Here is a 576,716-nt window from a genome sequence, read left to right as displayed (position 1 = left end):
GCAAACACTCACACCCCTTAGTCAAGGATTATCTGACTGGGGGTGGGCACTGAGAGAGGAAAGAACAGAATGGACTGTGCTAAAAGAGAGGAGGAATGTATCTTTCACCAAGTTCTACACCTGGAGAATGCCAGGGTATAAAATACCCCAGAGCTGAACATCCTGACAGTCTCTCTTTTGACTGCTAGTCATCTCCTTCATTCATGTAGGGCTGTCTCCAGACTTTCCCCTTGAGGTGACATGGTTATCACACGCAAAAGGAAACAGGCATAAAAAGCATCCTTTCAAACCAAAAAAACGGAGGAAAATGTGCTTCTCTTTTTTTCAGAGATCTAACAGGGTACTTGTTTAGAGCTGGAGAAACTCTGTCCAGGTCCCTCCTCAACTTGACAGGTTTTACCCCAAATCTGCCTGCAAAGCATCCTCTTACACTGGTGTGTTCAGAAAAGCTGTGGTTTCTTCCCCTCACAGACATTCTTCTTTGGGTCAACATGTGTTTGCCAGATTAGAGGGAGAGAGACCATCACTGCTGTCTCAAAAGACCATCAAAAGCAAAAATGAGGCAGACCAAGACAAATACCTACACACACCTGCCAACACCACATCTGATGCCTTGTGAGAAAGGCCTCTGTCCTTCCAGGCTCTTCCCCCCAGGACTGGCCCAAGCCCTCCCTTGTTTGGGTGTGACAGGGGTGAACATTTGTCCACCGATGCTTGATAGAGGGAAGCATGCCATGGGTGTTTGTTACACCGAGCCCTGTGGAATGCATAGGGTGAAACGGGTGCCATGCTGACTGGGCTGGGGCAGAGCCTCCATGCACATGGACAACCCAGTGCCAAGAAGTGAGAAGTGCTAGAAACCCTTGGGCTCCAGGCAATCCCTCAGCTCAGAGGAGGATTTGAACATTGAAATGTTAGACCTATGTCAAGACCTATGTCTTTTTTCAGATTAGGTGAACATTCACTGCAGACTTGTTGGAGATGGGATGTTTTTTGAAGATGTTTCATGGGCACCAGCTGGATTGAGTATCACAGCTGCCAGCCTGAGGTCTGAGAACAGGGTTGCAGGTAACAAATAGCCAAAGACTAATATAATAAGGAACATTTCTACCCTTCGGAGACAATTATTGTAACAGTCCACTTAACCCTACTTATCTTTAGCTTTTAATTATTCTATACCCAAGATGTTACTAAAACAGCCACAACTATATTCTGCAGATCTAGAGTGATTTCTTCATTACATTAAGAGCCACAGAAGCCCTCAGGGACCATTCTTGTCCTCGGTGTTGAACAATTTCAATCCCTCCTCTCCACCTATCCAAGGAGTTTAAGTCCTGAGACATTTAAAGCCTAGTCCAGTAAACTACTTTGCCACTAACTACACAAATGTTCTTCTGCAACCAGTAATAAGAGAAGTGACTTTGAGTTTTATTTCATTTAGGAGATAATTAGTTGATATAGCAATGAAAAACATTAACTAAAATTACACTCTACATATCTAGATTATGTTACAACAATATTTGTGTCTATGTAGTTCAACTACACCTTGTATTTTGCAGCACATGCCTGCAGTTCAGAGGTCAGTTACATCCAGGATGCTTTGGAGGTGCAGGGGGCAGTTCTTTAAATATGCTGGAATTAATTTCATTAGCATCACATAATCTATTCCACTACATGATACGAACTGTTGCTATTGTACAGTGAAGCAGCTCAAGAGCATGTGCTTTTCATTGACAGGTGAATTGTTTCCCTCAAATTGTGGAGAAATGATGGATACTATAGATTGTATTTTTGAAGAGCAGAAACACAACACATTTTGTGATAACTACTAACCTCCAACCATCTCTATTTCTTTGAAATCTTTAAATGATTGTTTGTTTCCAAAGTGAGGTTTGATAAATAGTGTTCCAGCTCTGAGCACAATTCTGAAGCTAAGCTTGAACTTCCTGCAAATGAAAATTCATTGTGAAACACAAACAAGTCCCTAACTACGACATGAAGAATACGATCAAGAGATGAAATCATTCTGCTGTGATAAGAGCAATTTTTCTATGCAGGTGAATCATTGTTCTAGACTGAGCATGTGAAAAGAATTAGGTTAGCCTCACCTTCTCTGTCTTCAATTTAAGTAATTAAAAGTTAACAGAAGGTAGACTAAAATTAGCTCAAAATACCACAGCCATATAATAACCCAGAAATCAAGCCACAGGCCTGTCCATTGTGACTTAAATCTAAACCAGAATGGGACTAGTCCCAAAATGGTTCCCACTGCTCTGTGGTTCAGTCTGCTCCTCTTGTTTGCCTGCTGATTTCTGCTCCATCCTCTGCAGGAAGCCCTACCCTGAGCTCACCTCCTTCAGGATCACAGTCCCTAGATTTTACACCCAGATTTTCACAGTCCTGGAAAGATGCAGGCCTCTGCCTGGCAGAGGCACTGACCCAGCACCTGCCATGCAGGGGCAAGGACAGCCACAGTCCCCTTCCCAGCACCTCTGACCGGTGCTGCAGCTCCTAATTCAGCATCATCCTGCTACGTCCTGCCTTTGCCCCAGTGACACACCCACACTCTCTTTGGTGTCAAGAGAGTGAGTTGCCTTGCTAGGGTGTGCAAAAATGCTGGTTGCAGGAGGCTTTCTTTCTCCACCAGGCACAGCAAGATGTTAGGCAGGTGCCACCAGCACCTTCCCACGGCTGGGTCAGCTATCTGCCTAGATATCTTCAGAGAAAGCTGTCTCCAACAGCTTCAAATGCAGGGCCAAGACAACTGTCCCATCCTTGGCATAAGCAGGGGTCCTCCATGTATTCTGAATTTCAGCTTTGCAGTGCTGTCCAGGTGAAAATAGCCGTCCAGAAGACAGGAAGACTGAAAATGACCCTACTGGCATGAGGGAGTAAGACCCTCTTTGGTGCATGTGTGCCCATGGATGCTAATTGTAGCATCAAGCTGGGAGAGGACACAAGCACAGGGTGGCCTGGAGAGGACTGCAAACAGGAATGGTTACTGCCCTGTGATAGAGTGTCCCAGGCTAGTGCAGCCCTTGCCAGCAGAATCCCTGCACTTCCAGGCTCCATCACAGCCAAGGGCTGCCCATCACTTGATCCAGTGGCACCAGGTTATGAGCAAAGATCAAGCATCAGGAATGCCTAAAGCCTGCTTTCAGCCGCCTATTTTGTATACTGGTCACTGGACCAGCAGCTTCCTGTCCACTTACCTGGGCATTTCTTGGTGGCAAAATCCAAGTTCTAACACAGCTTTTGTTTCTAGTGGGGAAGTGAGCAGTAATCAGGCAGGAAAGTGCATGTGCAGAGCAGACCAGAGTGTGCCAGCTGCCTATGCGTGCTCATACCCACTCAGACTCCCACAGATGAGCAAGAATAGTACCTGATCACATTGCACATGTGGCTTGCTTTCCCCTGATAAAAATGCTGGATCTTTAAGCAGAAACAATGCTTCAAAAACACTCTTTTGGTGCTACAAGTGGCAGGTTCCTGCATCCCCACATTTGTACATGGCCAGATCATTCCTCAGTATTGACCAACAGGACCAGTGTGTGCCTAGGAGGTTTCATCCTCAGGGCTGTGTACACATAGCTCACCTGCCTCTTTGTTAGGTTCCCTAGAGTTAGAGGTGTGGGATATCAGAGCAGCAGACAATGGAATACTCCCAATTCTGTGTCTCCCTTCTCCCCTCAGTGCATGCTGCCTTTCCCTGTGGGATCCTTTTCTTTCAGAGTCATGACAACACTTTGAAGGAGACAGTTCTGGGTATCTGTTTCATGCAGCTCTGCTCATGCCAGTTCAGAAACACCTGTGGCTCTAACTCTTAAGCTACAAAAAGAAATCCCACATTAATCTCATGCTAAATTTGTTATGTGCAAGACACAGTATGGTTAACTTCTCAGAAGCTGCAGTTCAGCTGTGTGACTAAGGCATTGCTTCAAGCACTGGACATAAAAAAAAAAGACAGTGTCAAGTGGAAGGTGTGTAAAGTTTCTGGGAGACTTTACAGGACTCCTGGCAGGTAAGAAGAAAGGATGTCCAGACATGCCCCCGGACCAGGAAGAGTAATGAACACTGGTGCAGGATGTGAAGAACCCAGCATAGTGCTCCTGATCCTGATTTTGCAAAAATAGCTGGTCTTCCCTAATAGTCTCCAGTCTGTGTCACATTATTCACCTTCCATCTCTTCCCTCATGTGTGCATGTCCTTAAAAGCTAACACAATCAGTGCACTGCAGAGCTGAAATCCCAAATATGCCCAGCCCAGTGAGAAGGGTTCTTCTCAGGCATGGCAGGCAGTGCTTTTGGCAGGCCACTGCAGCTGCACGAAGTTTGTGTGCACTTCTGTCTTGCTCTTCAACTCACCCTTCTGGCAGCCAAACAATTTCACCCTCTCACAGGCACTTGAGGCAAGAAGACAGGATGATCCAGACCCAGAGCTTGTGCTTGTCTCAGAGCAATCCAGAGTGCTGGCACCTCTGCAAAGCTCTGGCTGGTGAGGATTTCAAATGCCATTACTGTAGAGGGGTTTGACTTTCCTTCTGTTCTATTTTACTTCATTTACTTGCTCCTCTAACCAACAGTAAAATATTTTCCTTTGATTACTTACTACACACTTTTAGTTCAAAACCTGAGAAATAATATGTGTTCCCACTGAGCAGGAGCATGAAGCACTGGGATAATCTTGCCACTTAATGCCCCAATATATCCGTGGGAGGGTCAGTTACTTAAGCACATCTGCAGCTTGCTGATTTTCTGAAAACCATGCAGATTAGACAAAAAAATGCAGTTCACAGCTGTGGATGCTTCCTGGGCAACAGACTCTGCTGTTGATTTGCTGACTCTGAGCTGGCTGGTGGGAAAGAATAGGCACTATGAGGAGCTGCATGCTCTAGTCCATGCCTTCTTTTCATTGAGTGTAGAATGAGGTTAGATCAGCACATTCGTCCAGGGATTTTATCATCCTCCTTTGCTGCAAAATTACCATGTCTGTCTTTCTCACAGACCCAGAACGATGCTGGGAGTGCAGAGGAACCAGCTTGCCAAGCATGGCATCTCCTTGCTCTGTGACAGAGTTGGGTCCTGTTCTGTCTGGCTTCTGCATGGGCTGGGCAAGCTAAGCTGACTGGTGCCATCATTGCACTTAAATGTACCATGCAAGTCTCACAGCAAAAGGCACATTCACACACAGGTGCAACCTCTGGTTGCCTCATGTAGTATTGGTGTTTGCATGCTGGTAAACATCCATGTCACAGGGCTGATTACTTAGTCAATTTTTTGGAAATCGCTTGTGGAATACCATTGGAAAGAAGTGCAGGTTTCCAGTTCAGCTTTAGTCTCACACCATCATGGTGTCCTACAACACCCTGATGGAGGCCTGACATGGGTTTGGAGTTCACAGACCACATGACTGTCTGTTGTGAGTATGCCAGAAGAAGACAATGCTACCAATTTCAGTGTTGCCACTGCATTCGTATAAAACTTACAAGATAACTTTGGGGAGGATGCTGACCATCTGTTTCATACCTGTGGGGATTTGGGGCTCTGTTTTTATTCGCACAAAAGCAGCTTGTGACAAACAAGGAAATGCCTGTATTATCACGTCAAAGATGGAACATGTTGAAGCATGTCTGATTCTGATGGGTAAATGTTGTATGGAACAAAAAGCCCTGCAAGCAGAATCAACCAACCCAGTACACCAGTCTGGGTGAGGAGCATCGTTAGTAGACATCTAGAAGCAGGATTATAGCTTTAAAGAAGAAACTCCTCCACCTCAATATCCACTCCCATGACATGTCTGATTCACCACAGAGAGGAGAGAGGGATCAAGGAATAGCAGTGGACCAACTCACGCATGTGGAAAGGGAGGAGGACTAATCACAGCAGGGGCAGTACCCAGAGGCTGCTGGTCGAAACAGGCAGTTGGTGAAGGAGGGCACAACTGGCAGGAGCATATGCTGTAGGCTGCCCAGGCTGGTCCTCATGGCAGGTGTTGGGGCCAGCCAGGAGCAGAGTCTTTGTTCTGACCACCAGTTGATGTGTCAGGGACAATATTGTAGGCAGCAATTTCCCGCTTGGCAAGTGCCAGGAAATAGAAAAATGATGGTTCATGTATTCCTCTGTCAGGTCCTCTGCATTGGGGTGTTGTAAAGGGAGCTTGGACTATTAGAGGGGGTGTTTGGATACCTCTGCTCTGATAGATCCTGAGATACAAGGTAAATTAGGCAAATTCCCCACCAAACTACCAGAGCCTGGTCTGCCCGGGAGATGCTCAGCAAATTTGCAGTTCCCAGTAGTGCCTTATGGCCCAAAGCCAGAGCTCAGTCAGTGCATTCACCTGGTGCCAGCACAGCAGGGACACTTGGTTGTTTGAAAGAGTTTGAGGAACAGGCTTTGTTTGCAAGTGGCCCCTTCACTTTGGCTAGATGTATGGAGGGCAACACTGAGCAGCAGCATGGCTGTTCGTGTAGGAAATACAGCTCATGGCACATTCTTGTTGGTGGGCTTTGGCGCAGGGCAGAGGGAGAACCGTAAATGTCACTTCCACCAACCACAGCCGGAGAGAGACCAGCCTGTCTGGATGCGGTTAAAAGGAAGGGAGGCCTGTCGATGTGGCTAAATGGCTTCCACCTCTCACCTCACTCCTCATTGGTTAGATATTCACCCTCAGTAGGAGCTAAGACCAAGGTCACCCTATGCTGCCCCAGTGCTGTGGTTCTCGAATATGTATATAGATGCCCATTTCTGAAATGCAAATCTCATGGCTCTTAGAGCAAGTTATTTGATTTTCTTAAGCATGTTTAGTGCATGACTCTTATGCAGTAGACTTCTGCACTTGCAAATAACTTTTAACACCATTACTGGGTGCAAATGAGGACATAGTCTGCAAATTATGAATTACTTGATTGCAGTAAATCACACTGGTAGATGCCTGTGTAGTCTCACTTGAATCCACAAGGAGTTGCAGGTCCAATCATTAGACAGATTAAAATTATAAAATGCAAAACAGGGAGAAAAGTAAAGGTTGTTTAAAAAATTGGAGAATGAATTTGGGTGACAGCAAACTAAGTGTACTGTGCTCTTCAGCCCTACATGTAGAAGCTATTACTAGAAGTTATTACTAGCTATCACTAGGTCATTTAGTTTCTGGTTATTATCAAGATTTTTGCCGTCGCAAAATTTTTTGTAATGTGCAAATTATTGTATTTTATATAACAATTGCCTTGTTACATAAAATACCCTGTCATTTTTTTTTTCTGCTTTAACTGCAACAGTGGTTGTCTCTAAAGAGAGAGATATTTATTACAGTATGACTACCTTGCAACTAAAGCTCTCGCTTGCCCATGCTCCTTCACCATGTCGTATCCTCAAGTACTCACACACAGTTAAGGATGAAACACTATATGTTTCAGAATTTCAACTCTGAATGTACATAAACTAACACTGAACCAAAAAGCCCAGAAAATTTTTCTCAAGAAATGTTAGTTTTTCTTCATGGTTAGAGCCACAATGTCGCAAGTGCAATTATTCTTCTCAAAATAAAAAAGAGGGTTTCTATAAAAGATACCTTTTTCTCAGTAGATTACTCTAATAGTGGATGTGTGACATAGAAACCACCATTTTCCCTGCTTGAGATGAAGTTATGGGTGAGACTTTACAGTTAAGCCTTACAGAATGATCTATTTTGGAAGATCGGTTGCCTTGGTGCTGTGCCTCCTCAATTGTTTGTGCTGGAGCGTCTTGGCTGTATGAAGAGTTTACTGTTTCTTTTAAAAGCCACAGTAGCACACAGGAGAATCAAGTCATCCAAGCAAGGAATGGCTTAGGAAAGGACAGCAATTACTTCTTTTCAAAACATTTTCTGGGCAAAAAGAGCCACAAGGTCAGAAGTTTACCTCTGAGTGCAGTTTTCTGGCAAAAGACAGCACAGATTTGACCCACAGGGATTATCACATTATGCAGCATGTCAGTGCCAAGCCCAGGAACAATGCCACGCCAGTCTGACTTCTGCCCACAGTGCTGCAGGCAGAGCTGAGCCCTTTGTGTGGAGGCAGAAATCAGCAAGCGCAGGGACCCTGCTATTCAGCATCACCCCCACAGCAGCGGTTTACAGAGGCTTCAGAGGACGTTAGACATAACTATTAGGAGGTATTTAGAGAAATGAAATGTAAGCAGGTCACTGAGACTCCTGCTCAGGAAGCAGATCTCAGAAAAGACAGCTGCCTAGAAAAGACTTGGTCATTCTGCAGACATAATAACTAGCACACAGAAAGCCCCGAATCCAGACATGGTAATCTTTGTTTACTGGTTGAAAAGAACAGGAGGAACATGTAGTCATTCTGATTATCCCCCTCCCCTCTGAACACCATGCTGAGTATTGTGAAGGACAGACATGAGCAAAAGATTTAATTTCTTTTCTATCAATTAAATTAACCAAGGACCCTGAGTAGTGTTGCAGAACGTGCTGCTTCAATTCCAGTGAGCAAGCAAGCAGCTTCCCTGATTGCTTACCAGTCTAGCTTCCCCAACAGCACCATCTCAAGTGCTTTTCTGCAAGGAATTCTTCCCCAGAAAACTTATCATTAAAAAAGAAGAGAGCATGTGGGTGTAACTGATCATTTGGAAGATATTTATAACTCCCTTGCTAGAGGCTTGTGGGTTGGACTCAAGAAATTAAGCAATTCTAACTCCAGAGATTGAATAGAAAAGATGTCAGTAACACTTCTCTGACAATGTTTAACGCTTCTGTGACTGGGGGAAGATGGGTTTGTTTTACACTTTCCTTGGACTTCCATAAGTGTCTAAGAATTTTCTTTGCTGTGGGTAATGCAGTCATGCCCAAATGATCAGAGCTTCTCTCCTACACACAGGTGTTTGCTTCCTCCATTCCTCTTGCTCCAAATAAATGTATTTGTTAAACAGACAGTCACATTGTCATATCAACCTTTTCTGGACCCCTGCTGTGATACTCTGATTTGACTTTTTCTCATCTGCTCTGAGCACATCCTTCATCCCACACTTTTGCACTTCATCTAAATGGGGAAATGATCCACAACTCGGCAGGTCAGTGTTTTGACAAAATTATATTCAACCCTCTGAATTCCAGTGCTTAACAACCATTCTTTGGCAACTCCTATCCTCAGTGCAAAACAGACTGCATTTTTATATAAGGATATCTACTTCATAATAAAACATGATCCATTAGCCTGTTTCCTATAATAGCTGGTCTGACAAAAATGAAGATCATTCATGAATTTACCACAAACTTTCACAGTAATAACATAGTACATGTTGGAAATGATTGCCCAGAGACATTCTTGAATGTCTATCCATGTAAGTTTTCAAGACTCAGGTAGACAAAGCCATGACTGACCTGGCCTAATTAAACAATACACTCCATTTTTAGCAAAAGTTTTAACTGGGTGATTTCCAGAGATCCCGTCCAAGCAGTAATTCTTAATTCCTATGAATTTATGTGTGTAAAAAAGTAGAAACTACATATAAATTGTCTCCAGACTTCTCTGTGAGTTATCTTGATGTAAGAAAACCCACATTTATTTTCAGTGGAGATGAACTTGGACAGGAATGCTCAGCCATGTTAAAGAAGGGGTGGCAGCAGCTGTTTTCTTAACACAGAAAGAAAGCAAATGAATAATTGCACCATCTTTGTAATCCTGTTCTATCCATGGAGATATTTGATTGTTTTCTGATTACTTTTAAATCAGATTACATGAAATAAATAACAATCAGGAAACCTCAATAGAAACCTCAACAATAAAAGAAGGAAGAAATGCATGCCTGCATGTCGGTTTTGCAAAGGAATTTAGCTTTATTTATTTGATGTGATTTCCACTACGTCTTTTCAAGGTACTACCTTGTAACATTGCACAAACAAGTACAAAACAGGGTCAAAGAAAGGGGATGTCCCTTCCCATTGGGAACCAAGCAGGACTGCCCAGAGCATCCATCCACATTGGTCATGGGAAGGCACTGTCTTAACCCACAGCACCACGCCTTCCCCTGCCCACCCTGTGCCAGGCTGATGTGCAGGGCTGCTCTGTCTGCAAGGATGAGCTGGCATACAAAGTCAGGAGCCAAAGACATCTCTCTTTTCTGATCTCTCTCAAAAAAACATAGACAAATCATACCAGACTGCTCTCTTATGAACTTCCCCTTGTTTGCATTTGAAACTATTATTGGTGACTAGATGCTGAGAAAAAAAAAAAAAATGCACTGATGAAGGGAGTTTGAAAAGGGTAGTTATTTGGAAAATAATTTGAAAAAGAAGCCCTCAAACCAAAACAGTTCCAGGTAGATTTTATAAGCCCTAGAACAATAAAAATACTTCTTACTGCTCCAATTCCACATAACTTTAAGGGTTCATCTTACTTCCTGCCTCCCTGAAGAATGCAGTGTAACTGCACTCAAGTTTTCTTGACACTCAAGAAAAGTGAAAAATCTGTGTTGAATAGCTGGTTTTCCTAACTCCATGTCTAAGAATAACATTTACAGTAAGGCACATACAAAGAATCTCACTATAAATATAACCGTAAAGACAATATTTAGTCAGTCATTGAGAAATGAACCTAGAATTTTCCACTTATGTTATTGTAGCTGGTAAAGGTTTACATTCTGATTCTCATAAAAGGATTTATAGAGTGCTGTAAATTTCCAGAGAAGTTTCCAAACATAGATAAGATATACTCCCTGACCAAAATGTTATGGAAGACAAATGTAAGAGGAGAAGCAGGAGGAATCCTGAGGAAGAATTAGGGACTACAGAGTTGTGAAAGCAAGTGTTGAGAGGATAGAAATGCTCTGGAAAACACCCAGTCTAATTCTTGAGCTTCTTGCCTCAGCTCATACATGTACTTGAGATGTTCTCATTCAAGGTTTCTTGAGGGACCTGATTTCTGCTCCACACCCATAAAAGCAGAAAGATCCTACTTCTTTCATTCTGGCAACAAAAATTCATTTAGAAATTAGCAGCAGATAGCAACTTGACTCCTAGATTAGAACCAAGGATTCAAAACAGAATATGTTCAAAAGCAAACCAAAATCTAAAATATCCTGAACTGAAAAGGAAACAGATCCTGGGACAAACGCCATTTCTAAAATGGGTTATTTCAGAATTAAAAGTCAAAGCAACATGAAGAGATTCAGTCTCTAGTCCAGTCTGGGATCCTAATTTGTGAGGTAAACCAACTACACTGGAGACTGAAGCATGCTGTTCCAAGCTTGACAAGACTTGGGAGCTCAGGGCTACTCAAATACATTTAAATAGCACTAAAGAGTTGCAGCATTCTGCAGAATTAACACTAGAAATATTTATCAGAACTCTTCTGTTCTAGCTGCATTTTTTCTCTCTTCCAATTGGATTTTGCTGCTGTAGCAGCTCTTCTTTGAAATGTTCCATTTAATTTTAGATGAGCCAATGAAGAAGTAAAATTCCATTCCATGGAAGCTTTTTTAAAACTCACATCCTTATTAGTTCTAAAATACTGCAGTTAAGCTCTACAAGTATTTCTCAGGGCCTGGACATGAGCCTTCCACTGGGAAACTTCTGTCTAACTGTTACTTTAAATACGAAATTACGTTTGGGCAATCACAGTATTTTCCAACAACATGGAAAGAATTAAAGAGCTTCAAACAAAGAAGCAAATGAACAAAAGCAGAAAAAGAGATTAAGAAGGAAGGAGTACCCTAAATGTGCCCTTTCTCTACACAAATAATAATTCGAAAATCACGCATCTTTCTAAAGTCTCCTTTACACAACTCTCACCCATTTCCAAACTGACATCAGCAACTTACTGTTGTAAGTGATGTGAGTTTCACATCCATCACATCCATGGTACATCAATATATCCTGAAACCCCAAAGGTTAAAATACAAATCTGTGTTGTTGATAAAAAAACCCATAATAAACATTGTCATAGAACTTTGTATAGCTTATTTCCTTTATGAACCTTTCTGTCAGCAGGAGCCCTACACAGATTTCAGGAAAGAAAATTATTCAGAATTTCCCATCAGGAAAACGTTGGCTTTTCTGACAATATTAAGAAAGAATATTAAGGTAATAAAAATTCAAATCTGCACATTGGGGTGGCTATGCTCTTTTAAAGCTCTGCAATGGTCTCTGAGCTCCTCAGACCTCACATTTTCAGTTCCAAAAAGAACAAAACTATGGGGTGTTTACTGAATTGTGGAAAGTTGAAAGATTTCCAGGACATAAAGTCACTGTCTCATCCTTTCCTTGTCATATGCACCCTTTACACACAATTATTCTCTAGTTCTCCAGATGTAATTGGTACTTCCTTGTTCATGTTTGAGTCTCTCAGCCAAGGAAGGAGACAGTGGCACCACTTGCCACACCACCCACTAAGTCTCCTAGTGACCCCATGTTACACCTCAGCTGAAGACTCACAACCTCAGTGGAGCCCAGAAGTGGGTTCAGCATTCATGGCTGGCTTTTAGGGAATTAACTAGCATAGGCAGTCCAGGACAGATAAGGGCATGGTTTGTTTCAGCCCAGTAAGGGAGAACTTATCCCGCGCCTTTCTTCTGAGTCTCTTCAGAAAAATGAAATGAAAATGTCAGGAAGACAAGACAGGCAGTGCATGCAGAGGATGTCTACCTAGTGCTGAAATTTGACCATTCAGAGATGGAGAGGCTTGAAGAGCAAGGCAAGAAACATGCTATGGTGGGTATCAGGCTGGGAAATTGAAGTATCTGGTGCAACTAACAGGTGTATTTGTCGTAAATAACTTTGTCAGCTAGTCAGTTATGTTCCGGAATCCTTCTGTAGTGCAGTGATTTAGCTATTATTACATAACAGTAGTGTTAAACAACAGGTAAAATTATTATACATCCCTTAGAGTCACAGAAGAGTTTGTGTTAGGAAGGACTTCTAAAGGTAATTTAGTTGAATACCCCCTGCAGTGTGCAGAGGTATCTTCAAGTAGGCCAGGTTGATTTGAGCCCCTCCCAGCCTGGCCTTGAAAGTTGCCAGGATGGGGACCTCCACCACCTCTCCAGGCAAACCTGTCCCAGTATTTCATCATCTCCACAAAAATGTTTCTTTCTTATATCGAGTCTGAGTTTACCCTCCTTTAGTTTGAAACCATCACCCCTTTTCCTATCACAACAGACCCTGCTAAATGTTCTCCATCTTTCTAATAAGCTGCCTGTTAAGTACTGAAAGGCTGTAATAAGGCCTCCCCATAGCCAGGCTGAACAAAGTTATTCCCTCAGTCTTTTCATAAAGAAGAGAGGTTCCATCCCTCTGATTATTTCTCTGGCCCTCCTCTGGACTCACCCCATCAGGTCCATGTCCTTCCTGTGCTGGGACCCCAGAGCTGATGCAGCACTGCAGGTGGGGTCAGAGCAGAGCAGAGCAGAGTAGAGTAGAGGGGCAGAATCACTTCTCTTGACCTGTCAGCCACAAATCAGCATCAATGTATTTGTAATTGCTAATTTTAAAGGTAAGGCTGGAGGAGAATTCAAAGAACAAGTTCAGGTTGCAGGGTTCATTCAAAGTCTAGATGAGTGATGTAAGTAATTAGCCAAAGTTTAGCACCTGTTATTCAAACATTGAGAGCTGAAACTGACAATTTTCTATAGAAAAACATGAACAAGAAAAATAGTCTTAAGAATTAGACTCAACGTTTATATTTTTAATAAAACTCACCCAACACTCAAAATGCCTGCAGCATTCTCAGCAATCTGTCAGCCTCCACAATTGGGAGCTGCTGTGCAGAATCTAAGGCAAGTTTACAAAGGCATTTACAAAGACATTTTGGTGTCTGAAGGTGCAGGGACTATCTAGCAGGGCTTAGAAGTGTGGCACTCCCTTATTTAGTCTGCAGTTTAGGATTAATGGAAATCATCTGCAAGAGTGCTTTTAAAATTCTGTGAAGATATTTTCAGTATTTTAAGGCAAACAAGTAAATTTGAAGACATGGACTTTTTAACTATTCGGTGAGATTTTCAGTTTAGCAGAGCCTGCGGCCAGCGTCCATACATCCCTGGGTATCTGAGTTTGCAGACACAAGCTGAGGCTGAACAAAATGCTCAGGGAACCTCCAAGGTCTTAAAATTATATTTGGCAATGGCCTCCAGCAAATGTTCATTTCCACTTGCCAATGAGTCTTGTAAGTAAGTCCTGACTGGGCATATAAGACAAAGGTACATCCTATTTTTTCTGATGTTCCTACAGTCAGGTCTTGATTTCATATTTAGATGTTTATCGCATTAAAAAGAAAAGAAAGAAATTGATTTTTCTGTAAAACCAGTAGTATAAACAGGTCTAACCCAGTAATTTCAGAAATACTGAGAACAAAAAAGCATGTATGGAAAAATCTTGGGAAGTGGACTAGCCTGTGTTTTTTAACATGAACTATGTCTTTCACTGGATTTTCCCAACAGCTATGTAAAGGAACCAAGTGTCATTTGACCAAAAGCTTTGGTATCCCTGGAAAGGCAGTTCTATTTGGGTTTAGCTGATAAGACCACTGGAGATTGTTTAATAGTCATCAGGGAGGTCATCAGAGAGATTCAGGTGCTGATGAAGTGTGTGTCTTCAGTCGGTTTCATTTATTTTCTTGGCAGGGGGCAAGGTTTGTCTCTGGGCAAATTTTGAGAATGCTTCAAAATTGAGGAAAAGACACTTGTGTGTCTCTTAGAAAGCTCTAAAAAGCATCCCGAGGGCTGTTAGTTACTATTATTTATCCAGATCATTGTATGCACCCACACTTTCTACGCATCCCTTTAGCCACAAAGCCATAATTTTTACATGGTGCTAGCAGGGAGAAATGTTTCTTACCAATTTCCTACAGCTTAGCTTGCCAAAACACCATGGAGAAGTGCCTTTACATATTTCTTGCTTTTGACAACTGGCCAGGAGTGATCAGAATTCAAACATCAACATCATTGTACTAAGAAATAAAACAAACAAAAACCAACAAAAAAATACACCAATAAAAAAACCCCAAAACTCCCACACTATCACTGAAAAGAGAAACCTGGAAGCCCTCCACATTATCTTTTGCCAAGTGTGTACTAGAGCAACCATTCCAATTCATACTGAGTTATCTTTAAAAAGTATCTTTGCCTGATTAGTAGTAGAAGAGATACTATATCAACAAAAGGCATAAATCTGCAGTCATCCTCATTGAAAATTTGGGTATCTCCAGTAACTACGCTCAGCAGCGTTTCCTGCTTGTGAAATGTGATTTCCTTTTATGACAAGATAGACGACCTTGCCGATTAGGGGAAGCCAGTTGCTGTGATCTTTTTGGATTCCAGTAAAACTTCTGATACCATTTCTCACTGCACCATTCAGCCCAAAGCTGGGTAAGGACATCATGTGATGGGAGAACAGCTGACTCACAGGTCAGGCACAAAGGGTTACATTGAATGGGGTGACATCAGAATGGGGACCTGTCACTAGGGGGGTTCTTCAGGGCTCCACCTTAGGCTCTGTGCTCTTCAACATCTTCATAAATTACTTCAACACAGGATTTGAAGGGATACTAAGCAAATTTGTCAATGATACTAGATGAGGAGGAGCTGTTGACTTCCTCAAAAGCAGAGAGGCCTTTGACAAATTAGAGAACTGAACCACGCAAATGAAATTCTAGAGGGGAAAGAGCCAGATTCTGCACATGGGAGGGGGAAACCCTGGATGTACAGACAGACTGGGGAATGGGAGGCTGGAGAGCAGTGCCAAGGAAACAGAGCTGGATATCCCAGTCACCAGAAAGTTGAACAGGAGTCAGCAGTGCCCTGGCAGCCAGAAGCGCCAAGTGTGTCCTGGGGGGATCAGGGACAGCATCTCCAGCCTGGCAAGGGAGGGGGTTGTCCTGCTCTGCTCTGCCCTGGGGCAGTCTCACCTCCAGTGCTGGGGGCAGCTCTGGGTGCCACAGTGTAAGAAGGACAGAACTACAGAGTGTCCAGGGGAGGGCATGGAGATGGTGAAGGGTCTTGAGGGGAACCCGTGTGAGGGGAGGCCGAGGTTACTCGGTCTGTTCACCCTGGAGGAGACTGAGGGGAGACCCCATTGCACTTACAGCTTCCTCACATGGGGTAGCAAAGGTGCAGACACTGAAGTCTTCTCTGTGGTGACCAGTGACAGGATCCAAGGGACTGGCCTGAAGTTCCATCAGGGGAGACTGGTGCTGCGTATTAGAAAAACATCCAGAACGTTGTTGGGCACTGGAGCAGGTTTCCCAGAGAAATGTCACAACACCAGCCCCATTAGAGTTTAAGAGGTGTTTGGACAATGATCTCAGGCACATGGTGTGACCCTTGGGGTGTCCTGTGCAGGACCAGAAGTCAGATTTTGATGATTGTTGTGGGTTGCTTCCAATTCAGAGTATCCTGTTATTCTGTGATTAAAGAATGCAGCCAGTCACATATCCTCCTGCCTTTGCCCACCTCCCTCTATCACTTGCCTGGTTTTCCCTTGAGTAAGTAGTTCTGTAAGTCTTTTTCATGAACATTATAATCCTTTTGATGTGTGCCCTGGCATCACCTTCCAGACTGAGCTCTCCTCTTTGCAAAGGTACCTGTTTCTTTGTTAAAGTAGACTTGGATATCAGCTCAGATTTAAATTTCTTTGCTTTGCCAAATGTGGGGTACATGAGAGTCAAAGACAGCAAAACATAAGGCATATAGAAAAGCTTCCACTGAAAAGTGAGGTGCCAGTGGAGTTTAGGAAAGCAGAGTATTCCAAAATGTTTTGGGATTCTATATATCTAAATTAAGACTGAGATGAAATTCATGAGCTTACGCCTGGATGTAGCTGTTAGGACAGTGGGAAAATTTATGGCTATCAGCCTTGATGCCTATGGATACTGGGCACCTCAGGATTAGACAGTAACCTGATGAGCTTAGAGAGAAATTTCAGAAGAACTTTCAGTGTCCAAGGAGATAGTTAGATAAAATCTGACAAATGCGGCTTTTTGTAGATCTAAACATCTCCCTGTCTGCAGTTCAAACCCCAAATGGCTCATCTATTACACACTTCACATTAAAAACATTCTGCAGCTCTGTTTTTCAAGACAGTGATACCACAGTTTTACTGTGGTCGATTGCTTTGTAATAGTAGTAGTGTGCATTTATACACATGTATGGAGACGTAAACACCTGCACATACATGCACACAGGGAGAGACATGAGCACTTTCAGAGTAGAAGAATTAAAAATATTACTGCTCCATATTTTCCAGCCTACATCTCACCAACAACTAGAAAAAACAAGTTCTAGAATGAGGAAATAGTCATGTTATATTAACAAGTCCAATTCTCAAGTAATGTAAGATGAGAAAGCTACTAGATGGAGGTGGGGTCAATATATTTAAAATGAGGGATAATTTCAGGGAAAATTTTGAGTATCATTTATTCTTTCTAGTTCATTACAGTTTTCCAATGTGCAATGTCAAACATATTCCTCACCATGGGTAATTAACAGACTAGAAGCAGCATCTCATTTACTTTCTTTTATTTTTCTGCTCTTCACTCAACTTGCATTATCTTTGCATCCCCACCACTCTGCCTGACAGTTTTGGTCTTCCAATAATTCCTACTCTGGCTATCTGAATTTACAATTGGATACCATTTAAAATCTCAAAGGTAGAATCATACCTGTTTCAATATACTCATCTGCATATTAATATTCTGAAAATGGCTAAGTCTACAACATCAACACAACCTGCCCTCTGATTCCCGATGGCATTTTAAATTGCCCCATGTTCTTACACAAAATTTGCCTGAAAATTTGAGAAAGATTTGTCATGCTGTCTGGGATATGTGGTCAAGGCGTCTGTCCTATTACTGCTAGATTTCTGTCTTTTTTTTCCTTGCTTTACAGAGAAAAGCATAAAGTTGTTTTTCTGCCCTACTCCATTGACACTGTAGATACGGCTGCCTGGTTTTGGCCATCTAAAATACTTTGTTGCAAGCCCTGCTGGTTTTGCCTTGATTAAAGAGAAGCTGTGGAAAAACCGATCAGTGATTAGCTTCAAATATACTCAACTTCTGGAAACAATTAAAGAGCTAGATACGCCTCTGTGGCCACATAGGTTAAAATCACAGGAATCCCAGGAAAAGTTCTCTTTTCTTCCAGACTGGGAAGATATAATTGGGTGCCAACGGGGTTGGCCCTGCTCTGCCGCATGAAGGGGAGTGGGCCCAGCCATGCAGAGTGGCCATGGAGCAGCCAAAACCCCGAGATCCTGGCCTAGGAACCCCGAGATCCTGGCCTCAGTGTGGCCTAAATTTATCACCTTCAGCCACTGCCCAGGAAAGACCATCATGACCCACTGCAGACTGGTGAGAATTTTAGCTCTTTTCTTGCACAGATGAAACTCGCAAAACAGTAATCCTCCCTCTGAGTGAGAGAAAGGGACAGAGTGGAGACAGGTAGAGAGACAATATGATGACATCAAAGTCAGTGAAGGAAGAGTTGGATCTTAGATGGAAGGAGAATGGGAAGATGCCTAGTCTTAGGCTGAAATTCTTTTGTAAAACCATGATAAATTATATGATGATAAATAATGATAAAACTATGATATACTAGAATATCCCTTTAAATCGTGGAAAATATGCACTGGGGAGGTAAGAGTGTTCAGACTGCAGATATAAGCAAGGGCATTTGTGGTGGACTAAGTAAATATTGAAGTAGCTGTGATTTTATGAGAAGTTTGAACAGAGAGAGAGATAAGATCTTCATCTGCTCCCAGGAAAAGAAGAGGAAGATATCTGTTTCTAAAGATGAGGATGATTTTTAAAACAGATGAAGACAACCTTTGCTTTTGAACCACTCATCCTTAAAATGGTACCCCATGAGTTTGCATTGCCCATAACACAGCTGTGGGGAGGCCACATGATATGGGAGGGACTTCACAAATGCAGATTTGAGGGCAACTGCTTTTGTGAGAATTAAAAACCTCAAGAGGACTGTTTGTCTTGTGGGGAGGTTTCCATGGCAGGCCAAAAAAGACTTCTCTCTTTAAAAGACCTGATGAAAGACTATTTCATAGGTGGTAAACTGACCTAGAGTTCCAAGTTTTGTCTCTATATGTTGTCCGCAAGAAGGTAAAGTTGTGGGGGAAGGGAAGTATCTTAAAAGTTTTATTCTGATTCCTTTCAATTCTTTCTCTCTTGTAATTTTGTTATTAAACCTTTTAAGTTTGACCCTGCTTTGCTCTTCTCTTAATCCTATCTCACAGCAGAAAAGGAGTAAATAATTCTAGTGGGCACTTGAACAATCATACAAGCCTAAAGGAGTGTAAAAAGCACCTGCATCCACTTTACTACTACTTATCAAATTGCATAGCTGTACTGTTGAAACATTTGAGTTGTTGTGGACCTCCTTCTTATACAGGATACACTGGAAATAGCAGAGAAAAAGCCATGTGCTTTGGGCTGCCAATAAACCCACTTGGGTGAGCAACTCAGCATCTCCAACACCTTCCCATGTTGCAGTCCCCAGGCCCTCTTGTGCCCCCTTTTCTGCACACTCACTGCTTTTCTCTAGTTCATAATGTTGTCCACTTTGTTGATCATCCTCCTTTTCCTCTCTGCTCATTCCAAAATACTATCTCACTCCTCTGTCTCCTCTTCCTTATGAAATTGCCCAGTGTTAGGGACATAGGAAGTGCTTATGAGTATAATGAGCAGTGATTGCTGATCTAGCTGGACTTCCTCTGTAGCTGCAGTTTATTATGAACATATAAAGAGATTTCCAGCTGCTCTCCCCAGGCAAGAAATAGAAGGCATGGAAAGAAAGGAGTCACAGGCATATTCTGCCAATTCTTTGCAAATCGCAAGTAAACATTTTTTGAACCGAAGTGGAACCAGGAGCCACAGCCTGAACCTTAGCAGGACCCCATTACCTCTAAATACATACTGGGTTTGCAACACAGATATTTCCCTTTCTTTCTGAGGGTACAGCATGACTAGAAGACAATCCTGATCACACCTCCTCTTAATTGATACCTAATCAAATGCATTTTGTTCCTGGAAAATTTATCCATAAGCTTGCTGCTCTGGAGTTTTAAATACTTCTGTGGATTTTTTAATGGTATAACAGGAAATATAACTAAAGGAGACAAAATAAAGTTGAGTTGAGTTCAGAAAGTCCAGATGTTTGGAAGGAAGGTATAAAAGTGTCAAGATCAAGATCATTTTCTGGTCTAGAAGTCAACCTGGAATAGCATGCCAAGAACATTAACAAAGTTAATTTTGGTAGTTTTTCTGATTTTATCTGTCATGAAAATGCTTTGGCAAAAAACCATTCTTTGACAACTCTGTTTGGAGTCTCAAAAAAACCACAAGGAAGTGGAAAGCTATTGAAAACCACAAAATTCATTTATTTGAGGCTTGGGAATAGTCTTATGGCAGCTTATATCTCTGTCCTTTTGCTCAAACCTGGTTTAGGGGCTCTGCCAAGATTAAGCCCCTTATAACACAACTCTTAGCCACCCTCTCTGTGATACCTGCTGTGATAAACAATAGTTTTCTAAAGCTTAATCAGGGCATTTGAGCACTTATTCATCCTCTCAAGTCCTCTCTCTCCCAGACGTGTCTAGAGTCACCATGCAGAGCAGCTCCACTACTGTTTGATGTCTCATGTAACTGAGAGCACCTTCAGCCTGAAGACACTTCTCAGCCCATGTGTACAGAGCATTTCAACATCCTACGGGCTGGTGGCTGTCTAGGAAACTACCCATGCCACCCGGGCACCCACAGCATGACTGAACTACATCATTTGCCTGTCCACACTTAGGGAACAGCAACACCTTTTTCTCCAGCACTGCCAAACAAAGACTTGTCCCACTTTCAGCACTCATGACAGTGAGGTAAAGATCCTGGGAAGCTGCTTATTTTTGTAAAGCCATGAGCTAGTCTTTACCTGTCAAATCCAGGGTAAGTGTCTCATCTCAGCTTTAAAGCCCCTTGTGTCCTGCTCCGTGTGTCACTCACCTCTCAATCTACCGCCAGGAGGCCATTTTTGAACCAAAATTTTTCTCTTTCATCTATATTTTCCTTTCTGCCCAACAACATCCTTAAGTAAATACTCATGGCACAATCTTCTCATATTTGAATCCTGCCTAAAAGCCGGACTGTACTCTGAAACTCTGCAAAATTCTTGGCACTGACCAGCATACATTTTTGCAGATACTAGAGCAACTTCTGCTGCCCAAAGTACAAAAGAGGGGACATGAGATAAACCCTCCTTTGGTCAGAAGCAGGGCTGGTAGATGGGATTCCAGTACAGGCAAAAAAAAAAGCTGCTGTTCCTTTCCCCTTTCTCTCTTTGCCTAGCCAGGCACCCTGGCAGCAGCATCTTTTCACAGGGCTTGTAAGGCACAGAGATGGTAAGACACAGCATCAGGACAGCCTGCAAAGCCTGGATACAGAGCCATGACTCAGAACTCACCCCATGCTGTGGTCAAAGCTCAGCAGGCATCCCAATCCCTTGGATGAGGGCATCACATTTTCCGCAAGATCCCTGTTCTTTCTGCTTACCTGATTTTCATACCCAGCCCTTTCTTAAGAACAGAGAAAGTCAGAAACACAGTTCAGAGATGTCTCTAATTTAATTTCTTTTCTGCTGGAACTTTTCTACTTATGTCTGGGTACTAAATATACTACCACTTCAGATCCTAAAAGGAGTTTTACCCAGAGCATGAACATACATATCCATGAAGATAGTTTCCACTGGGCTAGCTCAATCATCCATTGCCCGTGAATGATGCCTGTATCAAATGTCCACGTAAAAAAGTCTGACTTTTTTGGTGCAAGGCAGTCACATTTAGTTCAAACATAGAGCATAGTTCTTAAAAAATATAGATATAAATTTATATGTAGATATAACTGAAAAAAATAATCATTTAGAAATTTTTCTGGGTTTAAAATATACATGCAAGGAGAAGTTTGTAGGCTTATCTTCAGGCAACTTAGGCCACAGGATTCCAAACCACACACATATAACCTTTCTCTTGTATGAAATCTCATACATGTTTAAAAGCTATATGTTGTCTTTCAAGATTTTATTCAAAGACACGGTCCAAATCAAGCAGGAGTTTTAGGCAGGAGTTTTCTGGGGTACTTATTGAGCTAGTGTTGACTGGACAGTGTTGTGGCACTTTATGATGCTGTTTGCAACCCCTAGAATCACGTTTATGGTACCACATTCATAACTGCACATTGGGAGTAAGAGACATCTAATTCATCACGATCTGTGCTTACTGACACCTGCATTTCACCCTCAACTTCTCTCCTGAATTGTAACCTGGAATTTACATCCTTTAGTGTGAAGGCAGAAGGTTGCTCTTAGCCACCTGAAGCCCTTATGTGAACATTCCAGAGGTTTTCATAGGGGATCTCACTGCAGCAAGGGCACAGGCTTTGATCCACTGTGAGCAACAGGAAAGGGCAGAATCAACAACAAATTGTTCCCTTGTACTTTACTAACCTTTAAATTTTGGGGCTGGAGGTGAGGGGACCCAGAGCCATCTCCATCAGTTATTGTCTCCCCTGTGAAACAAGGCAGAAATGCAGGGTGATCTTGCAACTCAGGATTTTCTGTCCATGCAGAGCATATCATCCATACTAACTGCGTACCCAAAGGTTTCATGGATATTGGAACAAACTGGTGAAGAGCCAAACATCTTCAGTGGCTTATACAGTCAAAGGTTTAGCAAGAAGATTGTTTTGGCTTCTGCCATCTCCCTGGGATTTGGGACTTCTTCTCCACCCTCTCTCTGTACTACTTTTTCAAATGTAAAATGAATTCTCGTTTTCTTTCCATTAAACAGAAGGAGAGGAGGAGGGATTTTGGTAGAAGGGTAAAAATACATAATCATACACTCAGGAAACTATAGATAGGATTAATTGTTTTGGCTCAGAAAACTCTGTCTTAAGCAGTATATGTTTAATTTCAATATCCTGTAACTGAATTCCTTTGACTTCATAGAAATGCTTTGTTTAGGTGTTTATCTAAAGTTTACATTTTTAAGTGGTTTTCTGTGCATTGCTCTTTCCACTTGCAATTTAAATAGTTAATAAGCTTTCCTTAAAAGTGGGAAAATTATATTTTATATCTGCTTATGTAGAAACTACAAATATTGTCAAAAACATTTTCATGCAAAATTTGTTAGAAAACTGCATCTGTGAAAGATGTTTTCAATCATGAACTCTATGTTTGAAAGAGAAGGGGAGATAGGAAAAATAATAACTCCTGATAATCAAGTTATACAGGTTTTACACTCCTTGGATTTTTCCTTTTTGTTTTTCTTTTCATGCAGGGTTATGATTGTTTCAAAACCTCCAAGGCCTTTTCTATCTGTCTTTAAGCACAGCAGATATGTATGCATGTCAGCTCATTTTGGCCTATGTCTACTCAGAAAGGAAATTAAAAGTTTCATTGAAAAATTTCTTTTGTAATGATGTTATTTTGGGGGATTTTCTTCTCCTTTAAGAGGACAATCCAATCTATTTGGTGGTGAAGACTCTCTGCTGAAAATGCTTGTAAAGATGTACAGGAGTTGTCCTGTCTGAAGTTCTCTGTCTGAATTGATCAGTGAAAGGTAATGAAAAATACTTCTATGGCATTTCTTCTGTGAGGAAAGCTGAAAGAGTTGGGGTTGTTAAGCCTGGAGAAGAGAAGGCTCCAGGGAGACCTTATATAGGCTTTTCAGTACTTTACAGGAACTTGTAAGAAAGAGGGGGACAAACATTTTACTGGGGATTGTAGTAATAGGAAAAGGTTTAATGGTTTTAAACTAATGGAAGACTGGTTAAGACTAGATATAAGGAAGAAGGTCTTACAGTGACAGTGGTAAAACACTGGAGCAGGTTGCCCAGAGAGGTAGTAGATGCCCCATCTCTGGAAACATTCGAGGTCAGGTTGGAGAGGGCACTGGACGGCACGATCTAATTGAAGAGGTCCCTGCCCATTGCAGGTGGATCAGACTGGTCCTTTTCAACCCAAACTCTTTGTAACTCTGTGATTCTGTGACTGCATGGTAAGGATTGATGGATTCAGTTTTAGAGTGGGCAATTACTGCAGACATGCATATATAGTGCTCTGGACAAATTTTGGAGTTTATACATTTAATCCAAGGCTGGCAACATGTGTTCTTTTCAGTTCAGTACCAGCTGTCCTGCAGGAAGGCAACTGGGCCTGCAAAATCTGATAAACTTGATTTTCCAGTCAGCTAGGATTTGTGTTAGCTGGTTAGTCTGGGAGACCTGAAGCTCTCTCTTCCTGCTTCTCAGCCATATCCCCATACCAGAAGCCAGGTCTTAGCTTGAGCAGATGGCACATTCATCAGCTTGGACCTTTCCCTGCAAAAAATCCCTGCCGTGGTCTGGCCATTGGCATGGACATGAAGCAGAAAGCACCTGCCTTTTCCACACGAAACCTTTGCTGAAGAGCAGCTGTTAGCACATACCAGTGGCCCTCCATACCATGGAGAGACACCTCTTCACCCAGAAAGGAAAGCCACAGGGGTTGCCTTCATTTTTACAAGAAGATTCATTTAGGGCCTGTTTTAGCTGGAATCCCAAGCTGCTGGGTTTGTCATGTCTCTGATGTAAGGACAAGTCAAAAAAGTGCTTTGAAAATGCAGGAGGGGGATCTGAGAACTAAAAAAACCTCAGTAAATACTGAGGTCTGCAGCCTTGTTTCCAACCAGGCACTCAGTTGGTAGATTTTCACCCAAACACTGGTGGTGCTAAGGGAAAGGGGTAGCAGAAGGATTTCATTATCCAAACAAACAGGATGATCCAGATTCTCCAGCCTTGTTGAAACTGGTGGGTAATGTTCAAATAATTAAAAGGCTGTTATGCACTGGCCATCATTATCTGTGAGTCATGCTTTTCAAAGTTCAGTCAAATTGCTTTTAAATCAGTCAACTGACTTTTCACTGATTGCTGGAGCATCCCAAGGCTCACTATCCATTTCAAGACAACATTTTACAGGCATGCCTTGCTCTTGTTCTCAAGATCTCTGAATGCAGCTGTCTCTGCAGACCTAGCCCTACTGCACTGAGTTTGTAGGTCTACAGAAAGGAAAACGACATTTATGATAGCAATGAAGTATAAAAACAAGAATTAAACCCAAGAAAGCCACTGCCCCTCCTTATAGCTCTTCTGTCTTCAGCATGTGTGGGGGGAAGCTTTCTGAGAGGTCCGTTTCAAACTCAAAACCAGCTCTCCTGAGGAGGCTGAACACAGTAACCTAAAGTAAAACAGTTTTACTTTTTCCAACAAAGGAGAGATTTCGTAATTGTTGCTTCTGCAAGTAACAGCCCTCTGACCTTCAAAAAGGCATGCCTAAAATCATCAGAGATCCATTTCTGTGGTACAGCTAAGTGGGCAGATTTTCCAAGCAGGGACTGTTTTTGTGAACTCTAATGTAATGGAGAGGACTGCTGAAAATTGTGACCCAACATGCATTTAGCACCATACATACACAATTGGATTCTGAGAAAAATGTTTGCTATTAAATGTAACTAGTATCTACCTAATCATTTCCCAGCATTAATCAGCCTACAGAAAGCATGAGCAGAATATATCACTGATGTCAATGATGTAATATGATTCAAATACGCATGAATAAGGAGAATGTTCACAACAATATTGTGCAATAAACTCTTTCATATGAATCAAAGGGAAAAAAGGAAAAAAAAGACTTTATTGTAGCATCCTCCATGCATTTTGTAACAGAGGTTAATCAGAAATTTGCCAGATGGCTGGCTGTTTTCTGACCATCCATTAGCAATTTATTTCTCCCTCTTCCTTCCAAGGGTGAGGTACTGGCCTCCAATTCCAGACTGCTGTGCCAGACAGACCAGTTAAGAGACTTGGCAATTTCCAAGTGACTATTAAATTACCCATGCATATTTTTGACCTACTTGTAACATATAGTCTCTGGGAAATATCCAAAAGAACACAGAAGACTGATAATAAATTGGAGATCCTGTGTAACTAGTTCAAAAATCCAATCCTGGCAGGAAGCTAGGCTAATTTTCTGATAGTTGTTTCCACAGCCTTTTTAACCCAAAGGAGCAGGGAGCTGCAAACCACACATCCCTGCACTGGAGCTGGGTTACCAGGCTGCCCTGTCAGTCCTGGGACTGCCTGCTTCACAGCACTATCAAAATAAATGGAAAATTATTCTTCTTCTTCTTAAAAAAAAAAAAAAAAAAATCTACTAGGAATGGGGATGGAGTTCAGAAAGAAAAGGACTCATTTTATGTTATTGCTACTTTTGCAAATTTTGTTTGGCATTGTCCAACTACTGCCAGTTTTCCACCAACTTTGGAGGCTTTTTCTAAATTCTTTATCTTTCCACAACAAAACAGAGAGAAATGAGCAGTTAAGAAGTGAATGCCAACTTTTTTTTTCTTTTTTTTTTTTCCCCAAAGAAAAACCCAGAATTCTCAGCAATTTTTTTTTTTCCCTCAAAAAAAAAATGTTGAGTGAACTTTGTGGGCAGCTCTTCTTACCAGTATTGGATTTCCCACAAGGAGGAAAAGAAGAACTTAGTGCTGTACCTAAAGCAGTAGGGTACCAAAGGGTCTCCCATCCAGCAAATTCACTGCACAGGTACCAGGGCCTTCTGATGTCTCCATCACTAAAGCCTAATTTTCTTATGGGCAAGGTGATGCTGAGACTCATGTTGTACCTTATTGCTATGAAATTTAACTCCTGCAAGTGAAGCCTCTGACAGCAAACAGTGGTGCAGGCTCCAATCCAAATGCTCCTATTACTTCTGCCAAGTGAGAACATGAAAATCTTCTTTGAACCATCCCCTCTCTGCCCCATTTTTGCTTTTTCACTGTTTATGAAATTCAGACATCAGTTTCTGTGTGATGGATACTACATCTCATATTTCTGTTTACAGATAGGATGACCCAGTATCGAGCAGCAGCCCCCTTCAGCAAACAGCAGATGACACATCACACTTCCTTCCCAGTGGGAAGGGCCTCTCTCCCACCAGGGAAATGGACTGCCTGAAGTGGGTAAAGATAGGGGAGCAGCCTATCTTTATATGCTCTGGGCTCACTGCATTGCCACTGTACCACAGTGTAGAAAACACCACTGAGGTGTGAGAGGAGTGAGTGCCAATGCAGCTGGAAGCCCCATCTCAGCAGGACTTTGTCCTCTGATCAGTGCTGGATGAGTCCCAACACCCAAGCCCCCACGGCCACTTCAGCTGATGCTGAGGGATAAAGATGCCATCCTGCATACCCTTGACTTGGAGGAGAACTCTCCTCTGACAAGTTTCATCGCCATTAAAAGACCTAAAATTTTTACTATGTTGTAGCTTCCTCTGAAATTTGAGGACCTAGTCACATTAATTCCACCACAGAACTGGGTGGAATTATGGGACACCTGACATAAAGCAAACATGGCAGTAGGAAGAAAGGCTAAGTAAAAGTGAAGGACACGTCAAAGATGAACACTGAACAAAGAAGACTTCTGCACGCACACTGTGCATCCACTCTGGCTTGCTAATGTGATACTTTGCAATGCTCTTGCTTAAGAGTGCCTTTGTCCACTTAACTTAAACCTGTTCCAAATCAGCTAAAGCAAAGCTGAGGTAAACCTGGATTAAATCAAGACTGGAATGTACAGAGAAGGACTACTTGGAAACTGTGTCCCAAAGCACATGCTTATTTCAGCTGGATGAAGCACTGATTTATATGATGGTTTTTCAGGATGGAAAGTACATATTAATAGAAAAGACATAAAAAGCCATTTAATTGAATGTACAGGATATTTTGGATGACCTTTTTTCAGTTGTTTTTTTAGAAAGCATTTCACAAGGCTGCAATTTCTGAAAAATAATAGTACCAAGAAAAATACTAAAATGATGGCAATAACTAATTTATCTAGATGAGAATAAAAAGCTGCATGCAATATGAATAGCAGGGGATCAAAAAAAGGACCTGATTTTTTATAATTTTTATGTTTTAAAAAGCCCCAGCTGTTTTTAGCCTTAATAACCAACATTTCCAACATAATAGAACATGCCAGAAAAGTAATATATCCTGGAGTGCTATGTGTGGCTTTACAAGACTGAAAGGATCAGGTAAATAACTCATCTCCCAACAGCTGGTGAAACAGGACAGACTTTCAGGAGCCCCCAGTCCAGAGCCATGATCACTCACACAGATACTCAAAAAGACCAGATTGCTGAGGGCCCCAGATGTGGGGTGCTCATCTGCCTGATCTGAGATAGGCAGCTTTCAGTCAGCTCCAATTTGCAACAATCATGACCTATGTGTGGTAAAATTTAACAGCCTGATTTCATTTGCAAATATAGTTGTGCTGTCTGGATCTAAAAACATACTTCTGTTTATATACGAGGATAGAGTAGAGGGACTAATTGAATAGTCAAAATAGTCATCTTTTCACAGAGTGTACCCTTCCCTGCTGGGATCACAGTGACAAGTGAAGCAGAATTTTGGACTTTTTAAATCTAATATTGTAAAATAAAAATCACCTTGAGGAAGGACAGAAGCAAATAAACCTCCTTGATTTCCTTCACATGACAGGACAGAAAGGTCAATTGATATTATACTGAGCCTCATTTCAGGGCTGCAGAATATGCTGTTCATATCATTAATCCTGCATAGCTATTCCTATGTCCCAGACCTGCTTGGTATTCATTCCACTTGCAAATAATAATGGTAATATTAGGTATCTTCAGTTCAAAACACGCGAATCTCAACCATTAGTAATTTAATTTTAAATTAACATTGTCCCAGGGTTACTACCAAATCTAACTTTTTATACAGATATTCATAAAATGGCCTGTGACACACCAACAGTAGCTTTCAGCATTTTAATTTTCCATTCTCATGGTACCACTAAAAGGCAGTCATGCAAAAAAATAAATCATAATTAGGTTGGCCAGACAAAAATGTGGAGACACCTGTAAAAGCTCGATTGACTTTCTGTCTCGGTCCTTGTGCCACTGCGATAGGGCAGTGGTGAGAAGATTGGAAGAATGTAGGTTTTTCTTGTCTTGAGCACTCCCTGTTCCATTGATACTACAAACTTCCATCCAGAGTCCACTTGGACAATTTTGAAATTAACAAATATACATGACAATAGAATCTATCTGATTAAGTGTTCATGGAAAGGAATTACAAGGGATTTGTTGGCAACTTCAGTCTTAGTTCCCTTCCAAATCCATATGCGTACTTCTAGGAGAGGGTATGTAGTTATTCTATTTCCAGCTCCTGAAGCTATGCCACAGTTCGTGCTTTGCAAAATTAGAAACTAATGAAGTAGGCTGGCATTAGGAGGAGTCCTCGGGAGAAAAAAAAAAAGTAATAAAAGATTGGTAATTGCTGAACAAGGGATGGATGGATAGCACATCATGCTGGTGCAGGTAGGTAGGCAAAGTGACTCATGAAGTAGGCTATATAAAGGGATGAGTAATCAGTAGAAACAGAGTGAAAGAACAAACTGTCTCATATGAGAAAAGCAGCTGTTGACAGAGATCAGCCACTAGGACATGGAAGCAGTAACAAAAAAATTGTTGGAGTAGAATAAAGAAGGGTAACGGAAGAAAGTAATAGAGTAGCAGGTCCTGGTCCCAATTTGCTCAAGAACCAGAATCACTCCCAGCAGCTGCAGCATTTCCTGACCATGAGGAGAGGAGTTAGAGAGTTCTTTAAGTAATGTACTCTGACACATCTTGCATATCCACAGAAGCATGTGGAGGGAATAGAGGCTGAGAGCTGTCTGGAGATGGTACCAAGAGGGTCATCTTTTCTGCCACTGAGACAGTGCAGATTTGAAAGTGAAGTAGAATATGTGGTATTTTAAGGCAAATACATTGTCATTGCATTTGGATGTTAAAACATAAACATCTGTGTGGTCAACAGTCACTACAGAGTACAGCAGAGCTCATTCTTACTGAAGGGACTTCTTCTCAGACCCTAATAAAGCAGACATGTGCTTTAGAGCTGTTTCCCCTAGCACTACTCCAAGGACCATCACAGCTGTGTATTCCCACAGCTGCACGGTCAGCAGCAGGGGAAAGATGAAACTGGTCTCTCCAGTAAAGGGATCCCACACAGAGCTGGGACAGCCAGCAGAGGCTCACTGATCAAGGAGGGCCACAGCAGTTGTACCTCTCCCTGAGATACAGTGTACTGTGATTTTTCCCTTATTTGGATAGTTATAGTCCATTTACACACTAAATGAAGCCAGACCATCTCTCCTCTGTCTGTGATTACTGAGTGGCAGTCAGTTCTAGAGACAGGGCATACTCTCACACTTCAGCTCTTTCATATGTTTCACCCAATTATTTCAGGTTCTGCTAGATACTGAAATATTGCCCTGGTAATTTTGTATAATTTGGCTGTATATCCAAACAATGCTTTTGAGCTAATCACAATGCTAGTCATTGCGACTGAAGAGGAATGGGATAGATGTGCCTTTGTTCTCAGAGGGGATAAGCCCACCCATCAGGAGAAAGTTTCCTGGTTTATGCTCTTGGCAAAAATGAAACTCCCTATCTGCACTCTCCTTGCTTATACCCTGAACCCATAAACACTTTCACTAAATATTTGCAAAGAAGAGAAAACACAGCCAAATTCTACTAAGTTATAATGAACAGCAATCATATTGCAGAACATTTATCTTTTCTGCATATTCCGCTGGGGAGAGGTTGCTTTAAAACTTTCAATATGATTTAAGCACAAATGCTTTTTATTTGGGTCAGAAAGGTAATTTCCCTTAGTTTTGTTTGATCGAAGTTCTCCATTCTAGCACTTAATTAATGACTCTGGTGAAATGCTTTGAAAACAGTAACATTTCTAACCCCAAATGTGTTGCCAAAATGAGTACTTCCTGGTCATTGTCTATTTTGGAGAGGATGCTGAACACACATGCATGTGCTGTTAATAAACTCAAGGAAACTATTTTTATGGGTGTGGAAAAAAAGGAAAAAAGGTTATTTCTTCTTCAGTACTTGTCTCTGTCAGTTACAGCTGTGGGAAATAAAAAAATGAAATAAGAAATATGGAAAGCAAGGGAGAGGAGGGAAGGAAAGCTGCAAAGGGCTGTGCAACATTCCCCCACCTGGAACAGTCAGCTTCCCCATTTGGCTTTAACACTTAATTTCTTTTCTGACATATCCATCCTTGAAGCCCAAGCACTCCAAAGAGAGCCCACATAAGGACATAAGCACCCAGAATAAAAATGAGGCAGAACTGGTCCAAAATACAATCCTCAAATGTTTAACTAATCCAATGACTGCTTGGGTTTTGCCAGTAATTTTTCCCGTTTTTAAACTTTGATGTGTCCTACAGCCCAGCCTCTGCCTCAAGTCACTGCAGACCAGAGGCTATGCACAGATGCACAGAGTTCCCCTTAGGTTTGTTTCAAGTTGCTACTACAATCTGACAACATTGCCATCAAATACCTCCCTAGACAAGGGGTGACACCCTTCCAGTTGTGCCACAGCCTGCTGTCCCCTTCCCCAGTAAACACTAAAAGCACTGATCCTTCAGACACTGCTGTTAGAAACACTTTCAGTTGTCAGAGCCCCTAATTGCCATAGTTCCAAGTCTTCGTGCTCTTAGTCTGCCCTGTCCCCCAAGAAAATCAGACTTCACATGCTTGCTCTTCAGCTCTTTTGCTACCAGACCTACAACTCACCAGTGGAGAGAAGTTCACTGATAAGATCCCTACATTGTCTGGAAGACAATGTCACATGAGGGCTTTCTCGTGGAAGCCCTTGTCACACCATGGTATCACTCAAGCACACACACATAGCTGGAGAGGCTCCAGTAGGAAATACTGCATGTGTCTCACGAGGTCAGAGGAACTTAGAAATACACCAAAGGTGTTAAAAAATCTTAAGCATTACTGGCACATCTTTATTCAAAAAAGAAACGGTAAAAGCTTGTCAAGGGTGTGACAATGGAAGATTGGATCTGCATGGCACACAAAGCATAAAATAGCATCAGGCATGAATTTCTTCTGGGTGACTGGACTAAGTCTTCATCCTGATGCTTATCTTGAAAGTGGGGTGTGCTGATGGGAGTAACGGCTGGGATAAGGTGAAGACACCACAAACAGAGATGAGAACGTTTCATTCTAAGTGATGATGGCAATGATTTTGGTTCTGACACACAAAAAAGTCATCCCTGAAATAACAGTTGGTGAAAGAGCTGATCTGTGCTAGGAGATATCTAAGAGAAAAGAGATGTGGTTATTGAGATCGCAGGTAAGGGTAATAATAGGAACATAAGCTAACAAGTAAACCATAAATCTCCTATCTGAAATATTTAATGGGTGCATCACCTATCTTTAAACATCACAAACACTGCTCACTTAACATTGTTCCACAGACCCACAGCATCTGACAAAATAAACAGCTGCCCAGGACTTCTCATTCTGCATTTCTTCTTTCTGCTGGAAAACAATGATACAGGCTAAACATGTGTCCTGTAAACATTTGCCTGTGGGGATCTGCTTTGTATATTTACACAGCCCTGTAAATTTACTGTTTTACTTTTGACAGAGAAAACCTGCAGTGATTTTTTGTTTGATGCATTCATTCTGAAGTTGTTGCTTCACCTACTGCCAATATGCTTTTATTTGTTTGTTTAAGAACATTAAAACACATAAAGAAAACATATTTGCATCATGTAACCTTCACAGAGTTGTTACATGTTTCATGGCCAAGAAAGTGATCTATTCCAAGGTTTTTGATCAATGAAGTTACTCTGCATCATTACAGTGACTTGGCAAGGCCAAAAACACAGAATTCAGAAGGCATGGGGATCCCATGTGAAAGTTTGCCAGCCTGGGAAGAAAGAACCCAGGGCAATGCAAAGTCACAAATGCTGAATTTGCTGAAAAGCTGGATCATGTTAGCAGGAGATGCAACACCTGGGTGAGGAGAACAACACAGAGGCTGTTAAGAGCAACATGTGAAGCTTTAGACAACCAGTCATCAAGTTGGTTATCTTTATTTTTTATCTGGATGCAAACTTTAGAGGGACTCTTGGTATTGGAGAAAAAAAAGCAAGTCACAGAATATAATAAAGAAATGAAATAGAGGACTTACTTTGGTTCCTTGCTCCTTGCTAAAGGAATGTAAGACCTAAAGTTACTACAAATATTTACAGAAATGAGCAGCCAAGGATTGTAGAAGAGGTATTAAAATTCTCACTGTTTCAAAAATAGATCCCATATGGATCTCATCAAGCTGACACCCCTAGGAAGAACAGGTAACCCATGCAGTTAGGGAAGAGTTTGAGGGCACTGGGAAGGCAAGAACCTGATAATAAACACAGGCTAGGGTTAAGAGAACCCAACCATCCTACTCGTCATGACTGAAAAAATTATTTCTCTGTCTTAAAAGCTGAAAATTAAGAAGCTTCTTTCTCAGGAAATTGTTGCAAGTAGAATACCCTACAAGGATGATTAAAAGAGACAAAAAAGCTTTAGTATGAAATCAGTTTAGCTTTTTTAAGGAAAGCCATTATTAACTGCAATTGACCTTAAAGCAAGGGTTACATTTTCCAAAAGGGACCTCACAAACATTTTCCTGGCCTACAAAATGCACAGATGCTATCTCCAATTTCAAGCATCCAATCTGCCAGGCATATACAATTAAGGGTGGTGGTACTACTTTTCTGAACAGAACAGTCAGAAGAGCAATGTCCAGAAATACAGTTTCATTCTGATTTAGAAAAGAATCCTGCCTAACCCCAGGAAGACTTAGACTATGTTTGCCAGGGCTTGTGAAGGCCTCCTGCAGAAAGGGAGTCCAAACAAACAGCAATTCTTTCAGCTTCTATTGGGAGATATACAGATTGGTAGGACTCTCAGTATTAGCTAATAAGACTTTTTTTTTTTATTACAGATACTTACAGGATTTATGGAATTTGTACCCCTCCACTGCTCTACTTTGCCTGTGCTTAACTTCCTAAGTGTAAAGCAGAAGTACATTTCAGGAAGAAGTGTTTCTTCCTGAAACGTTTAGAAAAGGGAATGAGGTCTTTTAAGGATAAGCAAAGCTAAAAACAACAACTAAAAAAAAATAAATAAAAATGAAAAAAAGAAAGCTAGAGGTTCCTTATGCTGTCTCCAGAGGAAAAGGAAACTCAAAAATTGCTGTGTGTGTGCCAAAAGTGCAGGTTAAGTCAGGCAAAACGTTCCAGCAGTAGTATAGACAGAGGTATAACTTGTAGTGGAACAGACATGTAAATTCATGCCCCAGACCAGAATTTTCTTCTCCTTTAGCAAACAGGAATAGATGGGCATTGAAAAGCTTATGTTGTGCCCATTTGCATGAGGCATGAGGCAAAAACCAGAGGAACGAGGCCTGAACAAGATCCCTAGCTAGCAGGCAGGAACTGGAACTGTTAGATGCAGTATTTAAATATAGATACCTTACTATCAGCCTTAATCCTTAGTCTAGGCTAACAGTGGTAACTATGATAACATGGTCAAACAGCAAAGCCTGGATGTAGAGCTCCGGCTCAAGCTTGTCTGCTGATTATTGCCTTTGCTAAAACAAAACTTCATGAAAGCAAAGCAAGCATGTGAAACGGAAGTACACAAAACATGTTCAGAGGGAACAACTAGTTCCAACTATTTCCCTCTGCTTGAAGTGTCATCTGGGTCTCACAGAAAAATAACCAGCCAGTCAGAGCAGAAGTTAATGGCTCCTTAAATCCCTGCCGTGAGACTAGGCATCTAGTCATTTTCATACTTCTCCTTTCTGGTGGCTGAAGGAAAACCACATCTTTCCAAGATACCAAACCTTGCACATCTCCTAAATAAACATGAAGCTCACACAGGCTCTCAGAGGCTGAGATGATTGGATGAGAACACAAGCCCTGCAGCCCCATGAGACACCCTTCTCCTCCTGACTCCCTCCATTACCCTGTGCTCTTCATCAACAGAACCCTATAACCATGTTGTTGTTCTGACTCCTCCAGTATCTCTCTCTTGGTGTAGTGAGGGTGAGATGTTCAGTTGCTTTTTTTTTTCCTTTTTAAAACTCAGGTCCCTGATCTACCACACTTCCCAAATTTCATGCAAATAACTTACTCTCACATCACAGCAAGAGAGTGTTGTTGCTCACTATCACGTTCAGGTCCTGGGAGAATGTAAAGAATAAGGGCAGCAAGCTAATCCATGGGGGGGGGAAAAAAGGCCCATAGACAGATGCTTTGTAAATGTAACAGACTCCTGTTTGCTACTTTTGTTTCCTAAGATAATTATTTCCAAGCATTTCTATCTGCCTTAAAACACCACATAGAATTATAATATGCTCACCAGGAAGACCAACTAAACTTTCACCAAAATAATAGCACTGCCATAAAATACAGATTTTGAGGTAACCCTTTGACCTTGGAAGAAGAATTTGAACTACTGTCTTCAAAGGTCAGAAAAGCATTCACTAGTCTTTTGTTAGCAGCTGAACTGGAAAAGATAAACCTGAGCTTTTATTGTAATGTACTTGGTCTCTTGAATCCATGCTGATATGGTCTCTACAGAAATACAAATCAGTGTAGGTTGGTCTTGCTGTCAGAAAGCAGTATTTCTAAATCAAAGTGTGAAGTAGGCAACCCATTGGGGTCAGGAGAGAGGAAAGCAGTGGAATAAGTTACTGAAAATAATAAATGAGAAATGAGAAAAATATTACAAGCCTCATAGTTAGACTTCCAGAACACCAACTGGGGAAGGAAAAATGGCAAAAGAACAAAATTGTTGCATATTTGACCAGGGATAGAAAAAAATCACAGTAAATAATCACTGTACTTTTATATATATTATGCTGATCCCTTGCAGATAACTTGCAAAATTAAGGCCTGAGTTTGATGCAAAAAATTCCATAGTCGTTTTGACACAGAAGCTAGAAGGAACAGCATCTGGCCCATGGATAATATAAGAAAAACAGAACCAAGCTAAAGATTCTTTTTTCTTTACTGGCAGATATTTTAAGGGGGAACTAGAGATTAACTGTGTTCACCACTACAGAAAACATTTACTTTCAGAAGGCAATTGTCCAGTACTCTGTTAAAAATTAGTATTTCTTTAAAAATATCTCAAGTTACCACCGAAGAACATTTGAAACTGAAAATCACCAGTCTTTTCTGAAGATTTAATTGAAAAGACAAATATATGAAATTAAAACTAGTTGTTTCTCTTTACATGGTGGTGAGTTTTGATTAAATTTTTTATTTCTTATGTGTTCGGTGTCTGGCCTAAAATGTAATTGTATGAAGATTTGATACTTTGAGCCTACAAATATGAAAAGAAAGATTTAAACTTCATGGCTTTCACTGCATTTCTTTAAAGTCCAAAACCAAAAGCACACATCTGACAACCTCAGACTGTGGCAAAGTTCAGTCCTTACATCTATCCAAACCGCAGAATCCTTGGCTCTTTCTAATCTTTAGATCTATTTGGCTGTCATTTCTTTATGGAGACAAAAAAGAAAAACCAACCACAACAACAACAAAAAAGGGAAAACAACACCACCAACAACAAAATCAGCCCAGATTATTTTATAACAAAATCACTGCTGTCAAAGCCTGAATAAATACATGAAGAGAACACCTGAAGGAAATAGCTGTCATTTAATGGAAAGATATATGAAAGTATGTAACTCTTATTAACCAGAACATATACTTGGAAAGCTGCTAAGTTTGTGAGGGTGTTTCAGTATTACAACAGTAAAACTCTCCTTGTATATGTTTTAATTAGTATTCTGCTACCTATAAAACATAATGTTCTGTCTACATCTATCTATTTTACTAGGCTGTGTATGGGTTCTGACCTGGTATTCCCAGAACCTCCATCACTTCTGATGCATTCTCTTACTTAACTGTGTTTATCACTATAAAATAAACCTGAAGTTAACATGAAACATAGCAATACAACTCCACTGCCAATTCAGCCAGATGTAATTTTCAAGGGGAAAATATCCCAGGACTTTATTTTAAACCACTTGGTTGGCTTTGTTTCGAGGCTCACCCACTGTAGCTAGGATGGAGGAGGGTAATGGTGTGATCCCACTGTGAGTGAGTCCCTTGGGAGCCCCTACTTCCAATTATCCCTAGCAGCCACTGCATTGCACTGGCAGTGCTGCTGAATTACAGCCTTGGACAGGAGGCAGCCTGGGGCTGCAGAGCCTTTTAATCCCATTGCAGTGCCATGCTGTGCCAGAGTGTTCTGGGCAACAGTGAGGTGGTGCCACCCTACAGAGGCTTTCACACAGTAGTGGGTAAACCTTTAACTTTTGAAAGGTTCTGTGTTGATTTGAGGTTATAACTTAGCCTTTACAAAGGAAACCTGCCAGAGTGCTGCTGCTGAGGTACCTGTTGCTTTTGAGACGCCGCAGGAGAGCTGCACCTGCTGCCCCTCCCGTGTGATCTGTGCTATCCAAAGGAAATTCTCCTGGGGCTCCATATACAGGCACTTGTGCAAACAGACTGGTTCCTGCAACCTATGATCAAATAGCACAGCTGAAAACCTGGCTAGGGTCAGAGACGTAAAAAACAATGCCAAATTACAGCCTGAAGGTCATAAAACTGAGACACCAAGGAACAATCCTGGGCTGTTCCAGGCCCAACTGCAGCAAGCCCAACTGGGGCTCTGCAGGAGGAAGGAGGAGGGGCTGGCAGGTATGGGGCCATGTTTCCCCAGTCTGGTGGAGCAGTGGCCATGGAGCAGCCTCACACCACGGAAAATTTCACAGCCCTGGCAATGGCAGCCTGGGACTGAAGAGCACAGCAGGGCATGCAAGCCCAGGACACACATGGAAGTGTGAGGGTCCTTTCTTTTTTCCTCTCTTTTTAAACCAAACAGCTTTACTTTTCTTGCAAACGTTACCATGTATCAACTCTGAGATTTCATAACAAATAGAATCAAGCACCTAAATCATCCTGCTAACAGAGTTTAGCCCCAAAGACCTTCTTGACCACTAAGCACTCCTTACCATCTCCTGGAAATAGCCTTTGACTGACATGCAAAATAAGCATGGCAAACCACCACAACAGATCCACTCTGAAATGACAGTTTTTGCTCACACAGACAAGCTAACAGAAATCAAGAACCTAAAACAGACTGCAAATATTCATTTCTTTACAGCAGTGAGAAAAGATGCTTCAGGGGAGAGGAGACAGGGAGATCCAGGTTGTAAGAGATGATAAAAAAAACTGAACAAAGTGTCTAGTAGCCTTGTAATCTGTTCATTGGGAGAACTCTTTTCGTACTCTGCAAGAATGATATGCAGCTATTAAGAGACTACATTCCCCTCTTCCTCAAACTGCTGTCCCCAGGGGACTGTTACTGGACAAAGGAGCAGATCAAAGCTACTCCAGCTCTTTAGAGAACCAGAGTATTTTACTCAATGCTCTGAGGTTTAGCAACATGGAGAGTCAGCTCTGGGAGCTGCTTTTGTTTCTGAGGCATTCCGTTTTCTCCCTTAAAATTTAATCAGAAATAACTGGCCCTTCTGAACAGCAGGAAACTTTGCTGCTACCAAAGCCATGCTACACTGCTAAGTTTCTGCAGATGTTGCAGGCTTGCTGCATGGAGGAAGCTCCCAGTCCTCCAATACAGCCTCTTCTAGGGAGAATGCAGAACAGCATTCCAACAGCCTCCTTGAGATAAGAAGGAAGAGCAGTGCACACTCTCACTGAATTTAATTGAAAAATAAAGGTGACATAACAACAGAGATTATGGGAATATTAAATTGGGAGTATCATTTTGCATCAGCTCAGTAAGGGAGATCTCTCATTACTGAGTGCTGGGGATCAAAGCTTGTCCCAGGCAGACCTTCAGGCTTTGAGAGCTTGGCACCCTGACCCTAGTAACTGTTTTAATGTGATGAACCCTGCACTGAACAGTGTAAAAGGAGTATGCTCCTTGAAATGTTTCATCTGTGTTATTAAGTTTGCTAGCACAGAGCAGGTGTGTGTGTGCATGTGCAAACAGTCACTGACAAAGCACCATGGACTTTGATATCATACTGATGCCAGGGATGGACCCATTCTGTGGGAGGATATGGGCTTCCAGGAACAAAAATTTTCAAAGTATTAATATGAAATTATGAGATGACAGGTAATGTCTTCCAAATGATACATAGTGCCTTTTTACCAGAGATGATTTTGTGCAAGATATCTCAGTGTTGCAGAAACCACAGATAATGGGAAAGAAGATGAAAGGGAACCTACAAAAATGTTTGTAGCACAAGAATGACAAATGTCCTGGGAAGAGATCCTTTAATCACTCCAGCAAACTCTATTATAATCAAGGTGTAGGCAAATAAAAGGCCATTGTACTCAATAGTCAATCAAAACAACTTTTCAAATGCTAAGAGGATTTGACAGGTAAACATTGGCAAATACAAACTTTTAAGGGGTGGTGGGACTCTCATCACATATGGCTGACAACTGGCTTTTGCACCGGGAACAAGGACATAAACTAATACTTTTCTTAATCTGTCACTCCAATTAAATATCATTACCAAAGTCAGCATGACTTGTGAATTATATGGTGTGATGTCCTACCATTAATGGGAAGGAAGCACTCAAGATTTGTAAACGTTTCTGCTGAAAGAAATTAGAGAAGTCAGAGGATGCACAAAAAATTATATTAGTGAAATACACACTCAGCATGAGAATTTGTACATTAGTCCCTGACCTACTATGAGAGAAAGAATGAAAGAGAGAGAGAGAGAGAGGAAAGAGTGGAAGGAAGGAGAGGAAGGAGAGGAAGGAGAGGAAGGAGAGGAAGGAGAGGAAGGAGAGGAAGGAAGGAGAGGAAGGAGAGGAAGGAGAGGAAGGAAGGAGAGGAAGGAAGGAGAGGAAGGAGAGGAAGGAGAGGAAGGAGAGGAAGGAGAGGAAGGAGAGGAAGGAAGGAGAGGAAGGAGAGGAAGGAGAGGAAGGAAGGAAGGAAGGAAGGAAGGAAGGAAGGAAGGAAGGAAGGAAGGAAGGAAGGAAGGAAGGAAGGAAGGAAGGAAGGAAGGAAGGAAGGAAGGAAGGAAGGAAGGAAGGAAGGAAGGAAGGAAGGAAGGAAGGAAGGAAGGAAGGAAGGAAGGAAGGAAGGAAAGAAGGAAGGAAAGAAGGAAGGAAAGAAGGAAGGAAAGAAGGAAGGAAAGAAGGAAAGAAGGAAAGAAAGAAAATCCTGTACTTGTCCTGTACTGTTTTGTGCTTAACTGCAGGGACCAGAACAAAGACGTTTGCCCCAAGAAAGTGCTGCCCTATATCTCTATATCTGCATGGCCCTTTCTACTGTCACATCTTGCTCCTTCTCACGGCATGTAAGTGCCAACAATCCTTGTTTGGTTCCATGGCTATCCAGAAATTGGTGTTTCAGACATACCCATTAGCCCCTCATCTCCATGGCTTCTACTTATGGTACTAACATACTAACTGTCTTGTCCCAAACTGCCCTTATAGGAGATTCAGACATATTTCCTGGTATCAGGGGAACATAAAATACGTATCTATAAGATACAAAGGAAGGTCTTCAAGCAGCCTGGGGAAAAAATGTCTCAGAGAAAGATGTGAGACTCAGATTTCTCTTTTGTTTACCCAAGACTTGGTTAGGATATGTCAGTCTTGTTTATGGTTGAATTAGTTTGGCTGGAAAAAACTGATCAAAAATAAAATATACCAGTGCAGTCAAGAAATAAAGGTGAATTATTTTTCATACCAAATTCTGACCTTACGAGGCAACCGAAGCCGTATAAAATTAGGTGGATGTGGGATGGAAGTATCTTACAACTTGTAGCAAAGTAGCCATAAAGGAATGATAGCTCAAAGATTAAAGTTACATTAAAAAGTGCTTTTGCTTCACATGTCAGGGTGTGCTTCATTCAACTGGCCTTGTCAATTCCATTTCCATTTCTTGGGTAATACAACAAACCATATAAACTGACAAAATCCTTATGACTAATGCAAAAGTCACAATGGTTAGCTGCATAATTTTATCCTTGTCCTCTGTGTCCTCATTGTGTTGTACATTATCTGATATACACTGTGATTGCCTCCGGGCAGGGGCAATAATAAATTATATACACATTCCACAAATACAAAGTACTTTAAAGGAACTAGTCAAGTTAGCAGTAAAGAAACAACAAGCACAGTAGCCATTAATTAAAAATGCTAGCTGTTATTCTTACAAAAAACCCTCAAATTGCCACCAAACATTTTCAAAATATTCCATTCTCAGGTTGCTTTGGCAATTGCATTGGAAAATCTCCAGAGTCAGAGTCTCTGCTAAAGTGGGCAGAGCAGCTGAGCCAAAGCAACAACACACTTGAGGCAGGGATACCATCTTTGGACAACTGTCTCTTTTTGAAGAAGGGAACCTCCTGCAGTAGGATTTTACAGCAACCAATTTTCTTTATAGATGAATATCAGAAGGGGAGTCCAAGCATATGCTGGACTGACACTGTGACTGCTGCCAGAGACTCAGCAATGGGTAATGTTTCTCAACTGGACATACTAATCCTCCTTACAAAAGCCAGACAAGTATGCTGAGCATTCATAGATTTAGCCCAGGGCTTTGCTTCAGCAACCTTCTTATGGCATAACTGAGAGAACCCAGCTGTGTCCTGGCCTGGAGGGAGCCTCACTGATAAATTAGAAATCAACATTTAAATTCATACAGTGAGATTATAGGTATGCAACTTTTGTTTCCACTGGACATGAGGCAGCTTTGGTAAGTGTGTAAGATGAGAAAAACAAAGGTATTTAGCTTACAGGTAAGCAAGCCTGCCCTTAGGCAGGAAGTAATCAATTCACTGGCTTTTTAAAGATGGTTCCCCATTCTTTTTTCTCCCATACTATATTGCTTATTTGAATTTAATAAGCCCAGGGCCAATTTTTAAATGTTATGCTATGAAACACAGTAAATATTGTGGGTCGGGACAGATTGTGGAACGGAGCCAAGACAGTGGAGCACTGGAAACAGAGGACAGTGAGAGCTAAACCCAGCCTGGATTTGGTCATTTTGGTAAACAGAGAAATGAGGGAACCCAGTGCCCTATTCCTTCACAGCTCTCAATGGCTCCCATAGCTGCACCCCTCTTCACTAAATCCTGCCAGCAGGCTCCAGCTACCACACCAAACAAATTTGTTATGACGTCCTGGTTCAATCAGACTTGCTGTGCTATTTTCAGAGAACCTAGAAAGACAATCTATAGTCTCTATTCAGCCTAATTGCACCACTTTGCAATCACTGTCATTTAAGGCTTTTTAGCCAATAGGTCATCAAAATAAAATTATTCCAATAACTCGTTCTTTTACCTGCCTGAGATTCACAGAAATACTAATCAACATATAAAAATGGTTTCTCTCTCAAAATGAAATTGCAGGAAAGGATTTGAATTAAGGGGTACATTTGAAAAAACATAGAAGCTGTTCACTGAACAATGTTAAAAACAGGAGGGCTTTAAACTCTATTGAAAAATAATTAAATACATGTTCACCTCAAAAACATTTCAAAGAATCAAGCTTTCCAAAAGCCATTCCATAAAGCCCCTTGGAACACATTATGAATCCTTTCAATAACATTTACAACTATCCAGTTATGGGGTTTTGGTTTTTTTCTTGGCTTGGTATCTTTCATGAGAGCAGAACTGCCTAGTGCCATTGTGTTAGCTCTTGGGGAATATACAGTGCTATAAGCAAATGCAAATGCTCTTTTGTTTTCCCCTCATTACCCAACAGAATAAGAATAGGGGTGTAATTGAACAAGTGACCTCACATTTGGACACACATAGGAAAGAATGAAATGTATGTTATTGTAAGTTCTCTAGAGTTCCCATAAGCAAACCTCTCCAAATATTTCCCTAAATGTCAGATTCTGCTTCAAATGAAGTCAGTGGGAGGTTTGCCATTGTCTTCCATGTCAGCAGGACGGAGCCTCTGGTGCTTGTGCTCAGATGTGGTGACATACCCATGCCCAATAATGTCACTAGAGCTCTGCCTGCTTAGGTTAGCTGGAGATCTGCCAAGACTTATTTATACTCTATCACTATTGAAATCACAGCATTCAGGAATTTAAAAAACAAAACACAGAAAGGGCCAACAAACAAACCAAACTTCTTTATTCAAGGAGGTCCTGGGGGACAGCCCTGTGCCTTTGGGAAAGGACTGCACATGAACAGAGCTAAAGAACATGGAAAACATTTAGGTATGGTGCAGCTAGAGCACTGCACAGAGAATGAGCTTGCCTTGCTTGCTCCGGGGAGTGCATGAGCTGTCACTCTCCACAGATGGATGTGTGAGAGCTGTAAGGGAGAATTAAATGATGTCTCCTCCATCTCATGGGGCCCTGCAGAGCAGAGATGAGAGAAGAAATATGTGAGTGCAAGGGATGAGGAATACCAGCCGGACCCCAGGTGATGGAGGGAGAGACCCAAATTCCTACCAGCAACACGGCTGAACCCATGGTAGCAGAGATGTCTGGCAGAGCCAGCATGGGCCCAGAACAGAACTGCATACAAACCTTTTCATCTTGACTTTTTTTCCCTCTCCTGTTCTTTATGACCCAATCTCTTTGAGTTTTCTCTACATAAAAGACAAATTTTTCTCAAATTAAATTTTCAGTTTAAAAGTCTAGCCATTTTTCTGCAGAAACTCATTGTAGGGGAAAGGCTTGGCAAATTTGCCCCAAACCTCTGGTCACTTGCAGTCCTGTCAGAAGTACCAAGAGACATAATCTGCAATGACTCATGAAATTTAAGAGGTTTCAGGGTTTTTTTGTTTGGTTTTTTGTTGGCGGTGGTGGTTTTGGGGGTTTTATGGGTGGTTTTTTTGGTTTGTTTTTTTTTTTGAGGTTGTGTGGTTCAAACAAAGCCATTCCCCTTGCTATCACCTAAGCTGGAATATAAACATGCTCTTCTTAAAATTACAGTACATCTTTGTTTTGTTTGAATATAACTTTTTAGAAAACAAATCCTGCTGAGGTTTACATCTTGCTCAGCCTTTTAATTCAGTGCCAGAAAAAAAGCAGACAGGGTGAACTGCTTAAAAAGGACAACAAGTACACTTTATTTTGGAGTCAGCCCACCACAGAGACAAAGGAAAAACAGCTGTGATGAGATTCATATTCATAAGGATTCTCCAGCAATGTTTGCATTGCCGTAATGCCATCTGCTTAATGAATATACCCAGCAACCCAGTGAGGTAAAATAAAAGTAATACTCTCAGCTGGAAAATGGAAACAGAAGTGTTAAGTGGTTCTCCTGAGGCCACTGGACTTATATGTGGTGGAGACGCCAACCCACCCACCAACGCCCTGGCCTTCCAGTCCAGTGTTTAACCAGAAGACCATAACTTAGCCATTAACTTGTTAATCAATGTATGCACAATTACAGAACCTGTAACAGGGAAGTCAGGATTTACATCACAAGATATGAAGTTGAGCACAATTACAGGTGTTTCGGCTGACCCCTGAAATGAGAAAGAGCTTCTGGCAAGCAGTGGTGCTGGATCCTGGAGCTGCTTTCACCTGTGTGATAACATAACCTGTGTGAAAGCATTTATTGACAGCAGTAGAGCCACTCCCTCAGAAATGGCAATACTTTAGATTTAACTGTAATACATCTCATTCCATGTAAAAACCAGAAGTGGCCCACTGAGAGCTGAAACAACTAACGCACTGAACACCATTTGTGACTTTGCTAAGCTGCCACTGAAGCAAGGAGGAGGGATACATGATGTCCAAGAGCTTCTGGCCAACCACAGGGGCAGAAGGACCACTCTCTCCACACCAGCCACAGCAGAGGACGCCGCGTGTGTGTACAGCCGGGATGCTCCCTGGTCATCAGCCAGGTAATTCACACACCTCTGCCTGGGGAGGACCATCTGTATTCTCTGGAGGTCTGAAGGAATAGAAGAAATTTTCCTTACTCTCGGGCTGCCCAAGCTCCTCTAAATCATGGCACTCAGGGGAAGTCCATAACAGCTGGAAAAAGGGAATTGTAACGTGTGTTTTTAAAAAGGGGAAAGTGGAAGACCAAGGGAACTGCAGAGACAGGTCAGTCTCATCAATGTGCCAAGCAAGATCCTGGAGCAGATTTTCTTGGCAATTCTGCTCAGGCACATGGAAACAAAGGGGTGATTGGTAACAGCCAACATTGCTTTCCTAACAGCAAATAGTGCCAGACAAATCTGGTGACCTTCTGGTGACCTTCCATCAGGGGTGACATGAGTGACATCGGTGGACAGGCCATAACTACTGACATCCCCTACTGGATTTATGCAAAATGTTTGACACAGGTCCCAAATGACATCCTTGTTTCTGAATTGTAGAGGCATGGATGTGGGGGGATGGACCACTGGGTAGACAAAGAACTCGCTGGATGGCTAGCCACAGAGTGTTGTAGTCTAGGGCTGATGGTCCATATGGAGACCAGTGACGAGTGGTGTCCCTCAGGGGTCAGTGCTGGGGCTGATACTGCTCAACATCTTTGTCAGGGACATGGGCAGTGGCATCAAGGGCACCCTCAGCAAGTTCACTGCCAGCACCAGGCTGGGTGGGGCAGTTGACTCGCTGGAGGGAAGGAATTGCATCCAGAGGAACCTGGACAGGATGGAGTGCTGGGCCAGTACAAACCTCATGGGGTCAATAAAGCCAAGTGCAAAGTCCTACAGCTGGGTCATGGCAATCCCAGACACACCAACAGCTTGGGCAGAGAAGTGATTGAGAGCAGCCCTGCGGTGAAAAATTTGGGGTGAACGCTCATGGAAGACTGAACATTAGCCAGCAGTGTGTGCTCACAGCCCAGAAAGCCAGTTGTGACCTGGGCTGCACCCAAAGTAATGCGGCCAGCAGGGTGAAGAAGGGGATCCCATCCCTCTACACTGCTCTGACGAGACCCCAGCTGGAATGGTGCACCCAGGCCTGGAGTTCTCAACAAAGAAAGGACAAGGAACTGTCAGAGTGAGCCCAGAGATGACCATGAAATTGATAAGAGGAATGAATGTCCTCCCCTATGAAGACAGACTGAGAAAATTTTGGCTGTTCAGCCTGGAGAACAGAAGGTTCCATGGAGACCTCATAACAACCATCCAGTATCTGAAAGTGGGCTACAGGGAAGCCAGAGATGGACTGTTCATCAGGAACTGCAATGGTAGGACAAGGAGTAATGGGTAGAAATTGAAATTTACTGTGAGTGTGGTGACATGCTGGAAAAATTTTCCCAGGGAGGTGGTGGGTACCCCAACCCTGGCAGTGTCAAGCACCAGGCTGCACAATGTCTCAAGCAGCCTGGTCTAGTGGGAGGTGCTCCTGCTCATAGCAGGGGGATTTGGGACTAGATGATCTCAAGGTCCATTCCTATCCCTTAACATCCTACAAGTCCATGATTCTATAGTTGTGACCCACTTCCAGGAATACATCTTACCTCTGGCATTGCAGGCAGCAGCCTTCTCTCAGGCTTCTGTCCCACCTGCCATAGTTGTACTCTTTCTTGTGCAGTCTGGGAACAAATTTTAAAGCAGAGCCAGCTCACCAACTAAATTCACCCAACAGGGTTCTGTTTCCTGACAGAAAAAGGGGAGTTGGTAGACACAGAAGTGGAAATGTTTTCCTCTTCTGCTGAAGGGATTCAAAACAACGACAAAAGTGATCCAGACTAACACCAAGGAAAGCTGATGGAGATGTGTGAAGCCCTTCACTGCACCAGGAGGTACTCAGTACTATTGATCACAAGGTCAACACGTTAGCCTAGCATTTCTAGCTTTGGGGTAAAGGATAGAAAGGCATAGGAAGAGAATATTAAGGGAAGGATATTGATGTGACAGAGCTGAAAGCAGGAAGAGAGACAAAATCATACATCAGCTTTTCTCAGAGGAACCTCAATGACTTGGCTATGCCTGTGTCATTTTTCCATTATATATCTTTTTCTCATTCAGTTGAAGAACCTGCATTAATTGTTAAATGGGTTATTGTTAACAACATGAGGATTTTTCCTGCTCAGTCAGTAACTCCGTGCCAGGCTAATAAATCTTTGGCTTTTGGCCTCACAGTATTGATTTTCAGTATATTTTACCCTTGGGTTAACTCAGTTTTGGGCACCAGGCAGCTGAGATGGCTTTTTATAAGCAAGACATGCTATGTCTGCCCACCCAAAGCACAAAGCACACAGACCACAAAGGGTAAAAGAGGTAAAGAGGTCAGCCTCAGGTAAAGAGGTCAGTCACAGCCATCCATGCTCAGATGACAGACCCTGCCTGGGAGGAAAGAGGACTCCTCATTTCCTGAGGTCTCACTGACATTTCTTCCACCTGAGGTAGGAAGGAGAGGAAAACAAGAGTGTATTCATTAAAGCTCAAGTTATTTTAAAAGAAACACCTGCTAGGCACTTCAATAAAACTCACAGATCTTCCTGGGAGTGCTTTAAAATCTGATGTATGAAGGATTAATTTAAAATTATATCATATACTGACATCATGGAGATAATTCATAAATAACTGACTTCAGCTTTGCAGGACAAAATGGTGGCAGTATTATGAAACCTGTACAGAAACTGACTGTAACCAAATTGACATGAATGGTTTATTGGAGGTGGGCTGTTGCCTTCATTGGTGCAGTTAAATTCTTCCTCTGTTGTTAGCCCTAATTTGAAGGGTTTTCTTAAATCATCTGAATAAAAGCAGTGTTTTCCATCTGTTTCCAGTAGCCAATAGCACCTAAACACTATTTGGATCTACAGCTGAACAACTTGCATTTGAATACCTCTAACAACTAATTAATTCAGGACAAGCTTTGGTTGGCCTAACGTCACATCCATTGAATGAAGTTTCCCAGTAAAAAAATTGGTTTGATAATTTCATGCTTACACCATTAAATACACGGTTTCCTAAGTTGCCAATCTTACTCATAGTCTTTGAGGTGAATTATACTTTAGTAACCATGCTAGTAGGACATGTTCTTCCTATCAAATATGTGCCTTTCAAAATCATAGGCTCCTCCACTGCTGGATGAGTTGGTGTTTAAAAATACCCTTGTGCCATTTTGCTGTACTTTGAAGAAGTTACTCCTTCAAAGCAAAGGCACTCAGTTGCGTCAGAAACATAAACATCTGCCAAAAATATGTTTGTAATCAGCATTCAGAGTCAGGAAAGCATCCCTATGCAGAAAGGTTAGTTCAGCATGTGTTTAAATTTAAGCACATATTTAAGACACATGAAAGGAAGTTGTGCTTCAGCATTTCTCCTTGCATTGGCTGTTGCACCTACTCTCTGCTGGAGAAATCAGTGGTTCATCCAATGAACTAAATGCAGTGCCTATATTTCCTAAGAAAAGTTGACATACACATTGAAATATTTTCCTAGGCAAGTGTGGGATTTCAGTATATGCACAAGTAAATTTCTAGATGAAGGTCTAAAATCAGAAAAGATGTATGAAGAAACAAGAATTAATTACCTGTCATTCCCAAATAAAAGATCTTTCTTTCAAATACAGCCTACATTTTTCAGGGAATCACTGTTCTCTGTAGATCTTGAACAGCTGGGCTTCAGCTGGCAAGGTTTAGTTAAGAGTGAATGGCTGCCACCTGGTAAAATATTGTCATTCCCCAGTATGAAGAAGAAATGGCCTGCAGAACATTGAGTTAATGTAAATAAAAGATCATGCAATTTCAAAGACACCTACTAATCTCTTTTAATCCTTTAGTATATTAGTAATTATGACAATTAAATAGCTCCTGGGTTTTGATAAATACTAACTTGTCTTTTTTAAAAAAAATGCAGACTCTTTTTCTACCAGTATTGTATTTTTATTTTCAGATAAGCATATCTCAACTTAATCAGGGGTAGCAATTGTTCTGCTTTGTAAAAATGTCATATGGTCCAATTTTTATGGATTAGAATCATACAGCTCATGCTGTTTTATGAAGGACTTTCAGTAATTTCATTTTAGGTTCTGCTTTATAGTGTTGTTTGCTTAGCTCATAATATTCCCACAAAATTTTTCTGCCCAAACCATTTATTTCTTTATTTGGTTTGTATTTAATTGCCATAAATCAGTGAAGTGTAAGAACTCTGTATACAGAGGGATTGATCCACTCCTTCACATACTGTATGTACCTCTGACTTAAATAAATTTAGCAGTATTGCTCAGTTCCTCACCATATATGGACATACTTCTCTATCAAACTTTAAAAATGTTTGCAAATTCTTTTTTCCAACATATTCACCAAAAAGTGAGTAAATTTAAGAACAAAGTGAAATTCGTCTTGTGCTTTTAAAAACTAGAAGGGAGAAAAGACCTTTCTTACGCAAATATGACCCCTAAGTATGACAACCAGCCAATAACATAGTGGATCATTTCATAGCTTTGATGTTTGGAGAATGAGCATGAGTTATTTCGGTATTCAGATTAATACCATATTTTCACTTTATTCATCCCAAGACTCAGAAAGTGAAACAGAAAACATGCACATGCTCAGCACTATATAGTATCAACATCTTGTCTGAAAACCCCGCACTCATATGATTTATACATATAGCTGGAAGAGTCTAAATCTCCTCAACACTTGCCAAAAATATCAAGACTAAAAGGACACAGTCACAGATACACCAGTGCAGAAATAGTCCTGTATCAGCAGCCTCTTCTACAGCACAGCTTGCACACCTCATCACATGGTGCAAGCACAGATTTAGACATTGTCCCTCACAGGACTGCATTTGTGCCTATTGCCTGTCAGGTCTTCTGTGCACAGCACACAACCAATTAGAAGTTCTAGCAATTTCTTGCAGTACCATCTTCAGCCCATCAGCATCCCAAAGGCGGTTTGACCCCAGAGGGATAAAAGCAAGGAGGACATGTACAGTGTGAGGAGAGATGGAAGCAAAGTCCCAGAAAGAGGCAGCTGACTTTTCTCACCAAATACCAAAACCAGACAGAAAGGCAAAAAGCTGATAGGTCAAATTATTACAAATGGAAGATTTGACCTCTTGTCAAATATGCTGGTGATAAATACAGCCTAGCAATTGCCATCAAGGGTCAAAACTCTCTGCAGGAATCTCTCTGAGACATCTGTGTCTGACTATTCCGCTCTGACTTACAACCAAGGTGTTGACAGTTTCTTCTGGAAGAAAAACAATTTCTTTGCTCCTTGGAGTTTTGGTCTATATTAAGATAAAAACTCAGCCCATCCTTCTCTCCTTCAAAGCTGATCAGAATAATACTTAATAAGGAAATAATAAAGCAGAAATCTGACTGAAACCTATTTCCAAAGATCACTTTAATTTCATCTGCTGTGACTGATAGTCAGGTCAGCACTGCTCAGAGTACACACAAGTCTTGTGAATGAGTGTCAAGGAATTTTGCCTGACCCAGCGCTTCCCAGATGCAGCATCTGGTCTTCAGCTTGCCAGCAAACTTACAGTTTGTTTTATTAGAGCACAAGGGAGGTCAAGTGACCCGCCAGAGGTCTTCAACGAGTGGAGCATAGCAGTGGGTTTGAACTCAGGTTCCACCTGGTTTACAAACTTCTTCTGTCTTGTTTGGATGCTTCCCATCTATCAGTCCTGCTCCCCCATGGCAGGATGCTTCCCATCTATCAATCCTGCTCCCCCATGCCAACTCCCCAGCCAACAAACCCACCAAGTCTTCTCCCCAGCAGGTTTTTTCACCATTCATCCAGCACACACTGAATTTGTGGGTTCAGTAGAACTTCAGTCTGTACTGAAACTGCATTTTGAGTGCACAAGAGTGGGGGAACAGTAGCCCCACAAAGGCCCTTTTTGTGACCCAGTCTCCACACCCAGCATTCTTACAGAGACATACTAATGGATAGGAAAGCTTCTGTAGAGCCTAAACCAGGGCTATCCCAAGCTGGTCACAGGAAGAAGAGCCACTGCTCCCCAAACATGCAGAGTCAGTCAAAGCCCCAGAAAATGTTGGAGAAATACATATTTTCCTTCCTCTTGGCAGGCTTGGCATTAGTGAAATGCCTGCTTCTTGGAACTGGCACATCTCTAAGCTTCTCATCACTGCTCAGCTCTGACATGTATCTGACTGTTTTCTTGCTCCTCAGAGCCATGACTGAGCCCATCAGAGGCCTGGCTGAATTGCTTTTGCAATCAAAAAGAATTTATAAATCAGTAAATTCAAGGCTAGTTAAATAAGTTTTTAAGTTGTTTTTCTTGTTGTTATTATTAGTAAAAATAATAAATCTAACAGTAAATTACTCAGCCCAAAGAAATGCATTTTTGTCTTAAAATGTACAAATCTTTTGTTGTCTTTGCAGTGAACATGAAATCAGACTGAGAATCAAAAAAGTCAAAACAAAATCCAAGGCTTCCCATTAAACAACTTCACAATCTTGTATAATTCATAACATTTCTTTGTGCTTCAGTTCCCTCTTCTATAAAGCAGAGCAATTGAAAAATGTCTGCCTATGCCAAAAAGTGGGTTTTTCAGGAAATGAAGATGCTATTAGGTGTAATCCTGAAAGTTTACAGGCTTTGAAGCATGTCCTCAAAATTGAAACTGTACTCTATGTGGTTTGGGGTTTTTTGACTCTCTAATTAATTACCTCATTGTTTAGGGCCCAGCAAGAAAAGCAAATGTTAAGGAAATGTGACTATCCACAGACAAGAAAGAGTTACTGTGCTTCACACATAGCAGCAGAACATGAGGCTCGGGCAGTCCTTCCTGCCCTCCACCTCTGACATCTCAACTGTGTATAGGGCTGGGCTCCAATGCCATCTGGGGAGCTAAGCCAGCTTAGAAACCAAACCTACAGATCCAGTTTTGCTAAAGAGTTTATTTGAAACAGGAAACTCAAGATAGGACTTTACCACAAAACGAAAGGACTGACATTTGCTAAATAACAGCGCTGTGCATCGTATGACTTCCTACACACTCTGGCTCTCAGGACAAAAGCTGTCCACAGCTTCTCTCCTGGGTGGACAGGTACATACACAGTGGAAATATCAGTGTTGGCTAAGCTGCAAAATGCTGCCTGGGACCACCTTTGTGATCACTAGTTGCTTTGGAGTTTATCGAGGACAGACATGTGGCTTTGGAGATTCCTCCTGAAAAGCCACCACAGCTGTTAGTGATGATGCCCTTGTGTTATTCACAGCTGAGTTCACATTTTTGTCTAAAGCATGTTCTACTAGATGCTGTTTTAAAAACACCGCACTGCAAAAGCAGAAAAGATCTACTGTCATTTCCACATTGCGGTATTACACTAGATTAAGCCTCCAGCAGACTCAGATGGAGTCCTTTCCTGCTTCAACTGCCAAACTATTTACACCATCCAAACCTGGTTTTGGACAAGGTATAATGGACAGCATCAGAGTGCTCTTTCTTTGTCAATTCAGACTCAAAAATTATTCCCAAGTAACAAATTATTAAGGCATAAAAAGCCTTAGTTCACTCTGTACCTATTAAGCACAATTATTCTTTAGAGTAAAAAAAAAAAAAAACAAAAAAAAAAAAAAGACACCAAAAACCACAACCCTGACAACAACAAAAATTTAAAAACCTTTTAAAATTGTCTGAATAGCTGAGATTTCTTTTGTGGGTTACATCCAAACATCTTGCTCTATTTTGTTACAGTCCTGAAATGTCACTAAGCATTTACTATTTTTCTTAATCCCACCCCACAACATGTGCTTTAGCTCTCAGGTTGATCCTTCTCATGACCACCCTCTTCTCAGTCGTTGTAATTCAGAAGCCAGCAACAGACATCCCTCTCTGTATTGCAACATGCTCCCATCAGGTTATTCAGAACAAAACGATTCCTAATCTGGACTACATAGCAGGGGAAAAAAAATGGGAAATTTCATGGCAGCTTTTAAACTGCCACATGTCATAACCCTGCACAGAGCAGCAGAGCCACTTTGTTGACCCAAGTTAGGAAGGTATCTGGCTGTGGCAGATGGGTCTTGTTAGCAGCGATGCACAGCTTAAAAAAGGTTTGTGTCCTCCCTTTGAAACAAGCAAGTTTGAAGTGTAAGACATCTTGTAAAGCAGAGCCTTAGAAGCAGAAAATGCGTAAAAAGGCTGTGTTTGACACTGCTTAGTTTTAGATTACAAATAAAATAGTCCCTGTCTCTCTTCAAAACAGAAAGCAGAAACTTTGCACATGCTTTGTCCTGTATCTCCATGTGAGCCACATCATGAGAGTTACAAGAAAGAATAGGTACATTTTTTCTCTGAGTTCAGCTCTGGAGTTTGAAATACAGATTTTGAGATGAGAAAGTAAGGTTTCTTTTCCTATCTACAGCATATTTTTCTCTGTGGAGGAAGTGAACGCTAGCCAAAAAGCAAAAATATAATCCATGAGTTCCTGTATTTTAACTGTCTCTCATCTTGAAGCAATAAACAAAGGTTAATCAAATACTTACTAGCTGAGTAAATATTTTTGCTCAAATGTATAAACCAACCTAGGTCAGATTCTTGTGTTTTGGCTCAGCATTAGTATGTCTTTTCTAGGTTGGTAGATTCAAAATCATTTTTTTCCATCTTAACTCCATATGCCAAAATTGAGAAACTATGCATATATACATACATAAGTTTATACACACAGTCTATACACATTGTTCTTTACAGACCCTCCAAGAACTGTTTCTTTTTCCTCTAAACAAAGCCCAGAAGCATATTCATGGAAGTGTCTCTACAGAATTCTGCCATGACCATTTAACAGAGGTCAGCATGCTCCAGCAAGGTAACACACTCCAGTTGCCTACAAACTAGGTGGAAGGATCTTCCCAGCCCACCTTGCAGAGGCTGGTGGTGTGTCAAAGGCTCCATTTAGGCAACATGCTCCCACCCAGACCTGCTTACCTTGCATGTTCACTTCTATCTGGCTTTCAGCAAGCCCAGGTCCTGTATCACTCTTATGATGTGCCAGCATAAGAGAGTCCTGTGCTGTGGATGCTGCTTTAACTACCCATTTGTTCCAGATCTGAGAAGGCTGTGGTTTAAGCCCTCAACTCCATTTCAATCCTTATGTCAAATTTCTCCATTGCCTGAAAGCTCGGCTGAAGTCCCCAAAGAGCACGGCCTCACTTTTCCCCAAAAGCTCTGAAGACAGGAATGGTGAAGGAACTGTTCTCTGAGGACCTCCCAAAGAAGACCTGACCTGCCAGACAGCAGACATCCGGCCACTGCCCTCCCTGGAGAAATAACCTAGCAATAATAATGTCAAGTAACATCTGTCAGCACAATTATCCATGCCTTCCAAACCAGTACTGTTCAATTCTACAAAACTTGTGCCTATGTGTCACGTTCCAGTGTGGGGAACTGCGAGGAGTTCTTTTAAGAATAGATGGTCTGGAACGAAATCAAGCCGAACAAGGCAAACATTGTATCTGACAACCGCTTATTGGTAACGAAAAGACAAATCAGAAAAGGACTTACCCCACTAAAAAGGGTTAGAAAAGACAGAGCAAGGGGAAGACAAATGGAGGAGAGAGAGAGGAGACAAAGGAAAAAGAGGGCGTCACCATCGGAGCTCGGGCAGTGCTGTTGACGTCCATGCGGAGGGGCCTGTGCCCACTGCCGGCCTGTGCGCAGCTCCTGCGGCGATGGGGGACCGGACACGGGGTGAGGGAAATCGGGCAGGAGCACCAGGAGCCTGGACAGGATCGCGGTGAGGATCACAGCAGTGGCTGGCTCGGATCACAGACGGCTCAGGCAGGGACGCAGGGACGAAGCCGGCAGGGCTCTGGGCAGGGGCACAGGGAGAAGGATGGACGTGAGGGCGAGCAAGACCCAGCAAGGGCAGGAGAGCAAAAAGGCTCCAAAAGCAAGTTCGAAAAGCCGCAAAAGAGTCAAAAGGTGAGAGACAGACCAGCCCCCAAGGCTTGTGAGGCAGTTACTTTGTATGTCCCCGGCTCCTCCCCAAGGCCGCTGCTGACAGGACACCGCCGGCCCAGTCCAGTGTTCCCAGTGCCGTCCTTTGCTGGAGAGCTTTGGCCGTCTGACTGCGGAGTGTCTGTGGGGTACAGGGTGTGTGGGGTACAGGGTGTGTGGGGTACAGTGTCTGTGGGGTACAGGGTGTGTGGGGTACAGTGTCTGTGGGGTACAGTGTCTGTGGGGTACAGGGTGTGTGGGGTACAGGGTGTGTGGGGTACAGGGTGTGTGGGGTACAGTGTCTGTGGGGTACAGTGTCTGTGGGGTACAGAGTCTCTGGGGTACAGTGTCTGTGGGGTGCAGTGTCCGTGGAGTACAATGTGTCTGGGTTACAGTGTCTCTGGGCTACAGTGTCCCCAGTGTTCCCCTGCTGCCTGCCCATCCCATGTGACACATGGAATGGGATGGTGACCAGGCGAGGTCTCCCCAGGGACAAGGCTTCCCTCCATCTTCTCCCGGCTGCCTCCTGGAAGTGGCACATGTGTAACCCCTCCCCACAGGCCTCTGACAGCCCTTGTTGAGGCACAACAAAACTAAGGTGGCTTCTCACAGCATGCTTTGAAAGCTTTTCAAACAGGCTAGCTTTGTTCCAAGCTCTTTCTGTATTTCACAAGATCGCATATATTGAGGTTGAGCTGAACTGTTTTAAGTTCTGAAAAACTGTCCTGAAAAACATATATCAGACCACACATTACTTTTAGGAACTATATCTGTCTCCTGATCCTCTAAGACTCAATTAACTCAAGCTTTTTAGAGATCACAGCCTTGCAAACCAGCTCCATCACTCCAACTGTAAGATGATTAACCTGGACTGTACCTGAGCCAGTGAGTTTGGACCCAGAAAGCAAAAATGCAGAGTGGGTGTTACCAGGCCACCCATCCAGTCCTGGTCTGTTGACCAAACCTCTCACTAAGCCAAATCAAATACAGGTCCTTCTCCTCATCTCTCTCTGCAGGTACTGGGACTTACCCATGGATGCCAGATGGATCTGACACGCTGGCATCTAGATCTGACACACTGGTATTTTGGACGTGACTCCACAAGCCAAGGCTCCCCAAGGGATAGAAGGAATATTTTCCTTACAAGACCTAGCTTTTCTTGTTTATTCTCAGTAAGAAGAACACATGTTTTGTCTGATAGAAAAATCGTCAAAACATTTTAAAACAGAAACTAGACCCTAGATAGTAGTCCAGTGCTTATAAAATATAAGAGAGATCAGACGAAGCAGATTTATGAAATCTAATTTTTTCCCAATATTCACGAATCACGTGGGACTGGGGTGAATAGCTTGCACAGTTACCCCATTCCTTCCTCATCCATTAGAATTTGCACCTCCTCCGTGTGGCTCAGTGAAAGCATTTGCCCCAAGGCACCCAAAGGCCAGCTTTCCCTGCAGATGTTTATGTGAGACTAACCTTGCATGGATCCAGGCCAGACCACAAGGGAGCAAGCCACAGCCCTCTGCCCATTTTTTGCCTTCTCCTGGAAAGATAGAACATTGCGTGCCTTTGTCAGCAGTGATCTAGCTTGGCTCTATCTCCAGCCTGGGATATAATCCTGAGAAACACTCAAATGACTTCTCCTTATAGAATCTCCATTTGAGCCAGATTTCCCTGAAATTTTCCTGCTCTATTTATCCAACTATTGGCTTTGTTGTTTTGGAGTTATTTTTAGCCTTTCAATTTCATGCTTTGGGGCCCTAATGTCAGAGGACATGACTGCACCTTCTCAGTTATGAGAACCAACTTCTGACTGCTGCTTTCTCAGAGGGGCATTTCCACCACTGGGAATGAATATTTTCCCTCCTGTTGTTCTTTCACAAGTTTCCAATTTATTTCAATCTTTAAACAGAAGCCTGTTTTAAAAATCCACATGTATATTAATGATGTTTTAGATATTTCTTTGGGAGCCACTAAGTCAATCAGCATCAGAATTTTCACGTAAAGTAGTCTGATATGACCTTGCTGATAAACAGGTCTAGAATGAAGAACAGCTGACAAAGGGAGGGAACAATGGGACAAAAATTGTCGGTATCATTTTCTCATCCTGTCCCAACTTTGCCTGAAACCTCGTGGTCGGCTACAATTTCTGCAATTGCAATTCTCAGGCAGAGAAGCATTGTTACGATGGTATCAGCTCTGCTCACCATGGGTGATAAGGGTGAAGAAGACCTTTCCCTAGTTGCTGTCAGGGTTAGGTTTCAGATTTTTGCCCACTGCAGGGAAGTGTTTCTGCCAGAGGCAACCCACAACCTCTATTCACATAACACTGCTACCCACCACTTAGGAAGACAATCAACACTGGCATTTTTCCATGTTTATTATCCTCCTTGAAATTTCCAAGTAAAATATGTAGGTTTACGTCTTACTTAACCCTTTGACTAATCTTGTTCTTTTTTTGGGCTGTGATCACTTTATGGGAATGAGGGCGGTTGCAGAGGGAACCAGTTACTAACTCAGCTGCCACAGTTCAGAGGGAGAACTTGTTCCTGACCTTTAAATAATCCCTCTGCAAGAACAACTCCTCAGCTAAGATCATTGGCCTCTACTTTGTCAATGAGATCAAGCTGCGTTTTCTCCAGTGGTTCCTCCAGCGCTTTCTAAGGAAGCTGAGCTGCTATTTGAAGCGTAGTCTTTCAGGGAAACAGGCAGCAACAAGATGTTTGCAGTGGGATAGTACAACATTTTCAAAACAAACAAGCATCTATTAGCCCATGTTAATAGTACATTCCTAGCAAGACTGTACCAGTCATGTTATTTCGCTCTCCTTAGCAATGGCAAAAATAATTTAATTCTATCAATTTAATAAGCACACAATTGCCATTCCCCAGTCATAACAATTACTGTATGATTCCAGGCTCCAGTTATAGTTTTTTACCTGTTTCTGCGTCTCTTGGCCAGTAAACGTGATGTGTGGTCATAGGTTTTCCACTGTAGATGGGTCAAACAACAATGGGTCTGATCTTTAAAAACTTGACTTAGGCATGGAATTTCCAATTGCCCTGCAATCTGGTGAATTTCATACAAGCCTGTATGGTGGAGCCTGCAGTATCCGGTGCAGGGGTGAAGTGTAGATGTGTGCAGGGGAAGTGCCCATCTTGACATTGGTGCACCCAGGCCACATCTCCCAGGCTTCCAGCAGCTCCTCAGGGAAAGTTACTGGTTCAGAGAGAACTCTCCCATCCACTGCTGTCATTTCTAACAAGACCTGAACAACAAGATGAGGGACATGTTTTTACACCAGCCTAGGCAGGCAAAAAAAGTACATTCAATGCAGGAATGGCAGGTGTTGGCAGGGGCTGGTTGTCCTGCCCAGTGGGCAGGGGACTTCCAGCTTTACAGCTGTTTTCAACATTTGTAGAAGTTTGGAGACCCAGGTTTTGGAGAAAACACTAAAACAACTTGTACTCTGTCCTTCCTCGCTTCACTGCCCTCTCTATATCCATGAGAAGCCATGATCATAACTCTTGGAATCAGGAACCAATGTGACCAGATCATGGGATTCAGGAGCTTCTGGCTGGTTACTGGAAGGACATAGTTCTGTCTGTGTTCAGTGGAACACCTGAGTGCATCTGCCTTACTAAAGCACAGCACTGCAGGCTCAACTCATGCACAGTCAGCCATTCAGAAAACAGATCCACTTCAAGCAGAGAGTCAGGGACACCTGGGAACTATGGTTTGGAAGCCCTATTTCCCTAAGTATCAGGAGAGTTTCCATGCATTCCCAGCTTGCTTTGATTGGTATTTGCGTGACAGTAACAACCACATGCTCTGGATCACAGACCGTTGTGTATATATCACCAAGTGGTCCTGTAAAGATGTGTGTTCATTATGGCTCTAAAGCCATTCTCCACCTGCAGCCTCTCTCTGGTCACAGATGTCTGTCCTTCTCCTTTCCTAGCTTGGAAGAGAGAAACCCTCCTCTGAGGTTTGTCAGGCAGTATAAGCAGTCAGAGGAGCAATTAGTAATCAAATTTAGATGTGCAAGAAAAGGATTGGGTGCAAGGCACTGACAGTAGCTAATTTCAAAATGCTTTCAGTTATGTGTTCCAAGTTATTTCTACAGAATCTCCTCTGAGTTTTACTATATGACTGAGAAGATTTTCTTCTGTTGCTGCTAATTAAAATAATAATTAACAGACACTTGTGAACAGTCCTGCCATTACACAGTTTATGCTTCTCTCTACTAGATATTTCCTGGGCATGCTTTAGTTTAAATATCTCTCTGGTAGTGAGGTGACTATTCTTCCCACAAAATCCCCTCACATATATCTCCTTTCATAAACATTTCAGATACCCTTTGCCCTTCAGTTTCTTGCCTTCACCCCTTAAAATTACCTCTATATGTCCACTCTAAGAGGGTATGTTTTCTGAAGCCAGTAGAAGCATTTTCTTTCCAGATACCAGCTCAGAAAGGAGCAGTGTTCTTCACTTCAACAAGGTCCTGCATAGTCCTTCTTGCATTTCAGCTCCCACTGTGGAGAGTGCTGAAGCCCCAGTTTCTGGAGGTTCTAAGCAGGGCATGTGATGTGCTCAGTAATGAAATACTTATTTCCTCATTTTTTTCTCTTGCTTCCTCTTCCTGTCCCCCACCCTCAAACAGCACAGCTTTGAGTTGTGCCTGCAAGGGTTTGCTTTAGACCTGAACCCAGAGAGAGAGCTTCCAGAGAGCAACGCTGGTGATACTAGCCTGTGCTCAGAACTAATGCATGCACATCTGCTCTACCAAGGTGGCTCAGCACCACCATCTTTCACTTAGGTCAAAAGAAAAACATATAATATGAGAATTGTTGTAATTTAATATGAAGCGGTTAGCAGCCTTTAGAGGAATAATCAAACTCAAAGCAGAGTTGGAGGTGAAGAGAAATAAGAGATCCAAGTTGTATCAAGCAGACACACACAGTGGAATTCAACTTTGCTCTGCCTGATGCTCAAGATGCCTTTGTCTGGCAATTTAGCTTGTAAACTAACCACTGTCATTTGGCACATTCACAGATGTTTTAGGCACAGAAAAGAGGACAGCAAGTACCGCTGTGATATTAAGGGATACAAACATAGAAAGCAGTGAAAATGTTACTATATCCTCTTTGGCCTGCTGTATTTCTGAGTCCTTATTTGATGGAGAAACGATATGTCATTTAGCCTCTGCACACATATGAATTATAAAGTTTTACAAGTAGCAAGCGTGCAATTACAGAAGGATTTTGCATGCAAAGAGCAAAGGAAAGTGATGTGGCTTCCTACAGCTTCTCTTGTGCATTTCTCCTGGAATCAAGCCCTTCCAATGAGGAGACTATTGAGTAAACCAAGAAGAGAGAATCTATTTTTGCCAAGTAGGGGGTTCTGGCACCACTTTTAAGAAAGGGGCAGGGGACTTCAGCTGAGCTGTACAGCTAGCAGCTATGGCTCACACAGAAGGCAAAACCCTACACAGTCTGCCAAAACAGCCAGCTCCCAAGGGAGTTTCACTCCCAAGGTAGGAGGCAGCCCCATTGACTTCTTTGAGGGCTGGCATGTGTCACTTCTAATGCACATATCAAAAACTCTTCATCCTGACCCCAAAACACACCTAGTCTTTTAAGACAGAGGAAAGAAGTAAGTAATGGCATTGTTATAAAAACAACAAAGGTGGTCTTTTTCAGAGACAGCTGTATGTTGTGCTGATCTGAATGCAGCCACAGTTCACATCTGTCAGACTTAATCCATGCAAAATCTGTGCGTCTTGACTGAGTCTCAAGAGATCATGTTTCAGCCCTGCAAAACCTATGGATCATGAGTGAATCTCAAATGACTGTGTTCTGCAATTGTGTACACAAACCCACTGGAAAAGGGGTGAGTGCAACAAAGACAATTGTTATGAGACAGGAAAGGTCTCCTACAGAAATTAGGTCTAGAACAGAAACGTCTTAAGAGTTGACTAGCAGCAATGGTACACAGAATGAATGTAAAATAATTAGTAAGGAGATTAAAAACATATTTAGGTAAGAAACAGGGAGAACTCAGAAAGCACTTGGCATTGAAGCAAACTTCCTTTTTAAGAGCTGTTGTAGAAAAAAATCCACAGTACAGTTATATTTAGAAACTACAGTGAAACGCGAGAGTCGTCTGCAAAACTGTAATAATAAAACCCCAAGTCTTTGAATTCATTGGTTTGATTCTCAAAAATGTGTTTCATTGAAAGTATGAAGAAAGAAGAGCTATTAAAATAAGCTTGGGGGGGGGTCTTGTTCTTACTAATAAATATGATGAGCAAGAGACTATCACACTTTTGCAATTTGATCATGATGCTCCAGGCATACAGTGAATATAAAGAAAATGCATGTTAGATTATGCCCAAAGGATTACTCCTTCTAATGATAGCTGTAAACAGTGTGTTTATTTGAAACCCTGAATAAGAGAGGGCAAAGTGCTCTGTGTAACTCACACACTGCTTGCTACAAAAAATCATCCACACTATTATATCTAAATCAAGCCCAGGCACTTGTGTAAAACACAACAGAACTTGCCCACTATCTTTAAAGTTGGGGTGCCCTGTCCCAAGACACCTGAGAAAATCTCACTGAGATGCAAACCGATCAGATGGCTCCCACATCTATGTGTCTTAGGCAGAACTCATGGCTCTGAATTGGGCTTTGAGAGAGAGGGTATTTCACAGTTTGGTTTCAGGGTTTAGCTGCCGGGGCTTCCCACTTCTGCTGGGAAGCTCAGATCAAATCCATATCTCAAATCTGCTGTGAGAACCTGAGGGGAGCAGACCTGGGAGCAGCTCAGAGTATCCCAAATAATAGCAGTAAAACAGCTGTGGCAGTCTGGCCTTGTGCACAGGAGTGTGACACCAATGGTTCTGTGCGACATGGGACCCTGGGGGTGCCTAGTGCTGCACCACAGCACCAGCTGCCATTGCTACCACCAGCACCCACTCTGAAGTCACATCAATGCAGAAAGCACTGCCAGTGCCACAGCCAAACCCTGCACTGTCCCTACTAAGAAGAATTAAAATAAGCTGGGGCTGAACTGGCTGCACCGACACAGAAGTATGATCTGACTGAGCCTATTCAAACCTATTATTGCCAAGGCCTGCTGTACTATTTTAACAGAGCATAGCTGGTTGTTTCTTCCCTGTTCTTTTTCCCCCCTTCTGGTCAGCTGCCAGCAGCCGGACCAAGCTTGCTGGACTCAAGGCTGCTCTTCTGGCCAGCCTGCTCCAGAGCTTTTCCACAGGCTGCTGTGAGGTCATTGTCTCTGCTGATGTGTGTACCCAGTGTGTCAACACTGTGGGAGAAACAGGCCATCCTAAAAATTTTTACGCCCCAGCTTGCAGGTTTTTTATAACAGGTTTAAAACATTCAACTCTTTTACCACCAAGATTTTCTGGCTAGTCAGTTTTTTAGCAAACAGTACTGCCCTCTTTTAATGTGCATTTTTCAGCTAAACCATTACCTTTTGTTGTTGTCCTTGCATACTCTATTGTTACCTAGTCATTTCTGATCCTGACTACTCATCTACAATTTCATAGCTCTGTGTTGTCAGGTCTGTCCTGTGTTATGTTGGTGAAATCTCATTGCCAACTATGTCGTAACCCAGCACACTCCACATTTACAGGGCGAATGACTAAAGAATTCTTTCATTTTTTTCGGACTTTCTGGTTCACTTCTGGAAATCTAGGAAAAAAAAAAAAAAGAAAAAAAAAAGAAAATAAGCAAAAGTTGCAAGGAGGAGGAAGGAAGACAAGGGGCTCATAACAGAGAGGGCAGGGCTGTAATGCTGAGTACAGTTATAACATCTTGTAACTGCCTTAATGAGGAGTCAGTTTATTTTCACAAAAAAAAAAAGGAATTAAATCTGAATGTCATAATCAAACATGCTGCAACTGATACATCCCTTGCACACCTTTAGAAAGATCTACCTGTCTATTTTGGTAATGGAGAGCAGCAAAGCAGGTCTCCAACCAAGTCGGTCTCATGCCTGGTGGAGCAACATGACAACTCTTGCAGGGCTCTGTGCCAGCTGGCAGGGCTTCAATCAAATAATCCCATACAGCACTTTCCTACAGTGCACTGCAGGGTGTTGTAAGGCTTCATTAGCTAAGTCTTGTAAAGGATTGTGACTGCTTAAATAAAAGGGACTAGTTTAATGTTTAAATATTAGGAGGACGTTTTTCACCAGGCAGAACTTTCAGTTTGAGCTCAGAGAAGTCAGCTTTCATCCTGCCCTCAGCTCTGCTAAGGAGAGGCATCTGCCCGCCCAGAGCAATAGTATCAACAGGATTGCCTGGAGTGGCCTGAAAGCAACAGTGATACACAGGTTTCTTTCACATTCAAAGAACATTTCACGGATTTGTTGAAAGAAAGGTTAATTTTCTTCCTTGGCAACACTATAGCAGCTAAAACTATATGCAGACCAGTCTTGGTTTTTGCCAGAACATTTCATTCAGTTACATATAAAATCTTTATAAACAGTCATTTAAATTAGTAACAAAAATGGGGTAAGAAGGCTCTATTTTAGCCTAGAAAACTATTTCCATTGCAGTTAGCAGGACAATTCACACTCAAGAGCAGTAAGCTTTTACTGCTATATCACATAAATAAATGGCAGTTTAAAACAGTTAATCAACTGCTAGCCATGCAAACCTTCCTGAACTACATCATGAAGACAAGATATCCTTAGACAACAAGGACCTTTCTGTCAAGAAAATCAGTTCTGAAAAGGAGAGGAAACCTCCCACTGACTGTGACCCTAGCAAATGATTCTGCATCATACCCTCAAAAAACACAAAAACAAAAATTAAAAGGAAACTAAACCAGATTATTTATAGGAGGTAGATCTGACGAATTCAGAGAATCATTCTGGTACCAAAGAAGAACCCTTCACTTTACTTCATAATTTTAATGTTTTAGAAATTACTGCAATAAATCACAAGGGTCACCTTTCTCCTTGATGTTGTCAGCTCATGTCCATCCATTTCCCAACAATCATCAAAGCATGCTATCTTTTGCATTCTGTAATAGAATGACCTGAAAGTTTAGAAAGCAGACTTGCTGACCATTGAAAACAAGACCTTTCTCAGGAAGGAGAGTCTTAAGGGAGCTAGCAGACAAATTTGCTAATCCACTGTCCACAATTTAAAAAAAAAAAAAAAAGGCAAGTGAATTTCCAGATGACTGGAAAAAGGGAAATAAAACCCCATTTTTAAAGAGGGGAATTAACTGTGTTACATCTCATTCCATGTAAAAACCAGAAGTGGCCCACTGAGAGCTGAAACAACTAACGCACTGAACACCATTTGTGACTTTGCTAAGCTGCCACTGAAGCAAGGAGGAGGGATACATGATGTCCAAGAGCTTCTGGCCAACCACAGGGGCAGAAGGACCACTCTCTCCACACCAGCCACAGCAGAGGACACCGCGTGTGTGTACAGCCGGGATGCTCCCTGGTCATCAGCCAGGTAATTCACACACCTCTGCCTGGGGAGGACCATCCGTATTCTCTGGAGGTCTGAAGGAATAGAAGAAATTTTCCTTACTCTCGGGCTGCCCAAGCTCCTCTAAATCATGGCACTCAGGGGAAGTCCATAACAGCTGGAAAAAGGGAATTGTAACGTGTGTTTTTAAAAAGGGGAAAGTGGAAGACCAAGGGAACTGCAGAGACAGGTCAGTCTCATCAATGTGCCAAGCAAGATCCTGGAGCAGATTTTCTTGGAAACTCTGCTCAGGGGTCAGTGTTATACTGCTCAACGTCTTTGTCAGGGACATGGACAGTGGCATCAACGGCACCCTCAGTAAGTTCACTGCCAGCACCAGGCTGGGTGAGGCAGTTGACTCGCTGGAGGGAAGGGATGGCATCCAGAGGGACATGGACAGGATGGAGAGCTGGGCCAGTGCAAACCTCATGGGGTCAATAAAGCCATGTGCAAAGTTCTGCAGCTGGGTCATGGCAATCCCAGACACACCAACAGCTTGGGCAGAGAAGTGATTGAGAGCAGTGAAAGCTTTGGAGTGATGTTAGATAAAAAACTCAGGATTAATCAGTTCAGAAAGCCAAGGAAGTCCTGGGCTGCATGAATAAGGAGCATGGCCAGCAGGCTAGGGAGATGATTCTGCCCCTCTGCTCTGATGAAACCCCAGCTGGAGTGCTGCATCCAGCTCTGGTGTCCCCAACCAAGAAAGGACAAGGAACTGTCAGAGTAAGTCCAGAGAAAGATACAAGGTTAATAAGGGCACTGGAGCATCCCCTACAAAGTCAGACTGAGAAAGTTGTGGTTGTTGAGCTTAGAGACGAGAATCTTAATAAGGACACCTGGTAGCAACCTTCCAGTATCTGAAAGTGGCCTATAGGAAAGCCAGAAAGGGACTGTTCATCAGGAACTGCAGTGCTGGAAGAGTAATGGGTACAAACAGCAAGAGTTCACTTTAAGCATTAGAAGTAATTCTGTCTTATGAGGGTGGTGAGACACTTGAGCAGGTTGCCCAGGGAAATTGTAGATGACCCACGCCTGTAATTGTTCAAGGCCAGGTTGGACAAAACCTTGAGTGTCTGTTCTACTGGGAGATAGGATTGGATGATATTTGAGATGCATTCCAGCCCTTAACATTTTATGACTTTTGTCTATATGGGTGGTTGGACAACCATGTTGGGCCTGCAGGAAGCTGCAGAAGCATAGAAGCATAGAATCATGAAAGTCGGAACAGACCTCAAAGATAATAAATTCCAACTGTTCACCTAGAACCACTCTGCTGACCACTCAACCATGTCCCCAAGTACCACATTAACACATCTTAACATGGTGACTCCACCACTTCCCTGAACAGGCTGTTACAATATCTAAACACCCTTTCAGTGAAGAAATTTTTGCTAATATCCACTTTAAACCTCTCTTTGCACACCTCAATTGCATGGAGCAAGTAGGACTGCCCAGTGCTGAGAGGGACATGCAAGGCACAGCAAAGCACTATTTTGGCGGTTAAAGGAGTGGCCATGTTTCTTTTCCCATAATCCTCTCACCTATTCTGCCATTCATCCCTCTTCCCAAGTATATTGGCTTAATGACTTCTGCCATTAACTGCAGGGGTTCTCCTCCTTTCAAGGCCCAGCAACCACTAAAGAGAGCCAAATATTCTGACTCCCCAAAGAAGTTTACAGTAGCTTGCATTTGTTCTGCTTCTGATGTTCTTAATGACTTGTTGGTCAAAGAGTGAAGAAACACGGGTTTGTTAATATTTCTGACCCCCACAGACACCCACAGCATTTTTCCTTCAGTAGCCAGGATGTCTCCTCCAAGGCATGGGCTGGGATGGGTTAAGTCCAGACAAACTCTAAGGTCAGCTAAGTAATCCAGGTTTGGGGAACATTCACTCTGCAGCTGAAAGCTCTGCCCACATTGTGTCTGTCTGTCAGGGTGTCTCATTTTTCCTTACTGACACTCAGACTTTTAATTTCACCCCAATGCTTTTATAATAGTTTTATGCAGCACAAGCATGCCAAACAAAGTAGTCATTACTTAATTACTTCATATCTAAATTGGAGAGTTTAGTCAAACATCTCAAGTTTTCATAATTATAGCCAACTTTATATAAACATCTGCTGGGAAACACCAGGCTTGCATGCTTAAAGGAGGTACACCACAAATGACAGGAGAATAACCTGGTGTAACAAAACAAGCACTGTTTCTCATCTCAGCTTGCTAATCTTCTGAATATTTTTATTCTCAAGTAATTTTGACAAGCATTTTTTAAATTCAAACAGAAATCTGTGTATCATTGGAGTTGTTTACATTGTTACTCTGTTGCTACTACAGACCAAAGACTGAGACAATCAATATTTTTTCCTACCTCTGGTTTGTCAAGGAATTCTGTCATCAGCCTTATACCATTACCTTTTTGCACAAAGCGTAGCTAGCAAGACCTTAGCCTGAAATAAAAATGTATTCAGGTAATTTTGTACCTTTAAATGTATACAGGTACCTTGGTACCTTAGTTCACCTAAGTTTTCACTCCCAGAACTCTCTCTTAGGAACAGAAAATGCTAATTTTATGGCTGGCTGATAGGACTTTTCTCTATTATGAAATACCCCATAGAATGTGACTCCAGGCACTTCCTTCAGAAAAAAAATCAGGCTTTTTTAATTGGCAGAGGAACCTTGTTCTTTTATCTTCTCTCAGTTAGATGCTGAAGATCTGTACCAAGTCTTACCCAGATCTCCTAGCTGACTCTTCTTTCCAAGAGGAGATCTTAGCATGAGTAGGCATAGATGACAAAACTATTCCTGACATCTCCAGGCTCTGGAAAAGCCGTAAATCAAATGGGAATGAACCAAATCTTGGTCTCTTTTATGTGCTTCGGTTATCACAGGACATCTACAAGGTCAGTGACCTGCATGGCCCAGGATGCTGGAGAAACTGGGTGCCAATGCAGCATTGGGTGACTGTGAATGGCTCTCACATTATTCCTTCAGTAGAGAGGCCATCTCTTTTCTCTCACAATCATCCTCAGTGGCAGCTGTGTCAGTCTGAAAAGCCAGGACACAAGGCATTATGCGAAGTTAATATTTACAATACTTTTTGCTTTCTAGAAGCATTGGTAACAAAATCAGTCCGCTTCATTAGCCTTAAAGTCTTACTCAGCATATCCTTATGCCCTTTTATTGTTTGTATTTATGCTTGGTTTTTTGGCTGTGCTTTTTGTTTGTTCTTTGTTTTGGTTTGGGTTTGGGTTTTTATTTTCAGTAGTAGGGATGTTGTCCAGTCTTAATCTATGTTTTTGTTTTGATTCTGAAGGTTAGTGTAATCTCAGCTCCTTGTATGTGATCCTCCTGCAGTCATCTGTTCTTCTCAATGCATGTGCTGATATTTTTGTCTTGTAGCACCTACATCCTATGGAAACTCCTTGTTACTTCTTTATGGCTCAACCCTGCCTCTCCTCAGGTGAATCTTTTCCTGTCTTTCCAGTGGGAATAGGAGACAAATATTGCCATACTTGCCAAATTTGGCATCAATTGGACCTCTTATTTTTAGGGGAGACAGCCATGGACACTGAGTCCAAGCTTCTCCCTGGTGGAGGTGCCCAGGTTCCTGGAAAGGTGATTTTTGCCCAGACCACTGTGGCTATGGTATATTTACAAGAGTGTTTCTGTGCCTAAGCAGGGGCACAAGGAGACAGGAGGTCCCTCATTGCTCAATGTCCTGATTTATTCCTATCCCATTTTATAACCCTAAATGAAATTAACTGACTTTCTGCAACCTACACGATTGCTTACACTTGATAAAATCTGTTAGTGTTACAGGAAAACATAAATGATCATTCTTACTTAGCACATGAATGGCAATACACAGCAATAAATAGTATTTAATTACAATATTTCCAAGTGTTTCTAACAGTACATGTTGTCCCAAGGAAGAGGTACAACTACACATGCAATTCTCATTCTGTTGTAATTTATCTCTGGTCACCATGGCAGGTAGCATCTCTTACTGTTTTGTCAGGTGGAGTTCATAGAATCATTGAATTACAGAATGATTTGGGTTGGAAGGGACCATGAAGATCATCTAGCTCCAACCTCCTGCTCTGGGCAAGGATGTCTTTCTCTAGATCAGGTTATTCAGAGCCCTATCCAGCCTGGCCTTGAGCACTTCCAAGGATGAGGAGTCTACAGCCTCTCTGGGCGATCAGTTACAGTGCCTCACCACCTTATTTCCTTATAATTTCTTTCTCATATCTAATCTAAACCTGCCCTTCTTCACCTTAAGGCCAGTAACTACATGGCCTTGTGAAAAGTCCATGTCCAGGTTTCTTTCTTTACCAGGCTCCCTTTGGCTACTGAAAGGCTAACAAGTTACAGTATTAACAGTCTAGAAAATTATAAAAAGCAGAAATAACAGGAAATCAATCCAGGCAGAGTACAATCTATGCCATTTCCCAGTGATTACAAAGTCTTTTCAATAAGCTACAAATGAGGAAATTTTCTTGTTTGGCATGGCTTAATGGTAGCCCCCAGAAAGGACTAATTTCACTAATGCCTGGAAACCTAGTGTGTAATGTTGAGCATGACATTATTAGCTGTGTAAGTGCAAAGAAATGTTTTGCGTTGTTTTTTTTTCAAATTATAAAGTGATTTTTATTACTGTAGATCCAATTATCCCAAAAGACATTTGACCTACCTGTATGATCTTACAAAATTTATATAGCTTCTTCTATGATTGGTGATTACCAAATTACCTGACAAAAAGTTCTTTACAGAAATGGAGAGACTTTTTTTTTATACTCATATGTAAGTCAATCAACCTGTGGAAACAGGTAAGTAAAAAATCAAGTAACATTTTAAGTTCACTAGGTTTGCTATCTCCATAGTGCCCCAAGGTGGAGCAGAAATCATTTCAGCCTCTTAAGCCCACTTGGACTCCATTTGCTGTTGTTGGAGAGAGAATTTTTTGTAAGAAAAATTAGTGAATATATCAGAAAAATAGTTGAGTATTTCCACTGAGACAGTTTTTCCCCTGCAGTTTCTTGTAATTGACTGAAGAAGCTTTGCCGTAGGGCTTCCTGCAATTACCTGCCAGTCAGCTTAAACTGCTTCTTAGACCATTGTCCTGAATAAATGAACCTCTCGATTAAATCACTGTGATGGACACATAAGCACATATTTATAAGAACAATTAGAAATACCCTCATAAACTTTATGTCTTCCCTTATGGGAATTCCTTAATGTTTCAGGGTTTCATTCCATCAGCACTTCATTAGAAATGTGAATCTATGTAGCTGTCCCTCCCGCACAGTAAAAAACCTGATGATTTCATATAAAATCCAGTAGCCAATTATTTCTTCTGTGAAGCTTTCAAAACATACTACCAATTTAAGTTACACTCATGTAGGTAATGGTGGCAATCTCCTTTAAAGCATTTCTCTCCTTATTGTAAATTAGGTAACCTCCACGTACAAGAAGTGCCAAATTCATATGCAGGAGCTGATATATGTGATACTTACAGGAATACCTAAGGCAGGTAAAAGCATGAGTACAGAATGTGGTCAAGGAACTAATGACTGCAAAGAACATAAAATCCTTAGAGAATTTTTCTGGCCTCCATACCATGAAAGACAGAAAGGTTAAATAGCCCCAAGCACTCTTTCTACCAAGAAGGAAGGAAGACCTTCTCAGCCTAGGAGGGTTTTTTTAATACTTTAGCATATTGCATGTCAAAGTAATAAACTCTCACCCGCTGGTCAATAATTTATTGCATTGGTTAATGCACCCAACTGTTAAACCAGCTGTGGCAAAATCCTTATCCTGAGTGTTAAATCTCTGAGATTAAAAGGAAGCAGGTCCACTGAATTCTGGTTTCATTAGAAGTCAAGATGACTCAAGTTCCTTCCTGATGAAAAGTGTATAAAAGTGTACAGACTATTCGAGTCTAATCGTATTAATTTATGTTTAATTAAAAATGTCTTAAAAGCAAAGTACTCGTCTATTGCAACATGTTGAGTCTCAGCCTACATGTTGGAAAAGGTTTTTTTGCAACAAAGCAGGGGGAAAAAAAAAAAGAAAAAAAAAAGGAATTCTCACTGCTCCCAAAACCCATCTTCAACCACAGACATGTTTACCTTTGCCCAGCCCAGCAGCAGACATAATCAGAGCTGCCACCAGAGCAAGTGCTTTTGCCAGAGTGAACTCCTACATGGTGTGGATGTCAAAGTATCAGCTGCCACTGAATGTATGTAACTTGTGCCTGTTAGAAGGCAAAGTGTTCTCTGTCACAGCCATATTACAGCTTGGTGTGGAAGGAAAATACTCTAAGTTTCATGTGACAGATTTCAGGAGATAAAAAAATGACACAGTTCTGAAAGGCAAAGCTTAACTGTCTGGACTTTTTCTTCCTTTCTAGTTTAGTCAGTGAATCCTCATGACACCCTTCCTCCCCCAAATGACTAATTTACACAAACTCAGTCTGCCCCAAGAATTAATTTGTGACAGTGAAAGGAGAGCAGATTGTTATGCCTTTGGATTAAGAACCTCCTAATATGTCAGGGACATTTAAGACAAGTTATCAGTGGTATTTTCAGACTTACATTTTATACTCCTCTTTCATTAGCTTATTTATGGTTTTGGAAATGCAGTTTCACAGCTCCACACTAAAACCTACAAATCCCAGCATTTCACGTTTCCAGTTGCTGTGGACCTGTGAAACTGCATTAAAACATGTCAGGAAAAGAAGTCTTGCATTTCAAAGACATGAACCTAAAGGTATATCAAGGTTTCTTCTTTAACTTGCTTAATTAATGCACCATTTACGGTGTTTCCAAAGCCTTGGATTACCCTCCATGTCACACTGATGAGGAATCTGAGCATGCACCATCCTCACATCCTGTGACATGTACTACGCACTACACCAGGTGATACTAGAGATTATGGCTATAACTCCTGAATCCTCAGGCTCACTGACATTTGAAATGCAAAGCGTGCTCCTTGCCTCTGCCCAGCCTCAATAAACCAAACCTCTGAGGATAAATGACTGCTGAGGCAGAGCAGAGACCCTTTTGAATGAGAGATACCCATCAAATTTAAAGAAGCACAAAAAACCCAAAAAACAGTGAGTTATGTGCCACTGAAGAGGAGGCAGAGAAACACAATAGATGAGCCCTGAATAAAAATGAAAACCTAATCACACTGCTGAGGCTGTGGATAGAACATTTCATCCCTTTTTTTGTATTCTGTTCAGTCAGGCAGGCATAAAAATGACCTTTCTTGTATTCATGTTTTCAGAAACCTTTTTCAAGCAGATGTTCATATTATCTGCCTGGATCTCATCTGGCCTTCAGCACAGATGATACCAAATGCATTTAAGGACTGCATTCTGAAAAGTTAAGCCTGGACAGTATGGCAGGTATCTGTCTGTGAGCAGTTCACCTTTTTCATCCCTGGGATCTTTCTGTGCTATGTGACCTCAGCAGAGGCTGCCAGTAAGCAGGAAAGCTGCCTGGTTCCTCTGCTACTGTGTGACAAATGTTGCCCAGAAGTTCTGGATATGGTTTGAAGGGTCCGGTTCTGCTCCCAGGACCCTGGCTCACAGCATCGAAAGTACTCCCTGACAGCTTTTTTGTGTGGACTTCCAGCCTTGGCACTACACAAGCCTCTGAGCCATCCCATGCTCTTACTAAAGCGAGGTTTTCTCAACAATGAACAGAAGTTAAAACTGAGACCATTTCCTTCCTTTCAGCCTCAGACTGTAGGCAGTTTTCCCACTCTGTTTTGTCCAGACCAAACCCAAAGAAAGCTGCGTGCTGAAAGCAAAAGGGTATTTAGCTATTTAGCTTACTCAGTACCATGTATGAGACCATCTGGAGTGGGCCATGCCAAAAGATCTCTGTGGCTCAAAATCTTCTCTTTGACAGTGGCCAAAAGCAGGTGCCCATAGAAGGTGGCAGGTAAGGATACACCTGTCGGATACTTGACCCAACTAATGTCACAACACCTGGTACCACAGGGTTGATAGCCACTGTGAGGTGAGGGTGATTCCTGTGTACTGGGTAACCCCAGGTGCATTTATCTGTCATTGACAGATTCAATCTTCTGAATAGCAGCTGTGCGATGCTGTGACACAGAGCTCATGGCTGAGCTCTACAGCACTTGAACAGATTAACAGAGAGCGGGTGAAATTTCACATGTTATCAAAGGTCTGTGTAAAAGGACGCTCTTGAAAAAGAGATTAATCAACACTGGAAGGTAAATGGCACTAAGGAAAAAAAGAAGGAAATTAAGTATTGCCAGTAATATAGTGTTAATCTCTCACTTGCCTTTGGTCCTAACTGAGGGGTACTGGAAATCTTGCAATGTTACATTTGCCTCTTGGATGATGATGGATGATGATGATGATGATGATGGTGATTATCATCATTATTATTACTACTACTACTATGACTACTACTACAACTCCTACTACAATTATCTGCTTGGATCAGACCAAAACCCAGGGAATAACCAAATTACACATCCCAGCCGCTAAAACTTATTTAGTCAGCTGGCATCTTGTACATTTTCTTGAAGAAAAGGCAGTTATTTTTTAAGAATGTTTAAGTTAAGGGTTGCAACATATGGGGGGAAAAAACCAGAAGACACTCAGAAGAAAAAAGTGAAAAATGAGAATGGGCTAACCAAAGAAGAGAATGCAAATTGCTAGAAGCATAAGGGTATTGATAAAACCTGAGAGTTGTCCCAGTGGAGCTCTTTGGATTTTTGTACGTAGAAAGAGTTTTACTATATCTTACTGTAACTAAGTGCCTGGAGACCTGTAGCAGCCCCAGCAACAAAATGCTAGCAAGTAGAAAGGTGGAATGAAAGAAGGGGTTTACTGACTTTTAATAAGCGAGTAGAAGAAGAGTGGTAGAGAGACATCTGCCACTCCTAATCCACTTACCAGCCAGGATTTTGGCTTTGAGGAGATTTCTTAGTCTGGACAGACAGAGGAAGGAAAGTGAAGAAGAATTAAAAGATGTCTGTTCATTCAATCACTTTGTTATGAATCTAAAGGATTTGACTGAAAGATCTCATCTGGTCCTAGATATTTCCAGTCTAAGTATCTTGATTTGTTTGTGGAAAACTATAGAGCGCAGTTCACAGAGCAGTCAAATTTTCGTCCACGTGTCATTTGATATTGTAAAATTGCTTTCAAAACATTTATATTCCTCTGGAGTTTTCCACCCCTGACCCACATCTTCATGTAATGTGTTATTATTGCTGCCATATCTGAGAGCCTGTGGGCAAAACCAAACTAATACATCCAGAGCCAGTTTGCCTGCTTAGAGAGAAAAGCATATATACAGACAGACGGATGCATAAACAAGGAGCAAAAATATCTCTGAAAACACATTGCTACTGTCCCTAAGAGGCACTTGGCTCTTCAACAAGATTTTTTCACTATATTCCAGCATTTAATTACATTACTATGGATGACAGGAAGTCATGCTCCTTCATCCGTGTGGGGATATAGAGATTACTGAAGGGTAGGCTAAAGGGCTGAGTGTATTATAGCATTAACATTGTTTTATGCCCCATTAATGAACCTTGTTTAAAGAGAATACAAAGAAACACCTTTGATTATAGATAGGAAAAAGATGTGTCAATATTGAAAGATATTCAGCACTAAGAGGAACTCACGCAACTTAGGGGGAGGAAAAACAAAGCAGGGAAACTATACCATGTAGTCTCAATAAATTCTGTTTAAAAACTACAAATGCTAATTTACATAATTTCTGTAAAACTTCTTTGGCTTGCAACCTGCCACTGAATTAACTAGTTCTAGAAAGAAACCGTATACATTCACATCAAATACTAGATGTCAAAATAATGGGGGCAGTTGCAAGACAGCTGCTGCAGCAAAGAGGGTTAAACCCCCTTTTTTGACACACAGGACAGAGCAGAAGGGTTATTTGTATTTAATTTCTATATGTTGTGAAAGGCTTAAAGAATATAATGTTTCTGAGTATTACTCGTAATTTATTAAGAATGTCATTCTACGTCCTGTGCTTTTCCCGGTGTTTTTGTGACGGCTTTTCCTTTATCCGATGGACCTTGATAGAGGACCAGGGGAAGATATCTTCTAATCAGCACTGAGTCACAAGCCAAATGCAATAAGCATTTGGTTAGGAGCTGTATTCCACATTCAGGAGGTCAGACTGGGAGCAGGAAGGTACCTTTTAGCCTGACCTGAAGGTTGTGACCAATGTAGCCCTCATGGCACACCTAGGCCAGGTTAGCCTCAGCTCAAAACACTTTTTACTCTTAGGTTTCACAGAGTACTTCCAACTCCCAAGATACATGGAAAACAAAGTTAATAACCCAGACTTGCTTCACAGAGGCCTATCACATGCTAGTAATTTTATCCACCAGCACCCTTATCCGTGATCAGCTGCTTATAACCCAGAGGTAAGAAGTAGCTTATTTCAGGCTCCTGGAGTAACACCCCATTCCCTAGAAATGTTTCCTGAGGTACAGATTATTTGCTGAATGAAACCACTGTGCTGACCAGGAGCACATACGTGACTATTCCCACTCACCCCTTTCTGCACAGCACAGGCAGCAAAAGCACAGAGTTCAAATTCTATTAAGAAGTTTACACCAGAAGTGTGATCATTTAATAGGATCATAAAATTGCGTAAAATACACAGTGAGATTTAGCATAAGAAAGCATGGATTTTTTTTTACAGACACACATTTTTACATGTTTCTTTATTTATCAGAAGTTTTAAAGGGGAATGATAGACCTATCTCTACACTATCTAATAAGCAATTATGTTCTTTTTTTAAAAAATCAGATTTGTCAAAGATGACAGTGCCTGCTGAAGGTATCAGAGCACACAATTACTTGCTTATCTAGCTGAAAGTCTTGAAAATTAAGTAATAACCTCTGGTAATTCCTAGCTATTTAGGATTACCATGGAATAGCACTGAAAGGAACTTGGCAAATGATTTAAGAATGCCTCAGAGTGCAATTATGTGCAGATAGAGGTCACTGGGTAAAGTATTCTTGCTGTAGTTTGGAGTTCATAAAACAGTGAGGGTCATATTCTAAGGTACTTTTAATTCCATTCTATATAATTGATGTGAGAAAAGGATGACAGTATCTGATTTAACTTCTAAGTCAGTGTAAAACCTCTGATAGGATTTTTCCTTTGGACAGCAGGACAGCCAGGAATCTTGTGAAGAAAAGATCAAGAAAAGAAAAAAGAAGATGTGAGTTTGAAGAACTCAGAAGAATCATATCTTGAACTATTTTCCTGTCTTCAAGAAAGGAAGAAGATAGAAACTTTTGTCAAACCATGAGGAAGCTGCTTTGTGCTCATCCAACAGGTTTTGCTCTCATATCTGGAGTGCTTCCCTCCTGAGGAAGCTCCCTCAGGACTCTCAGGGTGCTCCTCTTGGGATGCTCCCTCTAGAAAGCAGTTTTGCGAAACCAGTGCTTGGCTCATTGCTAAGACATTGACTGGGGACCCTGGGAGTTTCTTTGCTCACACAGTGCCCTCACTGCCCCCACCCCAGGACACCTCTTCTTACCATTTAGTCAAACACATATTGAGAAAAATATGCATTTTAAAAAAGCAAAAATCCCACATTGGCATGCAAAGACTCTCTCTTACACTAGAAAACCCCTTTGTTATTTGCTAGTGGCATGTCTCAGGGGCTTCAGCAGGGACCTGTTCAGGTCAGGAGCCCCTGACCATGCAAGCACCCTGCAAAGGCTGCAGAGGAAGGATGAGAAATGCACAGAGAGCTCAGACTGAAAGTCCCCTGGCAGCACCAGTCCCTTCCTCCCTCTCCCCTGATAACCACAGCTCAGGAACTGTGCTTGAAAACAATTATGAACCAAACTCAAGTGAAAATATCAATGAACATCGTGATCACAAATCATCTGAACAAGCTTTATTTGTTTGGAAAAAACTTACTTGTCACTGTGATCAAGGTTTGAAATGAAGCCACAATTATAGCATTAGTTTTCCTTCACAAAGACTAATGAACCAGGGACCTGACATTTAGGATTATATTTAATTTTATTAAGTATACAAAAACAATGAAATATGGAATTTGCCTTTTTCAAGTCACAGAAGTCTCAGTAACATTCAGCGTTCCTCTGGAAAAGGAAGAGGTCATTCTCAATTTATTATAAGGAAAAGAATTCATTAGAGTAAAAATAAATTTCTCTGATAAATTACATGTAAATTATATTTTGTCAGGAAACTAAAACTGACAATCAAATAAAAATACCCTGAATAGTCATTATGGTAGCACAGATGTTCTCCTGCCCACATTTCACTTTGACTTTTTTTTATTCAAGCAGCTCTAAAATAGATAATTGAATAAGAAGCTCTACCAGCAGACTACAGAACCTTTCTGTCCAACTCAGGCTCACGGATCTTTCTTTTCCATCCTTGTTCACAAACCTCTGTTGCTCCTGGGCCACATTTCCTGGATATTGAACATGGGGAATTCTATTTAAAAAGTAAAATGTTTTTCAGAAATATAAGCTCTGCAGCTGTTACGATGCCATTTTTTTAGCACTCTGCACTGCATACTATTAGCATTTCATGGAATTTGACTAAGGAGTTCAAAATGAGGGCAAATGTGAAGTTCTCAGAAGATCAACTAATTCAACAGCTTGGAGACAGTAAGTATTCCAATAAATCACATTAAAAACTGTTAAAAACTGTTGCTGAGTCAACAACAAGGTTTACATATAGAGTCTGCCAACTGGTTTCATGGAAAATTTATGCTTGTGCCTAGAAAACCTTGGGGTTTGCTCCTGACAGGTACTAAGGGATTTTGTTTTAAACAGGACTTTGCAGACCAGACCTCTGCAGCCCTTCTGAAAGTTCCCGAGAATAGGCTTACGAGTCATATGATTGATTGGTATTGTCAGTTTGCTATGTTAACTGGGAAAAAAAAAAAAAAAAAGCAAAACAAAAAACCTACCGAAACAAACAAAAAAAACTCAACAGCCCAGCCCCCCTCCCCCCCAACAAAACCCCACCAAAAAAACAAACAAGCAAAAAAAAGCAAAACCAACCAAACAAAAAAGAACCCTTTCAACATACAAGCAGACCCAAAGCACCAGATTTCTCATCAAAGCAAGAACTGGGAAAATATCACAGGGAATTGACAGAAATGTTTCCAGTGGTCCACTCTGTAAAATGCATTTTTTAAATTAAACACAGTCAAATATTACAGCCAAGGGTTACTTGTAGACCAATGCCATTATTATTTATCTCTTTTTTATGCAAACTCTTCCATTCAGAACTATGTACATGGAAAATTTCAACTGTCTTACCTGGGGCCCAGGCACAACATGGCTTTACCAATTTCTGCCTCTATGCACATAGGGCACTCCAATACTGCTGCAGGGGAAAGCATATCAATTTTACATGAACTCTCAAAAAATTCTGTGACTGAGAGGGCAGAACTTCACTCTACCACTCTAGCAGAGCTTTAAGCATCTAAACCTCTTTGAGATGTAAATACCTGTCTTAAAAGCAAACCATGACATGGTTTTCTACCTCACTCTATTGCACACTACTCAAAAAGAGTGTGCAACTCAACATGGGCAGTCAAGGGATAGTGAGGATGTCCACCCCGGAGCATAAACCACTCTCTTCTTTCTTACCACATCCCAATCAGGATTAAGCACGTCCAGTTTTACCACAGACAGAAAAACTGATGGCTGCACTCTCATTCACCTGAGAAAACACTGTTCCTTGACCCATGTTCTATCCAGACCAACACATGGAGAAAGCTGAATTTTGTACCTACTGAAGCCACACCATGTGAGCCAGACCCTCATCAGGACGTCAATGCATTCATGAGCCAGCCATCCTCAGCATTGAGTCACAGTCCACAGAAGTCACCTCTGAAGCCCCAGAAGCCCCATATGTGGTCCCAGAACCACGGGATGGGTCAGGCTGCAAGAGACCACAGTGGGTCATTTGGTTCCATCTCTCTTCTCAAGCAGGGTTAACCCAGAGTACATTGTACAGGATTGCATCCAGATGGGTCTTGAATATTTCTAATGATGTATTCACAGTCCTACAGGGAGCTTTGCACAGAAACTCATTTAGTGGCTGCAGGTTGGGACTATGTTTCTGAGAGCTATGTTCCATGTATCTGCAACGATTTTTCCATATCTGCCAGGCCTTGAAAAAAATCTCCTTTCCCTGCCTCAGCCATTAGTCATTTTGTGTTTAGATGTCCCTTACAAAAATGCTCTCAGATTCATTATTTCTGCTCTTTTTCCCTTTAATTGGAGGAGATTATTGTGGCTAAATGAAAGCATTTGAGGTCAGCTGACTAAATGGGGAAGCATTTTAGCTGTCAGCATTCCAATTTGGAAAAAAAAAAGAAAGCTACAGCAATAAAAGTTTGAAAGGCTAAAATGGACTGTTCCTAGGACAGAGATTCACTTTGAGCTGTTCCAGGTATTATATATTTCAAAATCTCACTCATAGCTATTTAATTAAATTGACTTTTTACTTTCTTTCGGAGATATCAAAGTCCCAACATCTGTCCTTGAGCAATAAGTCCTGAGATAGGTAGGTATCTTCACTGAGGAAAATTCAGGGTAAATTTTAAAAATCTATTTTGGACCCTGCTTTCCTGAAAAGCAGAGCAACGGAAGAGTCTTCCAGAAAATAAAGAATGAATCTGGTCCAGAAGACACAATTCTTTGGAATTATCTAAAAAATGGCTGAGCAACCTGTCACGTCAGAGCCTGATGATACAGGCCTAGCTTGCTTATCCTAAACATCAAATATATAATTTCCTCCAACTCTGTTATTTGTACCTTTGTGCGTTTAATAAAAAGATTCAAGAAGAGTTTTCAGAACTGGGAGGCTGCATTAGATTTCCAATCTAAAGGACTTCTAGGGCTAGTTGAAGAATATTTTCCTGCTATGTCTGAGAAACATGTGTGATGCAAACAGGTAATGTAAGGAAAGCAGGTTCTTACACTTCCTCCTGTGTCTCATGTCTTGAGACTTCCTATGCATGGCTGAGGGGCTCATTTCTAGCAGCTACTTTGAGTGCAGAGGGCTTTGCAACAGTGGTCCTTGCTGCTTCTTGTCTGTAAGCTGCTGTGCTTTTTTTTAGTAATTGACTAAATGAGCCTGATGTTAGGTGTTTTCCGCAGCAGCAAGGCTGTCACATGCTGGCCCAAAGGTCTCTGATAGCTGTGGCAGATAAGTGACCACTGTGCTGCTTTTCCTCTCATGTTTCATTACCAAACTACCTCCGGATACCACAGCTCTCTGAACATTTCCTGCCAGAAGTAACTGCAGCCCAGGCTTTCTAGAATACATAGGTGTGTGCTTTTCTACCACCCATTTCAGCCTGTTCATCATCCAGGAGAGCTACTGGGGAAGAACACGTGAGAGCTATCTCAGTCCCTCTTTCCTCCTTATTTTACAACCTGGCACTGATGTCATGAGATGCCATAAAAAGTGAAAAGAGCAAAGCAAAGTAGAAAGCACCATGTCTCCTCTGCACAACCTTGGCTGTCAGCACCCACTGTCTTAGACACTTCCTGAGCCAGAGCTCACACCCTAGCTCTCACATGAGCCTATTTGCCCTGGGCTTGACTAACCCTTTCTGTGACCCCATTCATACCTTTGGCCTCCCCAACATCCTGTGACAATGAGCTCCCCAATTTAAGCATGCATTGTACAGAGAAGGACTTCCTTCTCTTTGTTTCAAACCCACTGACTGGTATTTCCACTGAGTGTCTCAGACTCTGAGATCCCATTGAACAGTCATTCCCTGGTTATCCTCTCTGTACCATTCATAATTTTTTTAAAATAAACTTCCTCGGTCTTTCTCAACCCTCAAAGTTCCGTCCTATACTGAACACAACTTACCTGTACCACAGAAGAACACTCAAAACTAAACAAAAAACTAAACAAAAGATCTTACATTTATTTCTGCTTTGTTTATATAAATTTCCAAGTTATTCATTACCCTCAATGAAACCTAAAAATGCTGAAAAATACAAGGCCAGTAGTGCTTAAATCTTTAACTGAATTAGGATTTCCAGACCAAAAACTGATGAATCCCCATGCACACACACAAGAACCACACCAGCCTCCTTTGGGACAAAATATCTCAAGGGCTTGTTGTAGCTCAGATACCAGAAAGCAGCATTGGTGTTCCCTTGCTCCAAGAGAAAAATTCCAGTCTGGAAAACTGCTCATGCACTACTGCAACCAGAGATCTACACCCGAGAGCTTCTCTCTCTTGACCTTATTCTGGTACTTATCAACACTTCAGTGCCCTGAAATGCCTAGTCCCAGTGGAAAAAAAGGGTCCATGATGTTAAAAATATGTCTCAAAGTAATTTTCCATCAATGGTGAAATAGAATGGTATTACCATGGCGGTAAACAGTAACTGAACAATGGTACTCTAGAAGCATCTCACTGCAGCCACAAGGCAAAATAAAAGTGTGTTCCATCAAGCAGGAGGAACGTGGGAATTCACACTGTTGTAGCATTGAGAGGACAGATTCCTGTTTTTATGAGAACAATCATAGACTTTTTAATCCTTGACATGTATTTAAAACTGAGCTTTGTGCCTAGTTTCTTAGTTTCTCTTCCTCAGTTTGAAATTTGAAAAGTTTTGAATATTATGACATCAATCTCATCTTATAGGAATAAAGTTGTCAGAAACCAAGGACAGCTTTACCACTAGAGCAAAACCATGCATGTAGTGTGTGTTTGTGTGCATGTATTAAGGATGGGGAGAAAAATCTATTCTGAAAGAATTAAGATGCTTAAAAATATCAAATAGCAGGAAGAAAATACTGTGTTCACTGAACAGGAATTCAATTCTAAGCAAAAAGTAGCAGACTATTTTAAAACTGTAACTGTCTCATTTCGAACCAAATAAATCAAGGTGATTCCCAAAGTGCAGTTAATCTAGACTGACTCTTTAGACACAGATGAGTACTACATCTTGTGTTAATTGTTAAAGTGCAGCTCCATCAGGCACTGTAAGATTTCCAGCCAGGAATCCCCAGCTGGTTCATGTCCCATTTTGTATATTTGCCAGATCATTGCTCTACTCAGCACCGCACTTCCTCCTCTCAAGGGCAAGTCTTCCCTGAAAATAAGCAGCAGCAAGCCCCTGAACTCACAAGACTGACTGGTGGCACCGCCGTGGGGAGACGCATCTGGTTCTGCTCCACCTGGTGCTGGCAGTGACAGGGGGGTACTGCCAGAATCCAGGACTGGAGGTGGTCCGAGTACATGGCAGCACTGCTGGGAGCACCTCCAGCAAGTATTCCTCTTTCCATGTCCATCTCACCCGTTTTCAGAGCACCCCTTCCAACATCTCCTCGGAGTGAGCTGGCACACAGGGGAGGCAAGGACACTTGTGTTAAATCAGATTTCAGGACAAAGGAAGCCTCAGTTTCTGTATTCCAGCAGACTCTAGATTATACTAAAATGGTGTATTGGTATCAGGGCTGGCAGAAAGGGGGGCAGTGTTTGGAACAGCCCAGATACAGCCACACTGGGTTGACAGCTGGGTGGGATGCCCTTACTAATGTAAGGATGCCCTTACACTGTCTGAGTCTGGGTCTTGCTGTGGAGCCCTGACTGCCCCTCTGCTCAGCCAAACACAGTCCCCTGGGTAGGTCACAGCCAGGTAGCAAAGGCAGCTTCAAGTTCCAGTGTATCGATCTCTTCCCAACTACCTTGGAATCATATTTTGAAAGAGTTACAGGCATTTATTTTGCAAGAGATTCACTGTGTTTCACTTCTGCTACTTAATAATATTGCTGAGGCCATGATGAACATGGCAAAAGAGAGAAGATTGCTATGCAGATCAGATACCCATCATTAATCTAGAGAGTGATAATAAGTGAAGTTAATAGTGCTGCTGAGAGAGAGTTCAATGTGTTGAATGTAGATGAGATCTGCAGCCAAACTTCCTGCAGATTTCACAGGGGATAGGAACCTGCATCACAGTTTCAGGCTGGATCCAGCTGAGCACATCACTGGGACTAGTACACCTCCAGTTCCAACTCTGGGCCCCCTCTGCCCTGGAAACTCACACTGTGCACTGTCCTCTCCATGACAGCTCTACAGCACACGCATACACATGTAATGGAAGCTCTTTAAACATTCCCTGTTCCTTCCATGCACAGCAGAATAGATTAGTCCCACAGAGACAGTACTTGTGATGATCTAACACACCGAGGTAATGTAAATGCCAGAGCAATCAGGAGAAAGGGAAAGTGAATATCACCATCTGCTGATTTATGATTTCACTGGTTGATCTTTCTAAAATTTCCAGAAATATGTGTTATTTAGGCAAATAACCTGTCTTTAAATTGAAATATTCCTCATGTGACAGCAAGTTTAAGCAGGGATTATTTATCATTGTTTGGTTCCAAGTGAATCACTCAGTGTAATTTCCAAAAACTCACTAATATTGAATTGGACCAAAGTAATAGCTCCCTGTAAATACCAAGCAAATAAGGTGCCTTACAGTCCCTTAGTATCTCTCCTTCCACCCAGAGAGCACTCCACACTTTATGCACTCATGAATTTACCCTTGATGCCTGTGAGGCCAGGGGAGAAGAACAAGATTTGGAAAAATTCAGCTTTTACAGAGAACTGTAACTTACTTGTAAAAACATAATACAAACATATTTTAAAATTGTTTGCTTTTTCCACAGGGATTTTACATTACCATATTTCTCATCATTAATATTAGTTGCAAATTATACTCCAAGCTAATAAATTTTAGTAATTTTAATAAAGCTGATGCTAAGAGAATCTTGAGTCACCTTGCTCATTCTCCAAAGATAGAACATACTGTATCTAGAGTAATACTTCCACATTGTGTTTCTAGTTATTCACTGCAAAGCTATTAAAACAGTTGTATATGGCATAACACTTCATGAAACAATAAATCTCCAGCAGTTTAAGTAACAACTATTTCTGAGGAGAAACTATAGTTCTGCTTCCTTTGGGTCTGTGAATATCCCAAACATCTTAATATTCAAATGACAAGCACAAGGTTTCAACCAAAATAATTATCTCTGATGAAAACCTGTTTGCCTTCCAGTAGATGCTGGAGGGAGATTTAAATCATTCATATCAAAGTGATCAATATTCGGCATGGCACTTCACAAAGGAATTAAAGAAAATCAATTTCCTACAGACCTTCCTATTCTGGGCTTTTTTTATAAGTCAATGACAGCTGAAGTGTTTGCATCGTCAATGAGGTCTTTCAGCACATACCTCAAACACTGCACAAGACCTCTCTTGGGAGGCATAAAACAAACTCCCTTGTTCTGATGTGCAGACTTCAGAGCAACAACCAGAAAGCTTGGCTGCATTGCACCTCTCATGCTCCCATACACATATATTCTTTTTTAAACTAGCTTGTATTATGCAGAGTAATATATTTTCCTAGCACTCTGAGCTTAGCTGCATTCATGTGGAATACTGCAGACTCCATAGGAATCAAGCAAAGCAAAGGCACAACTACGTGCTAGACATTTTAAATTGTGGTGGCAGAGCCTGAAGGAACAAAGGAACACTGTATGAATTGCAAAGTAAAATATGGCTGTTCTGTTCCTCTGTCGTAGCTACATATACCCTAAAATCATATAGTTTAGCTTGTGAGGTCTCCAGACTAAAAAGTGCAATTTAACACAGTAAGTAGCAAATTTCACTAAAGAGATGTGCAGAAAAAAAAAAAAAATTAGGAGAGAGACCATTACTCATGTTCACTGTCTTTAGGAATAACTAACCAATACCCCTGCTGAGAGGTTTCCATTCCTGTGCTATCCCATCTCTCAGAAAACAATGCCTGATGGGACCATCGCCTGTGGGGCAGCCCTGACTGCTCAGCAGCATCTCCCACAGGCTGCAGGAATCTCCTACTGACAGACAGCACAGGAGTCACAGAGATCTTTAAATTCCCTATTTCATACTGAGAGGAAGCTACAGTTGTACTCACACCATGCTGCAGCTTCCAGCTCTCTGTGGGCTGGTGTCTGTGATCCTCCCCCTGCTGCTGGCATGCTGCACATATTCCTCTCCTGTGATCTGCTTTTTTCACCACAGTTTTCGAAGACAGCTTGCTGTGTCCTGGATTAGTTAGTCAATCAAAAGTTCACTATCACAATCTTAGAAAGTACACTTTTTCGGCTTTCCGTCTTATCAAACACATTAGCCCTAAGGAAGCCCTGTGCAAACTTGGATGTTTTGTGCAATACCCAGGAAATTTTTAAGATTTAAGCCTCAAGGTTCTGAAAAAAATTCTTCTAATGACTTCATCTGCAGCTAGGCTACTGCAATAGCTGCATGGTTTGCTTTGTTGGTAATTTTTTGTCCTACTTGCCAGGTGACTCCATGGGGCTGTGCCCCTACAGGGCTCTGTAGGAGTGGAGTGAACAGGGTAGGAAGCACTTGAAATAGTGGAAAAGTTCAAACAATATCCATGTCATGTATCCAAAATGTTGTCCAGCACAGGGAGCCACCCCAGTGAGTGCAGCCCTGCTGTGCCCCAAGGCAGCCTGGGTCAGGTACCCAGCAGGGGGAACAGCAGCAGCATTGCACCAGTAATCTCCTTTGCAGACACCAGACAGGTCCTGCCCTCACGTCGTTTGGTTCCCTTGAGTGAGGGTTTCGGTTGAATTTATCTTGTCACAGCTGAACCCTCCTTCTGTGTCTGATTTACCATATTCTTCTACCCAAAACTATGGCAGAAAAATGCAACATGGAGGTGAAAAATTGGTGAAAAGGTTCTTGAAACCCAACAGTAACCAAATCAGTATGTGTGGGTATCAGCTCTACCCCAATGTTTGGTGTTTACACTGCTGCTTATGCAAACTGCAGGGTTTAGGCATTCTTTTAAAGAAACATACAACAAAAAAAAATTTGCAAAAATATCATTTTACAGAAGAAAAGCACTCAACAATGACCACACCAACAACTCTACAGCTGCATCCATCCATTCAACAGGAGCTTTACAACCTAAGTATTTTTTAGGTAAAGACAAGTGTTTGGGGAAAAACCCTTGCTGATGCTACAGCACTTCACTGCAAGAGCCGGACCATCCCATTAACTGGCTAGGTGACCCAGTCATTTAAATAAATGAGCCACACTTTTGCAGGGCTAGGAATTCAGGAATCCATACTGCCCTATTATCTTACAGTGAATAAGAACCTGTAAATTTTGCATGTAACCATAAGCCAATCAAAAAGAAAAAAAAAAAAAAAGGAAAAAAAAAAGGATAAATTTTAAGAAGTATCTTGTTTTCTTTCATGGTTTTTTCTTTTTTTTTGTCAAACATCATCCATCAGAGATCCCACACATTCTTCAAGAAGCTCTCCAAAGTTACATGCATGAGACAAGCCCCACAAACATCCTAATCAGTCAGATCAAATGTTTAAATTTTTTTCTTCATGAAGCAAGTAAATTAAAGGCCCATCTATGGGAACACAGATATTCCTGCACAAGGATCTCCTACCATCCTTACAATTTGATAATCATTTGGTTGTTTTGAAAAGGAGGTGAGGTGAGGCAGGCTGGATGCTTGCAAGGCAACCAATCTAATTTAAGCCATCCCCAACGCTTGTAACACAGTGGCAAATGCAAACCTGGACAGAGCAGGTACTAAAAAACAAGCATAATTGCACTCAGGACAGGGAGCTTCTGCAGGCTGGCCCAGCTGCAGGCGCATGTCTTCCCCCCTCCTCTGCCCTGCAGAAAAGAATATCTGGGTCTTCCTCTGCATGTCCAATGTCATGACTGAGGTAGAGAAAAGACTGAGGGCAAGTAAAATCTCTGTTTTTCCACAGGATATATTTGTCTATCCATTACCTGCCTTCTGGCATCCCCTCAAAACAACTTTAGCCCTGAAGTTCCCATCACCCAACCAAGGGGCTAAAGTGATTATTGCTAGTTAGGACTGTCCACAATGTCCACCAAAGGGATATATTCTTGGACTAGAGCTGGTTTTGAAGCATTTTATTGCGGAAATTTCACCACGAGGGAAACTTGACTATAACCTACCACAAACAACTCATTTCAGGGAATATGACTCCACAGAGAACAGGATTATCATATACTCTGGTGAATGTAAGATCGTACAAAGTTTTTGCCTGTGAATTCAACGTATATTCCTGTTGCTTTTTCTTACTTGGATTTACTACTAGCATGTCAGGTTCTACCTTTCTTCTTTTGTTTTTATCAATCAGGCTCATTAGTTGAAATTCAAATTCATTCATGTGAATGAGAAGTCAGGGCCTCCTGTACAGAAGAGGATTTAGGAAATGCTCTTTTACTACCTCTTCAGAACTTGGCTCTGAATTCCTCGTCCTGAATGAGCTTTTTTTCCTTCTATTTAGCCAGACAAAGCACAGATCCAGGACATGTAGGCTATTTGGGTAGAGCTGAGATATGTGTGCTCTTTGGCTAATCAAAAATTCTTTGGGTGAAGTACTTGAGGCAACATGTGCATGACTAGGAAATGATAGGCAGGCATATAAATATGCATAAGTGTATATTCAGACTTAATTTCTCATATCCTGTGGCTGAGCATTACCAGCCATGGGGTGCGGGGGTGGGGAGGGGGAAGAGAGGGAATAAAAATAAAAAGAGCCATGGGTCTGTTTGCTGCCTGCTATTCAGTATCTCCTCTGCCCTAAAGGGGAGTCATTCAGTCTGCATTCTAGGAAATGCACGATCCAAAGTGAAGAACATTGTATATATTTGAGAACAACAACCCACACGGAAATGTTCTTGCATCTCTTAATAAATGTCAATTATTTGTACACTATCTTCCATAAATGAAAATAAGCTTTCATAATGAGGTATATAATATTGTCAAGGCTTGCTGAAAAGAAGTCTTCTGGGAAGTACCAGAAATCCACATCCTATCCCTGAATTCTGAGAAATCACTTAAGCCTGATCTAGCTGACATTTGTCTAACAGTGTATGGAGGAAAATACCTCATGGTTGAAAGCATATTGGAAAGACCATGGCAACTTGTTTGTTCCAGCAGCAATCAGAAACAAATTATATTCCAAAACACGTGTTCTTTACCTGCTTGTTTATGGCTAGCAGACATGCAGAGCTAAAACCCCTTGCTTCCAGTTAAAAGAAACTTCATTTATAGAGCAAAGCTCATTTCAAGGTCTTTATACACAAGCAAGATGAACAAGCACGTCTCTGTCAATTTACTCTCTGGCAGGGCAGTGATGTCCTGGAGGCTATACAAGATTTTGTGCAGCAATTGCTTATCAAGCCCTTAGATGCAGAGAGAATGCCATTTTGGTGGTGTTTGCTGAAAGATCCTAATGGCTGCCAGGAGGTGAATTTCAGAACCAAAGTCAATAACATTCCTCATTAAAATACTGGATTTGCCATGCTCATTTTAGATTCAGTTGAAGGAGCAATGAAATCACTTTCTATATAATAAAAAACATTCTTGAGCTGCCTTACAAGGCATTAAATTGCAAAAGAGGTCAAGGCTAAGCCATTCCACCTGAGAGTTTCCAGATATTACGAAAGAAGAGACTGGAATATTAGTTTTGCTGGAACTGGGCTTTGGAGACACAAAGTCAGGTGAAAGGGTTTGGAGAGGAAATTGGGGAGAGATGGGACTTTCTGAATGCCTAACTCCTTGGAACTGCAGTCTTCGGGTATACTAAGAGCTGTACCCAGTGTGTACTTTTTCTCATTTGATTTAAAAAAAAAAAAAAAAGTAGTTTTCATTAACTGAAAGGATAATACCAATAAGCCAAAGTCATAATCTCAGTCTGCATATAAATGATACATAACCCTGTAAATTATCTCCCTTACAGTTTACTCAGTGTTTCAAAAATTCCTGAAGAAGCTGAAGAAGTTTCCAACCCTGCACAAAACAAAAGCTCAGTGTGTTAAGGAATTTACAGAGTAGTGTGACAATTACACTACGAAAGACCAGCAATGAGCTCGCAGGACCCCAGAGATTGTTATTTCTGACTTTGTCCTGATTCTGAAAATGGGCAGTGGGCAGTGTAAAGACTGAAGAGAGAATGAAAAGAATTTACAAGAAACTGTTTGCTTAAAATTCCTTGAGGATGAGAAGGCAAGGTAATGGTTCAGTGAGATGGAGGAAATGTCTAATTACACATAAATACACATAAATAAATACATAACTGTTCTGGTAGGGCACGTACATAATACTAAGGAAATGTAAACCCTTCTTTCAAATTAGGTCTCCGCTTATGTGGCAAAATATCACACTTCTTTTGTGTGGCACTTGGTGTCTTGGTTTGGGAAGACGGGTATCTGCCAGGTAATAAAAAAAAACAACTGCAGTTTCCTTTGGAATGGAGAGTGTAAACCCCCCCCTCCCTCCGCCCCCTTTTTTTTTCTTTTTCAATTATAAATTACAATCAGAGGCTCTTAGGCAAAGATTTGGGAAATAGGAATAGCAGTTCTTTACTAGTAGGTATTACAAAGCAAACAAACACAAAAAAAAAAAAAAAAACCCCACCAAACAACTACAGCATTAATAACAAACGAAAACAGTACCAAGAACCTTGAGGGCTTTGTTTCACTAAACCCAGGGCAGTTTGGTTTCGGTGTCCCTGCAGGATCCTCAGAGCACCAAGCTGAAACAGTGGAAAAGTCCCGGGCTGGTAGCTGGGATGGCAGGGTGTCCCGGCAGGCAGGGGCGGGATGTCCCGGCAGCGCAGGGGGTGCAGGGTCACGCTGCAGCAAGAGGAGCAGCGCCGCAGAAGCCGAAGGTGAGGCAGGGGCTGGCCCAGCTCCCGCGGGTGGCAGAGAAAACTCGGGATTCAGGTCGAACCGATGATAGTAGATTTCCCAGGACTGGATCCCTTTGGCCACAGTGAAACTCTTCCAGCCAGCAACAGCCGTTCTCTCTCCCCCCAAAGAACGCCAAGAACGCCGGAAAAGGAAGAGCCCACAGCTGCCTCAAGCTCTGTCTTTTACCTGCATTATCTCCCCCTTCCGACTTTGTCTACCATTTTGTTTTGGTTAAGTGCTCTCAAGTATCCAACACTTGGTCTCCTTGGTAACTTATGGGGAAAAAATTCTTTAGAGAAAGAAAGAACAAACCTAACCCTCAACACCTGGGAACTGATAAAAGGGGTGGAACAGATAAATAAACCTCTTCTTTTCCTTGTCTGTCACTGGAGCAGACTGGACCATTGCTACAATACAGACTTCCTTATAAAATAATAGAAAAAATGAGGATTAGAAATATTTAAAGATGTTTATCCAAAGCAAGGTTTAAAAAATTTGATGCAAAGAAACTGCTCATCTTTGTTGTTTCTCTGTCCACCCTTCTCCGCAAGACCAGAAGACCCATTATGAGCCATCCATTCTCCTCTTTCTCTGAACTGTACATATTTTTTTAAAGGAATAATCCAGGAAATTTATGAAGCGCAGTCTCACTGTTTATTTTCATTTGTACTCTAAGCCTGTAATGTTCTTCTCTGAAATCTCTGGCAATTCATTTGCTGTCTGTTTTTCTATTTATAAATTACTATGTAATTATTAGATAAGTTCTAGAAATTTTATTTGCATTTTGCAATTCAGGGCTCTGATTGTGAAGTGGGATTATTTTGAAGTGCTTTTGTCTGCTTGTTTTCAAGACCACTTAACACCTTGAACCTGGAATATTTGTTGTTTTTCCAGTAAATCCTTCCATGCTTTTTAGCTGAGCATTATTTTACCTAACTGAGGGGTTGGACTGCTCTATTCTTGAACTGGAACATGCTATCATATTCCCCTTCAAGAGTTTCAATGAATATCTCGGGATTAAGTTTGAAGGTAGTTCAGGCAAGGGCACTGAGGGCACTGTTCATTTGCTGTGGCTACAGCTGGTAAGTAGCTACATAGGATTTTTTCTTTTTTCTGTATCAGGAAATAGGTATTTCTGATTTCAACGTCTCCTAATCATGTAAACTGCAATTTGAACAGATTTGCTTGGGGCATTTGCCCACTGTGCTTTTGAATACCACAAAACAGCAGACTTACTGTTGCACTTACTTCTAAAAACCTGGATTATGCATCCATTCCATATGCGTAACAACAACAACAACAACAACAATAATAATAATAGTAATAATAACAATCATAAAGTCAACACTAATTTATACCAGAGTAAGTACATTTTTGAAGCTACCTGGCAGAGGTCATCATATTAAATGGCAAGTGTTCCCCAAATAATAAAACAAATCAACAGTTAAAGGTGCAGATGTCCATAAGCCTCGGGAGCATTTGAGCTGACTGCTTCTTACATGCAGGAGTTTCCCTCCTCATGCATTTTAAATATGCTAGCTATTCAATAATCCAAAATTTTAAATGAGAACATCCATAAGCCCTGATATACAAATGCAGTAAAATTCAGACCTGTGTGGTGTCAGTAATCAGTCCGTCATAATTCCACCAGCTGTCCAAGAACATCATCTTCTCAAGAGCAATCATCCACCAGCTCAGGAAAAACTTAACACCAACTCTCCCCTTCCAGAAAAAAAAAAAAAAATTAAAATAATAATAATAATAATAATAAAATTTGTCAGCTCTTTGCTGTCTGCACTGGCTTTGGCCTGTTCTTGTTCTAAAACTCTCTCCTTGCCATGAAAGAACCAAGGAAAAACTAAAAGTCACCAAATGGTTATGACAGAGATTTGTGACCATTAATATTGGGTAATGTATTGAAGGGACTTGTGTTTCACTGAGAGTCAAATTGTGCTGCAGACATTCAGTCTGACTTGTATGGACTGAAGAAGTGATACCTTAGCCACCACAGCTGAACCACAAAAGCCTGCACTCATCATGGAAGTACCACGGATTTTAATGTAAATTATTATTCAAAAATAATAACATATGATAACAATATAATAATATAAATAACCCATATTCATTATCACAGGTTTAAAATCCGCTGACTTGCAATACTTGCTCCATTTTGAGTTGGACCTCAAGGCAACAGACATTACATCACAGACTGCAGCTGACCATGATGTCAATGACCAAGGTGAATGTCATGCAGACAGTCCACCCTCTGGAAAAGTAGTTAACCACTCTACTCACTGAGTCCTAGGAGGAAGTCTGGTAAGTCCCTCCATGAGACAGTCGCTGTCTGATAAAGGCAAAAAGCACAAAGAAGGTTAGAGCAGGATTTTCTTTCCACTAATGGTAATGTATTTTCACCTCCTGTCAGTCCAAGACCTCCTAGTAGATGACAGAGTGAAGGGTCCCAGACCAGTTGTGCTGCATCATTACCCTTACCAACTCCTGCAGCTCCCAGAACACCTGGGAAGTCAGTCCTGTGAGACTGGGAGCACCATGGAGTTTGCTGGTGGGTTTATTGAACATCATACACAACACATGAAAGCTTTTCATTTGCAAACAGTCACCACTTCAGATATTAATTAGCTGTAATCTCCCATTCTTACACTATCTTCTTGTACAGTCTTAGCACACACACAGAGCTGTGGGGTATGCAAATCTCCAGAGAAGTCAGCTGGCAGACTAACATAGAGATCAAATTTACACCTTAGAATGATTGAAGAGAGAGGATTGTTGTAGTTTCACTGGGAATATCAGGAAGGCCTGGAGCAGCTAAAAATGTGAGATCAGAGCCATCCGGGAGCAATAACATAAGCCTAAGAAACTGGAGAAGGAAGACAGAAGTGGCTTAGGGTGTACTCAAGGCAGCAGATCAAAGAGATGTGTGTGAAATAAGTCACATCCAAAATTAATTGAGTAAATGGAAGAGCAGACAGACACAAAGACTGAAGCAAGTCTGGCTTCCTTTACTATCTGCTGTACTATCTCTACTGTGCTTACAAAATTTACCTTGATTATCATGGAGATAATGCAAGCAGGGCACCAGCAGAGATGGTGATGTTGACATGCAGAATGATTGTATCAGAGGTACTGTTTATTAAATAAAGTTGTGTCCTCTGCAACTGACAAGGCACGTCTGTTACTTGCCTGCTCTCTTCCCATGTTCAAATAAATACTTAGGCAAGAGGAGCTCAGGAGCTTTGATGCTGAGATGCTTTGCTTCATCCTGTAGGCACAGAGTCAGAGGTCAGACACTGGGGGCAGTGGAATGAAGATGTTCCATGGGACAATGAGCTGGAAAGGGGCCAAGGAGACTTCCAGACGCTTCACAACATAAAATTGTCTCTAAGATTTAAAATGCTGAGGAGCAGATCTCTGTAAAAGCAAAGCTGTTTCATATAGATCTTTCCAGTTTTGACATACAGTTAGATAAATCATATCAAGAGATGAAACAGCAGCCAGTATAAGGGGCCCCTGTTTACTCTATCTGTAGCACTCGAGGAAGAAGGGGTGAACTGAGATCATTCTTTTAGTTCTTAAAACCTTCTTTCTTCAGCATACTGTTCATGCCTTTCCCTGATCATCTTTAACAGAAGTATAGAAACATCTCAATTTTCCAAAGCCAATTTAAGAAACACATCATTTAAAAAACATAGCACTAAAACAACTTTCAGAGAAACACAGAATCATTTAGGTTGGGAAAGACCTTTAAGGTCATCAAGTCAAACTGCTTTAGTCTAGATTAGAGATTTATAACCAGGTCTGGTCCACACATCTCCAGCAGCAAACAGCGAGGCTTTCACTGCAGAAAATGCTCTTAGAAAAGACCCCCACAGTCATCAAAAGCCTGAGAGAGAGAGAGAGAGAGAGAGACCACCCCTTCAGGTTTGCTGCCAGGCTAGAACAGATGGGATCTTGTAGATCCCTCCAGGCATGCTTGGTGCAAAGTATGTCAGTGAGACACCTGCCCAAAATCAGGAAGATGCTTGCACACCTGGCTAAACAGAGGCCTGGTAAGAACTGCGTCTCTCAGGGGTATTGTTCCAACAAAATTATGAGATATTTCAGGGCCAGGTGCCACCCAGGCAGATTAATTGCAAGCATTGTAGCAAAACGTGAACATTACAGCACTGACTTCTTGGAAATGAGGTTCACAAAAGAAGGCAGGCTGTAACATAGACAGACTAAATAGGAGACACGTTTTTCCATCTTGCCACATCTCCCTGTCTCCCTCCCCCAGCTCTGTGACATGCACAGTCCCACAGAGAGCCTTCATTTGACATCTTCATCCATAAAAGTCCAAAGAGTTGACTGGCAGGTTTCTCACACGCCAGTTTGCTGCAGCAAGAAGACAGAAATAGGTGTGTGAATATTGCTGCATTTCAGCCCCATCAGTCAAGTCAGAAGTGATGATAGGGCCAAATGAAGTCTTTCCACTCATTAGATTCCTGTGGTCTGCTGCGTGCCAGGAGCTTGACCACAACTCCCTCGTGTATGTAGATGGCTTCTGTGATTCCCAGGTGGTCTCCCATCAAAATATATCCCAGGCCTGGATCTGGTTAACTTTCAAGAACAAATGACACCAACATAGCCATGGGCTCCAAAGGTGATTATTTCTTCAAAAACACACAGTTTTTAGCAACAAAATCAGAAAATAACCATCACTTGTGGAGTCAGAAATAAGAAGTCAGGGCAAATCTACCTTGTTTTTTTTGAGAACAACGAAGAAGCAAGGCTGCTATTTTATTTTTTTCTTAACCAAAAGACTACTTTAAAAGTAAGACCTATAATTCTATAATTCAATTATTCAATTCAAGATTTTCCAGTCACCATAGTCATAGATTCACAGAGTGATTGTGAAAAAGTCAATTCAAGGAAGGGACCTTGAAAATCATCTAGTTTTTAGCCCCCTGCCATGGGCAAGAACTCCTTCCACTAGAACAGGGCCCAATCAATAATTCAAGAATTCAATAGTTCAATTCAATAATTTTCTTTATTTTCAAATAAGAAGTATTATCACTTCCACATTTAACCTAATCCTTAGGCCTCTCTGCTCTCTCCCTTCCCTCTTCTAGACAGTCTGCCCTGACACCCCTCAGGCCCAGGTGACTGCAGGACTAAGGAAGTAATTCTCACTATGAAAAAAAGATAAAACTCTGTTTTTAACAAAGCCTTTTTCAGTGGAATTTGATGCTATTATTTTTACTATTTATTATTTGATTCTGCAAGAAAACCACCTTGAATCAATACAGAAATAATTAAAGGACCTGGGCATGTATGTGATTTCCAGGCAGGAGAACAAGGTCTCTCTGTTTCCCTTCCTTTTTACTAAACTGCTGGTACAAAAACGTACAAGATGTGCAAAGAGGGTTCAAGAGGATTCAATAAATCAGTAGAAAGATTTGTAGGGTTTTTTTGTTGTTTTTTTTTTTTTTTAACTTGAAGGGTGAAATATAGGAAAAGGACTGCAAAAAAGCAGGGAGGGAGAACTAGGAAAAGGCAGCAGATGTTGTAAAATATCTACTTTCGTGTTCCCTGTGCACCACAAATATGCAAACGTATGTTGGCAGAGCTACAGTCAGAGTCCACAGCAAGGCTACATCTTACACATCTGGAAGGTATTTGTCAGGGTGTAGAGTTCAAATGTTTTCTGCTTCAGCTGATTTCAGACATACCTCTCAGTGACAGGCTGAGCTGGGGACAGCTCAGCCAACAGGCTCCTTGGAGGAGCCTTTCTCTGCAGTTCCAGCTCCGACTGCTGTCAGGAGCAGGCGTGGGGCTGGGCTCTGCTCTTCCCTTGGGCTAAGGGGTGCGAGTAGCTCTCAGCAATGAGAATGATAATAGAGGAACTGGGAGGAGAGCAGGCAGAAGAAAATGGCACCACAAGTCAGCAAAGCCTGGCCTCGTATCAAGAAACAGAATGTACTTGGATGAGATCCAGGGTGTGAGTTAACTGGAGTGCAGAGCAAGCCATTCAGGAAATAAGAAGGTCCTCACTGCACAGAAACACGGAAGGGTCACATTAGAGCCCATGTGCCTTTTTTTTTTTTTTTTTTTTTTTTCCCCCCCAGAAATCCTTCTGTTTTAAAAATAAATAAATACAGACAGAAAGGAAAAATCTGTTTCTCTGCCTGAAAAGAAAGGCCAGCTTAAGCCAGCAGGGAAGGTGAGGTATGTTGCTGTGTCTGGGCCTGACATTGCACTGGCCCAGTATGGGAGCTTACAGCAGTCACCAGAGGTTAACTTTGCTTCAGTAAGAAATGTTTCTCAGCAGGAATGCTCTTCTAGGACCTCTACATCCTCCAGCTGGCACAATCCAGTGCCTGTGAGCTACCTGCTGAGCCTAGTGAGGAGAGAGCATGTCCCAGGTGTGGTGCATTATTTACACCACCACGATGAGCCTTCCGGGTGCAGAACACCTTGCCTGCCTGACAGCTGGCTGTGACCAGCTTACCACCATGCCAACAAAACCCTGCTGACGCTGCAGATCTCACAGGTGTGGAGCAGTTCCTGCACAGGGAGGCTTTCTCCAACCCTCAGCACAGGGAGCCAAGACAGGGACTCCACTGATGAGGAAGGATAGCCGGTGTGACAAGGGGACAGGGGACAAGCTTTACCTCTGTGAGCTGCCCTTGGATCACCCAGACAATGTTGCCCTCATTTCCTCTGGAGTCCCAACCACGCACAGGAACTCAAGGCAATTCACTGATCCTTTCAGCGCTTGACACACTTAAGGCTCACAATGTATGCTACGCACCTCACTTCTGCCTTCACCTTCTCTGCCCAGAGCCATCCTGGAACTACACCAGGGAAAGAGAGGAGGAATAGGATGAACCAGTTTCTAAAACTAGTAAAACTAGTGTGCCAAGACATTATCACTGAATAACACTGTCAGTGGCAGGAACATTTTGCAGCACAGCACAGTTCTTGCAACACCTCCACCTCCACCTCTCCCCCACTCACCTCACTATTTTTATTTGCAGTATGTGCTCTCTGACGACACACATGCCCAGATGCAGGTGATGTCACACTTCTGCCTTCTTCATTCCCCTTTAAAACTTGAAAAGGCAGCACTCAAACTGTTTCTAAGATCACAGACACTAGTAGGCTTGATCCACACCTGCACTAGAGAGATGAGAGAACAGAAAGTCCCCATGCTGTAACACCTCTGCATGTCCACTGCAGTCTTCTCTACCACCAGGTGTCCAGACATGTAGCCCCACTTTGAAAATATCCAACAGCTGGGGCTTGCAGCTGGGCTTGTCCTCAGAGTGTTCTTCTCATCTACCTGTCAGGCCAGCCATCAAGCCTTGCACTGACATTTTCCCAGGGTCAGCATTTCCAAATATTTTTTTATCCCGACCCTACCACCTCTCTCCCTCAGGCTCCTCCTTCCCTGGCTCCCCTGTGCCATTCCACCACACACTCTGACAGCTTCTCCAGAACAGGTTTTCACTCCCTCCCTTTCCATCAGGTACCCGTGCCCCAGCCAAACTCACCCAACAGCCCTCCCATTCTGGTGCTGACATGGAGGACCCACAATGTTTCTTTAGCTGACATAATGAGAAGTTTGCTCAGTGATGAAAAAAGCCCAAGAGAAACACTGAGATGTTTTATAAAAACTCTTGAAATGACAGCAAGTCAGGGATTTTAAACTGCTGATTCCATACATCAAAAATACAGCCAAGGTGAAGGAAGAACCTGCAATCATGGCACAACTAAAATTGAAACGTGGAACAAAGTTAAAATTTATCTGATCATGGATGAAAGGCTGAGAGACCTGGGGCTGTTGAGCCTGGAGAAGACAAGGCTACAGAGAGACCTTATGCCACCTTGTAGTACCTGGGGGGAACCTACAAGAAAGATAGAGTGGGTCTTTTACAAGGGCATGCAGTGATAGGACAGGGGGTATGGCTTCAAACTGAAAGAGGGCAGGTTTAAGTTAGATATTTTGAAGAAATTCTTTAGTGTAAGAGTGGTGAGACCCTGGAAGAGGTTGCCCAAAGAAGCTGTGGGTATCCCATCCCAGGAAGTGCTCAAGATTAGGTGCAGTGGGGCCCTGTTCTAGCGGAAGGTGTTCCTGCCTGTGGCAGGGGGCTAAGAACTAGATGATTTTCAGGATCCCTTCCAACACAAACCATTCTGTGAATCTATGACTAGGGTGACTGGAAAACCTCTGCAGACTAAGACCCAGATAATCAGTCTTTTCCCTACAAATAGAAAATTTTTACTAGAAAATACATATGAACCATAAATATAAAATTCACTTACTTTTTCAACTTGCTGTACGTACCTTAGCAATACCAACATGATAGGGTGCTGTGTAGATGAACAGTCTGCAGAGGAGGAGTGGTTTAACCACAATGTCAAACTGCTCTGCCTCAGCACAGTAGCTCACCTCCCAGTCTCAGCCGAAAGGAATAGAGGAAAAATAGTCTTGAAATGGGAGAGCACCCACTGGAACACCTAAAACACCTGTGTTTGGTTTCTATGTAAAAAATCTGAATTCCAAAATGAACCACAGGTTGTCACATGATGATTTTTCATCTAAAAGGAGCAACAGCAGCAGCAAACCAGGGAACAAGCAGCAGTTTTCACACCGTGCAGGTGTAGAGAGACAGGTCAGGGTAAACAAACAAATATCTAAATCCAGTCGGTGGCAGGAGCCCTGGGGCAAGGATGCAGCACATGTGACTCAGAAATATGTGATCTTTCCCAAAGTCAGGAAAGGGGAGAGGTGTTTTGAGCACTAGATCAGCTGTTTCCCTCAAGGCTGCTTCAGAAAAACCATAATGCTGGCAGACTGATGTGCCTGAGCTCTCAGTGACAGCACAAACAGCAGAGTTATTCCATCTTGGCAAGGGTGGTGCTAGCAGACGTGGGGCATAATGATCTAAGAACATAAAGCAACAAGGTCTGTGGACAGAGGGGAATATATTTTATTAGACTCACTAACACAGTTACACAAATAAAACAGACCGGCTTTCATCATGCAAGCTTTTCCTCAGGTCTGAAATGGAAATGGCTCTCCCCAGGGGAGAGCCATGACCCGTGGCGACCACAAGGAATCTGAGGAAATAACGGGATGCTGAAATTCAGTGGATTATTCACACATATTTGAAATATTAAAAGGCAGGATGGGTGTTGACTAGCACAGGACTTGGCCAGGGGAAGAGGGCAGGCAGCTGCCTGCCAGAGGCTCTCCAAAAGCTGATGGGAATCAGCCACACTGTGATAAGCAGAGCAGACCCTCCTGCAGCTGACCAGGCTGGGACTGGGAACCCATGTGCCTAGGACACCATCAGCTGAGGACAAAGCACTGCCCAGGTTCCCAGGCTCCCAGGGATTTCCCAGCAGCTTGTCAAAGGCAGCACACAACTTTGCTCGCAGCCCTGATGGAAGTCCTGTTTATGAGCAAAGCTGCCTGGGTAGGTGAGGCTGCAGAAGCTTCACTTACGTTAAGCCTGAGCTGTCAGCAGTTACTGCTGCAAAGTGCACAGCTATGGGCCCCTTTGGGGGCTTTAGAATTCTGCAAAGAAGAGTTTGCAAGAGATAATGTTATTTTTTCCAGCTGTCCACAGGACTTGCCACATCTCTACAGAGCAACTTCTTTCAAAGAGTGTGAAAGCCCTTACAGTCAGCCCCAAGCACACAGAGGCAAGTGCTCTCTTCCTGCTGAGATAAAGGTTCAGTGGCACATGAGGAAAGGCCTGTGCTCCCTTAGAGAAATGACAAAACCTAGTGCATCAGTATTGTTCTGGCTGAGCAGAGGGCATTGCAGCTGCCCTGCTTCATTCTGTATTCCCTTTCTCAATATCTATACACAGGGAAAGATGATCAAAGTGTAGCCCAGACCTGCCCCCCCAGCCAGAAGTCAAACATGAGCATGGAAGAAGAGCTTGTGCCTGATTTTGAATGCCTGCTGAGAAAGAGATCTGCACATGAAAGTTGGAAAAGACTTGGTCTGGTAGAAATAAATCTAAGTAAGTATCTTTGGATGAGGGGATGATACTAATTAGAAAAGGGAGGGAGGAGACAGCAAGTGATAGGATTGAACACATGAAAAATGAAATTTTTGCTATTGACATTAAACAGCTTCAGACCTAGTACTGAATGGTGCTTTCTACCCTTCTCCTGTAGCAGGAAACATCTCAAAATTAGAAAATTATGATACAGTCAGAAGTAATATCTAAGTTTCAAGGAATTGCAGGAATACGGATATTATTTATGCATGAGGAGTCTTAGCAAAAGAAGGGGAAAAGCTATACTTGAGTGAAAGATGAACTGTGGAGTAGCATGGCATAATCTTTATCCATCATCTCTTCACAACAGGTTTCCTACTTTAATGAAATCCCAAGAGCTGATGAAAAAGGAAGGCAGGCTGCCAAAACGAGTAAGGCACTGTCATTGCAGAGTGGCCTGAGTTCCCAGTGCTCCAGCTCACTTGTAAAGCTCAATACCTCAGGTAGGAATTACAATTTATGGCTGGTTTTCTCTTAAATGTGAAGCTCAAAAATCATCTCTCTCCGGTCAGATAACAAGAAGCTAGTTTACTATATTTAAAAATGGTATGTGTTAACTAAATTGAAAATAGAACCAATTTCCTTTAAGTCACAAGTCCTTTGCGGGAAACCAAAAGACGTCAGACGATCTCACAGTCTATCTTTTATCCTTCACCTCTCCTAGGATGCTACCAGATGGTGCCATGTCCTCCTCCAGAGGCTAAGACTGCCTCAGACTCAGGAAGAAAAGCAAGTGTTTGAAATGCCACCACAGATGTTACCATCCTTCTGCTTCCTGAAAAACCATGGGGAGACTAGACCACAGGTTTCTCTGCAGCCTTGCCTTTGGCAGTCAGCACTCTGGCCAGCTAAGGCTCATCTTCAGGACTTTGCAGGCAATGAGTGCCCTTCTGATATGGACCATTGATGCTATGGCACTGGGATCTGGTACCTTGTTGTTTACCCCTTCTGAACTAAGTGATTGCCCCAGAGAAAGACTGAGAAATTGGATGTCTGGCCTTTGAGTGTTGCCAAAATGCAGCTTAAGAGAGAAAATGCATCTGTCACTCTGCAGATCACAAAGATGGAGATGAGAGACTTCTCCTGGAATGCCCAGGAAGTCATTTTTCCCAGTTTTCTCATCACAACATGACAGAGCTGAGAGGGGTACTGAGTGGGGGGAAGGGAAGCTGCACCAAACTTCAGTTTCCCTTCAGCTCTGGTTTTGACTCTTATCCATTCTCAGGCTCAATGAAATTCATGACAATTTCTTTGTGGACTCAACCTATGGTCACAATATGGTTGGAGTGGATTCCACAGAGAGATACCTTACATGTGACTGCTACTGTCATTGTTTGCTTCACTTCCAGTGAAGATTTGTGCCCCACAGATTTGCTCTCTTGCTTCAGAGGCACTCAACCCTGTCCATTCCTGTTTGGAAAGTAACAGGCTGAGCTTGGATAGGAAGAGGAAGCTTTGTCATAAATCAGGGTTTCCTTCACCTTTAGACGCAATACCTACACATGCATGAACATGAGAAAGATAATTAGAGAAAATGCAAGACTTCAAAAGCAAGTTTTTTATTACCCCCATACCACAGATATCTACCAGTTACCTACCTGCTGCTATAAACTAGCTGCAAAAGGGTTCATATAACCTTGGCAAAGTCTGCTCGGCCTTGCCCCACAAGGCCCTGGGTGCTTGGTGCCACCCTGCAGGGAGGGGCAGGATGCAATATCCAATCCATGGGGCAGCCCAATGTCCTGTGTGCTTTTCTAATTGATGCCAGATATTGGCTGGTGGTTTGAAGTTTATATGTACTACGTCTTCCAGATCATTTTCCTTCCAGTGTCGTGAGGGCTGTTTTCATTTAAAGCATGTCTTGCTTTGCTATTGTTTAACCCAGTCCTCTGTACTACTACATTTTTCCATGTTAAATCACTTAGGACCATTTTTACTGAAGCATAGAGGGAATCCAGCTTTTTTATCCAAATTGCTGGCCATCGTCTTACACACAGAGGACTTGCTTTGTAAAGGCAGCAGTAACAGACAGGAAGTTTGCTGTGGAAGTACCTGAGGTACCTTCAAGGAGCAGGGACCATAAATCCTCCTAGGGATGGTAAATCAGGACAACAGCAACACCAAGACCTCAGCTGGCTTAAAGGAAAATCTGTATCTTTTCCATCATTTCTGCAATGGACTTTCAAAATTATTGTAAATGATTGCAACCACTCTTGCCCCTTGGTTTTTTGTTTCTGCCTTTTTTTTATCAGAGTCCACAGAAACAGATTGATGGGTGTGGCAAGTGATTACAAACCAAGTGGCAACCAAAAAAATAGTTTCAGAGGCGACCAAAATTCATCTGTTCATAATTCAGGTCAAACAGCATTAGCCAAACAAAGGCGGGTGATAATTTTTTAAAAAACTGTGTAAGTACTTTTACGGTGAAAAAATAATATTTCATTTGAGATGAAAGTAATACATTTGGTATCTCCAAAGCAAAATTTTCCCTTTTATTACATTTCATTGGAAAGAAAAAATGTACCCAAACTTGGGTGGTTTGCTTTTTCCTTCCCTCCTTGGCAGTTGAAACACAGTTCAGTCCAAACTTTCATTACTCAGGACTTTCACATCCCTTTCCCACAATTCCTAGTGTGTGCTTAAGTACTTTCCTATGGATATAATTTCTAACCAAGACATAGGTTTGGCATTACATGAACCTCAAAAATATATAAGACAACAAGAAGGGGCCATATCAAATTTGTTTTACTTATGTGGTTTATCAAACTATGGAGAAAAGTGAAAAGAAATCAAAAAAAGGGAGCATTGACAAAGTTTAATTACATCTTTTCACTGGTAAATTATGACTTGATAACTTGATGTTTTCTATGTAAGGCAATATGAGGTGTAACCCCATTTCTCTTTATCATTATCTGATATTTGCAACCTCATTGACACCTCTGCAGAAGACAGTCCCCCAGAGGTACTGCAGACCACACGGGTCCCTTCCAAAAGGCCACTGACTGCTTTCATCTTCCCAAACAGGGGTTTGCCAAACAGAGGCTCAGGTCTTTAGGAGCTGCTGAGAAGGGAGAACATAAAACCAACGAGAAAGAAAGAGAGAGAAAATAAAAATGTTTTAGGAAGCAGAAGCTACAGAGAATTACCCTGCCTCATTAGCAATCAACACCTTTTTCTGACCACATCATCTCTACTTGAAAAAGAGAGACAACAGGACTGGAACAAGCACACAGGAGGCTATAATCTTTATCTGAACTATTATCTAATGGTATGGAGATCTCTGAGGGCCTGATAGCTCTCTCTCACCCTGCAGCTGACCTACAAACCCATGCCATGGACCACCTCTCCTAGGCAGCTAGAAAGAAATCCTATTCCCTTGTAACATCTCAAACATTTCATATCAGAACAAAAACTAGACCAACATTTTTGAGAGGAGAAGTCACAATATTGTAGTCTTTATTTAAAATAATTACCAGGGAAGCAATGGGCTGAGGTTTAAGTCTTGTTTCTGCCTCATTCAGAAAAGGATCTGTAAACCAGACCTCCAGCACCTCTCGGGAACCCAGTGAGACTCAGGCACACCAAGCTCCAGGCTTTGCAGGGAAACCCTGGCGTGCATACAAGAAACCCTGATGCAAGTGCTATTGTTGAGGGATCCAGCTTTCAGGATGCTTGGCCAAGGCCACATGGTATGGTACAGGAAAGGTGTAGACATTCTCCTGCTTAGCCCCTGTGAAGCTGAAGAGCTTCAAACTATTTCTATTTGTGTGAGCAAAATCAGATTTTGCACACCACTTCTTTTTTTCAAGAAAAATATTTCACTGAAATAACCTGTGTATGGGCTCTAGCTACCAGAGAGAGAAGCCCAGCCTCTTGCCAGTCAGTCAGAAGGGTTGTGGGCCTGAACTCCCACATTTGAACTCCTGGGATACCAGGGTGGAAGTGCTGCTGCAGAGGGAATGTACAGTCCAACCCACAGTCAGCCGCCTTTCTCTTGCATTCCTGTACATCGAGGCTTCAGTTTTCAGATCTGCTCCATGGTCTCTCCATTCTTTCCCATGAGGAATAACCGACCTTATGACCCTCTCTCCTGTCCAGAGAGCTGGGAAGCTACCCAGGAGATGTACTTTGATTTCCAAATCTGCCAGCCTCCCCTGAAGAAAGGTGCTGTGTTTAATCTTTGAGGCAGCAGGTAGATGAAGACTCTGGAAAATTCTGCTTTATCTGGAGAGGAATAAATTGGAAGACAGTATTAAACTTATTAACAGTGTTAAACTTAACAGTAACACAGATTTGGATAGCAGACAACACAAGCTTATGAAGAAATAATTGATAAGCCCACTTCAGTTGTTTGATTGACAGAACTTTAAGCTTAGTGGAATACAGTAGATGTAAAACAACAGTACAACCTAAATTTGACCTCACTGCTGGGAGGCAAACAGGGGACCTGTTTTGTCTCATTAAGTGTCTTCAGTGGTCATTTTTCAGCAAATGGAAGCTGCAATCCCCAAACAAGGAAAGTGGTGCAGGAGTATTGGGTAATTTTCATCTAGATTTTAGATGCACTAATTTCAAATGCATGATGTGATGAAACAGTAATTGCATCAACTCCACACAGTCCTTCTCTATGGGGTTCTGTGGGCTGGAGTTGACTCTGTGTAACCAATGAATCAACTAAGCAGCGCTTTCCTGTACCAGCTTTTCTGTAAATTCTCAGGGAGGAGCTTGGAGCTGCAAATAAACAGTTCACTTAGTACTGATGAAGAAGAGGTGGAAATGACATGCTACAGCTGTCAACTAATCCTGTTCTATTATGGGATTCTTTCTTTCAGGTTTGGCAGCCCACACTAATCCCATCACTCCTTTGGGGAAGTGCTCTTTGAGCAGAGCATGGCAACCTGCTGAGCAACATCCGTGGCAGAAACAGCTCACAGCTCCTCTGTGCTAAGCTCTGCACCCAGCAGAGAAAAGTCACACAGGCTCTGCCACTTCAGGAACAGGCATGGAAGAGCAGAGGTCCATCCTGTGTTGGATGAAATATTTCTGGGAGTTGTGTTGTAGTCCCCTGTTGGTCACATTCACTGAGCAATTGCAATGGGAATAAGCCAGAGCAGAGGAACAAAAGGGCAGCTGGGGGTGGAATCTCATTCTTTGGAAGAAGCTAGTTGGTGGAGGCCTGGGGAAGCTGAATACCATTTGGCTTAGTTTCCAAGTATCTGGTTAAAAATCTGGCTTGTTAGGGCGAATTTGGTTCTCCCCTTTGATCTTCTTGATGTGGAGAAACCACAAAGTGAAGGAGCTTTCAAACAAAGTTGTGTGAGACCTGTCTCTCTCCCATCAGGCTGCAGCACGCTGCTCAAGTTACCACTTCTTGAATAAGTGGTTCTGCAGCATCATCTGCTTTCCAGTCATCTGAACATTCTGGAATCAATAAAATCAAAACATCCTAATATTACGTATTTCACTGCAATATTCAGTGCTCAGCTGGAGGAAGGTTGAGGAGTTTGTTGAAATGTTTTAAAATAATTAAAGTGTCTTATCAGAAAAATGTTAAACCATTCTTCTGTTCCCCTTCTTTGTGAAATTCCAGGAAAATCAACCTGATTTCATTGAACTCTTCAATTTTAATGAAAATGCTTGAAATTTCTTTCTCCAGCTGGACGTTTCTGTGTCCTACAAAAAATGTCTGAAACTCTTTGTCATAAAACTCCAGAGTAATTGCACTAAGCTTGGAAGCTGGAAGCATCATATTTCAGATGCTTATTTACCACATTTGATACAGCTCTTGATAACTTACAATTTGATTATAGTACATTCATAAAAGAAGCAGCTCAAAATAATGTTATCTGAGATGATAATTCCTGCTGCAGCTAAAGTACGAAGTATTCTTTGAGGATTAAGAGTTAGCCAAACCAGTCTACCTTTCTATATGCCCAAACCACTTGATCTCACCTGGAATTTCCAATTTCTCCCATATACTCACTCAGACATCTTTTTTTCTTCCCCTTGTATAGGCTACATCATGCTCGTCTACCTCTTTACTAAGAAAAACCACCAAAGTCACATTCTCAGCAACACTATTCTTAGCTTTTTGTTCCCCCTGGAGGAATTGCACAGCTCGTGTTACCACGAAACTGACTCACAGAAGCTTATTTGCCAAATCTAGCTGCTTGAACCAAGTTCTGAACAAGTTGCATTCGATAGGTACCTTTGTTCAGACAAGCTACACACTACAAAGTTTAGTATTATATTCATCAACATACAGACAAAAAAATGAAAGTCAACACAAAGCAGTGACATTTAGAGCTCATGACAAAGCCACATTTGAAGTGGTGAGATTCCAAACATTCATCCCATGTCAGAGTGCAGCCACAATTAACTGCAGAAGAAACTCAAAATACCAGTTTCTTACATTTCTCTTTCATTCTGCACCACCATCCTTGAAAAGGAGCCAAGACTCCTATTGCTTTGGAGGGAAAAGCTGGACCACCTGACATACCAAGAAAAGTCTGGAGCCAGGTTGTCCTCTCTTACAGTTTCCCAGTGCAAAATGCTTTGAAGTATTTGTTTTATAGACTCATAGAAGGATACAGCTGAAAAGAGTTTGAAAAGCTATGAACTTCTTACCACTTCCATAAGGCAGAATCAGCTGCTCCAGTGTCACTTATGGGATATGTGTCTCCCTATGGTTCTTAAAAACTGGCATCCTATTCCTGCAGTTTGCCATCACTACCACCAGAAAAGTATTTCCTATTTTAAAACCAGAAACTTCTTCACTGCTATTTACAAAATTCCCACTCCACAGCAACTCTGCATCAGCAAAGCATTTCTTTCCTCCATCTTTATTCTCACATTCTTTCCACTGGAAAACCTTCAGTCTTTCACCATCAAACATATTTTGCTGCATCCCATACTGCTTCTTTATGGACTTTTTCCAGTTGCTGCCCAACTTCTCTGCTGTTGACACAGCTCCTGAGCTGCTTTGTCAGGGGCTCAGTGCATCCTCCTGGAGCTCCCACTGCTGTCCTTACTGGCACTTTTTCCACATCCCTCTGCAACTGGAGGACAATGTTGCCTCATGTTTGCTTTTGAAACTAACTACATGCCCCAGAATTACTTTCCTCCAAACTGCTGCCCATTTAGCATTGCCCTACCTGCGCCCATTGATCTAATAGCTTCTGAGAAGGCAGAACTTTGGACTGTTTTTATTTACACCACCCTTTATCAGCCCACATCTTTAATTCACCAACATCCTTTACAACTCAAAGCCCTTCCAAGATATGAACTCAGCACTCTAACCTTGGTGTTATCTGCAAATTTAATGAATTGTCTCTACTTCACTAAAATGTCGAGTAGTGATCGACAAAAACCAAACTCAGACAAAACTCTCATAAACATTTTCAGTTTTGATTTACCAGCACCTCAGCCTCCCTGCTGAGTAGGGATGGTTTTTTGATAATTAATTCACCTACATTTCCCCTCTGATTGTAAAAACACAGTCCAGTCTTTCATGGCTACCTGTGGTGGGGTAGAAATAAAGATGTCACTAACAAGGGATGAGATTTTCTCAAAAATAAGTCATCATGCCTAACACAAGATAACTGCAAAAATGTGCACCAAAGGAGCTATCAACCCAAATGAAGAAATCTCCCATTTAAATGAATCAGTAGCCACTGCTTCCTCTTCCCTTCTGGGTTTTAACACATTTAATCACTAATAATTCCATGGACAAGCACTAAGGTACTCACCAGTACTTCCTCACAGCAAGGGACAGAGCCAAAAACCAAGCAAGGGGAAAGTAAAATGTTAAGAAGAGTTAAGATATCCCCTAACCACTGTAACAAACTCTGGAGAATAGCCTTTGGGGAAAGAAAAACGGCTACAGTTGTTTTATATTTGCATTGTAAGTAGCATTTCTGGTTCAGTTTGAGCTTTTGCATTGTGCCAGGTGTTTAAGACCTGCATCTCTCACAACCATTTCTCCCCAATTTAACATTACAGCAACTTCTTCACTAAGCTATTCCCTGAAGCACTAAGCATAAATAAAAACATTAAGAAGATCAATGCACATTTCTAGGGTAATCTTGTGATATTGCTTCACCGGTTCTCTTAACTCTAGCTCTTCCTCATAATATTCTTTTTGTTTGTGCAAAATCTGGCAATAATTAATTTAATAATTTAATAATTATTTTTGAGATTGTCTTGAAGATCATTGTTCCTGCAATAGTAATTGAAATTCTTTATGAACATCCTCTTGGAGTGAAAACTATACAAAACCTAAGGCTACAAACATGTGATGCTTCTATGATACATTTATTCTTTATAATAGATATTTGATGTCCCTTGGCCAAAGCTTCTGGTCAGTGTCAGGTTACAGTGCCGGCCAGGCTGGTTCCTGAATCCTGCACAGGTGCCCCAAGCAAAAACTCCCCAGGCCACCAAGCAATCCAGATAAGGTGCTCAGGCAAACTTAGTCCCCCTGCATAGTGTTGCCAGAGGTAAATTTCAGTGCTCCTTTATCCATTCACAAGATTTACCTGTCCTGGCTGTCAGCACTGCAGTGTTCACCCATTTCCCACAGTTAAGACTGGGCGAGATGGGGAGTTTGTGCTTCCCATTTACTGACACACCACTGATCTTTGTCCCAAAGGCTTTACAGTCTTCTTTGAAGAAAAGCATGAAAGAGCATAAACAAAGAGGGGAAGGACAAATGGAGATCAAAGGCATCCAGGGTAATGAAGATAAGATCGAGTAATGATGCATATCTTGCTCAATTTAATGGTTTTAAATCATCTGAAAAATCAGCTGACCTTTGAACAGATTCACGCTGTGTGTGGTTTCATTTTCCTATATTTAATCAGATTTTTGTTTTTCCTCAGAGATGTCCCAGCAGAAGTAACTCTGACTGGAAACTACCTGGCCAAAGCTTTTGACCTAGTTCAGAAACATAAGTTGAAACAGCATAGGGAAATTCAAGGGAGGTGTGAAGAAATGAGCCATAAGGTGCCAGCCCAAGGAAAGAGGGAACAGTCACAGAGATCACATTAGGATCTGATGGTCTAAGATACTTTGAGATCTGGGGATACAAACTTAATCACATCTTGTTGAAAAAGCAGCTCTTGTGTCTGAGAGCTGCAGCACAGCAAAATTGTCTTTTTTCTACCAGGGATGTATACAGAAAAACCAGAGATATTAAAGAGAGAGATGTCTTTGAATATTGTGCCTGACAGCACAGTACAAGGGTAAGGAGCCTGGGGAAGAGGGCTAGCACCATGAATTTGCAAGCCCAGTGCTGCATGGAGCTTACAGAGCTGTGCAGAGCTCTAATAAATAACAAGCTAGAGACAAGGAAAGCTAGGAACTCAGAAAACCCATAAGGTGATCCTGTCTGCTGTGACCCACTATTACATAAGATCAAGATTTAACCTTTTCTGTAGTTTCATGTAGATAACTAACACCATCTAATATACATCCAGCTCAACAGAGCTCTACTATTCTGTCCTGCTGTGAAACCATATTATTCCAAATGCTTGACTTCATTACTATAGCAGACGGATCACCACTGCTACAGTACCTTTTTATGTATGATGCACAAACCATTGCTTCCCTGCTCCCTTTACTGTCCTTTTTCATTTTCTTCATCAGGCACAGAATAACAAGAAACCCTGCTGTGGTAATTTACTCTGCTCAGTATGCTATTTTGCTTAAATACTTTCCTTTCATATGGCATCCCAAAAAATACATAAATATGAGAATAATACTGTGGTTGAAAAATCAAGCTAGTTAGGTAATGTCAAATTGGCAGACAGTCAGCATTCTTCAATTACCCCCCTTGTACATATGCATTCTGGCATAGCCTTTAATTAACGTGATCTTACCATTTTTTTCTAGTGAAAACATGTCATTAAGTACCCAGGGTGAGTGAAGACCCAGTTCAGATCATTCTACCTTCTCCATAATGATTAACGGGCTTATTTTCTGTAATTCCCAAAACCCCGCTCTGAAGACAGACTAATTAATTTCTGCCTGTTTTCTCCTGTGCCACCACAACGTGTAAGTGCTTCAGAAACAACATGTGCATTTTCAAGGCAGCCTGGAGAGATGGGCAAGGGGTGAGGAGGTGTGGGAAGCAGTAATTTTCATTTTACAAGAAGCAAGCCAAAACTGTGGGGGCCATACACAAAGACAATCCCTCCTATCCCACCCCAGACTGGAAAAGCACAAACCACCCACTCCAAGCTGAAGCACAGCGCTGGGCTCCACGGGGACAGCACACACTTTGGCTGGTGGCAGAGACAAGGACAAGGACTGGTGCAAGCCCCAGGGGATGTGGCCCCACAGAGCCACTCCAAGGGATGAAACAGGTGTGGGTTGCTGCAGGAGAGGGTGTCCACCAGGATTTAGGCACACAGGATTTGTGCTCAAAAACTGCCAAGTGTTTTGGCTGAAGTTTTCCAGCAAAATCGGCTTGACTCAGAGATCTGGTGAGGAAGTGCTCAACTCAGGGTCTCACACTTTGTCAGAATTTGATAATCAGAAGCACCTGATAACCATAAGAATAAGCTCTAACCCTTATAATGAGAAAAAAAAATAGTAGTATGTCTGGCCAAATCAAAAATTGAGATTGATTTTGACACTCTGAAAACACAGTTTTAATTGCTGTTTATAGCACATCACTTTTGTGTACCCACATAATCCATTAGCAGAGCTGTCAGCAGCTAAAATACAGCTACATTTGCATACCAGCTCGAGGAGCTGGACTGGGTAGTCTTGCCTGCTCTGGGCTGCAGACGGGCTGGTGCTGCTCTGGCCATGGCCACCCCTACCCAGGGCCACCTCTGCTCTGACTAAATCAGCCACAGGGTCACTTTAACGTACAGAATCACAGAATGGATCAGGTGGGAAGGGATCACACCTTGTCCAGCCTCCCTGGCAGCTCCCTAATCTGAGAGCACACGGCACAGGATTGTGTCCAGGTAGTTCCTGAGGATCTCCAGTGAGCTCATGGACAGCTTGTTGTCCACCAGGACCCCCAGGTCCTTCTCCTCAGAGCTGCTCCCCAGCAGGTCAGCCCAAGGCTGTGCTGGTGCCTGGGGCTGTTCTTCCCCAGGAGCAGGACCCTGCATTTGCCTTTGCTGAATTTCAGATAGTTCTTTGTCCATCTCTCCAACCTGCTGAGGTCCTTCTGAAGGGCTGCACAACACCCAGGGGTATCAACCACTCCTCACAGCTCTGTGTCCTCTGAATTGGCTGAGCAGGCACCTGCCCCTTCATCCAAGTAATGGCTGAACAAGTTAAACAGTACAACACTGAACCTTGAGGGACACCACTAGGAACAGGCCCCCACTAGACCCTGTGCCACTGATTTTGACCCTCTGGAATCTGTTGTTCAGCCAGATCTTGATCCACCTCACCGTCCACTCATCCAGCCCACATCCCTGAGTTTGTCTATGAGGATGATGTGAGAGAAGCTGTCAAAAGCCTTGGCTGAAGTCAAAGTAAACAATATCCATCGCTCTCCCCTCATCACCAGGGAGTTGTTACATTGCAGGAGGCAATCAGGCTGGTCAAACATGACTCACCTTTAGTGAACCTGTGCATATGTATCTATGTGTACTGAAAAACCTTCTTGGAAGGATACATACAGTTCAGGGCCACATCAGCACCAGAGGCTTTTGATGAAGAAACCAGTTCAAAGGACTCCACTTTAATCATGACAGTTGAGTACAAAAGTGTATTCACTTGTCTAGTGGGGAAGTGCAGCTGTGAGGATAAAAGACCCTGGGAAGAATGCTCTTCCAGCCATCATGTGTTTAGGAGTCACAGCCTGTCACAATGAGACTCCTTTGGCACAGTATTATTACTAAAAAAGAGTAACAGTAAGAGACCCAACTGTTTGAGCCAGGGCACAGATTATTTTCTAAACCACTGACATTTTACTCAGCTACCATGAACAGAACAGACATAGCCAGACCTGAAACACGATGGCTAAAAAAAAGATTTTCAAAAAATACATACATGGAAAGCTGGCTGCTCAAGCACACAGACGAATGATCACTAGAGCTAGTTATACATGTCAGATCTGTGCTGTAGATGAAGTGCTGCAGGTGAAGCCTTCCCTGATGAATTTGAGGGGCCACACAGTGAACCACATGAAAAACCTGCACCAAATGACATTTTAATTCTCTGCTACAACATGCATGCCTTCAAGGGCATCACAGTGCTGCACCACCACTGCCACTTCTTGCTCTGATAGCCAAAGACTAGAAAGCCTCTGCAACAAAACCATGTCCATCTCTCAGAAACCCCCGATCACCTTCTTTATCTTAGTGGCAGTCACCCCTCTTTTGCAGCCGCTCACCAGGCAAAGAAGGTACCTTGAAGACATACTGTATTTACTCTTAGAGGGAACAGCACAGGCTTCAGACAGTGTTCCTCCTCTCCTCCGGAAGCATCACTGAAGCAGTGTTACATCCCTCTTAATGTCAGTACAAAATCAGACAACCCTCAAATTTAAAAACGTGCTTGTAGGGCTGAACTGAAAACCAAGACTAGATGATTTTCTAAGCCAAAGCCAGGAACAATTCCCCAAGTTTACCCCTTTGGCTTGACACTTATCACAGTGGCAGAAAGTTTTCATTGCATCCTTCGTATCAATGTGAAATTTAACACATCCTTAATACAGCATTCTGAGTGGCAACCCCACAATATTTAAAGAAGAATGTGAAATCCTAATCTCTGCAGGACTGTACTAGCTCGTGGCAAACAGCCCTGGGAATAGCACACAACACCCTGTGAGACACAGGTAAGACAAACTGTTCCACATTACAGCAAATACCAGCGTGTTTTAATCTTGCTCTAAAACCAGCCAAATGAGTGGCACTCATTTGGAGGAATTAATGTGAATATTTTCAAACACCAAGCCAAGCCATTTGCAAATCTTACCCCATTTTGCTAGCTAGCAGGTGACTGCTTTTGACTCTTAGCAACCATAGGCTCTTGCTGTGCAAAAAACAATGATTTTTCTGAATATTCTCATGATATGCAACCATTTAAGCCTAAAGATGAAGCAGAGGCTTTCTTTAGTAAGATCTTTCTGCCAAACTCTCTGAACACATGTGTCTTTAAAGCAGGCTTGGGCAAAAATATTTTTATACATGTGTGTGTATATATATATATGTATATATATATACATTTATATATATAAAATAACACCAAAAGGTTCAGTAAAACGTTCTAGCTCTGTTTTTATGAGCTGAGAATAAAGAAAGTTACATTTTGGAGGAGAGGAGAGTAGCAAACCATGGCTACCAATATTCAAATGACAAAAACGTCTGAGAGGATTCCAGATGTCAGCCATGTGTTATGGTTTAATAGTTCAGCTCTGAGTCACAAGCACAAAAACCTGTTATGAAACACATGCCTGCCTGCATGTGTGTGTGTGCACACAACAGTGTGGGCTAAAAAAGGAAAAGTCATAATTTGGAGGGCATTAATAGCACTAGAGAAAAGCAGTTAATCTAAGCTGAGGTGGGAGGAAATCAGCAGAGTTTGTCCTATGCCATGGACCAAGAGTGTGATGATTTATAGTTTCAACATTTACAAACTGAAGTTATAACTGAAGAGAGATTAAACACCCACTTGACAAGCATGTGTAATCCTTTCAAATCCTAAAATTCCAATCACACCTTGTGTCTTGAATAATCACTAACCTAAATCACCCACACTCCTGACATGTGAAACTCATGAAAGTTCAAGTAATTTCTAGCCCAGATCTTTCAAAGAGTAGCATTTATACTGTGATTTATTACATCCTTCTGGCTTTTTTTTTGCCCCCTCACATAAAAGCTACAAATATCTGTGGCACCAGTGCTTGCAAGAGATATCACAGGCCTCATCTTCTTTCTGGTGAAGAGACACAATAATTACTCTCTGTGAGCTGCTAGTGTCCCTGGGCAGGCACCCCTCACTGGCTGATTTCAGCTCCCCCTGACTACAGATGGTGGATCTGCAGGGAAGATGGCAAGCAACATATTCCCTCTCTGCTGTCCTCCATCTTGGCTACCTGGCCAAAGCAAGGACCTGCATGATAAAGAAATTATGCTGATTCTGTCTCTGTTTTGGTCTTGAAAAGTAAGAGACAGACACACTTGGTAAGTGCCTGTGTGCTAAGAGTGTACCAAAGGTTTTGGTCTGCCTCAAGGATGCCTCCAAAGAGGACAGTCCTCTGCTTGGGAGTACACAATAGCCTTTTATATTTCCCCCAGATCTCCCTCCACTGTGAAGCACAGGTTTGGAGGACAGGAAAGGATGGACGTTAAGCCATACTGAAAAAGAAAAAGCCCAACCGACAACTGTCATACACATCTATGCTCCAGTCTTTGACAATTCAGATTTCACACAGGAATTTGGACAGGTGCAGCGTCATCAGATCTGGCAATGGCAGCCCCCTGCCCGGATAGCTGACCCTTGTTTGTCCCGCAGTGGTTTCCCTTGGCAGGGACCTGCAGCAGGGAGGGTTTCAGACCCGTGGGGCTGACCAGCAACGGCGGGCTGGCGAGGGCAGCCGGTGACCCCCGGCACTGGGCACTGCTGGGGAAGGAAACCTCTGCTCAAGGCTCCCAGGGGGCCCTGGGCTCAGGGCAAGCACCTGCTGTCAGCAACACCTTATCACAGGGATGGCACTTATCTCCTGCGTGCCAGCAGGGAACACCAGCTTCTTACAGCCCTAAACCACTCGCAACACAGGCTGTGAGAAAGGGGTGCCCATGAGACCCTTCTTCCAGGCGTTACAAACACTGGATATAAACCTGGCACGAACTTTGGCAGCTCCTGTTGAGAATCCCCAGATAAAAGCCTCTCCCTGCGCTGCTGCTGTTTATAGGGGCTGCTCCAACAGCAAGGGCAGAAGGTGTTTGGCTCTGTGGGCACAGCGTGCCATCAGGTTTTCAAACATATCTCATAACGCAACAGCATTTACATGAATTTTTGTCTGCATTGGGACTCAGTGAAGAATGTGGCTGGTGGGGGTAAAGCAGGGAACAAGCAGATGCTGCAGTGGAAGAAGATGGCACATGGAAATAGACATAACAAGACTCTAAAACATTGATTGAAAAGGACAGAAATGCCACAGGAGAGGGTCACCATGATTCAGCAAAGGCTGTCTGCTTGCCCTGGAGGGCTCATGTTTGCAGGCTGGGGACACAGGCAAGGTCTGACGGGTGTCAAAGAGCCACCCCGCATGTGCTCGGGACGTGGGGCATTGGAACTTTCTTCAGCCATGGCAAAACAGGCCCTCCGGAAGGTGAGGCACACCCCAACAACTGCCCCAGTGTGGGGCAAAGCTGCACTCTCAGAGTATTTACCTCCATCCCCCGGGGCAATTTTTGCAAGAGGTCTTTTAAAGACACAGTCTATCCAAATTGCAATGAGCTCCAGCTGTTTCTTCTGGGATTTGCCTTTTTTTTAATGATGATTTTTCATAAAACTCTACCCACTTCATTGTCATGGAAGTTAAAAAATAAAATTAAAAATTAAAAATTAAAAATATAAAATATAAAATATAAAATATAGAATATAGAATATAAAATATAATAAAGTAGAAATAAAATAAAATAAAATAAAATAAAATAAAATAAAATAAAATAAAATAAAATAAAATAAAATAAAATAAAATAAAATAAAATAAAATAAAATAAAATAAAATAAAATAAATGATGGCGTAGCACATTTGTTCCCCACGGTCTTCTGTGAAATCCATGTTAGAATAGCTCCATCTCGTGGAAATCAGTAGCAGCAGTGGGAGCAAACCATGATCTGAAAGAAAACTGTAGGAATATATTGGCAACTTGCTCTTTGGCCTCATGGGCCAGCAATGGGTTTGGTTCCCATCCACAGGGGTTTTCCCAGCCCCATTTCTCCCAGAATTTCAGCCTGGGAAAAAAAAAGCAAAAAATATCTATTTGCAAATCCAGTATAACTGGCATATTTTATTGGATTTTTGACATGTAACTGTAATATTTACACAGTTACTGTATGACCATACTCAGAGCTCAGGGGCTGTGTGGTGGTTCCAGCCTCTGTCACTCAGAGTTCCTCTTCAGATGGTCTCCCAGAGGGAATCCCTCACCCCCATCCCTCCCTGCTTCCATTGATTAATTTTCAGCTGTATCTGCACCTCAGCACTTTTTTCTTCTCTCTGTCATGGAGTTTCCCTCTGTCTGCACCCCCGTGTGTGCACTTGTTAAATGGAGGGAACATCCACACTGCAGAGCTCAAACACATTTCTGTCTTTAAGGACCTTCCAGTTTGGATAAGAAATTCTTGAGGTTACATTTTAAAAGAATAATTATTCCCTCTTTCCTAATGTACTGTTGGATTTATTCTCTTGTTTTTCCAGACTATGAGCTTTACACTCAAATTAAAAAGTCACTTTAAACTTTCCTTTTAAAGTCAGTTTAATCTATATGCTGAAAGACAAGAATTGAATTTCATCTTGAAGTACATGTCCTTTTGGTTTTACACTCTTACCACCACTTAGATTCATCTAAGTGATGACAAAATCTTTCAGGCCTGAGAGGTCTAACAAACATCCCATAAAATACATCAACAAGTCAACAGCACAGATCACTGAACAAAGATGCAACAACCTCCTCAGGTGAAATTGCACCTACCTGCAAGGTGCACAAACACTTAAATAATGCTAAGTGGATGGACTACCCTGAAGAGAATCCTTCACTGTCTTCTCATGTTTAGGGTATCCCACAGTGCCTTAGCAAACAGTGCTGACAGGGCATGAAAAAAAAGGCCATGGAAAATGCTGTTAACTGAAAATCTAGACAAAGTCATGGTTGTGTCTCAAGTAACTAGCTAGGTTTTCCCCTGGCAGCAGGCAGCCAGCTAAATCTGTTACAAACTCCAGTTCCCCAAGGTCCTGCTCACTTCACAATGCTGGGTATGACTCCTGCAAGATTGGGTCCATAGCAATTGCTGCTTGGGCATCTGAAAGAGCGAAGAAAAAACAAGATAAAACTAAATAAAAGGATAATATGAAGGCAAATTTTGGAAATCTTGTCAGGATCATAGGACTTTTCTGCTATTGTTCAGCCCACTGTCCTCTTCTAGAATTATTTCCACTTGTGTGTAAAACAGTCCATTTGTACAGTCCTGTTGTCCACACCCAGCTTGTGCCATTTAAGCAAACCAGGCAAACCCTGCCCAGGGCAGGCCTACTACTCACAAACAGAAGCACACTGAAAGACACTGCTGTTTCTGTCACACCAACACAACATCTGAAACTTCCTCTCTGTTCATCAAAATGGAGTGCCAGTGCCCAACACAGGGTTTCTTTAAGACCCACTCTCCTGTGACCTGAGGAAAACATACATCCCACAGTGCAGTGCAGACCAGCAGAGACACGTATCTGCCCCAGGCAGTGCAGCTGGGATCAGCACAGCAGCGTGACAAACCACCAATCACACACCCTCTGAGAACATGTCTTCAAGCATGGTTTTGTCCCCACAAGATAAAGGTGACAGCTCCAACCAGGTGGAGAAGCAGGAGAGGGTATGGGGGCTGCAGTGCCAACAGCCCACAGGTGCTGCAGACAATGTTGGGTGGAGGAAAGGGTCATTTGCTCTCAGCTGTCGACAGGTTAAAGCAGAGCAAGGAAAATACAGCTATACCAAGAGGAAAAAAGCCTGTAGCTGACAGCAGGTGTAATAGCCAATAGCCCCCAGTGGCAGAGGAAGCACTGACTGTCGGCCAGCACCATCCCAGAGAGACTTTGCCATCACTGCCTGGGAGGATGGAGACCAGGCACTGCTCCCTTCCTTTAGGATAGGGAGATCAGTCATCCCAGGCCTTCCCTGCTATGGGATGACTGTTCAGGGGCACCAGCCACCCCAGAGAGCACAGAGAGCTGGGGTACAGCCTCTTGAGAATTTCACTCCTTTCTTTAAAGTTATTGCAGAAGACCAAGGGAAGGCTTTGGCTTGCTTCTGGTATTTCTTTGAAGGAAACTGGGATTTTGAAGGAGTGGCAATATGCAAAGAACTGACATCCAGACAAGCTCTGATGTGCTTCCTCTGATGGAAATAAAATCTTGCCAAAGACTGAGTTACCTTGTGAAACCCTTTCAAAAGACTAATGACCAACCTGCAGAATGTTACCTGTGACAACACTGTAGGACATCCATCCAGAGATTTTTCAGGGGGCTGAGGAGCAAACCAGGGTCTGAAAAACTCCACAAGTCTAAACATTTGGCAAATTCTGATCCTTGTACATAGTTTTGGAAACAGGGATCAGGTAATTGGTGTATATATATAAAAAGAAAACCACATGAAAGTTGACATTAAAGCAGGCAGGATTTCAGGAGCAAGTATCTGGTGGGAGAAATCACTTGTGGCCCCAGATCATTGGTGTTTGGTGGCCAGAGGGGTCATGGCCGACTAGCTCTGCACACATGGAACCACTCTTCCCATACCTCCACCTCTCCTCTGACTGAGTTATAACAATTTACTCTTTCAAAACCATCTAATAGAAACAGCTTATTAGCAGAACCCAACTGCAGCCTCAACACCCAGCAGCCGCATGAAGAACAAAATCCTGAATATTAGCAAAGAGGTTGGTTTGTTCTCCCATCAGCAAATCAGATCAGTCGAGGATTCCTACGTGGCAAGAAAGACAAGACCACCGTGAGTCCCATCTCTGAAGCATGGAGAGGACAAAGGAAGAAATGCTATGCTGTGGCAAAATGTATTTATTTTTACATATTCCCGAATGGAGAATGCATTTCACATCATTACATCATGTTACAACCAGTAGTCACCTGGTAGCTGGGTAGATGATCATCAGGCAAAGGTCATCATGAAAGATAAGAATTTATTAATATGAATGGGAGAGAAAGAGGAGGGAAACCTGAGAAATTTATTGAAGCAAAAAAAACACTGCTGTAACATCACTTCACTGTACCAAAACACCTGGCTAAGCATGACCTACGGGTTTTTTGTGCTACTGTAGCAGGTTCAGGTTTCTCCCATTATTCTCACCCACCCTGAGCAGAAGCTCAAGGCTCCTGCATTTCAGCAGGAGGAGGAGAGGTGGCTCCCACCAGCCCACACAGTCTCACCTGAAGGGCCACAGAAACCCTCTCACAGACAGGGTGTGCCTGGAACACTTCAAACACACCCTGGATGCAGCTGTGGCTCCTCACCAGCATTTATTCCTTGAAAGCTGCAGAGGTTTGCCTCTTATCTTCCCCGAGTTCTGTATAAAACAATTCATGTTGCTTAGCAACAGGGCTTCCTTTTAAGATGCTCTTTTGTCATTTCAAAGCCTCCATGCCTGCTCTTTAAATAGTCTGAACTCACACCAGCTTCCTCAGTTTGGCTCTTTTCCTTTATTTCTGCCTGATTTCCTTCCATTGCAAGATTAATATCTGTGTCCAGCCAAACCAAAAACAACAAAAATTCAACTTCCAGTGATCAGTCCAACCTCACTGGATAAGGGCTAATAACTTCCTTTTCCCCAAAGCCACACCAGGCAACACCCAATAGAGATCAGTAAGGAAAAGGGAAGCTTACAAGGGTTTTAATTCTGATTTTTTTCTCACTGCTCAACTCAGAACTGTTGCAATTACTAGATTTCTCTATTGCCTGTTTAAAATCTAGGATTTAGGACTTGTGCAGCCCAGTTTGTCAGATTCTGTACTGTTTGGAGAGAAGAATAATGGCTGGTTACTAATCATTGAAATCTGCTTTTTATCTCAGCTTTATAGTGCCTTTCCAGTATTATAAAGTACTCACTCCCATGGGGACCAAGAACAATGAGTATTTTGCTTGCTTAGCAGGGAACAGAGACTGAATTTTTGAGACAGAGAAAAGTCTTACAGCTGTTTCAAAGGGTAACAGGGAGCTCCAGCACTGAGATCCTCAAGACATCCTCTGATTTTTGAAAAATCACAAGCTACTCAAGCAAGATAACACAGCAGCACTGGCTACAGAGAAACAGTGTCTGCAGGGAGCATATAGGAGATAGAAGAAGCATGGATGAACACAACACCAGTAATTAATCTGTTGCTGATTAATCTTGTCAGCAATTTCCCTCCTACTTAGTGCCTTTGTCCTGGCCATTTTTAGTCTGCATCTGATAGGGCTTCACGCAGTTCCACACGCCCAAGCCATGGCAAATTCAGCTTTCTGGCCACCAGCAGGGCTCAGGAGGAAGGCACAGGGGCCAGGAGGCCCTGAGTCCCCTGGCCTCTAGGAAGCCGCAGTCATCAGCTGAAAGTTTCTTCATCCTGTCTGATATAAATATAGCACTGCTGCCTCCTCTGCAGCCAGGGGTCCCAGGGCTTGGAGCAGCAGGAGTACCCTGGCTAAGAGCCTGCACCATCAATCCTTTTGAAAGTTACCACAAATAAAATCTACTAGAGAAAAATCCAGCCGTGGAGAGGCAACCAGAGGAGTGCTCCCTTTATTTGTTTGGAGTATTTCTATACACAGTGCTCACATCATATCTCTGGTCACACTGTCCCTTTCTTCCAATGGGCATCCAGGTCACTATCTGTGCAACTGGTTTCCTTAATCATGGAAATTAGGGATTGAAACTGGGTTGTGTTTTCAGCACTAAACTCAGCCATCAGTTCCAGAGAAAGAAGCTGTTAGTTTGGTCACCTGCCAAGGAGTGGTGGCAGCCAGAGGAAGAGGAATCTCTGGGGCAGGGGCATGCTGCAGCTTGGTCTCTGGCTGCCCAAAACATCCCTTGGGCAAGCTGGGAGGGCACCACAGGTGCAGTCCTGCAGCTCTTGTCCCACCTGTGTCCCTACCACCCTCAAGGGCAGGCAAAGGGATATTGCTCACCTGCCCACAGTGTGGTACCATGCAGCCACAACAGGGGAAGAGTCATAGCCCAAATCCCACAGCAAATCCTGAGTTCCTAACATCCAGGATTCAAACATTTGGATTCCTATCTCATTTGTAATACCAAAGAAAACAACAAATGAGGAAAAACATACTTGAAGGAAATAGCTGAAAACTATTTTAATCCTTTGATCCTGCACAGGATTTACAGGTACTTTGGAGGCCTTGCTGCATTGGGTTACCAATCCCTTTCTCTTCAGAGCTGTGGAAGGCCCAGAGATTGACAAGATTTATCTTTTATAAAAGAGAGAATTAACATCTCATAGGGATTCTTAAGGTACTGAAGTATTTTTAATATATATACAGAACTCAATGCACTTTGTTTTTTCTTTTTAACATCTTAGATTGATTCTCACTTTTATTCCTACAGTCATTACACATCTTTTTTCAGGTTCATTCTACCTGCAGCATCCCTTGGTGCCTGGGTTTTTGGAGGTGTGGCACTCAGTGATCCGACTGGGACCCCTTCCTGACACAGGGCCAGGTCTGGCATAGGGTCAGCCAGGTGGATTTGACTTCACATAGGATTTCCCTTCAGCCCAGCCAGCCACCCTCCCACTCAGGTGGAGAGGCAGGATCCAGGATCCCACCAGGAACAGGATCACCCTTCTGTGTCGGGGGGGGGGGGGAATTGGCACACTGTGCCTTCCCAAGTGTGCCAACAGTGCCCCTGTCTGTGGGTCTGTGCCTCAGGCTGAGCTGGGGTATACACCAGCACTTCCCTGCCACAGCCCCTGCTAGGAATGACACTACCTCCCTGATGGTTTTTAGGTGAGGGGAGATCCATCACCCGTGGACAGACACGGTGAGTGACTCACTGCCTCCTGGTGACATTTGTAAGCTGTTCCTCCTGTCTAGTTCAGGGCACCAGGTTAGCAGAGGGTACCTGGGGATGTAGTGTCCTTTCTGGAGGACTCTGGCTGCAGAGCAGCCTGGCTGGGGTGCCACAGCTCTGGAGGGGCAGATGGAGGCAGCAGTGTGCTCAGCCCTCTGCAGCATGTCACAAGCACTCAGTGGCAAGTACTGAGGTCAATCATTACTGCTGGTGTTTGCATGCTCCTAAATTTTCTCCATCCTCAATTGTGGAAAGAGTTTCAACCAAGCACAGAGAAAATTTAATTAGGAGCAGAAAGTTATTCTTGAGGGGACTGTCCCAGCAACCCCTGTGGTCTGACAGCCACCCTGGATGCAGTGATGGAGAAAAACCTACCCAGCACTTGGGAGGAGCAAACACCAGCATGCAGAAGAGGAGCAGTACTGAGCATGGGAAGTGAATCAGCCTGCAACAGCCCTGGCTGTAGCTGTCACAGAGGGTCTGCAACCTGCCCAAGCCCATGGCAGCAAAGCCCACTGCCAACATCAAAACCAACTCCCACTAGCTACTGCCATAAATTGTTACCCCTCCCCATTATGCCTCAACAGCACAAAGATCTAAATTAATCTGATAGGCACACATAATGAATAATTCAAATATCCCTAACCATTAGTCAGTTTTGCTAAGCTCAACAGTTACTTAAGCACAATGGTCAAGAAGAGGAACTTCAGCCACTCAGTATGAATTTCTTAATGAATTCTTCATTACCCAAAGTGTGCTGTTTTGGGAGCCTCAATATAAGATGTAAAGCTACTAGAAAGTGTCCAAAGGAGGGTAACAAGGATGGTGAAGGGCCTTGAGGGGAAGCCTCATGAGGAGAGGCTGAGATCACTTGGTTTGTTCAGCCTGGAGGAGATTGAGGGAAGACCCCACTGCAGTCACAACTTCCTCATGAGGGGAAGAGGAGGGGCAGGCACTGGTCTCTTATCTCTGGTGAGCAGTGACAGGACACAAGGGAATGCCCTGAAGTTGTGTCAGGGGTTTAGTTTAGTTATTAGGAAAAGGTTTTTCACTCAGAGGGTGGCTGGGCACTGGAACAGTCTCCCCAGGGAAGTGGTCACAGCACCAAGTCTGCCAGGGTTCAAGAAGTGTTTGGAGAATGCTCTCAGGCACATGGTGTGATCTTTGGGATGGGCCAAGAGTTGGGCTTTAAGATCCTTGTGCATCACTTTTCATTCAGGTTATTCTCTGATTCTATGAAATTGAGTTAGACCTATAACTCATTATTTGAATAATAAATCTTCCCATTTTCTTAACAGTCCCAATCTCTCCCCCCACCCCACTTAAAACAACAACAACAACAACCAAAAAAAAAAAAAAAACCAAAAAAAAAAAAAACAACCCCAAAACAAAAAAAAAAAACAAAAAAAAAAAAAAAAAAACCCCAAAAAAACCCAAAAAACACTAAAACAAAAACACAAATGAAAAACTAAACCAAAACTTGCTAAAACAAAAAACATCTCTGGAGATATTCCTGCTTTCTTATATGACATATAAGTTCCATGATGCATAATAATAGGCTTCACTGCACTGCAGAGTGAAACATCATTAGCTTTAGCTGATGCCCTTCTTGATTCAGAGGACTTTTCTTATAAAATACCTCATTCATTTTAAATTGAGCATTTTGGGATGGATGGTCTGAGGAAGTACCTGTGCTGCCAGGGCTCACAGTCTGCAAAAAAATAGGTCATGAGGTGCAAGTGTGAGTCCAAACTGCCTCAACCCCGGAAAGCACAGCAGGGATCACAGGGCGTAGAGGTTTGACCCTGGCTGGATTACAGGCACCCATCACTGCCTCTATCACTCCGCTCCACAGCTGGACAGGGTAGAGAAAATACAACAAAGGTTCATAAGCTGACATAAGGACAAGAGAGATCACTCAACAAATACCATTACAGCCTAAACAGTGTGAACATGGGGATATTAAGTGAATTTATTACCAACTAAATCAGAGAAGGATAATGAGAAGTAAAATAAATCTAAAAAACAACTTGTCCCCACCACTCCCTCCTTCTCAGACTCTATTTCCTCCTGCAGAGTAGCACAGGGAGTGGGGGTTATGGTCAGTTCATCACAGATTGTTCTTGCAGCTGCTCAGGGAGGGGAGTCCTTCCCCTGCTCCAGCATGGGATTCCTTCCACAGGAGACAGTTCTTCATGAACTGCTGCAGTGTGGGTTACTCTTCCATGGAGTGCAGTGCTTCAAGGACAGCCGGCTCCAGCATGGGTTTCTTTCTGTGAGGTGCAATCCTTCAGGCACAGCCTGCTCCAGCATGGATCTCCCACAGGGTCACAAGTCCTACCAGGAAACCTACTCTAGTATGGGCTCCTCTCCATGTGTCTGGAGGTCCCTGCCAGGACCAGCACGAGCCTCCATCAAGGTCACAGCCTCCTGTCAGGCACCCATCTGCTCTGGCCTGGGTCTCCTCCAGGGGCTGCAGGGGGATCTCCGCATCCCCAGGGACCTCCATGGGCTGCAGGGGCACAGCTGCCTCACCATGGTCTGCACCACGGGCTGCAGGGGAACCTCAGCTCTGGTGCCTGGAGCATCTCCCGTTCCTCCTTCACCAACCTTGGTGTCTGCAGGGCTGTTCCTCTCACATATTGTTGCTCTGCTCTTCTCTGGCTACAATTACATTTGCACAGTAACTTTTTTTTTCTTCTCAAATCTCTTATTACAGAAGCATTACCACCATTTCTGATTGGCTCAGCCTTGGCCAGGGGCACATCCATCCTGGGGCCTCCTAGCACTGGATCTGCTGGGCAGAAAGGAAGCTTCCAGCAGCTTCTCACAGAAGCTGTGGCACCCCCCTACCAAAACCTGCCCGGGCAAGTCCAGTGCACAGGGACACACACCAAGCCTCAGCTTTTGAGTGTAAACATGGAAAATGGCAGATAAACAAGGAGCAAACATACCGATCAAATTCTTCTGGACTTTTTGTGACCAGCTGCAGGGCAAGCAGGATTTCCAGCAAACACAGAATTGGCTGGGAAAGAGGCAGAGCTGTTAGTGGAATGTGGAGTCAGCTTTTCAGCTTATCATTGAGATAAGGAATTTTCTTTTGTACACTGTAAATTAAAGACAAGGGAAAAAACCCCAGCCAATCAGGTCAGCACAGAAGCATCCTAGCAGCTAACAAATACAGCAGCAGGGCACTGATTCTGTGGCCTCTCAGTGCCTGCCAGCCCCAACAGGCTACCCAACAGGTTTAGGCAAGTAAGCAAAACAGAGTGAGCTGTGCAATTCTGGCAGCTTCCCTCCTGCCTTGGCGACTCCGCCCCTCTCCTCAGCTGCCCGCAGGAATGGGCACCGCATGGCTCAGGTGAACCCTGAAATCAGCTCCAGCTACCAGCACAGTTGTGGCCTTCATGCACTGTTTCAGAGCCAAAGCTGCTGGTTTCGTGGTTATCCTCAGCACCAGAGAAGTTCAGGTGTCCTCACATTCCTGGGTGCTGGCCTGGATGCACTCCAGATGGCATCCTGATTACTGGAAGCTTCCCCAGTTGAGTACAGGGTCTGGATCAGCTCTCTTGGGCTGAGACACATTTTCTGAGCACAGTGAGTTTTCCTCATGCGTTTTTCTCCTAGGTGGCGAGGAAAGAGTGCCACTTAAGGCAACAAAGTCGTCAAGCTAATTAATACACTCAGTCGTTCAATGAAGGGAAGAAAAAGACAGGTTGAGCTGTTAGGCTGAAGCTGGTGCTCAGCCCCAGCGCAGTCAGGACCTGACACCCCAGGGTGGCTGGTACAAGATCCCCTCTGCCTGCAGCTGCCCACACACACTCATCTTAGGGATGTTTAGAAATATTGCCCCTCTTCACAACAGTGATCATTCTCTGCAACCTAAATACAAGAGGAAGAGTGTTAATTTTCAGATTGAAGTATTGCCTTCTAGCTTTACTCTTTGTGCTGCAATAGTCGTGCATCAGCAACACAATCCTTTTTGCAAAAGCGTACGCAGAGATCCCAGAGTCACAGAATGGTTTAGGCTGGAAAGGATCTGCAAGACAATGGAGTCCCCTGTAAAACTAGTATCACCAAGTCCATCACCGCCACCAACCCCTAAAGAAGAACTCTGTCGTCTCATTTACAAGATTTTGTGCCTTTCTTAAGTGATGAATCAAATTTTGTTCAGCTCATATCTCCCATTACATTAAATTCCCCTTTGGTCGTGTGCTACAGTCTCATCTGCACTACCCTGCAGAGACATTCCAGTCCACATGAACCTGAGGACCAATTTTTCTCACTTTCCACTTTTTAAAATTCTGTTCTGCCTCAGAAAAGCATCATTGCACAGTAACCTGACTATATTTAAAGCAGGCAAGTTCCAGTTTCACTCTGAAGCTACTGTTTTGCTCACTCTCAGTTCAGTCTGCCTTCTCATTGCAACCTGCTTTCTGGCCAGCTCCCATGGTTTGTCTGACCTCTCTGCTCAGCCTCAATTCCACCCAGAGAAGACAGCACAAGATCATCCAGTGTGGTGGCTTTGGCTTCTTTTTCTGCCAAGGCTGGGACTAATATACAGGATTCACAGTTTGGTATTTGGACTTGGTGTTTATTATTTCCTCTCCATAGTACAGCCTCACGAGCTGTGAGCTCTGACTAGCAAGTTAGAGAAATGAGGTAAAATGGAGTGCTTCTCTTTCTCTGCAAGGCGTTTTCAAGGACAATCCATCCAATTATGAAATGCCACCTAAATTATTTTTACTTTAAACCCAACAACTAACCATTTGAAGTCCGCAATGTGGACTTCACCAACCAATCGCAAAAAACCACCCAAACCCATGAAGAAGAAGGAAGAAGAAGGTGAAGAAGAAGGACTTCGACAACACCCAAAATCCTCCATAATGCTTCACATAAATTACTATACATTAAAACACAAAATTCTCAGTTTCCAGAATTCCAACAATCCAGTGCAGCAACCTGCCTCTCCACAACTTCACAATGGCCTGTGATTTTTATCTTCTGATTTGCTCACCTGTGCCAGCTGCAGAGTACCCAGCCCTGCAGAGATGGTGTGTGTGGAGGGGAGGGACAGCCACCATCCCCCTCGGTGTGCAGGAGCTGCAGACATTGGGGTAAACACCTGCTGATGTCTGAATGTTTCCAATTCCCATGGGATTTATCTTAGGAGAAGCTGAAGGTCTTTATCAGAAGAATAAGACAGTTGCCTTGGTGTATGCTTAGGGACATCAGTCACTTTCCCTCCTCCTCACCCCTGTGCATCTGAGCACCCTCACACCCTCTCCCTCCACTGATGAGGACTTTGGGAGCCCAAAAACCCAGCACTGTACTTCATCCCACTGAGAGACTGAAGGATAGTAAAGTTTCCTAGGGGTGTTTACAGGTATGAGAGACAGAGAGGAGAGACATAAGGACTTTACCTCTTGTGCTGTGCTCTTCATACACGAATTTGTACACAGTGGAGGTATAACGATATCTCAATTTGCTGTTTGGTTGGTGTGCAATACCACATGAGAATAGTAAGAAAGTACCAGGGTTTTCCAGGAGCAGGAGAAAAGACTGACTCAATAATCTTTTCTTTTTCCTTAATACTTTCTTTTATCTTTGCTTTTCTTCTCTTTTTTTCTTTTATCTAATTTTTTCTATTCCAAGTGGGAGACAACAGAAAAAAAAACCCACAAGGTTTTTGATTCAGGGAAAAAGCAGAATGGAAAAGCAGCCATATGAAATGCACACCCGGGGCTAATAGCAAATTCCTCATTGAATTAAATCTACGAATCTCTGAGCACTCAGAGCTGCACAACAGGACCCCTCTTGGGATAGTTTCTCCTCAGTTCACTGCAAGAGCCACTCCACGCCCTGAAGCATATGGAGAGAGCTTGTTTACTCACTGTTTCATCTGAATAGCAAAACACAGGCACTCTTCTCATTTACTGTGACAGTTAAATTATTCTTACCTGTCTAAACTACACATGGCAGCAGTTAGCTGCAGTTAGGTTCTCCTTTGCTTACCGGTATTGAAGGCATTGAGTTTTCTAGGTCCACATGTTGCCATTTTTATAGATACTGATGCTGGATCAGGGTTTCTAGGCTGGGCCCAAGGCCCTGTGCTATCACAAGTGTTATCACAGCAGGTTCTGGGCTGGCTTTCTGCCCCCAGGCCATGCCAAGCCCCTCCATGTGGGGGGCTCAGCCATGGGGCAGCACTGGCTCATCCCTGCCTGCTGTGGCTGTCCCTGGGTGCTGTCCCTGGGTCTGCCTGGGACTAAACTCCAGCTGGGCCCAGCACACCAGAGGGAGCTGGGCAACCGAGGAGCTGCACTCCCCACCCAGGGAATGAGCATGGGGAATTTCGCAGTGACAGCCCCTCTCCACTTCCTCCCACTCCATCACACTGCTCCTGACATCTCTCTGCCCCTGCCTGCACTGTCTGCAGCAGTGGAGGCCCACCTTGCTTCCCTGGCACTCCCTGGCACCCTTCAGTCACAGGATTTGTGCTTAAAGGAAAGGAGGAAAGTGTTCACCAAACCCAGACTGTGGTTTGCAACAAACAGTACTGCTCTTGCCCTTCTCCTGAGGCTACTGAGTGCAGACACAGCCCACCTGCCTCCTCTAAGCCAGAGACAGGCAGAGATGTGGTTTAGCCTCAGACACTCACAGCTGTATCCACAGACAGACCCGAGCCCCCTGCGCTGCTCCCCAGGGCCCACACATGCACCTCGGCAAACCCCAAGGGACCCCAGGGCACACACCTGCACTGTGCCCCACACCTCACGGGCCCCAGGGCATCCTTCTCTGGACACACAGATGCTGCCCCGCTTTGTTCCACTTACACAAACGCACATAAAGTGCTCCTGTCGGCCAACTGTGCCATACACGTGTATACTTCCCCACAAGATCAACATCTGCCAGGTTACAGGGCAGGGAATCGCCACAGCTGCAGCTCCCATGCAGCCCTGGGTACCCCAACCCCTCCTAGGCTGGCCCTGGGACACCCAGGACTGGACATTCCCCTGTCCTTTGGGAGGGGAGGTGTGTGTGGAGGAGGCTGGTGCTGCACTGGTGCCTGTGCCCCCCAGCACAGCAGGCTGTTTCAGGGTGGCAGCAACCTGGGTCTGCTTGGCTTCCATGCAATCAGCAGGCAAAGGCAGGTCTAGCATGCGCAATGCATTTCCCTGGTAGCCAGAACTGATACTTCTCTATGTAATAGCTGGATTTATTTTCACTTAAAACTGAAAAGCCTTTGTAGACATCTGAAAGACTTAGCATATCAGGCATGATCTTTGTCTAGTCTGAGATAAACTTTCCTGCTGTCTCCTGACTGCAATGTGTAACTGAATTCATACCCAATAAATTTGGCACCATTCCTCCTAGAAACATTTTCCAGACCTGCTCTATTTTACTTTCTCTCTGTAAGGTTTACTTAAGACTTCTTTCAGTGTAAGTTCTGTTACAAGACTCATGACATTCACAATTTAAAACTACCTTGTGGAGATCCTTTTTTAAGAATTAATAATTCATCCAGAAAAGTAAGCAATCCTCATATGTGCTAACTTTGATAAGAAAGTACTGCAGATGAGACACTTCAAACTAATACAAGAGAGATTCAAGGCATTAGTTTTAAAAACACACTCCCCAAAGCCCCAGGGCTATGCACTGCAAGCCTCTGCTGAAGCTTCCTAGGGTTTTGGCTGCTGCATTTTAAATAATTCAAAATTCTCTTTGGGTTATTCTGTGGATAGTGTTAGTTTGGAAGGGGTGGATGGCTTCGAAGTGCCATGTTTTCCTATTTATATTCACAGTACATAATTCTTTCAGTTTCACTGTGTATTTTCCAGATTACAGAAAATAAAAGCTACAGCTGGGGAGGTTTAGGACTGAGAGAGGTTTCTGTGACTACTTGTCACAAGAAAAATCCTCAATTTCAGCTTCAATGTGCTCCCTTCCCTCCAGAATTCAACCTTCTCTGATCTGAATTCTCTTCTCTACTTGGACTTAACAAGGTATGGAAGGATTATCCTCACTTCTGCTCATCACAGTCATGAACCCCTATCCCTTTCAGAGACTTCTGAAGAACACCACAGCAGCATCTTCCTCCCTTCACAGGGAAACCACTACCAGCACCTTCAGAATGGTGAAATTTTTTGCTGAGCAGAGATTGATCCAGTTGGGCAATATCTCAGCTTCTCCTCTAAGGACAATCATTTACAGTTCAGTCAGTGAACTGTGCATGTTCCAGATATTACCACCTCTAAGACAGTAGTGACAGCAAAGTCAACTACAGCAGATTTTTATTAGTTTTGAATATTGTTCCCTAAAAACTAGAGAAAGACATGCTTGACCCTTGGAAGTGGGTGGCTTTTTTAACAGGAAAAGAGCTTTTCCTGTTAATTTAGACATTAAATACCTCATGTCTCCTGACTCCCACAAATGCCTCCTCACACCCATCATTTCAGGACAGGTTTTTCCTCTCAGCAGAACCCTGTAATTAAATGTGAACTTAAAAGTACCAGGCAAGCATCACTGAAAAAGACAGACACTTTTACCCTAGTGAAGGTAACAGGTCATGGGATTTTAGAGATATGAGGTGCAGTTTGCATAATCACATTACCAGGAGAGTTTGTGAGACAGGCCACTGATGCAGTTTCCCCTGCAGTTTCTCAAGGTGTCAGATCAGCTGGGTGCATGACAGTGCCTTTCATGGACAGGCAGCTGGAGACTGTCATGCTGACCAGAAACCAGCTCATGTTTCTGTCTGACACAGCATTTGCTGGCCCACGTTCCCTGGAGCATCTTAGCACAAACAGGAATAACACGTTCTTCATTCCAGTGACAAATCTGGACAGCTTAGGTGTCTCCATCTTGGGCAGCAACCACATCTCTCCACTGCAGCTTCCTCCCACTTTCCCACTGGAAACCTCAAATGCCTCGATTTTCCAATGAACAGATACAGGCAATCACAGCAGGAGATGTCCAAGCTCTGCAGAAGACCAGCACTGTAACTCTCATCCTTAAAGGCAATGACATTACATACACCGAACCTGGATCTTTTCAGTCCCATTTCTACAGTTTGGCCTTGCTGGGCTGTGTTGGCATCCCTGCAGTCCTGGTGGGGATACAGAACCCCACAGCCCAGGCCCTTTGGCTGAGAACATTTTACAGTGTGGAAAAGGAGCCCTGCATAAGCCCAGGTACTTCACAAGGCCTCTGCTGTATCTGTCAGGATCTCTATCTGCAGGTATGGCACTTCAGAAACCAAAATGCTGACACATTTCAGTGCTTAACCAGAAAGCTGAACCTAACCCAAACCCACATCCATGCACTGCCCCCTGGCATCAGCGTCAGGAGCTTGCTGGAGGAGATGGTTCTCAATGCAAACTGCTTTGAGCACCTCTGAAACACCAGCTCTGCTGCCTTCCCCTCCCTCACTGCCTCCACAGCAAGGGCAACTCAAAGGTGCTGCAGCCAGGCTTGGGCTCTTTGGAGAAACTGGCAAAGCTTCAACATCTGCATTTAAGTCAGTCACACTGAAAATTCTGACTTGCTGTAAGAAAGCTCTGAGGGCTTTGAGCAGACTTCATAACCTGAATCTGAGCCACAACACACACCTCCATCTCCAGGACATGCTTCTTTAGCACAGTGCTAGCTCAGAGCTGCTGGACTTACCCTTCACTCCTCTCCCTATCAACACTTCACAGAGCCCCTTCCAAAATTTGCATCTCTAGCAACTGCTGAATCTTTCCTTGTCCCACATTAACACTAGCATTCAGCATCTCTGTCAAGGCTTGAAAAATCTCATGTTCTTGGACCTTAGTCAAAATAACTTTGAGCTGGGGATCATGCCAAAGGACAAACTGTTCTAACAGCCATCCAATTTAGAGGTGCTAATATTATCATCCTGTGAGCTGACAGCAATAGGTAACCAAGTATTTCACAACCTCAGAAAGTTACAGCATGTTGATCTGAGTTAAAACAAATTTACTGCACTCAGCACAGATGCATTTCCAAATCTCAAGAGTATCTATCTCAGCTGTACCCATAACAGGATCCACGCTGTACCAGGTGACCAGCCAGTGCCCCTAGATGGCCACTGCATAATCAATTTAAGCTACAATCTTCTGGACTGCACCTACTCTTAAGATTCATTTAACCACCTGGTCCAGGATAAAATTGAAGACCGTGAAGGAACAAAAGGAACCCAAATTGCTGGCTGGGTTCAGCAGGCCACCATCTCACTCTCCTGTGGGAAGGACACATCAGGAATCATTGCAGTTGTCCTGGCTGTTTTATCCTGTAGTGCCACGTTCATTTGGGGTGCTCACTATTTCAATCAAAATCACCAGCAACCGTAAGTCTAGGACAGGGACACAGGAAATATCTACAGCAACTGTATTAAGCTGAAAGACATCTCACTGTTTTTGTGACATGTATTTTCTTAACTTTTGTAATACCCTCTCTGCCTGTATCTAAAACCCTTAGAAAAATAATGAAAAAAATTACAATTGAAAAAATAAATTATGACCTGAATCTTGAAAATGAGTAACTTATACAGAAATTCCAGTTCAACTCAATGGTAGCCCTATTGTACCAGTACTGTGGCTAACACACTTGGAAAATCCAACAGCCAAAATAAAAAAGTCCCTTCTCTTTAAAAAAAGAAAACTCAACCACCTCCACTCCCAAAAAACAAAACAAAACCAAACAAAAAAAACCCCCAACCAAAACCAAAACCAAACCAAACCCAAAACCAAACAAAAAAACCCCCCAAAAAACCAAAAAAACCCCAAAACAACCACCAACCCAAGCAAAACTCAACCAACCAAACAAAAAAGGACCCAACCAAAACCCCCAACCAAATTCCATCCTCTATCAAACACCCTTGAAAACCAATGTTTTATAAGAGCTGGCACTAGTGAACCCTACTCTGCTAAAACAAAATAAAACAACAAAAGAACTACCTGTGAAGAACAGACACATTTACAGTCACATAAGACATGCCTGCAGGACTAGCAGAAACAGCATGTATCACCTCTGATTTTTTAAAGTATTTCTTTAAAATACTTCTGATCCTTATAGAATTCCTGGACATTGAAATTCTGACTATCCATCTTTCAGCCTGGGGCAGGCCCTGCTCCTGTGCTCTTTTCTAACTCCACAGTAAGTAACGACAGAATGATCTTTAACTATAAAAATGTAGATCTGTGGGTCTAATCTGTAGGTCCAATACTTTGTTTGCTTGCACAGGGCAAAACCCCTCAACGCTGACAGATGGGAGCCATTCCTTTGCCAGCCTGGAGTGGACTGCTCCTTTCAGCCACAGCCCAGGTGAGAAAACCAGAGGCTGCAAAGGGGGCAGTGCACTGGACAACCTCATCCCACGCGTGCTCCTGGGGTCAGCAGCTACTTCACGCTGCTTCTGGTGTGCATCCCTGGAGTGAATTCAGGGACAGTGATCCCTGATTCCACTGGATGTGCAACAGCTAGGCAGGCATAAAGACTTATTTATATAAAACCAAATTGTTCTCTCTGCCATCACCTGGGAATAAACCCAGAGCAGGCCAGAGTATGTGCATTGGACCAAGGATGTAATGAGAGCTTGTCAGGCCTGCTCATCTGTCCTGTATCTCCATAAAGTCATTTGTCATTACTAACAGTATCCTGGTGGATAGACACAACCTTCCTGGTAGTATGACCTTCCTGTCTCCTGGAGCAGGCACCATGGGGAGGCTCACCCAGTACCACTCCCTGCTGTGTTAGGCTGGAGCTGCGGTTCCTCTCTGAGGTGTGGAAGGCCAACTCTAAACACTTCCCATGCAGGACTCCAAATCCGGGAAGGCATTTCCTCAGCATTTTCCTCTCTGACATGCTGACTAGCTAAAAATTCAAGGATTCCTGCTGGACTGGGAAGTTTTTACTCATTTCTGATGATATCACTGACAAGAAGCCCTGATTGACCTTCTCCAGTAGCAAACACCTCTCACTTGAAAAGCCCCTTTTGCCATCTACTAGCAGATCAGACTCATGCAATATGCATGTCTGCAGCTTCCGGATGCCTTTATATCACACATCCACTCAGCCTCTCCTCCTCCTGCCTCCACAGCCGTATGCTGCCCAAGGGCATGCAGGGAGAGGTGTTTGCTGTTCCTTCTCCAGTCGCACACAAACCCTCCTGCATTTGGAACACTAAAATGTTGCCTCCGTGTACTGCTGGTGCATGTTCTCTGTTGGTGTGGCTGCTGAAGGCTCCTCCTGATGCAGTGGGCAGGTGCTGAGCTCCAGCCAACACTGAAGCGGCCTGGGCTGCCTGCAAGGGCTGGGCTACAGGAGAGAGCTGTCCCTGAGCAATCCATGCTGCCCAAACTGAGCACACCCTGACTCGACCTTGGGAGCAAGGCAGGGACATTCCTGAACTCAGCCCAAGGTTCAAGGTGCATTTTCCTCTCACTCTGCAAGTCCAATCGGTTAAATGAGCAACCTCCAGTATCTTAAAAATCCAGCATGATTGGCAGAGAGTGTTCCACGCAAGAAAGACTTGCTTCTTCCACTGTTTCCCTCCTGAAATGGGGTTTTGAGGAAGGTGTTAGACAAATACTGACACCAAAAGGGAGCACAACACTCCAGGGGCACCAAAAAAACATTGCTGCAAGTATCAGGCAGTAATTGTGGGAGATCCACCTGCAGTAGTGACTGGAGGGAGAGAAAAGTGCATGTTGGACTGAAAGGTATTCTGAAATGCCCTTTTGTTTGGAGAGAACACCACAGGATTTAACCACCACCAGTTTCTGAAATGCTATTCTGTGTCATGGTGTAGACTCAGGTGCAGACTTCAATTAAAACTCAGATGTTTGAGAAGGCAAAATGTGTTTCCCGTGCCATATTTATTTCCACTCAGAGTATTAAGGTTTTCTTGCAATCTATCCCTTGCTCCCCACACAACTTGTTTTAGATGACCGTATCTTCAGGTGTTCTAATTTCACTCTTCTTTCAACTCTGCTCCATTTGCCTGCAAAAATGCCATTCATAAGACACTCTGTAAACAATGTTGAACAGCATACACTGTGTATTTCGGGATACACAAACACTAAATACAGGGACAGACTATTCTGAAGGAAAATTTATCTCTCGATATAATATACTAAAATGTTCAGACTATATATTAAGACTTTGTTAAATTCAAAGATTTAGTCTTCTGGGATTACTTAGTAAGGATATACATGGAAAGAGGCAATAAATTTTTTTCTTATAGAATTGTGTACCTAGTCAAGCTCTGATGTGATGCACTCTTTTGGCTTCCAGTCATGCCTTTTATCTATTTTTTCAAATATGGTTATGAAGCCAGAACACAGAGGGAACAAGAGAATTGTCTGAGGTGAATGGTGCCTAACATGATTTAGCTCACCAGCACCCTAGCTCCTGGACTACACATCCCCGAAAGTCACAGTACCATTCAACACCACAAAACAGAATTTATCAGTATTTACAAAGAGGAGGAACTTGAGCATTATCTTCATTATTTCACAGACTGATAAGCATTTAACTTTATTTCACCAGGACAACCCAAAACTCAGAGCCAAGTTCTGCTTTCCTTAACTGCTTAAGCAAGGTCTCTCAGGTGCAAATCTATTTTTGAAGGGGCATTTTACTGTGAACAAGACGGTTGAGTGGGCCAATTTCTATATATATTGACTTCAAAAAACACACTCTGATGTCAATAGAACATCTCTTAAACACTCTCTCTCCTTCACTGGTCTTGTCTGTACCTGGAAAAAGAACAGGTGAGGTCCCTTCCCAAACAAGCAATACTATACCTCTCCGATCAGACAAAAACAAGTACCAGAAGACATCTCTCCCTACCAAATCCCATGGACATCCTCTTCCCCTTAAGATCTGCATTTCTTAGGGCTTAATGTGTACTAGAACACAACTACACCGTTACCATCTTCTTACTCTGCAGTCTTTTCAGCTCCTCCTGATGCTCCCAAATTTTGTGATTCCTACATTCAGTTCATTCAAATGCAACCTTAGCAGGTACCTGGAAGATTGATCTGGTCAGTTCTAAACAACTACTATACTACAGACACAGTCAGTGGAAAGAAAACCTGTTGCTAACTCAAGGCATGCAGTGGGACGTGCATCCATACACCCTTCCAGTATCGTCCTGTCCTGTGATCTTTTCCTTCTGATCTGCCCTCTCAGTTTTGATCCAAATCAAGCTGGATGTCCCTGCAAAGTCTTGCAGGTTACCTAAGACTACAGTAAGGGGCCCAAGGGGGTTTAGCAAACTCAGAGTTCAGTGCTGAAGAAGGGAGCTCATGTTCCCTTCAGACCACAGAAGCATTCCCATCCCAGGTAAGGTAAAAAGTGAAGGTGACAGGCCATGCCAGATGTAACACTGGTAACTCATCTCTCTCACCCTCCCCCTCAACACAAACTCCATGCAACAAACACCACCCTTTCCTCTGGCCCACCACACTCTGGGCATGCAGGTTTCTCTGCCTCCCCTGGCAGAGACAGCAGTGCTGTGCACAGCCAGGGACAGCACAGCCAGCAGACATGAGACAGTCAACCCTCAGCTCTTGTAATTTCCTTCCCCTCAGCTGCCGGATCCTGCTCTTCTCTTCCTCAACCCACCACCACCCATCAGCACACTGGATTTCCTTGCTGGTCGGCCATAGCAAACTTGAAAAGTTGGGTGTGAACTGCAGCTTTCCCTCACCTGTTTCAAACAGAGAAAAGCAGCAAAAGTGATGCTGTAACACTGCTGCACTTAAGGAAAAACACAGAGAAAACAATGCAACAATAAAATGTGAACACAAATTCCCAGCTGCAGGGCAGCTCTGCAGAGCTGGGAGCAGCAGAAGAGCAAAGAGGTGTGTACTTTAATATATGCTGCTCGTGTAGTAATGAATGATGATACGTGTTTTGCAGAAAGAATTTAAATGTCACATTACAGGCTACCGCCCATAGAAGCCAGCAGTCAGGCTATGTCATCCACCACCACACCACACTTATCTACCCAAGAGCAGAGCAGAGCATCCAGACACAGCCTGAGATGAGATACTCAGCCATGCACATCTCCTCTGTCCCCAGACCAAACTGCATTTCCTCATGCAAAACCCTCCACCAGCAAGTGCCCTAAAAGATGCACTGAGCTGGCCCCAAAAAACACCAAAACTGCCAGCCTGTGAGTACAGCAGATATGTGCCTTACAATACAGCAGTGAAAGCAGTACAAGAAAAAATGCTAACACAACAGTTTCATGCTGAATTTTTATTTCAATGTTATGCAACTGCATAAGTATAAATAATTGTGTTCAATATATAACAATTATGACATCCATAAGGAGTTTCTCAGAGAAAATAAGACTGCAAACACTTTATTGCACAGACCCTAACAATTTTTTTTTAACTTTTTAAATTTCTTTTTGTAAGCTGAGAAATCTACTGCAGAAGTCTACAAAAGAACACATCAGATCTATAATCACACTAAGACTGACCAAGAAGAACACAGGCAGGAGGATCTCTAACAGCTCACTTATAAGGTAAACACCAACAAACAGTTACTACATAAACACAAGCTTATGCACTGTTACACTTTCAAAATGCAAAGAACTTATTTGTCAGAAGTGGTAATACAAAATATTCATAAAGGTATACTGTAAACAAAAGCTAGATGTCTTTTAAAAGAACCAATGGGAATAGTTGAAAAACTGAAGAGACTGTAAACTAGGAAATACCTCCCAGACAGAAATGTTATTTTGAAGTGCATTAGCATTCATTTGTACTAACTGCCAAAGCACAGGTGAACTGTAAATGTCGAGACCGTTTTATTTTTAAGACTTCCCAAAAATTATTATCCACTGCTTACTAGCTCCTTTCTGAATGCACCAAAGGCAGTATGAATGTTCTAGTGCCACATGAAAAACCAGGAGTTGTTTGTGGTATTGGATTTTCCTTAGAGGTTTGCTGTAATCCAACTCAACAAATCAGTAAAATAAAGTTTTCAGCAGAAGGAAATGAATTCTGCACACTGTCTGTTGTCACACAAGTCTCCAAGTCAAGATTTCACTGTGCTTTTACGCAAAATTTTCTAGCTTTTGAGACAGAAAGACAAACCATAAGCATTGGTGAAAAAGGTAGGGGCCTAGCTCTACTGTGGTTACAGAAAACAGAAATAAGCAAAACGACCATTCTATTGATCCCCAATTATTAAACCCATGCGCCTGCAAGGGTATTTCATAGTGCTTCTGTACATGTTTCAAATTTTACTTTTCATCCCTCAAAACAAGCGAAATACTCCACACAAAAATGATCAAAGTCTACATGTTCCACTGTATACAAAATTTAAATAAGGCTTAGCAAAAGTAAAAAGACAGTAACATTCTAGCACCAAATAGCTCCAACAAGTTCCTTTGTTAAAAAATGCTTCTTTTATAATTACAGTATTGAATTATTTTTGCATACAAAAAAAAGATTATGTTATGAAATGTATGGAGCTACTCAATGCATTTCAAAATGAATATGAAACTCAGGATTACTTGCTAAAAACAGCAAGTTAGGTCTACAACATAAGGCCCCAGCTATGTATTAAAATGCGTAAGATAGCCTAAACTTTTTTGAAGACATGATACCAAAGTGTATTTTTCCTTTTTACCTTACTTGTCATAAAGTAGAAAACAGCTACCAGCTGTATGACACTAATAAAACAGACCTATATGCCACAATATGTATTCTCTAGATGTATTAAGAACAGGGATGAACAGGGATGAACTACCAGTCATGTGCTTATACTTGTGCCTCACACTGTAAGGGCCTCAATTTAGAAAAGCTCAAGGAACTCGAGAGGATTGCAGCAAAAACTAAGCACACGGCATGTGCTTCAGAATTTCAGCCTTGCCTGAGGTGAAAGTCACACAATACACTCCCAAGAGACAAGACAAGAACCATCATTTCACCAGAGAACACGACTCTTGCTGGGATGCCCTGATAATTAAGTGGTCTTCCCACAGTTTTAAGGACATCTTCTCTAGTCAGACTTTGTGCAGCAGGGAGATGAAGTTATTTCTTGTGTTAGATCTGGTGAAGCAGTCAGCCAAGTACAGTACTATCAAAATCAGATTATTAAAAACACATGTAAAAACTCACAATAGGTAACCGTATTATTCTGTACTAGTATTTTTTTAGCCTCTATCTAGGATTTTTAGTAAGTAAAAATGTGGCCTGCTTTTTTTTCTTTTTTTTCCAAGTCAGACCAGTGCTTGTGCATGTCCATGCCAGGTCTGAATTTTAGTAATTTGGTTTCATATTCGAGTATGGCAAATACGTGGCAAAGCAACTATCTTAAAAAGGTAAAGAGTAAACAACGCAACCAGCAGCAAAGTATATATGCTACATTCAAACCCCAAACACATTGCTAACTATTTACAGAAGAAGTATTTTCAACAGCTCTAGGCTGTAAAGGTATTTTTGTACAAATACTATGTGGTAACAGTTTTACCGGTTACAATTGGAAAGGCATTTTGAAAAAAAGTCCTCTCTTTACATATCCCCTTGTATTGTTTCTTCAGTGACATGAAAGCTTTGCTGCACAAAGACACGACACAGTGCTGGTTTAAAGGCAGTACAACATATTGAAATTGTTTCAGCTAGTGCTGAACTCACACTTGCCAGGTCTGAGAGTTAACAGGTTTTCTTGTGAGCACTGCTCCGCGAAACTTCCTTTCCTCGACGCTGCCGAGCTGAGTCTTTGTCATCTGAAAGTGCGTTAGGGCGGTCGGGTGTGGCTGCTGACCTAGGTATATCCTTACCTACATTCTGTTTTCTTGAAGCAGACTGCTGAGTCAGAACAGCATCTTTTCCCTTTACATCCACAGTGTTAATGAAAAGAGGCTTTTCTTGATTTCCAGATTTCCCCCCAAGGTTTGAAGCAGGGTGGTGGGCTTCTGCTACAACAGCGGCACTGTGCAAGGCCATCAGTGAAACACTCTTAGGCATTTCTGTCTTACTGCTCCCTGTGGAAGAGGTGCTTTTCTTATTTAGTTCCTTGCAAGTTGCAGGAAGCTCTGATGAGCCTGGTTTAACCTTTGCTGAAGATGCATCACTTCTGGCTGAAGGCAAAACTGATGCTTCCTGTCTACATTCAGAGAAATTGGATGAACAAGTCAGCGGCTTTCCTGGTGTTGCAGCCACACGACAAGAACTTTGCCCACTGGCAGCTGGCAGATGTTTTACTGCAGTCTGCTTGTTTGCATCATCTGGCTGTTTCTGATTAACCTGCCCCTTCCCTTTTGCATCTTGAGAGATTTTGCTATTTGCAGTCGCTTTTTCTGCTCCTTTCCCTCTGACATCACAGGTTGTGAGACAAAGGGTAGGCTCCACTTTCCCACTGTCAAGCTGAACGTAAAGTGCGTCAGTGCATATTTTTCCTTCAGGTCTTTTGTCTGCAGTGATCATCTCATTACTAGGACTTCTGTCTGCCTCTTTGTTCACCGAGAGACAGTCTTTCACAGTGGAAAACTTCGGAGCAGTGGTTTGTTTTTCACTGAAACGAGGTTGCTTTTGATCAGCAGATTCCCCCAAGGCTGCTGCATCTTGCCTCTGCATTTGCCTAGAACTCTCTGGGCCTGCTGGTAGTGGGCTCACAACAGAGGATTTGGGTTTGGAGACAGGGGCTGTGCTGCTCATTTGAAGGGTGGTGACTGAGCCATGGTCCAAACCCACAGGCCTTTCAGCCAGCACATGTTCACTGTTTGTTCTTCTTGAAGACCCTGGAAGTGGAGAAAGGTGATCTAGGACATTTCTACTGGCATGTTTTCCATCCTTCCGGGAGCTGGCAGACAACTGAGTAACAATTTCTTTTTCTTTTATGGTTGGAGCACACGTTTTTTGTGACAATGTCTGTTTATCCAAGGACTTAGACTTAGAGGAACTTGTATCAGAGGCTGGCCTGGGCTTATTACTGCTGCTTTCCACAGAGGTGGCAGCAGGCTTCACATGTTCTTGAACCCCTCCATGAACCTCTACAGTGCTCTGTCTGCTTACTACCTCTTTCACAGCAGGGGAGCCTGCAGTGTTAAGCTGCTGGAGAGGAACTTGGCTGGACTCGTCTCTCTCACTAGTTTGAAGCCTTGTATCAGTCAGTGATTTCTGATCTTTCTTTCCCGTATCTTTAGCACTGTCCTTCTGCACAGAGGTAACAGGTGCAGACTTCTCAGTTTTATGATCACAATCTCTTGAGGGCTGCACAGGCCATTTGGATGGAAGAGCATCACTCTTTGCCTCTGTGATAACTTTCTTAGACTCAGCTTTCTGCTTGGTTATGTCTCTTTCCACGGAACTTTTAGAAACACCACTGTCATCTTTGCCTAGCTGTTTCAGTGATTCTCTGCCATCCTTAGGTTGTGCCTTGGGGCCAGATGACTGCATTTTTCCTTGCATCTCAGGTGGAATGGCAAAATCAGCACAATTTTTTTCATTGCTCTTGGTGCAGGTTGTTATCAGGACATCTGAGACAGAAATCTTCAGAGATGATTCCCTGATCACTTCCACCTTTGCAGGGATAGGCTCACAACCTCTCTGGGCTACTGGCTGTTTGACAGGCAACTCTTTCTGTATTTGTTTCTCTTTTCCTACAGGTTTTTCAGGAGTGCTTTGGCCAGCAGAAGGTTTGGAATATGTTTGAGTAGTTTTAATACCCTGACTTTGAGTAACACAAGACTTTACCTCCAGTGAATGCTCCTTTTGTTTTGAAGGGGAAGTATCTTTCTTCTGAACAGCTTCAACAACAGAAATACTGCCTTTAGTTGCTGGACTAGAAATTTTTTTCTCTGTCACTGCTTCTGTAGCCACAGGGATGAGTGATGGATTTGGAGAACTCTTGCCTACTTGTAGAATCTGAGGTTCTGCTACGTTGACTTTGCCACATTTTGGGTAGCTTAACAACTGCTCTTTCTGAGAGACCATTTCTGCCTTCCCACCACCCCCCTGTGGCACTGGGGGTTTAGGAGATCCCCCATCACTGATGGTGCTCTGTCCTTCTGGCAGCACACACACAGGCAGTTCAGTCTTCGAAGCCTGTGGCCCAGAAAGTAATGCAATGTCTAGAGTGCCTTCAATTGGCTTCAGACAGGAAACAGACCTCCCATCGAGTTTATATTCTGAAGGACTTTTCCTGACAGGAGCTTCAGTGGAAATAAGGGCTGATTTTTCCATGCTTATGTCGGCTCGGCCACTCAAGGTCTTGAGAGGAACAAAAGAAACTGAGTTAATCTGAGTTGCATGTGCACTGCCCATAAATGCTCTACCATCTGCAGCTGCAGTGGAGTCCTGCTGTATGTTTACGGGTCTGCTTGAACTGAGTTGAAGGCATTCATGAACATTAGATGTCATCTTAGGTTTTAGCACTGGACAGACACTGTCATCTTTTTCTTCAACAGACATTTTCTTTCTCAGATAATCAATATTTGCAAGTTTACCATCTAATCTTTCAAATTTGACGAATTCTTTTGTTGGTACAATTTTATCTGTGTTTTCTCCCTTTCCATTTAGCATCTTGTCAGAGGACTGAGGTAGCACATCTTGCAGGGTACATGAAGGGGAAATTCTTTTCAAGTCATAAGAAAGATGACTGAGTTCATTAGGGGGAGGCCCATGACAAGACATCTGTGCATCTAAAGCAACACCATCATTTGATCTCAAGTTTGCATTCTTTTGAAGAGTGTCTTTGAGTATGCCACCAGCTGACTGGGTCTCCACAGTAACAATTTTCGTTTCAAACTGGTTTGATCTTTCTAATACCTTCTGGAATGCTTTTTTGTCTCTTTCTTCCAGTCTTAAGGTATTGGGATTTTCTGGTTCACTGCTAGGTTCGTGTATAGCAGCATTTGCTTTTTCAGCAAAATCTTGCTTTTTCATGACTACTTTGACCTTCAGCTTCTCTCTGTCCAGCTCATCAATGGATTCTTGCCTACCCAATTTTCGGGAGATGGGTCGTTTCAAGCAGCCCTGCTCTGCAGGCCTGACTCGTGTGAGCGATGGCACGTCACATACATTCTCCTCCAGGCTCTGCAGAGTTACTTCTCTTTGAGACAAATCTCTGTTCACTTCTTCCTGGGTCACTTCCAGACTGTGTTTTCGTGAACATAAGTGTTTTTTATCACTGCCATAAGAGGGTGCAAGTTTCTCTTCAGACTGGACTCTCTTTAACAGTGGAGATCTTGGTGGCTCTGCGCTCTTTGGCCTGACAATATGCCTCACAATAGTCGGAGGCGAGTGCATTTTGCTAGGAAAAGACTGAGCAATTTTTGTATTTCCAATTGAATGTCCCAGCAATGGTGATGGAGACCGCTGAGGAGATGTTGGCTGTGGTGTGGGAGAAGGTGTCCTTGCAAGAGGAGAAAGGGGAATGCTGCCAGCTGATTTGCGCCTTCCTGATCTGTATCTCTGCCCACCAAGCTTTGGACCCAAGCCATGAAGAGTGCTGGGTCTTATGTGCCCTGAACCAGCTGGAGAATTGGGGGCACTTGAACTAGGGGAGCTACTCTGGGAAGAGTTAGTACCTGCAAAAAGAACAAAAAACCAAGCATACAAACATAAGATTAGCAAGCCTTTTTCTATCTTGTCTAAATGTTCAGTGACAGTAGAACAAAAGCCCTATGCTGTCTCCCACCACAGTGTTCCAAAATCTGCATGGTTTTAAGTGCAAAAGGTTTTAGGCTGCAAAATCTGCATCATTCCAATTACATTTGCTGTTTCTCCCTTCCTCCCTTTCTTCCAGCATCCCCTTTAAGTTATCTCTTTCTTCTACTTAAACAGAATAACTAATGCTTTCTGACACTTCAAAGCAATGATCAAGGCTTTCCAGATAATTTACCTTTGCCAAGGGATTGTACAATAGCAGTCAATTCTACTGCACACTACAATTGTGACAGAAGTAAAAGAGGGAAAAAAGGGCAGGCTTTTAGGAGTCAGAGAGATGCATATTTCAGCACTCAGGTAATCTTTTCAGCAATAAATCTGCATTCATGAGTGCCATTTTAGTTCCATTATGTAGCAAGCAACTTTTACCTCAGTTTCACTCTTTTATCGTGTAGCCTCCCTTAGGCAAAATTCTCTCTTTTGCTGCAAACTGGGACTGTTATTACTCAACTTTCAGCCACTGGACCGGGATTTAAACACTAGCACAAACTTAAGAGACAACTGCTTTTTAGGGTGCTTCTGTATCATAAAAACAGCTTTTGTTTTGCATCAGGAATCTGTTTCCTTTTTCCAGACAGAAAACAGTTGCTCTGTGATTACGCTTGTCAGAGCTGACTGCTCTTAAGAGTGTGTATCAGACCTGCGGGGGCTCACAAAATGTACAGTATCCTTCCAGTCCTTTTCCTCTGCTCTCCACTGCTTCACACTCACCTGATGGAAAATCAGGAGTGGAACGGTAGCTTGGGGTGGGAGATCTTGGAGATAAGCTGTGGGTTGGAGACCCAGGCAAGCTCTCCCCTGAAGACAGTGATCGGTTCAGGCAGGAAAAACTTCTGCTTGTATGAAGAAGAGGTGAGGGTTGCTTTGCCAGCTTTTTAAAGAGAGATCTTCTCCTTGTGTGAGAAAAACACAGCATTAATTGTAAGTTAAGGTGACAGAAGATACTATCACCACAGGCAAAACTCTTGCAAGCTAACACTATGAGAACAGTAAATCTATCTTTACATGGAAGCAAGCCACACTGCAGACTGTGAAGTCTAGAAAATATCCTGATCTGCTAACAGGTGGGATAGACACTGCAACAATTTTATTCACACTAAAATTTACTCACTATATTTCAGAAGAACAATTACTGCCATATGAGTTTAAATCTTTATTTTCTAAATTTAGCAACCTATCAAAACTGAAGAAATATCTAAAGAATACTATCAACATATTTATAAAATACACATGAATGTATGAAATTAAAAACACTCATAAGCACTAGCACTAGAAAGTTTAATTAAACAAGTGTAAAATGATATCGTTAAGACAAATTAAGATGCAACCTCAGTTATTCACTATTTTTAAAGGCTATTTTAGCAGATCCAGTTTAGGCAAAACAAGATTTGGAAGGCCACAGAATCTCAGAAAAGAAGGCAGAAATACAGAAGATGAGAAAAAACTGTATTAACTTCACATTTTAAATTTGTTTTTATGTACAGACACACACACACACACAAAGAAATGCCTTTACTCTGACAGCAAAGGATTACTCACCTCTCCAAACTCTCCTTCTTCTTGGTCTTCTTACTGCGCCTAACCATTCGGCTCCTATAGCTGTTCCTCCTGGCAGGCCCTGTCTTGATGGAAGTGTTTTCAAACGGAGTTGTCATCACTGAGACTTTGTTGCCACTCTGCCAAGATGAAGAAAGATGCTTTAAGTGTGAGTACTATGAGTAATATAAGACTATTTGGCCTTAAACTGAATCTACACCATACACGCAACTGCAATGAGAAGGAACTCCAGAATAAGAGGTGTTTCTGCAGGGAGCCCTAAGCAGACATTGCCAGGCATAGTTAGTAAATGAGGACTGGGAAGTTCTCAAAGTCTTCTGTATTTCCTAACTTCCTTCATCCAAGCTCCAAGACAAGGAGTAACTCCAGCAATTGCAGCTAGACAGGAGGACACAAAGGATTAACAAAGACTGCAAATTTCAAGTCAAAAGCTTCTACAGTAACACCTGATTTTCCAAAAAAGAATAGCTGTCACTGCACAGTGGTCCATTTACATCTCAGGACACCAGCTGTTACAAGGATGAATAAGAGGAGAAAAAAGGAAATCTTCGCTGTCAGTCCCAAAACACATTTTTATCTTGTTCAAAAGGGTTAACAAGTGTAATTAACCTAAGCTTTTTAGCAGTGATTGCACACAGACGACTCAAAAAATATAGGTATTTCCTGCTGATTTTATGTTTTAAACATCTGTACCTCCTGCTCAGCACTACATACTCCTACAGCGAACATCCTTTCAAAGAAATCACACTAGCCCAAATTAATTTATGATACAGCCCAACCAATTAAGTTACGGATATACAGTAATCTCTTGTTTGGAGTTTATTCTTATAAGTAGTGAGCAGGGTTGTTATGTTTCTTTTTCTGTATCTGACCCAGAAAATAAGTGCACAGCTGACTGCCTTAAGTCACAGATTTTTCTCTTACACATTTCTTGCAAAATTGGAAAACTTGGAAGTTCCTCCTGATTTCCGAGAAGTAAAATGAAGACTGAAGAGAAAGTGTATTTTGCATCTTACTTTAAGCTTTTTATATTTTCCCATCATCTTACTCCTTTCCAGTGCTTTTCTTTTGAGTTTTTTTACTACTGAGTACTCACTTTGACAAGCAGAGCTCTGCATGTAACACCATAAATTGTTAATAATATAGGAAGCAAATATACAGCTGTCTAAATTCTGACCTACATTAGTCTACAATGAAAAGATTAAATGAAAAATGAGATATGATGAGCTACAGAGAAAATAAAAGTTGATTTGTTTGCCTGTTTGATGGAAAAAGGATAGACTTCAGAAAACTCCAGAAGAGAAAAATGTGACAGATTATTTATGAAAGTCCAGCTCTAGGATGAGAATTTCATTAATCAATGAAGCCCTGTCAGACATGTCTGGCTATACATGAGACAAAAACCTTTTGGACCCTAATATGAAAGGCAACCTCTCCTGTACAGCAGGCAAAGAAATATTTCATATTCTTTGTTTCTACTTTTCCTCACTGATTTCACTTTTAAAGAAGAAAAATAAGAAATATCATCATTGTCAAAAGCCTGAATTATCTGATGAAGATGTAGGCATTAGAGAACATGCTTGAAAAGGTCAATTTTTTTGAGAGACAGAGACATCTCTTTGTGTCACTGCCTCAAATTTACTTCAGCTGTCTCTGCATCAGTGCCAGTCTATGGCAGAGAAACTAAAATCATAGCACAATATAAGGAAGTCATTGGCCCTTCTCCAGATCTGTGGCAATAGCAGCTCAGAGTTTGTACTTCTAAGAATAATAAAATCTAGTACCTAATCTCAAGAAAACAAACATAACCCCAGCATCGTTGGTGAAAACAGCAATCGCTTTAGCATCTCAGCTGTCCAACAGTTACCTTTAACAGCAATTCAATGACTTCTGTATGAACAAGACCATGCACTGGCTCTCCATTGATATGAGTAATCAGGTCTCCAGCTTTTAAACCTGCTTGGTAAGCTGCACCTCCTTCTTCCACATTCTGAAAAAGAGAGAGGAAGAGAATATACAGAAAATGAACTCCAAACCAGCTGGCAATGAAGAAACTTACAGAAACTAAGTTATATATATATATATATAAAGGAAGAAAAGAAGAAAAATACATTCAGCTCTTTTCACTATCCCCTACTTACTCAAACTTCATATTTAGGTGGGGCCTGGAATGGTTTCAAAGCTCACTGAAACATTGCTATGGGTATTAAGTGAGCTCTGCAAACAGGGAGTTTTCATGCATGGTAAGAAAGGGTGGCTCACTACCCACTGCAAAATTTCAGAACTGAGCGAAGATTTTTAGCATATGACAATGAGAAACACTAATGCAATTAAGGCAATGGTCACATGCAGTACTCTAATCACAATAAAAATTAACTCCCCTATATGGTTAATGATTGTTTCCATCTGGCTCAAATTTACCAGGCTTCCCATTAGAGGGGTTGGTGCAGCACAGAAGCAACAAGGGACCAAAACAAACTGAATTGAAAAATATTTTGAAGATGGTTTAAATAACTTATTGCGTTTTTAAATAAGTTTTTTTAAGTGATGCAGACACTACTGAAGACTACAGTGCTAACAGAACTAAACAACAAACTTACAATACTTTAAAAAACCCCCAAGGTTTAACTTGTACTGCAATGCACCATTTTCCCCCTTTCTTTCACTGACGAGATGTTACACTAGTAGCAAGAAATAATTTTTAAAAATTTATTCCATTATTCACCAAATGTACCCAGTTATCCAGATTCAATGTTCTTGATGGATTAACAGGTCTAAGGGGTAAATAATATGAATAAAAAGTTGGTAATTTTGATAAATTTGTAATAGTTTTTTTAGGGTAGTTGAAATAATTTATATACACATACTATTTATGTATGTGTAATTTATACAAGATATAAAATCATAATTTGTTACCAACATAAATTATAAAATAAATGCATCTATATGTACATAAATACATAATTATTTTACAGTTAAGGAGGCTGACAACCGAAGAATTGCTTTTGCCTCTCTCTCACTGTGTAGAGAGGATGAAAAATACATGATTTATTCAAGACAGTCAATCTTTTTCCTGTGCCACATAAATCTCAAAGGTATTCACAATTCCACACAATCTGCACATTTCTACTCAACAGAAAATCAGGGCTTGAGATCAGCTTACTTGTGTCTAGTAAAATACTGCTGACTTTCATGAATCATTTAACTTATGCAGTTTAACGAATTCCACCTATTTTTCAACTATTTCTCTTTACAACCTTCTACATTTGCAGATCCTAACCCAAAACAAAAATGGTCTGCAGCAAGCATTTGGTTTCCTACAATGGAGTACTCTGAACTCAAGACACTATTTTTCAAAACTGACAAACTTGCCAAAAGTTAAAGTTGCAGAAGCCCAACATCACATGTATATAATGCTTCTGCCAAAAATGGCTTGTTGTAATTTACATAGTAATTGTCAACAGAGATAACCACAGGCACAAAAAAGCAAATCCATGATTACAGTATTCTGTGGCCACGTATCGGCAAGAGAACACTGATTATCTTACCCAAACAATGTGGTGCACAGTGTAGATATCGCTGTCCCCCACGTAAACCCTGATTGCTCGGATGGTAAAGCCATACTTTTTTCCTGAACTGTGAATTACAATTGGCTGATGAGGACTTGCAGCAGCAATTGATGAGTCACGGCTGGGAGATGAATCTCGGGATGATGAAAGGTCAGATGATAGAGAATGAGGAGACATAGGACTTCCCAAAGGAGAAACACCAAACACATCTGGAAAAAAAAATCTGCATATTACCCTCAGAGCACATACAAAGTTTGTATTAAAATACATCATTGTTTTCGTCTAAACAACTTCTCCTCCTCCTCGCCTGGTGTGCATATTAGTGGACGAAAAGTTCAACAAGATATTAGAACTTAATTCTGTTCCCTGGAGTGTAAACTGTATTGTTAAATGCAAGGGTTAATTTGTTAGATGTGGACTGTTTTTACATTTTGCACAGGAAACACACTCATTGCTAACTCTGCAAGAACAATTCTCAGCCTCTTCCTAGCAACCAATAATGAAAAGAAAATCAGAGTAGGGTAACAAATGTTATTATGAGTAAACTCAAAATCATTTCCCAAGTAATCCAGAAATGCGTAACAAATTGCTAGCTGTTTTCTTGGTTTCAGTTATACATAAAAACAGATCAAGACTGCTGCAGTTAAATCACAATATTTAACTGGTACCGAGGGCAGTAACTCAATGTTTGTAACAAGGCTCCATTGCTACATTCCGCTACATCACCTAAAGACCACAAGGGTTTCTTGCCACAACACCAATTCCAACTTAGTTTTATTTTATGGTTTTGAATGCACTATGTGCTCATGCTTGTGCAAATGTAAATACAATTGCAGTGGTTTGGACTTTAGTTCTGAACAAGAAAGCAAAGTACCAATCCTTCCTGTGGAAACATTCTATATTACTGTGATATTAGCATTACTTATAGCATTATTTCTTGCTCCAAATTTTGAGCATTTGATCTAAGTCAGCATAGTACAAAGAGGAGGCTCCATGCTATTTTTGTGACACTGCTCTCCTGTTTATTAGCTTTTCTTAAGGGGGGGGAGAAAGAACTAGTCGTGCTGCTTTAACAAACATCCGATTTTGTGAGCTAGTTAAAATCTGATCTGCAACGCCACTGTCAGATGGACCAAGGACTGCAGTCACATCCTGCTGTGCATGCTCAACGTCAAACACGGTAGTCACCATTAAGCTGCAGTTTTGCCTGTCAGAGAAGGCCCCTCAGCTGTAGTGTGAGCACCGAAACTTGCTGACAAGGTTGCACTGACTAGTCATGCAAGCGAACAACAAGAGAAACAAAAGAGTGACACAGATCAATTCTGGACTATACAGAATCTTGCATTTGCATCATAAGCTTTCATAATCAATAACATTTCAACTGAAAGTATTTATGTCTACCTCCTGGGATCATGAGGGACAAAGCACTTGCAGAAAGGGACTTTGTGACTTTTCCAGAGATCTTCTTTTTCTCTGTGCTTTCCAATCGCTGTCGAGCCATGTGAGAGGCAACTTCACCAGCTGGCTTTGAGGAGTTATCCGTACTGTCCACACTCTCACTTCTTCCATTTACTTGATCTAAGTGTTCTGAGAAACTGCCAACTGTACAAAGAAGAAGGTATAAAGACATTGAGGGAAAAGTAAATATCCTTTTGCTAATGGACTACAGAAGAAAATAAATTACTCTCAAGTGTAACTGGTTAAGTACAAGAAGAGTATCACATGGCGTGAGTTATCACTAAAACTGCTGTGCTAATGCCAACACCGTTACATGTGACCTGGGGGATAGCAAGCGAGACTTGGGATACAGCACTATCAACATCAAGGTTTTAGACAAGGGAAGGACAAAGTGGACTACATGGGAAATCAAGGACTTGGGAACACAAGGGTGTATCTTGAAAAAACTCAGGTACAAAAGAGAAATAAGCTGAAGACTGGTAGATGTGTAGATAAGAAACTAATGCCCTAGAGACTACTGAAATGCAGGGAGACAATGTTCAAAATTAATTAAATAGAGAATGGTTTGCAACACCTCCTCCTAGATTTGTAATGACTGAAGTGACTTCCACAAGCCAAAGAAAATCTTCTCAATTCTGAAAGCTGTACATCATAGAGAAGTCTTAATTAAAAACACACAATGTGTAGCACAGAGTGCCAGATCTGATCTGATCCCAAACCAGATCTCTGTTGGGATAGCTGTTTTTAAAAGCAGTTCTGAAATGCATGGCTTCTGAATCTATGAATGCTACTGCCAAAAGAAGGTGGTCTGCAACTGTTTGTAGTATCATCAGCCAAGACACCCACTGCGAGCTACCTGATAGTGTGGAGCTGCTGATTGTACTTGCTGGAGTGGTTACTTCAGGTTCATCTTGCACGATTTCATCGTTCACAAATGCAGACTTCTCCTGCTCCTCCCGGGGTCCCCGTGAGCTGGTGGGCTCATCGTGCTCCCCTTCAGCTGACACAGACAATTTTGGAAGCAAACCAGAACTGCGTTGCTGCCGGCTACTGTCAGTCTCAGATGAGATGGATGTAGATACCTGCTGCCTGCATGAAAAATAAGCAAACTCTCATGCAGTTAATGAAATGAGGAGGCCTGCTATCTGGCAAGCAGGATGTAGATGACTTGCTGTACATCCTTCTACTTACATTTCAGAATATTCTGAACTCCAGCTTAAAGATTCCACAGAAGGCAATGCTACACTTTTTGTTTTGTCTCCTGCATCTTCCTTTTCTTCACCTTGAATATGAGTGACTCGATCTATACTACTAAAGACCTATTAAAGAAAAAAAAAAAAAAAAAACCCCATACAAAAATTTGAGTCATCACTGAGAGATTTAATATAATAGAAAAATATATCCAGGATTTACAGTTCTATTATTTTAAATGCTTATATAGTATTTCAGAGTGCAAACTTCAAAATCCTTGAAGCTTTTCAAATTTCCAATAGTTCATGTTCTTAAAATGCTTTCTTGGCTCCTCATGTATAGGAACACAAACAGAGCCTCCTCTCATTATGAATTCTCCTCATTTCAAAATGTGAACCAAGACAGTAAAGCAAAAATCCTGGGTGCTCTCTTCCATTATTTCCTGCCAATTCACCCTCCACTTTATTGCCTGAGTATGTCCACTCTGTTTCTACAGATCTCTGATCAGCAATAATTAGCTCTCATCTCAGCTACGAGAGTATACGAGAGTATACGACCTTTGGGGCAGCTTTACCTTCAATTCAGAGCATTCAGATCACTCCCTCCAATCTACATTTCTCCATGACTGGAACACATACTAACCATCACCTTGCTTCTTCCTTTGGTCAAATGTCATTAAATTTGTACTACTACTAGTAGTACTGGAATATTTGTAATGCTATCACCTACAAGATACCCAGGACACAATTGGAACAACATGAAAACTATGTATAAAGAAACTAATGCAAAGAACATGTATTAGCATGAAACAGAACGCTTCCTTGAAACTTTCTGTTGTGCTGTGTCTTCTGCAGAAAATACCATCATATTCATATAATTTTCCATTAGTATCTTAAAGATTCAAAAAGTAACTTTTCTACACAATCCTCCCCATATTTTGATTTAACGGTATTCATTGTATCCTTGCTCAATTTCAGTTAACTTCATAGTTTCTTGAGAAAACAAGGTCCTATAGATCTCTTCTATAGTTAACATTTCCAAAGTCTCCAAAAGTAGAACAATATATACTAAGATTACAGAAAATTTTACTTACTTTTGAAAATCTGTGTGAACATGAGGAAAACTGTCTTATCTCTAAATTAAAATCTTCATCATTGGTATCATCTTCTTCCTCAGTTTCCATATGGTGGTATTTCTCAGAACGAGCTACAAACAAGAGTAATAAAATATCTGAATTTATCAGGAATGGATGAATGGATACCAAGTTGTAATATTAAATAAAAATCTCATTTTATTCTTAAGATTATTTCTGCCGAAGTGTCAATTCAGCAGTGAAACTGCAAGCTGTCAGTGATTCTGAAAAAGGAGATTTTAAAAGCAGTAAACAAGAGCAAAAGACAGTGATTATTTAACCAAGGCATTCATCACTTTTTTTAATACAGTAAAACACTTACTGTCAAAATAACTTGTGTCATCTTCAGACTCCAACTGTGGAATAAATTCTGCTTTCTGCCTCAGCAGACTATTCCAGTCAAGGCTCCTGAAGAACTGATGCTGCTTTACTTCATATGCACCACCTGGAGGAGCCAGAGGAAAACACTGAGCAAACTGTACCAAATCCTCTGACACTAAATGAACTAAATCACCAGCCAACAATGCAAATAATCATGGAAAGCCATAATCGCTGCTTTACACATGAACATCTACTACCCATTCCCATTAAGACTATCCTAAACCTGACAGAAATACTCCCTGCCCCTGCTTTGTTGTGGCCATTTCTTTTAACACTTTATTGCTTTATCATCTCCCTCTTTGAAGATTTTTATTTTTCCAGATGTACAAATCTGTTAGCTACACATTAGTCAGAATCGTCATATGTAGTTCCACAAATATAAATATGTGCACTAGGTGAGTAAGTACAAGTCATAAAGTAATGTAGAATGATCCTTAATAGTTGCTCAATATAAATACTACTGCTGACTTAAGAGATCCTTTCAGTGTTTTATGACACTAATACACAATTTTACAGGAAATACCCTATCATTTCTCTTTTTTATTACTGCCTGCTCGTTTAACGTGCATTTAAATTATCACACTAGTTTAAAGCTAGAAAACAACTCTAAGAATACAATGAAATACTGGAAATTTTGTCCTGGGAAGGTGGAAGATGATGTCATTAATAATACATCTAATTCTAAAACCTGAACAAGTAACCTGCAGCAGCAAGACCTGCTGCCAGCTTGTTTTGGGTTTCTGTTGCATGGTCTCGGCAGTGGGGAGCCCACCGGGGTGGCTTCTGTGAGAAGCCACCTTCCTCTACATCCAACACAGCCACTGCAGCTGGCTCCAAGATGGACTCACCGTCAGCCCATGAGCATTATCCGGGATAATGTATTAAAGAAGGGGGAAGACTGCTGCACAACAGCAGCCAGAAGACAGGAGTGAGAACAGGTGAGAAGAACAATACTGCAGACACCAAAGTCAGTGCAGAAGGAACTCCAGGCACTGGAGCTGAGACTCCCCTGCAGCCCGTGGTGCAGACCATGGTGAGGCAGCTGCACGCGAGCCCATGGAGGACCACGGTGGAGCAGAGATCCACCTGCAGCCCATGGAGGACCATGGTGGAGCAGGGTGGATCCCTGAAATAGACTGTGATCCCATACAAAAGCCTGTGCTGGAGCAGTGCCCTGGCAGGACCTGTGGCAGAGAGGAGCCCAAGCTGGAGCACGGTTACTGGCAGAACTTGTGACCCTATGGGGGAGCCATGCTGGAGCACTCCGGTCCTGAAGACTGCACCCTGTGGGAAGGACCCACATCAGAAAAGTGTGGGGAGGAAGGAGAAGCAGGGGAACCATGTGATGCACTGACCACAACCCCCATTTCCCATCCTCCCACACTGCTTGGAGGGAGGAAGTAAAGCAGTAGTGTTAATTGGTGATAAATTAAATAAACTTCCCTGAGTTTTAGTATGCTTTGCCCATGATGGCAACTTCCTGTCCTTATCTCAGCCCAGGAGCCTTTGGCATATCTTCTCCTCCAGTCTAGCTGAGGAGGGAGAAGACAGGTGGGTACCCAGTGGCCAGCCGAGGTCAACTCAGCACATTGGTACACCATATATACTTCTCTATGTCAAGGCTACAGAGAGAAAAAATGAAATCTCCAGGATTGGTTTCTAAGTCAGTGTTAAGATTTCTAGGTTGGGTTCTTAGTTTTTCATACTGCACCAGGGAAAAATTCAAAGAAGTCAAATCTTCCCAAAGCAGACCAAAATCACATCTCATATATGTCACTAGCTAAGCAGTGAATATTTCTTTGAGCACAGTAATGGGATATTACAACAGAATTGTATTATTTTTGATTTGTATCAGACACTTCAAGCTCAAGGAAGTCTTTTTATTGCTATTCTCATTCTTCAAATAAGTATACTGTCCATCTCTCTTCTTTCAACTTGCCTTTGCCACTCAGGTCTCCTGAGCAAATAAACAATTTCGACCTTCATCAAGTGTTATGCAGCTTGCTAATAAACATTAAACAGACAGGACTGTAATTTGAAATGCACGGTGGAGCCTGGCATAAACCATGCCATTTTTCAGTGCCCGTTTGGGACCGGCCGCACTGCAGCCTCCATTTCTATGAGCTGATTCTAACACTTAGAGATCCTACAAGTTTGTTGTGGTTTCTGAATCCCCTGCTTCACAGAAATAACTGCCTTACTTCCTTCTTCAGGCTGCCAACTCTTAGAGAGACCAGAGACTTTAGAGATGTCAGTTCCTAACTGAGCACCAAAAGTGCTTCATATTGTGGCACTGACCATTCAGTATTTAAGCCAGCCTTATCACACCCAAGTCACTTTCTCCACCAGCTGTATAGCAACAGACACAGAATTTGATATGCACTTCGGATCCAGCCTCTCACAGGTAAACAGTCTTGAATTAACACCGTGTTTACCATGAAAATCATCCTGGCAATGAAAAAACAATGCATGGAAAGAGTGTACTCAAAATAAAACTAGTTGTGGATTTTCATTTTGCTTTTGGCATTGATGGCCTCTGCAGCAGATGAAGCAGCCAAGTGGAGCAAGTGGAGAAGCTACTGGGGCATGACAACTTCCTCAATTCTAACTAGTTTAACATGGGGCAAAGGACAGCAATAAACTTTGCTGGATGCCACTTAGTCCATACCATCAGTTACAGTGAGGGGTTGTTCAAACAGAGCCAAGACATTCAGGCTAGAGGGACATGCAATTCATCCATATCAGTCATACCACCATGCCTTGAAGGAAACTGAAGGAAGACATGTCATTTGGGACCATGTCAGTAGTACTCAGGGTTGGGGTTATAATCACATTTCCCCTGAGCAGCTGTGATAAGACCAGTTATGAACTGATTCCTAAAGCCTCTTTTAAATTAGGCCTAAAAATATGTAGCACAACTGGACTCAATTTTTTGAGCAATTAGACAAGTACTCTCATGCTGACTCAATGTGTCACTTGGTTTCCTTGGCATCCCAAATGTATTTCTGCTCATGGCATAAAGTGTTCACTGTAAATAAAACTGTACCTTTATTTCTGGGCTCTTTTATGCAGGAGGCTTTTTTTTTTTTGCTGTGTTTACCTAGCGCTTTGCCTAAAAGGATGGCAGTCAGTGACTCGGGCTCCCATATATTAACACTTAAAAATCACACACACACACTGGCTCTCACAGAAATTCCCAAATAAATCCTGGTCTAACAACCAACAAATAAACTCTATTACATTAATGCACAGTACTTTCATTACCTGTGGAAGTCTTAATACTTCCTTAACATTCACGTTTTTTAAAATTCTTTTTCACACAAGGCAATAGTGCTTGATAAATGAGAATGACAAGACTTCTCTCACCACACAACCTCAGACAGTCATTTCTGAATAAGCAGTTTGAATACTCATCACCCACCCTAACACCTGGACAAATTAATCTGCCAGGCTAAGGTACTTCTGAAAAAGGAAACTGTGTATTGATTCCCCTCCTAGATTTCTGTATTTAGTCATTTAATACCATACTCATGAAGAAACCCCATTCATTGACTAACAGGGTCTTTGAGAAATTTCTATTATATTTATCAAATTAGGAAAAGAGTGAATGCAAATGAGCACATGTAAGTCCCACAAAAACCAGGACAGACATCATCATGTTAAGTTTGTATTACTGGTCTGAATCTATAAATTACCATGGCCTGTTGTCATACTGCATGTCATGACAGACGTTACCCAAGCAAAACAAATAGGTGAACAAAAGCTCCCAATCCTGAATACAGAAGCTATTTCTAGTACATTAACAATTTAAATTTAGTGTCTCCTAACCTGTTCCCAGTCTTTCTAAAGGATTCTGCCTAAGCAGCAGAGTAATCAGATCCTGGGCATCTGGAGGTGGTGCTTCATCTTTTTCAGGCCAGTTGATTTCATCTAAAAAAAAAAAAAGAAAGTTGTTTGATATTGCTGAAGCCTGATCCCAGCTCAAATTGCATGAATGCTCTCAAAAGTGACCTAACAGCAAAGTAGAGTTAAAGCAACTTTTTCAACTTACTCTGCTGCATACCAATTATTTAATTTTTACACTCTCTATGCAGACTGCATAAACATATTACGTTCCCATTTCCTTTGGAAGTATAATTTAACACAAAACTGTGTTTAGCAGCAGAATACATGAATGCTTGCCTCATGGAAAACTTCCAAAATATTAGCACAATTTGTATGCTTCCTCTTCCCCCGCCAAATCATGGTTTAAACTGTAGTTACGTTGCATGGAAACTGTTGTTAAGATGGAAATTGCTGACCTGACCTGACAGTTGCTGCTCAGATCTGTGTTCCTTCTCTAATGCTAGTAGACTCCTTGAAGTCATTACTCCCATGACTAAAGGTCAAGGTGTCAGACTGTGCTCTGGCAACAGGCATGACACTGAAGCTTTTTTTCTGGAGTCTCATACTTCCATACCACCTCCCTCTACTGATTCTTGTACTACTTTGGCTTTTACACTCCATGGCAGGCTGGACCTAAACCATGCAACCAAGACAGGATATGCTGTGTATGAACACGAATTTTATAACAGCAAGTTTTGCCTGATTTTTAGTGGAAGCTGCCTCCACAAATGTAATATAGTACAGGTTTAGACAAAACTCTGCACAAGTTTCTTGGGAGGTACAAACATTTCGGCATCAGAGAAACAGCACACTCAGAGCTCCAGAAATACTGAAAGCTGTTAAGGAGTTTGTTGTCATTTTATGATCTAGACTTCTTCTATAAAATAATCATAACTAGATAAATAATCATCAGAAGCTACACAGAGGTTTAACCTTCATACTTCAGAGTTTAAGGGAAGGTATTGATATTAACAGACATGAAATATAACCCGTTTCTGGGGCAATATTTTAAATTCTTATCACTTTAGGTATCTAAGTTTACACTGAGGCCTCCCACAGCTGTCCTTGCACAACCTGAGGGCAGGAAAAGACAATCTACAATTAAAAAGGAGGCAGCAACACTTTAAAGTCGGATTTTAAACAGAATGTAGATTTTGTTCACGGAAACTGGAAGAAAAATCTAGGCTACAGTTTGGTTCTTTAAGATGGCTCTTACAGTCAAATAGAAGGGGATTGTTTATTTTAGCACAGGAAACATATCCAACTAGAGCTGTTCTAGAGATACTAAGAATCATTTCAGTAAGTACAGCAAGTAAGGATTTTTCAAATAGAGGAGAGACAACTGAAAAATCAACATCAAAACAAGAAACTGAGCCAACCAACAGTCTTGGAGGGTGAGTGGGAAAAGATGATGTTTACAAATAGACTTCTAGAAGTAATTTCTGTAAAATAAACTGACACAAACAGATGAAGATTATTTACAAAAGTATCAGCTAGATTGCAACATGTACAATATGTTTTACAAAAGGTAAAATTAATGCCACATGCAAAATAAAGCCTACAGTACCAATTTTGTCATTAACTTTAAGACTATTCCCTCCCCTTCTCCCCATTAGGGAGTATAAGGATAAAAACACAGTTGTGTGTGTCTGGAAATGCAATAAAAACATGAATTATTGCCACGTTTGCCTGCCTACACCTTCCACTGCAGTTTAAATCTGATTTGGAAAATAAAGCATGAATATGCATTGCAGCCATGGGGCACCCAGAAAACAGACAGCATTTGCTGCCTGTGTTAATTAAACAGTTGATTCTTCTTGCCACTCAGGCCTCAGCATATTACATCAGAAAACAACATGGTTAAAATCTAGGTACACATAGAATGTCACATGCATTTTAATAGTTTACAAACAAGTCTGGCTTTTAGCTTCATATGGAGGAAAGAAAGATGATGACAGAATGTCTCCTTGAGTACAAAAGGGGATTTGTTGCATTCTCACAGAATGAGGAACGAGAAATGCATTCTCAGCTATTGGACTTCTTAGGCAGACCATAAAACAGTCTGGGAAATACCTAGTAACAGAAGTGCCATTCTGTTAACCTTGTGTCATAAATAGCAACCCCCTACATCTATGCATTTGGGAAATTTATGGAAACAGCAGGTAGGATAGCAAACAATTCTGTTTAATTATCATTCAGTTTTGTCACAAGACACATAACAATACTTAGGGTCAGTTTGCAGGTTAAGATCTAAAAGGTTATTGAATTTTAAATGGAAGAAGAACAGCTGCTACAGAAATAACATTACACTCCAACAATCACCAATGAAATCATTAACAATCTGTGAACTGAATTAGTTTCCTTCTTTTTCTCATTATTTATTATTTGGGAGACATTTGTTTTAGGGTTTTATTACATCTTTGTTAATTTCTTTATTGTGCCATGAGGCATTTTCCCATTTACGCAGATTTATTTTAACTGTTTCTTCTCTGGTATAATTTCTTTACCAAAGATAGAAATCACTACTGAACAGTGGCATTACTTTTTTACTAACATAGCTTCTCTCTTCCGAACAGTGCAGCTTAACCCCTGGACTCTATATCAATGAACTTCTGTATTTAGCAACAATATGCAGTAAGTTCAGCTTTTAATCCAAATTAATTGTTACTGCTTTGAAAGTAAATTGTGTAGTCTATCAGTAGAACTGAAATATATTTACTGTTAACAGATTTTGGTTTTTTTAGTGATGATCCTCACCACTGATTACTTGTCCAAAGAGCTCTTCTGGTGTATCTCCAAAGAATGGCACACATCCAACAAGAAATTCATACAAAATAATTCCCATAGCCCACCAATCCACTGGTTTTCCATAACCTTGTCTCAGTATCACTTCAGGAGCTATGTACTCAGGTGTACCACAGACCTAAAAGAAAAAGAACAAGCATGATGGCAAAGCAAGTCTTAACTGAGCTATGTCATACTCTTTGTAATTCCTGAAATGTAAATTAATATGAAAACACAGAAAAATAGGGAATTCAGTTGGGTTTAGTCTGCTGAGTTTGCATAACAACTTATGTTTTTAGAATAACCTACCCAGATTAAGAGGCACCATAATCAACATTTGCAAATCTGCCTTGCAAAGGACAGTTTGTGCTTTGTACACAGGAATCCATCATGGCAAGTATTTTATTTAACTTAAAACAGGGTAACTTATTGTTATCCTTATATGAAAGTTGTGACGGTTTTATCTTAAGTAACTTTTACAGTGAACAGATTGTGAGCAATGGTAATGAGGCATGCTTAAAGGGAAATGGGCCATAGCACAGATTTTAGCACCCTTGGTTGTACAAGGCATAATGAGCTCCACAAGCACTCTGCTGAGACTTCTGAATTCTTTACAAAACAACCTTCCATTTGTCTCTCTCATAGATTCACTTGCACACAATTAGGTTGTTAATCTTACTAATAGATCTTAATGTAAAAAGGAAAAAGCCTAGAATAATCTTCAGGGCACCAGTTAAACTACCTGACATATTCAGTTGGAACACCAATGCAGAAATAATTGTGGTTTATTCAGTATTACAGTATGTTCTGCTGGCAAAATATCACTTCATGTGAACATTCAGTGTAGAAATGAAAAAGGCTGTTTCTTACTTGTTTGTCGAGGAATTCTCTGGCATCCTTCTCAATGTGACCCTCATACAGATTGGTAGTCAAACTCATTAGCCCCACTTTTGAAAGGCCAAAGTCTGTAAGCTTTATATGGCCCATGGATGTTACCAACAGACTGAAAAATAGAAAAATTTTAAGTCACTGTGATATAATCCAACATTACATGCTTCTCACTGTTATTACTATTACAATTATAATACTTAGAAGAAAATGTTTCATTAAGACTGTAAAATTACAAATACAGCTCAAAAAGTACTTTAACTGGTACAGAATACCAGAACAGGTCAAAAATCTAAGTCTTACATTTGTTACTATTACTATCAGAAGTAAAGAAACTTTTTATGTGCAACTGAACATCTTCTAGAACTACAAAGATCTTGAGAGCTGAGCACTTGAACCTTTTAAGAAAGAGTTATCATGTGAAAGACCTAAAATAGAATGCATTTCATTATTGAAGTGAGGTGAGTATTCTCCCTCTGTAACAAGCTAGGTCAGTTATGCATTTGGAAAAAGCCTCTTAGTATTAAGTTAGTAACTAATACTATGCAGTCCTAAGGTATCATGTTATGAAGGTATTGTAAATCAATACCCATGACTTTCTTTTTTTTTTTCCCTTTACTGTGAAACAGGAAGAAGATTAATGGAGTTGCAAGTACCACCCTTTGCATTTCAGCTACTTGCTGTAATGTTAATTTATTTGTATAGGAGCAACACTGTACTTTTAAATACTGAAATTGAAACCCCTAACCCCCTCAAAAAACAAGTTAACCCCCAAACCCCATGCAACAGGAGATATTTCCACATCTGGTCAATCCTGTCTTCAAACATGCAAATACCTGCAAGTTGATTATATTTTGTATCAGTGGTGCAAGTATACATTGAAAAAAATTGCCCTAATGACTAAAATGTGTTTCCCTCCATTCTAACCAGAAAAGTAAATACTTTTTTCTTTTTAGCTACTCTGATAGCTAGTAATAATAGCCTCTTCCATCTTAAACACAGAAAATTCTTAGCAGCTCTTATAGAAAAAAAAATGCATTTTCTGTAACTGCAAATAATGAAAATTCAAATACTGTGAAGGAATTGTGAATCTACGTAACATTTACAATAAAAAAAATAATTCTAAGCAAGTTTAAATTTTTTATATTTTATCTAACAATTTCAAATTCCTGTTTCAGTTATATTCTATATACATACTTGTCAGGTTTCAAATCCCTGTGTACAATTCCGTAATTATGAAGGTATTCCAAGGCCAGAACAGTCTCTGCAAAGTACATCCTTGCCATGTCTACAGGTAAGGGACCCATATTCTTCATCAAAGTAGCACAGTCTCCACCTGTGGAAAGAGAACAAACATTCCAGATGACTCCATAAATTCTGAGGTGTATCAGCATAAACCATATACGATGCTGAAAGGAACACAAACTGCAGTCATAAATTTTTATTTTCTAGTCAGATGATTCATCCAAACATGTAACCCACTCAACTACTATACTGGAAGTAGCATGAAGCTGGGAAGAGAGCACTACAAGGATCCAGCTGAAAACCAGTAACATACTGCTACCTAAGGAGAAAACAAACAAACAAATAAATTGCACGGATGGGGGGTGGTGGTGGAAGCCCACAGAAGCACACATGGGTATCTCTTCAGTACTGCTTCTGACCCCTGTTCTCCTTCAGCATTAGCATCTTTTCAAAACATCTCCTCTTTCCTCTCTCTTGGTGACAATAACTACTACAAATCCTCCAACATTTGCTAATGAAAATTTCGGCTCCAGAAAAAACCCAAACATTTCCACATGAACTTTGAACGTTAGCACACTTTCCATTACAATCTATAAGGAACTTACTCTAGGAGCAGTTATTTCCCATTACAGCTGGAACACAAGTGTTTTACAAGCTGTTTACTGGGAGATAATGACTGCTAAAAAAAAAAGAACCACCTTGTTGTTGGATCTGGTTCCTAAATCTGAATTGCCATGGTATGGAGGACACACAGGGGGCTCCTTCTAATTTAAGTACCATATGGGTTGTTTTTCTTTTGTGGTGTAAGGAAATTCTCTTCTTCCACTGTAAAACAGAATTTTACCTTCTACATATTCCATGACCATGCATAAATGACGTCTTGTTTCAAAGGAGCAATACATGCTGACAACAAATGGATTTTCTGCAAATGTCAGGATATCACGCTCAACAAAGGCCTGTTGGATCTGGTTTCGGAGGATGAGATTCTGCTTATTGATTTTCTTCATGGCAAATCTTTGTCTGGTTTCTTTGTGTCTCACAAAGTAAACCGCACTGAGAAGTTCAAATGGGAGAAAAAAAGAGAAGTCTGGTAAACTACTAAAAATGCATTTTAAAATACATTTTTCACTCAGTTTTTTTTTAAACTGTATATATATATATATATATATTATAAAAAAGACTTGTTTCCAATTCAATGTAGTCTTTCACAATAAAGAATGGTTACAAATCTCATTTTGTTTAAAAACTAGGATGAATCTCAGGCAACACAAATTAGTACTCAAACTAAAACAAACAACTCTCCTGCCCTCCCCACTCCCTCCCAACCAAACAACAGCAAATGTAACAGCAGATGTAACAGCAAATGCTTTTATCCCAGGAAGATTTCAGGCATTCCCATGAACAAAGGATTACATACAATATCCAGCTATGGTACAACATTATAAATGAAGGTGACAAATGCTTACTCTGTAGGTGTGTTGAAAGGAAACTATGACTCAGACTCAGTCCAGGAGATTTTAAAACCTATCACAGGTCTCTTAAGACGGTTGCTGAGAAGTTGCTCTAAGGGGTGGCTCCTCATTACCAGATGCAAAATCTCCCCTTCTTGTTCAGACCCCGGCATTAGCACTGATCCATACCAGAGGAAGGTCACCAGCAGGTAACCCGAAACAAAGCTCACTGTGCTAACTACACGGTTGTGTGGGGCTATGGTGCATCTTCACTTGCAGAATTTCCACTGGTGCATATTTGGTTTGGTACAGTCAATGCAGTGAGGGAAGCAAAGAAAACAAAACCTCACTTGGGCAACTCTTCTGTCTTTCAGGTCTAAGGAGAAGATATTACCCTGCTGTGAAACACTCAGAAGGACTTTACTGCTGCATTTCTCAAAATCCCTTAAGGCAAATCCTGAACATTTTTGCCTTGCTTGAAATCTACTTCATAGCATTTAATGCTTATACCATCTCCAGTATACAATCATCACAGAGTTTATAGAAAGAAAGCACTTAAAGGAGAAAATAGAGGGGGAAAGGGAGAGGAAATGGGATTCAATTGTGAAGTTTTTTTAATTCAGTTAATTATCCCCATGAGGTCCAACTATCAGCATATAACTATTTAACATAAACACAAAAAATAACACTTGCCTTACTATTTCTATAAAGACCTTCACACAGCCACCGAAATTACAGACACTGAAAAAAAGAACTTCTTTCCTCTGTGAAGAAAAACTTTCTAGACAGCATAGTTTCTCTTACTGACTCCAAAAGCTTTCATTAACCCCTCATTCTTGTCTGAGCATGGGGCAGGTAAAAGACATTACGCAATTATGAAAGTAGGTAAAAACTACCTTGGGCAAAACCCATGACAAACCCCACCCTTTGTGCCTCCAACTAAGTCTCACTCCCTTCTGCCCCTCCCAAGCTGGAATACAGACTGAGTTATTCAGCCCCAGTACTCCTCCTTGCTGACTTCATGCCTCATGTCCTGCAACTCTTACAACTGCTCCCCTCACATTCACTTTTCTCTCCAACTGTTACTCTCACAATCCCTTCCCATGCTTTTCTTTCCCTTGCATTTTGGTTTTCCTCTCTCTTTTGTTGCTTTCTCCTGTCAGTTTCATAATCTCCTGTAATATCTTTTCTTTTACCTGTTTCAGTCCCTCTCTCCCTTCCTGGCATGTAGAAGGTTATTGCCAAAAGTGTCCACCCTTCAAAAAAATCCAGTTATGTGAATGAACTAAGGACTGACTGAGGACTTGGCATACAAATATTTCCCTAGTTTCAGACTGGACAGTGTGCAAAGATGGACTCTTAAAAGGCAAACAGACACCACAGTATATTATTACAGCATCTTAATAAATCCTTCTTTCAGATCATACACATCTGCAAGATCATTACTAACATATTTAAAAACGATTAAAGAGTAAGTTCCAAGGACTATCTAGTCCTGTAAATATCTGGGACATGCTGCTATATTTTTCCAGCTGTCTAAACTGCATCTTCAGTCTTACAGACACAAGAAGGTAACTTTCCACTAGGATTCTGTTGTTTCTCAGAGAAAAAGCTGTTTACCTCAAATCTATCAGACTCACAAGACAACTGCAACACAACAGTCTCTCTTGCTTTTACACATGCACACACTGTTTATGCTATACAAAGTGCTTCTAAATGATCTTTAACATACAAAAATGTCTAACATCTCTCATATCCTCTGGTCACAGTAAACACAGCAAACAACATTCACGCCTTATGAAAAAAACTGTACCCCAGCCAGCAGCATGTTGATCATCAAATGCTGCCTATGACCTTCAGTGTATTATGAAGACACTTTCAAATTTAAGGATTCTGTGACACAAAAACAGTATAGGGAGAACACCCAGACTGTCCTGTCAATCACTGAATGACAGTGGCATGCCCTGTCACCCCACAAAGCCACAACCAGAGTGGTGCTGTTGCCTTCTCCTACTCTTTCAAATAAAGAATTTGATTTCCTATCTTCCCTCAGCTTTCTGTTTTCATTACACAGAAACGAGTTTCCAAAGCATCCACTGATTTCACTGTGTAAATTTCAACAGGTATGAAAGTGCACTGCATGTTATTGATGCTGTAGCTCAACAAAGCAAAAAAGCTTAGTTTTCAAGACAAATAAGAACATTCATAAAGAATAAAGAACATTCATTTGGCAGTGTCCAAATATTACCTTATTTCACTTTCAACATAAATCTCTCTGAAAACCTATCTCTATAGTACCTCCAGTTAGGCACAACTATAAAACACTGCAAAAGCGGTAAGATGATAAAAACAAGCTAAAATATTTAACTGGGTTCCTGAATTACTCCAACCTAAATACCATGCCATCTATCAGTCAGATCTTACAGTCATGATTCCTGTTTTTTTTTTTCTAAATTGAATAATCTCTAATTACAAAAAAAAATCCAGATAGACAGGTTTCAGGCCTAGTTTACAGCTCTCCAATAACTCCAACTTTTAGTGCCATTTTATAATCTAGTCTACATTCAGTGCTCAAGGCTTATATAGCTGACACTATTTTTTAATCTGTCATAGGACCCCTTGCGGAGACACAGGTACTGCTTAAAAAGACACTCACTGCTTAAAAATTATACCTGCTGACCAGGAACCTTGTTTCATTTTTACAAGCAATTTCCTGAGAAGAGACTGCTAAATTCTGTTCTGCCCTGGAATTATGTCTCACGTTAACTACAGTGAAGAGAAGCTATTTCTGAGGCTGTGGTTTATATTATTTGGTAAAGTTTATAGATCATTATTTAAGATCAGAATTTAAAAGCAGCACTTTACCACCTCCTAACAAAGCAATGCCTGTGACCAGATCAGTTACTTGGGAAATCAGAAGGTGGCCATATGACAAAGAGAACATGATGGCTTTGATCCTTTTCTCACATCTGGTATTAGTCCTACTTGTTCAAATATGTAATCAGTTTTGAGTAACAAAACCACCTCCCCATACCTAACAGTACCAATGCCTTCTATCTTTATGGCAGCTAGTAAACACAGGTTTAAAGTAATGGAACTGCAGTCCAAAATTCTAATGGGTAAACTGTTTTGTGCTACTTTAGTGAACCTACAAAGTCACACTTTCACCTGTGCCCTCTCACTTTTGAACTAGTGGCTGCCAAGGCTGATGATGAATTAACCTGACTGATGGGGTTTTATTCTACAGCTGGTAACTTTCCTAATCCTGTTCCAAATACAACTATACATGAGCAAGCACTATCAACAGAGTGGAGAAGGGACAGAAGCATTACTCACAAATTACATGCAGCAGCTGCACAAGACACAACGCTTCCGAGTTTTTAGATTTATCAAGCAACACCGTTAGCCAGTATATTTGTCACCTACATACTGACATTATCACCCCTGCAAAACTAAGAGCATTCCAGGCAGGAGTAAAAGTGGCATCACGTATTTGCTTTAAACTGATACAGTTTAAGAGATATTAAACTAACATCACTTGCTTCCCTGAAACCAAATGTAATTTTTACTTTCTGGAATTTTTTCAGGAACCCAGGCTGACACTAACTTGAAGAGATGAAACACTACTACCTGCTACCTCTCATAGGCTGGAATATGGAAAAAAAATGTTGTTGTGATTGCAGTAAAATTTAAAATTTGGGAAATATGAGTTTAGTCTGGCTGAATAAAGACAGACAGACAGACAGCTTGTGAAACCATTAACGGCTTGGCCAGAATCCTATATATTTAATGATTCACAGCTTGTTTAATGTCTTGTATATTCCCAGCCATTCCCAAAAGCCTCATCTACTCATCTACTACACCTCAGTATACAGTCATTTAATTGCACTACAGATGAGTTTACCCAATCAATCAAAAGCAGAGAACTGCTAAGATATTTACTCAAACCTTCACAAAACCAATAATTTATATTTAAATTCATCAAATTTAACACATCTGACAAATCTCTGCTACAACATGCTAAGACCAACAATTACCCTGTCAAGTAATCAAAGCTTTCCATTTCACCAATAAAACATCGCAGCAAAGGAAAAGAATGTTACAGGGTTTTCTTTAATTAGTTCAGATTTAAACCCTCTATTATAGCCTCAAAATAAGTAAAATACTGCAACAGCATACTGCAGCTTTATTAAGTCAGAGCACAAAATACGTCCACTGACATATTTTAGAGAATGAATCAATGAAGCACAGGCAGAATTCACATATACTTAGATTATTTTACAGAATTAATGGTTTGAAAAAACATAGGAGGGAAAATACAACTGTTACAACACAACAACAACTTTTGTTTCAGCTACTTATATGTGTAAATAAACTACAGTAAATGCCTTCAGGATAGTTTCTTGCTTCATATTCACAAGAAATAGGCATTACTGGCTTATTACAATCTATTTCATAGACGAGTTACACAGCGTTTAGGCTATCTTGATGTTTTCTCCTTTAAACTTGACCATAACTTTTGAGTAAAATTAACCATCAACTGCATTGGTGTCAACAGCAAAAAGAAAACCCTACTTCAAAGAAGACTAGAAAAATGGACTGTTGATTTTCCAGTCCATCTGACATAGTAGAGATTTTCAAGCACACAAGTAAGTTTTGAAAATGTAATATCCTAGAGAACTTTAGGAGCACAAGCCTGCTCAATTTACAGTATTGAACAGGTGCTAAAATCACTTTTAAAAGTGAGTGAACATTTTTAGAAGTTTATCATCTCCCATTTCACTGTGTTCCTTTCCCTCTCCATGTACTGGGTTTGTATAGCAAGGTTTTGGTAGTGGAAGGACTACAGGAGCCCAGAGTGGAGCAGTTTTCCTGGTACAACTTGTGACCCTAGCACAGTCCAAGTTGTGCCTGAAGAACTGCACCCCAAGGAAGAATGACCCACGTTGTAGCACTCTGGGGAAGGCTGCTGCTTATGGGATGGACTCACACTAAAGAAATTCATGGAGAACTGTCTCCCATGGGAAGGCCCCCACAGAAGCAGAGGAAGGACTCTCCTTCCTGAGCAGCAGCAGGAACAACACGTGATGAATTGAACATACTCCCCATACCCTGTGTCCCTGCAACACTAGGGTGAGGAGGCAGATCTGGGAAAGATGAAGTGGTGGGAGGAAGGGTTTTTTTAAAGGTCTAATTGTACAGAATTCTTATTATTCTGCTCTGATTTTGTTAGCAATAAATTCAGTTAATATTCCTAGTTCAAGTCTGTTTGGCCCATGATGGTATTTAATGACTCTCCCAGTCTTTATCCCAACCCATGAAACCTTCATTTTTCTCTCCCCCATACAGTTGTGGAGTGACAGAGTAGCTTTGGTAGGTGCCAGGAATCCAGCCAGAGTCAATCCACTATAGGCTGTTTTCTCATTTTTGATTTTTCTTCTAGGAAATAACCATTTAAAAGAAAAATAAAACCCAACAAAATCTACTTTGTTATGACTTCCTTAAGGTGGAAGTATTATCACTCTACTGAAGTGATGAGCTTTTGAATTTCCACTAATACTATCTGGCAGCCTACCCCTGTTTTTACACCTGCTAATGAAAATAGTGATTCATGAAGGATTTGGATATACTTTGAGATGGTTATTTTCTAGCACCTTTCTTGTCTTTACATATTTATCAGTTTCTCATCCCATTTTCACAGCATTACATTGCAAATTTTGCGTATTATTGGCATTTAAAAGATAATGAGCAAGTCCTGACTTTCCCTGCCACAAACATCAGGAAAAAAAGTAAGTGTGAGCCATAGAAGGCCATGGCTTTTCATCTGCTCTTTTCCAGCTCTGCAGATCCCTTTTTGTCTCTGATTTCAGGTGGACAGTTGTCTCCAGTCTGTACTTCTCAACAGCTCTTTGAGCATCCTTCTGGCTACTAGTAATGCCCATGGAGCAAGAGGCACAAGAATGTTTACTGAACCTCCGCCTTCAGGTGCCACACTGTGATGACCACTGCAAGCCCAGCTGCAGCTGCTCCTTCCTCTCCCCACCCCTCAGCACCTGAAAACCTGGATCTGAGAAAGGTTCCATGACTCTTGACACCCCTTTCTCCAACAGGGGCCTACCATAGTTAGAGTGGTAGAAAAACAGAAACAGAGAAACACAGTTCTTTTTATCCTCCTCCAGTAAGAAAAAGAGATGAAGGGAGGAATGGAGGGGATTTCAAATCTGCCAAGGGAAGGAGAAATGGGTGCAGCCAGGGAGGGGAGTAGCATCTACAGCTAACTGCTGAGAAGCAGGCTTTTGAGGTAGTGGAGAAGGCGAGATATGGTAAGCAGCAAGTTTGTCCGTGAAGAAGTTCTGGGAAAATTAACCGAGCAGAGCTTGACTAGTGAGAAATTGTATTTGAATATTTATATAATTTTAATGCAGATTATACTACTGCTCTTGGGATTTTTGCTGAGTTATGAAAAGACGTCTGGGCACAAGCGGCCTCCACACAAGCTATCATTGCCAACAGTCTAGGCAGCACTAGATGCCTCCTGTTCCAAAACTCACAGCAACCCTCAACTAAATTTCATCAGAGAGAGCCAAGCAGCCTCAGGCCATTCAGCAGGCACACGAAACTCCAGTGAGCAGATTGCAGGTGCTTTTTCTCCTCTGTCCAAGACCCCTTCACAGAGTACTCAGTCCTAGCAGCTCCCTGCCACTTCCCACCCCAAGCAGAGTCAGCCTAATGTGGTCTGTGCTGGAAAGCAGCACCACCCTCCTCCTCCGCCAGTCTGTCACACTGGATCATCTGGCAGCAGGCTCTTCATTTCAAGATGGAAACCTCTCTTTTTTGAGCCAGTTTACATCCCTCTTGCTCCTTAAAGTTACACAGAACAGAAGTTCCTGTCTTGATACATTTCAGTGCCAAGGAGGAGCCAAAAAAGGGTCTAAGAGATAGTACAGGATCAGAAGAGGGAACTGAACACAGACATCACCACTGCATAGTACTTCCAGAAAATATTTGGAACTGTTCATTTGGAGGCCCAGGTTACCAGAATTTTCTTATGGTCTTCTAGGATATCTTCAGATGACTTACATATCACCAGGCAGTAAACTGTGCACTCTCCAAGTATCCAGAAACAAACCAAGAAATAGCAATTACTTTAAAGCTATTTGGTTAAAATTTGAGAACTAGAGTAGCAACCACAAAGTAACGAAACACTGCTGCCGTACTTCAGGAAATTTGTTTTTATTGCAACAATACTTCTAGGTCAAGTATGCACTCATTTTTATCAATCTGTCTCCCTACAGATGACATATAATTCTCTCTCACATCTGCAGACTTTTTGCAGTATTATAAAGGTGAGCTTAAATCTGCCCTTTGATTTATTCACATTTCATCTTTGGCATGCTATCTGATTCTGAAAAATCTTTCCAACGTAATATTCAGTTCTGAATATTACATGCTGCATATTTACTGCAGCACAGAGTAATTCATTACTGCCTAGAAAACTTTCCAAAACCTTGTGAACTTAGACTAACTAGTAACAAAACAAGAATGCAAAATGAAAAAAGCAGGGTGCAAACTCACTCCCTCACACAAAGCCCCCTGAAATCAGAAGTAATGGGAAATTAAGCAAAACTAAAATGCAAAAGAGCTGTCATAGTCAGGGATTACTCACCCATAAGCTCCATTACTAATCAGTTTAATTGTTTCAAAATCACTTTCCCGAGGCTTCCTCTGCAGCTTCAGCGAGGTATTAGAGCTCTTCAAAGTAAGAGATGAGAATGAACAAAGTTAATACAATTTTTTTTTTTTTTTTCAAAATCGGGGAAAAAAACTGAACAAAAAACCAGTTATCACCAGACTATCACACTGATGAACCAGGTAAAATCTTTGGACAGTCAGCCACACAGCCAACACAGAGAGGGACCAAGGGGCTCTTGAAGCAAAGCTGCTTTTTCATCAAACAGGTATCTGCTGCGCTGGAGCCAACTGTCCACTTCTCTCCATGCACAGGTTATAGCCACAAAGACTTCTGGTAAAGCAGTTAACTGGCAATTCTTATCAGGAGTCATGGACTTCTGTGAATTCCACATGGCATTCGTTGGACACTGCCTTCCCATTTTAGTAAATCTGACTTTAGTATTACAGCCTGGTAGTAAAATAAACTCAAATCAACTTTGGCACACTCCAAACTAATGTTAGGATGGAGTGTGATATAACAGGGAGAATGGTGAAAAAAGACAAACTGAAAGAGAAAAAGATGGAAAACAAAAATGCATTAATTCTGCCTCTAAAGAGGTCACTTTAATCTACTTCTTTGTCAGAACTTTTTCAAAACCAAGTTGCCCCAAGTACGGCAAAACCTTTTTTCTAGTTAGAATTTTTAATTAATCTTGAGGATGTGTGAATTGGAATTGGTGTTCAGGGGGGAAAAATGAAAGCACAGGACTCCAAATGCAGACTTCCAAACCCACAAGGTCTTTTTCAAATGTCTTTTGAACCTCCAAGAAATTCCATGATCCCTATCCAGGCAGCTTAGTAACAGTAAGAAGTTGAAAGCAGACCTGGTTGAAACATTTTCAATTACATGCTTGCTAAAGAAAATTCAGTGCAAGACTAGTGAAAATGTTAATATAATGAACTACACAGGAGCTGACAGAGAGGACTTACAAAATTGTTCAGCCCTCTTGTCTGCCAGTACAGGATTCTTCCTAATTGCTATTTATGATGATTGTGAGCAGCCCTGTACTTCAAAGTTACACTTCCTGTCACTTTCCATAAGTGCTTATTCCACAGCTACCTTTTGAGATGTTTCCAAATATACCCTCTATAGTTTTCTTTACTGATTTCATCATCTCTCCTATTTAAATTCCTTTATTACTGCACATTATCCTTTCTGCATTTCTTCAGCATTTGCACAACACAAATAACTTCACAATTTCAACTGCTTAGCTAATGCTAAGCCACTTTGCAGCTTAGATTCAGTTAAGTACTCTGGCACTTCCCTTAAGCCTTCTAGCCATTCTGCCTTTTCTCCAATTTCTCAGTATCATTCCACTAAATGCTGCTCAGACCTAATACAGTATTTTAAATGCAGATGAATGAAAGCAGCAGAATAAGAAACACCGTTTTTTATCAATTACAGAATCCTCCATAAGTGGCACTTAGCCAAATGTTAGAAAATATCCCAACATAACATGACGTGTACCAGAGAATGATGTATTTTCAGTTATGTATCAGAACAGGTCTAACAGATAATCCATGCCTGCTAACACTTGTAAATACTTCTTAAGTACCACTGAATTAGGTAGACATGCCCTAAAACTGCTCGTTTTAGATATCCACTTGCACTGAAAAACAAGACTAAATTGTTAGAACTTCATCTCTCTATTGACTGAAATCCAAGGTATAAAAACCAACTTTTAAAAATTAGAATTTGAAATAATCGCATTTAAGCCCACAATCTCCAACTTGCTTTTCTTTTCTCAACCTCAGCAAACATCTCACAAAATAATACTGTAAGATAGCCGCTGCTGTAGGTAAGTGTTTTCCAACAGAGATTCAGAGGAATGATGCACAACCTGTAAACTAACTTTCTGAATCCAAGCTATTTGCTAATTTACTCATTTCTTCCTTGTCACTTCACTGCATCTGTTCAGCATGTCTCAATTTGATCATTAGCTGCCTCTGTGAATGGACTGTTTTAAAGTCTCTTTAAAATACTTTGTTTTATTAAACAGTTTACCAATACTTCTAAAATAAAACGAAATACATTGATTGAATAGAAAAAAAAAAGCAGTGTGGATTTTGCAGTAAAGTTACTGTCACACAGTAAACACTAACTTTGTGGAAGATGAAGACACTGAGATTTCTAGGAAAACAGGCAGAAAGCTTGGTTATACCTTCTGAAAGACTTCTGCCTGAAGAACTTCACAGAGTTAATGCATTAACCAACGATTATAAATCTTTTTACACATACCAGGAGAAAACATAACAGGCAGGGTTGGGGGCACACAGAGATTTTCCTTGCTCACATTCAGTAAAAGCAGCAACAGAATAGGAAAGCTTACATTTATTGATTCATCCGCTTCCAGAGTTTCTGCTGTCCCACTGTCACAGTTAGCTAGCTGAGCTATTTCTGGAAAGAAAAAGAAAAAGCTTCATTTTAAACTATGGAAAATACAAAAGTAAATGAAGCACAGAAAACATGAGAAGTGACACCTTTCTGGAATACTTCATAGTAAATGGTGTCCTACCTGTAGCACTTGACAAATAGCTTTCAGGTCACCTCCAAGCATATATTAAAAAATCCACCCAGAAAATGAAGACCTGCTATTCATTGCCTATGTAACAATCTTCCACTGAAGCAATGAAGATCAGCCATGAAGCAATGAAGACCAACACCGTTTTCACTGCTGAGACCTGGGAATTCCAAGAGCTGTGTGCAAACTGAGTGCTAAGGGAAAGACAGCACTAACCTGTTAAAACTCCTGGGGATCTCAGCCCCTGAGGGGTAAACAGTAGGATCCTTCTTGGGCTCCTTCACAGTTACAGCAAAAGCTTCTAGTTTAGACCTAAGATAGACTCTAAATAGTTTGCTTTTTCTGCAAAGGAATGCTGATAAGCCTAGCAGAAAGCTAAAAGCCATTTACATAGAAACTTATCATTTACAGAGTCACTAACACAGATGACTTCTCCAGGAAGGTAAGATTTTAGGAGCCTACAGCTTGATCAAATTGTCCGTGCCAGTGCCAACCTATGCTGCAGAGCTCCTAAGCCAAGCCTATTCTTCAGGGCGGATAGTAACCAAGAATTCATCGGGGTAAAAAAAGCTAAACAGGACAGTCAGTCACTAAAAGACCCCAGCAACCATATACATATTTTATTATATATCCTACATAGCCAAAGATGCAGATTTTATCACAATGATGTACTAGGAATCAGAAATAAGACCAAATAAAATGTGCAAGGTTCAATTTTATCTCAGGACTGAATTTATGAATTTAACTGAATTTATGACTATGAAATACAACTGAATATTCACACAGAATATCCAAACTGGATTTTTCTATATAAAAATAAGTGTTCATTGAAAGTTAAATGCTCCACAACACTTACTACACTTACTTACTACAATTTTAAAAAGCAAATTAATCACATAATTTTCTGTTGGAACAGGTAAAGATTAAATGAGTAACTCTCATTTGTAACCACTATACAAACCAAAACATGTGATGAATGTAAGAAACAGAAGAAATCAGAAAGTCACTTCAGAAGCCAAATAGATCTTTCAAGTTTTAAAGAAGCTAAAAAGCATTCCAAAAATTAAGTTAATAAACAGTGAAAAAAATCCCAATAAAAAGAAAAAAATCTTAAAGAAACAAATTATATAGGCTGAACCTGAAGTGGATTTTCCAGTCAAAAGTCACAGTTTTGTGAACATGGGGGTTTTGGAATAGAAGTGCTGATGAAACCTATTTGTATGGGTGACAACCAAGCTAGCTAGAATAATATACTCTGACAGCATTCTCAACCAAAATTAATTACATAAGTAGGAAATTAAAATAATTTTTTTGAAACAAAACTTACGCAAAATAACCATTATCTGAGAAATCCATATTATTCGCAAGCAGTAGGTGCTAACGGGATGGAACCAAACGTCAGCTTTCAAAACAAGGATCTATGGAACCATTTTTCAATGCCTGAAGAGATTTTTTCAAACTCATCTAAATACCATTAAACATCTGTCCTTTCATCGTTTTAAAACCTTTCTGAAGACTAATGATTCAAAAAGGTAAAGATGGTGATTTAAAAAACACGGGGAAAAATTTCTCCCCAGGGAACTCTTCAGAAATGCAGCCACCAGTCTCTGCTAAGTGATGAATCTGTTGTGGTATTGCTTTCGGTATAGTATAAATTTATCTAACATTATCTCCAAATAATGCAAGCATCATTTGACTCAAAGAACGGACACTATAGTCATGACAGCAAACAAAGGAGGCAAGTCGAGAAATGTTTAAAGTAGGTTGCTTTTCCCTGCAGATGAAATAAAATCCTTTGCATGAACATTTGTGAACACTGAAGACATAAATTAACATCTTGGTTGAAAATACAATTCTGTGTTACAGGATAAGTAGTGCTACTGAGGTGCACCTTTTTTGTTTTGAAAAACTTGGTTCTGTTTTTAAAAATTTTCTATTTTTACGTTAAAAGGCTTTAAAGTTCTTGAGGATGATCCTCCCATAATATTTTTATAGTAATGAATACAGTGCTCCAAATAATTCTCTTTGTAAAACATTAATTCCAGGGCATAAAGCCATAGCCCTTCTTTTATTTTTGCTTAAGTAGCGTCCCTATATATAGAGACACCAATTTACATCAAAAGCAGGTCACTTAAGAAGTCATTGCAAAGTGATTTATACTGCTTATAAATATTACTTTTTTTGAAGCATGGGAGGAAATCATTAACACAGATCAGATGGCCTAAATTACCTATTATAAATACTCATACACATTAATCTTTAAAAAACACTAAATAATTCAATTTCTCAAATATCCAGCTGAACCAAGAATCAGTAATACATATATCATACACCCCACACCATTTACTGACAGACCACTTGGACCATTTTTTCCTTCAGAAAAAATCCCCAAAACCCAACATTTCAATTACCATTTGAATGCTTCAAAGTCTCTTATATTCATTAATATTTAGTTTATGAAATAAAGTAAGATGTGTCGTAGATGAAGTATGCTCCCATAAAACAAAATACTTAGAGAAAGCAGCATTCCTTATTTATTTATAGGCATTTGTTTCCAGACCTCTCTCACAATAAGCTGTCCAAAAAAAAGTTCTTATTAAACAACTGGCAGATTCTTGACTACTGCTGAGGAACACTTTTATCCAAGTGGCCGGGACGAGTCAGTGAGAAAGGTGAGGTTCCACTGGCAGAACCAGAGTCAATGATACAAAATTCTCAACCCACACTCCAAATTAAATCTGGCATACTTGATCAGTGAAGAATTGATGAACTGTCAGTTTAGGACAGACCAATAGCTCACCAAATCCAGAAGACAATGCTTTATCTTGCGGAGAATTTCAATACTTCTTGATCTTTTCAAAACCAAAGGGAAAAAAGTATTTATGTATACTTTCTGAGTTTCTCTAGCTTCCTTTGCTGCACTCCAAATATAAACAAAAAGCATCAAAGCTGTTAATCTGTACCTCAGACAAAAGAAATAATACTAAATTTGCATGAGGAAGTTCTGTGAATATAGGAAGTGGACTAATATAGGCTTGACTTTCTTTAGAACTGTTAATATAACATTAATGTCATCCGTAACAATACTCAAACTAACTGAATAATACTCAAACTGAATTAGAACTAACCCAATTCCTGATTCAACTGGCAGTGCTGAACAAACTGTTTTACTTCAGCAAAGAGTTTTAACATACAGTGTACTACTACTCTGATTTAACAACATGTGATCTTACACCATGACAGCTAGCAAAAAAAAAAAAAAAAAAAGTTTATCATAATTTTTTGCTGTTATTTTGGGTTGTCAAGCCCTCTCCTAGTCCTGGTTGATACCACAATAGACAAGCTTGCTGTCACCAGCTAGGCTCATTTTTCCATTATGGCATTTCTGCTAGTTTCTTCCAAATTGCAGAACTAGCACTGAACACAATGCTCCAATTTCTGTTTGTCACCAGGCATAGAACCTGGTCACAGGGAGGCAAAGAAGATGATCTGGCTAGGACAGAGATGTAATTTTAGTTTTTTCAATTATGTCTTTAAGACAACCACAGAATGCCTTGTCTTAGAAAGGACCTTGAAGATCACCTTCTAAACCTTCTGCCATGGGCTGAGACACAGAATTACAGTATCCGCTGAGTTGGAAGAGACTCAAAAGGACCACCCCCAAGAGTGGCATCATATGCCTGACAGTGTTGCTCAACACTTCTTGAACAGTGACAGGCTGGTGCTGTGACCACTTCCTGGGGAGACTGTTCCAGTGCCCAGCCACCCTCTGGGTGGAAAACCTTTTCCTGATATCCCGCCTAAACCTCTCCTGGCACACCTTCAGGCCATTCCTTCAGATCCTGTCAGTGGTCACCAGAGAAGAGATCAGTGCTTGCCCTCCTCTTCCCCTCATGAGGAAGCTGTGACTGCAGTGGGGTCTCCCCTTCAGTCTGCTCCAGGCTGAACAGACCAAGTGACCTCACCCACTCCTCACACAGCTTCCCCTCAGGCCCATCACCATCTTTGCTCCCCTCCTTTGGATGCTTTCCAACAGTTTCAGGTTTCTCTTATATTGCATTGCTGAAAACTGCCTCCAGCCCTGGAGGTGAGGCTGCCCCAGGGCAGAGCAGAGCAGGACAACCCCCTCCCTTGCCTGGCTGGAGATGCTGTCCCTGATGCCCCCAGGACACACTTGGCCCTCCTGGCTGCCAGGGCACTGCTGACCCACGTTCATCTTGCCATCAGCCAGGAGCCCCAGGTCCTTCCCACGGCACTGCTCTCCAGCTGCCATTCCCCAGTCTGTGTACATCCAGGGTTGCTCCATCCCAGGTGCAGAATCTGGCACTTTCCCCCTGCTGAACTTCATATGGTTGGTGATTGCCCAGTCCTCTAATTGTCAAGGTCCCTCTACAGGGCCTCTTTGCCTCTGAGAGAGTCAACAGTTTCTCTCAGTATTTTAACATCTGTGAACTTGCTTCGTATCCCTCCCAGTCCTGCACCCAGTCATTTAAGAAGATGCTGAAGAGCACAGAGCCTAAGGTGGTGCCCTGCGGAGCCCCCCTGGTGACAGGTCCCCACTCTGATGTCACCCCACGCACTCTAACCCTTTGCACCTGACCCATGAGCCAGCTGCTCTCCGATCAGATGATGTGTTTGTCCATCTGAGTGTTGGACATTTTGTCCAGCAGGACAACTGCGAGAGACAGTACTGAAAGCTTTACTGAAATCCAAGATGACACCAAGTGGCTTTTTTTTTTTTAATCAGCTTAGGTGGGTTACCTTTTCACCTTCCACTAGACCAAGCTGGTCAGAGGCCCATTCTAGTCTTAAACGCTTCCAAGGCTGGGGCACCCATCACTTCTTTGGGCAACATGTTCCAGCACCTCTCCACTCTCATAGTAAAGGAAAATTATGCAGTGAAAATACCTCCACTAGAACCTAAGTTCTCCCTACAAAAGCCCCCAACACGGACTCAAATTAAACAGGAAATTAATGGGACAGTCTTCTCAGAGGCTCCAAGATGAAGGAACCTGGGAGCACTGAAAGGCAAACAACAGCCCAGCCTTTATAACCTTCCAACCTTTATAACTGTGCTTAGGTAATAGCCACCATCAAATCATCCCAGTAAATTTCAGCTAGAGCTGCAGTGAAGAAGTTGCATTGTCAGGCTGGAAGAAGATGAGTTGTATCATTGATACAGTGCATTTGTGAATGATATTCACAAAAAAAAATCCTATTCAGAAGAGATGGCCTTTTAAATGTGTTTGAGCTTGTGAGAGTACAGTGAAAGTCAGCAGACACTTGTTCTGCCACCATCTTTACCTTTTCAGGTATGCATAGATTATCAGAATGATAGAACACATTGAGAAGGAAGAACGTAGATACCTACAACTATACCAGGAGATTCACTTACCTTCCAGAGGATCTTTATTCAAGCCCAGCTGGCTAATAATATATCGAGGGATGTCTGTTTTAATGCCTTGTCCCTCTTTAGCATGGCCTTCAGCTGCTTCCAAGAGATAGTAAAACTCTTCAGGATCAAATTCCTAGAGGAAAAATAATTATCATTTTCTCTGCTGAAACTGGTTCCTTGGGGTCTAACATAAAAATTTCCTTTGCTTCTTCTAACTCTACATACATGGCATTTTCCTATTAAAAACAGTACCTCTTTTTTCTATTACTAGTCGTTTACTAATCTATTCTGATTCTTATACAGTGTAACATGATGAGACCAATGGAACTGCATGTCATTATTTCAAGCATTACTTTATATGAATAGTATGTTCTTTGCCCTCAAAACTTCATGTTTTGAGTGAAATGACCTATAACCAGCAAAAAAAAAGATTTCAAATACAGAAGACTGTCTCCTGGCATGTGCTTGCTTATAAAAATCCACTACAACTACGTAAATATATTGCCTTTTTTACTTCTGAAGTATTAACTTCAAGTATTTTCAATCAATATATATGCACAGTGTTTTATGGAAAATACAATTAAATAAAACACTAACTTTAAAATGACAATAAAATTGAAACTTGATTTAAAAAATCTGAGCTTCTTTGATCCAATTGTTTTAAATCCCGAAATGAAACATTATCCTGTGGGAACTAACTATATTACAATTATCATTTATAACATACCAAAAAGGCAAGTGTCAACAAGGAACAAAAAGAACAGAAACTCAAAACTCTACCTATTCCCAAGTCCCTTGGAAATACATTTATTTTACTACCTTATAAAAAGAGAAATACATTGAAAGGAGCAAGGAAGATTATTAAAACAACATGGGTAGGATTTTTTAGTACAATTTATCTCTCTACTGGCATGAATTCATACCAAAAATCTGTTCATGGATCTTGCATTCTTCAAGGTGTTTGTGCCTATAAGTGCAATCCTTAACAGAGTGATAGCCATCAGTCATTAATGTAACAAAATAGACTTTTTCCTCGAGTAGGTCAGCTCTGACACAAATACCTGTAGGAGCCAGGCAGACTGCCAATACAGCTAATTTCCTGACTGTTTTGCAGCCAAACATAACTCCATGGTGTTTTAGACTGCATGTTGAATCACAAGGGTCCTGTCCTAGATCCTCAGGCTACTAAGGACTCAGAAAGTCAACAACCCAGCCCAGAGGCAGCTTGAGAAATTTGGTACCATGCTTCATTTTGGTAGCATCAAAACTGCTGCAGCTACCGGGAGGAGCTGCAGCATATCTGAAATAAAATATCTTTGGAATTTTCAGTCTTATGGAAACAATCTTAGTTTTACACATGTCATGAAACAATTTTCATCATGTACAACCTACTGCAAAGGACTTACCACAAACCCATGAACTGTACAAGCTGCCTCACTTTAGCTCTAAGTCTCAGTATGCTGTAAACCTACCCAAAAATCTGAACCAATAACTGAACAGTACATGCTGTTTCAGTCTTACTCTCCTCATCTTACATGCCGTCCCCAGCTGTATCTCTTACATGTTACTCCTTGGCACTAAAGCAGCCAACAGCATGATGCCAAGATTTCTATTTACTTTTGTCATGAATACATTATCATCTGCTGACCTACTGCAGAGGCAGATCTACAGATATAATTCTCCACTGACTAGCAAGACATGGCAATTTCAAAACAGGTAATTTACATCATATGAATGTGTGTGTGTGTACAACTATCTAAACACACACACATATATATACACACAGAAGTCCAACTACTGAGAAGCAATGAATTTATTTTCTGATCTTCACTTCCAACTCTCCATTTCATTTTCCATATACAAATGGCAAAAAACAGCTCTTACCATAAATGAAACCATAAACCCTTTATTCATATGATTATCAAGTAAACTAAAACAGGATTTCACATGCTATGATCACCTGAGACAAGACCACCATCATAAAATTGACAGCTTTACTGCATGGTGCCTGAAATGTTTAATGACCACAAAGCTGGATTTACTTCCCACAATTTTATGAACTTTCCTACTGAGGCTGAAGTTTTCCACACTTAGTATCTATTTCAGACAGATACTCTAAAATACCAGACAGCAATATTCAAAGGTTTCCACAGAAACACTACAGAAAAAAATACTGCAAATTTACAATTATGCTTATGATTTTGGCTTAACATCTTCTTGCATGAAAAATGTACTGCTTTATGACCGTACGCCTAAATTTGTTTAAGCTACCCATATCTGTAGAGACATACAATGCAGGGTTGTTACAATCCAGATGAAACCTCTTGAAGATCCTGTTTGAAGTGAGAACACTTGAAGCAAGCTGTGCTGGCTTTCCCTGCCACTGCTGCTCTGACACTCAACTAGGAGACAGTCATATCTCACCTTAGCACCAGTTTTCTTCCACTTACTCCAGCATGCCCAGAAAAAGGAAAGGTGCAGAACACACATTACTCGACTTGAAGGATAAGGCAGGGCAAGCAGCCTAGGATAAAACCCCAGTGGAATAAACTCGGAACTAAGTGAACAGAGATTTGGACTAGATCCCATTAAAACTTAGCACCTAGGGAACATGAACGAATAGGCAAATAGACCATCAGGAGAGAACCTGAATTGGAACCACAGAATTATCATGGTTTAAAGAGACCTTTAAGATCATGCAGTCCAATAATCCACCCAGCACCACCACTATAATCCCTAAACCACTGAACCGTCACTCAGCATGACATGGAAACACCTCTTGAACGCCTCCACGTAACTCCACCACCTGCCTACACAATCTATTCCAATGCTTGACCACTCTAACAGGGGAAAAAATTTTCAAATATGTAATCTGAATCTCCCCTGTCTTAATTAAGGGACATTTCCTGTAGTCCTGCAGGAACCGTAGGAGAGACCAGCTCCCACAGCTTCCTTTCAGGGAGCTGTGAGAGCAGTAAGGGGCTCCCTGAGCCACCTCTTCTTGAGACTAAACAAACCCAGCTCCCTCAGCTGCCCCTAGATAGATTTTGTAAACCCTTCATGAGTCTTGTTGCTCTTCACTGGACACATTCCAGCACCACAGTAGAAAGCTAATGGAGAATGATGATGCTTAGAGCAAGGCTTGATGGGAGAAAGCTAGCAAGCCTATAATGGAAGGATGTAAAGTATTACTAAGAAATCTTGGTCTGACTGCCTACAAGATATATCTAAGAGCATTTTTGGATGTGTGCTAATAGAGAAGGATGGAAGCCAGAGAAGGAAAAAACAAGGATATGAGAAACTGGGTGATGTGGAAAAACATAAAAACCCTGTAAATAGAGCAGGGAACAGCACACTAGGCACAGAATGAACTTCTCGGGGAGAAAGAGGGAAACAAGTTTGGATTCAAAGGCAAAAACAGGACATGCTAAGATGTTCTCTCTAAAATGTTTCTCTTTGTTTTGGTTGTTTTTTTTAAACATCTCTTTCATGCTGATTCAGAGCATATATCTTATTTTTAGATTCCCTCTGAACTGCAAATCACGAACAAAAAAGCAACTGGGAACGCTGAGACACTGGGTGTTCCCAAAACAAAACAGAGGCAGCTCTCAAAATGCCCATGGCTGAATGAGCCAGAGTGTGGATTAACTGTGCCACAGATGAAGGGACACAGCACAGAGCCAAAATCAGGTTGGAAAGACTCACTAGCTCAGATTCAGTGTGATGCAAATGCAGTTATGACAATTTCAGGCATAACTTGAGTCTAGCAGAAGGCTGGCTTCCACATAAGCCCTGCCAGACTCAAATAGCTGTATGTAGCACCAATACTGATCTTAGCACTGGCAAGCAGAGTGGCTCAAAGTCAGCTCAGGCTGCCTGCCAGGCCTTTTGGACTCAGGTTGGCTCTGGCATGGTGTTTGGGTGTCTACACCATTCTCCTGTGTACACTGTGTTCTGCAAGTTCAACTGAACAACTGAAGCACGCAGGCTCTGTGCGTAGGAGCAATTCCCTGCACCTGAGCCATCCCAGCTTCCACAGCATGGGCAAGAAAAGCAAAAACACGCCCACAAGGCTCACACAAACTAACTCAGTCTGGCAACAACGCTGCTACGCTCATGCATAAATAAATTAACTCTTCTGCTCCTTCTGGTCCCCAGTATAACTACCGAAGTATCCAGACAGCCTAATCCCTCTGCTGATCATCAGATCAGGTACTGCAGGGCTGACCTCAGGCTGTTTATACTTCTGGCAGCTGTTGAGAGCAACAAAGTTATGAAACTGTTAAGAAATGAGAAAACCACCAAGCAATTACAATTCTGGGACAGTCTTCCCAAGAAATGGAGAAGTTTAGAAAAACAACAGAAAAAGCCAACTGGTTTTAAACAGCAGCTTCCTCAGTTGATGAAAAGGATTCTATACCACAGCATCTGCAATAGTAGGGAACTAAACAAAACTGCAGGAGGTCCTGCCAGTATACTATATCCAATAATAGAAGTGGAAAGGATCCCACTAACAATGAAGCCCTACCACAACGGTTTGACATGTTCCAAAAATCAGTTGTAAAGAGCCTTGAATACTGAATTGCCTACACCACTAAAAACACTACTCATAGTAAGCATGACCTTACCAGGCATTCCAGTAAGCGAGCAGGACGAGCAATAACAATCAGGATTTTTCTAACAAGTTGTTTAATAAATGCCATTTCTCCACTCTCTGATCGCTCTTGTGCCTGAAAGATAAATATAGTGTCATATTAAACCAAATCACATTCAATGCACTGCTTAAGGAAGCATGCATGTTATTTAGGACACCTGTAGGGTTTGAAGTATGTACTTGGTACAAACAGCGCATCAATTTCAAGATACCAGCAGAGATAACAAAAATCTAAGCAATACTGTATCTTCTGTTCAAATAATCCCAGCGTCAAAACTCTAACACTGTAACAATAAAAGTGCCTACAACAAACACCTACTTTTTTTCCCCTTGTTTCTTAAGCTTACGCAGTATTATTACCAGCAGTTTTGCAAACAGATAAAATAAAACAATACAGATCGACACAGATATATACGTGTGGGTTGTGCCTCAATTTGTTAACAATGTTAGGCCGAAATGAAAACTAACATAACTGATGGTAATAGATATAACCAACATCCATCAGAAATCCATACTGTCTTTTGGTCAGTCACAGGAAGATGACAATTTATACACAGATACGCATATAAAAAACCTACACTTGCAGAGAGGCTTCATCTAAAGGTACATGTTGGAAGGATGACAATAAAAATTGAGTTATACAAAGATTACAAAAGAGAGGGGGAAGTGCTATAGAAAAACATATACAGAAAAAAGTACTTCTAGAAGGTTTGACAACATCTGCACAATGGTCTGAGCTGCATTTCAAGTTTCCTTTAAATGTTCCCCTCTAAGAACAAATTACATTATTTAAAGATGCTAGTGAACGCAAAGAAACCAGAAACCATGTAACTCTCCTTCTGATTAGAATGTACTAATAGCCCTTGCCTCAATTATCAAAGCATTTCCTTACTCTGAACAGTAGAACTCACAGACTTAAGTTTTTCAGAATCTCTTGCTTATTCAAAACCACAAAGAAAATTAAGAAACTAACACTTAAAAATTATTACTATGGACCAGTAAGTACTTTTTCCGTAACACATTACATTTTTGAAAAAACCCCTATGAAAATAGGAAGCTATGCATATTGCTCTAAATGTAAGGACTACAATTTTAAAAATCATCAAATATATGAGAGGAACTAATTTGTGGAGTTGAAAAAAGAAAAAATAGAGAATGGCACAAATATCATCTAGCAGGTTTCAGAAGAATCTTAACTGGACAGAAGCATGATACTGAACATTATCAACTTAGCCCAAATAAAACTCTTTTCTAAACAAAACACCTGCCTATTTTAACCACCAACCAAATTTAAAGCACCTTTGTAGAGTATTATGAACCCTCAGGTGCCTAAGTGAACAGAAGATTCAATACATGTTACATTTAAGGGGGATGAAGCAGGAAAGCATTCATGTCCACTCGAGCTTAAAATTCTAAAAATTTTGGCTGAACCAAGCCACTTCAACCTCAAGGGAGTCTTCCCCTAGTTAAGGTAACTGCACAGTGCCAAGTAGCAGCAGGAAATGCAGCGAAGTGCCCATAACAAAGCTGTGCAAAGAAAATGTTTTCATACTGTCATATCATGCTATTAACAAGAAGCAAGCTGTGAACTCAAAAGTTAAGTCTGATTTTTTTTAAGGTACAGTGTCTTTGCAGAACAGGAATCTTTTTCATAATAAAGAATTAGCATCAAAGAATATGACAGAATGAGTGGCTTGGTGATTCTTTAAACCATACATTGCTTTATATGCAGATTGAAAAAATAATGTGCTGGCATGTTTTTTCAGCAGGTTTTGGGAGAAGTGTTAGTGAACACAATCTAATTTTTATTTAATGTGTAGCCATTTTAAGGTATGTATTGTCAACAGTGTTAACAGTGGTTCAGTGAATCCTGGCTTAGGCATGTTTTATTGTATTATGACATTAGCAACTGGCCAATTCTGCCTGTAACTGGCATGGCAGAACTATGATTTAAAAAGAGGGTTTCAATAACCCAGAGTAAATTAACTGATGTCTTAAATTTGTTTTGCTGTATGGAAAGTTCAAAAAACAGTAGTGTCAGAAATCCTACTTACTGAATGGAAATTAGCAAAACAGCAGCACAGGAAAAACAAAAAAAAAAACCAGAAACAAAAAACAAAACTAAAATAAAAACTAAAAAAAAAAACCCAACCCACAAACAAATCCCCCTCCCCCCCAAAAAAACAAAAACAAAAAAACCCCCACCAAACCCCGCCCCAAAAAAACCCCACCAAAAACCCACAAACAAACAAACTCTGCTTGTGCATTCAGAAGAAAGCAGAAGACAAATTAAGACAGGCACCGTATCTTAATGTTATCAGCTGGAAAAAAATTCTGAACTGCCTTCAAATCTGCTGCTCTATCAGATTAATTTTGACTTATAACAAAGTCACAAATAAATGAGAACACAAATAAATGAGTACATTACATGTTGCACTCATTCTTCTGAAAATCATACATTAACAAACTACAGCAATTTATGTAACAACACGTTTGCCAAGTTTCAAGTTCTTCTTAATTAATTTAGCTGATTGTTCTATGAAAGTTTCAGAACATTTAGAAAAGACATTATTTCTGTTAATCAACATTTCAGCTATGAGAGGAATGTTACAAATAATTAAATAATAAATAATCTCCCACTATTCTTAGCTAATAGAAAGCTAAGGGTTGCTGACCGCTTTCTCATCACAGTAGGGTTGATAAGAGCTAAGTGTGTATGTTACCTCATTTACTTAAAGGAAATGGAATAGCCAGCCCTGTCTGGGGCTTATCTAAGCCATCTTCTGTAAGCCATCTACAACTTGCACTGCAGGACATCACGTGCTTTTTTTTCTGTAACCTTTACAACCCTCTATTCCAGACCAATATGCTAGGATGCCTTATAGTTTTTGTAGGAGTCATTATGTTACCTAAAGCATCTTCTGAATACCACTGAGACAATTACTACAGTAAACGATCGTAATTCAAGACAATATTCGAGAAAACTCTCAGGCAAACAGATTTTAACAATTTTTCAGGCAAATACACAGCAGTTTCATGGCTCATACCTCCTGCAGCAATTTGTCTAATTTCTGCTGTAATTCAAGGAAGTATCGTGACGTGATGAGGCCCTGGTGAGATTTATCCAAACAATCTCGAGCCAGTTCTGTGATCTGATGGTGGGTAAAACTGAGCACTCCATCTGCCAGAGGAAGGATGTTCTCTGGAGAATGATTTGTTATAATGTCCTGAAGCCTCTCTTCCATCTGAGCTGTGGCCTATAGAAAAGTAGTTGTTCAACATATTAAATCAGCTCTACATGAAAGTAAAAGCCTTGAAGTTATTTCTGCAGAACATTTCTGTACTGCCTTAGAATTTACCTAGCTGGAATGCATGAAATGACTGAAGCCAACAGGCAAGAACACAAAGGCGAAGTGACAGATGACATTTCCCCACATTACCAGCACAGAAAAGCAACAGCCTTATTGTTTTGCTATGTAGCTCCCCCACTTTGTCTGCCACTGGTGATTAACCGTGCACTAATCTTGTGATAATCAGTAACAGAACTAAAAAGCTTTTAAGTCAAAGCCAAAGTGGAAATATATAAAAAAAGAAGAAAGAGAATTCATAGGGGTCTACTTTGTTCTGCTAAAACCGCAGATACTACACAGCCAAATATAGTCATTACTTTCACAAAGGTTATTCCATAAAAATATTTCACAGAGCAGAGTTTGAATGAGGCTCATTTGACTAATTAAAAGCACCACAGGCTCACAGGTCCTGCCAAACATGTCTGCAGGTTCCCAGATGTGTTTGTTTTACAGAACCAACTGTCTGGTTCTCACAGAACTGCAGAAGCTTAAAAAAAACCCTTGAAGATATTATTATTATTATTAAACAGTAAACCCACACATCTTAGTTCATATCTCAAACACTAAGAAGAGTGGGTTCTTCACACATCATAATGTTGCTTGATTACTCTGCAAATCTTGACAAATCTTTCTTCATATTGAAGAAATGCAAATAAATTTCTTACTTTTAAACTCATGTTTTAGGAACAGTACCTTGTTTTATTTTCCAGGGGTAACCAAAATCGTAGGAGCAACCAAGAGCATGGTGCTTCAAGTTGTGCACACACACTTGCACCTCGGAATTCATCTGTGTCTCAAGATCTCTGGACAGGAGACCAAAATGTCCTCCTATCTCACAGTCAAACCCCCACATCTGGTCCTGATCTCACTAAAAGCATTAAATCAGTGCATATAATACATATACATGTATGTAAAATACATAGCAAGTGTTTGGGAAAATGAAGAACTGGCACAAACTGAAGGAATCTGCTGGTATATCACAACAGATGCTTCTCAAGACTTAGCACTGGAAACTGGTTTTGATTTACTAATGCAGTATGCATTTGCCCCAAGTACACACCACCTATTAAAATCCAATGTATCATCAGATTCCAATCAGCAGAGTGTACTACCAGCATGATTCATTTCAAAACCAGTCTGGCAGCATTGCCAAATGAATGTCCAGTTCTCAGCCAGAGTTTTCTTTATTGTGATTTTATCGTTGCAGTAAGAGCTCAGTGATGCTTTATGGAAGCCATTACAAGGCTGGATCATTACTTCCCATAACAAAAGCACCACTTACTTAGAACCTATGTTGCCTATCAATTTAGATACTGGGTATCTTAAATATAATTCATTACCTTTGGGAACCTTTCTTTGTAGACATGGTTCATCATAATTATTTCATTGTCACAGCAAGCAGGAGAACGTCCAGGGCTGCAAGCAAAGCAAATTATCCCTTTATACTTGTCCCAGCATGAACTACAAGTAGTTCTCACGTTCTTGTATGATTTATTTGCAACAAAAAGTCAGCACAAATGTCTCTGTAAAGACACAGTCTGCCACCAATGGTAGACTTGCTTCCTTCCTGCTATTTCTATTCAAGTCCTCACGATTATTTAATGTACTTGACATCTAACTGGCAACCATGTCATTCTCCTAGCTTGTAACTGTATTTCAAGGCAGAAGCAGCCTTGTGAACATTATCTTTTTCTCAGAAGGGCAACAGAGATCTGGTCTAACACCTGCATGTTTGAAGATTAGATACAATCAAAATAGCAGGATCTGACCGAGAACTCTGGTAGCTACAAGTGAAAAAGTACAAAATGAGTTTGAGTTTTGCCTGTTTTTCTAAATGAATAATTTGAAAAAAAGATAACAAAACAATCTGTTTTCAATTTAACCAGAAGAAAAAGGCAGTAACTTCTGACAAACAATGTCATGTTTATGCACATGTCAAACAAAGCTGGAGCATTGTGCCCGTAAAAAAAAAGCATAAGACTTTGAGGAAAAGAATTCATAGAAGACACCAACAAACATAAAAAATTACTGTTTGCTATCATGAGCCTCACTGTCCGCTACAAAGCCTTTTAAAAAAATCTCAATACAGACTTCCTGTGTTTGTGATTCTGGCCCATTCAATCTGTCTAGAAAGTCTGGTCTAGTGGAAATGTCACTGCCCACAGCACAGAGGCTGAAACAAGATGATCTTTAAGGTCCCTTCCAACTTAAACAATTATGTGAATCTAAATCTGGCTTCTGGAATTCCTAAAGGTCAGAACTGAACACTAAACTTTGTCACAAGCCATCACAACAGAGAGTTCTTGAACTGATACAGTCAATCTGTTACAGATAGTCACAGGCTACCACTGAGGACAGAGCAGGTACACAGATTGAGAAAAGGAATACTACAACTAGATCACTAACAACTAGGTCATCAAGACAGTATCTGCAGGTTAGCTGCCTTCATATTAAGACCTATCTTAAAAATATTTACCACTGCAGTAAGTCATGACCAAAACCAGAGCAAGTATTTAAAGGACTATTCTCCATATAGCTTCAGTTACACATACATTTCAGACATTTCAAAACCTGTACACACCCCCAGTGTAAAACACCATGATGCTCCCCACAATATCTGAATTTAGATCCAACCCCTGTTTCCAGACACACAAACTCACCTGAGACTTCTGGACCGAGGGCGCATTGCAGTGGTCCTGCACCTGTTATCACTGGCAATGCTCTCAGTGGTACAGAAATGTTTAGACAAAAAATGTAGCTCATCAGGAGTTGGTTGGTATGGTAACTGGTGTAGCTTCTCTTGGGATGAGCAGGACGACTGCAAGAGCACAAGAAAACACAAGCTTCCATCAGAGTGAAAAAAACATTTTCAAGACTGTATCTGGTGTTCATGAATAAAGTAATTTAAGATAAAAATTATAGTTACTGTTTCCACATGCCTGACTACCAATTTAAAGAAGAAAATCAATAATTACCCTAATTCATGAGCTAATTATAGAGTAAATATTTTTAAAAGAACCACTTCAGTTCCAGAAGACACACTGCATTCTAAAAATTTAAGTTTCCTAAGGCAATGGTGATGTCTGATGTCAATGACACATAAGAATACCTAAACTGGAGTCTGCTGAAAATTAATTAGCGAAATAGGATGGCCTAAGCGTGTTAACTGTGAAGTATAACTTATTGTCACAATGCCAAATGTAAATCTTCATAATAAAGGTACTTCATTATCCATACTTAAGACATTACTAATGCTCTTAAAAAGAAAACTAAATGCTATCTAAAACCTTGCTGAAAAAATTAATACACTAATATATTATAAAAAATTGCACATGGAACATAAAGTGAGAGAACTCAATACATTTATCAAGACCGGTTATATGGCTGACAAAAAATGAAAGGAATTACATTAAAACCATGCACTTAGTATAAAACTGTAAGATATGGACAGGTATAAAAATGGATAACCACTCTTGCAACATTTCAATATAGTATAGAGCTGCATTACATGAGCAGTGCAAATGACCATACTACTGTATTTTATGGGCTTTTACACAGCTCTACCCAAGCCATGTTAGATGCTTCCAGGTAGAACTTTGAACTTTTCCATGAACCTAGATCTGGTACCCTTTCTAAAGAACACAGACATAGTTCAAACCATTAACAACTAGCTTTGCTAACGTGGACAGTAGAGAAATGCTCTACAGTTTCTACTACCAAAACCAGTTTCCAAGCTAGCTGATCCATAAATATTCTTGTCTGACTCAAAAAGCTGCTTAGTACCATGCAGACATTCCTTATATTTTACCCACAATAGGGAAGAAGTTGAAAAACCTGAATATCTTTCTGGAGCTCTTCAGTTTCCTTCTGGATTTCTCAATAAAATTGATTTCTGCTGTGTATCAATTTACATGTGCCCATTACTATTTATCTAACTTCTCATACTGAACACCAAGGCCCCCAGCTTGAGTGTTCTTTTAATGGAGGCAAACACAGTAAAGAGTTTCTCTGTTACATCATTTCTAATGAGGGAAATCAATAAACTTTTGTACCATATTAATATTACCCCTGCATTGCTAAGGTCAGCAGATAATAACCAGGCTGGTAAGCACAGAAACTAAGAAGTCTTTTTAATCTCCTGGCAACTTGTGTGGTAAAGGCTAATATCCTAACTCTTAGAAGCAAAAGAAAAGCTTTTTTATCACACTAGTTCTCATGAAGTCATCTCCTAAAGGCAAAAAAGAAAACCCACTGGCAGAAAAGGCTAAGAAGGACTGGTCTGCATGGGAATGCTGCACCACATCAGAACAAGCTGAAGTTTGCTAGACCGTGTTACCTTGCTTTGCTGCAGGCTAAGAGGCATGCACACGGAGAATTTACCACAGCTCATAAGATAAGTAGTAACTTGCTGAGTTACAGTAACTCATGCATGGAATTCTGCCTTAGCACATTACCATGCATAATTCAGCACACAGCATAGGTAAATTCCTTCTTATCTCACACAATAGCAGCCAGTTGTAGTTAACCTCACAGAATATTTCTCACAGCCATGCTCTGAAAAATAAAAGATACTCTAGCACTGGAGAATTTCCCAATACAGAGCAATGCAAGTGGCTATTCCTCTAAAATAATTCTCTATCTCTTTGGTTTCAGGGGATTATGGGAAGATCAGTGGGAATATAACTCATATCACACTTCTCTTCATATAAGGTGTCACCGAGTTTAGATCAAACGTAACTAAAGTGAGGATCTTCCAATTGCTAACCACTCTCAATTGTATCAGGACCATCACAGGCACAAAGTACTTTTTTTGGTGATCTAAATTCTGATTTTAGTACAAATCCATATTCTTACAGCAAAATTCTGAAACAAAATTGTTCTCCTGGCATTTGTCAATTAACGCTCCAAAAATCACACAAGAGTTAAAATATTTTTAGTATGTTCAACTGTAGTGTATTATGGAAACACAGATGATCTTCTGACACAGAAATGCAGATTTGAAAAACACACATCTGTGTATTATCTCACTTCATCACTTTTATAAGGCTTGCTCTCCTGGAAGACAAAATCATCTCAACTGCATGTTCTAGCTGCCAAGATTTGACCCAACTGTGCTAGAGTAAGACACACCAAGAGCTTCTTTTCAACTAAATAATCAAGCAGGAGGTATTTTTATTTTGTTGTGAGAACTGGTATTTGTAGTACTTGCACCACTTCTAAACACATGAGCTTCCATTAAACAGGTAATTCTACCCATCTCATAATTTTCAATACTAAAAAACAAACAAATAAAAAAAACAGAGTAACAAGAAATGGTGAGCTACACTCACCTCAGCATAACTGTGGTAACTACAGACACATTGGCTCCTGCTTTCACTTTCAGCTTCTTGTAAAGACCAAAGTTGTGCTCTATTGCAGTATGTAAAAACTCATTCTGCTCACTGCTTGATACATGTCTAGATTAATGTGAATTTTATTTATTCATCACTGAAAAGGGAGTGTTCTGTATGTACATTTACGGTGTTGTATGAACTGGTCTCTCACTTCCTCTAAGAACTAGTCATAATGTGGAGGAGAAGGCTGAACTGTGCTACCTCTTTCAAATTCTTAAAAAGTACGTGAAACGAGTTAGATGGGTACACTTCTAGTTTTGTTCTGGTGATTCACATACATTATCCAAGGGGTAAAAGAAGAAAGTGAAAAAACATCTCTAAGAAGTGAAGAAATGGTGGCTAGATTTAGAATTGAAAGGATATCCAAGTGCTTTTGCAGGGCTTATCAGCAGTAGCAAATTCTTAGGCAAAAGAGAAAAAGAAACTAACCTGAGGTACTGCAGAAGCCAAGACAATAAAAGCTAATGTGTTTGCCTCAAACACCAATAGCAGGGTGGCTGTGGCACCAGCCAAGGACTGCTGGCAGTAATACTGTGAGAAAGAACAAGATGTGACTGGACAAGGGGCCATACAGAGGTAGGATAGCACTTTTCTGGGACAAAGGTCTTTGATTTACCTCCTGGAGATAAGCACAACTCAGTACAGCACAAACAGAGAAATGAGGTGGAGAAGCAGACATGCACTGTAGAGTGGGGGGGAATCATGACCACCAAAGCCCCAAAGTCCTCTGACCCATTTCCACAAGGATCTGGAAGAATGGACTGTGAGTGATAATTAATTTGCATAAAAAGTGAGAAGCCCACCTTCAGGGTGGCAACAGGTTCTCTATAAAACAGTACTCCCCTTACAAGCCTCAGGCACTTCCAGGACCCTTGACATCCCTGCAGCTGGGCTAATGCTGGAACCAGGACTAGGGATCTCTTCCTCCCCCATCCCTGACCTTTCTTTTTTTCCTTTCTTTCTCACCCCACCCCTTTATGCAAAACTACTGATGCACATATATAGCAGAGACTAATACACCAGTTTCTATGCCAAGTGTGTAATTTACAAATAAAACTTAGTGAATTTTTGTGGATTATCTGACTTCTGTCATTTCTTTCAACCACAAGTATTTACCAATCTTGGGTGCTCCGTACTCTTAAGGGTGGGACACCATAGATATTTATGGCATGAATGCTCTACCACTGCTTTCTTCAACAAAATTAAAATGCATTTATTGGAAAACCAGGTTTATTTCCATAAGTAAGAAACTGTTTACTCAATGGTAGGGATGACGCACATATTTTTACATTCTAGTCAGAAATAATCATGGGGTAAGTCAACAATGATCTATTACAAAAGTTAAGACATGTAAGTCCATAAATGCATGGACAGCATATGCAAATACCACGTAAAACTGCTCCACATTCCAGGATGCCTACAGCAGCTAGTGAACTTAAGTGGGAAAAATGTATATGAATTAGAATGACCATTTTAAAATTGAAGACATCAAAGAAATGAATATGGACAGTAAATTACAACTGTGTTTTGATCTGTTTTTGACACAGCTTTTAATCTCTGTTCTAGCACAAGCCTGTTTCTTGCAACAGTGATGGTGTTTCTATGGCAATTACTTTTATCTGATATAAACTCCTTTATGCCAATATATTTTAGGTGAAGATCACAGCATATATATCTGACCTGCTTCCAAAAAGAGGTATAGAAACATGCCCTAACAAAAATGCTTATGGAATTAACATGAAACAGAGGAATTTACTTGGCAAAAATAGTACCTACACAGAAAAGAAAGCAGAGGTCAAAATTAGTGCTTTAGAGGAAAAGTTATTAAGATACATGAAATTACTCAACATGGTTTAAGACGGACAGAATTGTCCTTCCAGAAGTCTTGGTGGACAAAAATAAAGTAAGAGTTGATCATAACATAAAATGATCATATTTCATCATTGTACAGAATGTGGAACTCAGCTGCTTCACAAGAGAAACCGAACAAGCCTACTGAAAGTGGGAAGAGAAAACTGATTTTCTTAAACTGTTTCTTTGACAATTAAAGTAGGCTATCACCAATTCAGTCAAATGTGTCATTCATAAAAGGTTAAACACCTTTTATACATATATAAGGCATAAAACATCGAAGAGCCACAGCTGGATCTACACAGACCAAGCCTTTTACTGCAGTGATGGGCTCTGTCACAAGGTCAACTCTTTGCCATCTCCAAAGCAGGCTTTCTCTACAATTCTATCTCCACAGCCTCTCAGGTGTGACTACCACAACCAAGAGCTTTGCTCCAGATTGTAAGGTGAGACAGTCAGTCCTCTCCAGTACAGAATGTGTAGATGTACAAAGTAGAGGCTGGTATTCTCCCGTGGCCAGCTCCCTAGTCCTGGAGCAGGATCCACGGCACTGCCATGGCACACAAGATGCACACGTATGGCAGGGGGCTGACACAGGACGACAGAAGGGAGCCTGAGGGGAGCCCAGCCCAGCCAAATACTGACAACCACAGCTGAGCCCAGTGATCTGGCGGCAGACAGCACAACGTGGACAATCCAGCTTTTTTGGGGATTTGTCCCTCATTGTTTCTTTTTCCGGCCTCAGGGATAGGGAACGCAAGCCACACAGAGCCTCCGTGTCTTTGTCTCAGCAGCGACACAGAACTGAGCTGAAGTGCTGAACACCTTTTGTGTGTAAAGCACCTTCTCTTTTGTAAATTTTATTATCAATACTGTTGCCATTACTGTGCATTTCTTATTCCTTATCTGTTGGCTTTCCATACGTTGTTATCTCAACTCATATTCTCTGCCTTTATCTCCCTCTCACTGGAGTGGGGTGGGGAAAAGGGGGGTGGCTTATTTGGAGTTCAATTCCCAGCTGTTTTTTAAACCACCACAATCACATTGAAACAATTGGTCCAAAAGGTAAAAATTAGCAAGTAAAACTTATTCTATAATGCATCCCAAAGGCTTCCTTCTATTGTGATTACATCTAAAAGGCTAGGAACCTAACCTATTACCATGCACTAACATCTCACAATTGCCAAAGGAAAATAGAGGCAAACGTGTGATTCATTCCATCCTAAGACAGCAGTCTAACCCAGCACAGACCAATCATGTCATAGACAGTTTCTCTTTCTTCTTGTTATCAAGGCAGCCTCACTTAAAACTTGATACCTAACTACTATGTGATTAAAATAAGGCAGATCAAAAGAGGGCAGTTAAACACTACTCACTACCAGAAAGTATCTCTAAGCAAAGCACAAATTGTGTAAGTTAGCTTTTATTTCCGGGAAGCAAAGCAGTTTCCTATCACATGTTAGCTACAAGTCTATCAAACATAACAAAACTTACACTGTCTCCTCCTAAGAGAAGCATGCTACATTTGAGAAGTTAAAGCATGCGAAAGACATGTATCAGCACAGCAAAACGGATACTTACAGAAACAGTTGAGCTGGGTGTATTTGTACCATAGCCAGAAGAAGGGAGAGAAGCCAAAGACCAGCGGCGACCATCAGTCCTGAAAGTTATGAAACAGAAGTTATTCAAATGAATGCTGCACTATGCTAATGCAGCAACATCTGCTCAAGTATTACTGTGGAAAACTGCATCCCAAAAGCATGATACAAATAGGGATTTAAGCAAACTGTATACTTCCACAGGGGACCACAATAAACAAGCATTCACCAAGGATGTATTATTTTTATTGTGTTTTTCTTTATGGTTAAAATCTGTGACATGAAACGACCACAAAGAGAACGAACAGCTCCACAGATCTGCTATCTAATACAAACAGAAATGGACAAGAAGTTCACAACTTTTAAGTACATCACACGAAAATTAATGAGAAGCAAATTAAAAAATTTGTGAACAAATGCAGACCACAGTGCTCTGAGCCACAGAATAACTATCACAGTCTGACTGATATAAAAGGGTAGCACATTCTCCAGTGGCATCAGCAGAGGGTATCAGGAAACTAGCAGGCCAACAATTAGGTAAAATCAAACCTAAATGTTAAATGCTACATACATAAATCAGGAAAAACAATCTTCAGAAAAAAATCATGCCTACTCAGAAAAAAAAAAAAATTAAATAAATATACAAATTATGACCAAAACCCGAACTATGTTCTTCATTGTCTGAGGTGATCTATACAAAGACAACATGGAATTTCAACATTCAAAGTGGCAAACTAAAAACCAACTATGAGAGAAGTGTTTGGCTTTCTGAGAACGTAGAATTTACCTGTCATTTCGATGCCCATGACTGCAATACAATTGAATCAAATGTGTTAAAAAAGGCAAAATAATATATAAATAACAAAACAAGTTTTTATTAACAAATGGCATGAAAGAGCGGAAAAGAGAACTGAAGATCTGTTTTACAAAGATCGTCTCCCATGTCTGACAAAAAAAGTGAAATTCTGAAGAACTGGAGATTAATTGAAGAGTAATTTTGAGGAACTTAAGGTATGTCAAATCAGAATCTTAAACTTATTGATGCAGAGGTTTAAGCGGTCCCTTCCTTCAAGTTAATTGTCTAAAAAGCCCCTTGCTTCTTTCCAATATATCAATTTATTCATCCACGAACTACAACCAAAACTCTGGGACTTGGTACACGTGAAGTGTGAGAAAAGGAACTACAATTCATTATTAGTATTAAAATATGAAGAGTACATGCACTAGAGATTACTAATTGTGTCAAATACTGAACTCTGGAAAAAACTTCCACCTCTACCATACTCTTGATCTTAATTCATTCTTTTACATTCTCTTCTTCACCCAGGTAAGTAAGAGATACCTCCAGATGAAAGCACCATTCTAAAAGCAGTTTTCTCTACATTTGGCTTAGCTGTTCACAACTGAAACAAGAACTTAGGCAGCATTTAAACATGGGTGAGACCCATGTATTCTGCATCTGTGAGAAAGAAGGTGTTTTTTAATTGAGTAACTCACAGTAAAGAAGGTACCTGAATTACAAAGAAAGTCTGTCAAGGGTACAGATAGGCTGTCACAGAAAGTTACTTGGGAGGCAAAGGTGGTAGTATGGGAGGCATACATAAGGGAAGGGGTTCATAAGGGATTATGAGAAAAAGGGCGGCCAAGCCCCTACAGCATCTTCCCCTGAACTCTTGATACACCACTTGCCTCTGCCCTCAAGTAAGCTTTTACTGACTTTCCAGCAGCTCTAAAAGTGCAGACCAGTGCCTACCCGTGGGTTTGTAGACACTGGACTTGTACATATAGCAGAAGTGCTGACTTCCAGAGGCACAGGCTATTCCTGGGCACTGCTCACCCCACCAGACATGGGCAGAGGAAGGTGACCCTCCAGCTTGGTGCCCAGGTGCTGGGGAAGGCCACTCCCAGCCCTGCCCAAGGCTGGCAGCACAGCACAGGGCCACTCGCGGAGGCAGCTCCCTTTGCTGTGCCTGCTGCACGGCATGGCCAATGCCTGATGAGAAGTGGCTATACGAAGGAAGCAGCTTCACAGGAGGCTTCAAATAATTTCCTTTGCTTCTCTCTCCCTTCCTCACACTGTCCCAGCTTTTTGGTATCCCCACTGACTGACTGGCAGTGGATGAAAAACGAATATCCATACCCCTACACCATCGCTCCTGCTCTAATCTGCTCTATCACCCTTGTCCTTCCCTGTGTCTATCCATTAAATTTACAAAATGTAACAGAAAAGGCATAAAGCCAGAAGTCTGCTCTCATTAACCACAGTGCATTTTACTACGAAAATTCATCCTGCTATAGCTTATATGAAAGTAACCACAACAGACATACCAAATTCTGAAGAAAAAGTTATATTAATGCAGTTTTAAACCTAATTGTCATCAAGCATTTTCAATATAAACACACACAAAAAAATCAGTTTCCACAGAAAATTGCTCTAAATGTTTCTTGAATCCCATGGAAGTGGTGAGATACTTTTAAATTGGGGAAATTTCCTTCAGTTAAAGAATCTATTTAAAGCTCATTACAGGGCTCTATAGAGGTCAAAATCCAAATGAAACACTGGAAAAGAAATCCTTCTTTTTCATTCATTCTGAATTTTAAGGTTTGCGTAAGTAAAATGTTTTAAACTTTCTGTTGATTATGGGTGGGTAAGGAAAACCATTTCCCAACTGCTGTATTTCTAAGCAATGCTCAACCATTCACATCTGCTTTTTTCATTATAACCCATTTCTGGATTTAATGAATCTTTCTAAAAATACGCTCACAAACAAATGTAATCTCTGAAGAGACAGTATCTCCGACAAAAGGAAAACCATTGAGGGGAAATAGATTCAAAAGAAATACTAAACTTTCTTAAGATAATTTAAAAAGCAGCATCACAAACTATTAGGAAGATTGACAAGATCTACTGCCACAAATTCATTAGATTCAGATTAAAAAATTATGCAATTTTTTATGCATTATGCAATCACCCCTTTGCACCTTGAAAAAAAAGAAGTTAGTAAGACGTTTCCTTGCACTTACTGGTGAGAATTTGTGTGTGCCACTTTACTGATCTCCCAAAAAAAGTAACTAAAACTTTACAGGCAAGTTATAGCTCAGTGCAAACCCAACAGTTACATGCCTGACACTGCTTAAGCATTCCAATTTCATTTTAAATGTGTGTATATATATACATATATACACACACACACACACTCCCAGGTAAACATATAAACTCTGCCTACCTTCACAGTCTTAAGAGTTAATTAACATATAATTTGAAATAGGGCGACAATGTGTTAAGTGATGGGGAACCACACTGGCACAAACAGGCAGTCTCCCATGACATGCTATCAACTTTGGTTATGGTTCATTTAACAGTAATTCACTTCGTAGATCACTTCAAATTCACTTTAGATCTTCAAAAATTCTAACATTAATTAATCCTCACAACACTTCTGCGACAATGCTGATTGTCTCGCAGATACTGGTGCAGATATTGAAGCAGGTCAAGGACAGGTATTCAAGGTATGGTAATGGAATTGCTGCTATCAGTAAAATCAGGACCTGCACTAGAGTGATCTTATAAGCAATGCACTTCTTATAAGAAGAAACCTTCAAGTAGTTTATAATTTCCCCATATTTTAGTAGGCAAGACAATAATGTCTGAATCACATTCATTACAATTAAATCAATAATCTATTTTTTTAAATTCAAGAAGATATGCTTGCATTGCATCACACATTCAGTAATTTGTTGCCACTGAGATTTAAATAGGTTTACATAAGAGAGCTAATACTTATTATTCTAAGTGACAGACCTGACAGATGTATTTGCAATCACCTTTTGTATCTGCATCCAGCAATATTCCCTCTATGCCAAATGTGTGTTGAATACTACAAACAACTTCTTACCTTCGTGCAAAAGAAAAGTGGGCTGAGGCACTGGGAGAGAAATTCCTAGGGCTATCTTGAGGACTGTTTCCTGATGGAGATGATACACAAAAAAAAATTATTATTAGATGGTGGGGTGAAGAGAAGCCATTAAAGACATTCAGACATATTAATGCATGCATTTCCAGCAGGTTAGAAATGCATTTCAGAATTTCTTCTCTCATAGTCTCTCTGAAAATAAATTCTGAAACAGAATCTTATTTCAAATCATGTTTCATTTGTACTGGATTTTACTGACTGGATTTTGTAACTCATAGAGAATTGTTCATTTAGCCCTTTAATTTGAAAACTCTCAAAACAATTTGATAATTAATGTTTAAATAAACCAATACATTAGCCTGAAAGAACATATTTTCCATGTAAGAAAAAAGGCTGTTTTTTTAAAAATCATGCAAAACACCAAAAGACAGAAAAATCACTATCAAATAGTCTCTACAGCATTTCCACAGGATTTACTGCAATTTTTCTTCACTGCTCATTTTTTTCTATCTCCAAAACAAACAAGAATACAAAGCACACTGAACTGAACTTTTTTCTTTCTTTTACCCTTAACTGCATTTTGTGAACAGGTTTCAACTTCGGGGTTTGTTAGTCCACCCTATTAGAACACTTGGCCTCCTGTGGGCAGCATGAGTGCAGCAAGGCAGCAGCTGCTGAGAGCTGCTTCTTCCACCTGTGCCCCTCAGCCCTCACAATTACAGGAGAAAATGTATTCCTTCTAAAGGAAACTTCTAAAATAACTCCCAAACAACCAGACACACACAGAAAAAACCCCAGACAAAAAAAAAAAAAAAAAAAAAAACACAAACAACCCCTCCCCAAAAAAATCCCAACAAAACCCCTCCCCAGAAAGCCAAAAGGATCCAATTTAAAGTAGCATTGGCATACATGTAACAATCAACCTCTCCTTAAACTTTTCTTTAAAGTGACATCAGCAGCAATACACAAAAATAGAAAAAAAGTAATGCATTTGTTGTAGCATTTTAATTTTGGATATAAATGAGACTGCAACAAAAACAATTGATTAAAAAAAATAGCTCCAAGGTAGCCAGCAAGAAACAACACGAATTTTTTGAGGGGAAAATTACCATCTATGCATGAAAAGGCCAGCACAATAAGAGTGAATCCTTAAAGGGCTTCAAGTGGCCTTGACTGCTATTCAAATGTTTTGAATTAACGCTGCATTTATCATGGTGATGCCCATAACTGAATTATTTCTATATGGGAAAGCATAACCATCAAGTGATTAGGTAGCAAACACAGAGATCAACATATAACCCCACACTCCCCCTTTTCTGTCTAGAAGCAGATTCAAGATGCTTTTTGAGCTGTGCTTAAATCGAATCTTTGCAGCTGCTCTTCCCAGAGCCCTAAAAGACATGGATTCCACTCTCACTGGCCAATACCCCCAAGGTTTTTTTGTCAATTAATCTATCACGGCCAAATTATGTCCTTCCTACAGTCTCTCCATCGCCTCAAGACCCCAGCTTCTTCATCACCCTTTAGACACTTCTGAGGGGCTCTATAATTTCCAGGTGTCAAAGATTTTTGTTCCCTGAATGGGCTGGAGCAAAGGGATTCTGAAGCCACAAATTCCAATCTTTACTTGGGGATTAACAAAATTTATTCTTATCCTGCATCAACTATAAACATGAAATTACTGATGAGTAACAGTTCATTCAACTTAACAGCAAACTGGATTTCTTTTCTTCTGCTACCAGAGCTTATTTAACAAAGCTAAACTAAATATATATACATATATTTGTAACATTGTGCAGATGAAACATGGTCACCACAAACTTTAACTGCTGCAACTAGAAAAAAAATTGGCTGTAATTTGGAGTGTGTTGTGGACTTGGGCAAGTAAAAAAGACAAAGAAACTCCCTTGAACTCTGGCTGAAGAGCACAGAATTAGCCTTAACATAGTGAGACACAAACAGCCTTTGACAGGAAACAGGTCTAAAAATCAGAATACGGGGCTTTGTAAACCAATTCCTTTTTTTGGTGGCTAAAGTTATATATGCATATAAACATATTTTTAACACGCATCAAGGACATGTTTTACTGTCCATGAGTTAAAATATACACAAAAAATTCATAAAGAAGAAAAAAATACAGTTAAATAATGCAGCAATTTTATAGCTATCAGTGCGGATTTGGATTTGTGGAGACACAATGCTGCAAACTATGTTGCTAGAATCAACACAGACCACTTCCTTACAGACGAAGTCTGAAGAAGTCAAAGTCCTACTCAGGAAGAGCATCAGATCCTGTTATTAGGAAAATCAGCTTGCAAGCATTACTTTCAATAGCAAATCAGCTTTTAAAATAACAAGACTGGTGACGTCATACACATGCTACCTGGATACTAAATCCTGAAGGTTTATCTAGAAGTCATAAGAACTCAGACAAACCTGGAAACAAAGCATGAAAATACAATCCCCAAATGACTGGAGAAACAGCTAGTGCTATTACAGGTTTAGTGTGCAGTACTCCAGAGGATCGAGACAGGTTAGAATCAGAGACCTACATGTGACCTTCATCCATCACAGCATTCATCCATCCATCTGCAAGTCAACACCCAAGAGACTTTCAAACAAAATCCAGTGCCAGTTAACTCTCTGTCCATATGCACAGCGCCTTCGGATGAGTCAAAGCTTGCTGTTCTTTGGAATCTGCTTGTATTCTGTGTTTCAGCCCTACTTTATCTCTGTCTCACTGAGCTTACTGCCCAAGTGTCTGATCTGGTAAAGTAAACTGGACTGGCGGTCAGACATTAGATAATTAACTCCAGTATCCTCTGGGAGACACAATGAATAGGCAATCAACATAACAAAACAATACTCTGCTTCATGACAACACAGGGTAACTCATTTTGCAAGCACCTATTGCTAAGGAAACTGAACCAAGACAATTAAACAGTGACTGTTATGCAAGTAGCTTCAAGAAATCCTGTCTATGCCATTGAGGGAAGATGATTCAAACCTTTTTTAAAAAGCGTATTACAGTCACTGTATACTATTAATGTATTTTTAATAGCTGTCTACTTACAAAAGTAAGAGTTTCAAATACAATGACTTTCTGTTAGTGTGGTGGGAATACCAGATTAATGACAATTGTTATCCCAAATTCCTGATGGATCAAAGACAAATCCAGTTTGAATTTTCATATGTACCACAGTACATCAGTGCCCCATTAATACGATATAACAATGGGTCATATGCTCCTCTGTGTCAGTTTACATGGTGATGAACCCATACTGTGAACTGAACACTACACAAGACATCATCCACCTGCAGTTACTGGTCTGACTTTCTTACCATAACAAACAGCATCAGTCAGCAGAACATACAGCCAGCTGGGCAGTAGAATCATTCTGGATACTTCTGCAGGTGCTTTCCCAAAACACTCACTCATGTGAGGAGCTCAGGCTATTTAAGTATCTGGATTAACTTTACCTGAAACCAGCAAACAACTTTCCCAATTATGGCAAGGAAGGTCTGTATGATCCTTAAATCCATCTGCAAGAAAGCTCTACATGTTCCAACCACTGTTTAAATACTGAGAGTGCTATTTTTACAGGATTTATTTTCTATCTGCATGTAACTTACCACTTAGATCTTCTTCTGTCCTTAAACCAGTAGAAGATGAATTGAAATTTCCATAAGCATTTACTGCTCCCAGAAGCAAGACTAAATAAAAAGTTTTGTTTTAGCAAATCTATTTTTGTAATTCTACAAGTGACCATAGTCAGAGTAATTGATACATTGTTTTACTTTCATTCAGTTTTCTTTTAAAATCTGACATTCCGAACCCTGCCTTATATCCCAGGTTTTAGCATTTCCATACTCCACCACAAAAACACACTATGGGCCTCATTTATTTACAAGCATGGGCTTTCTTTCCCTTAAAATATATGGTGCAAGTAGTTTTGTTGAATACTATGCTTCAATGTTGTTAACTAAAGTATCTCTCTCAAACAGAATTATTTGATGCAAGCAGCGAGCCCTGACATAGTGAGAGCAGAGTATGAACAGCCAGTACTCTACCAGTGTCCACCTAGAAAAGTAAGCTCTACACAAGCCTGAAAAATCCTAGAAATAGGATTACAAGTCGAGGTAAGACCTTCTTGAACTTTAATTTTGCTTTAGGGAATTGCATCATGCAATCCCATTGTGAGAGACTGATGTCTCAAGGCATTTTGGGGGGCATGTGTGCTAAGGAAAGGGTCAGGTCAGAACTTATCCTGGCAAGGCAGTGCCCTGCCCTGTACACCCCCAGCCCCCTAGAGCCTCTATCCCAGCCCAACAGAGATGCCACTCACTGGTACAGCAGAGGCAATGCCCCACACCCCACCTCTGGAGCCCCAACCCAGGTCCTGAGTGACCAAATGACCAGAAATCCCACCTGGGGAAAAGACCCAGGAAGGCCAGGGCAAGAACAGGAGACGATCACATTGTCTAGACCCCACCTCCTGGGGGAAATCCCGTCTGAACACTGCTGAAACCCAGGAGTTGGTTACTCCATGCGTTGGTTGCTCTTCTGTTATCTTCTCTGTCTCTCCCTCCCTCTCCTTCTTCTAATCACCCCTTCTCAGAATTTCTGAGTAACTTAAAATCAAACAGGCTTAGTGTCTGTTAAGTTCAAGTTTGCTCAAGCCCACACTTTGAGAAATGTTCTACGCTGACTGAATGTTGCACTAAACCTTTTGCCCCAGTTCTCTGGTACCTCAAAGTTGCCAGTGAAGTTCTTTATGTTGTTTTGACCTCTTGAGAATATCTGGTTGACATGTCTCTCATGCATGCAACTCAGAGCACATGAACAACCATAAGCCATTTAAAAAATTCACTGAGCGAGTTGTTTGGGGCCTTATACCCGTTTATAAATTTATCCAATCTCATAGAAAAAGTCAGGTTTGTCCCTGCCATACTTGGGTGGACAATTGTTTAAGATCCCTCATGTTCCAGTGTATCTGGCCAGCATGTCTTTCTCTTTCTACCTATGAAGGGGAAACAGGAAAAAGCAACTCTGACTGGTTCTTCCAGTCTTCCACTGCTAAGGAAAGCAAGTAATATCTTTCAATCTTATACAGGAATCTCCCACATTCTACCCCATCAGCCCTTCTCCCCACATGATCCCACCTGAATATGTATGACAATAAACATATGCAGTATTCCTGATGAAATCTAATGAGGACGCTATACTGTGGCATTAAATCTTCCCAAATTAGATTTAAAATTACTTCCTTTATATATCTTCTGAGATTTCATTTTCAAAGCTGCACTAGACTGCTCCTTGGAAACATCATCTTGTTCAGAAAATGCAGTCAGATCCCTACCTAAATTCTTTGCAATAGCTGAGTTCAGAGTTTATCATAGACATGTCTGTTTTGGATCCCCCAGTACAAAATGTTGCATACTGCAATATAATTTCGTACTTTTTAATTCCAGTCATTCACTCTCTTCAACACAGCTCCCCAGTGCTATTTCGTAGTGGATGTCTTCAAATTTGTATAAGCTACAGTAATTTTATTCCAGTGTCACTTATGAGAAGAATAAAATGTTTGGACACAGAAACAAAACCTGATGATTTGACTGATAACCTCCACTTCCACTGTATAATATCCCTCATTTTAGCACAAGCCACTTTATACCCTTAAACAGTTTCTTACTTATCTTACAATTCTTGTCCCAGTCACCTCAGTGGCACCACATGGAATATTCCTAAAACACAGACTAATAAAGTGTGCAGCATTGCTCCTAACAGCTAAATCTTGCTCCTTCAGCAGATAGGGTTAAAAAGCATCACATGTGACTATTAACCATTAGGGGTTAGTATCACCCACATGAAGAAGCTCCTGTGACTACTGAGGTGGGGACACTTGAATGCCCTGACTTGCTAAGATTATAATCATTCACTTAGCAGGTTGGGTGGTGCAGATGACCTGCCTACACAGCATCAGTCAGCTGGAAAAGCCCATTAACATGATGGGCACCAGGTACCATCCAAGCTAATGCTGCAACTCTTGGTATCCCACAATTCTCAATGCATTCAACAGCTCATGGAAAAATCAGAGGTACTTTTCAGCAGGTTTAACACCTTCCAGCTCAAATACTAAAGGGAAATGATGTCCAGACAACTAACCTAAGACAGTTGCTAATAATTATGAGCCTAAAGCTATTACCTAGCATGTCTTCTATTTTTGCAAGAAACAGAAACACTTTATGTAGTGAAAGCTGATACTGTGTTATCTTTACATGTATGGATAAGGCACAGCAAGAGACTTCAGCAGCAAACTGAAGTCTGACTTTCCAGACACAAATTATCTCTGCAAGCAGCTACAGGTCCTGCTTAGAGGAAAATGGACTTGCATATATTGTATCAGCAATTAACATACATAACTGAGATACACAATATCTGCTGTACACACTGTCTTTTTCCTATCCCATTTATCATCCTCAGTCTCAGACCTTACACCTCTCTGTCTACTCCCATGCCTTGGACTACATACTGCTCTAATAACTCTTCAGTGTAGCCCACGAGCTTTTATGGTCACTGTTGCTTACAAACAAATCTGCCCCTTCCCTGACAGGTGCCACTCATGCACTACTTGCATTCTGCACAATCTGTTTACTTCATCAGTGTGGTGCTGTCTCACTGCTTCTCCCTCCCATCTGACATGAATCTGAGTAGGACTAGGATGGTACAGCTAACAGTTAAAAAATTTCATGTAAGTATTCAGTGTTTGTCCAAATCAGCTTGCATCTGTAAAGATTAACAACAAATCCCCTTGTAGGAAAAATCTTCTATTATCTCCAGGGCAAAAAAATGAAAATTCTGGGGGGAGAGTGTGAGGGGTAATTTGCCTGAGATGTCTATATTAGACTTCGTTATATGGGGCAATTATTAATTACCCTAAACTTCGGCCACTGGTCCTCCTCCTCAAAGAACATCTATCTAAACTAGAGAACAGCTGATACCTCCAGTTCAGACTGCATCTGGATCAAAAACAGGTCTACAAGGAAGAACATGGGTATAAAATGCACCTTGAAGAAGTATGCTTACATTCAAGATGCCCGTCTTCTAAAACAGAGCAATCCTATTCACATCCAAACTGTTGAGGCTAACTCAAATCCAGTTGATGATTAAATAGTAGCTACCTGAGCTCTTCAGCAGATCTGAAGTTATGGCACATTGCTTCCAAAGGTGCAGCCAGACCTCTAAATGATTGCTCTGCAGATAGCAAAGATGAAAATACTCTTGAGGAAGGCCACAGACACTGGCAGTAGTGCTTATGCAGTGCACTCTAAGAGAGCCCCACCCTGAGATTCCGGAACACCTTCACTCACTTTGCTACATTTGACACCTAGGAATCACAGCACTTTTCTGTCCTCAGAGATGGGAGATTTATACTACTTGTAAAAACACAAGTAGTTTTAACTAGTGGTCCAAATAAAATTATCCCAAGCATGCCACGCAAACAAAGGTAACTGAGTATGTATCTGGCTTGCTCTCAACAAGCAATGAAGGGAAAAACGTTATTAGGGAATCCAAGGGTGTACTCACAAAGAATGAAATACTCACTTCAGATGCCTCTAGCGCAGTGAATTCCCTAGCAATGCCAATAATCTCATTAGGACTACACACAAAGCCAAGGATAACACTAAAGACTATTAAGATGATAACTAAAATAAATTGATCCTGGGTGGATTTTCAAGAGTGTGACAATTTTGATTCCATTTAACTTGGATAGTCTGAAGCAAAGGACATACTGATTGCAGTTGCGATAGAATTTTCTTCTTAGTCACCGGGAGAGTGCTGGGTTTTGTGTTCAGCATGAGAGTACTGCTGGCAGCACACTGTTGTTTTAGCTGTTGCTGAGCCAAGGACCTTCCAGTGCCCCATTCCCTATCAGTGAACACATGCACAAGACACTGGGAGGCAGCCTGGCCAGGACAGCTGACCTGAACAGGCCAAAGGGATGTTTCGTACCACAGAATACCATGTCCAGGATGTAAACTGTGGGGAGCTGGCCAGCAGGGCTGACTCCTGCTGTGGGTGGACTGGGCACTGGTCAGCAGCTGTGAGCAATTGTACTGCCCATCACTTGTTTCTCTTGGTTCTAATACACCACTCACTCCTTGTCACTACTATTCTTATTGTTGTTATCTTCAGTAGTAATACTGGTTGGCGTTTTTTTTGTTTCAATGGTTAAACTGTTCTAATCTCAACTCACAAGTTTTACTTTTATTTCTTTTTCTAATTTTTCCACCTGCTGTAGGGGGATGGTATGAGTGGGTAAGCAGCTGCATGGTACCTAGTTGTTACAGCAGGTTGTGCTTTATAAATATAAATATAAATATAAATATAAATATATATATATATATACACATACACATCCCTTTGTTGTGCTTTAATCATAGCTGAGAGCTAAGATGGTACAAACACTAGGAACCTAGTCCACTTAAATGAGAGCAATGAATGGAATTCTTTTCAGCAGGCTCTCCCCAGAGACATATGGAGCACCTGAGTGGAGGGAACAGAGAGAGGAGTGTGATTTGGTAGAAGAAAAAGCCTAACATGCAAGGTGAGGAAGCTAAAGGTTTCTAGAATAGGTGATACTGAAAGAGTCCTCAATGGCTAATGTTCCTAGCTTTCTCATCAGTTAGACTGAGTCCCTTAAAAGGCAGATGCAAGAATCAGTATTTTCCTTGACAACTCAGTGACAAGAAATTGTGCAATGGTCTCACAAAGTTACATCAGATGTCAGCATCCATGCAGCCTGATCCTCAGCCTGCATTCACCTGGGAAGATTGCTTGAATGAAAGAGAACTGTAACGACACACAAGAAAAACTACCCTAGCGCACATGCTCTCCAACGTCCTCCAAATTCTGCATAATCTCACTGGAACGTATTTGTCAAAGATGCATGTTATTACCACACTTCAGTCAAGAACAGACTGATGAATAAAACTGTTTTCAATAAATGCAAGCACTGATATTCTGCTGCACATTCAGCTTGCTACATGCTCCTCAAGGACTGCAAATTCTTTTGTTTGCCTCTCCCTCTTGTACTGTTTCCTCTTCCAACAGCAAACATTAGTAAGAAATATATGAAGGTTTTAGAGGATCATATTCAGTCCCTCTGAGACTTGAAGCTTGACGTACATGCTCTGGGCAGATATCTGGCAGCAAAGTAGCAGGCTGTAAAGTAAAAACTTCCAATTTAAAGAACTTTTCTAAGAGAATCTCACATTCAAAAAACACCCTAAAATCATCTATAGCTGGACAGGAGATATACCAGGTTCTCTCAGTGGAGTCAGGGAGGGCTCTCTGACTTGGAATAATTCCTCTCAGCAAGGAGGGCCAAAAAGAATAAACCCAGCAAGCTGTACAGCACACACTGTCTCTTGTCACATCCCTCTACCACACTTTCCAAGGAAACAGGCCTTCAGTACATGCCATCACAGAGAGCAGGGAGGCAATTTCAGTGTGCAAAAGCTAGAGCAGTCTAACACCCAGCAGCTCTGACAACACAGAAATAACAGGATCACTATAAATCCAGCCTCTCAAGTCTGACATTACCATGGATTTATAGATAATAAACACCTGAAACAGTGAACTCCAACTGCATATGCAGAGGAAAATTTTCAACTTATTAAATGTGCACCTTTTTTTATTTGTGCAGATTAGGGTGACATTCACAGGGATTTGATGTAAGGACTTGCTAAGGCACACTAGCCAGATGAGCTAGGAACCAATGGTTGTGTGAGTATTTACTGTGATTAGCCATTCACAGTAGCAAGCTAATAACAGAGCTGCCCATGCACAAGAACATTTTCATCTCACATATATGATGAGATTTACTAGTGCTGCTCAAGTGTCTAGCACACATGCCTTTGGAAGTATCCAAATAAGAGAACCTACTGTATCCTGTAATTGGAGAAGCTGTCAGATTTCTATAATACGTTTTTGAATCAACAGCACATACTGCTGAGTTTATGGAAAATAACTGCTTACACTTAATCTGTCTTTTTAATTATATAATTGGTTTTAAACCTTCAGAGCCACTTGACAATAGCTGTGACATCAGCAATATTATTTCTCTCTTATTGTTTGAGAAATCAATTCAAAAGATGAAGCAACTTGCTGAAAGCCTGAGTCCAGTGCCAGACAGGAACTTTCCAGCATTTATCAAATACACAACCTATATACAAATCCCAGGTAACACATGCTGGTCAGTCCATACTTCTGAGTTCACCAGGCATCATTGGTACAAGGTTTCCATTTCCAAACAGGTGGTATAGTGATTTACAGCAGCAGACATGCCAGAGCAAGCAATGTTACTGCTTTCCTCGAGTCAGCACAGCATAACCAAGGACGCTTTTTATGGTGACCACAATCTCCTCTTCCAAATGGAAATTTCTGTATTTGGGAGACCCAAAATGGCATTCCAAACATTCCAACATTTAATTTTCCAGTTTCAGGTTTTTTGTTTTAAATGCTCTGCTGCCTTGAACTCTTCACTAATTTTCATGTTGCCTGGATTCCTATTTGTGACAGCTGCTTCTGAAAGTGAAAATCACCACCACATTTTCTCTAACAATGTTGCTTCCACAAGAATACTGGAGATGCCTTAATATACCTCAAAAATTCATGTGAAGCTCTGCACTTCCCTGAGAGCAGTTCTCCAGAGTATTCAGTGCCATTGATTACAGAAGGATTACCGTGGTGCTTTCACTTTGGCCTGTAGTTACCGCCAATGTACCCTCAAAAATAAAAAGACAATAAACCTCTGTGGAAATGTGAGGTGATAAAAAACGGTCCTTTTTAAAAATTAAGGCAATTATTATTAATAAAATATTTATTTATGGACACTCATTCAAGCTTTAAGTGTTTCAGATGTTTTAAGAGAAAAACAAAATTATCACCAATTTACTGACATGCAAAGTGAAGCACAGCAACTACCAGCCAAGTGCCCACACTATAAATCCTAGCGAACAGAAATACCAGGAACAGAATGTAACACAGACTCTACTACCTTCATTATGTGGTACAAGCTACAGGAAGAGCAGTGGTGGCAGGGGAAGAGAAAAACTGTCAGAATGCAAGGTGAGGAAATAAAAAATAGCTCCATGATATTTTCAGACTGCTCCTGATCATAACATAGGATTTATGGATCTAAATGCACACCAGAAATTTGGATGGAATGACATGCAACTTTTTGCTATCACAAACAGTGAAAAGAACAGTTTCACAGAAAAACAGAGAATGTTTTCCTACAGTTACAGAGACACCTTAAGAATTTCATAATAGCAGTAGTAGCATAGTTATAAAATCACCTGTATGAGCTGAGAGTGGTGAATGAGGCCGAGGCAGAGCTGGAGACTGGCTACTGCCCATCAAATTCTTCCTGTTACTTGTTCTACAGCTGTGGGCAAAAAGAGAGGAAAGACGACATTAGCATCAGAAATACAGCATGTACCACATATGGGCGTTTTGAGACTCTGCTACTGAGTTCCTTGACTTCCCAGTTTCCTATTAAAAATCAGAGCTATTGTTGTTTTTGTGGACATGTCCAGGATGTCTACGATCGTAACGGATAATGGCAAAACCAGAAGTTTTCAAAGAAAATACACCATGGATAGTTTTCAGGCTTGCACGTTTGCTGTTCTGTGCAATGACCAGCATTTCCCTGTAGAGTCATTTACTAAATATTCTTCTCTGACTACAGCTTATTTCTCTGCCATATGTTTTTTATAAAATATTGAAAATAAATATGTGAAACACAATCTCAAGTTTACAATCACCATACAATGACTAAACATGCTTCTGTTGCATGAACTGTAGCCTGAAATCACACGCAAGAGAAAACAAGATTAATCAATCTGAGAATGATATAATAATTATAAATCTAATTATTGAGATAAATTTCATATCTGTGCCTTCTGTCAACGAAACAGATGATGGCTAAGAAGATGAATGCATTTTTTTACTCATACATTTTTCATCTGCAAAGCCACTAATTTCCCATACCACAAGATCATTAAACAAGATAAAAAGTAAATTAACGCATCTATTAAACTCAGGAAAGGAGGTATTTTTCTTAAATACATCATACAGTTTTTATATATTTGTTGGCAGAAGTAGTTTTCTTTTTCCCTCATTCTACTATAAAGAATATTCTCATAAACATAAATCCCCAACAATCCAAACTTTCACCCAGACGGAAACTATTATCCTGACCTAAAAGACCTTAGTTGTGTATAAACTGAAGTGCATATACTAACGTTTACAAAAACTTTTTGTAAAGGTTTAGAAAAACTCCAAACTACTAAAATGGGGAAAAATTATACACAAAAGCATTTAATAAGCAAAGCAGATATCAAGAAAAACAGATTCAGATCTTATTTCTAGACATCTCAAAATATGAATTTTGTAACATTATGATGATCTCTCATTATGTAACAGCCAGAAAGCAAGACTAATTGGTCTTGATATGGTTAAATTGAATAAAGTAAAAAACAATGAATGGAGTTTAATAGTATAAAGAAAAACAGATGCAGAAGTACTCCAAAGTAATACAGAAGACAAGGAGAATAAAGAAAAAAAAAAAAAGTAGAGGAAAAGCTGAGTCTGAAATCAGTATAGACGATATCTGAAATATGCAAAAAAAATCTAACACTAAGATGACTCTCCCTTTGAAAAACACTTCGTGAAGCAGCAAGAGTGCCACTCCCAAATCTAATAGGTTAATGCAAAGTCCATTTACATGCTTCACAAAGTTTTGCCATGTTACTTAATTATTACATGCAGTGATTTAACCCATTAGTGCATAATTACTGTAGACTTTTTTAAGAAAAGAATGTACAAAATTATTCCAAGGTGCATATTTAGAGTACTGGAAAAGCCAAAACTTATTTAAAACATACACTGCAATTTTTAAGCCAAACAAAAAGGAATAGCTTTTTAAATATGAAATCATATAAATATGTTTTTAGTAATCTGTCCAGATTAATTTCTACTTTTTCAATCACGAAACCTAAGCAAATATTCCATATTCCATTAGACAAGAAAGTTTTAATTGTTTCGTCCCTTCTCTAAATTTTGTCCAGGTAAAGAGTGTCATGGGTTTTGTAAAGAGCATATTATTCTATTCCATCTGGGTGGAGCAGAATTGCTTATCTTTGCCCAAATGGGCCAGTGTCACTTATCAGATGATGGAGTGCTACTTATCTCTTTTCATTGTTTCACTACTTCCATGGGAATGTCTTCTGCTAATGGACCATTAAGAGCTCATCAATGACATTACACATTACACTGCACTATTGTAAGCTGCTCCACACAGGGAGGAGGAGCCAAACCATCATAACCTAGATAAAAAGGAGCCCCAGTCCCACTAGGCATCCAGTTTTCCCACTGGATCCCTGGAGGAAGACCAGACTCATCTCACCATTACTGGACCCTTTTTTCTTCAACGGGACCATCTCTACTCCAACAGAACCACATCTGCCACTCCAGGAGGGCTTACTTTGGACTGCTTCCAACACCCTGACCAACAGGGTGTCAGGTTGTATTTCTGACTCTGTCAGGGTTTTCTAGGATTTCTTGTTTGTTTATTTGTTTGCTTATTCTTCTGTACTACAACATCTGTATTTTTATATCCCTAGTAAAGAACTGCTATACCTATTCCCAAAATCTTTGCCTGACAGCCTGTTAACTGCAAATTTATGATAATTTGGAAAAGGGGGGAGGAGCTTACATTTTAAGGGAGACTCCAACCCTCCCTGGCAGATACCTGTCTATCTAAACCAAGACAAAGAGTCACTGAATTCCTCTTCTATCGAAGAATGGTCCAGAATTTTCCTTCTGGCTTCATGCAGTAATTTTGCCAACTTTCCTTCCTTTATCTGCTACTCTTGTTTCAAAAGCTTGAATAACTGTTCCTTTGCAATTCTCCAATCTAAAACTGAACCCAGAAAAAACTTCAGGTATTCATTAGACGTTAATTAAAAGACACAGAGATTGCATCCATCCATGGTGATGTGATGGTATCACTATAAACATTTCTGGTGCAGGCTGGGGCTCAGAGCACCCATTATGTGATTTGAAAGCAGTTTTGCGTGGCTAAAGTCTAGGATTTAAAGGATCACCACAATTTCTGGCAAAAGAAAGTAACACATATAAAGCACAAAAATTTTAGATACCCTTCAAAGATTTTGCTGCAAGGATGATTCCTTGCACTTACTTATCACTTGCCTTTACTTTTAGAAATTGAGACTTTTATCACTTTTGACAGATTTCCCTATGCAAATAAACAAATGCCTTGTATTCACTTTTACATTAATATCCAAACTTTACATTTCTCAGTTGAATGTGCAATGTTTTTCACAAATCATTATCAAAGACATCTGATAAACTCATCTTTGGGTTTTTTTTTTGGAGCCTGTGTATTTTTAACATTCTGGGGAGTATGATAGCATTACCCTCAACATCAAGATCTTATGTAATTAGAAATCTTCCCCCCCTGCTGCCATTTCAAAAACATCTTTGCTACTTGCTCAGATGTGGCTGCAGAGAGAATTTATCTTCTATCATACTCAAATGAAATGTTCTATTGAGAAAGAAACAATACATGAAGTCTCCTCTATTTGCCTTACCAGTAAGGTAAGATGCAACTCACTGCATAGAAGGACAAATCCATCCTGAAGCTCTCACTGTAAGCTTTGTTTTTCAGTGGTGCTTCACAAAGATTTTGAAACAATGTAATCCATCCTGTATAATCTGTGAAACACAATTCCTTCCTCAAAATAATGCTATTATAAAAGAGGCATTTTGTGGATGAAAAAAAAATAAACTTCAGGGAACCTTGAAAGATGATCTAAGCTGCCAGAACTCTACAAATGGGAAGCAGGGTGGCACAAAGGAAGTATCAAAGCATTACTTACTGAACTGTATTTAGCCTTGAAACAGCAATCTTCCTTATACAAAAGAATCTCAGAAGTTAAAACCACTTTGCAGACGAAATAGTTTTTTCTAGATCTCTGAACACATCAAGTAACTTTCCCGTTCTATTGTTTTCATAGAACTATTCTTCTCCCATTCAAATCTGACAAGATAAACCAACTGATAAGAGGCTGCCCTGAAATAAAGACTCTTTGTCTGCAGTAAAGCTATAGCCATGCAGGAACACTCTACAGGGATTGTAACTTAGGGAAACATAAACCTTGGTAAACCACAGAGCACTAACCCTCAAAATGCAACTCTCTAAGCCTTGAATTTCATGCTGTGATCAGGATGCATGCCAAGAAGAGACTAGCAAGTCAGGCAGCAGGTAAGATGCAAAGCTTAGAACACTTAAAAACAAAAAAACACAAAAAAACCAAAACCAAAACAAAACAAAACAAAAAAAACCACACAAACAAACAAAACAAAAACAACAACCAAAAAGAGCAAATCTTTTTACAAGATTAAAAAGAGCAGAGGAGAACACAGAAAAACAAACCCAGTCACATATAACAACAACTAAACTTTGGGGCATGCAGAAAACTTGAACAGAACAGAAAGTTTACATTTGTTGCCCTTCGCCTTCTTCTCTGCCCCACAAATATCCTTCCTGGACTTGATTCCTCCTTGGGTGACTACCTATGTGGAAGTCACTGACCTTACACTGTACCAGCAGTGCCCTGGACAAATGGCACTGCTCCTTATCTTAGAATCCAATTCATAATTTCCTATTTGTTCCCCAAATCCGCCCCCCCAGACAAGTTCTGTCGTACCTCCCTGCTCTCTGTCACTGACCCTCCTGCCCACTCAGTCTTCTCCTCCCTATCCTGACTTCTCACCATGCCTCACTGTGGGGGAATTCCTCCTTCACCCCACCACCAGCATCATTCCCAATACACTAACTCCAAATCACTTCTCCAGCTGCTTACCATCAACGTTTCTGATGAGAAGCACTCATGATAAAACAAACAGAAGACACTACACAGAAAGTGCTTTGCTGAACTTCTATAGTAACAAAGCCAGGGTGAACAGCAGCAGCTGAAAGATGCAACCCAGTTGCATAAAGCCTGATTACTCTGCTCCTTAAATAGCCACAATTCTTCCCGTGTCAGGCAAAAACTATTTGGGTAGAAATGAGGGGAACTGTTAGACTGGTATCTGCAAAGCACAATACTCGAGTACAAGGATGGCTGTTAAAACAGAGCTGCATTCCACAATCTCCTGGAAACATTAAACAGAATAAAAAGCTGAAGCAGAAATGCAGTGTTTCTAGGACAGACAATACTTCATCCAGAGCTGAAACGCAGGTTTCCCGGTACAGCGATCAAGAAATGGCAATGGTTGCGAAAGATATGCACTGAAATGGAAATTTCTTCCTCTGAATGAGGGCTAATAGATGAACAAATTACTGGCAGTGAAGGTTAATCACTTTTATTTATTCAAAGAAAGTAGGAAGAGCAGGCTATTTTGTCACAGGTTACCACTTGTCAGGCTTTTCATGGGAAATATGGCATCAGCCTTTATAATTTATAATTATTTCATTTCACCATCCTCAATTATTAATATTCACACTTGTAATGAAGATGGATTTGGACTGTAAGCTATTACGACAGTTCACCACCTCTCACAGGCTATGCTGAGCACAGCACTACTCCACACCATCTTAATTCTGGTGTTAGTGTAATATATAGCTGTTTAGCTGGAGGCAAAGATTAAAAGGGGATTTCTTCCGTTCTAAGAAGAGGCTGCAAACAAATGGTTTTAGTTGCCAATACAAGTAAAAAGAAATTAATTACTGCCATACCCAAAATGCAAAGCCTAACCATGTACACATGAGACACTAATAAAGCAAGAGCAGCCTTCCTATAAAGGCTCTAGGGATAGAAGAGGTAGTTGTATTTTCTTTGGTGCTAAAATTGCATACTTGAAAACTACCCCAGCAGGAACATGCTGTCCCCAGCAAGACCTGAGATATTGTGACTTTGGTTATACAGTTAAATTTAAGTTCTAATTTGGTTATACAGTTAAATTTAAGCTCTATTTCAGTTATATTTAACTTGTTTTGAAGGTAGCTAAAGTATGACATCATAGTTTATTATCTTCAGCAACACCAGCCCCGAAGAGTCATTGAACAGAGCACTTAAAAAAACCCAGAACATTTGAAGTGAGGAATTTAGTTTGGTCTGTCTTGGCTATTTTGTCTGGTTGGTTTGGTTTACTTTGTTTTTAAAGAAGAAGCCTTCTACATTAAAAAGCAGTTCAGTGAGTACTTCCATGTGCTCCAGAACCCAGACAAGTGCTGTGGGATATTAACTGGAACAAATGCAAAAACCAGCTGCCCTGAAGAGATGACTCACATCGATACTGCAAGCAGCTTCCTTGTCAAAAGTAGCCTTTAAGCTTGTATTTGATGAAGCATCTCCAGACCTGGAAAGTCCAAGTAACACAGGGCCCACACTTAGCGCCAGTTCACACCTAGATTGCTCTTTGCAAGGAAACAAATTGGCCAAGAACTTTCCTCACTGATTACTGCCGAATCAGTTACACTGGGACAATCAACAGACTCCATCCAGAGGTACTGACTGCTCTAACTTACAGCCGGGAAAGACTAAAGAGTAAGGAAACAAAGGTTTACAATTTTAAGAGGTATTTTCTGTCTGAGTTACATTTTCAAGGTGATACAATAATTAAGAGAAATATGCAAATCGTCTGAATTCAAGTAAAATACAGCACCAGTAACACACAGAATTTTCATTTTATTCTTTTAAGAGCTGTCAGTATTTCACACTCACATCAATTTACTATCATCTAGCAGTATTTTCTGATATATTTTAACTAGACTATATGTCTGCATATACACTCTCCAAATTTGGTATGTGTATATAGATATGTATACAAACACATACGTATACACATTCATATTTACATGCATAAAATATATGCAATATCTGTATCTACATATATCTAACATGTATCTAAGACCCAAAATTTACAACATTGCACATACAGTCAAACCTTCTTACTATATATCCCCTCTCTGCCAGGAATTATTCCACATCAGTCTGTAACAAGCTGGGAAAAATAGGCTACTGGGATTTAAATTTTAAGCTTTACAATGTAGGGAAGGATTCAGATTTTCGTCTTTTGTATATAACACTTAGTCAACTTAAGCAAGGTGAACTTTAGTCCGAGGAGAGTGCTGTCAAAACATAATGAGCACAGCACACTAAGGTGAGGTACGCAGCAGCTGGCAGCCCTAGTTCGGTGGTCTGTCCCGAACTTTTGTAACATTACATTGAGGGCTTTGGCTATTGGCCAAGTAAACATGGGCAGTAAGCTACAGGGGCTCTCTAAGTACCTGAAAAATGTGCATGCAACACCCTTCTCCCAAACCATTAACACCAATTACCAGCATGCCACCATGCCATCAGAAATTCCCCTTTCCTCAATCAGAGGAAAGAAAAGACTTCAGTATTTTTCTTCATATTTCTAAAAAGGAAAATCTACAGGGAAAATAAAACATAAAATGCAATCAACTAGATGTATAATCACCCTCTCCATGGACTGGCTAAAGGATTCAAACATACGCAAGACAGCATCACTGTGAAAACAGACGCCAGGAAAAATCACAGAATTGCAAAAGCATCTGCCAAATCTCCAATGGTCAGACCTGAGGGGGACCGACACAAAGACTTCTTACACTGTAGAGAGCTTCTCAATCTCCTTTACACAGAGTACCACAATACAGTTAGGGAGATCATTATGCCTTCTCAACTGAACTTGCTATTAGGATGTGTTCAGCATTCAGCTTCACTGACTGCTCTCACTTTTACTCTAGTCGATTTTGATTCATAATTTTTCTTCTTCTTCCACAGGAGAATAATCAGTAGTTTATAAGAAATCAGAATTTCATCCACAAAATTAAAATGGTGTACTTCTATCTGTCCTGAACCTTCCTAAACCCACTGATTTACATTTAACTCACATAATTAAATATTCATCTCTATAGTAACAAAAAAAGTATTAAGCTAACTACTAACTCCATAGTTGTACAATATTCGCAAAATAGTTGCACAAAAGTTGAAGTCTGTACTACAACGAAAGTGAGTATGCAGAGAAGTGCACCCAAAAAGAATGCTCAGGATCACAAAAGACCAGTCCAATGAGCAATTCTGCTTTATTATACACAAAATGACATTTTTGTATCTTCACATCATACAACCCATTGAGAACATGACGATGGGATCATTTAAATCCCACTGCTACTTGAATTTATAGTTTATTTTCTATTCTGAGAAGGGAAATAAACCAAGTTATTAGGTAAGCAGCATGTCTCCTATCATACTGAGAAATGTAACTGAATTCCTTGATACATAAATACTATTCATTCAAAATAGAAGTGTAATTAGGAAGATAGCACCAAATGTAAAGAAAAAACACGCAGGGCTGGCCTAAATTACTGCTATGTATGATTGTCTTCATGCTACGTAATTCGGATTATGCAAAGAAAATCCACCCCAAAACAAACAAGCAAAACAAAACAAAACTACAGCCCCACTCAAAACAAACAAACAAACAAGTCTAACTGAAAAAAGCCAAAATCAGTAGCCACTGTGAGGGGTTTATAGTATATAACAAGTCCTATCTTTAAAAAAGCCATACATCACACCCATTAAGATCACAGCATCTCTAGTTCAGAGGCATTAACCAAATGAAGTAGTGCCGTGACTTGCATAGTAGGTAATCCTGCAGAAACTGTTGGCATTAGACAGGAAATACTCTATTTACCAGAGGGCATGCCTATCCAGGCTGCAGACAGGAGGTTCAGAAGAGAGGCCTCCTTGTGCTTTTGGGCCATGGCCTGCAGTTCACATCAACCCTCATCACTCCATATTCTCACTACAATGTCCTGGAGCATCCCTTGTGCTGAGAGAATGCAGGCAGACATTTACTACCAAGTGGCAGAGGCCAGGCTGGGGGCAGCATGTTTTCCACTCTGACCCACTGCTGGTTGCTAACAGCTTGGGAGAAACTGGGGGAGCAGACGGAGGTGAGTCAGTATCTTGGATGCCACTTCCTCTGGAGCTGCCACTACACCTCAGGCTGGCTGGCGTGCTGCCTGCAAGGCTGTGGTACCGACACTGTCACAGGCAGTGCTTGCCACTGGCTCTGTCCCTGGCTCAGGAGCTAGGCTGGAGCCCTGTCGCTGTTGCTCACAACACTAACAGCCAGACTCAGACAAGGGACCCCTCAGCTGAGGGACCACCTCCTCACCCTTCCATCCCCTCAATGGGGAGCAATAGCCTTTTCCACATTTACACTGACCAAAGCAGACAATATACTGGCAACTTTTACCCAGTCAGCCTGTTCAAAAGATAACCCCAAACAAGACCAATAAACAAACAGGTCCTGTTCCAGCCACATTTCCTTTGAACAGCATCCACCCAGACTCAAGGACTAACCACAGCCAGTTCCCCAGGTCACTTCAGTACTACCAGGGAGCCAAGCATATATCCTGAGTTTTCTGTACCTCTTGTTGAAACTGAGGCCGGCAGAGTTCAGAATTTAGATAAAACATGGGAGTGTCTCCAGATTACAGACTGGAGACCTGTTTGTCCAGTTACCTACCACAGTGAAAACCTGTTCACCTTCTCTCCAGCTTTCTCACTCTGTTTTCCCCTTAGACTCACCTCCTCTTGGGTTTCTTTGCTCCTTACTTGCTCGGAGCACCACTGCTCCTAACTTACCATGTATCTAGGAATCGGCAGGTCAGGATTATAGGCCATACAGGCCTCTTCATAGCAGTGAGCCCATTCCCCAAATAGCACAGAAAGGAACTTTAAGGAATTTCTCTCAGCTAAAAATGTCTGCATGGCGTCAATACTCAAAAAGTCCCAGTTGGTTGAAGTCTGTCATGTTCTGAAATCAGGCAGTTACATGCAGACAGCCTAAAAAGGCTATTTCCTTGGCAGATGTCTAAGAGACACCACAAAAATGACTAATCCACTTCAAGTTGGCGGAAGAAAACAAGAAACTATTTCGTTTGCCCTGCATCCTGCAATGGAAGATGTGCTTCATCTTCCTTTAAACCTCCTCTATTTGTTGGTACCTGTAAAAAAATTATGTTGCCAAGGCTACTTTCACATGAAAAGAATCAGAGCTTATTAAAACAGAAGTCTACACACCACCCTTTATCACATGAAACACCGTCTGCTTTGCACTGTACTCCAGAGACTCACCCCAGGAGAAATGCCAGTAAGAGGCAAAATCCTAAAAATATTTTTTCCTCCGTTATTTTACAGTATTTTTAGGACAGTTTTAAGATCTTTTTCCCCTTTATTTTCCACCCCTCCTCCACCTTTTTTTCTCCTAATAATCTTCAAGTAGTAGAACTAAAGCAATCACATCCTAAATTTCAAGGGTAGGAGGTTGGGAGCTGCTTGAAGGAGTAAGATTTCATATCATTTCATGTTCTAATTCAGTAGTTCTCTTCTGGTTTAACCCCTAATTATAATTACACCTGACTCCTTTCTTCTATAATTAAGTAGAAACAATCCATTCTTACTCAAAAGAGCAGTGAAAGTCCAGACAGGACAGGACTGCTTATTTCCTTCTTTGAAATATCTGGTAGCTCCCATTCTCTCAAAACTATGAGGCTCCACATGATGGATTAAATGACTTGCCTTCAAACCTTTAGCAAATACTACCAAAGACTTAAGAAATGAACCGGTAAGACAATGTCAGAGCAATGCATCTGACTGAAGGAAAACTATACAGCAGATCAAACACAGTAGCAGAGGAGTCTGAATTCTTTTATTATCACACCCAGCATGACAAGGATCTAAATTCTTTTTATTCCTACTTGCACAGGCTTCCCACCTGGGCAAGGAGAAAAACAAAGAAGGGAAAAGCATTTAAGGCGGATAGGCCCCAGAGGACACATGTTCCCACTAAGAACATAAAAGTTACCTCTTAACCTCTTGAGAACCAGAAGTGGGGATACATATCTAGACTGGAAAGCACTACAGTGATGAAGCACAGCTGCCTACTGAGCATTTGACATGTGAGGGAAATTAGCTTCATCCTTTCAGCAGCACTGTCACACTAACTGCTGTGGTTTATCTTCTTTCTTCATGCAAATGTGAGAGTTGCCAAAAATTTGCAATAAATGCCTAATTTTAAACAATGTCACGTAAATTTGCATCTTTTAAGTGAATCAAAGCAAATAACAGGAAAAGTGGTCCTATTCCTTTTCCCTTCTCTGGTTTTAAAAACCTCAAGAGGCAATATTATATAACTAAAGTGTCACACTTTCTGTACAAGAAATATAAACACTTTTGCAATTAACGGTCCTGCCTTTTGTTTGGACCTAAGTAGTTAGTAATGCTCAAGCAGTTCATGCATTGGACTTAGGGAAAATAAGGAAAAAAAAATCAAAATCAAAATTTAGGGCAAAATATGTGTGCTTGAAAACTATGACCTTTACTGGTTAGGAGACTGAATATGAACAATTAAGTGGAAGGCATTCAACCTCAAAACTACGTCTGCTCCCACAAGACCTCTGGCAGCACTGTCAGTGTCCCACATTTGAGCGTGCACACACTGACTGCAGCTCAGAAATGCAGTTTGCAAACAAAAGACCCTCCTCTCTTTAGTAAGACCCACATTCTCCTTCCCTCCCACTGACAGCTGACCAAAGGTTTTTTAATTAAATCATAATTAAGCATCTAGAAGCATTATTTTCCCAGGGGAAGGTGGAAAAAAAAAAAAAAGCCATTCACTGTGCCCATTCAGCTGTTGGTCTCTGTCAAGCCTGTGGCAGAGGGCATCAATTAATGCCAGCTACAGCAGCCTTCATAAAGGGAGTGTTTGTTCTGCAGGAACCAGACATCCGCAAATTTATGCTAGAAGGTAAGTGACCAAACACTTCACAGTCATCATGTTGAGACACCACCATACATTTACCTGTGGCCAGCCAGCTGGCATTCCCCACCTGTCATCTGGAGCAGTAACAAATTAAAGTCTGTTTGCACCGGAGTTTCCGAACATAGTTATATCCCTTTTATTAGCCAAACAATAAATAACAGTTAGAAAAAATAGGTATGTCTGATCTAGTTTTTACTGAGCTTATGTAACAGACATAACTACTATCATTACTTTTTATTTAACAAAGCCTCATGAGAAACTTAACAGAGAAGAAATGAAGTACGTGCTGGCACATAGTTGACACCATTTACAAATGTACATAAATCATTTCTTCTTGCCACAAATTTTTATTAGGTACCCACACTTTTTTGAGTTAGCTGTGTATCTAAACTGATATAGTCCCATAAGCATACATCCCTTCTAAAGCCAAAGTTACACCATTGATAAAGTCTTTTACTGGTTCGGAAGTTCCCCATAAGGAAATACAAACGAACCATGAGAATACAAACTGCCTTTTTCAACAGCAATTGTGTACTAAGAAAGCTGTGCCAGCAACATTAACTTGATACTAGTTACGGCTCAAATTATCAACCCTGCATAAAACCCAGCACCCAGACTAAGTCTGGGAGCAAACTTCACCTCCACATGGCAATATAGCTACTGAGGAAGGCAACCTATTACACGCGTAGATCATCACACTGCATAGTCACAGTGAGGTAACTGGAAACGTCTGAGTAATCTCTAGTGAAGCAATTTAAACATCTCCAGGCACAGTCACCAGTGGGGATGACAACACAGGGCCTCTGACAACCACTATTTTTATTTTTTTTATGGTAATGCTTAATCATCAAGCACCACACAAGCCAGGAAAGATCAGATGATTTACGTGTTTCAGCGTGCAGCCGCAGACCTGCATGATATATACATGTACATTTAAAGTATTAAAAATAGTGTGGCAAACAAATTGTCTAGGCCACTGCAAATAAAGTACTGATAAAGCATTCATGTCATGTCATCAAACATCCCTTTCCTCTGACATGCTGTGCCACTTTAGTAATCCAAGTCGCTGAATCACAAACATTGTTCAATTTTAGAATCCCTTTAGCCTATCTAAGGTTTTCTCCAGAGCAAAAACACCACAGTGCTGGGTTGTGACCTCTCACACAGGCTCTGAGAAAAAATGATGCATTACTCAGGGAAAGGGAAATCCTTCTGTGCAATAACACACTCCAAGCTCCCTCCCACAGCTGGTGACCCAGCACAACTAGAACACCATATGACTTTATCCACCTGGTTATGCCTAATAAAAAGCTGGTGAGTGAAACTGGAAAGTTAGAAGCACCATCCTAGCAAAGAACCCCAGTACATGGTGAACACTACAAGTTTTCAGGGAGAGCAAAGCATATCAACATGAATCAATCTGGCCCACAAAATCCATTTATAGTATGTCTTAAACAAGATTGCTTACTGTGAGTAAAGTTTTACAGAAAAAAAAAGAAATTTCCAGAATCAACTAAGTTTGATTTCTCATTTACATCCCTCCTTGACCACTTCAACGGTAACACCATATTCTCTCATGAAAACACAAGAACACAGAAACAAGACCAAGAAAAAAAAATAGAATTAACTTGTATACTTTCTATACTAGACTTCAATCTATACATCAATACCAGAGTGCAGAGGAAAGGCTAAGACCATGTTAAACACATTACAGAGTTATAAGCAATTTACTAAAACAACTTTTGCATGTACTTTTGTCTTGTAAAAACACCCATACCGGTAAAGAACTATTTTACCACCAAACCAATTTACTAATTGCTCACAAATAGAAGTAGGTCACAGAAGATTCATGAAAGCAAATGCCAGTGACTCAGCGCAGAAGGAAGAAGAAAAGGAAGAAAATGAACCAAGGATATGATTTATAGTGTGTAAAAAGGTATGAGCTAATAGCGTGAAGAGGAACAATTTCACGATGAAGATTTCATTCACCCTGATGTGTCAAGAATGAAGTATCCCATAAAACGACTAGTAAAGCAACATCCACTACAGAGACAAAAAAAGCAGGCAGTGGTAATTACAGTCAACATTCTAATTTTGAGCACATCAGTTAACTTACTGTCTGCAGCCACAACAGCCCACAGCCCATGTGACACAACTGCTGCAAGAGCTCAATGCCAGCCCCAGCAGCGCTGCTGGCAGCCACCAGCACCACCTGAGACGCTGCAGGAAACATTGCTCCGCAAGCCACGCAAGGCAAGACAGCTAACATTTGCTTTTAAACTTAACTGATTGAACAATACCTGCCCCAATAAAAGCAGAACTTATGACGAACTTAAAGGAGAGGAAGCCAAAGTGAGTGCATTGCTGTCAAGTCTTACATTATATAATGGAGAGCATGCAGTCTTCAAGTTCTATCTTCTGGATCCATACAGTGACTCAAATAGTCCAAGTTTTCAGTGTTTGAGGGCAGGGGTTTATTATTGTTGGGTTTGGTTTTCTGCTTTGTGGTTTGACAGTTTTTCTTGGAAGTTCATATTTCAAACCCTATTTTGGCAATGGAGAGATTTAAGATGAACGTTAAGTATCTAAAAACAGACAAAATTAACTTCTCCTAAACTTTACACCGCAGTAATGAATTCCAAATAAAAAGGAACACAGGCTTGGATGCATATGAAGTTGAACAGTGCAATCCAGTGTACAGTCTTTCTATTCAACACATCAATCTTTTCCAGAATTTTGGAAATTTTATCATGTAGTTAAAAATATCTCAAGATTCCATAATTCTGCAAGAACACATCTGTACCGGCTTTTAACTTCTACTAAAATTCCACATTAAAGCTGTAATTGCCGGGGGTAGCAGAAACATGACAGTGGAAGTAGTAAATTGGAAAGGGAATTCGTCTCAAAGTTGTCAATGAGGAGAGCTGAAATCGGCCCACAAAAGGTGATTTTACATTAAGTCTTGCTGTTCATAAGCAGTTCATTACACAAAAGCTGTTAACTTCAACAAGAACCATGAAACTTAGATCAGAAACTTGGAAAAAAAAATCACTTATTATGTATACTTCAATGAGTACATCAAAAAAGTAAAAATAGGATCAGTAATGAGCAAATGTCCCCCTTTCCTCAACTGTAACTTGAAGTACCACTACATCACGCCACCTTTCACAAATTCTCTACAACATATTACTATTCTAACAAGCAGCTCTTACATAGACAAGCTAAAATCAAGAGTTTCCAAATGTTCTGTACTGCTGTAAGGTTAGTGACATCACTACTACTCTGATTCACATCCGTAATTCCACCACAGAAAGCGGCCTTGCAGATCACCTGTTACCTTAAGCAGCACGGCTGCAGAGAGAAGAAAGCTGAACCTAGAGTATAACATAAATTCACTGGTTTTCAGAGAGGAATGCCCTGTTCCACTGAAAACAACTTCCACACGCTGTCCGTTTGACATACTGGAGAAGGGTTTAAATAAAACGACACCACCTGGCATTCTGTGATCTCCCAACCCTCTCAGCAGTACGGAAGAATGTACTGAGAGTTCGAACACTAATTCTTCATTTCCTGTTTTTTGCAAAATAGAAACCCCAAACCTTTAATTCGGTTCAGTGGTTTCATCAAACATTAGATTTTCTATTAGCGTTAAGCTCTAGCTCAGCTTTTCAAATAAACATTACAAATGACCTCACATTACATTCGGCTTGAAAACCAAACGTAGGCACACCTCTGAAAGTCAAATTAATGTCATAAAAGCTATTTTCTTAAATGTCTTCAGTATAAAGAATTGAGGCATTTGTTGGTATTATCCTTTCTTCAAATCACAACCACAAAAATAACCACTTTGAAGATATGAATTTAATGATAAAGCATAAACATGAGTCAATTTTAACATAATCATATGCTTCATAATCATCTCCTCCCTTCTGTAAATCCATAATTAAACATAAAATCAAAATCAATCCTTCAAAAACCTCGAGAAAGTCTGTGCAGGTAGGCAGTGGTGGCACACGGGCTCAGGAGGGCTGGACAACTAGTTGGATGTACATATGGGTGTGTAACCAATTAAAAAGTGACTGAGGGTTTTCTCAGCCTAGCGTACAGAGTTCTGACTTGTTTTTACGCAGATATATAATCTCTTGCCTCACTGTGACTAGCGTAAATTTAGCTGATACAGGAAAACAATGACAACGAAATGTTAAAAAATGACCAATAAAAAAAATAAACCCAAGGTTATAACTGATAAACTGGCATACAACAATTTAGTGAAGAACAAATGCAATCTCATCATCTTTTCCTTCCAAAGTGCTTCATTAGGTTCCACACAACTGTGGGGGGTATTTATTGAGTGACGCAGATTCTTTCTTCTTTTTTTTCGCTTTTCATATTTACAGAGAAATATCATCTCGCACTCCTAATTTTTCTTTATTGTTCCTTTTTTTCCAGGAAAGAAACCCAAACACTAGAATAGAAGCTTCACACCTATTTAACATAGGACACGTACAGTATCATTCTGCAAAAATGTGCTAAACTCCCAAAAGTTTCTGTAAGACTGAAGCTGAAGCAACCGTACATTACTGACAGTTCTGTATTTGATATTACATCTCAGCCACTGAAGCATTTCCCACTCAGAGCTCTAAAAAGAAGTTATAGTAATAACAATACCAGAAAATAATATTCTGCTTTTAAATTCTGACTACTCAGTATGTTACACTAGTCATATTTCTGAAACAGATAATGCAGTCACCCTCTCCAAAGGGCAAATTCTGATCTTCCTGTTCAATAATGTCTGCCAGCACACTTTACCACAAGTCGTAAGGTAGAAACATGTCATTCGCCTGGCTTGGAGACTGGAATCACACTGTAGTGTGACACAAAGCTACACGTCACGTTCTTTACAAGCCCGGCTCTAATAGTCGGAATGCCTGCAGCCACACCACCCGGCGCTGCGACTTTTCCACATCCCGGGCTGTGCAGCGCTGGGCTAACGAGTTGCTGCAGGAAATGATGATCACCTCCGAGTCAGAGCCAGGCACACACCCCAGCACGGTGCTGCAAGGCACTGCGCTGTTTTGCAGATGAATCCGGGCTGCCAACCGCATGAGATCATTAGAGATCATTGCTCTGAGGAAACGTAAGCGCAGTGAAGCACACGCTTGTGAAGAAACTTACTGAACATTCTGAAACCAAATCAACCGGATGTCTTTTCCTCAGTACTGGGTTGCTCTTCAAGATTTCAACGAGCTAATTAAAGAAAAAGTCCAATTATTTAGACAGCATATTTGTGTTAAGCAACCTCCTGATTACTATAAACATTTCTCCGCCAATGCTTTAAAGCCAACAAGGCCTTTTGATGGAACAAAAAAAACCAACTAAAACAAACAAACAAACAAACAAACAAACAAAACACAAAAAAACCCCCACCAACCTTCCCAAACTAATAAAAGTAAGTCTGTTCACACACTACGTACGTACAATTCACCAACCAAGAGAACTTAGCATCTCTGACAATAAGCTGAGATGAGGGTGATTTCAGATTAAATTTAGCATTACACAGCTAACAAATCACAAGCCAAGTATAAAAAGTAGCTAAATTATATTGAAAATCTTATTAAAAGGTTATCACCACTGAAGATGCAAAGAGAAGCATGTAAATTCACTCCTTTTGTTAAGGCAAACAAGTGGTTTGTGGCCACATTAAAAATTAGAAGTCAATTTTTCATAAACTAAACTAAAAAACTAAACTGACCTGAATCACACTGTCAAGACACATACAAACTTTTTTTTTTTTTAATTACTTCGTGTAGTTCAATATGGTCATTTTATAAATTCATTGTGCTGGCAGAAGGGAAGGGAACAGAAAAAAAGCAATGAGCCTTAAGAACAGAGACTACTCCCTTACAGTGTAACAGAAGGGTACTTTCCAGCTTAGGTCAAACATATTAAATCAATAGAAATTAATCATACATTATGCTTGAAATCATACATGCTTGAAAACCTTGGTAACCACTGAATTCACCAAGTACATTAACACTACTGCACATTTTCTATTCCAGAGTTAACATGCAGAAAATGTGTGAAAAAAATAATCTGTAGTTTTGTTTCTCTACACGTTTTATCTACAAGGCCATGTGAAAACAGAAAACTGTAGGTGTTCCTATGTGTGTCCCTACAGCCATGTCGTTATTACTCACAGCCAAAGAAAATCAAATATGCTACTACGGGTAGACATAATGCTGCTTTTTTTGGTCGAAAAAGTCAAATTTATCTTTGGAATAAACGATAATGGCTTGCAGATGCTTTTACTCAAGATTTTATCTAAAAACAATGACTAGATTATTTTCTTTGTTCTTCAACACTGTACAATTATTTCAGATTGTAGCCTTCCTCCATTAGGCTGCAATGGAGTGAATTTGAAGAAACTCTGAAAAAACGGCCAGCTTTGTACCAAGACTTCTAAAAGAAAAATATTTTAAGAGAAGATCTGTCATAACAGAGGAAACCCCACATTTTCTACTTTCAAGAACAAAACCACTTGGGTCCTTTTATGCAACAGAGCTCAGTGGAGAGAAGAATTTTTGTTCCTTATATATGCAGTTGTGCTAGGAGTCTCCATTGTTCTCCACATCACAGGAACACAACAAAGGACAGCCTCCACTCCATACAGCTTACACATGCCCAAAAACCCAGGCTTAACACACAGACAAGACAAACATCTCCAACAGGTTGGAATAGGGTGTGGATGAGGTAAGGTGACAGAAAAGGGTGTGCCACAATTTCTGGCCATCAGGAAGAGTAATCACCTCACTATTCATCCGGCCTATTAGTCCATTCGCTAATTTAAGGTTTCTATTTGCATCACAGCAGAAGGATGCCTTAAGAAGTACTGTTCTTAAAGCATAAAACCACCATTTCTGCAGCCTTTGTTTTTGTTTGGAAAATGTCTCAGGTCTTATAAACACCACAGAGGGTTTGAGAAAAAGGAAAAAATGTGACACTAGTCAAAAAACTACTTCAGTACCTCACAGTGAGAGGAACATATTCGCCTTCTACACTCGTTTCCTTTGTTCTCTAAGTTTTTTATGAGGCAAGAGTAGCTCTTACTTTTGACAGGACCTGGAAGAATGCATTGCCTAATAAAGGTAGAAGCCAGTAAATTAATGGGAGCTGTTATCATAAAAAAAAAAAAAAGACAATTAAAAAGCAAATGCCTTAAAAGCAAAAAATCTAATACTGCAGTCTTATCCAAAGAACATGAAACACCACATTCCTTCCAAATCCAATTAATTGTCTCTTAACTACGTGGACTTCAAGTCCTATACTCACTTGTCTTCACTTATCTTGAACAGGTGTATTGATAATACTTGCTGCCTTTGCCCTAAGGATGTTTAATGTAAAGTGAAATCATCAACTCATGGCTTATGAGTTCTGTATTTACAGAATCTTGGTATCTATTAGAAAAGTGGTTTTATAAAATAATTCAAATTTTGTAGGAAAATAACCCTACAGCACAAACTGTTCAGGTGAAAAATCTATAAATGTATGGAAACTAGAATGAAAACTATGTTTCTGTCCTTGCTTTTGGTTGTGCATTATGTGCCTTCCTGCTATGACTTCAAAGAGGCCACTAGGTAATGTAGAACAAAGAACCAGTTCTCAAACACTAATCCTTCCTCTAATATTAAAAATGTCTGTAACTAAAAAACAGAGGATTTTTCATGTAAACTGGACAACACATTTTCATAATTTTACATATTCTGTTACATGCATGTTTAATATGCCTCTTTATATAAGAATAGCAACACCTTTGTGTAAATTTTTTTAAAAACCTAATTTTTTATTTCAAATCATCTGAAACTTGGCAGATACTATTATTCTACAGGCATATGCTACCCCTGCACATCAATGTTCAGCAACAAGTCATTGTATTAGGGTGCTGGATTTCTAGTATGCACTGGGTGTTCCTGCCACATGTTCCTGTTCATACTGCATGTACTTTACTTCATCCCTGCCTCTTTTTTTTTTTTTTTTTTTTTTTTTTTTTTTTTTTTTTTTGATGATGATCTAGCTGATTTACCTACAAGATAAACCTGGGAGCAGCTCCACAAATAACTTAAGAGTCTCCATTAACAAGACCAATGAGGTATCTTTGCCTTCTGCTGCACTACAGTCTTCCAACAACACCTCAGCAGGACACACTCCTTCCTACAACTCCCACACCCTTCCATCTTTCCAGACAGTCTGTCACACCTAAGAGAGAAAAGCAGCACACAACTTCCCCCTCTAAGTCCTGATACACATCCTACACTCGCACAGGGACCTGAGCCAAGCGTTCCCACCACACAAAGAGGCCAGACCCCGCTGTCAGCCCATCAGCCAGCTTCCTGGGGCAGGTGTCTTTAGAAAACAGAATGCTATTGTCCCCTCAGTATGAAGGGAAAATTAATTCTTCCTTACCAACTGAGGCAGAAAATGCTGCCAGTCCTCTGGACCTCTCTTAAGATTGTTTCCTTCTATTAATATTCATCTGGCGACCCCTGTCCTGGATTTAGGCAGTCAGTCACAAAGAACACACTGAACACTTTCTGCATTTATGAAGGGACTGGCCCAGTATCTCTAAGGTTATTACTAAGGGTAGTGTGAAAGATAATAGCATCAGCAATAAATGAGTAGTGGTAAAACACAGCTCATGCAGCTCACTAAAGTAAAAAACAAGAAACAAAAGAAAGTTGTCCTGAGCAGTGTTAAATCTTTCAGACTTTGCTAAACTCATCAATGATAAAACAAACAGGTTACCTTATCTGGGAGGGCCAAATTACTAAATCTCTAACACTATTACTCTGTGTCTTGTTTCCTGTAGACTGTCAGAGTAGGTGATCCTACTGGTTTCCTTCTTGCCTTATAATTTGTGAATCAGAAGAAGGAAACACATGATCGTTAAAAGGTATTAATTTGTAGATAATGCTGACTGCTTAGGTCTGACCCACACAAACAGTTTGCATATTTTTAAAAGTAACTTAGTATATTCATATACATTAGTATGTTTTCTATTTCCTTTACAGGAAAGGGGGGAAAAAAAGCATCTTGCTCTCCTAAGATTTGAAGAAGACACAGAAGAAATAATGTGAAGATAGCATTTTCAAACTTTGGAAAGAAAAAAAAAAAACCACCAAAACACACAAAAAAAAAATTAAACAAAACCAAAACCACCCAACCAAACAGGAAGAAGTTTCATTTTTCTGTTTTGAACTTTTTCCCGCAGATAGAAATCAAAACCTTGCAGAAGATGGTAATATTTTAACATTTGACAAGACAGAATAACACACCTAAGACACAGCTGAGCAGCAAAGAAAAATTAGACAGAAGTGTATTTCCCAACAGAACTGTCCTCCAGTTACTCGTAGGTCAGAGATGGGGAGCAAATGCCTCCAAACTCAGCAGTTCAGCCATCAAAACATGGCGGAAAGACTAGGGGATGACACCAAATCACAAAGTCTCATGGAAGAAAACAAACATACAATGCAAGCTTACTTTAAAAAAGTGTTATATATTTTCTGTGTTCATTATGTGGGAAATGCAAGAGATGCTGTGGTAAGACCTGATGGTGCAGTGACCTGACATAATCATCTTTTTGCGTGGCGTGTTTGTAGACAAGGTGAATGGAGCATACTGGACTTGTCTGACTGCTTTTGCTTCTACTGTTACAGCACTTATGGAAACTCCCTTGCCATACTCATGCCTAAGAATGAGCTGAATAGACCTAGAGTAATTGAAAAGGCAAAACTGTAAAACACAACCTATTTTTTATAACTCCAAGAGGGTTACCAGTATTAATACAAAAGATATTTGTTAATTACAACTTCTCACTGAACAGCACTGATGAAGGAGATACTGATCAAGCATTCTCCTTCCTGTTTCCCAGAAAGAGAATTCAAAAAAGCCAGGTATTGATTTACATTATAAAAACCATGCTGAAGACAAATTCTGGTAAACACCAAGACAGCTGTTGAAAGAAACATATCTGATTTACTCTTATCATCAGTATATAACTTCTGTTTCATCAAGGATCATTATGTTTATGTTTGAACTATGCAAAATCTGTAAAGACACATTTATCAACTGAGAATTCTTAATAAAGATTTTTGCTTTTTCTCAGTCAGCATGGACTGCAATCAACAGGAAACAACCCGTTTCAGAACTTCAACAGAACTTCACTCTGGATGGCTAGGCTCATTGATACTAACCAATACACTGTTTAATTAAATAACATGTATCTGTTACACATAATTCTGTCAAGAGAATAACCAGGGAACCTACATATTACATGGATACATGTTCTCTGATTGAATCACAACACTACATCCTCTATAATGCTCCTGTGAAATTTTCATCTCTCATACTCCATCTGCTCTCCAAACTCCCTTTGGGACCAGCTTCCCTCACTGCTGTTCAGCTATCCATAGTGCAGGAGATGCTTCACGGAGCCAATGGCATGCCATCTCTGGGAGGTGCTGATGGCACTTCTAGGCACAATGTCACGACTTGGATGCAAGAAGGTCCTGGCTCCCAGTTACACAAACCTCTCTGTGTCCACCAGGCACACCAGTAAGTTCCATTAGAGTTCAGGTTGCGTTTGAAGAGAGAAGATTTCAGGGTTAAAGCACATGCTTAAAAAACCCATAATGTTAGGGACTTATCTATCTTTTCTTTTCTACTCCTGAGGTTTCTGTATACTTTCATGTAGCAATACCTTTCCACAACCTAGCATCTCATCCAAGAAGAGATAGTAACAGTATCTCCAAAGGGATTTTAAGAGTAGGAAAAATTTAAATTAGAAGCCAATTCATTACACTCAGATTTATTAAAGGAAGTTCAAACTACTATACTAATCTTCCCTACAACTTCAGGATTTAGAATTGATGCTTAAAAACATAATTTTGAAGTGTATATAGAAAACAAACTAAACACTTACAGAAATCCGTATCTGATGAATAACTTTAATAAAACAAGTAATTATCACATAAACTCCTATCTTCCAAGCATGCATACGAAGAAAATGCCAACAAACCCAACAATAAAAACACTGCAAGCTGTTTCACAAATCAGATCTATCTCCTGTAGGAAGTGGGATTCTGTTCGTAAGCTTACTACAAATGTCATACAGAAATTGGGCCCAGCAGCCCAAAGAGGAAAGACAGAAGAGGTGCTGTTCCCAAATGCATGCAAGAAAGCAACCAGGGAAAAATAAAGAAACCTACCTACTACAGCTTCAGTTTTGTTTATCCTGAGTGCCTCTTAAAACAATCACAGGTGAAAAATACCAGCATTCAGCAAACTTCTGATTTATTAGCTTGCTTAAGGTAAGCTTCCAGACCAAACCAGAATCCACAGAATTACCTCAGAAATTGAATCCTTCTCCTTTTACTTAAGGGAAAAAAATACTCAGATTAAGTGGTATTTCAAAATATAAACACTATATTAGTTTGCATTAGTCTTACTAACTTTTTTCCTAGTTCCAACCCTCCTGCCATGAGCAGGGACACTATATATACTGATACATATGAAAATAAAATCACGTTTTCTCACCAATCTCAAAACAGGTAAGTTTATATTCATGTATGTCTGCCAAAACCAAGAGATAACAATTTTGTCAGATACATAAAAATATTCAGAATATCTAGTTCCTTATGGACAAAAAAAGAAACTCTATCTGTTCTACAACCTTACTGCCTTGAGAGAAATTATGTTTTTTTGAATTCTGGAACACACTCTAGAATACTATCATGACATAGTAGAACTGAGGGTATATATATTTTTATTCAACAAAATTATTTCAATGTTTAACACTTCACATTGTTTCAGTAAATTAAAGAAGCAACAGGAACGGCATTCCATCAGTCAACACCCTTGATTTTACAAAGGACTACCTTAGTCTACCCATCATTTAATAAAACAGATTTTATGTGGTTTTGACTTTTCCATACTTACTTGGATGTTAATAATTATGTTTTAAACCAGTCTAGTTAGAAGAGACACTCTTCGATTATATCTATCTATCTATACATGCATATAAAACCATTTCCTTAGCTGTAAGCAGTGCCTCATTTCACATAATTTTCAACTTATTTTCAGGGAGGAAAACAAAATTCACAGTGGGCAGCCTTGTAAATTTTTTTCTTTGATACATTATTTTAAACACAGGTTAAAGTCAAATGATAGATATCAAAAGCTGTAAAATTTCACAATGACCACAGTTAGTGAATTATAAATGTTCAAAGGAAAAAAATCCTCTGAAAGGTTCTCAAGAGAAAATCCAGGAGTCATCACTGGATGCAACACAGACTGTTGAATAAGGCTGAATCAAAAATACGTGAACTTTCTGATTCTCCTGAGATATGCTTCTCTTCTGGTGCCATCCCAGTGTTTCTCCTAACAAATCTAGTTCCTACTAAACCACTTCTAATGATATGTAACATCACTGCCCTGATCTAGGTCTACTGCCTAGATATTGGGACAATATACACGTAAACTACTGCATGCGACAATCAGTTTTACATCATTTTCAGCATGATCCATTTAATGCACTTTACTTAAAATGCTCAACCTAAACCAGTTATCAGCATCTTCATACTCTAACCACAGTGGCTCAAAAATCTGATTCCACCTCCGTAAGTAACAAAATCAATACCATTCCTGCACAATGGCATGTAACAAAATCAAAGAATTACAGAATGGGTAAAGCTGGAACCTGAGGACCATGGTGGCTTATCTGGTCCAAATTCCCTGCTCAAGCAGGGTAATCTGAGAGTACATGGCACAGGACTGTGTCCAGGCAGTTCCTGAGTATCTCCAGTGAGGAAGACTCCATAACTTCTCTGGTCAGTCTGTTCCAGTGCACAGTCACCTGCACAGTAAAGAAGTTCTTCCTCGTTTTCAGGTGGAACTTCCTAGGCATCAGTGTCTGCCCATTATCTCCTGTCCTACTGCTCTGCACCTCTGAGAAGATCCTGGTCCTTTCTCTGGAAGCTGATCCTTTAGATATCTACACACATTAATTAAGTCCCCTCTCAGTTGTCTCTTCTCAAGGCTGAACAGCCCCAGCTCCCTCAGCCTTTCTGCACAAGAGAGGTGCCCCAGATCCCCCATCATCTCTGTAGCCTCTGCTGGACCCACTCCAGGAGCTCCAGGTCTCTCTTGTCCTGAGAAGCCCAGAATTGGACACAGTACTCCACGTGAGGCTTCACAGGACTGAGTACAGGGGCAGGATCACATTCCATGACCTGCTGTCAATGCTCTTCCTAATGTCCCCAGGATCCCACTGGCCTTCTTGGCCACCAGGACACGCTGCTGGCTCATGGACAGCTTGTTGTCCACCAGGACTCCCAGGTCCTTCTCCTCAGAGTTGCTCCCCGGCAGGTCAGCCCAAGGCTGTGCTGGTGCCTGGAGTTGTTCTTCCCCAGGAGCAGGACCCTGCATTTGCCTTTGCTAAATTTCAGATGGTTCTTCTCTGCTGAATCCACTGGAAACCTACCCTGAAATCCACTTTTCTGACCACCGTATTTCCAGCTTCGACAAAGAGCTACTAGAGGCAAGCCCATCAATCCATATGTGCAGCCCCACAAGTTGGTACTCAGCCTATCACTAACAGAAGTTTGAAGCTCTCCGACAAGAGGAGCAGCAGAAGAGGCAACTATTAACAGCTGCATGTGTGAGCTCCTGTGTGCTTAAAAACACATTTGAGAAGGATGAGCCGGAAGTCTAATACAGCAAGAACTCTAACGACTGCAGAACATCAGTAGCAGATGTAAGCCAAATACAGGAGTGAATCCCTGTGTGCTGTGCCTAGACCATGTGGCACGTCAGAACAACCACAGCTCGTGAAGGGATGTCTGAACTACCATTCTTTAAATTCTCTGAGTAAGAAAAACAAAGACTGTCTCCTACTGTGTCACAGAAGATATTCACCACGACAGTGGAAAGAAAACCCCACAATTACAGCTTCTTTCAGCATATTCCAGCATTTTCCTACACTTTTTTTTTCTTTTGTTCATGTATAAACTTTCCTCAGGCTTTCTAAAATAAGATCCTTTAGTCACTTCTTAATAATCTTGATATAGTTCTAATAAAATAACATTTTATCAGAGTGAAAACAAAGCAAAAAATAGCAGTATGACCAGATGAATCCTTACCAGTCTGGCTGAAGCTAAGGAATAGTGTTGGCTCGTTCAGACTGTAAGCAGAACTTGAAATACATTAATTGCCTGAAGAAAAAGATCGGTCAATTAAACCAACCAAAATAAAAACAACTCATTCAATTCGACAGTGAGACTGTTAAACTATCCCCCTAACAGACAGCCTTTACTGTGAATGAAAGGAAATACAATTACCTAGATACATTAACACTTCACTAGGTAGTAGAAAAAACAGTGGGATCATTGGTCCAGCAGATTAACCTCTAACAAAACATATTCAATGACAGTGTGTTTGGAAGCACAGATAGTCTGCACAGATGTACCTCTTAATCCCCACAGTTCTCGGATAACAGTCTTCTCTGAACTTATTCAACATCTCTCTCTCTCTCTCTCTCTCCCTCTCTCTCTCTCTCCCTCTCTCCCTCTCTCTCGTAGGAACTAAGGTGAACAAAGAGAGTTGAAAGTCAGGAAATGGTGAAGCTCTTGAAATTACCACAACCCTAAACATGCATTAAAAACAAAAAAAACACATCAAAAAGAAATACTTTTTTAAAAGTTTGAACTGATGTTTACTCTAATGCAGAAGTAAAATAACTCCACTACAACACAGTTTCAGCTGACATCAGCATAATTAAACATTGGTTTTCTTATATTATCAACTTGACCACTTTGAACACCTGTTATTAAAAAAAAAATCCATTTGTAATATATTTTTAGTATACTCTGTCGACAAAGTTAAAAACCAAGATCTACATAAAAATAAACAGCAAGCCTTTACATCATTATCTTAACAACACCGCCTATTCCAACTACCAAACTAGACACATTCAAAAAAACCTGCTTTTCCAGGCAGCATACTGTCCCAAAACTAACAGAACTAGAATGAAGTTTGACTACTCTGTTCTCTATTTCCAATAAAAGTTATAATTTCCCACATTTTAAGGTTTCGGAAAGGTTATGAACCGTCATAACACATATTTGATGACCGATGAATATTTTAATCTCAAATCATTAAAGACTCACTACCACTTAAGCAACTGTAAACAAATAAAATGAAGTTCCAACGCAAATCATCTATGAGTCTACTTTGGTTCAGAAGCAACTCGGCAAGCATTCATGAATTTCATGCCTTTGGGGAAAAAAATCCCACTCTGACTCAAAGGAAGAGCAATTACACTAAGACTGTTCTAGTGCAACTACCATTAAAACAGCAAGAGAAAAGGACATACACAAAAAGAATGACTGGCTTGTCGGTTTGTAAAAGATACAGAGACAAAAGCAGACACAAAGAGTGCAAGTGTCAGAGAGAACCAAATAAGTATAATAAAACAAAGCAGAAAGTAATGATTTTTCCATGTGAAAAGAAGTGTACCTGTAGCTACTTATGCAGTGGCTAGACAGCCATTTCCATAAGTAGATATCTACACACAGAGACCCTCTATCACTCTAGCTCTCCATATGGTAGGACACGTATTTCTTCACTGTAAAAGCACATGATATAATCCATGGCACATACAGTCTCAGGGATTTTAATAACAAATGCCTCCAATTTATAATTGAAGGTAATATTTCTACCTGCCAGCCCTGAAAACCCACTCCACTTGAAAGTCAGGCTGTGATACTTCTTATTCAGGTATCACTTCCCAAAGAGCTGCTGCAACTGAAATTCATCTAAGTCAACAAGTCAACTGTTGGAAAACCTGAAGGAGGCTCTCTCTTCATTCTTCTTAGAACCTCAAAGAGATTTATGATTACATCAAGCAAATCTGTACGAAGACACAAAATTCATAGTACTAGCAGACAGTTCTCATTATCCCAGGTGTTAAGAAAGTAGGGTAATGCTCACAGAAACAATAGGGTCTAGCAGGCCACAAAAATCTCGTAGCAGAGGTAAAAAAATTTGAACAGGCAAAAGGAACATAACTGAGAGGCAAAAATGCCCAACCAAACCATAAAATGCTCTTAATTTGGGAAGGAGTCCCAAAGCCAACTGCAAATACAGCCAGAAAGAAATGCTTTTTCAGAAGTTTTCTTGAAGGACCTAGGCATGCACCAGCTAGACAAGTTTCATAGGCAGTGTAACTATTAAGAAAAAAACCTCTCTTGAAGCAGTGGACTCAAGACTTTCACTTAAGCCCAGCAGGAGATTCAGATGACAGGGACTAAACTCCCCTCAAATCTCATTCCTTAACCTACTCTTCAGGCATCTAAAATGCCTGGGACGCCACACAACATAAGTGGCTACCAGTAGCACCATCAAAAAGAAAGAGAAGGCATCCTGTGGTAAATTAAGCTAAGTAAGCAGCTATCCATCTAGTTTTTCAATGCAGCTGCAGCTATGGCTGACTGAGCCTGTGGAGATAATGCAGGTGAGACACAGCACAGAACACGCAAACCGGGCTAGTACCTTAATTAATCCGTTTCTACAGTACAGTTAGGAGAATCCATGCTGTCCATGCTGGGTTTTATGCTTCTGACAGTTTTATTGCTCGTTAAGTTTTATATCTTACATCAGTAAATGAATTATGAGTATGGGGGGCAGAGGGCAGGTCCACATTTAAGAAGAGAGCTGAAGAAGTGTGTGGACCGCCTTCCCCAGGAGACACCAACAGAGCAGATTCTGACTTCCCACCACTCAGTAAACAGAAACAACTTGACAAAGGAGGGTTACCTGGGCCCATTAAGAGTAAGCAGCCTTGAAATTCCCCTGCTGGCTTCTTCAGTTCACAAGGCTGTGACACACTGATTTGGCTACGGAGAGGGCATTAAATATTTAACATCTCTATAATACATGAAATGTAACTGTATATACGGCATGTACTATTGCTGACATACCACACATGTGATATGCTGAGACAATATTCAACGCTGTTTTAAAATGTCTTTTAAATATTTCAACCCAGTAGAGCACTGAATATGTTTGAAAAGCAAGAAGGCATTCACATATATTAAAAAAAAAAATGCCACGTATTTATTTCATGCTTCTAGTGAGAATTGTGCAGTTTCTCCCCACCTCAACCTGCCACACAGCCATACATTTATAAAAGGTATTTGTAGGTCTTCACACAGTTACAAACCCAATTTGAAGAACAGTAAAGACAATTTGAAAAAAACCCCAAACTGTACATGTCTCGGCAGACAAATCAATAAGGCCTATTTGGATTCCCAGTAAATTCTGTGTAAGAGTCAAGAACTATTTACAAGAGAGGAACAATAATGATAAAATAACTCAGCATTTTCAAGAAGCTACCCCAAGAAGGAGACATAAATAGATATTTACTGCAGGAATAGTTTTTTTCATTGACGTCAAACAGGCCACTTGTTTTCCTATTTTAAAACTGTCTGCCATTGAACAGATAGTAGTTTTCTTCCTTTTGAAAAAAATTCAGACCATAAATACTTAAAGCTTAGTAAAAGCCAGCTTTGCTAAGCCTCTACCCTGCTTGCTTTGTGCCACCTTTTTAGCCAGCAGAAGAAACATTTTACACACGTTCTCCAAAGATAATACATAAGCTAATAGTCAAGGTAGTTTCACAGTCAGAAGCACGTCATAATTGAATGCCACACCTGGTATGTCTCAAAATGGCATACGGGGTACTAATGTATAAAGTTACAAACTTCTATACATTTTTTTCCTTTCTTTGTGATAGGGACATATATTTAACAGAAAGGGCCACCACAGCACAAAAAAATTACTATGACGTGAAAGCTTGAGAGTCTTTTACCCACTGATGGCACAACCCTTCAACTTTTACTCAGAGTTTACTACTTCCAAGCCTTTTTCCTTCTCCTGACAATAATGAAAATGCTACAAAAACAAAAGAAAAGGCCATTCCTGTACTAACAAATGTCCAGCTAGCCTGTTTTAAAAAAAGGTTCCTTATGCAAACCTGTCTCTTTAAGAACACCGAACAAAATAGGCTATCCTGAGTTGTCCATATAAAGAATATCTGTTTCCAATAAAAGGTCGAATACTTGAGAGCACGCTAGAGATGTTTTAGGGGGGAGGGGGGGAAGGAGGAGGGTAGAAGGGCTAGACAAAACAAAAGATCTTATAAATGGAGGCAAAGTACTGTTCGGCGTCTGGTTAGAAAAAACACCACCGAGGGCCTCGCAAGGAGAGGCTCTCAGCTCTCGCAGCACCAGAGCAGCCGGAGTCCGGAGGCCGCGGGTCCCCACGGCTTTCACGGGCCCTCCTGCCGGGAACCGGGAAACCCGGGGACCGGGAAACCCAGCGCCCGCGCACCTGGAGCGGCCGGCCGGCCTTACCTCTGAGTCCGGCGGAGCCGGCTGCCTCGCCGCAGGTGGGGCAGCGTGAAGTTGGAAAGGAGCGTCCAGAAACTGGGATCCGACGTATCCATTTCTCGCGTTTGAAAGCTTAATAACTCAGTGCCATAGTACGACGAGGAAGAGGAAGAAGGGACAGCAGCCCCGGGAAAGAGCGCGGGAAGGCAGCCAACCTCCGAGGGGACGGAAGGAGAGCAGAGATAGCAGCACCCCGAACCGACAGAAACTTTTCCGTGCGGCTGCTCCGCCAGTGCCGCCCCGCCCCGGCCATTGGCGGCCGCGCAGAGGCCGCGCCGCTCCGCCCGCCCACCGCGGGACAGACAGAGCCCCCCGCCCGCTCACCGCGCCTCAGCCCGCACCCGGCACGGCACGGCACGGCACGGCACGGCACGGCACGGCACGGCACGGCACGGCACGGCACGGCACGGCACGGCACGGCACAGCCCCCGCGCCTCAGCCCGCACCCGGCACGGCACAGCCCCCGCCCGTCCCCCACAGAGCCCCCCGCGGGTCGGAGCTTGGTCCGAGCTGTGCCCGGACGTGCTGGGAACTGTAAGTTAAGGACCAGTGACTCTCGGTGCAGTGCACAGTGTACGTGTGTCACTGCGGGGCTGCTGCCTCTCCCGGGAGAACTGACGGTACAGGTACTTAATTACCATTTGTCACACTGGCTACCTGCCACTCCAGACATCAGGCGTTTGCCACGGAAAGCTGGGACAATCGCCTCCCTCCATTACCAGCCCAACTTTGAGAAAACTACCCTGAAGCACAGGCTGGCAAGAGGAGGGACAGAAAGGGTCTGAGTACCTTTCCCACTCATAACAATGACCTAATCCCTCAGGTACTTTGACTCATTTCCTCCCCTTCTTCCTTCCAACTTTCTTCCTTTGCTTCCCTCTTTGCTACTACCCAGCTGTCTCCCAGCTTAGACGGTTTGCTTTCTCGATTCCCCCAACACTCCACCTTCACTCTCGTTTTCGCCTGTGCTGACTGCTGTGCTCAGTCTTTTCATACCTAATTCCAGCACCACTCTCCAGCCCTCTCCTTTCTCCCTCTGCAGCTCTGTCTAGACTAGCATTTTTCCTTACATCTCCGCACTATGCAACTAAAAACGTTTCTAAAATTACTACTCTACTACCTTGTCATTCCATAAAGTCTTAACTCCATATGTTGAAAGCAGTGATGGTCAGGTACAGAAAAAGATACTGAGGATTCAAAACCTAGGAGGTTTCTTTTAAAAGCTTAAAGATTTCCACTTGCCTTTTTGTTTATCTGAGGGTCACAGCGCAGAGCTGAAAGGGCTCACATGACACTTAGGATGAGACAGCTCTCATTAGCCAGCTCTCACCCTATTTAGCACCAAAGGCTTTACTAAAAATCCCCAGCAAACACCATTTACTGTCATGCCACAGAAAACGTCAGCGTAACATTGATCAAACACAAAAGAATAATAAAACATTTCCTTAAAGACTTATTAATTTTAGAAGAGACCATTTCCATGTAAGAAGGGAAAACAGTCTCATCTAGGTCTCAGGTTAGATTTTCTTGTACAAGAAAGGCTGAAATAGCTGCAGAAGCTGGGACTCGAGCTGATGTCCATTTGTGCCCCACAGGAGGGCACTTCCCAGCATGACTGCTCTTTTTATACCTCTCCATTAGCACTGGGTATTCACATCTTCTGCAGCCACTAAAAGAGAAAATTCTCATACATTTATTTTCACTTTGAGGCATGCCTGAGCATACTGAGCATGAAGTTTTAAAGGTTCACATGAAGGCAAGCATGGCTGGTAACACTCCTTCCTTAAAACCGCATAAGAAGGAAGTTCTCAAATCTCTATGTAAGTACCAAGAAACACCTCCTCCTCCTCCATGAACTCGGTAACTTAATCTTCTCTGCTACATACACAAGTTTTTGCCTGTAATCAGCATGTTTGGAGAAAGAACTGTACACAATCATGAAACCAGAGAATTATATATAACTCATGGTGATAACAGCACTGGATAAAGATTAAAAACGTCTTCCACCTATCACACAATTTCAGTGTCCTCACTGCCCTCAAGTTCTCCCCTCGCCTCATTACTCTACCTGACAGGCAGTTAGGAGTAACAAAAAATAGTTCAGGTTCCATAATTCAGTCAAGCACATCACTTGTGGGGTGATCATGGAACATGAAGTTCAAACTTTATTTCACATTAAAGCCAAAAATTACCATTTTTTTCTGTTTCAAGACCAGGACTGAAACTGAACTCATGATTTCTTTGTGAAAATTTCTACCACTTTATCAAAATGATGTGAAGTCTCTTATTGTGAAACATACCCTAAAAGCTTTTAAAAATTAAGCAAGACTGGCCTATCACGTTGGCAAAGACCCACCAGAAAAAAAGAAGACTGCTGCTTGTAAGCAGACAAATTCTGATGGAAAAAAAGTTTAATTCTTCTGTACAACCAGACATGATTATACCAAAAGCCATTACACAGATTTCACTATCTGAAAAGCTGGATTTTTGCAAAAGCAGAAAGGAGAAAAAAATAGGATAGAAGAAAAGAAATTCTAGGCAACTGTTTCTGTCCACATATATAGCAACAGAGGGTACCACAATGTCATGGTTTTAGGAATGGTGTTCCCAACTTAATGGTCCCACTGAGACTCTACAATTATTAAGACCCTCACTTCCCTCTCCCCCTCCTCCCCATGCCCCTGCGGCAGGATGGAGACAAGAACTGGAGATATAAAGCATAAAGATTACAGGTTTAGATAAGAATTTACTGGAAACAAGACGATTAAAGAACTACCAGTAACAGCACCAATAATAAAAGAGTGTACAAAAAAGAATGATTTGCATGTGAGTTCTCACCCCCCCGAGAATACCCGATTACTCCCTCCACCAACCTGAAAAAGACGCTTTCCCCCATCCCCAGAAAGTCACACGAGGCGCTATAGAATAACCTCCACGTCCCAGCCATGCCCCCTTCTGACTACTGCAAAATTTAACACTGGCCAGAACCAGGACACATAATCGTATCAATCAGTGGCGAACACTGCTCACTTCAAACAATGATGGTCAAATCCCTTGCAACTCTGTGTCTAGGTCCTGTACAGAGTATCCACAAGCAATAGCTTCCCAATTTCCATGGCCTGTAGATCCAAACATAACTTCACCTTGGCTTTCTGTGCACAATTACACGCACACACAGGACTGCTCATCAGTCACGCTGTTTGTAGTGTGGGCTGGAAAGCAAGGAGACTTGAACAATTATTTCTCTGAAGTGCTTGCTGGACATACACATATTAAGGCACAACAGAGACTTTGACAGAGCTATGAAAATGACGGGAGGAGCTCTAAGAAGTCCAGCATCATCCCACAACAACCTTAGACAAATTGTATTCTTCATAAGGCAAAGAACAGGCCTTATCCTTTAAGAGCACAACATGTAAATGGTGGTGGAGACTCTGCAATACCTGTCAATGAATGGCATAGCTCCCAAAGTGGTGCCTGCAGTTCGTGACTTTCCATGACATAGAAATGCCTGCTTTCAAAGCAAACACCTCAAGAGAGAATGAGGATTTTGCAAGCTTATTAGCACTACACAGATGCTAAGAGGACACTTTCTCTCCCAGTTTAGTGAGCTGAATCAGCTCAGTGAAGGACATCCCAGGATCAGACCCAATACAAGGGACACAGATTGAATGAAGGATCAAGCAGAGAGGCCAGGGCAGCAGGACTACTTCTTTCTCAGCGACTGTCCCTAAAATTGAAGCCTCTTTCACTATCAATACTGATAATGCTGCTTATCCTTTACAAACACAGGATCAACATATGTATTTTGTCGTGTTCCGTAAGCCACTGCAATTTATTTATCTCTGCCATGTAGAACTAGACAAAAAAAAAACTGACCAATAAATAAATGTTTTAAAAATATGAAAACCCCGAATTATTAGGAAAAGGTCTAGGCTATATTGATAAATGCATAGTTGACAATTAGCTATAATTTTCCTGAAACAAAATGTTGTTGGCATGTTCAGCAATTTTCCCTCAGTATCCAACTAAAACAGAATTCTGCAGCTGTCAAAATAAATAAAATAATGAAGTTAAGAACCTGCAAACGCATTCTTAATAGCATTTATTGCTTAAAAATTATCAACCATACAGCCACTTGCAAAACAAGCAGCTCAGGCAACTTCATCTCTTCAGAGGTGCTTTACTATAGAACTTGGGTGATGACTTTTATTTATCACAAAGAGTTACATAAGCTAGAATGCAACAAAACAAGTGATAAGGATCATTAAGTTTTCCCTTTCATATTCACTTGAAGATAAAAACCATCATATCACTCAAGTCAGAAAAAGGTCCTTAATCTACCCTTGCTTTGAAAAAGATTACATTTCTAAAAGCAAACTTATAAAAAGCATCCTTAGAAAACTCTCATTCAATATAAAGGACAAAAAAATTTCAAAATTTCAGTATTTACTTCACTAATTAACAGTAATAGAAATTCTTCCCCAGTAACTTTTTAATTGTACAACACTGATTACTGATTTTAAGTGACACCAGAAAATTCTACTTAGGAAGTTGAAAGTGCACGTTTAAAACACAATGCCATACCAATACTAAATCAGTATTTTGCACATATTCTAATGCAAAAGTTATCTAATCTACCATCTCCACACTGATAATTACACTAATAAACACTGGGATTTTTTTAAAACATTAAAATCTCGAGATGCCACTGCCCAAAGGCATTACAGAATGCTCAAGTCTCATTAATTTTATAGGATGATGTACACTCAATGCAGTTCACCAGCAACAATACAGACAAAAGACAGTTCCTTAGTGCTACTAAGACTAGTAAAATCTTAAAAGCATAGGCCTCATGCTGAAAAAGATGAGTAAAATTGTGAACCAGGAAAAAAACCCAGGTTGCCTTAAGGCACCTTCTCCATTTTCATGGGCTAGGAAGATTATGAAATCACATCTTTTAGCAACAAAGAAATGATTCTCACTTCATCAACATCTTAGAAGAACGACAGATTAGAACTGAGCTAACACATTCCTCGAGAGGAGTTTGTTTTGGTTTAGTTGAGTCTTTTTAGTCAGATAATTATTATCCAATGACTAACAAAGGAACTGGAGAAGCAGCTCATTCAATTATTGCCATTTTCAAAGTGCCTTGAAATAGCTAGAAGTTATTACAATAGTTGAACAAAGCTGTCATGCCATAACACTCCTTGAAAAGGACAAACAGGATATTAGCTGCTACCAGTACTGACTTCAGGTACTGTAGCTTACTTATTATCACATGAGACAGTCTGCCAAAAAAGTGTTTCAAGTAAGATTTAGAGTCTGGTCATTAACCGTCTCAACTGACAATATACTGAGACATTTGTAAAATATTCTAAAAAAATCTCCTTACAATGTTGTAATAAGTTCATTACCACAACAGAAAGAACTTATGCATAAGGGAAACATTAAAATTCACCTGCAGATTTGAAAAAGTAACCTGTAGATCATACAGGTTTATGGTTTTCATTTAACACAAGCAAAACTGCTATCAATAAGCTGGAAAAAAAAATATGATACCCTTTCTACCAAACAAAACATAAGAGGTAAGTAACCACAGGGACAGGAAAATTTATCATTGGATAAAGCAGCCTTATTTGAGCAACATGCATTATAGCCTTGCTAGCCATCAAGTCATACCAAAGACATAAGCACCCCTCAATCATAATATACATACATATTGGATAATCTATCAGGCAAACAATTTAGGTACTATCATAGATAAATAGCTAAGTAAGAGTTTTTTATGTGATGTATAGATAAAAGAATAAATGTCCTTCAGTTCTACGAGCAGGAAAATCTCTCATGTGAGCAAGGAGATGATATAACTGAGCACTGAGAGGCTAAAATACAGCTAGTTGTGGCACTTCTCAATGGCTGCAAGAAAGATACGAGGAGTTCAAGAAAAAAAATTATAATCTGAACTGTAGTGTGCAGCTTGAACAAATTCATTTATTTCACTTGGTCAAGTCTATTGGAGAACCTTTGTCACTCAGGATGCATGTCCCCAGCAGGAAGAGATTTTAATGAGGAAACAAGAGAGTAAGAACAGCAAACTCTATCATGTTCTCCCCTCACACATAGAATTAGGGGTTCAATCTTCAAGAGTCAGACAAAAAATCAGTTTTAAACTCTTTTCTCTTACCCATTGTAACACTGGGATTTTCTATCACTGTAAATCCTGTATGCTATTTGACTTCCTAACTAAAAAAAATAATTACACTTCAAACAAGCACTAGGGCGTGGATAAAAAAGATCTAAGCAGTAGGCGAAGGCTACCGCCTGTGTCATAAAGGTTGTCAAACTAAAAGATATCACTGGTATATTCAGTGCTTAAGACGTATTAATTAATTGTTATCACTACACCTAATTACAATGATTGAAATCTTGCTCCCCCTAGTGGTTGATGTTGGTATTTATTACCTCCTAGTGACGGCACAGGATTTTCACTGTGGGATGTTCAGTGTAAAAATAAATTGAAGAAATCACAGTACAAAAGAATATTTTGTGGGTGTACAATAAACGTCTGCCAAATTTCTAAGTTTTCTTAGCCATGTTTATAAATACACATAAACACTATTACTCTAACCAGTTTCAAAGTAACGTGCAAAGTACAAAAAAATATCTCCCACTGCTCTAGTTTATTATAGCTCATCTAACATAAGCACATTTAGGAAAAGCAATGGCCCCAGCATCTCCCTCCATTTCTGAAAGGTTCTAAAATTATGCACAATATATTTGGAAGTTAAATATGTGATCTATCCATCTGCATCAGGCACCAGAATTCACATCAGGCAACACTATTTTTAATCCAGCATTTTGCTGTCTGTAGTGGAATGAGCCAACCATGCTAACAGCTATGCTGCCTATTTACTCTTGCCTAGAGATTAGCTTCTCCTTCTGAGCTAATTTAGCAAAACAGCTAATGAGAAAGTGTAAAAGAACCATTTCCCATTTTTATCACTGAATTTTCATTCATCTTGGCACGTAGAGCAGCATTACTACATTTCCGAAGTGCTGCTTTAAGTGGTAAACAAGTCCAGAGAAGCTCAGAAAACATACAATAAAAATGTCACAATTTTCCAGATACCATGATACTTGGACCTTGACTTCATAAACTACAAATGCCAGGGGGTGGGGAGAGGAATACTGTATTAATAAGTATTAGTATTATTCTGTGCTACTTTCTTTGTTCTTCAAGTACATTTTGCCAGCACTCAACATCATACTAAGAGGATCACATCATTTTTTCAAGTTGTTAATTAACCTTTTTTGTGGCTGCAGTACCACTGATATAAATGTGAAGGCACCGTGTTATCCAACAGATGTGTAAAGAGTAATAATGAAGTTTTCCATAGTTCTGGGCATTCATGTGAAACAATCACCACTTAAGACTTATTTCATTGCACTGGTTTCACTCTACAGATTTAGATGTTCTCCTGATGTCACACACATCCAGCTGTATCTTATCAAGCACCTGGTTTAAGTCAACAGCCATAGCTTATGTTGCAAATGGCATTATTAAGGGTCAAGGTCCAATTCCTAAATAATTCTTAAGAAAATGTGGATACAATCACTCTTCTAAAACCAATACATAGTTAGATACTGCCATCTGCTCCAGACCACACCTGCAGTCAAGTAAGCTGTATTTTTTGAGTAAAAAATATTTATTAATTCAATTTAGAAATTTTTTTTTAACACAGAAGCTTTTTTACGTTTTTATACCAGAAAGTTAAAGTTTTGTTTCTGACATTTTGAAATAACATAAATCTGGATAAATCAGACTTGCAGCACACAAACCTTCTCTATCTTTTAAAGATGAAAATTTTAATAAATGACTTTTCTTTATTACGGGAAACAGACAACATAAAATAGAGTTTGAAACACACATGTAAAAAGAAAAAATACTATTTAGCATTTGTAAGTTTATCTGGGTTTGTTTCATCTTCATAAATTTCTAATTGTGGAAAACAGAGTCCAAAACCCACAATCTTCAAAAATGCAGTTTAAGTGGAGCATTTTATCCTGCCACCACAGCTTTCTTGGTTGAAGAATCCCCAACAACATATTCCTCTGAGAGAAATACTACCCCTTATATAGAGCAATTTTCTCATGTTCAACTCTGCTCCAGGACATCCCAGTGCCATACTCACAGATTTGAGTAACAGATTTCATGGATTCTCTGTTTTAAGTCAAGTGAACTAGGGAAAAAAATCAAACTCAAGTTTTGTTTGATAGCTTTTAGTCTTTATAGATTTGGGAAAGATGTCAACATGAGCTGTAACTTTCCTCATTCTTAAAACACCTTTTGGGGTAAAGGGGAAGTTTAACAGAGGTCAGCACAGTGAAACTCTCAAGTCTGTCAAAATCTAAACAGGTAACTCCTGTGATACTGAATTGAAAAGCATTTATTCAGTATAAATGCTGTCTTTAGTGAAACAGTAAATTTCATCAGCTGTAATATTTACAAACTGAATGTCCTAAATTAATCACCCAATCAGCACAAGACTAGTAGTAACAAATCCTTTACAGGTCTCTATAGAGCAAGGATATTACAGGCTCCTCCCCAGAACTGGCAAGTACTCTGTTTACTTACACTATTTTAAACACACAATTTTCTTTAAAATCATGATTTAAATGACAGTGAATAAAAACCAGGTGCCAAGAATTCAGAGCTTTGCAATATATATACACCCAAGTAGTTGCATTTTCTGAGCTTTCCCTGCACTCATCTGGCTTCATGCTTCAGTTAACCTCTGTGACGGATCTGCTGTCAGCAGAACGGTGTGAGATGGAGCACCCCGTGCAGTGCAAGCGGGCAAACTGGATCCCAGGTACACGAGAAGTTGAAAGGGAAAACATTATCTTTAGAAGAATATTATGTGGACTACCCTTTAACACTGCCCTTGGTATTTCAATGACCTGAGCACACAGCACTGCAAGTTTACAATATCCTTAAATCACTTTACAGGTCACCCTTAATGCTCTCCTCCTCAAAAGGCTAAATAATAAACAACCAGAGGTGTGCTTCAGCACACGCCTCTGGTTTAAATCTGAATTTCTGAACCACCATAATTACACTCTGCACATACTCCTATGTGTAAAAACATAAGGGGTTTACTAAACAGTTAACTATCAGATACGCAGATAATACAGCTACCAAACAGACCACTGAAAGCAGCAGAATTAACTACATAGAAGAAGGGAACTTTACAGAAACAAAATTAAAAGCACGCATATAGAATTGCAAGACTCGTAAAGATTATTCTAGTTAGTTATGCTTATAAAAACATGACAGAACAACCTCAAAATTAAGGACAAAATACTAAAAAATTACCTCATGGCTAAGGTGCCTCAGGGTCTAAGACCTCATGTCATCTAGTTATTTAATCTGTTTGTGCTTGAGTTCTCCACCTGTAAAGCAAAAATATTTCTACTTTTTGGGAATGCAGTGAAGGTAATTCCAAAAACAGCTGCATCAAATGTTGAGATACTGGAAAAAAAAGAGGAAAGACTGAAGTAGACAGTAACAGGGAGATCTTCTCTGGTCTGACCACTGTACAGATTCAGAGGTACTGAATGATTTCTAACAAATCCTGCCTCCCTATAAGCAAAGACCATTTATGCGTAAGTTGAAAGGGATTCAGATGAGTCAAGAAATAGTCTTAAAAATCTCTGATATGCACATCAGAGAGAAGGGCAAGAGTCAGGGAAGACACCACGCTAAGTCCCAGAATTTCACCCTCCACTTCCTAAGATAGGCAAACACATTTTGGCTTATTTTTGTAGGACTAAGAGTGCACATCAGCTCTCTCTAACAAGGAAGCTACAGTCAGCACCTGAATTGTCACCTAGACTGTCGAAATTACACAAACCAAGAAGCAGAGGATCAGTACAACTCTCACTAGCTGTTTTAGGCCTCCAGCATTCTGAAAAACTCTATCATAGTAGAAACAAGATGATTAACCTTTCAGCTTTCAAGTAACAGTTCAAACCACTAAGTGTCCTAATTTCTCCCACACCAGACAACCTGATTATTCCATTCATGTAACTGTAGAGTATATAAGTTTATGGAAATATCAATATTCTAATATAAAAGAGACTTATAAGTACTTATCACTGCAAATATGCACACTTCCTATACCAGCAATAAAAACTCCCCAAACCTATCTCAAAACCCCTTTACCATTCAATCAGCCTCTCCTTTGACCATCTCCAGTCACATCTGGACATGGCTAAACATGAATTTTAATGAGCCTGGACTATGTAAATGTATATGGTTTGTTTCTTTTAAATCATCATACTCATTTATCTCAGTATTTTGCTTTTTTCTGGGAGAGGGCTTGGATCTTTAAAAATTATGCAACAAATAATTTCTGCAAAATTCAGTAACAAACATACTTAATGTTGAAAAAGGATTACCTCAGCCTATTCTGTAGTCTGCTGTTCCTCAGCGTCCACACTTGCACACTTCCACATACTCACAAGAGGAGCAGATTTCACCAGTTCAGAGGCAGACTGAGCTGAGAGAGCCTAAATGTTCTCTTGGCAAACCGCAGTATGAAGGTCAATGTGAAGGAGGAACACGCCAGGCTGCTCATAATGAAAGACTGGCTTCAGGTGATAAATATGTACATCAGCACTTGCCATCATTCCCTTCTATCAGGTACTACACCAACTTTTAGAAATATTTCTACATTTTTCCAGCTGGGGAAGTTCCACAGCATTTACAGCCTTCCCAAACTCGATAGCATGTGTTCCTATGTACTTGCCAACAAAACTACAGCAATCAGTCTACAACTTCTAAAACACGACAAGAACTCCTTCCAGTGTTTTGGCTGCACTTCAAAGTCCCACAGACATGTCTTTTACAGTGTTTTTGTTGTGTGAAAGTTTAGACCTGTTTCTGTCACCATTTACTTTTCTACCAACTTGAAAAACTGCCTTCCTAGCCAAGCAGTATCATGCCAATCTCCCATCCAAGAACCCCTCTTGGAGCAAACCGCTTTTCCCTCTTTCAAGGTACGCATTTTGGCTGTCAGACACACTAATGTTTTGCTTGATAACCCTGAAGCTCTAACCTCCCACGGGTTTTGCTCTGCTGAAGTGGAAGTGTTACTGTGATCAATTTGCTAACTGCAAACCACCTTCTCTTTTCCAGCCCAACCAGAGTCTTGCTGGTCTCTTTCTGAAGAGCATAAAAAGAAGCCTCTGTCACTCTTGGCATGAAGAGAGGGTCTGCCATGATTCTACTCTATGACAGCAGCTTTCTTATAGACATGAAAAAAATTTTGCAGGTCTGGGTCATTCCCTCTCACAGTCTGTAATGTTAACAAGCAGTTTGCCACAGAGTGCCCTGTGGATTTGAGCACCAGACTGCTCTAGGACAAGCTCAGCACATCACTGTGCTCATCAAAGCGAGATGTGACAAGGTGCACCCAAGAGGTAGAGAATCACAGGAATACTGACATTGTCACACCACACAGGGAATAGTCACCACGAACTGACAAACACATTGGTGTGTGAAAGCTGGGTTACCAGGAGATGGAGACAAGGACACCTTCAAGTTGTGATCACTCCAATATCAGGTGTTTCAACGCTATCTGCTTCCCATCACTATATTCTAGCCCAGGAGGAGCTTGCAATACTTTCTAAGTAAAGTGGTGTCCCAGCGTGGAAACGCTTCCTCAGAGATGCTCATGACTACATTCACTACATTCACTACATTCACTACATTCACTCTGAGCACTTCCAAGAGCCCAGCTGCATCTCATCTCATAACAGAGGATGGAGACACTGGGGTACCTGATCAGTCTGTGTCCCCAAATCTGCCACGAGGTAACCCTCTCCCACAGCATCCAGGAAAACTGCTCTCTTGTTACAAGCCATGAAACTAAAACTTCTGATCAGGAGCACTGGCCTTCCCTGTGCTAACCACTGACGCATCTCATGGACGGAGACAACAAACTAGCCACAACTGGCATCAGGGAAAGAACTGTAAAGTCTCAAATACAGCAGTTTAGTGACGTTCTCCAGTTTTTTACAGCTGCAAGGCATTGCCTCTAGGAACCTACACACCTACTTTCTTTCTGAAATGGTTAGTGACAAGCAAGAGTAGAAACAAGATCTGTGAAAAACAAAAGATTTCTGCGTCTGGGGGGCTCAGTTTCATGCTTTTTCATACCTATTTATCACTTTGCTTCTACAACATTCATTTTTAAAAGGTTTTCAGAACTCTGCAGCTGTGAAGCTGTCACTTCTATAGTACTCAAGAATAAGCCATTACCAAAGAAAAACACCCTAAGGGATCACCAACTTTCAGTGCAAAGCAATTCAGCCAGCACAGCAGTGGAAACAAGTTGTGTTGTGTACAAGAGAAATAATGAAGCCCTCATAAAAGGCCACTGCAGGGACAGCAGTGTGTTTTCAATATACACCTCCTTTTTCTGCATTCCTCACTTAAAATCTTTAAAGTCTCAAAGCATTTCCTCTGCAGGAGCTGTGTGTTGTAGGGAAGGCTGATGCACACAGCGCTGGTTTCTGTTCTGCATCTATTTTTATCAAGGTGTGATAAAATGATGCAGATGCAACATAACGCTGCAGCGTTGGCACTGAGCAAGGTTGAGAATTTCAAGAATACAGCTGCAGGATTTTTTTCTCTGGCATCTCACACAAAGACCAGCTGAAATTTGTCACTGTACTGCAAAAAGACTGCAGAATTTGTCATTTTTGGTGGAATTACCTCAGAAAATAATTCTGCTGAACATGAACCACTAATATCCCTATCCGGTGAAATTTAAAAAAAAAAATTACAGGACAATTGGAAGGTTAACCTAGCAGTTTCTCCTTACCTACAGGAACTGATTGGCAACAGATTACAGAAACATTTTGGAGATTAAGAGGACCTTGAATTCAAGATGTACTAAATGCATTCTTATCAAGTCAGATTAAGCCAATTTCGAAGCCGTACTACAAAAGTCTGAATTGTACACGCAGGCTGAGGGCAACTGAGGCTCAGCACATTTCAGTCATTAGTAACAGATATGTCACCTGACAGGCAAAGCAAAGAGGTCAACAGGAATAGTCACACAACCACTTATGATGGCTGCCAGCAGGTAATTTGCACGTACATCAAACTCTGCAGTATGACAGCATAGGAAGAGAGCAGACTGTCCATTTTCCAGTACATTCCAAGACCCACCTTAAGAGTTATTTTCATATGCAAAATGCAGATCAATTGTTCAAATTTTAACCACCCCCTTGAACTGCAGTGATTTCTTAACACCACAGTGAGCAGTACTCAACTCACCCAGTCTATGTGTGGCACCAAAGAGAACTCCCTGTCATCCTCCCTCCTTTCCAACAACTACTGATTTAGGTGTGTAAATATTAACAACTTATGCTGTGATTTTTTTTTTTAATTAAAATTGGGGGAAAAAATTCTACAGAGTAATGTCAGGTTTTGATTTCAAAATAGGACTACACCCAGTCATTTTTGTTTAAGACCTGTGTGGCAAAAACATTTAGTGATTAGCCACTGAACATTTTACTAAGTAAGCTGCACAGCACATCAAATTATGGTAAAAGTAAGCATTATTATGAGGGAATATCTCAGTGGGAAATTCTTCTAGAATATTTTAATTCTCTGTTTCAGAAAGTAGTAAAACAGTTCAAGAAATCTCCATTCAGGTCATTCATTCCTATGACTGCACAGCCTTCAAACTTGTAAGAAAGAAATTTTTAAGGCAAAATTTTGAATAAAAAATTAAAACTGTTTTCAGATTCATCATTTCCCTGTTACAGCACCATTCCAAAATTACTGTAATTTTCAAATTCAAATTCATGTTACCTCCTCAAAATGCTTAAAAGGCCTAGCGTACTACAGTCAAAACTTAACATTCAACGGTAAACACAAAATACAACCTGAAAGGCTAAAAGATTTAATAAAACTAGCACACAAGTACTTTGGGAGGATTTGTTTGAGAGTTGAGGGAGAGAAGATCAACAAACTGGCATTTAAAATGATTCAGATGAGCTCTGTGTCTGTAGCGTTCAGTTTACCAGAAAAAATAACTGTCACAAGAACTTCCTTGATTTTTAAGATGCACCTTACATATGAATTTAAAAAAACGAAACAAATAAACAAAACACCACCAAACACACCTCCCCCTCCCCCCACAACAAACAAACAAACAACCCAAACAAAAAAAACCACAACACACCACCACAAAACCATCCACCCAACAACACAGGATTAAAGCAAAGATCTCTAGTTTTGGTAAACTTTCTAGAATTCCATCATCTCTCCCTGTAAGTGAGAGGGAAGCTCTTGTTCCTTCTTCACTTGATCTAAAAATTATATACCTAAATCTTTCTGCAGAATAATACCAAGTAGTCGTACAAGCCACATATGAAATTGAGAAAGTTATTTTTCAAGGCAAAGTCATACAGAAGAATTCAATTGGTCCTGGGAGCTTTTAAAAATGTACTTAAAGCCTAATTTTTATGATATGAGAAAGCCAAGTTTTATACTCCAGAAGCTCTACAAAACATCATCATTACAATACAGCCTTACCCTCCCTGATTTTGCATCAGTGTGGGGCAAGTAAAACCACACCTTCTTTAGCATCAGCTCAAAAAACCCCACATAGAATCAGAAATTCACATCCCTATATTCCTCTTGGATGAAAACTAATAGTGAAGATCCCCCAGGGGGACCCCATGCTCATTGCATCTTTGCAGCTCCTGCAGCTCTCAGCTGAACCCTCACACTGGTGCAATGCCATTACAATACTAACATGCTTATGCACATGCAGCAGACTAGCACTCAACAAAATACTGATGACTCACAAGCCAAAATCTTCTCCCTCTGCTGTGACTCCAGAGAGCTCAGGGAACAGAAAACTTTTTGAAGTACTGCAAAAGCTGAAGCTAGAATAGCACACTTGAGCACACAAGAGATCACATCTGCTGGGTAAGGGGCTGCTTTTACCTCACCAATCCTCAAAATTCACTTCTACATCACAAAAAACTAATACATGCAATGAAATTGGTTTTCACTTTCCATTTTCAAGTGCCAATGGGAACAGCTCTCCCTTTGACCTGTCACAAGTCGTAATATGGGAGAGTACGGGAAAGAGCTGAGGAAGTGTTTTGTAAGGTTAAATACGTAGTCCCAAAAAGAGCTAAGAGAATAGCAAGGACATAAAAATAACTTCAAAGCAGACACACTACTTTTGGAGGAGAAAGCCAAAGATTAATTTATTTCACCTTGAGAAACTCGTGCTTCATAGTGGATGTTCATGAATATTAATCAGATTACCTTGAGAGATGAACCAGCAGGTTTTCCTCATTTTAGAGAAAAATTTGAGACACAAATTGAGCCAAGTGATTCTTTACCTCATCCACATCAGCTGTTCCCAAGAACTTCCTCTTTCAGGGTAACAAATCAACAGCTTCATCGTTCAGCATAACCTTAAGGTCAATGTACTTTGTACTGGTATCAGAAAGCAAAGGTGGAAATAAATTTTAAAGAAAACTGTCTGCCTGAGAATCCCTGGGTATGGTGGCTATGTCACTGAGGAAAGGGGGGAAAGGAGGCACCCTCTGACATGTACTCCTCAAGTGTCTTTTATAAAACCTTAAGAAACCCAAGAAGTAGCAGTTCCATAGTAAAATTACGTAAAAGTACTCTGAGATCAGAAGAGTCCAAATTTAATAGCTAACACCCCTACGACAATTTTGCTCTACCTTGAGAGAACAATGTCATGTCTCTGCACAAGTCCCTCCTCATCAGGGAGTGAGTACCAGTCCTTCTTTTTCTGCAGTATTCCCTGGCTACGTAGACTGTATGCTTACACCAGATTTAATCATTAACCAGTGTGTAAAACAGCAGTCACCTTGGCTTTTGCTCAGGTCTGGGTGGGCAGCTAGTGCTGCCAATGGCAGCAGAATGCCAGTCCAAGAGCACAGAGCCACTGCGTGCCCCCATGCTGGAAGCACTGCCCCCCTCCCTGCTCGCTCCTGGGATGGGTGGGCTCTCACTCATGGTGGAAATTCAGCTTGGTGCAGCCACACCACCACGGGCTGAAGGAGAAGAGGGCAGGAATATGGTCCTGGCAACAGGGTGAAGAACAGGACAGGCAGGGCCTCTGGCTGTGCAAGTTCCTGAGGCAGCTGTGCTGCAGCAGCCCCGTGGCCACCCCAAGTGCCCCAGCTCAGCCAGAACACACCAACACCAGCCACACTACTTTCCTCCTGAAACACAGGAATACTGCTAAGTTTAGAAACAAACTATTGCCTTCAGTAATGTAAAAACCAAACAGCAAACTAAATTCCTACTGTCCATTACTTCTTCCACATGCCCACACAGCTTTACTCAGAGCCAGAAAACATTTAAAAGCTCTTTAAACATGCTCACTTTCAGACAAACAATAACAAAATCACTAGAATTTTTACTGTACATTTTTCAACAGATGCCATCCATTTCATTGATGATTTCATAATACAGACCAATACAGTTGTTAGAAAGTAGCTATTTTAAGCTTTCTGTCATCTGATTCTGGGATGCAGAATGTCATGGGGGGAAAAAAGGGGACACAGACAGAGAAAGTGGAAGAATAGGAGCACACTGACTTTTTATTTCTGTATTTAGCATTTTGGTATATGAATATAGACAGCTTAAATAAAGTTTCATAAAAAATCTAATATTTGAATCTTTTCATTTGTATAAAATTATATTTTAAAGTCTCATACTAATTCTCCCCTTGTAATGGTTACTAATTCATATTATAAATTCAGGTTACATTTAAAGAAAATGCAAGTGTCAACATTTTTTGGCAATTTCCAGATATAAAAAGTTAATACTAAATAGCAAAAAGTGGCCAAGCTATCCATGACACTGACATTTGTTTTTCTTTCAATTCAGTGCCACAGGATGACGTTTAATCCCTGCCAGTTATACTTCTAATTGCTGCTCTTAGTAACACATACATAATAATTTGACAACATGACCCCATGTAAAATGCAGCGTTTACAGTGGCATCCTCACCAGCTTCCCAACAGAGCAGATTACATTACTGAAAGGTATAGATAATAATCCTCATTTGCCTTCCTGCCAACTCAGCTGTAGATATGATCAGGTGAACTGGATTTTCCTCATTAAATAGTCTATAAAAATTTAACATTAAAAAAAAAGGGCTTTTTTACTCGACACTTGCTTTTTCAAACCTTCAGAATGAATCCTATCTACCTCTTCACCAGTCTCAGCCAGGTAGTAACATCTGTGTGTGCAGTGCCTGACACTCATGCAATCCTCATGCTCCTGTGTAGCCCTGGTTCATGCCTGAGATGTTTTGATTTTCTGAAATTCCTTTCACAGGGAATTTTCTGTAAACAAGAGACCTGTTTCTGTAACTGCAAATTTGTTTACATTCTTTCCCTAGGAGGGACTTCCTCTTGATGTCCCTCTGGTCTGACCAATGTGATTGAAGAGGTTTGTCTTTGTTTCACCAATCAAATTGGTCTGTGTAGAACAGTATAAAAGGGAGACACATCCCAAAAATAAAGGAGTCCTTTACAGCGTTCTGAAGTTGGAGTCTTTGTGTTATTGTGGTGTACAACAGCATCACTCCTGAGTAAAGGCTTTCTGGAAAATTCACTACGATCTTTTCTTTTTTGTAGAAGCTAAGAGCTTTCTATCAACTGCCTTAGAGATTTTTTTTCCCCCAGCCCAGTATCAGCAACATCAGTAAAGCAAAAGGTTAAAAAAAAGACTTTTTTGTTTGACAATCACCATTCTGTACTCTTCAAGTTCAAATGCATTCTGTTATATATTGTTTAGTTTTCTATTTCCATTTTCTTTATCGCTTTTACTAGAAGCTACTACAATTTCTAGCACTTCGTCTTTCCTCCTGGTTATTTTCAAATACTTTTCCCCACTCCACTCCACTCCACTCCACTCCACTCCACTCCACTCCACTCCACTCCACTCCACTCCACTCCACTCCACTCCACTCCACTCCACTCCACTCCACTCCACTCCACTCCACTCCACTCTCCACTCCACTCCACTCCACTCCACTCCACTCCACATTACTGTGACAAAGGACTCCAAACTATTCCGAGCAAAGAAAAACACTAAAATTATGTTAGAAGCATGAGGATATTTAAGATGGTAGCTGTGATGAAGCACAGTAGCTGTGCTCAGTTTTTCACATCATCATCTCTCTTTCCTTGCAAATCTGCTGCTTATAACTATTACTACTAAAACTGCACATACTTTTCCTCCAAACAACAGCTGGAAACTTTCAATTACTCAAACCAAAGATAAAAATATAATGGTAAACGTGTACCTATCTTCCTGAGATCTGAAATAGTGCTTCATCCCCAGCCCTCTCCCAGAAGTAAAGAATGGATAGCTGGTACAGACCAGCAAGCAGGCATTCCCATCCACAGGATGTTACTGTTTATTTTGAAAAGATCATCATCATCTAGCTGGTAAAAGGTTCCCTTTAGACTACTACTCTATGTGACAACTGCTATAAGCAGAACTTCAACAAAAACAACCGCCCAAGGAGCAGCTGCGCAAGTCAAAGGCCATGAGGGAGATGAGCCAGCATGTTAGAGAGAAATACCACAGGAAAACCCTCTCAATTCATTCTGGTAAGGCTCCCATGTTAACATTGCTGAATATAAGCTAAAGTAGAGTCACTGAAGTAATTCCTCTCCTCCCACATACAGGAGTACTCTAAGCTAATGGAACAGGAAGTGCTAATTATTTACATACCCCTAAAAACCAACACACTTCATTTTTCCACTATGCTATGTCAAGCTTAAGAGTAACTAATAAGTAAAACATTTGATGTTCAGTACACCAGCAGTCCTCTACAGCTAGAGATAAATACAGCATTCTGCTTCAGATTTAATCAGACTTTAAACATTTCCACTCCAGGGAAAAAGTAACCATTCTGGCAGAGTCTTACATAAATTTCAGGACAGAACCTATGGAAAAATCCCTATGAACTTTGACATTTTTCAGCCATATCAAGGGATGAGGCTTCACATTAAACAGTATCAGTAATTTTCGCTCTATTTCTTTAAAAAGCATCTGAAAAGTCTGCTCCAAACATCCTCCATCATAGAATGAAAAGCTTGGCACTGTTGGGAGTCTCTGCCACCCAGAGGGGTAAACAAGGTCTGAGCTCTAAAAACACTGAGGGCTATGTCTATAGCACAGTCTGCACAGCAGCACATCCACACATCTGCAGAGGCCGTTCAGCAGGTCCTCCAGGTCATACAAAATGTAAAATTTGTATACAGCTTTTTCATTTCACAAAACTGAAATTTTGAAAAAGAGCACATTCTTCACCACAAAGGGAAGTGATTTTTCTGGCTGTATAAAATAAAGAGCCAATCAGAAAATGCTAATTTCACCAAGCATTCTACATCAGCTCATGATTTTGTGGATAATTCATCAAACGAACATTATAAAAGTGTTTTCACTGAGAGAAAAAAGTGTATTTATTTAAATCATAGTGAAAATTCGACAAATAAGGGATTCTCATATCACCTCTTTCCTTACAAAACAGAATATTAAAAAACCAACAATATTTCTTTAGAAACACATATCAGGTCTTTAGGTTATTGCTCCATTTTTCAGTGTCACCTGAAACCTTGATAGAAGGGCTCTCACCTATTAATTTGGTCAGTATACTGAAGCAGATTAACACATCCAAGCAACTCTCACCTCTGCCACACTAGGTTTGAGGTGGCAGCAAAAAAGCGCAAATATACTTTATTATCTAATTTAACAATGTGGTAGTTCTTATTCTCACAGTAACAAGTGAGACCTCTGACCAAAATTAGAAGTGCTTTGGTTTTTGTGGGTTTTTTTAAATCCATGAGGGATTGATAACTTATTAGTAACTCATTTTAAGAACTACTTTCCCTATGGAGCAGAATCTCAATGACTGACACCAATGAGATCCCTGACTAGAAATTTAACCTTTCACACTAAAAAGAAAATAACGAGGGAAAAAAAGTTTTTCTGTATCAGAAACATCCATCAATTATTATTTATTGTAATTTTATATAATAGGAAGGATTATGAAGTATTTTTTACCACTTAATGATTTTCTGATCTCACCTTTCTGACAAGTGCCAAAAAAATTATTCTTATGAACAAACATGGAAGTAGAAGAAAGAAGAGGGTGAAAAGGACATTGTGTGTGGCTGTTAGGGCTTATCTAGAACATTACTGAAATAGAAGTGAAACTTAAAATCCTCCTAGTCCCGAGGACAAAACAGTCCTACCAATTTACTGAATATGACTTCGTATTCTGAATCAACTCAACTCACTAAGCACACTACTAGCTCTCACTCAAGCAAAAAATAACCATGTGTTTAATGAATCACCCTCATTTCTGAAAGCACCTTAAACTTCTCACACAACAGAATACAATCTGAGGTATGATCACAGGAAGCAAACTATAAAATTTCAGATACCCTCCTAAGCAGTCAAAGGAACACAGAATTATACATCAGTATCTTGAGTGTCTGTACTAGGTCTCAAAATACAGATTATCCTGGGGCTTTTTTTCCATAAAATACTTACCTTCAGAACAGCAGCTGGTCTTCTAAAACTTATTTTGGGTTGCAGAGACATACTTAATCTTTTTTTTTTTTCAATTTTCCTTTTTCAATATGTTTTGATCATTCGGTTTTGGATGCAGAAGAAAACATCAACAATGGAAGTTTACTTGCTTACCTCCAAAAATGAAAAGCGAACAGAGGACTGCATGGACTGCAGGGGCTTGTTGGGGTTGGGCTCAGGCTCCTTGGGGTGAGACTGCAAGTTAAAATAATGTCATCTCTAGTGAACAGAAAGTTTAGCAAGAGTTGCATGTTTTAGTGTAGGAGTAATGAAAGGAGTTTCGGTTAGAACCAAAACATGACCATCCTCCTGAATGAAGTGATTGACAGTAGCCACACAGGTTTTGATTTAAGATGAAATTGATTTAAATAAAAATAAATATGAGAACTGGTGTTGATGCATATGCTTGACTATGTCAGACTTCCTCGGGGAACAATACTTGTGTACAAAGTCCCAAGAGGGGTGAAACATGGTAACTTTTTTTAGACATCTAAGCAAACAGAATATGTAACTGGGGTGCTTTTTTCCTCTAAAAGGATCTTGAGGGGCAGCGGGTTTAAGTTTTTTATATGCAAATCAGATTTATTAAAACAAAAGGAAAACTAAAATTGATGATAAACTTCCATCACCATAGGAAAATTTTAATAAAAATTTCCAGTTTGAGAGTCTAAAATTTGCACACTTACTGAAAATTAGAAGTGCTCCAGTTAGCATCAATTTTGTTATGAAACGTTTCCTCACAGACACCAAGTTCTTCTAGGTAATCAAATATGGATATAAACAATTCATCCATAAAATCCTAACTTGAGCATTTGACTTCAAAGGTGTCTTCAAGAAGTTGGCTCAAATACATCTGCATTCAAAAGGTTTCTCAAAAAAAACAGCTGGCCACTGCCATATTTCAGAGATGCTCTTTTAAAAATATATTCATGCTATCATATGCACATTCTCCCATAAACCTCACAAAAAAGCTTTTAAAAAACACGCTTATAGCATGCCTCTCCTGCAATTTGCTTCAGCTCTCTGTCAAGAAAAACCACTGTGCAGACTGAGAGAAGGCAGAAGCTAAGGGGTAACTTTTTTCAGCTCATCTTCATAAAGATTTGTTCTGCTTCGTACTAGGCCCTTGCAGCCAGCCAATGCTAGCACTCCTGTCCTGTCCCCAGTGGAGATGTAGATGGCCAATATGCTAAGCACAGCTAAGGTCCAGTTCACATTTTCAATTGTGTAACACTTTGCCAGATATTAATACTCTGCCTTCAAAATCTTTCAAGGTGGATATCTGATCCAGGTCTTCTAAACGTTTCAGCAGGAAGAGTACTACAGCTTCTAGAACAGATTAGGAATACAATTGTGACATTGTACATTTTTGCAACTTTTTCCTTTTTGAGATGCCTCAGAGAAGGCACTAAGTTTGGCAGGGACGTGCACGCCCAGCCAAGGATGGGCCTGCGGGTAATTTCTGACAAGGCTACCATGTGTGGATAAATTCCTCCGGCCGTTGACTATGCCTTTATAATTTCTGAAGGAGGTGCACAGAAGAGCACCAGCAGCTAAGTATAAGCTAGTTTGGTTTCAACTGCAGACCACCTGTGCTAGCCCAACAGTACCTTTGAGTGACAAGAACCATTAAGAGCCAATGGCTCAATATATCACTTTGAAAATGGCTAAATTGAACCCAGGTTCATACCAGTCAGCCCATGCAAGCCTGCAGAAAAAGTTGTGGATCAACAGGCAGATTTCAGCTGTTCCACTGGGGCAGTCTGTGTTGCATTGCACTGCACTGACCTGCAACAATGCACACTGGAAGGATCGTTGTTTCTGTATGATCAGTACAGTACAGACCTGTAAAAACTTCTTTTGAACTTCAGTACTTTAATCTCCACTCCATCTCTTCAACTCCACTGCAGCAGAGCTGGTAGTTTGTCCCCAGCTGTTCCCTTTTAGTCCAGCAGTCAGTTTGGGCCCTGACTGACTGTAGACTGGGAAACGATCCTGGGCTGCACAGTCAGTGCTTGCACTGCAGTTCCTGGGGGCACTGCAAGGTAAGATGTGGAGGCAGGCCTTGCAAACAACCACCAGCCCTCATCAGGACCAGAAGCAGTGCGGGGAAGCTGGAACTGATCAAAAGACAGTCCAGGTGAAGGGAGAAGAAAACTGGCACCAACTGGCCAAAAGCAAAGGGCTCAGCAAAGAGAGTGCAAGGGGACTGCTATGGAGTAACAGCCAGGGACAAGGAATCTACTAAAGCCAGAATGGGTAAAAGGAGAGGAAAAAAACAGCTCTGGCATTGAATAAGAAGAATATATTAACTTCAAACCCCAGACTGAGATCTCTAATTCACCTTGCTGTGAATAAACCCTAGAAATACTCTAGGGAGTAACAGGAAAAGGGCACGGCCCTTCCTCTACTGGATGGCTCACACACAGCAAGTGGAAGTCCTACGCTGGCTAGTAGCTACTCATATTCTTCCTCATTTTCACTACTGTAACACAACAGAGTCTCAGTAATGGCACAGACTCTGAGGGCATCCAATATCAGATGTGTTAGTACTATGGATCTAAAAATTCCCACCTAGCGATGATACTGGTGTGTCAATCCAGTTCTTCTATAGAACTCGCTCTTCAGCTTTGCTTTTTTAAGACCTACAAAAACCTGTTAAAACAAATTATCACAGTGCATGACAGGCAGCCTTACTTCTTACACTTACTAAATTTGGAATGCTTTATTTTGGATTTCATATTCTTTCAAGGAGCTTTTTGCAAGTAATGAATATAAAGTAGACAGACTATAATTGTTTCTCAGGGAGACAACATAATTCTAGTCCCAACACTTAAACTTTACTGAAAGAAAATTCATGAGACTCAGAGTGCGAGGAATAAATTGGACTTTTTTCCCCTAGATATGTTCTGCTTTAAATGATTGCAATTAACAGTCTGGGAGACGTGATTTAAGTCTGCATTGACTCAACTCTGGCAAATCATGAGAGAATGACTCTATGGAAATCATTATGTGCCAGCAACCAAAATATGGTATTTTCTTTTCTCTACAGGTAAATCAAGTTCAAAAAGTAGCAAGTGTGATGATAAAAGTAATTCAAATATATGAAAAAAGTAAATATATCCAGACAACATTTTAACAAAAACAATGATCAGTGTTGAATTTAAAATACAACTATTAATGTTATCGGTATTAAGTATTTTGAAAATATGGCAAAGCAAGTGCAGTTATGTTTGGTTACTGTGAAAAAGGAGGAAACAGTAAACAATTACTTCATGTTATAAAAACACACACATACATTGGAAAACATGAATCCTTTTTCGTCCTTTGCAGCTAGTGATGCTATTCTCACATGATGATTACATAATTTGGTGAAGATTGACTTAAAAATATTTAAATTGCCACATCTCAAAAGAAGTATAATTATCAATTATTCATGGAAACCATTTTAATGAGATCTCTGATAAGACCGCTCCTTCAAAACTCATGAGAAATTAGCAATGCTGTTTTTTTCAGAAAAATATCTAGAGCTTAGCCTGCCCACAGCTAACATACACTCCTCTTACCAGAAGATGCCTGACTGAAATGCAGATTTTCTGAGACATTTCACAAATGTAGTTCTGGGGAACCAGTATGACATCTACATCTGTTCCTTGGAACAAAGTGCTCTGTCACCTCCTTGTGATTATTAGAATAAATTATTTGTTACACTGCACGCTTACCTATAGCCCTCTCTTTAACACATGGCAGATACCAGAGATAATACCTTTCACAGCTAAATAACTTTACCGCAGGCATCTGCAGCATTCAGGGTTTTGTAGGGGTTTTTAATCCAGCAAGAATGGGGCAGTCCCAGGGAATACTAAAGGATCTGACGTAACCATATCTATTTACCTAGATAAAATTAGCAAGTTCTCATGGTGGCTGTAACATGCATACATATATGTCAGTGTAGACTACAGGTACGTATGTATAGAAATAAATATTTGGCTTTGACTAATGTATCTGGGGTAAACATATGCTGGCATTTATGAATACAAGACTACACTTACTATCACTATACATTAAAATTACACATTTTCATTTAGGTACTCTCTGAACAGCTGAAAGCACACAAATTACTTAATCAGTTTTAAGCGAGTGTAAGTAAACATACTGCTAAATTAGGTAAACATACTTACTACAGAAACTATCAGGAATCCTCCAGAATGTCAATACAGGTCATTAGTGCAGTTACGTATGTAAAATACGTCCTGTTCCTGATGAATTTTCACAAACAGCATTTTCATAATGCTTTAATCTCTCGCAGTGCTCTCTATTATTCAGCACAGAAAGAGGCCTTTCTAAAAGGCAGCACAGGGGTAAACAAACAGCAACAGAGAGCTGAAGAGAAAGACAGACACCATGGCCTACTGACAGATCCTTCCCCTACAAGCTGACAGGATGTTTCATGCACTGAGATTCAGTAACTTTAAATATGCAGAAACGCTTTCTTTCCAAACACACTGCAATATCCTGGCTCCAGGCTCACACATTTGCTGAAACCAACTGCAATGCACTGAAAACGTGTTCCTTCAACCTGGAGCTGCAGTGCTCCCAGGCTGTCAGCACAAACGTTTGCTAAAAGCTCCTGACTGCACAAAAGCCGGCATCATGCAGAAACCATTAAAATATTAAAGACAGACAATACTTACTCCAAGGTCAGCCCTGGAATTTGTAGCCTTTCCCGCTGGGCTTTCATTGCTGCTACGTGTTACCGCACTCTATTGTAATCATGACACACATTCACGGGCAGCATTCTGGCGATGACAGAGCGCCAAATGAACCACTATAAAGGAAGGGACTGAGGATCTCTGGGGGCGGGGGGAGGACCACGAGTTGAGGTCCTTCCACCTCTATCTGTCACCAGGAGCCGCAGGCTGCCTCTCTCAGGCTCTGGCGGAGCGAGCGGCACCTTCGGCCGTGCACACCGAGTAATTCATCCCCGGAATTCCGCAGCAGCCGCCACTGCGCCGGCACACGCTCACACACACACACACACACTCACACACTCACAGACACACAGGCTGCACCCCGGAGGATGCAGTGGTCCCCCCTCGCTACACCAGCCCACCGCGCACAACAGACGCTGCGATCAACACAGTTTTCCCTTGGCCAGTGTCCAACCTTGGCCACCCCCCTCCCATCCTGCCAAATAGGATTGAGCCATGTTCTTCAAGTCACATTATATCCCTTTCCGTGGTAAACAGACAGCTCCTGCAGTAATGGAACAGCAAACTGCTGAATGAAAAGCAGGCTCTTCTCCTTTAATGGAGAAAATTAATTGCCAAGATTTCTCAGAACAAATACATTCCTGTAACACAACGGTTAATACAAAACAAGAAGTCATCGTTTGGTTCTGTCACATCTGCACCTGAATATTAAAGGGACAACACCTATAGTCTATATTAAGGGTGAGAGCCAAACCTAGAAACTGCAGAGAAGTCTAATTATTTCAGTGTTAAAGGTAGCATCATTTAAAAGTAAACCACTAAACAGTTTATAGAGACAGTTTAAGATCAGTGCTGCTATGTGGGATTTTGGTTCTAATTTAATTATATTTCTTTTTTATACACTCTTATTCTGAGATTACAATTTTAATAAATATATACACTGTGAATTGTTCCATGAGGAGTAGCATTTTTTTTCAATCCTCTACAAAAACAAAAAAAAACCAAAAAAAACCAAAAAAAAAAAAAAAAAAAAAAAAAAAAAAACCAAAAAACCCCACCAAAACCACAAAAAACAGAAAAGCAAAGGGCAAGTACTTATTTTTAGTAATTTTAGAGCTAGAATATTTTATCACACCCCCCTACTTCTCCTGTACACAACACAATAAAGTCAACCTCATGACTTTATTTTTGCTACAGCTCTGGACCTGCTCTGTGGATGGATGACTTCTAGAGACTAGTCAAAAGACAGGACCAGATGAAGCTGCTTCTTTTTGGGTCCTTGGCTTAATTTTGGAAGACATTAGTGAGTTCACAGGTACTAGGTTTCAAAGACAGAGCGAAATCTTCTAGTTACAGAAACTGCTGGACTGGATTTGGTGAACTTGATTGTTTTTTCAACCACACAGTAAAAAAGAATAATGGAATTATCAATTATATCTCTTATATTGCTTACATATTTCTATTGGAAGATATTTTAAATTTATGTTATATATTATCTGGAACCTTCATTTGAAGACATTGAAAACAAACCTAAAGGATTCACGGAAGTATGCATTTGAATTTTTAAAACATAACTGACATCTAGATTCTGAATGTCAACTTGAGGTTCCAGCAAGCATCCTGTAAGCAATCTCTGTAAGGAAATTCTAAATTCTCTTATCTCCCAAAAGAAAGAGAAAGAATGAAACTGAAGGAGTTAAATGCCAGCTCACTAACCACAATGAGTGAGTGCACAGACTTACAAAGGCACAAAGATCAGTTAGGTGCCCAACTCTGAATGGCACTTTCTGACAGGTTTTTCAAATTTTACTCAGAACACAAGCAAAACATCAATTTTGGAAGATACTCTCAAATTTGAAAAATTCAGTACAAGAATCAACTGTTTAACAGTCAAATAACTATGACACTAAAACTATCTGGTGAAGCTGCCATGCCTAGAGGTATTTTTCACTATTGAGTTTTGAGACAATCATGTAAGAACAAAAATTCAACAAGAGAGCATCAGAGTATGGGTTACTAGAGCCACAGGTTCCTGGCTCTCCCCTAGCTGCCAAGAACAGGCAGCTGCCTATTCCTATTGCACAGCACCTCTCAAACCAAGATCTGTTCCCTTAAAAACCCTTTGATAAAAATATCTTTTGTACATAACACTTCTTCAGTTACTGAAATGTTCAGTTTCTGATGGAGAAAGAAAATGTTGACAGGTAAACTCTGACTGTGCACACCAAACATGCACAGTTTTGGTTAAGCCTTAAAGGATGTTCAGAGGGCGTAACTTTGTGGATACTAACCTTTAGTTTGGTGCTTCATTCTGTCAACTATGTAAGCACATGCACACAAAGCATCCAAATACTACCAGCTGTCCTATAAAACTTCAACTTTTTGTTGAAGGCACAAAGAGTAGAGGCAGCATTAATACCTCAAGGAGGATGGCCAACTCCAGTGAATCAGGATGGCACCAGAACTATTTCTGTAAACAAACTAGCCAAAGGACTAGCTCAGGAGGTGAAGGTATGTTTCCATCAAAACTGCAATACAAAGATAACACGCTACTTCCACAAGGCAAATTTTACGGCTGAGGTGAATGGAAGTCCACAACAAAGACTTTTGTTTTGTTTTTTTCCTCCACGTGCAAAGGCATAGTCTGTCACTAAACACTACTTTGTGAAACACAAGAGTTGAACATCTAGTCCATTTTACCTGCAGGAAGACAATACTAGGAGCTTGTCTTGTCTAAAAGGAAACTGAGTGGGACTGGCAGTTGGGTACAGGCGCTTAAACACAAACAATTGCATCTAAGGGCTATTTCGTGACCATGATAAATCTTTTCTGAGCTGACTCATGCAAGCACCTCGCATTACATTAATGGAAAATTATTCCGAACTGAGACTGCACCATAGTTTCACTTTGAAAATTCTTCTTCAATATATTTTGCCTGATCCAGAAAGAAGTTTAGAAAATCATGATTTATAGAAAAAGAGAGATGAATCCAGAGTATGAAATCCTATTTTTCTCACTGTTGCAGTCTTACAGTTTTTGCAGGAATAAACAGGATCTGCTTCATGAATTTGGGGGCAAAAAAATGCAGCAATTTAATTAGATGAAGCCTTGCAAGCAAAAGCTGATCTCAGGTTTGATCAAAACATCTTGTTTGCTCTTAATTTTGTACTGCTTAGACTTCATCTCACCAACACAGAGTTGAGGAAGGAAGGGAAAGTTAGCAAGAAGGCTTATTTTTACTATTAACTTGAAAATATTGGTAGATGTTGCCTATATTGACCCAACTTCTGTAAAGAAAATGTCTCATCTGGAAAGAATTCCAAACAAAAAGTCACTCGCAGCACCAAAGGGCTGTAAGCATTGTTATTCCTTTGCAAATGCAAACCCTGATCTACTCTGAGCTAGTTCAAGAGCAAATTTAAAAAGCAGGATGTAGGAAAACATGGCTCAAATTATTCATTTACATCTTTATTGAGGTTTCTTTGGTAATCTCAGACACCTGGTTAAAACCGAGCAAAACCAGAAAAGCACAGAGAAATGTTTATTTCCTTGAAACACAAACCAGAAAGATGTTACTTCCATAGCACAGTTATTAATGTTGTATTCCCCTCTCTTCTGCAGATATTGACTATTCTTGCTTTTTCCTCCTAAATAATGGTTACACAATAATGCCATTGACAATGCAGGTGCCACTGGCCTTCATTATTCTGTAACATTTAACAGCAATTTACACTAATATAATTAAGAAGCAAATGCATCCTTTGGTTCTGTGTTGCTCCTGGCTAATGCTTTCCAAAGGTATTCTAGGGTTAGTAATCAACTCTCAAAGAACAACGCCACCTTTCTGTAGTAGTCCTTAAACAACAGATTATTTCATCAGAATTTCTGTCATCTTATCTGTTTAGCACACCAATTCACACCTTTGTGCATTTCCAGCAAGCACAGCTGCTTCACTGCTAGCACCATAGCTTATTAAGAAGTTCTAGCCGGAATGATGCAGTAGCAGTTGAGTTCAACACTGCTTTTTGGCATCAGTGAAATACAAAACACAGCACAAGAGAAATGGGGTGAAAAACACAATCTCTTTTTACAGTCTTTCAACACTGCATGCCTGGGCATATTATAACACACACAAAAAAGTCTGAAATATGAATCTTCCTGTTTGTTACCTCTGCCTGAAGTCAACACGCTGACCAACACAATGTGTATAAAGCAAACCTCATGCTTTAGCTATCTGCCAGAAAGCACCAAAAAGTATTCTTCATACTGATCTAACTGGCCAGTTTATTCAGGGTTGTTTGGCTGCTTCCCACTTTTCCCCTTAGTATTTGAAATAGGTCACAGCTAAGGAAGCAATACCAGATGGTGAAAGCAACCCTTTTCCTTAGATCCCTGTCTGGTATGTCTCACTCATATGCTCAAACTCACAATAATTGCCCAATTTGCAGTTGCAAGGAATATTTCCTCTTGGTCAGCTTACAAAAGGAGGAGGAGGTGGGCTGTCCTGTCGATTTCCCTGGGGAAGGGAGGAAGTGGATGCAAATGACAGAAGGTGTCTGCATTCACCCACACCCAGAAGCTCAGTTTGCTCAGCACGGCATGCAGAAATAAATTCCTTGTCACTGCAGGGCAGTGGGTATATTTTGGTAGAATCTGCATGTCCCTGGGTTATCTGTCTTCAATACATGCCAGCACAGAGCACTACAAACTCCCCAGGGTACAGGCATGACTGTCTGGTATGACAAAAAGACATCCTAGACAACCCCCTTCAATAGATCATGGATCTATTGACATTTAAAGGAATATCCATAAATCTGATACTAGTAAGCAATTTACAATAACACATTTTATTAATGTGTCACTGGAGTACACAGTAAAAGACCAGGTGGTCTTGCAGAACATGCCAGAGCCTGTTAGAGCTCCAAGTTTTACGATTCTGCAAGGCATTTGTTTTAAAATTTTAGCTCTAGAAAGCACTCTATTAAACTCAAATATGTTCTAATAACTTTTTATAAATTAGTTGCATATTCTGCTGATAGCTCTATGGTATTGTCTGTATTAGTAAAAAACTCAATGGATCAAAAAATGTGTTCATTAGCAATGTTAATTAAACATTAGAAATAACTGAACTGCTGTAAGTTAACCCAGCAGCTGGTTGTCACATTGAACATCTTAACTAAAACCAGTGATCCTAAAAGATTGCAGACAAAAGGAATCAATAAACATTCACCAGCCAAGATCTGGCAAAATCTCTCCCCAACCTCACTCCCATTCTTCCACAGTGAGTTTCAACAGGTAGTTCTTAAACTTTCCCTATAGCCAGGACAGCCTCCCTGTGTGTAGAACAGATGCATTTTAGATAGAGCAGGACTCATACTGACCGGTCCTGCAACTTTGAGAGCTCAGAAGACACCTAAAAATAATCAAGGTTTGTGGCCAAAGAATGAGAGAAAAAGTTCTCTACTCTTTGTCTAAGTATCACCTGAACTGTTACTACAGATGACACCAGCAAGAGGTGTTAGCAGTCTGTTAAGGCAGCCTTCCTTGTATTCCACCAACCAGTGTCCCATCTCTCTTGACTAGGCTGCACCATTTTCACACCTGCCTGTGCAAGCTCAAAAATAACATCCCATACAAAATCAATACAATACCACAGCATACCCTTTGCCAATTTTTTTTTTTTTTAATGGGGAACTCCTGGAGCAGCTACTTCAGATTTGGACAATCTCCTACCATATTTCACTCATACTGTAAGAATAAAAAAAAAATTAAACAAAAATTAGAGAACAACGAAAGCAGCTCAACAAATAAAGTCTCTTGCCAACAGACTATAAGCTAATAGTAAAACTGTAAAAAGCTTGAGAAATTACATGTCGATAATAATTACTATCTCAATCTGCACTGCCTTTCATGAACAAAAAGCATTAAAAAATTAGACGCAAAAATAGATTTACTTTCTGAAGAGTTCTACATTACACAAGGTTTAAACAGTCATTCTTTTTTTGTTGTTCAGAGCTTTGTTACACAGGGATAACCCACACCCAGGCTCTTAATGAGCATTTGTTTATCTAGTCTTCATTTAAGCTATATTTCAGTGTTAATTGGTGCCATTTGACTTTCCTGTATATATTTTTTCATCAAAAGAATTAAAAACCTTGAAGACTTAAAAACCATCTATTGAACAGGTTTTTTAAGATCATGATGGTATCTGATGGTATCTGAATATCTTCTTCAAAAAGTTAAAGCATAAGTAGGAAATTTCATGATTCCACAGTCCAGCCTGCCGCTGGATTCTCCCAAAACCTTACACCCATCTATCAATAACAAATATATACCTACAGAGTTACCAAGCTCTGTTTTGGCTGTTTGATAACTGATTCCTTGTTAAGACACTATCATGCACACAAATACATATAGGCTCGCTGAAGAGGCTTCCCAACAATTCTGTAAGGCTACCTCATGTATGCTTCAATTTTTATTTTTTTTAAATTCACATTCTGGTTCTCTTTGTCATTAAACAAACAGGCAAGTGCTCCAAATGGAGGTAAGCAGATGAAAGAGAGCCATCATCTTTCACAAAAAAAGAAACAAACAAACAAACAAACAAACAAACAAACCACAGGAAGTTTGAAGCTTGTTCTTTTTTTGATGTATCTTATACTTACATACAGCCCTATACACATTTCCACAGGGAATTCTGTCATTACAGACAAGGACAAATGAATAACGCTGTCCATTATGAGACAGTATTTTCTTCCATCAAAGCAGACACCTAATATATGGAATCGAGTTTCAGCAGAAAGTTTGAGCAAATAATCCCATGGCCATAATGACCATCTATAAACAGAGCTAGAAAAGTCAAGCAGTCATATTTTCCTTCCCCAAGAGAGGTCCATTATACCCATTATACTCCTATTGTTCCAGTCAGATGTTTGTCTCATCCGTTTTTATAAACTGATGGTAATTTCACAACACTCCCAGGTATGCATTCCTCTGCTACATTGTTTAGACACTGCTTCAGTTATGTCTGAGATGAAACCCCCTTGATCCAATTTGAACACACTACATCTTGCTGTACACCTGATAGCACAGAAAACACTTTTACTTCCCACTCATGGCAAATCTTTCACACACTGGAAGACTTTCATGAATACCCATCAGCCTTCCCTTCTCTAAAACAAATAACCCCAACACAGTAAATATTTCTTCATATACCATGTCAAATTTTCAAAGCAACTGAGAGTTGCCATCCGTTTCCAGCTGATCCACCTCAATACACACCATTCCAATATAAGGCTTTGTAAGTTCTGTGTGGGATAGAATAATGCTGCATTCTTTGCAGCTCAAGATACCCACTGCCCTCCAACAGCAACTGTGATACCTTAAACCTCACAGATCACTTCTGAAAACTAGCACCTATTCAAATATCTTGCATATCTGCAGTATTTTCTGCAAGAGTAAGAAGTTCTGTTTTACTTGGTATATTTCCTCCAGGTTGTCAGAATGGTTTTGAAACCCCATACTCTTCTTCAGTATACTTGCATTCTTGCCAGCATGTTCTCTGCTGCAAACTTCATAAACACCATCTATTCTATCACCTAGGTCACTAATGAAAAAGAGTGACTGTAGCCAGCCAAGCAGGTTTATTACACCTGCAGCCGAGTGTGATCTCATGCTTAGTGTTTCTACCCTACGAGCAACAAAGCAAAAGGCTCTTGAGAGTGACAATATCCCCACTGCATGCCTTTGCCCCACCAAGACACATTTGCTGATATGGCTTACTGGTAAAATTTGACGTTTTAAAAAAGCCAGCAAAGTTCTGATTTATAGAGCAAGAACCTAAAAGCTTTCTAGATTTAGATATACGTAGGTATATTTGTGGTACTTCTGACAGGCATGCCAACCATAAAAACAGCCACATTTTTAAATGCAAATGAAAACATTTTACATTTCTCCTAGCAGAATCTAGGAGACAAGCATTCACAAAATATGACAATGATCTGTAAAAGCTCATTTTCAGCAGCATCTCAATGACACTAAGAAGAATCACAGAACATATGGGACTGGGTTTCAGGGTTACACCTACACATGAATGTAAACACGGCTGATTTAATCCTGTTTCCATCACATACTGTGTTGAAGTGAGGTATGTGTCCAGTCACCTGATGGTGAAGTAGCACCATGTAGCAGAGGGGAGAAAAAAACATTCCCAATGTCCATGTTCCCTGCACAGCTTTTACAAAGGCACTAGAGAGCTTTTCCATTCAGGCTAGAACAGCAGGAACTCGCTTGTTTACAGCAGAATGCTCAGCCCCATGTCAGGAGCACCTGCGACTGCAAGTTTGTCTCAATACCATGCTTCCCTTCACTGCTTAGGGGCATGACCACACTAAACATTCATGAGTGAAGCCACTGGGACTTGGGGAAATGTGATTATATGCAATTACACTGCCTTTTGCACTGTGGCAGTCAACACACAATGAATATAAAGTAAGAAACTTCCTGTGTCAGCCTTTTAGACTCACTTGCTCCCTGTGGCAGTTATCTGCTATCCTTTTCAGGCAAGCACGGCAATAATGCAGATCCACTTATCCCCAGCACCCTTCCTGACCTTTTCACATGCCTGTGAGATCTGTTGCAACACACCTCATTAAACCTCACAGGTCTAAGCATGACTGGCTTGCTAGGAAAAAATGTGACAGAGAAGCAGAAACCCTACAATATTTGGGAGAAAACACAAGGGGACAGAGATGGCAGAGAAGAGCACATAGATGGAAGGAATGCGTGCTAATGCCAGGTTGGCTGCTGCCTTGACTCAGTGAGCAAAGACTCATTAAAGACTACACAGAGGCAGAGCTCGTTGATTCGTCCTTATGGAACAGAAAAGTATCATGCCAACGCAATATTTTCCTTCTTCAAACCTACAAAAGAAGAGCTCTGTCCTGCTGCCATCCAACCCCCCCCCCCCCCCTTCTCATACTGCCACAGAAGCCACCCACCTTCCTGCTGCCCATGCTTTTGACTAAAGTAACCTGTTCAGTTTCTGCAAGCTCCAGTCTTTCGGTGAGCCACCAACCCCTGCACAAGAACTGCACAAGCTGCCGGACCCTTGGCTTACCCCCAGGAGCCATCACCCATCCTCCAATACACAAAGCAACTGGCAACCTGTTGGCTCTTGGCATGCCTATTCCCATATGAAAACTACAATCACAGAGTGAGTTCTGCAAGCCTAAACCTGTGTTGGGGCCTCTGCCCCAGCTCTCCACTGCTATGTCCCAGAGAACATGCCTGCAAGGAAGGCACTTGGCTTTACACAAAGGATGAAAAGACAGGTGGAAAAACTGCAGCAAAACAGAGTACACAAAGGACTGCACTCAGTCAGCAGAACTTTGTAAGACAGCATGACCCGTAAACACCTGGGGGGAAGGGAGGCACCAAATACTAGGGTGGAAGGAAATTAACAGGATCCAGAAGTTTTAGACAGGGACAGAAGCGGTGGTAGGGGCAAGAATGGCCAGAGTCACAAACATTATGCTGTATGTTCACAAAGTATAAAAGACACAAGCCAGTACAATTTAACTATAGAGCAGGTACACTCCCAGCTATGGCCAACAGAGGCCCTGCTGCCACACTCACCTGTCTGCTTTAAAACTTCCAAGTCTGTCTATGGACACACAACTGCAGGTAAAAAATAAACTAATGTCCTTTATGATAAGCAACAGTACAAGTTTAGAATACTGACAGTAATAAAAAATGTTCAAGTCTGTATTTCATAAGAAAGAGTGAGGGGAAAAAATACTTCCCTCTGCCTCTGAGACAAAACAGAAGTGGTTCACTGGGTTCATGACTGTTATTCATGACATCTGTAGAAAGTCATCCTGTACTTTACATAATGAAATGGCACTAATATTGAAAATTTCAAGGAGCAAATATGTAATGGCAGAACTGCCTAACTGAAGATGCAAGGCAGGCAGATTCCTGATGTTCAGCAACTGCCTCTTTTCTTCTGAGAGAAGATATTTAGAACACAGGTGATACTACTGGCACCAGAAGAAAAAACATATTCTCCAGAAACACCTGAGTGCTTCTCTTCTTAAGGTAAAAGCAAACATTTATTTGTAGTTGTCCTAGGGTGACTTTATGATGCTTGTATCCCCAGCTGCCTGTTCTGTTTCTGCTGGATATTAAGTTCTGCATCTTTAAGACTGGTTCCGAGAGCGAAGCAGGAGAGAAGAAGGACAAAGTTTGTCTTCAGAAACAGCACTTGCTCCCCTGCATCCTTCACACAGACAGCAGGGAGGGCTCTCCTTTGCTTTTAGTTAGTTTTTAGGTAGCTGAGGCAGAGCAGTTCCCCGGACTGTGACTTTTCTTTTTCTTGAAACTGATCACCCTGCTCTGGACCGAAAACCCAGGTCCTGGGTCCCACCAGGGCCTGGGACGTGGCATTTTCCAGAGCAGGAGGGACTGATAAGGAACTGAGTGAGCTGAGCTACACCCCATGACATGGACTTTCTGAATTTGCCATCTCTTCAGAACAGCGAGAGGTTTCATTGTTCCATATAATTCTTTCTTTATGCTTGTAAATACTTTGCTTGTTAAATAAACAGCTTTTTCCCCTTTTTTCCAAGGAAATCTCCTTCCCAAACCAGTAGGGGGAGGGGCTGCTTGAATCTGCGTTCTAGAGGGACCCCTTTGGAAGTCTCCTCCCAAATTTGCCCTAAACCAGGACAATAGTCGATACCTCAGCTTTAACCCCCATCAAAAAAACAAACAAACAAACACAAAAAAAACCCCCCACGACCTCTCATACAATTCATTAAGCACAGCATAGGTTCATCAAGCCATCATGTACTCTTCCCAGAACCCCACCAATCCTACAGAAATTAAATAAGGTGTGCACACTAGAAATTGCACAGCCTTGGGAAACTCCCTCTGTAGATTAACACACTATTCAAACCTTTGTAGCATCAGTGCCAAAAAAACCCAATTCATCAACACAACATATAGCAGCCTAGATCATGCAATTCATCAGGACATTGCAATTCCTTTTGTGACTAACAATTCTTTTTAACAAAATTCAGACATTTATTAAATGAAGAAAACTGAACTTCCTGAAATTAGTAACACAGGAAAAAAACAGTGAATGAGAAGCTGCCTCAGTATGTCAGATTTTCAAGGTTTACTATTAGAAATTCAAGCTGTGCTGACTAGCAGTGATTACCCACATGATGTTCTTCTGCCAGTTTTCTCAATGCATAAGTACTTTCTCAGGAAGCAGAACATAACAGGTGGTTATATGGTCATTTTTTATTTTTGTGTATGTCATACAATTTTGAAACTTTTCTGGGACAAAATCAAAGACAAATAATTCTACTCGCTGAGAATGCAACTTCCGTTCACAAAACAAACAAGAAGAATCAGCCAATGCTGATTTAAAAATGCTTATATACACTGATCATATTTGCCACTGCCAGACAGAATTTAATCACACAACCATCGCACTCACAGACTAAGTTACCCTTAGACCCCATCCTATCGCTCAGACAACAATGCTGCCTTGCCTCAGCATCTCACATTCCCAGCCATTAAATTCCCCTGAGCATTTTCTGTACACTCTTGCTCAAAGCTCTGCTGCTTCAACGTACACAGAAACACTGCAACCACCATCAAGTGCTGGTTCAGCAGGTAAAGCAGGATGTAAGTGCAGAACCCAGACACAGAGCAAGCAGTTCAGTGACAAAGACCATAAGCAGAAGAGGCTGTTAAGAGGCAGAGACTGTCACATGGGGCAGTCAGGAACATTAGGATAGCAAATTTGTCACGCTTCCACTCCATTACTCTTACTTAATTTAGCCAGGCTGGCTAATAAAGTTTTACAAGTGAACTGATGAGACCTTTACTGCTATTTCTTTGTAGAGATTCAGTTATTTTAGCACCTTGGCACCTGTTTTCACATCAACAGTAACCCATCAGGCATGAGATCTGGCCCAAAAACCAGGTTGAACCTCATGCATTATAGATTAGTTTTTTGCATGTGCAAAAATATTTTAAGCTACCCTATGGAACAAACATTTTTTACTTTAGGCAAAACTTGGAGGGACCCAGCTATTTGATTTTCTTTGCTTCCAGAAAGGACCATGTGAGACTCCCATCCTGAAATTCTGCAGCATGCCTACAGAACCAAAGCTTGACTCTACAGGCTGAAATTAATTTTGCTTTTTCACTGTGGCTTCAGTTTGATTGATGCCTTGGAAGGGCAAAGTTTTCAAAACCACTATTTTGAAAAAGATCTACTTAAGATTAATTTTCATTCTTGACCCTATCCTGTCCTTGCCTAAGTAGCTGAAACAAAATTCCAGCAGGGCACAGCACACCCAGCACACTACGGAGAAACATGGTACTTGGTCACTTTACATTACTTAGACATCACAGCAGCCACGGAACAGTAGATAGATGCAATGTTACACAATTAAGCTTTAAAGCGTGATCACCTAATTTTCTAAGCATCATTTCTTCAGGGAAGCAGGTTATTTTTAAGAATTTTGTTATCTGTCTGAATAGTTTTCAAACATACTAAAAAATCATCACCATCACTGACTTTTTTTGCATGTGTAGACAAAGGTTGTGTACATGTACACACACAAAAATAGGTGAGCATGAATTTACCAGTAAAAAGGTAGTACAAAGCTTTAAAATACCCTCAACAGAGTATGCATATTCATTCACTGAAAAGGGACATGATGAATTGCATTAAAACAGATCCTTCCTTTTTCTAACACGTGACGTGATAAATCATAAAAAGAGGACATAACTGGACAAAATCCACATATATACTAGTAAAATCTGAGTCCAGAGACAACTGGAGATATCCATAATAATATTAATATTGGTGTCAACAAAGCAGGGATGCAAACCTGTGTGTGCAAGCACCAAAAAACCCAACGGAACAAGAGTAAACAGAACAGCCTGTACTGTTAGCCAAGGACAGAGCTAACAGCAATAAAATACCAAGGGACGTGTTGTTTACATCTAAATCAGGGCAGTGTTCTCCACAGCACAAAGGACTTGTTTGCAGAAGACCATGCAGTGACAACAGGAAGGTGGCAGCAAGGCTACCCAGCACACTGCACGAGCCACAGTTCTCCTTGCTACACCAGCACGACTTTGAAAGAAGGAAACACAGACAATGGGCAGCACACTTGCACAGAATTTATGGAGGCTGAAGTAAGCAAGACTGCGAGGGGAAAGGGTCATGTTATACTAACTGTTGGCTCCTAAATTATACAGAAGACATAACCAAGTTTTTCACTGTCAGTCACGAGGAATCCAAGAGATGCAGGGGGAAAAAAAATCACTCAGTCACAGCAGTAGTAAATCCTTGAAAGTTGAGGGCAGAAATAATGCTAGTAACAACACTAAACAACATGTAACTTGAGAATCAAACACAGGCTATGGAGAATATCTACTGGATACTCCATACCAGAATGGAGAAATTTATTACCTGGCAACAATAATTAATCCACTCCACTCTCCAAATTTAAGATAACAGGTTACCCATGAACACAGCCATGAACAATTTTTTATGATGTAGACGTCTATGTGCTCACAGAAACTCTCAATCAAACTCCAGTTTTGTCCACCTACATGACACAGACCTCAGAGCTTCCCTTTCTGTCCACACTAGGAATCATTCCTACTTTTTCGCTAAGGGTAACTGACAGTCCATATTTTTCATTGATAAAAAAACTTTGTTACAAAATTGTTTTTGCCTTTCTTGAAACTTACTTAATCAAGCATCTAAGCAAGCAGTGGTTTTAACTACTGTTTATCTTGAATTCTTGGCTGGACACAATCTTATGTTGCTATTATCCAAGGGTATCAACTGTTTCACTGAAATGCATAAATTAATTCTATGAAAATTCTGTGACCAACTTGACATTTGTGAAGCAAATGATATAATTGCTGGTACTTGAGCCCATATTTTATAATTACAGAAATTAGTTTCAGAACTCTAAGGAGAAGGACAGATGCAGCAAAAATAAATTCAACAAAGCGATGTATCTCCAAATCAAACAGAAACTGAAAGATTAAACAAAAGAAGACAGAAAGAGAACAGACTTAGTCTGGAAAAGCAAGGAATTTGCCTTCTAGGGCATGTACTTTAAACACTGAGGCTCTAAGAAAAGGAGAAACTGCCTCTAATTACTCACTTCATCTTACGTATTGCTGTTCCCGAAGGCTCCTCTCCACCTCAGAGAAGCCTGTTGTAAATTTTCCTTTAGGAGAAGGGCATTTTAAACCAGAAAGTACCTACTCAAAGCTGAGTGCAATTCTTTTTGCCACAATCTTTGAGTTCATGCCCTCTGACTATAGGAAGGTCTAATTTTTCTGAAACCCACTAGTATGTAAGAAAACAAATCAGGATAAGGACACTCACATCTTAAATTCAGTGATGAGAACTCACCTGCTTAACACACACTGAGAGACCATCTGTGGCTACCTACTCCAGCTAGATACACTAGGAATGTCTAATGCATAGGGATGTGTAGATGCTGTCAGGCATTTCCCTAGTTCATAAGAGGATTTGTGTGCTTCACAAACAGTAACACTTAATTCTGATCAAATTAAATCTGTACTTCTGAGTTTGGCTTAACATTAAACACAAGTATCTTCCTTGGTATTACAGAATTACAGAACAGACTGAGCTGGAAGGGACCCACAAGGATTATCAAGCCAACTCTTCAGTGAATGGCCCATACAGGTATCAAACCCATAACCTTGGTGTTATTAGCACCATGATCTCACCAACTAAGCTAGGGTTGGGGTTGGAAGTGTTTGGTGAAAGTAAGCAGATCAAAAGAAATATTCCACCAAGATGCAAAAATATACTCCTGTTTAGTTTTCCAATGGACTTGCAAGGTGGGATACTAACAGCTATGCAGGTTTACAATCATGCTGAGCCTCTATAAAGGCAGTTTTGCTGCTGGAGTCAGTCTAAGAGAAAGCTCCCATCTTTTCATCCTGCCTCCAGGCCACCTCACCCTGCTGCCAGAAAAAAAAAAAAAAAAAAGGCATTTGTGCAGTTGGGCAATTTAACATGCTGAAGGAACTGCATGAAGCTAGTTGCAACCTGGATTAATTCTGCCTGTGTCCAGAGAAGGAGTTGTGCCAACACAGCCAGGGGGTGCTCCGAGCATGGAAAAGCTTACTTCTCAGTTAACCACGACTCTTTATCTCAGTTTATGCCAGCTATGCTAAGATTGCTCACCCCTGAAATAGCTCTCCCTGTCCTGTTTGAAGCTGCGTCCTTGGCATGACATTGGGTCTGAAGCTCCAAAAGACGGTGTGAGATGTGCCTACCTGGAACTGTTCAGGATCTCTACATGTCTGTGCCAATGAAAACATAGGACTTTTCACATTTTGAAATTCAATCTTCATGTCAACATTTATATAATATGCAAATACAGCAGCCATCACAGCCCATGCACACAACCCCTGATGCCACAGCTATTGCTAAACTCAGCACTATGAGCCCTTTTAATTAAGCACTATAAAACAATTTTAAAATACCATTGCATTGGGTTTGCATGGCCAGGTTTTAGTAGCAGGGGAGCTATAAGGTGGCTTCTGTGAGAAGCTGCTAGAAGTTCTCTCTGTGTCTGGCGGATCCAGTGCCAGGTGACTCCAAGATATTATTCACCAAGGCTGGGCCAATGAAATGCAACACCTCTGTGATAACAGATTTCAGAAAGAAAAAAGAAGTTAATGCACAGGTGTAATTGCAGCCAGAGAAGAGCAGAGCTACAATATGTGAGAGGAACAGCCCTGCAGACACCAAGGTTGGTGAAGGAGAGACAGGAGATGCTCCAGGCACCAGAGCTGATGTTCCCCTGCAGCCCGTGGTGCAGACCATGGTAAGGCAGCTGTGCCCCTGCAGCCCATGGAGGTCCCTGGGGATGCAGAGATCCCCCTGCAGCCCCTGGAGGAGACCCAGGCCAGAGCAGGTGGATGCCCAAAAGAAGGCTGTGACCCTGTGGGAAGCCTGTGCTGGAATAGGGTCCTGGCAGGGACCTCCAGACCCACGGAGAGAGGAGCCCATGCTGGAGCAGGTTTCCTGGTAGGACTTGTGACCCTGTGGGGGACCCACACTGGAGCAGGCTGTGCCTGAGTGACAGCACCGTGTGGGAAGAGATCCACACTGGAGCAGTTCATGAAAAACTGTTGCTTGTGGGATGGACTCAACATTGAAGAAGTTCATGGAAAACTGTCTCCCATGGGGGAGACCCCACGCTGCAGTCAGGGGAAGCACTCCTCTCCCTGAGCAGCAGCAGCAATAATGTGATGAACCAACCATAACCTCCATTCCCTGTCTCTCTGTGCCACTGAGAGGGGAAAGGAAGAGCCTGAGAAGGATGGAGTGGCATGGGAAAAGTGTTCTCAATATTTATTTTTCTTCTCATTATTCTGGTTCTTTTAGTAATAAATTCAATCAATATCCCAAATTCAAGTCTGTTTGGCCTGTGACAGTATTTGGTGAGTGATCTTTCCTCGTCCTTATCTCAACACATGAACCCTTCATTGCGTTTTCTCACTTCTGTCCAGTTGCAGAGGGGAGTGACAGACAAACTTTGGTGGATGCCTGGCACCCACCAGGGTCAATCCACTACAATCATCTGCAGAAACCTAAGCACTTTAATAACTAGATATGGTTATGCCGACAAGGTGCTGCTTTCTACTATACTTTAATAAAACCTCAGCAACATCACAGAAAGCACACTAATATCTCAGTGATCAGGTAAAACAATATGTATGTGAATACAACTGAGGTGATTGCGCTGTGGTCGTTTTTCAGATTTGGAGTAAACTAATAACATTCAATGTCAAACATTCTAGCAAGCTTAAGTAAGGTCAAGTTCCAAGAACCACTTTCTGCTCTGGCTGAACAGCAGTTTAGGCATTAACTTTAACAGAGGCAGTCTTCTACCCACATAACAGTTTCAGGTTAATATAAAGCACCAAGGACACAAAAGAATGCACCAAAAATCATTTTCTTTAGCTGTTTTTCTCTCTGTCACTGAAATACCTAAAATAATTAAATATTTGACAGGAAATTAGTTTTCTATTTTCTTGACTTCTCTTACATAATGGGTTTGCCTACTGTCTAGCATAAGATTTCTCATGCATCCAAACCTAAACGGAGAGTCTTTTCCAACAGAGCAGATATCCTATTAAGTACAGACTTCTGGTATGCTCTCTGAGAACAACAGAGCAGAACAACAGAGCACTTCACTGCACTTTCCCAGCAGTTACAGTTCCAGTTATTCACATACCTCACGTAGTATCACTAAAAGCTACACAGCACTATCAAGTTGAAAACAAGTAACTGGCCTCTTGTGCAAGGGCACAGGGTTTTACTCAAAAGGTGCTGTCACCAATAATCTACGGATCATCTTACAGTATTATTTTTAAAAGTAACCAGTAACTGAACAGAGTTTGCTTCTTAAGACATTTTGTGATTTTCTTATCCCAACACTTCCTCAACAACTTACTAATACAGACTAAGAAATTAGACGCAAATAAAAAATACAAGCTTCAAAACCAAACAGCTCAAAACCACTGAAGAGTCAAAGCCAAGGTATAGAAATCTAAGCAAAGCACAATTAAATTCAGTATCTGAGTACGTATTATTACAACTAAGTAACAATTTACACAATAATATATAGTCTTTATTTCCATAATCAAAATAGTAGTTCAACAATCCTGTACATTTAGTAGAACACATCTATTCTTTTTTCCTACCTTCTCATCCACACGACTTTTCACAGAGTTCTATAAGCATGACAAGTTTCTTTTATAACATTCACAAAGAAAGCATGTTTCTTCCTTGATTTTTAACACGAAAAATCTTTAATACAAAACAAAAACCTGAACTTAAGAACTTTTTATCCATTTGGAAATCCCTCACAATAGCATCTCTAAAAAATGGTGACTGCAAAACTCACAGGCTTTCATTTACAATTTTCATTTCTTTGTTTGTATTCTAAGGCAGATCAACTGCCACATTTAACCTCCATTCTAACTGTCCTGGAAAAAAACCGAGCCTACTCTAAAACTGTCAAAAATACATACTACAATCTAAGCACAATAGAGAAAAACTTCATATACTTACAAACTTCCTCTTCTTGGAAGGCTCAACTCTTTCTGCAACAGAAAAAAGTTACAGTGTATTAGCAATAAAATATTTTAATTGGAGGTGGTCTTTTTGAGAGTAATCCTCTCATCCCATCAGAAGCAGAGAGATGAAAGTCGTATACTGGGACAGTAAAAGATGTTACAGATTTTACATGTATCGCCTTCCTTTCTTATTTGAAATAAGTTTATACCTTTTCGTAACAGCAATATTAAAACATTTCAAACAATAGACAGATCTTAAGGAAAAGTCTACAGTCAGCTATGATGCACTGGCAACAATTGCAATTAAACTTTGCAGGAGTCACTGGCAAAGATAAACTAAGTTCTTTCCAATACTCATGATTTGCAAAAACTGTTAATAACAGGATCACAAACTGAACAGGTGACCATTGCCACCAAGATTTCTACACTATATTCTTAAACCCAAAAAATATTAGGTACATAATAGTTTGGTCCACAATAAACAATTACAATTTATTACAATCTTCTGCAAAGTACTAGCATAACAACAGAAACACCACTGTTAAACTTTTCTACAGCTTTTGCTGAGAACAGTTAAATGGTCAAACTACAGTTTAACAGTTAAACAACATTTTATGGGATTGACAAGATAGCCTGCTAGTCAAATGGAAACTGCAAAACTGTTATTTTAGTGTAGGAGAAAGCCACAAGATTCATATAGTCCTGCCCACCAGAAACAAGCAAAAAATATATACCACAAGTATATACTGTCATCTATTGTATAAATCACAGAATAGCTGAGGTTGGAAGGCATCTCTGGATATCTTCTGGTCCAACCTACTCACAGGAGAGGCAACTGGATTAGTCCCAACTACATCCAGGTGGGTTTTGAACATTTTGCAAAGATGGACACCCACAGCCTCTCCAGGCAATCTGTTCCAGTGTTCAGTTATCCGAATTTCTTTTTATTTCTCACATGAACCTGAATGCTACATTAGTTAAGTATTATCCTTGCAATCATGCCCAGCAGGGAGAATCAACTGCATTCAAATAAAAGGACAACTTGTCTGACCTAGAGGATACAGAGTCAAGATACATTTCAAGCTGAAGAGCATGATGCTTGTTGAAAGACAAGGTTGTGTGTGTAAATGGTTCACCTTATGGGGCTGGATGCATTTAGTAATTTAATTGCATTCTTTTATGTTTATTTACAATGACCTCACAAAAAGCTGCTTTAAAGTATGTAACAGACACTCAGTTTCCATTCTAGTTGTCAAAGGGAGTAACTGAAAAATTTTCTCCCAAAAGTAAATAAACTATATATATGCCTTCTGTGTATGTGCACATGCATTTATTCATACAGCAAAGAAAGTTATAGGTATTGACCAGAAAACACATATGAGAATACAATCAAATGGACAAAAATAGTTCAGCCAGGCACCTTAGATAAAAGGCCATAAGGGAATGAATAATTATGTATTCTTTAGAGAGTTTTAAATGGTGTGCAGTAAATAAAGCCCGGGCTGCTAACTGAATGATAAGGACTAAAATATCAAGTAGCAGCTCAATTCCTGAGCACCGCCCATCCTGTTCACTGAATGAGGAAGGAAAAAATAGTGTGAAACAATGCAATTAGACATCATAATGCAAAGGCACAGGAGAGCAGAATTAGGGGCCATGGTAACAAATTCTTGTACTTCCTAGGAAGTTCCAGCAACTGTTCAGAATTTGAATTTTAAAACAACACCTTTTAGCATAACATGTGCTTACGTACAAAAAAAAAAGTTACACCTGCATACAATATTGCATTATGAAGCTGAGTAATTCCCCTCAATTTAAAATGTCACATTCATCATGAACAAAATGTTACGGCAAGTTAGAACCCACGTACTTCCCTTTGTGTTTTTTTCTTCAATATTTCAATGTCATTGTGTTCTATTTCTATCATGTAACTTTACTCCTAATGGCAGGCACTGTCATACTGTAACAGACAATGCTTGTGGGAAAGCCTCCAAACAGTACCAGCAAGAATCATGCATGAGTCTGAGTTGCAACATGTACTTTAAATTTTTTGTTTTATTCAATCAGAGTGTTTTGGTTGTAGTTTATCATTATAACAGCAGCGCAAATGAGAGACGCTGGCTTCAGTAGACACCTGAACTCACATTAGTCTCTTGGCACACTTTCATACCATGCTGAAACACTGCTTTTGAGTATCAAATGAAGTTCCAAAAGAATAATGGCTCACTGATAAAGATGTTAAAAACTGCCAAGACCACCTCTTATAAAGGAAAAAATAAAGCAAAACCTTCAGTACACAATTCATACAGGACGATTTACAAAACATTGCATTTCTAAAGCTGGATTTTAAAACAATATATATATAAACAAAAGAAGTACTGAAATAAAACAAATATCCTTCCTGGATAATATTTCTATCCTCATTTTTCCTATCTATTACAACCATGATGTTAAAACAAAAGGTCACTTCTCCCATGCTTCTTCAGCTGGAGTACCTCCAAGAAAAATAAAGTAACCTAAAACATAGTAAACTGAAGCATATTTTTCTCTCTCAGATCAGACTAAATTATTACAGCTCCTACATGATTTTTTGATGTTACTTAGGTTTCACCCACCCCAAAGACTTTTCCACAGCCTGAAGGAATTAATAGATTATTGGCTGTGTCATTACAGACTTTCTCACTCCTGAGAAGGCTCACCAACACGATGCTATCTTTGCAATTGTACAGCACAGCTCCACAACTGGCTCTACACAAAACAGGTGGGAAAAGTATAAACATGCTCTACATGGGGCTTAGATCTAGCTTATAGCTTAGATTATAGAAATCATTTATTTCCTAGCTATACAAAGCACTATTGGTTCTAAAAAGCAAAATACAACACTTTTACCCTGCCTCTTCCAGCTGTTTCTGTCACAGCCACTTAGAACAGGGACAACTGATACCAAACCAAATGTCTCTCAGTTCTTCAGGCTTGGAACACTCCAGTTCAGATCTCAGTTAAACTTCAAATGACCTGCATCAACTCCACTTTTCTGGCAGTTCAGTATTTCCTTTCTGAAAGCCTCAGCAGAAGACCCAGAAGACCTGTCTGCCCTAGTTCCACTGCTCAGCATCCAGTGCATGCAGGCTGCTGAAGGTAAAACTTAGCAGGGTCAGGACCTTCGGATCAAATACTTAGCAGGCAAGCACCTGGGGCATTAATGAGAGAAAAAGATGGCTTCACGACAACTCTGCATGGTTCTCAGTCACCAGCTCTGCCCCGGAGGATCCCACTGTGCTCTTTTGCACTTGTCCTACATGGAATCCTCCTCTGGCCAGTTCAAGTTGGGCTGGATTTAGGGCTATTTCATTCCACTGCAATGAAACAAAGCAGATTTAATGGACCAGAGACTCTTGCCCTTGAGGCCCTGTGTGTCTCAAAAACTATTGTCCCAAATATAACAAACCTTGCCTCCAGTTTAAGAGACCTGTGGAAGTCATGCCAAATTACTGTCATGTAGCATTAAGAATCAGGTATACTGAATGTAACTGCAGCTGTCATTAATCAGTTCAAACTCTCAACTCTGTGCATTTTACTATCAATAACATGTTTTGACAAGAACAATGCTTTTTGATTCTTTCAGTAATTACGATTCTCCCTCTGGTTCTACACATCTCTAAGACACTTCAGTATGCACAAGTTCAATATCTTCACCACAGTGCAGATATTCAGCCTTATAAACAGATCACACTGAACAAATTAAACACAGTCAACTTTATTCTGGGTCAAAGCCTTCACCCTACTAACTAGAAATATGGTTTAGAAAACAAAACTATGTAAATAGATTTGAAGAGAACAGGTGACTTAGAAAACACTAACTTCTTCACATTCCTTGTAAAGATTACCAGCAAGTTACAGAAAATTTAAAATATTGAATTTCGTCCCCTATATGCAAGGAAGACAAAATGTCATTAACTAATTGCTTGTTACTGGATCAATTTTAAACAACCAATAAAAAGTTGCAGCATTCATAAACTACCACAGACACAGCTAATATTGTTGATACAAGGTTGATTTGACAATCGTAGTAAATCTGTTTCATCTTCCAACAACTGCAATCTTCAAATATTCAAGAAGTCTTTCAGAGCTTGGAGCTGCTCATAAAAGTAATCTGGAGAAGTGCACCTTTTCAAAACAAATTTCGGTTATGCATTCTTCAGCTGGTCAGGTGTTAAGTACAGTAAGATTAATATGAGGAGGTTGTTTTTTTAAAGCATTATTGCTCTTACCCATCCAGCATAAACTGTAAACATCTGACAGGTTTTTGCTAATGTGTGTTAGATCTTAACAGCTTAAAATTGTAGCATTATCACTGCATTAATAACAGTAGGAAGAAAAAAATCAGCAATGGCACAAAATTCACCTTCTTATCATCATCAATGACAGCAAGACTTACTGCTTTGAGGAACGAATTTGAAGGATTTCTTCTTAAGTAATTACTATGTTTTTGCTGAAGATAAGCTGGGGGATGACAGCAGATCTTACATTTGGACGTGGCAATAAGGAAAGAAAGAAAGCAGTGCAAATAACGAAGTAAAAGATTGTTTCAATCTATCAGAGAAAGGTATTATACCATGCAAGAGTTTTTACAAGTTAATCTTGACCTCTTTATAAGATTAATATATCAAGTCATTGCACTAATCCACTCTAAATACCTTCTAAGCAAGGCAGTGGCAGGTTATGCTTTTTATTTTATTGCTTCCAACTTCACCAGCATTTGGTTCCTTTGAATCACAGAGCAGCAACCTCTGTTTGGAGACAGATCAAGCACAACAAATGACAAGTGTTAGTGTCTCACACCAAATGTGCATCTCCCACTATAGGTTTGTTTCTCTGGCAAAGCTGTCTTATTTTTGTTTCTATGACAACTTACAGTGTTTCCTGGTTCAGGAACAGTAAGCCTTTGCCTCAGAAACGGTATTCTATGAACACCAGGGTAGAATTTTAGTTGAACACAGGATTAACCAATTTTCAAAAAGATGCTGCAAATACATTGAGGTCTTTCTTTGTCAGTCAAGGTGTTTTGACTTGGATCTGATTTCTCTCAAAACAGGTGTAACTATAAAATTGTTCTGCCTTTCAGATGACCCAAGTGAGCTTGTGTTTGCGACATGTCCTTCTCAGCAGTCTGAGTTCCAGTCTTGTCCAAGATGCAATTCTATATGAACTTTTCTCAGGAAAACTGTACCAATACCTTCTTCACTGGTAATAAAGTCAAGATCACTATCCTTCCTTTTCCACACTTGCTGCCAAGGAACCAGGCACTATTGATGCCTTACGGTAAAGTCTGAAGTTCTGCCTTTCAGCTGAAGACTTACAGATTCTTTCCATTCGTTCAGACACAGCCACCAGCCTACCAGGGTTTTTGCTTGCTTATTGTGTACTCTCACCAATTAAATAACGGGTCATCTCTTCACAAGCATTTTCATGAACCAAAATTGCCACTTCTGCACTGGAAAGCTCTGGAAGGTAGTTACCGCTACTCAAGAAAGATGCCATTCACAGCTGCCCTGCCACAAGATAGTGATCTTGACAGCAGAACACTCCTTGAGACAAAACACAATGCTCCTTAATTCTTAATTCTGCACATTCTTAATTGTGCATTTCAAAATTTAAAGATGTTATTCTGCATGATAACTTATTCTCCTCAAATCCCCAAACTTCAAGTTGCAAATTAGCAGCATCACCACGATTGTAATGGGAATATACTGTAGAAGTGAAGAGGCACTTAAGGTCCAACTTGGCCAGAAAATGCCACGTTTCTTTAATTCAATATTGTGTATTCTATGAAATTCATTTTTATCTCCTTAGTTAACTTTCCCAGCTTTTGTTACAGGCACTGCTGACTGTATCCTCCAAAGGAGAAATGTATCTTTGTGCCAGTTTTGTGTTCTGAGACATGACGTAAAAGGAATATTCAGGTGTTAGGCATTATCAATTTAAATATAAATTAACTGGATCAAAAAATGCCAAACTGGCTATATATAAAAACCATATAACGCAGAGAAAGCAATCACTTTATCATGTACAAGAGCAATTTAAATAATCTATTTTCCTACAGATGAACCAGATACAACATGAAGATTTATAATAGACTAGACTCAACTAAGTAAACAGCAGTTAAATGTGTTTTGCTTTTTACATAGTATTCTAGAAATTCTCATATAGCATTAAAGACATTGATCTGTATGGAAGATGAAATATGTCAGAAAGATTCCATGAGTTAAAAGTAAGGATATTCCTATGAAATACACTATAGTCTGAAGACTCTCCAGCTGCCAGACTGGTAATAACATTTAGTGAGCAAAAGGTCTACCTTGCTAAACATTGTTAAGGGATACAATACAATAACATTTCCAACTAAGTTTTGAAATAAATTAACAGAAAACAAAGAAAAACAATTCCACCAGGGTTTTTTTTTGTGGTTTTTTACAGAAGGCAAAGAAACTACTAGTTTCTTCAGAGAAAGTAGCAAGAACCTGAGAGTCAATCACTCAAAGTAGTTTTGAGTATCATCTTTAAATGTTGGAAAGAGAAAAAAAATAACCAAACTGACATGGCCAGCAGAAAAAAAAGAAGTTAGTAAATAAATAAATAAATCAAAAGTGCTACAAACACACCATTTATGGGAATAAAATTCATCAACAGAATTTGAGGCATGCCTATTTTACTCCAATGGAATCCAGAATACTCAATGCTTCAGGGACATACCAAATCATCACAAGAAAAAAAAACAAAAAACAAAAAACCACCACACACAAACAACCACCAAACCACTCTACCAAATTGTACCAGTAACCTACTGCCCAAATGAGAAGCTAAGAATTATTCAAACTATGCTTACCAACATTACTTCTGCTGGATCTCATATTCTCCACAAATAGCAGCAGTGGCCACTATCTATGACAATAATGCAGCACATCTTATTTGATAGTAGTGACTGTAATTAGCAAAAGATGAAAATGTCCTTTTGATGAGAAGCACAAGCCTTTCTGAAAAGAGTGCAATTTAACTGTTGCCAACATTAAATCTCTGCATTCATTTTCTAGTGGCCTAATCTTTCCTTATTTCAAGTAACTCACAGTAAAACATAGTAGCAAAATACTCCTGAAGAGACTGTTGCCCACTAAGCTCTAAGTGTTGCCCATATCACTTAGATGTTGTACTCCTAGCGCAATTAAAAAAAATGTTTCTTGATGAAAAAAAAGTGTGAAAACTCTGAATGCACTCTCCACCTCCAAGGACACAAAATCATCTAACACAGCATAGAAAATCTAGGCTTCATTCTGACCTGCTGTTCTACAGTTTATTTCATCCCCTGTCGAAGTACATCACCACATGACTAATGGACTGCAAGGGGTTTGAAACACCAACACTCAACAGATTCCAGCTGCCAAGTTCACATGAATATTCCCATCATGAGAGTTTAAAAGTGTTACCATATTAAGGGAAAAGGAGATTAAAAAAAAAAAAAAAGGAAAAAAAAAAAGAAAAAAAAAAAAGGAAAAAAAAAGGGAAAAAAAAAAAAAAAAGAGAGAGAGAGAGAAGGAGGAGAAAGAAAGTCACATAAGACATAAATGCCAGCTACTGGCACAAGTGTTTACCTGAACAAATATAAACAATTATAAAGTTAACCAGAACTGGAAAACCCTAAATCCATGGTTTAACTAAAGCCAGTGATTTCTGTAAGTTCTGTTTGAATCTTTCATCAAACAGAAAGCAGTGTTTTTTATATGGGCACACCTACAAAGGATTTTGCCTACTACTAAAAAGCAAAAGAAAAAAACACTACCACAGCAACAGTGGCCACCACCAACACTTCTTGACAACACAGTTGCAAAGACCATTATGCAGGAATCTAGATACCTTCCTACCCCCAGATGCAAATCATGTTTTGTATTATACAATTCAGAAGCTGCTGCTGACTTTTTCTTGAAATCAGTAACTAGCAGATAAAATGATTAAGCTTGCCTTCAGCATGAGAGACTTGCCTACACCCAGGTTTTGATTGCAATGGTTTTTGTTAGTTACTTTGCACAGGATAGAAGGGGCAAAAAAAGTCAAAATACACTTGTTCTTTCTTCCAGAGCTGATTAGGACTAGCAAAACACAGGCCTTTCTCTACCTTAACACACTCAAAATAAACAGCTGGAGGAGACCAAGCCAGAAGGGGAAAGTCCACTGGAACTAAGTTTAAGCTCAGTGGAACTGAGTCGCAGAGTTTGGTCAAAGCGCTGCTGTGCCCACATTGCCACTCTCAGACCCACAGAGCTGAGCTCTGCAGCTGCTCTTCATGCATAAGAAAAATACTTGGGAGAAAACAGAAACAAAGGGCACAAAAAACTCACTTTTTCACCCAGAAAAAGCCCATGGAACAGCAATGATGAAACATTGCATTTTCACTTTCAAAAGATCTCTCTTTTGCAGAAAAGGATACTTTATATTTGCTCTGTTTATGATACCAGATCTTCTGCCCCTTACGCAATAAAAACTCTCAAAATTAGAGATTTTGCTTAATGTTGACATTTTAATCAGTTTTTATAAATTCACATTTAGGCAGTTCAGCTGATTCCACACAATTATTATAATATACTCCATTGATGTGAAAGAAAGTTTCAGGTCCTCAAGCAAGGGTTACACTGGAAAAAGTGAGACTGTCTCCCAAGAGCAAATAGGTAAATATTAATCCCGTTTCCAAAAACAGCATAGTCAAAATGCACACTTCATTTTTTCACTTCAAAAACTCTAGTCACACATTTCTCCTAACATTTGATTTTCCAGCTTGTTCAACTTCAGCTGAAGCTTCACTTCTTACAGGGCTTTAAATGCCCTGAAAATTCTGAAGATCCCCTAAACCAGATTAATCTAAACATAGTTGTTCGTGGGCCTTTTCTCCATGCCCTGCCTTGTCCTTCCTGTTTGCCACACTTGTTTGCTGCTGAGTTGCAGAAGGGTATTGTCACTATTCCTCTTCCTATATGGCAGGCAAGAGGGCAGCACCAGGATGAACTGTTTCACAAATAGTCAATTACCAGTCAACACATACTCCAAATCAAGAAAAATTGATTTCAACCTCTCCAAAGATAATACAACAAAAATCCCATAATCCATATTGATATTACAGTGCTCTCCCTGCTGATGTTATCCAAGTTCTCTAATTAGCTGCAATCTCAATTTTGAGTATCCACCACAGGAACACAGGGAAAAATGTAATTTGGGAATTTCAATGCTCTTTTTAAATATTCCTTTTCCTATGAGAAAGGGAACGTAACACAAACCTTATAAGTCTGCTGTTTTCATTTCTATCTGAAAGCATCAAAATGTGTGCAAGAACACATACATCTACTGTACCAATCTCAGGTTTAAAATCTCTGACGCAGAGAGGAAGCTGATGTCTAGCAGCAACTACCCTGAGGCACAACCCCAGCTTCCTAATACTGACAATTTCACTGGAATAATCATTAATAAAACAATACAAATTATTAGACCAGTGCTGTACCACTGCGTGTAAGAATTTCTGAACTCTTGATATAAAGTACTGTTTCACCCTAGACATAGTTTTCAGCTAAAAAACACAGTGGACAGACAATCCTTCTTCCATAAAAAAAGCAAACATGTAACTGTGATAAATCCTTTTCCACAATTTATATGGTTACCTGGTCCCTCTGTATGCGCTAGCAATAAAGTCAGGTATATTTTATAGTTTTTATTTGGACTACTAACACTCTAGATCAAATGAGATTAGGACCCAGATAGTCTTTTTGGTTTACTGCCATTTTATAGACAGTTTCATTCCCTTCCTTGTCCAATATGGGAAAATGATTCAAGTGAAACTACAGTAAATCACATCAGCAACTGTATTAAGTTTTGCAAGCATTACGTTTCTTAAATTTCCTTTTACCTTTGACTGATAATCCTATTTACACCAGCTTAATAAGGTCTAACAGGATCAGTGAAGGTTACTCGAATTTGTATCTCTGTCTAGTATGTTTGTCTGCAAGTTTCTGTCATGAAATACCTTCTAATTAATGGGAAGAATTTTCCAAAGGCACAGATTTCTCCTGCAACTAGTCCAAAAGGCCCTCACAAAATAAAAAGATAAAAGAATAGAAGATACACCTTCAGATTTGTATCTATTCAACATGAAACAAAGTAAAAGAAAGCAACAGTAGGTTTTTCTCTACACTTCCTTGATGGTTTTAAACCAGAAGGAGACAAGCCAGTCCTAAAGTAAGTCTGCAAGAGGGAATAGTACAAAAACTTCCTCCCAGTTCATATGCTGATTTATATGATTAAACTGGCATGCCAATGTATCAGCTTTCACCTTTTCTGCAGTCATGCCACCAAGATATTTGAGGGAAAGCCTTAGTGTATCTTCCATGCTAATTTCATTAGTGAAGATGACAGAATCACAGAATTGCAAGGGTTGGACAGCCTCTGGAGATCATCTGGTCCAATCTCCCAGTCAGTGCAGGGTCACCTAGAGCATGTTACACACAGGAACATGTCCAGCTGAGTTTTTAATGTCTTCAGAGAGAGAGATTCCAGGACCTCCCTAGGCAGCCTGTTGCTCTCTTCTGCTATCCTCAACATAAATAAGTCCTGCCTCATCTTAAGGTGAAACAGCTTGTGATATTGGTCCTTGCTTGTCATGTCACTGGGCATCATTAAAAAGAGTCTGGCACCATCTTCTTGGCACCCACCTTTGGGATATTTATATACATTGATGAGATCCCCTCTCAGTCTTCTCTCCTCTAGACTAAATAGGGCCAGCTTCCTCAGTCTCTCCTCGTAAGAGAGATGCTCCAGACCCCTCATCATCTTTGTGGCCCTTTGCTGGACACTCTCCAGGAGCTCCTTGTCTCTCTGGCACTGAGGAGCCCAGAACTGGACACAGCACTCCAGATGTGGCCTCACCAGGGCCCAGCAGAGGGGGAGGATCAGCTCCCTTGATGTGCTGGCCACACTCTTCCCAGTGCAGCCCAGCATCCCACTGGGCCTCCTGGCCACAAGGGCACACTGCTGGCTCATTGTCACCTTGAGACCCACCGGGACTCCCAGGTCCTTCTCTGCAGAGCTGCTCTTCAGTGGGGCAGCCCCAGCCTGTGCTGGTGCTTGTGGTTGTTCCTCCCCAGGTGCAGGACCCTGCTCTTGCCCCTGTTGAACCTCATGAGGGTTCTCTCTGTCCAGCTCTCCAACTTACCAGGGTGTAGCCAAAAGGCAGCAGAGCCTTCAGGTCTATCAGCCACTCCCCCAGTTGTATCATCAGCAGACCTGCTGAGGTACCTTGGATCCCTTCATCCAGGCCAGTGATAAACAAGTTGAGTGAGACTGGACCCAGTATTGATCCCTGGGGAACACCACTGACTACAGGCGTCCAGCTGGATTCTCTTGCCCTGATCCTCTGAGGTCTGCCATTCAGCCACTCCTTGGTCCACTCCACTGTCCATTCATCTAAACCACATTTCCTGTGCTTACCTACAATCAGTAGGCAAAATTAGTAAATGCATACTGATGTACCTCAGTGTCCAGGAAGCTTACTAGATGACCTTGAATGTGATCATATGGCAGAAAAAGGACATGCAGGGGACTAGGCTCAGCCAGCATATATTGAGGAAAGGCAGCTCCTGCATGACCAACATGATCTCCTCTTATGACCAGATGACCTGCATGGGGGGATGACACAAAGTCCCTGGGTGTAGTCTTCCTTCAGCAAAGCCTTCAGAGCCTACTGTCTCCTGAAGCATTCTGCTGGAGAAGCTGACAGTCCATGCCTTGGACAAGTGCACTCTTCACTGGGTTAAAAACCAGCTGGTGGCTGGGCCCAGAGAGTGGTGATGATTTTGGCTTACCCCTGAAACATGCCTCACAGCCACAAAGAAAGGACCCTGAACAAAGGACCTCCTGGGATTTTATAGCCTGGCAAGTCTGGGGGCTTTCTGCTGAGTCATCAGCTCCTGCTGTTTTCTGTTGTCACCTGGCTGGTGCACAGAGCCTCGTGCACTTTGTAGTGCAAGGGATCCATGCTAGTTCACAGCCTCTTGGCCTCAGGCTCCTGTGAACTCTAGCTCAATCAGCAGCTGCACACGAGACAAAAGGTAAAAGGCAATTTGGCAGGGGGAATTAAGACCTTCTACTCATGGATCTCAGGAAACCCACTGACTCAAAAGAAGAGCAAGACTGAGCGTGCAGACTAATCAGCATAAGAAGCAAGAGAATCATTCAACCAATAGAACGTAGAATACTAATTAAGACAAGAACTAGGTAACTTGTAGCCAATATGCCTCTGTTTGCCAAAGTGGATATATAGTGTAAAGTTTCAAGAATGGGTGTTAGCTTTGCAGATTTACCACACAGCACTCATATAAGCACAAATATGAAAGAAACAAACACTTCGGCTCTGTGTGAGAGACTGCTGACTGCACACCAGCTGAAAACAATTTTTAGGGACAATGGTGCCACAACCAACTGGCAGACAGTCACTAGTGAGGTTCCCAAAGGCTCAGTACTGGCCCCAATGCTCTTTAAATCTTTACTGATGATGTGAATGATGGGACCAAGTGTACCCTCAGTAAGTTCATGGATAAAACTAAGTTCAGTGGGAGTGCTGATCTGCTGGAGGGCAGGAAGGCTCTGCAGAGGGATCTGGACAGGCTGGATCATGGGCTGAGGCCAATGGTGTGAGGTTCAGCAAGGCCCAGGGCTGGGGTCCTGCCCTTGGGTCACAACAGCCCCAGGCAGGGCCACAGGCTGGGACAGAGTGGCTGGAAAGGACCTGGGGGTCCTGGTGACAGTGACTGAACATGAGCCAGGCTGTGCCCAGGTGGCCAAGAAGGCCAATGGCATCCTGGCCTGGATCAGCAATGGTGTGGCCAGCAGGAACAGGGCAGGGATTGTCCCCCTGTGCTGGGCACTGGTGAGGCCACACCTCGAGTGCTGTGTCCAGTTCTGAGCCCTTCAATCCAAGAAAGACACTGAGGTACTGGAATGTATCCAGGGAAGAGCAACAAAGCTGATGAAGGGTCTAGAGAGCGGGTCCTATGAGGAGCAGCTGAGGGAGTTGGGATTGTTTATCCTGAAGAAAAAGAAGCTCAGGGGTAACTTTATCACTCTCACTGCCTGACAAGTGGGTGCAGCCAAGTGGGGGGTCAGCCTCTTCTCCCAGGCAACAAGTGACAGGATGAGAGAAAATGGCCTCAAGATGCACCAGAAGAGGCTTCAGCTGGACATCTGAAAGAAATGGGTTTTTAAGTAGTGGAATGGGCTGCCCAGGGAGGTGGTGGAATCGCCATCCCTGCAGGTGTTCAAGAAATGACTGGACACAGCACTAGTTGGTCAGCAGGTTGTGATCCGCCACAGATTTGCACTAACGACCTTCAGGGTCCTTTCTAAACTACATGATTCTGTGAATAACATAGTTCTCTGAGGTTAAAAAAAAAAACAAAAAAAAACAAAAAAAAAAACACCCACACAACAACAACAACAACCAAACTGTCTTTTTGAAGACACAAACCTTATCTCAGTATGGTTGAAATACCTCCCAACACTGGTATGACCCGACACTTCCCCACCCACTTCTGGGCAGACATTTCAAAATCTAGCTCACAACTTGGTCCCGTTCCACTCCTTTTTTGTGTGTGTGTACTATGCATTCCACACCTAAATGAGGTTGCATGCTGACTAATTTAACCAAATTTTAAGACTGACTACACTTCTGTAGTATTTTTTTGCATACATACTAGCATTTCTTCTAGCCTAACTATTTATAATACTATTTCTGCCACAGCTACTTCTATTTTTAATCAACTAGGAAGCATGCAAGCAACACTGAGGTGGAGATCACACATCTGAAGTAACAGCTGAAAATATCTAATTATAACTTGGTATTGCCTTGTATAGAACTAGAGTTTTAGTAAGGAGAAAAGGGAGTAGTGTGGATTATTTTTTCTCCCAGTTTGGTGTAGAATGTTACAAAACCTATCTAGTGCAATGAATATTACACTACTGACAGATTTACTTGGAGAATAATTTTATACAGAAGACAGTCTTAACTTGCCAGGGAGGATCCATCTGTAATATTTGACTGTAACATATCTTCTGTTTCTATTTATACATCTGCCAGGCTCTCTAACCTTTGGTAAACATAACTTTCTAGCAATCAATTGGCCATCAAATCAATCTTCTGTCAGCTGTTGCCACAGAGCAGTGCTAGGGAATAGTGCTTAGTTCCTGCACTCCCCTGCCTACTAGATGATTTTTCGTATGAGCAGATCCTGTGATGAACACATTACACTAACATCCCACTCTTACAATAAGACACTCCGATTTGTGTTGATTTTATGGTAAAAAGCAGTAAAATTTTTGGAGTGTAGGTTTAAAACATACTTAAGGTGGACCCCAGAAAGATATAAATAGCATCTGAACCATCTAGCCATTTATTATCAACAGCCATATATAAATCATTATTTTTAATGAGACCTCTCAACTATTCAAGACCTACAGTCTAGGTATAACAGGTAGAGACATGGCTCTCAACAGCAAACTATTCCTTTACAATTACAAATCATGACCCGCTAAGACAGGCAGAGAAAACAGCTGTAGAAAAATCTTATCAGCTGAAGAAGTACAATAAATTGCTGGTTTAAATTCAGAAATTACTTTATAAGCAAGCATCAGATTTTAGAAAAAAACTTCTGCAGAAATTGTTTAGTATGAGTTAAGGGAAGACTACTTTTCTCTGTAATTAATTGATAGGGTACTCACAGCAGAATGTGTGGAAAAGCAAACAAACTATCTGTTCTGAAATGTCTTCTCTATTCACAATCAGTCTGGAGTTTATTTAATTCATCCTTCTACAGCGTTTTTTTCCAAGCTAACAAAATTCTGGGGAACCTTCATAATTGTTACAGACATACGTTCCTAATTAATACCAGCAGCCTACTCTGAATCCAGCTTTATTTATGCACTGAAACACAAAAAAAGTTTGAAAATTGTCTGAATGCTTTCCCTTGTAACTCCTTCTCAATTCCCTGCTTCCATATCAAATTAGGTTTTATTTGACTGTTAACTTTCACAGCTTTAGAGATGCATGTTTTATTTTGTTTTTCAGAACATTACTACTAGAGCACTTTCTTCAAATTTGTTTACCTGTGTCCACATTTGTTATCCACTAAGAAGCTCCAGCAAACAAATTAACCAGCAACCGTTTATATTAAGCTTCTGTTTCAAGGTACGACCAGCTAATGTAAATAAATTAATGCAATGTAGTACAGCAAATGCTATTTAGAGATTACATCTGTAGTGCTTCCATGTATATCTGAGAATCTTGCTCTGTTGGTCAGGCAGAGAAATCAGAATCCCCAGTGTCTCAGCACCTTTTATACTTCACATTTTTTTAATGGTGTGACTACATCAGTAGACATGGGCAGGGTTACAGGTATCATTTATCTGCACTTCTCTACAGCCTTCGACACAGTCCCCTACAACATCCATCTCTCTAAAATGGAGACAGATGGATTTAATGGGCGCAGTGGGTGGACTGTTATGTGGATAAGGAATTGGTTGGGACAGTCACATGCAGAGGGCAGTGATCAGTGGCTCAGAATCCCAATGGACAGTGACAAGCAATGTCTCTCGAGTCCTTAAGCACTATTCAGTATCATCCTTAATGACAACAGACAAAGGAACCAAGTGAACCCTCAGCAAATTTGCAGATGACCCCAAGTTGAGTGGTGCAGCTGACACACCTGAAGAACACAAAGCCATCACAGGACCTGGACAGGCTGGAAAAGTGGGACCATGGGAATCTCATGAGCTCTAACAAGAGCAAATGCAAGATCCTGCACCTGAGCTGGGGTAACTCCCAGTACGAAGCTTCAGGATGAACACACCGAGAGCAGCCCTGCTAAAAAGGACCTGGGGGTGCTGGAGGGTGAGAGGCTGGATATGACCCAGCCATGGGCACTCACAGCCCAGAGAGCCAAACGTGTCCTGGGCTGCATCCAGAGCAGTGTGGGCAGCAGGGCCAGGGAGGGGATTCTGGCCCTCTGCTCAGCTGAGATCCCACATGGAATATTGTGTTCTATTCTGAGGTCCTCAGCACATTAAGGATATTGACCTGTTGAAGCAAGTCCGGAGGAAGCCACCAAAATTATGAGAAGGATGGAGCACATCTCCAGTGAAAAAAAGCTGAGAGAATTTGGATTGTTCAGCCTTGAGAGCAGAAGATATATGGTGACCTAACTGCAGTCACCCAGTAGCTGAAGGGAGTCTAAGACAGATGGAGATAGCTTTTTAACAAGGGCCTGTAGTGAGAGGACAAAGGGTAATGGCTTCAAACTGTAAGAGGGCAGGTTTAGACTGGGTACTAGGAAAAAAGTTTTTCCTGTGAGGTTGGTGAGGCACTGGAACAGGCTGGCCAGAGAACCTGTAGATGTCCTATTCCTTGATGTGTTCAAGGTCAAGCTGAATGGAGTTCTGGTCCAGCAGATGTGCTTGCCTATGGCAGGACCATTAGTGATCTTAAGGTCCCTTCCAATCCAAACCATTCTATGACCGTGTAACTTTTTGACGTTAAGTTTCCCTGATTTGCATAAGATCAAACCTGAGCTCATAGCTGGCCAAGTTAACAGCACCGTATCCCAACAATTTTACTCTCTTTTGACAGGAGAGGCCAAGATCCTCTCCCCTCAGGAAACATTAGTTTCACTAAGTCAATACAGCATGTCCCTTGCTGCTTTGGGTCACCCAAATCACTGACCCAAAAATGCACTTCATCAGGGTGGAGGACAAGCAGACACCAAGTGAATCACTGCAGTCGGCTGAGCACAGATGAAAGACCTTCTGGGAAATTTGTACCTCAGTGTCCTCTGACTCACTCAGCACTGCTGCTGCTCTCATGAGACACAATGCCTTGCTTCCAAGTCTCCAAAATACAACCATTCTCCCATAACCATGAGGTTCAGAGGCAGATGCAGGAAACTCAGGACATGCAGAATTAAATGCTACAACAAAGACCAGTAGAATGTAGGCATAAACCATTATTCCTTCACAAATTTGTGATGGTCTTGCCCCAAGCCCAAACAGCATCCCTGATACACACAACAGTCCCTGCAAACTCTGCAGCCCAAGTTTCCATTACATCCTGCCACCTGGGGAAACAGCTGCTGCACGGGAAGGCAAAATGAATAAAAGGGATCCCAGTCTTTGGGGTGCCAAGATACAAATTTTCAAGATACAAGATTTTCAAAGTAACAAGTTTGTTTGGTTTTGATTTTTGTTTGGTTGGGGGAGGAGGGGATTGTGTGTGTGTGTGTGTGTGTGTAGTGTGTTTTTTAAACTAGAAAGAGCTGCATTAACAAGCTTAAAGAAAAGCATGTGAGATTTGTTGATGGCAAAGATTGCCACCTTTGGTCTAAAGACAGGCAAAATAGTTCTTGTTTTAGCATAACAAGACCATGAGGCTCCTGTGCACCTGTACCACCAGGAACAACTGGCAGCTGCTCCTGAGGCAATAAATAAACAAGCAGCTGGAGAAGTTCTGCCTTTCTACAGCTTCCTACCCTGGAACTTCCTGTATAACTGACTCTCAGCCATATTCCTAGTCTTGATCAGGAGAGCATCCTCGCTCCCCCACAGCCCAAGAATGAATGATCAATGATCAATAGGCCCAAGTGGTAAAGGAGGCTGCCAAAAGGCACTGCAGCAGGTGTGTCTGCAGGGAGACAAGGAGCTGGCAGCGTAAGTCATTGCTGGGACTGAGAAATAGGCTGCACTGCTGTTGCCTTTTGACATTACTGGAGTTCAACTTTCCCAGCCAAGTTACAACTTCATGAGAGAAAGTTGTAGGCTGTCTTCACCAGCTGCTGTGCAAATGGATTCCTTCAAGGGGAGTGCTTGATGGTCAGGTTGTCACAGCAACTACTGGTCAGGGCAATCATGCCACACAACAGGAAAGATGGATTCTGATGACACTCCTACTGACTTGCAGGAGTCTGCACGTGACTGACAGGAAACAATAGTTCTTCAGGTGCATGCAGGAATACAAAGGAAAGACACAGGTTGTCTCTCAGAAGCTCTGTGCTAACAGCACTTCCCTACTTTAATTTCATAGTCATCTGAATAGCAAATAGGGAGGATTTCACACTGCCTGAAGCAAGTCCTTGGAACACAGATGAGCCTTTGAAGAACACAGTGTTTCCCCCCTTTTGCTGAACAGTGCACTGTGCCATACTTCTCCCCAGTCAAATCTGCTCAGGGTTTCTCCTCCAACCAGTACACAATCAGCAGCAGTACCTGCTTCAGGACAGATTTGTCCTCCTTCCTTTTCTTGAGTAGTCTCAGCCCATAGAGCAGTAATCCAGTACAGCCCAAACAGTCCTGAAAAAAGGTGTTGAAACCCCCCTTCTCACATTTCTCATGTCCACTTCAGAACATGTCCCATGTAAAGCAGCAAACTATGCCACCTTGTCCTATAATCACCAGCCAATATCCCTACTCCAAAACTTTCTGGTGAGCTGCCAAGGCCAAATCCAGATTCTACATTCCATCAGCTGGGCCAACCTGAGTGGGGTCTGACCACAGGTTAACATGACATCTCCCAGACTTGAAACCCAGAGAAGTATTAGACACAAGCTGTGTCACAAAAGGTTTAGATTGAGTATTAGGAGCCATTTCCCCACTGAAAGGGTGGCCAGGCAGTGGAACAAGGTTCCCAGGAAGTGGCAGAATCACCATCCCTGGAAGTGTTCAAAAGACGTGTAAATACTGCATGTGGGGACAGGGTTTAATGGTGAATACAGTGCTGGGTTAACAATTGGACGTGATGATCTTTGAGGCCTTTTCCAACTTCAACAATTTTATGATTCCAGGAGTCCAAAGCACATCATCCAAGGCCCTGCATGTGACCCATGCACAAAAGAAGGGAGAAGGTATGCAGGAAGGAGGAAGAAACAAACAAATTAATACCTCAAATTACCTCAGCCAAACCAGAGATACACAGTTCTTTCAGCTGCTGATTTCAAGGACACAGCAGGGGTGGTGGGTGGGTGAGAAGAAAAGCCACATACACCTAGGACATAAAGCATAGCATCTATTCTTCACTGAGAAATGTGTACGAGAGAAGAGGAAGAGAAGAGATGACTGTCAGCACAGATGGGTACAGGTGTTTGTTCGTTTCACAGGCTTGCCAAGTCTAGGGACTGCCCACTCAGTGAAATCTTAAGACTCAGAAGACTACTGTTCCAGATTTTCATCAGTCTCTTGCCTGGACAGCAAGGGAGGAGATTATGTGAGTGACCCGCAGATCACAGAGAACCATGAATTTGCAGTTTTTCCTTTCTTTCCCACTGGTACTGAAGAAGTGCTTCTTATTTGCCTTCTGTCTTCTCCCTCTCCACCACTTCCTCCCCTTTCCTCTTCTCTCTTCTCCTTCCTTCTCTCTCCAGCCACATTTTAATCAAAACAAAACACTAAACCAGAGCAATGTTCTTACTATGTGCTGAGAATTCTTTTCTAAGCAGATGGGCATGCTGAAAACGCTGGCAGTCATTGTAGGGGGAGAAGTGGAGCTGATGTGGCCTGTGGTAACAGCTCCCCTCTGGATGCTGAGCTGGCATCCAGCAGAGCTAAGCTGCTGACTGGCTCCCAGTGCACCAGGATGTTCTCCCAGCAGCAAACAAAATAAAGGATAGTGGCTTAGGACTCTAGAAACACCATCAAGACCCTTTCTGATCCTTCTGTCTCAAACAGAAGAGCAAACACTGAGGTTACTCTGTAGCTACCACATTAAGGTTTCAACAGCACACCTACCTTTGACAAAGCATATCCGGACACACAGCAGGGCACTGGGGCATGGCGATGAAATGCAGGAAAATTAGGTAAGAGGAGGGAGCAAAACCTAGCACGCTTATGTCCACAGAACTGTGCTTCAGTAGACATTTTTCCTTTACACACTGAGGCTCTACACATTGTGGAAATTACTTGAAGTGATTCTAGTAAACAGTAATGCACACAGGAAAGTGACTTGTCAAGAGAACAGGCTGACATTTATGTGTGTGTGTGTATGCATATATATATATATATATTTTGTGTGTGTGTTTGATTTACTTTAGCTTCTTTAAACCCCAAAATGTCCTTCCCTAGACCCCCAAAAGGGTATCTTAGTATTGATAATGTTGCTGCATGCTGTAAGAAATGGTCAAAGTCAACACTACTAATACTTAACGAATTAACACAAATAGAATAACTCTGACAACAGTATTTGGAATTCTAATTAGAATGCAAGACAAAATATAAAACCAGGGGTTTTCTTTCATAAGTAGGACTCTTATTACAGACCTACTACAACCTGTATCAAAAGTTGTATGTAAATACTGCAATCAATTCTGCAATATCTCAAATAAAGTGAAAAATGCAATTTCCAGGCAGTTGTAGTAATGGATACACAGTTTCTTGCTAGAGTCTCACAAAAAAGTAATACATAATAAATGCAGGTGAATACTGATGCTCTAAAACATGCACTATAGTATATTTTATTAGAAGTTCCATAGTAGCATCACCCTCAAGTGATGATACTCAATCTGTCAAGTTTTCTGAGTACATCTCTAAAAAGGTGAAACAGCCTTATGAACCAGCAAGTACTGCTATTGTATCTGCTCATATAATCTTTTGATGCCAGTCTATTTTTTCACTTTGAAATTTCATATTGTTTCATAGCGCTTGATAACAGTATTTGATTATTTTCCATATCCTTGACAATTTTTTATTCAATGAAAGTCTTTTGTTTAAGAATGAGATAAATGAACTGCACAAAAAGACATCACACAAACTGATAAAAGCCAAGTGGAACTTCTCATACAGTTTTTATTACACTGTGCAGAGACAAACAAAATCTCCCCACGACTTTTTAAAGTTAAAAAAAACAACCGCTGCACTTGAGTAGGAATCAATTCAGTGATGAAGTTCACCTTTAAAGACAGTGATCATATATCACTTGCAGATGAGTAAAAATAACTAAATCCCCCACCAAGCACACAGAGCTTCTCCTCAGCAAGAAATCCTCTGCTGACACAACATTCCATTTTAGCAATGGTCCTTCAGTAAAGGCACTCACTTTTGCAGCTGATGATTCCACTAGTCTCTGACGGTGGCGTGCTGAGCTGAAATGACTCTTCTGAGGCGTCCCTTCCTGACAGTGAATGAAGAAAGGGGAGGAAGAACAGAGGAAAGGGGGGCAATGGATCGTGGAGGGGATGGAATGGAGGATGTTGGAGAAGGGAGAGGGAGAGTATTTAACTGAACTGTATTTTTACTAACTTTGAAAGAACTTTATTAAATCAATATAAGTAATACCAATGTACAAACATCAGAAAGAAAATGAAGCATTTGCTTTAAAAAGCAGCCTCACAAGGCTTTCATATACATATTATTCACACACATTTAATGATGTTGTTTCCTATAAATCCACATATACACACACGTACACAGGCCTACTTCACTTCTAGATACACACATTAAAGTTAAACATTCATTTCACTTTTCCAAAGTATAAACATTATCTTACATTTTGTGTATCAACTTATGGAGTTAAACACAAAAACCCCAATCCACTAGCCATCCACCCAACTGGATTTATGCTTCAACACAAACATCAAAATCTCCTCTAGCAAAAGAAGCATTTTAGATTCACATTCTCCACTCAGACCTGCAATAATCACCTTAATTTCAAGAGACTTTTACCTAACAGAAATTAATGTCTTTGCCTGAAAAAAAAAACTGAGAAAGACCAGGCTCACAAAGGTAGAAGATAAGTATTTTCTCTTAGAAAGTAAAACCTGAAAGAACATGAAAAAAGAGCTGAAAAAACCCCCTGAAACCTGACAGTCCTCATTACATGTGCAAAACAACAAGAGCTTTTTCCAGGATATGAGATACCAGTTCCAAAACCACTACCTGCTTAATATCCAAGAGCAACATTTAGTTTATTCCCCAGGGAGAAAATAATACTCTGCTTCAATCCCTCCAGAAACTTTCCAATTTAGAAAGCCCCTCATTGCTGTAGTAAGTATGAACTCTGCAGTCTGCTATTTCAGGTATGAGTCTGAAGGGGAGAAGATATACGTGAAGAGCCTGCTCTTAATCACAGGAATCAGAGGATGAAAATTGATAAGACTAATTTTTTCTTTCTTACATTCTTTTTTTTTCCTTTTTTTCTTCCAGAGCCAATACACAATTCTCCTAAGAGTCTTCTCTGGAAAAAAAAAAAAAAGTCACAATATTTTAAGAATATAGGACAGACCTGCTCCTACTTCTGAAAAGATATTCACAGGATTCTTTAAATGAAAACACAATGCTTCTCAACTCTGCAAGTATTTTTCAAAATCTCAAGACTTGTTTTTCACAAAGCATTTTTATAAAAGTAGTTTTTACACCTCCTTAACAAAAAGGCTTCTATTTCTGGCATGACACCATGCAGACAGAACCAGTCCTGTAACTCAAAAAGATCAGTGGAAACAATCAAAGATTAGAGCCACCATGGGAGGATTACATCATAATTCACCTAATCCAAAACAGTAGTAGTGCAAACTAGCTCTAATTAATAGAACCAGCGTTACAGAAAAAGTAGTTATCCAACACTTGCCTAAACACTTGGTTACAATTGCAGAAGACTGTTCTGCTGATGGTAATGTATTTTGGTAACATTCCATTAAATGACTGGTGTAATGGACTAAAATTAGCAGTAAGTACTAGGGCTGGATGACTTTATCATTTCTTTCTTAACACTTTATTTTAAATTTTCTCAATGCCCTTGCCATTAAAATCTAACATCAAATTTTACATCATTAACAACAGATGCCTGTAGAGTGTCTCCTTTCTACCTCAATTTGGAAACAATGGTAGGGTCAGCACAATCAGGACATTAGCTAGCAAAAATACTGAATTTCAGAGGCCGTATCTTCTGCCATATTAAGGTTATTATCTAACATGGGATCCTCTACTTAACTGGGAAATGTAGAATTCTTACCTTGTCGGCATTTTTCTTTCTTTCCTGTCTCTCCTTCAGAATGCTTTTCAGAAGCAACTAAGAGCTGGTACAAACACAGCTAACACATGGAAAAACCCCAATACAGCACCAATACAATTTCAGAAGCAAAAATGTATACCTAAATAGATCTTATTACTCCTATGAAAAAAGAAAGTCAGAGTTCAGACTATTAAATGTTTATGTGGGCAATGCCTTCAATGACACCAGCCAGTACAACATTCCAAATCAGAATATATTAACAGTTCACTTTTTACCCCAAAACAGCCAGGGCAGACTTCATGCAATACCAGCCCATGTAGGGATGATAGTTTATCATCAGGACATGTGAAGGTTCAACTAAGATCAACAAGACACTCAAAAAAGCTGCAAAGAAGTTGGTTCTTTGACTAGGGAAAAGTTCAATATAGAGCATTTGAAGCCATTAAAGACATTAGATTGTATGTATACGGGTTCTGCATCATAATGTCATGTCCTCAGTATTGCATTTCAACTGATAAAAACAGAAACCTTCTGCCAATGTCAGCAGTAGGTACTGCTCCATACAGGACGGTCTAATAAGGGCAGACAAACCAGGCTCAATGTCACATAGACACAGCAATTTTTCACTTGAAAAGAGAATATAAAGAAAAAAGAAAAAAAAGCAAGGAAAGAAAGAAAGAAAAAAACCAAAACAAAACAAAACAAAACAAAAAAAACCTACATACTGAAAGACTAAGCATTCAGAGTGGCTGCAATTATTGCCAGTTAAAGAACATACCGCAGATCCATGATGAAGGATGAATATCCTTTAAAGAGGAACCAGTCATCTGCAATTATAAGTTGACGTAATAAAACTACAGTCAGAAAACTAGCTCCTTGCAAAGGCCAACAGGATTCATGTCAACAAGGACAGCTAAAGGAAAAGCTAAAGGATCCTAAACAATTCTGTAGTAAGGTATTTTATTTAGGTGGCATGCAGAAACTGGCATGAGAGCAGAAGGAGACAGAGGCTTATTTCATTTAACAGGTGAGTAATCCAAGAAATGGTCTTGTGGGAAACACAATCTTGGGGAAATAAAAAACAAACAATCCACCAAACCAAACCAACCAAAAAAGAAAAGGAAAAAAAAAAAAAAAAAAAAAAAGGCAACACAGACTGAGGCAGCAAGTATTGCACATATTACGCAGTTTATTTCTAAAGCCACAGAAGCCTGAAAACAGCTGTGAGGAGAAAAGATGTTTTTGGCTGCAGAGGCTGGTAGCTAATTCAACTATGTATAGGCTTTAGGACTGATACCAAAAGCAGCTTCCATTAAGAGCAGTTACCATTCACTGTATGGCTGTTCTCATGAAAATGGTAATATCAAGAGATAAGCAAGAATAGCAAGTGACACAAGCATGTGGTCTTATCTGAAGAGATTTCTAACTCCAGACTGAAGTGGCCACAGACCTCTTTTTTTTTTTTCCTCTCCATTTTTATTAGCTGCCAGACCAAGACCTGAAACAAGTGGCAAAAATTCCACACAGAGATGAATTCACCAACAAACACCCAGCTGGTCCCTGACAGATTTGCAAGTATTTAGGACTGAAGTAAAAATAATTCACAGGCACAACTCCATCCACATCAAGCTGGACAAATCCTTATGCTGACAAGGCTACTTCAATGCTCTTACATTAGTAAGTGTCATACTGAAGAATACCTCCTCACACCCTCAAACCATGATCATTCTAAACTTGCTTCCTCCCCCAAGCCCTGCCCTGGGGTATCTCAAGATACATCTACACCTAAGACTCAAGTCCCTGTGCTATAATTTAGCCTGAACATCCTGTCACTTGAGTTTAGCAAAAGCTACAGCAAAGCTTATGGCCAAGACCTGTTGTCAGAGCTAAGACTTTAAACTTTTTGTTACTTTCCTTTACATGGCAATCTACCTCCTGTTGTATAGTGTCTCACACTAGATGCAGCTGTTCCATTCAATTACCAAACCACTACACTGTGTATTTTTAAATCCTCTGAAGATTCCTTTTTTCTTTCTTTCTACTGTGTAAAACAAAGTTTAAATGTTACTCAGTTATAATTCATCTTTTTAGGAGGGCTACATAAATACAGCTGTGACAGTACAGCAAAAATACAAGAAAGGACAAAGCAAATAAGAAAATTAGAAACAATCATTATGTGTTAGAATGTGATATGTTTAGTCTGATTTTTCTCTTTCTTTCTTGCCTCAAAGAGGCCAAGATATCACCAACAAAGAACCCCATTCAACTTCTGATAGCTCAATAGTTTCAGGATGTAGCAAAGGAAGCAGTAAATATTGAGGGATGGCTACACAATCAAGTCATTTCACATTACTAAAACCTTCAACAGCATCCCTGCAACACTAATTCACCATATTACCCAGTTATGTTTTCATTAATTATATGACACCATTCAGAAAGTCAGCATGCTATATCAGCATCAGCCTTTCCTCCTACACACAGCTTCCTGGAACTGGTCATCTGCTGAACAGATCTGTGAGCCACACCAAGGCCACCTCTACCAGATATCTGCTTGGTAAAAGCTACTGGTGTTTAGACAGGGTCCATCCAGATACTAAGATCATTTCATACTTATCCCTGAACTGTATTAGTGGATAAAATTTTGACATCTCTGTTTTATTCTGTTCCATCCTATCTGTTATAAGGTCACCAGTACCCTGGCAGTCTCGTACAAATAAATTTCTCTGTGTTTTAAGTTACCAAAGAGATAATGAAATGCTATTCCTGTTTCAGCAATGATATGACACTAGGAAAGAGGAAAAAAACAAAAGATCTAGGGAGACTCAAAAGGTAGATTAGTTTCAAATTTTCAGTGTTGCAGGTGCAGATTGGTTAATCAGCTTTTCATAATTAAGAAGCAGAGAAAAAAGAGTAGTCTTTACAGGCACTGGGGGCCTTTTTCTCATAAAGATTATTAATTCAACTGATTAAAACAATTTGATACTTCATAAGATAGAGAGGTAGCAGGGATGTGCAGAGAGGGAGGGAGGATGTACACATTCTGCTCCCATAAAAATTCACAAAACTAGACAGCAAAACATACTCTGCTTCCATGCCATGATACCAAAAAATTCACCAACACTTAAAGGGTATACAGTGTGGAAAAGCTGAATTACTCAAGGTGACATGCAAATAATGCAACAGATTGACGACAAAACTATGAGAATTAATTTAGGCAGAGACGGACGACTCTAGCAGGAATTCAGAATCTTGGAACTTACCCTTCTGATAATATAGTATAATCCAAAAATGTCTCCAAGCCCTTGTGCTGGTACAAGAAGTGACAAACAACGGAGTATAATCCTGCATCACAGTCTCCATGACTTCAAAGTACGCTGAATTCAAATTATTCATTTTTGTAAAACAGAGCAGCAGACAGTAGGCAATTCAGTGTGCCAAGTGTGGGGGCAGGACCAAGTTAAAATTTATAACACACAGTCCTTTCCTCTCAGCTTTAGATTCAAGCAAGTGTGAAATATTTGGGGATTTACTGGGGTGGGAGGGGTGCATTGGTTTGGCTTGGTTTTAACTAGTAAAATGTTCATTTCTTGCTGATGTCCACCACCCCAAACTTTGAATTTTGGTGTAATACTTAACTAGGCTCTGAGCCAAACTTTATAGGTTGATCAGGAAAGCTCTTTCTGCTTCAGAGGCACCTCATAGCAGAGAAAAAGCACAGTTAAGTAAGAAAGATTTCTACCTAGTTATGGATATTTTAAAAAGTCCTAAGTTGTCAGTTATTTGACAAACTATCCTTACAGCCAAGACAAAATATGTCAATAAAAAGCAACACATGTGCAGCTTCAATTTGAAACAGTAAGAAAACAAACTCTTGAAAGCTATCCCCCAAAAAGAACACAAACCAAAGGCCAGGACTGCATCTTGCATTAATTAAGCTGTTAGCAACAGAAAGTACTGGCAAACAAAAAATTCATCTCAGGTAACTTCTTGTATACCATTCTTGCAGCACAGCCACAGATGTTAAATTTTAAGTAACAAAAATGTGTAACTAACATGTTTGCTGAAATTGCTTGGCAGTCTAACACGTCAGTGTGCCAGCCACTCTCCCATTAGCACTCCTGGTTATGGCACTATCCTCTTCTCCCTAACCACATCCGGTTCTAGGCAGACAATCATTACAGCATTTGAACAAAGAACACTGGGCCATGAAGGAGAAAAGGGCAAGATCTAATTTTTGACAGGATCTTCATTGATTACTGCATTTCCTCAGTGGTGCTAGAGAGAACACACATGAAAAATGGGTGCTTTAAATAAGATCTTTTTTCTAGAATAGCTCCTCTGCAGAAACTCATCCATTTAAAAGTGACTGAATCTTCTCCATGTATCTCCTGAGAGCCTGAAGACAGGAAAACACACTTCATGAACCTATAAGCCAGACCAGCATTACTGGATTCAGCATCAGAAGAGGTTAGTATTGATTTGGCAGATAGACTCCACGTCAGAAAGAAATTATATTGAAACAACTGAAGGTGTCTTTAGGGTGAAACAGACAAACAAAAAGCATACACTACTACATTTTGCAGCAGTGCTAAAAAACTATCTGGAAGGTTCCATTCTTACTGTTAAAACAAAGGAAGGGGCATAAAGTGCTACAGAAACCATTAAAAGACATCAGCTGTAAGCATACACAAATAAATACACAGGAACAGAAATGGAGAAAACAAAATGCATGCACAAAACAGGTGGTTGTTCTCTTATTATTCTATTCTAAAAACCCTGAACACCATAAAAAATAAAAGACAACAAAATCAGTTCCAAATTCTTGTCATAAATGCTCAAAAATATGCAAGTCCTGAGCTGCAATCTCAATCAGATAAGACTAGCATTTTGCTGTGATCATAAGAAGAATATAAGAAAGAATGCCAGAAGACAAAAAGGAGAAAAACAAAGTTGGCATTACTGGTAAGGCAAATTGCATGCAACATAAAACAAATTCCAAAGACTCATGAAAAGAATCTATGCTGAAATATGAGGAGTAAAGCAATGCACAGTCCTAAGAGCATGGACAAGAAAGACAACTACTATTTGAAAAATTAAATTGAAGCAACTTAACAGTCAGTCGAGATGCTGCTCCAGTTTACTGGCAACTAGTCTCTTCAGAAGATCAGGGTCAAATACAGTGAGGTCTTTGCAGCTACCTCAGACAAATACACTTGTTAAGAACTAAATCTCTTCCCACAACCACAAAATAAAGCATGTAAATGCAGTAATAGACCCTACTCAACTCAAAAATGTGATATCCTCTACCTCAGATCTTCACTGCTGCCAACCAACCCAAAAAATTTGTAGATTTTGGCCACCCTGTCCTAAAAAAATCTTTGAACTGTTGCTTCCAGACAGGAGCAAATCCTCCTGACAAAAGTGACAAATATGAAAATGCTATTAATGCTTGAATATCAAAGCCTTCTATTTATCATTGCACACTACTCTGTCTTGAAAAAACTGAAAGAGAACAGTACACGAATATAGAAACAGAGTAACATGAAATACAGCTCTTACCCCTCATCATAAACATTTGCTCTAATTTTTCATTTGTATTATTCCTTCCTTTATTGCACTTCTCGACCTTTACTAAAATCTCAAAAAAGAAAAAAAAAATTTAAAAGGCTGTGTTCCCAAGGGGCACTGAAATCCTAAAATCAATTTTCCACTCATAACCTAAATTTTCCAGCTGTGGTCATGAGTGTTGTATTCAGAAAACATAAGCGTTTGGGGACTACTTCCAGGTTCTTCTGCAAAAAATTCTGACTGCTAAATTCCCCTAATGTATCTGTACAACTTGGGTACCACCAGGATTTTTAAAGCAACTGAAACGGTATTATTCTAGTGGCATAATTTAAAGCAAAGTGGTAAAATACATTGAAGAACCCTGTTCATATCAAAAGAACTCAAAACAGAAGTTAAAGCAAGCACACACTTCATACACTTGTTAGCATATCCTCCTTACTTTTCACATGGAAAAGAGAAAGTTACACTGTGGGACAGGAGAAGAATCTACATTAGCTGAAAAAATATCTTCAGATGTGTTTCTGTACTTGATGTAACATGATTTATCTTTAGAGAATACAAAGAATATTCAAACACACAAAACATATGCAGATATATGCACACTTCAAGTTGTAGTTTTCTAGGGCTAAAATACTATCAGAAGACGTGACATTATCTCCACAAAACATATCAATGCACTACAGTCAATTCTACAGGGTAGATTTTCTGAACCCAGGTCCCAGACAGCGTAAAGAGAAATTCAGTAAAACATGTATTGTTTCCTAACGGGAACTAACAGTAACCACAATTCCATCTTCTAACTACAGACCGTCTGTTAGCTTAATTAGACTGTAAGTTTGATTACTAAAACATTTTCTTCAAATTTGATCACTTGCATCATCTTATTTTACAGTACCCAGACAAGGACAGAATTTTCGATATAGTGCTGCTAAACTAGATCTCCTATTTCTGATAGTAGAGCTTTAAAAAATCATCCCTTTTGTAACACTTTTCAATGCACATGTTCCATTGTTCCACTTTGAAATAGTGTCTTGGCTGAGAAGGATAACTAGATGTCACAGAAGTGTTACTTAACATCCTTATGAAATTGAGCCAAGCACATATACACAAAACACAGGAATTTTAAAAAGGACAAAGTACTCTAAACAAAACATGCAATTTAAAAACCTGGTAGTTAGTTGCAAAAGTCTCTGAAGAACTTGTTTTTTCTCAAGGGCATAGACACCGAGTGCAAGTATCCTTTTTGTCTCTAATCCCACCAGCTGTATGCCACTGAGAAGCACTAAACTTTAGACCTAAAATCAAGGGGGACTTGAATGGAGAGGCACAGGGAATCCAAGAGGAACACAAGTTAGAAACTGAGACAAAATAATTGAATAAGATTACAAAAAGCATGAGTTCCAGACAGAAAACAATGTTGTTCTGATTTACATTGGATGAAGCAAGGATCCTACAAAGGATAAGGTTGGGGTTGCAGAAGTTAGTTGTAGTGCTACATGTAGAGGGGAAAAAGTGAAGCCAAGAAAACGAGCTCGAAAACAATTATGAAATTGCGGTATTGAGTGTTCTGTTTTGAAATCATAGCAGTAACTTATGGATTTTTATGTAATTTTAATGTTCAGATGAATAACTGGTACTATTACAAGCAACTTGAAGCAAGTATTGCTTCAATCTAATAGAAGGAATTAATAGTATCTCAAAGCCTATGGGCAATTTTGAGAAAACCGCTAACTTAACAAATCTAAAACTTTTGGATTTTAAAGCAAATGTAGTGTATGAGTTGGTGAAAGCAAATCTAAAATAATTATGTGAAATATGACACATGAAGCAGCATCACAGTCAAAATTGCATCAAATTCAAAGGGAGCATCTTACCAAAAAATTTGAAAAGAAAATACAATTACTAGTTTCATTAGTTGTGACTAAGTAAAGCCACTTGTCAAACCAAGGACATTTCATGGAACTTTTTAAAAAAATCCTGTTTCAGTAAGATACTGTCCTTCACGCAGATATTATTCCTACTGTTACCAAAAACGGGCAAAGAAAAAAAAATGAAATAAAAAAAACCCTGCACAAGTAGATTTTGGAGATAAGCCAAGTGACTCAGAAACAGGAGCTAATGAGTACGCAGAGGATGCCAAAGTCACTTTATTTTATGATTGTTAGAACACAACTGAGATAAGTTCAAATCACTACAGATTCTACCACTGAGCTCATCTAAGGATTTGACACAATGAAATGTTATGTTTCGGCTTCCAGACCTAATACAAAACAGTCAGTCAGCTTTGTGACATATTGTAGACTTCATCAAGAAATGGTGCTACAATTATCAGAAGGAGTTGGTATGAAGTGTGAAACAGGCTACAGGCATCAAGTTTGGTCCTAATATTTTAACTCTGACTGCAGCATGGGGCTCTCTTTTCTTTTTTTTCTTTTCTTGATATTGGACTCCGAAATAAAATGTCCACAACACATAGAAAAGCAAAGACAGAGGGGGAAAAAAAAATCAACCCTTTCAGAAAGACTTTCACTGCTCAAATAATAGCAAAATATGTCTGACACAAAGTGTTGTAGAGGATCTGACAAACATGTAACAATGCATAAATGTCTGGAAAACAGAGGTGAATAAACTGATCAAGAGATGGTACACTCTATGAGGCCTGCACAAGTGACAGCTAAGAACGGGAGGAAAAATGTTCTTTCTCTTGGTATATCTTCTCTCAGAAGGCTGGCTGGCCCTTCGCTTTCTTAAAGGCAGCTATCAGTCCCTATCACTATTTAAGAAAACATCTATTCTAACTTGCACACCTCTTAGTACATAAGATGCTCTGTTTTTTATAACAGTGTATAGAACAACTCAAAAATGCCCCTATCCAGAAAAAAGTATATAATAATTTACTGAGGTTATACAAAATTTATGATTTTTGTTTTACATTTTACATCTATGTATGTTTCTCATGCAATAAACTCATTAAATGAAAGAGCAAGTGTCACAATTTAAGTAGTTCCAAGTAGCTCAATTACCTCAAACTTTTTGACGTTTTAGTAAATGTAGGAAAGTTTAGCTTGCAAGTGTGGCCCCTTTCAGGCAGGTCTGGGCACAACTACTAAGCAGGGCATGAATGCAGTGTGCAGACACAGAGCTACTCCCACACAACACTGTGTAACTGTTCTATCTGTCTGCTTCCCTAACTGATTAATCTGAATGCACTGCAAACTGCCTTTTTTTTTTTTTTTAACCTTTCTCTGGTTCCACGCCCCCCACAACCTTTTTCTTCCACACGCTCACTGAGAGGCAGAGAAATACATGAGACCTGATTCACAGTTACACAACTCCTCTTTGACACTGTAAAACCCTTTCCACCAACACAGAAACATCAGCAGAAACAATGGATAAGGTCTCTCTTGCCTAGAGAAGAACACTGACGTGCACAGTATTCAAAAACCAGTGAAAAATAAGAACCTTTCCAGAACCTCATCTGTAAGACTGACTTTTACACCGTTTTTTCTTCACTTCGCAAGAGACACCAGGCCAAATTCCAACTAATGCTCTCCAACTTCTATTACTTTTTCCCTCGGCAGGCCACACAACAAACACATTCCCAAACACAAACTGCATTTAGAAAAGAGATGGTTACAGTCTACCTCTTCCCTTTCCTCTCCTGCAGAGTGTGGCTTCCAAGACAACCCTTTTACTTCACACATCAATTTTCAGTATTTCAGAAAGAATTCTTTTCATTAAACCTTCTACTCCAAAAAATCTCACCTGCACAGGAGTTGCAACTAAGGACATTTTTTTCCATGAAGTTGTTTCCTTTCTTTCTGATTTCTCAGAAAATGCATTTTCAGTTGAGCCAATAAGCAGGGAGTTTAAAAAGTCTGTAAGGTATGACTTTTGGCAAAGGTCTGGACAATTTATGTACCAAATTTTAAAACATCTATATACAAAAATAACTGTTTCCCTGCACTGAAGATATAAGAAAGGAGTAGTCAAGGCTACATAACGACTGTGCCCCTTGCCATCCTTTCTAGAAACATATGGAACCAGTACAAGTTGATCTCCTCAATTCCATAAAACAGCAAGTTTCCATTTACACCACATCTTTCTGTACACTGCCTACTTCCATTTCTACAACAGTAAGTCTGAATTTTGTTATTGAATTATTTTTACCTCATACTTGTTCCCCCCTCAAATCAATGCATGTATTAGATTTCCAAATGGAATTTTCCATGTTGGCTATAATCATATCACTGCAAACAATGCAGTGCAGTCACCCTGAATTTAAAGAAGGATTAGATTCCCTATGAAATTTTTCCAGCACTGAAAAAGAAAAAAAAAGTGTGCATATACCTAGAGACAAGAAAAGAAATAAACACAGCATTTTCTTTGACATTTGAGAGGTTTCACATAAAGCTGCTTTCTCTGCTGTTGGTCAATTTCCCTGAAAGTCTAATTAAAAAAGTTCATGTAATTACCTGAAGATTTACAAGACACTGTTTACAAGCCACTTAAAGGCGGACTGAAATTAGGTAACGGAAAAGTGAAGGCCCAAAGCATCTGTCTGACAAAGTGAAAGCTTCATGGGCACTGGAAGTATGACTGAGGCTGGCTGCTTCTGGCAGTAAGGTTTCTCCCACATTTCCATATCCTTACAGGTTCAGGGAAATGCGTGCTACCTTTACCCACCATCGTGTGGGTTTGGAGTCGTTGGCTTAAGGCAATATGAAGTACAAATGTTAGTCAAACAATTACAAACATAGGCTGTTAGCAGACTGCAATTAAGAACGTAATTAACAATGTGCAAGAAATAATTAGCTGTTTTCATCTTTTTCAAATTCACTTGCAAGAAATTGTTATTTCAGTCCATATTAAACTGCACTTTAAAAACACAGACGCTGATAGAAATTATCAATTTTATCCTGACGTTTCTTACCAAAAAAGTGTTCTTTGCAATTAAACCTTCAGAATCTGCTCATTGAAAAGCAGGATATACTACACATTCAGATGCTTTTATTCTTCTATGAATACAAACACCATAAGTAAGTAGACACAGAAAAGAGGACGTAGTAAGATTAAGCAGATACGTGTATTCAGGTTGCAACAAATTAAAGGCTCAGTTTCTCTCTGAAGCCTGAGCGACAGAAAAATCTTTTACATATCAAGCTGAAACAAGATTTATCGAAGTCTACATATTTACTTAAGACTTATATTTTGAGATTCAATTCAAGCTGCTTCCTGGCTTTTTTTAAACACAGCACGATGGTACAAGGCATTAAACACAACTACATCAGGTTCCCGTCTAAAAGGAAATGGTTTGTGTGTCCTGTAAATCAAGCTTTGAAGCAAACTGTGTACAAAGAAAAAAGAAAAACAGCAGTTATACCAACTTTTTTTTTTAACTTACTCATAGGCTACTTACCATATCTTCAGTTTAATTTAAATGCACCTACACCTAAGAAAGCACACAGCTTTTAGGCAGGTTTACTTGCTTTTAACATTTCTACTTCTAACCAAGAGAACTGACAAAGTTATATTGAGTTATCTAACCTTATATTGAAGCTTACAAGTATTTCAGAACAGCTTTAACTCAGAATATTTCCTTTTCTTTTCCCCCATTGTTTTTATGGGAGGGGTTGTTTTGCTATTTGGAGGGGGAGGTGGGTGTTTTGTTGTGGGGGATTTTGTTTGTTTGGGCTTGGGGTTTTTTGATAGGGAGGTTTTTTGGGGTGTTTTGGTTTTTTTTGATCTTTGGGGATTTTTTTGTTGTTTGTTTATCCTTTTCAGAATATATTAAGTGATAATTACAAAAGAGTACCAATAACACATGAAAAAAAAGAAGGGGCAAAATACATGGATTACTCACACAGGAAACAAAGACAGGAGAGTTATTTAGGTTTTGTTTTGGTTTTTTGTTTGGGTTTGTTTTTTTTCTTTTAATGGTAAAAACATATGCTATTACTATAAAGTAACCAAGTCACTATTTTGGAATGTACTATAAAATCAAAAGGTCAGCAAAGTAAACAACTCAGACACTTAATATTTATTAACAGAACTGAAACAGCAGCTACACCCCTTGTCATATAACCTACTTTCCAAGTCACAACATCATCAAACCTAGTCAGAAGTCTCTAGGCAAGTTGCATGGACAACAGATGAAGACAAAAACAAAGCAACAGAAGAACATAAGGGGAGCGAGAGGACAATATGAAGATGGATTCACTTTAAAGGTCTAATGAATATAACTTGACTGTGAATAGCATTTCTACCCCTCCCATCTTTTCCTAAATGATAACATGTCCATTTTAACACTTCCTACCACTGGATGATTTTCCCCATTGTTGGACCAGATCCTAAGGACAGTCATAAAGTACACATCTTCAAAAAACTACATGCGCTGCAAGTGTGAATAGGCCCCTCTGGTACTTGGATTATTCACTGTATAACCTTCAATACTCTTAGGTGTCTGTAAGCAGTTCTGTAAAGTATTTCTGCTATTCATTCAAAATTGTTTTGTTAAAGTTACAGAAAATAAAATAAAAGCAACATCTGCAGAACTCAACACATTTCTTTCACACAGAGACTTAAACTATAACTTAATCAGACCAGACTGCTGTTCAATTCTTGTCAAAAGGCAGAAATCCGGTTTACACTACTAAATGGATTAGAGCAGGGTAAAGAGAGGGAAATCCGTTTTCACTACGAAGATCTACCTCCTGAAATTTATATCCTTTAAAAGCTGTCATCCACAGCCTCAACCTGCAGGAGAGATTATTGCTCCTACTTGGCAATCAATTGATAGAAATTATCTGGGATGTAAGGACTGATCAACCTTTTTATGGAAGTTACTCACTTTTCACAGGCAAATGTTAGCATACAAAAAAGTTAAAGAAAAGCTAACGCATTCTTTAAAAGGCCCAAGAGAATTTTAGGACTTCTGTACGCTACACAACAACATGTGCTACAAATTCTATTTGTACACATCTACCCAATAGAAACTGTCACACTGGGTCAGCACCAAGTTGAAAGCACTTATCCAAAAGGGTGTCTTACTAAAAAAGTTCAGAACTGTGCAAGTTCAGTGCATGTTAAATGCTTTATGGGCGTTTATATTACTTAAGAATAACGATCCCAAATGTATGGAACTTTCCTTTTCACCCTCCTCCCATTGAAATTGCAGATGTGGAGGAAAACAAAAGAAAGGAAGTACATTCATCGCTGAGAGCTACTTGAGCAAAGGGGCTTTCTGAACAATGGGCAGTAATGATGTAGTTTGAGGTGGTGCTCCATTTTGGTGAAACATTTTTTAAAAGTAACTACACCCTCTCTTCGGCTGTAGTCACATATTCTTTATTAACGCACTTTCCGCCAATAGGTATTTGTATGTAAGTACGTATATTTTAATTATTTGAGCGGATTACGCATTATCCTGAAAGAGTATTGGGGTCAAACAACACACGGTACCAACACTGTGTCGCAACCCTCACACCATTCGGGATACGGGGTTTTCTAGACTTTAGGGACGCCAGGGAAAAAGTCATGCCGGGGAAGGAAGACGCGCCCGCTCCGCCGTTCAGCGAAGTGCGCCGCAGCCGCCCGGAGCGCCGAGCGCCGGCCAAACTTTCCACCCCGGCACTGCCCGTCCGCCGCCCGGCCCGGAGCGCGGCTGGCGGCGAGAACCACCCCGGGAAGCGTCCGGGCACGGGCTGCCCCGCCGGCTCCGCGGACGCGCCCGCCGCCCGCCCCGGGCAGCACGGCCGCCGCCGCGCCCGCCCACAGGTGTGCCCCCCGCGGCCGCGCCCGCCGGCACCGCGCCCCGCCGCAGGTGAGGAGAGCAACTTCCCAACTGCGGCGCGCAGCGCGCACCGCCCCGCCGCGCCCCGCCCCTACCTGCAGCCCGCGCCTCCGCAGGATGCCCGGCTCGTCCATGCCGGCGCTCCGCCGCCCTCACGCCGCGCGGCGCCGCCTGGCCATGCCGGACGGCGCGGACCCCGCTCCGCATCCCCGCAGCTGCCGAGCGCTGACATCACGCCCGCGCCGATTGGCGCCGCCGCCGCACGTGACCGCGCGAGGTGCGCGCCCCGGCAACTTCGGGGCGCAGTCCGGCCGCCGCTCCCGCCGCGCCCGCACCGCCGCGCCGCCCCGCCGCGCCGCCCCGGGGCCGCCAGGAGCCAGTCCGCCTTCGCCTGCAGAACGGAACCGCAGCACCGCTGTAACGAGGCCCCGAAAGGAGCCGCGCCCCGCTGGATTGCCATGTGAGGCTGCGGAGAACCCGCGGAGAGAGAAGGGATTGTCTCAGGGGTGCAGGCACGGCGGCCGGCAGGTCCCGCTATGACCTCGGGCCTCATCAGCTCAGCTGACCCGACTGCTGCAAGGAAAACTCGTCCCCGTCAAAAACCAGGTGCTAGGTCCTTAAAGGTTATGTCTGAAAGCACAGATTTTAAGGAGCAAAACGGTAGTGGAGTTTTCGTATCTGCCAAGCTGTTGGTTAAACAAATCACTGATTTTCCACCCCCCCACCCCGCCCCCTAAACTACTAGCTATTCACCCATTAACAGTCTAAGATGAGGACTATGACAATCACACCCTTAAATCTAGTATGGAAAAGAAATATTGATTTCCTGTCCGATAGCATCATTTTGAGAAGTAGTCCATGTACATTCCATAGTAGTAAAACCTGCCAGAAGCAAAGGCATTTAGAAAAAAAAAAAAAAAAAAAAAAAAAAAAAAAAAAAGACTGCTGAAAGGATAACACCGAGCAGTAACAGCTAATCTGAAGAACAGAGGGAAAAAAAGGGCTGCTGTATTCCCTGCCCCCAACCCTCAACTCTTCTTCATATGACTGAAATGCATCAACATTATTGTTTTGCACTTGTTACAATTAAAAAATATGTACATTTCAGCGATTAAACTACATTTCTCTGATCCTTCCCCTGTATTATTCCCCCTCCAAAAAAAAACAGCCAATTTTTATCTAAGCTACACGGTGACATTAACTGAACATGTTTCCTCTTCCCTGTCCCTCCGTGTCTCCAGCTCCAAATGCATCCATCGCATTTGGCCAATGGCATAAAACTGAGCCATCACAGACTTCAGTCACAGGATTAGAGCAGCATTTTAGTTAAGAAAGGAGATGCTTATACTGACCAAAACTCCAGTTCCACAAGAGGGAGACAAGGAAAATCAAACACACTGATAGATTCACAAATCTGTAAGCCAGAAGGGGGTGTGCGACCATCCTGCCGTCCTCTGTAACAAACACAACTCATCCCTCCTGAATTCATTTTTCAAGTGAAATATCTCTTCAAGCAGCATGCTGACCCTAGTGAAAGCTTTTTTGCTTTGTAAAATCGAACTGAAAAGTGACTAGATCCCCTCACCTGCCTGAAACAAAGGGAAAAAATGTTACATTATCTCCTATCGGTTCCATCCAATATTCCTGTTTTCCTTTTATTCCATTTCGAAATGTCATCTTCTTTCTTCTTACAACACCTTAAAACTTTATCAGAATCATCCACATCCATGTGTCCTCACATCGTATCTCTTCTGTGTTTCTGTTTCCAAAAATGACACAGGCAAATGAATTACAATCTAAATGCTGTTACATGTTTACAGTAAGGGTGGCAAAAATTAATTAACCAAAGACTGTCAAGTTTCAAGGATGAGAGGTAAAATCCTACCATTTGTCTCTCATGACACACTGCAAGTTTTAGCTGCAAGGTTGTTTGCATTTTTACACCCAGTCTTTATACATATTGCACGAGTTTCATTTTAATCACTGAAATACAAAATCTCCCAGTGCTCAGTTTATCAGTTCCTTTAAAAGTAAGTAACACTGAGGTGTAGTTAGCTTTAGTCCAACCACCCATTTCAGCCTAACTGTATATTTAACTGTATATGTATGAATTAAAAACACCCCCCCATGCCATCTAGCTCAGAGGTCACTACTGGAACAACAGCACAAGAAAGTTGAAGAGTCACATAATGTGTCACTGACAGGCAAAGACGCAGAAAGTATCCACAACCTAACAAAACACCTCAAGTGTCACAGAAACTTTAATTTCAAAGGAGGACAATTTACAGAAAGGATTACAGGCAGACAAAGCACAGATGTACATGCATGAAGAAACTATCCAACTACAGCATGCACGTGTAACAAGTTTTGCAATGTGCTGAAGGTCATTGGTACAGCTACCTAAGTAACACTGGAAAGAAGAAGAATGAAACAAAGAGAAGACTGCCTTCCAGTGGAAGATAAATCCCAAACAGAGGAGTATAAAACTATCTTTCAGTGAGAATTGCATTAACTATCAATTCTAGAAGTGGCGTTTTCCTAGGCTTGTGTTGCATTTTATAAAGGTGTGTTGGAAGGAACTGAAAGGCAGAGGTTTGCACACAAGAAGGAAAGCATCCACTCCACTGTGAATTTTCTCACAATTTATTAATCTCTTTAGTTATTGCCAAAAGTGCATCTTCATGTTTAAAAATGCATATAGCCTTATAGTTTTTTCTGGAGGCTTTCATTGTTTTCAGATTATTATTTCAGTTATATTCACCATCAAAACCAGGGCAGGTAAGATTGTGGTATGGAAGAATTTGTATTTTAGAAGAAAACTCCATGCTCTTTGAAACATTTTAATATAATTATCCTTATATTTATATATACAAAATACAGCAAAATACCTCACATATTGCTTCATATCACTTGTAGCAGAAAGGCACAGTTCAGTTGTACATGCAGCACAAAATAAAACATGTAAAGTGTATGAAAAAGAAACTTTTTTCCTCTCCTCACCCTCACAGAAGACAAAATTATTTTAGGACGATGGTAATCAACCTCAAATTTTGCCAAAAAATTTTCTCCCCTATAAATGAAGCATTTGACCTGATTAAATGTGAAGGGTATTTCAGAATCAATTTAGATACATACTCCTAAGTCCATGTTTATTTACAGCTGCAAAGACACATGGTAGAAGATAGTTTTCAGGACAATAACATAAATCTAGTAAGTTTTTATCTTCATTCAACTGCTGTTTTTTTGCATTATTCGTACAGCTTCACTTAGAACATAATATTGATTGACAAAACCAAGAAAATTTAGAAATCGCTGTAATTACTGAAATCAGCCAATCAACCAGATAAAACCTAAGCATCCAAAACTATATATGAATATGTAACTAGAGTTTTACAATGCAGATTTAATTTAAATTTCATTTTATGCGTACACATATCCCATGTGTGGCTGCCACTCTCATACTACACATGGTGGTAGCATATGATAAATCATATTAATTATGCACCATGAAAAAGCTCATTTGTACTCTGCCCCTAAATCCATCTCTGTCAGGGCTATTTTCTATACCTTAAATACTCTACAGCATCCAGTCACCATCACTGAGTTTTAAAAATAATTCTTTTCTTCCTAAATGTGAAAATTCATATGCTTAGAATAGATAACAACCAATGAAATAATTGCCTTATATTCTGATAACTTGCAATCCAAACTAACAGGAACTTTTTTCCACCACAGGTAAAAAGAGAGCCTTTCGTCATATTTTTGTCCACTGATAAGCTATTCAACTGACTAACTGGAAAAATTAAAGTATTTCAATTGCCATAATTTCAGAAGTCAAGGTAAGTGGACAAAATACAACTAGAGATACCTGGAAGTGTTTAACATTAATTCTTATGCAGCCTTTCTCTAAGCACTTTAGAGAAGAGAGAACAATTAGAGTATACCATAGCATGGTATACTCTAATATATACAACCTGGGATGTTGTAGTTATGCAAACACTGCCTTTGTGGTTTGGAATGGACAGCAGCCCCACAGTAAAGGACCTGGGGGCCCTGGTCGATGGCAAGTAGCGTCAGCAGTGCCCTGGGCAGCCAGGAGGGTCACCCGTGTCCTGGGGGGATCAGGGACAGCATCTCCAGCCAGGCAAGGGAGGGGATTGTCCTGCTCTGCTCTGCCCTGGGGCAGCCTCACCTCCAGCGCTGGGGGCAGCTCTGGGTGCCACAGTATAAAAAAGACAAAAAGCCACTAGAGAGTGTACAAAGGAGGGCAACAAAGATGGTGAAGGGTCTGTAGGGGAAGCCAGAGCAGCTGAGGTCACTTGGTCTGCTCAGCCTGGAGGAGACTGAGGAGTCTACAACATCCTCACAAGAGGAAGAAGAGGGACAAGTATTGATCTCTTCAGTTTCATGACCAGTGACAGGACTTGAGGAAAAGGCACAAAGCTGCTGGGAAGGTTTAGGTTGGATATTAGAAAAAAAGGTTCTTCACCTAGAGGGGTGATTTGGCACTGGATTAGGCTCCTCAGGGAAGTGGTCACAGCACCAGCCTGAGAAAGTTAAAGAAGTATTTGGACAATGCTCTCAGGCACACGGTGTGACTCATGGGGTGTCCTGCACAGGACCAGGAGCTGGACTCAATGATCATTGTTCGTCCCTTCCCAGCCATGTTATTCTGTGCTTTTGTAGTAGTTTAAGGAATAAACTGTCAAGGGAAGACAAACATTACACTTCCACAAAGGAGCTCAAGGTTATTTTTCTGAATGGCCATAAAAGAAATTGAGCCACCTTTATGTTCCACACCAAAACAGTCATATTCTGCGTATGATTAATGAATAATCTAGATAACATTCCTGTAGTATTCTGAAAATGGTTTCAGTTCCTAAAGGAATTTACCCCTCTTGGTTTAGATAGACAGGTATCTGCCAGGGAGGGTTGGAGTCTCCCTTAAAATGTAAGCCCCTCCCCCCGTTTTCCAAATTATCATAAATTTGCAATTAAAAGGCTGTCAGGCAAAGATTTTGGGAATAGGTATAGCAGTTCTTTACTAGGGATATAAAAATACAGATGTTGTAGTACAGAAGAATAAGCAAACAAATAAACAAACAAGAAATCCTAGAAAACCCTGACAGAGTCAGAAATACAACCTGACACCCTGTTGGTCAGGGTGTTGGAAGCAGTCCAAAGTAAGCCCTCCTGGAGTGGCAGATGTGGTTCTGTTGGAGTAGAGATGGTCCCGTTGAAGAAAAATAGGGTCCAGTAATGGTGAGATGGGTCCAGTCTTCCTCCAGGGATCCAGTGGGAAAACTGGATACCTAGTGGGACTGGGGCTCCTTTTTATCTAGGTTAAGATGGTTTGGCTCCTCCTCCCTGTGTGGAGCAGCTTACAATAGTGCAGTGTAATGTGTAATGTCATTGATGAGCTCTTAATGGTCTATTAGCAGAAGACATTCCCATGGAAGTAGTGAATCAATGACGAGAGATAAGTAGCACTCTACCATCTGATAAGTGACACTGACCCATTTGGGCAAAGATAAGCAATTCTGCTCCACCCAGATGGAATAGAATAATATGCTCTTTATAAAACCCATGACAACCCCAAATATTTTACACTGAATTTCAAACACCCTATGCAGACACAGTACATTTTTTTTCTATTATATACACACACACAAAAAAAAAAAATCTCTAAAATCATCACCCAGAAGTTTTCATCTGTCCCATACATATATATCCACACCAAACTATCCCTATTGTCACTCCACAATGCTTTAGGGAAAAGGGATTTCATTAGAATATTCATGGACAGCAAAAGACATTTGGGCAAGAATCACTGCGTGGATTGATACAGCACCACTGAATTTGTGTTCCACTTTACCACATCACACAAACACACATTCAGGTAAGCCAGGCTGGCTCGCTGTGTGTCCAACTCACACTCCAACTACCAGGTTCAGCAATGCACTAAGAGACAGTTTATTATTCTCACTGTATATTACTAAGAATACAGATCACAAGTGGGGAAAATTCAAGATTCATCAGTTAGCAAAACTCTAATTCTCTTCCTTCTAGAGCTGATAAACCTACACACATTGCAAACCACAGATTAGCAGATGGATGCAAAAATTCATTACACTTAAGGAAGAAGGGCTGATTGCTGCTGTTTCTTAATAGTAGAAAATATTACTGATTCTGTTACTTATATTTTAATGTTCTTGAAAATGAAGTGCTTTATCCCATGAAAGCACGTGTACCTTGCCAACAGTCACCAACACAGACTCAGGAATGGCCACATTCCATGGAAAGCATAGGTACACACTGGGTCTTCTCGCCACCTGCCGGACAAAATCCTACTTGGCACCGACTTGTTTCTGGGTTCCCCACTCATTGGGAGGGCTACTTTGTTACGAAATCAATCAGCCATGAAAATATTAGAAGAAAAATAACTGTTGCAGAAGCAAACCAAATTTCCAAATAACTTATTTAAATAAGTTAATCGAGCTCTCTTTCAGTGACAGAACATATACGAGAACACTGTTCACTACAGACATGCCAGCTTCATCCATTTTGCCTTTTCCTCAAATACTGCAGTTTTTACTCCATCAAAAGGCATAGCTGTATCATTGATTCAGAAAAAGGCAGTCTTTTCTTTCTGAAAGGACAGGCACATTGTGAGTACAGTCTGTATCTCTCATGGGTCTCCTTTCAACAGGAACTGAGATACAGATAAAATGTTCTCCCTTTTTTCAAAAGTTGCTGAACTATTGTATCTCCCCAAAAAAAGTCCATCAAACATACAGGAGCTATACCATTTTTAATCTTAGAATTTGAAGTGCCACACATATAGCTATTTTTTGAGAGAAGAAATAAATACCCCTCTGAGATGAGGCGTTCCTACCAATCAGCTCAGTGGAATATTTCAGATTCTGTATATGGAAAAGGAATCAAATTCTTTAAAAAAAATCTCATGACAAAACAGTAATAGAAATTACATTCTGAATAATCCCTGTGAGACATTTAGAAGTTTGATTCTCACATAAAATCAGTAGTAGGCAAGCTCCATTCCAACCACAATTATCAAACTTTTGCCAAGGCTTAAGTTCTTGTTTTGAGATCATTCTGAATAAAGATGCATCTAGTCTCCTTTCTTTTGATGCCCTATTTTCCTTTTTAGAAGCATTTAATTTCAAGACTTGCAACAATGCAGTATTTTGTCAATGACAATATATTATTGTACTTTCTCTTAAGGACACATAATTCTTCTTAATGTGTTTTGGCTATTCCTTCCAATTTTAGATTCAATATTTTCCATATTCATGGTCCAGCTTCTTCACAAAAACACTCTCCTGAGCATAGAGAGCAATAGTTAAGCCTTTCAACATTCAAATTAATTCAGAAGATAGTTTACCTTGCTAAAGTCTTGACTCCCTATGAACAGAAGTTCCATTACAAATTAGCAAAGTAAGGAAGTCTGGAATAAAAAGGAACATTCTCCTAACGACCACTAGATGCAGTCCCATATTTAACAGGTAGAGGACATATAACAAGCATTCCAAAAGCATTTATTCACCATTACAGGTTTCTGAAAAAGCAACATCATGCTAGGAATGTTTGTTCAGGATACGCACCACTTCAGCTGTAGACTAGTTCTCTTACTTAACTTGATTTCTATTCTCCCTCATTTACAGCAGGCAATCTCATAATTCAACTTTGTTTCTTACCACCTTCATCTTCTCTCAAACCTAACAGATATTAAAAGGAATCTGTGACCAGTCAAGTGCATATTATTGCTATGAAATTATTCCATGCTTTACAAAGCCAACCATCATTTCTGAATTTAACTGACCAAATACTGAGTAACTTCCATTGTACCACATAAATCCAGCTATTCCGCAATGATCAAGAGGTTAAATGTATTCATGAGAAAGTAGCAGTTAACCCAATCTCCTGCTGATTATTGTATCTTTTACTCAAGTGACATTAGGTCAACTTGAGCACTTACCTAGCTTCTTCATCTCCACAATACCATGAAAGAAAATCTTCAACAGATGCAATGATCATACTGTACTATTGCTTGATTAAAAATCTGATAGAACTGGATAAAGATATATGCACCAATTGGGCATACTGTGATAAAAGGAGAAAAAAAAAAAAAAAAAAAACCAAGACAACACTGTCTATCTTCACTCAGATGACAACAGAGTTGATGCTAAAAATCACCAATCCAGTGTGGCAGGGTACAGTAAGGGAAGCAAACATGATTAATGTGTCACACCAGTGAAGCCAGAACAATTTAAATCACTGTATATCAGAACAAGAATACTTACAGGTAAGATATGGTAAAAATTATCAGCTATGGTATGCTAAAAAATATCGAAGTCCACATTCCCACCTGCCTCCACAGGACAAAAGTGCATTTCACAGTAACACATCTGGTTTCACATGAAGGTACAAGAAAGTCTGACTGAAAAACAAAGTTACAAAGACCCAGCAGCATGTGTCAAAGCCAACTGTGGCAGTCAACCCACTTGAAGTATCTGGTCAGTAAAACAGCATTTGCTTTTAAACCTAAAACTGTAAGAGATTAAAGTAGCAGTGCACTATCCAACACAAAAGTACTCTCTTGTGTGCTCAGAAAAATTCGTGCTAGATACCTTTGTGGAACTTTGAAAAACAATCAATCAATGCGAAGGAATGCTCATTCCCACCAGAGACCCTGAAAAACTGCACTTCCCCACCCTGCTCCAGTGCCTGGAAGTTAGCAGTGTCATTCAACTCAGTTTGAGTATCTTTGTTTTTAGAGTTACAGCTGTCATCAGAAACATGGGAGTACTTCAGCTTGAGCAATGAGAGCTATTGTTTCCACACTGTCTGCTTCCATCCTCTGCTACCCTACAGTCACTTTGCAAGTACCACAGGCATGAGAACATGCCCCCTAACAGGAAGGAAAATAGAAATAATGTTACTTGATCAACTTAGGATTGTGCCCTATTTAGTTATCCTTTAGCATAAGGATGATGCCCCACAGCAAAAAAACTCAGCAGAAAGGAATACACCTCATCAGCTTCCAAACAATCCCATCATTTCAGGCCAAACATTATTTGCATTTTTGTCCACCAAAACTGCCAAAGCAGGGATCAAGTTTTCTATAGCAATAGCAGCACTAGGAAGAAAGTTTTCACAAAGCTAAAAACTAAGTTTCTTAACAATACAGAGAACCACTATTAAAATTTAGGTCAGTGGGACAGTATCTTGTCCTCTACTGCGTTTTTTTAAATTAACCAATCTATTCTAATTATGCATGAGTACCAAATTCCTAAGACTGCTAAGAACAGTCAAAGAAATTGTAATTGCCTTATAAGAACACCAAGCAACACCCTAACCTACTACTGCTTGCCCACGCCACACTGTGAGCTCTCACTTCAAGGTTACCAACACCTCTCACTTCAGCTTCTGAATGCAGACAGAAGTACAGACAGTGGTTTTCCTACACTCATCACATTATTCCCCATGCCCACTTTATCTCAGTTTATTTTAAAGACAAAACTGTGATTGAAACTAGTTAAAACTTTCATTATATACTTCTGAGACTGGAAATCAGACCAATCAAATTAGATTCCTATATGAGCACACACTCCTCAAGCAAAGGAAAATCTCCTTGCAACTTGTGGTTTACTATTTTCTCATTAAATGTTAAAAAACTACAGATGCATCAGTGTTTCAATAAATATGTTAACTGAGAGACAATGAATTCACAACAATCTGCTTTTTGTGACCAGAGGGAACAGCAGACAGCATTAAACAGCAGACAGGTTATTAAATTTTCCTCAATCCTTCCAAATGTCAGTCATTTTTACAGTTTCTTCCTGCTCTTGATGTCCTTTCTAACCTCTTTATCCCCCTTCCATTTCCACACCTACAAAAATCTTTTAAGGATTTGCAGAAGCTTTTGATCTAAGGCCAAAGAAGTTCACCACTATATTCCTGAGTTTTATTCCTTGTTAATCACAGATTATCATTTTATGCAGATATCCCTTAAGTCCAACAACAAGCCAAGAAAGTTTTAATCCCAGAAAGGCATCTGAACTTCAAACACTATAAATGATTACACATTGATTTCTCCTGGTCATATAGTTTACTGCCAAACACCATTACTCCTTTGTTTCCCATGTGGCCAATTCTACCTGGGTGAAAAGTTCACAGCCTCACTTTTGTAACACTTCCCACTTTTCGCACTTTCTAAGTGATACCAGCAACACAATTCTAGATGGTATTTTAAGATAACCATCACTAACACCACACACAGACAACTCAAATATTACAGCAGACAAGAATAAGCCCTTATTCAGAGCCACTACTAACTCAAAGTCAGAAGCTTCAGTTTCAGAGGTGATGCACTATATTTAACCTAGCTTAACCCTCAACTGTCTGGGTCAAACAAAAATCTAGTAGAGCAAAGGCATTCCCAGCTGACAAAAACTTTAACAGCCCTAGATTCTCGATTATCTAGAACTAGAAACTGGTTCTAGTGAGCCTTTTCACCATTCAGGGTAAGTCTCTCATGAAGGAAGAAGACTATTATATGGGACATCTGGAAAACAGAAGCATGGTTCAGGCAAAACAGGGATGTATTGCTTAGCTCCTACATATATTTGATCTCCACTCATTCTGTACCATTAATAGGATACAGAAGAGGGTTATACCCACATTCAGCTCTAATAAACTGTGCAATAGCTCCTTTCAGTTCTCTCTCGTGCTCAGTACATCCTGACAGCTGGAAGCTAACTGAGGCTGATGGGAAGTGACCTACTTCACCACAAAGGGGGTATTTTTGAAAAACACATTGCATATGCTCACAGGACTTTTAAACCTATGTTAGTCTTCTCTGAGAGATGATGATTTTATCTACTTTCCCCATTATTCTTTAACTAATGCTAATTTGCAGCACAAGCTGTGTTCTTGTCCTGGGTTGAAGTATATTCTATCACCATCTTCATGAACTGTTGAAACCAGGTGAGGCAGTGCTCCCTGCCTCCTCCACTCTGGCTTATCTTCTGTTAATGGCCCATCAGCACCTTTGCTACACAGCTCACAGATAACCCCCTCCTGGACTACCTCCTGTTAATGGGCCCATCAGGCCTTATCACATGACTTACCATTCCACTGTTAAATGCTCTGCCCAGAGAGAAGAACCAAGCATTCCAGCCTGGATATAAGCTGAGACTCTGAACACCAGAGGGGCGCTTACCCACTGGATTCCCAGAAGACCCGATCTACCAGACCTTTCTACAGGATCACTGCTTCAGGAAGACCACCTCATCTAGACTGCTTCCATCACTCCGCTCAGGTTGTATTCTGATTCTGTCAGTGGTCTTTTGTATTATTGCATCTATTTTATTTTACTTTCTTTCCTTTTTTTTTTTTTTCCTATTAAACTGTATCTCTGACTTGGAGCCTCTCATTTGTTTTGCTTTCAAACCACTACAGTTCTCAATTCTGAGAAATCACAAGCTCTCTCCAGCAGAAATGTTAACCCCAGCCATCACCACGTCTGCATTTTATTCACATACAAGAACGAGCAAGAAAAGTATAAGAATTAATAAAGCATTAGTCTTAATCAGATCACTTAGGAAAGGATTCAGTATCTAGAATTCTGTCAAACAACTGAATCTACAGTTTTGCTTTAAATTCAAGTACACCCTGAGTATTTTGAAAACAATGACAGAGCCAAGTAGAGATATATTTATATTTATGAAAGAGAATACCCAGTCACCAACTTCTTGCATCAGCTGGTCAAACTATTATAGTTTCACAGCTCTGGACCAGGTCTATTCCAACCTTATGATGTGTACAAATACAAAGCATACAGGCATATCCATGAAGATGCATGTTCACCTCCCTCTTGCTACTACTAAATTAGATCTATCTACTGAATTAGAACTGCAATTAAGGATTTGTTAAATGGCAAATACAGAAAAAGAAATATGAATGAAAATGCATTTTCATGGGTAAGGAATTAACAGAATAAAATACACAAGAGAAAACAACTCTCTAGTCTTAAAAGTTAGAAGCAATTGAAGCACAGGAAACCTGTTATCATTTCTTGACAATTTTACCATTTCATAGGAATAAAAACCTCACATTTTAAAAAAGACTTTCAGTAATTAGTCTTAGATGTTAAGCTCATTTTAAGTTTAAACAAGAATATGGTTTTCAGCTCTATACAGTGGTTTAGCATTTGAGCAATTTCTTCAGTTTCCTAAGTGTCTCTAAAGTCTCGCTAACTATTTTGGGGAGACTCAAGATAACAAGCCAATAGCTACTTTGGCAATTTCTATAATATAGTTTATGTCCCTTCACAAGTGCCATCCTCATACTTGCTCTGCATTAACTTTCAGAGTATTAATTAGCTGCTCACACTCAAGCATTGAAAACCCAAATCTCTGGAAAACAATAACTAAAACTTAAAGCAACCTAAGCTTCAGATGCAGCTTTCTTTTGCTATCAAGGAAGTTTACTTAAAAATAAGTTCAGCAACACCTGATATTTATTAGATAAAACTGACACGGACAATCAGTGTTTTGAAAAATTTCCTACAATTCAAACATAAAACATTTAAATAAAAGCCTTTTTTAAATTGTGTGGGTTGGCTAAGCACAACTGATACTGCCATTCACTTATCTAACCAATTAGTGCTTCTAAAGAATGTATTTTATTTGTTCACAATCATTTATTATCTATGCTGTAATTTTGCAGCTTCTCAGACAACAAATAGCTGTCTTACATCTGGGGAATAAAACACACAAAAGGGTGTTGGTGTGCTGTTTGAATACATGCAATTACTGGTAGTTAAGTTCTAATTAGCATAATTAGTTTTGAAACACTTCTCATAATAACTGTCAACATTATGTCAATTTAGCTGAAGTTAATGACATATTTAACAAAGACACACTTACTCATTTTCAGTATTATACTATTTAAAAGAAAAGAAGAGGCAAGGCTCTTTCTGAAGAAGTAGAACTGTTTTTCAAAGACATTGAACATTTCTTATGTTTTGTCCTTTCAGCAATCCCACTTATAAACCAGAACTATATATAATTAGCCCCTTCCAGTTTCCATAAAACCATTCTTACAAATTAACACTTATAAAATGGTAATAAAAAGCAATCAAAGTACAGATGTTCGCAAATTCAGTCTTCTGTTGTTTTGGGGAAGGCAGTTTGCAGCGGATGTCTGGTTTGGAGGGGAAAGAAATCAAGAGGTAAATTCTGTAAAAAATAAAGAAAGTAGTATGCTAAAAAGTAGCAAATGTTTCCAGTCATACCTAGACAAAACATCCCTTCACTGCTTAGCAGGAAAAGGGCATAAGCCATTCACAAAGGCCAGTTTTACTGCTTTTCTAGTTTTGATGTAACTAGAAACTATTTCCAAGCACCAAAAGATGATCCATTATTAAACTAATAGTCATTTCACCGACATCTTTCACATTTCCAAGAAGAAACCACATGCCTTTCAGAGCTGGATTTACTTCATGCTGTATATTCATCTCACACAACAGAAGGAATAGCCAACCTAAGCTCAATACTTGCCATAAAGCTGAAATAACACATCCAGTCTTGACTGAATTTAAAAGCCAAGTGTATTACAATCTAAATGTTTCATTTGAGGATCTTCATTATAGTGTATTTTTATTAAATGAATATTTCATAAAGCAAGTTACCATAAAGTACTCATGAAATATGCTCTCAGAAAGCTCCCTGGACTGTGAGAAACCTTCCTTGTGGCACAAAGGATTTTTTTTTTTTTATATATAGAACATATAGACAAAATTAAAGACTTCCTGCTCCTTAAAGCAAGAGATTACTTTTTTTACAGCCAAACAAACAACAAATCAAGAAAATCCATAACAGGACTTTGACACTCAACCATGACAAAGCCAAATCTGAAGAAATTTTGGCCAATTAATTTCAGCAAATTATTTTCCTTTCATTTATTCATACACATTTATCAATATGTATCATAGAGACATTTTATTTTTAGGTTTCCATTGTTTTTATATATGAAGCTAACTAGAATACATTAAAATCAAGAATTTAATTCAATCTGTGTCACACAAAATGTCTTTCTGCCTAAAACCTTACTTATTGCTCAGTTTCAGACTTGTTATCATAATTTTAAGCATATCAGCTTATTACAATGAGAACTTTAAAAAATTGGATTTCAATTTATTTTGAAGCATTTTCCAAAAATTCTCACTGTAATAAATGGAAGTCAAAACAGTAAGTTCACAATGGTATTTGAAAACACTTACAGAGTGGCCGGGGACTGGCAGAGCACAGGACAATGACCGCTAAACTTTGGACACTGCATGAGGCAGCAACGTCAGGTCAACTCCCAGTCCATCCTACCCTGAAAAGATGCTTGAGGTCGCGTGAGATGACTGACAGCCTACAGTGCCGGGAGTCAGATAAACTAGCTCTACCACAGTTTCCCTACACTCCTGCAAAACTCAGCACCGAAACACACACTGAATTGCCTTCCAGGAGCACATATTACTGACCATGGAGGGGAACAGACTGACCAGACCAACATGACCCGTAAAAACATCCTAAAGCAGAACCACTTCTCAACCCAGCTTCCCCTTTCTCTTCAGTGTTCAAGACATTCTGCATCATTTTCTTAATGTTTTAAAGTCCACACTAATTCTCTGTGCAGACTCCCATCATCTGTTTCACCACCACAGAATGTTTGTCGTGGAGGGTTCGAAATGCTCCTGACAGAAACTGAAGAGCTGCCAGAAACTGAAGCTACCAGAAAGTGTCCAAAGGAGGGTAACGAGGATGGTGAAGGGCCTTGAGGGGAAGCCTCATGAGGAGAGGCTGAGATCACTTGGTTTGTTCAGCCTGGAGGAGATTGAGGGAAGACCCCACTGTAGTCACAACTTCCTCATGAGGGGAAGAGGAGGGGCAGACACTGGTATCTTATCTCTGGTGAGCAGTGACAGGACACAAGGGAATGCCCTGAAGTTGTGTCAGGGGTTTAGTTTGGATATTTAGGAAAAGGTTTTTACCCAGAGGGTGGCTGGGCACTGGAACAGTCTCCCCAGGGAAATGGTCACAGCACCAGCCTGAGAGAGTTCAAGAAGTTTTTGGACAATGCTCTCAGGTACATGGTGTGATTTACGGGGTTGTCCTCTGCAGGGCCAGGAGTTGGACTTTATGATCCTTTTTGGTCCCTTCCAATACAAATTATCCTGTGATTCTGTGAATTAAAGGTCCACATCAAATCCAATACACTACCCACTCATCACAATATCAACCTTCTCCTACACATCTTCAAACCAGCCCTGCAGGTCTACGTGGGAACTGTATTTTTAATTTATAGTCCAGCTGCCTATATTAGAGGAGTGAATCATGCATAGCTATTGAACTCTAAAGCAACACCTGCAGCCCATTTTTGATCAATATTCTGTTAAAAAAAATGTATCATTCCCCACAGAAAGATTTTACACCTGCGAACCAGTGCAAGATTTTGCGAGTTTTTAATAAATTACTGACAGAACAAGAAAAAAAAAGTATGTTTTTGTACTCTTTTTGCAATTGCACTGAACACTAGCATGTATCTTTGACCTGTTCACTTGTCATTCGTGTCTATATTGGCTCGCAAACACTACTCAGTCAGATCCATATCAGCTGAGTTGGCTCGCAAACACTACTCAGTCAGATCCATATCAGCTCAGTCTCAACCCAAGTGGGAATGATCAATTCTAGTAAAAGAATTAATAATAGGCTAATTATTTTTCAGATGAGTGAGACAATATATTTAAAGTAATTTCAAGTCAGACTGTGAACAGCTACATGAAATTCTTCATAAAAATCTCTTCTACATAAGGGTAAACTCTCTCCTAAGTATGACTAAAAGCTCCAATTACTAAAATCTAACAATTGGCCTCCCAAATTCAACTCTGCCAAATCACAGAACCAAGGGGAAAAGAAGAGTATGCAAGGAGAGGAAGAGATCCCTAATTTATGGCCCCTTTTCAGCCAAGACCAGAGTCCTTTAAAAACCTGACAGCAAAGCACTTGTCAAAGGAGGCTTGAGAAGAGCTCTACCCGTGTGACACTAACATTAACCTCCTTAGGAGGCAAGTCTGATCAGCAGTTCCAGATAAGAAATAAATACTTCTGAAGAACCTGCACCTCCACCCTGTGCACAATCTGCTCAGATCTGCTTAGACGGGTCTTGCATGCTTTTGCACCAGCATGAAAGAAATTGCAGTCAGGCACAGATAAAAGATGTGGAGAGACAGGAAGGAAGAAGTATGTGGGAGACAGATATGCCATGAAACTATATAGGTGATGAGTTAAAGGACCTTAAGGAAGCAAGGCTCACTAAATTTTTCATTAGTCTATTGTTTTATGACTATTTAAAGTACTTATTGTCAAAACACTGCTGCATCTTCCTATAGTTTAAGCATCACAGCAAAACAAAAGCACAACATTGCTACCAGCATGCCCCCTAATAGTTGTGCAGATAGAAACAGACCATCAAACAGCAACACAGTCCTTTTAAAATTTAGTTAATTTGGAAGAAATAATTTTTTATTCCTAAATATTGAAAAGAAGAAAAAATGTGGGTTTAATTCAATTTAAATTCATTTCTGACCATTCGTCTACTTTCTTTTTCATTTCAATATAAATAATCCAAATACTTTGTTCACAGTTAACAAAATACATAGGTTGATACTTAATTCCCTGGAAAATATTAGGGTTCAAAGAATAGAACATCCAACAGAATTAAGTGTTTATACTAAGTGTGGAGTCCAAAAAGCCCTATCTGCCCTAAGGTGCCACAAACAGTACCAACACCAAGCAGAAGCTGGATTAGATTTATAGGAAGATTTGTTGCATTTGAAGTGAAATACTACTTCAGACAGATCATGGAGAAAACAGCCATCAATCTATCAATATGATATGAAAAAGTGTCATGATGATATCTGTTTGACATTGGCTGACCATAGCTGCCTTCAACCTGAATATTGTGTTTAAAAAATCCAAAATAAGACACAAAATAAGCTTCCCCTAGAAAATAGATATGGAAGAACAAAGTTTTAATGACCAGCAAAAGGCAGGAGACAGGGGAGGCAAAGCATTAATATTTTTTTTCCTTTCTTTATACAAGAAATATATTACCATAACTGTTTAAAGAAAAGTATAGGCTAGTGCACAGGACCCTGCATTAAATTTCAACACTTCTCAAGATATTAATATACCGAAACAACAAAGCAGTAAAATAGATGCTTGAAAACAAAAAGCTGAAAGTTCAAGTGTATGATGCATCTCTGCTCCTTTCTCTTCCCTTATCATTTTATCCAGAAGACTTCATTAAACTCATGCTTCACACATCTATGTCCTCGTGAGGACAAAGTACTTCAGGAAGTAGAAACAGACATTGATAGAAAAGAACGCTCAGGAGATAGGACAGTTGCCTTCTATTGCATGCCCTTTTTTAAAGGAAAGAAACCATTTAAATGCAAACAGCTGTATTAATGCAATGTTCAGCTCAGGCTTTATGCAAAATCCAGTAACCCAATTCAGAGTTACTGCTACCATAAATGTTATTCAGCTGCACTCAACGTATTAAGTAATGTTGTGTGTAGGCATGCATTAGGTACTTTAAAAATGCAGCTTAAGGAGGAGAGATTGGTCTGGAAATAGACTCTGGTTTTATCCCCATTCTCCCACCAACAGACACAGAGATACAGAATTTCGGGCACATTTACAGCATTGAAAAAAAAATTACTCACCAAACTAGCAGTGAGTGAAGGTGCTGACTGTCCAAGTGTTTGGTAGCGCATCCGAACAAGATTAGTGGTTTCTACAGGTTGCCACAGCTGCTGTCCAGTTGCACTGGGAAGTAAATATTTACCTGTCAAGTTCAGAAAGAGTGAGTTAAAATATGAGATGTTGCAGTTGAGGCAATGCAATGGTCAGTTTACTGTAACACTCTTGCCACTGTAAAATATCTTTCACTGCAGCCCTGACCACACCTGATTCCAACAGAATTCCCGCCACTCACTTGTTAGTCCTTCACATCATCCTTCCACTAGATATACTTCTCTGTCCTCAAAACCATACCTTTTTCCACACAGAAACACATTTAAAGCAGTAACCGATGCAAACATCTAAAACATTAGTTCTGAACCAAAAGAAACTTAAACTCTGAAAGCTAGCCAAAAATGAAAACAAAACCAAAAAAAATTATTAAGAAATGTTCCTCTATCTACCCCTTGAAGGAATAAGGTTCTGAGTCTGAGGGACAAAGTGAGATTTACTGGAATAAGACACCATGTGGATGATTACACCATTTTGTGGATGAGGACTATTCTTGCTTCTATTCCAGAATTCCTCATAACCTACCTAATATGCATCACTCAGTTCCCAAGAATCTTTATCCAGTGTCCCAAGTGAGGGGAGATGCCCAAGGTGCAGCCCAGCCATTCATACCCTAGGAGTACTCCCATGGGGCTCTCAGTGCCTGGGCTCTCCGCTCAGTGGTGTGGCACCACAGCCTAAACATTTGTTTCCTGAAATTATTAAGCCTCACTTCATAAATCTTGTCATCTCAAGACAGCTATGCAGTGGCTATGTGCATGACCACTGACACAGGATGTGTACCCCAGTAAGTCAGCACAGATTTGCCAAGAAATCAAAGGCCTCAGCTTCATAACTTTATTTTAACAGTAGATCCACAGAGAGATGCTGAGGTCTCTGGGAAGTGACTGTCTTGGAAGCTAGCAGCTCCCAAGCAGCAGCACAGGATAGTCTTTTAACACTTTGCAATTAGTCTTCCAAATGTGCTATTGTTCTTTGTTACACTGGTAAAGCGGAACCCATAAACATTTTTTCACCCAATTTGCTAACAGCCTGCCCGAGACTAGAAGAAAAATGTACAACAAAGCTGTGGTTTCTTGCCCAATTATCTAGGATAATATTTCCCAGAACTGGAAAACCGGAATTAATTTCCCATCTGCTCTCTCTCTGCTTCCTTCTATGAAATTTTGGTTCCCTCTTTGCATAGGCTCCCATCATCCTCAGGTAAAATGGTGCCATAAAAAGCTTAAGGCATTGATTGCAATATACATATCTTTGATATTCCATTGATGGCAATCCTGAAATATATCTGTGACACATGCAGTCAGAGAGAGCTTTATATCTATTGTCTCAAAATGTTAATTCCTTCTCATCTGTACAGAAAAAAAGAGAATTAAGTAACTGCAAAAAAAAATCTAAGTTACACAAACCTTCCACTTAAATAGGTATCTTTTACTTCTTTAATGCTTTCCACATAAAAAGAGGCCTATGTCTTTTCTTTCCTTCCTTTTTGACTCTACTTCTCAGACACCGGTAAGATGAAGTTTTCAGAAAAAGGTGAAATCAAACATTTCCTAGTGCTGGGATCCAGGTTTCCAGACTCCCAGCAACATCCACATAGCTCCAAGCCATCAGCAAAATGCTTCAGCAATAACTATTTTGTCAAGTAGACATACAATACACGTAACTCCTTCAGAAACTCTGCATTAAGCCACTCTAGAAGCCATCAGGAAAAGTGTGTTAAATAATTTTTAACTTCATCACTGTAGAATAACATTAGGGCAATTTATCCTCATGGAAATCAATATTTGAAAAGTAGTAAGTGTTCCCCTGATCCTTTCAAGAAAGAGAAATGGTTCATTCTATTAAGGTTATTTGTAAAACTGGGCAACATCAGCATTCATCGGTTAAGTGCACTTTCTCATAGGGTGCTGTGGTTTAGGAATGGTATTCCTCAACTTAGTTTTCCCAATAAAAAGAAAATCATAAGCTGTTCCTCTCCCGCTCTAGTGGGACACACAGAAGGCAGAGATGAAGGATTGAGGTAAGGACATGTACTAGAAACAGCAATGAGATAAGAAAATGAACAGCAACAACATAAAAATGTACAAGAAGAAAGGGTTATTTCCATGCAAAAATGCTCAGCAAGTCCAGAACAACAAAAAACAATGGCAGAGGGACCCTCCACCCATCACACTCTTTCCAGGATCAGAAAGAAGCTCATTTCTTCTCAGTAGCAGTAGAAAGAGAACCTTTCCCTTACCTCCCCAGCAGTGAGATAAGATGGTAAAGAATATCACTTGGATCTTGGCCTTGCCCACCCAGCACAGCACATGGCAGCCCAGAACCCTTGGGCTCCGCCTCGGCAGCAGCCAGGACTACAGCACACACCACCACACCCAGTACTGTAAAAAACACTAACTCTGTTGCTGCCAGAACTCAGCACAGGGGGCTAAAACCAGTCTCAAAATCCACCATCAGACACTAGGTCCCTCCCAGACTGCAGTAATTTTCATTTCCTATGAATCCCACTTGAGTTTCCCAGGAAAAATGATGGAAGGCAGTCATAGGCATTTAGTACACAAATTAGCATTGTTTTGTTTAAGTCTGGATCCCCAAGACAAAACAACAAGAAATTTAGTCTAGGAGGAGGAAGAAAGATATATGAGAAGTAACTATTATTAATGCTTTTACTAACTTTTTTATTGTAAATGTGCACCAGAACCAAAATACGTAGGGTTAATATTGTCTGTACCTTACCAGGTGCAGGGCATTCTAACAGCCACCTTTACGATCTGTCCTCTACAGTAATTTCTATTTTACTCTGGTTTTATCTTGCTCAGACATCTGAAAGGAAGTCTAAGATATCCTGATACAGAGGCTAAAAGAGACGCAATCCTACACAACAAAAGAATCTTGTATTAAGCCTTTCCCTGAACTGTAATATTTTGCCTGATTGACAAGAAATCAGAGTAGATTTACTCTAATACTACAGTCAGTATTATCACTGTAAGAATTCACTTAATATTTCATTATTTTTCCTGCAGGATTAGCATCAAGAAATACTTAAAATAATGTTGGAGGTGTCTGTTGAAAAGCTAAATTAGGCAGTAAACACTATCAAAATTGCCAGTGAAATCATGAGCATGTGTGATGCTGGAATGATGCCTCCTCCCCTCTTCACCTCCAACAGGAGCCTTGAAGGCACCACAATTTTCACAAAATACTGGCATTAAGGCAAGCAGACTGTCTAGAACTCCAATTCTTCTTTTCATAGTACACAGGACTTTAAACACAGAAATGGCATACAGGAAATAGGCTTTTTAGAGAAGCAAAATTAGCTGGCTCTTAGACAAACAGATGGTAACAGATAAATCTCTTATCTGAGAACAGCACTAACCTACTGCATTAAACCACTACACAATAAAACACCTGCCCAAAGTGAGTTAATCATCAACTCTCCTTCAATTCCTTCAATAATAAAGAAAGAAAAATTTAAAAAACCCGTCATACCGTCCACTCCCCCTTTCCTTGACATTACAGCACTCCTACACTTTTCTTGCTACAGTTTCATTCATAATTGTACACATTTTTTTGCTTTTACATTTTCTTTGTTAACCCTTGAATTTATACATGCCCACACTTTCCCTGGTTAAGCAATTTCAATGCCAGTATTGTACAAAAAAATTGGGCAGATTTACATGGTCATTTTCATACTGCATTCATATGTGCCTTCAAGTTTAATGCTCCAAGCAGCTACTTTCCTTTTTAAGTGAACTGATTCATGAGGGATTCATGAGGGACTGAGAGGAAGGATTCAACTCCATCTCAACCCTTCCATCTTAATTCAGTATTCTGGCCCATATACAGCATGTAACACTGACACACTGGTAGCAATGTTCATATTACTTTCATAAGCTATTCATATTGAGTCACCCACTGATAGAGGCCCCCTCCTTCTGTCCTCTTCAATTCCAAAATGGTCATTGTTGACTTCCTCCCCCACTTCCTCTGTGGAAGCTTTGCTGGTATTTTTACTTCCCTTCCTTGTGCCTGAAATTACCAGGACAGCCTAAAGTAACTACACATACGTACTGGAACTAACAGCATCACCTCCCATATCTGAATGCAATCCTTGTGTAGTAGTTTGAAGGCAAAACAAATGAGAGGCTCTAAGTCAGAGATACAATTTAATAGGAAAAAAGGAAAGAAAGTAAAATAAAATAGATGCAATAATACAAAAGACTACTGACAGAGTCAGAATACAACTTGAGCGTAGTGATGGAAGCAGTCTAGATGAGGTGGTCTTCCTGAAGCAGTGATCTTGTAGAAAGGTCTGGTAGCTCGGGTCTTCAGGGAATTTAGTGGGTAAGCGCCCCGCTGGTGTTCAGAGTCTCAGCTTATATCCAGGCTGGAATGCTTGGTTTCTCCCTCTGGGCGGAGCATCTCACAATGGGATGGTGAGTCATGTGATAAGGCCTGATGGGCCCATTAACAGGAGGTAGTCCAGGAGGGGGTTATTTGTGAGCGGTGCAGCAAAGGTGCTGATGGGCCCATTAACAGAAGATAAGCCAGAGTGGAGGAGGCAGGGAGCACTGCCTCACCTGGTTTCAACAGTTCATGAAGATGGTGATAGAATATACTTCAACCTAGGACACCTTGTTAGTTCAGCACACTTATCAAAATACATTTTGATGAAGGGTGGTTTAAGTTGACTATGTAATGGCAATAATTTAGCATTATTTAATAGTACTAAGCCATCGTTGGTAAACAGGTAATACATCTCTGCAGTTCAGGGGCATCCTCCCCTTGAACATGACTCTTTGTACATCTAGATTTATTTGTTACAAGTATTTGTTGACCGTCCAAATAGAATCATTGTTCATTCTTACTCCTATTGCATTCAGCATTTGTTGTACAACTTACTGTATAAGGAGAAAATGACTTGTGTAAGGACAAAGACTAAAATCACATACACTTCCACAAAAGTCAGTCACAAAAGGCAAGCTTTGCTTCATTCTAAGTAGGAAAGTCTTTCCTACTGCTGAAGTACTACTCTCCTTCCTCTGACCCTCTCAAATGCGTATTATCATAGGACAGCTGAGAACTACTAAATGAGCTCAAATCTAATACCTACAAATCTTCCATTTTCATTTACAATTTAGAAATAACTTTGTCTCTGATGATTAAACAATTGCATATGATTAAGAAAATGTTTTGTATCTAAGTAAGGTTTTACCTTTATAAAAGTACTTCGGATAGTGTAGATTGCTAGAAAGTCTGATTTGTAACCAGTCAACATGCAAAAATAAATACAGAGGAAGCATCTTGAAAGTTTTTTATAGAAATATGTTTTGTTAAAATAATAGAAGCAGTTTTCTATTACGCTACTGCTAAGAGAAGACAGGCACGTACTTTGCTAAAATGGAAGAATCTGAATTTGGGCTGACAGCAACAATAGACACAATTAGTCCAAAGCAAAGCTGTGCATATGATTACAGTGTACCACAGACTTACCAAAAGTTAGTATCAATATGTTTGTGTTAGCTGCTGTGAAATACCAGCTTCCAAAATAGCCTCTTGCCATCTGGACATCTTTAAGGCAAGGGCCAAGAAACACTGATTTCAACTAATTATCTTGTTAAATCCACTGCTAGTATTTATGATATAAGTGCAGAATATTTTTTAAAATTACAGAAAGCTAGATACTTCTCCGTCACTGGTTTACTTAAAAATGCAACCGATCTTACACCACGAACCTATGCTCTGGACAAGTCAGACTTGCCAAGCACAGTTTCAGGTGGGTTGCTCACTCCACACCTCTTTTTAGGGAGCCTTAGGAGCATGAACTACCTCAGAGCAACAGCAACAAGCCACAGTAGAAGAGAAAACTGGACTCCACTACTCTGAAAAATGTTCTGAAAAGAAACACAGATGGGTACTGCTCCCTCTTCTTAGCCCTGGCACATTTCCAAACACACAAAAAAACCCCCTGGGTTCACTGACAGGTTCATTGTCTTGATGTGAACAGAAGAAGGACTGAAGCCACCACCTGCCACCATGTCACCAGAGCAGCAATGGCAGTCCCAGCATATCCAAAGCAGTCACTGTTACCAGATGATAAATTGTCTACATCTGGTGAGCTAATACAATGCTTCTTCTCCAAAATCTACTCGCCTGTGGAAATGCACAATGTCCACTGTGTAAAAAGGAGAACTGCACATTCACCAGCCACTGTGCCCTGCCAACTCAGACAGGTCGACTAGAACATCATGATCTACAACTACCAGGAACGACCAGAGACCCACCCCCAGGACAGAAAAACACATGCATAAAGGGGAGGAAAAATATGTTAATGATTTCAGGGAAATTATTATCATATTCTGGGACAATCAATCAATATGTATGTAAAATACAGTAGATCAACAGGAGCTTCCCCTTACTCAGAATGCACGGCTTTGGGGAAAGTTATTCATTCCCCTGTGCATCTGGCCAAATAAAGAATGGTAGCTTCTTAATGCTACAGTGGTTCTTTGGAACTTTTTTATTTTACCAAATTTTTGCTAACACCATTGCCACTCACAAACTGCCTGAGCAGCAAGAAGTGAAGACCAAAGCTGAAGCAACGTACCACCACTTTTACCATCACAAATACGTGAAGCCTCATTCCAGGTTGAGACACACACCTTGGTATTCATTAGGTTCAGGTTAGGGCACTTAGCTTTACTGCCTCAAATAATTGAACTCCTGCAGACATCCCAGCTGTAGGAAATTATGGGGACACTGCAAATTTTATGGTCTATTTTCATATCTAGGGGCATGGGGGAGGGGTGGAATTAAAGCCCATCATTCCCATTAGCTGTTAACCAGAAAGTAAAAGAGTGGATGGATTTAAAGTCATCACTAGGAAACTCTTCAATATTTTGCGTTATTCTATTGTAGCTGCATCAACAAGCTTTATTTAAATTTCAAATGACCACCAACATACAAAAAAAAAAAATTACCATTTTAATTATGTCTTATTTATTGCCCAGAACTTAAAGGAGCATGTTTTGCATATTACTCAGCTACACACGTTTGAAGTTAATGAACAATGCCACTTTTCCAGTCTGATGCAGGAGGTGAAATTTTCCTTTCAGCCAATTTTTGTCCCCTAAACGTAACCTTATTCAGGTAAGCCTATAATTACAATTGACTTAATTACAATTTCTTTTGTTACCATAGAAGAAGCCTTCGTAAAAAAATCCTTTCACTTTTTGATGTATTATAAACCTCCTAAAATGATCTATATTTGTTTCACTTTCTAAAGTTAGATGAAGCAGTGGCACTTTCAGTCACATGGTGTGATTCTTTGGGTCGTCCTGAGCAGGGCCAAGAGTTGGACTCATTGATCCTTGTGGGTTCCTTCCAACTCAGGATATTCTGTGGTTCTACGATTCTGGGTGGCAATGCATGAAATAAAAGTGGCCCACCAAAGGCAAAAATTTGGGGTGAGATTATTAACTTAAAATACACAAAAAACCCCCACAGGCCTACCTTAAAATTTCACCAGTATTGGCAGAATTGGAACTGGAAAAAGACACATCCAGTTTTGGACCACAAACTAGAAGGATGAAGGCTTAGATCTGTATCCAAAAATACATATATATAAAAAGAAAATGTAGCCTCCCTTAACTATAAAGGCATGCAGAATCAAGCCTGTTTATAAATCAATTACCAGGAGTAAGTGATCACATCCCAGAAATAATGGTTCATGCTTGGAACAAAATTCTCTCACTGAAAGTCATTTAAAAGACAGTATAAAATTTTGCTGATAAGGAAAGTACTCAGAGTTCCTTTGCTAACAGATACTCGCTGAAGTTATATTGACTATTTGCAATCTATTACTGAAGCACTGTGACAGCAATATAGTAATTGAAATGCATTTGAGATCACCAGCAAATCTCCCCAACCTTCCATTAGATTGGGAGGGTAAGGGTGGGTTTGGGGTTTCCGGTTCGGTTTGTTTGGTTGGGTTTTCTCAAGTTTTCCACACCAAAAATACTTAACTCAATAGCACTGTTAGCCAACCAGTGACAACAATAACTACATGATGAAACACCCTACAGATTGAAGGTGTCATTCATGACACTAATATTCTACTTCCTTACCTCACAACTCTACTGAAGTACTACTCGGCAAAATAATAACTTGGCAAAATTTATCAGTGAGCTCAGAGATAGAACACTCTACTGCTCCCTTTTCTTTATCTTAACAAATAGGTCCTTTTCCCATAATTCTAACATGCAGTTCCAAAACTTAAAAACTGTCAGTCCATTCTATAACACAAACACAATATACAGGTATATTTTCACGCATCCCTATCATCCTTTTTTACAGCTTACATCTGCCCTAGAAAAATTTCAAGGACCAGTTCTATAACCCTGTTAACAGTAGGAAAAACAGATAATTTAAGATTCACACTGCACACGTGACACTACAAAAAGCACACTAGAACTACATGCAAGTGATAAAGAGAGAGTTTTTTTCAACCTATAGTCAATTTTGCAAAAACAAGAATCCTGAACACCAAGAGATCAGAGATAGCTGATACTGGCAGACTTACAACAAAATTGTACCTAGAACACAAAAGACCTCAAAAATTCACTGTTCAGTTCACACATTGTGTGAACAACTGCTTCAATCAATGGCCAATACTCTTAGCTCACAACTCTCCACCAGCTCAACATTTGGGGTTTTGCTGACAGAATTTATGGTAAGAAACAAACATCTCCCATTGCACTGTGAAGAACATACCCAGCAACTCAAAACTGATTTTAAGAAAAACATGAAATGATGTGTTAACATGCTATTTTCTCTACAGTACCCACTGTAATCCCCTTTTTTGTCTCACGTACATGTTGTTATGCCCCGTAATTAAATCACTACATGCTTATAAAAATTTTTCAAAAGCTAAAGTGTCCCAATAGAAAATCCTGCTCCTGTTTTCACTGAAAAACATCTATAAATTTTTCCACTCAAGCTGTCAACCTTCATTCTAATGATTAAGTACAGGAAGCGGGTTTTCCCTCTTCTCAATCATTTCTTTATCTATACATTTAATTTATGCTAAAACAACTGACTTGGAGAAAGCAAATATGTGGTCAAGTCATTTACTTTACCACATCCACTAGAGAGAGACCACAGGGAAAAAAACAGGAAGACTTAAGCCTCCAGGAGTATAGATCATGTGTTTTTGATGTGCAATTATAGTTTTTTTATAAATATACTGCAAGTTCTGCACTAATGAGCTCAGGTACTAGCAACAACAGGACTGCAGCCTCACAGTCCTCAGATTTAGTTAATCAGCTGATTAAATACAAGCATATAGCTAAGTCCAGGCAAATTCTTTCATCTGTGCTTCTAACAGTTACACTGCTAAGCATACTTGAGGCAGCTAATTCAACACCTCTTAGGATACTTCTTAGAGAGCTACAATTCAAACTTCAGAAATTTAACATGAATATCGATTTTCTCCACTTTTTGTTTTTTCCATTATGACAAATGACTCTTAACAATTTTCAAACTGCTTTTATAAGTGTCCCAAAGAGGGTTAAACTCTACTTCTCCCTCCTTCAAAACTGGTAGCTTGCAAACATATCTGCTAATTAGGCACTCTACTGCTACAGTTTGCTTTGATCTCAACAACAATCAACTTCTCATGTTCTGATGATACAAGCACGATTAAGCAGCAATCGAGGAGTTAAAGGCAAAATAATGAGACAGGAATACAATATCTTCTGTTCTCATCTCAGTCTATTATAGACTCCAGACATGTCAAAGACTATGGAAATTACCTTGCTATGTGCACAGGGAAGTAAAAATCAACTCCACTATGCAGGCTGATTGAAGCCTTAAATGATGAAGGTAACTCACAATGACAAATATAACCTAACATCATCTCAAACACCAGTGCACCAAGAACCATCTAAAAATGCGTATTTCATAGCAGAATATATTTACTTCATCTGGAGAAGACAGCTTTGTACTGAATGCATTAAAAAACACCCTCCACACCACATTTCCTCAGCCATGTAATGATAGAATAGATTGCTTCTATCTCTTTCTACTATTTCTGGAGTAAGTTTAATACCTGGCATCGTGCTGTAAGGAAACCTCTGAGGAAGGCAATTGAAAAGACTGCCAGATATGCTCTGGGTAGGCAGTGAATGAAAGAAGCATGTTGTGCCTATGATCCTGCACACGTGGCTGCTGAACTCCCACCCTTGCAGCCCGGAGCCCAGTGGTGTCTGCACCCGTGCTGGGCTCTGACTCAGCTGCTGCTGGGGAGAGCCCTCAGGCAGCTGCAGCTGAAAAGGCTTTCTAAACTGGCTACACCCACTCCTGATAGGCATAACAAAAAAAGCCATACTGAACTACTTCTGCTCTTATATGCAGGAAGTAAAATTTCTTATTAAAAGGTACACCTGATAGAGCTTTGGCACAGGCAGTCATCCTACAGCACCCCAATTTCTGGGGGTGGGGACAGGCCAACAGAGTCCACCAAGCTGTACCCCAAGATACCAAGATGTATCCCCAGCGAAAGCTATGAAATCATAGGGCTTTTTATGGAGTGGTGAAATCATATACTGTATTCATATATTCCTGGTGTAAATATGTATAATTTCTTTCGTAATAGGAAGAAATTTTGATTATGTACACAGGAAATACAGAACATTTCCTCTTATCTACACCAGGAGGCATCATTAATAGAAATAACCCCTTTTTTAAGTGTTGCCATTAAAATAATCCCATCATCACTATGACAAGCAGTTGTATACTATGGGAAGGTCCCATTCCCAAAGAGGTTTCAAGGTGCAAGTCATATGAAGGTACAAGTTCAGTTTTCCCCATTCACCAAGTTGTACCAAATAGTTGACACTGTAAGACTTAATGAGCTAATCTCCATTTTGAACAGTATTAATGATAATTTATACAACCCAATGTGAAAATTCTGCTACTGTCAATTGCTCCTCTGTATGAATGGGGAAAACCTCCTCTTCCAAGTCCTGTCAGCACATGCCATGGATAAGAGAACAGCTTGTTTTTCATGGTCCATAAAGCTGTTGATCTTTCTGCTAATTAGTGTTAGCAGAGTGATGAATCGCTGAAGCAAAAAACAGACTGAGAATTCCCAAATTCATTTCAAATCAACCATAGATTAATTATACAGGAATAACAACAATTGCTGAGCATATTTGGATGACTGATGACTCAGAGGTGGAAAGCTGATCAAAGCAAGAACATTAAAAATATATATATATAAATCACAAGGGTTTTTTTTGTTTTAGCTCTTCATGATCTGTAGACAATACAGGATCAGAAGAACATGAAGCGATTTTACTAATGTAGAGTGCTTTAGGATCCTTGGATTAAAGATTCTATAAAATGAAATTATTATGTATTACATGACCTGTACTTGTGTAAAATCAATGTAATCCCAGCAGGTAACAGCCCTACCACAGTTAGACACAATTAGCCCATCAGGAAGTCTTTTACAAGTAGTTATTGATGAGATAACAGTAGGCGAGATAAGAAATTCAAACTATAGGTAGCTAAAGTGCATTTTTTTCTTCATATGTAACAGCAGAGCTTATCCGTATAGAAACAACTGAGTTAGCTGCAGCACTCTCCAAAATATGACCTCTTCCCAGAAATATGTTCTCGTATCTTTCAGAAATCGAAAGGGAGATAGCAATATCCAAATGCTGCACAGCAACTGAGAAGACAGAACAGGGCTGCACAGCCCATCTCAGGGCAAAGTGAGGAGCAGTAGTGGGACACAAAAATAAGGGCAATTTGTTTTGCTTGTCCAAGTGATTTGCTAGGTTAACCCTCTCCATGGTAAAAGCTCATTTAATTTCTCATCCTTTCACATTACCTTCTGCTATGGATTCAATTTAAGCATCTCTGAACACAGCAAACTAAAATCTGTAGACAATTTAAGCCAAAAACCCTCTGACTATAGACAGCCCTTTGAAGTTTGTGGAGATCAAGAAAACCAGCCACCACAGAAAAGCAGCTTTTTAATTAAACATCTTTTCTCCTGATTCGAAACAAGTTTTAAAGTCCCAGTCTGTGTATCATTAGAAATCCTTAAGACGGCAATCTAAGGCCACAGCAAGAGGCATTTAAACACATGTGTATTAAACAGATGTCTATTGTCCCAAGAATAACAGAGCTGATCTCACCCAGCCATACTTTCCTCTCCATTCTGTCTAGCACACCTCCAGTGCCCCTGCACCCAGAGGGCACCAGCATTCCTCTGAGGCAATCCTCGTCACCCTCTCTATCTGACCTAGGGCTATGAAAGAAGCAGATATAGCTCAGCTTTGTGATGGGGCTTATCCTGCAGTTCAACAGCCTGTGCAAGGATTGTCTTTTACACTTCCTGTGGCACAAGCAGAACTTTTAAAGATCCAGTTTACTTCCCACACAAAGGGTTTGGCAAGCACTGTTAAGGGCATGTGTTCATGCAGGGAAGGGGGAATCTGGAGCAGGAAGGAAGCTAGGACACAGCAGAAAAGAAAAAGGCAAATACTGATTATAGTGTAAAGTGACCATGTTACCCAAAACTTTATGGCCTGTTGGAAATATGACCTTTCAAATTAGAAGATGAATCAGTCACAAATTACAATCAAGCTCTTTTACGCTTAGATTGTTTTATCTCAATAATTAATGCTTATATGTTTAGCAACCACAGTTATAAAATACTGTTTTTCATCTTGTCTTTCTATTAAACAGGACTGTTGGCAGTTCACAAAAAGGAACTACTATGGGAGATTTGCTAGACTCATAGCAGGCCACATGCTATTTTCATTCCAAACTTAGTCTTTGTTTTCCCCAAAGTCTTCCTCCTTGGCAATGAATATTAAGGAAAGCAATTCTGTTGCAACAATTATACTGAAGGGGTTTTTCCAAAATATAGTAGCATGGTGTCTCCAGGAACCACCACATTACTATATTCTCCCATAGTAGTTCCTAAAAACTACTATTGCACTCTGTTGAAGATTCCTACTCAGCCACTGATTAAAGTTTGTCCAGTCTTCAACAGAGTGCAATAATAGATTTATTCTCAAAAACATTGATTTCATTTTTCTTCTACTTTGAGAAGCTTTCTTTGCTTGTCACTGAAAACATCTGGTTGCTGGATAGCTTTAAACAGTTCAACTAAGGGGAAAAAAATTCGGCTGTAGTTTCCTTGAAGCTGTGTTCAAAATAATTTCAGTTTCTATCCCACCTTTGCACGTTTCCAGCCCTCCTCCCCCTGATCATCATGATCAGTACATTACGATCTACTGATGATCTTCTCAATTTTTCTTGTTTTCATATATAATGAGTATTGTAATTTACTTCAGCCAATTCAGTACAGTACCTTCTCAGTAACTGTAATCTTTCAGGTTTTGCAAGTCTCATTCAATATACTGCAACAATAAAGATTTTATTTCTTCTCATATGTCCTGCTTAACACTATTCAATAAACTCATTTATTTGGGATCTATTCCCAGAGATAAAACACCTACCTATTTACCTCTATTAGTATTCAGCCCTTCAGGAATTGAACTATTCTGTTTTATAGAAACAAATAAATTGTGTTTTGTTTTCATTGTTAATACTGCTTATGCTCTATGGCTCAATAACACTGTGTTTTTAATAGACAAAGGAGAGGGAAAGTAAAATAAAAAGTGCAATTTACTCTTCTAACATTTGGAGTGAGCAACACACATCAGCACAAGAATATTCTGCAAATTTCCAAGCTAGGAGTCTTGTCTCTTGCTTCACTTACTCCCACCTACTGCATTTTAGGAGTTGCACATTTTTTAACAATAGAGTCAAAGACTGAACTGTAAATATTTTCCAAACTATTTTCCAATGAACTGATACCCACTGCTAAGCTAGCATTAAAGGTGTATTAAAAGTAACAGAAGAGAAGAAAGACTAAAGGAAAACAGTAACCATAATAGTGATATTAAAGATCAAGGATTTTCTCAAATTACAGGCCTCCAAATACTTTTCCCCTCTCTATGAACCAGGAATATTTCTTCAAAAACATTAAGACTTAAAAAGAAATTCAGGAGGGAATATATGAGCACAGAAGTTATCCCTTACATGGATAGCTCACCATTTTAAACTAAGGATTTCTTATGCCCCACTTCTTCCTCTTTTTTCTTTTTTTAATGACACTGTGCATCTTGTAGTTTCAAACCAGAGTAGCAAACCACTTTTAAGCATTAAAGAAACTTTTAAAACCCCAAAACTTCAGTATGTTAAAAAAGGTACATAAATACATGACCAAGACAACACTAAAATTATTAAATTCAGATTACTGAACATTTGAAACAACTCTAGGAATTAGTTCTCTATCTGCAGCGATTTCTTTAAAGCAGTTTTTTAAAAATCCCAAAGAATATAAAGAACTTTCTGTCATCAGAATGAGTTTGATTAATTTAATCAGTATCATGAAAGCTATTAAGATATTGAAATTATTTTAAGATACCAAAGCCCTAGGGTATTCAGGTTCATTTAAAGTGCATTAAAGCAGTTTAACATCATTGCACACTATACTCCCAAACCCTGACATTAAGCCCTGCACAACATATTGCATGCAGACAAAAAGCATATCCATTTCCCTTTATAAAGGCCTCAAGCAATAATTCAAGCATAAAGACTAGAGACAATGGCAGCAGAGAACAATTGCTGTCTGTTTTTGATTAGGTTGTCTTCTTCCTCTTTATCTCCACAGCTTATATGGCCTCATTAAAGATCAGTTTTTAAAGACAATCAGTCCACTTTAAAGTTAGACAAAAACAAAATTAAGAAAACCACACCAGCTCCTGCTGAAAAAATAACTGTGCTGGCTGTTTTTAATCTCAGTCAAACAGTACTTTGGTTTACATTTCAAGCTTTCAGAGTTGTAATACTCCAGAGATGCCAGAGAGTTTACTGAAATGGGCACCAAAATTGACACTTGTCTGCTGCAGGTCACTTATTTTTCATGAAAGCCCATATGGATCACAAATATTCTTACACTGCTTCTGAAAGCTTCATAACAACTCACAATAAAAATGAAGTTGCAAGGGAAATGACAGATCTTACACTAGTGACACTAAAAATCAGAGCAACAACTATGTGATGATATGATAAAAGAAATTCCTGTAGTAGCATATGTTTTTCCTTCACATAAATTGTTAGACACTTTTATTTTTTAAGTTCTTTAGTTTCCTTAAGGTTCCTTAGGACAAAAATATTTGTCATTTACCAGAAGCCATGTAGGTGATTTTAAGGTGATGAATACAAAGACAGGTATTGCTGTAACTTCTTGGAGCTTCTTCCAGGAAAAGGTTAGGGAAAGGGATAGAGAGAAGTGAGAAAGGCAAATACTCCAAAAGTACTTTTCAGACACTTACTGCAGAGGCGTCAGCTCTATCCACTGTGGAACCCTTTTTCAACCCCAAGTGAAAACAACCCTGAACAATTCACAGAATTTAGAGACAGAGGACAGTCCTTTCTCAAGTAAACACCATTTCAACTTCCTCTAACCTAAATTTCATGTACTTGATTCTTGTACAATGATGTTGATCATGTACTTGATCAACATTATTGAGATAGATAAAACAACTCCCTCATGAGGGGAAGAAGAGGGGCAGGCACTGATCTCTCATGTCTGGTGAGCAGTGACAGGACCTGAGGGAATGGCCTGAAGCTGAAATAGAGCAGGTTTAGGTTGGATATCAAGAAAAGGTTCTTCACCCAGGGGAGGCCAGGCACTTGAAGAGTCTCCCCAGGGAAGTGGTCACAGCACCAATCTTGACAGAGTTCAAGGTGTGTTTGGACAATGTACTCAGGCACATGGTGTGACTCCTGGGGATGGTGCTGTTCAGGGCCAGGGACTGGATTTTACAATCCTTGTGGGCCCCTTCCAGCCCAGCATATTCTGTTATTCTGTGAAATATCTACGTTCCAGGAAATTTACTGTAATCTATTGTGTCTCTCAACAAGTACAACAAATTCCTCTAACTATTAGCCATTATGCACTTTGGGAACACACTAATTCAAATTCTAGTGAATTTAAAAATTATTTTTCTTGAAATAAACAAAGTCCCTATTTTTTTATTCACATTGCTCCATAATCAAAACCAGTCACTCTTCAGTGACCATCACTGGTACCACAGAGGTACCAGTACACAGTCACAATATCAGCACCTGGTACCTAGAAGATGCTACCAGGGCAGGGAGAGCCCAAGCCCTACTCGAGCACCCTCTGCATGGCTCCACGGAGGAGAAGCTGCAGTCCACAGCTTGTGGCTAGTTAGTAATGCTGCTCCTCCCCTGTGAGTATTCCACCACATAAATGATGTCAAATTGCATTTCCTTTAATGAAATCTAGTCTAAAGGCACCATCCATGCACTTCAGCTCCTTGAGGAAACAAGATATAGGGGATCCCATGGGTGGATGCACATGATTCAGCAAGACAAATAACACAGTCATGCAAATAGGGGTGATTTTCAGGCTGTGCTTGGCCAGTTAGCAGCAGTCCCTAGAGGCAGAACCTCAAACATGACTCATCTCACGAACAGCCAGGGAGCCCACAGTGGAAGAGATTTATGGAAACTCCCGGTGCAGCTCTCACCTTCCCCAAAGAGTTCAGCCCCAAGGGTCAAGGTGCCATCACCTCCACAAGTGCTAATCCAGGTGACACTACACGTGCCCCAAACTCACCAGTCAGAGCTCCTCCGAGGCTTCCTCTTCTGAGCTGTCTCCCATCTTCACTTAACTGCCTCTTAAATTTAGGAGACCTTCCAAGGCCAGAAGACACTTCAGGACTACTGGATTTTCGGACAGGCATAGGTGGAGGTGATAGTATGTGATCAAGCTGCAAAGAAAGAGAAAAAAATACATACCTATACTGTTTAAATGCTTACCTTCATTGAAAGAAAAATGTAAGTTACCTTCAACTAAAGATTATGACAGCATTTGGGAAAAAATGATCCCAAAGATCTTAAGGTAATTTATTTGCTACCTGAAAAGAAAAATTTTGCAAGTACCAAATCTGTGTCTGGCTGTGTAAGAACGCCATCCTCTTCTTGAACAGTTCATACCATCTCCAACCACTCTCACAAAAAGGGCATATTTTACAGAGGTCCCCTCTCAAGATACAAGGGATCACAGTTCAACTTATTCAACCATCCATAAAGCAGCATTTCTGCAGCTGTGAACCACCTGATCTGGAAACCTACTCCAGAAGCTCTTCAAACGTTTCTCTGACAAGTTTTCCCCACATCCATGTCAGCAGTCACTAGATGGCACTGCACTATCAACGAACTGTAAACCACTGCCCAGTCCAGGGAAATAATAGATTCATCAACGCCAGCGAGAAAAAAAAATAAAATTATCCGGTTTATATAAAAGGCATATTCATTCACACTGACTTTGAAGTTAAGAGGAAATACAGATCCTCACACTTCAGACTGGGTTCCTGTCATCATATCCACAAAACATTTTAGCTGCCTGGTCTTGACAATACATCTACTGTCTCAATACTTGATTAAATCCAAAAAAACAAAACAAAGTGCATGTGAGCAAATACCAAGAAAGTACAGAAAAGCAGGGTATGTGAAGTAGAAAAAGTTTTACAACCATCCTTCTGTAAGTGCTGCAGTGGCATGGTTGAAAAAACATTCATTTTTTTTTTCTGTAACATTTAACCCTAATTCTCACTACAATTTTTTAAGAACCCAAGCATGTCTAAGTCTTGTATTTTTACAGTTCATGTACTGAGACTTATCAGCCATAAAATCTACACATCACCTGCATATCTGACTCCTCCATCCTTTAAGTCCACTGAAAGGAATGAGTCAAGGTCACCAGAAACACTGATGAAGCTGCACAGCAAAGCCCATTTCTGCTTACAGTTAATCCCACAGCAATGTACCATCCTCCCTACAAAGCATTTTGAATCCCATGTTTAGTTCCCCATGTATTTAATATTTCAGGTTAGTTATTGTTTTGGGGTTTGTTTCAAAGGTTTCTTTAATCAAATCTACAGCTCATTGGAAGTGTACATACACTCCTAAAGCATCAAGAAATGCAACTGATTTCTGAATCTGCTCCTTCAGTATATTAAGGTTCATTCATGTTCACAACAGACACTGAAGTATTTGATTAACTCATAGCCCATGGCTTTAGCTATTCCCTAAACTGAGTGGTTGTGGGGTCACAAAGAAAATTTACTTAACCATTGCTATCATTCATCTTTCACAAACACAGACATATCACAAATATTTGTATTTACAACTTATAAGATACCTCACCTTAAAAGGTGAATTTAAAAATTAAATACACATTACTCTTTCAAAAAGGAAGCATCTGACAAGAGCTAGCTTCTAAAAAAACAACATTGTGAGAGTCTTTCATAGCAAATACTCAAAGTGCTTACTGACTGATGGATCCCAGAGATTGTTTAGTTCTAGACTCTAAATTGGACCAAGCATCTGAAGATGACATGACCCCATCAAGGTTTTAGGTGAGTTACTAGCAAAAATTCATGCTCTTTCTTGAAACAGGTTCACACTTCAAAGTAACCAAACTACACTTTAAATCTCTTTTTTCCTGAACTAAGGTTCATCAAACTTTTAAACCACAGAAGGAAAATAATCAATACATGCACTAAGCTCCCTACACATTAGCACTTAAGCCAACATAACAGAACTTTGCATCTTCCATTCTCTCATCTTTTCCCCTTTCAACCAGGTATTCAAACTTTGTCATTGTTCAAATCACTCCCACAATGAAAAAACTTATGCATTCCACAACATGCAGTCTGATTTAAAGTCAATATTTCCAATTAAGCTGTGCTCCATTTTCACAGCTTTCAGGGTTTCAGAACAAACTTTAAGACAGAGCTATAGTACAGACCAGCACAGTACCATCTTGGTCTTCAACTCATAATTAAGATGCTATCCCAGCTTCAGAAAAGTATGATGTTTGAGAGCTAAGATGGTTTAAATATTAGCTCCCATTAGATCATAGTCTTAACAGCAATGCCCAGCCAGCATTCTTTCACAAAGGTACCCTCCGCTTGCTAAGTGATTCTATCACACCAAAAGCCTTTTTAATGTCTAACCTTACAAAGAAACAACAAGGAAGTACAAAATTTAGTATTTTCATATTGGTGGCCAACTTTTGCTTCATGGATTACAACAATTACATATATATCAACAAGGCATTTCTGGAAGCTATCCAAAGACTCACTTTTGCTTCCAAAGGCCCAAAATAACTTAAGAGCATGTAAAATATATATTTGACAGGAGTCTGTACATTCTAACTGACATTGCAGTAAACCAAGAAGAGCAGACAAGGCTACCCCCTTTAACAACCTTCACAGAACAGCTCTGGATGCCTGGGAAATACGAGAGAAATGGACTGCAGAAAGCATCCAGGCTTGCAAGCTCCCATCCTGTGTTACCCTCTAGACAGCAACATGTACCAGAACCAGAGGGGTTTATACCCCCATTCAGACCTCATTTCAAGCAAAAGCAATTGCAACAGATGAGAAGGCTTTCTGCCCTCAACAGAAATGCCTTCCCATCCTGACAAGCCAAGCATTCAAGTCCAAGGAAACCGACAGAAAACACCAGATCCTGCTTCCTTGGAATACAAAACTGGTTCTGAAGATGGATAATATATTACATACTCAAACCCAACAAAGTGGTTAATTCAGTCAAAAAGACACTGCGCTCATTCAGTAAGAAGATTACATCACATTCAAATAAAAAACTAATAGCTAGACCTATTCAAACTTGTTAATACTTATTTGTCAGACCTCCTGGAAAACTGAACACCATGAAAGCTCACGTTGTGCATCTTATCAGATCATAAGATTAGACACTGCTGCCCACAGGACAACATTAAAATAACTATCTAGAAGATAGTTGAAATTCTAGCAGAGATATTTTTAAAAATATTGAACTGCTTCTGCTCAGCATTCAGTTTTGCCCATCCACAATCATCACTCTATTGGTATTTACTTCATACTTGCTAGTTGTGCTGATGTTGCATGGCATGCAAACATAACAGGATAACCAGGGCTTGGCTGGTTCCCCTTTACTATCAGTCAAATTTGCTTGGCAGCAAGTTGCAGGGAATACAATAGCTGTACCACTGCAGGAAGTTTCCAACAGATACATATTCATGTTACATCTTGAGTATCTGGCTATCTCTTGCTCTGCCCACTGTCTTATTACAGCACTCAGGCTGCAGCCATACCCTTCTCTCAACACCTTTTGAGAAGAAATGTCAGTGACCTCAGGAGCACCTGGATAACAGAAGGCAGTTAAAAAAAAAATAAAACAGTGAAAAATGAAGACTGTGAAAACAGGTGTATTTGAGTGCCCTGTATTTAAAGTACACAGTGGGTTAAGTTAGCCTTAGAGTGTATGCAGGCTGCTTAGAGAGGGATTTTTAATCAGTGCACATCTTGCCACCAGTCTCTGCTGTTAATATTCACAATGCATGGATAGTTAACTTATTTAAAAGCCTCCCTCCCCCAACATTAAATAATACCTTCTCAACAAAGGCACTTTGAAAGACAGAAAACACACAGCAAACACCAACCTATGACAAACATATTATTCCACAATATTTACTTCTTCCAATCCATTTTTCCATATATTTGATTAAAAAATCTGCCTGCTTATGTCACAGGTATGATGAATTTCTACAGAAGCAATGTAAAATTTAGGAGGTAACAGCTTTCACAAAACCCTATTTGGTTCCCTCACACATATGAACCTTAAAAAAAGGAACAGAGTATTATTAGAGGAGAATGGTTTAAAAACTGCATAGAACAGAACATCAAAATATCCTTACCATAGACTTCTACATCTAGATTTAGAGATCCTGTAGAAATAGGGACAGAATTAGAGTGAAAGTCTCCTCCAGTTATACAGGAATCAATTTACTCTCAAACTTTTTTTTTCTGTATTTTCAGGCTATTAATTTTCTGTGTGAATAGAGTCCGATACATTCCTCTGAAGAAAATTATTCCTACATTGTACTATGGGCTTTTAACAGCTCACCTACTCTAGGTGAAAGGATTATACTAATATTTTTTAAAACCTCAGTAGCATTAAATCTACCTATCTACCATCATGTATTTATTCTAAAGCTGGAATGAATTCTCTGCTTTATAATTATATCATCAAATAGTCACATCAAGTACGTCAGCCCACATGTCCTTATGAAAATTAAGGACATGATAACTGATTCAAAGTAAGACCTTGCATCAGTGTTCAGGAGCACAATTTGAGCCGACTACATAATGAGGAGTGAGGCAGTCAGAAAGAAAATGCATTTCAGAGTGAAAATTCATGGTACAAGGTGAATGAAGCTATGAGAATACAATCACACTGATAAACCAGGATAAGGAAAATAAGCTATTCTGGGCTCCTGAGAGTTTGCAGCATGGAGTGTCTTTTTCCAGTAAAAATTAAATTGAAATGAGAACTTGTCTGATCAGCTCCACTTTTTTTCCAACACCCACTACAGTTTCACTGTCCAAACTACGTCACTCCCAACCTCCCTCAATTGCTCCACAGGCAGTATTTCTATTTCCCACAGAAACTGGAAAATACTGGTCAAGTATTCAGTCCTAAAAATACAAAGATGTTCTATTAAGTAATTCCATTTCTTCCTCCTGAGTGCAGCACTTCTTCCTACCTCAGGTCATGCTCTATAATCATATTCAGTCCTAAAGCTTCCACAGAAGGGCTGTGCACTGTCACCTATTTTACACCTTCCCCAGTCAAGCACCAATCCAAAAAAAGAGATGCATTACCTGAAAACTCTTATGTGTAGTGTATTAAAAGCAGAAAATACCCAGTGTAGATTTACTGCTTAGGGTTTTTTTCATTTTCAACTCAAAGTCCCCAAAGAAAATTAATAAGTGTGTTGTCAAGAAATATGCCAAATCACAGATGTTTAAAGTGAGATAGCAACAGGCTCCAGTCCCAGGCAGAAAAAAGTATAGAAGCTTCCCTGATGTTGAAGAGAGATTCAGGCACTCCCTAAAAACTCTCATTGAAAAGTTAAGTATTTAACAGGAATATGGCTTCACAAACAATAAAAATCCCTTTTGTCTCTTGCATCTTCAAACACAAGCTATGCCAGAAGCAAGCATGCTAACACCCACCAGTAGTTCAACAGTGATTAACCCCTTATGCTCCTAGCAGTCTGTTTTGATATAAATCAGCCTGTTTCTTCATGTTATTTACACTGGGTACCTCTCAGCATACAGCCTCTCTGTCTGGCTTCTTTGCAAGCACAATTGCTGGAACACAATAGCCCAGTAAAGCACTTTTTTTTTGATGCAAGATATACAAACTTACTTCAGCTGGGCATAGGGGAGAGGTACGTTCCTATCATTTAAATACTCTCTCTAAGTCTAATTACATTTAGCACAGATAGACGAGTTTTGATTAGCTGCATTGACACAGAGAGCAACACTGAATATAATCTTATTAACAGATAGGATCATACCTTCCAAAAGCATCTTAGAATTCATTTAAAAATACACTTTAATCAATTATGACCAGAGTGCAGTTTAGTTACTACAGACGCTCGACGAGAACTCAGTATTACTAACCTGGGCTTGAAGAGGAAATGCCACAGTAGTGTAGTACAGACACCAGAGAAGTCTGTCTTATGGGTACCATCACAAGCAGAGGTGTAACTAAATTTCCACAGATGTCCTGCAGTAACTCATGCCTGCAGCAGACAGGAATCCACTGCTTTCGGTCACAACATCATCAGCTTTTGAAGAATTCTGTTTGTGGGTACAATCTGAGCAATCTAGGGCTGCCTGTGAGTCTCCACAAACCTGTATCAAACACATCAGCTGAGCAAGACTGTCAGCAGTTCCATTTAAATCAGCTGATGGCTGAAATACTCTGCATTCCCTTGACCCACAAGTAATATTAATCCACCTTAGTTCAGAGTAGGGTTTGGAGAACTATGCGACTATTCTGGATATTTACTCAGAGCAGCCTCTGCACTCAGAGCAGCCTCTGCAGAACAAAGAACCACAAATAGCTCACCGCACACAGATAAAAGGAGATTTCTCCAAAAACTACCACCACTTCCAAAAAGCCATGGATAATGAAGGTGAAGAGTGGATACAAAGGATGACTCAACAGGCCACAAGGACTTCAATGGACAAGGAAAAATCTCATTTCTTGCCCCTTTTCCTACCATAATTCCTCAAAAACAGGCAGATATTTTTCCCACCACCATAGGTCAAGTGGGAAGATTACTATTTATCCCACATATCTTAAATTCAGCATTGCCTCTCCGTGGGAAAGGTCTTTTTCAGCTTGGGCTGAACCTCACTAGTTCTCCAGCCTAGTGGCATCTGTTGTTCTAGTCTAGACTTCAAGACCTGGATTATCTCACTTTCCCCCATGACCTCCAGTTCCCTTGTTAGGACAGCGACACCAGTCCCTCAGGGACAGAAAGTAAGATCCTAGCTTCACTGTGGATTGAAAAGGCTTTGAGACAGAAAAAATCTTGTTTACAGGGAAATTTGCTAATCATTCACACAGCAACATTTGATTTACACATGAAAACCTGCAACTGGCACTGCAAACATGTCCTTATCAAGATAAAAAGAAACCCACAGTAAAGCTCTGCAATTCACAAAGCATTACTTCTAACCATTGTATTTATTGATTTTACATCCCACATATGTGCAGAAACACAGTGCTTAAAACTAAGGTTACTGTTCAAAATTGTGCAGTTTATTATGCTGACCATACGATGTTGCATAAGGAGCATCAGCAAACAAAGTCATGATGTTCTCCTACAGCATCTTACCTATTATATCTTAGGTAGTAAAGAAACATTTTAAGAATTTTGCTAAGGATCAATAGAGACACAACCACATCATCTTGCTACCCACTTCCCACTCCTTCTAGAAATGCAAATTTGTATTTAAAACAATTGTATTTTTCTTGAAAACAAATCTGATGTCTGGTCAATTAAAAGCAAATAAATACAACTCTGACAAATTTGAAGTATCAGCTATGGCTATGTTAAAAAATAATCAGGTTGCTTCCAATCCTTTTTCAGAAACATATTTACACATGATCGCACAGAAAATGAAGCGCAGCCTTTACAGTATTCTACAAGGCCAAAAAGTGGCCTATAAATATGTATGCACACTGCTGTCTGAGCCAATTATTACTTTACCCTTGTTAAGATGGAACAGTTTTGCTACAATATGACAGAGTCCTTCAGTTCTTGAAAGCCTCTTGTGTGCTTCATCTGTACACACAGACTCAGAGATAGACTGCTCCCTTTCCAGGAAACAAAGGAAGCAACAGTATTGGTATTGAAGGCACTGCCTCCAATAACTCAGCCTGCCCTCAGTCTCCTTGGATTTACACACTCAGCTTTAACAAACATCAAAAGATTAAGAAATAGCAGGTTTGGCAGAGCTCATATAAAGCCCTAAAAACATAAGCAGAAACCAGAACACAGGTCTAAATAAATATAGCTCAATCCATGGTGAAAAGGGATCACACAGGGCACATTACGTACAGGTAACATCAACTCTTTTTTGGTTTATTCTGACAATCATACAGGTATCTTCTCATGAATGCACATGATGTGCTACAGTCTTTTGCTTCTTACAGAAAAACATAATTTCCAAACTAGGAAAACAGTCAGAACTCTAAAAAAGGTGAAGTCCAAACATCACAAACAGGCTGCTAGCCAGGATAAGGCTGCAGCAGCTCAACAGGTCAGCCCTGCTAGGATGCTAGGAAGGACACAGAGGGACCAGATCCAACAGATCCAACACAGAGGATTCCGTGGTGAAGTAAAAAAAAAAAAAAAAAAAAAAAAAAAAAAAAAAAAAAAAAGGCATGAAAACAGAGAGCAGTGATCCAGGGGTCTGCCAAACCCACTCAGCTCCGCTGCAAGGGTACCATCTGGAAAAAGAAAATCCCACTTTCTGCAGTGGTACAGCTTCTCTAAGCACAGCCCTGGCATCAGGAAGCACACTCATGTTTTACCTTTGCTTCCACAGTTTTTAAAAGGGATCTGACTAAGATATAAAATAAAATCTATCCTTAGCTGCCCAGATGTGCAGCAGAGCGTGCCACTGCTATGCAGCAGGAAGGATACTCCCTTCCTGCCCATCCTGATGGCCATCTTGTCAGGAAAACACATTTCATGGTGTTGAAATCTGCTGTCACCAATGCCACATCTGCCTGCTGCAAAAGACCCAGAGCAGCCAGGAGGCAGCAAGAGAAAGCTGGCAGAAGCACTCCTGGTTCAGTCTGGGGGGAAAACAAGGACACAGCCACAAACCTGGTGGGCAGCACCTGGGGCATGGGAAAACACCTCTGCTTGGGCAAAGGGACAAGAGCTGGAAACCTGCAGCGGAAGAAAAACCACACACACACACACAGACATTTCCACACAGCATTTCAGACACAACAAGGCACTGCAGGGTTAAGGAGACCTCTGCTGGGTCCCCACAAAAAACTGCTTGGCAGGGCAGAGAACACAAAAATCACATCTTCCTAACACTAAGCACACACTTCAGAGGGTTGTTTTGTTTACACTCGTTTATCTACTTCAAGAAGTTTGAGAGAACAAAGGCAACAAAGTCTTCAGCTAAACAGTAGGAACCACCAAGTTTAAACAGAAGTTATTAATACTGTGACAAAGTACTATTTTCTTACCTTCCCTTGGATAAAGCCACCTCTTTGGCAGCTTTTTGTTCTTCAGTTTTCTATGGCTGTATTAATTTTCTTACTATCAAATGCAGAGCCATTAGTAGCATTAGCTACGCACTATGCTCTGCTCTAGATAAAGACATTAAACTAGCCACACTGAGTATTTCCTTAATTTGTCAATGAAAGCAGAAATTAGCTACACAGCAAAGTGAAAAGAACTTTGATATTTTAGACACTACATGCAGCATTTTCATCCTTAATTATTTTAATAATCCTTTTTACAGGTCAAGAAATCCATGACAAATGCATGGAAATAAGTATTTGTACTCTGTGCATGTGAAGGCATCCATATCCACACCATTTTCAGACCTCTCCAATGCTTCAGCTCTTACACAGATTTTTAAGAAAGACATTTTTTCTGGCTCTTTACTAGCAGGATGAAAATTTAGTAAAACTAACCACCAAAGTCACTTTCAATTAAAAAAAAAAACCTGAAATACATAAGAAAGAAGCCTATTCATCTTCATCAGCTGTTGACACCATCATCATTTGTCTCATGGAAAAAATAATCCAGAGCAGAATATATATACCCTGGAAAGAGGTGGTGTGTTGTGGATTTTTTTGTCATACCATGAATACTAATGAAGCAAAAGCAGTTTAGTTCTTTATAAAATCTATTTCCATTCATATTCACCAATGAGCTCCTAGACTACCTATAAAGGTTTCATTTATTCTATCACATTGAAGCCTCAGAAAACTAATTGTTTATTCAAGTCTATCTGCTCTATCCATGCTCAATTAGGTCTCACTTTTCCCTCAGTTACAGCAAAATTAAAAATAAAAACACAAGCTGAAACATTCCTGGTTTCACTGACCAGCTCCCTGTAACAAACCCCTCTGAAAAAACCATTGTTTCAAGCACAGCAAGAGCTTCTTGACCATAATGCAGCATTTGAAGGACCTTCTCAGCAACTTAAAAAATTCCTACTCATTTACTTACTCCTCTGACTAAAGGAAAACACATTAGAAATGCAGCTTTCTAGTAAGAATTGTGTTAAGAACTAGTAAGCAATGTTAAGTACAACCGGGTGTTCCAGCCACAGCAATTCACAAGTACTCATAAAAATGGGTGATATGATCTTCACACATAATAAGTAAAAAATTTATTTTCAATTTATTATTCTTAATTTAGACCATTAAAATATTAAATAATCCATTTTGCCACACAAAGCTTCAAATCCAGCATCACTTTCATTAGGAATAACATATCAAAGGGAACCACAACACATTTATGCCAAGCAGGTACAAAAGAAAAGAGAGAAGCCATGATGAAATGAGCTTGGAGTAAAAGGTTCTCAGCATGTAATGGAGCTGAAGTTGATCCATAAATCAATGCAAGATGAAAGCAAGATTATTTATGTGAAGGGATTGCACTGTAAATTTACAGTCGGATTGAGAAAAGAAACGCTTTACTTGATCAATATACTAGTGATGTGCATGTGTGACCCTGAGCACAAATTAGCAATAATTGCCAGTAGGTGTATCTCCTTGTGTTTTTTAATTAAGCTTAACAAGCAGCAGAGGTACATCCAGAAAAAATGCAGGGTTTTCCTGAGTTTGCTTTTGACACGCTCCTAAGTTTTTAAATAATGCAGCCTCGCCACAAGAGACCTTGCAGACAAGGGCTTTTTGATCTCTTTCTCTCGTGCTCAGTGCCAAGAAAGGCAGCACGCACAGCCACCGAACAATAGCTACCATGAAAAACCCTCTTCCTGAACCCGCCTGAAAGTGAGCTAGAATAAGGCTTTTATTTGATACACTTGTAGTTCTGGCCTCGTCATCTAACAAAGAATTCAGAGACTGGGATGCTTCTCCTTTAGCCTCACTAGTAAAATCAGCAGAAAAAAATATCAGAAGAGCAAGAATATCTGGGCGCAAGGGTGCACAATCCAATTTGCATTTGGCAGAGATTTGTAGTTAAGGACAATACTCAAGAACCATGTTTGTAATTTTAAGTGCCTCCACTGCCTTTCAAATCATCTCTAAGCTGCCATTTGTCAGTCTCACACAATTTTCCCAGGTCTATCATTACCAGAAGGGATTATTAACACTATCTGGCCTAAGAAAGGTTTTTATTCTTCTTTTATCCTGATGACTTTAAGTAGTACTACAATTAGGAAAAACCATGAAGACCATGGGAGAATGTAACCAGGCAGGTGACACTGGATCATTTAGAACACTCCACCCCTCCATTTAATTCTTTGTGTAATCGAAGCAAGTAACTGTTCATACATTCTAAACAACCCCACTGTAAAACCTACACTTATTAAGTAGACTTACCCTTACTTGTCCTGTCTTTTTTATCCAGGCTCTTCCAATTAAATGAGCAGCTATTTAAAACAACTATACTGATGGCTGTGAAAAGGAAAGATCTCTACTTAGATTTTAAAAAATCCTACATTAAGTGCCATTAGGCAAAGAAATGATAGCAGAATGTACCACACATTTTATCTGAAAGAACAAACATTGGTATACATGTGTAGGGAACTACAAAATAGACATTCAAAAAGCGTCCAAATCTAAACAACAACCGCATTTTTTATGAAAATGTTTAGAGCTGCTACGGTTTCTTCACCCTCATACAGAAAATCCAAAATTAACAGCAAAAAAATATATATGGCTTTTAGAGATTTATTTATAGATCATATCACCTCAGAGATTTACACACAATTCCTTAGAAGTTCAGTATGACTTCAAACTCCCTAAATTACAAGGATTAGCTGTGTACTAAATTACAGCATTTGATTGGTATCACCATGGATCTCGTAAGTAATTTAATGCAAGTTTCATTTAAATGTCTACATTGTAGGACTTAGAACAGTAGCACTACTGTTCAATATCTGCAAGATGGTAGTAACCTCTCAATGAGAAGGGTTTATAACAATATTTCCCTAAAGTAACATGATTTAATAAAAAATAGAGTACAATCCTACCCATGATGTTTCACATTGTGTTAGGGTCTTACTTCAACTTCTTTTGCATTTTCCACTAGTGAAAGAGGAGTGCTGTCAAGAGGGACAACGACCACCTTCTGTTATCAAGGACTACCCAGTATCTCTTGCCTGTAAGGCAGTTGCACTTTTAATTAACTTGTAAATCAGCTTTGTGCACTCATTGCAAGTAAGCACCATACCTCATCCTGTGTTCTCAGGGTTGCATCTTCTTATTCAAAATAATGAACCCCCTCACTTTTCATAAAATAAAAGAAGTTGTCTAAGTCAGCGTCAAAAATTTTAGAGCACACAGTCCTTTAATCTGGGTACAGTTACAGAGATTATCAACTACAGCAATTCCACACAAGTGGCTTCAAAATACAGAAGCATTTTTACCATTTCAAAATCTGGAAACAAATTAAAGCTATTAGAGGGCAAAGTTACTGCCTTTTCTATGGTTTAGAAATTTGTCAGTTTATAGAAACCTAAAGTTTCCGAAACACATAACAGTGCAGATTTGAAAAATGAATGTTTTATTTAAAAGTACTGAAAGCCAGCATAAGGGATGAAAAAGCTAATAAAATGATGAGATACAGAATCAAAGTTGTCTGGAAGCCAACCATTCTTTCTTTCAAACAGTTGACAAGTTGGCACCAAACATGTCATACAAACAAAGAAGGCCCAAGACAACTTCCTTCTTAAACCACACAATCTAAATTTTCAGGCTCTCTCACGTTTTAGGAGAAGCAATTTGGAATAATCTAACAAGACATCAGGAACACTTCTTTAGTTTCATCTATATATAGAAACAGGATCTCCTTTAGATAGATCTTTCTCACCTACAGTACAGTTTCATTTTAGTTGGTTTCTTTGATTCTGACAGATAGCAGTAATTCACTAAACCATAGCCTGAAATTCAAATAAAACAATCTTGCTAAACCATACTAACGAGATTCCACTAGGAAAAACATGCCGTGCTAAAAGCTTTGAAATTTATTACTTATGTGACTACATATCACTGTGGGAGTTAACCCAGTTTTTTAGTGATGTTCAACTGCTGTATTAACAGGACATCTTTAATACTAAATTTAAAAGTTATTTAATAAAACAATTTCACAAAAAAGAGAAAAACACTGAATCATCTTAATCCAAGATAAAGATTATTATTACTGTATTTTACTTTATTTCAATTACTAAACTGTTCTTACCTCAACACACACATTTTACCTTCCTCCAATTCTCCCCCCACCTAAGTGGGAAAGGGTGGAGTGAGTGAGCAGCTGTGTGATACTTAGTGATCAGCTGAGGTGAAACCACGACTGACGCATCCCCCACTCAGAATTTAGAATAAAAATACAGGTAAAGCACAGCAACTGGGATACACAAATTGGTTTCTTAGTGACCTCATCTTTATTTTCATAGCAACTTCAAAAAATTATTGGTAACAATAAGTAGCTTATGGACAGGAGGGCAGACAGCTTTGAATCTCAAGACTATGCCACAGTGATTTGTACTTGAGTAACCACTAAGCTTCCTCTGGCTAGCACTTGGATGTTACCCTACCTATTTGGAAAAGACAGATCATATTTTGCATGATGATGATGATGATAATAATAATGTTTAAGTATCTAATTGATTCGGCAGAATATAGCTTTAATATTCGGTTTCTTGAAGACTACAAGCATCTTATCAATCAGCAGCATACCTTATCAAAGTTACCCAGGAGGAAGTAACTCTACGCAACATTTCTGCAGCACACTGCTCCCCAGGATGGTCAATATTAAACACTTCAAGGCCCTGTTTATGAATCCCAAATGTAGCGTAAACCAAAATATTCAGACCTCAGTTAGGTATCTACTCTGTAGGATTACTGCCTCCACAGTCTTTTCCTATCCAGGGAACATAGGATCCAGAATTCTTTCCTCTAAGGAGTACACACTGTGCTGTCCAAAGACAATGAAATCAGCAACCTTACAACAAAGAAGATGGCTAGAAAATATGTACATGCCTGCTTCTATTTTATAAAATCATGTAGGAACTAGCACTAATAGCATATCTGTTCAATAGGAAATGCAATCACCCTGAATTATCCTTTATATTTAGGCTGTTTACTTAGATTCCCGAGCCATTCTCTTCCTGGTAATACTACTGCTTCATCTGTTTTAGCAGATGCAAAGGTGCAGAACTATATGTACACAACAAGATTTAGGGTGCTGCACCACATTTGTTCATGCCCCATACAAACAATATCAATTACACTGCCTTTCCTACAGTCTCACCTCTTGCACTGCCAGCATACCAGGAGGTCACACAAGAATAACAGGAAACAATGGACTCTCCATGAATAACTGCTTAAGAATGTGAAGGACTGTAAATCTCTTCCAGGCTACTACCATGCTGTAGTTTCAAACACACGTTATAGCCTCATTAAGAAATACAGTACTGGTAGAAATCCTGACTCAAACAGCAAACCCAAACTAACACACATATTCTCTCTGTAACAGCATTTCACAAAAATTGTAATCTTTAGAAGTTCCTAAAACCCTAGCTCAGGCTCCTAGTTTAGAGTTTCCATACTCATACTTTCCCCAAAGTGGCCGGCAGGGGAGAAACTTCCCAGGTGCTCAGAGGAAACAAAGAGGAATCAGCAAGAAGATGAAAAAGGCAATACTGTCTTCAACGTGCTGGCCTGATTCAAGCCATTTTTCCTCCCTTTACAGGCATCTTAGCTTCAGTCAGCATTCACTGTTGCATCCATGCTCTTTGGCACATGTTTTCACAAGTAGCCACTACACTTCCACAGTGGATGCTACTTCCCGTAACCACAGAAGTTATATTAATTTACACATCTAAGTACAAGAAAGGAAGCAACTCAAGGCTACTGTTAGGCAAAGAAGAATCAGGAATGAAGCAATGCAAACCTCCTAATATTTAATACTTTTTTTATACTTTCATATTGCCATTTGAGTCTTCATTATTCTCCAGTTTGTATTGCAGATATGCTTCTCTTCACTGCTCTCATAAGATCACTGGCATTGCCAGGTGTTTTATCTACAGAACAATGACCTTAGGGTATGCAGCTCATTATGCACTGCCTGTAAACCACTTCTTTTTTATAATGAAGCATAAAATAGAAATCTAATGGCAGATTTCTGTCCCGTTCTCCTCATTTAGTAAAAGTTCTGGAAACATTCAGGAACAGGCTGGTGAAGGATATCCTGAGATGTTCAACAAGGCTGCAGTTCCTGCCAGCCAGCAGACGGATGTGTGTCCTCACAACAGCAGTATGTGTAGTTAGCATCACTACCAAGAGAATGGTCCTCTAAGACACCCAACAGGACAATCACAAAAATGTCTAGATGAAATGTGTTGATGTTGACAGAAAAATCTCGAAGTGCCTGATCAGCAGAACGTCTGCATTAAATTCAGCACTATAACCTTTCTTAAACTCAGAACTTGAGGGTCTTAAGACTGTCTCAGTCAATAAAATTCTCCTCTGCCTCTATCTAAAATACAACTGCCCAAACAGCAGCAAGCTCTTCCAGTTGGTTCCATCTTGGAAAGCCATCTGACTCCAGAGAAGGAAAGGATTCCAGTTTCTCCAGACAAGACGAAAGAGTAAAGAAAAATAGGCAACTGGATGTGACACTATTGGACACCTTACCAGTTGCTGAGCCTATAACATGTTCACAAAGTCACTGAACAACCTTCCACAGCTAAGGTTACTATAGAAAGGAAGACCTTTCCCTCCCTTCTAATTGTCTCACAGCAGAGCAGGAAAACCAAACCCAGACAGTACAGTGACTGGACAGCTGCATCCCCCCAAGATATACAGACCTGAAGGAATGAAAGCAGCAAAGGATAAAATGTTTAACTTACCCACTCACTTCCTCCTCTCATTTCAAGGCAGTGTTCAACACAGAGCGAAATGCTACACTGTATACTGTGTCAAAAAGCCAGCTCAAAGAGACACACACTCATCCCCAGGCTTTGGATTACACTGGACTCTGTTCCACCAGATCTTTGCAGGACGTGTCTGCACCCCTCCCAAAGAAAAGACATGTAGTGCAAACAGAAGGGGGACAGCAGTATTGTGATCAGGTCCTATCTCAACATCTCACCAAGAGTCTTTAGCAGATTATGTAAGTAAAAACTCAGATCACAGAGATAATACTTAAGGATTAAATACCAAAGGACAGTACCTTAAGGACAGTACCAAACAAAATGAGGGGGTTTAGTACATGAAAAGAAGACCCTTAAAATTCAGCGAGGCTCCTTTCCCATATCCTGTAGGCATGTCCCTCTTACTTTCATTGTTCAAGTCCTAAATCCAAGTCAGAAGAAGTCTCCAAGGTTTTAGAAAAAAATAATTGTTTCTTAAACTTTATTCTTACCCACATTTTGGAGGGTTCCCCTCAAGTTCCTCCAGGGAAGAACTGCTGCACTTTCATTTTCCACAATAGCTGAAGACAGCTTGGCATTTAGACAGCAAATTCCATGGGCAGCCTCCCATCCTAGGTTCACAGCAGTTTAAAGGCCAGAACATTAAGGACTTCATTTATTAAGAAATAGCTCAGCCAGCATTTTGAGATATGCCATCAGGCATACAAAGATCAACTCTCTGGACAGAGCAAGCTTTACTGTTAGGGACTCCACCAACCAGAAAGTACAGTACACTTTGTGAGCTTTTGTAACTTCACATCACACTCAAGAAAAGAAAAATACTGATCAAGTGTGCAGGTCTACTAACACGACTTCATGTTTGTTTCACTGTCATACAGGCTTAAGTAATGCCAGTGGTTTATCTCCACATATTCAGAGACCAGAAATAACCTTTAGCTAGCACAGAGCATAGAACAAATTACAATTGCTAAGCCATGGAATAATCACGGTTCAAACTGAAGATCAGTTTTGAAACACTGGTTTCATGGAACCAGAGTCAACCCTTTTTGGGGAAGATCTTCATGCCTCTCTGTTCTGCCTTATGAAAAATGAATTCCCTAATAGTTCCTATCCCACCTTTAATAACAGCTTGCCTGAAAGAGCAGAGAAGCTGAAAGCTGTCTTTTGGTAACAACTGCAAGCTAATGCAGGCCTAAGCTGTTTGCTTTTCAGGTAAATATGAAAGTCACCTGCTCACATCAACCCCTGCTCAAAAATCTTAAGAGAGGAAAGCCCATATCATTCAGATGACACAAAGCTCCTGAAATCTGTGTACAGAAGTCCATACTGCATATAATTTAACCTGGTGCCCAGAAACTTACCAGAATTTACCACTAAAGCATCATTACCTCAAAACACCACTACCCCTTTTATCATCAGGACCCTAACTGACAGAATATGGTTCCCAGGCCTTACCATTTGACTTCAGTCAGGTTTAGTCAAAACAAATTAGACAAGCAAATACCTAGGAATAGTATGCCAGGACCTTATACCAACATTTTTAGACAACAGGACCACTACAATTGCCTGAGCTAGAGGACACAGTTACTGGCTTACACAGCACTGCTAGGGTTACAAAGGTGGTTTATGGTTCATAATAATGACTCCTGCATCCATCAGCTTTTCTGTTAACAGCCAACATACTGAAATGTGCTGCCACACTGGGGCAGGGCAAGCACCCGAACAGATATAGAGCATCAAAGACACAAAGAAATGTTCCTCATGTGAAAAGGAACTGGAATACGTAAAACAAAGACAGTGAAAAGTGAAAAAAGACTATAAAATACATAGAATTTTCTTCAAACATTCAAAACCCCTCTCCCTTTATGATGCAAGGAGATGGGATTCTTTGACCATCACGCAAAGTTTTGAATTTAGTTGTGCAAAATTGAAGAGCCAATACAGAAGACCTGAAATGCCTAAGGTGAAAGGATTCTGATACAGATCTAAACACTTACAAATATATATTCCTATACTAGAAATCCATTTGATATTGAAGCCTCAAGCAAACAAAAAAAAAAAAAAAACCTACACTGCTCTCAGAATTATCAAGTCTCACATTTTTTGCCCAAGAAATTATATCCTGAAGCCTTACACAAAAAGATGGAAGGAAGATTAGCACAGAAAGTATTATTTTTAAATCTTAAAAAAAAACTCTGTACCCTTGTTGATGCACAGCAAAAAGCAGAAATAAGCACAGAAATTTCATACAATATTTTTCTTCGACTTCAATCACTACTTTCTTGTTTCAGATCGAAGTCAAAGAAGAAACACAGCCCTCGGAAGCAGCTAATTTGCATACACACTGAAGAAGATCATAATTTACATCATAAACTCCCCTAAAAATGGCCTCGATCTGTGCATGATGTTCAAACACCTTTAGCACATCTTCACTATTACATCATTTGCTCTTAATTTTAATAATGGAAATGGCAAAACTATTCATTATTTGAAAACATGGCCACACTTGTAGGTTAATGCAGTTAGTTAAACATCCCTTACCTATTCCTTCATATATATATGCATGTATGTATGTGTGTGTGTGTGTGTCTCCTGGGTAAAAGTGGACATTCTTCCGTTAAGGAATGGGGAGGGAGCAGGACTGGCCATGAAAATTTTACTTATAAATGTATATATCTCAAATACATACCAACACATATAGAGCCTGAATGGGTTAAGAAGAAAAATATAAAAAAATAATAAAAATAATTTAAAAATATAAAAAAATAATAAAAATATAAAAACTACACCTTTGCAGATCACCTAAGACAATGACTCGCAGAGAGAGAGAACAGGCTTCCAATCACAGTTACTAGCACAACTGAAGCTAATGTGCATCTAGGGGATACATTTTGCTTTGCATTTCCCATTCTATAACATTATGGATTTATAAAAGCAGAGTCTCAGAAAGAAAGATCAATGTATGACAGCTCTCTTTGATCTCTGGGTTTACTTACTTCTGCAAGTGAGATCATATGTTAAAAGCCACAGGAATTTACCACTTTGAAGTATTTTAACTTTTCATTAACTGGAACAGTAGTACCCAATTACAAGACAAATTCAGAAGGTAGAGCTTATTTTATTTTTGCAGACTTAAGCTTGTTGCACAGCTAATAAGAAATCCTGTACTTAATTTAATTTTCAGGAACATGATTTCTTAGTACTATTGGAGATGTGGGAAAGAAAGGGATATTTAAGAGAGTTGACCTATTTTGCTCTGGAATGAATAGTGCAACATCCCTACTCACATTCCAAGAAAAGCCACAAGAAGATAAATATATTTTTCTTTTCATGTTTATTCAGCTGACAAGCATGACCCTGAGCACTGACCAAATTAATAAAGGCTACTTTGCCCTTTCTCAAACAAATTAAGATTTTCTAATGGTTACAGGAAAGGAAGACTGAACTGCTTAGTCTGATTAAACTGGTGGGTTTTGATATTGGCACTCTTTAAGGTTCTTAAAATAACCACTAAGGATAAATACAGTGGAAGTGCCTAACAAATGTGCAGCTTTTAAAAACAATTAATCTGAAAGGAGATCTATTACTTTGTAGATGAGATGCTATGAACTCAGTTTCCTGAATGGAAGATATGTATTTATATCATGTATCATTTTTGAATATTTATTTTGAAATATCTAAAGTGTGACTCTGAGCCAAAATATTAAAAGTTGCATTTTTTGGTTTTGTTTACCACTTTGGAGGCATTCTGTGCATAATTTATTATTTCTATGTAAGATTTGATGACAACATCCAGAACTGGCATGATGGCAGAGAAAGCTAAAGACTGAAAATTAACAATACTCTGGCTAAAAAAGTTTCTCTAAGAAGGGAAATACAAGAACTTCACTGGATAACCACTAGTCTGGACAAGAAGGCAAGGAAGTTTTTGTTTCCCTCCTTTTTGGGGAAAAAATATTGGAAATGCAAAGAATGAGAAAAATACTTGCCACGCTGTTTTTTAAAATAATTTTAATAATTTTAATAACTTTAGTAATTACTTGCCATGTTGTTTTTTAAGTAGCCCCATAGTTCTGGTCTCAGACTGTTTCCTCTTGTGTGCACAAACTGAGGGGGAAAAAATTACCAATGAAACACATATGTGCTTAGATTGGTAACCAGTGAAATTAAAAAAAAAAAAGAAAAAAAAAAGAAAACACAAGAACCACACTACCATAGGAGTTCTTTTTTCTGATTTGCTTATGAAAACAATCCATTGCTTATGAAAACATTGCAAGACTGCAAGATAAAACTGCAACACTGACAGCACTGGTGACACAAGGATTAACTAGGGGAGGATGACACCACTGAGAACATCTACCAAGAAATAGCTAAACAACAACACACAAATTATTATGACATTGTCTTTGCCTATTTACACTTACCTTCTAATTCTGTCCATGTAATGTCCTTGTAATAAGTTCATCAAACATGATCCAAGATTTCAGTTTTTTCATCCAGACACCCACACACATGCTAAGGAAAGGAACTGACTTTACTATAAATTGGTAATTTCTTTACTACCAAAACCAAATTTTTTCACTAGAAAAAAATCTTACTGTTCATTGAATTTACTTTCTCCATGAAGAAGTTGGATCTGAAGTAATGGAGCCTCCCAAGAGGGAACAAGGAAATGTAGTACTAAAACAGGTTTCCAGAGAAAAAGCCTGCTGACTCACACAGGATGAGCTTGAAAACAGAACACCAGCTCAAGAAGAAGGAATTTTCTTAACCAAAAAAGAGAAAAAAGCAGTGCCACTGAAGGGCTTAACTAGAGTATCAAACTGCAAAGAAGTAGTGACTGAACCCTGGAAAATGCTGGAATTCCCAGAAAAACAGCAAAGCCAAAGGGACACCAGGAACAGCAAACGACAACAGTCATGACAAGAGCAGGAATATTTACCTGGGGTGTCTCTACTAGAGGCAGCATAGGGAGTCCAGCTGAAGCGGCAAAAAGTAGCAGCAGGTTCTGTCTACATAAAAACACATGGATGGTACCGAAGCATATGACAATGAGTTAACTGAGTTTGTGTAGTTTAATCCTAGAAACACAACCCTGTTTTACAGATGGTTCCCAATACATGTCAAGCACTCACCAAAACCCAGGTAGGAATCTCCATGTGCCAAGGGCTCTGCTTTTCCCAGATTTTGACTATTTGTCTATTATTGATTTTCAAATACCTACATCATTAACGAATAAACAGTTACAATTACATTCAAGCTTTTAAGTGATGGCCGCAAATAGTGCATAATTAGGCAAGTCTTACATGCACTTACAATGTTTCAGTTTCCTAAAGTCCATATATACCACAATTACAAGTATGTGTTGGGGAAAGTCCATTTTGTTCACAGAGTCTCAAGAGAATCAACACTTATCATTATGTTTTAAAATTAACTGGCTTAGCGTTGCACATTAATATTCACATTAGTGTAATTCATTCTATATCATGGCTGTATTACTTAAAGGAATTTATTTCAATTTTCTGAATGGTGATCAGGTAGTATAGATTGAAATATCAGTTGTTCTTGTGCATGACAAAGATTGTCCCACCCTAGTTACTATGGAGTCTAAGAGAAAATACCATCTTTTCCTGCCCCACCTTTAGAGGTTGAGGTTCTAAGAATGACCAAAAGCTTTCTGCATGGATTAATCCCTCACCCCAACTCTGTCCTCTTCCTATTACTCCTAAGAAAACCTGCACTTCCAGCCTGTGTCAAGGAAAGGAAACATTAAGGCAGCATGGTTGATGCAGCATAAGAAAGGCAGAGCAGTGACAGCAGCAGGAAAGATAAAATTACAAAGTTTTTAAACTTTGTAAAAGTCATCCAGCCCAGCCTTCCACTCCCACATCTTCACCATCACTCAAAAGCAATTATCAAAAAAAAACCACTCAAGATGGACTCAATTAAAATTGCCCATTGCCTTTCCAGGACTACACAGCAGCAGCACATCTAAATGATCCTTTAAGCAGAGAAACTGTTGAGGCTTCTGTGAACCATCTCCCCTATGGCAATTTCCCCAGTGCACAGTGCAGGTCACCCATTGTTGGGGGTTAGGTTTGTTCCTTCTTTCTCTAAAGAATTTTTTCCCCACAAGTTACCAAGAACTGCTATTCCTATTTCCCAAATCTTTGCCAAAGAGCCTCTGACTGTAATTTTACCTGGCAGATACCTGTCTTCCCAAACTATGACACCCACGATGAAGCCTACACCAGACCCTGCTCCACAACCAGGGCTGGTGAGAGTGTTGAGGGAGCCCTCCTCTGTCCACAGAACCATCACAACTGCCACTTCCTTATGAAGTACAGCTTGTGGGCTAACTTCAAATACACCTTGGAAAACTTGCAGGAGACCAGGAAACTAGAGCATAATGAATGTTTTGTTTTGAAGCTTAGCTGAGAGGGGACGCCATGGAGAAGCACCTTCCCAGGCAGGCTCCCACCCACTGCTTACAGATCTATGGTAACAGTTTTAAAACTTGACAGTAGTTCTTCCAAACACACACTTAGGACAAAACTGAAATAATCACTGAAAATGTCAAAATTTGCCTCATGTCATAAACTGAAAGTACATCTTCTTCCTAAGTGCCGATGACTAACTTCTTACCATGATGGCTTCTAAAACAGCTATGGCAACATCTTAAATTACTTACCTCTCGTGGCAGACTCCTGTAAACCAAGTCACAGCAGCAATAAATTTGGCTTTGATTTTCTGGGGTTTTCTCTTATTTGACTTTTTGTTTGGGTGGGCTTTGGTGTTTTGCGGGAGTTGGGAGGGGGATGAGGGTTGTGGGGTTTTGGGGCGGCAGGAATCGTTTTGGGTTTGGGTGACTTTTGTTTGTTTTTTCTTCTGTAGGAGGGCAAAGCAGGAGGAAGGGAAATAAATAAATTCACAAAGCAAAGGTCAGCATGTCAGTAGGGAAAAAAACATCCCTGGTTTGATCAAAGAAAGCACTAAAAACTACCACGACCTTCCAACTAAAGGCTTTATAAACTTTTTAGTTACATACTATTTACTCAGACATCAGCCACTTGTAAACAGACTGCTTCAGGCTAATCAGGATTGTTCCTTGATGTTAGCTAGTGACCTGCATTACTCTTTCCTAGGCTGTTTACTTTATGGAACATAGATGCAGAATAGAAGAGATGAGAAAAATACATTTTCTTCAAGTCATGGATTTTGTCTACATTGACTGAATCACTAGGAAAGGAATTTGCAAGACCTCTCTTACTCAATAATGCACCAAAAATCAAGAAAATCTGGTACAAAGATAAGACAGGCTATGTTTAGCAATTTTGCTTTTCCTTCATGCAGCATTTAAAAGTTTCCCATGAAGACAATGATCATGTTTAATGACAGATATTTTGATTTGTTTGAAAACACATAACCTTCTCCAGAAAAGCTACATTACTTAACAATGTTACTCAAGATGGAAAGCAAGTAGAAGCATGATATGCTTGCAGCCAAGACAAAAGAATACCTCCTGTGATAACAAATAATTTGAAGCTAGCTGCACTTCTACAGGTTAATTTATTCTTTAACAGACACAGAGTGTATCATGTTAAAAAAAAAATCCACTGACAGTTCAGCTTACAAATACTATAAAACAACCAGGTAATTTCATTAGTATACTGGAGAGACAACCAGGTTGTCTGCATCTCTGCATACCAGAACCCATTGTTTTCTTTGAATTTGCAACTAACAAGTCATATGAATGATATGAATTTATCACATGCAGCTTCCCAGCTCTCTTGAGCTGCAATCACAATAAACAGTTTCTGTTCTCTAATCTATGGCAAAATCAAAACTTAAAATTATTATAAGAAATATCAAATCAGCATCTTGATTTGACTGATATTTGCTTTTAATCACACACACAATTTGAAAGCCAACACAGGGAACAGTATGAAAATGCAGATATTAGAACATGAAAATTCATGGAAATGAAGTTCCCCTCTCATAACATTTGGAAATGGAACTGACTTCAAGCAGAAGTTCTCTGTCAGTATTCCAGGGCAGAGTATTGGCCTTTTTTATCAAAATCACTGATGTTCTAGTCCAATCTCTCTTACAACTTCTTATCAACTCTGTAACAAAGAGACAAACCTCCTTCCTTTTTTTTTTAATGAAAAAATTGTCAGCAACGTAAGCGTAAATAATACTTTCACAATGTCTTTGATATTCCTTCCACCAATGCAACAGAACTCAAATATTTTAAATTGCATATGTGAATTTTCTTAATCTCATAGAATTATTATTTTTACCAGGAGGATTATGACCAATGTATTTTGAAAATTTGACTGCAAAAAAACAAAAATGCAATACAAGCAAATTAATCAAGACTCTAATTAATGACAAAAGGAAGTATTCTCTGGTTAGATTTTTTGTACATTAACTGTAAGCCCTTAAAAGCAAGTTAATTACATATGATTAAATACTGAGAGCAAATCTTACAAAACCACAGAATCAAGTAGGTTGGAAAAGACCTTTGAGACCATCACGTCCAACCTATGACCTAACACCACCTCATCAACAAGACCAGGACACTAAAGTGCCATATCCAGTCTTTTCTTAAACACCTCCAGAGATGGTGACACCACCACCTTCCTGGGCAGGCCATTCTAATGCCCAATCTCTCTTTCTATGAAAAACTGACCCCTGATGTGCAACCTAAACCTCCCCTGGTGCAGCTTAAGACTGTGTCCTCTTGTCCTGTGCTGGTGGCCTGGGAGAAGAGATCAACCCTCACCTGGCTGCAGCCTCCTTTCAGGCTGGAGCAGGGAGTGATAAAATCTCCCCTGAGCCTCCTTTACTCCACGAATAACACCCCCAGCTCCTTCAGATGCTCCTCATTGGACTTGTGCTCCAGACCCTTCCCCAGCTCCACAGCCCTTCACTGGACATGCTCCGGCCCCTCAACATCCTCCCTTTATCTGAGGGGCCCAGGACTGGACACAGCACTCGAGGTGTGGCCTCACCAGTGCCCAGCACAGGGGGACAATCCCTGCCCTGCTCCTGCTGGCCACACCATTGCTGATCCAGGCCAGGATGCCATTGGCCTTCTTGGCCACCTGGGCACAGCCTGGCTCATGTTCAGTCACTGTCACCAGCACCCCCAGGTCCTTGCCAGCTGGGCACTGTCCAGCCACTCTGTCCCCAGCCTGCAGCACTGCAGGGGATTGCTGTGGTCAAAGTGCAGGACCTGGCAGCTGATCTTGTTAAACCTCACATTGTTGGACTCAGCCCATTGATCCAGCCTGTCCAGGTCCCTTTGCAGAGCTCTCCTACCCAGACTGGTCAACACACCCAGCTTGGTGTCATCTGCTAATTTGCTGTGGCAGACTCAATGCCCTCATTTGGATCATCAGAAAAGACACTAAACAGGACTGGCCCCAGCACAGACCCCTGAGGAACACCACTGGTGACTGTCCCCAGATGGATGCAGCACCTTCACCACCACTCTCTGGGCCTGGCCATCCAGCCAGTTCTTGACCCAGCAAAGAGTGCTCCGGTCCAAGCTGTGGGCTGCCAGCTTTTCCAGGAGTGAGTTGAGGGAGACAGTGTCAAAGGCCTCGCTGCAGTCCAGGTAGACAACATCCACAGCCTTTCCAGCATCCACCAGGTGGGTCACCTGGTCATAAAAGGAGATCAAGCTGTGTCAGGCAGGACCTGCCCCTCCTAAATCCCTGCTGGCTGGACTTGATCCCCCACAGCTGTCCTGTAGATGCTGTATGATTTCACCCAAGATGATCTGTTCCATAACTTTGCCAGACACTGAGGTCAGGCTGACTGGCCCATAGTTCCCCGGATCCTCCTTCCAGACCCTTTTATGGATGGGTGTCACAGTCTCCAGCTTCCCGTCATCTGGAACCTTCCAGGTCAGCCAGGACTGATACCAGATGATGAGGAGTGGCTTGGCAAGCCCTTTTGCCACCCCGCTCAGTACCCTTGGATGGATCCCAGCTGAAATTTAACAGGTCATTTAGACCCCTGTATGTACAGATTGGCATTTAAAATGTTATCACAAACCAGAGCAAGTCCAACCATAACAAAGGGGGCACATGCCAGAGACAGGGATTTATTGAAGTCATCAAGCTACCTTCACCAGGCTATGGGATTCCTTAGGAAACACTCACAAGAAGCACCCAAGATTATTTAACATATAAAGCAGGTCATGATAAACATCCCCTGCTGGATACCTCTGCTCCGTACAACCAGCAACGCTTCTAGAGTATCACCCTGCTAGGAAAGAGACCCTACAATGAGGCTGGGATCAAGGTGTGTAAATGAAAATAGAAGTCAAAGGTCCCTCCCAGTATACAAGTCAGACTTAGGATAAAAAGCTAATAATAATCATCTCAGCTTTGTTACAGCCTATTAAGAATCAACATGGTTTAACTCAGATCTCCTTTCGCTCTTTTTAAAATAGCCAACTTTAGTTTTGTTGCATTACATTACCATAGGTGAGAAGTTCATTTCCTTCTAAAAACAAACAGATAAAATATTTCTTAATGCTGAATACTGTTCACTCCCTGATCAGTACAGCTTTTCTAGAAAAAGTAGCAATTGTCTTAGGAGAATTCTGTCAGAAAGAGTAATGAGTGGCAACAAGATATATCCTCTCACCAAAACAGGAAATTCTGCAAGCTGACATTTAGTAACAAGTATTACTTTCCCCCTATAGAGAGTGGCAAATAGCCATAACGTGACTCATATGTGATACTGCAACCATTTGCAGAACACAAACTAGTAGGAAAAAGTAAACCAAATCAACTCCAGTAATACATGTACCATGCAATGAAGGACTTTTCCTTGTTCTTGCATATGTTTTGGAAGGGGTGTGGAAGGGGGAGAAAAATCAAGGTACTCTAGAAGGAACAAATTCACTTTCCATTCTTTGTGACTGAGTAAGAATTCCAGCTCTCTCCATTTATATTTAATTACTCACTTTTTGCTGTACACACAATCGACTGTGCTATTTTACACCACACATTGAAACTAAATACTTTATTTCTGCAAGGTTTGACAATGTTTTGTAAGGACTGTCATCAGTTTTATGCACGCACTCAAACCAACTAAACAATAGTTTTTTCATCTTGAGCTGGCTTCATTTTTTTCTGGTTTTAAGCCCCAAGTTTTAGAGCCTCAAAATGTTAAATTTCTCAGAAATGGTAATTAGCCATTGGTAATTTTTGCTCATGTAAAATAAAAATGTATAAAGAAGGGTCTTTTTAAATAATTAAACTCCCTTCCTGAGCAATAAAAGAAATAACTGATTCCCAAATATATTTAATTGAACCTACTACTGTTACAAATTCAATTTTTCTTTAATTGGTAACTGTAGTGCATGTGAATTATTAACCAGCAATCCCCAAGAACAGGATATAAAATAAAAAGAGAAAAGGCTTCCAATGTAGCTGGAAGATAAACTCGCTTTTTTTCAAGACACTCTGTAGAATTCTCCTGCTGTGCTGCCTTTTTTATTACCATCTACCTGAAGTTCTGCTGGAAGGTTTCCTCTAAGGAGCCCAAGAAATCACCTTGAGGATGACAGTATTACAGGACTTGCCTTCTCTGAAATGTTAAAGATTTTTAGAAGGGCTACAGGCACAAGCATCTGCACTGTGACTTCTTAAGAAGCTGAAGAGTAAGCAAGAACTTTTAAGAGGCACCTCTCCTAGCATGTAATTGTGCAGACAAGAGCTGTTTCCCCATTAACCCATTAAGTATGAGTCAGAGAGAACTCCAAGAAGCCACACGGAAAACTGTTCAAGGCCAACTGTGCAAAGCACAAAGTATGCCTATGCAACACTCCGGAACAGAAAGCAACAACTATTCTACAACATTTTTATGTATGTTCTTAAGATGCCTACAGTTATTTCAGCTTTCCTGCATTCAAACAAGACTATTATTCCAGTCACCAGCAAAATTATATTAACTGTGGTCAGCACTATAGGCATTCAGTGCTGTTCCAAATCTGATGCAGCTCATTATTTACCCAAAAATGCTGATGAATAGAAATACTGCTTTGGTAGTTGCCAGCCCTTGCTTCAGAAAAACACCAGTCTTCTTTGTACAGCCTGAACACCAAGTGACCCAGGAACCTCTGATACCACTGGGGCATTTTTTATTTCTGTTTTTCAAAGCGAAGTCCACTGGATAAGAGGAGTTGGCGCTTCAGCCCTGCTGGCTGTGGAACACCTCAGCTGAGACTGCAGGTCTATGAGGAACATGCAAAATGGAGGTCAGTGGCAAAAGGACTGCTCCAGAGGTCCAACAATACCTTAACTATCCTAACACAACACACAGAACTCTAGCCTGTTGCCAGAAAGGTGTTTCTTCTGTCCTTTGGAAGAGTTCCCCAGGCCAAGAAATGCACAACTAAAACCTAAGAAAAGATGAGCCCCGGACAGATACATAAGCTTACTGCTCATGTCCTCACCAAACACTCGCAGAACATCAATACATCCTCTAGGCAGCAGTACCACCAGTACCTTCTGCTGCTGCTACAGCTCCTCAGCAGTTCACCTGGCTAACACTGCGTACCACACTACAGAAGAAAGTACATGCCACTTGGCACTAAATGACAGCATCAACAAAAAGATGTTTTTCCTAGCTCTTCATTTAAAATAATACAGGAAAACAGTAAAAAGACAAGCAGCAGAAGAAAAGCAGGCAGGGATTGCTCAGTAGAGGGTAATCACCAGCAGGGGAGAGCTCATAACTTTCCCAGAGAGACTTGGGAGCTGTCATGTTAAGCTGAAGCATTATGAAGGTGCCCTCCCCTACCAGGGAGGAAACCAAAACTCAGCAATGGTCCAGCCAGGCACCAAAAGCAGCCGAAACAGCTGCCAGCACTCCCAGCAAGCACCAGCTGCAGAGCAGCAGAAGCAAACAAGGCAGTGTCTGGGCAGAAGGAAGAGCATGAAATCATCCTTGACTAGCACCCACCCCGGGTACAGAAGAAAGTACCCACCATGCTCACATCTATTTTTAAAAAATTCTCTTAGTAAGAAGAGAAAGAAGCACAGTCATCCTGCATATCAAGTGAAAACATTTTTAATTAGATAAAATGTTGAAATGTCTAAGTTCAAGACATCAAATTGGCTTCCTATCTTAAGTAGCAAGTATCCTGTGAGGAGATTCTTCTTCCTTTCCTATTTCCTCTGAGAAACGTTCCTCAACTTGCACTTAAAGCAACAGGAAATTGTTTAATATTTAGACATATCTTATCTAACTATTTTTGCTAGTTCAGATTGGACACAATTATGTACGAATTCAGCAGTTACTGATGTACCACCAGAGAGCAGTAACCCAGGGAAGTTTTGCTGGAGCAGCCCTTTTTAGTCAACAACGGAACAGAGCTTATAAGTTGATTAGTCATTAGTTAATAAAATAACCATGTGAACACGTGGCCCCATAAGCATAGTACTCTAAAGGATTTACCCACCAGCCTGTTCCCCATTTACCTCTCCAAAAAAAAGATGGTAAGTTTGAATGTCACTATGATCCCTGTTACAGGTCTTCTGTGCAGACACAGAACACAATGGCATATGAACCTGGGAGGGGAAGGACAGGACAGTCAATGCAGTGCCTTCAAGAAGAATGACATGCTTTAAAACTGCTCTACTTTGAACAGAACTTTGGCAATTCAATTACAGAAGTATCATTTGACTTTTAATCTAGAGGCATCCTCCAGCAGAGGAGAAAATCACTTTATGTTTGACAGTAAAAAGCCACTCCGCTGGGGAGTTTTGAATTTGGAAGAGAAAGGAAATATAATGAAAGCATGGCCACTTCACAGGAGACTGCTCCTACTTTTTCCATTCAGAAAACTACAATGCGATTTCTGAAGTTCTGAGTAACAGGGAAAAAAAGGATGTCTTCTGAGTGTAAATTCTTCAAACTCACATATCTAAGGTTTTGATATGACTCCATATTCAGCTATAATCAGCACTAATATTTTATAGGGAATTAAATTTATACAGACTAATTTCTAGTCTTTTCTAGGGATGAGAAGGGAGTTATAATTTTTCCTTTGCATAATGCTCATGTAGGATAATAATTCTAAAGGGACAATTTTCACTTTTTTTTAACTGAAAAACCCATGAAGCCTTGTAACCAGCCTTTACAGAATGTACATAAATATATTTTAAAGCCACAAAAAAAAAAAAAAAAAAAAAAAAAAAAAAAAAAAAAAAAAGCATCTAAGTGTGTGAATCAGTGTGTCATTTTCTAGCCTGAATCACTGTACTATGAAATTGCAACCAAATGTTACCACACACTGGTCACTGAAGTACCTTTCATTTTAATTTTATAATCCTTGAGGGATACATGGAGAAAACCCTAACAACATCCTGCATGGGGTTTTTTTCCGTTTCAGTTATTTAATGAGCATTGTGCCTTCAAGGTAAAAACCAGATGAATATTTTCACTGAGCACAGTAACCATCCTGTGATTTCATCTTCCTAGAGAAACTCTGTATCCTGCATTACTTACCCCAAGCACTCCTTGTCAGTTACTTAGCACTACTAGAAATTCAAATGGTTACATTTAACTGCTGCACAGTAAGCACCAAACAGTATTTTGGCACATGACCACTTACTGTGCCCAACTAAGCATCACAGAAATTGTCTTGTTTGATTCAATATAAAGTTGTAATTTGGACTGAATTTTTGACAGCTGTATTAAAACATGTTGAGTTTAGAAACCTATTTGGTCAATCTCTGAAGAAGAAGAAGAAAAAAAAAGCATGCCTGGTGTTAGAATAAGAGGCTGCAACAAAATAAATCAGCTGTATGAGTTCATAAAATTCAAGTTGCTTAAAGACACCCAAACATGTTCAGACTAAAGACAGATATTTCAAAATTACTCTGTTAGATAAGAGGCCTAATATACAAGAATGGTGAAGAAAAGGGAAGGAAAAAAATTGTTTTTTTTCTGCAAGAGCTCTTAACAAGAGCTCCTAACTTTAAAATATGCCCATTGCCTATAGCAGTGTCTTAATTACACAAAATAAAGTCTTATCATCAAGCCTTTTGTAAGGGATATTTGAAACTTTCTAAAATTTCTACAGTAACTAACCAAATGTATAACACATTACTATGGCACAGTATCACCTGGGGGATGCACCAGGCCATTGGGCTTGTATAGTCACAATTTGAAGGGTGAAGCAACCTCATTTGCCAACTATTCCTTCAACTAACCAGACACTGAAGCATATGTTTAAAATTCTTTTACAAGTTCTCACTTCTCTCTAGTTTAGAAAGCACAGAGAATATATAGAAAATTTGCATGTCTCTGCTTTCTCCCAGCACTGAAGTCTTCTTCAGCATTTAGACTTTGAGGGCCTTGAGGCTTATCTCATCCTCCTCTCCTTTTATATTTAGAGCACAAGTTTGATATTTGCACTTTTCAGCTTTGGTTTCTTCCCTTCCTCATCTAGCTGCACAGTAGAAGCCCACATCTCTTCTCTCACTGTAATTTTCTTTGAGCTCCACTCAAGAGAAACAACTCAAGAAACACCTGCAGGGCTGCCCACCTTCACCACATCAGGAGCTGCAAACAGGCAGGTCACTTTCTCATTCTGCTTGTTCAACGACCCGTCAGTGTCCCAGTGACAAAGACTTTAATCACAGAACACAGAGGGGAGGGTGACAGGTGAGACTACAACTCAAAGCAGTGCATGCATTTACACCAGACTCCCCACACCTGACAGGAGTTTTACACACAATCAGTCTCCAAATCACTCCACTCCGGTGTTTGTGCTGCCATGTATATTGTTTCAGAAAAGACTATACTCAGCCTACCCTTCTGTTTACAAAACTGATTCAAATTATAAGTAATCTTTGCTTGGCTTAGAGTCCTTTCAAATTAGAAAAATGGTAAGGGGAGAAGATGCTGCCAGGTCTTCATATATCATAGGTCATGTAAAAACACAGGATTTAATTAATTAATTAATATTCTTTGCAAATGAGCAGACGAACTCCTTGGTTTTACTTGTCTGAACAGAATAACAGGTCAAATCCTGTATCTGCTATACCTGAAACAAATCACAGCAGTAACTCAAATGTTACACAACCAAACAGTGCCTAAAGTTAACAAGAACCTCTGTACCAAGACAGTGCTAGGATAGCTCACAAAACTGAATGAGGTAACTCATTAAATTCAACATCCCATGTTCAGCTCAAACAAGACTGATACTTAAAAATAAAATAATTTCGCCTAGTGTAACTCAAAACCACAGAAGTACTGAGCACAAAAAGCTCGACAGAACATACCACCAACAGACAGAAGTCAACCTACAGAAACACTTTCTGTTCCCAGAATTTTGGATTCAATATTGGAGATTAACTCTTTAATGGTGTACAGTTTCCAAACACACAAATTAAAATAGAAAGAGATTCTGCTGACAAGATAATGTCAAGGCAACTTCAACATTTAGTTGGAACCAGATGATCTTCATGGTCCCTTCCAACACTAATCATTTCAGGATACTATGCTTTCATATCCCATATACTATTTAAGTCAAACTTAAGTCACTGACTCTTAAATTTTACCTCCTTTAAGCTACTGGCACAGAAGCTCAGCCCAGGCCTACCTGCTAACAAGTAGTAACACTCAAAAGGTTCCTTCACGTATCTGTACCCTTTGAAAACATTGTCTTTTTTATCCACATGTCCACAAACTTTCCAAAGTCATACATATTTCTATCAGTGACATTTAAAACAGTCTCTCCTTCCAGTGTCACTGAACATGCATCAGGCTTTGCTGTTTGCCTTTTGACACTTCACAGCATCAAGAAAATACCTTTATTACTGCAGTAATCACCATTTTATCTCTACAGATAAAGATGACAAAACAATTCAATCAGAATTTCTGGGTAAATTTGAATTTCCAAGAGCTAATCTGAATGACAGCTTCTGCAAAATCCACATTAGAAACTTCAGAATCAAAGCAGGGCTTTCTCCAGTTTCAGGGAAATACTTAATCCTAACTTCCTCTTTACACAATCATTAAGCAATAAACAGATTAAAGAATTTACTACAATCTTAATTCTTCATGCCTTCTTTAACAAGTCTTTCCAAGAGATGGAATCAAAATCTTTTTCATTTCATTAGCAGTAAGACAGAATTAACTTTAAAAGAAATTTAGAAAGAAAGCCAGATATATTCAGGGCTTATTTTCTCTTTACTGCTAGAAAATAATTTGCATTAATCACGTAAACCAATGCCACTGGGGTTATTTCACATTTACCATGACAGAACAGCATCACACTGTAGCAAAGTATCTTTTCTTTCTCCCATTGACCATTGCTCTACTTGCATTAGACAAATACCGTCTGAAAAGAAAGAACTGAAATTAATACTCATTTTATAAAGGAAGCTTAATTTCGGTACACTGTGGTGAAGAATAACACTAAATCGTGGTAGGTTTTCATTTCACAATTAAATCCTATAGATGAGACACCAACATACCTGAAAGTGCTCTCAACACCAGCATAAAGTTCACTAAGGCAACTTTTACTACTTCCTCGAGAAGATTTATATTTACAACATCTCTGCAAGGAAGATTTAGATTTTGTATACTAAGCTACTTCATTAAAAAACTGCCAGTCCACAAAATTTAGTCTGCCCCCATCTTGACAAATTGGCAAGGGAAGCTAGTTAGAGCTTGTACAGGTTGTCTGTGGCAAAAGATGCATGACCAAATGGATGACAAGAGATCAGTTTTCTGATCAATCTTAAATATATGGATTTTTCACAGAAGGAGGAGCCTGACAAAACTGAACTGAACAGTTTCCTGACATAATATTAATTTGTTTAAATCAAGGAAGTGGCAGCATCAGAAACACCATGATGGCACTAACAGTAATTATCAATTACTCCCCTCAGCAGTCCTAGCCTTATTCTTAGAAATATATAATTTTTTTTCCCCCAATAATTACATTAAATCAGCAACTTGGTCTACCATGAAGATATCTTAATCTAAATTATTAGGAGTTAAACACAATAAATCAAGTACTTTATGAAGTGGGTTCAGAAGCACAGTTTCATTCACAATTCCAGTGAGGTTCTACCACTAGATTACAGTTCTATTCTGGTACAATCCCTTGATCTTATCCCCTTAGCCTGAAAGCAGAACATTTGATTAAAAAGGAAGATAACCAAATTGAATCATATAAGACAAAATTAAAGATGCCTGAAAGTTAACCCAGCTAGGATTTTTTTTTTTAGCAGTAGTAGTTTACATCAACCAGAGCCTATATTTCATTCAGTTTTTTTACTAAAAATTTAAGAGCTAGTTTCTTTGGCCTTTCATAGTTTACTCTCTATTTCCAGTGTTGCAGTACATGATTAAAGCATTGCCATGATAATATGCTTAGCCTTGCACCATAATTATTATCCAAAAAAATAACTACCCCTACGGTGAAACCTGTTAATTTTATATATAAGCTTCTAATCTGTGTGTATACTTCAGCTGTGCAAGAGGTATGCGACAGGCTCACAGATCAATTCAGTTTGCTAAAAGGAATATATTTGTAAATGTTACTCAGGATTGTGGTTTTTCTTACAAAATACAGATTACTGCAGAACACGGCATTAGCAGGTTATAGAGATGAAACTTTTCGAGCAATCCCAATTATTTCATACCGAGCAGCCATACTCCAAGATGGAAAAAAGGAGTAGCAGAAGGACTCCTAAGCCTTCACACGTGGCCAAAGGCACAAGAGGAGTGCATGCTTCCCATGCACGTACATGTACTGGCTGATGTAAACTACAGAATTACTCGTTCATAAACCTCAGCTTTGAGTCTCTATAGATGTCGTTGTTCAGCATCTCAGTATTTACTGCCTGGAAGTAATGTGATGAAGCCAGGGCAGCAGCGTTACAGAGTGGACATTCACAGCCCTCAATCCTGCTGCAAAGTCCACACTGCCCCGTGCTCTGACTTGACACCACACCCTCCCAGCCACAAATTGCAGTGGTTCTTCACACCAAAGTCTTCTTCACCCTTTGTGTTATCAGAAAATGCTCTTGTGGTAATTCGCCCTGGCAGCTTGATCAAAGACTACTCCCCTTCTATTGGCAGAGAAACCCAACTCGGAAACTATGACCTCAGCCCTGCCAGGCTGTACAATCTTTTTGACAACTTCCAGACACTGAATAATTTAAGAAGACGGCACACACATTACCAGCTATACTAAGACTGTACTTCACATTCAAAGGCCTTCAAGACTTGCACAAAATGCTTCAGACTACCAGAATACACAAAGTCCCCCTTTATTTGAACACTTAACTGGACGTTGCACATAGAACAGCTACGAACACAGTTACAGTCCAGGCACATGGCAATATGGCCCCAAGGACCAAGCAGAACATCCAGGATTTCAGTATCGTCTGAATTAAGAAAAGCCAATTACTGCAAAACCAGGTCTGTCGCCACCCTACCACACACGATGACAATGCCCAGCTAGAGGTGCATTGGACATTTTCTGCAAGAAGAGATTCCTTCAGATGCAGAAAAAAACTCAACTTATTAGCAGTATTATTACTCAAAGCCTGCTGCTGCGAAAATCTAGGCTTCATTTATCAACAGAAGACCAGTTTTGGAAATTACTCCAGAACAGAATATGGAGGCTTTATTGGTGCAACAGGACCGACACAAAATAATATCCAGGAGTTAGTGTCATTCCCTTTGCATTTAGTCTGTTCCAGTCCATAGAGCAATTGCTGCAGCTTTCCTTTCATTAAGGATGTTCAAAATTCAGTGTCAACATTGCTAACTAAAATTCTGCAAGCTACATTACACACTCCTTACATATGCAGTCTTCTAGAAACATCAGCCACCCAAAAACTTCATAGTTCAACATTTCTAAGGTTGAGTGGGCTTTTTTGTGTGTGTGTGCAGATTTTGTATTTCAGAGATCTTTAAATCACATAACACGATTAAATGTTGGAGGCAAAAGAGATCAAAATGCCAGTTGATTCTCTGATGACCCTGACATAAAAATCAATCTTTTTGTGTCTATTCTTTCATTAATCCCGACGGCTATATACTTGTCTTTCTGAATGCAAAACAGCAGGACTGCTGATTTAAAGAAAGGTGTAGTTTTAAGAAAATTCTGTAACCAGGTGTTATATTGTACATAGGCTGTTTTCTGGTTTAGGCAGAGTACTTATTACTCCCAAAGATGACCAAAGGAACAGAGAAATCACTTTCATTTCAAAAAGCACAAGCCCAAATGTCTACTTAATCAATAAATGTGCAATATTACCTCAGAGAGTGAGTTAGAACTTTATAGCAACTACATCTCCTAGCACAATGCAGCAGATTAATTTTTATGTTGGACTTGTCACCTGCAGTAATTATTTTACCCAAAATACAACAATACTACCCTCAGGCACAGAAATAGGGGGGTTTTCTCTGATTTGCAATTCTGTAAACAAGATGGAGTAACTTGTGGTGGACTAGTATGCATTCATCTGGAAAAAGATACCTACAGACAGAAAGACGTGTTCATAAAGTCATTTATAAAGCATTACAACAAGAAAAAACATGCACCAAAATAAGCACCAGGCTCGCTCCCAAAGAGCAACACCTTTCCATGAGAGAAGGGGAACATTCCGTTCAAGCACCGTAATCCCAAGCACAGGTAGACAAAAGGTGCAAGCACCCCCCAGGCCTCAGTCACCTCTTCCCGACTCCTGAACAAAAGCAGGGAAACAACGGATGTTTACACAGGACGGGGGACCAGTCCCCGAGGTCCGGGCTGAGCGCGGTGTCACCGCAGGACGGGTCACCGAGCACAGGGCACTCCTGGGAACACCGCAGGACAAAACGGAATTCAGGAGTACGATACGTACTCCCTCAGCAGATAAACTGAGACTGCCTGTACGGAGCACGTACAACAGGTTATAATGGATGTCAACAGCAGAGTGAACCACATGAGTACACAGCTAAAAGATCCAGCTACTCCTAACTTAACAACTCGTGCACTTGTGTTAATATTCTGAAAGTACCTGAAAAGCAACACGGATGCACTATTCCAAAAGCTGTGTCCCAACGCAGAACTCAATATACAATATAGACTGCAAGCCTCCTAAAAATTATAGTAAAAACCTTGATTTATGTGGAAGTATTTTACGATGTGGGAACTCAATTTTTTTAAAAAAAGTGAGACTGAAGCAAACTATCTGACAAAGACTTTCATTAGTGCTGTAATCAAGGGCCAATATATTTTTACTACAATAACAACTCATAAGGCACGTGAAACAATACATCTCAATTATGAAGACCCAGGCTAAACATCTGCTGTTATAAATTCACTTGGGGGGCTGGTGGAGAATTGAATCAAGTTGGACTACATAAATTTAAAGCAGAGAAGTATCAGAGGGCTTATTTTTCATTTACACTGCCAGATCAGCAGTAAAGACATTGCAGATACAAATCTGCAAAAATTCTGTTTTCCACTACTACCTTTTATGTGTCTGTTTTCAAAAACTGAAGAAAAATTAAAGAAGCAAACCACCAATGAAACCGTTACATGGCCCACAGAGAGAGTTCTGAGTAAATTATTTGACCAGCATTCATCTTTACGTTATTTATAACATTACCGAAAAGCTGTATCATAGATTACCAAGGCATGGCATGCTTGATATCTTTCTCTAAGGTTTCTGATAGTGTTGTCTTGAAGCAAAATACCTAAAATTTTACAGTGATTTTCTCTGTTTCTGTGACCAGATTTTCTCCTAGGCAGTGGTCAAGTAGACATAATTTTAAATAAAAATTACTGCTCCCAGCCTCTGCTAGACTAGAAACTGAGAGTTGTCCAGTATTTTTAGCAGCATTATTTCTTTAGGGTATCATAATATATCAAATTAAAACAGCTGGATGCTTGTTAAGGTAGAGTTACAATTTGCTTAAAGATTAAATGGTTAACCTATAAATATATTTATAAACAAGTTACACAAATATGCACTAAACATTCAACTATTTTGGAGCAGCCAGCCATGGAATCAAGATGTCTGTGGAATAGCATGGATTAAACAAATTAGAAGTCACTGAGACAACTAAGATGCAATACTTTACAAAAATTGGATGCTTTGATGTTTATTCTACCCACTCCTGGATATTAAGGCTCACCACACAGAAATCTCAGTAAGCTTCTTTTTTAGTAGCTGTTTTTCTAATTGTCTTCTCTCCCTTCCCATCATTAGAATGACAAACACACAATGATTATGAACAAATCATCATCAAAAAAAAAAAAATCACATGCATTCAGTTGCTACTTAAACAGGGAAGCAGTCTCCTAATCTAACTTTGAATATAGATTGCTTTCTTTTATATCAAACATACCTAAATTAAATATCAAGCACCTGTGTAATGCATTAAATCATTAGATCTAAGACTGTAATAGCTAACAAAGCATTAAGAGTTCACAAAGAATGTAAAGAGAAATAGGATACCCAATTCACCTTTTGACATTAACAAGAAAGAAGGGGACCACATTCGTGCGGTAGCACCACTTGAAATACCAAATTTTTTTCCTAACTGAAGAAGATAAATGTGTTAACAAAGTGGTCGTGACATTTCTGGTGTCACGTGCTGCTGCAGAGAGATCAACAAAGCATGAACTTCAACTTGTCAGATCAAGAGAAGCCAATTTTCAAGTGTTGCAGCTCAAAATCTGCACAGCTTAAAAACAGAGTTTAACTACTTGCTGTTAACATGAACTCCTAGACCTCCTGCCTTTGTTCATCGAGTGTAATCCATCATGCAAGCAATCCAGTCCACTTCCATTTGGTTACTCTGCCTGTAGGATTCCTCCTCATATATGCTAGACTCTGGACTATACTATTCCTTGGTGCCCAAAACCCATGTATCTTCTTCTCCAGGTGACTCATGCTCTGGTAAATACCTAGAAACCTTTTTATCAAATTTTAACTTCACAACAACATAATACAAAACAGCACAACAATGGAAGGGGAAAAAAGCCAGAAAAAAAAAAAAAAAAGTTCATTTTCTTGCACTTGTGGAAAATCAAGGTCCAAACAGGTAACTAAAGCTGCAACACTGAAGTCTTACTGATGGCGGCTCTTAGGGCTTTAAAAGATGAATAATTTAATATTGTCAGTGTTATGTTTGAGAAGCCTGCCACTAGCAAAATACCTTGAAACTCTTCAGCTTTGAAATTATTTACTTCAGGAATTAAAAAAAGCACAGAGGTGTAGTTCCACCCCTGCCCCCAATGATCAAACAAATTACTTACAGGCAGATGCAATATGGCAACAAGTACAATGGCTTAGAATATTTAATAGCAATTTGGTGTAGTGCATCATCAAAACAGAGAAGGAAAAGTAAGAACAGGAAATCAAACTATTTTCTCTGCCCTTCCAATTAATCTAGACAAATATTTAAAAAGTTACTTTGCTGGCATTTGTCTGTAAAAAAGCAGATCATGGGATTCTAACCATGGTATCTTGACATTCTTCTACCCCAACATAAAAGGAAAGTAATTAAGGCTTTGAAATCTTGTCAGCCTAAATTGTTTCATAGTGTCACATGGGACAAGCCTTTTCAGCAGCCATGTCTATGTATGTTTACAATCTTCCAGTTTAAAGGCCTTGCAATATTTAAAAATCAGCTATTCCTTCACTGATCCAGTATCAACCTAATGCCTGTACTTGAATAATCCGTCAGTACCTGATCTAAAGCAAATGGTCAAGATTCTCATATCCAGACTCAATATCCCTGCATCTCAATTTAAGATGTTACAAAGTCTGAAAGAAGCTCCTGATCATGGCTCCTCTAATAAGGGAGAAGTCTGAAAGGTGAACACAAATTTCTAAGTCTGTAGGATGCTGTGATGAATAAGATCAGTAAGAGATTATGTGTAATACATTTTCCGCCTTCATTTGGAAAGCTATTCTGGAAGCCAGGGGAAAGCAGGCCCAGATTCCTGCAGGTTTATCAAACACCCCTGCAACACACACATACAGAGAAAATGAGTATCCAAGTAGAGACTGTATGACCTCCAAAGCCATTAACTAGGGGTGACAACCTGAACATGCTGGGCCATCACTAACACCGTCAGAGGGTAGGCTAATGACATGTTAATGGCACACTGTCTATAGCTCATCTTCCTCTGTACAGGAGAAGCTCCACTACAGTGGTCCTCTGCTGGAGTCCAGGGCATCCCTCTGGACGCCCTGGAAAGTCACAGACCTCGGCAGAGAGGTTTGGGACCCGAGCAAGAGGGTTTGAGATCTGTACAAGAGAGTTTGAATCCTGGACAGGGGAGTCATCCTGTGTCTGAGCAGCTGTGAACATCTCAGCCGGGCACAGAGAACATTGTAAGGTAAGAAATAACAATGCAAGAAACCAAGAAAAAAAGAATTTGAAGACTCCGCTTCTTTCTTGCGTCTGACTCGGGGCTTTCAGAGGCAAAAAAACTCTTAACCACCTGAATCTCAGGTGAGAGAGCGAAACCCAAGAGTCCTCTCTAGCAGGATTTACACTGACATACCTTAAAATAAGAGAATAGGATGTTATGCAGAGATTAATCATGTTTCCAACTTCCAGGATTTTTGCATGCATTCTTGAGCTCTCCAAAACCTGAACTTGGATTTCTAAGCAGCATTTACAACAGACTTGTTGTGAAGGTAAGAGAGATTAAAGATGTTCCTTATTCTTGCACTTCACTGAATCTAGCTATCCTGTCTACCCTGGAAAACACCTACAATTTTCTTGTCAATCAGCATTTGACCAAGGGATAGGCAATCCAACCCACAGTGCCTCCAATAAAGTAGCTTGACTACCGAGAGAAATCCCTTACACTGCAATTTGGCTCCATCCTCGTTTACATAATGGTAGGTTAGGAACCTGTCCCAGGGCTTTTTGACTTCAAATTTTCACCTGTTCTAAGAATTCCCATGTGTGGTAAAGCAAGAAACAACATGAATACTTAACCAGAGGCAAACAAATAAGAGAGATTTATTCCAGGAATACCACTGTTCTGTTAGCCACTTGTGCATATGAAATCGGTCCACTTACTCCCATTGGATAAATAGCTGAAACATGCTTTCCACATACATTCATGGACAGACTGAACTGCTAACAAGTAATGACCCAAAATAACAACTCAAAATATTCCCCATTTGTGAACATGCAGGGTGGTTTGTTGAAATGGAGGTGGTCAGCTTTTGGGTGTGTAATGGCTGAATCCCTAAGCTGATAAGACAGTGAGTGAATGACAGGCTACGAGTGAAATAGGAGCCAGAACCCATGGAGACAGATGTCACCTCTTGTCAACCTAACCTGTCCTCCTTCTGCACAAACCACTAGGTTGTGGGGCTCTCCCTATTTCACCCGGGGAAATACCAGGACATTTCCCTGTGGCTTGAGGGTGTTAATATATGTTAATGGTCCATAGTGGGTCTCAACCACACTGGAATGACGGGCAGCTGTGCTATCTTAGAAGGTGTCAAGGACTCCTGAAGTACTCCACGATCCACAACACCACATCATCCAGCACTAAGCTCCTGCCCTAGGGGAGGTACCTAAGCATTCCCACCTCAACCTGAGTGAACATAAACCAAAAGTATTTTGTGTTCCAGGGATTTTCATGGGGATTATTTTTTGCCCAACACCTCCTCAGGACTTTGCCCACCGATTGATTGATCGGGCCTGCAACCACCACTTCAACCAATGGGACCCAAAGGACCAAGAGTACCCTGCAGTAACAAAGTGTTGGCACAGGGCCTACAGGTGGTGAGATCTTCACACTCTTGTCCTTTATCTTTTCCCTTCTTTTATGCATATCCTTGTGTGATGTTTTTGTGCTTTCATACTGTAGTTCTTTCATACTGTAATGCTTTCATGTTGGTATATTACTATAAATAATAAAATGCCTACTTATGTGTTTTTCTCTGCAATCAAACTGCTCTACAATAAACCCTTCAAATATATATTTACAAGCACTGTATATTTACAAATTACTCATTCAGTGTCATTTCTCTCTAATCCACCCTAAGGGATCAATTAACAAGAACCTGGGTTACCTTCACCTTCTGCAGTGAGCTGTAACATTTTACTGGCATCATGGACAGGACCCATTGGATGTGCTGGACTGACTGGTACAGTCCAAAGACATTGCAGGGTTTTCTTCTGGTAATAAATCTAACCAACATCCCAGGTGTGGGGGGAAAAGGACACTGCCCCTCAGTGGGCTGCTGAAGGGTATTATTACTGAGGGTGAGTGAGGTGGTGGCTGTCCTTTCGTGGCAGGTTATTAACATAGCCATCAGCTTCCCTTTAAGGAAGGAAGGAAAGAACATAATATAAGGAAACAAGTGCCACCACCCAAAACCCTAGGTGATATACACACTGGCAAAGTCTTAATCTAAGGATACTGAATAAAGACAGCTGAAAAAGAAAATTAATGTGTTCGGGCAAGCAGAGAACAGAAATACAAGGAAGCAAAGCAAAAGCTTAGTCAATGGACATCAATATACTTTCTAAAACAGTGAGACTAAATTTGGCAACATAATCAATCTCAGAGCTCAGAAATTTTATAAGCAGTCTCTTTCTTTCTGCTTCTTCTTTTACAGGTATTCTCTTTGGAATGCAAAAGAGAAGTTCCTGGAAAAATCTTCAGTTCAGTGGTTGGCTTGACAGATGCCCAATATCCCAAATAACCGAAGTTTGTCCACAACCTAAAACCAGCTTGAACAGATGAAACTGTGCAGCTTTCCTTTTCCTCTTAAAGTCTTGAGGCCACTGCACAAACATCCAGTCAACAATCCTTACATGTGAATTTTGGGAACTCCTGCAGTTAGGTCACAAAAAACGGGACAGATCTTTCCCCCTCTTCTCTTACTGCAGTCAAAAAACAGTGACAACAGTAAAGAATCTTCCAGTAACTGAAACCCAAAATGGCAGCTATACCAGAGTACTGATACTCAGAAGAAGCAAAGGTTACTTCAGCAGGTTCTTGAAGGAGCAGACCAATAATGTCACTATTTAGAGTCAGTGTAATATCATTCACACAGTGGGCTTTTAGTGAACAAACTTTCTTACTATACATCATCCTCATTCTCAGTAACACTTTTTCCTTACAAATCAAGACAGTTACTGGTATGATAAAAAGTTTGGACGTTCCATTTAGACATTAATACCGAGGAAAACATTAGACATTAGTAGTCAGAGGAAAAAACAGCAGCAGGGATTTCAATATCTGCATTGTTACCAGAAACTAAAACTTGACTGACTTGCATTCAAAAATTATCATCCTCTTCTAGAATAGTGAATGCAGAAAATAAATACATTCCTCCTTGGTTTACACACCACAAAACCACTGCTAGGCAGAAGGGAGAAAGTGTTTTGGTTCAGACTGTGAAACTAAACGGGAAAGAACAAGGTCTCACTAGAAGCATAATGCCTTTATGAAAAGAATTCTATGCATGGCAGCTCTTTAGGAGATGAAATGACTAATACAGAAGTGATATGCTAATCCACATCCTGGAAAGTAATTACACAGTACCAAGATAGGTCCAAAAATTAATCAAGAAACCCCCGAAAACAGACAGCACCCAAAAAGCTAAACCCACAACCCTTATCAGATTCCCATGCTTCACCTTTTTTCAGGTTGCTCATACAAATACAGAGACACACAGCTCTAAACAGTTTTCAAAGCAAAATGTCTGCTAGCATCAGTTTTTCTCCCCCTCAGTGATCTACTTTCTGGATATGTATGTAAGAACTGGCTACTGACATCACAGATAACTAGCTGTGTTCATGGAAATCATTAAATTAGGTCAGTGCAAATAAGCCAACTATTCTTTTTCCTCTTTTTTTTTAAATAGTCAAGCTACACCCTGCTTTATTTCTGAAAACTGCTCACCTGTACAATTATCTCTGGAAGAAAGGCAACCAACTTCAGCATACGACTGAACACACACACCTCTGCAACTGAAGCCTCATTAAAATAATTTTACTGCTTAAAAAATAGTTTACATAATTCCTCTAAAAAAACAAGCACTGGTGGCCCAGTAAAAATAAAAGTAGCAGCAACTAGTGTGGAGAAAACAAACTAAAAATAAAGGGAAGAAAAAAAGCCATGTCTACAAAACCAATTCTGTAGAGTTTTAAACCTATACCAGGGCTATAATACAGCTGATAAATCAGCCATGCTGGTAAGGGCTCGAGGCTGAAGCCAGGCACAGAGTAACAAAATGAAGGCAGCAAATCACAACTCCAGGTGCATGGCCACATATATTCATCATGCCACATAAAATTGCAATCAAGCCACCAAACTGGACAACCCCAGGCCAGTGTGCTGCACACCACCACAGGTAACCTCAACACCAGCACGGCACTGCAGGTCCCTTAACTCACCACTGCAACAATTCTTTCAAATCTGCCCTTGCCTCCTACAGAAAGGCAATTTATAATCAAGAGAACAATGGAAAAGGAGACGGCTTTCTTGTACCTTTCCTACGAGCACAGGTGTTGAGAGAACAGAACACCTTAAACCCAATTAGTTACAGCATTCTCAATCATCTGTATAAAATTGCAGCACAATTCTGGCCTACACGCAACTCAAATCTTTAACTCATAAACAAATATTAATTAAAGAGGCTGACTGATTTAAGATGACAAAAAGGTTTCAAATCCTTGACAATAAGATGACCAATGAATTTAACTTCAGAACAGGTAAACCTTCAGCTTTTGCCATGTTAAAGGCTTTTTCTTGGCTATCTTTCTCCAAAAAACTAAAGTTACTGTAAAAAAAAGTTTTAAATAATACTATGTTCCCCTGCCACATACTCCTACTCGTAAGATACTTATAATCTCCACCTCTGACAAATTCAACATGTTTTCACAAAGATTTGTTGAAATAAAAGGGTACACTACGAACAGTGGTTTGATTTTTAAAGATCTCTCAGGTGACCTCATTTACAATGTAATCTCATCCCCATGCAGAAAAAAAACAAAGTTACATTTTTACCTAGTGAACCACGCTGTACTGAGGCTGTAGTAATAACTGGAAGATTGTGAAGGATAATCACATTTTTTCAAGATCTCATTTAAGTATTCTGCCTTAACGATGCTATATTATCTTCTCCCTAAAAAAAAATAATCAGTCTTACCCTTTCACACAGTAAACCCACTTTGGAGACACTACAAATGCAACACTCTGTGTTATGATATCAGTATCAGTACTAATGTTAGCAGATTCCAAATGACAGATTTTTCTTCTTACATGATGATAACTGAAAGACATATCTTGGATCTGTGCTACAGGGACAGCTGCACAAGTTCCATACCTGAACACACCTATGTTCAGGTCTACAGAACTCAGCCAACAGCCACGCCCACCTCCCTAAACACATTCAGGGACTTTGGGGGTGGAGGAGAGAAGCTAGAAAAACATTTTACACATAACCTAAGTTATGTTCTAAAAATGATACTGCATAAAAAAATAAGGCACAATTCTCCCTTCAAGAAGCAGTTACATGTCTGCATATCTATTTCAAATAACAATACATTTTTGGACCCAAACCATATTTTTGATGGCAGCACTGGATTCATTTGGAAACTAACATCAATGGCCACTTCCAACAGCTCTTCATTCAAGACGACATCTTGCTTGAACTTTACTATTCATAAGATATGCAGATTTCTTATGAATAGTAAGTTTGAATTAATTTATTGGCATTATTACACAGCCAGACCACCAGGTACATTTAGAGAAAAAATAAGTTTCCAACTGTGTAACCAAGAGCCCAAAATCAGTTTCCAAAGGTGATGTTTGAAGTATTAAATGCATTTACCTGTAAAACCCTGTGTTCAGGAAAGGAAAAAAAATGTATTTCTAAACTGAGCAGATTTCAGCTGCCAACCTGTGTCAGCTAGAAGTGCATGGAGCTACACCTACCTAAATGTATGTAATAACACTTTTCAAACAATTTCCTTCTTAGCAAGTTCTTAAAATGCAATATACACATAAGCTACAGACTGTGGAGGCCTTGGCCAGCTGCCAGCCAACTGACCCAGCCACTCTCTCAGCAACACACAGGAGAAAATAAGACAGGGAAGTTCATAACTCAAGACATAAACAGTGATCTCTTACCAATTGCCACAATAGGCAAAACAGGTTCAGCCTAGAGGAAATTAACTGGCTAATGAGAAACAAAGACTGATTAAAAGCTTTTTCAAAGCTCAACTTCACTTCTTCATTTCCAACTCCTCTGCCTCTTTCCTCAGAAGCAGTGAAGGGGATTGGGAATGGGTGCTGGAGTCACTCCATGACAATTCTCTCCCTCCTCACAGTTTTGCCCTACTCCTCACAGAGAACACCCCTGCAGCCATCCACTGCCAGCACCTGACCACCCGTGCCCAGTACAACTGCTCTTCTGGAAAGCACCTGAAGAGGACTTCAGGAGAAGACACACTTACTGAAACTCACCAAAAGCAATGGATTTACACAGGGGCTCATGAGCCCCAAACCTCCATTCCAGATTTAGAGAGCCAAGGAAGGCAGACAGCTCACCATTTTGCCAGGCAAAAGAGATTTTTATTTTTCTTTACAGACACTTCCAGCAAACTGGGTCTGCACCCTTCAAGACCAAACTCTGCACCTTCACCCTTCACAAACAGCACAGGACAGGAAAGGGGAGAGAAAAACAATCCTTGATTCCTTTTGATAATTTCAGCCAGATACTAAAAAGCCTCAAAATTAGCACCACTCCATCTATGTGACTGAGAGCCAAGCAATGAAGGCTCAACTAACCTGTGTTACCTCCATCCAACATTGAGCTTGCCTCATGATATTTTACATGACCTTTTATTTTGTGCCCACACAATCACAAAAAAACACTTGACTTTAAGAGCCAACATGGAAGAATACCTGACCATGCATGATGAGTACAATAAAGTAAACAAGACAATGACAGTTTTGATGAAGTCTTATAATAAAAACTCTCCAAGTGCTTCAGTGGTTAGCCACATATAGTGATGTGCTGCAACACCAAGCACTTAGGAGCTGTGCTGAACCAATCACCAATATATACTACACCACTCAAAGCACTTCAGAAGGCTGCCTTCTATGTCTCCTGCAAATGCACACAGCAGAATTATTTTATGCTATGTCTGCAGGAAAAAAACACTTCAAAGTCAATTTCCACACACATATTTTTACTCATATTATTTGGATCTTTAAAGTATATGCTTGTGTTTATAGAAATTTTGCAGTAAGAAAACAGTCATAAATGTCTAAACACTAAAGGAAATCAATGCAGCCATATCTTACATTTTTATATACAAGGTTTGTCAATATACACTCTCTACTATTAAAGAAAAGATCTTATTATAAAGATTTCTACATCAAGTACATAAGTATCTTTAATCCACTGAAGACCAACTGTCTCCTATGCACATGTATTAAAACCGTGTGGTTTTAGGGGAGTCCTCAAATCTTAGGCTCTAGCTTTCTATCTAGAGTAAATACCAATCTTTTGTTATGAAAATACCTTTTGCCCACAGTTCTATTGAAGCAGCTTAACTGGCTTTATTTGGTCTTTCCAAACAAATGGAGACATTGCACAGTCACCAAAACCAAACTGCAGGAGGCATCTGTTAGCAGTACCATCAGAAATTAAAACAGATTAAGCCATTCTACTTGGCCACACCTGATAAGTATAGGGAAGGTAATGTATTTTTCTGCATTTGTTTATGTATGTATGTATGTATAACCTCTTCAAGTTAATCGATTAAATTCATGCAGAAGTGGTATTGCTTTGTCTCCTAGGAAACAGGCAAATCTATTTAAAAGCAACTATACCTAAACACTGGGAAGACCCTGCCAAAGACTAACCACACATAGGAAGAAAGTTCCTATTCAAAAAAATTAAGGCAGATAGAAAACACACCCTCAGACAGTCAACACTTCTTGGAGGTGGATTACCAAATTTAAACCTAAACAGTGAGGATTAACAGGATGTTAATTCTCTCATCAAAGCACATTACCTCAACAATAGCCAATGAAGACAGAGGGATTCATGACTAATGAAAAACACCACACCCACTCAGAAATTTCAGCTGAAATGATTATGTTTACAGTATCACTGAAGCTGCAACTGCAGCTCTTGCAGACACACTCAGCTTAGGCTCATCCAGCAAAAACAGTTCATGCATCAACTGCTGCCTAAAGCTCAACACTTACTAGAAAAACTTGGCCAGACTTTTTTTAAACCACGAACTTTAGGTAGCTGATCTGGGGGCAGCACCATCAATACTCAAGTCAGCAAGGACCTACTGCCCTTTAACAAACCCCGAAGCATATCTAAGCTCCTCTACAGCTGGCAGAGTATGAGGTCATCACACCTTGGGATCAGAATAGCGTTGATCTGAAGTCATTTCCCTCAAAATACATACGTGTACTGCTCTCAACAACATTTCACAGCACAAATCTATTTGCCTTGCTTTGTGGTACTTGCTTATGAAGGTAACATTCTGTTTCCTCATTTGTTTCATAGGAACAAGATTTCTGCAGAAAGTCTACAACTGTAGGATCCTTTTTCCAGAAACTTTAGTGTCAAAACTTCCATGAAGTTTTAGTGTCAAAACAACTTTTCTGCAGTACAACCTATTAAAGTTCTCAAAAGAAAAAAATAAAAGGAAAAGCATTAATTTAATTAGAAGATCACTAGCATTAAAATAGTTTTTAATAATACCAGCAGAAAGATTTCAATAACTGCAACTAGATATAGGTGAGATACTAACACACCTATACTTTGAAAAACATTCCCAACTTGTCCTGGAGCAAATCCCAGCTCCCCAGAGATGTCTAATTTGCTAATTCCAATTCTGTCTTTGCTTTTCGCTGACAGATCTATGACTTAATATATCAACATCTGTAATCTGCAGTTTCTGCAATTTACTTTTTCCTAATTTAATGTCAAAACAACATACTACTTATGAGTGTCTTATTGAGAAGGTACACCTGGAATGAAAGTGCTTTAGCTCCCACTGCTGTAAAACCTGTCTCTACCTGCTTGTAAGTTACCAGGGCATGTGTAAGTGTGAAGCTATTCCTTTGTTGTGCACAAGGTATAATGCCAGCTTCTGGCACAGCTGCTCTCCTGGGCAGCATACAGGTGCGGTAATGCAGACTGTAACAGCAGGGCTTGCAGCTCCCTCCTTTCAGTGGTTACCAACATACCAATGTTCAGATGTGCCTTTCTTCACCCTCAAATAAGCTTACACCTAAAGTGCCTGATAGTATGGCCTTAGGTTTTTGCGTATTTTTAATGTATTTTTTCCTTCACTTAGTGTCCAATGGTCCTTTTAACACAATGCTGATACTATCAGAAGCATAAAAATTATTGAATGCCATGGACAATGTTTACCCCTAGTGTACCTCATTACACCTTTACAGAATCTCTCTCCTCCTCCTTTAAAATCTTTACCCTCCTTTAACTGTAGGACCACTGCTGTCTGAACGTAACCCTTGAAGTTTCAGTTGCCACCATTTTCAGTCACTAGTTATTACCTCTGACAAAAGCTTAAAAATATGTATGCTGAGTTTGGGTGGAAGCAAATCAGGGGAGACAAAAACAGTTGCCAGGAGGGAAGGTAATATTCAGCACAGTGATACTATTGTAAACCAGGAGGAATATTCTTTAATTCGTATCTTCTTTCCTAGAACCTTAGAATCACTGAAGTTGGAAAAGATCATCGAGCCTAGCCACTAACCCAGCCTGCCAAGTGCACCACTAAAGCTAAAATGTCCCTAAGTACTACTACATCAACACTCCTTTTGTTGCTCCATACAACCTAAACACATACTCAATATGAGTATATTTATATCCTCTCTGCAGAACTCAGCAACCCTGAACCCACACCATAATTCCAATGGTTGGTGGATCAGTAAACTCAGGAACTCAATGAAACTCCAGCAAGACAATGATGGTCACTGCTCAGCAATGGCAAGTAAGTGATATGCCCAAGGTCATCTCCTTGCTGCTTCAGCTGTAACTTAGAACCATATTTTCTAAATGTACGTACAGCCAATTCAATATACAATACTCTGCTTGCTGCAGAGCTGTTCCAAGGAAATCAATTACATCTTTAACTTTGGAGTGTGTCCTCCAGCAGGATAATGTGTTAACACCAGCAGTAGCTGAACAAACAGGAAGGGGGAAGAAAGCACTGACAGCAAAACTCACCCAGAAGCTTTACATTAGCCCAGCTACTCATCAAAGCTACGAAGACTCAGTTGAGCTTAAGAATTTCCCTGTGACCTTTTGTAAATAATCCATTCTGCTAGCCAGCCCAGAACAAAACACATTAGGTACAATTCGCCCTGCCCTTCCCTGCCATGTACTAGGCACAAAACCAGAAACACAGGATGAAAGTCAACCGAGGCATTTTTGTTATATGGCCCAAATAACTGCTTTACTATGAAAGCACCCACTGAGCCATAGCTACAGCATTATTATGTTCTACTAAAAGTTTCCTGAGGTAACAATGAAAATCAAATTAGCAGTTTATGCAGTAGTTCATCTGCTTCATTCACCCACAGCTCTCTTCCTCAGGACTAAAAGGCTATTAAAAAACAATGGAATCATTAATAGTCCAAGTGCAACTAATTATACTGTCCCACTGGCATGGCCTCACAACAGAAGTTTGTTACTTGGTATAGAACCACCAACCTCTAAAAATTAAAAATACTTTAGTATTAAATTATTGTATATATTAGTATTAAATTACTGTATTATATTAATTATTATGTTATTATTTAAAAGATATCGTCAGATATACACAGTTGTTTAAATAAACCTCTGCAAAATGTATCTTATACAGAAGCTTCTCTGTCAGACAACATTGAATCTCCCTTGGCTATAGACATTCCCATCCTGGAATCAATTATTTTAATACACACTTAGTAATTCTGGAACAGGGTTTTCATAGCTTCTTTTGTGGTTGGGTTCTTTTGCTTCTCCTGGAAGTCACTTCCAGAGCTGTTTGATCAGAAAGGAAAAAAAAAAAAAATTCTCTTTTTCTAGTTCAAGACTATACATGTTATCCATTAAGAAAAATGTCTTGCATTTCATCCCTGGTTCCCACTTGAAATTTAAGTTACTCAGTAAAGAAACCTGTGGCTAGGGCAGCCAGGCTGTTTACACTGCTGAATACTTAAGCTTTAACCGTTGAGGTACTTATTGCTCACTTCTGAACAGTGCAAGTTCATCAGCTTAGTTACATTTGTACAGGAGGGCAAGGCATTCATCCCACTGCTCCTTGGCTGGAGCAAGACAGTCTTTCAGACAGGAAGTTTGATGAGGGCATCCCTTTCTGGTAGGAAAGTGTAAGTAAAACCTTACTTAGCTCAGTAAACCAAAAGCTAAGATAGGTTCCTGGCTTGATTTCAAAGCACAGCTCATTCACCATCACATTCCCATGTCTCTTACCTTTACCTTGTCCTCAATTTTTTGCTTTCACTCAATCACTAAAAAAGAGCTACCAGCATTTTATGACTTTAAGCACCAGTCTCTCTCAAGTCATATAGCTTAAAACCCAATACCATCCAACTATTATACAGTATCAGGAGAAGAGAAGAACTGAAAAAAACCTGACAAATCCAAAGGCTGAATTTTAAAATTTGGTAGTAGGACCTTGTGTGTTTTAGACTGAAGAGCATTTCAAGCCCACATCACTGTTTTTAAAGGATCTTAGCAATAGTACAGTACTGCTGGTGATACCGTAACATAGAGAGGCTCCCAACATAAGCTAGAACACTGCTGTGCACATCAAAAAACAACAAAAAAACCCAAAACAAAACCTAGAAACAAACAAAAAAAAATTCTTCCTCCCTTCCTCTTTGTTAAAGAAGCTGTTAAGAAGACTGGTATTTCTCTTAAGACAAACCCTGAGCAAGTCAGTTCCCGACCCAGCAGAATAGGCAGACCCTGCATTAGTGAACTTCTTAATAACAGGCATCTGTTTTGTCATAATGGATCTAAGAGAAAAACTCCTGCCTGGTGTCAGAGCAATACTACTGAAGGAAGATTCAATAGAAAACTTTAGGGACTCAGTTCTTGTTACTAATCTTTCCACAGTCTTTGTGCCCCTTATTCCTAAATTCCCTAATTCTGCATTTCAGACTTTTGCTCTAAAGGAAGGGTAAATCTTTTTGTCATGCCTTGTACAGAAAAGCATTGCTAGTTAACGTTTGCCAGCTCTAGGTAGTAACAAAAACAGTGGGATCAGAAACCATGTATTCAATATGTATTAATGGAATCTTTGAGCACAGCTGTGCTTTGGGAATGGGGGACACAGTGCATCATCTGTGACACAACCAAGAGGCAAGATAACCCATTGCACAAATTGTTGCAGAAAAAGGCCACCTAGCTGCTCAGCTTCCTAGCTCAAGGATCTCCTCATTTACACCGTGCTTGGCCATGCTTTTAATTTATGCCTCCAGACGTCAGACTCTCTTATTCCCTTCTACAAGCTCAACTTTACGTAAGCTGTTACTGCTAGCAAAGCAGCCCCATCACACAGAGCTCCCTCAGAGTACAGGAGCAACACACCTTGGTGTGTTTACCAACATTAGCTCAAGCAGCTTACATCTAGCCAACACACTGTCAAAGGCAGAGGACTATGCTGGATTCAGGCTGTACTCCTTCCACAGAGCTGCAGCTTTTCAAAAAAGACATTTCTTTACATTTGGTTTCACAGTTGGACATACAGATGCTAAGGGATACTGAAGATTAGCCTCAGGACTATGTCCACCAGTCTGAAAAATCTAAAGGGTGCAAAAGGGCCTCTCAATCATTTTTGCAAACTGTTCAGATTTTGAAGACTGTAATTATCAGTTCCTCACCCACCTCTTTCCAGAAGAATTTTAAGTATCTAAATAGTTGTAGCGCAAAAAAAAATCAGATATGCAACTCAATGTATGATTCTGCTTCTTCACTTCTCACTTATTCTAAGTGAGAAGAAAGATAGATGTTCTGGTTATAGGCTTATTTATACCCACCAGATTCCTGAAAATAAGTTCCAGAGAGCTGCAAACATTACTGCTGTACAGATATTTTCAAACATCAAGCAGCAGCCTTTGGCTGTTTTAAATTAAGCCCTCAACCATGTGTCTCTCCATGTCCCCAGAGGATTTCTGAGACAATAAAGGTATGCAGCAGCACTCACCTTTAAAGGCCTATCCTGAATAGGAAAAGTTTAAAGTAGTAGACAAACATACATCTTTTTCATACCAAAAGCAAATCAGTGGAGTCTTTTACGTGACTCTTGAGACAGTCCTATTCACTTAAATTGTCAAATATTTCACTTTATAGGTAACTCACCACAAACATATCTAAAAAACCAAAAGCAATGCTGTTAGTCTGGTTGACATGACACAGTAACAGTTTTGCAGGTGCTCTAGACTAGATGTTCTATTTAATCCCACCACAATCGTTTTAACCCTGAGAAGAATACATTTTTTAATGGCATCACTATCCTTTAGTATGAACTAAAGATCACACTCTATTCATCTTCAGCTAGCTTTATCCTTTCAGGTGTGCTACAACAGGGAAGAATCCATCACTGTTAGAGACAAGAAAGCATGAAACAATTAGAGGAAAAATCTATGGTATGTCCCACACAGTCTATGAATGTCCCATGGTTACTTCTACAGCAGGATAAGCAGGAAGGAAAAGAGGTAACAAAAACACTACGTCTAGCTACATCACAGTGACATTTTGCCAGAACTACCACTACCTCCATTGTACATAGATGCAAATGTAAACATTGCCATCACTTCACACACTGCTTATTTTACCCCAAAGCATTTTGATTTCCACCCCTCTCCTAAACTGCACCACAATTTTGTTGGGGTGAAGAGTTGGCACACAATCTGCAATGCTGAAGGGACTGTACCTTCCCAGTGGGCATATGTTAAAGTGTGAAAGTGTGAAAGAGCAGTTTTCTAGAGCAATACCTTCTTTACCACACTCCTCACCTTGCTATGAATGCTCTTAATGACAAAATCTTAGCTTCCTAGTAATTAATTCTCACCATATAGTCCTCATGAAGCTGCAACAGATTGCAACATGAACAGCAAGAAGGCCGATTCAGGAGAAGAATTAGCCACAACCTAAAAAGGTTTTGTACTCCCTCTGCACAGTGAGGTATCTTTTTTAATACACAATACACACTAACTAGATGGTAGGGGAAAACGTAGAACAATCAACTTCGAAGTTCAGTGGACACTCTTCATGAGGAATCTTATCTTCTCATGTTGCTCATCATCTCAATTCTTATAAACTCAAATAGTCACTTCAGTGCCAAACATGGAAATTACAGAGCAAGAACTGGAATTATCTGAGAATAAAATACCATATTTCCCCACTGACTCCTATTTTTTGTGAATGGTTTTAGGTTTTAAGGGAGTTTTTTTAAGCCTCTAGAATAATGATGAGAACTCACTGTGGTAATTCAGAAGACACTGGCAGGTTCAGAAGCTTCCGGATCCATTTCAGACAGCTGTGTTATATGGCAAAGTATGATTGTGAAAGAACTCTGACCCTTCTGGTTTGTTACTCTGCTTTGGTAAGCAATGTGTAGTTACTGTGACAAGGTTTATAGACAGGTGATGGAAAAGACAGACAACTCCAAGATACACAATTTAACCTTCAGATCCTTGAGAATACTGGCGTAAGCAAGGAAACCATAGCTTGCCTTCATTCTCCTTTTAAGAAACAAGGTTAAACCAAGTGAGCCTCCACCTCCCCTGTAAAATACTAACCAATGAAAATACTGGATGATGAAAACCACCATCAAAAAAAGGATATTCTATGCTGAACTGAAAGCCTGTAAAACATTTTGAATGATAGAAACTACTGCAGCCAATGACACTTGGCATTCATTTGCCTCAATAAATTTCATAAACCATGTTTCCTCATCACAGTCACATTTTTGCCAAAAAGAAAACCAGTGTAGAGGAGACAAAAATAGAGCAGAAAGGAAAATGGGGAAAATATTGGAGTTTTTTGCATTTATCCCTGTCCCCACAATGTCAGTTCAGTATTGACCACTCAGAGGCAGCTGAAGCAGACAGAGTACAACAGAAAACATACTGTTGCCCAGCCTCAACTCTTCTCTTGATAGTCTGGAAAACACTCTTTCCAGCAAAGAGAGTCCTGAAGAGAATATGGAAAAAATAAAAAAAACTAAACAACCAGATGGTATTAGAAATGCAGTGACCCATCATCTATGCAGTGTTCTCCTTGAGTGCCCTTCACCATGCAATCCCATCCTGCCTGCCGTCAGCAGTTAGCCACTCACCTCAGAGGAGCACAGCCAAATAATCTGCTTGAATTCATTTGTGTTTATCTGCTTGCTATCCACAGCACTTCAATGCACACATGTTCCAAAAACCAAGCACTTCTCAGATGTTGGTGTTAAACCCTTACTTAATTCTCACATGTCTAAGATCTCAAAGTAAGACATCAAAAACATTTCAGAAACTGATGACTGTAATCTTGTAAACTATTATTTTTTTCTTGCTTACATGAAACGGAGAGATTGCTTTTCATCCGGTAATTTGTGTTTGGCTTTGTTTTCTTTTTAAGGTGAAGTTCATGCAACTGTAGGATGAAGCAATGACAACAGGGAAGAAAAAAAAAAGTGATGTACCATCTCTTCCCACCCTTTCCTTCCCCGTTTTCCTGCAGGACTTAACTCCTTCAGACACAATACTCAGAAGAGGAGTTATCATGCTTTCAATTCTACAGTCTCATTTCTGAACATAAAAGAAGCTGACCTACTCCGGACAGCAGCACTAAGCTTTCTTCACTGATGTGGGGAGACAAACCACTTTTTGGGAGAGTAGAAGTGTTAATATCATTCTTCCAGAGAAGACATAAAACTCATAATGGACCACAAACTGCAAATTAACTATCTGGGCTACGTAAAAAACAACGGTGCTTGAGAGACCTCTGAAATAATCCCTGTTCTAGAAGATCTGGCAAGGTGTAAATCTGAGTATGACATCCTGTTTTTTGACATCGTGCTTCAAGACAGATGTGACCAGCTGGAATGAGTACACAGGACAGCAATGAGAATGATCAGATGTCAGGAAACACATTCTGCAGGGGAAGATGAAAGACACTAGGGCTGTTTAGTCTAAAGAAATCCTGGAGGAGACAAGGTTCAAGTTGTCAAGGATGTCTTACAAAACATCACAGAAGAAGAAATAGTTCCACTGAAATACCACATGAAATGGTAATGCATATGGGGAAACCTACATGTTTTCTAACTATCCATTTATTTCATTTGGAAATATTTTATATGTCATGACTTAAAAGAATTTACTGACAGCTAAAGCAGAAATAGAGGTAGCAGGACAATCTGTTTCACTGCTGTCTGAAGGATAGTGAACAGCTGTGACAACAGATTCAATTCTGCTATGCTGGCAACAGGAACAAGGACAGGACAAGAGGAGAAATGAAACCTGCAAGCACAGGATCAAACACTGGGGATCCATATAACTAAAAAAACTCGGTAACAGAAAATCCCAGAGAACATCAACATTTTCATTATTTGACAGTAATTAAATAGGATGTCAGTGTGAAAACAGTATCTTCAAGCACTTCTCTCAATGGGACACTTTCAGCAGGTGGCACATAAAGAAAGGCTGAAATCATCTGTGTGTACATCTTGGACCTCAGCCTTGCTTTTTTCCACTGTCCTTAGGGATTTCTGTAATAGATGCCCTCTCAGTTTTAAATTAATATCTGCACTCTAATGCACTGTGGTGTCTTTGCACCAAAAAAAACAAAAACAAAACAAAACAAAAAAAAAGTTATTATGCAGGTGGATTTGCCAGGTGTTTCTGCAGGTAGGCAGAAATTCAGCTGCAAACACTGGCTACAGCAAAATGGAAGGATGGGCGAAATCAAAGCACAAAAAAAAAGTCTGTTCAGGTACTAAAGAAATCTATCAGAGGGGAACAAAGGGGACAGAATAAGGCTGCATATTCTAAGCAAACTCTCCCACAACACTAACTTGAGTTTATGTTGCTATCTTCTAGCACTAACAGAAGGTGAAATATCAGATTGCCCTTAGAGAATTTCAGAATTCCATAATTGCAATGCTGAGTTATTTTTGGGCTTACCTTCTCTATACTGTCAACTCAAAAGATGCCTGTAATTTATCTCCAAAGCACACACAGAAATAACAAGCCTTTACCAGAAATTCACTGGTCTGCCAGCAGCTCCGAGTTCAGCTAACTGAACAGACTTTGTGTATTTCTACACAGTACTATGCAGCCTTACCAACTGAGCACTAAACCATCTAGACACCACATAATTGTGGTAAGCATAGCCCAAATCCCACACGTACCATTCCTGCCGAGAAGCAGGATATATCTTAATCACCTAGCAGTGCGCTCCATGCTAACAGCAGCTACGGAGCTCCTACTCAGTTCAGTGAAAAAAGCAAGTTTACAGCTATATATATTTTAAAAAATGGATATATCCACGTTCCTTCTACTCCTGTCATAAACGCATTTCGCTGCAAATACATTCCACTCTTTGGGGGCTCATGCAGTTGAAAGAAGGAAGGAACCAGGTCTGAGTTTGAGTATTAAAAAAAAAAAAAAAAGGAGGGGGATACAGAAAGGTATGTTTAGTTCAAATTCATCGTGCTGTTTTACAGCTGTATCAATTTAACAGGATGCATCGGGGAAAAAAGGAAAAACAGAAGCTACATAAATAGCCATTACTGCAGAGGGAAACATTCCTGACAACCACAGCTCAACTAGTCGAAAATAACTTACTCTCTAGAAATGCAAGGTTTCTCAACAAAACCTTTGCACATCCAGCTGCATAAAGGCACAGAAGAAACACTACCTAAGAGCAAATTAAAAAGTTAACCACAACACCGAAAGGTCGTAAGTAAGGCACACGAGATGATACACCGAAGCAAAGTAAAGCAGCAGTCAGACAGAACAATGCACTTGGCTGGGGTCATGGCCTGAAACAGATTTAAGGAGTGTGAATCATGCAACAAGAAATAACTGAAATAATTTTTAAAAATCCGTCTCAAGACCCTAAAAGGCCCTTTTACACTATGGGGTGGTTGTTTTGTCTAAAGAGTGTACAGCAGCAGGTATAGACCACGAGAGGGAGAGGAACAACTCGCGTATCCGCGTATCACGCTATGGATCCATCACCCACAGAGCTCCTCTATGATCCAGAGCCTGTCATAAGCTCTCACCAGAGGATTACTGTAGCGTGAGGGCTTGCCCATCACTTCCTTCTGGCACTACAGAGTTTGCTTTGGAGCAACGCTTTCCGAAGGTGGCACGCTCGGGGGGAAAAAAAAAAAAATAATTAAAAAAAAAAAAAAAACCCACACCAACTAAGCTTACCTTAAACAAACAAACCAAAAAAATTCCCTCTCCACATAAACCCCCCCAACTCTCAATTATCGGCAGCCAGCCAGAGGGTTAGAGCCGGCAGAGCAGAAACACGACGGTCTCGGGTTCAGCCGGGGACAAGGGGCTGTCCCCAGGTGGGCACGGAGCCGCTCCCGCCGCGGGTTCCCCTCCGCCTCGCACCCCGCCACGGCCCCGGGGCAAAGGGGCGGGAGGAGCCGCCGCCGCCCCGGCCCCGCGCACCTCCTCATCCCGCTCCTCCAGCGAGGCGTCGTCCTCCGCTCCCCCGCCGGGGATCGCCCGCTCCGGCGAAGCCGTCGCCCCGCCGGGGGCCGTCGCCGCCCTGCCGCCGGGCTCTCCCTCCTCGGAGAGAGTTTCCGAGCCGGAGGAGGAGCCGGAGCAAGAGGAGCCGACGTGGCCGGCGCCCCGCGCCCCCTCCGAAGCCGCCGAAACTTTCTCCGCCATGGCCGGGAGCTCAGAGCCGCGCCGCCCGCATGCCCTGCCGCCGGCAGCCCCGCTCCCCGGCCCCGCAGAGCGCAGCGCGGCAGCGGCAGCGGCGCTCCCGGGCCGGGCCGGGCCAGGCACCGCGCTCCGGGCGGCGCCTGCGGGCGGGCGGGGCGGGGCGGGCCGGGCCGGGCGGAGCCAGCGGCGCGGAGGGCGGGCCTGGAGCGGCGGAGCGCGGCGGGAGGGCGGCAGGTAGTGGGGCTGGGTCTCCCGTGCCGGGGAAGCCGCCGCCCGCCGCGGAAGGAGGCCGGAGGTAAAGCTTGGGGTCCCGCGGCTGGCGGAGCCCTGACAGCCCGGTCCTGACGCCCGAGAGGCAGCGGGGTCTGCAGGGCAGACCGGGATCGGCTCGGCGTGGGCGCAGCGAGACGCGCTCCGCTCCCGACGATGTCACGGGTTTAAGTAAGAGCAGCTATCTTACATTTTATAAGGGTTTTCTGCGCCCCTCACTTCCTCTAAAACGGAGCCACCAGCAGTTTGTGGCTGCAGTTTTGCCGTCTTCGTACCATTCAGTAGAAGGCTACAGACGGCTAGTTGAGATCTTGCAGCAAACAAAAGTCCCTTTTCGTGTTTGACGTTGAAACGGGCATCAACATTGGGATTTGTGACCAAGCTTTCAATCGTTGAAACCAAAGCAGATGACGAAAGTTAGGCACCTGAAATCTTTTGCGAATCTTCCTGGACAGCTCCTTCATCTTTTAGGACCTAAATGGCTTTTAAACCCAGTTCCGCTGTCAATTTTTAAAATATTTTTTAGATATTATTTTGAAAAAAATTCTCCTTTTTTTTCTTTCCTGATAACATAGGTCTTCATCTGGTGTGCTAATAGTATATATAAATATACAATAATGTATACCAGGGCCTTATTTGATTATGCCTGGATCCCAGGCTAATCCAATTGTGAAATCAAAACAGATTTAGAGCTTTTGCAGTGAAGAAAGTCCCACAGAAATGTGAGCACAGACCAGTTATTGATGTGCTCTGATTATCACAGTACATAGTTGATAAAAATAGGAACCACAGTGCAAGATTTCAGATTTCTAATTTCATCAGTTTATCCAGTACGCCCAGATGGTAAATGAAAAAAATAAACCTATTATTATTATTATTATTATTATTGTTATTTACTATTATTATATGGGTCATCAGATTACTAGTGGAAGGAAAAACAGTGATAAAAAATTCTCCAAATCCCAGTTCTTCTCTGTTTAGAGCAAGCTTTTGATACTGGATATTAGATTGTAACAATGCTGATAGTTCTTTGTGGTTTCTTATCAGTATTTAGATCAGACCTTTGAAAGTTAATTTATTGTGGAAGAGGATTTTAAGAGTCACTAGGGACAGAATTTGACCCAGAAATTTGCCTATACCAACATTTAATGATAAGGAAATATGAGATATATACACACAGGATAAAACTGATTTTGGCTAAATGAATTACACACATATGCTGCTCCAAACCTAACTCTAATAATTTTAACTAAACAGTGAAAAGAGTTCCTCCTTGGTACTCCACATTCTGCACATAAGTTTTTCTATCTCCAAAACCTGGACTTATTCATAGTTCTTGAGTCCTTGATTTTAAAGATAAACCTTTTTCTGTCAGAATCTGCCTCAGGTTTAGTGTCATTGTCATAGCAGAACAACTTGCTTAATTTCCTACCTATTCTTCACAATATATAAGAAAATTGCCAGGTGGTGAAAAGCAATGCTGCAGGTTTCTGTCATTTCTTTCTCTTGCTGCCAGAGATGAGACTGGGAAAAAATAGAGCTTAGCCAAAGCACTTCTACACTTCAGTTATTATCAGCTGCCAGAACAGCCCCTGTAATCTGGGGGCAGCAAGGAATACATTAGAATAGTCACTGAATTGCTCTAATTTATGCCATAAATTGAAATCTAAGAAGGCACTCAAAATTTATTATATCACCCCAGAGTTACAGAAGACAAGTGACAGTATTATTCTGCTCTGGCCTCTAGACTATGTCAGATCACATGCTCTGCTAACATTATCTTACACGAACAGAAGAGGGATGCTATGTTGCCTATAGTAGCTAAAAGGAAGCTAAAGCTAAAAGCAGCAAAGATAGAAGCTTACATCATTTTCCATCCTGGGAAAAGCACTGTTGCTTGCACATCCCCATCACAAATCAGTGAGGTACTTTGTAGCAAAACACTGAATATCTGGCATGACTTGAGAAGCTAATTTTGAAAACATTTGTTGAGAAGAAGTCCATATTTAATAAGCTTTGAGCACCTCCTGTCACGTATTGCACTCATTTGGTGGAGAGTATAGAGAGAAGGGTGTAGAGTGGACTGATGTCAGCTATTAGAGGTGGCTGGCTCAGTTTTGGATACATTCACCCATTTACACAGTTCTTTCCACCAGTACATTTTCAAGCAGCCATTCCCTGGTCTGCTCAATATTCCTTTCTGTCCTCCCCCCAGTACACACAGCAGTCACCTACTCTGTGTGGTTACAGCTATTGAAAATGTGCAGTATTCACTGCTCTCATGCCAGTTAACTGAAAACAAAATACAGGAGAACAAATAAAATGTCTCAGAACTTCCTGATTATATACCCTTTTGTTAATGCTTGGGAAATTTTTACACTCAGTGTGGTCTTGAAGGACTGAAAGAATGATAGGCTAACAGATTTATTGACAAGTTTGGCGCAAGGTAACAAGGTATAGGGGAAACACTGGAAAAAGGCATGAAGAGGTATAGAGAAATAAAATCAGCAGATAATAGCTGTACATGAGACAGCATGAAAAGACAAATAAGAATATAATGATTGGCTTTGTAACTGATCCTAAAGATCAGGATCTTTACCAAGAAGTGATAGTGGGGAATCAAAGGAGCAGGTACGTTGTCAAAATGACAGGCAGAAAAAGTAAACATTGCAGCAGTGTATTGAATAACCCAGAGAAGTCAGAGAGAAAGACTGTGAAGCTCATGAAAAAAAATTAAAAGGTGGGACAATGGTTTCAGCAGGTCAAACATCTGTCCCATTTTACAGCTTTAATGAGTCAAAAACAAAAAATAGAGCTCTATAGTAGCTACTGCATCAGTTCCATGACATCAGTTGCCTTCAAATCATTGCCTTTTTGAACTAGGCAATGTTCCATCAAATTCTCTTTTATACTGCTTAGAATATTCTTCTTCCTCTTTGATTTTGAATATTTAGACAAAAGTCTACCTCTGGAAAGAAACAGTTTTCAAAATATACTGACAGTGGGGTTAGCACCTAAGAAAATCCCTAGGCAAAACAAACCTGGCAAATGCAACGCTCTCCAAATAAGACAGTTACACTATCAGCAACAACAGCGCTGTGCTTCCCTTTCTGCATCGTAAATGTGCTTTAAACCTGACCTGGAAGAACCACTTCTTTGGATGAATAAGTCTCCATGCTTACTCAGTTCTTGCCCTCCCCGTTGAGACTGCCAACAGCATTGCCAATTAGTGCCAATCCTGGATGCAGATTGTAATACGAATAGGCCTTTCAATATTTAATTCTAGACTTTTGCACTGGAGGTATATAAATGTTTCATTAATGCCTTCCTTCCTTTCTGCCGTTTTTTTTTCTCTGAAAAAGAAGCAAAGCTGCCTACCTGAAGTACTAGCAAAAAATGGGCAAACAGGAACTCGTTCAGTTCTAGCAGTAAATTCTCTAATCAGAGTTCTTTTTCTTGGGAATCCTGATATATTGAGAATGCGTGTTACAGGGTCATAAAGATGACACTCAGTTTTTATGTGATGTGTTTTATTGCTACATATTCACTCTCAAGCAATATCCAAGATCAGGAATCCAGAAACTTTCATTTGGTGGGGTTCAACTCACTGATGTTAATGGCAGGAATACTCACCAACACAAACAGCAGTGGTAGGCTGGAAGAGAATAAAAACATGTGTAAGGACAACTCTCATCTCTGGACTGGGGCAGGTACCACCAAACATACAGCATAGTTTGGAGATCCCTACTTTTTATCTCTGAAAATCTCCTTAGGGCTTAGAATACTTCAGAGTATGAAGAATCCGCTTTGTACCTCCCTAAGAGAATCAATTCTGAGACTCTCTCTCTTACCATTAAAAAGCCTTTTTGACAACGAACGTGAGGCACAATTTACTTTCCGTAGCACTTGCAGAGCATGAAACAAGGGCATTTGAACATGCTGATTAGATTCAGATCATCTCAAAAGGCATTAATAAGCTAGTCATGCTACATTGTAAATCGTTGCAACAATAGGCATTTGCATGAACAGAAATGCTACATTCAAATCTGTGGAACATGTAATAAAACTGAGAAAAAATAAAATATTTTACCTTTTAATTGAATATGTTACTAGATGTAAAATGTCTTTGCCAGAGAAGTAAACACAACTAGTGTAGGCCTCCACCTGCTGCAGGTGCCTTTATCAAGACCAAGTAGTGTCACCATCTTGACAGCTAGAGGTGACGTGATCTGGACTAAACAGTGTAATTGCTAAAGACACTTTTCCCAGATTACTGGCACTTGAGGACCTGCATGAGCACTGCATGAATCGCTGTCACAAGACCTGCAGAAAATCACGCTTAGACAAAACCACTGTTTTGTTTACTGTCTGACATTCACATTTCTGATACCTTCAGTATATTAAAAAATAAATAAATGCTGCTCAACACAGTAGATATCACAGAGCATTGGAAGGCTGTACTGGAACACAGGGAAGCACGGAAGCACAACTCAGTGATCCCCTCATCAGGTTTCCCTCAAGGCATTGCTTTGGGGTTGTACCACTATGACTAAACATCAGAAGCCTGCCCACAGTTTCAGGCAGATTCAGGGAGGCTGTGAATCTATGTGCTGTAAGGGACAAATCTATGTTAAGCTGTTTTAATATGACTTCAGATACAGAAGTGTACTGCCAGCATGTTGAGTGGAGTTTCTGCACCAGTCTGCTGGCAGAGGTGCTCAGTTTTTTGATGGATTACCCATGAGCAAGGAACCTTCCATAATTTCTCTCTCACCTTCACATCTGTGTATCAAGGATATATAGTTACATGCAAACAGCAGGGAACTGCAGTAAGAACATGGCACAACCCTGTTACCAGCTGGCGTACAACAGGAAGGTTACTCGTTCTAAGACCTCTTTCCACAAATTCTGCTTTATTCAAGGTCAGTGCTATGACTCTCATAAAATTATGAGAAAACTGTAGCTTCGCATATTTTAACAAAGATTATCACTCTTGCTTCAGAGTGCTGTAACTAGAGAAGTAGAAAGATGCTAATTTCCCAGTTTATCATGACAGTATCCTAGCACCCAGTCATGAGTGCTATAAAGACCAGTCTTACGAATATCAGATGGGCAGGAAGAGATGGTCTAGAGAGGACACAGTCTTAAGTTGCACCAAGGGAAATACAGGTTGGATATTAGGAAAAAGTTTTTTAGCGGAAGAGTGATAAAGTACTGGAATTGTGTGCCCAGGGAGGTGGTGGAGTCACCATCACTGTGTTTAAAAACAGACTGGATGTGGCACTCAGTGCCATGGTTTAGTTGAGGTGTTAGGGGTGGGTTGGACTCAATGATCTTGAATGTCTCTTCCAACCTGGTGATTGTGTGTGTGTGTGATTCAGGATGGGAATTGAAGATAACCAAAACTCCAGCTATAGATAAGTAAGGAGAAGGGAGGAGCTCTGAGAATTGCACTGTGATTATGTTGCCAGCCTCATGGTCTGGGAGGCATAGACAGGTGTGGACTGCTAAATATAATTTAAACCATGCATCCTGTGGTGTATTCTGATCATTGTTTTTAACACTCACGAACCATGTTTTAATGTTTACCTCAACAAGATGGAATTTCTGCATCTTCAGAAATTATGCTTTTTTCCAAACTCCCAGAGTATTGGACTTTCCTGAGTACGTTTAGGTGCCCTTAAGTCTACACAGAATCCCTTCCGTAAATGTTAAGGCCACAGTTGACAGTGTTATTATGGACTGCAAAGTTTGTGGAAAGAAATCCTCAGCAAGTGTTAGCAAGAGCCTCTTTGAAAAACATGAAAGTAGAAAGTGAATATGAGATCCAGTGATTGTCCTGAATTGTCAAACTCTCCAAAGCTCCATGGCAACAACTGAGGTAAAAGCAGGTTTGAGGCAGCCCACGAGGTTTCTGTAGGCTCTGCCTGCCCTCATCCCAGGCCTCACAGTTCCTAAATAGAGCAGGCACAGTGTTTGAGGAAAAGCTGTGATTTTCTCTGAGAAATCAGCTATTGTGTGGGAACACTAAAAATGGTGCCACTGTACTTAAATGGCAGTACTTAAATGTTTGTGCAGACATTTTTATTCACAGAATGAGCAAAAACGAAGTCCTGGTTGTGCATGTTAATAGGATTAATATTTAAAGTTTTACTCTTTTCTGATCTCTCTCCCATTAAACTAGAATCATCTCCCAAACTCAAAATGTTATGACTCTTAAGCTAGGTAGACATCACATGCTTAACAAGGTGGATACAATTTTTAGCATAAATACCTCATTTAAGTAAAACATTCAAAAGCCAATTTTTACTTGCTCTGTCTACCAGAATTAGAAAAAAAAAGGCTGTGGGGTTTCTTTTCAAAATATTGCTTTACCTTTCTTTTTAATTTGCAAAATTTAGCATTTTCAAACTTTTAGTCAATAGCAAAAATGACCTCTTTTGCAGCCTACCTCCTATTCTTGAAGTAAAATATTATGACACAAGCATTTACCCTTTATTCTCTTATTCATACTTTTTCATTGACTAGATCTGTGTCTCACCATGTATCAAAATTGGGTTCTGTGTTTCTATGTGGACTCTAAAGAGGGAGGAAATTCACTGTTTTAACAATCACCCTCACCGTGATGTAAGATTTACATGAGTGGAAGGCCTGCTAAAGGTGGTTGAATTTTCTGTTTACTTTGTCTCTGCTAGAAGCTTGTTCCTGTCGAGAGAATTGTGTAGCCTTCAGATCTTACATACATTTGCCTAGGCTTTATGTGTGACATGAGATAAGGCATGGTACAAATTCAGTAGATTCTACATCAAAATTTTGCCTTTATTTCATCTGTAGCTTGGTAGACTAATTATATCAACAGTACATTTCTCTGTCCATTGGTATACTTTGCTAAAATATTAACTCAACCATAGGCTTTTCAATTTTTATTCTATGTTGTATTTGTTTGATTGGAAATTTTATCCTAGGACAGCTAGGTCTAACAATAAATATTTTACAGTAGTGTTTTGGGAGCTGAAGTTGACAAATACACATTCTTAGATTAATTTACTGCCAAAATTTAAGTGCTGTTTATGCCAGTAACTGCCAGTTTAAAATAAAAACTCCACTGACAGGGATTTAGGAAATTCTCAACTTATCCAAAGCTTGCATGTTTAAAATTCAAATGTTTCTTATGTTCCAGATTAGAAATAGTGATCAACACTTAAAAAAGTAAATGCCTGAAGTCAGGTTCCTAAATATGTACACAGGATCCTTAAAAGCCACTTAAAAATCTGAAAAAAAGTTTAATTTTATGTAGGAAGCTAATCTGAAGGAGCTAGCTGTGAAAATAATAGACATTGTTGCTCAGCTGGCCTTGGCTTCCTCTCCAAGGGGATTCTTCTAGATTCTGCAAACCCACACAGACTGCCATATGTATTAAGGAAGGTTTTCTCTCAGGCAAAAAATGAGTAGGTCCTTCAAAATGTGGAAAAAAAAAAAGATGATGATGAGGATGATGATAATGGTAATAATAATAATAATGATAAATTTTGAAAATTATAAGATCTGTTAAAGTAAGCCAAGATTTTTATGTATTAATGCAATTTCCACAGTTGATTTAATAATTCAACAGTTACTGTGTCAACAACACAGATCAAATATGCACCTTCTCGGTGTTATTCTCTGTGTTCTATCTCTAAATATGTGGGTTTGTGCTTAAAATAATCTTTGCATATGTGATATTTCATCTTTCTAACCTGCATATGCTAACAGTGTAATAAACTTGAAGTGCTTAAGCAAACTTGTCTTCATTTACTAAGTGTAGAAAGATTATGCCTCTCCAGTGACACTTTTCTCCTTTGTAACTAGTAAGTGTAATAGCAGAGAGACTGCTTCACAGAGCTCAGAGATGATAAAAGTATTCAGACCAAAAAATCTAGTCATATACATTAGCATAAAAGCTTCCCATCTGAATCACTGTCCCCACCTAAGCTTTGCCAACACAAACATTTAAGACATGTATCAAAATAAGGGATATGTATTGTCATCCACTTTTGGTAGTGGTGTTGCCCAACACTTTCACTGTCATGAGAGTCTGCCTGGGCTGCTTATAACTTTGCAAAATTGCACTCATTCAGACTTAAATTTTCTATAATGAGAATTTAACGGAGGTTGTGAGCAATCATGTGGGGGGTGTTTATGTTGTCATTTTTAGACTATTTTATTTTGGGGTTGGGTGGATTTGCATTTAAAGGATTTTAAACCAAAACAATTTGGCCATTTCGTAAAATGCTTCAAAGTAAATGCACTGCCTAATCACACTTAAAATTCTCACGGCAACTCAATACAAAGCTTCTGTGTTCTTATGCTTCAGAATAAGAAACAGCATTTGGTGGGAGGAACACTTTTGTGTCAAGAATGTGATTTTACTGTCCTTATGGGAATGAAGCCTAATTTCATCACAGATCTACCTTAGTTCATAGAGTAAAAACATTTTTGTGTATAACAAAAAAAATCATTTAGAGTTTGTCTGAAACGAGCCTGATATTCAACCATGTATAAAAGAATGTATGAAAGCCTGAGAGAGGCTTTTAAAGACACTGGTGAAAAGTTTTAGATGCTGAAAATTGTTGTGGGTTGTCTTTCCTGTGGTTTTATTGCCTTTACTACTGAAAACATGTAGCATAGGGCGTGAAGATTCAAACTGGAGGGAAGTCAAAGAAGCAGGGTTACAGGAAGAATGGCAATTGTAAACACCAGGAACTGGAAGAAGAGCTGAGGATGGTTTGGAACAAGAATGTGGAAATGTAACAAGTGCAATGAGTATGTGCAGAAAGTGTTGAACAGAAAAGAATAGGATTTCTGTGGGGAGAGAGCCAAAAATGCTACAGGCAGTAGGAAATAGGGATGTTGCAACCCCTTAGCCATAACCTGCCCAGGCACCTGCAGGTGACTGCAAAATCTCAAGTCTTTGTTCATGCTTCTATTAAACAACTGGGGAGAAACCTCACCAACTGGGTTGAGACCCAACAGCTGTGGGGGTCAAATACTTTATGTAAGGGGTGGAGCATCTCTTCCCTGATGTTGGGTCACTCCCGTTAGGAGGTTCTTGTTTATGGTATGTCGGCCCCGTCTGGCTGCCAGCCTCACCACCAGCCCCTGGCCACTCTCTCCCTACAGCAGGACGTGGGTGAAAATTGCAGGAACATGAGTGAGGAAGCTCGTGGGTGTAGATACAGGCAGGGAGATGTTTTGCCAATTGCTGTCACAGGCAAAATAGACTCAGCTTTGGGTAATTTAGCAATTTATTGCCAATTAATGTTTTAAATTCCTGATGCAGGAATGGGAAAGCAGAGAGGAAAGAAGCAAATGCTAGAACAGCTTTCCCCTTACAGTGGTCTTGGTGTCTGTCTGCCCTTTCTCACTCTTTAACTCCCCCTGCACTCCTGCCCAAATGGAGTTCTCTGTCCTTTTGTCCATACCTGCTTCCTAAGGTGCTGCAGCATGGCTGACTTGGACAGCAGCATCTTCACATCCATCCCGTGAGAAGCCAGCAGCAAAGTGTGAACTCTCTGGAACATGCTGGAACACTGGGCTGTAAACAGCAGGAACTGCCGTGTAGCAGCCCACACCCACCAGACTGAAAAGGACATGAATGAAGAAAGTGCAGGTTGGGGTCTACAGTGTCTGTTGCAGGCCATCGAGGAGGGAGGCAGCAGGGGTTGGGGATGGTGGGCTGGATCCAGCAGGATAGAGCAGTGTAGCTGCACAGGAAAACATCCCAAACTTCACCAATACCCAGACTGAGGTCTCCCTGGCAGCCTCAATGTGTCCCTTGTTGGATGCGATGCTCGAGGATGCAGTGAATATCCTGCCCTGACTGGCCTGAGGTTGAAAGAGGGGATGGTGTAGGTGCCTCTTCAGATTGTGGAAGAAGCTGGAAGAGGTGCTGTAAAACACTGCTGGAGGGCAGGGGACAGTAGCGCTTGAGCCAGGCCATAGCTGTGGTGGTACAGGGGGAACAGTACAGAATCCTGCTGCAGCAGCCAGAATACAAACACATTTCTGCTTTGTGTTCCTTTACTGCCTTATGTTGCTTAATAAAACCCTGTTCTTTGCTTTATCACTCTGCTTTATCATTTTGTACTACACAAAGGTATCATAGAATCATTGAATCATAGAATGTGTGATTTGGAAGGAACTTAAACTATCATCTAGTCCCAACCACCCCTGCCATAGGCAAGGACGCCTCCTGTGAGACTAGGTTGCTCAAAGCTCCATCCAACCTGGCCTTGAACACGGCCAGTGATAGGATATTCACAGGGTCAGTGGGCAACCTGTTCCAGTACATTACCACTCTCACAGTAAAAGATCTTTTCATAATATCTAGCCTAAATTTCCCCTCTTTCAGTTTTTATTCAGGTATTACAAAACCATTCAAATACAACTTTATAAAGATGTTTGGAAACAAAGTAATTTCTAAATCAAAGGCCTGGAGAAATGTAAAGATATTCTTTCTTTTTCTTTGTATTTCTTTCTCAGAGACCAAACTAAATTTCAATCAAAACTGTTAAAAAGAAATCCAGTGATAAAAATACACTGGTAACTTTTGAATAGCCCTCCACCCTTCAGAAAATTGGCCTGGTGCATCTTCAGCCAAGCTCACCCACTCAAGTGTGTCTCTAGCAGTTGAAACTTCTGTTAACCCTGGATGAAGATAAAACCTACTGCAGTCATAGAACTGTTTCCAGAAGAAATTATTTCTTATATAAAAGACTCTTGTATTACAATAAAAAAGGTCACAGAAATGAGCAGGCAAAAATTAATAATTCTATGTTCATCATAAGGACTAAGGTTATGAGTTATGTCAGCCCTATAGTTACCCATGAAGCAAGGGAATTAAAGAAATATTACCTCCAGGAGCACTGGGCATGTAACTTATAACACAAGACTGTTTTTTGCAATAAGGCATCTGATTGTGTACAATAACCCAGGAAGTCTTGATTCTGGCCCATTTAAAACTATTTTGCTTATTAAATTATTTTAAAATTCTCTCGATATTGCAGGTATACAGCGCAGAAAAGTCTGAAGTAAACTCAAGAGTAAACTGTCTTAGCCATCCCTAAAAAAAAAAAAAAAAAATTATTTCCAATAATGAAATCAGCAATTGAACAAAAAGAGGTTCAGTGACCTCTTAAATAGCAGTTTTAAAGGCTCTTTCAACAGACACACTTTGTTCATTCAAAAAGAATGTTTTCAAGTTTTCAAAACCATTTATAGCCATTTTGATATGTTACATTTTTTACTGTGATTGAAATGCATTTACTGTGATAATTAGAACCGACGGCAAATATAAGGGAACTTTATATGGATATTCAGTCACTCTAACGCCGCTCTAGGTCCTGATGGATTTAGTAATGACTTTTAAAATGAAATTCCAGACAAATCAAATTATTAAATACTTCATCCAGTAAAAAAAAAAAAAAAAAAAAAAAAAATTGTCAGTGACATAAAATCTAAAGAAGTCTTAGAAAGGATAATATCTACATATCTTTCCACCCTAGATCATGTTAATTTGTTGAATGAAAAATTTATCCAAAGTACATAAACTATTTTTCAGTTCATCTGTTATGGTAGGATTTAGGGAGTTAATGATAATAAGGTCTCTTATCCCTGCAGCATTTTATTCTGACTCCAGAAGAGTCAAAGTCATCATTCTTTTCCATGGGGAAATTATCCTGCTATTAATCCCCCATTATATTTTACATAGCAGTTAATGCAAACACACTACAGTTGTGTATAACTAAAGCCTAGTTCATTAAATGAGTACAAATTTTGTGGAAGGCACGCAATGTGAAGTAATCCATGAATTTTTCTACCATGTAGAAAACAGAGGTCAGAAAGTATATTGAAGACCAAAGGGCCATTGGAAGGGAAGAGTGTTTGCCCTTTGCCTGACTGAGTGATTTCATCAGGATCTTAGGCTGGACAGCTGTGTTTGTGCACCTCTGTCCCCTCTGAGAAGTCTCAGTGCAAATGTAGGGAAGTGAGTTACACATGTAGGTGTGCCTGCTGTGACAGGCTTTGTCATTCATGTAACATCAGCTACTGAAGGCTCACAGAAATATTTGTGCATGTCTATTAAAAAAAAAAAGATAACCACTCTTGATGCAACTTGATGCATAATCAGTCTTTTTATATATTATTTCCTTGAGTATTAATTAATTTCTACGATGTTAAGATGTTATATGTTAAATAATTCTGAGAGTGTTTTGCAAATGAATGAATTTCTTATTGCAAGAGTTCTGTTGAACAAAAATCTTTTCGTTTACAAATGTTCTTTTCATAGTCACTGTATTTGTCCAGATCTGTAGTTGGATAGCTATACTAAAATATGCACAATCACTACTTGTCTAACTTGAAATAATTGTTTCATTTTGATTTGCCAAACTGCTTTGGCTATATGAATGAGCCAGTGTGTTATTTAAAACGTGTAAATAGAATCAAAAGATATAAGCTTATAGTTTGTCCTTCCTTTCTATTCTCTGGGGAATATGTACATTTGAATAGTAACATGCATTTTGGGATAACGTTCAGTTCTGAATACTGTAAAATTGATGTATTAGACCAGAGGTTTTTAAGCATGTAATGCCATATCATGTTACTATATAGTATGATTTGAAAACAGAAATCTCGAATTATTACTTAGTCTTCCACAAAAGTGTCTTAGTTTAAGACAATTATGTGGTGTGAAAACTTCAAAATTACTTACCTCCTCCTTAGGTTTAACCACTCCCCTTTCACCAACAAGGAGAGACAAATGCAAGAAGATATAAGTGAAAAGTTAACAGTTTGCTAAAAGGAAAAACAGCAACAACCAAAGTAACAGCAATAACCACTAGATACAAAGGTACTGAGTCTTGTGGACTCCTCAGGAGCAAAGAAAAGAAGATGGTGGAAAAGCCCCTCCCTCCAAGATGGTGGCCAGCATAGCAGCCTGCATGGGCCAGAAGAAAAACACAAGATGGTGGCAAAGTCCCCTTCTCCAGAACATGCGGCAGAGAGAAAGAGCAAAGGAGGAAAAACAAGACAGCAACTGAACCTCCATGGCTCCAGGACTCCCTCACTTCAGCACTGGGGGATAGGGATAAAAAAACCCTGGAAAAACTATTTTTGTCCATAAGGCTCCCATGCTGCCAAAAACACTGGAAGAAACTTCCCAGGGAGTTGCAGGTCCGATCCCCTCTCAGTACAACCTTCTCCCTGGAACAAAAAAAGGAGCATATGAAGCAGTCCTGGTGGCACATGGGGATGCTGGCACATCTGGGAAGCTCCAGGCTTGCGGTGTCAGCCTCCCTGCTTCCTGTGGCCTGGATGGACACAGTTAATGTCACTGCAGTTCCGAGTCATTGCTGCTTAGCAGGAGAGAAGAAATCCCCCTGCCGAGCACTAAAAAGAAGCAGGCCCATTCTGGCAGTTCAAAGTGACAAAAATGGTCTGGAAGAGTTTCGGACTGCAAAATGCAGCTTCTCAGAGACCTGCCAGAGGCAATCGCCTCAGTAGCCCAGAGCTCGTACATGTCTGTTTCCTTTTTTTAATGGGACCTCACCAGCCCCATTCTGTGAACCTGGTGTAAAACATGTAAGTGTTGTTTCCCAGGTTGTTGAGACTTAAGATGACCTTCAAAACATCCTTCACGGATTAGCATAGAGGAAATACAGAATACACAGTTTTGGGGTTACTTGAGGCAAAACCCAAACTGACTAAGGAGTTTCTTAAAATGAAACAGAAAAAATTAAAAATGAAAAGTTAATGTATGCCCAAGCTTTAGGATAGCAAGCTTCTAGATCCTCAAGGAGATAGTCAACAGGATCCCTGTAAGATTGCTTTCAGGGGCAAGGGAGTGGAACACAGCTGCCAGGTCTTTAAGGAAGTCTTCCACAGAATGCCAAAGCTAGCAATTCCCAGAGCAAGAAATTGGGCAAGGAAGGCAAGAGACTGGCATGGCTGAATAGGAAATTGCTGGTCAAACTAGAGGAAAAGAAGCAAATGCATGTTGGAAACTAGAATGGATAACTGGGCAAAGGTATAGAAAAGTTTGGTTGTGTAGCGTTAAGGTAAGGAAAGCCATAGCAAGGCTGGAACTGAACTTGGCAAGGGGCATAAAGGATGGAAGAACTTCTACAAATACATTAACCAGAAAAGGAAGGCCAAAGAGGGCCTCTGGTAAACAAAGCTGTTAAATTGGTAACAATGGAGGAGAGGGCTGAGGTACTTATTAATATTTTTGCCTCAGTCTTTAATGGTAAACTCTCTTCTCACACCTTCAAGTGATGGACAGCAGGATGGGGACTGGGAGAACAAAATCCCACTCACTGTAGGAGATGATCACGTGTGTGACAACCTGAGGAACCTGAACATGTGTAAGCTTATGGGGCCTCACAAGCTGCATCCCATAGTCCTGAGGGAACTGGCTGATGTAGTTCCCAAGTTCTCCAGGATATTTGTAAAGTCACGGGCAAGTCCCAGGTGACTGGAAAAGGGGAAACATGGTACCCATCTTTAAAAAGGCAAGAAATTAGGACAAACTGCAAACCCTGCAAACTAATGACCTGTCAGCCTCACCTCTGTGCTTGGAAAGATTATTACATTTCTATTACATTTTGACACCTTTATTGGCATAAATGGGGCTTTTATTGTACTGTTACATGGCATCCTGTGCAATGCAAAGCTTGTACCAGAAGCTTAAGAGACACACAAGAGAGGTAGAACAAGTGAAATGCTAAAATATTTTGAGCTAATCGATAAGGTCATTGCAGTGCACATGTCTTTGTAACTCATTTTATATTTATGAAAATAATTTTTAGCTCTAATAAGCCATTTGTATTTTTTGACAGTTCTAGTGAGAAATCACAGTAACTGGAAGGGGAGAGTGGCTTTCTTCTGCCATGTATTTCAGAATTTCTTACAATAAGACCACATGTTTCTCTGGACACAAGATGAATATCCATCTATTTTATGACTGACTAGGTGTTTACGCTTGTCATTATCAGGGTCAAAATATTTGTAGTCCTTCATTTCTGTGCCAAAAGAAATTGAAGGCCCACATGAAGATTAAGCAGTGAAGGTTACTGGTTCAGACCATGCAATGCACACAGTTTAATTTGATTCACAGCAGGCTCAACAGAAACATGGTGTACATATTTTTCACTGGACTAAGGCTAGGCTGGTTGACTGGGCTCAAGGAATGACGGTGAAGGTGCTGCATCCAGCTGGTGGCCAGGCACCAGTGGTGTTCCTCAGGGGTCAGTTCTTCATAGAAAGAGAGATGGGGCGTTGGAATGGGCTGCCCAGGGAGGTGGTGGTGTCACCATCTCTGGAGGTGTTAAAGAAAAGACTGGATGTGGCACTTTAGTGTCATGGTCTTGTTGATGAGGTGGCCTATGATTAGGTCATAGGTTGGAATTGATGGTCTCAAAATTCTTCTCCAACCAAGGTAATTCTGTGATTCTGTGATACCGCAGGAAAGAAAATTCTTCTTCCATAAGGACTATTTAGGCTGTAAAAGATATGAAACAACAGTCAAAATCCTGAGTTTTTAAGTGTCATCAAAAAGATAAGCAAAAAAATATTTATAGAAACCACAATTACTTGAATACCTACTGAGTTTTGGGACATATCTAATTGTTTGTAGTTAACTCCAAAGAACTATAATAAATACAGATTTTTTTTTTTTTTTTTTTTTAACTTCTGTCATATTTTGACACTTAGGTCAAACCATAACCAGAGCAAGCTGGTTCAATGCTTTCAATAAAGGGTGTGCAGTTTAACTCCATTTGAGACTGTAGAACTGCAGAAGTGGATAAGCACTTTTCTACTGTAGCTGCCTGAGATGGAGAGATATATGTGGCCCTGTCTTTTCCAGGTACATTACCTCTTCATGCAGTGTTTCATTTCTTCTGAAGTGGAAGCCCAGCTAGACAAAATAATATATTCACTGTAGAAAATTAAGTGTTACCCACCAGATGCCCATCTGTAATACATGCATACTTCTGTAATCATAATTTGGGCCAGAAGCATTGATACATGGTGTTTATCTTGAAATATGCACTTAATGTTTTCTTGTTGAATCACAGAGCACTGGAAATGCTGTTATATGGCTTTTAGTAGAAATGAAACATTGATGTATAGTTGCTACACTGTCTACTTGAATTCTTAAATCATGATCATTAATTACTCGACTTGCTTGCTTTATGCATGGCAGGGTGAATTATACCTGCAGTGGGTAGTACCTTATTGTTCAAATTTACAAATTATCCATGTTCCGTAGCATGCAAGAACAGTCTTAGTTTTTGGCAAGACAAAATCGCACACAGCAACTATTGACAATGAATTATAGTTTTTTAGAATTTGCTGCTTGAGCGGTTTGCAGGCAGCTTTTGAACAGCAACCTCTAAGCACATATTACCAGATGGGGTGGGGTAGAGAGGGACTTGACACCAAGCTGTGTAGGGCAGTAGGTAAAGAACTTAGGTTAACAATGCATCTTGCCCTTTGGGTGTACTCTTTCTACCCAGGTTGGTTACCTCAACTCTCTCCAATGAACTCTACTGGAATTTACAACTTAGCTCATATGTCCTGTAAAGCTGAATTCTGTAGATGTTTTCTCAGTTTAGTGAAGGTATGGGCAGCCTCAGATTCCTATAGGATACTGTTATTTCAGATCACTTTCCAAATGCAGCATCTGTACCTTTCCTCTCCCCTAACTCTTTGATAAAACAGCTGGAAGCTAGAGCACTCAATCAGAAATCAAGAAAAGAAGATTACCACCTCAATCCATTGGGAGAAAAATGTACATGTTCCACCAGTGTGTCCCCCTTCCTGCTGTCAATAGGGCATTCTTCCCTTCTGTGGCTGAAGCTGTTCTGTCAACCAAGCCAAGACCCAGGAGTACAGTGAGGAAGAGTGAGAAACAGCCTACTTCCACAGCCAGGTGGAAGCAGGTATTTAGAGCACCCTACCAAAACAAACAAAGCACAACTTTCAGTCACCCCAGTGGCCATTTTGCTTTAAACGTTCTTCAGGCCCAGATCAAGAGTTAGCACACAATATTTTATTCTTCTTTATTCCTATAAGGTGTACGGTGTAACCTACAGATTAGCTTTATTTTATAGAGACAGACTTTTAAGAGGCTTCTCCAGAATGACAGAAGCAGATATGCTTCAGGAAAAACACCTTTGAAAGAGGAAAGTCAGCCTTACATTCTTAAGGGCAGCTTTGGACTGTAGGTCTCTAATGGCAGTAGTTTCCTGTTTATTACCTCAACAGCTGGAGAGGAGACAGGCTGAAAATATGACTGATTGTCTGGCAGTTGCTGGCTGCTTTTACTGGGTTTCTTTTGCGCCTAGGAGGTTTTTATGGGAGGTGCTGTGCTTTACTATGCACACTGTGGGAAAGCTACGCATCTAAATCAGCAGAACACAGGTTAGTGCAATTGGTGCATCACAGATGCACAGTGCACAGTATTTCACCCCCAGACTGGTCAGTGGCTTTTCATCCTCTCATTTTCAAACTACTGTGGTACAGTGGGGATTTTAGTAAGACAAAGATTCAGGGCACTGTAACACCTAGTTCTCAAATGCTGACATCTTTGGTGCTAACCCAGGGTAAATATGTGATTCTTATTCTTTGACAATATTTTAAAATATTGATTTAGTGTTTTCTAACTGCATTAGATTGACTCTGTATAAAAAAGTATATAACCATTATCCAGATAGCGTAAGTGCAAGCTGATAAACTAATGTTATTTAATTCTAATCTCCCAAAGTGTCATTTCCTTTTAGGTCTCCATTTCACTTCTGGAATAACAAACAGAAGTGCTGGTTCTGACTGATAGCTTTAGCCACAAAGAACTAAACTGAGATTATGAGTTTGTTTAACATAGGCATTACAATCTGTCTCTGTTATGATCTCAATATGCTGAAATAAAGAACACATGGTGCCCTCTTGTACTCAGAAATTATCTCAGCACTCCTGCCTGGTCTGTTTGACATCTTTCATCAAAAGGTTGGACTGAAAACTTCCAAGATCATGTTTTACTTACACAGTACTTTGACAAAATAGGCCGAAATCAGCAGATTGGCTCTATACACGTACACATGCGCACCTGTTGTTGCTGTAAGATGCCTCTAGCTTAACTACCAGCTTCAATCTACTCTAAAGGCACCTTGAGATCACCAGCATATCCAGTCTGCCCTTATGGCAGGAAAGTTCAGAAGCCATGTGGCAAGAACTGGTAGAAATCTGTGATGACACTTGTATGTATATTACTGCTTTGATACATGCTAAGGTATAGTTCGGGTCTAAATTTTCTGCATGGCCTTCTCTGAAAGTCACCTCAAGAGGATTTACAGCCCTATGGAAGTAGAATGTGATTAATGTAAGGTGTCAGCCTTGAACTTAAAAAGCAGTTGATATGCTAAGGTTGTATATCATGTTTAACGCAAAAGTGGTATTTGCTTTTGTTGATACTTGGACTTAATGTGTAATTGGTAATTGATCACTGTTACCTGATATCAGTTTTGTCCTGGTGATGGGTAGGTAATGGTTTAAGAAACTATTGATGCTGGAATCTTGAATTCTGTAGAAAAGATTTTATTGAATTATTTACACTTATTTCTCAGATATAAGGCAAAGTGAATTTAGCCATATAAACAGCCACAACAAGTTATATAACAGAATACCAGTTATATACATCTTTCATATATAAATGTAATCCATACAACTCAAACAGATTGGAATGACTGCAGTTATCCCTACACGGGTGAGGAACCTTTAAACAAGCCTTGCATAAGCTACTAGTTAGAGAGCAGTGTTACTACAAATATGTGTTAAATGTATCTGGGGTCAAAAAGAAATGGCCGAAGTAAAAGGCAATGCCTCCAAAAAGCTGTACTTCCTCTAACTTTGCAGCTTCTGCCATCTTCAGGCTGGGATTATAAAAAGGATGAGTTCCCAAATTCAGCACACCTTACTCTACTCCGTCTCCCCCCTCACTGCTCCATGTACACAAAAAACCAGTGATACCCACTTATGGCGGGACAGCTTTATAAAGTTGGTTCCAGCCTCTCATTGTGATTACTTTTTGTGGGGAGAAATTAAATGCATGCAGCAAAATTAACCATATCCAGTACATTCACTCTGACAATGTGACTTGGGTGGTGACTACATGTCTCCATAGTTACCTGATTTGTAATAATTTATAACAATCAAATAATAGATATTCTTTCTTTCTTTCTTTCTTTCTTTCTTTCTTTCTTTCTTTCTTTCTTTCTTTCTTTCTTTCTTTCTTTTTCTTTCTTTCTCTTAACAGTTTACTGTGGCATTCAAATTAATACAGCTGCTTATTCAACAAGAAATGAAGAGAGAAAGGTACAATTCCAGAAGTGCCAGACTATCTGCAAGTTGCAAACATTCAGGACCATTGACTTTGGTCTAATATGTGTTGGTTCTGCTGAACTACCCAAACTGGTTTAGCCCAGGTTCAGAAACCACAACAGAGCAAGATTTCAGCACATTTAATAAATGGTGCCAAAAGGCCAACTGAGCAGACAGGTAAAACAACTAAAATGCAAGACACACAGAGTTTATGGCTTGAGTTAAAAATCAATACTGATTAAAAATAAGATGAAAAATTTTTAAATCAACTTAATGTCATGATTTAACCTCAGCCTCCCATCAGTAGGACTGGGGAGAGAACTGGATGGATAGGAAAGCAAAAGCTGCACAAGCAAGCAAAGCAAAATGAGGAATGTATGTGCTGCTTGCCATGCACAGGCAGGTGTTCAGCATCTCCAGGAAAGTGGTGCCTCATCCCTCAGAGGAACATGGGGAAGATTAGTGCCATCACTCTGAACATCTCCCTTTCCTTCTTCTTTCCCTCCATTTAGCATACTGAGGGTGATGTCACATGGTCTGGAATATCCCTCTGGTGACTTGGGGTCACCTGCCCTGGCTGTGTCTGCTCCCAGCCTTCCAGGCACCCCCGGCCCCCTCACCAATGTGGCAGGAGGAGAAGCAGAACAGGTCCAGCAGTAATAAAAACACCTCTGTGTTATCAACCCTGTGTTCAGCGCAAATCTAAAACACAGCCCCATGCCAGGCACTGTAAAAAAAGTTAACCCTATCCCAGCCAAAATCAGCGTATTCATCAAACCTATGTTCTGTTAACCTCTTTTCTTATTAAGTCATATTTTTTACATAGAAAGCTGTTAGTGTAACAAGACTCTAAAATAAATGCAAGTACCTGGATGAGCTAGATCTGGTGGAGCATGTGTGGTTGATCCCCAGTGTTCTGAAACCTGCAGAAATCTATAAGATTAGAAGGTGTTACAAGAGAAGGTGAAGGTGCAGGACGCCTTATATCACAATGGAGGGCACCTACTTTCAGTTCACATTCAGGGGTATGCCCTTGTAAGCATGAAATTTCAACAAGAGCTACACCAGGGTTTCTTACGTGCCACTGTATTGTAGCCTCAATTCTTTTGATAATTTAATGGGTATCTTCTGGCAATGTGTTGACTCCATCAGACTTTTTGTTTAATAAGAATCAAGCCGCAAAATAACACCTCTTCATCTGTACTGATGCGTTTGTGCTTTTAGTTACAAACAGCTTAACAGAAATTCTTCCCTATATTTGCTTCCCCACATTTTTCCTCAAACGACTTTGTAAATAATATGCCACCAGTATTGACATTTAATTTAATGGAAATTACTTGGAAAAACAGAAATATCACAATTTTTAAAAATTAATGTTTTCAGTAGTATTCTTAGCTTACATTATTTAGGGAACCTGAGTTTTCATTTTTTGATGATTTACTCTTTATTCCAAATTATAATACATTTTCGTTATGACACCACCATTGATTGCTGAAAAGTGCATTTTGTCACAAGTATAATGTTTTATGATTCCATACTAATGAGAATGGGATCAAAAGAAGTTTAACATCAACAATATTGATGGTAAAGATAAAAGCAGAAACTAACAAGGGTAACAATAAATGTTGAAAGAAATTCCACTCATGAAATATTTAGGCTAGATATTTAGATATATCAGTTGTAGATAGTGTCTTCAGTTGTGCAAGACTGTCTGTCCTAACAGTTACCTGAAGTAAAAACAACTGAAGGGGGAAACTATACTGAATTACTCAATTTTCTATTTTCTTTTCAGATTTTCAGGCATACGATTAACTTGATAGTGGCAACTGAGGTCAGGAAATTCTAATCTGTGTCATATAATTAGTGAGATTTTATGAGCCTGATGTTTAGAATAGAATAAGCTTTCATCATAAAAAATTACTTCATTCCCTTGCAAGTTAAATGAGAAAAATGAAACCTTGTGTAGAATTCTCCAACTAATATTCTTTGAGACAAATTCTGGATTTCAACTCCTTGGCTAAGACTACAAAATCTGTAGTGAAACAAAGACTCTTGTTTATTCTGCTGTCAGAAGGTCCTCCACATTTTGAAGTATAATCAGCAGACTTATCAATTATTAACTGTAGTTTTGTCTTGTCAATCTCTTTCACCTTTTATCTTACCAAGTATTTATTTTTTAGTCGTACTTCTATATTAAATTTTGGCTTAGTAATTGTCTTCAGCCTCTCTAGGCTCTTGTTTTCTTGCTAAGTGGGACGTTTTTCTGGCTACTAGTGCAAAAGCATTGAAAATACTTTATATTCACGTTTACTTTCATTTCCATGTATCACCATCCTGTATTTTATGGGTACTCAGAGACAAATCTCTTCAACATTTAAAGAATCTGAGCTATTCAGTACCTTCTTTCCAGCTTGCTTAGCAATATAACCTTTCCCTTCCTTTTCCTGGAGTCCTGACAAAGACTTAATTTACAAGGGAATCCTCTGCTACATCTGCCATTCAATCCAACATTTTTCAGGGACATCTTATAGTTACCAATGTGTTTAAAATAGTTACCAGAATGATGATAGGAAAGCATTTGCTTTTGCTAGTTGCTGATTTCTACCCAAAAACCTTTCTGAGAAACACAGTAGCACAGGGTCTCATTTTTCTCTGGCATACTACAATGGATAATGTTCTAATGCATTTCTTCCCACAGCTTTTCCCTGCTGTATTGTATTTTGCCTTTGTTGTATAGGCACAGCTGACCCGGAGTTACAATTGGTTTAGCTTCAGCTTGCTTTGAGATTATTCTCATGTGGTTTGGTTTAATTTTTTTCTGATTTTCATTTTATATATTTTAACCAGAAACTGGACTTATCTAATTTTTCCTGGGGTTTTTTTTGTTTGTTTGTTTTGGTTTGGTTTTTTGGGGGTTTTTTTAAGCTGAAAAGCAGATAAAATAGCTTAAAGTTTAAAAAACTATATATGGAAATATACATTTATATGATAAAAAAGCCCCTAGCCCTTCAGACAACTAAACCAAAACAGACAACCAGCAAATCAAAAAAATAAAAAAGTACCTTAAACAGAATTGTTCTTTCTCAAATTCTTTTTAGTGTTTGAAATGCATCATTTCATTGTTGGGGTTTTTGTATTTTGGTGGGCATGTTTCTTAATTACTTTTCTTTTAATGGATTTTAAAGCTTTCCTGCTCTATATAGAAATCTTTCTATGTATGTCATCTGGTCCAGTATCATAATGCTTTGCTTACTAAATTTGTAAGTATGACCCTCTAACTTTTCTGTTAAGCCATTTTTTTATATTTCATCTCTGGGACTTCTTGAAGGATATCAGATTTTTTCATTTTAAGAAATAGTCTTACTAAGTGCTAACACAGTCCAGTGTATTTTACCTGACTAGGAATCAAGTTTTATTTTCCTGATTCCTGCAGTGGTTTATCACCGTCAGTAAGACTATGTCTTTTATTTTCTTTTCCTTTACCCTTCAAGTTAAATATTTTTGAGGGAAAATTATTTACTTGTATAATGTGACTTAGATCCTGTGTAACGTCTAAGAATACTTACACATATTATTCAAAATAATTTAGCAGGAGGAATAAGACACATTCCAGTTGCTGATCATAAATTTTCACATGCAAACCATTTAATTTCATTTCCTCAGAGAATAAGGAGGGCAAGGCTAAGAAAGGAATCCATCTTACCTCCTCAAGGTATATTAAAAGAGACAGGAGAGTGATGTTGATCCTTAAAACCCAGTAAAATAATCAACCACAGAAACATCCCCATTTTTAGAAACAAGTTTTTATGATTTTTGCATGTTCCTTAACTTCAAACCACCAATGCAAATCTTAGAACAAAAGCTTTTAGCATAGAGAAGTTTGCCTAACCATATCATATTAATATATTGCTGTATAATTGTAATGAAAAAATAAAAATAAAAAACCTCCTCCAATCACCATATCATGCCAGAAACAAGAGGAACCTGTCACAGTGTTTCATCCCCAGGATTCAGGATCTCCACTCCTGCTTTAAAACCTTCATTACAACATCCTCTTGTCCCAGTGAAGAGCAATGGCATTTCAAAGGAGGCCAGAACATCCAAAATCACAAGACAAACCATGAAACATAAACCCATACCTGGACTGAATCCAAAGGAGACCCCATCAAACAAAACAAATACATATGCTTAAAAATGGAGCCTCACGCAGGGCTACAAACGAAGCCATAACTTATGATAGCAGCAGGTAGGAAAACAGAGGTAACAGCAGGGAGGTGGGAGGAACCTTCTGGAGGTACCATGAAAAATCACCTGTCTATGAAAATTACAGTGAAAGAGCACGCTTCTGAATGTCAGCAAGATTTTTATGCAGATGGGAATTTACTTTCTCTGCACCTGCTGTCAGTATGCATTAGACCATAAACATCAGCAAACATAGATTAAGCATGTTGCCCAAATGAAACATTGGGCAAAGAAGGAAGGAAAGTGTCACAGAAACTCTAAATTATCAAAGACAAGGTACTCATCCCACAGCAATTTAAGGCTGCTGATAAGCATTGCTGCTTATCGGACTCAACTGTGTTGAAAGTTTTGTAGATTTTTTTTTTTTAATGTAACTGTAACCTTTTCCACAGATCGGTTGTCATCAACCACAATAAAACTATAGAAAGCAGATTAGTGGTCAGCTGTAGGAAGAGGTAGTTCTTACACTGTATCTCTTTGGGGAAAATACGGAAAATAAAGCAAAGAGCAGCAGAAGGCTCTTTTGACCCTGGAATCAACAGGCCGTAATGTGACTCATCTACTTCTCACCCAAATATTTGCCTGTTGGACCGGTTTTGGCACAATGCAGACATCAGGAATCCAACTCTGCCTTACACTCTTGCCTCATTATGGAGCCTAAGCAGCCAGCATCTGTCAGTAATATTTCTGGCTGTGTAGCAGAAAGAAAGGCATGAAAAGACTGGGCAGGCATACAGGCTCTTCCTTCTGCTAAAACAAACTTTCCCCAAAGCAGACCTGTAGTATTTGGTGACCATTTCCTTACCAGTGTCATGAATGGTTCACAAATAATTGCATGGATCATTTTTGGTAGGATTTAATCCACATTCCAGCTGTTATTTTCAACAGCATAAAGCACCATGGATAAAGGTTTCCTATAGCATATTGGAGGACGTTTTCCAAATTGTTAACAACATATTGCGGGAGGGTTTTTATTATGGCCACATGCCTACTTACAGATGAGCTTCACTAAATAATAGAAATGTAAACATATTGCTACAATAAATAAAATATGTGTCATATGGGGCTTGATTACTAAATATCTGTGTGTCTCCAGACTGTTGGAAGCCTGGAGGCTGAAAATTTCAGGCTTTCTGTGTTAAAAGGTGCTGACCCTCAAGCAAGCACCACATTTGACTTGAGGCCTTGGAGCAGGCTCCCAAGATTGAGTGATTAGCAGTGGGGTGTAGTTTGAATAGTGCTGTATGATCTCACAGGGTGAAAAAACTTAGATTTAAGATTTTCGTATATAGCAATACATGTGAGTCAAGATGGAGGACTTTGGGCATTATCTGGGTCTTTCTTCTTCACCTTCCTCTTCCTTCTTCTTCATGGGTTTGGGTGGTTTTCTGTAACTGGTTGAAAAAGGTCTGCATTGTGGGCCTTGGGTGGTCATTATTAGGCAAAAGTATAAATAATATGTGTCACCTCATTATTGGGTAATTATTGCTTAAATAACCATGGAAAGAGTTAGAGGTACTCCATGTTACCTCGTTTCTCTAACTTGCTAGTTAGAGTTCACAGCTCATGAGTCTGTAAATAGATAAAAAACAACAAACATCCAAGTCTGAACTAGAAACCTTCATTTCCCGTGTTTTGTTTATCCTGACCTTGGCAAGGAAAAAAAGAAGCCGGAACGGCCACACCTGACCATCTTGAATTTCAAGGCATTTGTAAGGATCACACTTGTTCTCTTTCCCAAGGATGAAGGCTCTGTTGCCCCTGCAGGGATGCCCGCCTTAGCTGTATGTCAGAGTCAGGCAGTTTAGCTGCACACACTCTTCTGTGCTAGGACAGGTGCTCCACGTATCACGCTGCAACCTGTCAAACACTGTGAGACTTAATGATCCTGGGCCAATGAACATCTACAGCTGTGCATGCCTGACTTACCAGTGATCACTGACTTCACCTCAGACTGAGCTTTAACTATCGTCTCAAGTAATTCTGACATAGTTTTCCTCCATCTCAGCTGAGTCATAACAAAGACATAGCAAGGCTAAAACTTCTTTAAACTCCACTGAGAAGGTTCCTTCTAGCACACATATAAATGTGGGGAAAATATTTAACCTTAAAGAAAATCAGCTGGAAATTTTGGGAAGAAAAACTGTCCATGTAGGGAGTTCACAGTCAAACTGGAAGAAAAAAGAATTTATATTCTGACTTTTAAACCTTATTATGTACTGATGAATTGTGTAACTTTTAAATCAAGTTTGCAATTCCCTGCAAAGCTGACTAATGTACTATGTCTCTTTGTAATGTGAAAGACAGAGTGTTAGGTAAGCATTTCAATTTGCAATGTTTTTATGTCTTTTCACATTACATACTGAACATGAAGCCTACCTATCACCAATTTTTCAGCTCTGTCTTCTCATATGCAGACACCTTTTATACCCCAATCATTTTGAACCAAGCTCTGTTTGCAGAGAGCAGTAAGAATAGTACTATTTAACATATTATCCTTTTAGCCAGGCCGTTTTTCTCCTGAAAATAGGATGTCGAGTACCTGCTGCAATTCAGTTACTAGACTATGTCACAGCCAAGCACCTGGCCTTCCTAGGCTTATTCAGGCTGGGCTTATTAAAAGTCTTTGGATAAGCCTTTAGAAGAAAATAGATTATATACATTGATGCACTGAAATTGATTTTATTTTAATTTACCCATGTCATCACTAAGAATATATTCTGCTTTTTTTTAGCATCATGAAAGCTTTTATAGGCAATATTGCAAGTTTCCAGTAACTAGATATTATTAGGGAGAATACATTACCTTTGTGTTGAAATGACAGGCATTCATTTCAGTTTTCACAATAATACTAAGTGGTCTGATGGTTATGAATTCGACTATCAATTTAGTTAGAAACAGAATAAATTGGGTTCTATTTGTTTGCATTTTTTGTGTTCTGTGTTTCTGTTAACAATGTATCGGTAGGAAGGAATGGTATAAATATTGAAATGCCATTGCCCAGATGCAAGGAGATACAGTCCAGCTACACGTAACATTTTTTTAAACTATATTTTGAAGTTAAAAAAAAAAAAAAGATTAAGTGTTTGTAAGAACTATTGATCTTCTCCTTAAATAGCCAGAGGGAAGTTTGAATCTATGTGGTAGGAGACCAGCTATTCCAAGCAAAAAGATTGAGTACACAGAAACCCTCACCAGCCCTGAGGGACCCTGCTGGCTTTGACAGCAGTTGTAAACTCATCACTGCTCAAGATAGTTGATCAATTCTCATGGCAAGAGCCTTTTTAGATAAAGTCAGAGCGGATCTTTCTAAGCACTGTTGCACACCTGGTTTTAAATAATAATAGCCCTTGTGACAAATGTCATAACTTCTGTGTTATGGAGACAACTGAGGATGCCCTTAGGGCACAGCAGGAGGGGAATATACGGAGCCCTCAGTTCCAACTACCTTACTGAGCATAGAGGGTACTCTCAGCACAGGTAGACACTGCCTTTATCCTCAGATAGGGATCTACTCTTTCTCCTCCTCAACGGAGTAAACTTCCTGCAAGCTGAGAAGGAGAAGCACAACAGGATTTTGAAGCACTTTTGTCTCCCAGGTAGCCCTACATTTCACACATTACCCCCTGCTTCTCATTCTCTTGCTGCAAGACTCATGACCAAAGAAAAGGAGGGAAAGTTCTGTCCTTCAAAGAGAACTGGGAAGCCCTCGTGCCATCCTGCTCCCTAGCACTTGGAGAATATAATAGGGGGAACAATGACCTGGACAAATCACTTTGCAGCCTGTGCTGGTTTCCACTGAATTTATTTTCTTCATAGAGCTAGCATGAAGTGTGTTTTGGATTTTACTGGAATGTGTGTTGATAATACAGGGATGTTTTAGCTACTGTTTTCAGCTCCTAGCCCACCCTACCAGTAAAGAGGCTGGGGGTGCGCAAAAAGTTGGAAGAGGGCACAGCTGGGACCCAAACTGACCGTGCAGATATCCCAGACTGGACGGCATCCTGCTTAGCATATAAAGGTGTGTGAGAAGTAGGAAAAGAGGGGACATTCAGAGCAATGGCATTTGTATCCACAAGTCACCTTTATATGTGATGGGGCCCTGCTTTTCTGGAGATTATCGAACATCTGCCTGACCATGGGAAGTGGTGAATGTATTCTCTGTCATGCTTTACTTGTGTGAGCAGCTTTTGCTTTATACTGATTGAACAGCTTTTATCTCAATCCACAAGGCTTCTTCCTTTTGCCCTCCCTTTCCTCTCCCTCAGCCTGCCCAGGGGGGATGAGTGACCAGCTCTGTGGAACTTAGTTGCTGGCCAGGGTGAAACCACATCAGAGCCCTAGTTGACATTGTTATTGTTAAATAAAGATTCATTAATCTATACACAAAAATTACATTTTAGGATAGCTCAGGCCAGGGAATTTTATATAGTTCAGTGTTTCATCATATTTCAGTGTTATAAAACATGAAAAGTAGAAGAGAAGAATTAACTGGAAAAAGCAGTATAAGGAAACACAAAAGAAGATAATGGGAAAGGGAAGGAAGAGAAGAGAAATTCGAGCTGCTTCCAGATTTTTGCACTTTTTAAATCTGGCTCTAGAAAGTGGGGAGGAAAAAGTGGTTTAGGCCAGAGAGATATAAATCAAAGTGAGAAGAGGCAGAAAGGTTTAACAAGGAAAGATAAGACCAAGCAGGCAAACCTCATCAACCCTAAAGGGAGCCATGGCCAATAAAGGGACAGAGGAGAGACATTCTAAAGCTGATTTACAGGACTTACTGATTTTTAGGGCTTACAAGAGGTCAGCCCTAAAAGCTAGGGACTAAGATGACAATTTCCTAAACTAAGTCACTTGTGCACCTGGGAAGGATTTTGTCATCTCTACCTGTCTGTAAATGCTTTTCTTTTGCACCTGTGTTTGCAAATCCAGACAAGAGACAATATAATACAAGTTTCAGTGCATCAGACTGTAATTCCAATGAAGATTAAGGGCTCTCTGGCACTGTGATGGACTGTATTGATTAAGTCACATTGTCAGTGTCCCTTAGAGTCACTGCACATGGCCACAAGTGTGCTCATACCTACAACAGTAACTTCTTGTTCATGACCTGAAATTCCCCAGATTCAACCCTCTGAGAAACCCAGTCCCTGCTGTGGAACTGGGACACAGAGACTGCAAATGTTGTGGCCTGAGGTTTCCCCTGGCCTTCCAAAACAGCAAAACCCAGCTTCCCAGAGGAACTCACTGCTGTTTTCCCCACATGCTGAGGATGGTGAAGTCACATGACAAGGTGCAGGTCTCTGTTCTGCAGTCCTGAAAGTCCTTGGAACACAGAAGAAATAGAACCATGACCCCAGCTGTGTGTAATCACTATGGTATAATGTAATGCATTGCATGTTTGGAGTCACTCTTTCAGCAGTGCTTCTGGTTCAAGGATGGAATGGGGAGACAGACACTTGTCCCTCCACCCTCCATGGTACCCAGCCTGGTACAGGTTGCACAGGAAGGTCTCAATCTGTTTTCTCGGTCCTGCTCACAGTCTGTGCATCTCACAGGCAGCTAGAAGGAAACGACTCAGCCATCCAGCAAGTTCAGTGTGCTGCATGCCAACTGGCTTGTGAAAGGCAGGCCTTTTCTATTAATAACTCACTCAGGTCAAAGGTTGTGTGTGCAGACATATCTGGAAGGAGTGCTTGGAACAGACATATCTGCAAGAAGTGCTTGGTACAGAGGGGCACAGAGGTGGATAAGGTAACTTACAGAACTGCCCTGCTCCTGCCAAAATACAGTATAAACATGACTGTCCCAAGACAGAAAGTGGACAATATAGAAATTAAGTCAGAGACCTAAAGAGCAGGCTGTAGCAGAGCTTGGCCTTGCTGTGGTCAGGAGTGCTCAGGATTAGAAAATGGAGAAAACAGATGTTTTAATGTAAACAGATATTCTCTTAGACTTATTTTCCTTACCACCACATTCCTCTGAGGTCTCATCTGCTTCAAACAAATCTAGAGAGACTCTCTGTGTTGAGAGTTGTAGGACACAGAGAAGAATGTCCAGCCATAGCTCCTTCCTGCACAGCTGCAGATCCAGTGGATTGTGGAGGCTTTTGATGTTTCATGTGCACAAACAGGCTGGTGCCATTTAAAAGTCAAACATTTCTGTGTAGCCACAAGAGCAACACTGATGCAAGCAGCAGCTGTGTACTTGTTTCTGCTGGACCAATAGCAAAATAGCCATGTATTCAATGCACTAAGTACCTCCTTTTTATTTTGTTTGCTCTGTATTTTCAAATTTGTACATCCTAATAGAACATTTGTACTATTAGGAAAGAGAGATTTTCGTTGCTGTTGAACAAGCAATTTGGGGACTTTTAATTTCTCATGCAGTCAAACATTTTTATAAAGCCCTGCCTGCTGTACTCTACATTAAAAATCCTGTACAGACACAAGAGCTTAAATCAAAAATCACCCAGACAGGCAAGCCATGACCTCTTCCTTGCAGTCCCTCTGACATAGGAAGGCTCTAGCACTGAAGTAGTTAATGTTGTACACACATACACTTTTCACAGTACATTTGGAGAGTTTGGAACAGTTCTCCAAATGAGACTGGCTCCTTTACAAAGAGTCTGTTTTGTACACCACTTGCCCCAAGGCGTGTACTGTTACTGACAGACCCTCCACGGTACCTTTATATCCACTGCTCCATGTAACATTAATGAAGGCTTGTGAGGCTTGTTAGGCAAATGTGGCATAGCCCAGAAGGCTGTGGCATGCTGGCAGTGCTGCCCTACCCCCCAAATCCTGACAAGCAACTTAAGGGGTTGTGCTAGGTATATGTCTAAATCAAGCATCTCACTTCACAGAAGCTGGGCAAGTTTCTCCACTAAGGGCTTCCATTTCCTAAGAAATTTCCTGAAAAACGTGGCTTAAAAGCACAGTATATAGTATTTGTATGCAATATCAATGCGACTTACATAGGAGGCACATACTGTGCTTTCATCCAGCAACTCCTTCAGTGCCACCTTTAAATTTTCAGTACAAACCATGCTGAAGGTACGTGCTTCCCCTGATTGTAAAGTGTACTTATTGTTTTGTAGTGTATGAAGATAAAAAATGGGTGCATATCTGCCATTTCTCCAAAAATAAATTGGCATGAATTCTTCCTTGGAGAGACCAGAGAAAGCACAAAATCTCTTTCCTTGCAATGTTGGTTACCCTAACGTGAGCCTCTGAGACCTCTTCTAAACATCCAGGGACCAAACATGGTTCTATACTTTCTTCTATGCAGGAGAAAATATGGGAATAAAACATTATCAAATCTGAATAATAGCATTTTACATATGCTACGCCTGGGTGCAATTAATTGTAGAAAGGACAAGTTGATTAATACAATTCTCAGTAATTCTAATCAGGTGGTATTACAGAGGCATGAACATGAATCAGCACTGCATGCTGATAAGTTTTTGTCATTTCATTAGAGGCCAAATGTTTCTGCCTCTGCATAATATCTATTATAAGACCCTTCTAGCATTCTTTTTAAAAGAGAAATAAGGATTTGAGGGCTTTTAGTAACCTGATCTAATGTGTGGCATCCCTGCCACACAGGGGTGCTGTGACTAGATGGTCTTTAAAGTCCCTTCCAACACAATCCACTGCATGATTCCATGATTCTGTGGTTCTATGGTTCTGTGATGCTATGATTCTATGATCCCATGATTTTCACTTTCAGGAGACTATAGGAGAGCTCTGCTCATAAGTTTACTTTATCCTTTCAACTAAGTTCATAACTGATAAAAATTTGGAACAAGTAATCCAAATCCCTGTGATATCATTTTGGAAGTAATAAAAGGGCAAAACAACCTCTTGTTGAACCTGTACTTTTGCTAAGATTCTTGCAAAAGATGGGATTGCAGACTGTACTGCAAAAACAAACAAACAAACAAACAAACAAACAAACAAACCCCCAAAAGTCACCTATCTGCACAGCTAACATTTTAGTTTAATTGAACTGAGAGAGAATACACAAACAGAAAATTTTCTAGTCTGCAGGAGCTACTGATACAAACTGCTTTTTTAAACCAAAGTGATGCATGGATGTATACAACTTCAGGTACTGAAGTAACTCTGCTTGTGCCCCAATACATAAATTTACATAACCTCATAGTAGACCAAGTTCTGGGGTATTCAGAGATTCCCATTCAAACAAAAAATAGGCTAAAAATTTGGTTTACTTGGTTTGCATATTGGCCTTTTTTTTTTTTACTTAGCAACTCAAGAAATCAGAAACTTACATTTCTGATTCACACTTAAAAGACTTTTGCAAAAACTTGGTTGAAACTCTCAGTGGCTTTAAATTTCATCAGCTTTTCTTCTCATTGCCTGTTTGCATAAAGTAGTGGTGCCAGACACCCAGTCCATCTTACCTTCCTACTATTTGCCAAAAAAGTAATTTCCTTCATTCCTTTTTATCCAAAGACATACCTTCCTCTTGTTTTTTTGTCTCTTCTCTGATAATTTAACTAATTGTGTCACCTAAAAACACCCCGATAATCTATCCTTCCCTTCTGTATTCTTATAGCTCTCCTTATTCCCTTGTTTTGGACTGCAAACTCAGAGGGACACTGGTTGTGTTTTTACAGAAAGCATAATTTTATCATTTGCTGCTACAAATGCCACGGACAACAGTATGCTTTTGCTAGCACTAAGATCAAAGTTGGGTGCTGTCTCCCTCAGATCTTGACTAGTAAAACACTTAAACTTGCAGAAAGCCATTTAGAGTAGAGTAGCACCCAGAGCAATTTAAGTACCTTAGACCTGACTATCCATGCCTAATTACCAGGATGGGATTTAAAGTGTGCAGATTTAAATCGAGTGTACGAAAACGCATCTGGAGGACACTGTTCGCTGGTTTAAATAAATGCAACATTAAAAATCAAATAAATCCCTAAGTACCACAAATCAAAAGTGCCATGCCTAATGTGACAGATAAAAAGACTGTAGTACTCTTTGCAGTATTTTTATAAGATAGATAGATAGATATGTAGAAATCAAATTTTAGACTGTTTGGAAACATGTTTTTAAGACTTTACGCTTTGTTCTTTAAAAAAATTTTCTCTGTTCCTCCACCCAAACTAATGTTTCTGTGGAGCAGAGGGGGATTCTTTCTAGGAAATGTAGTTTTATTTTAGGCACAACAATACCATAAACTCAAAGTATATAACTAGTATCTGGTGATGAGAACTGAGTATTTACTTTAACTCAGTGTTGCTGGAAATGGAAAGCAAAGCTAATATTTGAAATATGGTGAGAAGAAAGCAGAATTGTAGGGTGAGTTTGTATTTCAATTGTAGTTGAAGTGTGCCTTTTGAGGAGTAACTACTTTGTATAGGAAACTCTACCACTCTTGCAAAAAAAAAAAAAAAAGAAATGAAGCCATGATTGGTGACAACAACTGAGTTCAAAGACAGAAGCATAGGGCATAGTTTGAGTGAACAAAAGGGTACAGTAACCCTGCAACAGGTATTGAGACATGCTTTTCTTAATTCTCTACTACTGCCTTCAGTCAAATCTGACATTAAATTTTATTCAAAAGCACCATCTGACTGATAAAAATATTTTTATTAGATCTTTTCATCATGATTTCAAAAGGCATTTGATGTATCTGTCATATATTTGAACTAAATCACATGTTCTGCACAGCACAGTCCTCACTAAAATAAGAATTCTAGGCCCAGTCAATCTTCCTCAAGATTGAATGATACATTTTGAGAAATTGCTGACAAAACCACAAAAAAAAAAACCCAAGTAAATATGGTTTAATATAGAGGCTATCTAGCAGGAAAGTAAGGTAATTCCATCATTATGACTGTTTGTTCAAAATTATTTTGTCCTGAGGCATATGTGCTCTTTAATTATCCAATCACACACCATGGAAACAGTACCAGTACCAATCTTAATTCTGTTTTATCTTTTGAGTATGGGTTGTCAACAGCAATGAGAGCCTATTAATAAGTCCATGATGTAAATATATAAAACACAGAAATAGATTACACAACACAAAAGAACACAGGTACGGTCTGTTTGTGTTTAAAGTCCCATGGGTGGGGAGCTTGAAATGTTTATAGAGCTGACTTATGCTTTTTCACCACTGTCTTTAGTCAAGTAAGTCCAGCTGCAGTATTGCTGAGGTTATGTGTACTCACACAAATGTAAATAACTATATAAACAGAAAAGGTCTTCCTTGATCTTGCATTCTTTCCATTTAAAAAATCACTTGGTACAATTAATCATTTAATCTGGTCACCCAAAATGAGGTGTTAAGCCTTTTTTAAGCTTTGCTGCCAGAAGAGATACCTAAATACATGAAGAGCAGTCTGACAGCTCTAAAATGTCAACATGTCTTTAGCGTCAAAGGACAGCTGGAATATTTAGATATTTTCTGCTGAAATCTACTATCTAAAAATGCAAGCTTTCATATGAAGATTATTTAATACTAAATTCTTACAAAACCAAACACTGATCTCTTTCACACAGATACATATATCAGATGCTTCATCCCAAAAATATTTAATGTGGTTAACAGAATTAGTCCCTTCACTTCTTCAGGTGTCTTCCTCAGATGAATCACAATATTCATTTTACTTAATTTGCACTCTTTTTGAGATCAGCCCCAATATTTTACATTTCATCCACAGTTACTCTATTACGGTTAGCTCTGTTGTAAACCACAGAGTCATATGTCATTTTCCCACCACTTTTACAGCGATTTACCCCATCTCCATATCCTCGGGTTCAAAAATACCTCAAGAGGTTTCAGTCAGAAGAAATATTGTTGTAGGCTTGACATGTTCACCTTTTTTTCATTGCCATCACATGGGAAAACAAACACATTCCATGCTGAAATTAATCAAATCCAGCAATCTTTTGACAGTAGTGCTCTAGCATCTTCTTTCACTGCTTCATCAATCACAAATAAATCATGATGGCTCGTGAGGCACTGGGGGATTGACATGGCAGTGTGTCAATAACTGTAACTGAGGTATTGTTGTTGCCTGGTAAATTATTAGCAGAGGGGATTGTTGACTGAGCATCAATTCCCCAGAAGTTTGGAGCCATTAGGGCACATCTTTCAAAGCCTATTGGCCTCAGAAGACTATAACGACAGTTTAACTTCAGCAAGGGTCTAACATTTGGACTGGGCTCTCCGTATCCATGTCTAGGTCCAGGCAACATTTGTTGTTGGGCTGTACGTCAGCATGCAGCTGGGGAACCATCACCAAATGGACAAGTTACTAATGCAGCTCCCCAAGGAACCTATGGCCCTAGGACAGGTCACATTTTTTAATCAATGACTTGGAAAAAACCAAAGTCATTACAGATAACATTTCCAATAGTCACAAAGACTGATGGAAGGCCAAATAAGAGAACAAGTCCTTAACCCCATGTCACTTTAGTGCCTGGAGGGTAGGCATGCACATTTAATAAAGCTAAATGTGAAACCACCCAGTGTCCAAGTGATGATTGATGACTGACTGATCTCCTCTGTGCCCATTAGCACCCCTGTGTGATTACTCCCTGTCATTTTTGGCTTGCAAACAACAGCCAGTATTGAGCCACATGCACTCATACAGTTATGGAAAGTATGACTGACAGAAGATAGGTTCTCTAAGTCCTATAGATTCACTGAATGAAAAGGTTTTATATAGAACTGAAATACAAGGCTACTCAGCTAGAAAGAGTAAAAGGAGAGATTTATTTGGAGCCAGTCATTAGCAAGTCACATTAAGGTCATGCTGAAGCCATCAGCTCCTGGATGATCAATTAGGATGTGAAATGATTAGTTACTGAAAGCTAGGCTGATTGTGGATAATTACCCCATAACAGTTTCCTTAAACCGTTGGGAGTATACAAAATGAGAGACCCTTATCACGTGGCCAGGTCACACTGATCCCAAGAAACAAAGTAGAAGGGAAAATTTTGGCCTTAGAATAGGCAGGGATGTATGGCTGTTCTAATATCTGTAGTTTAATCATCTACCAGGGATTTCACAAATAAATGCTGGAATTTTCTATCACTGTAGGATGGCTGAGGCTGAGGACGTTTCCACGATGTCTGCTGACTATCCCCAGGACACCCAGACATACAGTTTTTTGGACTGTGACAACACACACTTTGCAACACCTAACACCACAAAACATGGCTTCTGCATTTCCATCTGGGATTATGCAATAGTTAGCAATGCAAGAAAGTGCATTTTCACATTTTAGAAGGGATTTGTATGGGAATAAAAATCTTCTGGTTATATTCACTAGTTAATTGAGCCTTTGCTAGCAGTGTAGTAGTAGAAAACATTCCTGACTCTTCCAGGAAACATGTAGTAGTACATCTAAACCCAAAGAACCTAGGTGAGCAATATCTAGAGAAATGCAGTTTGGGTAGCAATAATTGAGTGAGAGTTCCAAGAGCCAAAGAGGAGCATTAAATATTGAAAAACTTGGCCTGTTTTTATAGACTAGGATGTGTCAATCCATTTTAACTAAACACAGAGAAGGCTCACGGGCAACTTGATTGTACTGTGTAAGTACTCACATGCACCAGAGCGACAGGATCATAGGGAGCCTGTCAGCCCATCAGACAAACATATGACAAGAGAAAATAGCTGGAAGCTGAAGGGAGGCAGTTCAAATCGATAATAAAATGTTATCTTTGTTTTTAATGAGGAATTATTAATTTAGGAATGATTGCAAGGATTGGGTTTTGATATGACCTGTCACTGACAACTTTTAATTAAAATATAGGTGTTTTTCTGGGAGAGCCACTGTAGTCAAACAAGAATTTGTTTATTCAGTACTACAGCCTATGCTGTAGAGCTCAAGCTACATGCCCACAGATCATTCCATTCTAACCTTGATAACTAATCTTCTACATCTTCACTTTTTTTTACTATCAATAAAGAGGAAAAAGAGGGTTATTTTTTTTTCCCTGTGTGAGAAATGCAAATTCCAAATATTTTCTAAATGTATCACTAAAAAGTGATCACATTTCTGCTGCAGAATCTTGACAATTGTTGAAGAGTTTGATCCTCAAATGCTTTGAATTTACAGAGGAGTTTGTTTATTTGTTTGTTTGCTTTCCCTAAGTGAAAATGTTTCTGTTTCTGCAAAGTAACTCAGGCTGGCTAAGAAAACTGTCATTTCTTCTTATCAGAAAACACAACCCCATGTGGACAACCCTGGTCTGTATCCATTCCATCAGGCTTTGTTTCTCTGCTCCACTACCTTGATTTTAATGAAACCTGTCCTTGTGCTTCTGCTAGCTTTGAATTAGCTATTCTTCACCCAGTCAGATTGATTGACTTTTTTATCTCATGACTGCCCAAGTATGGAACAAGCTTTTTTCACAGCCATCTATACCACTTACAAGTTGTTTTCTGGTTTTTTTCCATTTATTCTTGTAAACACCAAAGCATAAGGGACTGAAGTCTTCAAATTTTACCATTTTACTTAAAAAAAACTCTTCTGAATTCCATTATTATTCCCTCAGAGTAAAGACACCTCTCTTTCATTTTACTTCTTCAACTTTTTACTGCAACAGTTTTACTGCTTATGAAAAGCAGGATCCTCTTTGAGCTAAGTTGATATTGAAGAATAAACTCTACTTTGGGTTTTTTCACTGCATATTATTGTTGGGGAAAAATAGTCTGTAATCAGTCTGTCATAAAGTGTACTACTCATTTTTTGCTTAATTCAATCAAATTTACAATATGTGTTGTGGATTGTTTACAAATCTGTTAAAATATTACATCTATATAGTGTATTTAGATACTTTGCAACAAATGGCAAGACTTTGATTTCTAGTAATTTTATAACTGGAGGGGATTTTATGATATTAAATACTATCTCCACATTTAATATTTTATTTTATGAGATGATCAGCTAGAATCCCTAAGAATTAATCAACATTTAAGAATAAGGACCAGGAATTTTAGTGTAAATTTGTCTCTCACAATTAAAATGTGTATACTTGATTTTCTAGTTCTTGTGTTTTTGTTAACTTCCATTACTGTATCAGAACTGTAGCATATTTCACATCCCCCCATTGTGATGTATTTTACATCCAATTATTCTCTGGAGGCACAGGACTGAAGGGAACCTTGAGATGTCATTAAGTCTATTATTGCTTTGCTCCAGAAAGAACAATTATACCAGTGTCATTTCTGACAGGTGTTCCACTAGTTGGTTCTTTAGGACTTTAAAAGATGGAAATTCCACCAATTCTCTTGGCAATTTATTGCAGTGCTTCACTTTCCTACCAATTAAGCTGTAGTTTATATCCATTACTTCCAGGCACAGAACACGGAAGAATGGATTGTTCCCTCTCTTTGCCAACACCTTTTATGTATTTGAAGGTTGTTTGGTTCCAACCATGCTTTCCTTTCCAGGTTAAATAACCCAATTTGTACAATCATTTTTCATGGGTCACATTTTTAGACTACAGAACATTCTCATTTTTCTCTACTGAATTCTATTCAACTAGTCCACATATAATTGGAAAATTGCTCTGAGTGAAGCTTTTAAATGCTGAATCAATAGGAAAAATTTCTTCATGTCTTGCAGGCTACACTTGAGGTAATAAATTCTATTTGATCCCAAGGAGCTCTGGACTTTTTTCATCAGTATGACATTGTTGAATCATGTTGAGCCTATCTACAGCTATGGCCAGTTTTAACCCCAATGTCCTTTCCTGTAGAGCTGCTCTTTAAATTACTTTTATCTATCCTGTCTACAAAATAGACAGTTATTGCTTAATGCATGTATACCCATTGAATAGTGTCTGATTATTTTCCGATTATGCGTCCAATTTGTCAAGATCTATTTAAATTGTCATACCATCCTCAGTATACTCATCCCTAGTTTGGGTCCATCTGCAAATTAGATAATCATACTCTGCACTCCATCATCCAATTTATTAACAAAACCATTGAAAAGCAAATAGGTTAGAAATAAGTACTGCTCTATGAATCCTTTTATTTTGACAGTGACAAATTGATAAACACAATTTCAGTATTCTTTTCAAGTTCAATTTCTAGTTCTAGATCTAGATTCCCTGAGGTCACCACGTTCGTTTAGCTAGCATAGGACATATTGGCACGGAGAATACCAAAAGTCTTTCTAAAACCAAAATACAGTGTGTCTGCCCTTGGTCCACAACCTCCTCTCCTGCCACTGAAGGAAATTCAGGTAATAGCTTAGTGTAAATATCACATATATTTAGTGCAAAACAGAATGTAAAGCCTGACTGAGTGAAATCCTTGCAATGGATTGTGATCCCATATTGTGTTTTTCTTCCCACAGAGGAGTTGCCTATCCCCAAAATTTATTTTATTTTCTGTAATGCACTGCAAAGTGTCTTAAGAATCTGAGGCACTTTGCATGCCTTGACGAATAGTAGAGATGTTTGTGCTGCACAGGTTTAAAAATGAAAACAAGACTTTCATTCTCTAAAATGAAAACAAAAATATTGCTAATTGGGAAAGAAAATAGATAGCAATCAATACATAGCAGATGGTTTAAATAGAAAAAAACTGATAAGGGAAGCTAAAGGTGACAGAAGTCTTTGAGGATGGCAGGGCTGAGACCAATAAAAATCATGTCTGAATTCTATTTTGAAAGAAATTAAAGAAATTAAAATTGTAAAAGTGGTACAGGCTTATTGCTCAGCAGAGGTGGTAGATTTATTTAAAATTAAGATAGATCAAAAAAGGCTAATTCTTGTATGATTAAGTACTTTCCAGCCTATTTATGACAGAAGGCATTAAACTGCTACTGCATTTAATAATTTTTAAAATATCAGGCTGGGAAAACTTGCATCTAATTCCTAAAAGCACCATCTGAGGAACACTTTGGCTCAGTTATCTTAAGACTTACTGAAGTCTGGACTTTCTATGAAATTCCGGAAGACAAAAAAATGACAATGTCTTGCAAATAGTACAAGAGGGCAGGACAAATGCAGGAGAGGAAGATCTGCTAGAGAAGAAACATATGGTTTTAATAGATAAAGTTTTGCAGTGTAACACATTTCCAACATTTTCATTTATCAAAATTACTTTAAAAATATAGAGGAATCTGAATTTTTGCCCAGTTAAAACAGATGGCAGGACTTGCAGTGTTTCCAGACTCCAGCTTCAAGTTTTGAAGGAGGCTCAAAATGAATTAAAACCAAAAAGCAATTGAGCTGTCTGACATACTCTCTTGTAAACAATTATTCATACCAAGCAACTTGTCACAGCTCCATCAGTTGTATGAGGTGTAGACCAGGATTAGTCAGTATGTAATTGGCAGCAGTTACAATACTTTTGCAAATTAGAGAAAATGCATATCCTCCTGCTGATCTATATTTGGTTATGTATTGTGTTCTCATGTTTATGCTTTTGTGAACATTATCACTCATCAGCTGCCTTCAAGATAATGTGCGCCACATAAGCCATCATTTTATATTATCGTCAGGTTTTGTGCTCCTACCTGTACAGAGATATGCAAATTTAAAATTCCTCTATTATTGTCAGAAAAGCTTGATGATGTCAGGGTTTGCATGACAGAAGCTGATGCACCAGGCCCTTGTTCTCAAGAAGTCCATTGAAATGCTTCAAACCAAGACTAGAGACATCAAAAGTGACCATTCCTGAAACTCTGGTAATCAGCTTTGATAGATAGTCTTAAGATGGTCAGCTTGCTAACCTTAGAGTTCAGCTGGAAATAGGACAGGACTAGACGTCAGGAGTTATAGCAAAGTCCAACCCAAATTACTTTCAAAACCAAACACAAACAACTCAGAAACTCAAATCCAACTCTTGAGCATTCAGGTCCTCAAAGGACTTAGATGAGAGATTTTGTGTGTTTAGTATGTGGCTGATAGCTTTACTTGCCATCAATTTTTAAATTTTTTTTTTTAATCCATACATTATGTCTCTTGTAACTGGCTGTTTCATCCCTCAAAGCCTATGTCACAACCATCTGGCTTCCTACATCTTGACAAAAATGCAACCTTGTAGGGCTGGGCAAGCATACTTAGACTTCATCTCACCCCAAAGGCATTTCTACAACACGATTCATCTAGTCCTGAAGTAAGCATCTGAACTGTGTCTGATGAATCAAGTCTTAAACCCCTGTTTCTTTCCCTTTTCCATAAAGAAATGGGCAGCCCTCCACATGTCAGTGTCTTCATTTTGCATATCCAAAGGGAGGAGAGAAAATTCTAAATCCTGTGCTTTCACAAAGTAGAAATGGGCTATGTGGTTTTGTTTTATCACCATTTCGTCGTCTCTAACAATCTTAACACATATAAACAATGAATACATTCGTTTTCTAGATCTGTTTGCCAGAACCTTCCTCACAGTCACTTATTTTAAAGATCAGAAATTTGGTTAAGTGTACCAGTGTCTGCATACCTTCCTCAAATCCCAAGGCTTTAAGCTGTTGTTTACTAACCACAACAAGAATCTCTAGAAACCTGGATAAATAGGTCTATTAATTGCAAAGATTGCTGTTTCAAGTCAAAGTGTGTTGGGGAAGATGAATCAGGGAAACCTTATAAATATGATTGTTTAGCAAAAGATTCTGAAAATATGAAACCTATAATCGAAGTAGAAATAGAAGCTTACTTTGAGTTGTAGGATACCGAGTCTTAGTTACTATATAATCTGAAAACAATAGCCTAACCAGCTGAAAGAGAATCCCTTTTGATTGAGCAATACCTTTCTGCTGGCTAAGGAACCAAAGGTCAATGTAGCAAAACAGAAAAGTCTAAAGAGTAGTTTTTAGAGTTAAAATATAACATAGTATGGTAATGTAGTAGTTCTTATAGGCTATATGTAGATTCTATAGGATTTTGTGTCTTGTATTGTTTGGTCACTGTAAATTAGAATATTCATCACAAGAGGAGATACAATGCTTTGTAACAAGGACCTCGCTCTTTTTCCTAGCTCTATTCCTGGCTCTCTTACTTCTACCTCTCTTAACTCGTACCTCTTCTCCCTGCTCTCTGACCCCTGCCACCTGCCTCCCTTCTCTCTTAACTCATACCCCCTTTCTCTTCATCTCGCTCTCTTTGGGACTTTCCTTCAGCCAAGGCTGGCGGCTGAAGGCAAAGCCCTTTTTACCCACGACCCATGCAATAAAACCATGTATTCTAGAATATCTCAGGTCAGCAGAATCCCTACTACCTGCCGTCTGCGGATGTTCCTACAAAAGTGGACCAACATTTACGCATTTTACAGGTTTCACTACAAAACAAAATCTAATTTCACTGGCATCTAAACCATTTTTGGTTCCATTCCATATTCCCTTTAAGTCTCACTGTCCTCGTGGTCATAAATGAAGGACATAATACTTTGTTTCACTTGTAAATGTCAAGCGGTGTAGCATTATCATCTATGTTACCAGTAACACTAATAATACTGCAGACTAGACTGCTCTGTCTTCATCAAAGGCTATGCATCAGTTGAGACACAGTGCTGATGATAACCTGAGTCAGCTATCAGGGAAGAGGGCTCTGTAATATATAGGTCACTACCAGGGTTCATTTCAGCAAACACCTGCAAATTGCACTTCGCCAGAAAAAAAATTCACGTCGACAAAAAACAAAAGCAAAGTGCAGAGAAGATATATGAATGTATTTATATCCTCATGGCCTACCCATGCACACAAGAGGCTCTTGATAGCTTTTTGAATGTCTGTATAATCCCTGACCTCCCACAATTTTGGATTATTTTTGCATTGATTTTTTCAGATGGTTTCCAAGCCACATTTTCACTCTACCTATTAAAGCAGTATAAACATGTTGATGTCTATGCCAGCAATGAAGGACACTGCAAAACAAGACCTGGAGCTGAACTCCAAATGTAGCTGTGATAAAAAGAAACTCCTGCATATTAGCAGAGTTAAAAACACTTCTATTAATTCTCATTTAACATCTGTCCTGCCCACAGAGGTGGAGGGAAGAGTCCTCTGAGTGACCAGCCAGGTTCACCAGCCCTTCAAACAGTGGTTTGCCTCATTGTCTGTGCAGCAATAAATTAATTTAAAATATTCAGATTTTTAAAAATCTTAGAATAATTTTAAGGCTAATCTGCAATTATTTGGGGTTTTTTTCCCTCACTGTAGTTAGTGGAGTGGGAATTTCATGAAAAATGGAAGTATTGCTTAACACTGAAATCTGACTAGCTCACTGTGCAACACATACTCACAACTAGTATGTTTAAATAATGCATCCCACTTCTGATTGTCTGCCTTGGGTGCTGCCTTGATATTTTCCTTATCTATTGTTCTTATTTCAGGGAGGATTCATTCAGGGCACCCACATGTTTATACAGACTGACATTACACACTCTGATATAAATTAATGTCTACTAAATTATTTTTACGTATTAATTGAATCTTCCCCACTGGAATCCCCTTGCTCTATTTTTTTCATAAGCAGATAAATAAAAGAAATATTTTGAGCTACCATGCACCATCTGGATAAATGTCAGCTATATCCCTACCTAGAGGGTTTGGCATTTATTTCTCAAGAGGGCAGGTGTTGGTTTTGCTTTCCTTGCCTACAGTTTGCACAGCTGAATAATTTAAAAACGACTCAGTGCTGAAAGATAAAATGAAGATGGAGTATATTGTTTCTGGCTACAATCCCCAGTGCTGTAGGTGGCATTTTCTGCTAATACAGCTCAAAGTAGAATTGCTAGCAAAGCCAGAGATTTGAATCACTATAATTAAGGCTGTGTCAAATGGGATTTTTCTTTGAAAAAGAATACATACATAAATAATACTAAGTGCAAAGCCACCAGTATATATTTAATCTATATATCAGTTGCATCCCTAAATTAATGGTTGTTCAGTGAGTTCACTAAAATTCCGGCATCCTAAATATCAGACCAAAGCAGCAACTGTAGAGAAATGTTCTATGAAAAATGTTCTGTGCAAACATTTATTGCCTTTGAAAAATACTGTATTTTTCCATAATTAGTAAGCAGGAAAAAGGTGTCAAACTTCGAATTCTCTTCCATCATTACAATCAGAGTTATGCATAAAGGGGCTGACATTCTTGAGATTCCATTAAAATGGATGCAGTGTACGCATATAATACAGGGCTTTGTTGAAATCAAAGGGTTTGCAGCATAAATAAGAGAAACAGAAGTTTGGAAAGGTCAAAGTGAAGAAGGAATTTGCCCAAGGCCGCACATAATTAAGTGTTCAAGCTCCAAATTGATTCAGGATGCCTGGACTGAGTGATGTGCTGTCTGTGTGTTTGACAGTGTAGGGGAAGGTGTGTCTTTTGAAGCAATGCCATGATTCTGCACCATATGCTAACCTTTGAATATGTCTAATATGGGTTTGGTCTCAATTTTGTGTGCAACTCAACCCTGATAATTTTTCTGTCCAAAATTCAATCTTGGGCAAAATAGGCTGCATGTGTGCAGCTGCACACTGTTGTTCTCCAGTCTGTGTCTTCCCGAAGTGTATGTAGTACTTCATTAACAATGACCGTATTTTGTGATTGAATATTCAGATAAATTCTGCATGAGGTCAAAACTGCTTATCTGTGATCAATCTCCAATTGATTTGCCGAAGTATTTGCATATCTCCTCAAACACTGAGCTGAGAACACACTGAACAGCATGGTAAAGCATCCCTCAAGGGCAGGTAGTTAGAGGGGGGTCAAGGTGAGGGTCAATACAATACCCACTACAGCAGCAGAGAAGTCATCAGTTTGAATTTATTCTCATCTGAGGGACAACCTCATTTACTCTTTGATATTGAGGGAGGAGAGAAAAAGAGAAGAAAGAAGGAATAGGTGGGAATGATGAAAATGTCAAGGAAAATACACTTAGGGGAAGAGGGAAGATGCAGAAGAAACTGCAAGCATGAAAGAAATCCCTCCAAAAACAGTATCATGTTCTGCAATGTCAACTACAACCAGCCTAATTGCCCTTCTCTCAGAGACTCTTCCTGTCTTCATCTTCAAAAGACGCAGCTCATGATGCAGCTTGAAGAGGCTTCACAAAACCATCCAAATCACCTCTCTACCTGGAAAAACATCAGCTCTATCTGTGTCATTCCTGACAGATATTTATCTAACCTGTCCTTAATGGTGTCCTCAAATAGAGACTGAACACCAGTGTCCTGCTTTAGATCTTAACAAACTGTTTCCAGTGTCTAACTCAGTGGTTTAAAATATTTTTATTGCAAAAATACCTTTAGAAATTTCCAGCTGCAGCTGCAGGTCTAGTCAAATGAAACCATGCACCACATATTACTCTTCTTAATTACCCATCACAAATTGTTTTGAGACATCCACCTAGCAATTTTTGCAATATCCAAAGACTAAGCCCAACTAATTTAATCAATTTATTCTTAAGTAATGTATTCTAGACCATCCAGCATTTGAATCCTTTTGAATCCTTTTGAATCATCTGTAGTCTCACTTCAAACATTTTACTGGACTGAAACAATACTCCAGTGGGATAGAACAGTCCAGCTGTGACATAGCTGGTCCCAAGGAAAGAAGGAGTATAATTTTGCACGTCCCCACAGTCTAGAGTTTACATTATTCAGTGCAGAATATCTGGGTTTGGGTTTTTTTGGCAGTCAGGGAAATGTAGGACATGGTGTTGTTGAGTTGTACTCACTTTGTGATCCATAAAACCTACATATAAAGATCTGCTACTTAAATGGTTGTTCCCCTCTTATTTGTGCAGCTGATTATTCCTGCCTAAATGCAGCTCCTTATATCCATCCCCAGTGAATAGCATCCTATTTATTTCAGACCATACCTTCGATTTGTCAAGATCACTTTAAATTCCAATCCTGCCTTCCAACGTACTCACAGTCCCTTGCAGATTAGTGTCATTAGCAAATCTAATAAGCATGCTCTCATTCCTTTCATTTTTGGCAATCCCCCGAGATTACAGCACAGTTATGACCTTGTTAAATTGTAGGGATAAGATACATACTTTTCTGCAACACTTTAAAACAGCAACCATCAATCAAATAGGCTTTGAGGATATTTGTTCTCAAGAATTCTGTACAGGTCTCCAGGAAGACAGGGTAAGTCTACACTGCCTTTGAAAGAAATCCCAAGGCCAAAGTCAAAGTGTTTTGTTCAACTCCATTACTGAGCCCCCCTCACAGCCCCAAACGTGCCCAGACACTGGTACTCTCTTCTCACACCAGTGGAGTCCCATCAGGAAGGCTCATCCACTTCAGAATACACATCAGCTCCTTTGAAGCGTTTTGCAGAGGCTTCCTCAGCAATGGGGCAGCTGGAACAATTGAGATGTGTCAGGGAGCTAACTCTCTAACAGAGTAAAAGAATTTGACCCACACCACAGAAAGAGTGTGATTGTATGCCAACTGTAGGTGTGACTGGAGATGCCAGATGTGACCCACACTTGAGTCCCTATTTGCACTAGTACTGGGAAAGAACTTGTCTACCAGCCAGGAAAACACAGAGCCTGCAGTTCAGGGAAGCACTTCTGCCTTGACTCCAGCACTGCTGAGGCTGCACCTCAAATCATGCATTTGGTTTTAAATTCCTCACTGCAGGAAGGATACTGAGATGCTGTAGTATGTCCAGAGAAGGGCAATGGAGTTGGTGAAAGGTCTAGGGAGTGACTGATATGGGGAGAAGCTGAGGGAAGTGGGGTTGTTCAGCCTGCAGAAAAGGAGGCAGATCAAGGGTGGATCTTATTGGCCTACACAACTACCTGAAAGGAGTTTGTAGCCAGATGGGGATCAGTTCTCTTGTCTCGAATAACAAGTTGTAAGATGAGAGGAAATGGCTCAGATTGTGAGGAGGGAGGGTTAAATTACATGTTATTAAAAAATCCTCCACAGAAAAGGCTGTCAAGCATTAGAACAGGCTGCCCAGGCAAGTTGTTGCGTCCCAGTCCCTGGAGGTTTTTAAAAGATGTGCAGACTTGTCACCTGGGGCATGGTCTAGGGTGGGCTTGGCAGCACTATGTTAGTGCTTGTACTTAATTATCTTCAAGATCTTTTCCAACCTGAATGAGTCTATGATTCCACAATTGGGATTTAACCCAACTCTGACTCCAGCAGCAAGCTGTGGGTATGGTCTGCCACCAACTCTGGCAGAAAATGTCTGGAACATGCCCTGCCAGTGGCACCTCCTCCACTACTCATAAGAGCAATGGAGAATGAGAGAGTTTCAACACAGAAATGTCTTAAGATAGCCTCTCTACACAGAAACATCAGTTTTTAGGTAGTTAACGGATGGTTTATATAACTTCTCAGTGCTACAGGCAGTCCAGGTTTTGCTAAAATACTGTTCCTTCTATTTCTGGACATGACAATATTTCACTTTTCCAAAAATCTAGTCCCCAGCAATTTTTCTTCAACTGCTACAATTCCTGCATTTAGATAAATGTCATCTCAGGCAGAATTTAATTTATTGAAAGATGTCTATTGTGTTTAGGCTTTTGTGTCTTTAGTTGCTGTTTATTTGAAGCAAAGGAACACAGAAGTTTATTTAAAAATTGAAAATCTAAAACTCTTCCCAATGCCTCCAGTTACTTCATCTACTTCAGTTTAACAAAAGGTCTGAGAAACAGGAAAATAGCGGAGGGGAATCAGCCCACAAAACCAAAACAAGTCTTTATTTGTTAGATTTCTGTAACCCTCAATGCCACAATGGGAACAATATAAATGCTGGAATATACTGGTAACATGAGGAAAAACACTTCACAGAGCAAGTGAATAGTGTATTAAGTTGCTCATCACATTCAAATAAACATCCTTGAACAACATCTGGTATAAGCTAAATGTGCTGCAAATAGACTTGCTCTAAATTTCTGAGGATGAGCTAATTAGACATATAGTTGTCCACCCCCTGCTTTTGTTTTCCAGTTAATCAACTGAGCAATGTCAAGGGTCAGAAAAACTCACTCATACAAACCCTAAGGGGGGAACAGGCAGCTCTTGTTAGGTTCCTGATGTAGGAAATTAGCTGATGACTTTTTGATAGAAGGAGTTGGATTTCCTTTGCTGGAAATAGAGCTTACACATACTAGCATTAATAGGTCTTCTCACAGAAAGACCAATCATGATTAGTGATCATCATTTATCATCATCAGAATTTCACCAACAGACCCTAATCACTCCTTTCCTCAATTACTCACAGACAAAACAGATGTATGTTAAAGTGTTGAATGCAGGAGACCGCTTTATGCCTGGTAGAAGATATAGAGTGCCTGTGGCATATTTACACAATTGATTTTACTTTTCCTCATACTTATAAGAAAAACAAATTGTTTCTATTTTGCTTTTTAAATCACAGTAGTGTAAAGGCACAGCTCTTGAAAGAAATTGAAGAGCTGCTCTTAAGGGTGCAGAAACTCTGGGGCGAAATACCTTCTATATTCCCTTTGTTTGTATTTTCCTTCTCTTCCTCCACATCTCCCATATTACAAAATCTTTTCTGACACTGGATGTATTTCTCATCATATATTTATTATGTGATACTATCTGCTCTCTCCGCAATCTATTTCAGCTATATCCAGCTGGTGAAATACGCAGAAGAGGAGCAGATGGGGGCTACACAGCTCCCAAGCCTGGGACACCTCTGTACCAGCATCACCTGAGGTAAATCAGAGTTGGCACAGCAGACATGGCACCCATTAATGACATTTTCTGTTATCTCACTTTCTGGGACTATTACACAAAGATGATATCCCTCACTGCTAAAGAAAGCCAGACTCCCTGAACTGCTGGTGTTGAAGGGGACCTCTGGGTCATCTTCATCTTGTCCAAAATCCTGGATTGGACCCCAACTTCTTGATGCTTTAATCCAACAACCAAGATAGAGAAGTAAAAAAAACCCACGCCGCCTTATTGGGGTGAAAGATATGTTTGTTATGTATTATTTAAAATTATGAAAGAGAAAATAAGTATTCATCCCTCCTATCTCATGTAAATTCTTTTATTCTTTATCCTCTGTACAGTGCAGACAGCTGTGTGCAAAAGTCAGCTGGGCAAAGGAAATGGGGTCGGCTCCATGGATTATTCCTATTACCAGTTAAATCCTCACTTATCCCTTCAGTCACCAGGCCACACTGAATGCAATAGGAAGAGTAAGAAGGGTGCAAAGTTCATAGACATGTTTATATATGTTTTTATGGCAAATAAGGTCTTCCCCATTAATGAACAACTTAATGATTATGTTATAAAGTTGGGGTGCCTAACTGCCTACTAGACTAAACAGTGAGGTCTAAATAAAGTTTATAATGTACTAAATGTGTCTATTATTAAAACCAGTGAGTAAAACCTTCTTTTAAATTAAGAGACATGGGTGTCAACAAGCTCTCTTCTCACCCTTCATGTCATACTACCAGTTTGCAGAAGGCTTAGTTACATCAGGTACTTTGACCTCCAACTCTTTTCCAAAGGATTTAATACCAGATAATATTAAATGGTTAGATAATATTCTTTACATTCACTGCCTCATGTATTCCTCTCCCTTTTTGCAGCTTATAATGAGCTTGTGTATTCTTTTTATGCATATATTGTCTTGGATTTTCAATTTATGCCATTTATTGCCAGTGTTTTTATTTTCAACAAAATTGTTTCCATCCTTCACAGAACTATGTACTCAGAGATTTTCTGCTACATGGCACAAGCTAGGAAAAGCAAATGGATGTACTTTATTTCAAAAAGTAATACAGAACAACAGAATTCAGAAATCATTGCCTGAGTGTCTTAACATTCTGATGTGCAATTGCTTGAATCTTGTCTGACTAGCAAAAAAAGTTAGATATGCTTCAAAGTTGAAACAGGATGGAAGTGCGTACATATGGAGTCACCACCTCGTCATACTCTATAGAGGAAAATTATGTCAGAAATTATTTGGATGCAATAACATTCAATGCCCATGTGCTGGTTCTAATGAATTCATTATTTCCTTTGCACTCAGTTTTAGCAGTGATATTGTGTTAGAGCACAAAGTCTGTATTTTCATTTGATTTCCTGCAGGCTTTTTCATTTGGCTCGTTTATCTTTCCTTATCCCTTGAAACCATCTATAGTAATTCAGCTCACTGAAGCTAGACCTTTTGACAGAGATAAAAATAATCAGTTCCAGGCACTGCTGATTCAAAAATCAGCTAACATCTGATCATTTAATGCTTTTTTAGGTTAATGGAGACTTTTGGACAGCATTTTTTTCTCCTTTGTCCTGTCAAGGAGTTTGTCCATTCTCTTTCCTTTCTACTGAACCACAGTTTGAGTAGTGGTACAAAACCAAATATATCATACAGAGATATAACAAAATAAAATTTAGACTTATTATTTCGAGTCCTAGTCAATGTCTCTCAAAATATTTACTTCCATAGTGCAGTAGTGTCACAGAATATTTCAATATGGAAAATTTGTTATTTAAAACATTTTAAAATGTAAGACAAATTCATGTAAATACAATATCCATTTTCCTTAAGCTTAGTTAAGCAGGTAAATGGTTCTTAAAAGTTGTACTGGTTGTTTACAGTTAGGTTATTTAATGTGATTGGAGTAATTGATTTTTTTCTGCTGAAGACAGTGTTCATGGAAATTTCCCAACTGACAGGTGACAACCATTTCTTGATGTAGAGGGCAACATCTCTGCCCCCCCTGCCTTGCCTGTCCTTTCTGACCATGTGTAGCCATTGATAACCACAGTCCAGTCATGGGATTCATCCCACCAGTCCTCAATAATGGTAACTATCTTCAAGGTGTACTTCAAAATTAAAATAGCTAAAACATAGTTTCAAACATTAAGTGCAAACAAAATGGTTTTTTCTGCTTTTTTTCTGATTTTGACCATTGAAAATTTGTATGAAATCAAGAGTATAATTGGCCTGATATTTAATACCTATTATCAAGCAAAGAACGAAATAAAGCCACAAGATCTTTTTTGTCTTTAGTCTGATACTTGTGAACATCATTCTGTGCTTTGCATTTCTCCTATACTTCTTCTGTGTTTCAACAAGGATAAATTCATTGTCCTCATCTTCAAGGACCCTCTTGGGCAATCGCAATCCTATTTCCTTTCTGTGTTAAGAAATTGACTTCTGTCAGCAAAGGGCCATATTGCCTTCCCAGTCTTTAAATGTTTTATTCCTTCATTTTTATTTCCTTGTAGTTGATAGAAATTCACTTAACATGCTGCAGAAATACCAAGTCACTGCCTTACAGATTCCTTCTTCCAGCTTTAACCTCCTCACCTGGCTGTATCCATACAGTTTTGAACATGTGTTTATCTGTAGGCCAGCTAGGATAGTCCCTGTCTTTTTTTCTTTTTCTTGGGCAATACAGAAGAGAATAAAGTGCAAATCCCTGCAGGAGACCTCACATACAATTTGTAAAGGGAAAATGAAAGGAACTGAAGCTGTATTCCAGCAGCCTGCACTTACTTCATGTAGTATTTCGAATTCTCAGAGACGCTGCTTAATGAATCTAGTATGTCTAAAAATTTTCTCTGGATTTCTTTAGGATTTTCCCTAATGCATTAGAAAGAAACGTGCATGGATTGAATACAATCTGTTCATTTTTTAATTATTATTTTTCTTTATTTTTGTCTGTTGGACACTGTAAATTATTTGTACCATGAAGGTTAAAATTTTGTAACAAAACAATTTGAAAGGGCTACTTGCTGAACTATGAGATTGTGCTGCCAGGAAACAAATTAAATTCTAGTCCACATCCTCCTGTAAAATAGATGTCATTTAGGAAGAGCCCTTAAAAAGAGATTTCTTAATTGGAAAAACATCCTTTTCAGTCACAAGTGGCTGAGCTGAAGTGTGTTCTCAGAATATCAATATGAGCTGAAGCTATTAAAATGTCATGGTTAACCTTTTTAAAAAGCCTAATTTAATTAGAAAAATAATAATTAGTGTATTCTTGACAGTTAGAAACACCTGCCTCAAAAGAACAACATGTAAACTCTCAGTTTCAATGGGCAACACCCTACTGGAAAAGCAGCATATGAACAATGAGATTGAGTTAGCAAACATTGTGATTAACTTATTGGTTTTGCTATTGGAAGAATTTGCTGGACCATGCTGGAGGGCAGACACAATTTACTTCTTGATCACACCTAGTAAATGTTTTTGCACATGTCAGCAACTCTTATGCATAATACATACAAAAAAAAAAATCCGACCAATCAATGTTCCTACACAGTGTCAGTTTCCTCGCTTTTTCTCAAATCATGAGAGCAGAGACCCCATGAACTGAAGGAAAGCAGCAGCATGGCACCCTACAGGGTATATTTTTCATTAAACCTGCATGAATTAGAGCCTTGCTCTACCTGGCATTTTGCAGGTACATTTTCAGCCAGACAAAAATAATTATATCTCATGTCAGACATGGAGACAAGCTTCCTTTAGGTGCAGGGGCTGCTGGAATAAAAGCAGTCCTATGAAAGGGAACTGGATTACCTGAGGCAAACTGTGACCCTGGCATAAAACTATGCTGGCATCCTAACATGAGAGATATGTGGAGGTCAGCTGATGAAATATCTTGGAAACTTGTTTGATGGTTTCCATACTTGGAAATAAATATCCAAAATGATTTCCCAGTTGTGGGACTGGAGAATCACTGTTCTTCAAGCAACAGAGGACTCTTGCAACAGAACCCTTAGGACCAACAATTTTAGGAAGGCACTTTAATGCATTGGAAAACAATTCTATTTAAGGGCCAGTGGGATCACCAAATTCAGTCTGCATGGGATGGTACAGGCTACAGTAGTTGCTAATTTACTTGGAAAGTGTCCTTTGACAACATTCATGCTCTTTTAATTGGATTGATGCTACATTTTGGAGTTCTCTTGACTGGATGTCATGCATCTAATCATGGGGCCCTTTTCAGTAATGACTCTTTTGGCTCCCCATATTCCCTGACAGAGGGTCAGACCTCTATGGTGTTCTTCATATTCCTGGGAAAATGAATCACACTCAAACCTTTTTCCCCACAAATCCCATCTCAAATGTTTCATGGGATTTCACCAGGCGCAGAGTTACTGGAAGAACAGGCAAATTTGCATTGCGGAGATTTGGATCCTGGTCTAAAACCCTATGGAAACATCCACACCAGCTATGCACTGGAGGACAGTGTCACTCATTCCATTATAAAACAAGGAAGGAAGGAAGGGCATAGGATGGGTTGGACTAATCTAAGCATGGCAGAGCTAAGGGTTTCTCTCCACCTCTATGTCACTGACCTCACTTCATTCAACACAGCTGGTACAGGAATTTCTTCACTGTATTTCTGTGTACTGTAAAATCTCATAGGCATGGTCTGTTTCTTGTTCTTGTCAACCACCTCCTTCCTTCCTGTTCTTTCTCACGTCGGCAGGCTCCAGACAACTACAAAATGCTGGCACCAGATGGGTTAAAAAATAAAATGAAATCAGATTTTTATAACTCTGAACAGAGACACATACTGCACATTTTGTCTTCAGATAGAGAAAGATTAATAAAAATGACTAATAGAAAAGATGTGCTAACCTACAGCTTTAAGAGTGCACTCAGCTGTCCCTGCAGTTGAGATTTCAAGAAATAAATGACTCAAATCAGGCTATGGAGACATGTCAGGAAATCATAGCTCTTTTAAGGCATGATTGCATACTCACCTCTGTAACAATTGCTACAGATTGTGACTAATTTTGCAGCTATCTTTATACTGATTTATAAGTGTTATATGAAAGAAATTAGGGTAAAAGAGGTTTTTAATTCTAGCCTCCACTTACATGGCAAAACAATATACTCAGGACTCCCTGCTATTCCCTTCAATTCCTATGCCTCTTGGGAAAACTTTGGACAGCAGTGCTGCCTATTTCCCTGGTTCACCCCATGACTTTTTGAACAGATCACTTTTGCAGCTCAGTGGCCATTTACAACCTGTCCAGGTGTACAGGCACTACTCTGACATCTTCTGCTCTCTGCTGGCCTCCCAGCAGAGTAGTAGTAGTACTGGGAACAGGGGCTCCTTCACCCAGCCAGCTTGTGGTTTCCCAGTTTGTGGGAACAGTGGTTTCTCATTTGGTCAAGTTGGGTAGAACCAAGGGTTAACTAGTGAACCTGACAGGCACTTGTCCACGTTATTGGGTAACTGAAGTAACCTACAGCAACTACAAGCTGCTCTGTGCTGTTTATTGCTCCACTCACTTTTGCTCCAGATTCATCTTGAAATCATGGAACAGATTGAGTTGGGAGAAAAATTAAAGATCACCTAGTTCCAAGGCCTCCATCATAGTCAGGATTGTCAGCCACTAGACCATGTTTCTCTGTCATGAAATTTATTTTATAATAATATTTTTTAATATTCTGACTTTTAAAGCAGACTCTGATCACACTCACGTATATCTTCAGTGTTTCATAATCTTAATTCTGTTGCCTTGACAGCCGTTGCTATATCTAACCCCAGTCCAGGCTGGATCTTGTCACTGAGTTGTATGAAATGCTTGTGTAAAACAGAAGTACATTAGAATCTTCCAAAATCACCCACCACCCAACACTGAAAATAAAATGCAATTTCAAAATACAGCCTTTGCAAGAGGACACCTGTGCTAGGGATGACTGAAAGGTAGGAGGAAGTTTGAAAAGTAAGAGGGAGTAGCAGAGTTGAAAGGTGGGAAGGGAACATGTGGAAGTGCAACACACTTTTAACATCAGAATAACCCATGTAGCTGATCTTGCAGCTAAAAACTTCTGAGGAACACCTGACTACTCTAGGGCACTACATGTTTCCAGGGAGTAGCTGCAGCTAGAGAAAGAGAGCTCTCATATCAGTGTCCATTGCTGTAGCTTGGTGAAGATTTTTAGAGGAATTTCCTCTGTCTTCCCACAGCTGAGCTGCCATTGCCTGTTATCAGCTCCTGCTGGCTGTGTGCTGGGATATGTGGTCAGACTGCTAAACAGTTTTTTCAAACAAGGGCAAAGCTAGACAAATGTCATTATTAACCATTAACTGGCACAGCAGAGTAATGTGTGGCTCTTAGTGCAGATAAATGCATCAATGCCCCCTCAGTGTACAAACATAGCCTGAGAGGAGGAACAATTTCTCAGGTGCATCTGTTTAAAGAGCTTATCTAAGCAGCACTATTTTGAACAACTCTACCAGTAACTACCATTGCTATTTATATCTGAATCAGTTTTATAGCAGGTAGTCCAGGTTCTCATAGCAGAGAGCTCAACAAAGGATTTAAAATCTACCCATGAAATCAGAGTACTTGTATGATTAGCAATATCGCAACTATTTCCCAAAGCCATTAATTTAAAGCTATTTTGGTCATGTCTGTGTTGTAATGCAGTCACAGAAGCAATGACAGAACTTGCATCAGCCCTATGCAACTGTCCTTGTGCAAATATGTAGTGGTTAAACCCTACATCTCTGCCTTGCTACATTACAAACACTGCTCAACACTTGAGAACTAGACACCAATTTAATAAATTTCCCCCGTTGTCCTAGCACCTGACAATATCAGCCCCCAAAAGGTTTCTAGTTCTGTGGGAAATGTACTCCCAAAGACTTCATAATTTTCAGTGCTAAAATGGGCATGTAACAACTCCTCTGTCCATGACCCTCTGCCCTAAGAATATGAATGTCTTCTACCAAATGTATTTATGAAAACTTATTTTTCTTCCTTTGCTGTCTGAAATTCACCTTCTTCTCTCTGTGTGCCTCTTCAGATGAGTTGCAAAATGCAGCTGTGGAAAACAGAGTCCTTCGTTCTTTCTGAGGTTTTTTCTAAGACTGTGGTACTACCATAATTTCTATTTCCAGATATCATGGACTCTGTAGGTATTGCAGTACTTTCAAGTCTGTCATCCTATTTTATTCCGTAAATAGGACAAAAGGTATTCAGTGCTCACTCACTTCTCAATCTTGGAATCTCTTAGTCACCTCCAGTTCTTGGTGCAGATACTCCATGACATTAATACTACAGAAGACAGATTTAGTAGAAAATGTACTAAACCCTCCCCACACAACTTGTTTCAGCAACAGCAGTTCTTGTTGTCCCAGTTACACATATGATTAAACTCCTTTGTTCACCTGATGCCTCTGTGCATCAGTTCCCTCTCCATCTGATGTTGTTTCCCTAATGCTCTCAAGACTATACTTTCCTGTTTTTTTTATTGCAAAGTGCAAGGCTTCAAAAGCCTTGTAGGTCACTCACACACCTTGTGCCACTGACTGCATATGAATAAAGGACACTGGCAAATTACCAGGGTAAAATTCTAGTTGTGAGAGTATGGTACACAGCCTAAAGCAAGATGCAATGTGGCATTGTTCATAAAGAAAAGATCTATTGTACTTGGAGATAATGTCTCTTGCACTTCCACCCTGGAGATAGCTCACATTACGTAGCCAACAATTGCTTTGTTTAGTGGAGTTTATATTCCATACTCCTGGGATTATGGAGGTTTGGACATGGAACTCTGCTCTGAACAAAACATTATTCACAGAAATTCTGATGCACAAACGCACACAGTTCACAAGAACTTTATGCAGTTATTTACACTGTACACTGATTCAGACAGAAAACAGGTTTTTGAACAGGAATATCTTGAAGCAGGGTCTATTTTTTTCTTAGAAGAGTGTCAGATAGCCAACTGCCAGGTGAGTGATTTCTTTCAAAGCGTGTGTGTCAGATGTGGAGAATGTCATTCCAAGTGTCTCGTTATCATTGCCTAGTTGTGGAAATGCAGCTGTAGCAAGTCTTGGCAAAAACACAAAACTCCATTGTTTGGAAAGGAAATAAAAAACTGGAGACAGTGGATTTGAAGAAGCAGCATAGACCTACAAAACTCCTACAACTGCTGCCTTGGCATCACATTGGAAATTACCAATATGGCAGCAGCACAGGGGAGCCCAAGAAGAGGACTAGACCCTACCATCAAGAGGGTCACGGAAGTAATGAACAGAAGCAGCTATTACTTTATTTCTGCCCTTGTGAAAAGTAAAGATCACAGTGAAAACAGCAAATGCTGCCCGCAGAAATAACATTTGCAATGATAGGGTGTTTTTAAACAGATCTAAGAGAGGTGTGGATTCCTTTATTAAAAATAACCAAATATCCAAACCATCTTTTTTTTAAAATGTTTCATTGAAAATATATGAATACCTGCTTGTTACAATGGGTTGAGTTTTTTCTACATTGTGAGTCATATACAATTTAATCTCCTTTTTATGTGATTGTCTACTTCAACCTACTTTTAAAATTAGCTAACATAACAAGCTCCAGGATAAGTACCCGAACATAAGGTTTTATTTTTGCAGCTGAAAACTAATTTATAATAATACATATAGAATCTGCACCAGCTCACACTGCAGGGCCCTGGAAAATAGCATCTTCCAGAAATGCTAGTACTGTGCAGCTCTCAGTATCTGGTAAATTGCATTGTGATTTTAAGTGGGAAGTTCCCCATAGCTTTCTGAAAAAATATATACAATGAGTACAGCACATTATTTACATAAGAATTTATTCTGCTCTTAGACAACATGGGTTTCAAAATTAGATTTGCCCGTATAACTTCTTTCCTTTGTTAGTAATCAGAGAGTATCATAGCCATTCCCTTCAATTTATTTAGCACAATGGTGCAGGAGGAAAGTTTTACTATGGGGTAATCTCTGTTCCACAGGAAGAGTTAGAGAAATTCATTCAATGGAAAGGAAAGGAAGGGAAGGGAAGGGGAAAGGGAAAGGGAAAGGGAAAGGGAAAGGGAAAGGGAAAGGGAAAGGGAAAGGGAAAGGGAAAGGGAAAGGGAAAGGGAAAGGGAAAGGGAAAGGGAAAGGGAAAGGGAAAGGGAAAGGGAAAGGGAAAGGGAAAGGGAAAGGGAAAGGGAAAGGGAAAGGGAAAGGGAAAGGGAAAGGGAAAGGGAAAGGGAAAGGGAAAGGGAAAGGGAAAGGGAAAGGGAAAGGGAAAGGGAAGGGGAAGGGGAAGGGGAAGGGGAAGGGGAAGGGGAAGGGGAAGGGGAAGGGGAAGGGGAAGGGGAAGGGGAGGGGAGGGGAGGGGAGGGGAGGGGAGGGGAGGGGAGGGGAGGGGAGGGGAGGGGAGGGGAGGAAGGAAGGAAGGAAGGAAGGAAGGAAGGAAGGAAGGAAGGAAGGAAGGAAGGAAGGAAGGAAGGAAGGAAGGAAGGAAGGAAGGAAGGAAGGAAGGAAGGAAGGAAGGAAGGAAGGAAGGAAGGAAAGAAGGAAAGAAGGAAAGAAGGAAAGAAGGAAAGAAGGAAAGAAGGAAAGAAGGAAAGAAGGAAAGAAGGAAAGAAGGAAAGAAGGAAAGAAGGAAGGAAAGAAAGGAAGAAAGGAAGAAAGGAAGAAAGGAAGAAAGGAAGAAAGGAAGAGGGATTATGCCATATACACATAAATTAGAGATAAGACAAATACTACATTATACATTGAAAGAGACATGACCAGCAGGTGAAAGGAGGTGATTCTGTTCCTTTACTCTGCTCTGGTGAGACCTCTCCTGGAGTTGTGAATCCAGCTCTGGGACTCCAGAACAGGAAACACGTGGACCTGTTGGAGCAGATTTGGTCAAGGGCCACAAAAATGATCAGAGGACTGAAGCACCTTTCCTTTGAGGACAGGCTGAGAGAGGAGCTGGGGTTGTTCAGCCTGAAGAAGAAAACATTCTGGTCACATCTTCTGTGGCCCTCTGTACTTGGCAGGGTGCTCATAAGAAAGATGGGGACAGGTTTGTTTTCAGTAGAGCCTGTTGCAATAGGGCAAGGGGTAATGGTTTTAAATTAGAAGAGTGTAGATTCAGACTAGATATAAGAAAAAAAAACATTTTTGTTATGAGGGTAATGTGACACTGGACCAGGTTGTCCAGTAAGATGGTGGATGGCCCATTCCTGGAAACATCTAAGGTCAGGTTGGACAGGACTGTGAGTAATCTGACCTAGTTGGAGATGTCCCGGCTCAGTGTGACCCTTCCAACCCAACCCACTCTACGATTCTGTGGTTATGAATCTGTTTCTTTGCAGTCAAAGTGTGAGATGACAGCTGCTTCAGGTACCAAAATCAACTGACCTGTGGTCCATGGAGCTTGGCTGCCATATGGAGCATTAGCAGAGTCATCCCAGTCCAAGTTATGCTGTCAAGGGTGCCTCAGCTTCCACTTATGTAAGAAGTCTGCTTACAGAAGCTCCTTTCAATAACTCAGTAATGAACTTATAAGTTCAGAACTAATTCCATACCTTTTCTACAAAGCACTTTAACACACATTGATACTCTACTAACTGAGTTCAGCCCTCCTGCTTTGATCACATGAAATCCAGAGAATGTGGCTCAGGGATGTTAGCAGTGTGAAACCTCCAGAAGCAGAGTATGGCACAACAATGCTAACAAGTTCAGCCAGTGTCACTTTTTTGTCTGAGGAAGTCTCAGTTGTGAGATACTGCAATGAGATCTGAGCCACCACGCTGTGTGTCCCTGGAGGGGTGGCTCAGCAGAGATAAATCTTTTCTAAGATTATGAGTGTGGTATGCTTCACTCCTCCTTATATATGCAGTACAGAAGAAGGATTTAAAATCATCAACATTTCTGGTGCACTCCTTTGGTCATGCAATATATTTAATTAAAGTTCATGTTTTAAACTAGACTGAATTTTTACTGAAATTTTACAGAAAATTGATTTTTTTTCCCCCCTAGGTAGCAATTAAGAATTAGTGACTGAAACCTACTTATTACATGCTTTATGATGTTTTCCTGGTGTGTGTCTCTGAACTAATATTCCAGTGGTTTCTTATTATAAATTCATTTGCTCTGTTGCCAAGTATCCCATGAAAGGTACATGAATCAGCTACAGCAGATCAAAAATATTTTTTTAAATTTCCAGAGCACGTGTAGAAGTTTAACAGAGTAAAGTATTGTATAGTAGACATGAGGTTTTTTTAAAAGCAAATACCCTAATTTTTTTTTATCTATTTAGATGTCATTGCAAGTTTTGTTCAAGTTACACCAAAACAGAGGGAAAAGTGACCCTCCATGGATGTTTTGAACTACAAAAATAATCATTATCTTCTCAGAGTGTACAGCAAGTTATTAATCTGATTAATCTCATTCAAATTAATAGATCTGCTTATTAACCATACTTCTCTGACTGGATGAAAGTCAGGCAAAAAATTATGACCTCAGAGAATTAAGATGAAGACACTTGTTCATCTTCCACAAAAGAGGTCGAATTGTTCTGTACCATGAGATGTGCATTAGCCTAAGCATCACTCAGGTAACCATCACTGCATGCACACAGGGGACTTACTCATTCCCTGTCTCAGCTATTATTTCTGAGCAAGCTGTTGATTTAATAATACATGAAGAAGGCAAGACTAATATTCAGTAACTGTGATGTAAATTAGCTGAGCCCTTCTGAAAGTCTAATGATTGTAGAATCTGTTTTGTTTTTTTTTTACACAAGCAATTGTCAATATCAAGGCTGGGGTTTCAGTCCATTTGTGTGTGTCAGCTGGATAAGGTTGCAGGAACAGGCAGAACTGATCCAGCAAATATAATTGTGTCAGGGTGTTTCCTTGACAGTGTTTTTCTGAATGTGGATTTTGCACAATAACTTAATGCACTGAATAAAACTGTCAATAGCAGTAATACATGAAGGCTCCTTTGCTTATTTGCAACACCTTGTTTTCAGCTGAATTTGTCAAGGTTGGTGGGCTGGCACGCAAATATGCAAAATTACAGAAGACACTGATCACATCCACAGCAATAATCCACAGGCAGCAATATGACTACACATGTAAAATATTCCATCTATTTTGTACAAGTGAAAGAGTCATTGAGCACAGAAATGTGCACAGGCCTAGCAGTTTCTTGAGATCACATCACTCTGAGCAGTGTTGCTCTCTGCACTGCTCTGCCGATGGCCTGTGAACTGCTACCGTCCTGAAGCAGGTCAGGATGCACAGCTGCAAATTTTGTTTAGAAAAAGAAGCCCAAAACATACACAATCCCATAGAGTTTTCTGATTTCAACCATCTGCTGGTAAACATTTTGAAGAACTGATTCTCAGATTCTGTCAGTACCTCATCAAGATGCTCGCAATTAAAATAACAAAATCATTATGTTCTTGCAAATAGAGTCCTTTCATTTCCCTTTTTTTTTGCAGTTATTTAACTCTTTCTCCTTTTTCTTATACCAGATGCAACACAAGATAGTCTAGAGGGCTGGGAGATTTACACAGAAGATGCTTTCTTTCAGCAGAACAAATCAAGGGCAGACGTTCCATTCTTTCACTGGTACACAGAAATCACCCTGTCAGTCCTGCAATATGTTGTGCTGTCCAGGAAGGCAGAATGTGGGTAGCACGTATGCAGGAGAAAGAGGACAAACAGCATCTGAGGCAGAAAGAGGTAGAGGGACTTGAGGCAGAAGGAACACAAGGATTTGCTTTTTTTTTTTTTTTTTAGAATAAATTAAGATCTTACACATATCTTAGCTGGCCTTGGAATTTGCACAGTTCAGGCATAGAGCAGTTTGATGGGTCAGGTTCTTTGTGCAAGTGTGTCACCTGTCAGGGATGCAGTGCCACAGCAGAGACATCTTTGTTTTAGAGCAGGAAGGAACCGTGTGACTGCCAAAAGGCATCAATGCTGATTTGGACTATTCCTCTGGATAAAGAAGGGATAAATCACATACAGAGGCAAAAACACATGTCAGTCCGAGACAACTCGTCTGGTCACTGGGATGTGCTAACATCAATGGAAGAAGTTTCTCAGATGTTCTGACTGTGAAGCAGAGGGTCATATTTTGCTCTAAGGGCAACTTCAAAAGGAACAAAAACGCTGGTCTTCTTCTGCAGCTTTTTTTTTTTTTTTTTTTTTTTTTTTTTACTTTCAGTAAAAGAAATGGGTTTAAACAGAAAAAAAAAAGATGATTTTCCACTGCAGAAAAAAAACCAGTGACAGTCAAGTGAAGCTTAGAAAGACAAAGAGCTCTCTTGGACACCTGTGTTTCACTGGGTTTACAAAATATGACTCTGTATATGGCTCTGAAAGCAGGAGCAGAAGCTGCTCTATTCAAACTAAGTGGGGCAGGTACTGGGAGACAGAGCGAAGTTACTCCTTCTGAAATAAACCCCACAGCTAGCAACTCAGCACCAGCTCTTTCTGTGACTGATTTTAGATTTAGCTTCAAAGTTTGAAAAGGTTTTTTAATATTGTCCAGCAGATGTATGCATCATTTGAGTAAAAAAAACAGACAATTATTTTTTCACAGCATCCCACTGTTCTGACCCTTATCAACCTCTAAGACGGGATTAATCAAGCTGTAATCCATGGACTGGCATAGCCCACAAATCATCACAAATTTTTCCCTTTTTTAAAATGTAAAGCAAAAAAATTAAAATGACATACACATATTCCCATGCAGCAGGTATGTGACCATGCCTACTGCAAGTAGTCAATGTTCAACTCTCTCCCAGGATCAGAGGAATTCGTTGGGGTTCACTCACCACTAAATATTCCAAAGCAGTCTCAAATTTTCCACCAAGAACTAGAATTGATGGACAAAGGTATTTTCAAAGTTAATAATCTACCAAGAAAAAAATATTGAAGACAACTAAAAGCTCACTTACCTTGCCTGAAAGAAAGGTGACATTTCAAAAGACCTGTGCAGTAACATAACAATCCTATTGGCTTGCACTTTTGACTGTAACACTGCTGGGTACCAACACTATTGGAAAGGAATATTACAGATTAGTTCCATACAGGTCTTTCTGTTCTGGTGACTTTTGCAGACACATTTCATTACACTGCATTTGTTCTCTCACTCTGCCCCCAGACGTCCTAGCCTTTGTGGTAAACCACAGAAGACCAGATAGCATTTTAATCAAAATAAATACAGGCAAATACTCAAATATTTTTGTAACCAAATAACAAAGATAATAAACCAATCATCTTGCTTTACATTACATGTTTCTTGCATTTTTTCATTCACAAGTATAGATCTAAAATTATTTTGAGTAACATTCATAAAAAATTCTCTTTGGTGTCTTTGTCTTAGGTCCTGGGGAAAATAGAAAATTGTGAATCTGTTTAATTTAGATATTTTTGATATAGATAAAAATGAGGATATATATTTGGATAAGGATAAAAATCTTCTCAAACATGTTGGCCAATTTCAGAACAGCAGGTAAAGAAGTGTTTCATATTAAAGATTTGCCTTCCAGAAGTCACTGTTTTGGTGGGGCTGACCCCTTTATTCTCTCTTTTTTTTTTTTTTTTTTTTTTTTTTTTGTGAAATTTTATTTCTTAAAATAACAGCCTTCTTTTCGAGATAACTGTGTATCATTACCCTGGTAATCTCACTTTGAGATTTCACACTATTCATGTGAATACTAATTCCAATCTGCCTTTTGATATTCTCCTTTTCCACTGTTCAAACAAGCTTTTGATTGCCCCAGATCAACACTGAGGGGACTAATGCTGAAGAGAAAACCAGCTGATCTCTCACAATGTCATGCAGCAAGATGATCCTTTCTAGTAGCAGCAGCTACTACAGAGGGGGTGAGGAAGTGGTCATAACACCTCGTTGTTAAAATCTTCTAGCCATTATCTGCAGACTATTTTTAATCTGTATTTGGTGTCACAACATAGTTTTTTAGAAAAGGAAGCTGCAAATCTGTTCAGATCTCAGGCCCCTGTGCACAAATATTGTTCAGAAACAGAAGATAATACCTTTTTGCTTCCCTATTTCTATCTGCTGGTTGCTGCCTTTATAATGCAAAATGTTCTTCTCCAAGCATGATTATGTTTTTCTATTTTAACAGCTGATTATATCTTTCATAGCTGTGTCTTTGATTCCATGGATTCTTTGTGATTTGGCTTAATAGGGGGTACTGTAGTTTCACAATGAACTTCCAATAAACCTGTAGGAATGCTGCTCAAAAATGTATTTTCTATTTTGCTTCTTGCCTATTGTCAAAACTTTGTTGATAATAGCATGTGCTCAGGAGCTCCTTTGTAGTTTCTGAGGAAATTTTGTTCTCTTTATAGAAGTGCTGCATACTGGGAACATGATATGCTTACTGTTGACTCCTTAAACCATAGAAAGGAAAGAGGAAGAATGTAATCTAGCACAGATTTAAGCAGTATCAGCTTCCTTGTGCTGTGCTTTTGTCCCAGTTAGGATTCAGTCTCAGCAGGAGCTTATATACAAAGAGATAACGCACTTTACACAGAAATTTTCCATACCAGTATTGCTATGCAGGGGTGAGCATCTCTCTTCACTCTCTCCTGTCTCATTGTATCTCCCTCTGCCATTAGAAACTCCTCAACAGTGTGGAAAGTCACTCACAACAAAAACAAGGACTAAATTAATCTGTCTTGCACATCTCTTTATTACTGTCCTTTGCCAAAGGAGTATCATGGTGGGAACTCATTTTAGGTTACACTACGCACAGGTGCTTGCTATGTACCTGTGAGTAGTGATGCCACCCGGAAGGATGGGCTGGTATGGGCACAGCTGCTCACCATAACTGCAAATCCTCACATTCTGTGCTGGAGGACATCATGGACACGCAGCAGTGATCAATCTGTAGCAGTCGTTTATGACACCCCAGTGTTTTATTTGGGCTATTCTTTTTTAAGTCAACATTCCTGAAAAAGAAGAATTGTTAGGCATTGGAGCAAAGAGAAGAACCTATGACAGAGCAATTGGTAATGAACTTGGCTGTCATGTGGGATGTTTATGGGGCTAGAATTTGCTTTTCTTTTACCTTACATAAGCTGTTAAAATAATTTTTTTCCTCTTTTTGAAGAGGCATTAAGATACTACTTCTAGTCCATAATGTAAGGCTCCAATCTGCAAGTGTTCCTTGCCACAGAAGTTCATTCCAGGTGCAGGGGATCTCACTTCTTCTAGTGCTTAGTGGAGCACTGGCCCACAAAGCTAACACAGCATATGTAACACAAGTTAGGCAAAGGCAGTCAAATAGCATCCAAAGAGCTATTTTGCTTTTAGCATATCTGTTGAGACAATTCCACATCAATCCTTACACAGATATTTGATTTGTAGCATACCTCGACCCTAATCAGCAAAGGAATATGAGGAAAAAATTATAAAAAGCCAACAGAAACAAGAAAAAGAAAAATAAACAAGGATATTCACAGCAAAATAGAGGATGTCTATACCCCTTACATATAGAACCTAAGGAAGCAGAATTTCAGCACTTCCTTTCTATTATAGACTTTCAATTTAGAACACATATCTGTGAATTTATCATTCACAGTTGCTATGGAAAATCTTTGATGCTCATCCAGGGCAAGGAGCAGGTGAAAATGAGAGTGTCACAACTCAAATAATTTGATTGGAAGTTCACCAGGCCAGTGCTTTTTTCCCCTGTCTACCTGAAGACTATTGGTAATGCTTATGAGCACTGTGCAAATATTAACAAATCAGCAGAGGATTTCTGAGCTGGCTGGAAAATGATGAACAGTGCAAATAAGCAGCAGGAGAGGTGGAAAATGCATGCAAATCAACCTATACTTTCTGGTCTATAGGTCCCAAGCCTCATTACCTTTGAAATTTCTGCTTGCACATAAGCAGCACTTTAGCTTCTTTCTCAAATATGGAAGCAGGGTCTGCCACCCACAATTTAATGAGCCTCAAGGAGATCAAAAGAAGCCAGTGAGTGAGATTTCAACTGTCATCTTAAAATAATTTATTTGTGTTTGTTTATTTATGAAGCCTTATCTTATAATTATTTTTCTTCCTGTTTTATAGATATATTTTTATGGATGTCTAGGAAGGAATAGCACTGCTGTTTATTTGAGGGATGAGGAAAAGCACTAATGCTCCTTTTATGATCAAAGTAGAAGGCACTGCTTATAATATACTGCTTTTCATCTTCAATACACTCTGAAAACATGTGTGTATTAAACCTTGAAACACGAGGTACATGAGATAAAGTCATCTTCATTTTCTCTGCAGAAAAAACTGAGCCAGAAAGAATTTTACTGCTCTGTATATGAGAAGACTACATTGAAGTTCAAACTTAATATGTCTGAGTGGGGATAAGAAGCACAGCCAAACTAAATGATCAGATCAATGAGGGGCTTAGTCTTATTACTCCCTCTTGGAGAAAACTGTAATTATAAAATATGGGATTTCAGAGGGAGATTTTCTTCCTAAGAGGAGAGGTGGAACTAAATATATGTTGTAATATGTATTATTTTAAAATTACTGTTGGCAAAAGAAAAACTCAGAAAATGTTCCTATCATGTGACAAAGAACAGAAGATGAGCAGGTAATGTCAATTTCCTTGCATGCATTAAGAAGCAGTCATTACCAACAGACACAAATGCTACTTTTTTCTTCTGTGGACCTTTTGTTCCTTCAGTAGAAGGAATGGCTATTCACCTTTCACTTTGTTATTTCCTTTCCCAGCACATGCTTCCACCCTGCCTTTGGGACCAAATATTTGATTGAAGAAACACAAATATGTTCAGAGCTTTTCCAAGGAGATCCTCAGCACCACCAGTTTAAGGAAGCTCTGCCCAGGGCCGTGTGTCAGAGCCCAGCATCAGCAGCTCCAGTAGAGACCCCTGTTACTGAGACACTTTGCAGGTGCTAAAGGCAGAGGTAGGTACGCACTGAGTGCTAGATAATCCTCCATCTGGTTGCTCACAATTAAGTCCTAACTCTGCATCCTTCCTTTCTGAAGAAAGACCAGACAGTTTTTGAGGTAGGGAACCAAGCAGAGTTGGTATTGGGACGTTGCTGGAAGACCTCTCACACACCTCTCGAAATCAGCTAGGCCACTGTTCTCAAAATCTGCTTTCTCTGTGCATCCTCCCACACTGCTTAAGGAAATCACAACTCTGTCTGAGAGAGAAACCATACTCACAAAAGTATTGGTCCCCCCATGTTTGCTCTAAAAGTCACAGGATGGCAGGACAACGCTGTGTTTGCAGCTTCATAGGCAGCCTTAGTTTTAGCACTTCTGTATGTGTTGTATGTGCACATGCAAAAAAATTCTAAAAGCAAATACAGTCGGGTCAGCTTTTCATTTGACTATACGAGATGTTGAAGAGAATTCCACTGAGTACAACCTCTCTGAGTACAGATGGCAGAAAAACCAGATAAAACACCGTCATTATTTTAATCTTGAAACTCAAGTAGTTCCTCTCAAATGTAAACATGTAGAATTTTACAGCTTATACAGACCAAGATTATATCACCCATGCTGTACATAAAATAACGTATATCCAATTAAAATTGGAAAGCCTAAGGTTTATGTGTTCCATTTGGAAACCAGAGGTATTTCCCAAAACAAATGCAAATTCTGATAAAAGTTAAAATGACATCACACTTTGTTCATTGCAAAAAGGCTAGTACTAAAGCAATGTACGTATGAAATATGCAGGGTGTTTTTCCTTAGATGTGCGTCTTGGGACCAGTACTGACAATCTCTGGCATTTAGTGACACCTAGTGGTGTTTTCCTGTGCGGGAGAAATCCGTTCAGTCTTGGATTGTAATGTTACACAGCTATGTTAGAAAAATAGCTCCTCTGAATGCCCAGTGGCAGATTTCTTCCTTACCTTCTTTTTGCTTTCTGAATCTCTCGGGAAGCTGAGAGAGTACACAAGGACTTCCAGGTGAGAACTATGCCTTTTATAAACGAAAGAACAGTTTCCTAAAATATGGGAATGGGAGAAAAACATGTTCCATACATTGATTAAACCCCAGTAGCTGTCTGGAAGAGGGCTTCAGCATCCTCGGAAATCACTGTGCAGGGAAACAGCACATTCCTCCCAAGTCTGCACTGAGACTCAAATTGTGCTGGACTTGGGGTGTAAAACTGTGGTCAGCCAAATATTACCCGTCTTCAGGAAATTGCTTCAGGCCTCTTTACAAGACTGCAGTGCTGTTCTCAGGAAGTTTTTTAATACTCGGCTAGTGTTTTTCACTTGTGCTAGTCTTTTCTATGATCTTTGCCTCGCATAATGTCCTCTTCCTGGCATCCAGTGAATGTTTAATTCATGGTAAAAACAAATCTTCCTTGCCTGAATGAAGCTCCTTTTCCAGCAGATGTCACTGTGAGGTAAATAAACAAAAAATCCAAGCCTCTCACTGAGATGTGGGGAGCTGGGTGGGTGAAGAATCCATGTCTCAGTGCCCTCAGAGCAAGGAATATTGGCACACACTCCACAGCTTGACAAGAAACTGTGTTTGAAGATGCAGCCATAGGCCTTTTCCAGTGCCTGGTTAGGGGAGTCTTGGTGGGTTTGCCACATCTGGGCTTTGTCCTTGCCCTCCAGCAGTTCCATGAGCATCGTGGGTGGAGGGGGGCTACTCAAAATACCTCATTGCTTTTGGCTGTGAAATAGCTGGGGTCGTACACAGCATGAATCCTTGCAGACTTCAGTAGCAAAGCTTACTTTTTCAATGTGGGGCTTCTGCTGTGTCATGAAATCCTTAATTTGGCAGCTGTGGGGCTGATTTTCCAGAGCAATGAGACACACAAGGCTGTGACTGTATAGCTGTCTACCTAAGGAGTGTGAGACTGGTGTCAGGAAGCCAGATTTGAAAGTGTCAGCATAATTCCATGTTTTGTTGCAGCCAAATTGAAAAATTCCACTGGCTGCAGAACTCCAGCTCAGGTTTGACAGCTCTATTAATCTCCATAGTGGTTTTATGCTTTTATTGTTGAAGCAATTCAGTATCTATGTGTCCAACAAATTCAGTCATAATAGCCTTTATGAGCAATTCAATTATGTAAATTATTACATTTTTGTTATACTATATAAGCCACAAATAGACTTAGATATAGAGACAGATGAGTAATTTTTGACAGCATTATTTCTCTGAAAAATGCTAACACATATTAATATTTTGTGGAACTGTACCAGCTTTGCCTAACCTTCCTTGAAAAGGAAGTGAAGGAGGACAGGAGCACAAAAACTAACAGTATCCAAAGGATGAAGAGGAAGGTACCCTGCTGGCTCTCTATGACCTGTCCTCTACTTCAACTCTTGGCTGCCACTTTTCAGAGTACCAGGACTGTTAAGCTCCTCTGATCTGGAGTGTTCTTTCATTTTAACTTTTTCATAAGAACTTTCAAATATCTTTTCTTTTTTTTTTTTTTTTCTTTTTTTTTTTTTTTTTGTTATGAAAAAGCAGAGAACTTTTCTGTGAGTATAAATAATGTCCAATTCATGTCTGCTTAGAGAATAATATGGTTTTATCTAAGGAAATATGTACTAGAAAAGTGTAGGAGTTTGGTATTTTCTGTTTCAAAAAATTATTTTCTAGTATATGTTATGGGAGGAGAAGCTAAATGAAATATTTTTCTGTCAAAAAAGGAACTACTGTCAAGAAGCTCTTCAGCCCATAGTATGTGGACACAGAGTCCTATAGAATAGTCTGCTGCACATAAAAACTTTCAGATCAGCACTAAGTGTTTAAAATATGACTATTCAAAACACTGCTGTTCTCTATAATTGGCACAGTGAATTCTAGCATGTTACATGCAAAGGTAGTGAAGTGCCTTTATTTACCAGAAGCAATTGGAAACCCACAGCATTGTTGTGCAGGGGTGGCTGAAAAGCCAGTCTCAAACAAAAAAAATCTAGCACTTGTAAATAACTTGGAAATGTCTCACTGTATTTTTCTCTTTTGGAATTGGTTAATAGCAATCAGGAAAGTGTTGTTGGTTTGACTTGCACATTTGAACCTAGAGCAAATATTAAATCTTCCACCTTATACTTCTACTTTTACAAAGAAAACAATGGATCCATCAAACTCCCTAGTGCCTCTAAGGCTCTCAGGGAGAGAAAGCCTCTAAGGCTTTCAACAGGAGTATCAGAATCTCTTTCAGCTTTAAAATTTGCCCTTTAAAGCATTGAAGGTGATGTGAGAGGAAATATTTCTGAGTCTTTTGATCTCTGAAGATAAACTTCCTTGAGTTGAACATTGAACAGACTAACTTGTTCATGATGCACATTAATTGCTCCTAGTGTGCTCTATAATTTTCACTTTTTAAATTATTTGAATTGAAAAAACCCTCTCCTTAAATAAGTTGTAAGAAAGTAATGTAAAAAAATGTGACCTTTCTTGGATTTTTTCCTTCTATTATCTGCTTTTTTTTTTTTTGTGATAAGCTGATCCAGTGCCATAAGTAAGAACATGATGTAAAAGATGTACAAAGCCTACTCAACAATACTCAGAAGCTTATCAGAGTTTCAGATCTGTGATGTGTGTGTTATTTTTTTCTTATTCTTCATGATTCAGAAACTCAGTTAAGCAAAAAGGCATTGCTGGATTTGTGTCATCATGAGGCACAGCCAAGTTTAGGCAGCCTTCACAGAACTCAGGTTTTGAATGGAAAGAAATAGTTAAGGGGAAGATAGAGGAAAAAGATCTGCTTTCCACCCAGAGTGGTATCACCTGAGAAGGGCTGCTAACTGTACAATTATATGAACTTTGGCAACAACAGCCCCAGCTCCACTTCTCACAGGTATGCAGTACCTGGGCTGTGGCTTTTTAGACCAAGCTGACAATACTCCCTTCCACTCACTGTGTCTTACTTGGGCCTTAAATAGAAACAGAGTAGGTTTTCATTGGATACTAGGAAGAAAGTCTTCACTGTGAGGATGGTGAAACACTTGAATAGGTTGCCCAGAGAAGTTGTGGATACTCCATATCTGGAAGCATTCAAGGCCAGGTTGGGTGGGGCTTTGAGCAACATGGACTAGTGGAAGGTGTCCCTCCATGGTAGAGGGGTTGGAACCAGATGGTCTTTAAGGTCCATTCCAACCCAAACCATTCTATGGTTCTATGACCATATGATTCTGATTCTATGACCATGGGCATTGCTTAAGTCATGTTTAGTATTAATGCTGCTGATTTCCTACTCAGTGAAAAATTCTAGGTACTTCTATAACCACAGAATGGAAGGGACTGAGGAAAACAGTGGCAGAGGGCCATCAAGAGGCTGTTACAAAATATTGGACATACGATGGATTTTGCATTTCACTACCTATCTGTGCTTAGTAAGAGACAGTATTAAAGGCCATCACACCCAGTAAAAATTATTGAGTTGTACATGCCTCCTGTGCTATGTATTTGTGATGTCACTTGTGATGCAGTATAATAAAATTAAGGAAATCCAAACTTTCTTTATTGAGCTGTGTAATGGAATGATTGCATGAAAGGATGCTTCAAATTATTTTTATCATCTAGACAGTCTGTTGTGTTTAAAGAGAATATTGATGACCTTTGAACTGTCATTAAAAATGGAACAAGTGTCATTGCCATAATGACTCCAAAAACAAGAGATTAAACATAAAGTTGTTTTGCAAAATTGTATCCCACCCTAAAGAAAGGAATTTCCTTTACTTCTAGAAAGAAAGAGCAAAAAGCCATTTGTAGGTATTCCTTTAAAATACTGCCTCCAAATTATTCCAAAATATAAAACAAACTAGATGCTCAAATCCTTTCTCACAAATAGCTCTCAAAGATGCACAGTTATGGGGGGGGAAAAAAAAAAGGGGGAAAAAAAAAAAAAGCAAAAAAAAAAAAAAAGCTTTCCCTAAGGAGTAGTACCAATCAAGACCAATAAATTTTAAGTTCCTGACCGGTTTACGAGCATGCTGATTGCAAATGCCTTCAACAGTACTGGAACTGGCAACTCAGAGAAGTTCCCGTCTTTCATTTAAGAGCCTGAGGCAAAAGGGATAAATGAAATAAAGTTGTTCTCTGTTCATTACTATATTGTTTCTTCCTGTATGAAAGAGTTTTTTGACTTTGTTTAACTTCTAGAAAACTGAATTTACAGCTAAGAATGGAATTAGTTTTCCTATTTCTTTTACTACCAAAGTGATGCTCACAGTAAATTGAGTCAAATAAAGCAGCTTTTCTTGTCTGCATAGCTTCTGCAAAACAAGGTCTTGTCAAAAGAAGCCATCTCTATCTTTCCTCCATTCAGAGTCTCTGTGTCTCCTTCCCACAGCAGAGCAAGCTCCTGTGGTAGGTGGGGCATGACACCACAGGGATGTTTACATGACACAACACTTGCAACCTGCAGCAGCTGCTTTTCCCAGGTGTCAGGAGCACTCCCCTGTTCATCAAGGCCCTGCTTTGGAGAAAGACAGGGTGGTGTATAGAGAGACCAACTTGCATTCACATTCCTCTTACAATCCCAAAGCCAAAGCCAACCTCTCAAACAAATGTCTCTCAAGTATGGATGGCCCTTGTCCTGAATCACTATGAAGTATATGACTCCAAGAGGCAGCATTTGCTTTGCCTGTAAATACACATGCCTGTGTATACCACCATGCATGACAGAGAATAGGATCCTTTAGTACTTGCATTGTTTTACTGGGAAAAGTGTCTCTTTCCTGTGTTTATGCTTCATGTTTTATATCAATCTACCTCTAAGCATTCAGAAAGAATAGAAAGATCAAGCAGGACACCCACAGGCAGCCCAGCTCACTGCTCGCTCAGGCTTTGCCAGTAGCCCAGGTCTGGAAGTTCAACACTACCATTAAGCATTTTCTCTTTACTGCAGTTCCACATCATCTTGCAGCAATACTTTCTGCAACCTGGATGGCCTTTATATATTTCTCAGATCCCCCTCAGCTGTGTGCTGAAGTCTACATATTGCTCAGCTGCTGTTTCATTGCCAAGGGCCAGTGCCCGAGGAGGAAACTGAGCTCTACACCATTGATCTCTATTCATTATGTTAATGGGAAAAGGCTGCAAAGATTAGATACAAACTTCCGAGTTTTGGGGTTGCTGGTACCGTCGTCAGTTCAGCTGTACTCTTTGGCATGTCATTTCACTCTAAATGTGATTCCTATTTTCCTGTCATGCTCCCTCCACAACCTTTCCCTGTCTTCATGAAATAAGGTAACTTACATCATGGTAATTATGCAGACTTTCGCTTTCATGCAGCCGCTTTCCCCATGTCCCCCATCACATTGTTTTGAAGCTCATGCTGAGAACCCATTTAGTAAATCTGCTACCTCTTGACAGATCTAAGTTCATTTTTTTTCCTCAAAAAACAATAAAATGCTTTAATTAGACATTCTAAAAAGGAGAGACCTCAGAATGTTTTGCATTCTTCTAAACAGGGGAGGGAAATCTGCAGAGGGCATTTTGACATTACTGCATCATAAGGAATCACCAGTAGCTTTGCTTGAAATGTTTCTCTTTCTGTCAAAGACATCCCTTAGGAGCTTTATGTTTCATATTTTTTAAATCACAACTCATTTTATTCGCATTGGTTAAACAGCAGGGCCATGGTTGCACTTTTCTTAGTGTTCTGCATCTGCAGCACAGGGATGCATTGTGCTGCTGCATGTTGTCAGCCAGCAGATGCTCATGCTGCAGAGTGTCCCATGCCAGCCCTCCTTCCTCTGCAAGTCTTTGTGGCACACTTGCAAACTTTGACCTCTCAGTGTCATTCTACTCCTCAGCCCCCAATTCAGCCTCTGTGGCAGGAAGTCCTGAGAGTGTTAAAATTAAAAACACCTGCCAGTTTGGACCCAGGCTGTCACACTCCATGACTAACCACTGAAACACACTTCACCAACTCAGGAATAAAACTCGTGACTATTTGTGGTCAGCAGGAGGGCTTCACCTCGGCAGCACACCCAGCCAAAGAGACATAAAACAGGAGCAACAGGAGCAGCAGCCTAAGTAGGTGTTTCTCTTTCCATTAGCAGCAAAATTTCAGTGAACCAAACTGTACAGAGAAAGAGTGATAAGATAACAGGGAAAATGGAACTTTTTTTTGTGTAATAATAGACTGGAAAAGAATAATTTTTTTGAATCTAGCAAAATGCAGGCTGATAATCACTATGGGAGATGAAAGAAGATATTTTAGAGCAAGGAAGGAACTCTCTCTTGTTTGAGATATGAGGTTAAAAAAAATCTACCCTTAAGAAGGAACAAGTTCAGTTCACAAAAGAAATTGTGAGAAGAACGCTAGCAGAGAAGAAACTTCAGACAGCCATGACACTCCTGGTATTTCTGTGTTCTTAGCAGCAAACCTCAGCTGGAGGCTAAGAGTGAATGGGAATACGTTCACACTGCATTATCAAAAGCCCAGGAAATCTACAAGAGTTTATGGATAGATGGGCCATAATTAAAAGAAGCCATAATCACAGTTGTTCAAGTAATCCATAGGCAAGCAAATAAAAATTAGAAGCTGCAAAGATGCTTAGCTCAGATCCTTTGCAGACAAACCATAAATCAGGATTTCTCAGCTGTCAAAAGTATACCTTAACTACTGGGATAGTTACATGTTTTGCAGAGGAGCACTCTTCAGAGCCTCTTGCTGTAATGTGATGCTTCAGGTTAATAGAAAAAAAGCTTAAAAGAGATGTGGCTCACTTGATACAAATCCTCAGTCACGAGATTTTTGTATATCATTATTGATCTAGAGAAAGAATAATCTTAATGGGGAGTCCAAAAGAGGCTGTGCCAGGCTGTCCTAAATAACAGTGGTTATTCTCATGAGCAAGGCCCTCCTAACAATCAAACTAAATTTAAGGGATCCCACTTTCTGACAATCATTGGAATCACTGAACTCTGGAAGATACAGAGGGTAATGAGAATCATGACACTGTTATTTCAGTTTGGAAAATCTATCCCCTCCTTGGCTTTCTATTCTACACATGAACAGCAAATAGCTATTTAGGAATAATTTTAAGAAACTGAAATAATTCTTGCTAGATAATTGAATGATGCCTCACAAAAAGTTCCCCCAGGTTATCTATTGCATAATAATAGCTGAAGGAAAAATAAAATGGCCAAGAGTAGTAAAGCCACAAGTGGCTATACATGCAGACTGTCAGAACTCAGTTAACCATAATAAGTATTTTTAAATCACTTTATTCTAATTCAGGAAATATGCTTGAAAACATTTGAATTAAGAAAAGCTAATGACTTGGCAGACCAGCTATGCTGGATAAAATTCTGAGACAAAAATTATCATGGAGAAAATCTGAAGCTAGCAGTGCAAATACATTCATTGTTATTAAGGTGGAAATGGCAGGATAAAACACCATGAACACAGAATACTACACTGAAAAATTCCCCTTTGCCCTGTGCTAGGTGAGCTTCTTCATACTGTTTTCCTGGACTTTCTTCAAACATGCTTTCTACAATAATTGTGTTCCACTGGCAAGCATTTCTTTGTCCAGAACCAATCCCAGGGGAAAAAAAGAAAAAGAAAGGTAACTAAGATATTTATATCTCTATCGCCCCAGAGATTAAAACACAGGCATTAAAAAAAAAAAAAAGGCCTAAAAAACACGTAAAAACAATCAATCCAGCCTTCCTGTAGACTTCCTGTAGACTTCAAAAAGATAAATATTATTCCCAAAACTGTGTATAGGAAAGCACAGACAAGCTTTTGCCAAATTCTCTTTGGTTCCACATCACATATCCCAAAATAACTCTCTGTAGCAGTTGCTAATCCACGACGTTAGCCAAACAGGATGGTAGGGGAGAAGGCTTATGTTCTTTATCATCCACTTGTGCATTAAGAGCACTTATAAGCATTTAATAAAGTCTTAAATGTGATGGAAAAAGCTAAGAATGATCCTTGTTTCTTCTCTTAGCTGCACAGGAAGAGATAATGGGAGTAAATGGAAGCAGATCCTTACACTGTATTTTCAAAGAAGAGACTTCTAAAACTGATAAATAAGATGTGCTTCAAGGTGATCTATCAGAAGTAAAGATCTTTGCAAGTCAAATCCCAGTACTTAAGACTCTGGCTCTAAATCACAATACTTAAGACTCTGGTTCTGCACACAGCTCAGCCACCATGTAAATGTACTCTGTTTTCAACCCACTAGTCTGAGCTACCACGGGGATAATCTTCCCCCATCACCCCATAAACCAGCCTGTAGCACTAACTGTGATGCTGTACTAAAGAGAAGTCGCCAGTCTCATCCGATCATACCACCTTGAATCTCACAAGTATTCTAGCTGACACACCAGGCAAAACCCTGCACCACACCACTATCAGTGATGTGGTACTGGTAGGACCCCAGATCTAGTCTAGTATCAGCAGAATTTAGTCTACATTTGTTTTAAACTTTTTTTTGTTTGTTGGTTGGTTTTTTTGTTTAGTTGGATTTTTTGGGGTTGTTTTGTTTTGTTTTTCTTTTTTGTTTTTTCAAAGGAATCTTCACCCTTCACCCCAATATATAAATCTCTGGGATTTTTTTGCATTCTGTTTTAGGTGTCTAGTCTATTCAGGGGCATTTATGCTTCATCTGTAATTGGAAGTTTTTAAATCTTGAGGGCAGATCTCTCATTGACACTTTATGATGGCCTCTGCCTAGCTGATGTGTTAGGGTAAAAAAATGTGATTTTCATTCAGAAAATATAGAATTGTATGAAAGGTAAGCTGTTTCATAATGTAACTTGAACTCAGAAAGGATGAAAGTGTTTGTGGTGGAGACTCTCCCTAACACAAAAAATTTTCCCCAGGGGCTATAGCTGAGGGCTGAGTGGGAATTTTTCTTTTCCAAAAGATCCCATGAGATTTGCTCATTGAATTCAGATATTCATGCATTTCTCTGGAAAACAAAGCCAATCTGTAAAAATCTGTCAGGTATTTACAGACCTGGAGGTCTGCTTATTGGAAGCAGAGTTCTATGAGAAAAAAAAAATCTGTGACTCTACAGTAGATGCATAAAGGAAGGATAAACAATTTCAGCATGTAACTAAGCAGCAAAAACTGAATTTGATATTGCTACAATACTGCATTTGATACATGCCTGAAAGAGATTACTTCTAGTCAATTGGAACTGTTTATTGAAGAAAGAGCAACTAGCAAAAACACATACTGGTTCAACCAGGAGACAATGAAGACCTCAAAAGTTTGTACTTCATACAAGGTAAGTCTTCAAATAGCAATATGCTTTTCCTGATGTGGTATCTCTGCAGCCTGCACTCTGCTTTGGCTGCCCACCAGGACCTGAGTGCTCTTGAACAAGGTTGCTGGTCACACATAACCCAAACACTCTTGGGACAAGTTTGAAACTCAGAACAAACAAGATTTCAGACCCTTTCTGGTTCATCAGCATTCATGGGCATATGGCTGACCTGCAAAAAATGCATGCAGAAGTTCATGGCTTTACCAGTCCTCCTGTGATGTGCTACAACAGCTGCAGCTCCACAGGAGCAGAGCAGGACAAGGAGGCCACTTTGGCATTTTCCTGGCTGAGCCCCCCTGTCTTCAGAGATTGTTCTTCCTTTGATGACCAAGAGTTAACAGATAATGCTGGGGAAGGGAACACAGAAGGATGTGGGGTTTATATTAATTTACCTTTTCTAATCCAGTCTAAATGGAAAGTTTCCTTGATTTCAAGACTACATTCTGGAGAGACCAAGTTCTGCCATGTCTTTTGACGCAGAACTTATACAAGGAAATGACAGGGAAAGTCCTCATGGAAAACCTCATCTAGAATTATGTGTAAACCTAGGTCTGAAAAAACATCTTTGTCAAAATGAAGTAAAGATGGAAGTATCCTACAGTCATTCTGCATTTTAGAATGTATCACAGAAAATGGCATAATTTATCTTCATCTGAATTAACAGGAAAACTTCAGGCATTTACAATTCTGGCAGAAGTTCAAAGTGGTGAAAAAGCTGAATTATTAAACATCTGAAAAAGTGGTTCTGTGCAAAATTTACCTCAAATGTAATAGTTTATATTTTGTTGTACATTAAAAGGTTACTATAGTAACTTAGTAGCTAAGCAATAGTGAAAAATAAGGCCTCACTCAAATGTGAAATTCCAGTTTTCAATATTATATCTCCTCTGGTTTTGGACTGGTAATGTTATATTCTGTGCTTGTCAGAATTTTTTTTCTTCAAATGACGGTGACATTTACACTGAGACCTAGACCCAGCAAAGATATGGACTGGCTTGATTGGGTTTATTTCTCTGCAGTATTCTCTGTCCTAATTCTGTGCACACTAAATCCAGTCCTACTCCTGCATTGAGTTACTTATATGGTTTTCATTTAGGATAGGTTGTTTTGAATGTGATTATGCTGAGCACATCAAACCAATATATATAGCTGTTAAAGTTTTCTCTTGACTTCTACGCTATTCTGAGTCTCTAGCTCTTCAACCCCACTGTCAAAATCTGTCACATATGACTTGCATTTTTACTTTATCGGTTTCTCCTTTTGATTTCCCTATCCTCTTGGCTATTCCTTTTTGCAAGCATTGCAAAGGCCAATTTTTGGATCTCTCAGATAATAGGGGTTGTGATCCTCCATGCATACATTGTATCCAGCACCCCTCAGCATTCTGGAGCTTACTCCCAAGGCCAATGAATTTGTCACTAGGAAACCCCCCTGTAGCATTCAGAATTCCTTGATCACTTGCCTTTCATGACTGTACCCTTCATAAAATCTGATAAGACTTGGTTGTTGCATTAGTCACCTACTCCTACTGTAGACCATGCTGAGAAGCATGCCCCTCCCTTTAGGAAAGTGATTAATTTTAAACAGGTATTTTTTTCTATTCAATACTCAACCTGAAATATACCATGATTGCCGAGACAAGTTAATAATTTGCCTATCTCCAGGCAGGTCTGGATCCAATCTCTGATAGCAGCTGTCTAAGCCCAAAAGGGAAATTTCCCACAGTACCAAAATTTTCTGAAAATTTCCCTTTACTGCTGTAACAGTAACAGCTGTTACACTTCTGCTGGCTTCTGTGTTCAGAATGTTCTCTGAATTAATGGTGTGGACCAAACTTCTGATTTACAGCTATGGTGATTTTTGTCTGTATTAGGGCCACAGTGTAGGTACCTACAATATAGATACAACATCTTTGCAGTAGGGAAATTACACTGAAAGATGAAAAAAGTCAGAAAGTGAAGACAAGTTAGGGTCTTCTGCTGCTATTACTTCTACAGTGTCCAAGAATTCGTATTAGGCTCAGTCAAAGACCTGGACTTCCTCCTTACTGGTACTGAATATCTCTAATTTGCAGTGACAGCTAGGGTTTTCAAAGGAGTTTGAAGTACCTGTAAACTTAATTCAGTTTGCACTGCTGATACGGCAGACACTGTGAAGAATCTCACCGTGAGTGCTTACAAAAACTGGGGTGGAGAGTTCCTGTTTTCCAGAAGGACTTTTAGAATTTTCTAAGTACAATTAATAACACAGAGCTCAAGTGTCCTTCCCATTGTCATTAGCAAACTCCTTACTTGTGTTCAGCCAGTAGCAGCATAGGTGTTAGAATGAATAGGAAGTTTGAAGAGGAAGTGTGAAAAATAGACTGAAGACAGCGTAATGTTGATGGTAATCACTATGCTACTCTACAGAGAAGATGAAGAGCTCTCTGCTGGCAGCTATCTTTTTACTTGTTAGAGGTGAGTTTCATATACTGCACAGCTTACTGCCTCTTATGAACAGTAAAGATTCTTAGTGCTGCTCAAGGATTGAGGCCATATGAACAAAATCGTGACCGCATTAAGCTCTGTGAGTAGGAGAAGCAACCACCAGCAACATTTTGCCTGTTTCTTTTATGGTTGTCTTGACCATCAATTCCCTTTTTTTATTGTTTGTTTGTTTGTTTTGTTTTGTTTTTTTCTTTTTTTCTTCCTCTTTGGCGTCCCCAGACTCCTGCCGCTGCGCGGACTGGGACTCTCCGTTCTGCCGGCAGCTGCCAGGTGGGTGTGGATCGCTCGGTGGATCGCTCGGGTGGCGCCGCGGTGCCCGCGCTCCCGCGGGCGCTGAGCGCTGCCGAGGGCTCCCGCCGGCGCTGGGAAGCATCGCCCCTAAAAGCCTTTCCCAAAAGGAAAACCAGTCCCGAGCAGCACTGGCAGGTGTGTCCGGGTGACGGCAGGGTACGACCGGGCTCACCCGCAGGCTGTGATGCCAGCGCATCGCAAGCAGCCCCTTTGAAAAGACCTCTGTGTTTATATGTGACGGATATGTCTGCTTCCCATTTAACTGGGGAATTACTGATGCTGGCGAGAAGGAACAGTACAACACATTCTGATAGAGTATTGCAGAGCAGTGGGTGGTCATCTGATGTACTTTGTGCTGGATTTATGGCAGGCAGGAACATTCTGCTTGCTAACAGACACAGCAGAGATGACAGGTTCCTGAGTACACCGTGACACTGGGCAAGGCGCCTGCGGGAGGACTATGTTCTTCTGAAATTAGCCATGGATAATTTTCTAGTCCCTGCAATTAACCTGCCAGACTAAGATCCACTACATCATTAGTGAGAAAACCAGATGCTCAGGAAGATAAACAGAAAGTTCTAGAGTGAAAAACATTAAAGGTGGGTGGTATGGGGTTTGTTTTGTTGGTTGGTTTGGGGTTTTTTTTAGTGGAGAAACTGAGCTGTGTTTTCTTCAGAACAAAGAAATTATTTTTTCTTTCTTTGCATAGTTCTTGGAGCACAGTCATTATACACCTAGTATCTATGCTAGGTCTGGGAAGAATTCATAATATACATGTTAAGGTGGAGCAGTACAGTAAAACAAAGAAAGCACTAGAATAAAAATGGATGTGCATGTGGACACTAATATCCACAAACAGGACAAGTGAAAATAAAAGTGTGTAAGATTCATTATATTCATCAGGGGAAAGTAATGTAGAACTTCAGTGTATTTGGAGTAGGAGGGTGCATTGGGGTGTTAGTTGAGCTAATACACTGTTTCCACACACAAGATCTACTATTTTTTTTCTTTGTATGCTCTAATACCATAATCTCATAGAGAAAGACAGGGGGATTTTGTGAAACGTAGAGCATGAGGAGCACTACAACCCTGTTCCTCTGTAAGCAAAGACAGGTCTGCATCATGGTAGACACCGTGTAGATCTGAGTTAATAGAACTTGTTTCAAATAGTTTCAGGAGCAGCATATTACCAATGTCTTGACATGAAGTATTGCAGTAGTTCCAAAAAGGTCTGGTTTTCAGGTCTTTCTTCAAAACAATAGAGAAACTCTAAGTAAGTGTAAAGTTTAATTGAGAGTAGAACAGGAGAAGAATGTGGGAGCTGTTACTGTTTTCCCTGCTGTTGACAGACACCATGTTCATTGGTGAGGAGGCAAAGATGTGGTTTGGTGGTCAGACTAGAAAAACAACGAATTCTGTAATATTTCACACTGCTATGGAAATAAGGAAGACATGATCTCCACCTTCCTGAAAGGAACCGGTACACTCCTGAACTGAAGCAGCATAACTTTATTAGAAAAGCGTTATTTCATTTAGTATGAGAAAAAAAGTGTCCTAAGGTGAGGGTATTAAAGTCAGTGCTATACTCATTTGACACACTTTTTTTTCCAAAAGACCTTTTAACTTAAATAAGCATCTGCCATCTCAATGATGAAAAGCATGCCAAGGATACTTTGTAACTCAGGTTGTAGGAAGAAACAAGGACAAGAGGACTGATTATAACCTAGGTTATGAGATACCATAACTGTGCTACAGCACCTGCTCCAGACATATTTGTATTTACTTATCACATAGCAAAACACTTCTGATTCAAGATTGTTAGGCCTATCAGCAACTTGTTAAACCAAACAGGTATGAACTATGTGACTCTACTCATCAGGAAAAATTCACCCTAAGCATCCTATGCCTGTTTAGATCATTGTCTACTTTTCTGAAAAACAACAACAAAAAAATCAGAGTCCTTTTCAAAAGTCCTTTAGGTGGTACTTTGAGACAGCATGACTGATTCTTCTGAACAGATAGTTCAGACAGTAAAACACAAAGTAAAAGAAGAATAACAGTTGTATTTTGTCATTAGCGTTTCTGATGAGATTTTGAAATACTGACATAAACTTAACACTAAAGAAAAAAACAAGCTCCTTTAATAATGTCATCAGTGTTTAGTTTCACATCAACTGAAAAAACAGTATGTTCATTTGCAAAAAAAAAGCCCCATATTTCTCTTTTTAAAATAAATAACAAGTGATTTTATACATAAACCTATGCTCCTCCTGTTTTATAATGCGTTCTTTATAAAGCTGGCAGTATAAAAGTAATACTGTTTTATCCAGCAATAATGTGTAGTTCTGAACTTCAAAAAGAGATTGACGGTTTTGAAGCAATTCTAGGGTCTAGTTGACCAGTTCTAGCCGGTTTTTATTTGGTTTCATTACTCATAGTCCTTTTGAGTCAGTTAATGATTGCCTGTGATAGGTCTTTTCCAGTGCACATGTTTTCATCTTCCAGATTGGGACAACGAATTGGTGTGTTACAAAGAATTAAGTGAGGATCTAACCTGTACCTGGCTGCCATTACCTAGTGCTGCAAATACAGTTAATTATACTGTATACTTACAATGGTAAGTCTGAAAAGTAATCTCAGAAAACAAAAAGCTCTTATTGCGGTTAGATGTGATTTCCACCTGACAGAGTTTTGCTCTAGTGTATTTCATCATGTTATGGGTTGTTAAACAATGCTGGTCAATATCTTTCATCACTTCTCATCAATACCTATTGATTTGTAAGAGCTTGGTAAGAGAGTGGTAGGTTGATTTTGGCTAGACATCACAAAAGCCGTTCCATCCCTCCCTTCCTCAGCCCCAACAGGGCAGAGAAAATATGGCAAATGGTCATGGGTTGAGATAAGGACAGGAAGTGATCTCTCAGCGTTTACTGTCATGGGCAAAACAGATCTGACCTGGGAAATGAATGTAGTTTATTAACATTCAAATCAGAGTAGAATAATGAGAAATAAGGCTAAAATTTGAAACACCTTCCCCTTCTCTGCCCTCACCCCCTCACCCTATACTTTTCTTCTTACTGGGCTTAACTTTTCTCCTGAATTCTCTACCCCCTCCACCCCAGCATTGTGGGGGAACAGGAAATAAGATTTTGATCAGTCAATTACATGTTGTATCTATCACTTCTTTTCTCTTCTGACTCTTCCTCTGGTCCAGCATGGGAATCCTCCCACAGGAGTCAGTCCATCATGAACTCCTCCAATATGAATTCTTGGGGCTGCATTGCTTCATGAACTTCTCCAGGCTAGGTCCTTTCCATGGGGTGCCAACCCTTCAAGAGCAGCCTGCTCCAAAGCAGGTCCCTCAAGGGTTCACAAGCCCTGCAAACCTTCTCCAGTGTGGGCTGCTCTCTGCTGCTCCCACATGTTCTCATTCCTCTCTGCCAGCTGCTCTTGTGCAGCAGTTTTTTCCTCTTTTAACTACATTATCCCAGAGGCACTACCACCATGGCTGGTGGGCTCAGCCTTGGCCAGCAGAGGGTCAGTCCTGAGGTCACCTAGAACTGGCTTTGCTGTACATGGAGAAAGCTTATTGCAGCTTCTCACAGGAGCCACCTCTGTAGCAATCTGCTCCCTGCTCCCAAAACCTTGTCATGCTAACCCAATACAAAATCATTGTACATCTTACCATGCCTCCAACACACTGTTTAATGCATTATTGCCAAAGATCAGCTTGCTCAATAACCTTTATTTGCAGCTATTCAGTTTTATTGACTATTCGACACAGATATATTCAAAGTAAAAAAAAAAAATTAAAACAAAACGCACAAACATAAACCGACATTAAGCTTTTATTTTATGTATTATATATTTTGTTATAACATGTACCCAAGAAGATGTCAGATGTAGCATACTTTCTGAATTATCAAGTAGTGGTTTCACAGATGGAATGAATTTGTAGGGTTAATTTTGAGCTGATTATCTCAAATGGTATCTTCAGTTGCAGCTGCATTACAAAATTGGATTTCCTCAATTTATATCTAGATGTCTGGAATCTCCCATGAGATTAGGGGCATGTTCAGAAATAGAGATGTGAGATCAGAAGACATGATCTTTGCCATGAGACTGTATCATGGGGTACATAGAGTACAACACTGTATGCCGTTGGTATATTCTGATATTCATTGCTGATTATTTTGCCACATAACCACCCCTTGTCATTAGAAATGAGCTGTGGTTAGAAGCATCCTCTAAAGCTAAGAAAATGTCACCACACTGGGAAATTCCCCAGGGTGATCATCTTCAAATTGCAGAGGAGCAAAGCAACCACCTCAAGGCTGAGGTTACTCCCCCCTTCAGCTTCAATATTTTCTCACTGGAGGTAGCAGCAGACTCCAATTTGCAATAAGCGCCAAATTCCACTGCATTTTCTGTCTTGCCTCTTGGGACTTCAAGGAATCCAAGCTTTTTGGAAGGACAGAAACATTTGTGAAACAGCTCTGTTTCTGAAGAGATGTTATCAGTTGAAATATTTGTAAGCCAGTCGCCCTTGAAGTCCTAAGCCAAAACCAGACTGTGCTGTTCCCAGGCTGCAGGGTTGATGTCATGAACAGACAAGGCAGAAAAAAGATTGAAAGAGGATGTCAGTAGGGGAAGAGGGAGACAATTCCCTGGAAGAGACATGGATGTTTCCAAGTCAGTCAGGACTTCAACCTCAGTCTCCTAAGCTCCCACCTGGTGGTCTTGAGCACAAACTTCCTATCTCCTCCTCTATTGGGTTAAAAGGAAAGAAAAAAACCCACATGTGAAAGGGTTTTTAGATTGCCTAGAACAGGGTATCACCCCTTCCTGCATGTAACATCAGTTTGAAGTTGTAATAGTTCCTTGTCCTTGCTCCTTATGATTTAGTTGTCAGGAAGAAAAAGATTAAAGATAAACACTCCCACAGAAAAGTTCCAACCAAGAATTCAAAATCACGCTTTGAAATTTTAATGGATGATTCACAACTAGCCTGAAGCAGAAGACAGGGAAACCTTCAAGTAGTTTTTCTCAGGTATTAAATATTGAATTATGATGTGTGTAATTTAATGCTTGAAATGCATAGCTAGGCAATTAGCATGCTAGACCATCTCCTTAAGAACACTGAACTTGCCAATTTTAACCTTGGAAAAATTTTTTCTGTGTATGGCAGAGACTAAATGAGAGAGACAGGAAAAAAAATAGGCAGCGAAATTGTATGTAAGGCATTAAAACTCCTGGACTTCCTGTGCTGTGTGTATTAGGTATACCAGGAGAAATAGACAGGGCTGAGGACTCAGGTGACATTTAAATATCTTTGATATTTCACTCTGATGATTTGCAGGAATACAAGTCAGAAAATAGGCATATAACTCATAACAGGTTTTTCATAACTTTATGGTAATTCAGATTCATGTAACTGGGAAATTTTGCTGTTCAAAAGGAATTTGGGTGCCTCTGTTATGGGAGAGAAGGCTTTATTAATTTCTAACCTAATTTTATACCTTCAAAATGCTCTATATATCCCACTGTAAGTACAAAAGGAGGTCATACGGATCTTGTTGTATCATGCTGTGCCTTAAAAGTTTAAGGAATTCAACTGTTCTCCATCACACAACACAAGGATTTGCATGTTTAAATTTGCTAGGGTTACTGGGGTGCTGGAATTATCTTGCTGTTTCAAGCTGCTCAAGGTGAACCTTCAAGATTTCCAGAGGTGGAATTACTTGTAGCAGTATCTGGAAAGTTATCAATTGCTATAATTTTGCTTTCTTGGACAGGGGAGGAAAGAATAACTATAATACAATATAATATTTTTCATTCTGCTTCCTTTTCTCTGAAGGAACAAAATACGAACACCTTTTAAACGACAAACATCATCGCCTTCCATCACAATAGAACGAAGGAATCTCTACATTGAGAGATTTGTGTCCATTTGGATAGCAGTGAAATATGCCCATGGCACCTGTGCAAAAGGAAAGAACATCTCAGTTTTACCAAGCAAAGCAGGTATGGCGTCTTCACAAGTTGTGTTACTGCAGTGCCCGGCGAAAGCTGCAGTCTGTAAAGATTATTTCCAAAATATCAGCTCCCAAAATAACTCATGCTATTTTTACTGATTCAGAGAGATAAGATACAGTTTGACTTCCTTGAATGAGGTTAATAACAGAAGTCTATCATGTTTTATGGGAGGAGGGTTTTATGGGAGGAGGGAATATTTAATATTCATATCCAGAAAAATACTTAGTAATATTTTTATACCATACTTAACCAGCTTTCTATGCTCTCTTTGTTGGCTTTCTGAATTTCTTTATATTGGTTTGCAAAAAGCAGATTGACTCAGTACTGTGCTCCTAAGGAATCCTTGATATAGGGCATTAGAATTTTGAGAAGCCTTTTCAAAATTCAACTCTTTTCTAAGGCCACTTACCCATTACACAGTGCTACAGGAAATACATGAAAAAGCAGGTCTATTTATTATGCCCTTAAGATATTTATTTAAGGTTCCCTACCTATCTGGTCACTGAACTAATGTTAAGAGCTTCACAAAACTTCGTCTGCTCAGACTAATCATGGTCCAAGAAAAACCAATGCTCCTCACTGCTGGGGGTTAATACCTGTACAACACAAATTATCAATATAACCTTTATGGAAGACTTTTGGCCACATTGGGTTTATTGGAGAAGAAGATGAAAGTATATTTGCACTTATTTAAAGATTCTGGGTATTTTTTATACTAGTCGTGATTACAGGTACTCTTGACATTTTGATTTTGCCTTTCAGCCCCACTCAGAATAGTAACTGCCTAGAAAAAGAGCATTCCTGAAATCAGTAGAAGTATTCACAAAAGAAAGGCAAGAGGAAAAACAGTATTTTGTTGATACCGTAAAGTTTTGGTAATTAATGATTTCCAGGTTTTTTTGGAGTCTCAGAGTATTTAGTATTCTGTGCCAAGTCTTCTAATTTTTATAGACCACACTCAACAGACATAATCACCAAAGCTGTCCTACTTCCATTTTTAACAGCTTTATATCCCCCATTTTAGGAAAGTGCTTGTCACCATCTAACATAAATGCTTATCAGATCACAAACCAATTGATAGTAAAATGGGACCTGGCCACAGCTCTTGCACCATATGAGCTGAGATACAGAGAGGCACTCACAGAATCTGCTCCATGGACACTGGTAAGTACCTCCATGTGACAATCTCATGAGAACATGAGGTGCCTCAATGTCAGCTCAGCTGAACATATTTCATGCAGCACAAGGATTGCAAGGTGGCACATCAAGGAGTCACTTTGGAGGCAGATCCCACTGCAGACAGCAGACCTGTAAGACACCTTAGTTTGGTTCTAACAAATCATGAAATGTTTGGGAAAGAAGGAATAGTAGCTTTAAACAAAGTAAAATAGAATAATAGAATAATAGCATGTTAGCTGGTCCATTAACCTACCAGTGAGACACTACAACTACCAGTGAATCAAAAGCTGAATATCAGAAATGCCATATAAACTCAGGTCAAAATCATACTTTCAGTGATTTACAAAATTACTCTTTTAGCTGGTATCATTACATTTCAAACAGATCAGGTTGCTTTGTTTTTTAAGGTAATAATTCATCCTTAACCTACTTTTGATTTGTGCAAGTATTCCAGATTTCCTACTCTGAAAATAAGAGAAATAATTTCCCTGTAATACATAGAATCATAGAATGGTTTGGGTTGGAAAGGACCTTGACAATCATGTAGTTCCAACCAGCCCCGCCGTGTGCAGGGCCACACAGACCAGGTTGCCCCATCCAAACTGACCTTGAACACTTCCAGAGATGGAGCATCCACAAATTCCTTGTTCCAGTGCCTCACTACCCTCACAGTGAAGAATTTCTTCCTAATATCTAATCTAAACCTACTCAGTCTACAGCCATTGCCCCTGGTCTTGTCATTACATGCTTTTGAAAATAGTCTTGCCCCATCTTACCTGTAAGACCTCTTGATGTACTGGAAGGCAACAATAAGGCCTCCCCAAAGCCTTCTCTTTTCCAGGCTGAACAATACCAATTCTCTCAGCCTTTCCTCACAGGAGAGGTACTCCATCCCACTAAACTATTTGGTGGCCCTCCTTTGGATTCATTCCAACAGGTCCCTATCCTGGCTGTGCTGGGAACCCTGTCCCTGAAAGTTGGGAAATAAACTCTCCATCAAACTTGTTAGATTAGGAAGCTGACATTATTTCATTACTGCTGAATGTGTGTGTGAATCTCTACAAAGCATGCATGCCCAGTAACCTAAGAGACCAGGTTATACTTCTGAAACTACTGTATTTTCATATTTCCTGAACACACGCATTTTTGCTAATTATTTCCAGTTGTTTGGATATGGTTCCAGATCTTCTGACGAACCTTTTCTCCTTGGGAGTATGTCAAGTGTGTAATCAGGTCACAATGTACTCCTCTTATCTATCATTCTTTGCTCTGACACACAATTCTTGTTCTCTAAACGAAGATATTGTTTAGTACATATTAAATCACTGATAAAAGTAAACAAGAAAGCATTAACTGGAACAAGTTTTGTTAGTCACAGATGTAGGGAGTTAGCACAAGGCCACATTAATCTCTGGTATTTGTACTAAGCACTGTATGTACAAAATTAAGCACTAACAACAAATATAGGAGTCATGCTCTACTGTGCTGAAGTTAAAAGAATTTCCAGCACCTTCCTCCAGTGCTGCATAGATGTCTTCTCACAGGACTGTTCAGTAACAACCCCAGAGCTGATGCAGCACTGCAGGTGGGCTCTCAGCAGAGCAGAGCAGAGGGACAGAATCCCCTCCCTGGCCCTGCTGCCCGCACTGCTCTGGATGCAGCCCAGGGCACGTTTGGCTCTCTGGGCTGTCAGTGCCCATGGCTGGGTCATGTCCAGCCTCTCACCCTCCAGCACCCCCAGGTCCTTCTGGGCAGGGCTGCTGTGATCTGTCCATCCCCAGCCTGTGTTGATACCAGGGATTGCTCTGACGCAGGTGCAGCACCAGCACTTGGTCTTCTAAACCCCATGAGGTTCTCATGATCCACCTCTGGAGGACCTGATCCACCTGTCCAGGTCCCTCTGTATGGCATCCCATCCTTCAGGAGTGCCAGCAGCACCTCTCAGCTTGGGGTCATCTGCAAATGCTCAGAGGGTGCACTTGACCCCTCTAAGTCATTACTGTACATATTAAATAACATTGATCACACCCACTGTGGACCCCTGATGGTCACATCTTGTCAATGATGTCCACTGGGGTTCTGACACTACCCTCCGGATGCAACCATCCAGCCACTTCCTAATCCACATAACAGTTTACCTACCAAATCCATCACTATCCAATTTGGAGAGAAGAATGTTGTGGGATACAGATCAGTTCCAGATGCATTTTAGGACATGCAACATGGCACAGCAACAGAGCAGCACAAAGCTAAAGGGAATGTGTAAGAGATGGAAAATCAGTCATAATTTCAATAATGTCTGCATGTAGCCGCAATGACTGCTTTTCCTGCCCTTTCCCATGCAGCATCTCAAGAAAAGGCTTCTCCAGCAAGCAGGCATGTATGCATGATTTGTATCACTAAGTCCCTAAAATTGTCTGTTTTTCAAGCTCTGTTATTTTTGTATGTATTTATCATGTTTTAAATATGCATTTATCAAGTAGAACATAACCCCAAGAAGAAAACTGTTTAAATAGCAATAGTCCCCACTTCCTGGGAAACTCTCCTCACCCAGGAGCCTCTTTGCCTCCTTTTTACTGCAAAAATCTCCCTTTTCACTACATCCCTTTTCTTCCTTTTGTCTCAGAAGACTGTTGCCATTTCTCTTGCAGCCGACTACTGGTTTATTTGGCCACTTCAGAAGATGTACTTTGAGAGGCCCACATAAGAAATGTTTTGTTTTAGTACAAAGAACATGCAAAGTCTTGGAATGGTCTCACTCACATACAAGTCCTAGACCATCCTAGGGCAGCCAGTTACCCATGCATGGCCCATACAGTAGTGCAATAGACAGACAACCACGGTCAGACAGTCTGGTATGTGGCATGTGGAAGAGCAGAGGGTTAAGGGCAGTACAAATGCATGGCCCACAGGTTTTGGAGACAGGGGAGATGGAAGATTCACATGAGTACTGTGAAGGACTGGTAGAGACAGCCACACTGGGTGATGTGAATGGGTGAAGAATGCAGGTCATAACATTATCCCCCAGGTCCCAACTGATGCTATGAATTTAGGCTGTAATCTCTTCCTAATAATTTAAACAAAGGCTACACTTGGAGGTGACTAAGTGAGTATGGCCATACATGCACAGAGGATGTATGAAGCCAGTGGTTATCAAGAGTAGGATAAATGTACCTGAAATGTAGTTTAACATTTGGGTTTTAAATCCATTCCACTTCCCTCTTGCTCTGTAGAGATTTGGAGTCTTTCTGTACTATTGTGGGTAATGGGATTTTTTTGTGACAAAGCATTTTCTGTTAGCAAAATTATATGAAGCTGTCAGGGGCAGAGTAATACTGTTCACTCAAAAGAAAGAAGTAGCCATTTGTTTATTGAGACAAAGCAGAAATCTAGCAAAGTTTGATAGTAAATGTGACAGGGGTTTAACAAGAGTAGATGGCAAGAAGCCCTTGATTACTTCATAGAGAATAGAGTCAGATAGAACTGTAAGGGAGACCTTTTAATTGGGTCATGATACTTAAAAAAAGGTCCCCTTGCATTCTAAAATTCTTCTCAGACCCCCTGCAAGTTTAGTTGCTTCTGGATCCAGACTTAGTCCCAGACCTGTTCAACACTTTATGTCTAAAGGATTATATGTGCACAATCAATCCTTTGTATCGCTTAACTGAGATTTAAAATTTTCAGTGTATTAATTTCCAATTCACATATCAAGTATCTGCTGAGATGAATACTCTCTCGTCCTTGAGGAGTAACCTTAAGAGGTTAAGAAGTGTCCTTGCTCAAGAGATCCTGTTGTATAGCCCACTGCTGTGCAGGAGAGGCTGTGGGCTGTCCACTATTTAAAGGGTAAGACGAGACACCTAAAGATATATGTGCATGCTCACTTCAAATAATAGTTTCTTCCGAAGCTGACCTGACTCAAATCTTAACCAGAACTATGATTAGGTGGATGAACTGTTAAAATTAGCCCTTGTCTTTCATGTCTTCTTTCATCTGCCTGCCCCAAATCGACTTTGAGTCTGATGCTGGTCCAGACACAGCTGTTATGACTGCTGATAGTGGTAATCACTTGATCAGGATTACAGGAAATAAAGGTCAGGATGGAGGGGAGGGAGGTGAGCACACTCCCACTGAAGTTAATTAATTAACTTTAATTTAAAAATAAAGTACTGCAGGAATTGAAAGAGCTGGTTTCCTTACAATGGAGCTTTGCTTTTTTTTTTGGGGGGGGGGGGCGGGTTTAGGGGAGTGTTTAAGTGATAACCACAGTTTCCTATCATATTTTTTCTTATTTTCTCTGTATTTTTCAGCTCAGGGTTTTCCTTAGACATGGGTGATGTCTTTGTTTCAAGAAAAACTCCATTCCCTGTATAGTTACTGGGGTTCCAGTGCCATCATCAGCTGCAGATGCAAATCTCTTCTGCCATGCCAAGGCATGTAGGCAGCCACACATTCAATCCAAACATGTTGTTTAAGACATCAGCCATGTGGATCTATTCAGACATAATGACATTTTTAAAAATAAGGGCTTTTTTTATATTTAGTTTTCCCTTGACTTCTTGTTCTTGAGAATGTTAACAAGGCTCAGAGTTAGGTAAATTTTTATTTTTTTAGTATATGTAATGTCTAATAATTTTAAAATTAATATTTAGACCAGGGTACTTGGTGTCCTGAGTGAGCAGAACAAGTCCATGAAAAAGAATGAAAATACCTTGACTAAAATGTGCAATAATTCCTATTTGATGACAGGAACCTCTACTTTCAGTTGAGTCAGAAGACTGGTCTTAGGCTGAGAAAACAATTAATATAAGATAATGTTTTATTGCTGTTACATAAATGATTCTCTTTTTTAGGTGTCTCTAGGAAGCAATGTCAGTGTCACCATTTCAAATGTAAATGCTATGTCTTCATACATTGTTCAGCTCAGATGCATAACCAAGGATGGTCTCAGCTGTGTTTGCGTTTGGAGCAAAGAGATTTTGGTCCCTCACAGTAAGTGAAATGTAGTGCATCCTACTGGTAGTAAGTATGAATGTAAAGATTTCTCCAAATTCTGTGTCATATGGAATAGCATTTTCAGACCCTCTTGAAAAAATGAACATCAGAATTATTAATCTGAGTGCACGTCTCCATCTTTTTCCATGTTTTCCAGAACTTATGACCAAGCCAAGAATATCATATAATATAACTACACAAGTCTCTCCAGGAAGAAGAAGTGTTCTTCTCAAGTGGGAGGTAAGGCTCACTTTGAGTCTGGATAACTTCTGTTATGTATATGCTATTTATTTATTGCATTGCAGGAAAAAACAGACTTTCTCATTGTATTCAGTCTGCACTTGATACGTGAAAGGCATTGGATTTTCTATACTTGCTGCAGAATTCATTGTATCTATATGGTGATGATTTAGCTGCAAGAAACTAACAAGTAAAAATTACATCAACTTATAATCTTGAAAAATTACTAAAACTTTCCTTCTTCTCCAGGGAAAAACATGTTTTCATTTTAAGAGCTTCCAGCTTCATCTGAAATTCCTCACAAGACATGTCTCTGCCTTTTAAATTATTAAATGTCTTCCTGCCGATGTTACTCCAAAATTATCCAATTATTTCATTAAGATAACCCAGCCTCACAGCTTCATGGTTGTGGAGAGTGTGATTGATAACTGGCTAGCTGCAAAAGGTCACGTAGACATGAGAGAGCTTTGCTGAGCACACAGGCACTCTCATGAAAACCAGCAAGGCAGTAAGCTTCGTATGTCCTTGAGCACAGCTGGAATACGATAACAAGACCTTGTAGCTGAAAGATACGAGGGAGAAGCACGGTAAAACAAAAACTTACTCAAACTATGTAACCACAAAGAAATGTAGAAAGAGGCGTAGCTGACTTTTAGTCTGAGCACCAATCCTGAGCTTAACTTTTGCAATATGTATGAGTTGATTATAGAAGATATAAATGTGTGTATGCTACCTGAAATAAACGAGATTTGCTGACCATGATAGCATGAGGCTCTTCTCCTGCGGCTCCGGTTAACCCAACACATGGTATCTACACACTATAAATTTTGTGCCAGAAATAACTGACAATCTTGATATCAGAAATAATCCTTGAAGAATTTACAGGTTGTCATGTATTAATGTTCTGCCTATATTACAATAATTTCCATTTCTGTGTACTCATTTTCCAATCTCTTATTAAGATTATTACAGTAAAATAATGAGTGAACCACCACCAGAAATTTCTACCAATGGATATTTAACATGTTCCAAATTGGTAGCATAATTACTAGCATTTCTCTTTAAAGAGACTACATACCTAACCAACCCCTAGTAGATGAGGATAACCAGAGGGTTAAATTTCAATTAAACACCTCTCATTAACTTTCAAGTTCCTGATAATGAGGGATATGTTCCATTGAAATGTAGAGAATGTTACAGCTGTTTCACTGCTGTTATTACTAATTGCTTGCACATAACTAAGATCTCAGTTGAGGAAAATTCTTAATCCTATACTTAAATCTTCTCAATTTAAGCATGCTCTTAATTTTAAGGAAATGCTTTGCTTCATTGCTTCCTAATTCCCTAATTAAAACAGTATGATTATATCCCAATCATTAAAGGTTACATTTTGTTTATACAAATAAATTCCTCTTGATTTTCTGCAAGGGACATAACAGCATTTATAGAATAATGTTTTTCCCCTCACTAGGTAGCACAAAGTGAGAATGTCCTTGGATATTTTGTTAATGTGGAAAGAATACCCAACAGTTGCAGCCACCCACCAAATCACATCTCTCTCAAAGACAGAAAAATTCTTCTTAATATCTCCATGGCTTACTATAGATTTAATATTTCTGCCTATAATGAAGCAGGAGAATCTCCACGAGCCATCTACATTGTCCCAGAATTCTCTGTAAAAGGTACTTACCTTATTATCTATTCACCATAATGGTGGGGAAGATTTATGAACAACCTCTGAGGTTACTTTTTGACAAACTTTGGGATAGGTGAAAGCACTCTCTTGAATATATATTAGGCTAATATTTTTACATATTTGGAGTCAGAATTGTTTCTTAAGAAGACACTTCAGTAGAAGTTAACAGGCTAGCAATTCAGTGTTCATTTTAGCACCTCTTTCTCTGTCAAGCTAGAGAAAGTACCATGCGCTGGATCCACTTAGGAAAGTGGTTTATGAACTGTCCTCAATATCAAGTAGGTGCCAGTGGTCTAAAAAACGTTCACAGAACTATGTGAAAGTGTAAGTTCTTGAGCTAAATAAGTATTAAGAGACCTGTTTCTGTCCTTTATTTCAGTGTTACTCTAACTGGCACCTAGGAAAGGGAATAGATAGGAGGTACACATCACATTAGGATGTACATGTCACATTCTAATGAAGATGTAAGCTTTTCTCAGGCCTAAATAGACAGTATTTTCATTTAAAGAAAAAAACTTACTGTACAATGTCTTCCTTATAGTATAAGCTAGTTTCATGTGTTATAGTCTTGAGGTGTAGTTACGGCAATAGAAGAAGAACCTCTCTTACAAAATAAGGGTTTTTTCTTTTATTAAGCTATAGCAATCACAATAAATTTGCAGGTACCCTTGTTGATCTTCAGATAGCTGCAAATTATTGCTTATCCAGAATTTTTTAACACTCCCCTCATGCTGTTCTCCTTTTCCTTCCAAAGAGGTAACAATTTGATTTTGCCCTTACATTTCAGTCCTTTTGCTCTAGTCTGATAAAATATATCCTACCACTTCAGGCCACCTTTTGACTGACAATTAGTTGTCTACCGAGCCTCTGAGCCTGTATTTCATGGCTTTCTCTGGATGCCTGTTTCTGTTTGATTGTACTTCAGTGCAGCTTCTCTGTATCTGTCATGAATAACTGAAAAGATACATACATTAAGTGCATTCTTAAGATAAATTCCTTCTCAGCACACACAACTTTTTCTCAGCTATTACAGCAGTTTTCTTTACAGAATCAACTGGTTTGGAAAAGTCCTCTGAAATCGCTGAGTCCACCTGACAACCCTCTCAATAAGACCATGGCACTAAAGTGACACATCCACTTTTCTCTTAGACATCTCTAGGGACAGTGATTCCACCACCTCCCTGCACAGCCCATTTCAAGGCCCAATCTCTCTGTGAAGAAATTCCTTCTAATGCTGAGCCTAAACCTCCCTTGGCACAGCTTAAGACTGTGTCTCTTGTTCTGTGTCTCATAGCTTGGTAGAAGAGACCAGTCCCCACCTGCCTACAGCCTCGTTTCAGGCAGGTGTAGGGAGTGATAAGGTCTCCCCTGAGCCTCCTTTTCTCCAGGCTTAACAACCCCAGCCATCTCAGGCAGCCCCAGCTCCATCAGACAACCACAGCTCCCTCAAAATTAATCTGCCTTTCTTGTATTCATTTCCAGACAGGAGATAAAATGGAAAATGTTTATGTCTCACACAAGGTCCACTTCTTATCTCAAAACGGCAGGTTGCCCTTTTCCCTCCTTAGTGTCAGTCAGAAGGTCTTTCTTACTTTAATACTCTGTCTTTTAAAGTATCAGAATCTTCGATATCCTTTCAGAAAATCCAAAATATATGGAATTTGAAATCATCTAGCTATGATCTCTCATTAGCCTCTTCTCCTTCACCCCTGTTTAGGCAAGCACTATCTCAGAGTTACGCTACATATAGCAGCTACTGGTGGCTCACAGGAGGTTATTTAGCAGCACCCTTAGACTTCTTCCTGAGGCTTGGAATAGCCACTTAATTTCAAACAATCAGAAATCAGGAAAAGTCTTGAACAGCAATCAACACTGTAGCTCCCAGACACCTGTGCAAAATAGTAAATGCTAAGTTTCCTCCATTGAAATACTAGTGTAAACCTTACTATGATAAGTGAGTCACTTCCCATGATAACTGCTTAATGAATAATCTTAAAAAAAAAAAAAACAGAAGAAAAGGGAGAAAGAAAGAACAATGGGGGAGAAAACTGCTTTCTTGTTTATTGACCTTTAATTTGTATATTTGTTCACAGACTTGCCTGGTCAAATCCATGTCAAAAGCCAGGGAACTAATGCAGTCGTCACATGGACTCCAGAATACAATCCAAAATGTTTTGTGGTTGACTGGGGCACTGGTAAAGAGGATATGCAAATGAAAATAATAACTACATCTACCAGAAATTTCACATTAGGTAACAGCAACCACCACACTTCCTATGGAGGCACCCTTTAATTTCTTGGTTATTTTTGATTAGGCAGGGTAGGATTTTTGTTCTGTTTTTAAAGGCAAACTGAAGATCCATCCAGATGAGTACAGCTCTTAATACTTATCCAGTACTGAGTCATCATCCAATGCTTAGCAACATTAAAGCAGATAAAAAGCAGAGTTTTCATTAGGGCTCTTCTTGATACTACTGGGAAAGAAATGCAGCAAAGGTACTGATACAATGTCTCTCCTTGTCCATATGCAGACATATTCATTACTAGCTTACAAAAAACCTTTCATCTTGTATCTAGATAAGCTTATCTTTCAATATAAACTGCTCTGTTACAGACCCCCTAAGATTACTTTCTATTTTTATACCAATGTGTCAAATATAAATACCAATACTTGTCAAAGCCTAAGTTCTCAACTCCAGTATTCTGCTTACCGTGCTAGACCTGATGCGCTTCAGTCAGGGATGTTTTTATGGAACAGACATTGAAAATCCTGATTAAAATCATTTAGGTAACATTCGCAAAGGCCATTCAGCACTGGTTTTTATGTACAATAGAGAACATTGGGCTTCAGAGTTCTACAAAGTCTTCTGTTTACCTTAGTCCTTCTGCAACATCTGTAGTGCCATCTAGGCACAAAAAACTTAGTTACATCTAGGTTTTTTGCTTGGGTTTATATATTCTAGCTGAGTGGGAAATACCTACCCCTGAAATGAGATAACTACGGCCATTTTAGTTCCCAATTTCTCCTTCACCAGCAAAAGCCTCCCAGAGGTTGACAAAACACATCTGTCCTCTTTTGAAAGAGAACCCATGTTATGTTCCATTCTGGCTTTGAAATAGCTTCCATAAAGCATCTAGAGACACTGAAGAAGGATGTACATATTTTGCACTCAGTGTAAAGCACTATACACTTATGCTATGCTGTAAGTCTCAGAAAGCAAGAACTATATAGAAAATCTAGGAAGCTGTTGCCTTTCCTCTTCTACTTTATACTTCATAACTTTTCAGTAAACCTTGACATACTTTTATTTGTTTTCCAGACAATTTTCAGCCATATAAGTTGTACAAAATAATGGTACATGCATCTGATGTGTGTCAGTGTGAAAATTTCATGAGACATGAAAAGACTTTTGGAGTGACCCACTTCTACTCCGTTGAAGGAGGTATTCCTCCCCTTTGTATGACCTCACTCTCTGTATTTCTTCTTGTTTCCTATTTGCAACAATAAAGGGAAGGCTACACAAAATTTCTTTTCCAGGCGACTGAACAGCTTTTATTCTTAGCAGTTATGTCCTGGCAGTGAATGACCTGAATGCTGTTCCTTACTGACAAGTCCACAGAAATATTTTTATTATGTGTGACATTACCAAAAATAACATAAAGTGAATCTCATACTCATGTGGCTCGAATTTAAATTAAATCAGATTTTCCAATCCTAATTTCATAGTGTCTTGTATTACAAGTTGAAATTAGTATGGCTGTTGCTGTTGGAATAAAATATTCATAATGAGACAGTCACAATTTCTACCTACTTTGGTATTGCTTAAGGTGAGGGGTTTTTACTCTATAGGATTTTGCCTTTCTCTTGCGCCCTTTACACTGTATTTTTAGTATCTAGAATCTGACAAGAACTGTCTTGGTAACAGCTAGTTTTCATTCAGTCTTGTATTCTATTGCACAGGTATTGATGCAGAACTCAAATATCTGCTTTTTTAAGTTCCTAGGACCGGTCCCGCTAACGTGACAATACTGAATATCACAAAGCATTCTGCGCTTGTGAAGTGGACCCAAATAGCTGCAGAAGATCATTTGGGCTTTCTCCAGGGATACAGGATCAGTTACACAGATTCAACCAGGAAAAGGTCTCCAGGTAAGTCACCATTGCCAGAACAAAGCAGCAGCTCCGAGTCACGAAAGAAAAGTTTCATTCAAACCATTAAGTCTACTGTGTTATTTACTATTTCTGTGCAAATTGAGTGCTCTGATCTCAAAGGTCAGCTCCTGGTTAGACTTTTAATGCTCTAGATGCTCTCACAAACACTTAAAATTTTCTAAATATTATCTCAAATTAAATATTTTATTTCCTTAAAAATTACATTTCTAAGACTACAGCAGAATTCTCTAGGAACACTTAAAGGAAGACATATATTTTCAGTATTGCAATTTCAGTCACAACAATTTTATATTTCATTGCACCTCATCCAAACCTGATGAATCCTGAACCTTTCTGTAAGATGTAAGACATGCTTTATTACATTTTTCAACTCAATTAGCATTTTGTATTTCTTACCTGTTTCCAAGGACACCATTATAAATTTAATTTTGGAAACACTTTCTTAAATTGGTAGTTTTTATGTCTAAGTTTGGACTTGATAACCTTAAAGGTCTTTCCAACCTTAAAAAACTACAACAGATGAAACGTCTACACATTGGAATAAATAATTAGTTGTGAATTCAAGTCACTTGAGTTTTCAATTTTTAAAAAATCCCCATATTCTTTTGATAAACATTTTCTTTCTGGTATAGAGTGGAAAATCTCTTTGCCGTAAGTAATAATACATTGACTTTGTACATACTGACTTTCAAATTAAATTGAAGATATGCCAGGAAAGACAAATAACACTTAAGAGATGACAATGGGAGACGGCAAGAGTTCTGTAATACACGTTAACCTATGCCTTTAGAGAAACATAAAAAAATCTTCTGGAAATTCTATTCCACCACAAATACCTGTCTGAAATCACAAGAGGAGGCAGAATGGGAACATCCAGGACTGAACCTAATTTTTTTTTTTTTCCTCTACCTTAACCAGTCAATACAGCAGTGACATGGCACCCAATTGTCATGTTTTCCAGGCAGGAAATATAATTTTACTGGAGAATTTGGGGGAAGGAAGTCCATAGACCACAGCATCACATCCACTTCTGTGATGATCTTAAATCCACAGCGGTTAACTTGAGAAGTAATTTCTGCCCCATTAAAGACATCCTTACAACATGGCTGTTTGTACATTATTCTGGCCAAGGGAAAAGTCCATCCAAAAAGAAAGGCTGAGCTGAAAGCCCCACAAAGCAAGTAAAGCAGAAAAGCAGAAAGCCCTGTTTCTGTACTGAATGATGAGTAATAGCACTGGTACAAATCAAGCTGAACAACTACTGACAACTGGAGTGAAAGTATATGACAAGGGCTAGTCCTAGTGTTAACTGTTACTGTTAACATAAAAACAACTGTTCAGCATGTTAGATACGTTTTTCTCTCACGAAGTATACACAACCTTCTGTATTCATCATCATCTGTGATGGTTTGACCCTGGCTAGATACCAGAGCCACTGGATGCCAGAGCCACTCTATCCCCTCTGCAAGTGGACAAGGGAGAGAAAATGTAACAAACATTCACGGGTTGAGATAAGGACTAGGAGAGATCACAGACTACCATATGGGCAAAACAGATCTGGGGAAATTACTGATATTTATTGCCGATGAAATTCAGAGTAGGATAATGACAAGTGAAACAAACCTTTAAAACACCTTTCTACACCACTCCCTCCTTCCCAGGCTCTAACTCTTCCCCACCAGCAGCACAGGGAGACACAGGGAGTTACAGTCAGTTCATCACAGATTGTTTCTGCCATTGCTCAGGGAGAAAAGTCCTTCTGCTCCACTGTGAGTTGCCTCCCATGGGAGACAGTTCTCCGTGAGCTTCTCCAGCATGACTCCATCCCATGAGCTACAGTTCTTTACTCACTGCTCCAGCATCCATAGTGCTCACTTGCTACAGGATTAAATCCTTCAGGCACAGCCTGCTCCAGCATGGATCTCCCACAGGGTCACAAGTCCTACCAGGAAACCTACTCTAGTATGGGCTCCTCTCCATGTGTCTGGAGGTCCCTGCCAGGACCAGCACGAGCCTCCATCAGGGTCACAGCCTCCTGTCAGGCACCCATCTGCTCTGGCCTGGGTCTCCTCCAGGGGCTGCAGGGGGATCTCCGCACCCCCAGGGACCTCCATGGGCTGCAGGGGCACAGCTGCCTCACCATGGTCTGCACCACGGGCTGCAGGGGAACCTCAGCTCTGGTGCCTGGAGCATCTCCTGTCTCTCCTTCACCAACCCTGGTGTCTGCAGGGCTGTTCCTCTCACATACTCTCACCCTGCTCTTCTCTGGCTGCAATAGTATTTGCACAGTAATTCTTTTCCTTCTTAAATCTACCACAGAGGCATTACCACCATTTCTAATTGGCCCAGCCTTGGTCAGCAGTACATCCATCCTGGGGCCAGTTGGGATTGGATCTGTTGTACATGGGAAGTTTCTGGCAGCTTCTCACAGAATCCACCCCTGTAGCACCCCTGCTACCAAAACCTGGCCATACTAACTCAATACAGCCTTAGTGTGTTAAAAGCTCATGCTTTTAACCTCTGGATTTGAAATGTACTAAATGTAATAAATATCTAGGAGAAATCTTATACCCATCCAAAGAACTTCTGCACAGTCTGGTTTCATCCAGATGAGGATCAGGGCATTGAAATTTTGCCTTTTCCCCAGTCAGCTACACTGATACATGCTCAGCCATGAGAGTTCATCTAATCATCTCCTCAAACCTCTTGCATTTCAGCTGTTACTCTCAACTCCTCTATCACAAGTTACCATCTTACGGGACTGAAGGGAAAGACCACCTATCGTGTGCAGATTGCAGGATTCACTAATGCTGGAGAAGGACCTCTGACTCTTTCACAACCTTTCAGCACTCCAAAATATGGTACTGTGGAACTGTCCATGCATCTGCATTACCCTGCATGAATCTTTGCTTTATAGTCTCTCTATGCTCACTCACAAGATTCATTATTCAATCCTCAGTTACTGAGAGCAAACACAAAAAATTGTTCCTCAGCAAGAGGTAAACTTTGTGTCACGAGACTACTCTGTCTGTATTTCATTACCTAGTATACAGGGAAGACTTAGCTAGAGTTCTTCATCTCTAAAACCTTTTCTGACCTTCTTGTGCTAGCTATGTGCACATATCTTTATTTGTTGACAATTACTGTCTAGATTTCAGCAGCTGAAATTTCTGCCTGTGACTAGTAATGTTGAATTGTCTGCTCTTGGCAAAATCCTGAGCAATCATATAAAATCAGCTTCCTGAGGCAACTGCAAAAATAAAAGATTAAGTACCTTTCAATTGTTCCAGATGTTGGTAAATACTAATCAAAGTATATTTTGCTTCCTGATAATTTAAGTATATTTTAAATAACAGGTCCTTTAGTTCACTGGCAAAAGTTTGCTTTTCTCAAGTGTGCTGTCTCAATACAGTAACATTTAAAAAGTCTAAAAATCTTAAAATCATATAGGGTTGGCTAAACTTAGTCTTTCAAACATTTTTAATACTTCATCAGTTAAACTAAAACTAACAATGCAACAGATTTCTTTTGTTTGACCACAGCTTCCCTTAAAGAAGATTTCTAAATAGAAAAAGAAAAGAAACTACTAAGATTGTATCAGTAACCTGAGATATTCAGAGACAGAAGTGTGGAAATGATTGCTCCCCACAGCAGATTTTTGTATTAAGTGAAGGAGGTATAAAACCATACAACTGAATAGTCAAAAGTGTAAAGCAGAGATAAAAACAAAAGAAATTTAAAATCTTCCTTGAAATCAACAGGATTTGCACCTCTCCTCCCCCCACTGAAAACTTTCTCCTGTCAACACTAAATATTAAAGCTTGGTGCTTTTTTCAGGACTCTATTTCACTCATCCTATCAAATATATATTTGGAGAGTATTCAATTTTCAGTAAAGCAATGAAATTCAGAGTTAAATTAACACATTTTTAAAATTCGAGTAATTACACTGAATTTAAACATTATATTTACTATTTTTGCACTCCCCAAATATTTCACAGGTTATTTAATCCATTAGAAGAATCTCAGGTTTCTTTGCTTTAAAAAACGAATTTCAGCAACAAAGCAGTTCAAAAATTTCCAAGTTAGTTTTTAATATTAAGTAGCTGTTTGGTAAAACAAACAAACAAAAGCAAACAAAACCCCCCAAAACACACACAACTCCCCCGCCCCTGCCCCCCCCCCCCCTTTCTGTTGGGGATGGGTAGGGTAGGAAAAGAAAAAGCAAGTGGCTATTTTTGCAAATATGGTTTGTCAATATCAGTAACACAATCATGAACTTACCACATTCTACTGGCACTATTTTCAAACATTTGATGTCTCCATCTAAAAAGAAGACCTCTACACTGACTCACTCTTAACACAGTCAGTTTCAGTTCCTGTGTTAGCCTGAGCATTTTATCAACCTTCAATAACCTCTCAGACACTTTCTCCTCTTTAGGTAGCTGGGATGTTGATAGAAAGTAACTTGAGCTAAGAGGCAATAGGAGACATAGGTTTGCATCAAGGATTGACAAATGGCTGATTACAGATAAAGTGGTCTTAATGATCTTAAAAGGTAAAGCATGAACACCAACTAAATACACAAACTGTGTCATTGCTATCAGGACCACGTATGACTCCCCAAGAAACCTCTAAAACAAAACAAAACCCAACCAAATAAAAAAGCCCCAAAGAGAACAAAACCCCAAACAAACAAACAAAACAAAAACAATGAAGAAACCACACAAAAAAAACCCAACCCCCTCCCCCCCAAAAAAACACTCCAAACTAACAAACAAAAAAAAACCACACCCCAAACCCCCAAACTAACCAACCAAAAAAACCCCCAAACACTACTAGTAAATTCTGGAACAGATTAAAAGCCACTTTCACTCAAATAGTTTCTTATTAAGTCAGACATGCATGAGGGTCCTGACCTGCTAGACAAGCTAGAGCTCACATAACAGCATGGAGTGAAAAAACAATTGACAGGTTGGAGAGATGAACAAAGAAGAACCATCTGAAATCCAGCAAGGGCAAATGCAGGGTCCTGCTCCTGGGGAAGAACAGCCCCAGGCACCAGCACAGCCTTGGGCTGACCTGCTGGGGAGCAGCTCTGAGGAGAAGAACCTGGGGGTCCTGGTGGACAACAAGCTGCCCATGAGCCAGCAGCGTGTCCTGGTGGCCAAGAAGGCCAGTGGGATCCTGGGGACATTAGGAAGAGCATTGACAGCAGGTCATGGAATGTGATCCTGCCCCTGTACTCAGTGCTGGTGAGGCCTCACCTGGAGTGCTGTGTCCAGTTCTGGGCTCCTCAGGACAGGAGAGACATGGAGCTCCTGGAGTGGACCCAGGGGAGGATTGCAAAGGTGCTTAGGGAACAGGGACAAGTTACTAATTAGGAAAGGATGAGAGAGCTTGGCCTTTTTATTATGGAGTAGAGGCAACAGAAAGGGAATCTTATCAATGTATACATACCCAGAGGGCAAGTGTCAGGATGGGGCCAGACTCATTTCTGTGGTGCCCAATCATACAACAAGAGGAAATGAGCATAAACTGAAACACAGGAATTTCCACCTGAACATGATGAAGAACTTCACTGTGAGGCTGGTAGAGTACGGAAACAGAGATACTCAAAACCTGCCTGGATGCAATCCTGTGTCACCTGCTTTAGGTGAACCTGCTATAGCAGGGGATTAGAATAGATGATTTTCAGACATCCCGTCCAATCCCAACCATTCTATGACTCTATGATACCTAGATATCTTAAAAATACAAACCTGAAAAGCTCACACTCCCCTGAGAATACCAGGTTCTGTTTTAACTAGATTTTACTTGAATTCCAGAACATGTGTGAAGTTGGCTTTGACTTCTGTTTGAAATATTTCTCTCATGAAGTTAGTACGGTCTTTATGTACTTAACACCATAAATCTGATTGAGGCTTTCTGTTTCCCATCAGATAAAGGAGAACTTGAAGGTTTTGTGATTGGTCTTTGTTTCAGCATGATATTTATTCTGGTTTTTACGCCTCTCACTTGTTCTCTGGTCATTAAAAGGTAAGAACAGAACATTGTCTGGAGCTCTTAGCAGCACTCTTGTTTTGCTTGGCTTGGAGTTTCATAGCACTGGGCAGTTTTTGTTCATTAAAGGCAACACAACTCAAAAAACACACAACACAAAGCCACCACACTAATTTGACAGTGAGGGCAATTTCAAGCCACTATAAGCTGATTAAAATGGTAAAACAAGTTAGTAAAAAATCTATACTCTTTAGCTTTTGATTCCTTTATCTGACTATCTCCTGTCACAAACATGCTTAGAAAGAGATGGGACCATTTCTCACATTGGGAAATATGCTATAGATATATAGATAAAGCATGCATTTGGTTATTTTTTTTCTAAGATGTTTCTTGCAAACACATTTGGATATTAAATGTATTAAGTATGCATATAAGCACATAATGACAAGGAGCAGTATAAGTATGAACAAGAGAGAACAACAAGGGTGCCTTTAAGATCTGGCAGTGGTCCTCTTCTTCTAGGAGAAATAGTTTTCTGCAATAATAGAGTATTCTTGCCCACATACTAATCTGAGGTACAATATCAGGAGCATACACTATGACTAAAAGATTTGCATAATAATGGGTTCTAACATTAATATTCTGACAAATTTAATTGCATACAACCACTCATGCTACTATTTGGTGTCCTAGAACCCTACCCTCCCTTTTTCTCTTCTTCACAAAACACCAGCCTCAGAAGCTGAAAGCACAGCTGCTGAAGGACAGATGGCACAACCTGTGGCTTGAAAGCCCCACAGCATGACATAGCCTGCTTCAGCTTAAACTGCTGTCCTTGCCACTGGGAAACACACTCTGCATGAGGCCTCCTGAGCTCTTACCTTTTCAGATTGTACTTTAAGTTGCAGAGTGCCTGATACAGCAGTTTTGACAGGAACTTCTAAGACCTACATGGAAGTTTTGACCTAGAGCAAACTCCAATGTGTTCAACATAAGACCACACATCATGGTCTAGGCCCAATAGGAAAGAGCAGGGAAAAAAAAAACCAAAACAAAACACGAAACAACCTAGGAGGACAGAGGAGCCCCGTGTAGAACTACAAAATAGTGCTCACCTTTGTACATTTGTAGAGATATTGAACCTAGATGAACCTAGATGAGATGCCCTCACTTCAATTGCCTTCTTGATTTGTAAGAAAGGACTCACCAGCCAGCCAAACAGCCATCTTCACAGGATCAGCAAGAGTCCAGTAAATTGACAGTCACAGCCTTTACCTCCAGCCACAGCCTGAGCAGAGGCAAAGTACCCAAAAGTAATGAAGCCTAGATTTAATTTCAAAAGTGAAAAATACTGAGCCCAACACTAAGGCAGAGTGATGGACTTCTTAACCTCTCAGCCTCTCTTGCAGCTTTGTTGAGGCTTTTTTTTATGGAGGTGAGATACAGTATGTAATAGCTCCCAGAATGAACCAAACTCAAAACAAGCAGGAAAGGGCAGGAGTTGTTGTCTCCTCAGAGCTTCTTCCAGACTACCAGCACCATTGCACATGGACTGAATGCAACAGCATCTTGCATTTTGTTTTCAGGGGAAAGCAAACTTCTAAATCTAAGCCCAGAAGAGAATACTTCCTGAAACAAACTTCTTCCTATATGTCCCCAAGCTCTCAAGGAAGATGGAGGTTTTGTGGAAATTATGACAAATTAGACGTGTAGAAATATTAAATGTATAGATTACATGTACAGAGGCAACATTGCCAGAACTTTCACAGTTCCTTTATCATTAAACAAAGGTGCTAATCATCATTAACTCAGAATTTCAGTGTAGACCACCAAGTTTGGTCTCCAGCTTTTAATTAGCATTATGTTTAAATGTCTCTGTAGAACACCTTTTTTATGGTTACAAAGAAGTTAATACGTTATGCATGAATAGTAATTTAAATGCATAGGAAATGTCAGTCATTTAACCTGATGTTAAATGTAAAATCTTTCTTTACAGGCTGAAAACATCATACTGGCCCAGTGTACCAAGCCCAAGAGACAGCAGTGCACTCCAAGACATGGCAAGTACTCTTCTGACACAAGGGAGATCCTTGATTAATCTATAATGCTAGTTATCTGTCCTTTCACGTTTCACTCTAGAAAACGTCCAGTATCAATTGCTTGGAAGCCAGAGTACTATTGAAAATACAGGATGGGAGGTGGTTTTATCAAGGCATAGACTGTATATACTTTTGCTTAAATTTTATTTAATTTTATTAAAATTTAATAAAGGTCTAAGACTTTTTTGAATACATTGTAGAGCATTTTTAAAGGCATTGTTCTTAAAAGAACAAATCAGATCTGAATGGGGGCAGGGAGCAAATCTTTCTATATTTTGTATATTCATTTAATTTCTAGTTGTTCCAAGACTGAACTGCACCACTTTAGTTGGGGAACATAACAACTTTTGACAAAAACACAAAAAAAATCTAAAAAGGCGGTAAGACAACTTGCTGTCCAGACAGGGGATTTATTTAACAAAATTAAGTCAATGATACATACCATGCTATAGAGCAACAGGAGGAACTGGAGACACTGTCATTACAGACACCTGGAAAGTGAATTATCAAGAACTAAAATATCAGTCAGTCACCCAAATCAGTCTCCTGTTCTTCACATGTAGGCAAGATTCTTTGAAGATTCGTCTTCTTCACCTATTGCCTCTTTCAGAAAGAATCATAGCATTGCTCTGTTGTTCAGAAAAGACCTCCATGACCATCAAGTCTAACCATTAACCAGCACCACCGTGTTCACCACTAATCCATGTCCCCAGATAACACATGTAGACATTTTCCAAACACTTTCAGGGATGGTGACTCCACCACATCCCTGAACAGCCTGACCACCCTTTCAGAGAAGAAATTCTTCCTAATATCCAATCTAAACCTTTCCTGGTGCAACTTGAGGCCATTTCCTCTCATCCTATCACTTGTTACCTGGGCAAAGAGACCAACTCCCACCTGGCTGCAGCCTCCTTACAGGCAGGGAGTGATAAGGTCCTCCCTGGGCCTCCTTTTCTCCAGGATAAACACCCTCAGCTCACTCAGCTGCTCCTCACAGGACTTGTGCTGCAGACCCTTCCCCAGTTCCATTGCCCTTCTCTGGATAGACTCAAGCACCTGAATGTCCTTCCTGGACTGAGAGGCCCAGAACTGGACACAGCACTCGAGGTGTGGCTTCACCAGTGCCCAGCACAGGGGGACAATCCCTGCCCTGCTCCTGCTGGCCACACCATTGCTGATCCAGGCCAGGATGCCATTTGGCCTTCTTGGCCACCTGGGCACACCCTGGCTCGTGTTCAGCTGCTGTCACCAGCACCCCCAGGTCCTTTCCAGCCCCTCTGTCCCAGCCTGTGGCCCTGCCTGGGGCTGTTGTGACCCAAGGGCAGGACCCAGCCCTGGGCCTTGCTGAACCTCCCACCAGTGGCCTCAGCCCATGATCCAGCCTGTCCAGATCCCTCTGCAGAGCCTTCCTGTCCTCCAGCAGATCAGCACTCCCACCCAGACTGGTGTCACCTGCAAACTGACTGAGGGTGCCCTCCATGAGATCACTGGTGAAGATATGAAACAGGATATTAAATAAACACTAGTGAGCCCTGGGGAGCAGCACCTGTGACTGGCCACCAGCTGGATGTGACTCCCCTCACCATCACTCTCTGGGCCTGGCTGTCCAGAGAGTTTTTTACCCAGTGAACAGTGCACCTGACCAAGCCAGGAGCAGCCTGTTTATCCAGGAAAATTCTGTGGGAAGTGGTATCACAGACTTTACTGAAGGCCAGGTAGACATAAAACCTATTTTAGATTTGGTAGCTTTGGAATTAAGGTTGCTCTTCATTAAAAAATATGATAATGAAGGCACATATCATACAGATCTTTATTCAAAAGAAGGCAGAAGTTAACCATGCAGTGATGTCTACTTACCCCATTACAAGAGAATAATAGAGATATTTTATTTGGTATTGCTGAGACTTCAAAGAACAACATTCTCATTTCCTGGTCAGATCACAAATTGTAAGAAGAAAGAAAATAAAAACATTACACACTTATTTATTTCTTACAAAAAACCCCCAGTGTAAATGAATATAGAGCAAGTGAGTGCAGAGGAGCAGGGGGGAGGGAAGGAAGGAAGAAAATCTAATAGCTATGCCAGCCTGCCCATAATTTGAAAAACATTATAGCAAATACGGGCAAACACAGAACAATCTAGGTGGAAAATAAGGAAGCTTGGTGTTACCAACTGTTCTCCATTTAACCATCCAGAATTTGCAAAAGCTTGTTACCCCAGATATACTCAGATCACAAAAATGCATGAAGTTTAATAACAAACTGTTCATAGCAGCTGACACCTTAATCTTGTCTGACTGCTGCTCAAGTTGCTGTCTTTTCATAGTAATATATCTGCTAAGTTTTTTGAAAGCTGTGTTCTCAGAAGAGCACAGCATGAGGCTTGTATTTTTTCATCACTGCTTTTGGTCCCAAGAAAACACAAACCCAAGAAAAACTTTGATTAAATACTATGGGACTGGAGAAGATGGTTCTTTGAATTAGGGAAATCAGTATTTTCCTTCATATTTCTAAAATAAAGATGAGATTAAATGGATTAATTAGCATATTATTATTTTTCCTTGCTTTGTCTCACAGACTAATTGGAAACCGGTTTCAAGCTCACTGCTTCAGGCCCTGTCAGACAATGATACCACCAGCCTTTTTGTCATAGAGCATGAGTCAAAGGCTCCTCTGACGCTGGACCTCTTCACAGATGGTGGAGAAGACAGCAAGCACAACATTTGCCGGTCAGAAAAACCTAGCAGTGACATACACATGAGCCCGAGGCAGGAAGAAATCCCTGCAGAAGCAGTTACAAGTGAAGAAGACACTATTTCCATTGAAGCACCGCTCCTGAGTGACTATGCCAGCATGGAGCTCAGTCAGAAAGCCCTGACGAGCCTGGCAGTGAGCGTGTCTGAAAGAACTGCTCACCCTCGTCTGGAAATGGAACTGAGCAGTAAGCCAGCACAGACTAAGCATAAGGTTTTGTTTGCCTCCCAGGACTACCTCAAACAAAGCCAGGTGGTACTTTTGCCATCTGGACCAAATTTCACGGGACAAGCCAATTAAACCTGAAGCATATTAATTATTTTCCTTACCATAAAATCAAGTTCCAAATCTTGTTATACTTCAGTGGAGCCACTAGGACCATGTGGGACAGTGAACGTGTGACAGTAGTTATCACCACTATGGCAAGTTTCCTCGGTGAAATAGATTGATTATACAATTAGATTAGCTATTTCACCTCAGTCATTCAGTGGATAGTCCCACCATCTTCACACAGGAAAAAACTTCCAGGGACTTTTATGAAAAATCTTTCATCTTTCATCTTTCTTGCTTTGTATTTTGCTCCAGGACACTCAGGAGCCATTCCAGGCTTCCACTCTATGCATGTCACTCTAATCACACTCTACAATGTCATTGTAGATGTCAGAAAAATTCTCTACTCTCTATGACCAGCTTCAGATCTGATTTTCAGATCTCGTAAGTTCTACAGAAAAAAAAAAATACAGCAAAAGTATCTCCCACTCCAAAGAAGCTCTCTAGCTGGACAAAGGTGGCCAGAGAAATTAGTGCAAATCTTTCAAATTAGGAATTGAACGTTTGTTTATTGATCAATGAAAAACACCATTAGTGCTTTACATTCTAGAACTTTACAACTTTAGTCATTGTAGATAAATAGTGCTGCGTAAGTGAAGATGATAATAAGTTTCATTAACAGTACTGGAGCTGTTATTAGCATTAAATTAAGGCTTTTTCCTCCTACAATTGCCTACATATTCAGAAAAACCCATCCATAGTTTGTGATGAGGTGTAGGCACAGATGTGTTTTTACACTGCAATGACAATAACTGTTAAACAGACTTCAGGAGCTGAACAGATATTTCAGGTAGCCATACCTCCAAAAAAAACCTGCATGAAAGGGGAGCCACTGGAATACAGGGGATAAAAGGGTCTCCCTCAATATGCTTTCTATACCAATCCACCTTCACAATGCAAGGAGTCTGAACCATTTTCTGGCTTACAAGGGTTTGTCAGTCATGAAATCTGCAGGCATTAATGCACTTATTGTAGAAGACCCAGTTTATTGTTGTTGTCTCAAGTAAAAGCATCATTTTATTAAAATTGCTCTGTGGAGAAAGAAATTGATCAGCTGTATCATAAGCACCAGAGAATCCACAGATGGACATTTATTAAAATTCTGTCATTAAAAGTGAAGGATGATTGGCATTCACACAAATACTTATACTAGGCAGTATGGAATATAGAATAGCCATGCTTGCAAAAACTCAGAGAAATTCCATATCCCCACTTCACTGATTTAGTGAGAATCCGTAACAAGTCCTAGTTTATTCATTTTCCTTATTTATATGTATTCTCTCTTTAACTACATATCTCTCTATCTGTTAAGACTTCCAGGAACAAACCTGTATTTCACTGTAGGTTATGCACTGTTGTTTTTTTTTTTTTCTTAGCAGTTAAAATTCATTGTTTTCCCACAAAGCAATGTTCATTTACGGTTGTTAAATCTTATAATTGAAACAAGGGTAAGAGAATCACTTCCTAGAGATCGCACAAGTTTGGACAGTCTTTTAAATACTATTCTTTTTTTTTAACTTTAATCTGATGACTTTGCCTGATTCGAATTTAAGAGAATGCAAATGATCCTGATATTAGTGGAGCTATTTCTACATGTAATGTCTTGTAGTGGTGTTGAAATGCTGTTACAGAGATTTAAGTCCTGATACATAATCTTTATCAAGTAGTCATAATTTGTCAATTTCCAGAATATAAGAGTTATCCATGCTCCTTGCTTAGAGTATTTCTTTCATTTCTGGTCAAAGAAACTTATTTTTCTACGCAGTTTGTACCTTCAATATCTTTACTCACCCCTGTAAACACTGAATTCTGCTTTTCTTACTCGGCACCTACCAAACTGATACATATTATTCTGTTATGGATAAAGTATGCATAAGAAAGTAAGCAGAACCAAACCAAAGGCTTGCAAGGAGTTTCAGTATATGAAACAACCTTGATATATGGAACTCAACAGACAGCTTCGGCTTTTAACCTGGAGATTATCAACTCCACCATACTAGCCGTTGTCTGACACCTTGCTAAAGAAAATCCACATAGCAGAACAGGAGAATTGTACTAGAGGCACCCACAGATATTAAACTGAAGGTACAGATGCATTCTGCTTTCAGTTAAAAAGCTCACAATGTATGTAATTCTTAATTGATCTCATTAGAGCAGTATTTGCACAATGGCTGTAAACAGCACATTTGGGAGAAAAAGGATAGATGAAAAATCCTGGTCTGGAGATAATATATAAATGAAGAACTTGTCCCATCATGTATCCTTTGATAGCAAAGAAAGAACATTTTATGTGGAGAGAAATAGAAGAGTACCTCTGCTAAATAGTTTCATGCAGCCAAAAAGGTGGTTTAGTTGGAATAATGTACTTATTCTGGGACACAGGATTAGGAGACATACCATGTTCAGGTCTCCAGGTTAGGGAAAAATAGATTTCTCTGGGGTCTTTTGTGGGGTTTTTTGTGGAGTTTTTGGGGGTTTGGGTTTTTTTGTTTGGTTGTTTTTTTGTGGGTTGTTTTGTTTTGGTTTGGTTTTGTTTTTGGTTTTTTTTTTGGTTGGCTCTTCTGTGGAAGAATCTCTGTGGAGATTTTTAGTTCAGTTAGAAGGGTCCTACAAAAATAGTCTCGTTGTAGTCCCTGACCTCTTCAGGCCGTTTAAAAAAAATGTGTGCATATACTGGTGTATAGTGACCTCAGAAGCCTTCCTATAGAAATAAACATGTGAGATAGTTTGTTCCATGTGCTATAGTACTGTTCAAGGGGTTTGTGTAGTGTTTTTAGCTTCAGTATTCTTAGCTTCAATGTATGTTATGTTGAGTGAAATTGCAGAGGTGAAGGCTCAGGACCACAAAAGACAAGGTATTTCACAATTAAATTTTTGCTTTTTTTCCACAGTCAGCATAGCTCTGGATGATCACTGTCAGCATTAATGAGAATTTAGACATGGTACAAGTTTAGAGAACTGTAGATCTGGAGGCACATCAGCATAGTGATTTATAGAATGGGATATTATACTGCAAGGTTACAGTACTTTAGCATTCTATATTTACAGACAAGGGAAATTAATACTTAGTCTCTAATACAGCACAAAGCTAGGTTAGTACAGATGCATTTTTCTGGTATCCAGAGTAGATGTTTTTCTTGTTTGAAGATTTTTTTTTTTTTTTTTTTAGCACTTGAAGTCAGACTACAGTGCAGCAGTTAGCTCTGAAAATTAAGTGTCAGAGACAAAACAAACAAGTACTCAACCTGGAACAGGAGATTGCAGCAGTCACCATATTGTAGAGGTTTATTCTGTATTAGTTACCAAATTAATAATAATACCTACCAAGTATCTACAAATTCCCCCAGAATCTAAGCCTTTGAAGGTATGACAACCCTTAAAGCCACTTTTATGGCACAATAGTATCTGCACTCGAGCAGAGTTGTCTGGAAAGCAGAGAACACAGGGGCATCCTGTCAACCCAAGTCAACCACAGTTATTGCTACAAAAACTGCCGAATAATGGAGCATTTAATGAAAGACCTCTAGTTACAGAAGATACTCATGACTCTGCATCATAGGCTCTTGGTTTGCCTGTTTCTCTCTCAATGGCACTGCACGTCTGCTGCCTGAATGATGTTAAATGTCTTCTGGTACAATGTTGGTGGAATTTGCATGAACCTGAGTAATAAAACTTGTGACAGCTTACCCCACTCGCTTCTGAGCACTCTTCATAGAAGACTGCTAAGACAAATCACTCCATGCCAGTGGTGTTGGGGTGAGAATAATCTTTTCCTCATCTCTATTTCAATTCTACAGCAGAAGCACCAGTTTGATAATAAAACTGAAACCAATCTGCTGTGCGAGAAATGGTCATTCCCATTACCCATCCTCAGAGACCCCTCCAGTGCTTCACAGGATCACTGAGGTTGGAAAAGACCTTTAGGATTGAGTCCAACTGCAAACCTAATACTGCCAAACCCGCCACTTAATCATGTCCTTAAGTGCCTCCTGGGACGGTGACTTAACCAGTTCCCCTGGGTAGTGTGTTACAAGGCTTGACAACCCTTCCAGTGAAAAAATGTTCCCAAATACTCAATCTAAACCTCCCCTGGTGCAACTTGGGGCCATATCCTCTCATCCTGTCACTTAAGACCTGTGAGAATATACCAACCCTCATCTCACTGCAACATCCTCTCAGGCAGTTGTAGAGAGTGGTAAGATCCCTTCCCTGAGCCTCCTTCTGTCCTGATTAAACATCCCCAGCACTCTCAGCCGTCTTCGTAAGACCTATGCTCTAATTTCCTTCCACAAAGCCTTCCCCAGGCAAACTGGTGAGCTTATTACTTTACAGAAATGGACCCACAAAGGAAGTAAACTGGATTTGTTGAAATGGTAGACACAGGAAGCACAAAGAAAAGACCTGAAGAATGACAGACAAAGCTACTGACAGCACTGAGAAGGAAAGAGATTAAATGGGTTCAGCTCCTTACTGGAGACATTGGACCCTAGGCAAGCTGGAGAGTAGTAGACATGTTATTTTACCTGAAAAATTACAGGCTACAGCCAGTTTTTCATAGATTGGTAGCACAGAAGTGAATAACAGAACAATAAAGCTCTTACAGGTATGCTCTGGCCTTTCCCAAACAGTAACCTGGGGCCAGGTCAAGAGAGTGGTGGTGAAAGTTCTGCATCCAGGTGGTGGCCAGTCACTCATGTTGTCCTGTGGGGATCAGTGTTGGGCCTAGTCCTGTTTAGTGTCTTTTCTGATGATCCAAATGAGGGCATTGAGTCTGCCACAGCAAACTAACAGATGACACTGAATTGGGTGGGAATGTTGATCTGTTGGAGGGTAGGAGGGCTCTGCAGAGTGACCTGCACAGGCTGGATCAATGGGCTGAGTCCAACAATATGAAGTTTAATAGGACCAACTGCTGAGTCTTACACTTTGACCACAGCAACTCCCTGCAGTGCTCCAGGCTGAGGACAGAGTGGCTGGACAGCAGCCAGGCAGAGAAGGACCTGGGGGTGCTGATTGACAGTGGCTGAACATGAGCCAGGGTGTGCCCTGGAGCAGCTGAGGGAGCTGGGGGTGTTTATCCTGGAGAAAAGGAGGCTCAGGGGAGACCTTATCACTCCCAGCAACTGCCTGAAAGGAGGCTGTAGCTAGGTGGGAGTCAGTCTCTTCTCCCAGACAATCACTGACAGAACAGAAGGACACAGCCTCAAGCTGTGCCAGAGGAAGTTTAGGCTAGACACCAGAAAAAAATTCCTCACAGAGTGGCTGGGCATCAGAATGGGCTGCCAAGAGAGGTGGTGGAGTCACTATCCCTCAAGGTGTTTAAAAAAACACTGGCTGTGGCCTCAGGGCCATGGTTTATTTCATAAGATGGTGTTAGGTCATAGGTTGGACTTGATCTCCAAGGTCTTTTTCAATCTACTTGATTCTGTGATTCTGTAATTGCTACCATTAAACTTTGCTGGCAGTGGTTCAAGCCAGGGCACTCAGCAATTAGCAACCATTGCCTTTCTTCTGAGGTGTAATTAAATAACCCTTTGGCATTCATTTCATGTCTGTGGCTACTGAGTATCACCAGAATTAGGATCCATAAGATGCAATAATGGCCTTTAGGCATTACAGCTGTGGTTGCATGTTCAGGATCTGGTGGTTTAGTGGGTTACAGAGTCTTGAAATGAACTTGGCTAGTGTGACTTCTGTGTGTTATTTTCAAGTGCTACCCACTCACTTTTGGAAAGGAAGTTACATCTGTTTCTGCAACTTTTAATTATCACAGCTGCGTCAAACAAGCTGTAATTGCCAATGCCCACACAACAGACAGAGGTGAGCTATTTATCTGGGCAAAGACTGTACCGTAGCTTTTCAACACAACAGAGGTGGGAAACTCACAGTTTAAAAAGAAATGGCATTTAGTCACATTGAAGTTCTAACTAGTTATGCTGGGTCATAGTGTCTTCCAATGCTGTAAAGCACTTACAAAAAAGTGAAGATAAAATTTACATTGAATGCATTGGTTCAGTGAAAATTGATTTTAGGATACCACTATGAAAAAGAATACAAATACTTCCACTACTAACTAAGAGATTCTGTGGATGTTGAGAAAATCCCTAGCTCCAAAACCAGTAAAATAGTCCAGTAGCATGTGATTCTATTCACTCTGTTTCAATGCTCATTCGGACTTTTGTCAGAAGACCCTCTGGATTTCACAAAAAATAAGTAAGAAAAGCAAAGGTGTGGTAGTATACTTGAATTCACCACATATGTAGGCAGTATCTCCATTGGAATGCTTGAGGAGTCTGCACTTCTAAAAAGGGTGATGTGTACTCATAAATTCATTATACAATTGCTTTGAAGCCATTTGCTCTAAGAATGTGTTACTCTGACAATTTTTAAGCATCAGGGTTTCTCAACTGTTTCCATATTTGTCTATTTGCAGCTGGAGAGTTGCAGTGAACTTTAAAAAGTCCTCAATCCACCACATACTTTACTGACAAATAGTCAGTCTGTTTTGTTTATAATACTGTATGTGACTCATTTTCTACTCTCCAAACCTGATGAAAAGGTGTGCTGATCCTAGGACACAGAGAAGTAACACTGGAGATCCAGTCACAAGCATAAAATAATATAGTTTTTCAACTTCTAAGGACACTTATTTTTTGGATTTGTTTGATGTTTGGTTTGCTTTTTTGGGTGGTTTTTTTAGTTTGGTTTTTTTTTATAATATTGTTTGGTAATTTATCAGCTTCAAGGAGCAAAATGGATGAAAGACACACCGGTTATTTCTCCTTCCACCCCTATACTTGCATTGTCTGTACTTCCAGCAGTCCGATACGTCTTGGAAATGCAACCAGCTGTGCTGCCCAGGTGGCACAGTTTTGCACACTGGCATCATGGTATTCTGCCTAATACCACGTTACAGAATCCAACTGTACAGTCCTTGTTCCTTTTCTTCGCTAGCAAAACTGTCATTGCATTCATAAACTGCACTACAGCAAGGACTACAGAGGTCTGATTTACTTCATCTTCCCCTTACTTAAATAAAAGCACCATCCTGCTGTCAGGCATTCTAACTTACCTTCCCCCCCCCTCCAAAAGAAAAAGTTCAAACAAATACATTTCATCAACTAAGTGTTAAAGGCAAACTTCCAACATGCATCAGCTTCAGTTCCCGAGTGCTGGTCCAAGGCATCAGGTAATGAACTGGGCATATCATCAAAGTCAAAACAAACCTATTTCAGATATGACTAAAAATGCCCTGCCACCTGTACATGGAGTATCTCCTATTCATGTGTAAGTAGGTACATCACTTTCCAGTCCATTTTGGCAGATTACTAGTGCATTAGAGTACAAAATTAGCAGTGGTAGAGTACTAAAAATAGTGGTGCTTTGCAGTAGGCTTGTAACAAAGCCTGTAGCAGACTCAGTGTCTAAATACGCAGTATTTCAAACACTATCTGAAATCTTGCCGTGATAGCTCAGGAGAGGGTGCTCCAGGACTGAGTTTTATACTGCAGTGCAGCATAACCTAGCTTCCAGAAGATGCTCTTCCTGCATCAGCTGTCATACTTTCTGGAATTCCAGGACTGATTCTGGCTTAAATATTTTTATTTCTCCACTGTAATCCCCTCAACAATCCTTCAGGGGCTTGAAGCTTTCCTGGAGGTTTCTCTCTTGGGTCACACAACAAATCTGTGTTATCAGCAGCAATAAGGGTAACACTCTCGAAATAACATACTGTATCCAAGACTGTAATCTGGAAATTCTTCGTAAGTGATACGCAGAACCATTTTTAAAAAGGAGGATTTCTGGCTTGATTCAAAGCATTGTGCTGGAAAAGGTGTCTTTTTAAGAGCAGCATACCATGAGTTTTCTGAAAAGCTTATGTTAAAAGTTATAAATTTAGAGTAGTAAAGCTACATCTCTGTATAAGCACTAAATCTGAATCCCGCCTAAGCAATCATCTAACAGCAGGGCCTAATTGCAAATTACTTTCATTCCTCTAACACTGCAACCACTACAGTCATTAATTCATGATTTGCTTATCTGGTCTTCCAATCTGTCTCTAAGATACCTCAATTCATAGTTCACAGTACACAAGTTCACACCTTCATAATACAAAAGGGAATGTGGAAACTGAACTACAAACACTACTCACCCTGTCCCCTAACCCAAAATTCCTCCTCCCCCCAAAAGTTGTCACAGCTTGCAAGTAGCTAAGCACCAAGCAGCAGCAAGTTTACATGGTATAAACAATCATCATATCCAGATGTTTGATCACTAATGTTGGGCATTTTGTATCTCAAAGGTCTGTCTACAAGTCAGAAGAAGAATCAACAGTGCTACCAGCAGGCTAGGACAGTTACTCCTCACCTCTATAACAGGAGACAGATCAGGAATGAGGCTTGACTACTTTTATGTAGCTCCTGAAAACTAGGATCTGGAAGGCTGATACAGCTTCTAAAATAATAATCTTGCCTTCATAGTCTTTATAGATCTCTAGTTGTCTCTCTTGATAAAAAGCATAAAGGCAAAACTTGCTAATCTTACAGGCAGATGACAGAAGCCATGAAACATGATCACCCCAGAAGAGATATACTACTCTCTCCATTCGCAGTTATAAGACGCTGTTGGAATAGTTACAGATCTGACAGAACAGAATTATTTCAAAAAGTGGTAGAATTCAAATGCTTTATTATCACCTACTGAATTACATCTGTTCTTTCAACTATAAATTTCCCAAGGAAAAAATGATCAAAAGGAATCTGATTTACTAGAATGAATTAACTTATGCAATATTTGGCTACCATTTTACATCTAGCAAAAAAAAAAAACCCACCACAAATGCCCATTTCTAATGCATTCAGTGCAATGCAACGACCCAGGTCTAACACTTTCTTCCAACAAAATTCTGAAGTATACTTCCAGTTAATTAATTCAGCATTGACACACTTTGGTTGAACACAGCAGAGTACTCCAAGTTCTGATATAAAATTAGAAGAGTGAAGAACAGAGTATTACAGTGACTTACTGTGTGTCCCACATTATCTGAGAAATGGCCCTATAAAGCAGCCTCACGCTCCCCCAGGCTCATACACAATACATAGCTGTCACCTATCCATTCTCTTTGGACCCAAACAAAACACATGTATCACAATTCTGAGGATCTTAGTGAATGAAATGATCTCCTGATACAAATGAAATTTGGATAGAGCAATTGACACATTTGCATTTACAATTAGCATGAGTACCTGTCACCATCTTATGTAGAGGCTGGCCCCTCTCCTCTGTAATATACAATTTTGAACCATTACGAAGTTGTCTCAATGCATTTCTCAGATCTGTTTTTCCCTGCTTTCCACAAGAGAGGAAGAGCACGGTGAAATGCACTTTGCAAGACCACAGACATGGTGACTTAAATCCCCTGCGGTAACTAAATCAGTGGGAGCTGAGCTAGCCATGAGTCTCATTACAGACACAACCCATCTCAAAAATCGTAATATCTGATCACTAATGAGCAAGTTTAGTCTGTTGAGAAGCACATCTCAAACTTATGCTCCCTAATCATTGCTATTTAGGCCCTTAAAAATTACACTAAGTAATTGAGAAGCTTAAGGCATTGAGAAGTAAATTTTAGTATGAAATCATCCACGGCAATAAACTGAGAGGTACTGTTAGTGTTAGAAACTCTGCTTGAACTCCTGATTCCTACTTTGACACAGTCAAATACAATTAGATTTTCTAATTTACTGTTTGAAAGTGAGACACTCTCTCTGGTGAAACTGTAGTAGTTTCCTGTGCAGAAGAAAATCCCCTTCTCAGAGATGGGATTCAGAATGCTCTGTTGTAACTAAAGAGCAGAGCATATATCCAGTTACTTAATACCTTATCTTTCCTGTAACACTCTCGTTAGTATCAGTACAACAGACTTAGTTTCAAAGTACTCCACTCTAGGGCAGATAAAGCCTACAAAAGAAAAGAAAAAAAAAACCCAGAGAAGAGAGAATTGTACAGTCATGTGTTGTATCTCCTCTAAATTTAGTGGAAGTGATTTTATGACACCATTAGAGCTTTGAGACATGGTTTATTTATGAAAAGAACAACAATATACTAGCATTTAACATATCTTTACACGTACCATTTCCATTTTGCTTCATTAATGCAAAAATATACTCTACCAACATAGCACGAGTTTGGTTACCTGTTAATTAAACTTAGAATACCTACATTATTAACAGAAACATCAAACTTAGAGAAGAAAAACAGTATGCTGCTGTGGTGCTTGTGTTCCTCAGGTATACCTGAATCCAGACTGTGATGGGTGCAATTTGTGTGTATCAAATTAGACACAGCTCCCAGACCAGTCAGGAAAATATCAGAAAGGACCCACTTATAGGCTACATAATCTGTGAATGTTAAATTCCTCTCTTGATCTTTCTGGACCAAATCTGTCATTCCTTTCACTCAAATCTGTCATTCCTTTCACTCTAATGCAAATGACAGCTTTTCAAAATAGCAGTTTCTAAGTGGCCCATGATTTACTCATCAGTGCAGCAGCAGTTCTAAATCTTTGCACAGAAGATTTAGAAGGAAAGAACAGAGCAACAACTTCTTCTAAGAAAGCCAGTTAACTGGCAGCCTCATTAAGGATGTCAAGAACTGCATGAAAAGGAGATGAAATTCTTCTTTTACCATTACTGATAAGCCTTTCAGGCCAAAAAAGACACATATATCCTTTTCAATGGGAAAAGAATAATTTCATTAACAACTAGTATAGAATGCACTTTGTACACCAAAAATTTCTGATGTCACGCCAAATTTGGCACTAGATGAACATAAAAAATGTAACAAATTAAAAAAAAAAAAAAAAAAACACACAAAAAACCAAAACAAACCAAAAAAAAACCAGCTTAAGCTGAAACTTTCCAGAAGAGTACAAAGAGCTAAAAACCTATTTTTTGGTGTCCATGTTCTTCTGTATTAAGCTCAACAATCTTAAAACTGACTTGTCATGACAATAAAAAAACCAAAATTGCCCTCTTGGATAATAAGAGTTCACATGTTCAGAAAACAAAAAAGGGCAAGTTGGTAGATAGCTTCCCAACTGTAGTATCTCCTTAAACAATACAGAATGAAAGAGTTAACAGCTGCATCTCCTCAAACTAGAGGGAAAGTAGCTGCATCCACATACTGAGAAGTTTATTAAGCTGTATTACATTAAAGAGAACACAAAAGAAACCCTTGTGCTAATGTGTTCACATCTTGCAATAGGACTCACCTACAAATGAGACAGTCTTGCAATAAAAACAAACACTGCATCCCATGCCATTTTTTAGTCTAAAACTAAACAATTAAAGTGTGGCTCTCCTACATTAAAAAAAAAAAAAATCCTTTTGTTCAGTGCTTTTAGTTTTCAATATAATTTTAATTACACTTTTCAACATATAAAAATAAAGCTAAACTACATGCTGACAACTTCTGTTTATGTATTAGCAAACAAAATTAAATTTCAGAGTATCCTTAGGCACTAACACTTAATGATATCTACATATATTTAATTCTCCACACTCCAGTCTCTGGTGAGAAAACTACATCTCTCTGAACTAAGTGTCTGCTGATTGACATGGTTTTAGCAATTAACAGATTTCAGCATTTATACCAGTAAGTCAAATTTTCACTTTCAAAATTATGATAACATCAAATATGATATTTAATGCTATAAAATGGAAAGTACCAAGTGGCATACGCCCCAGATAATGATTCAGAATTCACATCTTTAAGATTGTTTTACCACTCTAATGCTATTATCACACTAACATTTACAAAATTCAAGATTATTTTGTCTGGATTTTTTTTTTTCTCTAACCATACATGAGGTCTGATCTTCTTTCACTACGAAAGTGATGCAGAGATGCTTCAGACCTAGAAGCAGACAATACATATACCATTATGGCATTAATGTTTGCAAGGGTCATACTCACGAGTAAAAAATAACTAAATAAGGACTGGCAATACATATACAATAATTTATAACATACAGTGCAGGCTTTACTTATTACCTTAGACCAAAAAAGAAAAGAAAAAAAAATCAGCCACTTCCCCAATCTAGTAAGTGTTACATGAGAGCAGTACAAGCTAAGGGCAATAGACAGAAGCTACTATGTAACAGATCTGAAGAGTTACAAGGCAATTTCAGGTATTGCCTTAGATGTAGCTGGGCCAGAGAACACCACCAAGCAATGCAAAACACGCTATAGACTACAAATATAACTTCATTCCAGCAGTGTAAATGGCACTGGAGTATCCACAGCTCATTTCAGAATCCAAGCCGTGCAATAGTTGCTGTCAGCCTGCTAATAAAAGGCTAGCTCAGATGTATCTACCTGAAATTGCCATCACAAACATGAGCAGGTGATTACTTAACAGACAAAACCCACATCTCACCCATTTCCCAAGTATTCTTCAGATATTTCCAGTTTCTAACCAAGTGCTTTTATAATCCCTAATTCCAATTCCAACATACAAAAACTAAGAATTCTTTACGTGTCATACCACTATTGGTGTTTGCAAACAAAATTCCGTGTCTCACACCTATGTAAATCCATTGACTTGGATAAAACCATCTAAGCTACCACCACCAGCATTTTGAGCTTGACATCCCGTTTGATCCACCAAGCAGTTTTCTTCTGCTACCTTCTTCTTTCAGAATGCAAAGAAAAAATCCTGTCTTCTATCCAGAACCCTCTAGGGAAATAGTTATGAGCACTAACAGAAGCTTATGTTTATGCACTTTACATGATCTTAGCAAAATGGCACAGTAAAATCACTCTTCTGAGCAATTTACATTTTCAAGTAAGAGCTAATTCAGATGAAACTACATGTAAAACAATACAGCTATCATGAACCATGCTGTTCTCAAAACCTCTACCTAAGTTAATCCCAATTACAAAGTACAAAACCAAATGATCTGACACAGCAGCTCAGCACACAAGCTTGTTGATGAAGGCAATGGACTTCCCATGGAAGATGGACACATTCAGTGGATTATGCACTCAATCCTCTAGGAGCAGGCTGGAACTACATTACCATGCTATGCTACCAGTTCATAAGTGAGCTACCCTCTGCAGAGATAAGCATTTTATAGAGTAAAAGTTCTCCAGGAGTGGCTTTTTAGGAACACCTGATAAGAAGGGAGAGATTATAACTTCCTCACAGATCTGCACAGTATTTAAAAAACGAAACACAGTATTTGCAAGAAAATATGACTTGAAGAAGGGAGAACATGTGTGTTTGGTGGCTGGTTGCTTTGGTGGTTTTTTTCCTTAACAAAAAACCAACCAACAAAACCAACCAAACAGAACCCTGTATTTTATAACTGATACATCACAGAGCTATGCTATTGGAGGATAGCAAAACTCAAGAAACCAAACATATACCAAATACCAGCTAAAACATAATACACTGAAAGAATTCTAGTTCTTCCAACCAGAGAAATTTAGCTTTTCAAAGAAAACATAAATAATATGTTTTCACTGATATCCATATTTCAAATGAAAAAAGCCCTATGAATAAGACCAGATGGTCTAAAAATATTCCTTTAATAAGTATGTACCAGCAGAAATATCCCTCTAAAATACTTATTTTATTAGTGAAATGGTACCAAAGATAACAAGTATACAAACAATCTCTTTGCTCTATGCTACTTACACATCATAAATAAGACAGCTGTTGTTGCAAGACACAATCTTTCACAGTCTTTTTATAAGCATACAGATTCGTTATTCTTTTATCAGAATGTGATAGCCAACAGCAGGTGGCTTAAACATCACAAAAATGGCTGTTCTATACTTTACATGGTAAAGCATTTTCTGTTGTCTTAAATGTACACAATGGCAAGAACATTATATCTTACAGAAAATGAGGAGTGACTAAGCAGCTTCACAATCAAATTGGATTTCATAACCTTAGGAGTTGGGCAAAGTTTTTATCCCCAGTAATATGCTTCCCTTCCATTGAAAAAAATAACTATGCAGAGGAAAAGTAAAACAAGTAGAAAACAAACAGCCAATACATGTAGTTTTTTATTTTAACTGAAAGAAATAACACTTCCTCTGAGGTAAGGCAATTAAGTAATTTGATTGAATTAAATTGTAGTAAAAATAATCAGCGCAATTTTAGGTATGTCTTAAATCAGAAATCTCATGTAACCAATTAAATTACTTCAGAGAACAAAAGCCATGTTTTGCCATGACAAAACCACTTTCTGTCATTCTCTTCTTGCATGATTTCTCCACAAAAAATGAAAAAAAAATCTCTACTGTGTAAGCCCTGTGCAACTTAGAACTTCCTTCCTCAAATTATTTATCCCCTATTTCTTTGCATGCCATTCCTTTTATATTGCCCAACAGGTATCAGATAAAATAACGGAGGTAACAATTAAGGCCATCCAAATGTATATTAAATGTCTTAAGGGTTTCTTTAATGCAGGTGATCAGAGCACACTTTGTATTCAGCTACTACATTTGTACAGTGGTGGTCCCCAAATTACATTTTTTCTCTTATTTATAAATCTCTTCCAAGAATAAAAAATAAAAGTAAAATGGAGCTTCACTATTTTAACAAGTGAACCAAACAACCATTCTGGCAAGTCACTTGCATTTTTGTCTACAGTATGGTGGTGGCAAAGTAGCAAGAGAGATCATATAAGATTTAGCTGAAAATGTGTAACAGCACATATACATTTCTAGAAAATACCACATTTTAAGAAGGCACTAAAGCTTCTGCTTGTGCTCCCATGTTTTTTTAACAAAAAGGAAAAAATTATTTTCTTAATGGCACCTGTACTATTTTCAGCTGAACAGACACACTGCAGTACATTGCAAAACAAAGCTGTAAGTTCTGGTATCATCTTATAGATGGGCTCACTTCTCTAAGGACAAAGAAAACAACAAAACGAAACAACTCCAAAATAACCCTATAAGCTAACCTAATATCTATAACAAGACAATGTTCCTTTTAGGAACAAAAGAAGCGCATGCATTGTTCAAATATTTTAAAAGAAATATTAATTTCAGGGATATTAGTAAGAAATTATTTTAAATAATAAACCCTAAGAATCTCAAGCAGTGAGCAAATGAAAAACACACTAATCTGTATTTAACATAAGAACAGTAAAACCGTGTTTATGCTTAAACCCCCTTTCCCTACAGTTGTCATTTACAAGGAAAGAAAGTGTGTATATTTATGCACCATTTTCAAGCACATCAAACAGCACACATTAAAGGTTTTGTGGATTTTTTAACCTACAAGGCAAAACAATACAAAAGTCATCAACAAGCAGTATTTTAAACAACCTTCAATGCATATCTTCAGCTTTTTTGGGGAAGTACAGGTATACATATTTCAGTTCCTAGTTGTTTGTAACAGCTTATAGAAAAATCTAACATAAACCATTTTACAAGTACAGCCATCATGGAAATGCATGGATTTTCAGAGATTAATAGTTCTGATGGCATCTGCCTTTTCATGGTATTAACTACTGGTCTGTGCTGTCTTGCTTTACAGCAAGAAGACAACAAAGCTATCACAAGAATTGGAGGACCTACTAGTACTATCAACATGTTCAGGTTGATTGCTTTGACATTTTCTTCCTCATTCTGGGAAATAAAATGCTTTGGATTTCATTCCGTAGTTGAATTAGAAGTCCATTCTTTGCTTTAAACCTCTTCCATTTTAATTGAGAGGTTTTCTTCATTTGGTTGACAGTTCCCATTCTGTTGTAGCTTGACTTCATCTGTCCTTTGTGTATCTCTATTGTCTACTTCTTTGTCAGTTTCTGAATTCTGATCTTCTTTATTGTTATCTTTGTCCTACCAAAGATAAAATTATTTGACAACAAATAATATTCTTAGCATTATACGCTATGACTTCCGAAATGTTATTGTTTCAATTTCTACATGTATATCTTGTCTGCAAATTTTAGAATGGAGCTGCGAGCTTCTTTGCCCCCCATCTTTTTTAAAAATAAGCTTTTTTTTCAGTTGGTACTCATAACAACCTATCACCCAAGAAATTATGCCATAAAGTGATCAGTCTTTATTAACTAAATAATATATAGTCATATATAGTATAAACAGAAGTCATATAAATACAGTCATGTATAGTTATAGAACAAGCAGTACCATGTAATGTATGAGAAACAGCTCCAGAAATTAAGATTCCACAAGTATTATAAAAATAGAACAGGACTAAATTTTTTCTCTCTTGTCAGGTTTCTGATGCATTTGAAGAGAGTTCTTGGGTAAGATACTTACGTAAGCATTTGAACAGTCACCTAAACCAGCTGTTTTGTAATAGCTGAATAATTATGAGCACAACAAACTACTCTTTAAAGGTGTGCTGTGCTATTCAAATTCTAATATTAAACAATTTGAATATGTTTCTTTTCTTAATTGCAGTACCTTCTATTTTGCAGGGGAAAATCCTATACTACTCCTCCATAACTCTTCAACTTTACTCCTACAGAATCCAATATACAGACCAAGATCAATTCAGTGAGTTTGAACTGCATAGTGAGAGTTTATTTAAAAAGTAATCTTCTCAGTTTGACAAGTCAAACTTTTCAGTTTGACAGTCAAGCCACCCCTGAACACGACTGTCAGTCAATGGTCTGTCTGCCAGGCAAGCCATAACATAGGGTGCACAACAGGAAAGAGAAACAAGGTGTTTCTGTAACCTAAGCACACAAACTCCTACAGGTCAACTGGAGTTCAAATGTGTAGACTGAAACTGGCCTATCAACCTCAACTAGCAAATACTAAACTCAAATGGCACTAATTTGGTAAGGAACAGGAGAAAAAGAAGGGAGGAGTAAAAGAAAGAAAATGTAGAGAGAGAACTTCAATAATTTCAGTAATGGCTTCACTACCATTTCATTCTGTTGATCACATGGTCACACAAACTTACCTTCCAAGTACTGGTGCTTTTGTCAGATTTCTCTTTTCCCTCTTTTTCTTTACTGCTTTTTTTCTTGGAAGTGGAGCGTTCTCTTTCTCTTCTTTCATTATTTGTATCTCTTTCTCTTTTTTTTTCTTTCTTGTTTCTGTTTCAGAAATTTATTATTCAAATTAGGATTTGATCCAACTACAACAAACTTCAAATCATTTGACTGCAAACTACACCCCCCAAAAAACTTTAAAAAAAACCTCCCAAAATTTAACCAAAAAATCTTTCACAAACACAAAGATTTTTTTGCTGAAGAGAGCTAAACAGCGCATATGCGCACTACACACTGTATTTGCAAAGAAAACAGCAAATTAATCTGTATCAGATAAAGGGGTTTTATTAATTTGAATCAATTTGCAATGCTGATTGATTTGAAACCATGTAATTGAAAGAATACCAGAGCTCAAATTGGTTAAAGTTCCGGGTTAGTTTTAAATTAAAACTGAATCATACCAACCAACTGAAATCATAAGTGCAAAAGCAGCAGAACAGTAAAATTAGCATAAATTCTTCCTTCTTTACTCATTAACTTCTGTGTTTACATCAAACTGACCTTCTTGGAGAAGGAGTTCGTGAAGACTTTCTTTTTGCTGTTTTTGATGTTTTAGGAGATTTGGAGGGACTTCTGCTCTTCCTTTTACGCCTTTCTCTACAGGACCAAGGAATTCAATATCAACAAAACCCCAAAATGATAAACTCAAAGGAGATAAAACGAGAAAGCTCTCACAATGATCTAACACATGCACTGAATTTGACAGTCTGTATTACCAACAAAACATGAACTGTACAAACTAAAAAAAAAATTTTGTATGCTTCAGTTTAGTGGGAAAGGCAAGGCTAAGGAAGGAAAAAAACCTGATGCAACCTTCCAAAACAATCTGTTTTTTAATCCTTATTTGCTTGATAACAATGAAAATACACTGAATTCAGTAATACTGTATCATTTAAGAGTTTCTTCAGTCAGGAAAATAACTCAATTCAATAAGAGCCATATTAAGACAAAAGGTACAACTTGAGCACTATGAATTTCAAAACACTACAGCCTGAATATCACTGCAACTTCAGTTTAACCTGACTGAAATTTAATTTCTAAATATATAAGCTAGAATTAGTTGGTTTAGAAGAAAACAGTGCAAAATTAAGCCCGAGATGTTGTCAAAGTCAGAATAAATAAAATCTTTTGTTTTTCTAGTGGTCCTTGCTTAGCAAACAGAATGTCATCACTCCGTAACACATAGAAGAGCTTGAAGTGTTTTACAGATCAGCTGTTTTACATAGCTAAATGGAGTATCCTGAAGTTGCCATTATGGAGTCTGACTGAATACAACAAAACATGAAATAACTGGCCATTTATATTGAGGCACACATTAAATTAAAGCAAAAACCTGGCCAGTACAACTTCATTTAACATAAATGCACAACCCATCTGCCAAAATAAGATTTTTTTTCCTACCAACTCTTTGTAAAGCAGGAAAAGCAGATTGGAAAGAACAACTGAAGAAAAGGAGGAAACTTAATTTTAGATACAGCACAAAAGCTACATTTAAGGATAGCGACTCTTGCAATTTGCGAATATTTAAATCTTCAGTACTTAGAAACGCCAAGAAAGCAACACTTATTAGCTAAGTAATAAAAGGACACATTAAATTATAGCCAGTATCACTATATGGATTGATACTCTGACAATACCATCTACTGTGACTGTCCTGGTTTGGCCAGGATAATTTTCTTTCTAATAACCAGAATGATGCTGTGTTGATAATACACTGATGTTTTAGTTGCTACTTACCCTTAAATCAAGGACTTTTGTTTCCCATGCTCTGCCAGCAAGCAGGTATAAGACACTGGGAGGGAGCGTGGCCAGGAGAGCTGACCCAACTGGCCAAAAGTCAGTGAGCGGTGAGCAACTGTGTAGTGCACCACTTGTTTCTCTTGAGCTATACTCCTCTCTGCCCCTTCCATTACAATTATCATAATTATTTTATTTTATTTCAATTACTAATGTGTTCTTTCCCCAGTTCTCAAAACAGAGCCTGGCAGAGCATGACAAGATTGAACAAGGAAGGGATTGGTGAGGAAACAAAAGAAGTCAAAAAAGAACTGTCATGGTTTAATCACAAACAATTAAATCCTGAGTGGCATTTGCTCATTCCCTGCTTTCTTTTGACCCCTTTGCCCCTCAACCTCCATACCCTTACACCACCAGGGGGAGAGAATAAGCAGGAAAAAAAGGAAAACTTCAGCACTGTACCAGCTACTTGTAACAAATTTAACTTGCTTTCAATCAAAACCAAGACAGTTACCTCCTGAAGCTGCACAGAACAAGATTTTTAAGTATTTTGTTCAGCAAGCTTTTATCTTCAATAAACAAAAATACAAAATGGCCTCAAAATTGTGGAGTAAATAACACAGTCACTCATCAGCTGTTCACTTGTTAACATGCATTTTATTTTGAACATCTCCACACTGATCATCACCTTTATTTAACTGAGGATACTGGAAACTGATTTTTCTCTCTCAAATGCTGTCACTTCAGCTACACTGTTAATTTCTACACTACATTCCCAGTTAATTTTGCTTTCCAGCATATGTACCTGCAAACTAAGTGCTTCAGCAATTGTGCTCAAACTAGAAACTGCTTTTCATTAAATCTGCAGCTTCTGCTCTTCTTATTTCAAGATGAAGAATTTTAACTGTATTTGTTCGCATCTCTATTACATTTGTACATGAAAAGATTTTTGTGCACCTGTTTCATTAAATCTCTTACACAATACTAACACTGCAAAACTTAGGAAAAACAAGTTCTAAATACTTTGATGGTGATCCTGTGTCTCTTAATCATACATGGAAATAACATTCTCCATGTCATCTGGTGATACTGGCTCTGCTAGCTAGGAGTAAGACAGTTCCTTTTCCAACTGGTTTCTCTTCCCCTGGTCTGTCTCTTCTTTCAGCTAGGAATCACAAGTAACCATCTAATTTCCAGTACTTGTGAGCAGTCTGTCAGCAAAGCAAGGTCAGCTGCCATCTAGTTCTTAGAAGGTCCTTTATGTCCTAATACACCTTCACCTGTTCTCCAACAGGATGACTACTTGCCCAGTATTTTACATTTATATTTTACATTTTGCATGATCAGCAGTCAACTGCGGTACAGGCAATGGAAATGCCTATCTGTTGAATAATCTTCACTGGAAAGGTCTGCAACCATTTCAACTATGCAATGCCCACCACCAAAGAAAGATCCCTAATGTAACCCAACCTATTCAGAATTACTTTTCAGAGAACAAAGACATTACTGAGGTTGCAAGAACCCTCTGAAGGTCACTTAGTCCAACCTAACCCTTCCCCACCTTACAAGAGGGTCAGTCAGAGTAGGTTATTCAGGGCCATATCCAGTCAGATTTTTGGATGGAGGCAATCCCTTGAGGTAACAGGTTCCAGTCTGCCCAGCAAAACCACAACTCCAACACTAGAAAAAGCCTCCTTTATTTCCCATAGGTCAATATGTCCCTGTCACCTCTTAACTGTAACGGGCCTCCACTGGTTCCGTCTTCTTCAGGCCCTTATCAGATATTCATACATGTTGGCAAGATGCTCCTCAGGCTTCTCTTTCCCAGGCTAAACAATCCCAGACTCCTCAGTATCCCCTTGTATGAAGGAAGCTCCAAGTCCTTTATCAGCTTCATGGCCCTTCACTGGACTCACTCCAGTACATCTGCATGTCTCTTGAATTGGGAAACCCAGAACGAACATGATTCTAAATGTGTCCTCACCAGAAGGAGGAAAGAATTACCTTTCTTGAACTACTCACAACATTTCTGGCCTTCTTGGCTCCAAGGGGCTGCCAGCTAGCCTTCCAGCCAGTGAGCCCCCATGCTATACTGGTGCAAAGGCATTATTCCTGCCTAGCTGTAGGACCTGTCCTTTCTCTTTGTTCAACTCCATGAGATGACTGACAGTCCATTTCTCCCATCTGCTGAGGTTTCTCTAAATGGCAGATCAGCCTCCCCCAACAGCTGGTTCTCTGCTGTTTCCAAAGCTACAGAGGATGCACTCTGTCCCACTGTTCACGTCCCTGACAATGACATTCACCAGTACTGGCCTCTGCATTAATGCTCTAAAGATAGGTACATCTGAAGAAAAAATTGTAAATACATAATAAAAAGTAAATTTTATCATCTTCCAGCTTCAAAAGAACACTGCCCTTGCTTAACAATACTTGTATCATACCAGAGTACAGTTTTGTACTTTGACTGCACAAGAAAAAATGTGCTTATTTTCACAAGAATTCTTCGCTCAAGTACATGACACTGGAGCCTTCTCATAGCATTTTCTTAACTAGTAAGATTTCTAAGTGGGGAGCAAAATTATTGCAAACTAGAGTATGAGCTTTTGGTTAACACCCAGCTAACTACACTTGCTATCTGGCACTAGGAACCTGGTTTTCTAACAAGGTTCCTATATAAGCTACATGTTGTGAAACCCTTAAATATTTTTCTGCACTCACCCAATTCAACACTGAGGCCTATGGATTGAAAAAAACCATTTCAAAGCTGATAGAAGTCCCTCTCTGTGGGTCTTCCAACCATTTAAATAGGAAGCTGCATATGCTTATGGAAGAAACCATGTTCTGCACATAAACTTCATTACACAAACACAATGTTCAGAAACAATTACACCCTTTTTCGCCTTCTATGTACCCTGAACTGATGAATTTTGAGGACTAAAGGAATTCTGCTTTTGTCTAATGAAATTATTACAATAGGTAGAACTTGTTCAATCCATTCAGCATTTCATCATCTCAAGGTTACAGATATAATTTGATATTTAAAGGTGATACAATACTAACAAACTTGCTGATTCCTGATGTAACAGAAAGGACCTTATCCATCAATGCTTAACTTAGTTGCAATGCTTTTAGAATATGTCTGAGTTTGCTTATAGGAATTGATTATAATCTCACAGCCTCTTTGTGCTGTAAATGAAATTTATCCAGACGTCCTGCCAGTTAAGCTCCCCTCACAGCCAAGACCAACAGCTACTTTAACTTTGTTTTCCTGCTTACTACCAGCAGTCTTCAGTTACTTTTAACCTACACCTAGCCATCTAGTCAGATAAAGAATGTATCCATCTCTCCAACTGAGATACATTCACCTTGTGAAAGGCTAGCCAGCTAAGCCAGGTGCTTGCTTCCTGCAGGTCAGCCACCCAGCCAAAGAAAGGCAAGTATTAGCAAACAACTAGTTGCAAGATCTACAGACCAAAATGCTGCAGCACGTAAGTAATGGAAGAACTACGAAACAGTGACTCAAATTTTCATCAGGGCAAAGATGATGCATGTGATGTTGGTCAGAACTTTTGGCTGTCTGTAACATACAGAAATGGCACAAGAGTCATCTGATTAATGTCCTCAAGGTTTATGTGATAGGGTTATGTGAAAGTCAAGCACCAGCAGCACAACAAGAAACTCTGTTCTATCAGACATCATATATTTTATAACAGATGCTACTTTAAAGGAAAATCTACAAAACAGAAATAATACAAATTTATTTGGTAAGAGACATGGTGATGTCAATACATAAAAATTAGGATGGTGCCTCACGGATCTGACAAGTCAAAAAAATCAAGCACGAAAAGTTCTAAACAAACCTGCTGGAGCTACGAGATCTTCTTGAAGAGCTATAGCTTCTTGGGGGTGTTCTGGATCTCTTATCTTTCTTCTTTTTATCATCTCTCTCTTTTTCTCGCTCCTTCTCCCCATCTTTTTCCTTTTCTTTGTCTCTGTCCTTTTCTTTGTCCCCTCCTTTGTCCTTATCTCCCTCCTTGTCCTTAATCTTCTCTCTCTCCTTCTCTCCTTCTTTCTCAGTATCTTCTTTTTCTTTGTTCTGATCTACCTCTTCCTTGTCTTTTTCCTTATCTTTATCTTTTTCCTTTTCCCTGTCCCTATCTTTATCCTTGTCCCTGTCTTTGTCCCGGGCTCTCTCTCTATCTTTGCTTCGCTCTTTGTCTCTCTCCTTGTCCTTCTCCCTATTTCTCTCTTTATCTCGCTCTCTTTCCCTGTCTTTGTCTCGATCCCTATCCTTCTCCTTGTCTCGATCTCTGTCTTTCTCTTTTTCTTTGGCCTTTTCTTTTTCCTTCATCTTTTCTTTGTCTCTTTTCTTGTCCCTGTGAAAAGCCAAACACAAACCCATTAATTCATTTTTGAAATTTCCAATTAAAATTACAACTAACTTTTTAGTATACATCAAGATAAAGTGCGCATATCTGTTGAAAAATAGTAATTCTTCAATATTTTAATTTTTCACCCCTGTTCACAATGAGGGAAAGCTATATATAGCTAGGAAATACACAGCTATATACACAGCTAGGAAAAAACTGGAAACCAAACTGGAGAAGTAGAGGCCAAAACCAAATCAAACCACTATCTTCCCAGTGATGCCGCTATGTTTGGAGAAAATGTCTTTTCACCTCACAGTTATGTAATTATACATACAAAAATTTTCCATATTTAGTCAGGAGTGAGACAAACTACAATCTGTAAACACACTCTTTACTAAAAACATATCCACATAAGATGGCCTTCAGAGTAATCACTGCCAAATGAATAATGACAGCTGACTTTATATTCTAGTTTTCTCTCACAGAGATATCCTTGAACCGCGTGGAGTCCAACAACACTTAATACATAGAAATAAAAAGAAATCATAGACACAAAGTCACCAGATTCCCATAGAAGGCAAATGTAACATCAAAACTCAATCAAGACAAGTCAATCATCTGTAAAGTCATTATGAATTTGAGAATTACTGAAAAATGCTAATACAGTAAAAACAGAAGAAAGGAAAACAGCTTCTTTGGGGCAGGAAATACGATACAAGTTCATAAAAAAAGCAGCAAGGAAAATTCCATCTGATGTTGAAGTTATCATGTCAAACAAATTAGCTAACAACTTTGGTTGGAAGATTATATTTTTTGTATCAGACTATTTGAAAATGCAAGACTCCATCTTTCATGTCTAGTACAGAGACATATATTGAAAGGACAATTGTTCAGAGAAAGAAACCAGGGAAAGAGGTAGAGGAGAAATTGATGAACAGGCCTTACTGTGTCAAGAAGAACTAGACTGACAGAAGTTATCTGGTATTAGTATCTATTCTAGATTTTTATAGATTCTAAGATACACCTTCACACGTGAAAGGTCCTAAGCACTGAAACTTCCCTCAAATTGAAGTGTTTGGCTGTATCTTCTCAACTGCACATAAACAGCAGACTGTTGTGTGCTCTATGACCTGACAACCTTGATTCCCATCAGTTTCTGACAAGTGCTTCGTTAGGAGTCTCAGAAATGGAATGTAACATCATAAAGATGAAACAGCGCACAGTCCCCACAACACCAGCCTTACAGCCTCCCAAGGAATGTCTTCTAGTTAATTTATCACAGAGATTTCACTGGACTTTCCTCTGCCAGTGAGCCGATGTCTCAAGAAGCTCCAGGAAATAGAAACAGAATCAAAAGAATCCACCAAAAAAATCCAGCTAGCTAAGCAGCCTAGTTTTGTTTCCACACAGATCCAGAGATCTGCAGCTCTCTTTCCCACAAAACTTATCTCATAGAACAAGAGGCAGCTGCACAACCTAAGTACATGTCTCCCTTTAAATAAATCAGGGGAATTACAGAAATGAAACTAAGAACATACCAAGGCTTCTACACATGAAGCTATTTTAGCTAACAAACTAGATAAAATACACACATATTACATCCTGAAATACACATATGCCATAAAACACATGCATTTGTTCCTGCTGTCTAACATATGATAAAGATAAAGATGAAAATAAAAGGTCATGCACAAGAACTTTATACATGTTCTCACAATACAGGACCGACATCAGTTTGAATTCAATCTTCTCAACAGATACACATCAAACAAGCATTATCCATTTTTGGGGGGGTTCACAAAGTACACAAAATATTCTTAACTACTGGCTGTAGTCTGACAAAATTACTCTTTTCAGTCACCCTGTGCGTTAGTACAAATGTAGATGAGACTATCAAGTGTCTCAGCGTGATCATTTAACCCCTGGAAGCACTTTACAGGCTACAAGAAAAATAATTAACTCTATCCTAGCCAAGACCACTATACTTAGTATTAAGATTTATTTTCTGTCCTTTTGTCCCACAGATGAGACTCCACCAGTTATGGTCACCTAAAAGGTTTGTTAATTTTTTTTTCAAAATCTGTATATTGTGAGCAAACAGTACCATTTTGTGGAACAGAACTCACCGAGAACGAGAGCGACTTCTCGATTTCCTTCTTTCTGTAGATCTAGACCGTTTTTTCAGGGGACTTCTGGATCTGCGTCTGTCCTTGTGTCTTGAGAGAGATCTGTTGCCAGATCTACTTCTAAATGAAGAATGCCAGAAGAATAGTATTTTAATACTGAAACTTCATGCAAATGAAGTCAACCAACAAAACAACAGTATACATGAGTTGTGTCATCACATATTACGTAACACCTTAATAACATACTGTCTGCAAATGCTTTTGCAAATATGGATACTTTATGCTTCACCAGGTGGACATGCTCTACTTTGAAACCATTTAAGTTATACCAGTGTTTCATAGTAATCTCCATGAGCCTGGAAAATATAAGTTAATATAATTTACAACACTTGTCCTTAGAAAATGACGCAGCATAAAATCTGACAATTCCTAGCAGATTATAAAAATAATCAGTTACATTTTATTTCCTTTCCAGGCCTGGTCACTTACTGAAGTCTTAGTCATCAAAGAAAGATTACTTCAGCTGCAACAATCTCATTTTGCTCTGTTCTCCATCCTTATAATTCAAAATTCATAAAAAACTCCGATGATCTGCTGTGCAGCTTTTAGTCAAGCTACCTTTCCAGCTAAACGGATCTATTAGCATGGATTTCAGTTGCAATTAAAGTGCAGATACTCTGATTAAAAAAATGTCTTACGCAGATTGATGAAGAAAACAGCACTTATAATTTTTTTTTTTTTTTTCAAAAATGCTCCCGGATTTTTGGAAGACCCTTTTCCCCGAGCAAGCAAAACCAAAAAGTTGAATTTGCACATCAAATTTCAAAAAAACACATCATTGGATACTTTGCTTCACGAGGTACCAAGTTTAACTGACTATACACAGATCACGTATCTTACTCAATAAAACCTGGAAAACTGTGGCGTACAAAAAGTAACAGCTGCATCTACCTTCCACAGCTCAAGACACACAGTGTAAAGATGCCCTCGGATTTTAACTTTTATATTTTTCATACATTTGTAATCCTGCAATTCTTTAGTGTATAGCTCCATATAGAGTGTTAGCTACTGTTCTCCCATTTTGCTCAGACAAAACAATTCCTCTCTAGACCTGGGAATCAGGGACACCTTACCTTCTCAGGCCCTGAGAAATATAGACAAAAGTGAGATGGGGGGAGAGCAAAACTTGAGGTAAATTACTTCAATACTGGAAGCTGTAATTGGAAGATTAACCCCCAAAATGCAAAGGGATCAAACTTATCAAAGTGTGAAAACCCGTGGCCCATCATCCATTTTGGGTGTAGCCTCTAGAAGAGCTTTGTATGCCCTAAATGCACCTGAAAGTCCTTCAATAAATAGAACTGCTTTTTATTCCCTTAATTTTGTCTGGCCTCTGTTTTTACATAGTCCCAAATGACATCGGTAATAACATACCAAGAGGAGGGAACGCCATTTTTTACCTACAGATTTGTTCTCCTTATCAGCAGAGAAATACTAATCAACTGCAAGGCAAATTAATTATAACTGAATCAAAACACAACCTTCAATAAATTTTATGTCACAGAGATCACAATGATGTTATGTAAAACAGGGAAACAGTAAGGAGAGAATATTTATATGGATGAGGCTACCTCAACAGGTCAGACTGGTTTTTTAGCATGTTCTCAAAACTGACAATAGCAATATTAAACAATTTAACAAAATATAATAAAATACAGTAATTAATATTTGCTTAAAGAACAGGTTTTCCACATTTAAAAAAAGAAAAGCTTATCTTCTATAATTCCACTTGGTTTGTGCCAATACAAGATAATACTGAAATTACTGCACTGTTACAAAAAAACAGCTTGTTTTTCAGTTGTGCCTTGAGTTAGGGACATGGCAGAGAAACAAGCAATAAAGAAGTGACCAAATCCTTCTTGCATTAAAAAGGTACCTAACATTTTGAAGTCATTAGAAAACACGTGCTGTGGGTTCCTGCTACTGCAAAATTGAAGACTGCACTTGTATCATATTTATTTGGTAGTATAATTGATAACTCCCTCTGACCAGATTTTCTGTATTTAAAAGTATCCTAGTAGCCTTGTTTAAAGACATGAATGAAAGGATGCATCAGAGCTGTTGCCTTAATATGGACAACACTCACCTTTTAAAAGTGTAAGCAATCAAATAACATTCTAAATTTGGTTTTTTGGGGGTTTTTTGGGTTTTTTTTTATCCTTAATGTAGTCGAGGATATTTAGACTGATTCACCTAGGTTTTCAGAATGTAATCCTGACATTGAAAGGATCTGGACCATTTTGGGAAACCTCTATAATTCACACACAACAAGGCTGTTTCATTCTCGGGAAAAATCTCAGTGGTTGTACTTCAAGAACGATCTAATAATTTTATCTGTTTAAGAACTGAACAGATTTAGCAAAGCAAACAAAACCTGAAAAATGAGAAACTGCCCCTGAAGCCTTTCCCTTATGCATTTTAAAAACAGAGCTTCACATTTACAGGACAGTAAATAACAACACTGCATTTATTAACTCACTGTTTAGAAGTTGAGGACAATAGGAATTTTGTATCAAAAATCAGCCAGCCTATCTGCTCAGGGTATTATCAGTAAATTATATGCTCCATCCACAAAATGCAGGTTTCTCTTTAAAATACACGTCACAAAATGTTATTTGGCAACACAGCCTAATGTACAAAAACATAAAACATACAGAAAACCCATAGAACTTACTATTTTACATGGCACAGTAGTGCCTTCTAGTATGTTTTAACTGAAAGTAATCCTAAAAACATTTAGGATTTAGAGGAAAAGGGTATCTATTCATAGACAAAGTTCCTGCTTAAGATGATCTGCTGGGTGCAAGTTAGTAATCTTACAACACTTCTCTGTAACTAAAAAATATCAGTAACCAGCACCATGCAAAAAATCTCAATATGATCTTAGTCTGAAACAAAAAAAGCAAACATACCTGTGTTTTGAGTGTGATCTTTTCCTTCTAGATCGGGATTTTGAGCTAGACCTGGATTCTGAACGAGAATGGGAACGAGATCGACCGCCTTTTCTTTCACTGCTCTTTCCAGACTCTGAGAGGAAAAAACCACTTTGCAGTGTAAGCTCAGAACATTTAAAGATCCCAGTTAACAATCTGGCACAAGTGGAATGTACCACATATACTGCAAGGGGCCTACTCTCTGCACATCTTCCTTCTTTGCAAATATCCTTCAGAAACATCCAAGAAAGTCATTGCATATACTCGTTGAGTGCAGCCATCCTGCAGCAGTACACATAAACCAGATAATTATAAACAGCTAGCTCTACTACGAATGGGATTTATGTTGCTGCCACAATGCACAAGATCATAACACGTCCTCCTTTCGGTCTATTATTTAATATAATTACCTTCTTTTTTTTTAAATAACTTGAGAAGAACACAGTAAATTTAGAGGGCATAATTTTGAAAACAAGCATAAAATATAAATAAGTATTACTATCTGTATTTTTAGTTATTTCAAACACTGTACAAATACTGAAGTTTTATTTCTTTTTGTTTCATAGGAGGAAAGGATGAACAGAACAGGCTGAAAAGTCTGACTGAAGGCCAGAAAGCCAACAGAAACTTTAACAGTGAGCTCACCATGGTTCAGAGTCTAATTGTTACTCTACTGCTTAACAGGGATAAAGTGCTAGTTATTTCACTTCTAACCAAAAAGAAAACAGAAAATAATGCCCCCCCAAAAAACACTCAAGACTCCACACTATCTAACCAACACAAGACAATATCTGGGTTTGTTAGTAAGAATAATGGCAAAAAGTTACTGATGAAAAGAAGTGGGAAGTTTACTAAGCCGAGATATTTTTTATGCTGCGGTTTTGCTATCAGTTTAAGCCAGCATATATCACCACCGGAATGTCTGTCTAACCTCTCAACACACCACCACCTTCCTCCCTGAGTTGGCATCTCAGTGCTAATAGGGAACAGGGAAACAATCTGGATGGAAAGAAGTCCTTTACAACACATTAATATTTATCACAGATTCATTCTCTGATCCCATTTGCTTGGAGGATGCATAGAGCCTTGAGCCACCATGAAAAAGAAACCAAATTAACCCGCTGCAGATAAGGAAAGCATAATATTACTGCTTTCAGAACCATGCTAGCTCACTCTGATCATGAAACAATGGCATTAACAGGTGCTAAAGGACAACAAAAAATAAAAAGCATTTTCTTTTAAATGTTTTCATGTGATCTTAACTTAAAAAGCGCCATCATTACGTATTGATTTAGTATTAAATTTGCATGTTTGAAAACATTCAGTGAACGTGTATCTGAAAACAAGACATGATGAAATAAAAAGCCTCATTCCACTGCTTAGATTCATGAACAGAATTTTACTATTTTGGTTTTTTCCCCAACATGTATTGAATACCTCTGGATACCCTTCTCTTGTGTCTGAAAATGCTCTTAGAAATGTGTACCAAGGTAAATACAGAACGTGCCTGTTCAGTAATGAACACAATATACCTACCTGGCTCAATAGCAGCAGATATAAAAGACTGGGCTTCCCTTACTCTCTTCATCACTTCTTCTAGCTCCTTGGCAGCAGCTTGTGGTGTCATTTCAGGAGGCTTCACTATTGCATTATTGGAGTGATTTATCCTAAATTAAAGAAGAATAAAAACCTTTCATTCTTAAACATTTTAACAGGGCAAATTAAAAACAAGTAAGAAAGGAAAACATCTCAATTTCATGTAAAATTAAAAACTTAAAAGTTCAGCAAAACTACAGATTTGTGATACTTATCTGTTCTAAGTATCCAAAGCACCTTTCATTACTTTGAAATCTTACCACTTTTAAAGAAAGGTGGCACAGTATTACTGCCTTACAATATTTTTAGTAGAAGTCTAGGAAGTTATTTTTCAATTTCAGACCAAATCTCCACATTAACATCTACAAATTACACACACATCATATTGGAAACTTAATTAGTACTATGGACTTCAAGGATTTTTTCGCTATTATAGCTTATACTACCTCAAGATTAATATATATGTATTGTACTCAATGCTATATGTATCCTACTGAGACAAATTTATGCCAAACTGTGAAACTGGAATTGATAAAAGTGTTTTGGTTTGTTAACAACAGATCTGCATACCAAAAAAAGTTAGTTGCACCATTTTGCTATACGTAAGTCAAATATGCGTACAAGGATACAAAGAAATCTCTCATTCAACAATTATATCCTTTATTTCTTACTTCAGTGGCCGATCCCCAAACATAACTCCATTAAAGGCAAGAGCTCGAGGTACAGAATTTTGGTCTGCAAATTCCACAAAAGCAAAGCGTGTTGGTTGTGTCTCATCACCTGCCATTCGCACAAATTTGACTTCTCCAACTTGCTTAAAGAATTCAAGCAGCTGATCTGCTGTTGTAGTCTGGAAAGAGTTGAAGAGCTCAGCTGAAGTAAATTATACAATGAAAACCACTTATCTAATATACTGGGTAGTCTAAGAGCTACAGATTTTTGGAATGATATCTCAGCACTATTACAAAGGTGACATGAATTTGGGAATGTTACATTTTAAGACTTAAAGACACGCATTTTTTCTGCCATTGATCCAAAGAACATTCTTCAATTTTAAATAGTGCAGCCACAAGCCCTTAGATCTTCACCAAGTTAGAAAAAATAAATTTACATGGGACTTCGCATTTCTCAGGCACCTAATCTGAAATAACTGATAAGAAATTTCCTTATACCTGTTTCCAAGCTAATTGTGACTTTTGATCAACTGAAACAAAAAAATCCAAACAACATTAAAGGACTTAGATTTACGTGGCTTTCTACTAGCTTCCAGTTTGTTGTATTTATCCCAATCAATAGTACTTTAACACTCAGCAGCTGTTTCAGCAATCAAAACCCCCCAAATGTAATACTTACTTTGCTATCAATCAAAAGCAAGTATTTTTCAATTAATCCAATCACCTCCAAAAAAACCAAGCTACTGACTGAAAGGTATTTACGCTAATTTTGCAACTTCCAGTAGGACAGACACATGATTCCATCTTACTGTACCTCAGCAACTGCACTGTGCTGTGGGGGATAGCTACCGCGATCTCATGACCTCTGAGGATAGCTCATCTAACACAACCGAACTGTACTTGTAATCAACACACACAAGTAGAAGTAGGTTTCTTTAACTGACCTACAGTGGATTCTCTGGTATTCTGACAACGCCTGGTCTAATCTGACTGGCACACGAACATTCAAAACGCAAAACATCATGAAGAAGCAAAAAAAATTTAGGGGGTTTGGTTTAAATTCAAGTTGTCATTAGCTAATGAAAATTCTCTTTAACATGTAATATTAGAATTCATAGGTAACATTTTCACACCTTCTGTTAGTATTTCCACAACACAAAATAAAGCTACCTGGGAATTCAAGTTTCCAACATAGACTGTTCTCCTGATTTCATCAATTTTGGATGGATCCACATTCCCCATAATTGGTGGTTGTGGTATTTCTCCCAGTGCCGTAATGTTTGGATCCAGTGCTGCTGCTGGTATAGCCCCTAAAGTACCAAGTGAAACACCAAGCTGGAAAACACAAGCACAGAATACACTCTGTAGCCAAGCACTGGTGAAAGATATTCCACTTCTTAATACTTGTTTGCCTGGATGCATTTATGCAAAAACAGATCTAATGAATATAAGCAATAACTTGAACTTTAAGGTCACAGCACAGCAGGTTTTTTTGAAGAAAAATCTACCCAGAAAGAAGCTTCCGAAGTTAAGTTATTACGTGGGTTATCAGTTAACATCTTATCAAAGAGATCTGGACAGGGATATATATTAATCACAGAACATATAGGCTTTAATGCTTAACAGTCAATTTAATCAAGTGAGATTCTTTCAAACACTGCTAGTATTCTCGTTTTTCTGAAACAAGTATTTCGACTACATGAGGAACGGCTGAGATCTTGCCCAGCCGGAAAGAAGGGAATTTCCAATATTCCAGGGTCATCAAAGGGACACATAAAGCATCTTCTGGACAAATGAGTCACCCAAGACAAGATTAATTACATCTGAAATGCAAATATTCTAAGTTCTTCCAGTCATACCTAGAGAATGAGAAAAATACAGCTCTCATGTTTGGAACTGAAAATGGAAAACTCTCCTGCAAAGTGTTCTAAGTTGTCACTTAAAAATCACTATGAAAATTCCCAGTTTGAATCTTTTCTACCCAGAAAGCAACTGCCTTTTCAAGAAATAAATTTTCTAAGAAGTGTGGAGAATTCTTAACAAGCCATGAGTACCTTTTATTTATGTAACAAAGGAAAAAACTACTTTATTTTAACCTTAAATTTTCCTTCAATAAACCACAGCAACTCGCTGATATCAAGAAAGGCTTACAAAGGCAAAAGGGAATAGAGCAAAAAGAGCAGAACCAAGCTCCTCAACTTTTCATAGTGAAAACACTGTGAGACAGTCTAAGAGTCAAAAATCTTCCCATAGAGATATCTAGTGAAAGTCTCTAGTGCAACTTTTAATATTCTGAAGAATTGGTGTCAATGTCACTTAGGTTTCAATGAATTTTTTGTCAGTGGGTAACTACCACTGGACCAACTTAATGGCTCTACAGGGCAGGATAGCAGTTAAAAAAGAACAAGGACCAAAATCACTATTTACCCAGTATTTTGGAAAACAGTAATCTGAAAGAAAAACCCTGGAAAGATAGCACATGGACATCTTCTGATCAATCCTCAAAAGAGTCATCACAGCTAAACCCTCACTGCAACATCCATGGACCAGATAGTCCTTGTTCCCTGTACACAGAAAAGGCTACAGAGAATTGAGGAAACTGGACACTATACAGACATTAAACTTTACTTACTGTAGTCAGGGGGGTTGGTGTAGGTATAGGAAGCAACCCTGCACCAGGCATCAGACTTGTCATAGTAGGAGCAGGTGCCAATAGAGAGAGGGCTTTGGCTTCATCTGGGATTTTACCTGAAGAAGCAAATGAAAGAATTACACAAAGTTGGAAAATTTGCCAGATGTTACTCTTTCTATGATTTTACAATTACCCTTGCATTTAAAAACGTAATAAATAACAATGAATCTATCTACCAGATCCTTACAAAGAAACAAATAACTTAAGTTTTTCCTTTTACCCTGCTCTATTAGGAAAAACAAAAGTGAGCAAAACTTCAAAGACTAGCAATCTCATTAATGGATTATTATTTTAAAAACTGAATAATGTATATAATTATTTAACACTTTGAGCTATGGGTCACCTGTACTGGAAACTTAACGTTCATGAACCAAACGATATCAAGCATGGACGCTTTCCCAGGGCGGTGTTTTCGCGGTGATCGAAAGTTGTTTTACACATGACAACCGTTCGTGTTGGCTGCATCACTAATAGCACACAGAACATCAGATACAGAAAAGAAGAACATTTTTTAAAGTTTAATCCCCAGAAATGGCAAATAACCAAATCAGTAAAAGAAAGAAAACCAAAAAAAAGAAAAAAAAAAAAAAAAAGGAAAAGAAAAAAAGTATGTGCTGACTGAAATTTGTGCTTTACTTTATTCCTCTGGTGCTACCTACTTAGAATGTAAAAATAAATAAAACATAAAATAATAAACTACTGAACTACTGTGACTGCACAGAATACATACTACAAGTGAAACTGAAGGTGGAGGAAGGAAGAGTAGAAAAGACAAAATTTGTGCTCACTCACATTCTAGTCACCTCAGTTTATCTGAACCTGGTAAGTTACCTCTAAATATACCCAGATTGAAGAAAATCATAACTGATCAGGCTAAGTAAGCTCTATTTTCCCAACACAGGTACTTCCTGCTATTTTAACCTGATTATAGTCCTCCTGTCATGCTAAAAGTTTCATAACTAATCTGAATTAAATGTAGGTTTCACTGAATGTTAACCATTATTAGACTACTAAATGAATCCCTCAAAAAACTCCAAAAATCGAAAGGTTTAATAGTTAAACAATTATGATTACAATTAAATATACATTTTAAATTTGAAACGCAAAGGGATTAAAACTGGCACAAACATTAAACACTAAATTAAAAAACTAGCGCAAGAAGTTCTAACTACACTAGGTATCTACAATCTCTTCAAAACTACCAGCATAACTGTATATATGTTAACCAACTGAGTCCTCTGGTATTACCCCATGGACCTTAATGAACCAAATGCTCTTATTTCAACATTGTTTCAATAGTCAAGTAACATATAAAGAGCTGTGCCAGTGGTTTCCTGCCTTGATTATAACTGCACATTTTAACTAAAAAACATCTAAATCCAAAATTTGAAGATTAATACGTATTCTTATCTAAAAGGAAAATTTGAGGTAGGTTTCGAAACACCATGCAGGTTTAGCAATACGAGTTCCAACTGACACCACAGAAAGCATACTACTTTAAAAAATTAGAAGAAACAAGTGCTGCAAACCTGCTCTACAGATCTGCAGGCAAGTCTGGGTTACAGCTGGATATGACTGAATGACAAAACAAATCTAAATGAAACTTAATTTATATGTAGCACGGGTGGAACAGAACACATAAAATAACAGTACCCTTTTTTCAATGCTTCCTATTTACATTTATTTATGTTAAATTTTGAGACACCTTGCTCCTTTAACATGTAAGAAACCATTTGATTTTGCTATCTAAGGGAGAAAAATGGGAAAATTATTACCACTTAGGAATTAACTGTGCAATGACTTTCTGGGCTTTTTTAAAAAACATGCATGAATTTAAGCCATCATCATCACAATGTACAGCACTCTTAACAGACCTCATTCTGAAGTCAGGCATGCAATGAGAGGTGTACCTGATTTGCCTGACTGCTCAAAAGTATCAGATACTTTGCACATCCTGCCTAATATGTAGGCCTACGAACAGGCTTTTGAATACACAATCCCAGCAGATGTGCATGCAAATTAGGCATAGAATTATGTACCAGTTCTTCTGAAAATTGAAGTTTTAAAGTTCTTTCAAATGACTAATGAACCAGAACTTATCCTCAACAGTGAACATCTTGCAATTAAACAGCTACTCATGCAGGTTTCTGTGGATCAAGAGACATGGCACAATTGGCAAAGGCAGAAATGGCTCTGATAGTGGTGTGCCTGCATGCTGACTGAGAGATCCTTGGTCAGTACTGTACATAAGTATATGCCTAATTTAAGTATGCACTTACATACAGCCAATTCAATATACACTTAATCAGGTAAACTTACAAAATGCTTAGGTGTTTAGCCCTTTTAAACAGGAGCTTAGTTAGGCACATATAACTAAGACAGACAATGACTCAAGTTCATAAAGTGACTTCAGTAGAAGCCTAAACTTTAAATATATGGATCACAGCACTGAAATAACTGAAATCATTAACTTGCTGAAACATTGTTCAAGAAATCCACTGAACATTTCAGGTAAGTTCACCACTGTAGCAGCTCACAGAATGAACAGCATGCATATGAATGTAAATTGTAAAGTTTGCAGCATTATTTCCAGAACACTTTGGTTTTTCAACAATGTAAAGTTCTATTTTAAATACAAAAATCAAGTTGGTCAGCTCCATACCACAAAGAAAGATTAATTTATTTTGTTCTCAAGAATGAGAAAGGGCCTATTTCTACAGACAGAACCCTGAAAATTTGCCTGTATATTCAAAATCTCTTCAGAATAACTTTTCCAGTTTTTAAAACCAGGTCAAGTTTTAAAAAATTCTCCAGAACACTGTTGTGGAGAAAAAAAAAAATATCTGTAGGATCTTGAATATCTACCTACATATTCTTTGAATAGTTTTGAAAAACAGATTAACATGTGAGTCCAAATAACGTCAGGAGTCAAAAGCTTTAAATTTTGCAGTTTTACCTCTGTGATTGCATTTGTAAAGGACATAGAAGCTTCCTAAATACATCAAAACAAGCAGGTTATGGCGCAACAGTTTAGGACAATTTAGTTTAAGAATAATACTTTCATTTTTAGGAGATGGTATTTAAAATCTGAGTAAGAATGAGGTGAATATATTTATTTTCTAATGAGGGAAGCAGTCAAAATAAATACACCATATCTATACCACATCCTTAGACAGATTTCTTAGAACCTCTTCTGCTTAGGAAATTACATGTTCTATGATCATTTATTTATTGATTCTTCCCTTTGCAAAAGAATCTGGAAGCAAAGGTACATAGTTCCAGCACTGCCTAAAGGTACAGCTGTGATAGCTACCTTTTTGTGCCATTAGTCTAAAGAGCTCTAGACAACCTAGTCCATACTAGAACCCATTCTGCTGAAGGCTAAACAGAATCATGTGCATCAAAAAGTACTAATCACAGTATTTTTATTCCTCAAGAGTTTGAAAGAAATTAATTTCCAGCTCTTCGTAGTGAACCTATAGAGTTAAGCCTCACACACAAAAGTCTTCTGCAAGGAGTTTCCTTGTTTTTAAAAAACTGAAGAGTTCACAATCTACTTTAAACATTAAAAAGGTCATTATTTTCCTGCTATTTTACATCAATGGAACCTGTGTGCTTAGAAATAAAATAATTTCTGCGAGATCCAACTCATGAATCTCAGTGGATTTAGCAGAAGAGATTAAAGAGATTACAGCTACTGGCAATTACAACTCTCACAGCCAAATCCAACAAAGATCACAAATCAAAGCTTTTCCCAGCTCCAGTGCAGAGTCTGGTGAAAGGAGTGAAACCAAGAGATGCCAGTGCAGCTGGCTGGGAAGAGCAATGCCTAAGAACTAGACACTCCACTTTGTCCACCACCATTTCTGTCTCAAGGCTTCTGTCTCACAAGAAGCAAGAACATGCTTTGGGGATAAGAACCATCTCAATCACTCCAGCATGAACTGCCACAGCTTCTGAGGCTCCATGATGACTGGAAAAACACCTTTTTTCTGACTTTAGCGGTTTTTTTAAACCTCCTCCTGAAATAATCACCACTAGAGCATGTCAAAGTGCAACACACACACACACACACAGAGAACTGATTCAATCTTCCCACAAGAAACAGTGTTAAAAGACAATGTGTCTCACATAACACACTCCAACCAGAACTTCAGGCTGCATTTGTACTTATGAGTGGTAAATAGTTTTTTCCTGAAAGTCACAAAAAAAAAGGCTGAAACCTTACTACCACTGACCTCAGTGGAGCAAGGTTTCATCAGAAGTAAACAAATATTTAATGACATTCAATATTCATAAAAGTTCAATTTCAGAAAGAATAATTTTAAATATAAATAGTAAGCCTTCTTTTAAACAGCTGATGGAAAACAAAGTAACACACTCTGCTGAGGGAAAGTGGCAGAGAAATATTATTACTTTACTTTCTAAAGTTGCTTTTTCCAGAAGTAGGGTTTTAACTATCATTTTCCATGATAAACTCTTAAAGCACAACATATGGAAGAATATATCTTGAATTTGATAATTTTTTTTCCCTATTCCTGTCTTCTGACAAAATGCACTCATCTGTTGAATTTAGATACTTTAATGAATTCCAAATCAAATTTATCCTTAATTCAGAGCATTAAAAACTAATCATACTCTAAATTCTTGTATACCATCCACCATTCATAAGCAGCTTCAAGTCAACTTCAAAATCAAACACTGTGAACCCTTTACAAACATCATTTTACAGAACTGAAGTACCAGTTCACAAGTACAAGGGAAAGAGATTTAACAGAACAAAACAAAAAAGGGACAAAATAAAATAAAAATAAAAGAAACAAAGGAAAGAAAGCAAAATAAAATAAAAACAGAGACAGGGCGTCCATCTTCAGCAGGTCAGACTTCGATCTCATTTCCCCCATGAAGGTTTCACTTGGCGGCAGGTTTAGTGGCATGGCAAACAATGCCTAACTCAGGCAAGTGTAACAGGTCTGCCTTGGCCAGTCTAGTCATCTAATAATGCACAAATATCACACAGAGAAAACATACAAAACCAAATTAATAGTCAAGATCCATCTACCAGATAATGTGGACATAAAATTTAGAAAGGTTAGGGTGGCATCTTTGTTTAGCTTTCAACCTTTGCATTTTCAAAGTATATTTAAAGAAAAACCTACCAATACACACACTCAAAAAGTCATATTTTCAAAGCTTAATAATCTTACTTCATTTACAATTACATTTTTGTTAAATTGTTCATTGAATGTCACATATTTTACACTGATTTCATTCTGTAATGATTCTTCATTGATTTACCACTGTTTAAATACACTCCAAATTTCAGATTTTTTTCAAACCAGATTTTCAGATTTCCATTCTACCTCTCCTCTATATTTAACTTCACACAATGAGTATTTTACTACTGACAACGTTGGCCAATGGTGTAATTTTACCTCCTGGTAGGATAAAACCCATGATCCACTCCACTGACTCCATTAACAGTGCATCATATGACACATAGTGAAAAAGTCCTTGTGCCATGGTCTCCAAAGACATACTTACTTCACACAATAAATTCATCAGAAAGTTAAATTTGTATAAATTCACATATTTTTATAAATGACTGACTCTGATATAAAGTTACAGGGAACAGCATTCTGACATTTAAAAAAAAAGCAACCTCAAAACCCAATCACTTGTTCACCTAATTATGCATACATTTCTGTGGAGTCCAGAATGATCCTGAACAGTGACAATATTTCTCAGAAACGCCTGATCAGCCAGTTATGAATAGAGTCGGAACAACATTTGTGAGAATTTTGATTCATTCTCCTTTCATTCACTGTCTACCACAAAAGACACGGGAAAATATAGCTTTACCTGCCTGTTGCCATATCATGTCAGGCAGTGATCTCATCAAAAGAAAAACACCTGGAAGTGTTGTTCATTCATCAAGCAGCCATCTTCCCTCTCTGGCAGTACTGAACCAGTGTTAAGATCTTATTGATGAAATACAAAACTAAGATTCTGAATAATCTATTATTATTCATAGTCTACTTATTTAGGGGCAATTCTTCAATTGGAGACTCTGGTCCCCTAAACAGTTTCCAGTGCATACAGCAACATTCTCTTTGTGGTTTAAGAGCAAGTTAAAAATATGAAAACAAAGAGCCCCCAAAACAAGACACAAAAGGAACTAAAACCCTAAGCTTTATAAAGACAAATGTATGTGCTGTATGACCTGCCTAAGAAAGCTACAAGAATAGGAAGTACAATGTAGGTCAATGTGGATTTTAGTGAAAATACTTTTATAACTGTGATATTTTGGAGACTTGCCAGTTTGTTAAGAACTTCCCAGATGAATATTACAGCAGCACTCACCTCTCACTATCTATACCATGATGCAGCAAACACGTCAAAAATGGTACTCTGGGACCATTGTTAACAAACTGCAAGAAGTCAATAGTATTTTTTTTAACCAAAACTTGACTCCTGCAGTTAGAGATGTTAATAGGAGGTATTTCTTGATCTGCTGCAGTTTACAGTTCAATCACTCTACATATTGTTGCTCATAGCAAAACAGCAACCAAGCTGAAAGTAAAATCAGGTTCACTCCATCAGCTGGAATGATTCCATTCTAAAGAGGCAAAATGTCCAGCACCAGCCAGAGCTAAATTCCACAGTGAACCCAGTGAAGTCAATGGGGCTCTGTGTAACTCCATGGATATGCCTGCCATAGGACCCTACTTCATGTAACTGTATTCAAATCTCAGACACTTGTACAAGCAACACAAACTGTCTTGCACTCAACACCATCCTAAAAAAGCATGGCCTCACAGCCAGTCAGAAGAACATCTGTCAATTTAGTATTCATCAAGTATTTTATCTCATTAAGTGTTTTAAGGACATTTTATGATGGGAGCATTCTGGACAGATCACTGCATATTTAAACAGATATCCATAATAAAAAAGGAGTACTAGTGTACATAAGAAAAACTTTTCTAATGGCACACAATGTAACATTTTCAACAGTAACAATAAGGAAAACTTTTTTTCTTAAAAATTGAACTAGCAGATAAACATTTACATTCAAACAGTATTTGGAATGCTAAGTATTATTTTAGATTAGATGTTTCTATAATGGCCAAATGAATATATCATATCTATAAGTCAAAACTGGGATTCAGTCTGAAAAAATGCAGAAATAATCAGTATCTTTAAAAAAGCATAAATCAGCAAAAAATTCTCTACAACAGAGGTGATACATTAAGATTCAACCTGCAGTGTTATGTGTCAGGAAATTGCCTGATCTTTTCAGAGCTCCATTGACTTCAGTGAGAACTCTGCGTGCAAATACACTTGCCAACACAAACCATAGTGAAAGAATTATTTTCCTTTCTTCTCCTTCAAAATATTTAATAACTATGGAAACATGAATTATCATAACTTAAACCAACTATCTTTTTGCTAATGCTGAATTGCAATTAAACATGTGTAACTGGGGTTTTCTTAATTCAATTTTGTTTCAAGGCTTTTTTTTCAAAAAGCAGTAAAATAAAATAAAAGAGCATCACCTTACATAGAAAGCTTAAAACAATTAACAGACACAACAAAGACCAACATTACAGAAGAATATCTGAAATACCAACCTTCTGCACAGGGCACAACTATCAAAGCTCTGTCAATAAAAACCGTGTTAGTTAGATGCTGGGCCACACCAACACTCGATGCTTCACGAAACTTAATATAACATACTTTGGAGGAAAAAGCAAGAGGTGCGTTGCTGCAAGATAAAAGGAAAAAATAACAATTAGTCATAATTGCATGTATGTATTTTTAACTATTACTCCTTAGGGGAAAAAAAGTTTTTTTTCTGAGAAAAGGAAGCCTAAAGTATAGAAATCTACTAACTTGCCAACTTGCTGTATCTGTGAAAAAAGCATGGAGCAGCTTTTTAAAGAAAATCTACGTAAGCCAAAATCACTAACTAACAAGACTAGTTTTCTTCTATTATCTGGCTACGCAACACTGAATAATACATTTCAAATTACTATTTTAGGAGCACATTTACCTGGCAATTACAATTGCCAAGCAAATATTTTAAAGTTTATCTTTTTTTTTCTGAAAATAATCTTTGTTTAGGACAAACAACAAACCCTACCACTTTTTGGTGGGTCCTTCATGTATTAGCCTGTAATAATCAATATTCTTTCTCCAGCTTTCACAAAAGTAGTTTTATTAATTCTTACAAAGATAAAAGCAGTTATTGAGAGGGGTTTCAAATACTGAGTCTTAGCTGACTGATGTAACAAAAACCAGTTTTATCATTTGCCTAAGTTCGGCACAATGTAATATGGAGGAACACTGGAGGAAGTAGGAACAATTCACCATTTGGCTACAAAAGGGCAGAAAAGTTGGAATTCACTTTTCCATTACACAGTATGCCAACAGAGAACATGTAAACATTGTAGTCTTGATCAAAACCACGTAAGTTTGTTTTAAAAACTGACTCCGTAGTCAAGGTATGTAACCTTTATATTAGCAGCTTATTTCTTCAACATGAAGAAGTACAGGTAAAATATTCTAAGAGAGAATACAATAATACTGCTGGAGTATCAGCAATTTTCATCTGAAATCATGGAAAAAAATGTTGCATAGACTGTTTCACCCTGGTCCTGTCTCAACCAAAATGGAAACACTTGTCAAATTTCTGGCAGCACCAGCAGCAGTTCAAGTTTAACACAACCCATCTTGGAGCCCTCTCAAATTCCAAGCACATGGTTCCCCAGTTATTCTATGAAATTCTACAAGATTTCAGGATTTAAATACAAATCAAAAGTCTCAGACACATCATTTCATCATATTAATTACAAAAATAAACCAAGAATGTAAGCCTGAGACAGGCAGACTAGTAAGTTTCTGGCTACCAGGACAGTAGCACCAGTGTGTAGTATCTAGAGATAGCCAAATTCAGAATGGCATTCAGAAACATCATGGAAAATGGAAAAATCAGTAAAAATAGACAAAATTGTGGAGGAAAAACTAAACAGGGAGTAGAATACATATAAACATGAAAATCAACCTCCTACAATTTAGAAAAACATTACAAGATGACTACATTTCTTCTGCCCACTTTATTTATTTGTAGTGGCCAATGTTTCAACCATTTCAAGCTTCCACACCCAGGATGGAAGTAACTGCATAGAACAGCTTTAGAGCCAGCTGTATGGTCTCAGCTGAGACCACCTTCCAACACCAGAGGTGACAGCCAGCTGTGATTTTTTCAGTACTCTGACAAAGACTTCTAAGGCCACAAGTAGTTTTTTATTTGGTTTCAGTTGGTGGGGGAGAGAATTCTAAGGGGAAGGAGGGGAGCATGTCTTGGGGTTTTCTGTTGTCATTGTATGGTGTTTGCTTGTTTCTTTTTAAATACAGCCCTCAGCCTTATAACCCAAATGGCTGAAGCCACCACTGAAGGTTCTAGGGTCCACACTGCTGAAGACTACCAATATCTCCTGGGGTTGTTTCCCATTTTTGTTTTCACTGCCAACTCAAAAACATAATTCTGCTTCAGGCAGTTTCATACCCCCCCAAGAACCCTTATAAATTTTAACATCTATAGAGCCTGCACTGTTCAAGTGTGTTTTTTAAAAATTTACTGTCCAGTATTAACTGATTCAGAACACAAAAGCTATGTGGACAGTATGCTAAAAAAAAACAGATGTCTGAACTGGCGCAAACGAGGCCCTACAAAGACATCTTGATACCTAGTGTTTTCCAAAGGTTAGGAAGAAGAAATTCTCTATAAGGTGACCACCTCGACCTAAAAACACATCAAAGCTGCATCAAGGGAAAGAAATAAGATCTAAGAGATCTTACTCTAGAAGGTTTAACAGTGACCAAGTCCTCTCTTCTCATGAAGGGGGCCTCCAAAATCTTTCCATCAGCCTTTATAAGGAGCTTTTCCTAAAACAGTAAAGTCCTATTCTAATTCCTTTTGTTGCCTTTTTTTTGCTAGCCTTTACTGAGGCTGAATTCAGGGAGACTCATGACCTTTTTCCTAGGTTACACAGCCTTGAAGTCAGAAAGCCACTCATACATCTCTGATTCAAAGTTACTAAAATTTAGTTAGTCTCCTTAGAAAAAAAATTTAAGACAAAATAAATACTTAAATAGTATTTGGATACTACTAATTTTTATTTCCCTTTGTAGGAAGACAGCAACATTCATCTCCTAACAGAATAAAAATCACCGAAGAATTTCCTAAAAAGGATCTATTCAGAAATCTACAGTAATAAAAAAAACATAGAAAAAGCTACAAAAATATTTCTCTAACTGTTCAAATTTTCTCAAGCAGAGCACGGAGGTGGGGTGTGTGAGGTGTGGAGGACATGACAGAAATGAATAACTTATTAAAACAGAATGTTATGGAATAATTGTGCAGATCAGCTTGAATAAGGCTGTGTGTGTTTTGCCTCAGAAACCTCACCTATACTGCTGTCACTGCAGGATATAATGATGTCTATTTATTGGCCCATTGAGAGGACAAGCCCTTTTCCCAGATAGGATGTCCCTCCTTTTGGTTAAGTAAAGGTGGCCCATCCACCCGTGTCAAAACGGGTTCGGTGTACAAGTGACAAAGTGATTTGGGTGGCACCTCCCGGTGCTGAACTAGGCTTTGCCCAAATACTCTGGCCCATCAACAAACACTTGGGCTCCAGAGCAGAGGAGGCCCCAAAGGCCACTGCCAAGGTACGGCATGTGTCCCCACCTCTCAACGCCTACTGGGCTGCAACCAGAGCAGAGCTTCCTGTAGCACAGCACAGAGACCAACCCAGTCTTGCCCTTGACTAGGGGAGCGTTGTGAGAAACCAGCCCACCATCCACCTTTTGGCTGAACCAAAAGCTTACTCTCAGTGTTCCAGCTTCCAAGACCACTCCAGACTATTCAGAAGCAAGCAGTATTACACTACAGGTCTTCCCACACCTAATAGAGACAGTTTGCAACTCCCTGCTTTCAAACAACTCATTCTGCAAAAAGCCAGTTGTCGCTCACTAACTTTTTCAACATTTAACTGTTCAAAAATCCTCTCAATGCCACATTTGAAGGCTCATTGCTACACACGTAATTTTGGAGGCTACTCTGAAAGGCAGACTTCAACTGGTTGACAAGTGTATGGGACCGCCTGTGCATGTCTGGGACTAAGAATCCAATTACAGGTGTCACTAGTCTCCAGCTAAATTGGAAAACACCACTAGGCTGTGTCAGTGGCTAGCATACTGGAGAACAGGCCCAAGGCAAAAGACCTGTGACATACTGCACATCAGCTTCAAGCTGTTCTGCAAACTGATAGCGACCTTCGTTTTGTTTGGGACACCTTTGCTTCCCATCTACATGTCAATGAAATACTCTTTCATGAATTTATCACAATGTTATTTAAATACATTTTCAGAAGGCCAACGGGAGGCACTTCTTTTTTTGTTTCTAAGGAAGGGCATTAGAGTAAATACTTAATTTTCTCCCAAGGTAGCAATTTGGAAGACAGTTCAAACGTCCATAAGCATGAGGCAAGGAAAATCATACTTCTAACATTTATGCATAAATAACAGTAAATAAAACCAAGAGTAAAACAGGGAATCACAATCCTACATGCCATCTCTGAGAACTGAATTCATCAGCATTATAACCCTGACATTCCCAAGTTATTTCCTACTATGGTACTGGGTTTTAGTATTTTATGTGTGTATACACCCTGGCAAAATTGTACACATAGGCACAAACACTTGCATATAAATGTCAAGAAAGTCCCCATTTCACTTAAAATCTGTTATATAACCTAGTGAAGGACATGAACAACACCAGTAACAAAAAAATACATTCAGTCAACAGAAAACCCAAAATATAAAGAATGAATTATGGAACAAGTCCAGGACGAAGCCCTAGAAAACTGTATGAAAACCCACCATATAGCTATCAATAGGATATATCTTACTTTAAGCCTATCTTCATATATTAAGTTTTTTTCTCTGAATGCTTGGTATTCAAACATAGATGTTAGTTATGTAGCTACACGTAACTGATTAACACCAACTTTTTGGCCATTTTCTTTTGCAAATCCAAGTTTTGTTAGCATTTTTGTACCAAAGCTCACATACTGGGACGCTAATAACGCCCCTCCTTTCCACAATTCCGATTTAATTTTTCTAAGAAAATACAAGGTTTGACAAAGCACATTGGTTACTCGCTTCCCAGAGCAACTGCTGCCTCGAAGAAAAAAAAAAATCCTCCCCTTTTCTGCTAATCATCGCCTTCTCGGGAGAGACAACACTGTTATTTTTGCAAGCCCCTGCATCTCCCACCTGAGCGCACCCCTCTCACACCGCTGACACCACGAGATAATTTGGGGAGAGGTGTGACGCCCGTGATTAATCTACTGCACAAGTCTTACGGGGGGCAACTCCGAGCACAAGGCAGGGCAGGTTCCTTCCCTTGCCCTCTACAAAACCTCAGCCACTCTGGCTTCTGCTCGAACGGCCCCTTCTCGGAGCACAGCGCCGTTCCAGCAGAAGGAGAAAAAGAACGAAGGCAGTCTGGCGAGGGCCGGCCTAGATCTCCCCAGTCTACAACTCCCCGGTCTAGCTCGCCTGCACCTGGCATGGGCGAGGAGACAGATAGGCCACAGAACGCGGGTTTTTAGGGAAGGGGGGAAACGGCCGGCGCCGCCATCTTAAGTGCGGGCGCATCTCCTTCCCCACCGCCCTGGCCATACAAAGGGGAGGGACCACGTGACACCGCCCTGGTGCCCGCACTCAAAATGGCGTGCCTGGCCTCCTGCCCCTGCCCTTCCCGCCACACCCCGGCCCCTCCGCGCCTCTCCCGCACTCCCAATCTCCGTCGCTGCGGAGGGCGGCACGGGCCCCACTTACTCCGGGGGATAGAGACGAAGCTCCTCGATATCTCCCAGGAAGCCGAAGAGGGTCCGCATCTGCTCGCTAGTCACGGCCGAGGAGAGGTTGGTGACCTGGATGACGGACGTGGGGCCCAGGGGGAAGCCCAACGGGACCCCGATCCCGCCGCTGTTCATCATGGCGGCGCCTGCCGAGCCTTACCGCGCGCACACGGGGGCGCGAGCCCGCCCACCGAGAGGGGCGCGCGCCGCCGGCCGGAGCGGCCCCGCGGACGGGCGCTCTAGCGATGCGCTCGACTGCTCCCGCAGGAGTTCTCGGAGGGACGGGCGGCCCCTGCCGGCGGGGCCTTCGGCCCGCCCGCGGCACGGAGATCGGTCGCTTTACCAGGAGCCGCCTCCCCAGGAGCAGCCTCATATGGAGCCGGCCGGGCCGCCGCCGTGTGCAGAACGGGACCGGCGCCGGGCCCGGGCCCCGCCCAGGAAGAGGCGCGAGCCGTCAGGGCCCGCCCCTGCCGCCGGCTTTTGCGCGCGCACGGCGGGCGCTGCCGGCACGCGCCGGGCCAGGGGCTGCCCCGGCGACCCCGTGGGCGGCTCGGGCCCCTCAGGGGAGAGCGGGGGTGCCCTTCAATCGCGGCTTAGTGTGACACAGCTTGATCACCCCGGGGAGTAAACCTCTGAACACGCCCTGTGTCTAAGCAGGAAGGGCTTGTAATAGAACGGGTTGTAAATGGTTCTCTTATAAATTGACTGCGACTCTATCCCAATGAAATTGATCTTGCCTGCAAGTCGTAGTTCCAAGTTCGCCGTGAAAACTACTTTGGCTGGAGAAAATGAGGCTGAGCGCTTCATCTGTGGGCTGTCAGTACTAAGGATCAAGCTACAGTCTTTCCTAGTGGTATGGAGCTGAGCAACTCGGCGCTGAGAGGTTTAAGGTTTCAGGCAGTTTGTAAGACTTTCCATTTCACAAGCATGAACTGAGAAGAGATTTTTTTAAGCTATCTGGGCTGAAAAACACTGCAAATTTGTGACAGTTCCCTGAGCAAGTAGGTCAGTTGTTACAGAAAATCCATAGATGAGTCAGGGTAGTGCTTCCTTTGTTGATGCTCTGTATTACAGAAATGTAATTCCAAGCAATTGTCAGAGATGCATTTTATTTAAATTCGTTTATGCATATGTTTCAGATAAGACTTACTTCAAAATTATTATCAGGGCACGCATATTCTCTTTCTAAATGAAATCCATATTCCAAAAGGACAAGACTTAAATCCTTTTTTTCAGCCATTCTGGTAGCTTCTAGTTGTCTTAAGTTGGGAGAAGTTTAACCGGAGCTTCCAGATATTTTGTTATGTATTGTGGAAAATAAAACTGATATTATTATTCTCTGTATAGGAACCCTACGTAAAGTCTTGGTATGCTTTCACTAGTACATCTTATCCAAAGACGGTTAGCAGAGATGTAGAAGCTATTTCTGCTATGGATATTATTATCCTTTCTCCTTGCATCTCTCAGTTAAGGGTCCAAAATAAAAATGAACTCTAAAATTCACAAAGAAAAGCCTTGTGATGTCAGAACTGACGGGTATACCCTCCCTCAGATAAAGCCTATAACAGTACATGCAAAATTCTGAGCTACTGGTCTGCTCTCTGAAAACGAAGCAAAACAGAGTTTAAATTTTGTTATTATCAGTCCCTGGCATGGTACAAAAACTAGCTTGGAAAAGAAATGAATTTGTGTTTCAAGAGGAATACGCAAAAATTTCACACCAATCCCAGACCCCCAAAATACTAACACTGAAAGCTTTGGGTCACACATGCTGCCACTAAAAGGCTGGAGGCAAACAACGACTATTTTAGTCAAACCGTTCAAAATTTAAAGGTGTTAAGGAGTCACTCCTTCTATAATAAAAACATTCAGAGCCATTGAGAAAGGAAAAGTTAAATAAAAAGTGTAGACATGCAGAAAAGGGATCGTTTTGCAAGCAGTGCCCAAACATCATCTCTCTAATCAATGGCTAACAGACTTGCATCTTACAAATTGCTGTAGGCCTAGAGAAAACTTTAGCTGTGATCGAAGTGAATTAATACATGTACAAGTTACTTTTAAATTTTGCTTGCCTGTTTTTACTTGTTATTTAACTGTATTTGTGCATGTAAATAAAGCTTCAGTAAATAAATTCTTTCACTTCCACCTTGCTTGTCAGGTTAACTAACAAAACACAAGGCATTCTGTAGGCTTTTGGGAGGTAAACTTAAATTCCAGGTTACCTAAATGTGAAACTGTTAAATAAGAGTGACTATTAACCTTTTGTCTAAGGGTGTATTTTGTGATCTTCCCATGAGGATTTGAAAGCATTTACTGGGTAATGTTAATTGCCAGTACCTGTAGAAAAATACTGGCAATTCAGAAGGAAGTTACAGTAAAAGCTGTTTTGGAGGATCAGGAGAAAAGTCTTTTCGTTACATGAAGTCACCTTTTAAGCAGACAGTGGGTGGTCTGATAGAGGTGGACATCTCTGTGGTACTTCCTGCACTTGCAGGGGGAGGGAACTGGAATCACATGAGGTAAAATAAATAAGCATTAGAAAGCTTTCATCAGCTTTCTTTAAATGGAACCTTGAAGTCTTCAAAAGGAATGTTAGCCACATTAGAATAATGTTAGCGACAGAGCTAACAATTATTTGATGAAAATAAAATAGTTCTAAGTCTTAAGCAATTTGTGAGAAGTGAAATTCAACTTCAGATTCAACCACTCCTGTAGCACTGGTAAAGCTTGCTTCTGGAAATCTAAAGCCCTTGGGACTAACGAGAAATCTCAGGCAAAGATGTAGCATGGCTGAGGAGAACTAGGTTAAGGGAATTGTCCACGTGCAAGGTCCAGGTCATGATGGGATTTTTCTGTGACTGTTGAGGAATCTAGCCAGTGTACTGTGTGACCACCTCTAATTATCTTTCAAAGCCATAGTGTTTGAATGTCACCCCTAGAGTCCAGATGAGCAGGAAGGAGCATTGGTAAAATCAGAGGGCAATCAGCCCCACCTCAGTCCCTGGGAAAGCAATGGAGCAAATTCCCCTGACTGCCATTTTTAAACATGCTAAGGACAAGAGGTAGACTGGGAGCTGTGAGTATGGATTTATAAAGAGAAAATTGTGCCTGACCACCTTGTAGCCTTCTCCTGCCATGAAGTGATTGGCTCATGAATAAGGGGAGAGCATCTAATACTGTTAATTTTGACTTTCTCAAGGGTTGTCTAACTTTGTCCCCTTTTTCTTTGACTGCTCTTTTGAAAGCAGTACTGGAATGCCACTGAAAGCCAATATATCTGTATAGCCTGTGCTACCTAAGTGTGCTTTCATACACAGTAACTTTACACCTCTTTCCTTAGCATACAACCAAGATGTCAGTGTTCTCTGTAGATTAGTGATGCAGAATGCAGGAAACCAATTTCTCTTCTACAATATCATGGTTCTTCTCTTGTGAATTAATCAAGAGGCATAATCTTCAAATGCCAGTCTCCTACTACTCACAGTAGACTGCCAGTACAAACTACTGCTGATAATACTCCTGTATGCTGTTTGTGCTCAGACACGTGTTCCAGTTACACAGACACATGGTCACACATCAGATTAACTTGAAGTAACTTTCAAATACAGACAAATCAGAAAACGTTAACTTCATAACATTGCAAAGACAACACACTTTATTCTAAACTCCAGCAGATCCACAGTGTTTCTCAAGTACAGAAAGTGGCTTTCATCCCCTTTCCATTGTTAAACCTTTCAGGTTTACCAGGTAACTGCTCTCATTTTTATGTATGCCTTAGTATAATTTATAGAGTTTTTTTAAGAAGACTGATGTAGAACAGAAAAAACATTCACAGAAAACAAACTCTTAATTCTGTGTAGTAATCCCCAGTCCACCACATCTGTAATCCCAAAAATTCTATAAAATTGTTTAAAAGGAAAGTATAAAACCAAATTATATACCTACACAGAAAAATTATGAAAATATTTTTCCCAGATAAAATTTCTAGAATATTAATTGTTTTCCCCAGATTCAAGTTAATCTAGAAATCTTAAAATCCTGCCTATGATGAGATCAACAGATGAATGCTACGTGGTCAGTGTAAGCAGCTGAAACCAGTTTAAACCTGCTGCCTCTGGATGGCAGTCAGCTGTTTACCAGTTAGCATTTACCAGTTAGCCTTGGTAAATGGAAACAGCTGTGAGATTTCTGCATCTGCTTTTCATCTGTTTTACAGCTAACACATGAAAAAAATTTAGGATTGCTGTATTAAGTATAGCAGTATTAGAAGAGTCATGTTAGCAGCTCTGGGAGGGTGTCTTACAATGACATTCTTCTCCCCATAAAATTGCTTGCATCAAAGATGGAGTAGCTTTTCTTGACTTAAAATTATTTTTAAACTTACTTCAAAATAAGATGAGGGGTTTAGCTGACAACCTGAGACAGTGTGGCTAACTTTGAATCTCCAAGCACATATTAACAAAGGAGGAGTATCTCTGCCACTGAGAGACTGGGAAAATGACCAAAAGCATTGATTTGAGATTCTAAAAAAATCCTAAAAAAGATTTGAGAATCTTAATCTGAAAACAGATTCTTCATCTTCATCCAATTACCTTTCAGGGCAGCATTTCTACAGTCACTTATGAGATCTAGTATCTGTTCTACAGATAGCACTTCTTGGATTACAGAAGCATTTTTTCTTCAAAAGGGGATTTAGAAAACCCCTTTTTAAAGCTATATAAAAGTCTACATATCAGTAGATAACCTAACAGTTTTCTGATATACTTTTAATACCCATACACCATATAGTCAGTCATGTCTGACTACGTATGTGTAGGGAAATGAAAGGGAAATGTAAAAACTCAGCCTTCCTTCCTTTCCATTTTTTTTTTCTTTTTTAATTGAATTGAGCGTCTGCTGGGAAATCTGCTACTTGCTGTTTTTCTGGCAGGGCATGCAATTGGAACTGTTTGGGTAGGTGCCCACTGGAGCAAAAAAAAGCTGCTTTCTTCTTTGCTGGGAGGTTATCCTGCTGGGAATCACAGCATGCAATTCTTCAATAAGAGGAAGATGTTTTTAAACCTCAAAAAACCCTGTCTGAAGAAGGTAATTCAAAGGTGTTGAATAAAAAATTCTGGAATTCACTTGGATGAATTTCTTCACCTTTCCAGTCACATTTTGTAGGAGCAGGGCAAGGAGTTTTCTTCATGGCATAAGAATATAATAGAATCTTTATAATTATGAAGTTTGAAAATATAGTATAACTTGGTGCAGATAAACATTAATGTTTTACTTCCAACTTTTTTTTGAAAGTGGCATAAAATAGGTGATGTTACAAAACAAAGTGGCTTTGGTAAGTAGAAGCACTAATAAAAACTCTTGGTGTCTTCAAATGTCTTAAAATACAAGCACACAATGATTCAATCTGTAATAGATTAACTACATTTGCAATTAAGTAACACCTCACGCTGTTTACTGCAGGGTCAGGAAATCACCCAGTGTGTTTTCATAAAATTAAAGTGCAGCAGAAAAAAAAAATTGTTCAGATGTTTTATCTGTTTGGAGGTTTTCAGCACAGTTTCTAACCCTTGCATGCATCAACCCCAACCTCATCAGTTATTGCTCATGTCCGTTAGCAAATGAGGCAATTTTACATGATTATTTCATTTTCCCAGGACTTTGTATTATGTAAACTAACCAGCTATTACTATCTATTTCAATATTTATTAGTAAACCTCAGTTTCTCTGTAGTGAAGCCATAGCTTTCAGCTGAAGTGAGTTTTTTGGCAGAAACATTCTCAGCAAAAATATACCTGCTCCATATTCAAAGCCAGTTGTTGATGATTCTATTGTAAGTGGAAGTTCTTGCAGATGAAAATAAATATGCTAAAACGTTGATGTTAACAGTCCTGGCACAATACATACAAATTCTGTATTTTGCCAGTGCATACTTATAATTCAGTAGAAAGCTTTTACCTGCTTTTTTGGGGTTTTTGTTGTTGGTTTTTTCTCGGAGGTTTCCTTCATAAATTACCAACATTGGCAGTTGAATGAGAATTTCTCTGTAGAGCATCTGGTTCATCTGCTATCACTTTGCCTATTAAAAGACTGTCCATGAAAGGTTTGTCCCAATCAGTATTTCCACATCTGGCAAACAAGAGTGAAGATTTTGCCACAGTTGGTTTTTTTTTATTCCTTTGAGCAATACTGAAGCATAAACATTTCAGCCATTTGCAGCATCCAGCCATGCCTCGTGAAATGGATGCAGCACAGAGCCACACTCCCCCTTGTGTTATGCAGCTGCTAAAATAGATGTTGCAGACTACTGTGATAAGAAATTTAATTCCTGGTGCTCTAATGTTCGGTCCATGCAGAAAAGCTTTTGTTACTTCAGCAATATGACTTTTCATGAGGAACACTTCTTGGCCATCTCAGGAACCTTGTCAGCCTAGTCATACATCTTCCCGCACAATCTATGTGCACCTCTCAAGGTTTTAATCAGGTATTGATCTAAATATGAGGGGCTGAAAGTGTCCTGACTCAAGAATTACAAGCTATATGTTAACTGAATCTTTCACAGCTCAGTAATGTTTATCCACACTTAGAAATTACTTTTGATAGGCACAACATCCTGTGCACAGTACTTCTGATGTAGTTTAAAACACTAGATTTAGTGCTCACTTCATGTTTTCTCTTCAAGCCAAACAGCTGCTACTTTTTCCATACTTAATGCTTATCCCTAATATAAAGCAGTAGTTCAAATAGTTCAAACTGCAGAACTGAAATACAAGTCACATTCTCACAGACAGTATCCAGGAAAAGCAAACACAAGGGAGCAAAGAGCCGAAATCAGGGAGTACCACAGAGAAGAGGGTCTGAACTGCAAGGAGGGGTGATGCTGTCTGTATTTGAGGTTTTCAGAGAGCAGGTGAAGAGACTGGATGCTCCCAGAAACTTGAGGCACCTCCTGCTGTCAGGTACAATGCAAGGGGGCCACTGGGCTGTGGGGCTGGGGATGGCAGCTTGTACCAGGCGTGGTCAGCAGCCCTTGGTGCAGACTGCCTGGAGCCTTTGGTGCCCCTGCTTGGAGAGGGTGATCCTCCCACACTTGAGCTGGTGCTAGGAGGAGGCTAGTTGGATCAGAGGGAATACCTAGGGGCCCCCTGGACCTTTTTGCAAGACCTGTGCTGCTGTTGGAGAGCTGTGCTCCTAAGCAGAGGAATTTTGGAAGTCAGCAACCTGTGCAGCCTGGGGGGAGAGGACCTCCCCAGACTCTACAGCTTCAAGAGCCCTGGGCCCCACAGTGCAGACTCCCCCCACCTGGGCAGTCTGTCACTAGCAGAACCACAGGTGGAACACCAGTGGAAGGCAATAGCTAGGAACTGGTGGTTTCCAGCACTGAATGTATGGCTCCTACTTGTAGTGCAGTTTTAATGGTGTAGCAGAACTCCAGTGTCAAGGCAGTCTCATTGATACTCCAATAGAATTCTCTGTACACATTCCAAAATTGAATATAATCCATGGCAGCAGGGATACCATACCAAAAAATATACTTTCTATCTGAAAAAGTGCCTTCAGGCAGAAAAACAGAAGTTAGACCCAGTATTCTCAGATGCCTGATGAAAAAGTAAAGTGTTGAGTTACAAAATAATGTCCAAGTAGGGAGCAGATAAAGCAAACCTAAACAAGGGACCCAATACTCTAGGGGTCATTAGAGCCATAACCTGTTAATAGTGAAAATCAGTTTTCTGTATAGAAGTAGAACATAGTGAA

The 576,716-nt window shown here is 39.9% G+C and overlaps 4 protein-coding genes across 6 annotated transcripts; 2 read left to right on the top strand and 2 right to left on the bottom strand.

Moving 5' to 3' along the window:
- Positions 1-129,956: 129,956 nt before the first annotated feature.
- On the top strand, positions 129,957-131,004 carry CD180 (CD180 molecule). Its single transcript, XM_066182494.1, is given in 3 exon segments — positions 129,957-130,461; positions 130,464-130,556; positions 130,559-131,004. Coding segments are annotated over 3 exon segments (1,044 nt in total).
- A 5,296-nt stretch (positions 131,005-136,300) lies between these two features.
- MAST4 (microtubule associated serine/threonine kinase family member 4) lies at positions 136,301-413,646 on the bottom strand. 2 transcript variants are annotated; one of them, XM_066181232.1, is made up of 29 exons: positions 413,410-413,646; positions 354,767-354,920; positions 337,941-338,062; positions 283,708-283,739; positions 210,042-210,130; positions 198,660-198,729; positions 194,747-194,825; positions 188,582-188,739; positions 187,262-187,337; positions 185,619-185,828; positions 182,546-182,647; positions 177,918-178,050; positions 172,331-172,398; positions 169,936-170,021; positions 161,663-161,871; positions 160,771-160,909; positions 159,556-159,688; positions 158,659-158,824; positions 155,845-155,946; positions 151,958-152,080; positions 151,597-151,709; positions 150,504-150,631; positions 150,169-150,401; positions 149,256-149,456; positions 147,834-148,063; positions 146,153-146,275; positions 144,268-144,404; positions 143,440-143,621; positions 136,301-142,589 (listed from the first exon to the last, which is right to left on the bottom strand). In XM_066181232.1, exons 1-29 carry the CDS (start codon positions 413,629-413,631, stop codon positions 138,712-138,714), a joined length of 7,698 nt encoding a protein of 2,565 aa, XP_066037329.1. In that variant the 5' UTR covers positions 413,632-413,646; the 3' UTR covers positions 136,301-138,711. The 2 variants fall into 2 exon arrangements, with proteins under 2 accessions (XP_066037329.1, XP_066037330.1); XM_066181233.1 differs by lacking the exons at positions 283,708-283,739; positions 337,941-338,062; positions 354,767-354,920; positions 413,410-413,646 and adding an exon at positions 240,096-240,187.
- Positions 413,647-492,922: 79,276 nt separating this feature from the next.
- LOC136288867 (interleukin-6 receptor subunit beta-like) lies at positions 492,923-522,987 on the top strand. The gene is made up of 15 exons (XM_066182374.1): positions 492,923-492,965; positions 493,215-493,265; positions 495,792-495,903; positions 499,144-499,310; positions 500,347-500,486; positions 505,355-505,493; positions 505,654-505,736; positions 507,208-507,418; positions 509,526-509,684; positions 510,753-510,875; positions 511,430-511,582; positions 514,324-514,467; positions 517,548-517,644; positions 519,605-519,668; positions 522,288-522,987. Exons 1-15 carry the CDS (start codon positions 492,923-492,925, stop codon positions 522,762-522,764), a joined length of 2,163 nt encoding a protein of 720 aa, XP_066038471.1. The 3' UTR covers positions 522,765-522,987.
- Positions 522,988-536,411: 13,424 nt separating this feature from the next.
- On the bottom strand, positions 536,412-569,117 carry SREK1 (splicing regulatory glutamic acid and lysine rich protein 1). Of its 2 annotated transcripts, XM_066181229.1 has the most exons (12): positions 568,942-569,117; positions 563,664-563,797; positions 555,973-556,088; positions 554,511-554,675; positions 553,338-553,516; positions 552,607-552,737; positions 551,050-551,164; positions 548,078-548,197; positions 545,442-545,957; positions 540,346-540,441; positions 539,754-539,889; positions 536,412-538,657 (listed from the first exon to the last, which is right to left on the bottom strand). In XM_066181229.1, exons 1-12 carry the CDS (start codon positions 569,100-569,102, stop codon positions 538,505-538,507), a joined length of 2,022 nt encoding a protein of 673 aa, XP_066037326.1. In that variant the 5' UTR covers positions 569,103-569,117; the 3' UTR covers positions 536,412-538,504. The 2 variants fall into 2 exon arrangements, with proteins under 2 accessions (XP_066037326.1, XP_066037327.1); XM_066181230.1 differs by lacking the exons at positions 563,664-563,797; positions 568,942-569,117 and adding an exon at positions 556,376-556,549.
- Between the last annotated feature and the right edge of the window lie 7,599 nt (positions 569,118-576,716).

This window comes from Chamaea fasciata, unplaced genomic scaffold, assembly GCF_029207755.1.
Source record: "Chamaea fasciata isolate MVZ Bird 193981 ecotype frontalis unplaced genomic scaffold, bChaFas1.0.hap1 SCAF_4, whole genome shotgun sequence".
Classification (NCBI taxonomy): domain Eukaryota; kingdom Metazoa; phylum Chordata; class Aves; order Passeriformes; family Sylviidae; genus Chamaea; species Chamaea fasciata.
Note: the sequence above shows the minus strand (reverse complement) of the source record. Positions and strands in the feature narration are given on the sequence as shown.

Bases quoted from the DNA above. Each gene is read 5' to 3' on its own strand.
- SREK1 (XM_066181229.1), bottom strand. From the start codon at position 569,102: ATGATGAACAGCGGCGGGATCGGGGTCCCGTTGGGCTTCCCCCTGGGC. The intron at 553,517-554,510 runs GTAGCTTTATTT...AACTCTTTCCAG, and splicing joins TTGGAAACTTGAATTCCCAG to ACTACAACAGCAGATCAGCT. The intron at 539,890-540,345 runs GTCAGTTTGATG...TTTCTGAAACAG, and splicing joins CGAACTCCTTCTCCAAGAAG to AAACAAGAAAGAAAAAAAAA.
- MAST4 (XM_066181232.1), bottom strand. From the start codon at position 413,631: ATGGCGGAGAAAGTTTCGGCGGCTTCGGAGGGGGCGCGGGGCGCCGGC. The intron at 182,648-185,618 runs GTATGAGCCATG...TTTATCTTTCAG, and splicing joins TAGACAAATTGCTGCAGGAG to GCACAAGAGCGATCAGAGAG. The intron at 170,022-172,330 runs GTAAGCTTTCCT...CTTACTTTGAAG, and splicing joins AAGCGGATGAATCAATAAAT to AGCTCTAATACCTCGCTGAA.
- LOC136288867 (XM_066182374.1), top strand. From the start codon at position 492,923: ATGAAGAGCTCTCTGCTGGCAGCTATCTTTTTACTTGTTAGAG. The intron at 495,904-499,143 runs GTAAGTCTGAAA...TTTTCTCTGAAG, and splicing joins TATACTGTATACTTACAATG to GAACAAAATACGAACACCTT. The intron at 499,311-500,346 runs GTATGGCGTCTT...CCCCCATTTTAG, and splicing joins AGTTTTACCAAGCAAAGCAG to GAAAGTGCTTGTCACCATCT.